General features: G+C 36.7%; 3 protein-coding genes and 1 pseudogene across 10 annotated transcripts; 2 read left to right on the top strand and 2 right to left on the bottom strand.

Moving 5' to 3' along the window:
- Positions 1–53,810: 53,810 nt before the first annotated feature.
- Positions 53,811–473,927, top strand: ANO3 (anoctamin 3). Of its 6 annotated transcripts, XM_044258975.1 has the most exons (28): positions 53,811–54,318; positions 179,908–179,979; positions 284,994–285,188; positions 286,219–286,290; positions 302,963–303,081; positions 344,298–344,456; positions 359,190–359,290; positions 364,178–364,222; positions 369,951–370,082; positions 372,451–372,557; positions 374,259–374,314; positions 378,276–378,397; positions 382,601–382,735; positions 391,899–391,995; positions 398,382–398,442; positions 430,439–430,521; positions 430,941–431,081; positions 431,598–431,762; positions 443,286–443,322; positions 448,554–448,665; positions 449,409–449,466; positions 455,242–455,339; positions 457,934–458,067; positions 458,934–459,086; positions 460,768–460,915; positions 466,348–466,428; positions 466,604–466,709; positions 470,717–473,927. In XM_044258975.1, exons 1-28 carry the CDS (start codon positions 54,165–54,167, stop codon positions 470,897–470,899), a joined length of 3,126 nt encoding a protein of 1,041 aa, XP_044114910.1. In that variant the 5' UTR covers positions 53,811–54,164; the 3' UTR covers positions 470,900–473,927. The 6 variants fall into 6 exon arrangements, with proteins under 6 accessions (XP_044114910.1, XP_044114911.1, XP_044114912.1 ...); XM_044258976.1 differs by lacking the exon at positions 286,219–286,290; XM_044258977.1 differs by lacking the exons at positions 53,811–54,318; positions 179,908–179,979 and adding an exon at positions 201,197–201,381.
- On the top strand, positions 77,508–175,416 carry LOC122914639 (annotated as a pseudogene).
- Positions 398,583–411,746, bottom strand: MUC15 (mucin 15, cell surface associated). Of its 3 annotated transcripts, XM_044258981.1 has the most exons (5): positions 411,134–411,746; positions 405,879–406,008; positions 404,171–404,901; positions 401,920–402,069; positions 398,583–399,830 (listed from the first exon to the last, which is right to left on the bottom strand). In XM_044258981.1, exons 2-5 carry the CDS (start codon positions 405,905–405,907, stop codon positions 399,670–399,672), a joined length of 1,071 nt encoding a protein of 356 aa, XP_044114916.1. In that variant the 5' UTR covers positions 405,908–406,008; positions 411,134–411,746; the 3' UTR covers positions 398,583–399,669. The 3 variants fall into 3 exon arrangements, with proteins under 3 accessions (XP_044114916.1, XP_044114918.1, XP_044114919.1); XM_044258983.1 differs by lacking the exon at positions 405,879–406,008 and having other exon boundaries at positions 411,134–411,745; XM_044258984.1 differs by lacking the exon at positions 405,879–406,008 and having other exon boundaries at positions 411,337–411,368.
- Positions 473,928–479,731: 5,804 nt separating the features above from the next.
- On the bottom strand, positions 479,732–528,972 carry SLC5A12 (solute carrier family 5 member 12). The gene is made up of 15 exons (XM_044258985.1): positions 528,301–528,972; positions 520,523–520,588; positions 519,311–519,362; positions 518,051–518,118; positions 513,518–513,672; positions 513,257–513,397; positions 507,417–507,546; positions 506,316–506,404; positions 502,473–502,585; positions 496,435–496,502; positions 491,094–491,180; positions 487,855–488,021; positions 486,138–486,241; positions 484,444–484,571; positions 479,732–482,531 (listed from the first exon to the last, which is right to left on the bottom strand). Exons 1-15 carry the CDS (start codon positions 528,637–528,639, stop codon positions 482,379–482,381), a joined length of 1,860 nt encoding a protein of 619 aa, XP_044114920.1. The 5' UTR covers positions 528,640–528,972; the 3' UTR covers positions 479,732–482,378.
- Between the last annotated feature and the right edge of the window lie 47,744 nt (positions 528,973–576,716).

Genomic DNA, 576,716 nt, shown 5'->3' on the forward strand with positions numbered 1-576,716 from the left:
AATTTTCCTTCCAAGTACAAATGACGTGTTTCCTTACCATCCTGTGCTTAGTCCCCATCTTGTCCAATAACGTGTTTCCTTACCGTCCTGTGCTTAGTCCCCATCTTGTCCAATGTTCTGTACACCTGAGAACGGGGCCGTCTTTTTCCCCTCAGCACTCAATAATTACAGATTCGACAAACAGACCAAATTCCCATTCTCCTCTATGTGAAATAAACGAGTAAGGCTAGATAATCCATTGGCAGTAACACAGCTCAAATAATCCCCAAAACAGGGGATTTTTTGTTTTCTTCCAGTCTAAGTACCCGACACCCTCACAAGTCCGGAAATCAAAAATATAGTTCCCATGATCCCTCTGGAGGTCACGTGGCCAGTTCGGCATTCTGGCAAGCCATCAGGACTTCATTTCCCGGCGTGCATCAGGACACGCAGCCTTTACCGCCGCCCTTCCCTCCACCCCACCCCACCCCACACCCAAGCCTGGGGTTCGCGCTGTTCGGAGAGTCTGAGGTAATGGCCCAGGCTGTGGCCGCTGAGGTTGAAAGTCCAGGGGTATCTGTCGCCTGGTCTTTGTGGCTCGCCACGTCTGTGGTCTGTGCTGGGGCAGCATGGAGTCAGGAACCACAGACTGACCCAGACTGTCATTTGTGTGAAGTTGGAGCCTCTGAGGGTCGTGGGGCTGGAGCTGCTCAAAGATTGCTGTGGCTGCGAGATCCCACCAGGCGTCAAGATGCTTTTCCACGTGGCCATAGTGAATTCTAGGTAAAGGGAGGATTTGGCCTCATTGCAGTGTTCAAAGAGCTGGCCAGGCTGCTCCAGGTCTTGGCCATCCGGATACAGACCCTCCCCGTGGAGAGGGAACACTTAACTGGACACAAACCTCTCCAGCCGGGACGGGAGAAAAAAGCTACTCCCAAGAGAGGCTGCGGACCACCCTCTGAAAGCGTCGGTGGGAATTAGTTAACCGGGGGCCTTCTTTCCCTCCGTACCTCCGGAGATTTAAGAGTGAGGACTACACGGACTGATTCTACCGGTGCATGTTCATGAGGAACAGCAGTTTCTTCAGGCCAAAGCCAACCCAAGGAAAGGGCAAAATCGTTCCCTAATGCTCTTGCCTCGGACTATTCAGAAACGACTGCTCGGCTGTTCCATGTGTAATGCTGACCGAGGAAACACACCTGGCCTGATGAGTCGGGCATAATGTGGTATGTTAAAATAGATATTATCATATGAATTACAAATAACTAGTTAGGTAACTAAATAAAATTTATACAGATTAGAAGCAAAGTGAAATTTCAGATGGCAATACTTTGTATAGAAAATCTCAAGACACACATATATATGTATATATGTAAAGAAGTCTAATAAGATGATGTATCAGTCTCACAAGATTCAAGGAAATACGTAGAATTTAATTGTATTCCTATATTTAAGCAAGATATAGTTGAAAATGGAAATTAAATACCATTAATAGTAACATCTCTGTATTTTAAATACTTTAGGAAAAAATTCAGAAAAATAGGAGCAATATTTGTACACAGAACCCTACAAACCATTGCTGAAAGAAATTAAATTTTCCTTCTAAATTGATCTATAGATTGAACATTAGCCCAGTCAAAATTTCTAGAGGTCCGTGTTTTCTGCAAATGGACAAACTGAAATTATTTATGGAAATTCAAGGAACATAGTATGATAAAAACACTTTTTAAAAAGAAAAAAAAAGTGTAGAAAGGCTTACACTATTTGATTTCAAGATTTCCTATAAAGCTACAGTACTGAAAACAGTGTGATGTTTATGAAAGAAAATGCGAATATGTAACTGGAACAGAATAGAGAATCTAAAAATAAATCCACAGGTATATGGCCAGTTGACTTTCAACAGAGGTGCCCATTTGCAGTGGGGGAAAAGCTAGTGTTTTTAACAAATGGAACAATTTATAATCTCATATAAAAATGAACTATATAATGTTGAATTTGGAATGTATCATAAATCTAAAATTACAAAAATTTTAGATGAAAATATAGAGGAGAGTGTAAACTTGAGTTACACAAAGATTTCTTAGGAAACAAAAGGTATGAATGATAAAAAATTATTAAAATTGGATTTAGTCAAAACGTTAAGCCCTTTTAGAGGACACCGTTAAGAAGCTGAGATGTCTGAAAAAAAACAACTATGAATTACATAGGAAAGACTACTATCCAGAATATTATGCGGGAATTTATACATGTTTTATATATGTGTGTGTATAAATATATATATGTGAATATGTGAATATTATTGGTTTGTAAGACCATATATGTAACATTATATATTAACAAAATGACAAATGTTTCAAACAGACACTTCAACAATGAAAATCTACAGTTAGAAAATAAGTACACAAAAGGCCATCAACATCATTATTTACTAGGGAAATGTAAATTCAAACCATAAGGATATATCGGTACATCTACTCAAATGGCTAAACTTTAGACATGCTAGCCAGGATGCAGAATAATTCAGTCTCTTATACAATGCTGAAAGGAATGAAATAGTCTATAGCTGCTTTGAAAACAATATGCTAGCTTCATAGTAAATTAAATATTCACTTACAACCCAGGATTCCTACTCATAGGTATTTACCCAAATAAATGAAATATGTCCACCTAGTGACTTGTTATGTGAATATTCATGGTGGCTTTATTCAGAATACCTCAAAACTGAACTGCAGATGACCTAAATGTCCATCAGTTAATGAATTGAAAACAAATGCAGATCATATAATAGAATACTATGCAGTGATTAAAGGGAACAGACTGCTGGTACATGGGAAAAGGTAGAGAATCTCAAAGTTATTAAGCTAAGTACAAGACACTAGACAAAAATTAACACCTAAAATATGCCACTTATATTACATTCTGGAGTAGGGAAAACGATAGTGACAAAAATCAGTGGATGCCAGGGTCTAGAAGTGGTGAGAGATGATTGATGGTAAAAGGGCTTGGCAGGGATGGGCTGGGGGGAAGTGATGGAATTAATCTGTCTCATTTGTGATATTTATTTTAAGACTGTTTACACTTGTTGAAAGTCATTATATTTTAATATAAAGGGTTAATTTATGCATAGAAATTGTACTTTGCTAAATCTGACTTAGACATCAAAGCATATAGTATATTATACATCAAAGGTAATGTGGGAATACAGGAGAGGCAGAAGAGGGAATGGGAAGTCAGGAAAGACTACCCAGAGATGATGCTTGAGCTGGGTGTTGAAGGATGAGGAAAAGCTACCCAGTCAGGTACAGACATAGTGGGGAGAGAGGGTGCATATGAAGTTTAAAGAGTTTCAGCAGGTTCAATAGTGTATGAGCCACCAAGGTGTAAGAAAGAGAAGTGAAAAGTGGTTCAATATAGTATGGTGTGAATGAGGATTTAGCAGAATTTAGCAGGAAATAATGCTTGGCGTATAGGCAATGGCTAAAACATAAAGATCCTCAAATTGTGAGGTGAGATTTTAAATTGTATCTTATAGGTAATGGAGTATAACCACATGATTTTAAATCCGAGACTGATTCATTTAGATTTCATTTTTAAAAACTAGTTGCAATATAGGAATCAGGCTGAAAGATGGGGAAACTGAATAAAAAGCCTTGTCAGAAGAGAAAGGTCAAGAGGGCCTAAAACAAGACATTGGCAATTACAGTTGGAGAACGTATTTAGAAGATGATGTGAGTAGACATGGATTAAACACTGAGTAGACAAGGAGAATCAGAAGATGAGTGTGATTTCCAGATTGGTTGTCACTCTGATGATTAGTGCTGTTCCTGGATTGAGGAATGTAGCACTATGGTCCGATTTACATTAGGAGGAAAAGTTACAGAATCAAAACTAAAGTGTTAAGCATACTGAATCTGAGGTAGCTATGGAATAAGCTGATTCGGTTTCTTTATCCCTTCCCCACAAAATTGCTTTGAGTTTGTACTGTTTGCCTCTTTAAAACCAATTTTGTCTTATAAACTTTTTTAATTGACTTGTTTTTTGTTGTTGTTGTTGTACCTTATTCTTACTCTTGACCTCCCTTCCTTCTTCTACGATAGCATTATTTACTTTAATATGCATAGTCACTGTATATGTAAATATGCATACACACATCAAATAATCTCTCACAAACACGTGAGAGATACATTCTCAGGTGTCCTCTCTTCCTTTTGACTACACATTTTCTAAAGGCAGAAATAGCTTTGACTTTCTCCTTAATATGGTGGTACTTGAAAATCTCTCTTAAAAAATAGCTCAAATTCAGGGTCTTTAGGAGGCCTTATGTGTCTATCTCTTGATTTTGCCCCATGTCATGATCTCAGGGTCCTGAGATTATTTCCCACATTGGGCTCCTGTGTTGGGTGTAGAGCCTGCTTAAGATTCTCCCTCTCCTTTTGCCCCACCCACCCCCCAAGAGCAAGAGAGCATACTCTCTCTCCCAGGAAAAAAAAAAGAAAAAAGAAAGAAAGAAAGAAAAAGCTCAAATTCTAAAGAATTAGGAGTCTCAAGCAGTCTCTCATATTTTGAGTGGATAATCATGTTTTCTTCGCTGCTGTTCCTTTTTTTGATGCTATTATTGTTTGTCCATGGCCAGGCTTCTCTCATTTTGGTTACTGATTCATTTCAGAGCTAATTAAACTTCTATCAGATATCAGGCAAAGGAAGAGAGAAGATTTAATACATAACTACATCTGTTTTGGTGTTGATTTTGAGCTGTAAGGTACACATTGAACTGTTAGAACTCTTTTCTTAGGCTTTTGAAATGGGAAAAAAATCCTTTCCATGTGGCAAATTTCATGTGGAATATTTTTACATAACAATTACTTAGCTTTTTTCCTAGTAAATTCTTCAAACCACATGGGATGATCATGACAACCATCAATGGGAACAAATTAATCAGCAGTTAAGGAAAGTGAATAAATTTTATGAATTGATATGTGGTATGCATGTGTTCTTCTATCTAGTTTTTGTAGAAGCACAAAATAAAGATACCCCACATTTTAGAATACATTATAGTTCATTATGTTAAATTATAAAGTAAATAAAATATTAGAAAGTTGTAGTATCTTTAAATTATTTTAAAAACTGTGTTCCAGTTTGTCAAAACTACTTGAGATTTGTCTCTATAAATATGTATAGTACAAAATTTTAAGTAATATAATATAAATATAGTATAAGATTAAATTTCCATAAAGTACACAAGGGCTAACAAAACTAATCTATGATGATAGTGAGTGGTTTGAAGGAGTAGGAATAGTGACTAAAAGGGTACATTAAACTTTCAGAGGGAAAAACTTTATTTACTTTGGTGATTACATACTTGTACAAACTCATCTTAAGAGCTAGGAATTGTATTATATATCAATTGTCCCTTTTTTTAAAGAAAGAGAAAAAATACTGAGTAAACCAGACATACTGGTTAATCTTTTGTCTTCTGAGGGCATAGGCATGCACCGTTCCAAGAAAGTTGAGGAGTCCATATGGAATCAGAATTCCTGTGCTCTGAAGTACTTTCTGACTTTGAAGACTTTAGAGCATAAAAGCAGGGCTTTCTATGTCACTGGCCTTAGTTCTAGGCTCTTAGAGAAGAACTGAAAGAAAACTTTTAGCAGAGGAGGGACTTACTAGAGTTGTTGGCCAAGGAAGAGCTAGAAGATGAGGATTATGTAAGTATGAGGCCTTTTCCCTTGTTCCAAAGTTACCAAATTTTAATCTAAGTGATGTGATGTTAATCATCTGATTCTCTTATCTCAGATTTTGCATATATAACATGTAATATAGAAAGTATGATATTGTGGAAAGAATGCAGGATAAATAAAAAATGTGGATTTCCATTTTAAGTATACCACTTAGTAGTACTTGGACTTTGGGCAAGGCATTTACTCTCTCTGGACCTTGCTGGGTTTTTTGTTTGTTTGTTTTGCTTATTCTTTGTTTTTGTTTTTGTTTTTTAATTTGTAAAATAAATAGCATGTACTAGGTGACTTCAAAATTCTTTCAAATCTTAAATGTTTTATAGTGCTCGCTTTGGCAGCACATATACAAATCTTAAATGTTTTATAAAATAAAATTAAAGAAGGAACACCTATAATATAGTCATAATATAGTCATAATACAGACTGCAGATCACAAAGACAACCAGATAAAGACAAAACCAGCATATCTAATCCTATGGCAAGCCTTGCATATATTTGCATTACAGAATGGGCTTATATAAGATCAATCTGTATATGTGGAAAGATAAATGAGAACAAATTGGACATACAGACATTCATAATATATTGTGATTATTTTTATGATTTACAGGGATAACCTTTTTTCTGTAATTGCTAAGACAGGTTACTAATACTTAATATATTCCTGATGCATACATTCTCCCATACTCTTATTTTTTTTTTTTTTTCTGGGTTTGCAATGGGCAAAGAGGGCTTTGTTTATTGTTTTGGTTTGTAAGTATTTTAAAGAAAGGAAGTGACTCTGAATTGAAAGACTAAAGGAGTCCGTGCTATCAGTTTAAACTAGTACAAGGGAGAATTTTTAAAAGGAAAAGAGAATGATGTCCTTTCCATTAAGACTTTTCTGAAGGACGTTTTTTGTCTTAAGACAGCCAAGAAAACTAGCACCCATTCCAAAGGAAGCAGGCATGCAGTATCCTTTAAAATTGTCCAGTCAGCAGTCTGAACCTTTCCTGGTTTCAACTCTTGCTAAATCTTATTTATGTTCAGGGTGACTGAGTGGCTCAGTCAGTTAAGGACCTGCCTTCGGTTCAGGTCCCAGGGTCTTGGAATGGAGCCCCATATTAGGCTCCTGGCTCAGTGGGTGTCTGCTTCTTCCTCTGCCCCTCCCCTCTGCTCATGGTTTCTCTCTCCCTCTCAAAGAAATAAAATCTTTAAAAAAAATATATGTTCAGTTTTTCTCTGGGTTCTGTGAAAAGTTTCAACACTCTTTTAAAAAAATCCTCTTTATTAAGCTAAGAAATTAGCCAAAACTTTTTAATAATACAAAAATTTTTGTGTTAAATAATGTATTTTTAAATATAAATAAATAAAATAAATACTGTATTATATGGAGTTATTTTTGTATGATATAATTAGAGAATTAGAAAACTGAAAAGTGAGAAAAAGCAATAGTACTAACCATATCTGTCTTCAGTAACTCAATGGATAAACTTATAGACAAAGGAGTTTTAGGTCAATACAGGAAAGAACTTTCTTTTACTCAGTGTACTCCAAAGAGAGTAAGCTGCCTCAAAAAAATAGAAGATGTCAAAACATGAACTGAGTGACTACATCATAAAGAAGTTATAATTGTAGAGGGGATTGAGGTTCAGTTTTTTGTTTTTTTTTTTTTTTAAGATTGTATTTGACAGAGAGCGATAGAGGGAACACCAGCAGAGGGATTGGAAGAGGGAGACCCTGAGATCATGACCTGAGCCAAGGACAGACATTTAATGACTGAGCCACCCAGACTCCCCTCACCTTCAATTGTTTAAAATAAGTTAGGGAGAGGGGGCTCCTGGGTGGCCCTGTAGGTTAAGCATCTGACTTTTGGTTTCTGCACAAGTCCTGATCTCATGAGTCATGAGATCGATCCCCACACCTGGCTTGCCCCCCTTCCTGCATCTGGCTTCTCCCCACACCCTCCCACCCCTTGGGCTCCACGCACTCAGCAAGGAGTCTGCTTGAATTTGCCTAAAGATTCCCTCCCTCCTACCCCTGCCAATGTACGTGCTCTCCCTCTTTCAGATAAATAAGTCTTAGAAAAAAAATAAGCTAGGAAGAAATTAGTGGGCTTTTAGATAGTGGAGAGGCAAGCTGATGAACATTATGATAGAATGAGAAGCTTGTTTAAGAAAAGAAAAGTTATATGTGCAGAAACCTACAGTCCCAAAGTGATATTCACATCTCTAAATATTCAAGGTACACCAAAAAGTTCTGTGACTTATATATAATTTTGCAGTCATTAACTTAAATAGTACCAGATGAGGCTGGTTGAGAGTAAGCCTTACTTCACACCATCTGTATATGCTGAACTTTTTTTTTTCTCTATGCAATAATTTTCTTTATATGTCTGGAAGTTTTTTTGGTTTTTTGTTTTTCTTTTTTATGGTTCAACTTTATAGCCATTTAGGGAAAATTATGGCTTTTTTTTTTTTTTTAAAGATTTTATTTATTTATTTGAGAGAGAGACAGTGAGAGAGAGCATGAACGAGGAGAAGGTCAGAGAGAGAAGCAGGCTCCCTGTGGAGCTGGGAGCCCGATGCGGGACTTGATCCCGGGACTCCAGGATCATGACCTGAGCCGAAGGCAGTCGTCCAACCAACTGAGCCACCCAGGCGTCCCAAATTATGGCTTTTTTTAAAATAGATTTTATTTATTTATTTGACAGAGAGGGAGATCACAATTATGGCTTTTTTTAAAATAGATTTTATTTATTTATTTGACAGAGAGGGAGATCACAAACAGGCAGAGAAGCAGGCAGAGAGAGAGGAGGAAGCAGGCTCCCCACTGAGCAGAGAGCCCGACACGGGGTCCAATCCAAGGATGCTGAGATCATGACCTGAGCCAGAGGCAGAGGCCCAACCCACTGAGCCACCTAGGCACCCCCAAAATTATATGTTTTAATGGTTTGGGAGAATTTAAAATCCATGAGTGCCTCTAAAATGATTTCTCCTCAGTATTAAGAGATACTATTTTTTGATGATATTAAAAGAAAAATTTTTTAAAATGGAGCAACAGTTATTGGTATCATCAAGCAAATGACAGGGTCACATGAGATGAGGGAGTGGAATCAAATAAGCATTGTTTATAGGCTAAGTGATATAAGATCAATTGTGTCTGTATCTAGCTTTCACACTATTTACTTGCATCACCACAAACAACTGACTTCATCCTTCAAAGCTCCATTTATCAAATGTACAGTTAAGATAACTATACCTAGAGCTGTTTTGAAACATATATCAAGTATTTGAGAAAAACTCCACATGCATTATCAAATTATAAACAAGTATTAGCTATTTTAATTAAATTAATAGTGTTATAGAATCTATCAGTAGCACAGGACTTTCAGAGACCTGGTGATTTTTCAGTGTGAAATATGCTCACGCTCTTTTTTTTTTAAGATTTTTTTTTTTTTTTTTTTATGACAGAGAGAGATAACAAGTAGGTGGAGAGGCAAGCAGAGAGAAGGGGGGAAATAGGCTGTCCGCTGAGCAGAGAGCCCGATGCGGGGCTTGATCCCAGGATCCTGAGAGGCAGAGGCTTAACCCACTGAGTCACCCAGGTGCCCCGAAATATGCTCACACTCTTATTCCTTCATTCAGGATTAAGAGGAAATTGTTTTACAAAACAATTGCATGTATACTATTTGTGTTTCTGAAACCACTGTCTTTATTCTTAGAGTATTTGATTAAATGATTTAATCATTGGTAGGACAAAGGAAGAAAAACAACTATCTGAACCGTATAGGTGGAGTGAGAGTTGCCTAGAAAACTTCAATTCCTCCAGTGAATAGAGCGGTGACGAGTGTCTAAATAAAATAGCTCAGGACTTTCCACCCCCCGTGCTCTATACCTCTGCACCTAGTGTTTCAATATTTCTCTTGGAATCTGCAGGCTGTGTACATTTCTTTTCCCACCCCAGGATATAATTCTGTTTCTATTGGAATTCTCTTGCAAATCTCATGTTAGTAGTATGATGATGACCATATACGAGTATCTACTTTTTAGCCCATTGGTGACTTCTAGAAGACAAGGCAATTTCTTCTCATTGGGAGCCATTCTTTAGGCTAAAACCAACAATAGTTAGTGTATTTTGTCAACTACCTGGAGAATTTTCAAATCATGGGCAAAATTATGTGCAGTAAACTGCTGGCTGAAAATATCAAACTTAATGCTGATACGCGTATTGAAAATCTTGCTAAATAAAATTAAAATGAAGAGATTGTGTTTCTGGAAAGAAAAGCTCATATGGATATTTTTTTATTTCAGCATAATCAGTTCAATAACTGCAATCAGGCTTAAGATCACTACTTGTGTTTTTTACTTATTTTGGGGTGATATAATTAGGTTAGCTTTGAATACATAAGGCAAAAATCGATCTCCCAAGATTCACTCATTCTTTACCTTTCATAGATTTGTCAAGATGAGAGGTTTTAATATGGAGTCATTTATTTCTATTTTAATGTTTTAATGATTATTATGGTCAAAGTGCTTATATGTTTACAATTTTAAATACTTCACAGGAGAAATAATGTAGGAATGGCTGTAAAAGGATATAATGCTGATTTGAAATCTTTAAAAGGAACTGTGGGAAAATTTGCTTTTAATCTATAAATGGCAAGCCACCTGCCACCTAAATGTCCATATTAAACTCAAATGAACTTAAGATCTGTTAATTTTCTTTATTTTCTACTTTACACAATGTCATCATTCGCCATTCTCATAATTCATTTTTCCTACCAGAGGTGAATGGGAAGTTTGATTATAGTTAAGACTTTGTTAAATGTAAAGAATTAAATATTATTCATTAAATATATATTATGCCCTTTGTGTATGCTAGTATCCTTTGTGTGGTATAAATTGCCAATTTCTACCAAAAAACAAAATGGTCATGATTTTAATTGAGCTAAATCCATAATTAATTTGGGGAAATTTTTCATCTTACTATTGAATCTTTAAATTCATGGGCATGGCATGTCTAACTATTATTATTACTAATATTTTACTCATATAAATATACTAAACATGCTAAACTTACTTTTACTTCTTCAGGATTTATTCATTCTCAGCCCCCCAGGACTTTCTGCATAAAATACCATGCCATCTGCAAACAGAATCACTTTTAGTTCTTTCTTTTATTTTTTTTTGCTTTGATGCATTGACTAACACATTCTATACAATGTTGAATAGAATTCATGGGATATTCTTGCCTTGTTTTAGATCTTAAAATAAAAGCACTCTGGCTTTCAACATTAAACATTAGGGTTAATGGTATCCATAAGTCTTCTTTGAGTGCCTTTTTTTTTTTTTTTCAGGATGAGAAACTTTTTATTCCTAATTTGCTGGGAATTTTTATTATCCCTTCAACTGGAGCCAAGAGATGAAAAACAGAGAAAAACAGTGAGTTAAAGGTTGTGGAACTGAAACCTATTTCTTTGTGGATGCAGTTACTGTAGTTTCTAAGCAATCATCTCAGATAATCTGGCTGAAGTACATGATTTAAGTTGTCATTCCCCTGTTTAAAATCCTTTAATCTTGTCCTACCACTTACAGGTTAAAATTCAGTTCATCAGGCATGAGGTTCATGGCCTCTGCCTTCAGCTTCAGCTTCAGCTTCTTATGCTTCTGCATTTTCCTGCATGCTCTTCTATACTCTTGATATTTGAATTATGTGTATTTCCTAAAGCATACAATAACTATATCCTATCTCTGTTTCATAACTACTATTCCTTTGGTCTGGAAAGCCTTTTCAGTTTGTACTGGGCAGGAGGGGGAAGTTCCACTCCCTGAATTTGAACCACCTCTGTAAACCAGTCTCAAATCTCTCACCCCTCACTATAAATGATTGTCTCAGAGCATAATGTACAATGACTGTTTACTCTCTTGCTTGTCTTGCCGACTGGTCTCTGAGCTTCTTAAAGGTATAGATCCTGAGTGCTATGTTTGTATCCTGGAGGCTTAATTTACTGGTGTATAACAAGTCGCACATACTGACAGTTTAGAATGAATTCTTGAAGGAGGCAGTTTACCTGAATTGGTCAAGGCTGACAGAAACAGATCGTTTAGATTGGCTTATCCTGTATTTATATATTATAATACTGAATAAATTCTTAATTTTGGAAATTAAAGATGTGACATTTATTATGAATGTCTGAGTATTAATTTCAGAACAAGAATACATTTTCACAATGCACCATTAAAAATTGAGATGATTAATATAATTATTTATCTGGGAAATCTGAAAGAAGTGCCATCTTTCTCTCAAATGATCTAAGAAGGTGAAAGAAGTAATTTCTAAGTGAGATTTAGTTTTGAATACATTTATTAAAGTTTTCAGCCATATGAATTCCAAGAATAAATTTAATCCTTATTTACACCTGGAGGATATATTGTCCCATCTTTCAAGCATCAACAGGAAGTTGAGCTTAATTTCCTATTTTCTCTGTCATTAGCACTGAAGAAAACACGTCCTTTACTCTCTCTTAAGTCAAGAATAGTGTGGGAGTTAATCTATGCAGGATGATTGTCTAGGAACAGATCAATTTGTAGATGTGTGCTAAGCAATGGGAATCGAGCGATTTCTGCTCTTGTTTCAGGGTGTTAGACAAAATATGACCAATCATCACTGCCTAGACAAAACTGGCAAATAAAAGCATAAAAGGAGAGACTGCAAAATGCCTTTGATGGAGATGAGGAATGAGTTTTTGGGCATATAAAATATATGTGCTCCATATGAACCTGGTTAAATTTCACCAGTGAAGTTTCATCTGGGCTTGTAATTCTGCCCTGTTTGGGGCCAGTTTCTCCTGCCCCACTAGTGAGATAAAAATACATCTCATGTTCTCGGCACATCTGTGGCACATCTCTGGTAGCAATGGTTTGTACATTTTAGCATTTCATGGGATCTATCGCCCAATTAAACTATAACTAATAGAGGTTTTATGTTTTGTTGTTGTTGTTGTTTTGCCACGTGATATTTGACTTCTTCTTAGAAAGGACCATTCCAACGCATGGCAGATTTCATCCTCAAAACTGCCACTTTAATGAGAGGCAAGGGTCTGTTGTCCCGGAAGCCCATGTAAGAAGATTATAATGATGAGATGTGCTGTTGATGCTGTGAAATGTTTATCTGACATTAAGGTTCCCATTAGCACTTAAAGAGACTCCCAGAAAAATCTCTGTGAATATCATTCAGATTGCAATGACACAAATCATGTTTTTCTCATTTGGTGCTCATATACTCAATTTTCCCCTTTAAATTAGAATCAAGCAATGTGGGACATCTGTAATAAAATGAGACTATGTAGAAATACCTGAGCAGAGTTGTTTATTTTCCATTTTGTTTTGTTTTTCCTTTAGTGTCTTGTTATTTTTCTTAAATAGTAATTAGGATTAATGACTATATGGTAGGTTATTAAGAAACATCAGATGTTAGGAAACTGAAAACTCCATTTTAGATCTGTGGTATAAGATTACAAAAGCATAAATAATCAAATAGTAATACAGGTTTAAATCTTGTGATACAATATGCATGTTTACAAATTTTTAGAAAGGAAACAATGTAAAATAAAGTGGAGAGTAATGTCAATGTATACGTGACCAAAACACTAATAATTTTTCCTCGACAAAGGAATAATCTTTAGTATTAAGAACACTTCTTTTCTAGGACGCCTGGCTAGCTCAGTTGTTAGAGCATAAACTCTTGATCTTTGGGTTGTGAGTTTGAGCCCCACAACGGGTGTAGAGATTACTTAAAACTAAAATCTTAAAAAAAGAAGAAAGTTGTTGTTCGTTACTTTCTACTTTTTTTTTTTTTTTAAAGATTTTATTTCTTTATTTGACAGAGAGAGATCACAAGTAGGCAGAGAGGCAGGCAGAGAGAGAGAGGAGGAAGCAGGCTCCCTGCTGAGCAGAGAGCCCGATGCGGGACTCAATCCCAGGACCCTGAGTTCATGACCTGAGCTGAAGGCAACAGCTTAACCCACTGAGCCACCCAGGCGCCCATGTTACTTTCTACTCTTAAAGGCCAGGAAAATGTTTTTGAATAGCTGCTTTAAATATTGGCAGCCTAGGGAGGGACAGCAGTAAACTTTGTTGCTTAGAATGAACCACTTAGATAATTTATCATTTGCTATCTTTTTAACGATCTAATAGCTTCATTGATTATCTAGATCTGTTATCGGGATTCTAAACTCTGGGTTTATGTCACATGATATTTGACTTCTTCTCAGAAAGGACCATTCAGGTGTATGTCTTTAATGAAACGGGGGTGATGATTCTGGTTCAGTATTGCCTAATCAATGCAGGAAATCATCAGTTCAATAAATATTTTTAATACTGGATTGGAAACTAGTTTTACTACAGTCAAACTCTGGAGGGCAGTATTTCTCAAAGTTTTGTCTAGAATAAGCCAGAATTACCTAAAATGTGGTTTTCTAAGCCCCACTGTAGAACTTCTAGAACAGGATTTCTGATGGAATAGGGGTAAGGGATAAAAAGAAAATTGTTCACACTAAATGTTTTGAGCAGCATTACTCAGAATGTACATTATTTAGAACTGTATTATATGAGGTGAATAATGCAGGTTATTCTGGAATTTTCTTTTAAATTTTCATAATATCAGATGTAATCTATCTCCAAATGAGAACAATTCCATCACTTCAAAGTTACTGGTATTGACTTGCTTATCAACATCAACATCATGTTATGATTCACATTTACCTTATTTCTAAGTGACTAGGTCTATAGTATTTAATATAGTAGCCACTAGGTACATAGCTATTGCACCCTTGATAATGTGATTGAGAAACAGAAGTTATATTTTAAGTTAGTTTAATTATAACTTTATAAATGAAGACTTAATTAATGTATTGGAAAATTTTATGTGTGTTTGAACCAATTTGGAAATACAAATTTACTTTTTTAACTGATAATTTTATGAAATCTCAGCATAATGTATTCTTACGCATCTTAATTTGAATGCTAAATTTCTAAGATAAAATTTGCAGCAGATCTCGAAGATTTAGTATGAAAAAAGGAAAGCAGAATATCTATTAATATTATTTACATGCTAAAATAACAACTTGTTTATATTGAGTTAAGTAAAAAACATTTTTAACTCTACCTATTTAAAAAATTTTAATGTGGCTACTAGAAAAACTTGATAAATGGCATGGAGGACTTTCATTATAATTCCGTTGTACAGCACTGTCCTAGAGTGAAGAAGCAGTTCTCATTAACTGTGAGCAGTAGCATCCCTAACCATTAGTGAAGGAGCTATGCTTTTATTAGAGTCTAGAAGATGAAAAGTAATAAAAGGAAGAGCGGGAAGACAACATGAACTGGTAGGCAGGAAAGCTAAAATTATAAGAATGGGACAATTCACCGGCTTCAACTTTAACTTAATAATGAAGTAAGCAAAAAAACTTATTATCGGGTTTGTTTTGCTAATCATTCCTGAAGAATTTTTGGTCCATATTTTTATTATTATTATCATTTCCCACACAAGAGTGGCCTTCAGGAATAATAATCAAGGAATCAAGAAGTGTGTAAGTGAGAACAGCTTTCTTTACAGAGCAAGATATAGGCAATGTTCCATTCATTCAGTTTCATAATTAATATTGTCATCGGAAATTATGCTTAAGAAGTGTCATCCTCATGATTGCCCTTCAATTTTATGTAACAGTCATGTAAGGAGGACAACCTGACAGAAGGTAAAAAGTTGACAGGAGGGCCATTGAACCAAAAGATCCAATAAACCAATTTCAGTATGTGTTAAAATGAAGAAAATTGCCTTTCTCTTACTCTGCTCCTTCCCTTCTCTTTTCTTACTATTTCTGTTTATTCCTTTCCCTTCCTAGCAATCTAATATTAAAGCCATTAGGTAGGGCGGGCTAAGCAAGGTAGTAGTCTGCACTAAATGGAAGAGTCATGATAGATGAAAGCAGGGTTCAGAGCCCAGAGTGGGGATGATTTTTCACACAGGTGGAAATTGGGAATGAGGAGTGGAAGTCACAACAAAGTGAGGAGGACAGTCCAGTATGGGATACTGGACCTAAATGAGATGAGGCTGAATTCCATATGGGGTGCAACAGGCAGCCCTTTGCAGAGTGCCAAAGCTTAGAGTAGGTGAAGAATCTTCTATGCTGTGAAATGGTTGGGCATAGAGTACAAAGCATGGGCAAAAGAAAGAGAATTCTACACAGATGGATGGTAGTGGAGGCTAGTCACCGAGTGTCAGAGATTAAGTAGTGTAAAGAACACAGGCACAGGAGAAGGAATGTGGTGGCTGTGAGGATTAGTTAACTAAATAAATATGTTAATGGTAATGGATGCTAGTATCAGAGAATAGAGTTATAAGCATGGAGGAGAGAAAGGGAGTAAAGTAAAATGTTGTTTGACTGAATTTGGAATTATTAATGGAAACTGAGATCACGTATATATCTACCTCTCCGATTTTGGCTTTTACATGCCATTCTCTTCTCCGAGAAACTAGAGATTTTTGGAGAAATGACTCAATGCAAGGATAGGGCAAACAAGCTCAAAGAGGAAAGTAGCGACACTTATAACAAAAAATAAGTAAGCATTCAAAATATAGTGTCTTAAGGACATAAAAGCCAGCTTGTTCTGGGACAATTTAAAAATAAACTTGATAGTAATGAATTATGACCCACTGAATGCAATGGAGAACCAGTAGCTCCAGAAAATAAAGACACATATGGGCATAAACTTGAAGTTTGGCAAGGAACAGAGTATTTTTGTAATTTCTGAACAATTTGCCACAAAATACCTATTAATTACAAAGGGCAAAATAATAGAATTTTTGAGAATAGATGTCTGGCAGTTATCACCCTTATAAAGATATCAAACATCATTAGTAATGGGACAAATTGAAATCTTGTGCCCTATATGTAGGCTACCATGAGAAAAACATAGGATCACTTCTGCAATAACCATCCAAAGAAGCATAACTTGAAACTACTCATAAGGAAACATCAGATAAAATCAACTGAGAAACATATATAAAAGGGTTGGCCTCTAACCTTCAAAGGTATCAAGATCTTAAAAGTTAAGGAAAGACGGTGGAACTCTTCCATCTTGAAGATGTCTGAACAGACATGACAAGTAAATGCAATGAATGTTTTAAAAATATATTTTTGTGCTCTAAAGGACATGGTGGGGCCAATGTTCACATTTAATGGGGTCTGCGGATTATATTGGTCTGGACTCAATGTTAATTTCCTGATTCTTGTGTTTTGTCATTATGTAAGAAGTCTAAAGTACTTGGGGATGATGGGACATCGTGTTCTCAACTTGCTGATAAATAGTTCTTGAAAAATAAGTTTGTTTTACTGTTTTTGCAACTTTATGCATTTCAGAAGGTTTTCATATAAAAATTAAAACTCAAGAAAAAAGTACAAGTTTTTAAAAATCTCTGATCTGTTAGATGAATGGTTTTAAAATATTTCCTCTCTAGCTTCTAGTTGCTTTGGTTTTTTTCAACTAAGAAAGAACCAAGCTCTTAAGCAAAGAGAGGTTGGATAAGAAGTTTTAGAAGTTTGAAAAGAAGGGAGAAATTTGAAGTATTCATCTCAAAGAACACAAAAGAGAATAGACTGGGGGTTTATAGTATGGCACTGGACAACATTAAGAGTCCATTTGAGGGTAGAAGTCACAAATTTAAAGTACGAACAGAATTTTTTGTTCAATTATACTCATCTTCAAAGGTGTAGGCTAGAGTTGAAAGAGAGTTTGGCTTAATTTGGATGTTGGCTTTTACAGGGGCATATAAAAAAGCAAAAGAAAGAAAAGACAGTTAAGGATATGTGCAAGGGAGTTATAATGATTGACTGTGGGAATAGAAGCTGCTGTGGGTTATAAACATGATGTACATTGTTGAAGAATGTGTTCTTTTCCTGACTCAGCCTTATTAATGCGAGTGTTCCCCAAATCCTTCCACTCCTAATTGGAGGAAAATATAGCCTGTGTTTTTTAAAAGATGGAGTGCCATATCCTCCCCGTATTACTGTAGATATGTTTCTATCACTAATGTTACAGCATTATTTCATAATTATCCCTCGGGTGTTTGTCTTCCCAACAAAACTGAGAGGTTCTAAAAGATGAGATTCTTTTTATTTTTTTAAAGTGCTCAGCAGAGAGCCTGATACATTGTAACCAATGTATTAGTCCTATAAGAAATCATTTGGGGGGGGGGCGCAAAATCACCATCTTGTGGCAAAACACAGAATATTGTCACTATTGACCTTAAAGTTGTTATTGTGTCTTAGTAATTATTAATATAATTACTTTTTGGTCTTCGGACTCTAAACTACATAGGATTAAGTATAAAATAGTGTCTTATCTGAAGATACTCAGTTTTTACATCTTTGCTTAAATCTCTGTCAACATAATTTAAAAGTTGGGTTCTCTTTAACTGCATTTTGTTTGTTTGTTTCAAGAGAAAAGAAAATCGTATTTGTGAAAGAGAGGAAGGTTTTTATTTCAAAAGCCTGAAGAATTTTCCCGGGACCCAAATACAGAAAGTAACTTAAGGTTAGCCTTCTTGGGAACTGAAAAGCAATCAGGAACACAGGCCAGATCTCCCTTTCTCAGGGTCAGAAATTACTTTCTGCCCTTCTTTTTTATTTTCTTCTCTCTCTCTCTACAGAGCTTTCATCTGATCCCTCAACTTGAAAATGTTTCAAAATGACTGGCCTTGACCCATTTCTACGTCAGGTTGTGTGTTTTCAGTCCACCAGCTAACTGACAGGTCTCTGTATACCCATACTAAAATGCAGATAATCTTTTCTCAACAGGCCTGCCTGTGGATGGGCTGCTTCTTGCGTCATTATTCCTCTCCTGGCTCAATCTGTTGTGATAGCCAGGTAAGTCAGTGATTTCACCCAGAGGAAACCCATGGGCAGATCTCATCAGTGGCCTCTCAAACAGAAAAGCTGGATAACTAAGAACAGATCAGATAAGGGGTGGGCTGTAAGAACTAAACCTTACATAATTGTGGAAGAAATAAGTCCAGAAAGGGGAGTCAGAGGGTCAGAAAAAAAAAATCACTCTCAACCCCTGGAAGAATTTCCGGCTTTACATTTCAGAGTATCATGAAAATATAATCTTAGTCCTAGTAATCCACTGAAGAACATCTATAAAATGAATCTCAGTCAACGGTACATTTCCTTAAATTTGGTGTTGGTGCTTTGCTCCCAATACTATGTTTACTAACTTTTGTGATTTGGCCTGGCATATCTCACAATAAGGATGCTAATATGAACTTGATGTTAAAATTTACAAATGATGGTCATCCATAATCCCATTTGCTCCAGTGTACCATCTATGATATGCCTTCTATTTAGGTTTAATGTCCTTCATGGTTTTGTGTCGACATGACTTTCACACCTGAAATTTCTTAGGAATCTATGAAAACTATGAGTGTTTTGCTTATTCTTTTTCAATATAAAGGGAGATTGACATCCTGCATTATGAGGTTAAGAAAATTTACAGGCAAGTTCCTGGAGTTTCTGGAGATGAATAGAATCAGCCATTGTTTGCAGGCCTAACATCATCACTGAGGAAAGTGCTGGATATTAACCAGAATTTTTTGGTTTTCATTTTTTCCAAAACAAGATTTTCATGAGTAGTGAATTTTCTAAAGTGTATGGGAAAAAATGTAGGGGATGAGAGTTTAGCTATAAATGTTTCTGGGTGTCTCTAACAAGAGAACACAGAAAACCAAGAAAGAGAAAAAAATCATTAAATTTTATTGCTACTTATAAAGTAAAGTTTTAGAGAGCATATCGAAGTGTTGGGGGAAGGGAAAAAGTCTATAGAGGTTAAATGTCCTCCTCCTAGCCCAATAAGCACTGAATTTGCTATATTTAAACAGGGAAGATGGAATTAGACTATAGATATTTGGCAGTTGGTAGTGAGAAGAAATACTTCCCTTTAAATCATATAGCACAAAGGAGAGAATGCTCTGGAATAAGTACTCTTATGTTCTCATACTATAGTATTTCCTAAAAATCTGTTCACAGATTTGAGAAGGTTGTTTTCTAATCCCATAGCACATATGCCTAGGTCAAGCCTTAAAACAGTTTATAGAAAGCTCATCTCTTTGCCATTTTCAGTTTACTTTTCTTAAATGTGAATCGAAGGCAGAAATGTACTTCTGGTCCATGCTTGGGTTCAGCACTGAGTATAAACTAGAGGAAATAGAGAATCAGATGAATGATATCTCTGTTTAGTCAAAAGATGTTTTTGGATATTTGTAATCAAGCCTATAGCTATAGAATGTGAAAGTGCATGAGAAAACAAGTTAATTTAAAGGTTAAAAAAATTGAACACTCATTTAAGTTAACAATATTTATCATACCAAGGAGCTTATATAGGATGAAGAATATATCTATAAAATCTACTGTATCCCTTAAGTATACGCCATGTAAGTACAACCTGCCAGAAACTGGCATCAAAGGAAAAGTACATGCTGCCAAAAAAAATGGCTCTTGAGTCATAATATGATACTGCCCTAATTTGTATTTTATGAAATTACCTGTCAGCTTAACAAATTATTGCCCAGCCAGTTTTTGATTCCCTAATCAGAGAGGGGGACTACTCCAAATATTCCCTCAGGACAGTCTTCTTCACAGCTCCTACTTTCACTCTCCTGTAAGGGTCCTTTCCAACCAACATCTCCTGTAGTCTCCCTTCAGCCCTTCCCCTGACCTACTTGATGATTGCTTAGATCTATCAATAGCTGCATCATCTACATGGAAACATCAGCTTGTGTCAATGTTTCAAGTATTCCTGGACACCATGCCTCCTCCCAGACTGCTAGTAATAATTTAACTGTCATGTAGTCTACTCAGAAATTATTGTTAACTGGAAAATATATTCCATTAATCCCAGACTAAATGTGCTTTTTCAGTTCAATTTTCCTTTAACCAGATTCCCCAAATGAGAGTTGTCACGGTAAAGCCACTGATGAGCTGGGAAATATGATGAGATGGAGATAGAAATAAAAAGACAAAACATTTTTTAACTGGTTGTGGCTAAACTTTCTTAGTTTGCCAAATTTTTAGAAACATATACTTATATCAAGGTCCTTTTGCAGAGGCCTTATGTAAGTGAACAGTCTTGGATCTTTAATTCCATTAGCTTCCCAGTATATCTGCGACCATAACATCAGTACCTAGAGTATATGGTATATAGTAGGTCCATAAAAATTACCTATTAAATACATAGGTTAATATATTAAAATGAAGAAGAAAAAGAGCTGTAACACTGAGTATTTGAATGACTGCTACTAGAATGCATGTCCTCTTTTCCTGAAGATGGAGATCTCTTCTTGTCTGCTATCTTGTCCCCACCACCTTCTGATGAGCTTCAGGGGAATTTTTTCCTTCTTCCAATATTCATGTCCAGACTCAGAGGGTAGGCCCTGATACCCTGGAGATATCTGACCTCATGGTCATTATCATGACCATCACCTGCATCTTCCCCATCACAGTTCAGCTATTAGACAAAATTCTCTTATCATTCTGAGCAGCGTGGCCCCTAAAAACAAGTCCCTCATTCTAAAACAGGATGGTTGTTTACGTTTTCATGCAAAAAGACCCATTTAAAGTGTATCCTTTAGTCATCACATACAGAAAGGAGCAGTCCCTCTGCTGCCACTCCCCTCCTCCAGCAAAGGGGTAGACTTCACCTGGTAGAGAGAGTAGGAAAACAGCAAAGGATCTTAAAAATGTCAGAAATAGTAGGTACCGGTCTCGAAGTACTCCCAATAATCAATTATAAAAGATGCAGTGAGATAGGTACCGAAGGGAACCACAAATGTTAGTGAAGTCAGAGAAGAGGGAATCTACTTGCACTTGTTGGAATCGGAAGTTTGGTAATTAGAACTCCAGCTACAAGTGTAGGTTTCCGTAAATGACCGGAAGGAAAGACTGAAGCCACATGCTCCAGATTTTGAACATCAGTCTGTGGGGGAGGAAAATTTATTTTCCCTTCACCCCTCTAGGTTCTGGGCTAAGACTTCTCTGTAATTAAGTAGTAAGAGTTTCTAGAGTTTTGGTCATCTCTCTTCTGGAACAAAGAGGGAGACACCCTTAGAAATGGAAAATTTCCTTACAAATGTCAATTTCTCTTCCAGAAAGTTAACTTCTACTGGGTTTTCAGAGCTTCTCTTATATTTTCCATTTCTTAAAAGTAATCAACCTAAAATAATCCTCATGCTAAGAAGATATATTTTGGGGTGGCAAATTCTGTTCCTCTTCAATTATTTGGTGGGCAGTAGTTAGCCGCAAAAGTTTCTGAGCAGAGACTTGACATCATCAGATTTGTGAATCAGGAAGGTTAGTCTAGAGTGACATAAGAAGAAGGAATAGAACTAATTAACAGAACTAATTAAGAGACAGCTGTCCCGAGTGAATCCAGTTCCAACCAAGAGCAAATCAAAAGCAATAGCAAAGGGGGATATTGGAAAAGTCTGGATACAGTAGGCTTTAGGTTGACTTTGCTCAGAAAGAGATCAAGGTACTTGATCGAATACGTAAGCACTAAGTTATTAGATTGAAACAGATCACTCCCATGTTCATGTGAACTTCCACTGGTACTCTATCAAAACTTATTCTTACATTTCTATCTTAACCTTGAATAATATTGAGAGTCTCTTTATCTTGTTTTTGCATTTTAAGTAGAGTGTATTTTTTAGAATCAAGGATCGTAGCTAGTAGGCATCAAGGCACATTGTAGGACTTAAGCTTGGTTTAGTTTACCTCAAAAATCTTAAAAAGCAACCTATTTTCTTTTCAAATGAACATGTATTACATTGTCATACATAAATTTGAATAAAATGTACAGCTTTTAGAAAGAATCATGGGGATTAGTACTTTTATGCAGTGACAGCTGAAGGTCACAGAATGCCATTAAATTGTAATAGTTTGTCTACTCAAAATCTTGATAGATAGCTCTGGGAACTTAGAATTTTCCTGGGAAAAAATTATTTGTCTCTTTTTCAAAGAATAGAAAGCAAAAGCCAGTAAACATTTAGGCCTTCTGCCAAAGGAAAATTATCTATGCCTAGAATGGACAAATTCCCAGCATATGAAGATTTTTTTCCTACATTTCTGTGGCATAGTCACATCTTGTTCCAAGAGCCTGTGCTAGAAACTTGTTGAACCATTGAGCATGCCATTAAAACCACCTTCACTCTTAAAAAACAGTGGACATTGGACACCTAGGTGGCTCAATTGGTTAAGCACCTGCCTTCAGCTCTGGTCATGATCCCCAGAGTCCTGGGTTTGAGTCCCACATTGGGAACTTGGCAGGAAGCCTGCTTCTCCCTTTGCCTGCTGCTCTCATTCTCTCTCTCTCTCTGACAAATAAATAAATAAAATATTTGGAAAGCAAAACAAAACAAAAACAAACAAACAAACAAAACAGTTGGACATCAAAGTCCTGGCAGTGATTCCTGTTGTGCTCACGTAGAAAAACTTCTCATGACATCCAAAGCCTAAGGATAATTATTTTTAAAAAAATAGGAGAAAATAAATAAATACCTTTTGTGTTGTTGCTAATGCTAGACAGAGCATGTGCTTAGTGACTCACATCCTCACTTACTACTTGAGACAGTCTGTTGAGTTATGTATTACTGTCCTGACTCTGGAAATAAGGGAATCACAGAAGTTAAGAAATTTGTCCAAAGTTATAAAGCTGCTAAGTGAGGCAAAGATTTGGATTTGTGTCAGTACTATTATGTAGTATTAATGCTTCTACTGAAGAACACGGTTTGGAAATTAACACTTATTGAACAGTTTCCAAGATGGAATTTTAGAGTTAAATATTACAATAGAAAAAATGTTCTATTGTAAACATTACAATAGAAAAAAGAGACCTCACAATTTGTCTGCTCTCTAGTCTGCTGAAAGGTAGATGAAGTAGTATAGTTTTATTGAGGGTAATATCTTCATTGAAATCTATTTACCACTTGACATTTCGCAAAATCTGTTGGATTTGTTGTGACTTTAAGATTATATTCTGAGGGGGCGCCTGGGTGGCTCAGTGGGTTAAGCCTCTGCCTTCGGCTCAGGTCATGATCTCGGCCTACTGGGGTCGCGAGCCCCACATCAGACTCTCTGCTCAGTGGGGAGCCTGCTTCCCTCTCTCTCTGCCTGCCTCTCTGCCTACTTGTGATCTCTCTGTCAAATAAATAAATAAAATCTAAAAAAAAAAGATTATATTCTGAATATGTATATATATATATATAGAGAGAGAGATATCTCCATATGTATGCATAGTATATTCTGATTTCTACCAGATCTCATTGATCTCATTGTTTGCACCAATGGTGCACTGGTCTAAGCCTGTAATGCTGCAAATGTCTCTTGAAGTGGTGTTCCCAACTTCCAACCCTAGGCGCTCTACACTCAGTTTCCAAAAGCAGCAAGGACAAGGTTTTTAAAATGTAAATCCAAATCACATTGTATTCTGCTCAGAATCCTACAGAATTATTCTGCCAAACTTTGTTTTGACTCTGGCTGTCTCCCTGGCCTCATTCCTTACCCCTCTTCCTATCCTTTATTGTGTGACAGCTATACTGATCCTGCTGAAATTCAAATCAAGCAAAGTTTGCTCTTGCCTCTGACCTTTTTTTTTTTTTTTTTTTCATATCTGGAATGCTTTCTCCTTAATTTGCACTTCTTTTTCATGTAGGTTTCTGCAGAAAGCCTGTCCTTGATTATTTTACGAGGGAGGGGTGGAATGGAGTGGGGGAGCGCACTTGAGTCTGTCTCTATCTCTTGTCTTCACTTGATTTATCTTTACAGCTCTTGTTACTATTTGAAATTGCATTATAGACCTATTTAATGCCTACCTTTCCAGAAGGATGTGAGCTTTATAAATACATGTCTGATTTTGTTTACTGCTGTATCCTCAGTGTCTATACCAGCATCAGGCACATGAGAAACTCTTAATACATATTTCTTGTATGAGTAAATGAGTGGATGAATGAAAGAAGAAAGGGATCCCACCACCACTTCCCTCATTTGATTGCATAAGCATTCTGAACATGACAGAGTATCGTAGGGATCATTTTATCCACTTGCTGTTATGTTGTAGACATGTGCTTTAACTTGAGAGACCTTGGCAAATTCAGGACTTAATGTAGGTATTTCTTTTGATAGTTTTTTATGTGTGTTTATATGTATGTGTGTATGATAATTTATGTATTTATTTTGATAGTTTTGATAGGAAAAGAGAATCCTTCTGTTGTCCACGAGAAAACCATGGGAGGCTGGGAGGCTGCTAGCAGGGGCGGGAGAGAAGGCAGCTAAAGAGAACCACAGAGAGGGGCGCCTGGGTGGCTCAGTGGGTTGGGCCTCTGCCTTCGGCTCGGGTCATGATCCCAGGGTCCTGGGATCGGGCCCCGCATCGGGCTCTCTGCTCAGCGGGGAGCCTGCCTCCACCTCTCTCTCTGCCTTGCTTGTGATCTCTGTCCAATAAATAAATAAAATCTTTAAAAAACAAGAGAGAGAACCACAGAGAATCAGCAAAAACCTGATGACACTGAACCTCACTACAACTAGTGAACCTACCTATATCCTCATTTTAGTAACATTTATAATCTTTGCGTACAAAGCCATTGGGATTTTTGCTATTTGAAATCAAAGACGGCTTAGCTGCTACAAGTTCATATCACATGTTTGGTTATTTAGCAAATAACAACTCTTCTTCACAACTCTCTTTACTATTACCTGTATGTGTTAGATTTTTAAGAAAAGGAACGATTGACCTATATTAACCTGTATTTTCATCAAAGTTATACGTTTTTAAAGCATTTGGGACTTGTTTAAAGACTAGATCATTGGCTAGATTTTTACCAAAATTGTTTTTACACTTTTGTTTTTTCTGTTTGTTGCATAAATTTTTAGTTTGTTTCAAGGAATTTCATTTGTGAGAGATTTTGCTCTCTTTGAAGTGTGATTGTCATCACATACTAACTTGATCTCTTGGTTTTGTGAGAAATAAGATTGGTATTTCTAAAGTAAACATAAATCCATCTGACTTTTTAAAAAAATAAACAGTATAAGCTACAATAGCAAGCAAAATTTAGACACTGTATAAAAATAAGAGAAGAGAATATTAAAATAATCTTATTATAAGAATAATAGGAAGACTTATTATTATTAAAAATAATAAGGTGAAACAAATGCATAAATAGGTACAATGAGTTTCCTTTTTCTTAAGGCACCATATGCAAAATAGATATGTATATATCAAGAGACATTCATGCAGAGTTAATGTCAAATCACCTTCTCATTGGCTTGAATTATTTCGAAGTTCAAACAAGTTATATTTTATCATTTTAGAACAAAAAGAGGAAAGAAAGATTTACTCTCATGGAAAAATAACATAAGTGAAAGCAATGTAAAACAAAATAGCAAAGGAAATAGTATATGTGGGGAGAAAAAGAAAACATTAAAATTCCATTTAAGACTTTGTAGTGCAAGAGTTGGTGATAGCATTGTATTTGTACTCATATACTTGACAAGTGCATAGTAAAGGTACAGACATTGTCATCCTATTGAAATCTTCTATAGCAAAAGTCATGGACTGGCCCAGAAAATGATTATATTTTGATCCTAGAATCTCCCTTTCCTGAAAGTTAAATGCTATTTTTATAATTTAAGTTAATGTTAACCAGGCTAAACTTTTGAAAACAATTATAATGAAATGACATTTTGTTGTGTGATATCCTCATTCTAGTTGTTAGTTGTGATATTGGTGATAGCTTTGTTAAATGAATTTAGTTTTTCTTGCATTGCGTTCTATGGTACACTAAGTATCCCAAAATGCTAGTAACTGTGCAACAACAAAAACAAAAACAAAGGAGTGGATCTCTTTTTAAAAATACATACATTAGAGGAACTAAATTAATATTAATCCAGTTCTTTCCTGAAAACACGAGATTTTAACTTTCTAATGGACATCTTATATATCTTTGAAATGCTTATTTTCAAATTTATGAGAACACTTTTAATACCTGAAGAAATTAGTATCCTAAGGAATACAACTTGGAATTTGCTGATATAAGTATTTTAAAAGATCTGGGGATAGATGTACTGTTCTAGGGTATTTTCATCATTTTTTTAACCATTTCACCTTATGAACTTGAGGTCTCTCTCTCTCTCTCTCTCTCCTCTCACTCTTTCTCCCCTCTCCACCAATAATATCTGAGATTCATTTTCACACTGGCATCTGTGATTGTACATTAATACATTCATGGCAACTTGGGAAGTTCCATTTGCCCCTATAAGTATGTGGGGCCTTCTTATAAATGATCTTTAAATTCTCTTTTCACTAATATTAAACCTTAGACTCACCTTTATGTAGTTCAGAGCATCAACAACCAATATTTGTTGAGTGCCCTCAAGGTTAAGGGGAAACAAAAATTTATGAGACGAGACATAAACTGTAAGTTTCTTGAAGACAAGATGACTCTCAGAGCTAGTCATAGACCTGGCATATGTAGCTAGCATCTTTATTTTGTAATTGGCCAAAACCCAGATGATTTTACTCTTCCAGGACCTTCGATCATATTAAGAAAACTCCCCAGCATGCATCACAGTGGTTTTAAGGTAGTTGAGACAATGAAGGTATGTGGGTCAGTAGCAGTATGAATAAAGACTTGGAATGAAAACAAAAAATGACACTGACTGGAACTGTACACTACCAAAGCGCTAACAAAGTCTGTATTGTTTTGCTCATCTGAAGGACTGAGCTAGGTAGTTCTGAAGTGCTCTCAACCAAAATTTAAAAAGAAAAGTGGTGTGTATTTGCATGTTCTTTGCTGAAAAACATTAATATGAAGTAGTAATTATTTGAAAAAATGGAAAGAGTCCGTCAATAAATATGATTGCTAACAATTTTGAGTTGTTTTAATCCTTTTAGGTAAATGAAGCAACTGATCCCTGTTGTACTGTGGGGCTGTAAACAAACTTCACTCAGTAAGCCCTCCAGCCATTCATTGATCCTTTCATTTATTTGCAAGTCTGAGATTAACCAGGAATAGCTGAGAAGGTGCTCAAGTTCAGTGTGCATGGAAGACCTTGGTCTCACAGCATCTTGAGGGACAGAGAAAACTTGTATTTTTCCATCTGCGTAATCTTATCTGTTCCCTGGTGTTTGCTAACCCTTCCTGATTACCCTCAAGCTTCTCCCATCCTACTTTATTCTCTCCCCTCCATTTATGTTCTTACGCACTTCACACTAGGATATGTTGCATTATCTCATAATTACTCCTTTAATTATTGCTGACATTGCCAAGAGTAGAACATCTACAAGGAAAACAAAACCTTCCTTATTATTGCTTGCTTTAACTACATGGCATAATTCTGATATGTACAAATGCTTAAAGACCTCTTTCCCATGAATGAAGACAAAGTGGGAAATAGAAACACTGATCCCATTTAGACAAAGATCCTATTAATATATATACATTTTTACCATCTTCCTTACTAACTGAGCTCAACTGAATGATCTTTCTATCTTAGTCATTTCCTTTCAGCTTCCGCAGCCATGCAACTAAGTTTTATTGGAGGAAATGAGAATTGAATTGCTAAAAGGGATCTAGGGTTCATTTTTTTTGGAGGAGAGAGAGAATACTCACATTAGTCTTTATTGTTAAGTGTGTTGCTGATGATAAGATTTATGGATGGAGCATTAGTGGTCATCTTGAATAGGTGGGAAAGCTTGAGCATGAAAACAACCAATAGTTGTACAGAAATATAAAAGTAGTTGAGGTGCTTCATGATTTTATGAAGCATCAAGTAAAACCAGAGATGCCTGACTTTTGCCTTGTTTTATGCTAAGAAAAAAAAAAAACTTTTTTGACTATTTAAAGGACATCTTTTTTATTAGAATCCAGGTACAATACTTATCTGATGCAAATATTCTCCTTACCTGATGTGTGTTTACTTGGCATCTACTCTGCCCTCAGAACTGCACTAAATTATTTATTTCAACTATTTTGATGGTAACTCACAGTAAGAATTTGATTTACATAATAATCCAGTATTCGTTTATACATTTCTTCTTACACATAGTGGAAAAATATTTTAAGAAACAGTATTTCATTATTATATTCTATATATGTTCATGATGTCCAATATCTCCATTTAATATATGTGATATTTGAAAGTAGAGTTGGGTTAATCATGCCAAGAAGAACATAAAGGGAATACAGAGGGAAAAAAATATTAATGGTCATTTGAGCAAAGAAATGTATGCTGGGTGAAGGAAGAATGGTAAAGAAGCACAAAATACAATAATTACTATATGCCTAGCAGGATGTTAGGTGATTTGCCTAGGTTGAGCCCATCTGGTTTTGTAAAAATGCTGTGAGTTAAAGTTAAATACAGTTTTTGTTTTTGTTTTTGTTTTAGTGGACAATTAGAATTCTTTGAAGCAAAAGAACTTTCCTTAAATCGTATAGTTAATGGGTGCTAGAGTCAGAAGTCATACTTAGGTGTTTCTGTCCACTTCATTACTTTAACTTTTTAATTCTTTTAGAATTAAATGTGTGAATTTTTTATCTGATTTTTTAACAGTAGCAGTGCTTATTAGCTTGTTTCTTTTTCATTTAAATGATGCCTTTAGAGGCGGGAGGGGTGGGAGGTTGGGGTACCAGGTGGTGGGTATTATAGAGGGCACGGCTTGCATGGAGCACTGGGTGTGGTGAAAAAATAATGAATACTGTTTTTCTGAAAATAAATAAATTGGAAAAAACGATGCCTTTAGAATTTTGAGGGCTAAAGAAAAAGAATAAAATAAGATCAAGGAAAAGTACTTTGTTCACTTCTGCTCAAAAGCACTTCCCATTGGTCATTGATGGTCTAATTCAGAAACAGTCCTTGTACAGTAGATTCACTTTATGTTTTAGAAAGAACGATGTTCTCTCTTGAATGTTTCTGAGCATTCTGTGGGAGTTCATTGATCAGAGCTTCATTTTATTTCTCTCCCTTGTTCTTCACATGATCCTTCTGGAAGTTGTGAGTCTTAAGTGCAAAGTCAAATTGTTGTTGAATCAGGTATTAGAGTCATAAAGACAGTAAGATAAATCCTGGTTCTATATAAAGATGTTACCTTATGCAAATTACTTAACTTCACTTTACTTATCTGTAACAACGTGGTATACACACACGCCTGGTTTTAGGATTGTGTATGTAAAGTAGCAAGCATAGAATGATCATTAGTAGTATGAAATATGTAAGCCCTAGGTCACACAGCCTAGTTTCATATCCTGTCTCCATTACTATCTGAGTAAACAGGTAATGTTACTCAACTCCTTTGTCCCTTTCTTTCCTCTCAGTAAACATTAAAAATACCCCTTTCATGGTTGCTGTGAAGTTACTAAAAAGAGTAATTCATTTGAAATGCTTATCATAAGACATGTTACCTTTAAGCACTCAAATGTTAGCACTTGTCATCATTCCTTAATAGATTAATAATAGTTCATCTATGAATTAGATACTTCCACATTTTTGCAGACAGGTTTTTAGAACCCTTCTAAGAAAACCTATCCTATTAGTGCAGTGAACCTTCCATTTTAAAGAATTATCAAACTCTACCTAACAATATAAATATCCACTTAACATAATCCTGTAGTGCTAGTTCTGGGGGACTTGATTGACTTCAAAGAAAAAAAGTGGATTACAAATGATGAAAGACTAAAGCTGGTACAAACTTTTGAAGTATATCTCCTGTTGATACTTGAATAATTAGAAAACGTATTCAATGTAAAAAACAGAAATTTTCCCACCATTGGACTTCATGTGATTTAGGTCATAAACTGAATTTTTATTAAATTGGAAGCAAAGTTGAAAAATTCCATCTGGGACGTAAAGTAGTCTTTATTTGGAGATTCCTTCTTATGAAGTATTTAATGTATTATAAGTCACTTTAATGAACTCTTTGTAAAGATGATTTTTTTCAAGCTGCCACTACTTGGAAAGAATACAGTTGTTCAAGATTAATCTGTATTTCTGCAGGACACACACAGACGCATGAGCAATAAGTAAACATTAGGGTTTTGAAGTTGTTTAAACACAAGAAACCTAATTACTATAGTCTGCTGCTTACACAATTTGGCAGATATCCTATCTGATTAATTCTGTTGCCCAAAAGCCACTGAATAATTCTGTTTTGAGGCACATTTTATTTATATTTCCCATCTGGATTGGTCCTTTGTACTGGTATATTCAATATAGAACCAGTGGTGTTATAATTGGCAAGACTGGAATTCATTGTGAGATGTAGAATAACTTCAAAAAGGGCTCACAAGGTTTATTTAGAGAGAGTCCTCCTGTCATTTTATTTGCTGTAGGCCTAGAGAGTGAGATAGTCTCAGCAACTTTACAAAGCAACTTCTGGCTTAGCTGAGATTTAAGATACAGATGATTGGTCAATGTATACTCTATAGGGTAAATTTATTATTGGTGAGGTAAACTCCATAAACACAAAAGGAATCAGTATTTCCACACAAGTATATATTTTTATTCTAAATCAAATTTCCCGTTATAACTGGTTGGTGGAAATCCACTCATCCCTTTCTTTCATCATTTGCTCTAACTTATATGAAAACATCAGCTAATTAATGACTCAGAGCTGTTGTTTTGAAATAACTAATAACATAATTTGGATACATTGGTAATATCATGTTTATGCAACTACATTTTATGCAATATTAGATATAATTGCTAGTAATTCCAACATTACCTTTCTGTTTCCAATTTAAAACAATGTCCGGGGCGCCTGGGTGGCTCGGTGGGTTGAGCCTCTGCCTTTGGCTCAGGTCATGATCTCAGGGTCCTGGGATCGAGTCCCGCATCAGGCTCTCTGCTCAGCAGGGAGCCTGTTTCCCTCTCTCTCTCTCTCTGCCTGCCTCTCCATCTACTTGTGATTTCTCTCTGTCAAATAAATAAATAAATTTTTAAAAAAATGTCCAAAATATCATTACTTTGAAACTACTAGATTAACCAATAAGTATAAATTAATCATCAGTAAATTATCTCTCTTTGTCATACCCATGATTACACCTTTGTCATAGAACCAATATATCTTATTTTTGAGTCCCCAAATCCTGAGATATGGCTAGAATTATATGAAACTCAAACAAGCAAAAATACTCTTTGCATAAGTCCATCTGGATTCTAAGTCTTCATTTTCAGAGACATTAATTATGAAATTATTTACAAAATACATAGTTTACTAATTCTCATCTTCAGAGAAAATTTAAGTTTTAAGAGTTGTGCATCCATCCATTTGATAATTCTGTATTCTAAAATTTTCTCTAAGAACAATTTTCATTCAGTCAAGCAGAGCACTTTTCTAGTGCGAACAACTTAATTTTTAAACAAATGTTTTATCCCAGGAAAGCTACTGAATTCTTCAAATAGTTGCTACCTATGAGTCTATTCTGACCTTCCCATTCCACATTGTTCATACTATTTATACTTTTTCATCTAAAACGTTTGATTTAAATTTGAGTAAATTAATACTAAGTTGGGGTTTCTTTGTGTCTTGTTCCCATCCTTCCATTACCCATTGTCACTATTTCCTCTACTTTCATCTAAAACAAAGATTTATTCATCCCAGGCCAGAGATCAGTAGCATGTTTGATTCAGAAACTACAGACATGAAGATGAAATAGCCTCTGCTCTCAAGTCCTTCACAGACCAGCAGCAAAGATTCCACAAATATTAGTAATACCAGAGAAATGTGATAGGTTCTATGACAGAGAGATAATCCTTTCTGCTGAATGAATGGAGGAAGGCATCTCAGATGTTGTAATATTTTTTAAAGGGTCTTTTTTTTTTTTAAGATTTTATTTATTTATTTGACACAGAGAGAAAGATCACAAGCAGGCAGAAAGGCAGGCAGAGAGAGAGGAGGAAGTAGGCTCTACGCTGAGCAGAGAGCCCGATGCAGGGCTCAATCCCAGGACACTGAAATCATGACCTGAGCCGAAGGCAGAGGCTTTAACCCACTGAGCCATCCAGGCGCCCCTAAAGGGTCTTAAATTAAGCCAGATTTTTATGAGCAAAGAAGAAAGGTAGGACTGCTCAGATATATTTGTACTATGTAATGGAAAAATGCAGTAAGTTTTTAGACCTAATGTAGGATTTAGGTCAATGATATCATAGTACAATACTGTATAAAACTTTAAGTTTTTCTAAAAATATGAGAACTTTATTCTAGTTAAGGGATTTGGATAACTTACTCCTACTAACTTTTTCCAAGAATGTGCTTGGTTGAAGGAATGAAATGGGTCATTGAAGGTCAAAGAAGAGATTCCGTTTTATCTGTAATGTTCTTTGATTTCCAGGGGAAGTTACTTACTATTTTAATAACTAATAACTATTACAATGATCTTTTTTTCAAAATTATACATCTAAAAAATTCTTTGAAGTCAGTTATATCAAAATAGTAAAGGTGGTTGATTCTGGAATGTAAGAATATGAACATTTAACATTTTTCCTCCTTGAACTATGTTTTTAAAAGATTTTATTTATTTATTTATTTGACAGAGAGAGATCACAAGTAGGCAGAGGCAGGCAGAGAGAGGGGAAAGAGGCTCCCTGCTGATCAGAGAGCCTTGATCCCAGGCCCCTGAGATCATGACCTGAGCCAAAGGCAGAGGCTTAATCCACTGAGCCTCCCACGCTCCCCTTGAACTGTTTTTTGTTTTAACATTTTAAGAATCATCTAAAATTTTTAAAAAGAGATATTATGTAATTGGAAATTTGAATGACAGATTGATGAAATTAAGAAAAAAGGGCAGCAATATCAGGTAGGAGATAAAAGTAGTAATTCTAGTAAGAAACCCTGTGCTTCTGTTAAAAGCAGTGACAGTAGAAGGAGACTGAATTTACAAACTTAGTGTTGTGTTATACAAGAGAAGTGTCCTTCCTGCACAATGCAGTATCTTTAGGATAGAGAGTAGCGGGGTGTTTTTTTAGTGTAACTCGAGATATTTTTGTATTAAGATATGTAGTTAAATTTGTTATAGTATTATGAAATCAGTGGTATAAAATAATCATCTGTAATATATGACAGCTTTCCAATTAATTCCTGGATTCTTGTAAGAGCCAAGCGAAGGCCTTCTCTGAACTCTCCCTATCTGCCTTAAAAACAGATTCTCCAAGAGAGACTAAGTTGCCTTAATTCCTCTTCCTGGGAGTTTCATCAACCAGGGAAGACTGATCCTTATTATAGGAGAGAGACCAGAAGTTAGCACCACACCCAGACAAACTTCCTTCTCCCCTAAGATGCCTGCTCCTTCCTCCCCTTTCCCTGTTAAAATAGTATTTAATCCTGAATTCTAAGCCACCTTGAGGAATTACTCATTTTTCTCTTTGTATTTCTCATGTATACATGGAGTGTACATGATAATTAACTTCTGTTTATTTTTCAGTTATTCATCCATTTATTATTACAGGGGGCCCAGCTAAGACCTCAGAAGGAAACAGGCAAAATTATTTTTGCTCCCCATTTTATTCAATCCATATAATGACCATGGTAGAAAGAGATTCTTAGTCCCATTGAATAGATGAAGGTAATAAGGACTCTTTACCATTACCCAGGATCTAGATCTAGGAAATGTCAAACAGCAGCTTTTAAATCTAAATATGTGTGGCTCTAAATCCTATAATCTTTCCAAGTGCAGATATTTTAACTTATTTATCAAAGATTTTTCAAGCAATTCCTATATGTCCATATACTCTTTATAAACCATATATTTTTTCAATTTTTTTTATCAAGGAGTTTATACTCATATTAGAAGAGATAATTATTGTTATACACAGTTGTAAAACAGAAGCCCAATTGTGTGTTATACGTTATGTAAATATAATAAATATTATGAGCTAAAGCTATTACTGTGGGCCCTATGGTAGATTAGGTGCATGCAAAATTAAGAAAGTTTATGTTTTGGTGGTTGTCTTAGTTCATTCAGGCCACTATAACATAATAGCAGAGACCAGGTAGCTTATAAACATAAAAAGTTTACTTCTCACAGTTCTGGAGCCTAGATGTCCAAGATCAGGGAGCCCACATAGTCAAGTGCAAATCCTCTTTTTGGTCCCACACTTCTTATATCCTCCCATGGTGAAAGGGACTGGGAACTTCTCTGGAGTCACTAAACCATTCATGAGGGCACCATCTTTGTGACCTAAATACTTCTCAAATGCCCCACCTTCTAATACCATCACTTTTGAGGGTTAGGATTTCAACATATACATTTTCAGAGGATCCAAATATTCATGCTATAGCAATAAGGAATAAATTTTGGACTCAAGATGCCAAAAATTGAACTCTCTTCTAACATTTAGCCTCACAATTATATTAAATTACTCTCTATAAACCTTAGTTTCTACATTTTCAAAATAGGAGTAATAAAACCCATTTCACTGTATTGTTGACAGAATTGCATAGGAAAATGCATGGGAAAGCAAGAAGCAAATTCATAGTTTAATACAAAAGGCATTATTATAGGCAATGAAATCTGCATTTTATCTGAATGCCAAATTCCAGTCATGTTAAAGTTGATAAAATCTTTAACCCAACTGTCAAAAGTTTTCAAAAAGAAAACATCAAAACTATTTGTTCTTGAATTTTAAAATTCTTCTTTGAATTTTATGACTCATCAATCTTGAAAATGTTTGTTTGTGTAGTTCACTGATGTTCAAGAGATAGCAAAGCTCAAGTAAGGTTTCTGAAGTTTGGAAAGAAACAGAACCCAAGTCTATCCAAAAGGAACCTAAAAATAAAACAAGAGAATAGGAAAGTCCTACTTCCAGAATAGAAAGCATCCCTAAGATTCACAATTAAAATATATTTTAAATATTAAATCCAGTAATTCTGATTGAGTTATATTCTCGGAAACTGGAGGTTGAGGAACAAGAGATTCTATTCCATGTTTGTTAGTGATTTAAAAATAAGAGTTCTTTGATGTTTATTTTACTATATGCTAGTACCTTAATATTTATTAACACATTTAGTTCTCATAACAACCATAGGGGATAGTTGTTCCCACTTCACAGATAAGGAAACCTAAACCTAGAAGGTTAAGTAATTTGCCAAAAGTAGATACACAACATGGACATAGGCACTCTGATCTCAGTGGCCTTGTTCTTAGCTATGGAGTTTAGATGCTATTTGTGATATTATTGCCTAAGTTACAGTCCAGGGTCATAGTAGAACCTCTCTGAACCCACTAACCTCAAACAAGCAAACATATATCCTATTCACAGACTTTTCCTCTTTGCCTGGAAGCCTTTTACTCCAGATATCCACAAAGGACATTCTTATTTTCTATTTTCCACGCATACGATATCTTCCCAGGGAACTTCCTTGACCACCCTTCTGTGTGTGGTCTTTCTGTGTGTAGGGTCTTTTAAAAACCCTACATGGGGTTTTTAAAAATAATGCTTACTGTTCTTCATTTCACATTCTAGATTTGTCAACTTTATTATTTCTGTCCCTACTATTTTGATAAGCAATGCTTAAAGAAATGACTGGCATATTACAGACACTTAATAAACATGTGTTGAATGAATGCATAGTTATGAGCTAGACATTGTGTTAGCAGCTTTGAATATATTGTCTCGTTGACTCTTAAAATAATCCTTCTAGGTGTGGATCTCATTATTCTCCTTTTCACACATGGGGAAACAGATTCAAATATGTCAAATAAATTTAACAAGTACTAAATAGCTGAGACAGGATTAATCCAGGTCTATATAATTTTAGAGTACTAACATTTTGCATTACTCTGCTGCCTTTCTGATTGTTTTGGATGAAAAGTCAGGAAAATGATTTTATCTCTGCTGCAAACCATTATTTTATAGCATGATAACATGTTTTAGTATAAGATATCTATTAGATTAAGTCTAGTTTTATAAGGGTATTTCTTCAGACCATTACAATTGAAGCTTTTTTTTTTAATTATTTCTTTCATCTGTTTTAGTAGCTCTACTGAGATATTCAATTTAACGTTTTTATTAAAAACTAATGTACAATTTCTTGAATCTGGTGACTTTAGGAGGTATATTTATCCTTATCCCTTTGAGCCCCAGGGCCAAGTCAGAATTGTAAGGCTTTTTATAACACAGAATTCAAAGTCTACTCCACAAATGGCTAAGGTTCTAAGAAAAATGAATTGTTTCCTTTTCTTTTTGTCTTTGCAAATTTATTTTATGAAACCTTTATATTCTTGAGAAATGTATCATTATATTATCCTGGGATTTCCTGGTAAGTGCCCGACTGCTTGGCTCTAAACACGTTTTTCATAGAACAACCATGTAGTCATCTTTCCGCATTAGAATGCCCCGTTGGTTTAAGCTAAGAGTCATGTGATATGGTAAGTGCAGAGGTGGTTTGACAAAAAGGATTTTTGTGGCTGTAGCTCATAGGAGATGGAATATGCAGCTAATGCATTCAGATAACTTTTCCATTATTTGTAATAAAACTCATGCTAAATTGAATATTTCTAACTCTAAGAGTTTTTAAACATATTTTGGTTTGTGAGATTGATTCCCATAAGTTAATCTTGGGCAGCTCTTTTGAGAAAGTTAGGAAGCAAATACCTAGGGCTTTTGCAATATGCATTATCTATGTGAATAGTAAATGTAATGAGATTAGAACTTTTCCCTCTATCAATAGTTGTTGGTATTGGATGAAAATATATTTGGATATGTAATCAGTCTGACTGATTGAAGAATTTTGAGCAACTTTGATATAATGTGTGAACCTGTTAATATGTAAGGTATTTTATAAAATGATATCTGGAAGATATTCTAGTTAGGTTAAAATAATAGAGTTAGGATCAAAAGACTTTTAAGATAAGGTGCTATTCAATAAAGTTAAAGTTGGACACCAAGTAGAAGAGATCTTTTAATCCTTTTTTTTAATCCTTTTTTTCCCACTAAGCCTCAGGATTCAAGCTGGAGTTTGCCTTAGTTTTCTTTTTCATAACTCATTCTGGAAGTTTAAGAAAGTCAACTAATTTCAGTGGACTTTATAGAATAAAATGAAAAGTTTGGATTATATGATCTCCAAATTGATTTAAAACTTGAAGTGATTTTTTGGAGATAACCAGCATAAAATATTTAAAATCTTGTATCATAGCATCTTGAATAGCTGAAGGGCTCTTGGGTAGTATCTAATACACTAGTACCAAAATATGGTTCATTACTGAAACAAATGGCTATTGTAACTTGCAGCTCTTCCAACTCCAGATCAAGGATTTCTGCTTCTGTAAATCTGAGGTGTGGCCACGGATAATATATTAACATTATTGTTAAGTCCAGTAAACAATAGCTATTAGAAAACTGAGGTTAAATAAATCATTTTCTCAATAATTAGAACTCGGTTTTGGCTAAGTTTATTTTTTAAAAAAGTAAGTACATCTGTAAAATAACGACATGTTTCCTTGTTTTTGAAACATTTGGTTTCCTTTTTCTTTGGAGGAGATATGTTCCTTTTCTAAAATTGAGTGAGACGTATAAGCCCACTGGAAAACTGAAATTTAATCATAGGCTTATAGAATGATAACCTCCCCTGCTACATCTTACCACCCCCACCACAGTGGAATACAGGATTATAACTAAAAGAGCTGCATTCAGTATGTGGACTCTGTTTAATCAGGAGTTTTTAGGAAATCGAGAGACAACTGGGGAGATAAAAAAAACAACAGAATAATTCAAAGCCTCTGGCACCAACAGGTACAACAAACATTAAATATAGAACTTTGGGGCACCTGGGTGGTTCAGTTGTTAATCGTCTGCCTTCGGCTCAGGTCATGATCCCAAGGTCCTGGGATAGAGCCATGTGTCCAGCTCCCTGCTCAGCGGGAATCCTGCTTCTCCCTCTCCCACTCCCCCTGCTTATGTTCCCTCTCTCGCTGTGTCTGTCTCTGTCAAATAAATAAAATATATATTTTTTAAGATTATTTATTTATTTATTTGACAGAGAGAGATCACAGTAGGAGAGAGGAAGGGAAGAGATCACAGAGAGAGAGGAAGGGAAGCAGGCCCCCCGCTGAGCAGAGAGCCCGATGCAGGACTCGATCCCAGAACCCTGAGACCGTGACCGGAGCCGAAGGCAGTGGCTCAACCCACTGAGCCACCCAGGCGCCCCATAAATAAAATCTTAAAAAAAAAAAAAAAAATTACAGACCAACTACTATTACCAGTTTTGTCTGGATTTCAACAAAAGTTAAAAAGCTTGCTAAAAGTCAAGAGAAAAGTAGTAGTATCAAGAAACAAAGTGAATATCAGAAGCAGACTCAGATACACAAGCATGCTAAAAGTCAAGAGAAAAGTAGCAGTATCAAGAAACAAAGTAAATATCAGAAGCAGACTCAGGTACACTATTGGAGCAGGAGGTTTTAGATAAGTGCAGGCGGCTAGAATGATACATGTTGAAATGGGTTAGAGCTGGGAGACATCAGTAAGAACTCATATTTAGCTTAGTATAGATTGATATAGCTACATACAAAATATGTATAAATATGTGTATAAATACCAGTTATTATCAACATATGTATTTCTTTGCTCTGTCAGCTGAGATGGCCTAAAGGAAATGACATCAGGAGAGCAGTAATATCTTGAGCATCCAAGCGCCATACCTTGGTTTCTTTTTTTTTTTTTTTTTTTTTTAAAGATTTTATTTTATTTATTTGAGAGAGAGAGACAGTGAGAGAGAGAATGAGCGAGGAGAAGGTCAGAGAGCAAAGCAGACTCCCCATGGAGCTGGGAGCCTGATGTGGGACTCGATCCCGGGACTCCAGGATCACGCCCTGAGCCGGAGGCAGTCGTTCAACCAACTGCGCCACCCAGGCGTCCCCATACCTTGGTTTCTAACGTCATTCTCCAGTAAAGAAAACTGGCTCTCTACAGAGAAACAGTTGATCTAAGAGTGGGGCAAGAAATGTGTTAGATTACTCTCAAGTATCTAACGGTGTCAGAAAGGGGGTTGTAAGAGGATCACATGACCAAACTGAAGGAGCTTGCAGTGGTCAAAGCTAGAACAATTTCAGCAAGAAAATAAGAAAAAGTAGTACTGGATTATAACTCCAAGTATAAAATAAATATCTATGAATTGTAGGGTCCTATTTAGCCAGAGTGATTCCATCTTGGATTAAACAGTTTGTTGTTTATGCAGTAAAACTTAAACTGTCCCTGTCCCCCTTCCCCCCGGGGACTGACTTAAAAACAAGTCCCAGAAATCAGTCCCAGGTAAAAGCCCAAATACAAGGGTGGGTCAGGCCAGGTGAAGACATCCAATCAATTGGGGTGGGGGGGCATACTTCTCCCTAGCTACCAAGGAGTATGGGCCACCCTTTGGGCACCTTTTGGGTGCTAGTTCTGACCAAGGTGATAGGGTAGTTCAAATGTCTACTATAGGGTAAATTGTAATTCAATTGGTACTTATGTGTGACCTAGCAGGACTGTGCAGCTTTCTTTGTGCATTACAATCTCATTGGCCACCTGTGCGTGGCCAGGCCCAACCACATGGCCTTTGCCCTTAAAAGCTAGTCTGTAAGGCAGAGAGAGCTCACCCTCTCTGTAAGAGGCATGGCCTGGGCGGGTCGGTTTGATTCTTGATGCTTGGTGCAAAATAAAGCTTTGCTTGACCTTTACTTTCTATCAGTCTTGCTCCTTTAATCACAGACCCATTAATGAGGGACCTTTCAAATCCATATTGATATATATAACTGATTGAAAAAATTAGTAATTGAGGGGAAAAAACTATCTTATGTAAAAGAATTCCAGACAAATAATTTATATACTCTGTTCTCAGGAGGGAAAGTGCTCACTCCCCACTACTTATGCAAAGTAGTAGACTTCCTTCCAAAGATTACAGTATTGAGAGAGGAAAAAAAAATAGTAAATTAGTAAAAAAAAAAAATAAGAAACCTGATGAACATTACCCTAGCCAGGTGATCAAGGTCAACATCAACAGTGACAAATATCATAAATGGTATATACCTTTTGTCTGATGGAATGAAATTGTTACAGGGTTCTTCTCACAGACTCAAAGAATGAATCTTATGAACACAAAGGATGAAGTGATAGTTTATTGCAAGTAAGAACAACTTAAAAAAAAAAAAGGATCTAGAATTAGAGGGGTCCTGAATGGGTCGCCCAATGAGGCTTTTATTTAGAACTGACCAAGAAACTTGTGGCCTTACAATTCCGATGATATCTTTTTGTTGAGTAGGGATTTTTGATAACATCTTGTAATGCTTGACTTCTCTTTTGAGGCCTAGTCATTTTCTGTGGTCATTTTTTACTTTCTATGGTCATAATATAATTATCGGAAAAAGTATTTTAACCCTAGCAGTTGGGACAGAGTGGTCTGGTTTTTCTTCCTTATCTTTGTTTTCATTCTGTCTCAGTGTCTGCATGCTTGAAATATCCTCAGAGCCTAGTTGGAGTCATTTTCTTTCCCTACCTAAAGTCCCATTCTTTCCCGATTCAAAATTACTTTAATTCTGTGATTTTTGCTCTCCCAAAACTCATAATCCTAGTCTAAGTGTGAGAAGAACATCAGATAAATTACAATAAAAGATACCTTACAATATACATAATGCTCACAATATTCAATGTAAAAAAAAAAAAAGAAACATCTAAAATTATGAACTTCCTTTAGTCATAATGTATCAGTATTGATTTGTTAATTATAACAAATGTGCCATACTAATAGGAGTTAATAAGAGAACCTCATTGCAGGGCATATGTAACTCTCTGAAATATCTTCTCAAGTTTTCTGTAAATTATACACTGTTCCAAAATTAAAGTCCTTTTTTTTTTTTTTTTCTGTAAGTTAAGATTGAAAGAAGACCTCATTGGAAGCCAGAACAAAATTTCAGATATTATAAATACAGCCACATAGTATTCAAAAACAAGTAAGCCGGAAGCATCTATGTTTAAGGAATATGTTCTGAGAAACTCAGATGTTCTAAATATCAGTCAGTCCCTACAACAACCTCTGTTAGGCAATTTCATGCAAGATATCTTATTAAATTAATAAAATTTAGCAACCATGGACACTTCAGGTGACTTAGATGAATTGAAGAGGTGGAAAGGAAATGGAAGATCAACCAGGTTCACTGAAAAAAGTGAAATACTTGGAAAAATAAACAGGTAGTAATTACTTTTCAAGGTCAGAAGAGACTAACCTGAGATCTACTTCAGGCTCCAAAGCCATAAATATTTTAACTTAATTGGCATTTCAGTGACTTTTAACACACAGATAGATAGCTTCACTGTCCCATTCAAATTCAAGATAACAAAGAGACTGGTGGAAGAACAGAGGCCAGAGGAATGCTTTGCAAATCCACAAGGTGCCCCCAAGCACCAAATACTAGTAACTATTTTCATGAAAGGGTGGTGTTTGACTTAGGCTTCCAAAAGACTTTAGGTATTAGCCCCAGAATCCTGCCAATTTTTTTGCTTAATATGTTGTCACTTGCATGTATGAAGGTATTTGAATTGAAAATATGCCCTAAAGTACTTTCAGAAACAATGAATAATTTTTGGTTAACAATAAGCATGGATTCTCATGAACTCTCATGAAAACAGAATATAAGATTTTCCTGAGACAGGATTTTGGAGAATAAGACCAATTACCTATACCCACATTCATTCTCTGCTTTTCCTCTAAATCTCCAAGTAGTTTAGCATGGGGCCTGACACAATTGTTTCGTGTTTTAATAAAATGAACAAAAGAATAGATGAAATAGGTTGATCACTTTCTTGAATATGTTCTGAGAATAAATCAAATTCTCAAATATGTTCTTGAATAAATCAAATTCTTATTGTTAATGAAATTTACTTGAAACAGAATACTTTGTAAATTTTTAAATTTGTAAATTCCTGTAGGTTCATAGTACTTTTGAGGAAATTGAAAGATTAATGGCATACTGTGGGTTGCACAGAAATATAGAACTCAGACTCAATTTTGAGTTTGTCCTGAAGGTCCAAGGATATATATGACTTTTTTTTTTTAATGCATTATTGCAGAAATAAATAATGTAGGAAAGAATGCAAAGATTTACCCCTTAATCAAATACCTTCAACAGTAGTTTCCGGGACCATTCTGATTTGTGCTTGATATCTTGGCTTCTCACTCAGTTTAGTATTTGTCCAGGATTTTAGTTTGTTAACAGTGAACAATTAATAATTACTATTAATATTTGTATTTAAATAAGCCCAGAAATGTGTAAACCTTCACACTACGTTTCCATCTTTTGACATGGTCTCATATAATGGTATGGGATCACATGTATTAAAGTTTCTTCACTTGGATACATGGGTAAAACTGAAACCTGATTCTCTTTTCTATAGAGAGTGCTTCCTGAAAACAAATTTCCCTCAGATTAAGCAGCTGCAGCAAAACTCTTCCTCCTGTAACAGTCATGAGTGGTGATTGGAGAGATATTCTCAGCTGTTGCCCCTAGCAACGATTTTTGTGAACAAGCATTGTGGCCTGCAAAAACCCGAAATATTAGAGGGAATTCTTTAGACAGTAAAATCTGAGAGAAGTCCTGGAAAACTATGAAATTGCAAAAAGAAATGAAGAGCAAAGGATAAATATTTGATTAAATCTCTAAGAAGCCATGATAATATAGGGACTGAAAACCTATAGAATTATTTATAGCCCCAGAAGGTAGGAGATGGATAAAAGGAGTTAGGAAGTTCTAAAGTCTGTGCCTTTTTTTAAGATGTGGCAGAAGTGCCAGTTTACTAAACTCAAATAAGTATGTTGCATCATGGTAATCACTAAATAAAAATTAAAATATGTATAATAGCATTATAGGAAAATAGGAATCACAAAACAAAGCAAAACTGTTGATCTGTCTAAAAGGTGAGACAAATTGAAAACAAGGGTAGATTGAAGCTCAAATATATCAACAACTACATTTGATATAAATGCACTTAAGCACAATTAAAGCACAAAGACTGTCAATGAGATTTCTTAAAAATCTCATTATGTTCTCTCTAAAAGAGTCAAAACTGTATAATTAATAAAGCATAAAACTTGAAAGTAAAGAGATAGGAAAATGTTATACCATGCAAATATTAACAAAAACCAGCCTGGTATGTCTAAACTACTAACAGATAAAATAGAAGGGAGGGAGGAAGGAGGAAACAAGTCCCAGAAATCAGTCCCAGGTAAAAGCCCAAATACCTGGGCTTTGGGAGGAAGGAACTCAGGGAGGAGGAGAGGAAGATTCCCCAAGTTTGTGAATTAAGGTACTAAGTGTTCTATAATCCAAATAGGAAATCACAATGCCAATTAGAAACCAATTTTTATTGAATAAAGACTGATAATAGGATTACTTTATATTATTGTATATAATATACTTGTATATTATACTTGTATAATTACTTGTATATTAAAACATGTCAGATATAATTAAAGCCATGTTTAGAAGAAAATACATAACTTTAAATTTATACTTTAGGAAAGAAGATTGAAAATCAGTGATCTATGTATGCCTCTTTGGAACCTAGGAAACAACAATAAATCAATCCTAAAGAAAGTAGCAAGAGGAAATTTTAAACACAAAAGTAGAAACAGGTATAAAACAGATAAATAAAAGAAAGAAAATCAACAGAGTTTACTATTGGCAATTTTAAGAGATCAGTAGAACTGATAATGCTCTGAACAGAAGTAATCAAAGGAAAGAAGCTATAAACTAGCAGCAACAAGAATGAGAATTGAACTTAGCTTTAGATCCTACATACCTTAAAAAACAGGGGGCGCCTGGGTGGCTCAGTGGGTTAAGCCGCTGCCTTCGGCTCAGGTCATGATCTCAGGGTCCTGGGATCGAGTCCCACATCGGGCTCTCTGCTCAGCGGGGAGCCTGCTTCCCTCTCTCTCTGCCTGCCTCTCTGCCTACTTGTGATCTCTCTCTGTCAAATAAATAAATAAAATCTTAAAAAAAAAAAAAGATATTTATAGGATTTTTTAAAAAGATTTATTTATTTATTTGAGAGAGAGAGAGGACATGTGAGCAGTAGAGTAGGGAGCAAGGAGGTGAGGGGTGGGAGAGAAAAATCTCAAGCAGACTCCCCACTGAGTGCAGAACCTGGAACAGAGCCCAGCTCAAACTCACCAGTCTTGAGATCTTCACCTGAGCTGAAATCAAAAGCTGGAAGCTCAATCAACTGAGCCACCCAGGTACCCTGAAGATATTATGAACAGCATTAAACAAAAGAATTTTTAAGTAGTAGATAGAACGGGGAAATACCTAGAAAAAGACAATATTCCACAATGGACTTGTGGGGGAAGAGGGGAAAAAAAAAACAAAGACCTAGTCCTTTATCTATTAAAGAGATTAAATCAAGAATTCAGATTTTTTTTTTTTTAAGATTTTGTTTATTTTGAGAGAGAGAGAGGGAAAGAGTGAGCATGAACAGGGGGTAGCAGCAGGGAGAAGGAGAAACAGATTCCCTACCGAACAGGGAGCCTGATACGGGATTTGATCCCAGGTGCCCCAAAGAGTCCAGAATTTTTAGAGAAAATGTCTAAAACCAGGTGGTTTCCCAGCTAATTATTTCAAAAATTTAAGAAAGAAATATTACCAATCTTAAAAAAAAAAAAAAAATTCTTCCAGTGAATAAGAAACATAATAGTTTCTAAATATTTTATATGAGGAGAATTCCATTTTCAATATATCTTTTTAAAAAAGTATTTATTCATTTGAGAGAGAGTGAGCAAGGGTGGGGGTGTTGCTGGGAAGGGGCAGAGGAAGAAGGGAGAGAATCTCAAGCAGACTCCCTGCTGAACACAGAGCCCCACATGGGCTTGATCCCGCAACTCTGAGATCGTGACCCAAGCTGAAATCAAGAGTTGACACTTAACTGATTGAACTACCCAGGCACCGCTCATTTTCAATACATCTTAGCAGTACTATATGAAAGAAAATTATGTGCTGATTTACCTCATAAAAATAGATGCAGTATTACCATCTGAATCTACTAGCACTTAAGAAGACTCATTACATCAAGGCCAAGTTGAAGTTAATAAAGGAATAAAAATTAATTTTAAATCTGACAACCAATTTATAACATTAAAAGGAAGACAGGGTATTAATCAGCTCAATAGAAATTGAAAAAGCATTTGATAAAAGTCAGCTCACATTTATTATTTATAAAAACAATAAATCCGGGGCACCTGGGTGGCTCAGCTGGTCGGCCTTTGGGTCAGGTCATGATCCTGGGGTCCTGGGATGGAGCACCATGTTAGGTTCCCTACTCAACAGGGGAGTCTGCTCTTCCCTCTCCCTCTGTCCCTCTCCCTTGCTTGTGCTTGTTCTCACTCTTTCTCTCTCTCCCAAATAAATAAAGATAATCTAAAAAAAAAAAACAAAAAAAAAACAAAAAAGATAAATCCTTACCAAATTATGAATAAAAAGGAATGTCCTTAATCTAATAAAAAGGGTATCTACAAAAAACTTAAAGCAAACTATATATTTAGTGAAATACTGAAAAATTTCTGCTGAGATTCGGAATGAAATGAAAATATTCACTGTTATCATTTCAATCAACATTGTACTAGATTTACTAGCCAGCATAGAAAGGAGAGAAATAGGAAAACATAATTACTAGAAAGTTTCCATGATGCTATCACTGCATCATCCTTTGATCTAAACTGATCTAAAAGTCATACCATTTTAAACAACCTCTTGTATATGTTCTTAACTATTAAACACTTTGGAGGAATTTTACCGTTTTTAAAAAAAATATGAAACAATTGGGGAGCCTGGTTGGCTCAGTTGGTTAAGGTCCTGATCCTGGAGCCCTGGGATAGAGCCCCAAGTCGAGCTCCCCACCCAGCAGGGAGTCTGCTTCTTCCTCTGCCCCTCCCCCACTCATGTATACACTCTCCCTCTCTCTCAAATAAATGAATAAATAAAATATAAAAAATATATATATGACACGATTTCTCATAACATTTCCAGCTGGAATCTATAGTGTGATTAGGAATCTCTCAGGGTTAGGGGAAAGAGGAGAAAAATGGAAATAAAGAAATTCTGAGTCTTAATATGGCCATTAACCCATTTTAATTGATATTTTACTCATTTGTTGCCATTTTTATCTGTTTACCATCATTTGTGCTGTTTCCTTTTAGTTAATTAATTTGCCTTATGATTTCTTCCTTAATTTTATCTATTTTTCTTCCTTGATTTTATTTATTTTTCTTACTTCACTTTAAATTCTGTTGAAATAATCTGGATTTTTAAATCATAAAATTCTCTTATAATTATTTGACTTGTTTCAGAACATAATTTTCAACAACTGTTTAGTCATAAATGCTTTTTTTAAGATTTTATTTATTTATTTGAAATAGAACAAGAATGAGAGAGAGAGCACAAGCAGGGGAAGCAACAGGCAGAGGGAGAAACAGACTCCTGCCAAGCGGGGAGCAAGAGGCGGGAACCCAATGCAAGGAACCCAGTGTGGGGACTCAGTCCCAGGACTCTGGGATCATGACCTGCGCCAAAGGCAGGTGCTTAACCGACTGAGCCACTCAGGTGACCCCGTAAATGCATTTCTAACTAGATTATTTTTGCTCACCATTTATATATATATATGATTTTTTTTCCTGTTTTGACTTCCTTATTCTGATTCTTTTGTTTTTTTCCTCCTTTGGCTGGAGTATTTCCTCAAATAATTGTTTTCAGATATAACACTCATGTTACACAATTTGAGTCCTTCTTGTTTATAATAATTTATTATCGCTGTGCTTTTGAACTACGGAGACATCACTTTTAATCATATTGCTCTAAACTTTGCTTTATATTCTGTCATTTGATGTTGAAGCTAAGAAGTCCTTTCAAATTTGCACCACATTCTTTCCTTTACTGCCAAGTTCATCTTGAAATTTGTTTGAGATAGTCTTTGGAATGCAGATCATGTCAAGATATGTGTGGTGTTAAGATAAGTACCTTCTTTCAGTATTGGTGCATTTGCTTGGCATTAATGTGATCCTTTGAATTTGAAGTATCGGGAGTTTCTTCCATACAGGGGCCTATTTGTTTTGTTTTCTTGTATTTTTATCATAAATTCCATTTTCTTCGAGTTTCTGTTTGTACATATTAAATTTTCTTTCCTCTATTATAATTTCCAACTTTTATATTTTGCTCTATATTCAAAATAATTCTTTGGGTTGATTTTTAGTCAATTAAAGTTCTTTTTACCAATGATTTACCTGTGGGGCACCAAGGTGGCCCAGTTGTTAAGTGTCTGCCTTCGGACCAGTGATTTACTTGTTATCCAGTACTCTGCTAAGTTGGCTTTTTAAGTGTGCTTCTTACTTACTTTCAACAACTTTTTCTTTCACTCTGCTCCCTTCCCCTAGCAGCTTATTTTTCTATTGTATATATAGAATATTTTCTCAAATCTCGCAAAAGTAGGGGGTAAAATTTTCTTCTCTTTTATTGTATTTAGTATGATATGGTGAAGTTCGTTGGATCTTATGGCTCAGTTCAGTTCTTTAAATTGTTTCTCTTCAAATATCTTTTCTTTTCTTTCAAAAGATCATAATTCCACAGTTGAAGCAAAGCAGAATGACTCCTGGGTTGGCAGGCAATGACCTACATTATATTCAGTGCATGATTTGTGCCAGTTGCTGTGCCTGGAGACTCTATAATTGGTATAAAATTACTAAAATAGACAAACTCCTGTGACTTACTCACTGACTTGTCCTCTGCTTTCACCACTGTTGAATGGAACTTGGTGCAACTGTTAATGGGAATTAAAGAAGGAAATTTGGGGAAGGCTGAGTATGTACTAAAATTTCTCTAAGTTAAAGACTGGCTTGACTCTCACTTTCCTGGGGCAATCTGCAAGTTAGCTGGGGAATGCTCCTTTCTCTAGCCCTGATAGTCAGTTAAGGAAATGATTGTGAACTGACCTCTTGCTTCCTTAGTACACAGCTGAAATCAAATAGTGCTTAGAACAAAGCAACATATCTTGTATTTGCTTCAGTCCCTGGTGCTCCTACAGGGGGAGGGACATGGTCTCATCTAGTCTTGTATTCAGGTTGTCCTGAGTTACACCTGGGCAACTTCCTCTTTGCCTTCATGGAATTGCTCATTACTCAATCCGTTCAGCACTCACCTCCACCGTATATTCCAGAATTTCCTCAAATTTTCTTATAGTTTACTCTTTTGCTCTTGGTAGATCTTTTTTAAAATTTCTTCAGTTAGTTCAATAGTATTCTACGGTAATTTTTTTCAGTTAGTTATGGTTAGCTCAGTGGAAGGCATAGTGGATAAATTTGTGGCTTCAAAGAGTCATTCTGAAACCTTTTCTAACAAACATATATTGTCCGACATTCCTAACAATTGTTCCTTTTAGCAACTTGTAAATATTTGGACAACTATGTAAAAAGCAAGCCTTATTCTTTTTTAAGAATGTATTTTTATGATGCAGTTAAAATTATAATTACAGTTAAGTTTAACCATTTTCAAAATAAGATCAAGTTGGTTTGGCCAGTTTAGAGAACCCAAGACAGATTATACCAAAATTAAGCATACCTGAGAACAAAAAAGGTTTGTAAATATAGCCTGTGTTTTGAAATTAATGAGGGACTAGAGATCTGAATTTACTGTAATCACTAGCAAGTGAGTGGTTACTATAGTAACAGAGATAAACTGATCCAGGTTGAGAGGAAAATATTTTCAGCTGGACCAATCAAAAGAATTGTTTTTGTGTGGCATTTCCTGCCATCTCCTGTTTATACTCTAAAAGATTAGGGTTGGGGGGAAGGACATGTTCTAGGTCTTAGGAAGATGATTGAGTTAAAGGTTTACATGGATATTTTCTAAGATTTATAGCAAACTGTTCTAAATAAAATTGTTAGCCAAGATGTCGTGGAAACCCCTTTACTAAAACTTTGATGTCTACAATAAAATTAAGGTAATACTTCTATCTCACACAGTGTTATACGTGAGTTATATCTCAATAAAACTAGGGAGAGGGAATAAAGTACTTACAGACTTAAAAGGAAAAAGAAATACTTGAAGTCTACACAGGCTTTGACTAAAGACTCAGGAACAGAGAACTGCTGAGCTGATCCTTGAGTATCCACATTAACTGAAGGTTCTTTACCACCAAATTTCTGGAGACCTCAGGAGATGTTTATACCTAGGTTACTAGTGGAAAAGGACAATGAAGTGAGTTTGTTGACAGAGTTTGCTTATCTCTATTACACAAGGCAGTAAAATCTTATTTTTTATATATTGGAGAATAGTAATTCCCAGTTTATGGATATATGAGCCATATCATATTACTGTATGGGATTTATAAATCTGCATGCATACTTACAGTTATCTTAGAGCAAATGAGTAACATTTCTTACACATACATGAGCACATTTTCTAAGATATATAAATGTAATTGATAACATATTTAAATGCTCATTAATTTCAAGTAGTTTTATATGATTATGTCAGATATTGATACTCAGAATATCATAGTATGAATACAGATGGTTGGATAACTCTGTGTGTGTGTGTGTGTGTGTGTGTGTGTGTGTATTCTCTTTTGGTTCCAAGATGTCTTCATGCTCAAAAACTAAGGCCCACCACTTGAGACAATGAGACTATGCTGTGACATAAGAGATCATCCCCTCAGGGATGGGTCTTACTGAAAATCATTTATGTTGTGATTTAACTGCAACTCTCTGACCAAATCGCATTTCCATGTAACCATACCCTTTAAATTACTGCTTGAAAGAAGGAACACTTGAGGATTTGGTCAAATTTATGGGAGGTAAAGGGGGTAGAAATTACCTAGTAGTTAAACACCCTTGAGCAACTCAAGTTAAACCATTGAGACTGTCTCTCAGAAAGTATACCCCACCAAACACCATGACAGATATTTCAGTTGAGAATTGTGAAGCCCATCTTTCGTGATTCTAGAAACTACTTTTTTTCTTTAAATTGTATATACACATTTTTTTATCCTTTATTCATTTCCTTGTATTTGCTTTTCTTTTCCTACCAACTGTCTTTTCAACTCATTTTCTCTGTACTGACCAACATGCACCTTTTCTAGAAGCTTTAACACAGAGGCTAAGAATCCGTAGGTAGTAGGGAAGCAAGTAGAATCTGTATTACTATGAAAGCACTTTGTCAGGTATTCTGAATATATACTGATACTTTGATATTTATTTAAAGCAATGATAGTATTTTGCTGAATTATTATTTATAATTTTAATTCTGCTTTTACCTTCTTATTTAAGTAAAGTATCATGTAATTAACAGTGAAACTTGGCCATATTTGCCATATTAGTCAGATTTTTTCATGCTGGTTCCAGAATGATAGTAGACGAGGCTTGAATAGCATTTTGTTTGTTGTCGATGCTGTTGTAATGACAGTCATTCCTGAGCCATGAGCAATAGTTTATAAAAGCATGCAGAGCAGAGAGATAATTTTCTTTCCTTGTTTGTTCAGTTATAATAACTAATGATGAGTAAGACATGCCACTTTTTGTCCAGAATACTTTTCATATTTTAACAACTATGAATTTACAAACCTCTAATATATATTTTACTTTCTCAAAGAGTGCTAGACAAAGAAGTCATATTGCTTCAAATATGCCAGGCTTCATGTGTAGCACATCTATTCCCATAACTTGTACTATGGTTATAACTAAAATCTCAGTCAGTCACAGCTCTCTTTCCCACTGAGTCCAGCTTTGGCCCACATCTTTTCCATTGACCCTGTCTTAACATTCATCTAAGTTAACACCTAATACGGGGTCAATAAACACTCACTTGAATGAATAAATAAATTAATTAATATAATAGATTTTAAAAGACTGTCAAAGAACTAATCTGAACTTCATCTAGCTTGACTCTAAACTGAAGGATGGCTTTTGTTAAATTATTTTTTTTATGATCTGTCAATGGGTACTTCCTCGTGATCATTATGGATTCATGCACTCAAGAACAGATGAGTAAGAATGAGATCCTAAATTTATTTTTCTTTGTTTTTTAGAAGAGAGACAGAGAGAGAGAGAGAGAGAGAGAGAGAGTGTGTGTGTGTGTGTGTGTGTGTGTGTGGTGGGGGAAGGAGCAGAGGGAGAGAGAGAATCTTAAGCAGGCTCCATGCCCAGTATGAAGTCTAGCGTAGGGCTTGATCTCACAACCTAGAGATCCTGACATGAACAGAAATCAAGAGTTGAATGCTTAACCAAGTCAGGTGCCCTTAAATTAAAATTTCTAAGTTGACCAACATAACCTTCTGCCCAGATACTCAGAGGGATCACATTCTTTACTTCTTAACTAGTACAACAATATCCATTTCCTCAATTACTGTGTTTTTAGCATTTGCTCCTCCACTGATCATCTGCTCATGAAATCAATCTTTTGTGTTTCTTAAGCTGTATTTTATTTGACCACCATTTTTTAAATATAGCTTTTCCTCTAAACTTCATTGAGATAACATTTGTAAGTTTAAGGTATATAATGTGATCACTTGATATATGCAGATATTTCATAATGATTACAACAAGGTTTATTAATACATACTTCACCTCACAGTTTACTTGTTGTTCTTGTTGTTGGTTTTGGTGATGAGAACATTGAAGATGTACTTTCTTAGCAACTGTCAAGTATATAATACAGTATTGTTATCTATAGTCACCATGCCATATATTACATTCCTAGATCTCACCCATCTTATAACTGAAAGTTTATACCCTTTGATCAACATCTCCCATTACGTCCAATCCCACTCCTGGCAACCACCAATCTACTCTGTTTCCACAAGTATGGCTTTTCTAGATTCCACATATAAGTAAGATCATGCAGCATTTGCTTTTCTTTGACTTCTCACTTAGCATTGCAACCTCAAGTTTACTCCATTTTGTCACTAATGGTAAGATTTCTTTTTTTTTTTTTAAGATTTTATTTATTTATTTGAGAGAGAGACACAGAGGGAGGGGAAAAAGCAGACTCTCTGCTGAAGCAGGGAGCCCAATGAGGGGCTCGATCCCAGGACTCTGGGATCATAATCTGAGCGGAAGGCAGCCTCTTAACTAACTGAGCCACCCAAGCACCCCCAATTTCCTTTTTTATGGCTGAAAATATCCCATTGTATATCACATTTTCTTTATCATTCATCTGTCAGAAGAGATTTAAATAATCCATGCCTTGAGTACTGTAAATAATGTTGCAGTGAACAAAGGGTGCAGATATCGTTTTGAGACAGTGATTTTATTTCCTTTGGATGTATACCCAGACATAAGAATGCTGGATCATATGGTAGGTTTTTTTATTATTTTGTTTTTGTTTTTGTTTTAATTCTTTAAAGACCTCCATAGTGTTTTTGACAGTGGCTTTAGTAATTTACACTCCATTGCATAAGTGTGCCCTTTTCTCCATGTCTTCGATTTCTTGTCTTTTTGATGATAGCTATTCTAACAGGTATGAGGTGATACTTCATTTTGGCTTTGATTTGCATATCCCTGATAATTAGTGATGTTGAGGTCCTTTTCATGTACTTACTGGCCATTTGTATGTCGTGTTTGGAAGATGAAAAAGTTGTTCACCCATTTTTAAAAATTGAATTACTATTATTATTACTATTATAGCTACTTCTACTACTGAATTATATGAGTCCCTTTTATTTTTTGGATATTTAAATATCAGATAAATGATTTGAAAACATTTTATTCCATTCTGTACGTCGCTTGCCTTTTCATTTTGTTGATTGTTTCTTCGTTATGCAGAAGATTTGTTGCTTAATTTACCTTTTAGTCTCCACAATCATCATCTTTGAATAAGCATGAGGACTATAGTCTTAACAACCGTGACCCTGGAAATATCATTTAGGATTAATTTCCTTCCATATTAAAACATTCGTTGATGAGCTGCCCAGTGGAAAAAAGTTTCATTCTCTTACAGGCTTTAGCCCCACCCAGCTGATCTTTTGTATACAGAAATGTGAATGAGAACTTCCAATACCAAGTTACTAAAAGCATCTCTGCAGCCTTGCCTATGCCTTCACTTAGCCCATTTTACTTTTCACTGCAGCCTCTCTGAGATGGGGTTAGTGCTGCTGTCATTTTAAGGCAGCAAGATATCGTCAAGAAAAAAACAACTCTAAAATCCATCCATCCTGTTGAAGTCAATTGCCTAGAAAAGGCATGGATACAGAAATTTAGAGTCAGTTCTGCATGTTTTATCTCTTTTGGATTTCCAAGTGAGAATAATCACCAGAAAGCCTGAAGTTACCACTGATTATAATACAGTGATTTTTTTTTCTGTCTCCTATGATTTTTAAAACTTCAATAGTGTGAACTTTGACTTACATAGCTCTTTAAGAATTTTGCAATGTCAACTGTGAAGTTTGAGCTGGATTATCTTTCTCCTGAAGGCTTCAGACATGAGCATGCTTCCAACCCAGAATTTACACTAACCTGTTTGACCGAACTCTCTGATGATTCTAGTCAACTGGAACTTCAGCATGCCAATTCTGTCCCCACTGGTAAGCTAAACTTTAGATTGATATTTTTGTGTATCTTACATCTGTATTTTCTTTAATGTCAGATATGTTACAAATAAATCTTGATGTCACCTACTTTGTGGTAGTAAAACTGATGTCAATTTTAGTTTCATCAGTTGTTTTTCCTCAAAATATATAAATAAGTTTCTACAAAAAGAACAGAACATTCCCCCAGTAGAGTGAAATGCCAGAAAACAAATTTAAGGGACACAGAAAAATATTAATAGTGAAGTAGATTTTGTTTTTCTGAACTCAAGTCTATCAAGTCTTAGTTTTGTTTGGGATGATTGATAAAATCAGGGATTGTATCCATAAACTGCAGAAAAAGTCCTGCCGTCTTTCATTCATTTCTTCTATTTCAGTTTCCTTTTATATAATTATATGAAGGATAATGTGTTTTCTTTACCTTCTCATTAAGAACAAGAAAAATACTCCTTTTTATTATGTTATTTTATGACCTATTTAAATTCTATATGAGCTGACAATGCTGACAGACTTCAATGTGAAAATAGTATCTTTTGATATCTGTAGGTGGTACTTACTTATCCAGCATCCGACAATTTTTATTTTAGCACTGCAGTTTTGAGGAAACAATGCTATATAATAATAGTCTGCATGCATTAAGAAATTCTGTGGGTTTGGATTATAGTGAACAGCTATGAGATGTCAATAATGAATTAGTTGTGCTTTGTAGAAAAAATGTATAATAAATAAATATATTAAATAAATACTGTTCTAAAGGAAAATGCCGTTATGAGCTAGTTGTTTATCTTTCCTCATAAAAAAGACAGTACAATGAGAAAAGGAAAAGTTAAGCAAAGTCTTTATAGCTCTGGATGTTACATACAGGTCATTAATCTTTGTCCAATGAAAAAGAACTTGTAGAAATAACAAATTCTAGTTTGCAACCAGAGGAGTCTTCTAAGAAAACTTGGCATATTTATTTATTTTCAGATGTTTGAAAAGAAGTTTTATGTGACTCCCAACCAATTGTTGATTTGTTGTCCGTACACTCTTGTTTTATATGACTTGTTTTATAATATGGGAAGTTCTATAATCAGGAGATACGACAACTTTTTAAAATTTTCTTTCACCCATACTGAAGAAACATACCATTATTCTCTTTCTTAAATTGAAAGCCTTACTGGATATTGAACATACAGTTTCATAAATGGAAAAATCGAGGGTTTTTTTTGTTGTTGTTGTTTGTTTATTTGTTGTTGTTGTTGTTTTACAAATGAACAGTACGGTATAGTAGACTTAGACAGGAAAAAGACACATTATTTATTTTATATGTACCAGTTTAGTCATGGTTTAAATACCCATGTTCTTTTCACCATGTTTTTGTCTTCTAGTTGTCTCTGTTCCAGTTACCACATCTAGTCCAATAAATTCAACTGCTGCCTTTATAAAGCTGGCATTACACAGCTAGAGCTTAAGTTTGAACTCTTCCCCAGTGCCTGGAAGACACTTTCACCTCAATATCCTTGGTGGTGCCTCAAATTCAACACAAATAAACTAAACTCCCTAAAAATGCCTCCTCCTTCTTACATTCTTATTTTTGTTAATACCCCCTAAGTCACAGACATTCCTTAACATGTGTTGCAATATAAAGTACAAGGTTATTTCTATGCATATTAGTTTAATATAGGTCTTCTTTACTTCTTTGTCCATTACTATGAGCCAGTACTAAACAGGGTGCCTGGCAAAAAAGGTTCTTTATATCTTGACTCATTGATTGCCTGGCTGAGAGACTGAAATATTGGCCCTCTTCATTGCCCTAGTTCATGCACCTGTGTAGTCTTCTATCGCATCTCAACTTCAGGTTTTCCAAAACAAGCTTCTTGCTTATTGATAGCCACACAGTAACTCCTAAGCACAAGTTTGACTTATTCCCACCTTTGTTTACAATCTCTATTAAGTGTACATGACCTTGTTATAAACCTGGTGCTCTAGGATCTAAATCTTTTTCTCCCCAGAACTTTGCCAGTTTCATGTAACCTACTTGTATCCTACAAGAATGATTTACACTTTGCAATTATTGTTCGCGTTATTTTTTTCAAAATAATTTCTAATAAATGTTTCTCCTTCTTCTATTTCTTAAGGTTTCACTGAGAAAAAAAGATATATCATTTTCTTCTTAAATGCCTGTGGTTGACTCTTTATATAAAGGAATATTTCCTATGCCTAACTTCTACAAAAAGTTTGTCCTGTATATGAAAGCATTCATATTCTGGATTTTGTTGTTGTTACAAATACATATGTCCATGGCTTTTCTTCCATTAGATGATTTTTCTTGAAGGTAACTGCCTTTTCACAATTGTTTTTGCCTATAAATCATGAGCATGTCATAAATATGATCGAGTGACTAAATTTTAAGTGTAGTTTATCTTTTAATTCATTTCCTTTCATAGGGAATACTTGTTCAAGTCAGGTTATACATGCATTTTACCTGCCAAAATACTATGTGGAAATTACACACAATTTTTTTTTTTGATGATACCATCATACAGAATATTATCAATGTGGAATTTGTCCTTCATTTAAAAATTTTATGGTGCATTGGGCATCTTAAAATCTACTTTGTATGCTAGATCTTTTCCCCCTATATTCAAGAGAGTCAAGTTGTATTCACTTAAAATATATTAATTGAAAAAATAATATATATATATTCATTGAATATTTATGACTGAGAGTTAGTGCTTGGAGTGTCTATATGAAAATGAAAATGAGGTATTAGTAGAAACATCTCGGTTGTGTGACACTATGTTTTTAACATACATATGCACATATCCCCAGCATGGGAAAAAAAAATACAACAGGCGAATGTTAGTCCATAGAGAGTTGAGCAGATATGTCTAAAAAGAAATATGTTCCATTTTCAGCAAAAACAGTATTTATGACTTTTACTTACATAATAACTTGAAGACAATTCATACTTTCAGAATCTGACTAGTTCTCATAAGACCTCTATGAGGTAGAGTTCACTTATCTTTAACTTTATTAAATAAGAGAATTCAAAGGCCAGAAAAGATAATGTAATTGGACCTACAAAACACATATACATATCTAATGTGTGCCTATGTCAGTGGGGAGTGTGGTGGCAAAGACAGAGATAAGTTGAGTAGCTCTTAATCTGCTTTCTGCCTCTAAACTTAGTGTTCTTTTTTTTTTTTCTCAGCATTGCATGGAAATTATGATTAAAAACAGTCCCATGGGATAAAAATGCTTCTTTATGTTTCAGAAATGCATTTCATCAGTAATCAGTAATGAGATTATAAATATCATTCCCGGATTCCGGAATGTGCTTTAAATGACTCTTAAGATTATGAACATCTCATCATCAGGATCATCATTTTCACCATTGTGATATTAATGATAAGCACATATATATCATTTCCTATATATCAAGCAGTGCTGTGAATGTACTATATATGTACACATGCAGAGATGTACATACGTATGTGTACATATGCTTTATATGTACACATATGTAAATATATATATATTTATCCCTGTTAAACAGGTAATAATAGCTTCCATCACAACACAGTCTAACATATATTCAAGAATGTAGTGATTCAGCTTTTTAAAATTTGTTAATTTCATTTAGTCTAGAATTTTGTATATTCTTTAGACCCTAGAATCCTTTTACATAGAACATTTCCTAACATCCTCCAAGACCTGCTTTGGAGATTTGGTGTTAAAGAAATGAATTACGCAATGCTAGTGAAGTAACTGGAGAACTCTAATAGAAAGTCAAGATAAGGTCCTGCTCAGTCACCAACAAGCAGTGTCACTTGGGGCAAAGTTTTAACATCCCTCCTGGGTGATTTTTCTAATCTCTAAAATGTCTAGAGTAGATTAGTTGATTTTAAAGGCCACCGACAGCTATAAAAAAAGCTTAATGAAAATAATTAGATGTAGAGCATTTCCAATGCACATCATTAAGCTAGATAAAGACCAGAATATAAAGAAGGGTAAAGACAAAGCCTCTGTTTACATATCATTTATAACAATAATAATGAAAGTCAGCTTATGCAAAGAATTTGATAATTTATGTAGTTCTTTTAAATTTGACTTGTACAATCATTCTGTAGATAAATCGTTTTATTACTCCCATTTTGATAAACAAACTGCATATTAGTGATATTTTACAGTGAAATTTTAGTAAGTGATAAACCAACGTGGACACAGATTTTTTCCAATTCCAAGTGTTATTGCTACTACACTGTACAAGTGTGAATACCACCCTTACTAGTTACCCTGCTGCTATGGCAATAGGGAAGATGACAAAAACAGCATTTACTGTTTTATTGACAATACCATATACTTGAATCCTAGTCTCATTTTACTCTCCTAATGTTTTGAAGCATGAAGAAGTAAAATATTAATGTAATTGTCCATCGTATTTCAAATATAGAGTTATAGATCACTAATTTACACACCAATTTGCTATTTTCAATTCAGAATGATTGAATTGAAATCTTTATAAGATATTTAGAATAACTTAATAACCTAAGTAAGACTATTTGGTGTATAGAAATGTTAATAAGCTGATTTTAAATACTATGTTAATTTTGAATGTGTCCTATGTATTGGGTGAATCATTTTCAGGGTGACTTAATAGTATTAATCATCATTTCCTATCTATATTAGGAAATATATTGAACTTAAATAGTTCCTAGTAAGCCAACCCTAACTTTTGAGTAGTTATCATTAAATACTAGACGTTGACCTATGGCTGCTGTATTTAAAAATTGCCTTTATTTCCATAAATGACTTGTTTCCTTCTCTAAATACTTATTTTTAAAGAAAATCTCAAATCTTAGCAATGTACTAGTGCATTATAGATTGATAACAATATTTTGAGCCAAATAAGAAACCTTTTTATTGTCTTTTATTGATACCTGAAGTTTAACTTGAAATGATTTACCCAGAGTCAACACAGTTACTTGTAACCAAAAATGAAGATAAGAAGTTGGGTCTCATGATGTTTTGTCCATTGCATTTCACACTAAAATAACTATCTTTCCTCAGAAATTTCTTGGTATCATGTCTCCCTGATACCAGATGAAAATAAATCTACTCTGCTGAAGTACAGCTTAAGTCACAAGACAATTAACTGTTTCCTAAGAATAGCAGAATTTAAGGTCTTATAGGATCTCAAACAAATACCATTCTTTTTAAAGATTTTATTTATTTATTTGACAGACAGAGATCACAAGTAGGCAGAGAGACAGGTAGAGAGAGAGAAGGAAGCAGGCTCCCTGCTGAGTAGAGAGCCCGATGCGGGGCTCGATTCCAGGGTCCTGGAATCATGACCTGAGCCAAAGGCAGAGGCTTTAACCCACTGAGCCACCCCGGGGCCCCCAAATACCATATTTTTAAGAAAGTGTTACACTATCCACTAGTAGCCAGAGGAATAAATATAAACATTTATAAACATTACCTATCCCCATTAGACCACATGATCACAACAATACACACATTTAGTATGTAATTAGTATGTATGTAGTAATTCTCTGAGAATTTGACTATATTCGTCTTCCTAGATAGGTCTTGGAACCTAGAAATGACTGACCACTCTGCAGCCATTATAGCTGTGCTAAGGTCAGCATAAAAAAAGAAAATCTTCACCATCCTGGGTGATTTGGGACTTTATGAAGTGGGCTTTGCACTGGTTATTTCTTTGTCTCAGGAAGTGAAGAACATGGTTTCTAAAGACATGCAAGGAGACCAAAAAAATAGATTCTGTTCTGTGACCTTGGAATGGAGGATGAACATTCAGCTAGTTGCAGCCCAGAAGACCATCTCTGACCAAAAAGTAAAGGACCTGAGTGGCCTTTTTCGCTTAGTTAGAAGGAATTAGAGGTCCTAACTTCTTAAGATGCTTAGAATGATGACCCGTTGCCACATGACTAGTGAGTTTATAATGCTGCCATCATCCGCTACTTATATCTATTAGTCGTCTACTCTGTGCCTAGCTCTCTGCCACTAAGAAATGTCAAGTATCTGGATGGTCCAGCGCCTGCTCTAACTCACTCTCTAAATCTAGTTATGAAAAAAAAACTGTGTATGTGATTGAAATAGGTAACTTTCTTCCTGTCAGTCTCATTCAGGGCAGGAATCAGCTGGAGAATAGTGCTTTAGCAGGGTGGTTTCCAAACTTTAAATATAGTCCATGGAGCATTTGCATTAGAATCACCAGAATACTTGTGATTCCTGGGGATTCTAGGGTCCCATCCCAGATAATTTATATGTAAACTCTGTGGATACAATCAAGGAATCTAGATTTTAGAAATACCTCATTATGTTCATACACACTAAAGTTTGAAAATCAGTGCTTTGGTTAAGTGTCATTATAGGAGGACCAGCAAGAGCTTTCTTCAGTGATCCTGATATTATGGCACTTGTTTCAGATAATTTCTCATCATTGTAATCTACCCAACTATAGCTTTTTTGTCAACAAGCTTTTATACTAAGGTTGTTAATCCATTGACATACTTGATAGAGTGTTTTCCTTTTTCTTATATTTGCATATTACCCTCAGATAAATTCAGATCAAATGCTTCCAAAGAGCCCTCCCTCTCATTCTTTATATAAAACATCTAATTTTCCCTGTATTGGATGCCCAGAGTATCCATTTATGTGGCATTGATATCAATGTTAAATGTTTATTTTCTGCATTTAATCTTGCATTTAAATGTTTTACTGTTAAATTTTGGATATAGCTTTCAGCCTTCAGTGCAGTTTTATCAAATAGAGCATAAACTTCCACGGGATAAGAGATATCTTGTACTTCTCTTCAGTTCCCTTAAGGATAGACCACCAGAGAGCTCTATGAACTGAGGAGCTGAATTGCTTATTTCTAATATGACTTTACAAAGATGGGCCAATTGATAGAAGCCTTCACTTCCTTTGTGGAATTTTTAATATAACTCTGATCTCTTAATGGCTCTGGCTAGAGGCCTTCAACTCATCCTGTCTTAAGAAGAACAATCTAAGTTCATATAATATGCATACTTTGGCTGCCATGGTAAAATGAAAAGTTAATGCTAATGTGATGTTGTAAAATGAAATAACCCCAACAACCATCATTTCTTTAAATGCCTGCTGAAGATATTCTACTAGGAGTTGGGTACATCTATTATAATTCAAAATGATAAATTAAAAAGTGGCCTTTCTGATAACATACAGGGTGTGCTAATGGAAGTATTGATAAGTGACCATTGCATACTATGTAATACCTTGTGGAGTTGACTAAACTAGATGGAGACAGAGATTAACACAAATACATAGATTTATCTCCTCAAAGGCATCCTGGAAACATGTCTTCCCTGATAGCAGATGAACGAATATTACTCTGTTTGTTTGTTTGTTTGTTTTGGAATAGGCCTCAGTACCTTAGTTTATACAGCACTTCGTACAGAAAATCAAGGATTGTGGTGAAATCTTTATGATGAGATTCTCAGGTTGGCATGGTGAAATACAGCCACAGTCTTTATTCATAAAGCTCTTTCTGGGAAGCAGTTTACGAAGGGCTCTCTGTAAAATAATGGGTGAGTTATCTTAGGGTATAAAATCAGGTATGCTACTGATAAATTATAACCGGTTATAGAAAAGGTACTTAACTTGCAAGCATTATTCTCTTCTAAAGTACAATAGATTCTAGAATCTAGAAATCACTGTAACAGCTTGATAAGATTTTAAGCTAAGTTTTCAGGAGGAAAAAAAAAATCATAGACCATGCTGATTATCAGCATGGAAAGAGAAATAGCGGCTGCTAACTCCAGAGTCATGTTGCTTCTGCTGAGACTGCAAAGCTTTCCCCTCTGCTCTGACCCCAGAGTACACCGAAAAATCATTGAGTAAACAGGAAGAAGACACAGCAATAACCCTCTAGCCCAACCCTCTCTCGTGATTGGTTTCTTCCTGAGTCACAGCTGAACTTCTGCTCTGGAGTGGAAAGAGCTTCACGAGAGAGGCACTGGCCAAGAATAGTCGGTGGGTGAACCCAGCCAGAAAAAGTCACTCCAAACCTGTTTCCTTAGTTGAAAACAGGGGACTTGCAGAGTACATTCTCTGAACCTCTTTCAAAGATTCTCTGATTTAATTTTATAGGCATTTACTTAAAAAAAGGGTGGGGGGGCCCTATCGGGAGGGTCCAGCAAATTCTGCAAGTCACCATAATTTCTGATTGCTTTACTGCTTAAAATAAATTTGCACACTGGGAAAACTCATCAATGCCTTCTGATACCCCAGCTTCCTATGGCTGTGTATGGTCTCATCCATCACTGTTGGGCTTTTTCAAAGCTCATTGTGCTACATAACATGGGGATACTTTTCATGTCCTCAAGAATGTTGGAAAAACCACTGCTTGGTCCCTTGAGTCAGCTGTGGTAGATCCTATTATTCAGAGTGGTGTTCTGCTTATTTTTAGATGACCAATGAACTACTTACATTTCCCATGTTTGTATCTTATTTTCACATTCTTAAGTTTCAGCTTTCATTTTGCTTGTCCTTTGCTTTTTCCTGGTGTATAATTTGAGTTCTCAAAAGCTAAATATACTCGTTTGTGTTCTCTGAAAATTCTATATAGAAAATTCCTGCTCTAAGTTATGAGTAGAAAAATATATAAACTACAAATATAATCTTAGATTTAATGTTCCTACATTCTACTTTTTATAAGTTAATCCAAAAGACTGTGGCATTTATTTTTACAGTTTTTTGAGCTGCACATTTTAACTGAACACTGACTGATTGCTATAGAAGGAGTTGTCTACATAAGAATATACCCTATAAAATAATCCAGTATCTTCATGTAAATTAAAATTGCTGTTTTGTATAAACAACCACAGAGAGGTAATTGCTTAGACCCTAGTCAAGCTAGAATTCAGAGATTGCTCTGTTACGATTTAGTTGTGTGATTTCTGTCAATCAGAAAATTCAGTGAATATCTGTATGTTTCTATTTCCTGATACATAGTAAGGGTATGCAAATCTCTACCTCACAGAGTACTTAAGAATATTAAGTGAAACAACAACGATAAAACATTCAGCAAAATAATAGTAAATATCTAGGAAGTGCTGTTATTCTAAGTATATAATATAGGATAGCTATATTACAATAGTGTTCCAGAATGTGATGATTGACCATGTTCTGGTGATTATAGTCCATATGAGGCAAATCGCAGAATCTATGTAAGGCAGACTGAGCTGCTAAGATTCAAGTACAGTTGTCCACAGGAATACATGACTATGCAGAGAATAAAAGTCACAAACTTCAGGAGCATTTGTTTTATTTGCTAAATTATCCCATTAATGCTTAATATTAAAATAAAGGTGGGTTTGGTAGGATGTAGAATAACTACCTAAATTAATTTTTGTAATAAAATACCAGACTGCAAAGAAAACTGTTCTCCTAGAGATGTGTGTGAGCACTCACTTTTCTCTAACAGGAGAGACATTTCTAGGACAATTTGTGAGGCACTGGGAAGAAAACAGGTATTGGTTGCATGAGAACCCTGGTGTCAGTTGGCTGCTTGGTCAGTGATGTCTCATGATGCCAGAGGGTGCTCAGTGCATTTGGTGAGGCCAGGAGTCTGTCCTGGATCCAGTGAGGCTCTGCTAGTTTTAGCACTGACATCCTGAATCAGGGTTCTCTTCTCAGGGTGTCATTGGTTTTCGAAAGCAGCTGGGAATTTTACTTTACTTCATTGAGAGTTGGGAAAGGGAAACTTTTTGGTGTGTGCTCGAAATTAAACTTCTGTATTTTGTTCCCACTCCAGATAAAAGTAGGCAGAGGTAAAGTCTTCCCTGTGTTCATCTTTAAAAGATTATCTAGCCTTTAGAGGTGAGATGCCTTATCTGAACATTGAATAGTGCCCTGAGCAAGGAGGCAGAGATATTAGAGACAATCATGTATTATCTAGATTAACTTGACTAACCTCATAGATGGGAAGAGATAGATTCACAGGCTTCTCTTATATGAGAATGTGAGAGTGAGGTCAAAAAAAGCATGATGAGTAGCTTGCCTAATATTACACAGATGATTTGATATAGAGGTCAGTCTGTAATTTTCTCCATCCTGTATTGTCAGGCCCTCATGTGTCTTCTAACTCCCCTGGGTCATCATGATAAAGGATGGCTGGACTTTGCCATATAGAACACCTCATGCTGTGACTCACACATAGATTTTAGAGCTTACGAAGGTTACTTAATATTTCTCTGCCTATTCTTAGTGGGATACCTGCTTTATAGAATTGAACATGGGATTGAGAAAATATTTGAAAAAAATGCCTTCTGGAGGGACAGGGTTTAGAATGTATATTTAATGGATATGAGATGTCTCCTCTTTTCCTGCTTCCAGCATTCTGCCTACTCTATTACTTGCTTGTGTCTTCTCAACTCAAAAATTGTTGGGCCATTCATATGAGTTGCTCTGAGGACTGGGGGTAATAAATCTAAAGTCAAAGTGTTCTACAAATACACACATCACTGTGACTTTTCTAATGAATTCTTGCAGCCACATGATTTTTAAATCAAACTTTCTTGAAAGTGATTTATGATTAATTTTAAAAAAGAGAGAGATCTGGGGGTATTGGTCTAAATGTCTCTTGTAATGTAAGAACTCTGATCTCATCATTCATCAGCTTATTTTTCATTACCACCGAAGAAATTATCATTCCCCTCTATCTGTCCTGCTGATATTTTCTTCAGAATCCTTATCTGATGCCAGAGTAGTTAAGTACAATTCAGTGTCTCATAGTTCTTCTTTGCCACTGAATATTTGGCTCTCACCAGTCAGATTTCAGAATTTAGGCTCCATTTCCAAGGCCACCGTGGAGAAAAGTCTCAAAACAAAAGCATGTAAAGAAGTGAGTTCTGTAGCAGATCCAAGAGCATGGATTTTAGAAGTCACCCGATACATATAAAATGCTATGTATTTCATAATTTCTGGCAAAGACACAATAATCACAGAGAGTTTGGTCATTTTTTGTGTTGTTTTGCCTTGGAAGCCTAATGAAACTTTTCTGAGCAATTTGTCTTATAACCTTATCATAGTTACCCTTTAAATGATTAATTGTTAAAAAATAAAGTTCCATTAGCTCCAACATATGCAGATAATTTTAAATTTGAATGAAAAGGGGCATTTTATGACAGACAAATGGTGAGGAGAATAAGTGGAATTAATGGGAGTTCAAATGTATACATTGTTTATTACCTATGGGTCAATAATATAACATAAGACCTGCTAAAATGTAAGATATTGTACAGGTTAGGAATTAGGGGCAACTGGGTGTCTCAGTCAGTTAAGTGTCCAACTCTTGATTTTGGCCTGGTCATCATCTTAGGGTCTTGAGATAAACCCCACATCAGGCTCTGGGCTCAGCAGTTAGTCTGCTTGAAACTCTCTCTCCCTTTCCTCTTCCCCATATTCTTTCTATCACTCTCTCTGTCTCTCAAATAAATATATCTTCAGGAAAAGAAAAAAAGTTAGGAATTACTTAAAAGGAGACTAAAACATGGAGTCTGCTCCTAGTGTTAGAGAGGACATTCATTCATTACATTAATATTTACTGAGTAACCATATATACAATGTACCATATACACATACATACAAAATAGTTTTGTAGTATATATACAACCTATTTTGGTACACACCATCAATGTATTTACCGTGTGAGCACAGCTGCTATCAACTCTGTTCTCTCTAATATCCCAGCACTCAGTGGCATCCCTCGTCTCATTCTCATCTGTGAGTGCCCCGTAGTAAGTAGGGTCATTCTTTCAGTCTTAGGTTTGTGTTCTCATCTCATCCTGAATGTCGTCAGTGTTAGAATCTTTAGTGATAGATGCTTGCAAAGAAGGAATAGGCAGCCATGGACAAAAGGAGAGTCTGCATGGAGAATTTTGCAATATATTCTCTATGTAAATATGTCCATGTCAAGTTTAATTTTAGTCTTTAATTTTCTGAAAGCTAGGAAAGAGTCTTCTCCATGGCTATAAGCCGTGTTTCAATGTTTCTGTGTCAGAATATCTGTTTATTTGTGTTAGTCTTCCCCTACTGTTTCTTTCTATTGTACATCTTCATGGGTCTTGGTCACCATTTTAATTCTGACCCACACGAGACTCCTCATCCCCCACAAATATCACATTATGTTCTGCATCCTCTGTCCCCATGTCATCTCACTCAACCCACCTGGTAGAGCATCTGTGCCTTTTGTGTAACTCCAGCCTTTGTACTACAGAATACCCTCATCAAATTATGGGAACCATCACAAATGACTGGTTAATGAGCAGTGTTCTTCTAGTGAAAGTGGCAGGTATTAGAGAACAATAAGGGATTTAGGATGGTTCTGGAAAGTCAAATTAGAATTTTAATATTGTACCTCAGTCACATGATGAATTAATTAAATCTTGCTAAGCTCTAACACAGGATATTATACTGTTTCTTAGTGTAAGAGTTTTTTGCCATGCAGTAAACTTTGGAATTTAAGTCTCATAGCACACAGAAGTTGCTTGTAAATTGGAGCTGATCACTCAGGGGAAAAAGAGGCAACAATTCATTGTAGCACATGCCAAAGGAAAAATCAATGATAAAGAATATATGTTTTGAACTTCCAGAAGAAATAGATTAATGTAGCTCAACGAGAATAGAAAAGGAAAGAAATTTTAAGCAGGGACAGACTAAAAGAAAGGAGGAAGGCATTCCTAGAAAATGAATTGACATAGATTGACCACAGTATATGGTGTCATAAAGTATTTATTTGTGTGTCTGTGCATTCATGTGTTTCTTTATTTTTTGCCACAATTACATCCATACTTCTAGCATGAATACTATGGATTTTTCTTAGAGAATCAACCCCTTTTCTACTCTTTATAATAGGTCATATCGTTTGTGCCCCTACTTTAAGATGTGCCTTAGGCTAGCCTTCCTTCCAATTATTTAGGTTATTGGACTAATGAATTCCTTATGGGATAATGTTCATTTGATTTGACTCTTATATCTATTACAGTAGGAATAGTTCTCATTTCTAGTTTTTGGTAAGGGAGTGACAAGAAAAATCCTGCTTGGCAAGAGTGAAAGATGCATGTTGCAGGATAGGGGAAGGTAAATTAAGTATAGGTAGAATAGTCGGCCTCAGTGCTAAATGAATAGCATTGACCAGTACAGTTGGTAGACACCTTGCTAATTCTAGGAGACCCGTTTTAGCTTTCCCTACTTTTTAAAGTCAAGGCCTTGGTAACATTAGGCTGGGGCCACAGCCAAACCATCATTCTTAAGGAAGTCTGGAAACTGTGGCCTTAACCTCTGCTCTCAAGGTTCCTGGCTCTATACTCTTTTGCAGCTAAAATAGATAAAAACTAAGCCTCATATAGAAGTTTAATGTGTCCCCAAGGCAACATTGAGATTTTCTCTTCCTCCCATTAAGAGAAATTTTTATTTAATTTGTAGGAGGAGGAGGAAGTGGCTAATCTTAGGCTGTTTACAGAAACTCCTCCAGGGGTCTCAGAGTGGCCTAGCCTGTCTGGTTTGTTCTATTTCAGGGTGGAATCCGTGTGGGTCCTTCATGTTCCTGTTTTTCATTTCACGCAGGGATCAGACCTAGGCATAAATTTGTACGTGCATAACCACTGAGAGATGTCATGTTTAACCATCTGGTTAGAAAGTGGGCTAAAGATTCTTCTTCTCTGAGAAGCTGTGGCTACAGAAGTTATTGATTTTTTAAAAATGATTTTATTTATTTATTTATTTAACAGACAGAGATCACAGGTAGGCAGAGAGGCAAGCAGAAAGAGAGAGAGGGAAGCAGGCTTCCTGCTGAGCAGAGAGCCTGGTGCAGGACTTGATCCCAGGACCCCGAGATCATGACCTGAGCCAAAGGCAGAGGCTTAGCCCACTGAGCCACCCAGGTGCCTCAGAAGTTGTTGATATTAATGACTTCCTGCATTTCTATATATTCAGATTACCATAGGGGTTAAAAGTCAATATGGATTTTATCTTCCTTAGATGAAGAAACTGATTTTTTTTTTTTTTTTCCGGTAAATGGTTTTAGGACTAAGTATATAAGGCCTGTCTTGGCAGTTATGGTGTATAACAGTTGCAATAGAACCCATTTTCCCCTTGTTTATGAGAACTGTTAACAGTTTCTTCTAAGAAACCTTACTTTGTCACATTCTAATCATGATGTTAATGGATAAAACTCTGAGAGTGCTTGACTTAATGACCATAGAGTATCCTACGGATTTAGAAGGGAGACTAAGCCTGTCCAATCATATGGAATTTAAGACCTTAGTTAGAAATGCTCAGCTTGGGGAAAGGGTATGAGGCTGGTACTGAGCCTTGGGCAAATATAAGGCGAGAACCTGGTGTTATCAGCGACTATCTGTGGAGACTAATGATAGAGAACACCCAGAGGAAGCAGAGCCACAAGAATGGCATTACTATAAAGTCTGAGTATGAATCAGGTTCTAACTGAAGCTAATCTGAACCTGGAGCTCAGTCAAATTAAGTCCATTATGTTTTCCTAAGCCAGTTTATATCAGGATTTATGTAGCTATTTTAGTCTGGTGCTACAGGAAATATTTTCTCCCTCTGCCTCTTCCCTTTGAAACCTCTTTCTTTTTCCTTAAAATTTCTCTCAAGTATACTTCAAGTATTTCTTCCTCTTCGAGGTTTTTTTTTTTTTTTTTTGACACAGCTTGGAAGTTTGTTATTCTGTTATAATCTTTATCATGAAAAACAGTGATATGTTTGCTTATCTGTATCTCTCATGGTGAAAATTACTATAATTCATTTCACTTTTATTCTATGTTACATTTTATTAAGCTTTGGGATATGGGGCTGAACAAGACAAACATTGTGTGTGCACTGTGTAAGGGCTTTTCTTATGTACAACAGACACTTGCAAAATATTGAATTAGTATGCAATTCAAAACATTCATTTCTGAATCTTTTTTGACTGACATCACTCCACGAAGATCTTAAATCTTCTGAATATCCACCGTTGCCTTTATTTCTTAACATTTTGAGAGCTGATGCTTCAGTTTCAAAAGACATATATCTCAGATCTTCAAAGAGTTCCCAAATCAAAACTGCAGAAATATTTACCAAAGCAGATAAAATTCCCTGTGAATCATAATGTCCTTAAAAGTTACATTTATAACACCATGTAGACACAGTCCATGCTTCCCATCTTTTTAATTTTCACTATCATTTTATTGTCTATGTTGTAAAAAAAAAATTACCGTGACTAGAGAATTAATTTAAATGGTTTAAAAAATACTTTTTCTTATTTCCATACACAGCAGACTATAGATTTTGTTCAAGTGATAGATCAACACTGAATTTGACAATTAACTCTCAAGAACATCTAAAGCTATTCTGCCCAGGCCAAGAACCAAGGAGGTATTATATATATTGGCTTTATTTTTTAGTGTAACCTACTATCTTCAGTTGGACTTTTATCCTGCCTTATGCCAGGGTCCATTTTTTCAAGAGAAAGGTTTGCATATGTGACTTTTCAAGAGTTGTCATTTACTTAAATGGTGAATGGAGAAAAGATGAGGAGAGAAAAATATCATGCATTCGTGCTGGCTTTGATCTAAACCTAAATGACTCATACTATTCAATTTTGCAAGTTAATAAATCACAAGTGGCATTATATTGTGTATTTTCAATGTGGTCAAGAATATAAAATCCATGAATTTCAAGTTCATAAATACCATTATGGTGGAAGAGTAATATACCCATTCAATGAAATTCTTAAGTTACTTAAGGGATAAAGATTTGTATATTCAAACTATGTAAGTAAAATATCAGTAAATATTTATAGTACATTTTTTAGTAAAATACTTAGTAAATAATTTGGTGAAAAATAAGTAAAATATTACTTTTTATTCTGTGTTTCTCACATATAGAAGTTATATTTTTATTACTGTGCCTCAGAGCCTTGCAGGTCTCAACATATAGCTTATCAAATGAAAGCTTGACCACTCATAAAACCCTATGGGAGTTGTACTGGTAATTTTAGGCAAAACAGTCTCATTTATGCTCATAATCTGTTGCTACCATTGCATTCATTTATGAAAAAGCCACTTAAAAGTTTGGGCTGCAGCTGATGTTGGAACGGAATGAAACAAAATGATCCCCTAGAGATTGTGTTCAAGATACTAGCTTGCTTAGCTTTAACCTACCTACTCATATAATTGGTTGGATCTAAGATAAGACAATCAGCAATTAAAATTTCATAGAAGTACTTATCCAAAACTTATAACTGTCCTCAAATAATCTCCTAAATTCTACTTATTTTCAGAATGCCTTTTTTTAAATATTAAAAAGTACTCTTTAGAATCTTATATATGGATCTTAACCACTGTTTACTGGAAGACAGCCACTTAAATTGTCTGTTAAAATGCAACACGATTAGTGTTATAGTAAACTTATGAATACTGTGTTGGAGAAACAGTTATGGGAGTGATGAGTTCTGACAGAAGTAGGAAGAAAGCTGCAGAGAAAGTAGCTTAATGGAGGAGACACTTGCACAAACTCCTCATGAGTACAATTTTTCCATAAACTTGAAGTTTAAGGAGAAGAGGTAGTACAGGTAAAGGAACATCATGGGCAACCACAGAAAGACATGAGAAAGCAACTTAACAGTTGAGAGAGCAAAATCAGTCTTTAAAGCCATCCCCCAAACCACCAGAAATACTAAATAATAATTCCTCTGAATTTTTAGAATGTTTTATATATTTGGTAGAAAAGTTATTTTTTGTTTTGTTTTGTTTATGAGCTCCTTAAGACAACTCCCTTCATCAAACTCTGTGTTCTTAAATGCAGGGGCCAGTTTTAATTTATCCAGCAAAACATACAGCCCTTGGCAGCCATTCAGCATAGTTGTCAACAGAATAGTGATGTAGCTGGAGTGTGGGTTGTGTGAGACAGAGATTGGAAGATAAGGAGGTTAAGTTGGGCCAATTTGCAATGGGATTTGAATGTCAAAACAAGCAGTTTAGCCTTTATTCTTTCAGGGAAGATAAGCCACCAAATGTGTTTAAGCAGGTTAGTGGTGATCAGAGCTGTGCTGTTGATATTACCAAAAAAAAAAAGAGAGAGAGAGAGAGAGAGAAGATAGTTTCTCTAGTCTCAGAATGAAGGCTCATTTTCTTGCTCCAATTTTTTAGTATATGTGCTGCCAAAGCGAGTACCAATTGTCTTGATAGAAATATTTTAACTTGGTCACACACAACTCTTAACATTTTTGTTTCAGTTTTTTTATTTTGTTTTGTTTTGAATAATTAGGAGGTTCCTGACAGAATAGACACTGATTTATGAGTAAGAGGTCATTATCTGAACAATGGGTATTTTGGTGTATGGTTAGCATCAACTGGAACAGATACTCCCAGAGGAAGGCTCCTTATTCTAGAAACTTCCTCTGAAACCTGAAGAATTTAGTGGGTTGACTACCACGTAGTTTTGAATATGCTATTTTTTTTTTTTTTTTTTTTTTTTGACAGAGAGAGATCATAAGTAGGCAGAGAGGCAGGCAGAGAGAGAGGAGAAAGCAGGCTCCCTGCTGAGCAGAGAGCCCGATGTGGGACTCGATCCCAGGACCCTGAGATCATGACCTGAGCCGAAGGCAGCAGCTTAACCCACTGAGCCACCCAGGCACCCGTATAAGAGCCAATCATTCCCATAGGCATTAAATTGTACAGTCGTATTTCCAAGTAAAACAGCAGTTACATTAAAGCTACCAGTCTATGTGGAAGAAGCCATTGCCTAAGACCCACACTGAAGTTTAAGCTTTGTATTTGTCCTCTGCCAGTAATTTTTACTCCTTCACATGTTAAAGGAAAACCCAGAAACCTTTTAAGAAAAATGGAGTTACACCATTTTATATAGAAAGGGCAAAGAAAGCAAGAGATGTTGATAACCAGTAACAGTATATTGTAGTCCAAACTACAATTCAAGTTTTATGGTTTAGTTTTCTATTGACTGTATCATAGAAACTTAATTTTAAGCTATTTCTGATTGAGATGAAAAAATTACCAAACATAATTTGTACATTGTAAATTTGATTTAATTAGTAATTTGCAACTATTTAAATATATGTTTATATGGTTATAATACTCTTTTAATTTCTAAATTACTGATTTAAACTTTTAGTTTGTATTACTTGAATCTTCCACAGATGGAGACAAATGTCAGCTTTCCCTGATTTCCTCACATGATATAAGATTCAATCCATTCTAAATGAAAATAGTACATTATAAATACTACATAGTTAGAATTCTTCTTAAAAAAATAAAAAATCTGGTATGTGTTAATAAGCTTGGCCTGTGTTTCTGAGTGAACTTTTATCTTTATTTCCATTTTCCCTGTTTCTATAAACATAACATCAACACTGTTTCCTTACTGGGTAGTGTCAGAAGAATTTAGCTTACGTTTTAACATCAACAAACATCCCCAAGGAAGAGACAAGGTGGTATGTAGAGAACATTAGAATAATTATTATTTGACAAATGAAAATGATTTTCTGCTCCTGGTACAAAGTTCTTTCATAGACTGAAAAGGTAAATGTGTACAAAGACAAATTAATCAAAATATTCTCAATCAAAATGGTCTAGTTCAAGGTTAGTAAGTTATTTATTCTCATTTATAGTATAGTCGTACTGAGATTTTGACATGCTAGGGCATAATGTTCATTGAAACATTATTGGGTATTGAGCAGAGGAATGAGCATACAGGAAAGGAGCATTTTCGTGTAATGCTGTACTTTTTGCTTTACTCATTTAAAAACTGTTATCTCACTTAATTAGACTTAATTTCTAAAATAAAGCCAAATTAATCAGAAATATAGTACCTAGAGAAGTCATCTTACAAGGATTAAGTGTTTTAAGAAATTAAAGCTTGGTGCGGCGCCTGGGTGGCTCAGTGGGTTAAGCCGCTGCCTTTGGCTCAGGTCATGATCGCAGGGTACTGGGATCGAGTCCCGCATCAGGCTCTCTGCTCAGCCGGGAGCCTGCTTCCTTCTCTCTCTCTCTGCCTGCCTCTCTGCCTGCTTGTGATCTCTCTGTCAAATAAATAAATAAAATCTTAAAAAAAAAAAAAAAGAAATTAAAGCTTGGGGCATGTGGGTGGCTCAGCCATTTAGGTATCTGCCTTTAGTTCAGGCGATGATCTCAGGGTCCTGGGATTGAGCCCCTCATCTGGCTCCCTTCTCAGCGGGGTGTTTGTTTCTCACCCTGCCCTCACTTGTTCACTCTCTCTCTCTTTTTCTTTCTCCAATTAACAAATAAAACCTTTTAAAAAAGAAAAAAAAATAAGGCTTATTTTAAAAAATATAAATCACTTGCCATAAATCAGATTTTTAAATGCATAGATAATATTCTAAGGTATTAGGTTGTTTGTTTTTTTCCCCTATAATCTCTTGACATTGGAAAGAAAAAGCTCAACAATGCTTCTCCTGTATCTGTAGGCTGATTGCTTCATTAAGTGTTAAGGTGAGGGTTTAAATCCACATACCTCTCTTTACCAAGCATCTTGCATGAACCAGTGACTTCGACTTCTCTGTTCCTTCAAAGATTCTTCATCTTTAATAATAATAACAACAATAATAATTCATTAAGACTTTACTCAGTGCCAGCCACTGTTCTGCATGCTTTTTCTAATTTATTTAGTCCTCATAATGGCTCAGAGAGGAAGTTACTGTGATTACAGAGAAAAACAACTGAGGCACAGAGATGTTAGACAGGTTGCCCAAGACCACATAATTTGTATGTGGTATAGCGGGGTGGGATAGAGACAGTTAATTTGGTGGTAATACTTACACTAGATTACAACAAGCTCTGTCAAATGTGGGACTAGTAGAAGTGACCTTAGGGCACTTTATTTTTATTAATCTGTTCCATAATAGGTTGACATTAAAATCTCTATGAGCCAATAATATCAAAAGGTCTTCAAATGGATGCATGGTTAAAGATATATAATACCAAGCCTATTACACTGTATTTGCTGATCATTGAGGATGGAAGCTCCCCACAGAGAGCCACAACTCCATAGATCATTTAGTTGTAGAGAATTTAGTGATTTGTGAAATATTAAAATGTCAAAACTAAAAATATTTCCATAAGATATAAAAGTATTATTAACCTTTTTTGAAGGGGAAAAAGTGGTCTAAGGTATTCAAAGCACCTTTTTAAAGACTATTTTGATTAACATTTTAAAAGTTATGTATAAATATTTATTGAGCTTTGTGCATGCACACACACACATACATACATACATATTTAAAAAAAATAGCAGCATGTTTTTGCCTTGGATCTGAATGAGGCAGCAGCCTTGGGTAGAGCTGTCTTGAAATAATATGGTCAAAACAAGAAGGGCATCAAGGCCCATCTTTTGTCTTATATTTTCAGTTTTCTGATTCATTGTATTTTTCATTTTATAGCATCTAAAGAATACATGAGGGGAGTGCCTAGCTGGCTAAATTGGTAGAGCATGTGGCCCTTGATCCTGGGTTGTGAGTTTGAGCACCATGTTAGGTGTAGACATGTCTTAAAAATAAAATCTTGGAAAAATATTAAAAAAAAAAAAAAGGAAAGAATATGTGAGATCCTGAAGTTGTATTCTAATCCTTTGCTTCAATGTAATGGGAATAACTTTGCTCTCACAAGTTCGGTATGATCATTAAGTGACCTGATATGCAAATGCTGGGTAAACTGTAAAAACAATAACTACATAATAAATCATGAACTGATTTGGTTGGTAGGAGTAATTATACTAATAATAATAGCAGAAATTTAATGAGAGTCAACACCAGATGCACTTTACTTTGTACAAAGACTTTTGGTGTTGCTTTATCACAACTGGAGAGCAAATCCTATTTTAGTACACCAATGGATTCTTCTCATATTTCATAGAGGAATTATTATTTTCTTGACAAGGTCATGAGCTGACCTTAAAGGTCAAGTGTGATATGTCTATGATGCAGAGGACAGAAAAACCATGTTTACAGTGGGTCTTAGGATGAGTGAATTGGGCTAAAAATATTCTTTCGAAGTCTAAGGCAAAAAGCTTTATCAACTAGACTAGCCAGTTAAGGAGTTTCCCATACCAAGGGCACCTAAAATCCAACTGACCTTTCTCATTAGTGGTTTTCAAACATTTCTGTATTTGTCCAGAAAGAGAACCAATCTCCAGGTACTGAGATGTCCCTTAAATGAATGTTTGGTGTTCATACCTCCCAGCCACTGAACTCTCAATGATAGTAACACGCTATTCTAATAGGATCTTAACTTTGGGGCCACCTTCCTAGGAATAGTTTTCTCTGTTGGAGCAGGGAAAGCAGAAATACGGCTCTGCTGACCAAACCAATGCACATGCAATCAGGAATTATCTAGAAACAAACACTAAAAGGAGCATGTATGACGAAAGCAAAATGTAAGTGGTGTACACAAAGGTTAAGCATCTACTCTTTTCTGTTGAGATTGGGAAGAAAGCAATTCTGCATTTTCTGAAGAGATAATTGATTTCTGGAAAGTGTTAAGCTTCTAGATTCCAGTTACAACTTGAGCTCTCTTTTCCAACACCTAATGTATGAAGAATCATACAAAATTCAAGATTATAACAATCTCTGTAAGACTGTATCATAGTTAAAGCAGTACCTTTTTGTGGAGGTAGATTTATTTTCTATGGCATTCTGCAACTGAGAATTGAGGACCCTGTTTGTTAAGCAACCATCTACCTCCTCTCTCATTTGATATGGGCTGATCAAGTGCTACAAACGTTGTAGTGTGAATAATATTAACTTATTCTATGTGAATATGATGACAGCTAATGATTAAATAAATTTAATAAATGAATTCATAAACCATTGCCACAGCCAATAAATTATAGCTTCCTCCTTGACTAGAAAGAGTGAATTTATTGATGTTGGTTTTTTATATTCCTAATCTCTGTTAAATATAAATCTCCCTGTGGCCAAAATGGTGGTCTTCTAGTCTTCTAGTCTTCTATCATTCCTCCTTGACAGTTTCTCTCTTGGGAAAAAAATATGTATCTGCTACATACTCATGTGGTATAATATAAACTAGAATAAAATTTTATCTTAATTCAAATTAAATCTCTCAAATATATGTAGTTGCACAAACTTCCCAAGGTCAATATTTGATGTCATTTCTCCTAGACTCACATCTATCTCCATCCAACCATTTCCTAATAAATACTTATAAGGTTATCAGAAATATACAGTAAGCATTTTTATATTAATCAACATTAATTTAGTGGTTATTATATGATATATACAATTCCACTTTCTCTTATGCAGCCAAGTTTTTAATTTTTTTTTTATTTTTTGATAGAGCACATGTGAGCAGAAGAGTGGGGCAGAGGGAGAGGGAGAGAGAATCCCAATTAGGCTCCACACCCAGGGCAGAGCCTGATGCAGGGCTGGATCTCAGAGCTCTGACATCAGGACCTGAGCTAAAATCAAGAGTCAGATGCTTAAGCAACATCACCCAGATGCCCCTATGCAATCAAGTTTTTTGTTTTGTTTTTTTTTTAAAGATTTTATCCATTCACCCGACAGACAGAGATCACAAGTAGGCAGAGAGTCAGGCAGAGAGAGAGGGGAAAGCAGACTTCCGCTGAGCAGAGAGCTCGATGCGGGGTTCGACCGCAGTACCCTGAGATCACGACCCGAGCTGAAGGCAGAGGCTCAACCTGCTGAGCCACCCAGGCGCTCCTGCAACCAAGGTTTTAAGCTATAATGATTTAACCAAATTTTCTATAGTTTCAATTAGGAATACTGTTTATAAAAATACTGTCATTTGAGCAAAATTTTGCACTTTTACTCAACATGTTTCTTACTTCCTCAAATTTTGGACATAATTTGTAAGTTCAGCTTAGCTCTGTGGTTTGAAGAAATATGGGGGAAAATGTGAGAAGAGTTGGATTTTGAATAAAAGTTAATCTTAATAAAAATGAGAAAAGTGGACACAGGCAAATGAGGCAGTGGGGAAATGTATCACCAAATGTGTACCTTTTCTAGACCTAATCAAGACTATTTTCATTTAATAAAAAGTTTTCCTATAAGATAGGAAGTGGATCCTTGGAGTATCTCAAATCCTAGATTGCTGATTCCGGTTAGATAACTTTATAGAGCTATGCTGCTGAATCTCCTTTATGCGTGTCCAATTAGAGCATATTACTCACTTGGTGGTAACTATCCTTTCCTAGATGAGTATGTGGTCATTGAGAACCTTGCTTACAAATCTGCAGGAATTGTAAGGAAAAAGATTAATTCTGAGATTGCAAGAGCTAAAGACAGTATCAGCCTAGAAGTTTCAGGTGTGTGGAACACACATTTAAGATTGTGGAACACAGTCTTAAGAGTACTCTTTTAATAATACAGCTAATCTCAAGGTGAACTTTAGAAAAATTCAAGTTTTCTGCCTTTTTATAAACTAAACTAAATGGTATAATTTGATTGATGTACAAGTTAATAAAGAGGTGAAAATGTTTGTATACCTGAAATGTGTAAAAAAAAAAAAAGGTCTATTTCAAAGAATCAGTCCTATTCATTTAAATTTGCATCTATCTTTCCCTTCAAAGTATGTTACATTTCAATATTTCTTGATTTGATTTCTGTTTGGACTACTGCAAGTTTAATTAGATTTTTTGAATCCAGATTACAATTTAGTTTATTCATATATAGCTTTTAAAAGGAAACTAATTTTAGGTATTCATTCTGAACATTTTTAATTTCCAAAGCTTTTTATAATAAAGGGGTTTTGAAAGAGTAATTTTCATGTATATGACCTTCAGTGCTATACCAGCACACCAATTTCCAAACAAATATTTGTCCCATGAAATAAAAATTTCTATATACCATGGCAGTCTCCTAAATTGGCAAAATAAAGCCAAATGACAAACACCACTTATGTCTAAACCATATAAATATGTCTGTGTATTTATGAATATAACTAACAAAACTGCATTTTTTTCTGTTTTATGTTTGGGGTTAAGGTTTTAAGTGACAGTAGTTGTGAGATAGGCTGGCACGTTTCAGCCATAATGAATTTACAACTGTCACAGTCCATTTTCTGCTTGCCAATGGAGAACTGTTCATTCAAAAGTTAGGCTTGGATTTTGGCAAAAGTATTCCATATTATAACAATAATCTCAACATAGATTTTATCACTATCAACTGACAGCATTTGGATACATGCAGCTCAGTCCAGAGCCGTAATCTCAGAAGTAGTTCGATTCTTCTTTATATTCCATTTTCTACTCAATATCTTCTTGTCCTTCCCTGTCTCAATGTAACATTTTAAAATTAAGTGTCCAGAATAGATTTAGATTATACATCCCATGCTCATGGATTAAAAGAACAAATATTATTAAAATGTCTATACTACCCAAAGCAATCTACACATTTAATGCAATGTCTATAAAAATACCACCAGCATTTTTCACAGAGCTAGAACAAACAATCCTAAAATGTGTATGGACCACAAATAGCCAAAATAATCTTGAAAAAGAAAAGCAAAGCTGGAGGCATCACAATTCTGGGATTCAAATTCTATTACAAAGCTGTAGTCATCAAGACAGTACAGTACTGGCACAAAAACAGACACATAGATCAGTGGAACAGAACAGAAAACCCAAAACTGAACCCACAGCTATATGGCCTGCTAATATTCAACAAAGCAGGAAATATGTCCAATGGAAAAAAGACAGTCTCTAACAAATGGTGTTGGGTAAACTGGATAGCAAGATGCTAAAGAATAAAACTAGACCACTTTCTTACACCATGCACAGAAATAAATTCAAAATGGATGGAATACTTAAATGTAAGACAGGAATCCATCAAAATCCTAGAGGCAAACACAGGCAGTAACCTCTTTAACATCAGCCATAGCAGCTTCTAACTAAATATGTCTCCTGAGACAAGAGAAAAGCAGAAATAAACTACTTCGACTTCATCAAGTTAAAAAGCTTCAGCACAGTGAATCCACAAAACTAAAAGGAACCTTCAGAATGGGAGAAGATATTTGAAAATGACATATGCAAAATAAATAAAGAATTTATCAAACTCAACCCCCCTCCAAATTATCCAGTTAAGAGATGGGCAGAAGACATGAATAGACATTTTTCCAAAGAAGACATAGGGTAACTGACACATGAAAGGATGTTCAACATCACTAGTCTTCAGGAAATACAAATCAAAAACTACAATGGGGTATCACCTTAAACCAGTCAGAATGGTTAAAATTAATAACACAGGAAACAACAGGTGTTGGCAAGGATGTGGTGAAAGGGGAACCCTCTTACATTGTTGGTAGGAATGCAAACTGATGTAGCCACTCTGGAAGACAATACGGAGTTTCCTCAAAAAGTTAAAAATAGGGGGGCACCTGGGTGGCTCAGTTGGTTAAAGCCTCTGCCTTCGGCTCAGGTCATGATCTCAGGTCCTGGGATCGAGCCCCACATCGGGCTCTCTGCTCAGCAGGGAGCCTGCTTCCTCCTCTCTCTCTGCCTGCCTCTCTGCCTACTTGCAATCTCTGTCAATCCTCCTCTCTCTCTGCCTGCCTCTCTGCTACTTGTGATCTCTATCAAATAAATAATTAAAACCTTTAAAAAAAAAGGGGGGGGGCGCCTGGGTGGCTCAGTGGGTTAAGCCGCTGCCTTCGGCTCAGGTCATGATCTCAGGGTCCTGGGATAGAATCCCACATTGGGCTCTCTGCTCCACAGGGGGCCTGCTTCCCTTCCTCTCTCTCTGCCTGCCTCTCTGCCTACTTGTAATCTCTGTCAAATAAATAAATAAAATCTTTAAAAAAAAATATTTTTAAAAAAAGTTAAAAATAGAACAACCCTATGATTCAGCAATTGCACTACTAGATGTTTACCCAACGATGCAAAAATATTGATTCAAAGGGATACATGCATCCCAATGTTGAAAGCAGCATTATCAATAATAGCCAAATGATGGAAAGAGCCCAAATGTTCATAAACTAATGAATGGATAAAGAAGATGGGGGATGGAGATATATATATATAATGGGATATTACTCAGCCATCAAAAACAAAAGAAATCTTGCCGTTTGCAACCATATGGTTGTAGCTAGAGAGTATAATGCTAAGTGAAATAAGTCAGTCAGAGAAAGAAAAATACCATAAGATGTCACTCATATGTGGAATTTAAGAAACAAAACAGTTGAACATAATGGGGGAAAAAAGAGAGGCAAACTAGGAAACAGACTCTCAACTACAGAAAAAAAAAAAACAAACTGATTACTGGAGGGAAAATGGGCAAAGGGATGGATTAAATGGGTGATGAGTATTAAGGAGTATTTGAGCACTTGTGGTGAACACTGGCTGTCATATATAAGTGATGAATCACTAAATTCTACACCTGAAGTGAATATTACACTGTATGTTAACTGGAACTTATTTATTTATTTAAGATTATATTTATTTATTTATTTGACAGAGATCACAAGTAGGCAGAGAGGCAGGCAGAGAGAGAGGAGGAAGCAGGCTCCCTGCTGAGCAGAGAGCCCAATGTGGCCATCCCAGGACCCTGAGATCTTGACCTGAGCTGAAGGCAGAGACTTAACCCACTGAGACACCCAGGTGCCCCAAGTTAACTGGAATTTAAATAAAAACTTGAAAAATAAAAAACAAAAACACCTTTAAAAAAAGAAAAAGGAAAAAGTATGGTATATTCACAAAATGAAAGCAGTATCAAAATAAAAATTAATAAAGAATAAAAAAAAAACCAGAGTTTGGTTTATAGAAAAGTTCAGGAAATAATATAGAGAATTCCCTATATACACCAACCTGGTTTTCCCTATTATTAACATCTTGCATTAGTATGGCACATTTGTACAAGGAAGAAACCAGTATTCATTTATTATTATAAACTAAATTCCATACCTTATTCAGTTTTCCTTAGTTTTTTTTACCTGTAGTCCTTTTGTTGTTTCAGCACCTTATTCATATAATACCACCTACTTTTATGTGTCATGATTCTTTAGGCTCCTCTTGATGGCAACAGTTTTACAAATTTTCCTTCCTCCAACTTTGAGTACTGGTCAGGTATTGTTGAAAGTCCCTCAGCACGTGTTTGTCCTATTCTTATCTCATATTTAGATTGGGATCATGTGTTTCGGGCGGGGTAGACCACAGAGGTAAAAAGTCATTTTATCACATCATTTCACAGGTTCCTACTTTCCACATGACTTATGACTGTCCTAATTGTCATAATTGAGCTGACTAGAGTAGTGTTTATCAGGTTCCTCCATTATAAAGTTATTTTTTTCTCTTTACCATAGTGTACTCTTCAAAAGGAACTCACTGCATACAGCCCACACAAGGAGTAGAGGGAATTATGTTCTACCTCCTTGAGGGAGTAGCATCTGGATAAATTATTTGGAATTCTTCTACATAGGATACTTAATGTTTTCTCCCATTTGTTTAGATTTTTATTTATTTTTATCAATATGGACACACGGATACCCATTTTATACTTTGGGTTTTAACATAGTATTACTTAGTTGCTCAAATGTTCCAGCTTTGGCCATTTGGGGTTGTTTTAGTGGTTTCCTTGTTGCTTTGATATCTCACTATCATGCTGACTTATTTTTTTTCCCCTGATGAAATGCTCTTTACTTTTGAACAATACAAGATATTCCAGGATCATCTTGTATATTTCTTCCCCAGTCCTACAGGAAGCCATTTCTCTAAAAATTCTGTTTTTTTTGTGTGTTTGTTTCTTTTTTATTCAAGAAAGGTATTCAAAACCAAGATCAGGGCATTAGGTACGGTTATTGGTATTGTGATATCATTGCCTTTGGGCTCTTTCTGATGAAAAAACAATGAAATATATGTGTGCATAATGACCTGTATATAAACATATATCTATACATATTTCTTTGAGCAACTACCTCTGTCTATATTGAATGGAATATGAGTTCAAACTGATATATGTGACTCCAGTCCATTACCACATGATCATTATTGTCTCCTCTCTTGTTTATAATACTCTACTCTCAACAACGAGAAACTTGACTCCCACCATCTACCTTTTATATTTCAATTGCAGTGTACAGTGTGCACAGTTACCAGAATTGCTAATCCTCATCAGAAATGACTTTATCAAGTAGAATACAACCTTTATATATAATCACTTGTCTTTACTATTGCCAGATTCCATCCTTATACATAATCTCTTGTTTTTAGTCTTACAGATTCCATCTCTTTCTAAACTTACTTGGTTCACCAATATTTTCTCCCACTCCCCGCAGCTAAATGGTTTCATATCTTTGCGATACATGGAAATGGCTTCGTCACCTTCTGCCTTCTCTCCTTAAATACCCTGACTACCTAAAGTATTTTTTAATTTGTTTATATTACGGTTTGCTTTTTGTGTCACAGAAGTCCTAAAAGTTTAAAGAAATGTGTAGTGTTATGTATCATGTGTCATGTATCATGGCAGTATCATAATAGTTTCACTGTCTTAAATATCACCACGCTGTACTCATGAACCTCCTCCCTCCTCAATGCACGGCAACTACTGATCATTTTTACCATCTCTCTAATTTTTCCACATAGAGAAATATCATGTAATTTGGAATCATCCTTGCAGCCTTTTCAGATTGGCTTCTTTGATCCACCAACATGCATTAAAGTTTTATCCACATCTTTTTGTGGCTTGATGCCTTATATCATTTTATTGCTGAATGATATGTGGACCACGATGCGTTTAGCCACTCACTCACTGAAGGCCTTCTTGAATGTTTCTAGTTTGGGGTGATTTTGAATAAAGCTACTAAAACTTTGACCTGCAAGTTTTGTATAGACATAAGTTTCCAATCAGTTTGGTAAGTACCTAAGAACGTGACTGTTAAATTATACAGTAAGGTTATGCTTAGCTTTGAATTCAGTGGCCAGACTATCTTCCGAACTGGCTATGTCAGTCTGCATGCATTCCCAACAGCAGAGACTGAGAGAGCTCCTGCTGTTCTGCATCCTGGTCAACAATTCCTACTGTTCCTTTTTTTTTTTTTTTTTCTACATTAAAGTGTATGGTGGTATTTAATTGCTGTTATTTTATTTACAATTCTCTAATGACCAGATGTTTAACATTGGTCCTATGCCACCTGGACATCTTTGATGAAGTGTCTGTTAGATTTTTTGCTTGGTTTTTAATTGTGGTGGTAGTTTCCCTATTGTAGGGTTTTTAAGGATTATTCTAGATTGCATATACAAGTCCGTCTTCAGATACTGGTTTTGCAAACATTTTCTCCCAATCTGTGGCTTCTCTTTTCCTTAACAGTGTCTTTTTGGGGGTAAGAGTTTAATTTTAATAATAACATCCAACTTATCAATTCATTTTTCTTCTTCTGTGTATGGCACTTTTGGTATATCTAAAAACCCTTACTAAAAAAATTAAAATTAAAAATTAAAAATCCCTTTCTAGACCCATGATCATATACATATCCTCCTATATTATATACTAAAAGGTTTATAGTTTTTGTATATTTTACATTTAGTCTATAATCCATTTAGAGTTAAATGGATTTTTTGGGAACAACATCAGACTCTGTCTAGATTACAAAGAGGGGATGAAAACTTTGGAGCAGTGCTTGAATGCAGGAAAGGGAATTTAAAATCAATCAACCTCTCTTTCTTTCTCTCAATCTATCTCTGTCTGAACTTCAACGAGTATGAATGTCTATATATGTTCCTAAGAGGCTGAGTTAAAAATGGCCTCTGCCATGTGATGTGCTTTCAAATGGGCATGCGGGAAACACAAAGTAAAGATTAGGGAGTCATAGTGAGAGATCATAGACTCTAGACTCATACATCCTGATTAGAATCCCAAATCTATCTCTTACCAGCTAATTGGCTTTGGGCAAGTTTTATGTAGCCTTTTGTATATGGGTTTCTCTCTCTGTGTGAGGATAATAGTATTAATACTTATTCATAGAAATGAGGTAAGATTAAATTAGTTAGTATTTGTTAATTGCTCAGAACAAAATCCAGGACATATTACATACAATAAAAAGTATTTTTAAAGTATTTAAGAAGTAAATGCAAAAAAAAAAAATTTTTTTAAGATTTTATTCATTCTTTTGAAAGAGAGAGACAACACAAACATGGGCAGCTGCAGAGGGAGAGGGAGAAACAGACTCCCCACTGAGCAGGGAGCCTGATGTGGGGCTCAATCCCAGGACCCTGGGATCATGACCTGAGCCGAAGGCAGATGCTCAACCGGCTGAGCCATGCAGGTGTCCTGTATATGCAAATTTAGATTCAAATTACCTCTAGATATTTGTTACTGTTGAGGTTTTTTTTTTTTTTTTAATTTTTTTATTGTAATTCTTAAAAATTAACAGAAATTTGGTGTGTGTGTGTGTGTGTGTGTGTGTGTGTTGTGTATATTCTTTCTGAATGACTGGAGTTAGGTGGGGGGGTGTCTGTGTTCATGCCTGGATCAGAATGTTAAGTGGACAATGTCATCTCCGTTGTGACCAGTGTGATAATTATAGTTATTGAACTGTGGGAGGAGAATCTGGGTACAGCCATAAAACCATAGTTCTATGCTTCAAATACTCCTGCTATAAGGAAACTTCTTCAATAACTTTAATATTTCTGAAATTTAATTTAGTCATTATTTTCAGTAAGTGAAGTAGGCATAATTATATATTGCAACCAGGTCTGAGTGCTGACCCTGGGAAGAAGAATAACCAGAGACATGGCATTGTAGCTGTGCTTAGTGGTATTAATAATAAGATGATCTTCTCTTGGAGCCATCTTAAACCCTTGCCGATTGCTTTTTTCCTCTACATTCTATTTTAAATGTGCAATCTTTTGAATTTTTCTCTTCTGTATTTTCCCATGCTAGTTCCTACTTTAATTTGACCAACAATATTTCAACTTAATTCGTTACACTCATTCTCCCAGGGTTCTGGTCTGCTTCCTCACTTCTTTCTTAGATATTATCATTATCCAGTCAAACTGCTGATTCTTTGTCCCAAGCAATGCTTCAAATCAGTGTCCAGCTTACTGCAAATTCATATTTGTCGAAGAGCTTTACTGATTTGAACTCCCTGAAAGGGCAATATTAATAATCCGTATTATTATGTAAATTAAAATGCAAAGCTTTTAAAGAGTAGTAGAGCTCTAGACTATTAAAAACTTTTCATTTTTTATTTTTTTGAAGATTTTATTTATGTATGTATGTATGTATTTATTTATTTATGTGAGAGAGGGAGAGAGACCACAGCATGAGCAGGGGAGGCAGACTCCCTCCTGGGCAGAGAACTGGACAAAGGGCTCCATCTCAGGACCCTGAGATCATGACCTGAGCTGAAGTCAGATGCTTCTTAAGCGACTGAGCCACCCAAGTGCCCCTAAAATAGTTAACTCTTTAAAGAAAAAGGTATGTAAACTTATAACCTCAGAACACGGCACTGACATATTTTTATATGTGAAAGAAAAGGCGGAGAGCTGGTGTCCTGCTAAGTGATGGTTTCAGTCATAATTATGACTGAAGTTGTCAAGTTGTCACCTTAAATTTAAACCCTTGTGCTTGATCTGCTAGATCAAGGCTCCTCCACCTTGGCCAGAAAATTCTTTGAGGTAAGTAGTTTCCTTGCTCATTGTAGACTATGCAATGGCATCTCTGGCCTCGACACATGAAATGTTAGTAGAACCTTCCACCAGCTGTGACAGACAAATCTCTAGGCATTGCCAAATATCCCATGTGCTCAAAATTGCCCCCAGTTGAGAACTAAAGCACTACACATTTAAAACATTCTTTTCCAGAAGATCTTTAAACCCATGGGAAAAGATATGGTGAGATGGAGAACTGTAAAGTAAATATGAGTTAGAAATTTGGGCAGAACTTCAAAGAATTATATTAAAGTTTTTATGTTATCTGAGCCTGCTTAATCATTCCATTTTGTACTTGGTGTTTGTTTTATTTGAGTAGAAATCTTGAGTAAATAGCAGTGCAAGAGGGATCATATCTTGTTTTTATTATGGTAAAATAAATAAAACTCTTTTCCTTGGGATCTCTTAGTTTTTGTTTTCTTTTTTCATGAATCCTTTGTTCAAGATACAATATTGCTGAATATTAAACCAGAAATAAACAAAAGATAATACCTGATTCAAAGCAACTAACCAGATATTTGGAGCTCAAGAGGAAAACTGCAGTGCTAACATCCATATCTGATTGCTTATACTTATACTTAAGCCACTGATGTTCTTTTGGGTTGTGTTTTTATTGTAAGTATGAAAAAGCATGGCCCCTTTGTAGTAAAATTTAAAACACCCATTTATTAAATGCTTACTACTGATGTCAGGCCAAGTAAGGATTCTTTACTTAGAAAGACCTCCTAACTCTGCATAATATTTTGCATGTTGTTGGCACTAAACTACAATAGAATGATGCAATTTTATTCAAGAATGAGTAAGTGGGAGGAAAAAAGTCTCAGAGAAAATTCAAATGAGAATTATTTCTGGTTTGAGAATAAGCAATGGTCCAGGATTTGTGGAGCCTAAAGCCTATGTAATTAAAGGGCCCCTTTCAAGAAATAATAATACAAATTTATATATAAAATAGAAAGGGAACGATTAGAGTGAGAAAGTAAATTACTACAATTACACTTTTTCCAGTGCTGACAAATTGTACAAAAGCACAAACTTACAAAAAAATAACATGTTATTTTTATTAATTAACTGCCTGACACCCTCTACCATGTTTTTTCCTATATAATTTTTGGCTTCATTCTTTTTGATAGCCTCTTCATATGACATTGAGTTTATAGTAACTTTTTCTATAGCAAGAACCAAAAACTATGTATTATTTCCAACATCATGCTTGGTTGAACTGCCTTATTTTCACATAAAATTTATTTTTAGCTACACAGTAATTTTTGGTACTGCCATGTAAGCTTTTTGGACTAATGCCAAACTTGGAAATACTTTGGAAATACCTCTCTCAAGTTTCTTACTTATGATCTATAAGATTTAGAACAATTTCTCAGATATGTTTCTGGCTTGGTATGTTCCAAGTATTGTTATTTCTTCCCCAAGCACAAGTTCCAGAGTGAAGCAACATAGGATAGCTCCATTTCCCTATCATAACCACTGTCTTCACACCTTTGTGCCACGGTGCTGGGTGTGTTCACACCAGATGGTAGGAATATGCCTAGAAGCCATCTTTACACTGGGACTACCAGCCATAGCTTAATTCTAAATACCTGTGGCTGATAAGCCCATACTTAGAACTCAGCAATGAAAGATAACGGCATTCCCACTTCAGCTTCCCCTTATGAAGTCACAGAAATATTCATGATCACCCGAAGACCCCATCTGATAAAAAATGAGATATGACATAGAAAACTCAGGGTTCACAGAGACAACCATTCTCACACATTATGACTTTTGCAAATGTTACCAAAAGATGATCACAGGAAAATATTAAAAGGGAGGCACCCTGAATTTTGGATTTCACTAACTTCATTATCTGCCTGGGGTACCTCTTCAATAGAAGAGATGCACCAGGGGTGCCTGGGTGGCTCAGTGGGTTAAGCCTCTGCCTTCGGCTCAGGTCATGATCTCAGGGTCCTGGGATCGAGCCCCACATCGGGCTCTCTGCTCAGTGGAGAGCCTGCTTTCCCCTCTCTCTCTGCCTACTGCTCTGCATACTTGTGACTTCTCTCTCTGTCAAATAAATAAATAAATTAAAAAAAAAAAAAAAAGAAGAGATGCACCATTTTATTTATCATTCCACACAAGCCATGTCATTGTTTAGGCTACTTCTTTGAATCTTGATTTTGCTTGGAATTGTTTGTAGCATGTAACATAAGCATAAACATTATCACGAGAGTTTAAGAGATAGTCTGGGCATTGTGTTTGTTCCTGGATTTCTTTTTTTTTTTTTTTTTTTTTTTAACCTGATAAAACATGGGACTGTAAGGGTTAGGATTATTAGCCATGGGTTTGGCAGTCATGGATTTAAATCCCAGCTATACATTCACTGTGTGACCTTAGAAATGTCTCACTTCTTATACTCTATACCCTCATCTTCTACTTGAAGAAGAATGCCTCCTGACATAATTTCATAAGACTCTAGATATAAAGCACTTGATACAGTATCTAGAACAAAGTCGTGTTCCATAAGTAGGGGGTGAAGAACCCTTATGTTGTCAGTATTGTGGGGTCTCTTTGTGGATCGTATATAATCCTAGCCTTGGACTTTGAAGACCATTCAGATGTACTTTCCCCAATATTGGAAGCCAGTATTTATTTAGCTTTCCTACTAACTCAGCCTTTACTTCTGCACTTTCTGGATTTCCTAATTCTGTGTCTTCATCCCAGTCTTTCACATTAATGCCTCACACATTCTGGAGCCAATCCCATTTATAAGCAAAATCCTGAGCCATCTGCCTGAGCCATTCAAAGGTTTTATTCATCAGTAGTTTCCAACTGACTGTTTAAACTTTTGTTTTTATTGTTTACTCCCGGGCTGACATTTACTTCTTAGGCTTGAAAACTGATTTGACTTCACCACTCTGATCTTCAAAACTTTTTTCTAAATAACATAGATTATAATGTGACATCTATCCTCTGGCTCTTTCTTATTCCCACTCCTGATCATCTCATTTCATTAGGTCCCAACCTGTGTGGTCATTCTTGGCCATGTCCTCACACCCACTGGAACCTGCTACATTGGGTTGATAACTTCCGTGGAAATTTCAAGTGACTCCTAGGTCTCTAAACTTTTATCTATTCTTTCAGAGGCAACACCATGAACTCTGATTTGTAAACCACCATCAACCCAATAAGCTTGGCAAAATCACATGAGGTCAGGTTTCTGAAATATTGACAATAACGTCTACTCAGGGTCCTTTTATCCTCCTAGTAAAGGAAAAACTATCCTAAAGTTCAGTTAAACAAATTTGTGGTTGCTGTAGTCTCAAATGATTCTCAGTCCAGAGACTCACTTATTTTCATTCATTCATTCATTTATCAATTTATCTACTCACCCATAAAATACTTTTAAAGCCCTGCTGTATATACCAGCCACTCTGAAAATCTATGGAAAAGAGAATTGAAGAACCTTCAGTGTTTATGGCCATGGCATGCAATCAACAAACTCTGTCAATTCTACTTTGGAGTGATCTTGTATACTGGCCATTTCTCTCTATTGTCATTGAAATCACTCTGTTTTTCACAGGTCAGAACAATTTCACCCCCAGTTTATTATTAAGCCTTCAAGTGGTCCGTTTCCATTTCTTTTCCTGTTTAAGTCATTCCACACAGGGAGTCAAAATGTTCTTTTTAAAAACAAATCTGATTATGTCCCTCCCTTGTCACAGCCCTTTCAAAAATTTTCCATTGTCCTCATCATGGAAATTAGAATCTTGAATCTGCTTCTCTGCTTGCTTCTCTGGCCTTATTTCTTGCTGTTTTTCCCCTGTTCATGTTCTGCATTGTATACCTACTGGACTGGCATTTGGTTTGGTCCTTTGATTGCCTTTTGCCCTTTTCCATTCTACATACTTTATTCACGAGGCCTGGGAGACTTGTCCCACCTCTTCTTCTGTGCCATCATTTTAGCTAGGCACACATCCATTACTCCATTTACTTGTCAGAGTCACTTTATCAGGGCAACCTCATTAATTAGGCCACATCCACAAATTGCACTAGCATGTCCTGTGTTTTTAATATTGTAGTAAAATTATGTCTGGATTATTGGTCTTTCCTATTGGACTGGACTGTAAGTTTCCTAAAGATACAGTCTGTTGCTTGATCACAGATGGACCCCTGGTACCTTAGACTGCATGCAGTGGACACTTTGAAATGCTTGTTGAGTGATAGTGGCAAATGAATGAATAGTACTACTCTCTAAACCCCATAGTCCATGAAGTGATCAGAGAAGTAAAAAAATCAATGAGAATCAGGTGTGATTAAGAACTCAGGGCGCACATATACAGAACAGCATGGAAACACAGGCCAGGGGTAATTGAATCATCCAGTGGAGAGGTTGGGAAAGATTTTAAGAAAGGTGATGTCTGAGTGAAGACTTTTGAACATGAGTAGCAAAAAGCCTGCAGAGAAGAGGGCTAGATAGTCGCAATGAAAGGCACAATATATGACAAATAAGGCAAGAGGCACAGAGGAAAACAGTAGGTTCTAGGCACAAAAAATGATGCTCTGTCCCGAGGTGGCTCAGTCAGTTGAGCATATGACTCTATCTCAGCTCAGGTCTCACAGCTGGGAGTTCAAGACCCACATTAAACAATAATAATAACAATAATAATAACAATAACAACAACAATAATAATGCTCTACATGTAGGGCTTGGGACAACAGCAGTTAATGAAGCAAGAGAAGTGGACAAGGACCAGATCTCCAGGGACCCTGACTTTGTAATACCAAGTTAATTGTAAATTAATAGGATTCATCAGTTGGTTTTTAACAGAGGAGTGGCAAATCCAGTTTCTTAGGTGCTGTAACCACTTCTTATTTCTCAACTCAAATGCACCAAGGAGGAGCAGTTTTTCCTGGGTTCACCCTAATAAGTACCAGCCTCTTCCAGCCTCTTCCAGTTTTTTCATAAAAAAATGCAAAAAAGGTTACTCTGCTACACTTTCCTTTTTTGATATCAAACTTCTCGACCAGGTGAAATTTTTTTTAAGTCGCATAGTCAGAGCTTCCAGATTTTATTTCAATAAAGGCAAGATAAATAACATCACTTATCTTAGTTTAGTTTAAAAATATATTTTGCCGAACTTAAATATTGATTTATAAAAATTTACACTAAACTCTGGGAAAAATCGTGACAATTTATATTACTGAAAAGTTTGGCTATTGCCTCAGCATTGACTATATTTCATTTTATGGCTCCAATGATTCTCATCAGACACCTGCCTCTATTCAGAAACACGTTCCTTTGAGTAACTGCTTTAAAATGCGAAAGCCACGACTGGGTCCTCAGTGCACTACTGCCATCTGCCGGTCATAATTAACAACATGTTTCCATCTTTCTGACTCTTCAGGAAATGATTGATAAATAGTGTGAAATTAAATCCATTTGTAGAAAACAGAGGTGAAGCAATCAATGATTCATCTCTGTAGTCACTGTTAAGAAGTTCCTTCTTGTTGTGTTTTAAAACAAGCTCTCAACATTCATTTATTCATCCTGAGCTATAGGATGAAGACAGATTCTTTATTTGCATGATTCTACTTGTTTTCTTCTGGCAAACATCGGTCTTCAATCTTGCCACTCTTTCTGAGACCATATACTCCTTCCCAGAAAAGTAGTCCAAACCGCCAGCTCCAGCTGTGTGTGATCAGTGAGTTGACAATGTTTTTGCTTTTGGCGCATACAATAATGAGCTCTTTTAGCAGAATTTTTATTTCTTCACCTACGGCTTAGACAAATAAAGTTGTGGTCAGCTTTGTTGGTTTAGTCAGAACTAAGGAAAAAAAGGAAAACTGGCCAAGAGTTTAAAATTGTAAGCCTACCTATAAAATGCCATAGTTTATCTGACTTCAACACAGGTAAGAACTTCCCTGAGGGACACGTAAGTTGTCATTCCAGTAACACAGACACAATGTACCCTCATCTGTTGAACTCCTAGATGTTTAAACTTGACTATAAGTTTGAGATGTTGTGGCTCATATCTTGACTTAGCAGAGAGGACCAAATATTTTTAAGTTTATGCTTCTATACAATTTTAAACTGATTTAGTTCATCATGGTGAGATGTCAAATGCAATACTCAGTCCTTGCGGTCTCTGTGACCTACATACTTTTCAAATTCCTGCCTCTTCAGTAGCCAGCTAGTACATTCCCTCCTACCAGTGTGCATCTCAGTTTACCTCTGGTGAAAGCTTTAAAATCAGGCTGCCACATGCTGTTAGAGTGGCTTCGAATATAAGGATATAGTCCTCACTGCCACAGGGTAGCAAGTAGTCTAGCACTAAAACCTGATATTATTTTCTGCTTTCTCATCCCATTCCTGGCATCAGTTGTCACAAGTTAGGTCTTATAGGAGGGAATCCCTGCGACTGAGATAGGTGTAAGATATTTATTAAGTCTTTTTTAAAGAATGGCTTTGGGATCAATACTCAGGGCAGGGAGGTGGAGGAAATAGGATTGAGCAGAGGGAGAATGGTTGGACCTTTACACCCATCCTTCCATCAGTCAGTGGATGCAGACCAAAGGAGAAAGGGCATGCTTTGGGATGAAACAGTTGTTCTCTGAAACTAAAACAATCCTAAAAGGACTAAAAGCTGAAGGGAGATATGGTGGTGAATCTTGTGGCAAAGCAGTAAGTACGTTTTCAAATTGGTTGAGTCTGTGTGTCCAGAAATTGAATTAATAACTTCAAGATTTTGATCAAGAAAAAATAATCAAGAAAAAATAATCAAGAATGGCATCCTCTGGCAAAAACTGCCATTTCCAGGCCAAAGCCATGTGGGCTCTCAGATTGTTTGTACTGTGCCATAGCCTACAGCAATCTTTTAAGGCTCTTAAATATGAAGAGGCCTTTCTTTATTGCATAGATACAAGGTCACCTTATTAGCATCAGGTAGAAATCTCTCTGAGGTTCCTGACCTGTTGTTCCAACTGGCATTAACTTCCCTCAGCCTAGAATTCTCAGTGTTGGGGAGATTCAAAAATATAGTGCCTTTACATGTTTGTAAAACATAATTTACAAGATAATTATCCAATATGATAATTATTGCCAAAAGCATATAAAGCTTTGAATCGTAAGTGTGGTGTGATGCCTAGCTCTGCCAGTTACTTTTTCTGTGACTTTGAACAAGCCATTTGGCTTTAAGCCCTTTACTTCAGTATTCCCTATTTTGTTAACTCAGTGTGTTAATACCTACTTCATCCCTCTGCGAATATAAAATCAGAAAATGAGTGTGAAGGAGCTTTGCCAAAGGTGAGGTGTGACATAAAGGCCACGAGTAGCTTCTTAGCTCTGGACCTGCAACCCACCTCTTATATCTTGGTGTGTATATCCTAAGTTGCTTTTCCTTCTTAGAGTGTGTGTGTGTGTGTGTGTGTATTTAAAATGCTAACTTATCCCGTCCTTTTGTTGTTGTTCTTACTTATTCTATCTTAAAACTCCCTATCATCTACGTCTAAATGATGGATGACACTCGTCTCTTCTCAAAACTGACACAGAACCTCTTCTCTTTGCCTCTCCTTATGCTAAGTGCTAACATGAGGACCATTGCTTCTTCACGGGCATATTTTCAGTGTCCACAGCATATGCTTTTATCGTTATTTTAAGCTCAAGACCCTCTACATCTATAAGAGGTTACAAAAGGAGTTAATTTTTTAAAATTCTGTGTATATAGATACAAATATGTATGTGTATATATATGTATGTATATATGTACATATGTATGTTTGTGTGTATACATGTACATATATACATGTTGTGTGTATGTATATGTATGTATATACATGCCATTGTGTATACACACACAACTACCTGATGTTCAAGTTGTTATGTCTCTATTGCATACATCTGAAATATCAATATACAAATAAAACAATAATTAGAACATGAATAAAAGAACAATTATTAGAAATTTTTAAATTCTTTTTTACAATTTTACTTAGCTAGAGTAAAACATTGCTGCTTTCTGATCCTTTATTCTTAGCCTCATTCTATTTCAGGATCAGAGCTTTCTTGCTTTCTCCTGGGACCCATGCCATGCAGAGGAAGGTAGGCCATCCTGAGATGAAAATAGACTGGCACAGACAGGGTAGTTGGCTAAAAGACTTCAGCCTCCTGAAAATATGACTCTTTTTAGACAAATATATTTTAAGTGAGTAGAATCGTAGAAATGGATAGTTCAACAAAATAGGTTAATTTACTTGTAACCCATTCTCCCTAAGCTCAGAGTAGAGGAGGAAATGGACACAAGATACGCAAGTTTTAACAGTCAGAAGGGGTAGGGAGATAAACAGAAATAAGAGGACCGGAGGGTAGAGGGTTTCAATGGAGAATACTTGTCAGTGAAGACAAGTCAGCATCTCTACAAACAGGCTATAAAATACCTTGACTAGAAGAAGGAAAAGTAAAGAACTGATGGATCTAAAGACAGTTTCTATCCCAAATTTAGATGGAGATTCTTTTGATTGCCTACCTCATTGCTTAGTTTCATTTTGAAATAAGTTGATTCTTTAATGTCCGTCCTTAGTAAAGATCTATCTTTTCACAAGAATGTTCCCGGTTATTCTCCAGAGTTTTCTGTTTTTGTTATTGTTTTTCAGTTTTCTTTTTGTATTTCTCAGAGTAGACGGCTCTCGTGGACAAGATCCTGTGGGGTTAAATCGGTGGCTTATCCTAAGGAGTCGTGGCCTTTGATCAGGGCTTTGGGTTTGGGTCAGGTCCCTTTGGAGGATGTTTTTAGTCTGCTAAGACTGTTCAAGTTCTGTGAGAATCATACTTAAAAGAAGAAAACACACACAAGCTACCCGGGAGCAACCATCACCCTGCATTTGTTATTCACATGTGTTTTTATAAGAGATTCAGAAGAAGACTCCATAGCCAAGGATCTCCGAGAAGGTGACTTGTCCAACTTTGTCCCTGACATACTGAACAATAGTAGTGAACTGATCATCTTCAGTTAGCTGCATCAGTGCCCAAAAATAGAAGAGTAATAAGCTATACTTGTCAGCACAAGGGTAAGAAAGTGTTATGAATCAGAATTAAGCCTTTGGGACTTCTTCTCATAACCCATATATCTTTTGAAAAGCTACTTGAATTCTCTATGCCTCAATTTACTCCTGAATAAAATGAGATTGGTAAGCCCTTTATCATAAACTTATTTTTTAACATGGATTGGGGCTATAAATGTAAGCTACTTGGCATAGTTCTTGCCAGATAGTAGTCAATAAATATTATGTATCATCATTATTGTTATATGATTATAACTTATTTGGAGTTGAACAGTTCTTAAAGTATTATTCTGCATCTTCTAAGGTGCATGAATTCAGGTTACTTGTAAATCTTTGAGTTGATTTTTATTTAAGGCAGAAACTTGTATGATGTCTGATGCAGAAACTCGTATGTAGTGAAACACTTTACACATATTTGTTCCTTTCCATTTGAAGATGGATTTGTCAAGTAAACCTGCTTTGAAGAGGGAACAACTCCCCTACCCCTGGCCCGCCTCATAACAATTAGTCCTTCTGATATATGTGCCTCAGGGGTCCCCTGGGTGGCTCAGTCGGTTAAGTGTCTGACTTCAGCCCAGGTCATGATCCCAGGGCAGGGGTGAAGGTGGGGGGAGTCCCTGCTCCACGGGGAGCCTGCTTCTTCTCTTCCTCTCTGTTCCCCCTTGCTCCTTCTCTTTCACTCTCTCCTGTCTCTCTCTCTCAAATGAATAAATTAACTCTTTAAAAAAATAAATGTGTGTATATGCATATATGAGATATATATGTGTGTATATCCTGTATATATGTGTATATGCATATATTATATATGTATATATATATTCCATTTTATGCCCCCTACCACTTTGTTGATTCTTTTTTTAAAAGATTTTATTTATTTCTCTGAGAGAGAGAGCATGAGGCAGTGTATGTGAGAGAGAGAGAGAACACAAGAAGCGGGAGGAAGGAGAAGGAGAAGCAGACTCCTGCCAGCAGGGAGCGGGATGTGGAGCTGTATTCCAGGACCTTGGGATCATGACCTGAGCTAAAGGCAGAGGCTTAACCAAGTGAGCTAACCACAGGCCCTGTTGATTCTTTTTACTCATTTCCTTATTTGTTTCTAAATGTCAAGCATTACCATGGTTCTGAAGCCAGAGATAAAGGCAATGGTGTACTAAGGGGAATATCACTTCCCTCCATCCCTTCTATCCTTTCCACCCTGACTCCTTGCACCTTCTGAAGGCAGCCATTTTCAATATAATGTAGTTTATCCTTCCTGTGTTTCTTTTTGCACAGCAGGCAAGTACATATATATATTCTTATTTCCTCTTCTTTGTAAACACACGTTAAATGCTATAGATTCTATTTCATGTAAACAGAGTATTTGTTTGTAGAGCTCTCATTCTGTTTTTACAGCTACAAGCTATTCTGTCTTGAAATGCATCATAGTTTTTAAATTATTTTTCTATTTATAAGCACTCAGGCTGCTTTCAATATTTTGTATTTATAAAAATGATTCAGTAAACAAACTTGTATGTATGTATTTTCATATATTTACAGATAAAATTCCCAGAGGAGGAGTTGCTAGATCAAAATGCAAATACATATGTAGTTTTGTTGATTGTTGCTAAATTCCCTTCAAAAAGGATTGTTCCAATTTGCATTCTTGTCAACAAGTACTTTAAGCAATCTTTTAATTACCAATAAGTATTAGGTTCATTTACTCTATAATTCTTATTGAGTCAGAAATAGAGATATATACAGTTTCAATTCTTTTTAATTAGAGAAAAATATATATTTTTGCTGTAAACTCATTATTCATAAATTATAATTATCAAAGAGTCTTTATCTTATTCTGACCCCCATCACAATTCTATGCATTGAATGATTAAGATTTTGAAGTCTAGCAAAACTGGGTGTGAATTCCAGAGTTTTCATTTATGTGATATTAGCAGTTTTAGAACATTTAGAAATGTTTGTCATTTCTAAAAATCTGGGTTTTTCATTCTATGTAATTGGTTCTAATTATATTTCCTATTATGTATATTATTATAGTTAAAGAGAATTACCTCTGAAATCTTTACATACAGCATCTGGAATAGGGTAAGCTTCAAATTATATTTTTTTCTTTCCCTAAAACATTTTGGAGATTTGAGATTTGATTAAATTTTTATTTTTAGAAATTTTGCTCACTTTCTTTTTGTCAATGAGCTTTTCATATTTCATTTTTATATCTTTTGTCAAAATTTGTTTCCTATTGCAGCATATTTTAGATAATTTTACTTCAAGATTTTGGAAATAAAGCAAAACTGACAAAATCATAATACATAAGTCTTAAAAAATTAGTTTTTTTAAAAGATTCTAAAATACATCTGAAGACATTTTTCTTTTTCTAAAAAGCATGCGTTATAGATGAAGAACAAACAAAATTGTGTTTGTTTCTGTTTTTTTTAAATGAAGATAAAGAGCTTTATTCTGTATATCTTTTAGTGTAGATAAAAGGTTCTATAACATACATTTATTCTCTTTGTAAACTGAAAATAATTAATAACACAAAAGCTATATATGCCCAAATACATGTATCAAAGTATAGATGCCAGTTTTTCTCATTCTAACAGGTTTTCTGTAATTTATATCTTAGTACATTTCATGTCAGTCTTTAATCTTTACTTAACCATTCTGCTCTGCCTAAATGAAAGTGTTTATGAATGTCATAAGTTAGAGTTATGAATGTCATAAGAGCTGCACTGATTCTAAAATAAGAAGTTTTTCTCTTGTATGAATATGGTAGACAAAAACTGGACTGTTTATAGGAAGTGTTAGATAAACTGTGTAGTAATATATTTTTTTAAAGATTTTATTTATTTATTTATTTGACAGACAGAGATCACAAGTAGGCAGAGAGGCAGGCAGAGAGGCAGGCAGAGAAAGGGAGAAGCAGGCTCTCCACTGAGCAGAGAGCCCGATCGATGCAGGGCTCAATCCCAGGACCCTTCTTAGATCATGACCTGAGCCAAAGGCAGAGGCTTTAACCCACTGAGCCACCCAGGCACCCTGAAACTGTGTAGAAATATTTTTAAAACCAAAGTTTGGAAGTTTAAACAGTTTAGTGAATCTCTTTATGACAATATCAATCTCCATCCCTACTACCATCCTTTGTATGTTGTACTTAACATTGTGTATGTGTATGCATGTGTATGCGCACATGCTTGTGTATAACACAGGATGTGTATCATATTAAACTTAATTAGTTTGTCCACTTAGCTTGTTAGCTTGTGGGAATCACAAGAAGGAAACTTACACATGTTTTTATTTTGACTGCACAAATTCTATAGGAGCAATTTCTATTGGAATCTCTTAAATGTAAATCTAAAAACTGGTTAACTTGTATTTACTTAGTGTGATGTACATTTTTCTCCAATACGTTCAAAACTTCATGTTGAATTTAGTGCTTTTAATTTAGCATCATAGATTAGAACTGAAAGATATAGGAAGTAATCTGGTGTAATATTAATAGTCTCTAAGATTTGCATCCTCAAAATATTTTAAGTTTCAACCATTAAAAACAATTACATATCAATTTATTTACTTATTGCCCATTCATTCAATACTTACTGAGTGCCAGGAGATATTCAAGGCTTCATATAATTGAACAAAACAGTCAGTGATTCTGCACTGATGTTGATTATATCCTAGAGCAGGAGAAAATCCATAAACTATATGAGTATGAAAATTATAAGTATTTTAGAAGGTGATAGATATTGTAAATATAATTTGTAAAATATAATGTAGAACAGAGGAATGCAGGTTGAGGGTCTTTATGCTATTACAAATTATTGCAAACTTCACTTGTTGCCTAGATATTTATTATGTTTTGGTACTATTTATCTATTACTCTATTTTTAGACAGTTATTTCAAATATTATCCAAGATTTGGAAATATCTAAATCCAAAGTTCTACTAATTAGAGATAACTTTTCTAAGCATTTCATGGAATTTTGTGAATTTTTGTACAGAATTTTTTCAATATTTATATTAATTATAATTTGGATTAAAAGTCATTTATGGGCTTGCATTCAGATTTTTGAATATTAAATATTTTACTTAATAAATGAAAATTGTATTATATATTCATAAGTGCATCAAGACATTATTAAACTATTTACATGATAATACATTGCTACTTTAATCAGAAAAATAATACCCCAAACACATTGTTATGCATGTGGTGACAATAAGTTGGTGACCTCCCATTTATGCTAATTAGAGCTCTGTCTTATCTGAGCAAGAAGCAAGGCTAATTTGCACCTCCATTTATATTTAACCCCCTGAAAATGAGTCATGACTTGTGGCTGAGAGATTTCTACTGCTTATTGCAAAAGTATAGCAGTCCATTGTCTTCACAGCTCTTTTCAAAACTGAAAAGAGCTGTCCCCTCTGCCTGGAGCCCTCATTCTGTAGATCAGCTCTCTGGTGCCCCTTATCACAACTGAGGTCTCCACTCAAATGTCATCCTATCAAAGAGACTTCCTCCCATGCTGTTAGAAGAGCCCTTCCAAAAAAAAAAAAAGAGTCCTTCCCTTTGGTCACATTCTCTCATGTTGTCCATTTCATTTTCTTCAGTACTAAAGTTGATTTGTTTCCTTGTTTATTGTCACCTTGCCCTCCTACTTTAGTTCTCTAAGTGCCCAGCACCTGTCTGTCTTGATCTCCACGATAACCTTGGTCTCAGCTGAGTGTCTGGCACATACCAAGTGCTCAAGAAATACGTGTTGAGTGAAGAATGAAAAATGATGAATTTTCATGTTGAAATATTCAAGGCAACTAAGTTCTTTCCTTAGTTTAGCATTTTCACTGTAGTTCTTTTCATGACTAGATGAAGTGTGAAATTAAATGATATTTTATAAAGAAAAAATGCATTTATAGCAGAATAATATATTATAGGGTAGTGTAATATGGCACATTTAGTATAGTGGTTAAGATCATGGGCTGTGGAGCCAGATTACCAAACTAATTCTGGCTTAGCTACTTACTTGAACAAATTACTTAACCCCTCTTTTGCCTTTTCATTTGTAAAATCAAGGTAATAATAGTGTCTACCTCATACAGTTATTGCAAAGACTAAGTGAGTTTATCTCCCTGCAATGTTTATCATAGCTCATAGTACATAGTAAACATTTGGTAATATTGGCAATAATTATTATTCAGTGACTATACTTCTCATTTTTGTGATGATCCCTCTTTATAAAATAAGAAAGCACAGGTGTGATCCCCGCATATGCAGTAAAATTGTGCATAAAAATTCAGGTTTGAGTACTATTCACATTTTTAATCATGCCAGTACTTCCCCTGATAGTAAAACCATTTTCAGGGACCCATTTTTCTGTGCTGTTATAGAAAAATAAAATACTGGGCTATTTCAAAGATGCTAAGTATATATGAGTGCTGAAAACTACTTGCCAGAAATTACACAAAGTGCCAACATAGCACCTTGTCTCCATGTTCCTCTGCCTTGTGAGAAGTTTATTTATTGAAATTGGTCCCCAGAAACATGAAATGTTGGAGTTAAACTTTGCTAAAATGCATTCTTTAAATATACTTTCCTTTCTTTATTTCTAATACTTGGGTAAATAGTGTGTTACATTACTTCTAAACTCAATGTGTGATGACAACTCAATAATTGGCTTGACCCACACTTAAGCTACTGCCACACTGTAAAAAGAGACATCTTATTACACTTGAATATCCTGTGTGAGATTCCTCAGGTTTCAAATATGACCATTAAGTCATGTCTTAAATGCAAAGACCAGATTCAACACCATAATGAGAACTGTAAGATGCAGAAAAAATACTGCAAAACATTGGTGTGTTCTCCCAGAACTGAGATAGCCCGATATTTAACATGGGAAACAGTGATTTTGGCAAGTAATATTTCAATTTATTTTTGTTTTTATTTTATTTTATTTTATATTTTTTAATCATGTAAGGCTTCTTAATTTTATTTTTTTCCAAGTGTTTATTTAAATTCCAGTTAGCTAATACACAGTGTAATATTGGTTTCAAGAGTAGAATTTTGTGATCCATCACTTACATACAATAAATACCCAATGCTCATTGCAAGTGTCCTCCTTAATACCCATCACCCATTTAACCCATCCCCCACCCGCCTTCCCTCTGACAACCCTGTGTATTCTCTATCATTAAGAGTCTGTTTTATGGTTTGCCTTTTTTTTTCACCCTATGTTCATATGTTGTGTTTCTTAAATTCCGCATATGAGTGAAATCTTATGGTATTTGTTTTTCCCTGACTGATTTATTTCACTTAGCATAACACATTCTAGCTCTATCCGTGTGTTGCAGTCTTAGAGGAGAACAGACACCAGTGGTAACCTCTTTTTTTTTGACACTGGCCACAGCAACACTTTACTAAATATGTCTCCTGAGGCAAGGAAAACAAATGCAAAAATAAACTATTGGGACTTCATCAAGATAAAAAACTTCTGCCCAGTGAAGGAAACAATCAACAAAACTAAAAGCCAACATTTGGAATGGGAGAAGATATTTGCAAATGACATATCTGATAAGGGATTAATATGTAAAATCTATAAAGAACTTACCAGACTCAACACCCAAAATACAAATAATCCAGTCTCAAAATGGGCCAAAGACATGATTAGATATTTTTCTAAGGAAGACATCCAAATGGCTAACAAACACATGAAATGATGCTCACCATCAGTGATCATCAGGGAAATACCAAGTAAAAGCGCAGTGAGATATCACCTCAGACCTGTCAGAATAGCTAAAATCAACAACACAAGAAACAGTAGGTGTTGGCGAGGATGAGGAAAAAGGGGAACCCTCTTACACTGTTGATGGGCAAACTGGTACAGCCACTCTGGAAAACAGTATGGAGACATCAAAAGATCAAGTTTGTTTTTTTTTTTTTTTTTTTTAATTTTCACATATATGTATAAATAAAATTGCTTGCATGTGATAGCTTTTGTTACAGTTTCTGCTTCATCCTAATAGTAGACATTTTGAAATATGAGTGTTGACAGTTCTGGATTTAGAAAGCAAAATAATCCAAAGTGCCATCCGTCCTAAAAAAGGCTCCTTTCCTCAAAATATAGCCCTTGATTTAGTTTGTGGTCTTAAACTTCTCCATAGGATTCTCACCTTCTTACTCTAATACTCCTAATATACCTACCCAACAAATACATAGCGTACTAACTCTACACATTAATAATAAACATCTAGTGTTTTTCTCACTTATGCCCACATATATTTCTGCCTTTAAAGAAATTAGTCTTTAGTGAGGAACATGTAGACCAATAACTTTAGTTCATACAGTAAACACCAGTATAGTAACAAGTAATATCTAGTATTTGCGAAACATTTGCTGTGCTACAGAAACTAATATAGTATTTTATAAAGCTTACTTAAGTTAATAATTCCTATAATTATTTCAGATAGTACTAATGATCTCAATTTTACAGATAAGAGAGTTGAGGCACAGGGGGTATGAATCACTTAACTGAGGTTATTCAGAAAGCAAGTGGTGGAGCTGGGATTCTAATCCAGGTAGGATCTTCACTCCAGGGCCCAAACTTTTAATTACTCCGCTAAAATCAAGGTTTGACTATAATTTTACTAGGACAAAGATAAGTAAAATGTAATTAAGCTTTGAGGTGAGATGCAGAATAGAGAGCTTTCAAGGAAAATGAGGGAAGATATGACATATGGAATGAGTTTTGAAGGATACATAATTTTCAAGCAGACGATCAAAGGATAGATATTTCAGGAAAGGAACAAAAGCAAAGAAAGAGGGATTGATGATAATTGGAACTGTTGTAAACATCTCTTTGCTTCCTGAATAATGTTCAAATTACTTAAGCTAGCCTTGAAAGCCTAATTTGATCTTCCCTCAACCTAAATATCTAGTCCTGTTTTTTTTTATTTTTGTTTTTTGCTATTTATTTTACATTTGGTAATGTATTGTTTCTTCTTCCATTTTCATGCTTTCCTACCTCTATTTCTCTATCAGTGTTATTCCATCCATATGAATCTACTCTGTCTGTCTCCGCCTGTTCATCTTTTACTTAACCTTCAAGGCCTCGTTTAGAAATGCCTTCCCCTTCATAAAACATTTCCCTCCAGGGCAGAATTTTCCATTTCTCTTCCTATCCTCGTCCTTAGCACTTACTTTCTCTATTCTTCTCCATGTGGCTCATTACTTCACACACACAGCTTACCTCTTAATGTATTTATGTGTCGTTTCATTCATCCATTAATAATTATCCTAGCTAGGTAGCTTTCATCTATCTTTACAAGTAATCTACCAAAAAGTTTTAAAGGAAAGTTGCAAAATAACAGTTAAGATCTTGGACTTTATAGTCTAAGACAACTAGAGGGGTTTACTAGCTCTGGGTTTACAGACCATCTATAAAGTTGGTGAAACAATCTGAAGTTACATTTCCTCATCCTAGAAGTGGACGTAGAATACTTCCCTCAGAGCACAGTTGTAAAGATTAAATCTAATGGTAAATGTAAAGTGCTTAGCTCAATATGAGCACTAATGAAGTGATAGCTATGGCTGTTACTATTGTTTAGATACACAAAATATTCCCAGGAGCAAACATTTAAGAATCATGGATGAATAATACAGCAGCATTTCTCAATTTTTAGCATTTATTCTTATTGTATATAATCATCACCCCAGGCGCTTGTTAAGATGCAGACTCCGTATAGTTTTACTTCCAGATACTCTGATGTTCGAAGTTTTGGTTTGGGGCAAGAATCTCCATTTTTAAGAAGCAACCTGAGTGACTGTACTGCAGATGATCTGGAGACTATTTTGAAAATATGCTAAAGCAGAGACATGGCCAATGAAAATTCTTAGCTAGAAAAACAATATGTGTATTAGCCAGATGTGCCAGCCTTGATGTCATCAATCTCTTATCAATCTTTTTACCATTTTCCTTTCTCTCTCATTTTAGAAGAGGGAAAAAAAAACAAAACTCTTTTCTTTACGCACGATCTTTCCAGATTATGCATTCTTTGCAAAAATAGAGGCTTTGGTGCTTACATGTAAGAACTCTCACATATCATATTTCTTTGATTCATAAAGAACAAAGGAAAGCTGTAATAAATCAAAAAAAGGAGAAGATTCTATATAATAGCGATGATTTAAAGATAAAACCTGTTGCTTATATAAAAGATTCATTTTTGTTTGATTAACTAAGGTTGTCTTTTTTCCTGAAAATGCAATTCAGAGTTCTCCATTGTGATTTTAACTATTCTCAGAAACAGAACACTTTGTAATGAATAGCCATCAGAATATTTCTTGGGCATAGGAGAGCACCAATCAGTGAATCTCAAATCAAGATCTCATGAGGAAATGAATTTGTTTTGATTCTTTCTGCTTCTTTAGGGTTTTTGGATTTTAATACTTAGCATCATTCCAGAGAATCTGACTTTTAAAAAAAAATTAAAGAGGCCCAAGTATATGCAATTTTTAAAAGTCTCCCACTTGATTGTGGTCATCTAGATTTAAAACAGCCATCATCCCAACGTGTGGCTTCTAGCTTCAAATCCACCAGAAGTGCTTGCTAAAACCATAAATACCTGATTCTTATCCTGGCCTATTGAATCAGAAATCTTTGAGGGTGGCTTCAGCATCTACAATGTTAACAAAGTTTTCTGACGATTTTATGCACATTAGACACTGAGAACCCCCACCAACTAAAATGATCCAGTTTCCTCCTCCAGTACGTGGAAAAGAATACCAGGAACACAGGGGCTAAGAAGCCTGAGAACTATTCCAGAAGCCATTCTGTTATTCTTTTTATTTTATTTCACTTTTAAAAATTGTAGGCCTCAAAAACTGTTCAGTAAGTAGCACTATATATATATATATCAATCACAAGGCTGCACTGATAATTAACATTGTCTACTATATTTTCTTTTTATTTATTTTGTGGAAAATTAAAGTTCAAGTTTCACTAACCATATCAAGTCTAGATATTTCAGCTTATATTCCTTACAGACAAAATCACCTTTCTATGTGACTTACATACAAATGTTACCCTCAAGAAATTTAACATTATTATCTAATACTTCATTTTCCCCCACTGTTCCAATAATATCTTTCACAGCTTCTTTTTTTTTTTAATCATACACACCACCAAGGATCATACATTGCACATAGTTTTACGGTTTATTTACAAACGCCAAAGCCAGAAGAAGGAAGGAAAAAAATAAAAAAGATTAAAGAAGAAATAAATGAAATAGGGAAGATCAATGAAAGTCCTAGAAATGTAGTCTTCCAAAATTGTATCAAGATGAAAGAAAATTTGAGCAGAACAATTACTAGTAACAAAATTGGAATCAGTAATCAAACAAACAAAAAAACAAACAACAACAACAACAAAAAAAAAAACAGAAAAAAAACTCTCAACAAAAGTTCAGGAACAGATGGCTTCATCTGTTCCTGAATTATACTAATCATTTAGAAGAAAACTTAATGCTTACTCTTCTTAAAATATTCCAAAGAAATAGAAGAGGAAGGAAAATGATGAGATTGATTCTACAAAATCAGTATTCCCTAAACCTAAACCAGACAAAGACTGCAAAAACAAACAAACAAAAACCTATAGGCCAGTATCTCCAATGAATAAATACCCTAAAAAAATATTAGCAAACCGAATTCAACAATACGTTAAAAAAATCATTCACCATGATCTACTAGGATTTATTCCAGGGATGCAAGGGTGGTTCAATATTTGCAAATCAATATGATATATCACATTGACAAGATAAACACCATATGATCATCTCAATAGATTTTTTAAAAGTATTTGACAAAATACAACATCTTTTTCTGTTTAAAAACTCTTAATAAAGGGGCGCCTGGGTGGGTTAAGGCCCCTGCCTTCGGCTCAGGTCATGATCCCAGGATCCTGGGATTGAGCCCCTCATCGGGCTCTCTGCTCAGCAGGGAGTCTGCTTCCCCGCCTCGCTCTCTGCCTGCCTCTCTGCCCACTTGTGATCTCTGTCAAATAAATAAAATCTTAAAAAAAAAAAAAAACCCTCTTAATAAAGTGGGCTTAGAGAGAACATAGCTCGACATAATAAAGACCGTATATGAAAAACTTACATCATACTAACATCATAGTCGATGATGAAAATTGAGAATGTTTCCAATTAGAACAAGACAAGGATGTCCACTCTTGCCACTTTTATTCAACATAGTAATGGAAGCCCACGCCACAGCAATCAGATAAGATTTAAAGACATCCAAGTTGGTAAAGAAGTAAAACGGTACTATTTGTAGGTGACATACTATATATAGAAAACTCTAAAGACTCCATCAAAACACTATTAGAACTGATAAATGAATTCAATAAGTCACAAAATGCAAAATTAACATACAGAAATAGGTTGTATTTCTACTGATAATAAAGTAATAGAAAGCAAAAATAAAATAACAGTGGGATGCCTCGCTAGTTCAGTCAGCAGAGCATGGGACTCTTGATCTTGGGGTTATGAGTTCGAGCCCCATGTTGGGGGTAGAGTTTACTTAAGAAAAATTTATTTGATTAAATTGAAGAAAAAATAAAGAAAACAATCCTGTTGACAATTGCACAAAAATAATAAAATAGCTAGAAATAAACTTAACCAAGGAGGTTAAAGACCTGAACTCTAAAAACTATAAAACCCTAATGAAAGAAAGTGAAGATGACACAAATGGAAAGCTATTTCATGCTCTTGGATTGGAAAAACAAATATTGTAAAAATGTCCATACTACTCCAAGCAATCTGCAGATTCAGTGTCATCCCTATCAAAATACTAACAATGTTTTTCACAGAACTAGAACAAATAATACTAAAATTTGTGTAGAACCTCAAAAGACCCAACACAGCCAAAGCACTCTTGAGAAAGAAGATCAAAGCTAGTGGTATCACAATCCTAGATTTCAAGATATACTTCAGAGCTGTAGTGATCAAAACAGTATAGTGCTGGCACAAAAACTAGAGACATGGATCAATAGTTTTCTTTAAAATAGAAGATTCTCCTGCTGTACATGATTATAAGTAATTTGTCTTGCAGAAAAGTCCTCAAATGGAATTTGTTCTATTATTTCCTCTTAATTAGAAAAAGTTAAATATGATTTTCAAAAAAAGCTATAAAGTATCCTTATTAGGGCATTTTATCAGGAGGCATTATGCCATACATTGGTCCCACTTTTCATGAATAAATTATAATCATCATTTGAAGGTGGTGTTCATATGATTTCTTCTTGTGAAAGTACCTTTCCCCTTTTGTTAATAAGTAATTAATAAGTAATCTGTGGGATGATTTGTGAAGTTTGTAGGAATATTCTCTTCCACAGAAATGCTTTACTCAATAATTTATCATCTTTTGGTGACTCTTTCCTTAATCAATTATTACAAAATACTGATTGCAAAAGACTTTTTAATTTTATCATCCTTGTTTCTTTAATGGCATTCTTCTATAAAGTAGAGCTTTTCCCTCTCCCCCTTAACACTGCATTTTGTTATTATCACCTAAGACTCATGGATTTTTTTCTTTTATTAAAATATGTGTACACATATACCCTGTAATATACATACTGATAATAATAATGCAGCTTAGTGAACTTTCACAAACTGAACACACTGCTGTAATTAGCATCCAGGTTAAGAATAGAGCATTGTAACACATTGTAGCGCCCTACAATAGTTATATGTCAAGGATAACCACTATTCTGAAATCTAGCAACATTTACTAGATTTTCCTATGTTTATATTTGAGATAAATAGAATTATAAAATATGTAGTGTTGTGTTTTTGTTTTTTATGTTTGACTACTTGGATCACCATAATTTTTTTAAAGTTTCACCCATACTGTTATACAGAATAATAGATAATTCATCTTACTTTCTAGCATGGCATCATGTAAATATATCACATTTATATATCCAATCCATTATGAATGGACATTTGGGTTGTTTGAGTACCAGCATAAAAATAGTCTCATGAACATTCTAGCTTATATGTCTTTTGGTGAACTCATACATAACTTTTTGTTGTTATTGTTCTTTTAAAATTCAATGGGATATAATCCATTGCTGTCATAATTCCATTTGATGCTCAAATTTCCCAAATTTCACCAGTTGCTTCAAGCAGGCTTCTGGGTCCTTTAACAAGTCTGATTAATTTGTCTGTTACTTTCTAACACATAAGATAGTTTAGGCTTGCCTTAAACTTTCCCAGATGTAGACCTAGAATTAGCCATTTTTCCTGAGAGCCCGGATAATGAGTAATGCTATTTAGAAATGAAGATCTAAGCACTAGATGTGTTGCTTTTGGGAGTCAATGTTTTTAGGCCTTTTAGTGGACAGTGCTAGGAAAATATTTTTAATATAAATAATGAAATTGCACTGATATTTACAATATCAACACAATGCCACATTTTCTTCATTTTTGCCTAGTCTACATATCTCTTGTCTCTTAAGTGAAATCTTTGGTACACAAAACTATTTTTTGTATTTACTCAAACTACATAGTACACCTAAACTACTTTAAGAACTACAGAACTACTATACCAAAAAAAAACCCAAAAAACATAACTATTATACCAACAATAAGCCAACCATTAATATTCAAGATTTCTTCACTTTTTGTTGTTGTTCTTTCTTATATTCCACTAACATTGTACAAATCAGGTATTTGGATCAATTATTTATTTCTCCCCCCAACTACATTATGCTTATGTTATCAATTTGATAAACATTTAATATTAATCATACCTGACATTTAATTTAATGATTTTATGTCCATTTTGTGATTTTCTTTTATCCTTGCCGATCAAATCTTATGCTTTGCATATAGAAAGTATTAACATGATTAAAAATTCAAAATATATTTAGCCAAGTCACATTCCCTCCCTTTGCTATTCTTTTTACCCTATTCCCACCCTGTAGGCATCTACTTTGATTAAATTTTGGAGTATTGTTACTGTGTTTTTATTTTTTCAAAAATAAGATTATATATATATTTTTTCTTAGTTCTACATTATTTTATAAAATTTATATGCTCTTGGGCATATTGCTTTTTCTAACTAATAATAATATATCCTGGAAAATCACTCCATATCACTTCATGGATACTATTCTCTTTCTTTTTATAGCTGTTTAGTACTGTGATAATGCATCATAATTTATCAGGTGGTTTCTTTACATATGAGAAAAAGGCAAAAGGCAAAAGGATGTTCCCAATGTTTTATTTTTATAAATAATGGCAAATGAATACTTGTATGTGTTTGGTTATGTAAGTGGTATTTTGGAAGATGACTTGTCATATTGATTCTTAGTAGTATAGTAGGTCAACCAGCATATGCTATGGAAAGTTTAGTTTGCATTTTATTTGTTTGTTAATTTATTTATTTATTAAAAGAAGGAGAGAGGGGAGGTGGGGCAGAGAGGCTACATGCCCAGTGTGGAGCCCCATCTGGGATCATGACCTGAGCCAAAATCAAAAATCTGATGCTTAACCAACTGAGCCATGCAGGTGCCTTGTTGTTGTTTTAGTCTTACTACCAATTTCCACTCTAGTGGAAAATATAAAATTTCTATCAGCAGAGTAAAGAGATTAAAGAGAACCTGTTAATTCACAGACTTACAAACAGAATGAATCAAATGTTTAAAAATTTTCACCAATCTGATAAATGAAAATGGTATCTGAGTGTAGTTTTAGTATTCATTTTTATTTTTAACAAGTGAAAACTGAATGTTTTGTCATGTTTTAGGGCCAGCTGTGTATTTCTGAAATTGTCCGTGTCATTTGCCTGTTTTTCTTTTGAATTTTTCAGATTTATTTCCCTGATTTTAAGTTCTTTTTTTTTAAATATTTTTTTTATTTTATTTATTTATTCGACAGAGATCACAAGTAGGCAGAGAGGCGGGCAGAGAGAGAGAGAGGAGGAGGAGGAAGCAGGCTCCCTGCTGAGCAGAGAGCTGGATGTGGGACTTGATCCCAGGACCCTGGGATCATGACCCGAGCTGAAGGCAGACGCTTTAACCCACTGAGCCACTCAGGTGCCCCAATTTTAACAGTTCTTAATGTACTAGAGATACTGCCCATTTTTTATGGCATAAATTGAAAACATTTTCTCTGAGTTTTTTTTCATTGCTTTGGTTTTACTTTGATTTTACTTGATATTATTTTCTTTATGTAGCCCAATTTACTAATAATTTCTTCCAATATATCAGAGTATTCGACTCAGCTAAAAATGTCTTTCCTCAGACTGAGGTAAAAGGTCAGTGATACTGATATGTAGTATTGCTCTATTTTCTTACTTTTAAATCTTTGATTTAATTGAGGTTTATTTTTATGTGTAGTAGGAGGTAGGGATGTAGTGCTATCTTCTCCCTACCCCTAGTGGTGAACCAGTTGTTCATCTGTGTGTTTTAATATTTCATTTTTCCCCAGTGATTTGCATGCCACTTTTATCAGACACTAAATTTTTATATGCACATTCTCTATTTCTACATTTTCTTTAATTTTACTGAGTTGTGTATTCATATACCAGTGCCAAAAGGGGAATACACTTGTGAGTTATTCAGCGACCGAATCATAAGTACTTTTGATTTTGTTCATCACTGAAACCAAGAGACAGGCCATAGGGAGTTGAAGGGAATGTCATTTGCAGAAACTATTGTTTCAACTCAGTTAATGCTAGAGCTTTATTTGATTACCATCTTGTTGTTCTTTATTTGTTTTGAAGAGATGAGAGTATTATTGAAAATCCAGATGTTTTATTTAGTTTAGAACGCATCATTTTAAAGAGGAAAGATTTAAAATTTACATCTTATGCTCTTCTCTTTCAAGTTAGCTTTCTTTTTAAATGAAGTTATTATATATGGACTTTGATATTGGCTTTTATTTTTATTTACTTAAATGAATGATAGCAAAATATAGAAACTGAATGAAAACTCTGTAAATGGTACTTATAGCAAAAGAGAAAGGCTTTTAGAAAGCCTTTTCAGTTTCTTAAAATCAATTAGTGGAGCTAAACTGGATTATGTACGCATATATTAGTCACTCAGACATTATCATCTGTTGAAATTGAAATAACGTTTTTAAGTTACGAGGTTTTTATTTCTTTGCGACATTCTTTATTCCATGGAATGCACCATTCTTTTATATTGTTTTTAGATTTCTGTATTTTTTCTATATTAGAACTACCACTTAAACAAAGATATAGTATTAACCTTAACTTATATTTGTCTAGTGCTTCAAAATATTCTGTAGTGGAGACCAATTACCTCATTTTGTCACTGGGACATATGGATACTGACTGCCACATTTGAACTGGACCCACTTAATCCAGACATCATCCAATACACTGTATACCTGCAGGGTTTTGTTTACAGAGAATTTTGTCAAGACAACAAAGGATTACTTAAAAAAAAAAACCCTGAATTTATTTTATAGAAGGATAATTGAACACATTTTACTATGTAATTAATATAGGAGATAATACATATATATGTGTGTCATTGACAAGGATATAGTGATAGTATGATATTCTTTAACTTTTTTAATTTTTGAAAAATTTTTAAAGGTTTTATTAATTTACTTGGGAGAGAGAGAGAGAGAGTACAAGCATGGAGGAGGGGAAATGGGAGAGGGAGAAGTAGACTCCCTGCTGAGCAGGGAGCCTGATATAGGGCTTGATTCCAAAACCCCAAGATCACAACCTGAGCCAAAGAGATGCTTAACTGACTGAGCCACCCAGGCACCCCCTGATATTAATTCTTAATTGCCGTGCAACGGAAGGACCAAAGGCTTTTGCCAACATTAATGTGGGGAATAAACTGTGTGTTCTGGTTTTTGTCACTTCTTGAGCTATGCAGTTCTATGCCTATTCTGGTGGCTCTTGTTGATTGTGCTAAACTAATTCATGCTTTTTTTTTTTTAAAGGGCTAATTAGAAAGGAAATAATATTTTGAGCACTGCAATATCTTTAAACGTATTTTTATATCACATCTAATACAGTGAGTATAAGCTGGTTTTGTTTATGAATTTTTACACATTTATATTAAATAATCCTTGTTAACTAAATCTTACAACAATAATTTCTCTCTAATATAGACTGAACTCTGCTTCAGGACAAACTCCCAAATCTTAGTTGCTTAACATAGATGATGTGCCTTTTTCCCCCTGATGCAAAGTCCTCTGTGCTTTTCTTCCAAGCAGAGTTTCAGAGTCCTAGATTTATGCATCTGAGGACTTTGTTCTCTCAACATATGACTTCCACTCTCACAGCAAGAGAAAGGAGAAGGAACATGAAGAACAAACATTTGTTGTTCCTTCTGACTGGAAGTGGCCATGTCACTGTCCCTTGTACTTACAGCGCACTGGTCAGAATTATTCACTTGGCCCCCAACTAATTACAATATAAGTATGAGGGAACTGTTGGGAAATGTCAGCTAGCAAATAAAGTATTTTCTGAGTCTCTCCCTGTCACTTGCTTTTGGAAAAACCTTGCTCATAAACCTAGGGAAAACTTCCTTTTCTGTTTATATGTGTTTGAGGTTTTCTTCCTCCTGCAGTTCTGAGCACTTCATGTTTTCTGCCTGGCTGCCTCTATGTTCCACCCATGTGTGTTGGTGAATATATAGAGAAATAGAGAAAGTGTAGAATCTGCTCTCTCTGGAGGACAAATGGCTTGATTGCATTCAGAGTTAAGAGGCCCATGATGGGTGTAGATCTTGATGCCACAACGTTCTCTGTGTGACATGTGTAAGCCACCGCTGGATCAGAAGACTTCATGTATTCCTGTTTAATCTTTTCATGTCCAGTATACAGACTATAGTTAAGTGGTTAAACTTCCAAGAGATACTATTTTCCAGTTTTTGTACCACCTCAAGCTTAATAGGCTGTCAGCAAGCTAACTTTATGCAAAAATTTCTGCTGGATTTATCAATGCCGTCCTTCATTACTGAAGCAGTTTACCACCTGAAAGATAGGGTTGAGACACAGAATTATAATCAGGAGAACTAAATTATCTTTTTTTTTTTTTTTTTTTAAGTTCTGTGACTAGCTAGTTGTTTTCCTGTCTGGGGATTTCACTTAACTTCTCAGGGCATTAGTTTCTTAATCTGTTAAATGAAGATGCCTTTATGTGAGTCCCTTCCAAATTTTAAATACACACATGTGCACACAGACACATCCTTCTTTGTCTTGACTTCATAATAAAATCTGTCTTAGGACCCCTAAATGAGAAAATAAAAATTTTCTCACTGACAAGGAAGTACAGGAAGAGAACAGGTCTATTCTTATACTCTGGGTCAAAATCTGAGGCACAGCTATCCAATTCTAGATCTTCAATTTAGATCTTCCCCATATATCCAATTCTAGAAAAGTCTCTGAAATCTACTAAATCAGATGTTTTCAGGAATTTTCCAGCTTCCAATATGTCTGAATTTATAATCCAAAAGGAAGAATGAGGTTGTTTCTGTTTTTTCTCTATAGATCTAAGTTAATAATTCATTGCAACTAAGGAAACATTTGAATTGAGTATCCATCAATGAAGCAGTTTTTCCCTGCATTTACCTAACATTTAAAATAAAAGGTAGCAAAGAATCATATTTTTAAGTCAGTGAGATACTTCCGTGTAATTCAATGCATAAAATGTTTACAAGTGCTTTTTGGTTCATGCTTTTTTTTTTCCTAGAGAAACAGACGTGTCCTAAACATCTATATCAATGATATAAATACACAATTAGAAGCATTCTCTTATGCAAAATACAAGGTGTTTTGTTTTCATAAAACTAAATTTAACTTTAGCCTGGTTCAGAAAAAACTCAGAAAATCACATTATTTAGGGTGCCTGGGTGGCTCAGTGGGTTAAAGCCTCTGCCTTCAGCTCAGGTCATGATCCCAGGGTTCTGGGATCGAGCTCCACATCGGGCTCTCTGCTCAACAGGGAGCCTGCTTCCCCCTCTCTCTCTCTGCCTGCCTCTCTGCCTACTTGTGATCTCTGTCAAATAAATAAATAAAATCTTTTAAAAAAAAAAAGAAAAAAAATCACATTATTTAATAAAAATTTTAAGTGATATTTCTTAGTGAGAAATTCAGTCTGATTCTGGGGTAAAAGATACATGAAAAGCATCATGAGAAGTTTTTCTGGAAATACTCACATCCTAGAAAGACCATGGATTACTAGATCCTTATAAGAAACCTCTTTTACTCTCTAGATAGTTTACCTCTGGTTTCTGAACTAAAAGTTCAGAGTGTCTTGTTCAGTAAGGCCAATAAGGAACCAGAGGACAAACATGGAATTGTGTTTTTTGGTTTTCTGACATTTAAATTATTTACACAGTTTTGAAACTCTTCCATGGGACACTACTTCCATCACCTCGTTTAGAAAAGTGAGCCACTCCAGTGAATGACATGGCCCACTGGATGTTACACAGATATTTGAACGCTTCTCACACATAAACCCCTACTTACATGTGTCCAACAGATATGCATATGCATTTATACACATTCCATGATAATTTTTATCATTCACCCAGTGAACCACATTCCATTAAAGATAAAACTTCTTTTGATCTTTTTCATGCTATTTCTGAGGTGTGAACAAAATTCATATCTAAGGTAGAATGCTAGGATGCTAGTGCCCTGCTAATGATTTAAATAACCCAACTGAAAGACTATCATATGTCATTGATCCTAAAAGAAACACTTGAGCAATACGCAAATGAGAGCATCCCTTGTTAAAATTCAGTTCATTGAAAACCAGTTCCACACAGGCCAGTGAGACTTGGGTGGCAGCCATCCTGTCTGACATGGAAATACAGGAAGGACCAGTGCAATGCTTGACCAAAGTATACATATATATTTTTTATACACACACACACACACACACACACATATATGTATTATAATGTGCATATTATATATATTATATATATCTTTGGGGGTATACTTTTGTATATATAGTATATATTATATAAAAAATAAGAGAAAACAAGAAACTTACTGGAGACATTTTTGGCAATTTGCAATGAAAGGATGCTTTACTTTCAACTAACCTTGAAAAATCAATTAGTCAAAATTTTCTTTATAGATGAAGAAACTCACTGTAAGAGGTAATGACAGTCTTATACAATACCCCACAGCCAATCAATAGTAAAGATGGGAAATGGGGCCAGATAATCCAATTGCTAATCCACAATGCCATCACCACTTTTTGTTTGCCAACTTTAGGCAAATCATGTGGTTAGACATGAGTCTGTGCCACTCCCTGACTTACCTGTGTTTCATGGACAAGGCTCTGACACAAATGACTCATTTGTTTGTTCCATCTGTTCTTACTGGATGTTGAGTAGATCATATAGGAGCCAGGATGATAGTTTGGGAAAATACAAGAAAGTATGTTCAACGTTAACATGAAATGCTAACGAGGACACCTGCATGCCACAAGTTCATTCTATAAGGATTACCAACACCCAGATTGTGATTCATATTATGGATTCAGCCTTTGGAAATAAGTTTAACATGCCAGGCTTTCAAACTTCACAAGGCTGGAGTGTTTTCTTTCAAGGCTATTGACTTATGAGCCCTTGTAGCATTTCCTGGAAAGGTATTATTGAGTTTTATCTTGCACTAAAAATAAAGGTTGTAGCTTCCCCAATTCCGTGATTTGTTTGGATCAGAGAACCTAAATATTTTAAGATCTATTATATTGCTGCACTCGCTGTCTAACTAGAATGACTTTAAATGGAGAAAATACAAATGAATGTACAGAAGGATAAAAACAAGGCTGGAGAAATAAACTATGTGGGCTGGACAACCTGTCTTTAAAATAACCTATCTTTAAAATTTATCACAAATGAAATGACAATCTCTTAAGTTTTTCAAATTATTACCAAGGTTGCCATTATTTTAAGAGGTTATTTCTTAGCACATGTAGAGAAAATATGCATTTTCTGAACATTCATTTATTTCTGAGGCTTGGGATTAGTTTTATTGGTGGCTGACAACACTCAAAATTCTGTTTACTATTATTATGTTATGCTATTTTGAATGTCTCTCTAACCTTTAAATAACAACTTGAAACTAGATTTGTTTTTTGAATGATTTTTTATAAGGAACACATATCATGTAAATATTAAGAAGACTTAATAAAAAATCATCAGGGTAAATAGCAAGTTTTCTATATCCAATTGAATAATATGAGGTGAAAAATTACATACAGCTCAGCAGGTGTTACTAAATATTTCAGTGTAAGATGTCATTATTTTCTAGTCATCCCTGCATAGCCCTCTCAAAGTGCTTTGTCTCATTTAGCTTTCAGTACAACCATTTGAGGTTGGCTTCAGTATTCCAGTTTTAAAGATGAAGAAACAAGTTCATCAAAGTTAAAAAGTTACCCAAATTTAGTGACAGCTTCAGAATTCAAATTCAAGCCCATAGGAAAGCCGACACTGTGTTCAATGCTTGGATCTATTTCTCTGTAATGATGTGTTTAGCCATGTTGTTTGTTAACCTCCATGAGGTTAATGATCTGACAGGTAGGTTAGAGTTTGACATTTCTTCCTAATATCTTAAAGAGATTAATTAGAAAAACTGCTGAACTGTTCGCAGGGGGCAATTAGAGTAAGGACTTTTTAATCTTATCCTCAGGCAACAAAGGCATTTTGTCCTTTGAATTTTATTTTATATCCCTCTGTCAGACACTATTTCCTGGTTAAGACTATTACAAAGACAGTGGGTGTTACATGCAGGATAGGCTATGGGTTTAGATAGACTTAACTTCCCATACCACCATTTTTAGTAGTGGTATTTCATAAGCTACTGTAACTCGGATTTTTTGTGGGGGGGAGAATCATTGTGAGGATTAAATGTGCACTGTTAATGGAATTTTGCAGGTACCTGTTAATCATGGCCTACTCATTACTTTATATTAGATATATTATTTATTTACCTTCCTTTAGGTTTCCCATACATTTTCAGACTATTATCTTCAGAATCTTATTAGCAGGAATTAGAATGAGACCACACATTTGAGAGGAGGTCAAAAATATAAAAGATAAGAGAGGATTTTGGTGTCTTATGTACCTCAAACATTAACATACTATACAAAAATGTCTCCTGCAAAAATCAATCTCCAATCCTGATGTTGAACACTTTTATCCTTCAGTATATAAGTCTGCTTCCAAATCTTTCTTTTTGAGATTTTTTAAAAATTCAGTTGCATTTTCAAGCTCCATCTGAATGTTATGAATATCATGATGAATATGAATATGATGAATAAATTATGTTATGAATGGTTTGATCTATAAATTTATTGGATTTGACCAGCCATGTTTGGCTGATGGAGTAACACTTCCTTGGTGGCATTGCTAGGAAATGAGCAGTCAGAGGTGTCTCCTAACTGCCACAAACTAAGAAAGTTTTTGTTTTGTTTTGTTTTGTTTTTTTAACTTAGATTTGCCCATGAACCAGAAACTTCAGGAGTTTCAAATCCAGTTCCATTCATGGTGGTAAACCTCAAAATATTAACCAAGTTACCTGTGAGATGAAGTTATGCAGTAGTAAAGACTACCACCTTGATGGGTAGATGAGTCAGAAGTAGGATATTTTTTAAAGATTTTCTTTCTTTATTTGAGAGAGCGAGCAGAAGCAGGGGGGTGGCAGAGGGAGAGGGAGAAGCAGCCTCCCTACTGAGCAGGGAGCCCAATGTGGGACTCTTATCTCAGGACCCTGAGATCATGACCTGAGCTGAAGGCAGACACTTAACCGACAGAGCTACCTAGGTGCCCCAGATATAGGATATTTACAGGGCTTTGTGGTCCAAACTCAAGTGGTTTAAGACTTTTTTTTTTTTTAAAGGAGGGTACAGATTGGGAATGGGAAAATATCAGTTGAAGACTGATATAAGTTGAGGATTGGTGGACACAGCAAAGCAAGGGCCATGAAGTAAGTTGTGATCACTGAACTGTTGATCATCAAACTGCTTGCCCAAGTGAGCAAACTAGTGACTCTGATAAATTGTTGATAGGAAATTCTTTGAGCCAACAGTGAAGTTATTTATTATTTTGCAATTTAGGTTACCCAGGATAAGGTTTGCTGGTACAAACAACTAAGTCATGATGACGTAGGTACTCTACAGTTGTTTCTAAGTTATAAGAACAAAATTGCTCTCAATTCTCAACAAAGTCACATCAGATGCTAGAGGAAAGCCCAGCACTCTCAGAACCCTGTTCAGTACCTCAGAGACTTGACTAGAAGACCGGTCACTGATGATAGACTTCAGTAATCTGACACTAGGCTTCTGGAGTGATCTTTATGTGAGTGGATGGTAAATTATAAGAGAAGAATTAGAAAGGTACCTAATGGAGGGAGAAGTGATTGAGACTATCACAGAGTAAGGTAAACACAGGAAGAATCCATTACACCTGAGACAAATGAGTAAGCACCATTCTCTGCACTCTGTAAATTAATAGGGAAAAAACACTAACCTCTTTGAATCCAAGTTACTAGATATTTTTTAGTAAATGTTTTACTGTTTTAAAATAATACCATATAAAACTGTATCATGTAGTGACACTTAGTCTCAAAAACGTCTGGATGGATTTTGGACTAAACTTGAAATTTCCTACTCTTAGTTGTGAATGGATCAATAAAACACCATGGTTTACAAGAGGTCCATTCAGGTGCCTTGTATATTGCCTTTCTTTAGCTTTTAGAATTCTTCTAAGAGTATAAAGATGATAAATTATAACAAGGTTAAAATTATAAAAACAGTTATAAAGATTATATCTTAGCTTACATTTGTGATCTTATTCGGCTTCCAGACGTATCACAGAATGGTGAAGAAAAACTTCAAATTTTTGCTCATTTTAGATGCAACCTTTGATTTCACCACTTACTATGTGTACAAGTTTGATCAGGTTACCTTACTCTAATAAGCCTTCTTACTTATCAAATAAACTATATACTTATTACTTCTGTGAATCTCTTTACTCTATAAAATGAAGATGATAAAAACATCTATAGTTGTTGAAAGAGTCAAAGGAGATAATGTATGTTGATTACACCACTGTTCCTTAGGCACTTAGGCTTTTCTTTACTTTTTCCTCTTCCTTTTCTCAGCTACCACAGTTTTGCAGGGTACAACTAAAATAGGTGTGAGTTTTCTGTTTTCATCTCGTGCCAGCTAAATAAGTGATCTCAACTGGGGAGACTCTTTTTTTTAAAAAATTTTTTCAATTTATTTATTTTCAGAAAAACAGTATTCATTATTTTTTCATCACACCCAGTGCTCCATGCAATCCGTGCCCTCTATAATACCCACCACCTGGTACCCCAACCTCCTACCCCCCCGCCACTTCAGACCCCTCAGATTGTTTTTCAGAATCCATAGTCTCTCATGATTCACCTCCCCTTCCAATTTACCCCAACTCCCTTCTCCTCTCTAACACCCCTTGTCCTCCATGATATTTGTTATGCTCCACAAATAAGTGAAACCATATGATAATTGACTCTCTCTGCCTGACTTATTTCACTCAGCATAATCTCCTCCAGTCCCGTCCATGTTGTCACAAAAGTTGGGTATTCATCCTTTCTGATGGAGGCATAATACTCCATAGTGTATATGGACCACATCTTCCTTATCCATTCGTCCATTGAAGGGCATCTTGGTTCTTTCCATAGTTTGGCGACCGTGGCCATTGCTGCTATAAACATTGGGGTACAGATGGCCCTTCTTTTCATGACATCTGTATCCTTGGTGTAAATACCCAGGAGTGCAATAGCAGGGTCATAGGAAGCTCTATTTTTAATTTCTTGAGGAGACTCTTTTTTAACCCCCTGCGGACATTTAAAAATGTCTACAATTATGTTTGGTTGTTACAACAGGAGAGGTTGATGCTACTGGTGTCTAATAGGTATACCGAGGCCAGAGATACTGCAAAACAACCACAATGCACAGGACAGGTTCCTCCAACAAGGAATTATCTACTCAAAATGTCAGCAGTACAAATCAAAAAATGTCTGATTAGATGCACATTTTATTTAAAACAAGTTTGGAATTGAGAGAATCATCAAAATCAAGATCATAACTAATACCAATAGTATATATTGGCAACTTTATGCTTAGTGTATATGTATAATTATATATGTGTATGTATGTATGTATATTGCATATATGTTGTTTTTACTGTCATTATTTCATTTTGGTTTACATTATTTAATGGAAGTTTGTTTTTTTATGCCCATTTTTATAGGAGATTTGGCAATATAATATAACCTGACCCAAGTACACACAATTTATTACGGACGGAAACTTAAATTTAACCCAGGTGTTTCTGTCTCCAAAAGCTATGCTTTAACTTTCTAAATGATTCCATGTTCCTGTAGTTAAATTCTAGCCTTGCCATGTAATGATTTGAGTCTTTTGACTAAGAATTTACTTTTCTTGAGTTACAGTTTCTATTCTGTTAAAAAAAAAAAGAACAAATTTACATTCCTATCCATGCTATGGAATCAATGTGAGCACCAAAGTTAGGAAATCAATGAAAGTATTTTAAAATCCCAAAGTACCATAAAATGCAAGCTGCTATGCCTCCTGATTAACAGATCCATCTCATCACTGAGAATACTTGGGAATTTCAGCTTTATGTGACTGAAACAATATTCTATCAGTAGTAGCTCCTATAGAAAGAGAGATGAATGAAAATAAAAATTCTGTCCCATTGCAACCTAACTACTGTTTGGATAAGGGATATTTCTGACAAATCTACAAAAAGTAGAGGGACCAAGAAATACCTATAAAACTCCAGTTTCCTCCAGAGTCTAATCTGTTTTATTTACTGGTTAAATACAGTAAGCACAATTAACCTAAAATAGTTGATATTAGAGAAAAAGTTGGATTACCTGTTCTCACAGCCTTTTTTTTAAAAAATTTCCATGAAAAATAAAGCCAAGAAATATCAACAAATATTGAGACTATAAGGGAGACAAACGTGACATGTGTTTTTTAGTCATTTCTGTGAAAATTTAAGACTATGTTAATATCACAATGTATTCAAATAGGATTTCCTTATTAATGATACATTTTAAAGAGTAAAAATAGATTTATCCTGGTTTTTACAAAAGTATATGATATATTAAGTAAAGTTTTATGAGTTTTTTTTTTAATTCTTTTGACTAATGTCTTAATGGTATAATAGTCTTTGATTGCCTTGTGTGGATCAGGACAGTTAGCTTTCAAAGAGATGTTACACCTAACATTCTTGTTGATAAGAAATGTAACACAATGGTATTCACTAGACATTTGCTAAGCAGTTACATCAGTCAACCATCCAGCACATATTTATGAAATACCTACTCTGTGCTGATCACTGTGTAGCCATGTGCAAGGATACTTAGAAATTAAAAACTTCACTTTCTGAAAATGAAATTGAAATAACTGAAACAATTGAAATAACTGATTTAACTGAAATTGAAATGAAATTGAAATAACTGCCTTTTAGATTTCTTCCAGGAAGCTCAGAGCCAAAGCTGAAGTTGGAAGACTCTGTAGGTCTTTACAGTCCTCATATTTGAGTTACCTACTTAGTCATAATTGCTTCTTTTCTCTTTAACTCTTTTCATGGTATTTATTCGTTGTTGGATTCATGTGTGTGTTTTTTTAAGATTTTATTTATTTATTTGACAGACAGAGATCACAAGTAAGCAGAGAAGCAGGCAGAGAGGAGGATGCAGGCTCCCCACTGAGCAGAGAGCCTAATTCGGGCCTCAATCCCAGGACCCTGGGATCATGACCTGAACTGAAGGCAGAGGCTTTAACCCACTGAGCCACCCAGGTGCCCCGGCTTCATGTGTTTTACTTATACTCCATACTCACCCTCATTTCTGATCTCCATTACTGTCAATTCTGAATCTGAATAGTAGTATTAAGATTAAACACTGGATTCAAATTAAATCTATAACCATCAACCTATAACCAGGTATATTTATAAAATCAATGTCCAAAGGAAGATGAACAAAAACTTCAAAATCCTCCTTCTAAGATGGCTCAAATTCTTTATAGAATGAGAAATGGTGTAATAAATTAAATATAAACATACAAAGACATTCTTTCAGCGAATACCAACTATGGACATTATAGCTCTCTTGCCAGCATACATCTCTTTACTTGTCCACAGTGAGACCTAAATGCAGCTTGAGTTGCACTCACTTTAAAGTGAACTTTGAGGGGCACCTGGGTGGCTCAGTTGGTTAAGCTTCCAACTCTTGATTTCACCTCAGGTCATCATCTCTGATTGTGAGATCCAGCTCCAGTTACAGCTCTGCACTCAGTGGGGAGTCTTCTTGTCCCTTTTCCTTCCCCTGCTTGTGCTTGCCCTCACATGCTCTCTCTCTCCCTCTCTCTCTCAAATAAATAAATAAAATCTTAAAAAAAAAATAAAGTGAACCTTGTCTGAGCAAAAATTGGATCTTGATTTTCTATTCTTGTCACAATAAAGATCCAAGTAATGCAGGTCAATATGTGGTATTCCTCTGTCCACAGGACTTGGTTCTGGGATAGTACAATCTATGCAAAGTTCAAGAATTTTCTCTGGCCCTTGGGGGATAAGCATACTCTCTTCTCTCATTGAACACAGAGATAGATTCTTAGTTGTGTGTGTTCGTCTCTTTCATATGCATGCATATAAATATACACAGAAAGGGAGATGAATGGAGAGAGCAATAGATTCTACTCAATAATGTTTAGTCATTAATGAAAGAGTACCAGAATCAAAATATTTTCTATTCTACCTCTGCAGTTTACAAACCATAAAACATAAGGATAATTGTTATTCTATCTTACAAATGAAGGCATTGAGACCCCAAAGAGATTTGGAGATTAACCTTTGCCACAAGTAGATCACTTACATAATGCCTGCCAGAAGGTAGTATATTAGAACAGACGACGAGTGAACAGAAACTCCAGAAAGAGAGACCCAGCGTACAACACTTCTGAGAGGAGTATGAGATTATCAGGAAGTTGAATGACAGTTTAGATGGGGAACAATAAAAACAACCAGAAACCAGAGGGAGAGAAGAGATCCTGGAGCTGAACCAAGATCTACCTGATTCCGGAGTCCCTTCCTTTAATGACTCGGGCATTGCCTTCCTTAACGCCAAGATAAATATTCTCAATTCCAAGGAAGTATGGATCAGACGCCACCCAAAATTAATCCACAGGCCCATTATGGGCCATTTTTATTTCATGGCTTCAGATCACTGCCATGTACATAATGCACACTTTCCCTTGGTGATTTTTACTTTTATTAAGTCTTTAGCCTCTTCGTAGAGCCTCCCTGTGGTGTGTAGATTGATGATGTTAGGAGGTCTTTCTGAAGTGGCTCAGGAGGAAATAACTAAGGCAGAGAAACAGAAGAAGAGGTTGTGCCTTTCCAGAAAATTAGCTCTAAATAGAATAATATGTGTCAACACAATAGCTAATTCTAGACATCATTTATCAATACCTCTCTAAGATTCTCTCCGTGCCAAAAGAGAACATTCCATAGAGAACAAACATGAACAAAATAAGAGAATTTAACTTTGTGGCTATCCTAAGGGGCCTGAAATACCCTTTAAAGAACATGTAAAACAAACTATCAGTTTTATTTTTTTATCATTTTGGAACGGCTTTTTACATTTTCCTTGCAAGAAAAAAAAAATATTTTTTTAAAGATTTTATTTGAGTGGAAGGCAGAGGGAGAGGGAGAATCAGGCTCCCTGCTGAGCAGAGAGCAGTACATGGGACTGGATCCTTCCCAAGGCCCCCAGACCTGGGATCATGACCTGAGCTAAAGGCAGAGCTTAACTGACTGAGCTAGCTAGGTGCCTCAGAAAAAAACGTTTTTAAATGACTTCATTACAGATCTGCATACCTATGTGTTGCACAGGTATCTAAAGAACAACCTTGATTCCTTTGCCATTCTGTTTTGTTTTCTCTGTCAGGATGTGCTTAGTTTATGTACCTTACAGTTGTAAAATCAACCACACCCTGAAAAACTTTCTGAGCATGATAAGAAGCATACTGGGAGAGACTCCAAAATACTTTGACTTGGTTTCAAAATCAGCATCTTACCCCTTTGGCCAGCACCCCATTTCCTTTCCTGTTCTTGCTCCTTTGATTTATGTAGATTTCCTTCTGATTGTTTTTCTCTCCCACCTTGCACTGCCCACCAGTGGCGGGAGCTTCCTCTGTTTACTTGACTTACGGCTGACCGCACTGACCCTAAGCAACTCAACTTCATTCCACAACCGATAGCTGCCAGGGCACTGTCAAGACAAAATGTCCCCTTTTAGAGGACCTGAAGCTTTACTTTATCAGAAACTCAATAGAAACCTCGGTGTATTGAAGGAAGAAGAGTGGATTTATTTCTGGAAAAATTAAGAATGATGCTTTAGCTCCATAAAAGGAGCTGAGAGTGTTTTATCAAGTAAATTTTATGTATAGCTGTATTCTGAAATGTTTAGATTAGGACTCAATAGTGTTTATAGATTTTGGAATTATGTATGCAGTATGCACTTTCTTTCAAGACTGACCACAAGCATGGGCTGTAAAGGAATGGTCAGTATGAGGTCTTTGAGGTTATGCAGCTTTGAACCAGATGTTCATGTCTCAGGACCAGCATCATTGTCCATAGCTACAAATCTTTAGAGTGCTCTAGTAAGCAGGATAAGTATTCATGGCTTATATTTGCCTGAAATATAAGAATAGAGGAAATTTAGCCCATAAGAACCTTGATGGCCTGACCCACACCGACCTTCATAACATCACCTAAAACTACAAGGATATTTTTCTTTATTAATTCCAAACTTCTTACAAATGTGTGAAAATGCCATGTTTCCTCCCACTCCTATTTATGCATGTATGCTTTGCTTTGATTGAAGCACTTTCCCACTCTTTCAACAACCTCCTTTAGCCAGTTAAATCTCATTATCAAAAATCAAGTGGTACATTTGACTTCTATTCCTAGCGAGCTGTTCTTCCGAGGCCCAATGATCCATGTGCTTATCTTTATCAGCCTTTAGAAATGTGCATTAAAATTGATGCTGTATATTCAGCTTCTATTAAGCTGAGCACTATGGGGCCACAGGGGTTGATATGGTATTATATTTGCTTTTTGAGAATGACATGGTACTTGAACTATAATAGGCACTTAATGATTGTCTACTTCATAAGTAAGTGATGGGATGAATGAGGTTTGTGAACTCTGTCTTTATTTATCACATCTGCAAGGTGATTCTCTTCTATCTTGTTGCCCATGTTCCTCATTCAACACCAAGCTTTCTCTCAGCCAGTCCTTCCTAAACCCCAGCTTCCTCCATCGTTCCCTTGTCATCTCCCATCCTTGCATTTACTCTCCAATATCCAAAATGTAAATTTGTACACATATTATCTGAAATTTAACTTTTTAAAATACTGTTGTATTTGTAGTTACATTCAAATCCATCCTCATTCCGTTCTGAGTCAAGTTAAACAAACTGTCTGGCCCTCAGGCTTCCATAGGCACTGGCCTCACACCAGAGAGCACAAGGGAAGAAATCAGGGCATTTGCCCCATCTTTCTCTGCATGGGCTGCAACCTTTTTTCAGCTCCAGTTCCCACCTACCAAACCTGTCATACTTTCCGGTTCTACCAGGAAATCCCATGCCTTGAGTGCTAGTAATCCTGTCTCTTCCCGTTGTCACTCTACTCCAAGAGTCCTGGCTCCTTCCTAATGTCATTTATTTCTGGGTAACTTCACAATCTCTTGTTTTGCCTCTTTGGTTTCCCATAGCCTGATTATTTAATTCAGGGACTTAAATTCCTGTATTGTTATTATTTGCAGTACTTAAAATAGTTTCTGTTTTCCTGTTTGGATCTTGACTGATCAATTGGCAGAGAGTGGCTGATTTTTTTCTTGGGAAAAAAAAATGTGTGTGTGTGTGTGTGTGTGTACACACACACACACACACACACCAATGATATACTTCAGTGATTTCTGGAAGCTCCGTAGAAACTGAAAAAAATACCAAATGCAAATGAATGTAACAAATGGCCCCGTGATTATCATTTGATATGGACAATGGCTAATACTGCTTCTTATTTGGTCAAAGACCTAAATTCAGCCAGAACAAAGTATTATTTCATGAACTTCAGGCTTATTGCACTAAAACTGAATGAATCACATTTAGTCCTATGTAAAATTAATCACCTTCATTAAAATGATTGAAGTTAAAAGTTCTTGGTTCTTCCTTTGAAGTGTTGGATAATATATTTCTTTCAGTTACATAGTGAGGAGGTCATGTAAGCTGAAGTGGTAAAAATGTATTTCCTGGAAGATTCTGAAAGTAACTCAATGAAAAAAAAATGCAGTCCATTAAATCTTGTAGTATTTCTAGAAATACAGCTAGAACATTTGGCTCTTATTTAACCAGCCCAATTTACCCAGTAATTTTAATTAAATGAATCAAATTATTATGAAGCTTTATAAACTATCCTTGCATGGCAAAGTTAGCAATAATACTCTCAAACCATGGGCCTAGTTAAAAATTTGGCACCATATAATCTTTGAAAGAAGTCCAGGAAAACACACAAATATTACAGCAAAGATACCAAGACCCAGAAGAAGTTAAGGCACCAAATGCTCTAGTTCTGTTTATACAGTACAAAATGAAAAGATCTTGGATACTTTTTATGTGAGAATCTTTACCTTTATACCAGTAGAAGAGGGATATTTGTACTATTGTTCATTATATTAGTCTACTGAGGCTACCATAACAAAGTTAACACAGACTGATGGCTTAAATAACAGAAACTTATTTTCTCACAATTCTAGAGGTTAATGTGTCAGCATGGTTGGTTTCTTCTGAGTATTTCTCTCTTGGGTTGTGGATGGCTGACTTCACATGATCTTCCCTCTGTGCCTGGGCCTGAATTTCTCTCCTCATAAGGACAATAGTCATGTAGGATTAGAGCGTACACTAATTATCTCATTTTAACATAATTACCTCTTTAAAGGGCTTATCCCCTCTGAGATACTGAAGCTAAGGAATTCACCGTATGAATTTCAAAGGACACACATTTCAGCCTGGAAAACATACAGTGATTGAATTTCTCTTTTAGAGATAATACATATTGGACTTGGTGGGTTTGGTATTAAGGAGGAAATAAAGCAGAGAAGGGGATAGGAGACATTTTTAAAAAAGAAGAAGAAGAGGATAAATGAAAAAGAATTGCTTCTCACGGGTGGGAGGTTGGGGTACCAGGTGGTGGGTATTATAGAGGGCACAGCTTGCATGGAGCACTGGGTGTGGTGAAAAAAATAATGAATACTGTTTTTCTGAAAATAAATAAATTGGAAAAAAAAAAGGAAAAAAAAAAAAAAAGAATTGCTTCTCACTATGCCACACTAAAACATGTACCAATGTGACATCCTTTCCCCATTTGTATACATTGTCTGTCTTTGGTAATCATTTCTCCATTTCTTAATGGCTATTACCTAGACATCCTTCAAGAATTAGCTTTTGCACATTCCCTATAGGACACTTGATCCCTCTCACTTTTATTGATTGAACTCAGTGGTCTTCCTTTGTGACACTTCAGCATTTAGCACCAGGATGTTTATCCGCACTGGTAGGGTCATTATCTTGTATGGTAATTATATACATCTATTCCTTCCAATAAACAAAGAGCTTCATGAGGAACAAGGACTAGCTCTTTCATCTCAGTGCTTGTCTTGGCACTTAGTAGGTTCTACTTAAACATAATTTCTTGATCCAGTAGATCAGCATCCTCTCTGTGGCAGACATAGAGAATATAATAATGAGAAAAATCAGATGAAGTTTAATGAAAAAAATCTGATGAGTAATGCATACTGCATACATCCCACCATTAGCATCACCACTGTCCATCATCACTCCAAAAATATCCTTTATACTTTCTCTTACTACATAAGTAGACTAGTCTAGACGAGTGGAATTTTTTGAGGAACATTATAGTCTCTGGGCTGGAATTTTCTTCCATTTTGGGTAGTCCTTTCTTGAACAAGTAGTAGTACCACAAGACTTGAATTGTGTAGTGAGTCAAATACTATAAAATGCAAAGTCATTTCTCAAAGCTTGGGTAGGAAGCAAAAGTTCATATAGGGTAATTTTTATCCTGAGTAAGATTCATGAAGAATTATAAATCGGAAAACTTAGAGGTGAATGGTTAGAATTCAAAAGACAGCAAGGGTGAATGGAATAAATGTCGAGGTAATCTTTAATTCCCGCTGAGTAGCCTACTTCACAAGCTACACAATGGAAGGGGAAACCGTCAGTGTCAGCCCATCTTTACTAAAATCCTTCTGGGGAATAAGGGAGGTATTTTGAAGAAGACATTCTCTGCCTCTCTTCTCTAGGATGAAATTCATGATTCAATACAATTTTATAGCTAGATGTTTACAGTGGGATTCATCAAATCCCTCTATGAATTATCTAGGAGGAATTTTTTTTAGTCTCCTTTTGCAAAGTTGCTGAACTTTATAAATAAAGTACTTTCAAACTTGCTCATACCCAGAACTCAGTTGCTCGGCAATGACTCACTTCTTTTATTCATCACTTCTTCTTTCCCTGTGGTTCAGGTTTTAAAGATTTATTAATTAGAATTTATTCATTAACTAATTTTAACACATTTGGGCAACAATCACATGCTGGATAATGCATGTAACTCCTGCTCTTATAAAGCCTAAATTCAAGAAACTAATAGTTAATTCAAGAAACTAATAGTTAATTCAAATAACAAATGTAAATATTTCTAAGTACAAAGAATTCAGGGGAAAGTACTTTTAAAAGACTTTCATGTATGAAGTCCAAGTTTAGCATGTATCAGAACGGCCTTCTCACTTACTTAACAAATGTTTTAATGGTTCAAAATAAATTTACCTGGAATTCTCCTTCGACTCTACAAAGCCACCAAAACTTTCTTTGAGACCATGTATGAATAGTTGAGATGATGCCCTAAAATCTCAAATGCATAACATTACCTAAAATATTATGCTAGAAATTCATCACTAGTAATTTTTTTCATGGCAAATATTTCATTCTAAAGAGAATCCATATTCAGATATACTTTTGTTTTTATATGAATATTAAGGAAACCTATCTTAAAATACTCTATGTCTGGTTTCTCAGTGCTCTTTATTTCATTCTTGGTTCAGCAGGTAAATTTTCAGAAATTCTTTTGTTCATGTTTTTGTAAATGACTTTAAAAACATTACCATCAGCAAAGAGAGTATAAAACATTGACTGGGTACAATTGCATTCATTTCTATAATGTTTTCCTCTTTTTCTGAAAGTAAAGACAAGGAATCTCTTTTCAAATTCAGCAGTAGATAGGATTGCTGAATTGTGCAGATAGACACCAGTTAAATTTGCAGATTTTCTTGCCTTTCTTTATGGTCTGCAAAATAATCTTATTGGTTTGCTTCACACGCTTTCCTTCTGCTGGGTCTACTGAGCAAAAATTCTGACTTTAAAAGTTTCTGCTTTTTCTAATTCAATCTACACAATTTTGTAACTTTCTTTTGCCTCACTTTGTTCTTTCTCTTTGTTTTCTTGACATATAAACCTTGAATAGTATACTAAGGTGAAAAACTGGTAAAGAAACTATTTGGAACTCTAAAAAAAAAAAAATAGGTGAATACCTAAGAGCAAAATTAAGCAACACAGCACTAACAGCATAAAAAGGAAAGCAAAGGAGAGACCTAGATTCTGTGGTAAATATACTGGTCTGGAAAAGAATATGAGAAAATCAACATTTACGGAATATTTACTGTGGTGCAGCATATTGCCTAAGCACCACCAAATGTAAAAGTATAAATAAATAAGGAGTTGATAATTTCAAATATTAGGTTCAAAATCATAGAACAATGGGAGAATCATAGAGCTAAGACAGAAACCAAGTAGACTGATCCCAAAGAAAGTGTAAGTTTGTTTGTTTGATTTTGATTTCTGTTCTAATAGTTTTGATAGTATCAATGTTCAGACTCTGGTAATTTCAAAGTCTGCAAAGTGGAGGTGACATTATCTCCTGTGTGATTGTTATCAAGAGTATATGAAATAAAGTACCGAAACCTGCAAGAATGGAGCCAAGCATATAACCCAAATAATCACTCACACAGTCCTTCCCTCAGAGGCCACTGTCTTAACAGGTTCTTCTTAAGCAAAGGCAGAAAAGCTACAGATGAGGATGGCAAAGGCCCCTTTTACCTATAAAATTGTTTCTACTGGACTGTTAAACCAAAGGGGTCAGCTTTGACATATTTACATCAAACTGGTCTATTGGCTTTTAAAAATATCATCTAGATTAAGAGGAGATTGCTAGAACTAATAATCTGAGGATCATGTTGGCTGTCCCTGTTGACTGCCAAAGAAGTGACACATCTAGTTCTGGATCAGTACAACCGCCAACACTGAGCTGCTTTAAGTTGAGCAGATTCCTTTCCTAAATGCTTTCACTGACAACATGATTCTCTCTGTAGTCCTACTCACCACAATAGAATGGACCTGGAAGGGAGTAAATATCAGTCACTGTGAGAATGTGATGTGGGTACAACTGAAATGAAAATGACTGGTCAAAACATCTCAAAAGAAAAATTACTTCACATGCATAAATAGGACATTTCCCTAACTCATGAACAGTAAGAGTTTGAACACTAACCATAAAGTTCTGTGTGATCTTTCAGGCCCAACCATCGGTGATTACAAAGGCTGTACCTGGCAAGGCTTATTGAGGGAAACTGTCATTTGTGCACAGGGATTTGGCGCACATCAATACATTGCAGTCGTAGAAGAGTTTCAGAAAACACTCAACCTTCCCTCAGCCCCTAAGGTGGCCAAGCTCTTACATGTAATCTGTATCCCTAAAACACACTCCATTGGCCATTGGTGGCCTCCTTTTTTTTCCCTTTAATTTGAGAGAGAGTGGAGTTGGGGAAGAGGCAGAAGGAAGAGAGAAAGAGAATTGTAAGCAGGCTCCATGCCCAGTGCAGAGCCTAACGTGGGGCTCAGTCTCAGGACCCTGAGATCATGACCTGGGCAGAAATCAGGAGTCTGATGCTTAAGCATCAGACTGCTTCCATCCTGATTTCCAGTTAGTTAACTAACTGAGCCACCCAGATGCTCCTGTCAGGGACTTTTGTCAGAGATCTTCTCAGGCGCTTCTGCCAAGGTCGCATTACTGGGGAGCAGGAGAGGGACATTTTGGACACTTTTCATCCACTCTGGCCCAGTACTCAGTAGCTGTCCACTCCTCACCCTTTCCCCTCCTCCCTGTCTCTAGGGGCTCTCTCCACAGTGCATCAGCCCTCACATCTGTGCTGATCCAGCTGACCCTAGACCAGCACTCTTCCATGGGAAAAAATGAAACAGTGGGGAGCCAGTGCTTTCTCCAGTTCAGCATATACTATTGCAGTAAGTGATTGAAGGCTTGACCAATCCTTTCATTCTGGCGGGTTGACTTAATTGGCTACTCCAGCGTCTGACAGTTCAGCTCTCTTCAGCTCATCTCTAGCTCCTGGCAGTCATTACTCATTTCCATGCTGCATGGGAGCATGAGGCATTGTCCAGAAAGTCACAGAATCTGGATTCAGACAAGACTGGATTCAAATTTATACTCTGCTACTTTTTAGTGTTTGACAGTTGTTATAGGCTGAGTTGTGTCCCTCGCCCCCTGCCCAATTCATATGTTGAAGTCCTAACCCCCAGTACTTCAGAATGTGCCCATATTAGGGGATATAGACTTTAAAGTGGTATGTAAGTTAAAATAAGGTCATTAGACTGGACCCTAATCCAATATGATTATTGTCCTAATAAGAAGAGGAAATTAGGACACACACAGAAGACCATGTGACAACACAGGGAGAAAATGACCATCTACAAGCCAAGGACAGAAATGTTCAGAAGAAACCAACCCTGTCACATCTTATCTTGACCTTGGGGCCTCCAGAACTGTGAGAAAAACATTTCTATTGCATAAGCCACCCAGTCTGTGGCATTCTGTTATGGCTGCTCCAGAAATTTAATGTAACAGTGATCATGCTACTTTTCTTAGAAATTTTCTCTTATGTAGATTGGGAATAATTAATAATTGATTCATGACACCATTTAAAAATATAAGAAAATCAAGTAAAGAGTATTATAAGTACTCAAGAAATATCAGCTTTTATTTTCCTTTGTTTTTAGCTTGAAATATATGGCCTTCATTTCTTTCATGATTAGCCTCTCTATTTTAAGACCTCTCACCCAATGTTCTGCATATACTGGAAGATTCATCTTGATCAGATCATTTACCTATGTCAAATAAATTAACAATTCCTAAAAGTCCTTGGGACATATATAAACTTATTGGTATGGTCTATAAACAATCTGTTAAAATGGCCCCATTTTATTTTTCCCATCATATGATCTATTAGCCAGCCCCAGTTTCCCATTTCAGTTATAGTTGATAGACTCTCTTTTCCCAAGACCTGTGATATTTTAGCATTTTGTCTTTGCACATGCTATTATTCTGTGTTTGAAATCTTCCCTCTTTTTTTCCCCCTATTCTTAAGCCTTCTTATTTAGAGCTTAATTGAGAAGCATGTTTTTAGCTTCTTCACTCCTAGCAGTCTCAAGCAGGCAAGGAATAGGATTTAGGAAATGAGGTTATTTAGAGATATATCCTAAACTCCCTCATTAAGCAATTATTGGGAATTCTCTATTTGATAAGAATTGAGCTAGATTTGGATATAGGACATGAGAAAAATATAGACCTGTCTGTCCTCCAGGAATTCATAATCTGGCAGATTAGAAGCAACCACACTCCCCACTGCTAAATATCTTGTGCGATATCTGAAAAGGATGTTTTGTACTGAGAGAGGGATATATGCAAATAGAAGAAGGGCACAGCTGACTTTTAGGAGGAGGGAACATTTGAGCTGAATCATGAAAAGTCTGGAAACATAAGCTAGAAGGAAAAAGAGAAGAGATTCTGGAAAAGACAGACATGTTCAGGGAACTCCTCGTAACCGCCACAACTGGAGTGTGTAAAGAGAACAATAGGAGACAGGAGGGAGAAAGGGACAAGAGAAAACCCTGGATGTGCAAGAGACATGTTTGGCAACATAGAAGCCACCTAAGCCAGCCTGAGACCAACATGTGGCTTTTCCCCTACTTCCTCTCTGGTCAGACACAAAAACATGTCACGAGCAATATATCTGCACCTGCTTGCAAATGGCTGAGAATTTCAGATAGTCTTGATGTAAGACGTATTATTTTCATGTCTAAAAACCCTCTACTGGGGGAAAACTCACAACCAAAAGGATATTCATAAAGATTGAAGAATTTCAATTACTCTTGAGAAACTGTGAGTTGGTGAATATTATCCAGGACAAATAACTGCAGTGCTTTAGTATTCTTCCCCCTCCCCCATGCTCTCTCTACTGATTTTTTTTATCCTTCATTGTTTGTCATCCTTTCCTTGATTTCATGTTTAATTAATAATTTAAAGGTATGGCATTACCATTTGAAGAAAGAAATGTAGAAGATCTTTATGAATGCCATAAACTTAAAGATAAGTTGTAAATTCCATTTTGAGATTTTGCTATACTTTTGTTTATATTTGTACATATTTGCTCTCCTTCTAAAATATTTAGGGCTATTATTTTTTCAGGGCTATTAATTTTTATGTATGACAATTTCTGGATGAACATGTATGTTTTCAAGACTCTGGATAAATTAAGAAAGGGTGAATGACAATATTAAGTACTAAGCCTATACTGTGTTCTGAGTATCTATAGCTTTTTTTCATTAAGTCTCATTAAACCCTTAATGGCAGGGATTAACTACATTTTATGAATGAAGAAACTGACCATTAAAGATATTAAGTATTTGACCCTTACCTCATTGTTTTATGGTACAAAACTTGAGTGTTACCTCAAGTATTTCTATTGACAAATTTCATGCTGTTTCCCTTAAACTTAGGCTAATTGAAGAATGATGGTTGGAGAGCCAAGGATGAAAAACATTATAATGGACTAGTTTCTACCTGAATGAATTACAACTACATTCATAAAATCCTTTCCAAGTTTTACTTAAATAGCATTTTTGTGAAACTGATAGTTTTCATTGCTTGGATTTACTCAGACTCATTTGGTTTCAGGTTTGTCTTTTTTATTTGGCTTTTATTTTTGTTTTTGAAATGGCTCTGGACTGAATCCAGAAGGGTGTAGGACGCTGAGGAGGGGAAGAAAAATCATATTCTATGTAGATTCTACCAATTCATGATGATGAGCTTCATAAATAACCACTGATAATATTATTTTCAGATTCACCATGTTACAAATGGCAAAACAAGAGACAAAATGTTAATTAGTAAATGTAGGTAAATAGTAATTGGCACATGTATTTATGGGAATAAAATCCAATTGATATAGGTATTGACTCTTCTTTAAATGTTGGTAGAATTCATCTGTGAAGCCATCTTGTCCTGGGCTTTTCTTTGTGGGGAGTTTGTTTGTTATTACTCAGTTTTATTGCTGGTAACTGGACTGTTCACATTTTTTATTTCTTCTCGATTCAGTTTTAGGAGGTTATATGTTTCTAGGAAATATCCATTTATTCTAGGTTGTCCAATTGGTTGGTATAATTTTTCATAATAGCCACTTAGAATCCTTTGTATTTCTGTGATGTTCATCATTATTTCTCCCCTTTCATTTCTGATTTTGCTTATTTGAGTCCTATCTCTCTCTCTCTTTTTTTTTTTTTTTTTTTCCTTTTTCAATGAGTCTGGCTTTAGCTGGAAAAACTCAACTTTCTTGATCTTTGCAAAGAACTAGTTCCTTTTTTCATTGATATGTTCTGTGTGTTTGGGGTTTTTAATTACTATGTACCTTGGTATGGACCTCCTTGGGTTGAGTCCTCCTTGGGTTGAGTGGGAGAATCTCTGTGCCTCCTGTTTCTGGATTTCTGTTTCCTTCCTCAAATTTAGGAAGTTTTCAGCTATTATTTCTTTTAATATTTCTTCTGCCTTTTCTCTGTCTTCTCCTTTTGGGATCCCCAAATATGAATGCTATTATGCTTGATGGTGTCACTGAGCTCCCTAATTCTATTTTCATTTTTATTATAATTTTTTCTCTCTCCTATTCAGTTTGATTGCATTCTATTACCCTGTCCTCCAGGTTGCTGATCCATTCTTCTGCTTCTTCTAGTCTACCGTTAATTCCATCTAGTGTATTTTTTTTTTTAAAGATTTTATTTTTATTTATTTGAGAGAGAGAGACAGTGAGAGAGAGAATGAGCGAGGAGAAGGTCAGAGAGTGAAGCAGACTCCCCATGGAGCTGGGAGCCTGATGTGGGACTCGATCCCGGGACTCCAGGATCACGCCCTGAGCCGGAGGCAGTCATTCAACCAACTGCGCCACCCAGGCGTCCCCATCTAGTGTATTTTTAATTTCAGTTGAGTTCTTCCTTTCAAATTTGTTTAATATTTTCTATTTCTGTGTTAAAGGTCTCACTGAAGTCCTCCACCCTTTTCTCTAGTCCAGTAATTATCTTTATGACCAGTACTTGAAATTATCAGGCATGCTACCTGTCTCCATGTCATTTAGCTTGCTTGCTGTGATATTTGACCTGTTGTTTCATTTGGGACATATTCCTCTAGCTCCACAAATTGTCTAATTCTCTGTTTCTGTGTCTTTGTGTTAGGAAAGTTAGCTAGGTCTCCTGCTCTTGAAAGTATTGCTTCATGAAGCAGAGGTCCTATGGTTATCTATAGTGCAATAACCAGTCCTATGGTGACTGGTGATTCAAGGTGTCCTTTGTGTGCTGCGTGTCCCCTACTGTTATGGCTGAGCCACTTTCATCTTTAATCTCATCATTTGCAATGTCTCTCTTTGCTTGTTGTGACAGAGTTTGGTTCCTGTGTTCTTGGTGGGCCAGTCTAGGGCCACCTTGGGCTTGAGCTCAGTCAAACCAGGCATTTGCCAGAGATGCAATAGCACAGAAGTGGAAGGTGTTTTCCATGTGTTGTCCCTTAAGAAGCTTTTGTTGGTGGGTAGGGTCTGCAGTTAGAGCAGATGCCTGCTCCCAGCTCACTGCTGGGGCTTCACTTAGAATGGTAAGGGACACCTGGGTGGCTCAGTTGGTTGAGCATCTATCTGACTTTTGGTTTCAGTTGAGGTCATGATCTCAGGGTCCTGAGATCAAGCCCTGCATTAGGCTCCCCACTCAGCCTAATGAGTCTGGAGTCAGCCCTGGAGTCTGCCTGGGATTCTTTTCCCCTTCTTCTCCCTCCCCCTCTCTTGTGCTCCCCTTGCTTGTGCTTTCTCTCTCTCTCTAAAAATAAATAAATAAAACTTTAAAAAATCTCTCTCTAAGCAGAAATAAATAAAATCTTTAAAAAATCGTGTATGTGAGGGGCGCCTGGGTGGCTCAGTGGGTTAAGCCGCTGCCTTCGGCTCAGGTCATGATCTCAGGGTCCTGTGATCGAGTCCCACATCGGGATCTCTGCTCAGCAGGGGGCCTGCTTCCCTTCCTCTCTCTCTGCCTGCCTCTCTGCCTACTTGTGATCTCTCTCTGTCAAATAAATAAATAAAAATCTTTAATAAAAAAAAAAAATCGTGTATGTGAGTATTTTCCCTTCTCCCTGTAGCAGGAGTTGTTTCAGAATTGTGCTGACATCTGTCAGGGCAGATGGGGCTTGTCACACTGCTTTGGACAGGCTCTGGCAAAGGGCATATTGCAGGGTACAGGTTGACTGGAAAGTGCAGGGGCTGGGCACATGGTGTTAGCAAGCTTTGTGTGGGTCAATTCTGAGAGGGGACCCAGGGCCCCTTTAGAAAACTCCTGCCTCAGGGTTGAAGGGTTGGGCCCACAGGAGAAAAGCTCCTGCCAAGGCAGGCCTGGTAAAAGGAGTGGTTGTGCAGAAGTGTGCAGGGGTAGGGCACACACTGGAGGGTAAGGGGGGAAGTGTTGGTGCTAGGCCAGTTCCTGCAGATGTGTGCACGTATTTAGGCTGGAGGGAAATGGCTCCCTCCAGCTCCTCTGTTTTTGGGGAAGTCTCCCAATGATCTCTGCCCCTCCAGCACAAGCTCTGAGATTAGTAAACAAATCTCCCACCGATATGCCCCTGGCATTTTTGAAATGTCTGCTTCAATGCTGTAACTCCACACAACTGTTCATTGTGCTGTCTCTTTAAGGGTAGGGACTTGGTTTCCTCTTACTTTAAAACCCAACCAGCTGATTTTTTTTTTTTTTAAGATTTTATTTATTTATTCGACAGAAAGAAAGAGATCACAAGCAGGCAGAGAGGCAGGCGGAGAGAGAGGGGGAAGCAGGCTCCTCCCTGAGCAGAGAACCCAATGCGGGGCTGGATCCCAGGACTCTGAAATCATGACCTGAGCCGAAGGCAGAGGCTTAACCCACTGAGCCACTCAGGTGCCCCAGCCAGCTGATTTTTAAAGTTCCAGGTATTATGCCCCATTGATCAAAGAATTGTGAAATTATGCCCCTCTAGTTTTCAAAGCCAAATATTCTGAGAATTCATTTTCCCCGCGCAGGTTTCCCAAGCCTGGAGTGACTGGATGAGGGTCTTTTTTTCTCTCTCCTTTCTGCACCCATAGAGCCCCTGTGTCCTTTTAGCTTCTGTATCACCATCCTACTCTTTCAGAAGTGGCCTTGTCTCTACATTTAGCTGTGGAAAGTGCTCTAACAGTCTTTGGGTCATTTTCTAGGTTATTTATACTGATATGGTATTATCTAGTTGTGTCCTTGGGAGGAGGTGAGCTTAGAGTCCTTCTAGTCCCCATCTTCCCTGGAACTCCTACTTTTATTCTTGCTGTATGTTATCTTGGTATAAAAATGTTGTGACATAGGGCTGTGCACTCGGCATGGAGTCTGCTTGTCCCTCTCCCTACCCAAGTCGTGCTCTTTCTCTCTCTCAAATAAATAAACAAATAAATAAAATATTTTTAAAAAATTAGTAGCAGGGCACCTGAGTGGCTCTGTCAGTTAAGTGTCCAACTCTTGATTTCAGCTCAGATCATAATCTCAGGGTCCTGCAATCAAGCTCCAGTTTGGTGGGTAGTCCCCTTAGGATTCTCTCTCCCTCTCCCACTCCCCCAACCTGTGTGCATGCACTCTCTTTCTTTCTAAAAACAAAAGTTAGTGAACAATTTTTTCATACTTCCTTCTATATTTATATTTTTCTGGAAAAGCCTAAGTCAGTTGATTTCAAAGTTTGTGAGTATGATTATCTTTTTTTTTTTTTTTTTAATTTTGGTCCACTAATAAGAATCTTTCTCCTTAAAATACAGCAACTTAATCTGTATGCCTAAAGGTTCATCATTTCTTGTAAGTTTTCTTGGGACACCATTTCCTTTTAAAACTACATAGTTCAGGTTTTGTTTTCTCCAGTTTCCATCTCCCACCAAAACAAATTTCCTTTCTCATAAAACTTTTCCATTTTTGTCTATACTTTTTCTAGCTTCTGTCAAGAATGTCATTCTAGATCATTGGGATGATTTATCTTTTAGTTGTATACTTTTCTCTGTAATCATTTTTCTATTTTATTTGCTCAATCTCTGTGGCTTTCCTGTGTTGTTCTTCCTTTTAAGGTAGCTCTTTCTTTGTTGTTTAATTATATTTTCCTGGATTTCTTGGTCATCACCGAATTTATAGCACACAGTACAATGTCTGTGGGGTTTTTATAAATATTTGTTGAATAGATTATGAATAAAGAAAAAACAAAAAATTTTTTATTTCTTTGTACTCTTCTTTTAATGATAGTGGTTATGGAAGACAAGTTCATTTTCACTGCTTTTATGTTTTCAGTTTGTCAACCAAGCAGAATTGGCAAGGCTATTTTTGACTCTTAATATATTTGCTGATAATATAATATTCACACATTTCTAAATGCCATAATGTAGGGTAGCTAAAATCATAGGCTTTGTTGAAAGATCAGTCTCACAGTTTCAGGTCACAGTCTGCCAGGTAATAATCAGAAGAGTGTGGTAACAAGACCATGTTGTTTTGTCTCTCCCATAACTCCAGCACCTATCATGGGGTCTTTCACATACTTAGTTCTCAGGAAATATTTTCAGAATATCTGATTGGTGAATAAATTTATAAAATTATGCATGCAGTTTTTTCAGTTGCTCAGAAACATTGTAATTAACAAATTTATATGTCATAAATTACCATAAATGTCTATCAAAACTACAAGCAAGACTATGGCTTTAAATAATATGTGACACCAAGTGTAACTGTTCATTGATTTGAAACAAACAAACAAAAAATGACCCACTGATTCTGTTTGTTGAGTAACAAAAGAAAAGAAGGGCATGATATCTTTCAAGTGGGTGAATATCAGATGTGTGTTAGGGCTTTACATGGAAATGGAGAAATTGAAGATACCCCAGAGTTGACCCAAATCTAGCTAATGATATGCAAGTACCCTAAGAGATCATAAAGAATTAATTGCTTATGTAATGTAAGTCTATAAGGCAGGGAAAAAATATGATTAAAATAATGTCAGGACAGCAGATCACCCTTCCCAAACTGCTCTCTCTCTCTCTCTCTTTTTAAAATAAATGATCAGAAATAAAAAGGACATCAAATTCTAGATTTCTAGCACAGAAATGCATAGTTTAAATCAGTTCCTACTATTAGTACTTGATGTAAGGAGAGGCTGTTTAACCAGGCAAGAATGACTTGTGTTATTTTGTAAAAGAAAAACCAGTGTGAGGAAAATGCAGGCATATCGAGAATTATATGATTTTCATATCTAAAACAATTCTATATCATCTGTATTTATTAAACTATTCCAAAAGAAATATGTGCATAAGGATTTATGTCAAAGTATGTTCTGTCCATCATTATTTGTATTATTGAAAAATCAGAATAAATGACAAATAAATTATGATGCATTCATCTGACAAATATGAAGTCATTGAAAAGTATTAGAAGTAGCAGATAGTATGACTATTAAACATGTATATTATAATTTATATATTGTTAAAAATATTTGTTCACCCTCCTCACAAATCCTAGACCCACTGATGCCACGCTTAATCAAAGGACTTAAGTAGGGCATGGAAATGTGAGAAGAGAGGCCTCCCACTTTTGACAAAAACAGCGTTCTCTGTTTTTTCTTGCTTCTGCTGTGATACAGGCAGTGTCCCAGAGAGTGGCTGTGCTAGCAGTCCAGTCTCACAGTGGAGGACTGACGAATTCATGGAACAGACATCTACCACTCTTCCCTGCATCATGTGCTTCCTTTTTATTGTCGTTGGAAAGCACTGGGGTTTCAGAGTCATTCATCGTTACCACAGCATTAGTTTGTTGGAGCTGACACTGAGCGGGTATTATGAACATTTTATATTCCCAAACTCTAACACACAACAAACTGAGCCATGGTTAGGAAGGAGGGACATAGGGGCAGAGAGGGAGGAGGAAAATTTTTTACTTCATACAAATATTTATTAATTTATTATTTGTAAAAATATTAGGATAGATAGATTTTACCAATATATACTTATCTCCAAACTCATCAGATTGTTTATATTAATTATGCATACCTTTTTATGATATCAAAAAAGGAATATATATATTTCAAAATTTAAAAATTAAAAAAAAAAGGCTAGCTGAACACACATAATTTATCCTTACCCCCGTAAATATGATCAAAGATTTCAGAGGGAGTTATTCTAAGTCATTTGATTTTTAAGGTTTTTTTTAAAAATTTTTAAAGATTTTATTTATTTATTTGGTAGAGAGAGACACAGCGAGAAAGGGAATACAAGCGGAGTGGGAGAGGAAGAAACAGGCTTCCTGCTGAGAAGGGAGCCCCATGCAGGGCTCTCTCCCAGGACCCTGGGTTCATGAACTGAGGCAGAAGGCAGACACATAATGACTGAGCCACCCAGGCTTCCCAAGGGTTAATTTTTAGTGTGTTGCTTTATTCACATTTTTTGTGGGGCTGACGAAGATTATATATTTAAAAACATGAAAATCTGGATATGCTCTCCAAGCTGACATATTTACATGAGTGCTTCTGAAATGCAATACAATTTACCAAAAAAATGTTTTCTCTATTTAACAGGAATGGTCAGATCGACTAAAAAGAAGAGAAAATAAGACATATTTCAACTTTATGCTACAATATTTCTTGACTAGGCTCTGACTAGACTGAAATAGGATCCTTTAGAGAAGCTAAAAGAAGCCACACTATTTTTTTTCAGGATTTTTATTCATTTTATTTCTGGTAGAGATGAAATGTTTGACCTTCTTCTGACTTTAAATGCCAAAACCCATCATTTACAAAGTCCTACAAACAAATCTGTAAACCAAAGAAATCCAATAAAAATACATTTAAAATGGATTTATTTCAAGTAAAACCATTAGGAACTCTTCCTTACTTCCACTCTCGGGACGTGCTCGCTTCGGCAGCACATATACTTCCACTCTCGGGACAGAGGCAGGAGTTAATGTTTTTCCTCTAAAGCCATATTGTAGGTCAGAGGTCAGAGATTGGGTAAAGGTTCTAGAATGGCAGATTGCAATTCGATATAGGAGAGGGGGCTTTCTGAGATCTAATCCAAAACCTGAGGATTAAGAAATAATGAGGAAATTCATACCTGGAAACTAATAAACCTTTAAACACTTCCTTCATCTTCTCCTTCTTAGCTTTGTAACTTCAGAATGAAATAAATCTTGCTTTCTAAGGTCATGACTGTGGATCAGTCAGTTAATCTCTCTGAAACTGTGTTCTCTGTGAGTTGTAACTGGGAGCAAAAATATCGTCTTCAATGGTTTGGGGGAGAGTGAAGTACAATAACGTACACCCAGTGCTTAGCATTGTTTGTGACCAAAGACAGGTGCTCTGCACAAGAGAGGTGTTGCCTGCTTTATAAAAAGTGTGTGTGTGTTTGTGAGAAAACAGATCACCCTCACCTAGCTGCATTTAAGAGCCTGACTCAACAAAAGTGCCTAACACGGGTATCCCAAATTATGCCACATTTCTTTGCCCTCAAATATTGCAAGTGAAAAGAATTGTCTGAGGCTTTTGCCAACCCTGCAGACACCTGGACGCACCTCAGAAATTCTGATTAGGAAGATCAGGGATGGAACCTGGGAATGAAAATTTTAGCAACTTTCCCCCAAGTGAGTCTGAGAAAGGTGGCCTAGGAAAAAAGTCTAGCTTCTTTTTTATAAGTGAATTTGATATTTGCATAATTTTTAGCTCTTTACAAAAATAACCCAAGGTTTTAATCAGAAATGAGGCTGCGTACAGACTGCTTTAGCGTGGTCATGCTTATATTCAAATAGGGATCAGCTTCCGAATGAGTAAGATCGCGTGAGGTAGCTATCCCTTCAGGGGTCATATTTTAGTAACAGACTAATGAACCATTATTTTCAGTTAGAACAGCACTTTCCACTCTGTTCTACTTGTTAGGGATACATCAGGTTAGAACACATTTTCAGTAGCCAATTTAATGTGTCTGAAGAATGGCCCACCTCTCTCCTGTGAAGGTAAATTTGGTTAACCCGGCTTGCCACCCCTTTCCTTCTTCTAGAGGTCATCTCCATCAAAATGACACTCTTTGCCTTTCTGGATTTCATTACCGTTGGGCTTTGATGGGTATAATTGGTCACCATGGCTTCAATCTGACTAAACTGATATTTCATATCTGTCACTTGATAGACTGACCTATCCTTTTGCAGCGATGGGTTCTTCCTAACCTCTACTGAGGTCACCTTTGTTGCTCAATTTTGCTCTGAATTAAAGCAGCTCTGTGCTAGTTGGTCACAGCACGAAGTAAGTGTGCCCTCTAGTGGCCACCAGTCATATTGCACTGTAGAGATTTTGTTTCTGCCTTTACTCGTGGGGTTGGGGGCGCCAGGAGAGCAACTTAAGGCAGAAATCAACTCATCCGAACAAAGAATAAATATCTTTCCATTTCACCAAATAATAATGTCCTTAGTGTGAGTATTTTTCTCATAGTATTATTTTGGATGAGCTGACATGAATAGCCTTTTAATGAAAAATAAGCTGTTAGGGAAATGCCTTGAGAATGTATTAAGGGCGGGGCACCTGGGTGGCTCAGTGGGTTAAGCCTGTTGCTTTGGCTTAGATCATGGTTTTGGGGTCCTGGGATCGAGCCCCACATCAGGCTCTCTGCTCAACAGGGAGCCTGCTTCCCTCTCTCTGCCAGCCTCTCTGCCTACTTGTGATCTCCCTCTCTATCAAATAAATAAATAAAATCTTTAAAAAAATGTTTATTAAATGGCTATTTCCCATCATATGAGGGGAGGAACAAGCAACTCACAAGGAGACAGAACTGCCCATACTATGTCTAAGCTTTAGCATAAATATCTATCATAAAATATCTTATTATTGTTGATATTAAGGAATAAATTTTGATTCCCAGGATGTCTGAATTCCCATCATCTCCCCCACTGTTAAAAACCCTTCATTGGATCCTTATTGCCAATAAGTGAAAATTCAGACTCCTTAGAACAGCATAAACAAGGCTTTCACTATTTGGGTCAAAACAGTCTTTTTAATCTTTTTTGCTATTCCTTCATTTCAAATCGGAGATTCTAGCCAAATCAAACTACGTGTATGAAGACAAATTATATCCATTCATACTTCTATCCTTTTACCCATGTTGTTCCTTCTACTTGAAATGCCTTTCTTCCCTTCTTCCTTCTATCCTCCAGAGACTTGTCTAAAGCTTGACTTAAATATCATCTTTGTAAAAGTTTCCTGATTTTTCCTTTTCCCCATTTGTGCCTTAAACATTCTACCACATCATCACTGAATGTAGTGGACTGAGTTTTTGAGGATCTCCTTAAAGCCTGGAAGTGTGCCTGTGATCTAAAACATAACTCAGGTAAAACACTCTTATAAATAAAAAATCGATTTAACATATAAATAAACTCCATTGTGTTTCTAATTAGAAACAGGTCTATATACGCTGAACTTAATTCTACCTATGGCTTTCCTTCTAAGACATTGTTGGTGGTGTCTTTTTGTCAGCTTAGCGTCCATTCCCCATTATTTTAGTGAGGACTGCCAGTCCCATCACTGTAGTAACAACTCTCAGACTCTCATTCTGTGCTTCCTTCCATGCACTCCTCTGACCTTCCAGGGATGTGACTCCATCCAGTTCTGCGTGCGTTCATGAGCACATGGTTTAGATCTGACTAATAAAAGCAACACATTCTTCTGGCCTTGGTGATTGATTCAAAGACAGACAACACTGAGATCTTTGTTAATTGTCCTGGAAAAGAAACTCGTACCTTCCCACTAACTCTGAAATGTCTCCACTATCTTCCTACCATACGAAGCCAACATTATGATAATAGAGTGCAGAGACAGAAACTGGGGTGTTGGTGATATGGTTAAGAATATACATTTTCATGACTCAATAAAGCGTATTTTGGAAGGTGATCCACTTAAAATTGAGTTTTCTCTCTTTATGGAGCCTAAAGAGTCCTAACTGATCATATATATTTTACTATTTATTCTTACTCAGACCTACTTAGTCTTACTTAGCTGGACTCAAGCAGCAAGAAAACAAGCATCCTATTAGTAAATAGTTCTCAATATTTAGCATAAAAATACCATTGTTGGTTTGGACCTCTGGGAAACTAACTCTTACATATTGGGCTTTGCACCTGTGTTTCAGAGTCCCCAGTGCTTTAAACTCCAGTGACCCTAAGTAGTAGTTTTCTGGTTATTCTGCCCTTTATTATCTTCTTTTTCCCTGTACCATTCCTCACTTCTCTGTTAATGTTCTGTGCACCTACCAAGCAAACTACTTGCATTTGAAATTTTGTCTCGGAGTCTTTTTCTTGGGGAACCCAAACTACGACTAAGCCTCTCTGTCTCTCCCTCCCTCTCTCAGGATATGAATGGCAGATTTCAATTTAATATGGGTAGGGAGCTGCCATTGGCTCATTTGGTTCATTTCCACAATTCTGTAAAAGGGAATTCTAACAATGTTGTCCAGTTTTCTTGTTGCTTTTAGGAAGGAGGGATTTTGGGGGGGGAGGGGGAGTCCTTACTCCATCCCTAACTTATAGAACTGTATATTCCATCCCTTATAGAACTGTATATATAGTATACTATCAAAATCTAGAAACTTACATTGGTACATATGTATGTATAGTCCTGTCTTATGTGTAAAGTTGTGTAGCCACTATGGAAACCAAGATAGAGAGCTTTTATATCATCACAGAGGCTTCTCTTGTGCTCCCTCTTTATGTTTACATCCACCCCAAACCTGGATCTTCCACCATTTTTAAACCCTGTTAACCATTATTCTGTTCTGGAACCACCTGTTGGAAGAGGTATCCATTCCCCAGGAATAGTGTTTCTCTGCTTCACTCAGTTATTGTCAGGGAGCAGCCAACAGACCTCTTCACAAACACAATAATAGATTTTAGGGTGTGGCAACTGGGAAGCTAGTCCACCATGCTCTCTGGAAGCAGAATGGCTCGTTTTCCTGGCTGCCAAAATCAGTCAGAACATCAGTCATTGTTTTATCCCTAGCACTTCATACATAGTAGTAATAATACTTCACTATGTATCAAATATTGAATACTCTTCATATAGGAACTCACTTAAATCTTATTGTAATCCTATGAAATAATAAAATTATAGTTTCTATTTTACAGATGAAGAAATGAAGATATAAAAGGCCAAGTAACTTGTCCAAACTCATATAGCTTTATAAATAACAAAGAGAATGGCTTTAGAATTTATATGGTATATATAATGCTGTAGTAGGCATTCCATTAGTTTCTGTTAAAGAAATGAATGACTGAGTAGGAAATACTTGTTTTCTCCCCCACATTCATCATCCGGATAGCACTTCTAATCCATCCAAATTCCTGGTGAGAATAGGAAAATTAAGAGATTGAAATGATTAAGAGGCCTTTCTCCTAAATAGTCATTAGCTGAAGACCATCCAACATCCATCTCAAATGACTTGAAAGAGATATTTTTCTGCACTTACCTTTAAATGATTATGGAAAACTTTAGTTTCAGAAACTGAAATTTGGCAAATATGTTCCAATCTGGAATAATTATGTATGGAAGTCTCTTATTACACTCAGAGAAGCAAATAAGGGCCAGCAAAAATGTTTATAAAAGATTTCATCAAAATGTGTTGTCAGGAGAGGATGAAACATTTTAATTTATCCAAAGACGGTGCAGAAGTATAAAGCCCAAGAACTTGGTTATGTGCTGGTAGGTTCCTGAAAATACTATTTGAAAGGACAGAGCCCTGCCCCGTGTCCCTCTGTGACTCCTGTTACAACTAAAGCCAGGTAGGCTTTGCAGTCGGGGAAGGTCTTCCTTAAGATTGTCCTCTCTTTTGGGAGATATGTGACCCAGCACAGCTCAGGTGCATCACAAAACACAAAGGTAGGACCACCCAGATGAGCCATAATTCGTATCCTCTATGGCAAAGAGAAAACATGAAAGCCCTTTCTCTTCACCTTACTTGTGTCTGTTCTCTTTCAGAATTCCTATTAGCAGCAGGGAACTGTGAAGCAGGGTTTGGGCCAATGTTATTTTGACTGTCAATGGAACTCTTCCCCTCCCCCCACCCAATTTGACTTTGCTGTGATACAATCAGCCCAAACAAAAATTTCTGAAACTCCTTGTGCTCAGTTGAAAATAGAGTTGACAATGCTGGTCGTGTGATCATGGAATGAGATCCAGGAATCACTCTGAATTGGGCTTTTCCTTAGTAAACAGGTTCCTGGTTTTTTGTTCTCTTTTCTTTAGTAGATTCTCTGATTATGAGGATCTTTTTGTTGATTGTTAGGAACTTCAAGGACAAATTTGTTGCCAACTTCTGATAAAATTAGAGGACTCTGTAGCCCACATTCTGCATATTAATTTCACTTAAAAAAAAGATTTTATTTATTTATTTGAGAGAGAGAGAAAGAGCCAATAAGCTGGGGGGTGGGGCAGAGAGAGAGGCAGACTCCCCACTGAGCAGGAAGCCCCAGCTCTGGGCTCTCTCCCAGAACTCTGGGATCAGGAGCTGAGCCTAAGCCAGATGCCTAATCAACTGACCCACTCAGGCACTTTTGAATTCATCTTTTCCCAATAATACTTTGCTCTTATTCTATTTCTTCTCTACTTTTGAAATCTTATCATGTGTATTCATTGATTTCTTTAAAAAAGACTTTTTTTTTTTAAGATTTTATTTATTTGACAGAGAAAGATATAGCCAGAGAGGGAACACAAGCAGTGGGAGAGGGAGAGAGAAAAACAGGCTTCCCACTGAGCAGGGAGCCCGATGTGGGGCTCAATCCCAGGACCCTGGGATCACGGCCTGCGCCAAAGGCAGATGCTTAACCGACTAAACCACCCAGGCACCCCATAAAAAAGATTACTCTTTTTAAATTAAGAAGTTTAATATGTTATTCCTAGCGTTATGTAGGTAGGTCACTTTGTGGCATTAAAAAAGAAGTTAATTAACATGATTAAATAAAATTGAAAACAGAAGAATATATCCAATCTATCCAGTTAAAAACAATACTTACGTATCACTTCAACCAAGCATCAAGGGAAAATCTGGATTTCATGAAGCCCTGTGGTCTTTAATTTGGGGAGACTTTTCAAAAAGAATACAAAGTTATAAATATAGAACTATAAAGTAAATGAGAAAATAAATCAAAAGCAGATTATAACATTTTAAAGGTCACAAAATCTACAAACATCACAAAAACCAGAAAATAATATATATTCTAAGTAACTGCCTATCACAGCTCTGTAATTACTTTTCATATATTTTGACTACACACTTTTTGAATATTTTAATGCATTTTTATAACATTTCTATAACATTTATAACTTTCTAAAATTTTATAACATTTTCTAGAAAAAAATTTGAAAGACAATCATTGCTTTCTCCATGAAGTTGACCAAATATTTTTAATCGTTTTCTTAAAATTTGTTTGTTTCACGACTTATTAATATTGTAGTGCAAATCATTAGGATTTTTGTCAACTATGTGATGTTCTCGTTCAAATTCCCTTCATATGTGAGCAGTGTGATGTCATTGCATTTCACATTTTCTTGTGTAGAAAATGTTATTACTCATGCACTAATCTGTTGGTATAATTTTATCTTTAAGAAATAAAATACATACTTATGACAATGTAAACATAAATCTGGGGTCCCTTTCTTGGTCTTAAAACTTCTAAGGAAGGGCCCCTGAGTAGCTCAGTTGGTTAGGCATCCAACTCTTCATTTTGGCTCAGGTCATGGTTCCAGGGGGGTCGTGGTTCCAAGAAGGTGAGATCAAGCTTCACAACAGACTACGTACTGGGTACAAAGTCTGCTTAAATTCTCCCTTCCCACTGTGCTTGCTCTCTTGCTCTTTCTCTCTCTAACAGGAAACAAAATTAATTTAATTTTAAAAAGTTCCAAGGAAAATGAGGGATTTGGGCACTTAAGATTTATTAGCTTTACTATAAATCTGTCCTGTAAGCAAGTACAGAAGAATCATTTCTTTAGTCAACTACTTAAAACATGTAACAATTAGTTCAATCTAAAAAAAAAAAAGTAGTTCACAATTGTTCCTAGAAATGAAAACTAATAGAGCCCAATGACTCCTTGGAAAGAGAAAAGAATTGGGATTTAGTGAAGGCCTAATTAGTCCACCCTATGCTGAGTAATTCTATAAAAATTGAATTCATCTACAAAACTATTCAATAAATCCTTAAGAGCACCAATTCTTCAGCATACTAGGAATCTAATTGGCAACAGGAGAAGATCTGGTATCTTAAATTTTAATGGGGAAGACAGATAATGAACAATTAAACAAATAACTACGGATTGTCATGAGTGTTCTTCCAAAGGAAACAGAGTGCTATGAGAAAGACAATTGGAAGATGGGAGACCACATTCAGACGCCGAAAATTTCCAAAGCAGTATTTATTCTGAGACCTGCAAGAAGGGATGGAACCAGACACAAGAAAAATGCTGTCAGGAGGTGGGATCAGTTTGTGCAAAGACCCTGAGACTGAGAATGCCATGGCCAGTTTGGGGCGGTGTAGGGAAAAGCTCCGTGCTGCATTAGTGGGTGGGTGGCCATTGTGATGTGATGTGGGTGGCTCAGGTCCCAGCTCACTGCAGTCTTGGAGGCCAGGTAGGGAGGGTTCCAAGTGCAGTGGTGAACAATGCGGGGCTGGCTCTCAGGTCCACAAGACACAGTGTCTGTTCAGTCTACCGTGTGCATCATGGAGCATATGTTGGGAGGGAAGTGGGGAGGGCACTCAGGAAGCTGTTCCAGCGGTAGAGGCCAGAGGGATGGTGTTTTGTACTAGGAATAGATTGCAGATGGAGGGGGATGACTTAAATCCCTAGTCATTGCTGCATGACTATAATGAGGCAAAGTACAAGAGAAAGAGGATTCAAATTTGATTCCCTGGGGTCACATATTTTTACAGATGTGGAGAAAGACTGAGGAGAAACAGATCTCATTTAATCCTTAAAACAACTCTGTGAGGTGACTGATTTCATACTCACTATATATATAAAAATGGATGGGGTGCCTGGGTGGCTCAGTGGGTTAAAGCCTCTGCCTTCGGCTTGGGTCATGATCCCAGGGTCCTGGGATCGAGCCCCGCATCAGGCTCTCTGCTCAGCAGGGAGCCTGCTTCCCCTCCTCTCTCTCTGCCTGCCTCTCTCCCTACTTGTGATCTCTGTCTAATAAATAAATAAAATCTTTAAAAAAAAAAAAAAAGAAAAAGAAAGTTGATGGTAAGAGAGCTTTAACTTCCCTCTTAGCCTTGAATTCAGAAGTAGAAGAATATAAATCAGTTTCCTCCCAGATTTATTGCCTTAAGAGATGCACATTTTGAATGCTGGTCTTCCTTCCTCCCACTAAGTTTTTGGATTTGGGGCCTAGTCGGTCTGTAAATAAGGTTTGTATTCAAGAGGCTATGTATTCAAGCCTGTGAATTCAGAACTACTCTGTTAGAATCGGTGTGTCTTCAGAATTTCCACTAGAGGGAACCAGCACAATGTGTTTTGTTTTTCTCCTGGCTGTACATTGTTTTTGATAATTGTGATAAACTTAGTACCTCTTGGTCACCCACAGACTTAATAAAGTCACTTTAAACTTAATAAAGTTCATTTTGTTATCTTTTAGAAATCCATATGCATAGTTTGCATAAGATCCTAAGGTTTTCATCAAAAGCTGTTTGGAAGGAGAAAAGGTAGGAGATTAAGGAAAATGTAGGAAATGGGGGAAAAGGAAACTCTTATTTACATTATCGGCAACAAAACATCTGATTTAAACTGGTGGTGGAGGAGGGGCGCCTGGGTGACTTACTCAGTTAAGCACCTGACTCTTGGTTTTGGTTCAGGCCATGGTTTCAGGGTCCTGGGATTGAGCCCAGTTTTGGGCTTCCTGTTCAGCTTAGCAGGGAGTCGGCTTGAGATTCTCTCCCTCTGCCCCTCCCCCTGCTCACAACGGACTCTCACTCTCTTAAATAAATAAATAAATAAATAAATCTTTAAAAATATAAACTTGGTAAAGAAAATTCTAAAAATATTTTAGTTAAAAAAAGACATGTAAAGTTATATAGAATTTAATAGATACTATCATTATTACCTTCACATGTACAAAATTATATGGGTTCTTTCTTAGTCACTGTGCTATCTTTATTTTTAATTTTAGGTGAATATATAATACATATTTATGAATAATTAAAGTTTACTTATAGCATGGCCCCCAAAACTGTTTTTCCTATAATGTCATGCCTTACCAAATATAAAATCTTTGTGCTATAGGAATTTTTGGAGCGCTTAGATCAACCTTTCCAATGAAATGAACAACACAAAATAAGCACAAACATAATAATAATAATAATAATGGTAACCATTTGGGTGTCAGTTTCATCAGATCAAAAGGGTTGGTTTCAGATACAGGGCAAGACAGGACAACCCTGGTGTGTCCCTTTCCTTTGTCATGCGCTCAGTTATGAAATGTTGTATGAGGCTTTTGGCAGCAGCATAGCAGTAGTGCATGGAATGATATGAATGATAAAGGCCTCCTTCAGAGTGGACACTCTAAGGTGCTTATAGATGAGTGCCTGTCCAATGGAGCATGTGTTTCTAATTTGGGATTGCCTTCCTCTCAGGAGTCTGACACAGAAGGTGTTGTGAGTTCTGAAAGGCTTGGATTTCACGTGTTGCCTCCGGATACCAGATACAGTGGCGAATACCACCTTTTGAATCCATACTGCTGCATCCTAACAGATGGCCATTAGCTTAGCCTGCAGGGGAGTCAACCTTTTGTTGTCTTTCTGAAAATAAGCAAATCAGCTCTCTACATCCTGAAATTACCATGGAAGAAATAGCCCAGGGAGCTCTGAATCCAGCAATGCCAATAAAATCTGGGGAATCAACCTTTCTTAACCATGAAAGATGTGCCTTTGATGTATCTTAACATTTTTGTATTCAGAACACATGAAAGAAATTATATTTAATATAAAGGCCTGGGACATCTCAAGATTTAGCTTGGTGCTTCTGAATTCTGGCTCTACACTGAAATCATTTGGGAAAATAATTTCTTAATAAGCTCAGATGCTCGGGCCACAGTTCATACCAATTAAATGAGAATTGCAAGGCTTGAAATCCAGACATAAGTCATTTTATAAGTTTTCCAAGTACAGCCAATACTGGAAATCACTGGTGTTTCCCAAACCTTTATGTTCAAGGTATCACCTTGGGATTTTGTTAAAATATAGAATATGATTCAGTGTCTCTGTGTAAAGCCTGAATTCCCAGAAGATAGTGATATTGTTGTGAACACACTGTTCTGCAGAGTAAGGATACAAACAGTGTAGGCAGGCTTCCCTGTCCTTGATAAACAGCTCCTAAGATGCCAGAACTCTTTCTGCTCATTTGGTGATATTTATTGTTGCTTGATCATGTAGAAGCTCTTGGATTGTTGACATACTCTCAGCTTATCTTCCAAGAGTCTTTAGCTTTCTTCCAGAATCTGCTAAGACTTTCAGCTTAGATTATTTTCCTCTGGGGAAACCTGAACAAAGAGACATGTAGATTTTTAGCAGAAAGGAGTTTATAACAAATGAACTGTACATAAATGAATGAAAACACAATGCATTTGCTTTTTTATTACTCACCTGATTACTGTGTCATTAACATAGTAGGTAAAATCAGGTCTGTGGGTATTTGAGATGCTTTCCCACCAATTCAAAAATAGAGGCCCAGAGAAGTTAAGCAACTTATCCAAAGTCACAAAGTTAATAATTGGTGAAATCAGGATTTAAACCCAGGCAGTAGATGTTTCTAAGCTTTTGCTCCCAACCACTATTTTATACAGCTTTGCAATAAACCCAATAGTTAGGAACCAGTTAATAGATAAGCAAATTAGAACCCTGGAAATATAAGAGACTTACTCAAATGTCAAAAAGGGATCAATAGTCAGGCATGGGTTGAGACTCAGATTTATTGTCTTTCAATCATAAGGAAGAAGTCCAAGTTGTTCTCTACTTGGCTACTGAAACCAAGGGAGAAGTTTGTCAAATAGAATATGCTAGTTTCTGAAGAGTCATGTGAACCCTCTATGGATTCTATTTCCCTTCCATCTTCTTCTCCATATGTATTTTGGGCTGTTCACACCACAGACTGATGCTTTCATAAAATTAATCAGATGATTGTGGAATGCGGAGTGTGGCCCTCTTTCTTGCTGAGAATATTTATGTCTTGGGCCAGGAGGCTAAAAGCCCAGGAGGGAAAGGGGATGAAGGCAGAGGAAGCCCAAGGAAGGGCCACTGGCTATACTCTACCTGTCATAGGGCAGGGGAAACCTTCCTGAGGGGAAACCATCAGCCTGCCTTCTTCCTAATTTGCTTTTAAGATAAAGACGTGGAGTTTACTTCACAGCTATTCACTACTGCTGACATTTGGAGTGGTTGTTCAGAAAGGCACAAATGGACCTTATGTCAGCAGGCAGGAAAGTAGAATTTTTTACTGTTTTAAAAAAAAATGTTCTAAGAAAGGGCCTACAGGAGAAAACATCAATTTAGACTCTTAAATCAGTGAGGAACTGGAGAAGACTATTCCAGGTAAAGGAGGCAACCACAACCCAGTGACCCTGGGATATGTATGAGTTTACAACATTCCAGATATATCAAAAATGGCATATTGGGGAGGGGTGTGCCCAGATGGCCCAGTCAGTTAAGCATCCCACTCTTGATTCTGGCTCAGGTCATGATCTTAGAGTTGAGCCCCACATTGGACGCCATGCTCATTGTGGAGTCCGCTTGAGATTCTCTCTCTCCCTTTGCCCCTCCCCCTACTCACATGCTTGCTGTCTCTCTCTCTCTCTCAAATAAATATATAAATTTTTTAAAAGGGGGGGGCACATGGATAGCACAGTAACTAAGAAAGAGAGATCAGAGCAGTAAGTTTGAGTCATTATTGTCAGTCTTTATAATCCATCATAAGAAGTTTTATTCTAATTGCAGTGAGAAGTTAGTGGAGAATTTAAGCAGTGTTATCTGATTTAACTCTAAATTATTTTATAGCTTCTGTGCATGGAATAAATGGTAAGGTAAAAGCAGAAATAATAATTAAAAGTCTTTTGTGTTAGTCTAGATGAAACGTGATTCTGTTTGGAACTAGAAGAGCAAAGAAGGAGATGAAAGATGGGCAGAATCAAGATATATTTTGGAGGCAGAGCTAACAGGACTCATTGGATTGGAAATGGAGACTGCACCTATTATCTCTTTCTGTACAAAAACTACCCTAAAGTGAAACCAGCAGGTTTTGTGGGTCAGGAATTTAGGAAAGGCTTTAGATGGACAATTTGTGTCTGATCCATGTGGCCCCAGTTGAGATAACTGATGCTGGAAGGTCCAGAATGACTTTTGTACCTCTTTCTTTGTACAAAATGCCTCATCCTTTTGAGCCTCTCTGCATGGTTCATGCTTCTCACAGTGTGGTGGCTCCATGGAAATCACATATTTTCATTTTTAAAATTTTTTTAAGATTTCATTTTTTTTTTTTTTGAGGGGGGCATGAGAGAGAGAGAGAGCATGGGTTGGGGAGGTCAGAGGGAGAAGCAGACTCCCTGCCAAGCAGGCAGCCCAATTTGGGACTCCATTCCAGGATTCCAGGATCATGACCTGAGCCAAAGACAGTCGCTCAACCAACTGAGCCACCCAGATGCCCGAAATCACACTGTTTACATGATAGTTGGCTTCCATGAATGACTATTACTAGATGAAGGAAGTGTCTGTAGCTGCCAGTCTCTCACTGCTTAGGCCAATAGATTATTACATCTGTACTTCATCAAATTGGTCACAGAGAAACCAAGAGAACAAAATGTGGATTTACATTTCTCAATGGAAAAAGGGCCAAAGAATTTGTAGCCTTTTTTTTTTTAAATGCTACAAGCGTGGGTGATAGAGAAGAATTTACCAAGTCTTGTGGATTACTAACTGAATCATTAATAATTATAGAAAGTGATTTAAGTATGAGCTCTTCTCAGGGAATAAATTACCTCATTACATCAAACAATAAATTCTGTACAGATTAAGTCTCTGATGTGTTAGATAATGGAAAGGAAGTAACATCCTAGGCATATACTGGAAATACCATTGACAAAATTTGGCTGTTAATTGGATATGGAGGACAAAAAAGAAAGAGTCACTGATTTATGGAAGACTGTATTGACTGGGCTGTAGAGATGACATTAGGTATAAGGAATCAGTAGGAGCTGGTTTAAGTGCCTAATCCAGGACTTTGACTTTGGACATAATGTATCAATGTGTCAACAGATTAAGTGATTACTAGTCAAGTTTAGAATGAGTAGCCCTGATGTTTGGTGAGTCTCTGATGAGTACTTATCAGACTCTGGACAAAGAATTAAATACAATTATTGCAATTCTTTTGTGAGGTGATTCCAGGAAGTGAGGGTAGGGAAAAAGAAAAGTAAGACAGGAAACAGAAAAGTCAAATGAAGTAATAAAGTCACTGTTGTCGGTTTCTGTAGCTTAGTCCTGCTCTGAATCCCAGGTGATTTAGGAATGACATAGCACACATGCCTCACCCACCCCAAGGTCACCCAAAGAGAGAAGAACCTGGGGTATTTACCTACTAAAAACCCATTAATCATTAGTTGAAAGATGTTCCCAGGAATGCTAATTCCCTAGAACCCCTAGCTTGCCTTTCACACCAACGGAATAGGCACAGATGGTGAGAGAAACCCTTCAGGCAGAGAGAAACAGATGCTGGCAGCAAAATTCAGAGAGACATGCACTAAAATAGCAAAGGCTGGGCACTGCTACAGCAGTCTTGAGAGGTTATATGTTCTAGGAATGTCAAAAGCAACTATTAGAACATTATTTGCAAACATGTCTAATACTCAAGTGAAATTGTTTGCTTCTAAAACTATGAAAAAGGCACATTTTCGTGTTAAGGTATTAACATCAACTCTTGCTGGCTTGCTGGCTTGGTGATAGTCGCTGAAAATAGAACAAGGAAACAACGCACCATGGAGCAGCACAGAATCCAGAGGAGCAATTAATTGCATATGGTTAGAGAAAAAGGTCTGTGCTTCTGTCATGTGCTTTCCACTAGATTTATAACCCTGTACATTTTGCATGCATTTATGCATATAAATGATACATATTTATGATACTCAAGTTACTGCTGAAGTATTTGTACCTGATGGTTTCCATCTGTATCAGAAATGCCTTCTCCCTCTTCCTCTTTACTGGAAAACCCTCCTAAAGACTCAGATTTTTCTCATTCAGCTGGGCTATGTTCTGCTTATTAAAACTGTGTTGTGATAATTTTCCATATTCTTATTAAATGACCATATTTTGCCTTCTGTCAAATGTATGTATAACCTTTGTTACAGATCAACTGCTTTCTTTATTGAAGGTAAAGTTTCTCCCAAAACAAGTTTATTGTTTAAATGATTTATCTAGGGCTTTCACTTGTGCTATGAAGTAAAGTGCTAAAAGAAATACAAATTGAAAAAAGGTAAGTATTTGCTTTGCCTGCAGAATAACAAACGTTAGTCATTATTCACATTTTTAAAAAAGATTTTATTTATGTATTTATTTGAAAGAGATCACAAGTAGGCAGAGAGGCAGGCAGAGAGAGAGGGGGAAGCAGGCTCCCTGCTGAGCAGAAAGCCCAGGACCCTGGGATCATGACCTGAGCCAAAGGCAGAGACTTTAACCCACTCAACCACCCAGGTGCCCCCATTATTTAGATTTTTGAACAACAGACTCAGGGATGGAAAGTTGAATAAGATGATCAAGAAAAATATAGTGAGATGAAATTTTAGTTGTCAAAATACTTCTTACAGAAAAATATTCAGTTGGTGCATTAATATTGGCCAATATATTTGAGTGGTAAGTGTTTGATATAAAAAAACAAAATACCTAGTTTTCTTTTTTTTTTTTTAAGATTTTTATTTATTTATTGACAGAAAGAGAGAGAGAGCACAAGTTGGGGGGAGCAGCAGAAGGAGAAGGAGAAGCAGTCTCCCCACTGAGCAGGGAGCCAGATATGGGACTCAATCCCACGAGCCCAGAATCATGACCTGAGACAAAGGTAGATGTGTAATTGATTGAGCCACCCAGGCACCACCACCCCCAAAATCTAATTTTCTTAAGAATGCACTTTTCCCCATTAAAGTGATCATTAAATATATAGTTAAATTTTGATGTGATCTTCAAAATTTGAAATTTGGGGCCTTTTTTACATACACATCTACACAAATCAAAAATTACCAGGTAACATTTCTGAGTTTAAAGTTTAAGGCATATGATCATTGATACTGTAAAGATTCAAAGTGTTTTGCTGACATAAAACATGAGGTAGAGTCATGGATCCTTGGTCTCGAGAATAAGAAATAAGCTTTGTGAAAAAATAATGAATACTGTTTTTCTGAAAATAAATAAATTGGAAAAAAAAATAAGCTGTGAAAAATTACTAAAACATGGAGTCACATTCCAGTCCTCACTTGACAACTCTAATGAATTTTGCCTTTCTTCAGGCCGAAATATAATATGTCCTATATTAAATCATACTAATTACAGCTTGAGGATAAACTGATGACCTGCTAGGTCAAATTGCTTCCAAACACCCAAATTAGGTTTGGGTTCTATGGTTTGACATTTTGTAGCAAGATATTGGAGTGGATCTTCTGTCCCGATCTACATTTAAGGTGTATCATGTGCCAAGTTTTATACACAGAGGGGCCAAAGGTAGAAGGACAGAGGATGAGAAGAGGAGGAAATCTATCTTCCCTGGACTCTCAGTTCGGTCTCTGTCTCACTCCTTCCATTTTGTATGTCTTTTTTTTTTTTTTTCTCAATATAAACATAGTATGTGCTCATTGTACAAAATTTTCTAAATGCAAAAATATATCATGAAAAAGCAATCAAAAGTAACCATAAGTCAGACATCTCCAGAATCACCATTAATATTTAAGGTATATCCTCACATTGCTGTTTTATGTTTTTTTTTTTTCCACAATTATGTGATTTGTGCTCCTAATTTCTGCTTTGATTGGATTAATTCCAAAGGATCCTTTCTCAGGAAAACAACTGAAAGGATATAAATAAGGAGTGACATTTCAGTGGTAGATTTTGGCTATTGACAAGAAGGTGGCTGCCTCCTTCACCAAAGCAAAGATCTAGTCTTATTTATATAAATAGTACATTAAAGCTTCATACCATGAATCCATCCTACTGCCCATTTTATTTTACTCTCTTTATGAGTAATTTGATGACAAGTTTTTTCATCATGAATGTATACCCACTAAGTATTTTGATTTTTTTTTATTTGTTGACTATTGCATGGGAGTTATGACTCAGGAACTTTAAGTTTAGCTGAAAGAACAAATTTTCAATTAATGTAGTTTAGAATTTATTGACCTTGGTTCTTGATGATAGACAAATTTAATCAGTTAATGACTAACATGTGTTTCTGACATATAGAGAAAGCTAAGGTATAGCTATGAAATGCCTGCAATGACTCGTGATTATCTTCAAAGCTAACTCCAATATATTTTTCATCTTGGAATCCAAGGCCCTACCCAATATGGTTCCAATTTCCATTTTTAAATTTGTCCATAGGATTTTTTTTCATGATATAATATTTGATATTTCTGAAAGAACACAGATTATAATTAACTTTGATTTCAAATTCTCACCACAATATATTTTCTCTGTCATCTTGTCAATTATTTATTTTTGTTAAAACTCTAATAAATTGGGCTCCTGGGTGGCTCAGTGGGTTAAGCTGCTACCTTCGGCTTGGGTCATGATCAGGGTCCTGGGATTGAGTCCCGCATCAGGCTCTCTGCTCAGCAGGGAGCCTGCTTCCCTTCTCTCTCTCTGCCTGCCTCTCTGACTACTTGTGATCTCTCTCTGTCAAATAAATAAATAAAAATCTCAAAAAAAAACCCTCTAATATATCTACTTCACCAAGTTATTGTAAAGACGAAATAAAATGAGGTACATTGCGTGAAATACACAGCATGGTGACTAGCACAGAGGAACACACTCAAGAATGTTATTTCCATTCTCTTTCCTTTGATGAGACTTATATGCCAGCCAAATGAAATTTTATGTTGGCTTCCATGCCTTCCTACCCATCTCCTTCCCCAAAGAATTTGCTCATTAGTCTTCTTTACTTTGGGGGATACCTCGATTATTTTTGTAATTGAGAACTTTTTATCTTGGATATATGAATCAAAATATCTTCTTCACAAAGTATTTTCTCATCCTACCCCTCTAAAAAATAATGTTCTCTGAAATTTCATCAAAATGCTTTATCTGTACTTCTCTTTAGGTCGTTATTACTTCTTTCCATTAAAATGATGTTTATACATAGACAAGCAGCAAGTTACTTAAAAGCATGAATTTTAGAATATAAAGCATGACAAGTTTTTTCTTTTTTTTCTTATTCTATCACTAACATGTTGTGTGTTTGTGAAGTATTAAACCTGACTGTACCTCAGTCATCTCTCTCTTTTTCTTTTTTAATAGTGGTAATTCTCATACCCATTTTTAAGATTAGTATGAGTATAGAGCCTGACAGAAAGGATCTACATAATGATGAGGATGGTTATGAGCTTTGAGAGGGCAAGTCCAATTTTAAGCAATCTGGGAACCTTCACAGAAGGTGGCACTTAATCATAGCTAATTAAATGAGGAAATGAATAATACGTGTTTTCAAACATAATCATGGGAAACGGGTAGCCTGATGCTGTATTCTGTTGCCATAGGTTCCACCATGTTCTGACACTTGCAACACCTTGGGTATTCCCATTGCTTGTCTCTTAGTGTCTTTGACATGTCTTCCTTTGCCAAGATGTCAGGAGTTGTTACACAGTTTCTGTCGCTATTTGAAGGAATAATTACCACAGTGTTCTTTACCATGTATGTATGTTACCTTGAAAACTGAATACCCATTGCACTAAGATGCAACACCCTAGAGCATGCTCTTATTCAATCACATTTAAGTAAACATATCTATTGACATTTTTGTTCTTGGTACTTTCTAGTTCTTACTTGCTTCATGACTAGCACACAGAAACGTAAAGGATAGATAGATCTTAAATGCTATCTATCTAAGGGAAGTCCCTGGGTAAATACTAAGAAAAAGAGAAAAATGTACACTCTGCACTATTGTGAAGTGTGAAAAAGAAAAGAGAGGAATGCACCAGACAAGATGTGTGATACTAGGATTCAAACTGTGTTCTTCTCTGGCAGAAACCCGAGTGGGAGGTTAATGTAAATATCTATTAAGTTTGGAGAGTCTGAGAATGTTTGTGCTCTTGGTGCACAAACATAAGAATTGACTGAGGATTCTAGGGACCTCTAGGAAATTCTATGCTTTGATTGTGTGCTGACTTATACAATATAGGGATGAAAAGGAGGTGGACAGATAGATAGACCTCAAGAAGTAGTAGGAGAATCGTGTGGTTTGTGAATGGTATGCAGTGTATTTAGAACTTTCTGCATCCCCTTATTGAAGTGACATGGAGATTCTGGAAGTTATACTAAACTGCAAATGCCTGAGAAGCCACAGTACACCTGATTTTAAAACTCAAGAATGTAAATGTGCTCCCTCCTATTCATTCATTACTAGGAAATAATACTTATTTTATGTGCAAAAAAATGTTTGGAAATCAAAGCATCTTTATATATTTTCTTTGCCTTGAAAGAAGCACTGCTACTCAGTGCTTCTCAAAGCTTGTTGTGCTAAAGAATTATTGTGTAGGTAACTATATAATATGTAGACATCAAAACTATATATAAATACATAGAGATATTTTTAAGATCATTTTGGTGCAGGTATGATTTATTTTAAAGTGATCAGAGGAAATATGTCCATCAACATTTTGTTGATAAGCAATTTAAAGCAGTAGCTTGAAATCATTAGGAGTCCCCAGCCCTTTTGGAAAACCGATGAAAATTATGGGTCAACTGCCAGAAACAAATGCATATATACTCATACACAAAAGTCCTAAATACAATTTAAATGATTAAGAAAATCCCCAAAGCCTAATCATGGACTTTAAGTTAAAATAAATCCTGCTTTAAAATTTATTGTGGGGCTTACCACGGTTTACCTTGGAAGTGTGAGCTATATTTTATGTATTAAATTCCACAGCCTTTGGCACCAACATTTGTGAGAAAGAAAAAAAAAAAGACTTATCTCAAAGAGTAAGAATGAAGTCAATCATATCTACAACCCTTGTGTCATCACACAACATTTCTTACTCATGTCAATAAGCAAACTTATTCCCAGTAACCCATATTATGAAATGGGGCTTTGGGTTCCAGGAGTGAGTTGCTTTTGAATTACTGCATGACTTTTCACCAGATATTCAGTTTAAAATGTTTCTTAAATGTTGCAATGACTATAAATTCGGTAGCATATATCTTCCTTTATATAAGGATGACAAAGCAAGTAAAAGTTTCTTCCAAATTTTATCAAAATGGGTCTTCACCAGAGAGGAATTTATTCCATCAAATGTTACACAGTAGATTATTATACCCTTTATCTTAAACAATAAATGCATTTGCAAGCAGTTTTTAAATAAATGCCTCCTGTGGTTCAAGTTCATTGGTTAGGGCAGAAATGACAAGTAGTTAGATAAGGCAGAAACTATTAGCTACCCATGCAAGAGCATCCTCTCTTTTGTACTTGCTCTCAAAATGTTTCTTTAAAGATAGGATGAGGCAAAGAGCTCAGGGAAGGTGGGGCTCTGTCCCAGAACCCTGGACATGAATTCATGATAAAACCTACCCTTTAAATAGAAAAATAAAAGTGACTGATGATACTGCTCTGAAACTCATTCTGTCATTCTATCATTGAAATGTCTTTTTTTACTTTTATTTTTTCCCCTACTTCCTGACTCAGTCGTTTTTCCCAGTAAATGGATCCAGGTTTTATATTGCTAGAAAACTATAATATCTGTGCTCTAGTTTCTGATTTTGTTTTTGTTGTTTGTTTGTTTGTTTTTCTGGGAAGAGGTTGTTGTTTTGTGAGAACCAGCTTCAGTGTAGAGCAGGTCCAAGGATTCCATTTATTTTTGTTGTTGTTTCTGTCGTTCTTGTTTTTCACTCTTTTACTTCATCATAGAAGAAATCCGGGGTGGGGGCTTAGAGGTTATGTTATGGAAATATATTCAGATAGAATTTGAAGATTCTTAAGTAACCCACTCAAGTAAGAGAGCTGGCATTTTTCACATTATTCACCTAAATATCTTTTTTTTTTCCTACCTAAATATTCTTGCTACCATCGGTTGCCAACATTTGTGATTGCACTCCAACAGGAGAGTCTCGGTGTGGTTGTTGGGGGAGGCCCTCGGAAGATGGCGTATTTTGGGGAGTTGGAGGAAGGAGTGGAAATTGAGGGTTACTTGGCTCAGTCGGTTCAGCGGCTGACTCTTGATTTCAGCTCAGGTCATGTCTCAGTGTCATGGGATCGAGCTCCATGTAGCACCACACGCAGGGTGTAAAACCTGCTTGTGATTCTTTCACATCCTCTTTCTTTGCTCCCTGCCCACTGCCCCCACCCCCCAAGAAAAAGAAGAAAGAAATTGAAAGACTAGGCATGGAAATTGGGCTCTGTGGAAATAAAAATGTTTTTAAAGTACTGTAATCTACTGTTTTGGAAAATATGGTTTATAACATTTTGCAGGTCATCTTGGGGGTCAGAAGCTGACCCATGCTGAAAGTATGGTCATTACTCTGATCACAGTTTCCACAAGGAATATATAAAACTCGTGGAGAGCCATGGAGCTCTTCTGCTCCAAACCATCTACATTTTCAGGATTCATCTGCAACAGCTACTGTGTCAGTGCTTCATATAACATGGCCACACTGAATCCTCGAAAAAGCACTGTTCTCATTGTTAATATTGTTGTTATTTTAATGATCTTCATTTCTTGCCAAGTGGGGAAACAGAAGGCACAGTAGTGTAAGCAGCTGTCCCAGGGTCACACAACAAAACTGACAGAACTGAAATCTACCTAATTCTCTACTTTCACCACCTACACAATGCCTTTGCCCCTTCCTGAAAAAGAATGACTATGACTTACAGTTTGATTTCTAATTCTCCTTTGAAACTTTTAAAAACTGAAAAATAACTCATGCCTTGTTTTTGTATATCTTTAAGAGACAGAAATATGTCTGAGGCAAGAGGTAAAGATCTCACCAACTGATAGCCTGCCACTTCTGTCATTTCTCCAACACATTTTTTATAACCCCCTTGTGATAAAGCCTTTGTTTTTCCCTTAGCAATAATAAAACTCATTTAAGCCAAGAAATTAGTAAGACCAGTCAAAGGCTTTAAATGTATTTTATCACACACAAAGGCATACAGCAAAAAAGAAAAAAAAGTTACGGGTAGTTCTTTAAAAAGTCATTTAAAAGATATTTAAAAGATATAAAGGTGTAGATGTGAAATAGATCATCAACTCCTATTTCCATTAGATATCAGATCCAGTTGAAATTTTCAAAGCTATCTTTACTGTATCTCTGGGTTTTGTTCTTACAGGTGTTAATTGTTTGGAAATGAGTCGGAGAAAATGGTGCCCAGTGGATACTTTGAGCCAAACTCTTCCCTTTTCCCACCTTTAAGTTGCTTCTACCCTCAGTGTTCTTGGGATTGTTTCTCCTCCTCTCATTCTACAGAGCTGACTTTCTCTAGATGATTCTCTTTTTATTTATTAGCTTAGAAATTCTCTTGTGATAAGCACACTCCAATGTTAAATGGAAAGCGAATGATAAAAACAGCTACGTATACGTGCTTCTGATGCTGCGTCTTGCCTAAATATGTGTGTGTGTTTAATGAAGAAAAGAAAATAAATCAGTTTAATATTCTCTGTAATAAAGTGATGGTAGATAGCAAGGTTTTTGTTTTTTGTTTTTTGTTTTTTTCTTGTGTTGGTAACTGGTCTTCTGTGCACTGATTTATATGTAAAAATGTTCTTGGTACCTAGGGAAAATAAGCTCTTATTACACGAATGAGTTTATTAGAACTCTCCTGCCTTAGGCAATTAGAAATCCGGGGTGGGGGATTTAGAGGTTATGTTATGGAAATATATTCTTTATGAGTCCCTGAATGTAAACATCTCTAAAATAAGAAATGAGAAAATGTCTCCATGAGATGCCAGGGCTGGTTCTGGCCCTAGATTAATTGACCCTTGCTTTTAATGCTTTGGGGAGTGACTAATATTAAGCAACATATTTAAATCACTGAAATTCAAATCGTGGTTTTTTTTGCTGCTGTTGTTGTTGTTGTTTGTTTGTTTTTGGCTAGTCTAAAAGGGAGAGAAAATTGTAATATGCTCTCAGGATAGAGTCCTACCAGTACTCACAGAGATTGCGTTCCTCTGTAAGCCTGAGATTAATGTGTCATGAGACGGGAAATATTTACCGGGGTTAGGAGGTAAGAGAAGAAAAAGGATCAGTCATTCTTAACGGTTTCTGTGTTCGGTGACGGGACATCATCCCATAAATAAGAAGTTGTAGATGCTGGAAGCCTGGTTGGTTCAGGCGGAAGAACATGGGACTCTTCATCTTGGGATTATGAGTTTGAGCCCCACAAAGAATTACTAAATAAATAAATAAAGAGATTGGGTGAGGAGATTACTAAATAAATAAATAAACAAGCAAAATTATAAAAAGTCATAGTTGCTTCTATTATATTTCATTGCAGTACATAATTATCGCTGATGAAAAATAGCAAAGGCACTGATTTGCAAGCCCTCCAATTTCTGAAACCAGTAGGACCTTCCTGATTAAAACAGGCTTTCATAATTTACATATGAGCAAAGCAGCCAGATTTTACTACAAGAAATATTATTAGCTTACAAGTCATTTAAATGTGGGTTTGCACTGAGTAACAGGACCTGGAAGCTGAAATGCTTTTAAAGATCATCAAGAATTCCTGTTATTCATGAATCCTCTCTAGCGCTACCACAGTTAAAACTGTTCAAATATGGTTGGGTATATCTAGAGGCAGGGAACTACAACCAAGGAGGCTCAGTCCATATTGGACAGCTCTTACAATCATGTTGGTCCAAATATTTACAAGTTACACTTATGAGTTAATTTAGGATATCATTTCCTATCATTTAAAGATAGCAATCACTGGCTGCTTGTGCCCTCTCTTCTTCTGGCCAAATATCCCCAGTTGCCTTGACTACTCCGTATGTGCGTATATGTGAATTCCTTTGTCATATTCAGTATTTTTAATGATTTCAGTATTCCCTTTTGATACCTGTAGATACCCCTGACTATCTCCTTGTTGGCTTACCTTGTTGACGTCTATGAGGATCATTTTAAATTTTGCTTTAAAAAGGGATGCTTTTTGGTAGTAAGTACTTCTGTCAATATCAGAAATAACCAGTGAGTGTCACTGTTCTAACATACACCAATACTTGTGGGTTTTGTTGTCCTATAATGATCAACAACACCCTTGCATAAACCATAAAAACTTGTAATTATGCAGAACACAGGCAGTGGGCTGGATGAATCAAGGGTCCTCTTGTTCCACCCACATCAGCTACTATAGAAATTTTGGACAGATTTACTGGTGCCTTTTTTTTCCTCGCTAGTCTACTTCAGTTTTGCAAGAAGAAAATATATTTTGCTTTCCATCCAAAATAAAAGACTGGCCATTTTTTTTTCCCCCAAAATGCTCTTCCTACCACTCAACTTCATAGTCTGTAAATAAATTTCTGCTGACTTCTGATAAATCTTTATTTCTGATTTGATTTCAATTATTTATTTAATGGATTATTGATATAAAGGGAAGACAGTAATTCTGAGTATCCATTTGTACCAGGTTTCCTTTTAAGCACTCCGCATATACTATTTCTTTTAACTCCACAACCATGTAATGAAGTCCTTATTCATGCTACTGTATAGATCAGGGAAAATAGTCTGAGATATGTTAAATAACTTGACTTGACTCAGGGTGACACAGGGATACATCTGACATTAGAAGCCAAGATTGTCTAATACCAGAGTCCCATTCTTTCCACGACACCCTCCTCCCCTCAGACTATACATGCAAAACTGGGATGCTTAGAAACTAGTATATGAATCGTTACAAACATGTTGGGATTTTGATGGACCCTGTAGGTAGCACCTTTCTCCCACTGCCTGAATTCTGGACCAGTGGAGAAATGGAGCTCTGCAGACTGACAGATGGATATCAAAAGGTCAGCTCTATAAATGATGAAAGCTAGGAAAATGGGACTTTGATGTGTAGCCAGATGAGCTTCTGAATTCCCTCTCCTTATAAATCTGAGGCCTACCCATCAACTAAGTGACTCAGCTGGGAAATCTGATCCCCCATAGTGTCAGACCCCTTATTATTAGCAGAATAAAGGGGAACAGATTGAAATGGAGAAGAAAGAAGAAAATTTTTCCAAATTTGCGAACCACATAATCCTGATAAGCTAATCCCCCCCCCGCCAAACGAAGAAAGGCCAGGAGTGCAGTCTACTACACTGACGTCCCCACTGAAGTCTACAAGTCCCTCCACACGGGACTATTTTTCTTAATATGTTATCTTATAATACAGACTATTAACAAAAACAGAGAACAAATGAAAAGGAGAATTTGGCTCCTTCCTGACATTAATCTAGGAGTTTTTTTCTTTAAACAGCTGACATTTATTATTGACAATGATATAAAAATCCTTTAAAGACTATCAGTATTTTATTACCCAAAGAGAAGTAATACGTTTATAAAACATTTATAGAATTAGGTATGCAAATAAATTAGGAAGGAAAGTAAATGAACACAGTACTAACAGAGGGGGGAATAAAAGAAGCATTAGTACTGGAAAAAATGTGAAATGAAAGCAGCATTTTAAAGAGTACAGGGTACTGAGAGATGTGGCACAAACTCATAATCAAATTACATATGCCCTATAGTTTTCTTACAAGGATAATGAGGTGTTTATCCTGTAGGCATTTGTGCAGTGATGAACTCCTAATTTTTTGAGTTCTTAAAGATGCATTTAAAGAAGGATGTGGAAAAGCTATTCCCTGAAATAGATGTGTTTTTATATCTGCAATGGCAAGCAAGGTTATTTCATACCTTTTGGGGCTTGTTGTCATATAATTGTAAGGTCTTGGGGTTTTACTCTTAGTGAAATCCGAGTTTACCAAATGAAGGGCTTTAAGCAGGAGAGTCAAATTAGCTGGATTTCATTTTAAATTCTTCTGCCTCGTGTCTACTCACTGTGAACCTCAAACCTACCTTTACACTGCTCAGTAGAGAGGCCACTTAAGAGACTCACAGCAGGGGAGAGGGTGAGAAGCTATGGATAGGTTCTGGATAAACTTTGAAAGTGGATTGAAGTGGGATTATGAACGACAGATATTCAGATTTTGGCCTCTAATGTTTTCCCCATCGGATGATATGGGAAGACTATATAGTTGGGTTAGGTCTGGGAACAAATATTGGAAGGTTCATTTAAGAATGTTGAGTTTGGACATGATTCTTTCAGACCAAGTAGAAATGTAAAGAAGACACATGTGGGGTGCCTGTGTGGCTCAGTGGGTTGGGCCTCTGCCTTCGGCTCTGGTCATGATCTCAGGGTCCTGGGATTGAGCCCCACGTCGGGATCTCTGCTCAAGGGGGGAGCCTGCTTCCCCCTCTCTCTCTGCCTGCCTTTTTACCTACTTGTGATCTCTCTCTGTCAAATAAATAAATAAAATATTTTAAAAAATTAAAAATAATTTAAAAAAGAAGACAGATGTGATATAAATGCCTGGAGTTATGGACAGATATCTGGATGAGAGATATGCATTTAGGAGGTATGAGTGTATCAATAATATTTAAAACCATGAAATGGGTGAGATCACCAGGGGTAAGGAATAAAGACAAAGAAGAGAAGATGACGACGAAGAAGAAAAAATAAAGAAGATAAGGGCCCAAAGATTGAGTCACAGAGCTTTCCAAAGTTAAAAGTTCAAGACATGAGAGGAAGACATAACAGAGATTAAGAAGGAGCATCTAGTAAGGTTGAATAATCAACCTCTACCGCCCTGGAAACCAAGTGAAGATAGCATATCTAGGAGAAGATCACAAGCAATTATGTCAAATGTCCCTAATGTAGCAAGTAAGATGAAAACTAAGAATCCATTGTTGATGTTGGCAGTAAAGAGAACATGGATAATTTTAGTACAAGACTTTGTGGAGGTATGGAACAAAACAAACGAAACCACAAAATTTATGGAAGATTTAAGAAGAGGAATTAGAAATGTTACTATTGACTGTACTTTTGTGGAATTTTGGAGCAAAAGGGAACAAAAAATTGAGGAGAAAAAACATCAGGAGAACTGGATCCAAAAGAGGTTGCTTTTTTTTTTCTTTCTTTCTTCTTTCCAATTTTTTAGTAGTTAATGCTTGCATGGTGATGGGAGGCTGGACTTGATTCTGTAAGGAGAGATGGGAGAATTATCAGGCTGTAGTAGGTGGAAGGAGTGGAAGTTGGTGTCTAAGCAGAGGAGATGGGCTTAGCTGGGAGTGCAGTTAGTTTAGTAGAGTATCAGACAGGAAGTCAGAATATATGGGTTTGGGATGCCAGTATGTGGGTGGGAGCTGTGGAAGTTTTCTGCAGATTGCTTCAATCTCAGAGAAATAGGAAGCAGAAGTATCAGCTGAGAGTGAAGAGTGGGGAGGAGGTGGGTGTTAGAAGACAGAATTTGAAGTGAGGGAATAAAATATGAAGTAGTCTTCTGGGTGAGTAGAAAAATAAGATGACCAGGGAAATACACTGACTGCTATCAACATTAAGGACTCACTTGAGGTTATTGTGATGAATTTGAGGGAGATAAGTCTACATGTTGGCATGCTTTTTTTCTTTAATTGTGGTTGAACTTTCTAGGTGTACACATGCAATTGATATATTATGTACACACACCCATCTCATATCTAAAAGTAAATTGTTTTGTGTATTTCCTATTCTATTCAAAAGTATCCTTTTAAACAATATCCATGGTCATGTTATAGCTTGTCTGAGATAGTATTTTTTAAAAATAATACAAATGTTTGATAATGTGTCTCTCAGACAGTTGCTCATATTTTTCTTCCTTTTGGCTTTTTCCCTCTTGCCATTGAACCTGATTTTAAAAGCAAACAAAAAGTACCACATCCCAACTAACATAACTGAGTATGTAAGCATTGAAAATTATTTTAGAGATCAATCTCATTCCCCTCATTACAGATTAGGAAAACTAAAGCCCAGGGGACAGAGTATGGTACACAGGATTCTATATAATTCTACTCATGTGATTTTCCAACTAAACCTCACCTTTTTCTTTTTCTTTTCTTCTATTTTTTCTTCTTCTTTTTCTTTTTCTTTTTTTTTTTTTTTTAGAGCCATAGCACAGGTCCAGCTTTGCCTTATGTTATGATATGTCCAGGGGGTATTACTTGTTCAGATTTTGGCAGTCACATAGGAGCAAGCTGCTGGAGCTTTCATTATAGATATTCTTCTGCAGACCAGGTGTGTAGAAAAAGGTCTGTCCTATTTCCCAGCAGATGCTCAACCTGTCTTCTCCCATATACGCACCAGCTCAGTTGAAGCAGAAGTAACCTATGCCTGCGTAATGTCACTCACACTGTTAAGAAAATGGCACTATTGTTGCCTGGTTACCTCTCCATTTTCTTAATTGCTTCTTCATAATGTGAGTTTTGTAAGCTGTAGCAACTCATGGAAAATTCAGAATTACAGAGAATTGCCACTGTCACTAGCTTTCCAATTTCCATCTGGAATTAAAAATCCAGATCTCTTATCCTGTATCTGCCATAGGCTTATAACCTTGGTGAAGTAACTGAACTTTCTGGGACACTTGTTTCTTAACGTACTAAATGAGTAAAATGGACTTCATCAGTGGTTGAGATAATTTTTAGGTGGCTGCACCTGGGCTGTATGAGAAATGAAAGTGAAGTAAAATTTTTATTTAAATCAGAGCTACAGTGGCCTAGTTGTCTACTCTCTGAACATCGTCCTGCTTTCCTAGGTTTCCTTGAGAAGCTACACAGAGCCCAAATGCTCCAAGGATCATGATCCTAAAACTGCTGGATGACAGGATCTAATAATCTCTTTTGGCTCTGTTATTGTATCAGCCCATGATGCCACGCGAGAGGGGTTTGTGTGTGTGTGTGTGTGTGTGTGTGTGCGTGCACGCGATGCGTGCACGTGCATGACAGAAAGACATGAAGGATTTAGGCCAAAGATGCTTATGCATGCAGAGTTGCGCAGAGCCTTAAACCCTTAATACCACAGACCATAGACTGTTTTATTTTTTCCCCAGTGATGTAGTCTCAAAGGAAACGAAGTGAGATTGAGACAGACATTTTTGCCTTTTCATCTCATTTTTAAGCCCTATGACAGAAATAAACCTGCATTTGTTAGAAGAATTTATATGGTTAACAGTGGTGGAGAATGATTAATATCAAAAATCTCCAAGTGGAGAAGAGACTGGTGATTCAGCCCTGCTAAGCTCGGTACTGGGCAGAGGCTAGGGAAGCACCTGCCAAATTCAGCCAAAACGCCAGTCATCATGTGGTATCGTCTCATAATTCCTTACACATAAACTGAAGGTCACTGCATCCTTTAGCGAAGTGAGAGAAAGGCCCCTTCCTACAGAAGTGGCTAATGTATAAAAGTTCACTAAATGATAGAAGTCAGAATACCTCTGATAATTCTAATGAATACGCTAAGGTCTTTAAATACTACTTTCAACATCCTTTTATATTTATCTCACTACAGAAGTAAAGTAGATAATGAATTCCAACTGCTGGAATGTATTAAAGTTCAGAGGGGAATAACAAGTCTAAAATATTATTTGGAGATTAACATTCTTAATACTCTAAAATATTTACTTTCAGCTTTTATGTAGCTGTGTGTGTGTGTATAAATGATATATAACACCATAAAAAAATTGTTACCATCAGCAATATATAAAAGTGCTTTGTGATCAAACTCTCACAAATATAACTGTTACCCATTTTAGTTTTGATAGTACAATGCCATATTCTTGATTTCTTTGATTCTTTGATTACTTCTGAGGATTAATATCCTTTAGTATTTACATAATTTTTAGGTTTTTTTTTTATATTTTAAGTTTGCTTTTAGAATAGAGCAAGCTTTCCATTTAGGATTTTTTAAAATGACTTAAATTTATCACTTTTAATTTTTATTTTTTTTAATTTCATTTTAATTATTTTATTTAATGTATTTTAATTATTTAATTGTATTGTATTGTATTGTATTGTATTTAAGTAGGCTTCACCCTGAATGTGGGGCTTGAACTCAGGACCCTGAGTTTAAGAGTCTCATGCTCCACTTACTGAGCTAGCCAGGCGCCCTGAGCTATTAAATTATTTGTAAATAGTATGCTTAAGTACATGCAGCAATAGCCAATGTAGAGCAATGTCTATATAATGCTTTAGTGTGAAGAATTCATATGTAATATGAAAGTCACCAAAGAGTAATAATAACGAAGCATTAACTTTTTACTCATTAAATTCATGTTAAGCTATTCTATTATTTGAAATTAATTTTCTCAAATTCAGACTACTACAAAATTTTATAATAATGAACTGTAGGTTCCTCCATTACCTCCCAAAGCCACTCGCCACAGGTAACTACTATTACATCTTAATGTATACAATACTCTATGGGTTTGATAATTTCTATAGTACAGATAAGTACATATTATAAAGGTGGGTTGCACGTAGGGAGGTCATAGTATAATAGGTTTTAAAACATCATTTTTCACTAAAGAATAATATCTTTCCATATCAGTACATGTAGATCCACCTCATTCCTTTTTTTTTTTTTTTTTAAGATTTTATTTTTAAGTAATCTCTACAACCCAACACAGGACTTGAACTCACAATCCCAAGGTCAAGAGTCACATGCTTTACCAATTGAACCAGCCAGGATCCCTCACCTCGTTCATTTTGATGGCTCCTTCATAGGACTGTAAAATTTTGATATACGGTTGTATTTTATGGTTTTTTTCCCCCCAACTTTATATCCAATATAGCAATAAACATCACTGTGTATCTGTATTTGGGCTTAGTATGTGTTGTTTCAGGAAGCGAGATTCTCAGAAGTAGAATGGCTCCATTGAAGTGTATGTGTATTTTCAGTTTTTAACTTACTGCCAAACTGCCCCCCTAAATGGGACTTGCCATGTTAAAGTCCTATCAACTGTATGTGGCAGCCCCCATTTCTCTACAGTTGCCAACCCTGGCTCTTCTAATATTTCTTTTAGAAATATTGGCAATCTGATGGCATTTTGTTTTAATTTATATTCCTTTACTGTTCCTAAGTTTTCACATTCTTCAAGAGTAATCTCCTTATATATGTTAAGGAATGTTTGCAATTTAAATTGTGTCTTGATTTCCTCTTTCATTAGATTGTTAATATTTGATTTCTAAGTACTTTTATAATTTCTAATTTTATTGAATGGAAGTCATAGGATGTGCACAGAAATACACTTATTGGTTCCATAAAACATAAATCTTATGGCTGTCTCTTCCTAGAAGCCTGGTGATGCACCATGTTATCAATTTTGCTTTCGTCTAATGATTGAATTCAATGCTTTACCTAGATCATGTTACATTTCCCATGCCTACATCCACATCTAGATAACAACTATGTGAAAAGTCAGGTTGCAGAAGATTTGATAAGAACATGTTATCACCCCCATTCAATAATTTAGAAACTACCTTTTTATAAGACAATAGGGACTTCAGATCATCCACTATCATCCCCTCATTTTACAAAGACAGAAATTAAAAGTGAATGTTTCAAGATTATCCACTTAGTCGGTCATGACTCACTTCATTCTGAACTAATGGACAAATGAGCATTATTTCTCTGAAAAGAAAAAAATAATTCACATTAACAACTTTGTTCCTAATCAAGAAAACTAATTGTAGGTTAAGTTGGCTCAGAATTTATAGTGTATAATTCATTCTGATTTAGAGATCAGTATTCGTTGAATCAGTGAATAGTTTGAAAGCAACACTGATGAGTCTCAACTTTTGCATTTCAACAACTTCTGACATTGGCTGCCCTCCCTTTTTTTTAAGATTATATGTAGCTCCTCTGATGACGTAGGTATCCAGATTTGTCACTGTATTTAGGCTATTTAACCAGATTAGTGTAGGCTTTTCCACTGAGTCAGACTACAGACTGAATTTTTGCCTTAGTCACAAATCTTCAAAATAGAGGGTTTTCACAGCAATAAAAAGTTTGATTTCTAATATTTATAAGTAGTCTGAACATACTTAAAAACCAAAATTTTAATGAAATATTTTAATATGTTTTGTGTTTCTGAGGATGAATTAGTCTAATGTGGTTTTTCTTCTTTCAACATTCTTCACTGAACTTTCTATAATTTTTCACAAAAGACTGGAACCGTTTGGCCAGATACTGACACAGAAACTAGTCTTTTGAAGTTGATAGACATAGACATAGTGGACACACTTTCCAACTATCTTTGAAATGAAGAGTTCTTCCAAGATCAACATTATAATATTTTCAGCTCTTTGTTTTGTTTTTGTTTTTTTTTTTTTTTTCAGACCCTCTCTCATTGGTTTCCTTTCCTCTGAAACCAGCTGTGATCATTGGCCAGGGGTCTGTCTTGGCCCCCTGTGCCGCTTTCTTTCTATCTTTCTTTCTCAAGAGTTTATTTCTTATATAGGTTCAGCTTATATGAGATGCATAGCATCTCAGTCTAAATCTCCTGTTCCTATCTCTCCCTCAGGCTTGGGAACTGACGTACTGAATTATCCCAGAGTCAACCCAAAGTTAGTCTGTCTGAAACTAGGCCTACCCTATCTCGTACCTACGTAACCCCGCTCCCTGTTTCATCAATAGAAAACATATGTCAAGTCTCTGGAACTTAAAATATTAACTTGAACTATTATTTTATTTCTATCTCTCTTTTTTACCCAATTCTTCAGGCAATTATGATTTCCTGATGTTTCTTTTGCAATGTTTACTCATGATTTGAGTTTCTACTGCTACAGTATTGATTGGAATTTCAGCCCTTTAAGAATTCCCAGATGATCTTTGGGGATCTACACATAATCTTCTACACACAATTGCCAGATATATCTTCCTAAACTTTCAATAATTAGAGCTTCTCTTCACTATCCTTCAGATGCAGTTAATGATTTAGTGAAAAAGATAAGATGTTTCAGTTTTGTTAACTATTGCATGATTGAGTTGGATTACGTATTTCTTGGCTTCCTTATGTCATTCTCTGCATTTGTTGTCTGAGTTCCACAAACAGGTCTCTAAGAAAGCCTTTGCTATTCTAGTTTCATACTTTGACTCATTATTTCTCACACTTGAATTAACTTTTTAATCTTGGTCTATCCAAATTCTTTAAATTTAAAAATTCAACTTAAATCCTGAAGGTTTAACTGAAGATATTTAGTTTAAAATTATTGCAGCCTTCTGAAAAAAAGAAAAAAAAATCTAGTCTTTGTCTCTCCAAAATCATTTTATCTGGCCCATATTGAACTCAAGTTGGAAGAGGTGAGTCCAGTCTTAAAATAGAGGTAAAACCACCTCCCCATTACCCGCCGCCTGACTCCATCATTGCCGCTACTGCTGGGAGGAGAGAGCCATGATCCAAAGAAACCAGAGCACTTGAGAAAACTGTTTACTGGTGGTTTGAGCTTTGAAACTACAAATGATAGTTTAAGTGAATATTTTGAAAAATGGGGTTCACTTATAGATAGTGGGGTAATGAGAGTCATTCCAAAGCTTTTGGTTTTGTGACTTACTCTTGTGTTGAAGAGGTTGGTGCAGCAAATGTGCACCTGACCACACAATGTTGGTGGGTATGTAGTGGAACCAAAGAGAGGTGTTTCTAGAGAGGATTCTGTAAAGACTGGTGCCTATCTAATAGTGAAGAAATTTCTTGTTGGTGGTATTAAAGACACAGAAGAATATAATTTGAGAGACTACTTTGAAAAGTATGGCAAGGTTGAAACCATAGAAATTATGGAAGACAGGCAGAGTGAAAAAAAGAGAGGATTTGCTTTTGTAACTTTTGATGATCATGATAGAGTTGATAAAATTGTTATTCAGAAATACCACACTATTAATGGGCCAAATTGTGAAGTAAAAGAGGCCCTTTCTAAACAAGAAATGCAGTCTCCTGGATCACAAAGAGGTCATGGAAGTGGATCTGGCAACTTCATGGGTCAGGGAGGAAACTTTGGAAGTGGTGGTAACTTTGGCAGTGGTGGAAACTTTGGTGGAAGAGGAGGCTATGGTGGTGGAGGATGTAGCAGCAGAGGTAGGTAGGGAGGAGGTGATAGAGGATATAATGGATTTGAAGGTAATGGTGGCAACGATGATGGTGGCCCTGCTTATAGTAGTAGAGGAGGTTATGGTGGTGGTGGACCAGGAGATGGAGACCATGGAGGCAGATATGGTGGTGGTGGTGGTGGTGGTAAAGGATATGATGGTCACAATGAAGGAGGAAATTTTGGAGCTAACCATGATAGTGATGGTGGGAACTATGATTGTGGAAATTACAGTGGACAACAACAATCAAATTATGGAACCATGAAGGGGGGCAGTTTTGGTGGAAAAAATTTGGGCAGTTCCTATAGTGGTAGTTATGGATCTGGTGGGGAGGTGGTGGATATGGTAGCAGAAGGTTCTAAATAATTTTCAGGGGAAAGGGGCTATAGTTCTTAGCAGGAGAGAGAGTATGGATTTAACAGAAAAGCAGCAGGTTACTTTGAGACAGTTGTCCCAAATGCATTAGAAAAACTATAAAAATCTGCCACAGAAGGAACAATGATCCATAGTCAGAAAAGTTACTGCAGCTTAAACAGGAAACACTTCTTGTTCAGGACTGTCATAACCACAGTTTGCAGAAAGTACAGCTATTGATTAATGCAATGTAGTGTCAATTAATGTACATTTCAGAGGTCTTTTATCTGTTGTAGCTTTTTCTTTTTCTTTTTCTTTTCATTACATCAGATATATTGCCCTGTGAACTGTGGTAGTGGTGCCAGAAATAAAAAAAATTAAGGAATTTTTAACTTAAAAAAAACAAAATTATTTTACCTGTTTTATCATTTTTTAAAGAGAGTTTATTTATTTTTGACAGACAGAGAGCACAAGTAGGCAGAGCAGCAGGCAGAGAGAGAGCAGGAAGCAGGATCCCCGCTGAGCAGAGAGCCCCATGTGGGGCTCGACCCAAGACCCTGAGATCATGACCTGAGCTGAAAGCAGAGGCTTAATCCACTGAGCCATCCAGGTGCCCCTGTTTTATCATATTAATAGCACATTTGTCATATTCATAGCACAACTGGAAAAACCTAAATAGCCTTCTGCATAAGTGCTAGGTAAGAAACCTGAGCATTAAGACTCAGCTCTGTGATTTCCAAACATTTCTTGGAATATCTCCTCCAAACCCACATACCAAGCCCATAATACCATACGAAGTCTCAATTGCCTCATCTGTGAAATAGGTAGGGTTAGAGTAAATAGTTCTCAAGTCCTTTTCAGTTTATGATCCATAAACTGATATTTAAAGGCATTTTGTCAACATAGTGTCAAATATACTTTACTATTATGAAACAAACTCTATCATTATAAAATAGCCTCTATTACATGTTTATCTGGTGATCATTAAATTTCTCAAGCCCGTGCCCTTATAAGAATATTCAAACTTCAGGGGCGCCTGGGTGGCTCAGTGGGTTAAAGCCTCTGCCTTCGGCTCAGGTCGTGATCTCAGGGTCCTGGGATCGAGTCCCACATCGGGCTCTCTGCTCTGCAGGGAGCCTGCTTCCTCCTCTCTCTCTGCCTGCCTCTCTGCCTACTTGCGATCTCTGTCAAATAAATAAACAAAATCTTTAAAAAAAAAAAAAAGAATATTCAAACTTCAGAATCAAAATAATATGCTACTAAACAGGTTCTGATACCAGGTCTAGTGTGAGGGGGAATCCCCATCCCCATACCAACAAGCAACTCTTGGGATACCATCTGAGAGTTTTAAACTTCAACTCAATTGTAACTCTACCTGGAGAGAGCCTTGGATTCCACAGATTATGGGCTCAGTCCAGTATGACTCCCCTCCCAGCCCCATCCCACTCCACCTACCAGTCATAAGTCCAGGTTATCACCCGTGATTCTGGTGGACTAGCTGCAAATTTGACCTTCCAGCAAACCCCTCCTTGAACCTCAGACACTAGTAGCAAGTTGTTACTTGGTTGTTACCTGTACTTCTTACGAACCGCCTATAAATCACAGATTCCTATAATCCCTTCCTTCCTTGGGTTCACCAGTTGATTAAAAAAAAGACAAACCTGTTCCTCAAAATGTTGAAAATAGAATTGCCCTATGACCAGCAATTGCACTACTGGGTATTTACCCTAAAGATACAAACGTAGTGATCCGAAGGGGCACATGCACCCGAATGTTTATAGCAGCAATGTCCACAATAGCCAAACTATGGAAAGAACCTAGATGTCCATCAACAGATGAATGGATAAAGAAGATGTGGTATATATACACAATGGAATACTATGCAGCCATCAAAAGAAATGAAATCTTGACATTTGTGACAACGTGGATGGAACTAGAGCGTATCATGCTTAGCGAAAAAAGTCAAGCGGAGAAAGACAACTACCATATGATCTCCCTGATATGAGGGAGTGGTGATGCAACATGGGGGCTTAAGGGGGTAGGAGAAGAATAAATGAAACAAGATGGGATTGGGAGGGAGACAAACCATAAGTGACTCTTAATCTCACAAAACAAACTGAGGGTTGCTGGGGGGAGGGGGGTTGGGAGAAGGGGGGTGGGGTTATGGACATTGGGGAGGGTATGTGCTTTGGTGAGTGCTGTGAAGTGTGTAAACCTGGCGATTCACAGACCTGTACCCCTGGGGATAAAAATATTTTATATGTTTATAAAAAATTAAAAATCTAAAATTAAAAAAAAGACAAACCTCATTTTAGAATCATTTAAAGACCTTTACCAGATTTGCAAAGAAATTGATTATTTGTACTTTTATTATTTATTTATTTATTTATTTATTTATTTTTGGTGGTGGTGACAGGAGGTGGGGGCCCTAGTTCAACAGTTGACTGAAATGCCTCTTTTTTTTTTTTTTTTAAATTTTAAGAGTTTATTTATATATTTGGGAGAAAGAGCAGGCATGAGTGGGAGAGAGGAGGCAGAGGGAGATGGAGAGGTAGACTTCTCACTGAGCGGGGAGCCTGATGCAGGGCTCAATCCCGGGACCCTGGGATCATGACCTGAGCAGAAGGCAGATGATTAACAGAGTGCCCAAGTGCCCTGAAATGTGTCTTTTTTATGAAGTTTTTCCTCTCTTTTCTATCATGCCTCTTCTTTTTCTTTTTCTTTCTCTCACTTTCAAACTCCTTATGAAACTGTGCTCTTTTTTTCTTATAGCAACTAATAATTTTGTTCTATTCTCAGAGCTCAAGGGTGTGAAGTTTGGAATTTGAAATTTCTGATATTAAGTTATCCCTTACATGATCATTTCACTTATTTTGTGTGTGTAGAAATACTATAGATTTTCATAGTGTATTATGTTTCCATCCATTATGTAAATCTCTTTCATTAACTATGTTGTACTTCAATATACTGTCTTGGAATTTTTAGTAATGATAAAATCTACAAATAAAATAATGACTGCTTCTTTAAAAAAAAAAGAATAAAAAGCTTCTATTTAAAAAAAAAGTTATCTCAGGAACAGACAAATGGAAGAGGTGCATAGGGCAAGGGATGTGAAAAGGAGAACAAAGCTTCCATGTTCTCTCAGGTGGGCCACTCTCACCAAATCTCCAAGTACTCTCCAACCCTGAAGTGCTCTGATCTCCATCTTTTTGGGATTTTATGGCGGCTTCGTTACATAGGCAAGATTGATGAAATCACTGGCCATTAGTAGTTGAATTCTGTCTGTAGCCTCTCTCCTCCCCAGAAGTCAGGGGGTAGGACTGGAAGTTCCAAGTCTAATCACCTGGTTGGCTGTCCTGGCTAGCAGCCCCTCCTCCTTATGAGCTTTCCAAAAGTCATCTCATTAACATAACAAAAAATATTTCTATGCTCTCATCACTTAGGAAACTCCAAGGGTTTTAGAAGCTCTGTACCAGAAACAGGACAAAGACCAAATATAGATTCTTTATTATAAATTACATCACTCCTACATATTAATTGAATAAGCTTAGGCAATTTTTATTGAAAAAATAAAAAAAAAAAGCTTACTAATTACAAGGGCCTGTGCCAAACACTAGTTAATTGGGAATGGGGTGAGGGATACAGAAATGAATTCAAATGAATTCTACCTTTAAGGAATCAATTGTCTAATGAGGGAGGCATACAGATAAAGATGAAGGAATTACTACAATTAATTAAGAATTTAACATTACAAATGCTACTGTACATACACAAACTTGAATGTTTACAACAATATTCCAAGGTAGTTATTATTAATTCCTATTTCTGAGTATATACTATCCACTATATTCAGTAGGTGTCTTTTGAGGCTTAGAAGCATTTCTGGAGGAAGGCTTATTTAAAGGGAGATTATTTCTAAATGGACATGTCACTTAGAAGAGAGCAGTGCCTGCCAAAGTACCATTGGAGCTGAGTCTTCTTTCAAAAGCAGAGCAGACTCCCCATTGATCTTGTGGGTAGAGAAGGCATGTTAGGCACATAGAAAAGGTTGACCAAAATTCCAGAGGCAAAGAAGTAGAGGTTATGGTCAGGGAATTCTGGTGATTTAGTCTGGTTGCACAGAAAAGCAGGGAGTGAACAAAGAGAAAGATACGGCTTTTGAGTTTGGGAGGGCACAATATTAGAAGAGGGTATTACTCACCCAGGGAAAAAGTAATTGGAAAATCTAGCCATTCTAAGCTTTTTCAACATTGACAGCTAAATCAGCTTGCATAACAGTACATAGACCTACCCACCTGCTTAGTTTCTAATGCGATTTACTAAAAAGTTGTATCTTCCTCCACACTTCTTTATAACTAATTTGACCTATACCAGATAGCAGTTTTACAGCAGAAATAGTCAACATGAAAAGCTCTTTTTTCATGATAATTTCCTATTCTCCTTCTGGTCTACTGAGTTTCTAAGCAAAATGTTTCTTGTTCTTTTGTTCCCTCTTACAGGCTTACAAGAGTCGTGCTCATCTCACTGTGAGCTGGAGAAGAGTGTGTGGGCTGCCAAAGGCAAACATAAGGGTGAGTTATGAGGGTAGATTTTCAGGTGCTCCCACCAATTTCGCTCTTCAGTATAATGGAGTAGCAACTGCAGAGTCTTTGTCGGGAGTGAAAATTTAACACTAATTCGTATTATCACATTCATGTTATTAATTATTCATGTGACACTTTAACTTATCATGCAGTTTGCAAAGCACATTCATATCTGTAATTTACTTAGTTTTATCCCAAGCTTCTAGTGAAATTACATTTACTTGTAAATGTCTTATGCAAGATCTAATGTACAAAAACCTTTGTACCACTTGTTCTTAAGAAATGAATTTAAGAGTCATGTGCCTGGGCGGCTCAGTCAGTGAAGTGTCAGTCTCTTGGTTTCAGCTCAGGTCATGATCTCATGGGTCTTGAGATCAAGCCCCAAGTCCTGTCCTGCTCTGCACTCAGCAGGGCGCCTGTTTGAAGATTCTCTCCATCTATACCTGCCCCACCTCTCTCTCTTTCTCTCCTAAAAATAAATAAATAAATATTTGAAAAAAATGTTCACATTATAAATTAGTAGCTTGGCAAGTATTAATAAATTAATCAGCTCAAGGCCACTGCCAAACCATTTGATATACGCTTACTTATAATTTCTGATGTAAGATATTTAATGTGGATTATATAGAGTCTATATTGTATATAATTTATATATATAGGCAATACCTGACTTACGATGGTTTAACTTACAGCTGTTCTGCTTCACGATTGTGCAAAAGTGATAAACATTCAAGAGAAACTGTACTTTGAATTTTGATCGTTTCTCAGCTAGTGATATGCATAACATATGCCTATGATTCTGGGCAGCAGCAGCTACAGCTTCCAGACACACAGTCATGAGGGCAAAGAGTTGATATACTTAGACTGATCCTGCACCTATATCATCATTCTGTTTTTCACTTTCAGTAGAGTATTCAGAGTATAAATTACGTGAGATCACCAAAGCTTTATTAAAAGTAGGCTTTGTGTTAAATGACTTTGCCCAACTGTAAGTGTTCTGAACACATTTACAAGAAGCTAGCCTAAGCTATGAAGTTTGGTAGGTTAGGTGTACTACATGTATTGTTGACTGATGATATTTTCAAATTAGAATGTGTTTATTGGAGGGTTCCCCTTTCTCCGCATCCTTGCCAGCATCTGTCATTTCCTGACTTGTTAATTTTAGCCATTCTGACTGGTGTGAGGTGATATCTCATTGTGGTTTTGATTTGTATTTCCCTGATGCTGAATGATATAGAGCACTTTTTCATGTGTCTGTTGGCCATCTGGATGTCTTCTTTGCAGAAATGTCTGTTCATGTCCTCTGCCCATTCCTTGATTGGATTATTTGTTCTTTGGGTGTTGAGTTTGCTAAGTTCTTTATAGATTTTGGACACCAGTCCTTTATCTGATATGTCGTTTGCAAATATCTTCTCCCATTCTGTCAGTTGTCTTTTGGTTTTGTTAACTGTTTCCTTTGCTGTGCAAAAGCTTTTGATCTTGATAAAGTCCCAATAGTTCATTTTTGCCCTTGCTTCCCTTGCCTTTGGCGATGTTCCTAGGAAGATGTTGCTGCGGCTGAGTTCGAAGAGGTTGCTGCCTATGTTCTCCTCAAGGATTTTGATGGATTCCTTTCTCACATTGAGGTTCTTCATCCATTTTGAGTCTATTTTCGTGTGTGGTGTAAGGAAATGGTCCAATTTCAGTTTTCTGCACGTGGCTGTCCAATTTTCCCAACACCATTTATTGAAGAGGCTGTCTTTTTTCCATTGGACATTCTTTCCTGCTTTGTCGAAGATTAGTTGGCCATAGAGTTGAGGGTCTATTTCTGGACTTTCTATTCTGTTCCATTGATCTATGTGTCTGTTTTTGTGCCAGTACAATGCTGTCTTGATGATGACAGCTTTGTAATAGAGCTTGAAGTCCGGAATTGTGATGCCACCAACTTTGGCTTTCTTTTTCAATATTCCTTTGGCTATTCGAGGTCTTTTCTGGTTCCATATAAATTTTAAGATTATTTGTTCCATTTCTTTGAAAAAGATGGATGATACTTTGATAGGAATTGCATTAAATGTGTAGATTGCTTTAGGTAGCGTAGTGATCCGAAGGGGCACGTACACCCGAATGTTTATAGCAGCAATGTCCACAATAGCCAAACTATGGAAAGAACCTAGATGTCCATCAACAGATGAATGGATAAAGAAGATGTGGTATATATACACAATGGAATACTATGCAGCCATCAAAAGAAATGAAATCTTGCCATTTGTGACAATGTGGATGGAACTAGAGCGTATCATGCTTAGCGAAATAACTCAAGCGGAGAAAGACAACTGTCATATGATCTCGCTGATATGATGAAGTGGTGATGCAACATGGGGGCTTAAGGGGGTAGGAGAAGAATAAATGAAACAAGATGGGATTGGGAGGGAGACAAACCATAAGTGACTCTTAATCTCACAAAACAAACTGAGGGTTGCTGTGGGGAGGGGGTTGGGAGAAGGGGAGTGGGGTTATGGACACTGGGGAGGGTATGTGCTTTGGTGAGTGCTGTGAAGTGTGTAAACCTGGCGATTCACAGACCTGTACCCCTGGGGATAAAAATATTTTATATGTTTATAAAAAATTAAAAATAAAAAAAGAATGTGTTTATTGGGATATAACATCATCATAATCTGAGGAAGACCTGTAGGAACATCTATCAACATAAAATAGCAAACTTCCCCAAAACCTTAAAAAGGTAAAAGTTAGCAATAAACTGACGCATAATAGATGAAAGAAGATAAATGCAAACCACACTTAGCAATCAACTTCTTCTTGAGATCCAGCCATAAAGAGAAAGAACAAGGCTATTAGTTTAACTAATAATTAGTTTTAATAATTTTAATCTAAAAAATAATCTAATTTTAATCTAAAATCTAATCAATAATTTTAATCTAAAAATTAGTTAACTGTATTAGCAATACATTTAACTAAATTGTCATGGTTAGAGGATAGATCACTCAGAAAGTATATGGTTCAAACATGAAAACAGAGAGGCAAACATTGGCAATGCTTATTAGAGAACTCTTAATGGAAGAATTTATTCTGGCTCAAGATATCCCCCTGCACCATATGTCGATGGGTACATTGAGCTCTCACACTCAGTGCTACTAACCTTTCAAACTGTATAACTCACTTACTTTGCCTTGATTCTAGGCTTGATAGAAATCTTTGCAATAGAATCCAATTTCCAGTGTGTGTATTTTGGGAAATGTATACGCTGAATGTATGCCATAACTGTCAGTACCCAAAGCAGTATTATTTTCATGGCTTAAGAATAATTTTATTAGTATTGTATTGGTATCATGTATTCCAGGCTTATTGAGATATTGACATATAATTTATGTAATTATGCAATTTATGTATTAAGCTATAATGATTTAAGACATGTGTACACTGTGAAATGATTACCACAATCAGATTAGTTAACACCTCCAGCCCTTTATATTATTACTTCTTTTTGTGTGTTGTGATAATTTTTAAGATCTACTCTCTTAACTTTCAAAAATATAATACAGTGTTGTTAAGTATAAGCACCATGCTACACATTAGGTCCCCAGGAACCTCCATATTATTTCATAGTGGCTATGCTCATTTACATTCCCACCAGCAGATCACAAGGGTTCCTCTTCCTCTACAACCAACATTTATTAGTTCTTGTCTTTTTGATAATAGCCTTTCTAACAGGTATGAGGTGATATCTCATTGTGGTTTCAACTTGCATGTCCCTAATAATTAGTGATGTTGAGCGTGCACTCAGCCATTTGTATGTCATCTTTAGAAAATGTCTATTCAGGGGTGCCTGGGTGGATCAGTGGGTTAAGCCTCTGCCTTCGGCTCAGGTCATGATCTCAGAGTCCAGGGATCGAGCCCCGTATCGGGCTCTCTGCTCAGCGGGGAGCCTGCTTTCCCCTCTCTTTCTGCCTGCCTCTCTGCCTACTTGTGATCTCTGTCAAATAAATAAATAAAATCTAAAAAAAAAAAAAAAAAAGAAAAAGTCTATTCAAGTCCTTTATCTAGTTTTTTTTTTAAATTTTTAATTTTTTATAAACATATATTTTTATCCCCAGGGGTACAGGTCTGTGAATCGCCAGGTTTACACACTTCACAGCACTCACCAAAGCACATACCCTCCCCAATGTCCATAACCCCACCCCCCTTCTCCCAACCCCCTGCCCCCAGCAACCCTCAGTTTGTTTTGTGAGATTAAGAGTCACTTATGGTTTGTCTCCCTCCCAGTCCTATCTTGTTTCATTTATTCTTCTCCTACCCACTTAAGCCCCCATGTTGCATCTAGTTTTTAATCATAAGGTTTTTTGCTATTGAGTTTGTGGGAGGTCCTTATATATTTTGAATATTAACCCCTTACAGATTGTTTGGAAACATTTCCCTCCATTCTGTAAGTTTCCTTTCTTTTGCTGATTGTTTCTTGGCTCTTGAGAAGCTTTTTAGTTTAATTTAGTCCTCCTTGTTTATTTTTACTGTTGTTGCTGGCATTCTTTGTGACTTTTTTTGTCATATCCAAAAAATTGTCATCAAGACCAAAGTCAAGGAACATTTTCCCTATGTTTTCTTCTAGTAGTTTTATGCTTGTGAGTCTTCCATTTACATCTTTAATCCACTTTAAGTTAATTAAAGTGGATAATTCTTGTACGTGGTATAAGGAAGGGGTCTAATTTCCCTAACCTATATGTGGTTATTCGGTTTTCCCAGTGCTGTGTTGCTATTATTAATATATCCTGAAAACTTGGTTGCCATGACTCCACCTTTGAAAAAGGTTCTGCTTCCTTCTGTCAAAGTCAGATTTCTGAGATTATAACTAAAAATCAATCTGTTACCTTAAGATTCCTCTCAGCAATCAGTAGGCCAGCTTTTTTCTGGTATAAAGTTTGCTATTCTTTCTGTAGTATTTTGCCTCTAAACAGCTTTCTTGTACTAAATAATATGGATAGGAAATTACCAGAAGTTTTTGCATACCCAGAAGAGGGTGGAATTGAAACTAGCAAGGATAAATGATGAGTCAATGAAGAAACACATGACTAAAAACAGACTTTGGGATAAAATTAAATGACCATTAGAATATTAGCAGGAACTGATATTTATCAAGTTTTTCCATGTGTCAAGGACTGTGTTAGACTCTACATGAGCTGACTCTTCCCAGCAACACTATGAGGCCAGGGTTACTATCAAATACAGGTTAAGTGAATGAGGATCAGACATGGAAAGTAACTTGTCTGTGGTCAGGCCACTTCTTCCCTAACAGGGGCCTAAACTAGGACTTGAACCAAACCTGTCTCCTAAAAAGAGCTCTGGACCATTTACAGACATTGGTGCAATCCTAAAAATTAGGGCACACAAAATCTCCAACTGTGGAAATCAGAACTAGAAGTGGTATTAGAAAAGGAAAATTGTTAGTCTGTCTTCAGACCTGTATAAGAAATAGTATTTTTAGTTGATAAGTCACCAAAATCCTATGTGTAGATAAATAAATGACTAACGAGGAGAAGGACAATTTACTAGGCAACTCTAAGTGGATTTTTAAAAAGAATTCCACAATTCCAAGTTCTTATTTTTATCACAAGTGAGTAATTTGTCATATTTAGATTCACCTGTAGTATTAAATGGTATGTCCTTTCTTCCTAGAATATGCAAATTTTATAGTTTCCTTTTTTTTAAGATTTTATTTATTTGAGAGACAGAGCACACAAGATGGGGGAGGGGCAGAGGGAGAAGGAGAAGATGATTCTCTATTAAGCAGGGAGCCCAGGACCCTGAGACCATGGTCTGAGCTGAAGGCAGATGCTTAACCAACTAAGCCACGCAGGCCCCCTAAGAGTTCCCATTTCTAATCAAGAAATGGACATCCTGGGGCTAACCTGTTTCCTTGTTAGCAAAGCCTAGGCTTCCAAGGTCTACCGGCTCCAGAACCAGGTGACCACAAACCAGGCCTGTCAGAGAAGACCTCTTTCCTCTTTCTGAAGCCCCATGGAAACAATCCTCTGTACATTGTATCCATTTTTAGATATTCCTTAGTGTCAAGTCAGGGTATCGACTAATTTGTTTTTTCTTGGGAATGAGAGCCATGTTTTGTTGCATTAAGCTTGTTTTGTTTCAAACTACATTATTATGTTATGATTGGTGTATAAAAACTGCACTTAATGTATACAACTTGATGAATTTGGAGATATGTATACACCTGTGATGCTATCACCACAATCAATGCCATAAACTCATCCACCACCTCCTATTTCTTTTTTTTTTTCCCTTCCATGGCCAGTGGAATGGTTGTGACCACCAACTAGGGGAAGGGGAAAATGAAAAGGTGTTGGTCAAAAGGGTACAAAACTTCAGTTGCAAGTTGACTGAGTTCTGGAGATAGAGTTATGGTATAGTTAACAGCACAGTATTATGCACTTAAAATTTTGTTAACAAGGTTGATTTTATGTTGCATTTGTTTGCATCAAGAGACTTCATTGCAATTCTGTCGTTCCAGTTACTCAGACAAACTCCTTAGAGCCTCCTCGACAGTTCTTACTTTGCGTATAGATTAGTTAACTTACCTGTGACTCTCTTTTCAAAATCTATGCATAACCCAACTGCTTCTTATCACCTTCACTGTGACGACTCTGGTCTAAAAGATTGTCAGCTCACCCCTCCCCAGAAAATTGAAATACCTTCTAACTAGTGTTCACTATCATCTTTCCTCCCTCTTCCCACCCCTCACCTATTCTCTTCTTGACAGAGCAGCTGTAATTATTTTACAGTAATCAATTCAAAATCAGATAGTACCACAGCTCTGCTCAAACACCTCCAAAGGCTTTTATCTCATACAGACCTTACTTAAAATGCGTTGACACTCCCAGTTACCACCCCTCATTTCAGCTCCTACTGATGATGTCACAGGGCACAAGACCTCCCTGTGGTCCCTCCCACCTCTAGGTGCTTGTACTGTTGTGACTTCTGTCTGGAACACTATTGCCCCAGATGTGCCCATGGCTTACTGCCATCCCTCCTTCAGGACTTTGTGCAAACATCACTTCTTCAGTGGGATGCTGAGTGGGCCTTCACTGGCCATCAGACTTAACATTACTTGCCTCTGTCCCACCCCAGAGCTCTTATTTTTCTTCACAGGACATATCTGACATGCTATCTTTTGTTATTTTCAGAGTGTACATACGTGGGAGAAAGAATTTTGCTTTGTTTTTCTGTTTTGATCACTACCCTCAGTGCCTAGAACAGTGCCTGATTAAATGGTAGATTCTCAAAAATATTGTTGATAAAATTAACTACACAATAACCTGTCCTTAAAAAGTGGTACTAATAGAAGTTTGTGTAGTACTCTATTACTTTCTCTGACGTGAATTGTAGCATTAATCTGAGATCCTTAGGTAGCAATTCCTGCTTTTGTTATATGTGTTCTGAAGAAACCATTAGCCAAGTCCATGACTACAGTGTATGTGTTTGTGTGTATGTGTATATATATGCATATATATGTATATATATGCATGATTCCCTAATATGAAGCAGAGCACTAATTGCCTCCCATACTAAAGGCTGATATTCTTCCTCTCTTAAAGCCAGGTGAGTAACTGTGGGGAGAGTCACATGATTCTTTTGGGATAAAGGTCCATATGTTCCCCTTAATGTATTAAAAAAGCTTCTCTCTGCATACAACTCTTATTCTCCTGGACATGGTAGATGATGAAATTTCAAAGGAATATAGTTTACTTTCATTTTCTTAGGAAATTATGTCTCAAATTAATTTGAAATTATTGTTGGAGAATGTAATCTTCATTGTTACAAACCAGAAATTGTTGCTCCTTTTTACCATTTTATTCCTAAATAACATCCTGGGAAAGCCCTGCCCTTTCTATTCTGCAAATAAAAAAAAGAAAACTAGCAGTTCTTTAAAATATATATATATATACATATATGTATATGTATATATATGTAAATGTATCTGTAAAGGCAGTGGAATGACCTTCCTTTAATAGGTCATGTGCTCATTCATTCATCCATCACAACACTGTAGTGGATCTCCTTTGCAACAGATACTGGTGAGAAAGTACATGAAGAAAATGAAAAAGAACATTAAGTTCAGAATTAGAAGAACCAGATCAGACTGGGGCATATAATAGCAGTGTGACCTTGGCAAGTAGTCATATTTTTAATAAAGAAAATGAGGGTGATAATACACATTTCACAAACTTAGATTTTTGTGTGAGTACTGAAAGAATTATTGAGTTGTAAAATCATTTATAAAATGTGATAGAAATATAAGCTTTCTCATTACTGTTATAATAAAAAGGTATGTTTTTACATAAAATAAAAAAACATGTTATTTCATAATATAATAAAAAGGAAGTATATAATAAAGAGATTTAGAGAAAGAGAACATGAAGGCAAGAGAGCTCTTCTTTTTTTTTTTTTAAATATTTTGTTTATTTGACAGAGAGATCACAAGTAGGCAGAGAGGCAGGCGGTGGGGGGTGGGGAAGCAGGCACCCTACTGAGCAGAGAGCCCAATGCGGGGCTCGATCCCTGGACCTTGAATCATGACCTGAGCTGAAGGCAGAGGCTTAACCCACTGAGCCACCCAGGCGCCCCCAAGGGATCGCTTCTGAACATAAATAATTCAACAGGAGAAGGATATATAAATGTTAATAATAAAAAGCAACATCTGCCTGTCCATAAAGAGATAGAAAAACAATTTGTGGGTCCTCAGTCAAAAGTTTAATTTCAACACAGCAAATTCTGAAAGGACTAATCAACAGAGGAGTATTTGGGTGATGCCTTGAAATGGAAGTAGCTCTCTAGCAGGCCATTTGTCCCCTCTTAGAAGATGGGACATGAACAGAGCATGGCAGTCAACCACATGAGCCTTAGAGTCACTATTACTTTTTTTTGTTTTTCAAGTCTTGGTTATGCATTTCCCTAACTGCAGGATTTTGAGTATATTCCTTAATTCCCCTGTTCCTCAATTTCTCATTTATAAATTTGAGATAATAGCACTGACCTCAAGAGGCTAGTATGAGGATTAAGATAAGTGCTTGTCATATTAAGCTCCCATTCAGTTAGTTGTTGTTATTCTACTTATTATCTATTATTCTACTTATTGTTCTCATTATTCTACTATATTGTTATTCTACTTATTATCTATTATTTTATTCTACTTATTATCTACTATTATTGTAAGTGAGGCAGCATACAAAATTCCCGTTGCCAAAAATGGATTTTCAGGAATACCATCTAGCAAAATGAGGTGACTCCTTAGTATGATACATGAGAATGGTAGGTTGGCGATCTTTCCCTCTTTCTTTTTGTTTTTTTCCTACTTCTCTGTGTTAGTATCTCCACCTTCCAATGGCCTTGCTGCAACCCCACCTCAAAGATTTTGGCTCTTCCTTGCTTTAGGATTCTAGGATTCAGGAATCAGGGAACACAAGAAAGAAGTTAGATAAGTGATAAACCGATTCAAGTCCTATTGGTAACAATCTAATGATTTTTTTCTCCATTTTTAACAAAAGGTGTTCAATGAATATAATAAGAAGCAAAAAATAAACACTTTGTTTGAATATTCTAATAACCTCCCAAACCAAAAATCATGCTTTATAAATACAGACCCATCATAATTGTCATCACCGTCAAGCTATTTAACACTGTAAAGCTATTTATAAGTCATATCCCCTTATTACTGGTTTAAATCCCAATAATTTTATAAGTTAAATAAGTATTACTTTTTTATTTTATATGTAATCTTTGTATCCCTTTTATAAATTCTAGGCAGGTTTATAAGTATGTTATTAAAAAAAAAGAAAAAAAAGGGAAAAAAAAAAAAAAACCGAAAACAGCTGTGATGATCATTCCCGCCTGTGGTGTTCAGATGATAAGCAGTCCATCTAGTTATCAGTCTGTAAAAAAACTGTATTTTATATTATTTCTAATTTCATTATAGTCAGTCCATAAAAATGGCTAGAGTCCACTCTTTTTTAGTCCTTATTCTTTTCCCTCCCAAAACCTGAGTTTTTCTAGCTCTTTGTGGTTTTTTTTTTTTTTTTTTTTTTTTTTGCTCCCAAAACCACTCTGAAAGAGTTGGTTGCAAGTTGCTGGAACAAGGTTCACCTGAAGCTCAGAATGTCTAAAAAGCATTTAGAGTCTCAGTAGGAGAAAGTGGATGAGTTAAGCCCGCAGTCCACAACATCCCAAAGGGAATGGTAAATGGAACTAAACTTCAACTTCAGGAAAAATGTGATGAGATAGAGAGTTAGAGAGGAGACACTGAATTTTCAGTCCCACTTGACCTTTGACAAGTGATAACCAAGGTTCAGTTTTAATAGATGTCCTCAATTTTTCCAAGTTACAAATCCAATCATAATGTTGGCAGTGCCTTCAAATCCTTTAAAAAAAAATACTAGGTAAGGCTAATAAAGGACCCCAAAGTCAGATTTGTCCCTTGTTAATAAACCCCAAATCTCTGCTTCATCAGCTTCAGAATTTTGAGAGAGGACAAGATAAGCAAAACTTAGCCCTGTTAATATTGACTGTCCATCAAGTGACTGATGAGTTACACCAATATTCTGTCTCTCTATTCTGTTTTACTATGGACCTATCATCTCCACTAGGGGCAGGGTGAGAACAGAAAGGGTGAATAAAGAATAAATCTATCCACCGCTACTCACAAATGAGGGACCTATTGTTCAAGCATTTATTCTAGATGGGGTTACTGTAGGTTCTGGTTTGCCAGAGACAGTCCTTATTTATAACTGTTACCCCATCCAATGTAATCATTAATAATGACTCCTTTCATACACATAAGTATGCCAGTTGGGGTGGCATTAGTACTGGTTACAAGTGTCATAGCTATAGACAGACCAAAATCACATGAATGCAGGGACACAAGTCAATCATTGCTAAGTGCTATCTGAGATAAAAACCATTATAGTGTCCAGACTCAAAGCCAGATTAGCTGACCCTAAACTCGGAACTCTTTCCACAATCCAGGCTGTTTTCAAGTTTTATGTTAAATGTCAGAGACCATGGATACCAGAACTAAAGCTAAGAGAAACAAAATACACTCAGACACATTCTTTAGGAAGTAACAGAGCACAGATTGTATCTGAGATCTTCTGAGGTCAAGGCTGGATACTTTTCTAACCATCTCCCTGTTTGGAAACCAAATACCAAGCATTATGCTAAACATAACAGTCATTACACTAAAGGTACAATTTGGTGATGCATCTGTTAAGAGAAATAGAAACCTGAGAATAGGATTAATCATTAGGGACATGACTAACATGCACAAAAGAATCAGAATAATTCATGATCCTATATAATTAAGTGCTAAATTATTTAGCAAGGATGAACAAGTTCAGAAGAGACTTCATGTGGGTTGGTATATTCAAGGAAGAGGTGGCACATCAACTCGGCCTGGGAGAACTTGATGAACAGCAGATAACAGCAGATGGAGAGTGTTCCCCAAAGAGGAAACAAAGAGAAGTATTTTGGGCTGTTTTTGTGAAGCAGATCAAGGAATATATTCTGACCCAGAGTTTGTCCTGGGAAGTCCAGAGAAATCTGGTGGATTAAATTAGATTGGGCCAGATTATGAGAATGTCCTTAATGTTTAATTTTGTTTTACCCATACATATACATAACTTTATGCATTCATGTGGATATTCATGTATAAATGCATACATGTGGACATTCACATGCTTTTAAATGTCTAGTTGTTTTTCTTTTTCCCCTTATTAGGCTTCCTTCTCACCCTCTCTTCTTCCATCCAGTTGTATTAACCTACCTACCCATGTTAACAGCCCAGTACATAGATTTCTGTATATTTTCTTCCTGTCAACTAATCATATAGATGCCTTAGTAGGATAAACCATAATTTACTATATTGCTGGGTATGAGCTTTGTTCTAGTATTTTGCTACCAAGACCAATGATGCAACAAGCATGTGGATCATTATTTACGGGTCATTATTTATGGCTGCTTGGTTTGAATGGAATAGACTTCTAAGAGATGGATTATTGGTTAAAATAAGCTGTAATGCTTCACGATTCCAAAGCAATGTATGAAAGAATGCTTTTCCCAACATCCTCTATAAAAATAGATATCATGGCTCCTTTCCATTTTTGCTAATGTGAAGAGCCTAAAAATATACCTTGTTATTTTAATTTATCGTTCCCTGACTACCAGAGAAAATTTTTTTCATTTTATTTATGATTTTTTTTAGATTATAATCTTACAATGTGGTCTGTAAATACTCTGCATTATTTTTTCCCCGTTTTGCTTTACTCTTCCTTCTTTTTGTTCTTTTTATCAATCAGGGTTCAATGAGCAAAGCAGAATGAGATACACTGTAAGTATTATGGAATTGGGATTTGTTATAGGAATGGGAACTTACCCAGTTGTGGGAGTTTTGGGAGAATAGTCCAAAAAGGAATGTTGGGGAATCAGAGAAAAACCACTAACCAGCTTTCCTGAAGCACTTGGGTGTGGCAAAGAAATCAGAGTTTGTCAGGGAGTCTGAAATGGGACCATCATGGAGCATTGGTGGAGCCCCCTGTGGAAAGACTACGGCCTCTGCACCTGCTGGTGGCATGGCATTTCCATAGAGGAAAAAAAAAAAAAAAAAAGCTGGATCTGGTCCTGGGAAAAAAAGGGGCTAGCTAGACTGTCTATACCTGTGTCATTCTCTCATTGCTTGAAAGCACAGTGACCTTCAGAGTGCACTGGCTACTGCTTTCCTGTCGGTTTACTATCCTTGTACAAATGTCTTTTTGATCAGCTTTAACCTGGAACTATATTGGGAAACCAATTCTGGAGAACATGGCTGTAGTTTAGTGAAGTTGACACAAAAGGAACGTAACAAAGCACATGACTGATTTTTGTGAATGTCTGCAAAGTACAAAGATAATGTGTGATGATCTTATAAAATTCTGTTAAATGAAGTTCATTGATTGCAGTAAGTCCATATAGATCTTTATTTGTTATTTGGTCCATTATACTGTTTAAATTTTTTGAGAAGTATATATTGTCTTCCATTACAATTGTAGTTTTGTTGATTTTATTGTCTGTTTTTTTTTTATTAAAGGCTGTACAGTTTGGTGCATAAAATATATGACTTACATCTTATTTATAAGTTATACCTTTATCTTTAGGCAATGTATCTTTTTAACATTTTAGTCCTTCTAATGTGAAATTCCATCATGACTGACATCAATATGGCTAGACTTACTTGCTTTCTTTTTTCATTTACCTAGAATCACTGTGACCACCCTTTATTACTTTACATTAAATATTTATTTCTCATGGAGTACATATCTTGATTTTAATCCAGTTTAAGTCACTGTCTTTTGTGGGGAAAAAAGAGTGCTCATACTTGGGATATTGGCCAATAACTTGATCTTTTTCATTCCATTTTGCTTTGAACCTATAATTTATGTTGATTGTTGAGTCCACATTTTCCTTTTATTTTTCCTGGTTTGATCAAGGTGCAATATATTTCATTCGTTTTCTCATTGGACAATTCATCATTCTTTTCCTATTCATTAAATATAACTTTTTCCCCCCTTGTTCTCATAATTAAATGAGTTAAACCAAATTAATTTTTCTATTAACATGCATGCTTCTCCTTTGCCTTTTGTTGATCCCTTCCCCAATAAAAGAAGATCTTAATACTATTTTCATCTTCCACTTTTCTTTTCTAATTCTCCCCTCCTTAGGCTTCTGTAACATTCTTACTTCTCCCACTCCCAACTACCTGGATTTATTGAAATTAATCATTAGGATTTTTTGTGGGTTTTTTTTTTTGACAGCTTTTTATTTTTATTAAGTATCTCTGGAGAGTGGATTATTGTCCATTTGAATTTAATTAGGTAAATCAAGATCTGATACTATTATATTTTACTCATCTTTTATCTTGAGGTCTTTTTTCTAAGTTAATTTTTTTTAAGTGGAGCCATAAGTGTTTAATCAGACTATGTAAGTTATATATTCCTCAAATTATTGCAAATCTTCAAATTTCTTCCAAGACTTGAGAATAATTATATCTTGTGTAGAGGTATGTGATTCTGGGATGAAGTCATTTCTATCATCATCCTGAAGAAGCTATTCTAGCTTCCAGCATTGCATATTAAAGAGTGTGATCAGTCTCTTTTTGGTTTTCCTTAGTCAATATTTTACTGATTCCTAGGTGACAAAACCTAATTTGAATATTGGAAAATATAGTCACTAGAGTTAACGTCCAAACTTTCCTGCAAGGGACTGTAAGAAAATTAATGTTTTTATTGTATAAAATATGTTGCTATAGTTTTTTTTAATGTTTAACAACAGTTTTACAATAAAACACCACAAAGATGGAACACTTAGAGCTTCAAACATTTAGAGGTTATATAACCATTTGCTGTCTATTCTTAAAGAAATTACAAAGATGCACTCTTCTTCTAGTATAAAGCTTGCAAAGACTAAAAATATATATCCTGGCTGAATTTGGCAAATAGATTCCAGTATATATCTCTTAAATGTACTGAAAATATATGTAGCTTTTTCTTATTAATTATAGGAATTATAGAAATTATAGGAAGGGAGGAAGAAGAACTTTATTTGATATAAAGTATGATTTACTGTATATTCTTCAAGGTAACATTATGTGATCATCTACTCAGTGATGCTAACATAAATTACTTAGATTTACTTTAATGAATATAAAGGCTATAAATGGCACATTGATTATTGATTTGTTTTCAAGTTGCCAGTATTTGTTTTTTAAGTAAATTCAGTGGTGGTTAAATAATTACTTCAATAATCTTTCCATCCTATAGCTTTTATTTTGGCAAACAGTCTGTTCATCATATTAGTGTTTAATTTCTGACCCCACTCAAGCTCATATTGCCCCAGAGTTTATATTTGTAGATTTTCTGTACCATTTCCACTATTTTCCTTCAGAGAGGAAAGAGGACTAATCCTGGTCAAACCAGCCAAAAGGATTGTATTTCTGAAGTCAGAACAGAAATTCTCTTCCAATTGACAAGAATCCTAGAATATGAGGGACAGAAGAGAAGTTAGGAAGCATCTAATCCATCAGCCTTCTTACAGATAGGATACCTTGAACCAAGAAGGCAAGGTGATTTGCACGCTGCTGGAGAGCATGCTACTTTATACACCAGTCTATAAGCTCTAGACTCCCAAAGTAGTGCCATCTCTTCCACATTTCTCTGCCAGGTTAAAAAGAGGACCTCCATGGCCAAGTGCTGATTTTCCTTTTCAATTTTAAATCTGTGCTACTATTGGATTAAAATGGCATAACAACATTTTCTACCCAGATTATTTTTAAATACCTTTTTATCATTTTTTATTTCTTTACACTTATTCTTCTAATGTAAGTAATATGTATTTGGTGGTTAAAGTGACTGTTTGACTTACTGTCCAAAACAGGATACATTTTAAAGTCTGAGCTATTAATAATTACACTGAAACAAAAAGCAACCCAGAACATACTGTCACTCTAGGAATAAATGGAAAATAAGGTTAAAATATCAGTAAGCAAAATGAAAGAAAAAATTACTTCACTCGTATTTTCTTTATGTAGACTTTGATATGTTTTAATTTATTACCATAGCTCTATCTATGCATATATTTTTTTGCAAAAATGGATCTCATACTAAATATTGTTTTGCAATTTGTTACTAATAAACAATATATCAGGAAATAAATTTTCATGCACACTATCTTTTTAAAGGATTTCCTTTTTTTTTTAAAGATTTTATTTATTTATTTGTCAGCGAGCGAGAGAGAGAGTACAAGCAGGTTGAGTAGCAGAGAGAGAGAGTGGAAATCAGGCTCCCTTCTGAGCAAGGAGCCAATGTGAGACTATCCCAGGACCCTGGGATCATGACCTGAGCCGAAGGGAGACACTTAACCGACAGACCCACCCAGGTATCTCTAAAGGATTTCCTAATATTACATTTTTAATGTCTTCGGAAGAATGTCAAGCCAGTAGACACATTCTTTACTCCCCCTGGACTGGTTATACTCAAACAGAGAGCACAGTGTATTCACAGCCAGTCAGTCCAGCTTCCCAGGGACCACACACTTATTTTCTCTGAAAAGAAAATAGGTAACTACAGAAGCTACTTTATTTCCACTCCAACTGGCAAATAACCCCAACAACTGACACAACACAGACCTATACCAGTTGATAGAAGCATCAAGCTATCAGAGTAGATGCTTGCTATAGACAACATTCACACCTAGAACTCTAGGTGAGTATTTATGGAAAAGTTGGCTCAAGAGCATGGAAGCTCACCAAATGTGGTAGAGTAGTCAATATGACCAGAGTATCAGTTTAAGAGCTTATGAAGATGAACAGATGTAGAAAATAAACCAACAACTATTACAGTCCTAGATTTTCAAAACAACAGGACCAATCTTTATGAAATTATCTACCTAGAATAAGTAAAATCACAGAACAATATAAAACCACAGTCCTGCCTGTAAATTTTGAAAGGTAATTAATACACTGGACTTATCTTTGAATGTCTTATTATTAGACTTTTTTGACAAACAGAAGAAATGTTTGTGCTAACTTTCAAAGGAGTGTATATCTAATGCATAACACAAACATGATGAAAAATGCCATGAAATGATGTTAGTCTATTCTATAGGAATTATAGGAGATTAAATTCACATCTAATTGGCTTCAGAGTGGGTGGATGTGGAAAGAGGAAGTCTTCGTTTTAGAATTGGCATTGCTTTGGGGCCTTAAAGGATGAGTAGGGGTGGGGGAAAACATGACTAGGACAGGAGTTTTAGAAGGAGCATCCCAAGTGCAGAAAACAGCAGCAGCAAAAGCAGAGAGGCTTATGAGGAAGAAAACTATTGTAGGACCAAAACTGAGTATAGAGAGTCTTAGAAACAAGATTAGAAAGTGCTGAGAGCAGATCATGGAGCTCCTTGAATGATAGAATGATAAACATGGACTCCATCCTATAGACAACTTGAAATAATGGTAAAGTTTTCAGCAGAGACGTAAAATAGAAAATGTTTATTCTGTCATTACCTCCTTTATTCTACACATCTGGCCTTCTCTTAATGCTGTCTTCTTAAACTGTTTTGTGTCCCTCTCTCTTCAGAATACTGTGTAACAAGACCACCTCACGCTAGATTCAGATTAGGTAGAAGCTGCTGATTTTCCTCCAGTGCTTTCTCTTACTCACTTAGATCCATTAGGAACGTCACTTCTGAATGCTTCTCTGAGTGTCTAGCCTGGCTGTCAGCAGGACTAACCTGTTGTTACACTGTCGCGTGTGCCCAGGAACCCAAAGCTTTGGGGAAGCAATTGTTAAATTGTACTCCACCCTTCCATTTATCACAGCACTCGGTTTTTTCAAGAGCTTGTTTATACCTTTAATAAACCATGGATAGTGACTAGAACCAAGAAAGTACTTAATAGATTAAATATAAATATATATATAATATATAAGTGGTTTAATATCATTTCTCTTGGTTTTGCATAAGGAAGACAACTCCTCAGGTCACTAAAGCAGCATTTTTCTTGAAGTCATTTCAAATTAATTGCTTTCTCTATTTATTCACTAGTAAATATTCATTGAGCTTGTGTGACTGGAACTATACTGGTCTCTGAAGAAACAGAAACACTCTATCTGTTCTCAAGGAGATCAGAGTCTCCCTATAAGAATGTCTCTGAGAGAGCTCTCTCTCCCCTTCTCCCTTCCTTACTCTTTGCAAATAAATCCATTACTGGTGTGACTTGGCTATTTCATTTTGTCCATTAATACCTTAAATAACTGGATTCTAGAAAGAGAATGACTGCAAAGAGAATATCTTTATTTCAGTTTCCATTGAGGCAAAGAGAAGCAGAATCGGAAATCCCAGTTTCAATTCAGTCATTTATTCAAGATGCAAAGAGGTAACGACAGAACTCTCTTAGTTCCTGTGATAGAGCACAAAATGGGGAACCTCACAATTGGCTGAGCTGAATGATCATATTTCTGAGTTCAAAGGAATAGAAAACCGCTTGATGTAAAAGCAGAGTTTCTTACCTCTCTGGGAGGCAAAAGTTAGCATGGGGCCTGATAGATTAATTACCTAAGAAGGACAGGAGACAGGTGGGGAGCTGTGGGAGAGCTAATGCAGCAGAGACCTGCGCAAGGAAACAGAACAAAGAAAACCAGGGTCCAAGACTGAAAAAGAAAAATTAGATTGGTAGAATGATAGATACTGAAGGGTTTAAAAATATATGTATGTGATCAATATAAATTCAGTGTAGAACATGTCAAAAAAAAATATGAAGGTCTAAAAAAATCAGCCTTAATCCTTACTTGCAAAATTAGTTATTTTGGACATTTTGGTATGTTTCTTTCAAGTCTTTTTTTTTTAAATATATTGCAAAACATAGTTAAGATCATTATGTATGATAATCATGTTCCCTCACTGAACATTATATAAAGTATTTTCTCATCTTTAAAATTTGAAGAAAGAAATATGAAACCAAAAATAGTAAAAAAAAAAATCAGTTTAGCCTTCTCTGATGAGGCTATTAAGTATTCATTCCTAAACTTTCTACAATGGAAATGTTAGATTCAAAATATTTCTTATCAGATCATAGAAAGATTTATTTTTTGGGAAGGTGTTTGTTCAAACCCCTCCATCTCCACTTTCAGAATACATACACATACACATACAGCTTTTCCTTCTCTTTGCATTGCCTTTCCTGTAAAGCAGATGGTGCTTGAAATTGCCTAGGCCCCTCACAAAAGCTGTTCCTCTAGCAACCTTCCTTAAAAGACGATTTTAAAACAAGCAAAGATATTCTTTGAATTCCCTGCTAGCCAATATGTCAGTCCAGCCTAAAATATTACTAATTAGAACTAATCAACTTTATGAGAATATAATTTAATCATAGTTGCACTGCAGAGGCTAGGGTGCCATGGTGTTAGATATATAAAATCGCTTTTTAAAAATAATTAATTTCTAATGAGATTCAAACTCTTAACTCATTCCTAGCTCCAGTGCCTATACATCCTTACCTCCCGCTGAGTTGTGGTTGGAAAAAATAAGACATCAGCACAAAGAAGAGGTTCTAGGAAATTGAAGATGTCCTTATGCCTGGAAGTGTAGAGTAAAACCATGAGCCTTTAAGTCTTTCAACTGTTCCTCCTGATCATAAATTGAATTAAAGCTCATATTTCAAAAATATTTCTGATTCTAATGCTGATTTAAAAGGGTTTGTAAAAGAAGATCAGATCCTCAGGAGTTATAATTATAATAGTATGTGATATTTATTGAGCTTTGCTTTGCTGCCATGAACTAGTCTTTAATTATATGATCTAATGTAATCATGAGATTAGGTGCTATTAGAATCCAATGAGTTGGACTGTATCAGAATGACCTATATGTCGAGCTATATTAGAATTTTAACTGAAGATGAAATAAACATAACCAAGACAACCTCAGATATTCATTTATTGCTTCGGGTTTCAAAGCCCGCTTCTGTAAAATAGCTGTAAAATGAGGCTCTGTGGAGATAGTCTCTGAGGTTTTTTTCTGGATCTTCAGTTGGAGATAAACTCACACTGAGTTAACTTTTCATAACCAAGTATTTCTTCAATGTTTGCATTCTGAGCTTTTACTGAATGTTCAACATTTTCCTTTTGGAAAATCCATTATCCTTCATTAAAGAAGGGGTCTTCAGTTGGAGATAAACTCACACTGAGTTATTTTTTCATTACCAAGTATTTCTTCAATGTTTGCATCCTGGGCTTTTACTGAATGTTCAACATCTTCCTTCTGGAAAAACCATTATCCTTCATTAAAGAAGGCTGCACATTCTATGCTATATGCCTTTCCCTGAGAGTAGAATCAAATTTCTCTCTCCTCAGTGCCTAGCCACAGAAAACTCAAGAAAAATCTAGTCAGAACCACCAGGCTGACTGACCAACCTTTGAAATATCATGAGAGATATTAATAAATTATAGTTTAAATCTTTTATTTTCAGAGCGATTATGCAGTCATATTTAACTGGAATGTTTTCCTGTTCAAAGCTGCGTTCCTTTACTGCCCTTGTGTTAGTGTATAACACTACAGGTGAAATCAAAGCATGATGGTAACTCAACCTGTTTGGGGTTTTGAAAACCTTGACATCATTCCATCTTTCTCTTTTCCATCTCCCTTTAATTAAATTCTTCAACTGACTGAGTTAGTCTCACAAACCTTCAAAAATCAGGGAAAGCATAGTTGCTTTCCGTGTCTGTGCGGTAATGCTGCATCTTCCAGGAGGAGCTATGAGGTTTGAATCCGACAGCAGGAAGAAGAAGGTAAGAAGACAAGAGAGGCCACTGAGGAAGGTGCCGAACTGGCTCCTGATCCTATTTTGGGGCCACTGTGATTTGGTCCTCCCCAAGTTACTTCACCCCTTTGCGTGTCAGATATCTTCCTCTCTCAACATGTGTTGGTTTTTATGGTCTTGAGAATTCTTTGTTGTCCCGGCCTCAGTTTCTTTTACTATATTAAAATAATATTCTATCTACTTTATAAGGCTTTTGTGAGGATTACATTTAGCATGGTAGATAGTGTCTTCTCAACACCTGTTACTTAGTAGGTAAATAAATGGTCCAATGTCACTATCGTATGATTCGAGACCTCAATAGCTCAAATACAAGAGGATAACTCACATGTAATGTGCTTGACATTTAACATAACTTATCTAATAAAACCATTCTAGTGGCTAAGTGAAAGTTATCCATATTTCTATGCTCGAGTTTGAGAGGGAAAGACAGAAACGTCTCTCCATCTGCTGCTGCATTTCTCTCAGAGGCGAGATCAGCTTTGCCCTTCTGTAAGTGCCAGTATTTACAGACCAACTTTTAGGAAATCAAAACTGTGCCTCAATATAATAACCAGACTCGAAACTTGAAAAAGAGGTAATTACTCAGTGGCTCCAGAGATTTGCTAGGATTTATTTATAGTCGCTAAGAAAAGTCTTCCCCTCCCTTGCCAGGCAAACCCAACGCAACGCCCACCCACACTGCGGCACTGGACGCTCTGGGGATGCGAGGTTAATTCCCCGAGTAGCCGCTAAGGGGAGCTGGACGCTGGACCGCCCTCCGGCGTTGCCATAACAACGGTGGGCGCGCAGCCTTAGGAGCAAAGTGCCGGCTAAAGCAGGTGTTGGATTACAGCGCGCTCGCGGAGGCTCAGGGATTGTGTGGCGCCCGGGAGCCTCTCAGAGAGTCTGGCTCCTGTTCCTCCGCCTCCCTCTCGGACAGCTTCCGAACCCAGCGGGGACGCGCAGAGTGAAAATGGTCCACCACTCAGGCTCGATTCAGTCCTTTAAACAGCAAAAAGGTCAGTTGGGATCTTGGTCCCCCCTCCCTAAGGGCGTCACGTCCCCCTCTGCATGCCCTTGCAGTTGTGTAGGAGCATCCTTTCCAGGCTAATGCGACGCAGAGGTGGAGAACTCTGTGAAGTTTAAAAAAAAAAAAAAAAATGCTGCTTTACTCTGCATCCAAGATGAGTCTGATTTCTGAGCCTCCGCACGGTCCCAGGGAGAAGCGGAATTCGTCATTTCAGGGACTTGATTTAATGTACTATCTCTCCTAAGACTGTTTCATTGCATTGCAGTAAACCAGCTGAGTAAGGGTTGTTTTACCAGCCCAGTAGGGCTCTGAGGTTTGAGGACAGAAATATTGGACCATGTTTGCCCCAGTCTGTCATTCAAATGGCTAAGAAGCTTCACATGAATAAATCTCTTATTTGAGATGCTTTTACACAGTCCTAGATAAATGAATTTTTGGACAGTTCGAGAAGTTGGCCTGTTGAAAGGGTTCTGAAACTTTCTTGGAAAACTTAATTTTGCCCACATCCTATGTTTGATTCTGCGTTTCAGGCTTTTGTTATTGTTGGTAGGTTCCTCTTCTGGGGGCTTTATATTATCTCACTTAGCTTCTCCTTCATGTTTCTCCCTGGATGCAGTGGTATGAGTACCTATGCTCATAATCAAATTAAAAAGTACCCCTAGTTATCTTCACTCTTTAGTTCTTATTCCCTATTTTGTTGAAAAGTATTTTTCTAGAGCATGTTTATGTTTAGGCATATTTACAATTCTTTGCAGTTGGTACAAAAACATGTATTAAATACCATAATTACAATTTTATTGAATTAATAATGATGATGGCAGTTATGCCACAGTTGACCACAGGTACCTAAGATATGTGAATTCTAGAATGGTAACTTGGCTCATTCATAGCAAAGTGAATATTTACTTATGTTATTATCTGTACTCTTATCTGTCCATGTATCTATCTACAGTCAACAATTGTTTCTGTATAGATCGTTGACTATTCTTTTTTTTTTAAGATTTTATTTATTTATCAGAGAGAGAGGGGGAGAGAGCGAGCACAGGCAGACAGAATGGCAGGCAGAGGCAGAGGGAGAAGCAGGCTCCCTGCTGAGCAAGGAGCCCGATGTGGGAATCTATCCCAGGACGCTGGGATCATGACCTGAGCCGTAGGCAGCTGCTTAACCAACTGAGCCACCCAGGCGTCCCGATTGTTGACTATTCTAAAGCAAAATCTGGATGGACATACCAGGGATAATCTAATAGGGATTCCTTCAATAGGCAGAATATGGGACTGATTGAGCTTCAAATTCCATAATTTTGTACTCTGCTACAGTCCAAATTCTCTAGGTTCTTTTGAAAAAATATGTTGTGCCATTCCACATAAAATCTAAGTGTTCCAAAGAGAATTAAATTGTTTCAAGAAGTCATGTTCTCTTTAATCATTACTTTAAACACATGTACACTTTAAGAATGAAGACAAAGATAGTAGGAACTTTACTTTAGCTTCATACAATTAATATTCTCTGATGCATGGCTATAGGTGACTCATTCTTGGAACAAGGAACCTTGAAATGGTCCCCACACAACTTATTATTATGTATGCATACATATTTTGCTTTTAAAAGCTAACAACTGCCAATTTAAGGACCACCTGTGATTGCTCAAAGTGAGTCATAAAAAATAGTACAAATCTTTGTTCTTCATACTGTCCAAAAACATTTGGTTTCCTTTATGATGCATTATGAGCATTATTTTCAAGTCTTTTACTTTTTGGCACAAAAAATAACTTTAGCAGAAGGATAAATGTGGAGAGGAGGAGGATAGGAAAGGAAGCACCAAAAAAGTGGTTCTGGTTAATTGCTTCTTAACCATGAATGGGCATTCCAAAAAGATGTAACAAACTGAGGATTAGCTACTTTACTCTTTCAAAGAAGAAGCAAAATAAGATTTTAGATGCTTTCTGATTCAGGAAGCATGAGACAGAAAGCTTTTAGGGGTGCTTTTCAGCATAACTTTAACCTGAAAACTTCACATTAAAATGGAGAATATGCTGGAACTCTATAGGGTTCTATTTACCAAGCTTGCCTTTGTAACTAGCTTAAAAACCTTAAGCAAAGTGTTTAATTTCTTTGGACTCTACTTCTTTGAAAAGAGTCAACTCCTGACGCCTCCAGCCTTTTTTGACTTCTCTTTCTCTGTTCCTTGGGGAAGGGCAGGTGGCAGTGTGAAAGCAAAGATCATTTCTTCCTGGGCCCTTGCTTTCAGTTCACAAGAAATATTCTTGGGGTACCTGGGTGGCTCAGTAGCTTAAACATCTGCCTTTGGCTCTGGTCATGATCCCAAGAGTTCTGGGATGGAGCCCCATTTCTTCTTCCTCAGTCTGGGCTCCCTGCTCAACAGGGAGTCTGCTTCTCCCTCTGACCCTCCCCCCCATCTTCTCCACCTCACCACATTCTCTCAAATAAATAAATAAAATCTAAGAAAGGAAGGAAGGAAGGAAGGAAGGAAAGAAGGAAGGAGGGAAAGAAGGAAGAATTTAGCTGAGTAAACCAGTTTCTGGGGATAATTTTTTTGTTTTAATCAAGTGAAATTAAAGTTTGTTTTTTATTTTGATTTCAACTCTATAATACCTAGAAAGAGCATGGAGTATTCAGAAAACACCGTTAGTGTAAGACTTTAAAAATGTTCACTCTCACTTGAAAAGTAGACACACTTTCTATTTAAACTCTCAGCAAGCAGGGTGCCTGGGTGGCTCGGTTGAGTATCTTCCTTCTGCTCAGGTCATGATCCCAGGCTCCTGGAATCAAATCCCACATTGGGCTCCCTGCTTAGTGGGGAGCCTGCTTCTCCCTCTGCCTCTCCTTGTGCTCTCTCTGTCTCTCTCTGTCTCTCTGACAGATAAATAAATAAAATCATTAAAAAAATAAGTAAAATAAACTGTCAGCAAGCCAGGAGAACTATGTAGTAATGTACGTAGTATGTAGAACTATGTAGTAATCTAATCAATTTGGATTACCAAATTCCCTCACTGATAGTAATATCTATCTAATTGGGTAATCAGCGTTTTTCAATAAGTCTAATAGATGCCAGAATTGTTTTCTGTAAAATGAAATACTATCTGAAAAACCAGATTTCTCCATTAATTTAATCTGCAATCTTCATTTTCAGCCTTGCATTTTAATTCTACATATACTACTTACAAGTTTTTTTCTTGAAGATCTCTAAACTTCAGTTACTACCTCTGTGAAATGAAAACAATATCTACTTTGCAAACCCCTAATGTGTTCAGCATACAGATTGGGGCCCATAGGTATAGTGAATAATTAATAATAATAATAAAAAAATAATGATGGCTATTCTTCTTCCCAGGCCCATCTACTTTTTTTCTTGACCACTTAGGAGTAAAAACAACAACAACAACAACACCCTCAACAGTTCCCTTAGAAGTTGTTGCCCTTTATTTTACTTTGTCTCACTTTTGTTATTTTGGGGTATTTTTAAGGAAAATGAGACTCCAGGTCATCTAAAAATTTGTTGCAATAGTCTTGATTTACAGTCACAAACTACACAACTCCCATGCCCATTTGAGAGGAAGGCCTCTCAAAAATTCCCATAGAGTAAGTTTAGATGTTCGTTTCATAATTTCAAAATTTCGCTGCAGATAAATTGTACTTATTCACTCTCCACTCAACCCATATTTACTAAGCTCTTGCCATATGTCAGATATGGTGCTTAGCGATGGCATTGTCAAGAACGCTTTCATTCATGAACCTATTACTGCAAAAGTCTTCTTCAGAAAACTTTGTGTAGTAGGAAGTCTGAGAGGTTTGCTAAACACAACCTTTATGCAAATTATAGGAAACTCTGTATTTTTCTAGGAAGATGTTGACATATTGTTTATTGACAATGCCAGTTAAGTTTTCTTTTCTGAAGAGACCTACATATATTTTTAATATTCTAATAATTTTTTATTCTACTTTGATTAAATTTACATTGTTTTATTAAGAGGCTTAATAAATTAGGAAGTAAAATGGGAGAACGGGGGAGGGGGGCAGAGTATTCCACAGTTTATTTCTGAAGTCTCAAGATTACACTGGAGTGTATTATGCTTACAGAGAACTAGGACTGTGTTTTTGCCTTTGCCTTCACACATATTGGAGGAACACATTAGCTGGCAAGTCAGCAGTGATATCTGGTGAAAGTCCAACTGTGCTTCCCAGGCTGGCTTGCTCTGTTCACTTGATTGAGGATGAATTCATGTGTCAAGCAAAAGTGGGCAAGAAAAGGACAATGTGAGCTCTGGCTTGTAGTGGCTGTTATTTACCAATACAGCCAGCAAGACTTTGAGGGAAACCATAGGTCACCTCAAACACAGCCTGTCCTAAAAGGCTTGGGCTTAATGGAATTAGCTGAAGCTGTTAAGTGATTCATCATATTCTAAGGGACATTTGGTAAACATGAAAAGAGTGTTTTTAATAATTCCATGGAATCAAACACTTCCTACTCAAAAAGTGGCTTAATCATAACAATAATCTTTACATGTACTTGGGAATCTGCAAACCACAAAGCGCATGTATTCTCTCTCTCTCTCTCTCTTTTTTCCTCAAAATAAATTACTTGCAATGGCAGGTGCCCATCTGTGAAGCCTCTCAGCAGTCATCCTGCTTTGTGTTCAGTTCCTAGTTCCCAAAACCCTGAAGGGACATTGCTGTGGGGGGGGGGATACCTAGTTTCAGAATCTCTGATATCCACTGTTTAAGTCTCAATTTCCTCTCACTCATATCTTTAGGATCTAGGATTTTCTTATGCTCTTCCCCTGGTAAAATGAGAAAAAAAAATCTGGAGCCATTTATACACTGACAGAAATGCATTCACACGTGTGTACTGACTCTCCCTGGTATTTTGCTAGTTGATTCTTTTATTTATGAAAAGAGAAGGCATTGCCTCTTTTAAAAAATTCCTGCCACATAGGAGAAAAAAATTCAGGGGGGTTGGATATTTTGGGGTCAGAAACTGTACTTCTCTCAGGCTCGTGCTGACTATCATCCTGATCACAAAGGATTAGGCACTGAATCTAATGGAGAGCCCCTCAGGTCTTTCTACTCTGTCTATTAATTTTCACCCATCTTTTTCTTTACCTCCTCTGTAGATTTCCTACATATTTACAACTCTAGTTCCCTAATGATAATCTCCCAACTGGGGGAGAGCCCAACTATGAAGGGAATGTAGAGAAATTTTTATCCAAATAGGAAACACATGTGTCTGGGACCATTTCTTTTCTTTCTTCTTTCTTTTTTTTTTTTTAATTAACATATAATGTATTATTTGTTTCGGGAGTACAGCTCTGTGAATCATCGCAATTCACAGCACTCATCATTGCACATACCTTCCCCAGTGTCCATCACCCAGCCACTTATCTCTCCCCCAACCCCAAAAAGTCTCAGTTTGTTTCCTAAGATTAAGAGTCTCTTATGGTTTGTTTCCCTCCCCAGTCCCATCTTGTTTCATTTTTCCCTCCCTTCCCCCAAAGAACCTCCCGCCCTGCCTCTCAAATTCCTCATATCAGAGAGATCATATGATAATTGTCTTTCTCTGGTGGACTTATTTCACTCAGCATAATACCCTCTAGTTCCATCTAGGTCCTTACAAATGGCAAGATGATGTGGTATATATATTTACAATGGAATACTATGCAGCCATCTTGGACCATTTCTTTAAAAATGCTGCATACGTCCAATGGCTTAGAGGAATTACTGTGTCACTTCAAAGTAAGGATATTGAGGTTTAAAATGATGACTTTGAATTAGCAAAAATAGTATAGAATATGTGATAAATAAATATCCACTGAGGAATGAAGAGAAGTGATAACATTTAAAAGAAATTCCATCCAAAATAATTATGGGATAAAAATATCAGTGTTTCAAAGCTATCTAGAAGTTCGGTTACCCAAAATATCACATTTCTTGAGGATTCTAAGGAGCGTAAGTCTTCATTAGAATCAAGGATTTAACATTCTACTCTGCCCATGGATGTTACTAAAAAAAAAAAAAAAAAATTGGGGGTTGATAATTATATAAGTCAACTTCTCAAAAGAACCCAAATCTTAAAAAACAAAAAAAAGCCTGGCCTCTTTCTGTTTATTATTTCAATATTTTACAATTATGCAGATGTTTAGAAAGTATTAAGGTAAAGTATGTACATTAATGTTAAATAGGTGTATCTTGATGAAAAGAACACGGATTTGAATTCCCTGGGATTGAATTCTGTCATTATCTCTGTAACTTGGGAATTTGCCTTTTCTGAGCCATAGGTTCTTTATCCAGATCCGTGGGTAATCATCCCCACTCTCAGGATTGTAGAGGAGGATAATGATAACACCACCACTAAAACCAGCAGCAGCAACAGCAAATACAGTGTAGATACTACTCACCCCAAAGCTTAAAAGTACACTTCATATTTGATGCTCACTAAACCTTTAGTAGTTCCATGTATCATTTTTCCTATTTTCAAGGTGAGGGAATTGAGGTGTAGCTCTTTGAGGTATAGCTCATTAGCTCTTAATGAGTGACAGAACTGAGCAGTGAACACAGCCCTCCCTGACTCTGAGGTCTACCTTAGAATTGTTCTGCATTCCATAAGGAAGTAAGGAAGCCTACTTGCTCCAAGTTCTCTGGAGGAAGGAACAAAACAAAACAAAACAAAACTAAACAAAAAAACTGAGGCAGCTGAAAGGCTGCTCACTCCCATTTGATTTCCACTGTCTGGCTGTCTGTAGCTTGTCCTCTGGTTTTATCTCTTCTTCTCTATAAAACTATCAGAGTTCCAGGCAGATTTCAGTCATTTCTGAGCTACATCATGGATAGCTCACTGTCGATTATGTGGCTTCAGTAACATGAGAACTTTAGATGGGATAATGTCTGTGATACCTTCTGACTCTGTAGTTCATCAGAAGTTACAGAAGTGTGAAATCATATTCCAGCAGGCAGTGCATTGGTACAACAAACCTACCTGTCCCTTCACATCACTACCTTAACTGCTAAACTAACTGCATTATAAAGCAGCATTTACTTTTTTTTTTTTTAAGATTTTATTTATTTATTTGACAGAGAGAGATGACAAGTAGGCAGAGAGGCAGGCAGAGAGAGAGAGGAGGAAGCAGGCTCCCTGCTGAGCAGAGAGCCTGATGTGGGGCTCGATCCCAGGACTCTGGGATCATGACCTGAGCCGAAGGCAGAGGCTTTAACCCACTGAGCCACCTAGGCGCCCCCAGCATTTACTTTAAATTCTGATTGGTTCCAACCCAGCAGGCACATGAGAAATCAGAACCAAATGCAGGATCCACGGTCACCAAAACACGAGTCCCTCTATTCACATCCTCACTGGCACTGAGACCAAGTTGGCATTGGAGGAGAGGACTTCCCATGCATAAAACTGGGTGGACAGGAAGACTGTTTTTTTAAAGGCACTGTATTCGTCTTAGGTGCACTTTTTAGCATTCCATTTCTAGAAAGTTAATAGGATGACCAAAAGACATCTGTCAACTCCTAAAATTGTGTGTGTGTATATATTTATACAAATGTATTTATGTAAAAGCATATATTTATATCTATATAATATGTATATACATATATATTAAACATTTTATTTATTTACTTGAGAGAGACGGCGATAGCAACAGAAATAGTGAGAGAGCGCACAAGTGGGGAGAAGGGAGAAGCAGAGTCCCTGCTTAGCAGAGAGCCCAATGTAAGGCTCAATCCCAGGACTCTGGAATCATGACCTGAGCCAAAGGCAGATGGTTAACCAACTGAGCCACCCAGGCACTCCCTAAAATTGTATGTATCTTATATCTTATAAAATTGTATATGCACATTTAACAGCCATTTAGTCAGGGGGCAAGGGGTCGGCTTTGCAGATACATGTACAAGGTCCAGTTTAAACTGTGTTTCCATCACTCAGCGGTATCTTGAGCAATTTGTTTCATCTACCTTAGCTCATGTTTTTCAATTAGAAGATCCAAATTTTCAAGATCTGAAGAATCACCTGGAGTTCTTGTTAAATGCAATTCTTCAGTCCCTCCAGATTTATAATCTCTTCTCCTTCCAGGGGAGGAGACTAGAAATTTGTGTCCTTAGCAAGCATGCATCCTACAGGGTTCTAACAACTGAGCCCATTTGAAAAACTTTTATAAAATAGTAACTACGTAAGCACTGAATGAGATAATGAATTTAAGTGTGTGGGCTACAACAGGTTGTGAATAGGTGTTCTCTATTAGTAGTAGAGGTAAACTATGTAGATCCTAAACTTAGATGAATAAATGCATTTAGTCCTAAGAAAATATAACTTTAGTGTGTCTCTATATTCACTACAATCCCCAATCCTTCCTTTTTAAGGTATGAGGAAACTTCCTAAATGGGAGTTACTGCCTTGTCTCATTTACTGGACAGTTCAGCAAATGAGTTATCTGACTTGTAGAGAAGAGCTCTCAGACTTCGCCTTCAGTTCTTCTATATTGACCCTTATAAATACCTCAAATGCTGTCAGTTCCTTATATTTGCTGTAGGTATTTTAGGTCCTATTTTTTTTACTGTATAACTTTTTGAAAAATAAGGGGTCTTTAGTGCATACCCTCCCATAATTAAATAATTCAGAGCAGGGCCTTAAAAGTACAATACATTGTAAAAGTTTATAGTTCTTCTTGATTTACATATAGGGAAGATGTGCATTAGGTTTGTGGTGATTTATTTATTTTTTAATAATGCATTTTCATAATTTAAAGTCATGGTGAAAACACTATGTGAAATAAGAAGCATAATATGAAATCACAGAATTGTGTTCAAATCTTAAGACTGTTCACATAGTGACCATGGGCAAGCTAATTTCAATATGTTTCAATTTCCTTACTTGTGAACTCTGAATAACAAATACTATTATTAAATGTGTGTTCCTTGCCAGACACTGTTTAAAGTGTATTGCTTATAGTATCCCACTTAATCTTCATAAAGAGACATATCTTGTTACTGTAATTTCACAGTTGAGACGGAAGGATAAAAAATCTAGTGTTCAAGGTCACACAAGTAGGAGTGGCAGAACTAAGGTAGCTATCCAGAGGTGGAAATGTCATGAGAATGAGCAATTCTGTATGGTTAATTCCTTCTACAGCGATTGCTTATATAGTAGGCTCAATACTTGGTGACTAATGTTTTTGTAAAACACTAGTAGCTCCCTATCCTAACTTCAAATCAGTGAGATTAATGGTTGCCCATTACTCAACACAGTGTTTTTTTTCTTTGCCTACATAATCTCTACTTCCACTTCATTATATCAACATTTCCCAAAGCATTTTTCAAATAATTCTCCCAAAGTTTAGCTGATTGCAAAAATTCAACTTCTTTTCCCTTTTTGGTAAAGTGACTCTAATTCCCTAACATTAGCTCAACTTGGACTTATTCAAAAGATGTGTAGCTGTGAACCGGTGGATCTTAACAGACACAGTGGTGTACTTGCAGACAGTGGTGCATTTATAGTGTACTTGCCTAGAATTACCTTGAGTACTGACTGAACATAGTAACATAAGATGGCCTCAGACTTATAATGAGTGAGATAAATGGTCAAGAACTTGAGTGGAGATGTCAAGCAGCTTGGATTCAAATGATACTTCTTGGGGCCCCCGGGTGGCTCACTTGAGCTTCTGGCTCTTGATTTGGGCTCAGGTTGTGATCTCAGGGTCCTGAGATAGGCCCCACATGATGTTCCACACCTAGTGGGGAATCTTCTTGAGGATTTCTCTCCCTCTGTCTCTGTCCCTCCTCCTGCCCATGTGCTTTCTTTCTCAAAAATAAAAAATTAAATGTTTCAAATTTATCCTTCTTAGGATTTGTAATGTATGATTTTTGCCAATGTTTTTTTTTTTCTCTAAATTTCCCATTTGTCCTATGTAAATTGGAACTGGTAGGGTTGTTTAGGGGATAACTTGCTATAATGTCTACTTTTAAAAAAAAGGCATATACCAATCTGACTCTATTTTTTTGCTACTTTTTCTGATCTTAAGAAGTTCTAAGACATTCCAGTATAATTTATGTTTGTAGAATAAATGTTCCTACTAAACATAGGTCAGGAAAAGTCAAGTTTAACACTTTTTCTTTACAGTCCAGTTCTTAGACTTACTTCTTTTTAATCATGTTCAATCTACAAATTTCAACGTAAGGTATAAATTTTGAAAATAGAATTATCAAAAAATGATTCACATGACTTTTAGTCTCTGAATTTATATTCACTTCTGATATAGCATTAACAATTTTTTATTGTTTATGATATTTTGCTCACCAAATGATATTCATGAAAGTATAGAGTGGTAATTACAAAGAATTTTATATAGAAATGGTTCAAATTACATCTTTCTCTTCACCATATTTTATATATTATAAAATATATCATGGCCTGCTATAATAAAAAAGAAATAGCTTTCAGATGTCAGTCACTAACCATAGACAAGAAAATTGGGGGTAAAGCAGTAAATTCAAATTTCCTTACTGAGGAAAACACTGTCTTTTAAAATACTATCTTTGGTATAATGCCTCCTTTGGAGCATTCATATTTTGAATAATGCTTTTCTATTTCTCACACATTGCTCCAAGACAAGTGAGTTGGTGGTATGTACCACACTGAACAGCTTGCAGTTAGTCATAACTCTTACCAGATGTGAAGAAATCACCCACTCACAGGCACTTATACCCAGCTAGAAAAGAGTACTCTAGAATTTAAGTCACAAATAAGCAATTACTTTAGTCCATAGTCCATATAAAATCATGTTTTGCAAAACTTAATTTATTCTCTCTAAAAACACTGTATAACTGAATAATGACATATGCCTGAGAAAACTCTATCTAAATATAATGTTTAAGACCTAATTCTTATAATTTTCTTTATATAATTGGAGTCCTGCAGGGTGCTTGAGTACTGTATGGTCTTTAGGAATGGCATGATTTGATATCAAAAAGTTAAAAAAAGGATGGGGAGATTCTGAACCTTTCTCTGCTTCAGACCAAAACTTGAAAAACAACCCTTTGTAGCCAACTGAAAATGTGACAATCAAGGCTTCTTTGAAATTATCTAATATTCATTTCTTCAGCCTAATTAAAAATCCTTGATATGAAAGATATTCAAAAGATATAAAGCTTAATATATTTGAATTTTATTTCTTCCAAGAATGTTTTGTCAGATTTCAATCTTATTTAACTGTTCAGTAAATGAAAAGATGTTATCATGTGTTCATTGAAGGCTTTTAAAGATAGCGGTCTTGAAACACGGAGGGCTTATAATTGAGCTTACTGAAGATGGCTCATCACTGTGTGCTTGATATTCATTAACCCATCTAATTCTCAGAAATCCATCAAAGAAGGTACTACTCACTCCATTTTACCGTAAGGAAATTGAACCATAGCATGACTGATAGTTTATGTAGTAACATAAGCTGAGCATTTGGTAATTAAGACAGGTGCTTAACAGAGCTAGAATTTGGACCAGCAATGTGGGTGCATATCTTCTTCTCTGTAGAGGTTTTTACCAAGGTGGCTGAAAGGAGCTGATAATAGTTCAGAGCCCACTGTGTGTCCATCAGTGTGCTAGCCATTGTATATATGTTCTATCACATAATTCTTACGTTAACACTTTGAGACAAAAGTCTGTTTCACGGATAAGGAAACAGACTGAGAAGTTAAGGAAGTTGCACATGACCACATAGCTAATATGTGGCAAACATGAGATTAAATCCTATGGACTTGCTAGTGTACCATGAGATACACTAGGGGTGGGGAGAGTAGCTTCTTTCTATCATGAGTTACACTGAAGAAATTGGATTAGGAAAAAATAGCACATTGATGAATAGTTACTGTAAACATGTCAGGATATGATCTTTGTACACAGTGCAAAGGGGAAGGATTTTGGCCCTTTGTGAAATTCAGTCAGTTATAAGATAGAGCAGAGATAACAACAAAGAATCTTCCAAAAGTTCTGTTACAGATTATACCTCACTTTTTATGGCCCTTTGTGAAATTCAGTCAGTTATAAGATAGAGCAGAGATAACAACAAAGAATCTTTCAAAAGTTCTGTTATAGCTTATACCTCACTTTTTATAGGATGGTGACGATCTATGAAGATTTTCTTACCATCTCAGCAAGACTCCCTTCCTTCTCATGCTTCTCTAAACCACCTTCTCCAACAATACCCATTCCCTTTAGTGTATCCTCTATCCTACCCTCTCAAATCTGGATTTTAACATTTGTTGCTATTTCACCTGGATGTGAATATTGAGTTCTAAGTTTGTTTGTACTGGAACAAGACATGATGGGGGACCAGGAATCATGATGCAGCATATCCTAGGCCCCACAATTATATGTTTTGGGCAAAAACTTAACAGAAGACCTCCGTGTTCCAGGCACTATGCTAACCATTGGAAATACAACATTCAATGAAATTTGACATCTTCTGAGGTATCTCTGCTAGGGTTTATGTTCTTTTCCATTGATACCTCTGTTGAAACACTGTAAGTATCTCTTAGCCCTTTTTATTGAAGAAGTAACTGGCTGTCATCAGTTTGGACACCTGCTTTAAATCATAAAAGTACTCCTGTGGTCAAGGAATCACTTAAAATTTTGAAAGGAAGCAAAGAGCTTTAAGAACAGTTACAGCCAGCCTTGTCCTTGGGATAATTCAATGCTGATTCAGCATTGAAATCCAAATATGCTGCCTATATTAATGTTTTGGAAATGTCTTCAGTAAAATTTCCCAGCATCTAATTTTTATAAGAAGGTAGTATAAGGTGGTAGTTCCATACAGAAACTTCAAATTCTTGCACTGTCAATGCACGTATGCAGTATTGATACTGTAGAACAGAAAAGGCAAATATCTGTATTCTAAATTATCATTCCCGCTCTTTTGTGCAAGTCAAAGCCTGACTTCAGAATACTTCCTTACATGGCACTCCCAGGACAGAGTTCATGTGGAAATGAAGTCTTTTTGTCAGACTTGTTATACAAGCTGGAATTCATCTCTACCTATACCCATGGTGAGAACAAGTCAGTATCACTTCTTTTACACTCTGCTGCTGGAATTTGTTCTGTATTTATCAATCTCTTAAAGACAAGGGGTACATTTTTCTTCTTTTCTTTTAAAAAATTTATTTATTTATTTATTTGAGAGAGAGGAAAAATGCACAGGAGCAGAAGTTTCTTTTTTTTTTTTAATTTTATTTATTTATTTGACAGACAGATCACCAGTAGGCAGAGAAGCAGGCAGAGAGAGAGGAAGGGAAGCACGCTCCCCACTGAGCAGAGAGCCCGATGTAGGGCTCGATCCTAGGACCCTGAGATCATGACCTGAGCTGAAGGCAGAGGCTTTCACCCACCGAGCCAGCCAGGCACCCCAGAAGTTCCTTTTTGACAGTACTTATAAGAGAAAAGAAGTACAGACAATGAGGAAAAAGAGCAATCAGAGTAAAGCAAGAAAAAAAAATTGGGAGTTCTTTTTATGATGGAGTTATGCAATAATTCAGGTACTGCTTGCACAGTATCTTGGAAGTCCAAATATCATTTGGTTTATTTAAAAACTAATAAATTGTACAATACCCTGTGCCATACCGTGTGTTCCACAGGACCAAGAAACTGATCCTGAGCCAGAAGATTCTGGTTATGATGTATCTATAGTCCTCTCTGGCCCTGATCACTGAGTATTGTTTGCAGAGATGGAAAAAAAAAAAAGTATAGATAGTCTCCTAGTTCAGTAATATCCTTCAAAAAATACTGCTCATTTAATATATAATCCCATCTCTTTTTCCCGTCGTAACATTAGATTTAGCTTGCAACGTATTTCACTCTTTTCTTTTCTCCTGTTCCTAACCCATTCCTGATCCTGAGACAAATAGTAATCCCAAATCACCACTTAAATACATCCTGCCTTACTTTATGCAGTATGATAGGATAGAAACAAATAATTAAGTATGACTTATAGTAATCATAATATACTGATCTTTGTCAAATAGAAAGTCATTTTCTTAGGTGTACAATTAATGTGGTTCAATCATTAATCCTCCAAAACCATGAAAGGCATAGGACATTCCTATAAGAATCTCTGAAATATCTTTAATGCCACATTCTTAGAGGCCTAACTTGAGAACCTAAAAGGGTTTATTTTATAAATATTGATCAAACTCTTACCATGTTCTGTATTCTGAGGTTTACAATCTATAAACTGAGTTAAATTTAAGGATTGCAAAGATGGCCAATTCATACCTATTTGTAAGAGTGTCACAGTAATGGGAATAATGGACATTAAACTTTTTTAAATATATATTTTTATTTTGGGGGAGGCAGAAAGAGAGGGAGAAAATCATCAAACAGATTCCCTGCTGAGCACAGAGCCTGATGCAGAGCTCGACCTCACGACCTGAGATCATGACATGAGCCGAAATCAAGAATCAGATGCTCAACTAACTGAGCCACCCAGGTACCTGGACATTAAACTTTTGACCTAACTTTTATTCATCCTATAATATGGTTAACTCTTCTGAGTTCCTGAAGACCAGGTTTTTTTTTTTTTAAGATTTTATTTATTTATTTGACAGACAGAGATCACAAGCAGGCACAGAGGCAGGCAGAGAGAGAGAGAGGAGAAAGCATGCTCCCTGCCAAGCAGAGAGTCCGATGCGGGACTCGATCCCAGGACCCTGAGATCATGACCTGAGCCAAAGACAGAGGCTTAACCCACTGAGCCACCCAGGCACCCCCTGAAGACCAGGTTTTGAATGACTCTGGAATTAAACAAAATCACTCATTTATTCTTATTTTAATTGATTTACTCATTCAGTGATTTTACTAGACACTGTGGAAGATACAAGGGATTTAGAGAAAAAAAAAAAAATCAGAAGAGGCCTTAACTCTGCAAGATCTGGCATCCTAACAAGGAGAGAGCTGGACAAGCAGCCCACAACAGAGTTTGAGAATGCTGATGACAGGCAACCAAAGGACATGGAAATAGGAGCAGGAGGTCTATCCTAATATGAGGATACAGGGTTTTCAGGAGAAGCATGGGGGTGCTCTTATGAAATCAACAGGTTTTCTTCTTTCACTTCATTTTAAAACTCCTTACCAAGGAGGACCTGTGATTGTAAGCACAGAGAAACATTTATGAGACCTCTGAAAGGAAATCATGGTTTTATTATTAGTAGATTCTTATGTTAATAAGAGATACTGTTTAGCTGATTAAGTCAGACATACTATTACTTTTTGATGTAGTGTTCCAAAATTCATTGTTTACATATAACACCCAGTGCTCCATATAATACATGCCCTCTTTAACACCCACCACCAGGCTCACCCATTCCCCCACCCACCTCCCCTCTAAAACCCTCATTTTGTTTCTCGGAGTTCATAGTCTCTCATGGTTCACCTCCCCCTCCAATTTCCCTCCCTCTTCACTTTTCCTTCCCTTCTTCTAATGTCCTTCATGTTATTTCTTATGCTCCACAAATAAGTGAATTTAGTAAGTGAAAAAGTAAGTGAAAGATAATTGACTTTATCTGCTTGACTTATTTTACTCAGCATAATCTCCTCCAGTCCTATCCATTTTGATGCAAAAGTTGGGTATTCATCCTTTCTGATGGCTGAGTAATATTCCAATGTATATATGGACCACATCTTCTTTATCCATTCATCTGTTGAAGGGCATCTTGGCTCTTTCCACAGTTTGGAGACTGTGGACATTGCTGCTATGAACACTGGGGTACAGATGGCCCTTATTTTCACTACATCTGTATCTTTGGGTAAATACCCAGTAGTGCAATTGCAGGGTCATAGAGTAGCTCTATTTTTAATTTTTTGAGGAATCTCCTCACTGTTTTCCAAAGTGGCTGCACCAACTTGCATTGCCACCAACAGTGTAAGAGGGTTCCCCTTTCTCCACATCCTCTTCAACATTTGTTGTTTCTTGCCTTGTGAATTTTTGCCATTCTGACTGGTATAATGTGGTATCTCAATATGGTTTTGATTTGAATTTCCCTGATGGCTAATGATGATGAACATTTTTTCATGTGTCTGCTAGCCATTTGTATGTCTTCATTGGAGGAGTGCCTGTTCATGTCTTCTGCCCATTTTTTGATTTGTTTTTTGGATGCTGAATTTGAGAAGTCTTTTATAGATCTTGTCTATTAGCCCTTTGTTTGTAGTGTCATTTGTGAATATCTTCTCCCATTCAGTGGGTTGCCTCTTTGTTTTGTTGACTATTTCCTTGCTGTGCAGAAGCTTTTTATCTTGATGAAGTCCCAAAAGTTTATTTTCACTTTTGTTTCCATTGCCTTTGGAGATGTGTCTTGAGAGAAATTGCTGTGGCTGATGTCGAAGACATTGGGCAGTGGCCCAATGGACTGAGCCAGCCAGGCATCCCTTAAAACTACATTTAATATTAAGGGTGCCTGGCTGACTCAGTTGGTAGAACATGTGACCCTTGATCTCGAATCCCATGGTGAGTATAAGGATTACTTAAAAATAAAATATTTTTTTTAAAGGGGCGCCTGGGTGGCTCAGTGGGTTAAGCTGCTGCCTTCGGCTCAGGTCATGATCTCAGGGTCCTGGGATCGAGTCTCGCATCGGACTCTCTGCTCAGCGGGGAGCCTGCTTCCCTCTCTCTCTCTGCCTGCCTCTCCATCTACTTGTGATTTCTCTCTGTCAAATAAATAAATAAAATCTAAAAATAAATAAATAAATAAATATTTTTTTAAAAACTACACTTAAAATTTTAAATTGAAGTTTAGATATTCCTTCTGTGACCTACTTAAAAATAGTAATATATTAGTTCTAATAATGTCTTACACTTATAAAACTGCTGATAGTATGTAACTCAAATATGTGATAGAAGGATCATGTAATGTACACACCTCAAGTACATGGAATTTTTGCTATTTTTAACAAGCATTTCCTTGTTTGTCCTAATAACTGGTACTATTCAGCAGGAACCCTTCCTTACTGATATAAGCCATGTGAGGAATGAGACTTTTTTAAAGAAACTAATAAGCCAGTGAAGAAAAAATCTTCCTTAGTGTTTGGAGGAGCCCTGATAGTAGCAGAAACCAATAGTTGAGAACAATGACTTCCTTTCCTACTGGAGATGAGATATTCTTCCAACAATGCCCACTTTACCTTAGAATGTCATTAAATGTGAAAGAAAGGGAGGAAAGAGTGGAGGAGAATGGAAACAAGGGAAGGGGTAGAGGGGAGGAAAAAAACAACAAGCAGATGGACCTGAGTGGAGAAACCCCCCAAAGCAGCTCAAAATGTTGAAGCCAGTTCACTGCTCATACCAAGGACCCAATTTTCAAACTCTTAGAAGGACTGTGGATGAGAGTAAAAGCCATGTCCATTCTCCTTTGGGAGGTGTGTGAGTGAGGCTGATCAGCAGGGGATGACCCATCAGCATTGTGGGGGGTGGGTCCTGCACAAGTGCAGACTGTCACCTGCTGATCTAGGACCTATTACCAACTCCCAACTGCTCACCAGGTCTGAGCAGGCTGCTTAGCAGGAAGTGGATCTGTGCAGTTTATTTGTACATGGCCTAAATTAAAAATTGTTTTCTAATATTCAAATAACATGATCATTGTAGAAAATTTGGAAAAACATTATTACCTTAAAAAATTGTGCCTGTTAAAATATTCTACACATTTTAAGATAATTAGATTCTGATTTTCTAGTTTATCACTATATAGGCTTATTTACCATTTTTCTAGATTATCATTACTTAGGTTTAACTTTATGTGTAGGTGCATCATCCATCTTCAGTGGTTTTTTTCAAGTTTCACATTATATATATATATATATATATATGTGAATAAATATATTTTATTTTAATATATATCTATAAGAAATACAATAATATTAACATTAATATATTAAATTATATCATAATTATATAATATTAATAAATTTATATTTATAGAAATACATTTATTTATTATTTTCCTGATTGAAAAGAGTACAACTTTATGATTTCCTTTTTTTAGAAGGTTCAGATTTATTCAGTGGGATACATTCTGTTGATACCTTTATATGTGAATGAAAACTTTTTGACTCTAGGATACTTAAGATGGGAATAGTTTTTCCTAAATATTATAACTTCAAACTACAGAGTGCTTCTTTTTTCAGCCCAAGGAATTTATTGTAGCAATGCTTTAATTATCATTTTGGATTCTTTCATTTTTGCCTCTTTATTTAACCATCACAATTGGTTGCATAAACTCAGGGAGATATACATCTTCCAAATCAATTTATCTTCCCTTTCTTTTATTGTCATCTCCCCCCACCCGACATTCTGGTAGTGCTCCTTAAGATTCTCTTTTCTACTGATGACTCAGTCTTTCCATAGGTCGATTCTGATCTTTATTTCTTCAAAAAGCATTTTTAATGTTAACAACAAATTGCTAACTCTAAACTATGTCTTTATTTTACCTAGCTCTCTTTTCATTTTGATGTGTTGTAACATAATTTTTTTGAGAATTCATTTTTATCTAAGGAGAGATCGCTGATTCTGTCTATATTATCTTTGTTTATTGTAGCATATCTTATTCAAAGGTTTTCTCTTCTGCAACCTTTGAAACATATTTCTTCTTATATTGGGAGAAAAAAAGGAAACATTTTATTAGTCCTATAACTTAATTTCTATTTCTCATCCTCCTCCTTGAGGAAGGAGAGATCTATATAGCCAGGTGTTTAACCCAAAGTTGTTTGAAAGGATTCTCCTGATCACTACTAGTTTACCATCCTCCAGTTAGATCTTAAGATCGATGACAACTCTTGGTTTGTTTCCAAGTCCAGTGACCTAGAAATCTTGAGATGACTTGAAGGCAGACTCTATAGATGCTTATTTTAAAAAAACATTTATTCAGTCAGCTATACCTCTGGCCATATTTACTAATGAAAATTTCTTTTTGGCCTGATTTCTACTTTAGGCACATTGTGTTTTTGTTTAATTTATTTGTTTTTGTTTCCTCCCGTATCAAGAAAAACCCAGTAGGATCAGTGAAAAGCTCCACTTTTTTCTGTTTGGGATGGACACACTTGCCCAGGGCTGTAGCTCTTTATCTGTTAATACCTAGAGATGAAGGGTATCAAACAGTCTCTTAATCTGTTCTGTCCACTTGGCTTTGCTTTTCCAGACAAGAAATAATAGTGAACTCAGACCAAGATCCCTTCAACCTTCTTGCAGCAATACATCACCAAAGATGACTAGACAACTTTATTTAATCTCACTTTGTCTATTCCATAATTCTTTAGTTTCTTGATTGAGGTAGAAATTAAGCATCATCCATTTACTTTTTCACATTCTCTTCCTCCATCTTTTTGGCCATTGGGATGGAGAGGGTGGTTCAGAGAGGAAATTAATCCTTAACAAACAATTTCCCCAGAATTCTTTAAGAGATTTAATTGTAAACTTTACCAATATATGTATTATATTTCTCAAAATGGATGTGCCTTGCCCCCCATTTTCTTTAATGCTCCCTGGATTTTATGTTTAATATTTCCTTTGCTTTCTGTCTTTGCTCTATTAAATTTAGTTTGCTGGTTTTCAACTTAAATGGCTTGGAAGGTATATATTTTGTTTTAAATTTTACTAATGGTTTGGCCTGTTCTTGCTGTTCAGTATATATCGGATCATTCACACATTCCCCCCTTCATTATCTTGATTACATTTTTCCATCCAAGAAATTTTTCTATAAATTTGAAACTGTTCCAGTTTTTCGATTTCTCTATAGCTAAACTGTCTACTTTCCCTGCTTCCTTAAACATAATCACAGTGAACTCTAATTTTCTGTGTATTTTCTGCCACTGCCACCCACCAATAAACTATAATCTGTTGAGAACATTTTCTTATTAATTTTTATCACCAAAATTGAAATCGCCTGACACACGGAAGATACTTTTAATTCTATTTTTGAAAGATTGCTATGCAGGGGTGATAAAAATCAAGAACTCTATTAAAAATTGTTAGTTATTTTTTTTCTTTTGTGAACCTAAAGCATATTTTTCTGAAAATAAATGATTCAGCATAATAATAGAGACTCATGCAGAGCTGTACTAATTAGGAGGTATTGCTAAGGCAACCATTGCTGATTTCTTTAATAAGAAAACACTTTTTAAAAAAATGACTTGAAACACAGTGGAAGAGTGACAAAAGTTAAAAAAAAAAAAAAAAAAAAAAAGGCAATATCCTGCCCATCCCTTTGTATTCCTTAGGCTCTATTCCCAGAAACAAACTCTTTAGCTTTACTACTTACTAATGTTTGTTCTGAGACTTTTAGAATTTCTTAATTGTATACCTATGATGCAGTATTTGTTACATTAAAATATCTGTTGATTTTCCATCAAATTAGTGGATATTAAACTTCTCATACTACCACTACAACACCTCTGCAATCCCTGCTTCCTTATTTTCCCAGTACTGATCTTGAATAAATCAATAGTTAATGTATATATTATTTTCACATTAAAATTGTTTAGTGCTTCATCAAGCAGTTAGTAGTATACAAAATTAATGACCTTTCAAGTAAGATTTCTTATTTTTCTTTAAAAAACTTGTTTTTACATTTGCTATATTTTCATCATAACTCTTCCATAATTTTTTAATGTTCAAAAATAGTTTATCAAATGCCTAGCTGTTATTCTTCCTTCCACTGAAACACATGAAATTATAACTTGTTTTCCTTAAGATGCCCCTCTATCTTACCTATCTCTTGCTCCAATGAGAAATTTTTAAATTTCAGGATTGTTGCAGAGCTGGGACTTATCTTTCCAATTATCTTATATTAGATCTCCTTTTCTTGACCCCATGTCTTTCCTTTTTTTTTTTTTTTTTTAATTTGCTGCCATATCCTACTAGGACATTCTCTAATAGCTTTTTTAAGAAACTGTGTTTCAGGAGTTAATTTTTTGAGGTTTTGTACATCATAAAATGTCTTCTTTTCCCATACCAGAAAAGTTGATTGAATCTTTGGCTAGATAAAGAATTCTAAGATGGATATTATTTATTCTCAAAGCTTTTATGTCATTATTCTGCTGCTGACTTCCAACAGATAGATTTGCTTTCAAATAGCCTAATATCCTTCTGGATTGAAATCAAGTCTCTCTTGTGAATTTTTATTTCTTTTCTCCCTTCCCTTCCAAGTATTCATTCCTGCCCAATACCAACTTTTATAAGTTTTAAAATTCTCTTTAACTTAGTATTGTGTGAAATTTCATTATTGTGAATCTTAGCAAGGTTCTAATTATTCATTCTTCTGGTCACTTAATGAACTGCTTCTTTCAGTCTATAAAGTGATAATTTTAATTCTGGTATGTTTTCCTCTATTTGCTCTATAATGATTCTCTAATTCTTTATTTTACTCATTTTCTTTTCCTAAATCTATTTTAAGATAAATGTTGGAGCTCTGGGGTCCTGTTTATCTTTTTGCTTTTATTCATTTCTATATATACTCTATATAGGTGTGTGTATTTACACATATGAGATGTATATATGTTTGCTATATATATATATATAGATACATAGATATCTCTATATCTACACACATATTTTTAATTTTAAAAGTCTTGAGGTATAATATACATACTATAACCTGCACATAGTTAAAGTGTGTGATTTGATAAGTTTTGACTATGTGCTTACCCATGAAACCAAAACTACAGTCAATATTATGCAAATATAATTCACCTTCAAAAGTGATTCCTTGCCACCCTTCCTTCCTGCATCTACCTGTCCCTTATGTTCAAACAACCACTTACGTACTTTCTGTCACTTTAGATTACTTTGCATTTTCTAGAATTTTATGAAAATGGCACAATACAACATAAACTTTTTTATCCTTTTAATTCACTCAGGAATTATTTTTATGTTCAGTTATATTGTTTATATCAATAGTTCACCCCTTTTATTGCTGATTAGCATTATATTATATGGTATGTTCATTTACTATTGCTGCTCTATCAAATTATCACAAACTTAGTGAGTTAAACAACACAAATTTATTCTTAACATTTCTTGTGATGGAAGTCCAAATGAGTTTCACTGTAGTGGAATTAGGTTGTTAATTGCACCACAGCACCTGGGAGATGAACCTCTCTGTAATCATAATGTCAGTCTGTTTTAGCTCTAGGAGTCACCTGGCTTTTCCACAGCAAATGATGCATTAGTATGCTGAATCTCTTAGTCAAGGCCTCATGGAGTCTCCTCTGCATGCTTTTACTGGAAGCTTTCTCTACGTTGTTAGTTTCCTCCCTCACCTTATATCTGTGTTCCAAAAGTTCGTTCTAGTGGCTGAGTTAACATTTTCTCATCATGTATTCTTTGATCTATACATTAATAATTATTTGTATTTTTGATTCTTATTTTGGTGGGGTTCTGGGAGTAAGTATATAAGTGATAAAAGTTTGTGGTAGATCTTTTCTTATTGAATGGATAACCTGATATCTTTGTTCAGTGGCAATCTTGAACAAGTATCAGTTGCATACCCAGAGAAGGTTCTACATTGACATTGGCCTTGGGAATGGCCTTTTAAATTTAACACCAAAAGCAAAGGCAACAAAAACAAAAACAAGCAAGTGGGACTGCATCAAACTGAAAATCTTCTGCACAGCTAAGGAAATAATCAACAAAATGAAAATGCAGCTTACAGAATCTGAGAAGACATTTGTAAATCATATATCAGATGAGGTTAATATACAAAATATATGAAGAACTTACATACTCAATAGAAAAACTCTAATTAGAAAATAGAGGAACTAAAGAGACAGATTTCTAAGGATGACGTAGAGATGATCAACAGGTAGAGGAAAGGTACTCAAAATTATTAACCATAGGGAAATGCAAATCAAAACCACAATAAGATATCACTTCACACCTCTTAGAATGCTATTATCAAAAATATAAGAAATAACCAGTGCTGGCAAGGATATAGAAAAAAAAAAAAGAATCTATGAGCAGTGTTAGTAGAAATGTAAATTGATACAGCCACTATGGAAAACAGTGTGGAGGTGCTTCAAAAAATTAAAAATAGAACTACCACATGAACCAACATTTCCATTCCTGAGTATTTACTCAAAGAAGAGAAAAACGCTAACTCTAAAATATTTTTGTACCTCTATTTCCATTGCAGTATTATTCACAATAACCAGGACATGGAAGCAACCTAAGTGTCCATCAGTGGTTGAATGGATAGTGTGGAGATACACACACACACACACACACACACACACACACACGCACACATGAATATTATGCAGCCACAAAAAAGAAAATTTTAGCAGCAGCATGGATGGACCTTGAAGGCATTATGCTAGGTGAAATAAATCAGACAGAAAAAGACAAATACCATGTCATCTCACTGATATGTAGAACTTTAAACAAGTAGAGCTCATATATAGAGAGAACAGATTGTTTATTTCCAGATGCAGGGGTTGGGATAGGTGGGCAAATGGGTGAAGGAAGTCAAAAGATACAGACTTCCAGTTATTAAGTAAATCAGTCATAGGCATTTAATGTACAGCATGGTGACTGCAGTTAATACTTTATTGAATATTTGGAAGTTGCTAAGAGAATAGATCTTAAAAGATTCCATCACGAGAAAAAAAATTCATAACTACATATTATGACATGTGTTAACTAGACTTATTGTGATCATTTTGCAATATATACAAATATTGAATTATTATGTTGTACCTCTGAAACTAATGGGTTATATGTCAATTACACTTCATTAAAAAAGGCAATTTATTGCACTTGATGTGTAAGTGCAATTTCATCCCTAAATTTTATACTATTAAGCTTCACACTTAGAATGTAAACATATTTTATACTTGTTTGCTAGAAGCCAGAAAGGGCCAGTTAAATTTAATTTGAAGTTTGGTTTAATCTTATCAGTGGTCAGTGTTTACACCCTGGTTCATGAGAAGCTGCTGTTTGAAATGAAGTGTATTCAGATTTTTAACGAGTGTTTAAGAGTTCCATCATCTTGGGAAGAAAGGCCCATCAGTGCTTTTGCGTGTGTTTTGTAATTGCAGAAGTTTAGGAGTATTAGATTTATTTTTCATTTTGAATACCTGATGACATTTTACTGTTCCACACTTTGTGCTACACATTTTGAAGAGACGTATTTTTTATTGTAATGTTTGTAATAAAACATTATTGAATTTAACACAGAAATGAGACTTGGGTTGGCCATTTGCAATATAACTGTTGGTGTAATTGTAATGATTTATTTGAACTATTATTGTTCATGCTTCTCCCTTATGAGTGCCAGGCAAAAAGAAAAGGGAACATTTTCAATAAACATGTTCTTAAGGGAAAACAAAGAGATGGCAATTAGACTTCCAGTGTCAACTGCCCACTGTGGTGTTTGCTGATGATTTAGAAGGTAATATTTCTTTTTTTTTCCAATTTATTTATTTTCAGAAAAACAGTATTCATTATTTTTTCACCACACCCAGTGCTCCATGCAAGCCGTGCCCTCTATAATACCCACCACCTGATACCCCAACCTCCCACCCCCCTGCCACTTCAAACCCCTCAGATTGTTTTTCAGAGTCCATAGTCTCTCATGGTTCATCTCCCCTTCCAATTTACCCAAAAGCACATACCCTTCCCAATGTCCAATATTTCCACCTCCTCTCCATAACTAGTTGTGTTCTGCTTCTGCCTGTGAATACTGAATTCACTCTGCGCCAGATTTTTGTAAAACACCTTTTTTTTTATTCTCTTTTTACTTACTACCATTAGAATTTAGAATCAGTTGTCAATGATTTTCTTTTACGCAGCGCCTGAGTCACAGATTGAGGAGAGTTAGAATTGTATATTAATATCTTGAGTGACCCCTCCTCCAATAGGAGATTTTAACATGAGGATGATGATTAAATGTAACTCAGATTGCAGCTTCTCTCACTGATGATCGTGAATCTTAAGTCAAGTCACAGACTTATATCGTTCTCAAGATGGTGGTCCACAATCAATCATCATCATTTTCCCATATTTGCTTTGAAATAAAATAATAAAACAATAATGATAAATACTTTCAGTGCCTGCTGTATATTAAATAGTCTGCTTGGAGTTTTGTGTATATTGATCTCTGATTTTTACAATAACTGCCCAAGGTAAATTGTGTTTTTTCATCATTTGGTTATGAAAAGTAAAGCTTTTAAGGTTTAAGTCATTTATATACCTGACTTGTTTCCCTCTTGTTTCTTTGAGCAGGTAGCCTTGTAGCAATTATGAACTCATACTAGCTAGGACTGACCCTAATCAGAGGGATTTCACCAATGACTTCATCTGTGTGAACAAAATGTGCTTGTATAACCTCAGATAATCAGATTATTTCCTAATAATTTGATCTTTGGGAGAACGAATTATCTTCCTGTGAATTCCAGTATAAAATTATAATGTTTTTCTCCAAATACTAATTAATATTATTTCTTTTTTTTTTCATGGCTGTAGTTCTGAATTAATTTACATAATCTTGCTTTTTAGTCTCCCCCATGAAGGAAACTGGCATGTGCATCCTCTTCATAATTTTAATTTTTTAATTTCTTTTTTTAATTAATTAAATTTTTTATTTATTTTCAGCATAACAGTATTCATTATTTTTGCACCACAGCCAGTGCTCCATGCAATACCTGCCCGCCATCTGGTTCCTCCAACCTTCCACCCCCCCGCCACTTCAAACCCCTCAGATTGTTTTTCAGAGTCCATAGTCTCTCATGGTTCAACTCCCCTTCAATTCCCCCAACTCCCTTCTCCTCTCTTAACTCCCCATGTCCTCCATGCTATTTGTTATGCTCCACAAATAAGTGAAACCATATGGTAATTGACTCTCTCTGCTTGACTGATTTCACTCAGCATAATCTCTTCCAGTCCCGTCCATGTTGCTACAGAAGTTGGGTATTCGTCCTTTCTGATGGAGGCATAATACTCCATAGTGTTATGGACCACATCTTCCTTATACATTCGTCCGTTGAAGGGCATTTTGGTTCTTTCCACAGTTTGGCGACCGTGGCCATTGCTGCTATAAACATTGGGGTACAGATGGCCCTTCTTTTCACAACATCTCTATCTTTGGGGTAAATACCCAATAGTGCAATTGCAGGGTCATAGGGAAGTTCTATTTTTAATTTTTTGAGGAATCTCCACACTGTTCTCCAAAGTGGCTGCACCAACTTGCATTCCCATCAACAGTTTAAGAGGGTTCCCCTTTCTCCACATCCCCTCCAACACATGTTGTTTCCTGTCTTGCTAATTTTGGCCTTTCTAACTGGTGTAAGGTGATATCTCAATGTGGTTTTAATTTGAATCTCCCTGATTCTTTTAGCACCCATCTAGCTCAGTCGGTAGAGCATGAGACTCTTAATTTTTTTTTATCTTTATAATTTTATTCCCATCAGTGGTGCTTTACCCATAGGATATGTTCAATAAATATTTCTTAAATGACTAGCTAAATGCATGATCTGGAATCTTCCCTCAAAAAGATTTAAGAATCTTTCTTAAATGACTAGCTAAATGCATGATCTGGAATCTTCCCACTCTACAGGTGGGACTGAAATAGGCATCAAGAAGAAATTATATCACTTGATGTTTGTCATACATTAGATTATATTACAGTGAGTTTGTCCTACATAGATTGTATTATAGTAAGTAATGTAATCTATTAAATGCATTTATCAAGAGAATGGGAAATTTGGGGGAGTTAGAATAATTAGGAATGTCAACATTCCCATTAAATTTAAATTTTGGAATATCTTAGAGACAGAGTTCTCCCATCATCCAGGTGAGGAGTTTATGGTCTATAGAGACTAAACAACCTCCTTTAAATCATCCAGTTAGATAATGGCAGAATACAAACTCATCAGGTCATCCATGGGCAAACCTTAATTGATACCAATTTTAGCGTCTCTATTAATCAAGGTTCTGTTTAGCATTGACAAAAAATAGTACAGACTGGATGGCTTAAATAATAGAAATTTATTTCTCATAGTTCTAGAGGCTGGAAGTCCAAGATCAAAGTGTTGTAGGTTTGGTCTCTCCTGAGGCTTTTCTCATTGGCTTACCAAGAGCCATCTTCTTGCTTGTACTGCTTGTACTAACATAGCCTCTTTCTCTGTGTACACTCATCCTTATGTCTCTTCCTCTTCATATAAGGACACTAGTCCTATTAGATAAGTGCCCCATCCAAATGAACTCCTTTAATCTTAATGACCACTCTAAAGGTCCTATCTCCATGTACTGTCACATTGGAGGTTAGAATGTCCTTGTGGGGGACACAATGCAGGTTTTAAGATGGTCCAAGTCTGTGCTTTTTGAGGATGTATGTTTGGGTTGTTTTTATATTCTTTTTTTTTTTTAAAGATTTTATGTATTTATTTGACAGAGAGAAATCACAAGTAGATGGAGAGGCAGGCAGAAAGAGAGAGGGAAGCAGGCTCCCCGCTGAGCAGAGAGCCCGATGCGGGACTCGATCCCAGGACCCCGAGATCATGACCTGAGCCGAAGGCAGCGGCTTAACCCACTGAGCCACCCAGGCGCCCCGGGTTGTTTTTATATTCTTGAGGCAACCTATACTTTTTACTCTTTCCTAATGAATTTCTCTTTTCTTCAAGTCTCTGTCAGCTTCAGTTCTTATTGGTAGCTATGGTTTATTCATGTTTTCTGATATGCATTGCAAAAAAAGAGAGAGGAAACCAATTGGCCTAACTCATCTCTCAAAGAAAGATGATACGATAGGTCTCTAAGGAGAGAAGAGATTGTCTTTTAAAGTTCAAGTGCCTACTTCTGGTCCATTCAGCTATGACCAGGACACTCCTTAAAACACTGCATTTGTAATAGGGATTAGGGCATATTAATTTGTGGTATTACTTAGATGAAGTGGTAAGCTAGTAGAAACTGGAATTAACATCTGTAGAACAGATATTTTATCCATTTCAGAAGCAAAAGGAGCTCAGTTTCAAAATGGCAGTAAATGTTGTGGCCTTAATGTGAGTCCACATAGCTCTACTGGCTTCCAAATCCAATAAGCTGAGATAAGATTTTAACTTCATTTCTTTTTCCATGCAGAATGAGTCTTTTGGCAAACTCAGTCCCATATCTATAAGTTTGGGACCTGTTTGCTTTGAGTATCATCCAGAAGCACACAGCCTGAACCTACTTAACTCCTCAGGTTTAATAACCTAACTCATTACGGGACGCCTACATGGCTCAGTTGGTAACATGTTTGCCTTCAGCCCACGTCAGGATCCTGGGCTTTGGGATGGAGTCCTGCATCGAAGAGCCTGCTTCTCCCTCTGCCTGCTGCTCTCCCTGCTTATGCAATCTTTCTCTCTCTGATAAATAAATAAAATCTTAAAAAAAAAAAAAAAAGATAACCTAACTGGTTCAACAGTGTGTCCCATGCTAATATAGTCAATAATTTCCACAGTAATTCTAAAACATCATTGCCATTGATCCAAAAAGCCTCATCTCTCAGAATCTTCCAGTGAGATGCTGTGAGGCCATCATAGTCTCTGTGTTGATTCTCTCTCCGATTGAAATTCTGAATTCTATAAATGTTGAATTCCACTTGAGTGGCAACATCCTGGTGACAAAGAACTCTAAACTGCAAGTATTGAGGGAACTCTCATGTATTCATCACAATGAATACAAATATTAATGGCAGATAGCTCTGCATGGCTTATGGAATGAGCCAGAAGAATCTATGAACTGTGACTTTCCTCCAATAATTAAGCTGGCTCTAGTATCAGTCCCTGAATGATCTCTGTATCAAAGTTTATGTCAGCAACCTCGATATGAATGAACCCAGTTTAAAACTATACATTTTCTGGAAATAAAATTGACAAAATTCCATTTCTTGTATTCTTACCTGGTTTTGTATATGAAATATAGTACCTTTGGGCAATATGTGAAGGACTGGTAGAAAGTGAAAAGAAGAGAGGAGCAGAGAAGGAGAAGAAGATGGGGAGAGAGGAAAAGGAATTTTTTTGAAGAATTTGCTTTTTTAGATGATACTTCAGGTACAAAAAAAGCACAAAGATCTATGGTCACAGCATAACACCACCCCCCCCCCCAATTTACAGGACTGCTTTCATAAAAGAAAATAAAGCCTGCTTATTTTCCTATTCTAAATCAATTAAGTGTGACTGTAAAGTAGCACATGTTTTCAAATGAAACGAGTCTGTGTGCATGCACGTGTGTGCTGGAAGTGTGGAGGTGAGCAGGGAGACAGTAAAGGTGGCAAAAGCAGCGGAAACTGAATTGTGAAATCCTTATCCGATTTCAGAAGGGAATCGGGAAATCTTTCAGAATCTGTGCTGTCTGGAAACATTTGAATGTCAAAGAAACTACACCATTTCTCTTTGATATTTCCAATTTTCAGTTGCTTCCTCCTCCTCTAAATTTTGTGTTTCATTTTGAGAGCTCTAAGGCTAACAGGTTAACAAAGCTGATTTTGCCATACTTTGATTTTTTGAACAGACAGCAACAATACACAGTTGGTTACCACTTTTTTTTTTTAACTTTTGTTCTAGTTCCTTGGCAAACTTTAGGGTACACCTTTAATTTTTTTCAAAGATTTTATTTATTTATTTGAGAGAGAGAGTGTGTGAGAGAATGGTGAGGGTCAGAGGGAGAAGCAGACTCCCGGCTAAGTGGGGAGCCTGCTGATTTGACACTGGAACCTGGGACTCTGGAATCATGACCTGCACTGAAGCCAGACTCTTAACCAACTGACCCACCCAGGCACCCTGGTACACCTTTAATTTTAGCTGTTATTTTCAATAGCATCCACTTTTATTTCTTAATCCCAAATTATGTACTCAACACTATACCTTTTCTTGACTTCATCCTCATTTTCTCTTCATCCCTGTATAAAGAATACCTTCCACTTCCCCTTAAGCAATATTGACTACTCTTGCTTACTGTTATTTCCTAAATTGAAATCTTCCTAGTTCAATGTATCACTGAACCATCCTGTTAAGAGTTCATTCCTGGATATTCAGAAGAATTTCAGTTTAAGCATCAGTAGTTCCACCTTCGGCATCCTGATGATTATCCAAAGATAAATGAGATTGGGCAGGTGCACACCTTCTTATCTTTTCTCTCCCTCTATATATTCTTCTCTATATACTCTTCTTCATGATGAATAGTCGTACATGGAAAAATTGGACTTCTTTTTTTTAATAAAAGAAGTTACTGTACTTTTATAAAGGATTGTCAGTAGATGGAATTTCCTTTTAATTCAAGTATGAATCTTTAAGTAACAGTGCTTTTTATATTATATAAGTAATTTTAACTGAATACTGATTGATTTTACAGTGCACTAGGCATTGTTCTAAGTCCAGCAGTTAGCAAAACAGATAAAAAAATTCTTATTCTCAGGGAATTAATATTCTGCTGGTAGAGAGACAGTGTTAAGTAAGGAAAATGCATAATGTATCAAACTCATGGTAACTGACATCAAAGAGATTAAATTAAAGCAGGAAAAGTGTCCATAAGATGGTAGAGTGATAGTCAAAATTTTAGATAGATTGGGCAGTTACTGAGCATTTTTGTAAACATTTTGTTTTTGAATATATTATTTTATGAAAATAATAGTATATGATTATGGAGTATTTGGAAAATGCAAAAATATGAAGGATAACAAATCATAAACTACTACCTAGAAATTATAACTTTTATCCTACTGGTTTATTTCCTTCCAGTTATTTTTCAAAGTCTAAGGTTTATACATACAAATGTATGCCTACATTTGTATTTATGCGTGTCTATAAACACAGACACTTAAGTGTAAATGTTGTTGCAAAGCCAATTCTGTTCACTGTTGGTGGCTCTAGAGTATATCAGGAAAGAACTTGGATTCTAGGACCAAATTGTTCTGGTACAAAACTAAGTTCTCCTACTAACTATTTTTGTGATTTTGGACAAGTTATATATATGAGCTGATTAACCAAACATGTAAAATAGAACAGTGATGGCATCAGGCTTATGGAGTCATAAGGATTCAAGAAGTTTTAAGAACAAACAGGCATATATGCATATGCACAGACTTCTACACCTACCCCAGCAGAGCAAAGCATATGAACTGTGCAAATTCCACTTGGTTTTGAGATCATTTTTGCTTCCAGGTTGACAGCTGCTTCATCGGAATTTGCTTTTGCCAGATTTTATAGACCTGGGTAAATTAAAGTAACTTTGAATGAGGATCTATTGTGAAGATCTAAAGACTCATATACCTTTCAGGCTCTTCTGTTTCTGGAATCAGTAGTTCCTTTTTATGGGAGTGAGGGGATCCCTCCAACAGTTACTCTTTCTCATTTTTATTTCTATGTGAGTGGCAAAGAAACCATCTAAAGCATCAACTCTTATTTGATGTGATAAATATCACATTAGAAGCTGAAATAGTTAAACATTCATGAGTTGTTTGGCTATGGCAAAGCAGGATTCTTCTCAGTCCTGCATAAGAGGTGTGACAAATCAGAGGATCCACACTTGGATGTACAGATCACTATTGACCTATTTTCCTTTAATGCTTTTGTCTGTTTCTGGAATCAGTCTTTATAACTGATACCCTAAATATCAAGAAACTTGGCCTTTCAGAAGGAACAAATCGAATTTTGATAGAAACAGAAAAGGTAATAATAATTCCCCCCATTTTAATTATATAATTTATTCAGTTTGAGTTTTAAAATTAAATATTGTGTTAAAATTAGGATAATAAAAATGATAAATTCCTGTTCCATAAGAGTATGAAGAACTCCTTTTATTCATGTATATTTCTATGTATAACCTAGAAATTTATCTGTAAGTTATTAATATGTATTTGGTATTTGGTGGAAAAATTAATGTTAAAATATGAATGAGTGAGTGGGTTATTCCTGGCGACAACACTTAAAGTAACAAAACTACAGGAACTTTAGTATTTCCTCCCCATTCTCTATGGGCCCAAGCACTGTGATAAACATTTTGAGGGTACAGAGTAAGACATGTTTTTATGTTCAAGTTGTCTATGGTTTAGTTTTTGAATAGTGAAAGAGGAGACAAGATAGATGTGCATGGAACAATGAGAGAAAAATTCAGCAGCAGAGTTATCATCATAGGCCACAGGCTAGTGGAAACATGGAGTATTTTAAGCCAAGGGGGATATTATCTCCAAAACAACCAACAAAACCCCATATTTATAGGGTCAGATGTTCAAAGTTTACTTTTAAATTTCTTGTACATGGTTGGGGTGAAAAGAAAATGAAGTTTCCAGTGGTGGGGAGGGGAAGAATACATTCTCAGATATACACAATCATGTACCCAAAATGCAAAGAGTAGCATCATATTAAGGATGATAAAGAGTATACATTCTTAGGGCACCTGGACATCTTAGTGGGTTAAGCCTCAGCCTTCAGGTCAGGTCATGATCTCAGGGTCCTGGGATCAAGCCCCGCATTGGGCTCTCTGCTCAGCGGGGAGCCTCCCTCCCCTTCTCTCTTTGCCTACCTCTCTGCCTACATGTGATCTCTCTTTCTCTGTCAAATAAATAAATAAAATTTAAAAAAAAAAGAGTATGCAGCCTGGAAGAAAGACTTTATAGAGGCTGCTTGACTTTGAGGTAATTGGATTCAAACACCACTTTGTATCTAAAGAGCATGTATTTGATTAGTAAATGATAACATGTCATTACAGGTACATGAATGGAAGAGTGTGAGACCATTATAACAGCTCCATGGGCATCCTGACATTGACCTCCACTCACTCCTTATGCCACCCTTTATAAAATTGCACTTTAAATCATAGTCCCCCAAACAGATCCAGCCTCTGTGCTTATTAATAAGAGGTGTATTAAAAATTGAAAAGACAGGGGAAGGGAAAAAGAAGACATGGGGAAAAGTAGTCCCATGACAGATTAGAGGAACTTTAAATTCTACATTAAATATCTGATCATGCCCTTTCAGCATCTCTTACCTAAATGTTTCACGCTTCTCCTGAACAAGCAACATTCTCTTCATAACTGCTGGCCAGCTTGACACCCTTACTCTCCAGTTTTCTAGGATTTTCAGAGATTAGAAATTAATTGGCAAGAACATTCTCTAACACATCACACTTGGCTCCTCTACTCTTCTCCCTCGTCTACCCACTGTGATAATCTCTCAGATAAAAATAAGCATGAACTCCTACCTTAAGAATATCTAATAAAAATGGTGTTATTTTTTAAAGCTGGTACCTAAGGAGAAACAGTTCTAGAAGCAGGTTGGTTGTTTCCCAGATGCTTTTCTACTGTAGAATTAGTCGTCATATCTCAGAAATTACATGAATATTCTCTCAAAGCCCACTTCTATTTAGCAGCAAGCTTACAGCCGTTTATGTACCTAGCCTTGTAAACCCTACTTGCTGCCTCCTTGAGGATCTCAAAACTATGCAAAAATGGCATTGCTTGCTGAAGCTGCAGACTGTGCTCTTCAATTATGAGAACACTGACATCATTTTAGAGTTCGAAGATAGGCCCCTTTGCCTATTTTTTTACTCCTAATGATTTTCCTACACTGGTGAATCCTTTTGAGGAAATCACTTGTATCCTAATCTTCTGTATCCTGGACTTCAAGTGAACATAAATCTGACTTGAGATATTTGTAATGTCATAATCACTATGATCTTTAATCACGGTGATCTTTAGTGTTAAATTTTTTAAAAATGCACTCACTTGCAGACTGCAGCCCTTTTAGGTGAAGCTTGGCCTACATCCACATTTTCCAAAGTGTGGTCCCTGGAATTCTATTAATTTTAAGAAAATAAACAAGGAGGTTAATGACCAAATGAGGAAGGAATTTATTCTTAGTATTTATGGTTTCATAATCACTTCTGAAGTGAGGTGAATATTAACTAAAATTAGCATATTGAAGGCACAAATAAGTTTTACCAAGCTCTGGCCAAACTGGTTTCAAACAGACTTGTTTTCAACCAGTGTGCACTAACATACTAGAAAAGAATGCCGCAAAAATGCTTTGAGAAATTTCAACTGAAGAGTGGGTCATTCAAACTATGTAATCTATCGTGTTTAACTGTTAGTCTAGCTGTGAGAATCTGGTCTTATTTCCACTTTGGATGATAGAGTAGATGTCCTACAATCGCATGTTAGAATGCTCCTGACAGTTAAACTCAAATTAGCATGGTGGATTGTTTCCGGAAATTACAGAAGTTGATGTAACGGATTACCCCCAGCCTAAATGACTATTAAATTATGACATTATGGCATCTAACATGTTGAACAGTATTTTTACACAATTATTTTAGGCTGCCCTTAAAGAGCTACTTTGCAAAAAAGAAAAACCTAATGCAAGTGGCAAGATTCAGGCTGAGCTAAGAGAGAGAAAGAATTACTCAGACTCCTGATTAAATGTGTACATTGACTAATTGCTTTTTTTTAATCCCATCAAAACTAGTAAGGATGTGGAAGTAAAGGATTAGAAGAGAATGCAATAGAATAACAGATGACTAATACTATATTCCAAATATTTTGTGCCAGGCATTGTTCTCAGTGTTTTCCACATAATAACATTTGGCAATAGATACTCTCGCAATTTGGGCATCTGGGAAAAGCAAATAAACAAGTAGTAGCTAACGTTAGACATGAGATCACTGAAAGTTGAGTGCCTGGAGAAACCAACAAGAATGATGCCTCTTAGCTCCTAGAATCCAGAACAGCTCAGATTGTAAATACCAAGAACTTCTGAATGGGCTACACGGGTAGAGCTTAAACAGGATTAACTGAACATCTTTTAAGGAGAACCCTCCAAAGCATCCAAAAACTCAGGCACAATTCCCAGTTTTCCTTGATTCTTCCTCCACCCTTTTTTTCTTAAAACCAGTTTGTTGTTTTGTCCCTCACTTCTACCCCCAAAACATGCCAGATCATTTCAGCTCTTCCTGGTTAATCTGATTCCTGATTGGTTTTTCTGTTTCTATTCTTAATCCTTATATTACATCCCTTCGAAGAACTTTAGAGAAGTATCACTGGGTAAATGTGATGGGTCTTGTTCTCTGAACTTCTTTTATTTGACCTATCACTCCTTCTGTGAGCATCTCCCCTGGCAATTCCGCCCTGCCTGGCTTTGTTCCCTAGTAATTCTGTCTTGCTTAATCATGTTCTTGCCTCTCTGGTCTCTTTACCCAGGTACAGTTAGTCTCGCAAACATACATTTTCTCAAGCTGTTTAATGCATTTAAAGTATTTTTTTTTATACCGTCCTAAATCCTATTTACCCTACAAAACTTTTCTTATGTAGTACTGATACTTTTAACTTAAAATTATATAACTTTTGATACACAGGATTTATATGAAAAGAACACTTAAGATGTGATACATATATGAATAAATGAATTAACTGACAAATTTTAAAAAGACTGAACAAAAAAGTAAATACAATGAAGATGTTGGGGAGAAACAGAGAAGAAAGCTAAAAATAACTAATTTTCTCTGGCAGGTTCATTAGTTTCATATTGCTGCTGGAGCTAATTACCACAAATTAATTTAGTAGCTTAAAATGACACAGCGTTATATTCTTAAAGTTTTAGGAGTCCGGAGTTTAAAATCAGACTCACTGGGTTAAATTAAGCTATCAGTAGTACAGATTCCTTTTCGAGTCTCTTGGGAAGAATTTGTTTTCTTGGCTCTTCTAGCTTCTAATGTTGACCTGGATTCCTTTGGCTTATGGTTCCTTCCTCCATCAAAGCTAGTGGTACAGCACCTTCAGATCTCTTGTTGGTCCTCTGACCTCTGCTTCCCACATGCCTTCTCTTCCTCTAACTCTGAGGCTTCTTGCTCTTTCTCAGAAGGGCCCTGGGTAATTATACTGGGCTCACTTACTTAATCCAGGATACTCCTCTTATCTCAAGATCTTTAACTCAGTCCCAGGCTTCAGGGATTAGGGTGTGGACCTCTTTGGGAAGGGAGTATTATTCTGCCTTTCAGAGAGGAGAACTGGAAATGTCAATATGAACATGTCATAGTTCATGCATATATAATCATATTCTTGCCTGTCTGGTCTCCAAAATTCTGCTTCCCGTTTTATACTTCGTCTTAATATCTACTTTTATTCTCAAGTTGTTTAATGCATTTGAAGTTTGCTTTTTATTTTTAACTTGTCTAAATCCTATTTATTCTTCCAAACTTTCTGAATGCGATATCGTTATTTTTAACTTAAAATTAATTAAAATTATGTAACATCTGATACAGGGAAAGTAATGGAAAGGGTATTTAAGCTATGACATATATATGTACTTACATGTATATGTTCGTGTATGTGTGTCATTTCTTCACTTTTTGTGCTGAGAGAATCTGGAAGGAAGGATACCCAGTGGCAGCAAGCAAAAGTCCCCAGTTCTTGGTTTTATTTCATTTTATTTTTATTTGATTTTTTCAATGTTCCAAGACTCATCGTTCATGCACCACACCCAGTGCTCCATGCAATACATGCCCTCCCCAATACCCACCACCAGGCTTACCCAACCCTCCCACCCTCCTCCCCTCCAAAACCCTCAGTTTGTTTCTCAGAGTCCACAGTCTCTCATGGTTTGTTTCCCCTTCCAATTTCCCCCAACTCACTTCTTCTCTCCAACCCCCAGTGTCCTCTGTGTTATTCCCTATGCCCCACAAGTAAGTGAAACCATATGAGAATTGACTTTCTCTGCTTGACTTATTTCACTCAGCATAATCTCCTCCAGTCCCGTCCATGTTGACACAAAAGTTGGGTATTCATCCTTTCTGATGGAGGCATAATACCCCATAGTATATATCTTCTTTAAAGAAGACCACATATTCTTTATCCATTTATCTGTTGAAGGGCATCTTGGCTCTTTCCACAGTTTGGCGACTGTGGCCATTGCTGCTATGAACATTGGGGTACAGATGGCCTTTCTTTTCACTACACCTGTATCTCTAGAGTAAATACCCAGTAGTGCAATTTCAGGGTCATAGGGTAGCTCTATTTTTAATTTCTTAAGGAATCTCCACACTGTTTTCCGAAATGGTTGCACCAACTTGCATTCCCACCAACAGTGTAAGACAGTTCCCATTTCTCCACATCCTCTCCAACACCTGTTTACAATCTTATTAATTTTGGCCATTCTAACTGTTATAAGGTGGTATCACAATGTGGTTTTGATTTGAATTTCCCTGATGGCTAATGATGATGAACATTTTTTCATGTGTGTGTTAGCCATCTGTATGTCTTCTTAACTAGAAGTCCTAGCAGCAGCAATCCGACAACAAAAAGAAATAAAAGGTATTCAAATTGGCAAAGAAGAAGTCAGACTCTCTCTCTTCGCAGAAGACATGATACTTTATATGGAAAACCCAAATCACTCTTCCCCAAACTACTAGAACTCATATAACAATTCAGTAATGTGGCAGGATACAAAATCAATGTACAGAAATCAGTTTCTTTCTTACACACTAACAATGAAAATATAGAAAGGGAAAATTAGAGAATTGATTCCATTTGCTTTATCACCAAGAACCTTAAGATACCTAGGAATAAACCTAACCACAGAGGTAAAGGATCTATACTCGAGGAACTACAGAGCACTCATAAAAGAAATTGAAGAAGACACAAAAAGATGGAAGACCATTCCGTGCACATGGATCGGAAGAATAAACATTGTCAAAATGTATATAATGCCTAGAGCAATCTGTACATTCAATGCCAGCCCAATCAAAATTCCACTGGCATTTTTCAAAGTGCTGGAACAAATAATCCTAAAATTTGTGTGGAACCAGAAGAGACCCCGAATTGCTAAGGAATTTCTTTTTTTATAAATTAATTTATTTATTTTCAGAAAGACAGCATTCATTATTTTTCACCACACCCAGTGCTCCATGCAATCCGTGCCCTCTATAATACCCACCATCTGGTTCCCCCAACCTCCCACGACCCCACCCCCCCACCACTTCAAACCCCTCAGATTGTTTTTCAGAGTCCAGATCAGAATTATACACGTCTGGATCTCTACAGGGGCAGAAGACGCCAGTGGGCAGGTAAAGCAGAGTGGGAAGGTGGACTGATATCAGAAGATAAACAAAAGGGGGAGGGAGCCACCAGAGGTGACTGGTTGGAAAGTAATACCCCAATACGAGCGAGAGTGCCCTGCGTCTGGGGACCAGCATTAACTTGGAGACTGGTTGAAAGCACTCCAAAAGAGCAAAGGATCGCAGGGGGAAATTGTGGGAATCAGGGCGGCTAGGGACAGGGGCTTAAGTCCCTGGTCCCAGGACAGCCTCCCAGGTGCTGAGGCAGAGAGAGTGTGGTGGAGAAACCAGGTCTTGGTCCCCAGTGCGTGGGTTCTAGCTCCTGTGAGGGGATGGGAGCCACGTGGGTCGGCAGAACACAAAAACAGACACATAGACCAGTGGAACAGAGTAGGGAGCCCAGATATGGACCCACAATTCTATGGTCAACTAATTTTCGACAAAGCAGGAAAAAATGTACAGTGGAAAAAAGATAGCCTCTTCAATAAATGGTGCTGGGAAAATTGGACAGTTATGTATAGAAGAATGAAACTTAACAGTTCTTGGTTTTAAATACCACCCTTCAGTGAAAGAAACAGAGCTCCTTTAGAAATGATTAGACTAGAGCAGGGAAAATACATGCTAAACCTTGAGCAATTTACTGTGCTAGAAAGTAAGAATGTACTCCAAAGAACATTTGAAAGGATGTAAAAATGACACAGACCAAATATGGGATCATTTTAGCTTAAAATAAATGATAATAATATATTTAACCTACTGAATAAAATAGGAATCTGTGACTCCAGATTTACATAAGTATGAATAAATATATATACATAAATTGGGGGTAAGACAAGGCTCTTTCTTACATTATAATGCAAAATTATTTCTGCAGAAGGGATGAAGGAGACAGGTCGATACTAGCAAATCATCATATTGCTGGTCAATTCAAGTGTAATTTTCAATAAAGGCTAAGGCTGGTGGGAGAAAATTTGATAAAGAATATAATTTTTCATAATTTGATATTATTTTTGCACAGAACACTAATCAATTACAAAGGAAAGATGGTGGCTTGATTGTATGGAGAAACCTGGCAGATACCAGTATGACCAAGCGATGTACAGTTGTGCCACACTGGTGCAACAAGTTGACACCTTGAGCCTGATGATTCAATGCTCTGGAAAGAATGCATTTTTGTGGTATTTTTGCCAGGAACTTCTTATAAGAAAGCACAAGACAGATTCAGGTTGAAGTTCATATTATAGAATATAAGGGCTATATTATTTAAAACTCAAAGATTTGAGAGATATTCCAGATTGGAAGGTTTCCACAGGACAAATAAGTATGTATTCTTGGAAACTATCCTTGGCCCAAAAGGGAAAAGAAATATTGTTGAGGTAATTAGTAAAATTTTAAACAGACCCGTGGATTGTATAAGAATATTGTATCAATGCCGATTTCCTGAGTTAGAGTATTGTTTGTGCTTATGTAGAAATGTGTCTGATATGTTTTGGAGAGGAGGTGATGCACTTAAATATTTAGGGATGATGAGGAACCATGACAGTCGTTCTCAGAAAGCTTTTAAAAATTCTTGTAATAATTAGTGTTGGGAACAAATAAGAGAGAGAAGATGGAAAATTGTGAATTGGTCCAAAGTGGTAATGATAAAGGTGATCAGACTCAAATCTGATATCTTCTAATTCTTTTTTCCATGTCTCTTAACCTTTCTTTTTTTATATCTCCTTTCCTTTTTGTCCTACATTCTATGTAATTTGTTTAAATCCAGTACCTTAGCACTTTCTTTAACTGTATACAGTCTACTGTATAACTTCACTGAGTTTTATATTTTAATAATTATTATTTTATCTCTACAATTTCTTAATGAATTTCTTAAATCTATGACTACTCTTTGCTTGTTCATCTTTCTGAGTCTGTATTTTATTTTTGAAATATTTTGTTCTTAGTTACTTTATGTTTTTTATGTTATTCCAGTATCCAAAATCCTTAAGGATCTAAACCTGTTTTTATTTGTCCTGATTTTCATTAGAGGTTTATTTCCTTGTTTCTTTGGGTGATCTTTATTATGTCTTGTATTTGTGAGATCTTAATTTGTGGAGTACCATGGGTGCTTAAACCAGGGATGCATCTGTGTTTTCTTTTACTTTCTGTTGGGCTATATTTTCCTACAACCACTTTTCCCACTTCGCCCAAGCTTACTGTAGAAATTGTCATTTCAGCTCCTCACTTTGAAGTGGCCAAAGGCCTAATCTCCTGGACAATACAGGCTTTCACATTCTTACCACTCACTATTTCTGTACTGGTTCCAGATCATGATTATTTCTTTGTTTGGTTGTTGTTCGTTTTTTTGTTTTTGTTTTTGTTTTTGTTTTGTTTTGTTTTGCTATTTTTTGACCCTTAGAAAGTTTTATTACTTCCTATGAAGTGAGAGATATATTCAAATATGTTTAAACAGAATCACATTAATACTCTTGCAGGAGAACCCTGAAAGTGTTGTCTTTCATTATGCAAAAAGAAGAATATTTTATGTATTTTGTTACTCTTCCTGAAATGGCTATAAATCTCTTATAGATAACACCAATGTTATATATGCTGTTGTCTTAATGTTAACACTCTTCCCCACACAAAACAGTTGAAATGAACTGAACTACAAATGAACTAATGAAGGTCTATTTGAAATCTCTTCACAATAGCTTTTAACATATCTAATAGTAGCTAAAGTCTACTAAGTATTTAAATGTGACAAACAATGTTCCAGGTAGATGGCATGTAATATCTCAGTTAAGCCTTTGTAATATGTGTATGACTAGGTACTAACCATTTTTTCATTTTATGGATGAGGAAACACCGAGAGAGCTAAATAAATTGCTTAACACTAAACCTTGTAAGTGGTCCCAATATGGCTAATTTTTCGGTCTATTGGTCCTGGAGCCACTTGAAGTCACTGATGATGACCCCCATTGAGAGAATGCCATCATCTACACAAAGATGTATTATGTAAACATAAAAAAATTGATAACTACATAAATATGAACATGAACACACATACCCAGTACATACACCTTTCTATGTAGCCTTCCTTCTTAAGTTATTCTAGTAGGATTCTGTTCTGTGGATTTCACTCAAATGGAGTAGTTTTGAGCATTCTGTACCCTGTTAGCACTTGCAGGAAATATTGGGGGAACATTGTGTACTTGAGAAAAGCTATCACCTTTGAGGCAAACCTAGACCTGTACCTGTCTTCTGATGGCAGAATTCAGTACTTAGAGGGAAGGCCCCCAAAATTTCTTCCTAGGCAATGAATCCGGACAACTTTGTTTGATATGTCAAAATAATTTATAAACTGGAATTTTTTTTTCTATCTCCATAACAATACGATCAGGTCAATTTCAGAACAATATTAGCAGCTACTCCACATGATGTTTTTTCTCGCTCTTAATTTTTTTAAAAATTTATTTATTTAACAGACAAAGATCACAAGTAGGCAGAGAGAGAGAGAGAGGAAGTAGTAGGCTCCTCGCTCAGCAGAGAGCTCAGTGCAGAGCTTGATCCCAGGACCCCGGGATCATGACCTGAGCCTAAGGCAGAGGCTTTAACCTACTGAGCCACTCACTCAGGCGCCCCTCTCTCTATTAGGAAAAAAAAAAGCTTAGAACCAAATGGTACAGCACTGACTAAGAACATGTGTTGAGACTACCTGGGCTTAAAATCTTAACTCTACCACTTCTGTTTTTGAGCTAACTTATACTCTTGGTGCCTCAGTTTCCTCATGAAGATGATAAAATTCTTAGAAGAATCTTATAAGGATTTTGTGAATTTTAAAGGTCAATAAATATACTGAAGGAAGGAAAGAAGGGAGGGACGGAAGAAGGGAAGGAAAGACTCCAGCATCTGATACATAATTATTACACTGTATATAGTTTTTATTTTATTTTTCTATCTTTAGCCAACCTGACCTGTTCATTTTCAAATGGGTACTCTTTGCAAATTGATAGCTATAAATACCTTTCTTTAGAGACCTTATAAACTTTGATTAACATTTGAAAAGAGTTTTCTGATTCCTATGAAAAGTCTTACTTTATGATTATGAATATGTATTAGGTACCACATGTTTGCTAATTTTGTCTAAAAGTTGAATATCTCAAGTTATATTTTATAGTCCTTTATCTTCTCATTATGCATACTGAAAAGGTATTATTTTCTTCTTGAATAAAAGGCTCTGAGGAATATTGAAATTCTAATTTTGTATGTATGCTGCAAAATCCTAGAATTTAAAAGAGGTTTATAATAAACTTAATGTATTTTTGAAATATTATAATTAAATGGCACTGTACACCTCTGCTGCCTAACTCAAGAAGTATGTACTGAGCTGTCTTAGGAAGTTCAGTATATGTATAATAGTCTGAATCGAGAAGTAACACTTGTAAGCAGATATAAAAGTTAAGAAGGGAAAAAAGAGGACCATCAATAAGAAACCACTCACTGTTTCCTACTTTAAGATAATTTTGTCTTTTATAAGTGTCTTCAAAGTGTTAGAAACCATAGCATATAATTTTGCGGGTGGCAGACAATAGTGTACCAAACTCCTGGAATATCACCAAAAGTGTCTGTCAAGTTTTTTCACTGAAACTTTACAGAAATATGGACTCAAATTAGACCTCAAGCATTTCGTTTATATTGGATGAATGATACGGTCTCAGTAATTCAATAAAGGATTACTTTTGTACAATGTTGTGTACAGTATAAATTATAGGGAGAGAGATTAGACCCAGAGAGGTAAGAGACACATTTAGGAGGCGATTACCATGAGGTAAAAGAGGCACTGATGAGAAAAGATGGAGACCCAAAGCCTACTGCAAAACCCCTTTTATCTTGAATTTTGTGGGAGTTGACATTATGTTGTTAGAGAGAAAGAGTGAAAGACAGAGAGAGAGAAACTGAAGTAACTGAAAAGATTATAGTGACTTATACTTATTCCTTAAGCTTCAAAATGATTTGATTTGGGGAGGTATTTGGGCCTGAGCTCAAGCTGGGTGTGTGTGACTCATTAGCTGAGTGACAATGGATAATGACGTTCCCTCAAACATAACATGGGAGTAATGATACTCATCCTAATGGATGATTATACAGTTCGAAGCGTGTGAAAGCACTTTGTGAATTCTTAAACTACACAGGTGAAATGAAGGAACCCAGTATCCATAGCTACCTCTTCTGAATCGTGAAAATTTGCCTCAGAAGGAGGCTGAAAGTCCATGAATCTTGTTTTCTTGACTACTTTCTCCCTTTAGTTATTTCATTAGGATTAATTCCTGGGACCGAAATCATCTGTTAAGGATAAACATCATCATATTCTTACTATATCTTGCTGTTTTATTTCCCCAGTGATTAAGCCAGTTGTTGAAGCTAGAAGAGGCTTATAATTTTACCAGTTTCTCAGCTACCTCATCAAACCTGGGCTTTAGTGTTTATGTTTTTCTGATTTTTATGACTATTAGAGTCACCGGTGTCTTTTTAATTTATATGCTTTTGGTGAATAATATTTACAATTATTTAAAACTCTGTGCATTTTCTTCTCTTTGAATATTCTGTCTGATTAATACTCATCTTTTATTTACGAATATCTTGATCTTATTCATAGACACTAATAAAACATCTACTAAGTGAATTATTTGCATTGTTTTATTAATTATTAAAATCTCTCATATTTGATAATTAACATTTTCTCCATTAACAACAGAAGACTTACATTGATAAGATAATTAATAAAAATATTTTCCCAATCACATTTAATATTAATATCTTCCTACTCCATTTTCTTTTTAATCTGTTTTGTTACTTTTATGTATATTTAATATAACTATATATAGTTTTATATATTGTATATATAATTTTCCTTTGTAATTTTTTGTCTTCTGTTTCAAAGTTGAATACAATTCTTCACAGAGCTAGTACATATCCATTTCTCCTTTCACCTGAGTTATTTTTTTTTGGAAGATTATATTTTATCAATATTTGTCTTTTTAAATCATCTGGAGTTTATTTGGAAATGTGGTAGGAAAAGTATGGTTCTGGACTGTCTGAGCATCCCTCATTGATCTCTTACTTTCCTCAGCTTCCGTGACTTGCTCTTTCCTGGTTCTCTTTCTCCTAATCTGACTCCCTCCCTTTTTCCCTTGCTCTCACCATCCTTCCTTCCTTCCTTGTCTCCTCTTCCTGCATCAATAAATATGAGTCGTTACCTTGAATCATTTTTCAACTTTTCTCCCCATGTTATGTTCCTGAAGGACTCATCTCCTCACACTTCAGGGCACCTTTTTCAAATTTTTTTTTTTAAATAATTGAAATGCAAGTACAAGACATGGTCCTGAATGTTCCATGTGTATTATTATGTGCAATCTTTAAAACAACTTGGTAGGTTGTTCATGGCTGTGCTTTTACACATAAAATGGTAACTCTAGAATCCAAGTGATTTGTTCTGTAACATAAGGCTAGTAGATGGTGATGCCTAGAAAGATGCCCTGTGTTTGTTAAACTTTAAAAGCCTTATCTTAATTTTGATGCTGTATTGCCTCAGTCACCTAGTCTCTCCATTACTCTCAAACTCTGGTTATTCTCTACCGCCTCTCTCTATCTCTTCTCTTCTTTTTCTTTTTATTTTAATCTCTTTCTCTTTTTCTCAGCAGTGTCTCTCAATCCATCCCTTCCCTCTCATTTCTCTCTACATAAATTCCTCTAACAGTTCACTGTATCTTTAACTAATGCATAGACTACTCTTTACCAACCACCATCCTTCATGTGTGTGTGTGTGTGTGTGTGTATATATATATATATATATATAGAGAGAGAGAGAGAGAGAGAGAAAGTGGGGGCAGGGGAGAGGGAGATAGAGAAAGAAAGAGAGAATATAGAATATTCTCATATTCTTGGTATGATATTTGATCATTACTAATAGTCAAATTTTCCAGTACCTCAACATTCACTCCCTTCAGTAATATCTTGTGCTTTGTTAAATTAACTTCTTACCCTTTGTTCCTGCTGCAAAATTCTCCATCTGTACCAATTGCTAATAATATATAACTAGCTCTAGCTTGGTGGATCCTACATTTCTGAGAATGCACTTTTGTCCTCCCAGCCTGCCTGCCTGCCTTCCTTCCTTCCTGCCTTCCTTCCTTCTTCCTTTTTGATGCTATTAAAGATCACTCTTTCAGGTCTTCTGTTGTGGAGGCTGATCTGTCTTTGCCAACAGTGGCATGAGAGTGGACAACAGAGAACTCAAGTTTGTTTGGTCCCTATTTAGTCAAATTCTAGATTGTTTTATAGTCCATAGGGGTCAAATTTAGCCATTTCTGGTAGTCTGTTTTTGCCATGAGTCTACTCTACTTATTTTTAAGACTTTGAATTCAGGGAAGCTTCTGGATGGAAAGACCCATGAATATACCCAGGCCCACATTTTTCCTGCTTCTGAATTATTATTTGCTTTTGTAATTATAAGCCTAATGCCTCTGCGTGGACTTTGTAAGAACCTGAGCTTTTTAGTCAAGAAAATTATAATACTTAAACTGTAGTTAAGCACATGGAAGTGCTTAAAAAATGATATTGAGCAAGGGTCTGGCTGGGTCTTCATAACACACTAGCTTTGAGGCCCGTAGGAGTTCTAAGGCTTGATCACACAGAACTTCTGTGTCCTCAGCCATGTGGTACAGCATTACATTTGCTCACCTGTGAACTTCACACAGTGTGATTCTGAGTGAGAAAAACATTCATTATGTGTATGATGTTGTTCAACTGAGGAGAAAAAAAGTTCTTTGTGATATGACTGTGTTCATTACAAAGAATGGAAAGTTTCCCTTTGATGGTTTCAGAGGTAAAACTAGACAGAGGGAAATAGTGGGTTTAGAAAGAGATTCCTTGGTCATATAGAGGTAATAGACCCTCTACATTTATTGTTGGGGCTGATAAAAATTCAGTCAGACTTCCATTTCACAGGTTCTAAATCAGAATTTTGAGAAGTAGGTACTGAGAATATTCTTATTAACTGCCTTTTTCCCTATACCTAACACACACACACACACACACACAAAGACACACAATACACACACTCATAGGCAATCATTTTTGCACATGCTGCAGTTTAAGAATGAATGATAGAGGCAAAAATAGTAGAAAATTAAAGGATGAATTTTGGAAATATCTACATTTATAGGAGAGGAAAATGAAGAGTAGATGAAAAATATAAAATCAAATAAAAACAAAATTAAGACATATAAACAATAAAAAAGTGTCATTTTAAACAGAGGAGAAAAATTTCAACTAAAGAATACACATACCACATTGCTGTGTTATGCTCTAATAATCAGGTCTCTCTAGAACAACAACAACAACAAAATGATATAGATATAGATCTATATATATAGATATATATTTTAATACTTTATGCACTTGGCACATTTTTTTTTTGCACTTGGCACATTTGATTTTATTTTTGAATTTTCTTTAATTCCACATTACATTTGTGCCTACCAAGAGTTGAATAATCACCCCCTCAAATGCATATTAATTAAGGCATCCTGGTTATTTATGAGTTAACTGTTTTCATCCATCTTGTTATGCTCAACATTTCTTTTATAAAAAGGTCATTTAGCTGGCTTTTCTTACAGTTGCCACCCATGCTAAAGTATTGGTGTATATTGGCTGATGGAGTTATGGAGGCTGAGAAGTCCCATGACCTGTCATATGCAACCTGGAGACCCTGGAAGGTAGTAGAGGTCAAAGGCATGAAGGCCAAAGAAGGGGACAGGAGGTGTAGATTCCCCCTGAAAACTAAGAGCAGAGTACAGGGGAAGACTGATGTCTCCGCTAAGCAGTCAGGTGGAGAACCAGCAAATCCTTCCTTCCTCCATCTTTTTTTGTTTGTTTGTTTCTATTCAGGCCTTCAGTACATTGGATATTGCTCATCCACATATGCGAAGACAATCCACTCTACTCAGTCCAGTGATTCAAATGCTAATGTGTTCCAGAAACAAGCTCACAGAAGTAATATTTAACCAAATATCTGGGCATGCTGTGATCCAGCCAAGCTGACACATAAAATTAACTCTCCTAATTGGTAAATAAATAACAAAAACAACAAAAGACATCAAGAAGATAATAGGTTTAGAAATTAGGAGATTACTGGGAATGTCCAGAAGAAAACTCTAGTCTTATTTGCAAAACAAGTCAGGTTAGAGCTATAGGGAACAAGTGTGAGGGGCAGAGGTCTGGAAGTTGAAGACTAAAATAAGATGTTTAAAAATGTGAAGAAATAATGATAGAGATTTTAGTTCTGTGGTTAATATGCAGAAATGTCCTTGGCAAGATTTGGACTGCATGATTTCAGATGTACCTTCTAATTCTAAAAAGCAATGGATGATGGGGCGACTGGGCACATATGACCTTCTAAAATTCATCCAGACTTCCTTGTTCCTACCTCTTCCTGGCTCTGATCACACACACCTCATTTCATGCATGTCTGTGTCCATGCTTTTTCTTGCTTAGATCCTACACAATCTTCATCTTGACCATTCTTCAGGTATCTACCACAGCACCAAACACAGCCCTGTGTACATTGTAACACTCCATGAAGGCAGGTTGAATCCTTTCCCTGGTATTTCCTTCCCTAAAGAATCATAAACCCATCCCCCCTGCAACATTCTCTCTTTGGGGAAGGAAAAGAGGGAGTGAGACAAAAAGAAGGAATCAGTATCTAAAGGCAGAGGAGAGAGTTCAAGAACTCAATGTAAAAGGTTATCTGGCATAATACAATGAAGAGTCCCATGTTCCACCCCACAGTGGATGGGGACCCTTGACCTTGTGTAGATTCCATCTTTTTAACAGTTTTAATGGATACATATTAATTGAAATTAAATTCTATCAATTCGGTTGACATTTGTTGGCTTAATGATCAGAAGGCCTCCAATATTAAAAAGCAAATGTAAGACAATGTTTTTGATATGCTAGCAAATATTTCAGTCTCAGTTTTCTCTTTTCATATCAATATTTCAGAATTGCTATTGCCATAAAAAGATCTTTTTAAAACCTCAAACAAATAAGTGGTTAAAGCATATACTGCTAACTTTTTTAATGCTTTGGTAAAAATATAAGGGATTATCTTTACATTTAGATAAAATCTTTTTGATTTTGACCTGAAAATACAGTGAATTTACCTTTAAAGTGATCTACTAACAATATCCTCTTGATCTATAAAAGCATTTTAACATTTATTTAAGTGACCTTTCTAAATAATGGAATGTTTTGACCAACTTAATAAAGATGGCTGATTCAGCTTTTAGAATACCAAAGATTAATTTTAACTGTCAAAATTTTACTAGTTCATTGATAAGGGATCTTCTGTAAGTCACCTGCTTTGGTTTTTTTGTTTGTTTGTTTTGCCAGACCACTTGCTCAGTCTACTGTTTTTAATACTTAGGTAAAATTTTAATACTTTAGGGGCGCCTGGGTGGCTCAGTGGGTTAAGCCGCTGCCTTCGGCTCAGGTCATGGTCTCAGGGTCCTGGGATCGAGTCCCGCATCAGGCTCTCTGCTCAGCAGGGAGCCTGCTTCCCTCTCTCTCTCTCTGCCTGCCTCTCCGACTACTTGTGATTTCTCTCTGTCAAATAAAAAAAAAAAAATTTTTTAATACTTTATAATTTGAGTTAAAATATTTTCTACAGCAGTTGCTAGATCTTTTCACACACCGCTTGAAAAAACTTAGCTGAATAAGAATTAGAAAAGTTATAAAATCAGAGAACTTTTGAGATTATCTGCTTTTGACATTATTATAATTAAGGGGTAATGGACTCAGGGAAGTTATACTGCTTGTTTAGATCATAACAGAGACTAGAACTCAGGCCTTCTGACTCAAAATTGCTTTTTTGGTATGGGGTAGGTCATGTAGTATCCATAAAGTCCTTTCTGTAGACATTTTATCATATATTATGTATCTTTACATATTATGCTACTTCCTAAAAGCTGTATTTATGTGGATGGAGTAAGTTATCTTTCTAGCTGATTTAGAATTGTAAACATTTTGTATATTATAAATAGGTTTAGAAATTTTAAAAATCCATAAAAATGTTATGGAGTTAGAATGTTAATCAGTGATACTTTTAGCCAAATAACAAAACTGGTCAAAACTCTAAGTCTCTCCTAAAAAACAGTACTGATTAATGTCTTCAATAATAAAGGCTGGATTGAAGAAAAATTTTAAATTAATTTCTGTAGGTTTTCAGTTTTCTACAGTTGTTGATCTCATACATAGTCATCAATAAATAAGCAAGCAGACAGCAAATATTACTTCTCCACAGCACTTTTCACAGCCTCCTAAGGCTCCTGGGAACAACATCATATTACAGGAAAACTTGTGTGTAATTTGGGGCCAATCTGCAAACTTAGATAAACTCAACATTAAAATTTAGTGTTTAGCCAGAGAGAGAGAAAGAGAAAGAGAGAGAGACTGTGTGTGTGTGTGTGTGTGTGTGTGTGTGTGTGTTCCTCAAAACAAAGAGAGAGAGAAAGGGAGGGAGAGGGAGGGACAGAGAGAGAATCTTAAGCAGGCTCGGTGCCCAGCGAGGAGCCCAATATGGGCCTCAGTCTCACAACCCTGTGATCATGACCTGAGCTAAAATCAAGGGTTGGATGCTTAACTCACAGGGCTACCCACACACCCCTGTGTTGCCCTTTTTTGCAGGTGGGAAGCCAAAGGTTTGGGGGTCGTTTTATTCATCCATAGTCCCACAGTAGCAGAAGCAGGAGCATCATCAGTCCCTTTTTATAATGATGCTACCCTCAAATCCTTAGAGAATTCTTTCCCAGCCTCAAATTTCCTTGGTCCTTATCTGTGCCTATCAGCACACTTCTCACATTCCATTGTAATTATATGAAACTGTGCATTTCTCCCCTTAGACTGTGTAATTCTCAACTACAAGAACCAAATCTTACTGCATGGGTGTCCTCCTTCACCTGACTTGGTATCCTCAACTGCAGACCAGGTATCAGTACATGGTCGTGAAGGAGATGATTTGTTTTCCTTTAGCTCTTCTTGGTGGACTCTGGATAGTGCAGAGTAAGATTTATTTCCGTAATAATATTAATAACATAATGGTATACTATGTCCATGTATTGTGCTTTTATTATGTATCAACACTTGACTGAGCACCTAAAATGGGTTATCTTTAAAATGGATTTTCTTGGGTGCCTGGGTAACTTAGCTGGTAAAGCAACTGCCTTCGGCTCAGGTCATGATCCCAGAGTACTGGGATCCACTGGGAGCCTGCTTCTCTCTCTGACCTTCTCCTCTCTCATGCTCTCTCTCAAATAAATAAATAAAATCTTTTTTAAAAATGGATTCTTTTGTTAATTTCTCACAATGACCCATACAGTAGGCATTATTTTAGTATATTTGTTTGGTTAGTTGTCTTTTCTCCCTCCCTTGGGGCTAGAAGACTCCTGTTCTAGAACTTCAAGTTTCTCAATTCTCCTCAGTTCATAAGACATTTAGATGCAGATGTTATCATCATGTTACTTACATATAAGGAAACTTGCTTTATGCTGCCTCAAGCTCATCACAAGGACTAAGGAAGTTTCCAGTCCGTGCACATTGGATTGTTCAGTTCAATCAATTAACTCAAAAGAAAATACCAAAGATCAGAAACAAAGGGATATGGGCATTTGTCAGACAGACTTGCATCCCAGTCTGGAATATCTATGACCTCACACAGGATTTGTACTTACTTTGAACCTCAATTTCTTCAGTGGTAAAAATGTTAAAATTTTTTTCCTAAGAGGTGTGATAAATTAGATCTAGCATCACAGTGTAGGATTTAGAAATTTACATCCAGTATCATTAAGTGTCATTTTTAAATCTGTTTCTCTTTTGTACAAAAAAAAAAAAAAGTACTTGGAATTTTTTTAAAAAATCAATACTCCAGAAGAGCCTAGGTTCCCAAGATTTCCTTTTTTCCAATTTTCTTTTTCCATAAAAATGGAGCTGAAGTTCTCTGATACAGAAAGAAAAGATCATGAAAGAATGCTACTATGTTTTGTTTAACTTTTGAGAAAAGATGAAGTCCTAGTTGAAAGAGGTTAAGATTTTTTTTCTCTTACTATTTTATGATCTGTGACCCTTTCAGCCTCTCTTACGTTCTCTAGTTCATGGTTTCATTCAGCTAGAAAGTGGTGAAGAAAACTTATTCTCTTTAATTTTTCTCAATCATTATGAGGATGGGTGAAAAAAGCCCTTGAAAATAAAAGGTGCCATACAACAGTATTGTGTTACGTAAGAGACATGTGATTAAAATCTGCAGAGCTCAATAAATATTTAGGAAAATAGTACTCTAAAAATATCTGGTGCAATCCCAAGTGGCAGCTCTTGGCCTTAATCCATTAAGGAAGAGCGTACCTAGAATTGAAGTTCTAGAACATAGGTGAGGTTCGGTGGGAGAGGTCTGGAGCCGATGACCAAGAAAGAATTCTGAGACATCTTTGGTGCAAAATGGTGGTTCATTAAAGCATGGGGACAGGACCTGTGGGCAGAAAGAGCTGCTGCTCCAGGGGATCTATTATATACTTGTAAATTGGGGAGGGGATTAGGGATGATGTAAGACCTAAGGAATTTTGGAAGCAAGGTTTCTAGGACCTTGAGGGGCTAGCCATTGTCTGGGGAAAAGGTTATTCATTACCAGTAATAAAATCTTTTTTTTTTAATTAAATTTATTTATTTTCAACATAACAGTATTCATTATTTTTTCACCACACCCAGTGCTCCACGAAATCCGTGCCCTCTATAATACCTACCACCTGGTACCCCAACCTCCCACCCCCCCGCCACGTCAAACCCCTCAGATTGTAAAATAAAATCTTTTTGTGAGACCCTTTAGATGTCTATCAGTGGGCCATATGCTTGGGAATGATTGTCAGCATTATCTTGGAGGTTTAGACATAAAAGTTTCCAAAGGAATTGTTACAGGATCCTGGCTGAGGGTAGGGGGTTGGTCAGGCTAAGATTGTCCTTTGCCCTTTGCGCTTAGTAAAGCCTTAAGGTGGGGGTAGTTGAGTCTCTAGAGGAGAGTCACTCTGCCTGGTTTAAGGGCTTGTCAGTAGGTAAGGAAATTTAATAATTTTTCTTCTGCCTTTGTTTCCCACATCAGAATCACACTCCATTCAAGGTTCTGGGCACACTAAATTTGGGGAAAGCCAAGTAGCATAAGTAAAGTTTTACAGCACTCTAGAGGGAGCTTTTGCAGAAAATAAGAAACTCTCAGCTAGCATATGATCAAGGAGAGAGGGCTTTATGAATTTTCAAAAGATTTCTGTGAGTATAGAGTTACATTTTGGAAGGAATGCTGGGAACAACTGCGAAGAAGTAAAAAGTATATTTCATATGTTTGGGCAATGTAAAGCATGACCCAGATCAAGTTTAACAAAAAGTTAATTATTTGTCAAATATGGTATTTTACTACATGAATCTTCACTTTATACTATATATACTCTGTTTCTTTGGTGTATCTGAGATATTTAATAATTTTAAATTGATGTTCCATCAGATCATGTGGCATACTACAGCATGGATGAAGATGATTAGGGCTCACTATGCAAAAGTAACTATATAAAGTGAGAGTGAAACATAAGCAATGCCCTCACTGTCTGGTAGAGGGAGGCCTTCTTCATAGAGCCATGCAGGGTATGCCCTGCAGAAATCAAGGGATACTATTCATGTAAATTATCATGGGACTTGTTTCCCTGGTATTGTTCCATTCATCAGCCTTAGAAGGAAAGATGAAGTAAAGGAACACGAATAACCAAAGTGTCATTTAGAAATTGGGGTGAACTAAGTGGGCAGGACCAGTTTCATGAACGTGACTTCTGAACTCAGGCTAGAGAGAGAACTAGAATTTGGGTAGGTAGATGACTAGAATTTGGGGTACAGAAGAGAGACAGACTTTCCAGGCAGATGTAATTATAAAAGCAAAGTCATAGAGTTGAGAATATTGATGATTTATGCATCCCTCCACTTCTGAATTTGTCCAGTACACTGTTACCTGGAATAACTACAAATCTCAGGAAATAAAAATTGTGCCCAGGCTCACTTTTTGCTCTCCTTCACAGCCCTGTTTTCCCTTCTTCTGTCCACCAGTCTCTTTCTGTGAGTTTCATTGAGCACTTTTGCACTAAAGTCTTAAGAACTTAAGGTCTTATTTCTGTCAGTCATTTGCCTTCCAAAACAGGACTATGCAGAAGAATGGTGCTTTCAGGGATAAAGCACCCACACCAGAAAAACCTTTCTAAAACTCCCCTTTATGTAAGTGGTTTCAGTTTCTTCCCATCAAAAACACAAAATCTATAAAATACAAACTCTATAGCATGACTTTCAGGCTCCTAATGATCTGTCCCATTTCATCAAATTCTGTCCTACTCACCATATGCTACAGTCACTTTACAGCCTGCACTTTCTTCCTCTCCTGGACTGACCCATCCAGCTAGGGGTGGGCCAAGAGCCCACACTTTATATGCAAGTAGGGCTTAATTACAGGCTTCACCATTTACCACAGCTGTAATTTGGGTAAATTATTTCCTTAGGGAGTTTTGGCTCTTTTTTTGTACATGAGATAAAGTATTTAAGGTTAAGGGTGATTGGTATATTGAAATGAAATCAATGCAAAATGCTTAGAGGATTTTCTAGAGATATCAAACTCTCAATAGAGTTAGTTCCTTCCTTTGCTTTTGTTGATTATTAAATGGATTGTCTTTCCTTCCTCCTTACCCCCAGGACCCCAGCTACACCAGTTTTAAAAGGTTTAACCCACACCTTGTGTCCAGCCCTTTTCACATTAGGAAGTAAGGCTTTTTCCCCCTCTGTTTCTCTCAACGTTTCTTCTCTTTACAGTTATTAACTGCCCTCCTCAAATTCGAAATACATTATATTGGCTTCTGGATCTAAACTGTTCATTTTGCAGTCTGCAAAGGCTAAACTCACGATAAAACACACAGTATTTAGGAAAGTTTTAAATAAAATGCATACATAGATTGAATAATTTAGGTAAAGGATATGATTCCTTTATTTGTATCTTTATTGCCACAATAACACCATTCTGTTAAGTCCTATGTACCTACAAGTTGTGATTCTGCAAAGCTGAGATTGTTATGCTTTTATATGCCTATATGGTCCCAAACTGGGACATGAACCCAAACATTTGAGGAAACTTAATATGTGAGGTCATTAAGAGCAGTGGTTTCCACTATTACTGGTTATGAGCATACAGTGGATTGCTGGGGCATTTTCATAATCAGATCTTAATGCTGAGGAAGCACTCAACTGATCATGGATGCCTACATAGACATAAGGCAGCTCCCATGTGTGTGGGACTGAAAAAAATCATAGCATATGAAAAGAAGAAGTCATCTTGAACATCTTTCAAGTTTTATTTATTTTTTCATCTATGGAAAATATAACATAAGACAATATTGAAAACCATTTTGTAATAAAAATCACTTGTGCATTTGGTTTGCATATCACCTTTTGGTCCTTGGACCATAGATATACATATTTCATAGTTTCAAACATAAACATGGTACATCTGTCATTTGGCATATTGCTTTTTATTCCATAATTTTATTTTAGTATTTTCTTTTTTTCATACATTTGCTTTCTGTCAGTGAATATTCTAGATGTTGTTAGAGATACAATGGTGAAGAAAGCATTCATGGTAAATACAACTTAAACATACCTATATGCACATAGTATATAGGTATGCATATATTAAACAATTAAAGAAAATAGAGTTTCTATTAGTATGGAGGAAATGGGGAGTATCTTTCAACAGGTATTTAATAGTACCTCTCATGGCCTTTCTCTTTGCCACAAAAGTGAATACCTTTTTTACTTTGCACACGTATCAATAACGCTTTCTCCTCATAGCTTAAAAAGAGAGAAAATACCAAGTTGCCTCCATGAATGGCTTTCACCCAAAAGTCAAGGCAACTCTGGAGAGTGTTACTATTCTCTTTAGAAAGTTACCGGTTTCTCTGGCTAGAAATTAAGTCATCTACCTTTAGATGCCCAGTATAAGATGGCACAGAAGAATCACGAAATCTGCCAAAAAGAAGAAAGCCTGTTCCCAAAAAGCAGATTGGAAAATGAAAAACACAGTAGTCACTGGTACTTGACATGTACTATAACCCTGTGAATAGGGAAAGTCTGGATTCTTGGTCATGGAAGGAGAGTGAGTTCTCAGCTCAGCCAATCATGGAGCAGCCCCTGATTCTGTTCTCGAAAATGATTCACTAGGTTTATTGTCCTCCATTGCCCTGGTTCTACCTTCCAGGTGTCTCCCCTATTATTCTCTTTCATGGCCTTATCTGAGGTGGATGATTTCTAGAAGAAGCACGCTTAGGAATCCACTTCCTGGTGTCTAAATTCAGAAATACATGGATTGCCTTAATAGGTAAATAATTAGAGGTTTTTGTGAAACAGATTTTAGGTTTCTTTAGCATTTGAGTTTCATTGTAATTTAGTGTGCTCCTGGTCATGTGTTTCCTGCCAATCTCATGCAACAGCAGCAGCCGATATTTTATGACCTTGTATTAACATGAGATTTCCTCCTTTTAGCCACATTTCCTTACAGTTTGTGAACTTTATTGCTAAATGTTCTGCTTCTCTGGCAGAAATGGAAAATTAAGGGGTGCCTGGGTGGCTCAGTCGTTAAGCATCTGCCTCTGGCTCCCCTCATGATCCCAGGGTCCTGGGATCCAGCCCCAGCATCAGGCTTCCTACTAGGCAAGGAGCCTGCTTCTCCTTCTCCCACTCCCCCTGCTTGTACTCCCTTTCTCACTGTCTCTCTCTCTGACAAATAAGTACAATCTTAAGAAAAAAAAAAAAAAAAGGAAAATTAAGTTTTCCAGCTCTGTAAGACTCCAAAGCATCCATTTTTACTGTATATCACAAAACACTTTCCTAGAAAAGCTATATATTACTTCCTTCTTGATTTTTTTTTTTTGATGAGTCAACTTTATCTAAATTTTGTCTTTTCTTGGAGGACTACTAAAAAAAAAAAAAAAACAGAATCAGTTCTCATATGGAAGCACTCTGATTCCTTTTTTAGAAAAATTTTTCCTGATACTACACACCTATGGAATAGATAACAAGTAACTTTTTTACAAGCTCATAAGGACTGTCATCTCCCAGGCCTGAAGTTGGGTCAGTGCCCTGTGTGCCATACTGGAGTTTGGCACACTTTTTTTCTGTGAAAGACCCAATAGTAAATACTTAGGGTTTTGCTGACCATATGGTCTCTGTTGCAGCCACTCAATTCTGACTTGTAGCATGAAAGACCTGTAGTCAATATGTAAACAGGTGCACATGGCTAGACAGCAGTAAATTTTATTCACAAAAACAAGTAACAAGTTAGATTTGACTTGCAGACCATAATTTTTTGACACCCCCCCCCCACTCCAGCTCCTTCACTCATTTTTTTTTTTTTTGGAGATTTTATTTATTTGTTTGACAGAGAGAGATCAAAAGTAGGCAGAGAGGGAGGTAAAGAGGAAGAAGCTCCCCGGCGAGCAGAGAGCCCGATGCAGGGCTTGATCAAAGGACCCTGAGATCATGACTTGAGCCAAAGGCAGAGGCTTAACCCCCTGAGCCACCTGGCACCCTCCTTCACTCTTTTTTTTTTTTTTTTAAAGATTTTATTTATTTATTTGACAGATAGAGATCACAAGTAGGCAGAGAAGCAGGCAGAGAGGAGGAAGCAGGCTCCCCGCTGAGCAGAGAGCCCGATGTGGGGCTGGATCCCAGGACCCTGGGATCATGACCTGAGCTGAAGACGGAGGCTTTAACCCACTGAGCCATCCAGGTGCCCCCCTCCTTCACTCTTTTAATTCCATATTTTAGTCTGTTACCATCAACTTCCTGCTATTCCTAAATAAATTCTGATTTGACAATAACAGGATACCTAATTCAAAACAGTTTCAACAATGAAGAACAATTAGTTTCTCACATAACCAGAAATTCCAAATTAGGGCTCCTTTAGGATTGTTTAGTGCACCCATTTACCATCACTATCTCAGTGTTGTCAGCAAAGATCCAGGTTCTATACTTTTGTCTGCCATTCCATTTCCAGAGTCCTGTTCTCACCCTTAGGCTAGTGTACCTCATAATCACAAGATAGCTACAGCAAGCCCTGCAGTTATACACACACACAACATCCCACTGTAAAAAGTCTTCCTTATATCTCCTTTGCACAGTGAGAAAATTTCCACTTAATGCTCAGTAGCATATTTCCTTTCATTCTCCACTGATATAAATGGTGTCACATGCTCAATTATAAGAAATCTAGGTCCTTATTACAGTGATACAGGAAATGGATTTTTGGGGTAAAAGACCAATAATGTAAAAATATACTGAGAGATGTTTGTGAATTATTTCCTTTATAAAATCTAGCCATAGGGAAGTTAACTAATCAAATATTGTGTGTATTTTTATCGTTCATGTTTACATTTTTCCCCAAAAAGTTCAAAGAATGCACTTGGATAAGAAAAGTAGATTAGTTAAGCAACAATCCTTCCAATATTTCTACTCAGTTATTCAAATTTTTTAGTTTTATAAGCTTTTATTGTGAAAAATTCCAAATAATATAAAAGTAGACAGAATCATATAATGAATACCTACATATACATACTCAGCTTCGACATTATCAACTCCATCAACATGTTCTATCTGTATCCCTATTCAATTCTACCATCCATTGGATTGGTTTTTGTCAATATATCATGTTTTATTTAGTAAATATTTCAGTATGTACCTCTAAACTTTAAGAAATTTTTAGGGGTACCCGGGTGGCTCAGCCAGTTAAGCATCTACCTTCTGCTCAGGTCATGATCCTAGGGTCCTGAAATGGAGCCCTGGCATCGGGTTCCCTGCTAGGCAGGGAGACTTATTCTCCCTCTCCCTTGGCTGCTCCCCTGCTTGTGCACTCTTTCTCTCTCAAATGAATAAAAAAGATAATAAAAAAAAATGTTTTTGAACCAAACCCAACATAATGTCAGGATACGAATATCCAGTTCTTGTTTAGATTTCATGAATTGTCTTATAAATTGATTTTGGTAGTTGTTCGAGTCAGAATCTAAAAAGACTCATACACTGTAATTGTCTGATGTGTTTCTCAGATTTCTTTTAATGCTTTGAGTCTTCACATTCTCATTTTGTCTCTTGCTGTTTATTTGATGGACAATTGGATTTTTCGTATAGATTTATCCATATTTTAGGTTTTGCTGGTTATATTCCCTTGGTGTGAACATGTGCCTTGGCTTCCTGTAGTTTGTGTAAGATTTAGAAACATGATCAGATTCAGATTCAATTTTTGTCGAGAGTATCTCATAATTGACATTGCACATTTCCATCAGGAAGCACATAATACATGGTTTTCACTCTATCTCTGTAATAATAATAGTCATTAGTGATCATTGTCTTGATTTATTATTTCACTAAGACGATATTTTATGCTAAAGATGTAGAAATGGAGGTTCCATTAAGTTCAGTTACTTATACAAGAGGAAGTATGGCAGTTCATCAGCAAATATTTTTGGCACTAACTTCAAAATGTAGCTTGAATGGGACCTTTCTACACATCTGCCTCACCAACATATTAGTGCAACATCTGTTTTCTGTCACCTGGACTGCCTTTCTGTAGCATCTTGACTGTCAGTTTCAAGCTTTTTTTCTTCTCACCTATTTTCCACACAGTAGAGAGCAATCCTTCAAAACAACCATTAGACCAAGTCACTGTCCCTAAACTTCTACTGATTTCCAATTTTACTTAGTTTCAAATTTTTACTTAAATTCCAGATAGTATAACATATAGTGTTATGCTGGTGCCAGGAGTAGGTTTTAGTGATTCTCCAATCTCACTTAGAGTAAAAGGCAAACTCCTTTTATTTTAGATTTACGGGCTCCTACGTTATATGTCTTCGGGTTTTGCCTCTACTTTTGTTCTGTCAGTCTTCTGTTCCCTGTTCCGCAGCCCCAGAGATCTCTTTGCTCTTCCTCGAATGTTTCAAGTACTTACAAACTCAAGACGTGCGCTGATTTTGCATCTGGCCTAGGACGCTCTTATCCCAGATGTTTGCATACTTCATCCCCACTGCATTCTGATTTTTGCTCTTCCTTTACCTCCTCGGAATCAGTTTTTGTGGTGGCCCCCTCTAAACCTGTATTACCCACCATTCTCTGTTCTCATATCCTGCCTTTGGTTTCTTTGCTGAGCACTTATAAATACCTGACATCACACGCTTGTATTGATTGGCACTCTTTCCCACTTAACGAACAACGTGAAGGAGGGATTTTGTCTGTGTTGTTCATTCTTTCAGTGTGGTAGGACTAAAACAGTGCCTGTCATATAGTGGGTGCTCTGTACTGTAAATGTTTGAATAAAAGGATGAATGAATGAATCTGAAAAAGGAGCTACCCTGAGTAACTCCCAGTCCTCATCCGTCCTTGTCCAGGTGACCCCTACGTGATGGGCTTGAGCTTCGTTTTGTTAAACTGTATGCAAGAACACTGGGCTTACATACCTTGTGAGGCCAACTTCGTGTTAGTGCCTAAACACTTTGGAAACTACGGTTTCCCAAGACAAATTTATTCCCTGTCTGATTTGTAGAGTAATTACTGCTCTCACTGACTAAACCTCTCCCTGCATATGATTTTATTTAAAGAAAAAGTAGGGGTGCCTGTGTGACTCAGTCAGTTAAGAATCTGCCTTCAGCTCAGGGTCCTAGAATCCAGCCCTGCAACTCCTCTGCCTGCTCAGCCAGAAGCCTGCTTCTCCCGCTCCCTCTGCCTCTTCCCCTCCCTGCTCAAGCTCTGTCTCTGTGTCTCTCTGTCAAATAAATAAATCTTAAAAAAAGAGGAAAAAAATATGTTGCATAGAATTAATGGACACAAAGTTCCTAGACTGTTATGGAAAAATCTGGCAGTGTAGTGGTAGTAATAACTGGAGCACTTGTTACCGTTACTCAGTTAAAACTTTGTTTTTGGCTTGCTCTTCCGTATGATACTTCCAATTTAGTAAGGGGTTGGAGGGAGACTCATTTATGTAAGGCAATAATTACAATAACATAACCATTATCAGTGTTGTGATGAGACAGCTACATGGGGAAACAGGGATTTTATAGAAATACCACAAAAGTTGAGATACTTAAAGGTAAAATTCCTTGGCTTATACAATAGAATTAAGTTTTAAAATCACATTGCTAATTCTTGGTAGATTTGCTAATAGCCAGTGGCTAATTTGACTAATAAGTACTTAGTGTATGTGTATGGGTAGAGGGCAAAATCTAAAGTTATTAGGGGCAGTTCCCAATGTAAGTGTTTACCTCCCAGTGGGTATTCAAAAAATGTTAGTTTCTTCTTCCCCTCATAGACGCCGAATAGGTTTTTACTCTTCCTGTGGGGAAAACAATCTACAAAGTGAAAAAAAGATGAGAAGAATTTAATTGTAATGATGTTATTTGCTTTATGTTATCACCTGCATCATCAACAAAGTTCTGATGCTTGAAATAATCCATTTGTGGAATTCTCTTCATCACATTTGGATGATGTCACAATACTGCCCAGATCTTTTCTGAATTTGTCACCAGTTCTGTTCTTGGAATTATTTTCTTGAAGGTTCTGATAAGGAAAGTAGAAAGGAAGTATGTCTTCTTATTGATAAAGAAATTATAAAAGTTTGTGTGTTCATTTCATAGTTCTTTACCTTTACATGTAACTATATTTGCTGACAAAACTCAATAACCAAACATGAATGAAAAACCATTGGGAAGACACTGACTCTCAGGATATTAGCGGCCAAGTCTGCACACATTCTTTATAGGTCAGTCTATCAGATGATGAAGGGAGAGTGTGATCACCCTCTGTTCCTTCCATACATCTGTGCTAATGATTGAGACCAAATGATTCTGGCACAAAAGTTTTTTAAAGTTTTTATTTGAATTCCAGTTAGCATCCAGTTTAATATTAGTTTCAAGTATATAAGTTAGTGATTCAACACTTCTATGCAACACTCGGAGCTCATCTCAAGTGCACTCCTTTATCCCCATCACCTGTTCTATCCGTCTCCCCACCCACCTCCCTTCTGGTAACCATTTTGCTCTCTGTAGTTAAGAGTCTGTTTTTGGTTTGCCTTTTTCTCTCTCTCCCCCCACCCCATTCCCACTTGCTTTGTTTCTTAAATTACACATATAACTGAAATTCTATGGTGTTTGTCTTTCTTGAGTTTTGAGACAAGTCCTAGCATGGGTAAGAACTACTTCTGCAACTTCAAGCAAGTCATTTACCGTCTTTGACAATCAGTTTGTCCATTAAATGCGCAGTTACATTATATTGGTACTTTTCAAACTTAGGAACACAAATGTGTGTATTAAAAATTCAGATTCTATATTCCTTTCTGAGAGACTTGGAGAAAAGCTGACGAGACTGCATTTAAATATACTTAAGTAGACCTCATACTAAATTACATCAGCTATCTAAAGGGTTTCCTCAAACTGCAGTTTCTAAAGGTGTTCTTTTTTTTTCATTTTCTTCTAAGTGCTGTATTTGAAAGTGGCATTTTTGCATTCTAAGCCTCAATGGCATATTTAATAAGTAGGATCAAACACGGACTCCTCCTGGTGACTATGTTTCATCTCTCATGGCCTTTGCTGATAAACCTTTGAATGCAACTTTTAATATGGAATTCTTGTAAGAATTCCACAGGAGTCCCATTTTATCTTTTGATAGAATTTTCACAGAAAACCACAAGATTCTTAGAAAACTTTGTTGGTGTAATTACTGTTTTACATGAATTAGACAGAGAAAGAAAGATTTGGGGGTCTATGTGGCCCTATTGATCATACTGGCAAAGACTAGGTATATGACCAATTGTTAACTTTTAGGTGGTACTTTTTTGCAGGAGATGAAACATTAAGCCAGCCCAGAGCAAAATGCCTGTGTTCGTGTGTGTGTGTGTGTGTGTGTGTGAGAGAGAGAGAGAGAGAGAGAGAAAGAGAGAGAGATTGTGCATTGGAGTGGGGAATTGGTATTGGTGGGTTGGAGACAGGTGTGTGTGTGGCTGACGTATATCAGTGTCTTGAGTTGTTACATTCATACAAAATATGCTTACTATTTCCCTTCAAGTTTATGATTGACTACAAAAATGACTATGTATGTTTTATAGAAATCAAGATTGGCTTAATTTTCTTATATATTAGGAAATAGAAAATAACTCATTTATTTTATTAAACTGTTTTATTTCCATAGAATTATATACACTATATACACACACATACACATATAATTCATATATATATATATGAATTAGAAATAAGTTTATATGAACTTATATGAGTCCAACATCTAACACTGTACATTGATCAGGAAAAACAAAGCAAACATTTCTCTAATTGAGTGTTCCAAGTTGTTCTCTGAATATATAACAAACTTGTCTACCCCTATGCCTTGGTTAATTTGTTCTATTTTATACACCTGGCTTTACCCTCTGAAAATCACATTCTTTAAGACCTAATTTAAATGACACCTTTTTTTTCTTCTACTACTGTTGCTGTCCCCACTTGGAGCTAACGTCTGTTATCCTTCTGCATCTATGCTATTGGAATATACTCTGTTGACAGAATGTTCCTTCATATTTAGTATCAAATGAATATTTTCATTCAAACTCCATGACCTGTGAATGCTAACTTCCTAAACTTCTCTTTTCTCTGTCTACTTTTCTCTTGTCCCACAACTACAGTCATAGCTGAAGGCCACCATAGGTTCTCCCATGGCTAACTGAAGCAGCCTATTCTTTTGTTGCCATGACTTTCCTTGTATCCAACTCATATACATTCTGCATGCTGAGAAGAAAAATTAGCCTGTGTCACTCTGCAGCTGAAAGCTTTCAGTGGCTCCCTATCCCCTTAAAATGAAGAATAAACTTCTCAACAGGCCATGCCAGCCATGCAAGAACTGATCCCTGCTTTCCTCCCCATCCCTCCCCATTCTGTATCACTTTTTGCTCTGTTCACCAGTAATACCAAACTTTTCCCTCACGTCCCTATGTTTTTACATGATGTTATTTCTCTCTAGAAAGTTCTGTGCTCCTGTTTTATCTAATTCATATTTATTCTTCAGGTACAGCTTAGAAATCTCTTCTTCTGGAAGGTCTTACTTGCTCCCCACTCCCACTCCAAGTTTTGGTAAGAAGCCCCTCCTACATGTGGCAGGGGCTTTGGGCACTTCCCCTACTTTCTCACATGTACACATCAGGGCTTCCTTTTGCCTAACTCAGCATTTCTTCCTAGATCTGACACTATATATGGCACATAGTTCAACAAATGTGGAAATACTGAAATGGCATATACTTGGTAATGGAATGTTTTCTTGGAAAATAAAAGAAAGGAGATGCTTTTGGCCTGGAGTCAGCTAACAAAGCTTTGAAGAATGCACGTGTAATTATTTATTCACCCAGAGTTTTTAACACTGGACCTCAGCTCCCCATATCAACAATTTATTGTTTAATGATCTGACATTTGAGGAACAACAATTACATGAGTTCATGCCAGTACATGCCGTTTGCCTTGTATGTATATTGTGAATTTAAGTACTGAGTATTTGTAATGAAATAACATGATATCTCTCATTTTCATGGAGATAGAAATTACCATGAAAGCAATGAATATCATCTATTTTTCCCACAGCAGATTATTCCCCTCTAAATGTCTTGTCTCTGTTTGTGCCTTTGCAGGAGTATTAAATTGTGTGAGAAGGATAGCAATTTAAGTGATGTGTTGTTCTCCTTTTGCTTCCAGCAAAATGATGTAGTAAAAGGGATGATACGATACCCTTAGAGACAAGGCAGCCATATGGCTGATGGTTAATGTGGTTGAGTAATTAAATGACTGTGTCTCAGTGATAGGGATCAATGCCATAGTAATTTTCTTTATGGTTGTAAACCTTCTGATGCAGAGTTCTTTTTCTTGATCCTGTCTCATTCAATATTATGATTATATGAGGAATATATCATCAATTCCTCAAATGAACTTTAAAGAAAAAAATGCTTTTGACATTTATAAATGTACATGAAGGTAAGCGCTAATATTGAGTATTCAGGTACTGCTCTATCTTCTGTGTATTCCATACTTAGAGGGCATACTTATCGAGTGCCTATTATGTGCCATGCATTGTGGTGGCCTCAGTGGTAGTCTCACAGTGTAGCTGTGAAAAGCCATATGTCCTGCCTTCTGAGGACTCACCGTATAGTAGCTATTTAGACAAGAATCAAATGATTACAGGGAGATTTATTTAATTACAATGGAGTTACATGCCTCTATGTGAGAAGGTCATAAGCAAGGAAATCTCATATAACTGAGAAAATATGTCTTAAGTAGCTGCAGATAATGTCCTTCTTTTATAATATCAAGAGCTGATGAAATGGGCCAATTAGAACACAGTGGAACTGAGCACAGGTCAAGAGGTTATTCTGAATTGAATCCAGACTCATCACCTTTGTGAGAATTGAATGGAGATGATGTGGTTTGGCAATATCCCACAAGCCAGTTGTAGAAACCTGATCTTTAGTTGGGAGAAGAAAGGACTTAAAGGGGAAGTAATAGATGTGTGCAAATATTTGAAGAGCTGTCATATGGAAGAAAGACTGCATTTAATTTTCAGTTTTCTGAAAGGCAGAACAAGGACCAATGTTGGGAACCATACGAAGGCAAATTTCAGCTCTACAAAAAGAAGGTCTTAACAGCTGGAACTGTCTGAATGTGGAGCAGGCTGCCCAGGGGGAGCCACCAACAGTTTTAAAGCCCTGAATCACAATCTGAGCAGAACTGCTGAGTTTGGTGTTAGAGCAGAAGCAGTAGAAATTTCCATTGTTTGGAGGATCAATGCTCCATGTATTAAGGATCCTGCTGGTTGTCAGAGCAGCTTCGTCTCTCTATCCTAGGATTTGAGATTCCTGAATCTCTGACAGAGGCTTTGTCCAGTACTGGGATTAATCTATTGGCTTAAATTACAGTAATTTTCTAGAGTAGAAGAATAGAAAAGTTTTTTATCTTTAATGAAAATAGAGACATCCGTCTGTAAAACTTGATACATGGAAAACAAGCTCAGCTTGATCTGAAATGTTTCATTCTTTCATTCAGTCATCTGCTCGCTCTGCAAAATATGCAGAGTATGGTGTCCTGTGGTTTGGAAGATATAAAGATAAATTAGTTGCTGATCTTGACTGCAAGTAGTTTATAGTCTAACAGAGAATAGTGATGTAATCACTATTGTAATCCAGAGAAGGAGACGTTATTTTAATAAAATGTTTAAACTAGATTAGGGGCATCTGGTTGGCTCAATCGGTGAAGTGTTAGCTCTGGTCATGGTCCCCGAGTCTCAGGATCAAGCCTCAAATCAGTGCGGCGTCTGCTTCTCTCTCTTCCCCTCGCTCTGCTTGTGCTCTTTCACTCTCTCTCTCTAATAAATAAATAAAATCTTAATTTAAAACATTTTTTGAAAAGACTAATTAGATTACCTAGAGTTGAGTATTTTGCCAGTGTGAGAAAAGCGTTTATCATTTACACTGTTTGCAATAATTACCGTACGTTAAACCTATATTCCTTTTAGAGATATGCCAATCAGAGTGAATATTAGGTTGGATAGCAGTACACCTTATTTTAAAAAAAAGCTATCACGGAGTTTCAAAAATAAATTGATCATCCTAATGCAATTTTGCTTTTCACCAAGTACTGTCTTTTAATGATTCAAGTCAAAACACTCAGGGATATGTTCACAAACGTTAGCCAGTACGATCTCCGAATGACGTGCTAGCATGTTTGTATGCACTTAATGAATACTTCTCTACTCATCTCACTTCCTTCTTAGTGTCTTTGTTCATTTGCTCAAACCAAGAAAGCAACACCTGTTTTTTGCCTTTCTCCTGTTCTTCATTATTTGTAACCTTACAAATTCTGTATTATGGGTACAATTAGTTTTATGAGTTTTAACTAGTTTGCATGTAAAGATTGCGTTTAGACTTGTCCTTCCTCCTTCATAGAGGCTAAGATTAAATATTATAACTCTACATCTTCCATTATCCTTGTGACTTTTCAAGGTAGGACCTGTGAAGTGGACACTTAATGTGTGAGGTTGATCCTGAAAATTAAAGGAGTATTAATTGGAAAATTAATGGCATAAAATTGGAGTTATGTTTGTTAATTTTAATGTGACCTCCAACAACAAATACATACAGTTACATACTGATCATTCCTTAAATTAAGCACATTATAATTTAAAAATGTTAAATATTTATAGAGAGATAAGAAAGCTATTGTGAAAATACCATAGGATTTGGAAAAGTACAAATCTGGATTTGAATACCAGTTCAGCTCTTTATATGACCTCAAGCAATTTAATTAGGCCATCTGAGCCTATATTTTCAGCCACATGTTAGATGAGGATATGAAACATTTTATTGGGTCAGAAATACTGTACATAAATGGTTTAGCACCATGTCTGGCCTACAAAAAGCCCTTAACAAATGTAATCACTATAATAATAATAACTAAATTTAAACAAGAAAGTCAAATAAAAGATTTGTTTGATAAATAATACATCAAAATCATAAAAATAATACATGAATATTAATCTCTATGCATATATGTTTTTAAGAAGTAAAATACTTAACCCCTTAAACTGGAGTATAGTGAAGGAATATATTTTTTTTAATTTTATTTATTTATTTGTCAGAGAGAGAGGGAGAGAGAGCAAGCACAGGCAGACAGAGAGGCAGGCAGAGGCAGAGGGAGAAGCAGGCTCCCTGCCGAGCAAGGAGCCCGATGTGGGACTCGATCCCAGGACGCTGGGATCATGACCTGAGCCGAAGGCAGCTGCTTAACCAACTTAGCCACCCAGGCGTCCCTATAGTGAAGGAATATTGCTCTTGATTTAATACTCTAGTATTTTAGGATAGTTATTTTAGAATTTTTAGTCTGTGAAGGTATATTTTAAGGATCACGTCTGGCCCCTGCTATAGTGCAAGCTACATGGTGCTTCCAATGGTCCCATGAGCAAGCTCCTGTGGAGGAAATGAGCAAGAATCTTGATCCCTGGCCTCAAAGGACAGAGTCCAATGGTAAAGATATAGCTTACTGACAAAAATTGTAATGTAAATAAAAACTACCATTATTAGTTAAGCAGAATAGCTGCTATTAAAATTTAAAAGAAAGACATTTTAAGGGCAGAATAAAGAAAGATTTGTGAGGGCATGGATATTTGTGGATGCATTATTGAGTGTATTAAACTATAGGAATGTGACACAGCCACATTCCTCTTAGTCCCCTTTACTTTGAATTAAATACCTGCTCCCGCTTAATTCCTTATTAATCTTTAAAGTCATAAATGGAGTCAGAAAAAATCTCTATGTATTTCCGGGAATGAGTGCTCTAGACAATCACCATTTTTTTCCCCCAGAAGCCAGAGATCCTTTCTAAAAGGATTCACAAGGCACAGAATATTTTACATATGTGCCTTTCAGTGGGAATGGCGAGAATGCTCTTATTTCATCCTACAATCCCATGGCAGTCATGAGCTATATTTACTCAACAGTACTGAGCCCTTCCTTGGCACTGAGTTGCCATACTGCTCATTAAAGCAGAAGGAGGAAATGAAAGGAGCTTTGCCTGGCTTAATGACCCACATTTTGAAATTGTCATCCTGGTATCTCTGAATGCCTTTCCAATAGGTACTTAAGATATTACTTCATTTTATTTTAACCAAAGATAATCATTAGATTTTCTGTATGATGAATTTTTTTAAATCCCTAAATAAGAATATTTGAAGGCAAATATGCTATGTAGTTTTCGAAAAACTATGTTCTGAATATGGCTTAAATACATTTCCCTGTAATTGTCTAATTTTTCTATTTTAGTATAATAACTCTGTCATGCTTGTAGAAAAATCTTACTATTCTAACCTATATATATAAATATCATAAATTTCAGTCTGATTTAATATGCCAGAGAACCAATTAATTTTTTATTTGGAATACATTTAATTGTGAAACAAACTTCTTATTTTAGGAGGGGTGTTGTACTTAACCCCCAAAGCACTAATGTCATAAACTCTACTTATGAACTGTTTTCATTGCTTTTATTTTTGAGTTGTCTTTTTTTTCTTTTCCCCAAAAACAGAACAAAGGGATTGGATTGGTGGAGAGAATTTACACACAAGGGATCCTGCCCAAGTCTATAAAAATATGCCACTGAGTTTATAGTCTTCTTGCATTTATTGGCAGCTCCACAGTGACAGATTTAAGAAATTGAGAAGAGGTTAAATAAAGTACAGATGAGAATAAGTAGAATAAAATTTGAACTAAATAAAGGCCTTGAGATTTCTCTTAGAAACAGAATGCAAAATTTAACTACTGAAAACCATAGCATGTTATAATTTTGGAATTGGAATTGTCCAGATTGTAGAAGTTAATCCAAATACAATAGGGGAGCAAAACAATGATTTTGGGGTTTTGTTTTGTTTTGTTTCGTTTAATAACATGCAGTATTCTTCCTCAGAATTGTCTTTGGTTTGGTCAAATTATTTGTCTTGATTAGGAGAAAACTGGTTAGGATTTAGGAGTGACTATGTTTTCTTTATCTATTCTAAAACCACATCTACATCTCCAGCACACAGGATTGGCTATTGAAGAAGTGACCATAGGTACCCAGGCAGAGCCAGACTGTTGTGTGTGTGTCTGTTTGAGAGGGCATGTGAGAAACTTTAAGTCCCGTATATCCTTAGGCCTACCTAGAATTTCTTTAGAAGCTCCTGAATATTCCTAGATCTGCTCTACCACCATTGTACCAATTGCCATATGGAAAGAATGTGGCAGACCTGATTAGGAATTTCAGAGGATGGTATTCCCTTTGAATCAGAGTCCCATCTAAACTTATTCATTCAAATAACAGTGTGTACACAGAAATTCTTGTCAAGCCTAGCAGAAGATGCTACATTCAGTTTCAGTGCTATACCCTCAACTGTGCTTGGAACCTATACTAATTCCCGTGCCATCTGTTTGCCCACTGTTGCCTCTTTGACTGCAAAGGACTTGTAATCCAGTCTGTAAGCTAAAAAGAAAGTAACCACGGAAAATGGATATCTCAGGGAGAAACTGTGCCTACAGTGTCTGCTAACAGACACAAAATAGCTGGTGGGCTCCTATCTTTCCCATCTGACTTTGCATTTCTTTCCCATGGTTCTCATTGCAAAATGTAGCACTTCTTCGTTCATTAGTCCATCTTTTTTTTTTTTTTTTGACAGATAGAGCAAGAGAGCACAAGCAGCGTAGCAGCAGGAGGAGAGGGAGAAGCAGGCTCCCCGCTGAGTAGGGAGCCCGACCTGGGGCTCAATCCAAGGATCCCACTTGGATCATGACCCGAGCTGAAGGCAGATGGTTAACCGTCTAAGCCACGTGGGAGGTTGGGGTACCATCTTTCTTTTTTAAGGATTAGAAAAGTCCTAATCATTTTGTTGCTTTTCTGTGTGTCACTGTGGAGAGAAAAAACCTATCAAGGACCAGTGATTTCTTGAAAAACTAGTAAAATAAATCCAGGCACATGTTTTCTTTTCTTTTATCTTTGAACTGGGCGCTAAATCTCTCCACAATGTCAATGACTTCAAAATTCTTTTCTATAATGTCAGTCTGTCAATTTAAACACGTTCTGTATTATGCTGTGACAAGATCAGAACATTTATATTCAGAGAGCTTTGAAAGAGAATTAGAAGGCAATGGAACTCCTTTGAAGTTTTTGGCATTAGACTTTGACAGAAGTAAGAGGTTTCTTCTTCTTCTTCTTCTTCTTCTTCTTCTTCTTCTTCTTCTTCTTTTTTACTGTTTTCAGCTTAGATGGAATGATTAAAGTGCTCAGCATCAATTTCCTGTAGATTGACAATGTTTTGCTTATTAACGTCCACTTTACATAGCAAGTGGTGTTGCTCTAAATACTTTAGTTATATTCTTGATATATATGATAAAATCATCCAAACTCTATTCTCCTTCTCTGCCCTAAATAACATTTATTAAAACAGGTTTTTGTTTTCTCTTAGACTGTATTTGAATGTTGTTATTTCTATTCAGTAGATGTGTTCCAATGCTGTGTAACTAGACTATCTATATCTATATCTATATCTATCTATCTATCTATCTATAAGCACAGTATTCCTGGGGATTTGTAAGTATTTCCTGTGTTAAGGCAGAGATTTAGTGAAACCCAGGATGATTATTTTCAAAACTTAAAATAGATTCATGAGAAAGATATGCAGAGTAGACACAAACACATTCAGGAAAAACCAATTGTTTTTATTTTTCTGACTAGGTCCTTGGCTCAGAATCCTACATAAAATTACTGGCTTTGCTAAACCAGGCTCTGCTTTAAGATAGAAAATAACAGCAGACATAGTGGCATCCTTGGTGTGTTTCTTCTTCACCTATATCTAATTTGAAACTTAATGTTACATCCTTTCAAAGCCTTCATAAACACAAGGAAATCTTGAAGGAAAAGGAAAATATTCCTAAGGTGTAATCTCAACTGGTTAAACCACCATGCAAAAGCTTAGCTGCATAGGCCCTACCTATCCTGTTATTGTTTCACTTTTACAAGTCCCAACACATGAGAGAGAGAATTAGACAAGACCAGGAGAGATTATACATTGCAGTACAATATAATCTTTTCTGTCAGTATACCCACTGTTTTGTTGTTGAGAGCAACAACAAAAGTGTCCATTTCCTAAAACCCTACCAGGACCTCTTTACCTTGGAAGTGGAGTATAAAAAGGGAGATGCTTCATGGCCCTGGAGCCCATCAATAATATTTCTTCTTGCACATATGAAAGCTATTATGCTACAGTAAAAAGAACATAGCTTGGGTATCCTATGGACTTGAATTCAATTCATAGATTTGGCAGTTAGGGAGCTAACTGTCTTTTATAAGTGTCTTTAATTAATCTTAGTTGTCTTATCTTAAATATGTATAATTAAAGCTTTCTTTCAGGATTATTTGAGAATTAAATATAACAACTATCACAAAGGAATGCAAGGCTGGTTCAACAATCAAAAATTCATCAGTGTAATTTCCCAAACTAACAGACTCAACAGGAAAACTACCTGATATATCAACAGGCACAGAAAATATAATTCGACATCTATGTTGTTAAAAACTTCAGCAACCTAGGAATAGAAAGAAATGTCCTCCATTTGATGTAGGGCATTTATAGAACACTTAATACATCTAACATTGTGCTTAACCATGAAAGACTACTTTCCCTCTAAAATTGAGAATAAGCAAGATTGTCTACTTTGACCTCTCCTACTTGATATTTGCATTGGAAGTACTATAAAGTAAAATGAGAATAGAAAAAGAAAAATTATTCAGTTGGAAAATAAGAAATTAAACTACTCTTATTTGCAGACAATGTGCTTGTCTATGTAGAAAATTCCAAAGAATCTGTAAAATTTTTCCTGGAACTACTAAGCAAGTTTGCAAGTTCACTGAATACAGTATCAATAAACAAAAATCAATTGCACTTCTATACATTAGCAATGCACAGTTGAAAACTGGAAAACTGAAATTTATTACCTTTTAAAAAAAGCTCCAACAAAATGACATTGTTAGCTTTAAGTCTAATAAAATTTGTGCAGGATTTTTATGGAGAAAGCTATAAAAATATGATGAACTCAAAGAAAAAATCTCAAGAAATCATCATACTGGCTTCATGGACTGGAAAACTTGATATAGTTAGGATATTAATACTTCCCAACGTGATATAGAGATTTAATTCAATCTCAATTGTAATATCACAATTATAGATAAGTCAATTATCATTTATAAATAAGCTGATTCCAAAGTGTATAAGGTAAGGTAAAATAACTCAAATAACCAAGGCAATTTAAAAAAAGAACAAAGTGGGAGGACTAGCACTGCCTGTTTTTAAGATACACTATGAGGCTAGAGTAGTTAAGACAAAATGGTGTGGGTGAAGGAATAGACACATAATTAAAAACAGAATAGAAAATCTAGAAAGCAACCTAATAAGTATGGACAACTGATTTTTGATTAAAGTGCAAAGACAGTTGAATGGAGAATAGACAGTCCTTTAAGGAATAGTTTACTATTAGAGAGCCATATGCCAAAAATGATTATTGTTTTATACCTCACACTGTATATAAAAAACTAACTTAAAATATATAATGGACCTACATGTCAAATATGAAAGTATAAAAGCCTATAATAAAATGTTCATAACCTGGGGATAGGCAATGATTTTTTAGACATAGCACCAAAAACAGGATTCATAAAATTTAACTTCATTGCAAATAAAAACTTTGCAAAGGACACTATTAAGGAAACAAAACAAGACAAAACTAAACCACAGACAGATATAAAATACTTGCATATCACATATCAAATGAAGGATTTATATCCAGATCGTAGAAAAGATTCTCAAAACTTAATAATAAGACAAAAATGCAGTTAAAAAAAAAAAAGGGCAATATCTGAACAGGCTTCACCAAAAAAAAAAAAATACATATATATATATATATATATATATATCTCCAACTACCAAAATATCCTTCTATGGATGAATAGATAACAAATTGTAGGACATTTTCACAATGAAGTTACTACTTAGTATTTAAAGGAACAAATTTTTGATGCTTATAAAAATGGATGATTTTCACATGTATTTTGTTAAGTGAAAGAACCTAATCTTAGAAGTTATACAGTGTATGATTCTATTCATATGGCTCTCTGGAAATGGCAAAAAATAGAGGTAAAAAGAACAGATCATTGATTGTTGAAGCTGGGTAATGGAGGACACTAAGCACAAATGGGTGGGACTAGAGAATTGATTAAAGTGTTGTAATTTTTCTGTATCCTGTCAATGAAATTGTCGTAAGAATCTCTGTTTGTGTCAAAACTCAAAAAACTTAACACTAGAAATGTTGACTTTATCCATGGATATTTTTTAAAAAGTAGATGAAGAAAAGAAAGGAAATAAGCACTTGGTTTATCCCTGAAAATACATATAGGTTTTATAATGAAAATAAAAAGTATTTGGAAAAAAGCAGCTTGGGTTTTATTGAACTCAAAACTCTGCAAAAATAGCATCATCTTCCTGATGAATAAAAACCATGATTTTTAAAATATGATTTAAAAAAAATTGAAAGTCAAATGATATTAAATTGCAACTTAAAATTCTGACTTTCTGTAAAGTGACTATTACTGAGAAGAGTAGTTGTAAATAATTGGTGGTAAATTCATTATTAGCCAACATAATAATTAAACATGATAATTAATACTAACAATAATACTTACTGCCGTTATTATTTATCCTTTATCTTTTAAAATGGACTTAAAAAAAAAAAACACCATAATACTAGTAGTTTAGATTTTCTCATCCTAAACTCACTGAAAAAAATATCCAGAATCAATACTATTTTCCTGTTTTTTTTTCCTAATATAACTACATTTTCCCATTCTTAAGCTTTTAAAATGGCTTTCAATTATAAATTATCAAACTATGTTCAAAAGAAGTTGTGGGAATTGCCAGCCTTTGGCACGGTATGGTGAAACCCATCAGTAAAACAAAACAAAACAAAACAAAAAAAAACAGCAGCAGGTTTCAAGCAGTGGGAAGTTCTGTGGTTACAAATGTTCGTGGCAGGCTAAAAATAAAGAACAGGTTGTATTCTGATGCCTTGCTGGTTAGACTAGTCATGCTTGTGTTTGGATTCAGAGACTACACATCAGTTGCTTCTGGTTGAGTTACTGGTTTCACCAATGACAGTGTGTGGTTGGAACAGATGGGGTCAGATGTTTAGTCTTTCAAAATGCCATCATGGACCTGTGAGGTGTAGCGGGAGTCTTCAGATCTTCCCCTCTCCAAGGATAAGGTATAATCCAGGTCTTCTTGCTGACTCCATGCAGTCGTGTGGAAACCCCAATCCCATCTCTGAGCAATTCAGAGAGAAACCAGCAGTATTGTTGCTGGCAGTCATGTAAACATTGTAGCCTTGTAGCTTGTCAGAAGTAATAGAAAACCTCAAATTTTATATCCTAATCCAAACCCAAGATTTGTTTTCATTTGGAATTGCCTTCCATGAGGCACGCAAGGAAGATCAGGAGTTTGATTTTACCCCTGTACACATACCCAAAACAATGGGAAAAATCTCAGCTGCAGATATATCTCGTATTTCTGCTTTTGTTCCCCCCACCATGCATTCTAAACAAAGGCCTTTTCATCACAGCACATTTCATAAATACCAGGAATTTCTATTACTCTTGGCTTCAATTGCTATGAAAATCTATTTGAGTCCTAAAAGAGAAGCAAGGAAATGAATAGCCATCGTGGGGAGGAGTGGGATTTGGAATAGCTCCACTAATGTGTGGATCATTGTGTACAAAATAATAACGTCCATATTTATGACACTACCATTTAAGCATTTAATTTAGAGAAAAATCTTACTTGTATTTCACACAGCATTATAGGTTATAGGTTGTATGAATATTGAAGTTTCAGAACCCTGTTTCATGAAGCATAAACATTTCTTGACACCCTCTTGACATTTTAATCTTTACTGGAGCAGCGAGTTTTATCTCTTTGTTCCCTGCTGTGTCCCATTTTCTAGAAGGAATGTCTAACATCTATGAGAATGAATAATTGTCACATGAAGATATTCATTGGTAAACTCATTAACAGACCCTTTGGTCTTTCTTTTTGTAAATGTCTGTTTCCAGACACAGTGCCACGTGCTGAATGTGTGTCCATGAACAAGGCAAGCATGGTCCTTGCCCTCATGGAGCTCACTGTGCAGCTAAAGAGACTCTATGTTAAATAGCAACCTCATAAATACATAAATGCAAATGTGAAATTTTATTAAAGCAAAGTATGTTTTGTTGTTCTTTTTCTTGTTTTAGAGAGAGAGAGAGAGCATAAGTGGGGTGGAGTGCAGAGGGGAGGGGAAAGGAGAACCCCAAGCAGGCTCCCTGTCCAGTGTGGAGCCCATGCAGGGCTCGATCTCACAACCCTGAGATCATGACCTGAGCCAAAATCAAGAGTCGAACACTCAACCAACTGAGCCATCCAGGCTCAGTATAAGTTTATAAGAGGACTTACAGTGAAGAAAATGAACCTATTTGGGTGGGCTTGTCAACTTGGAAGTTAGACTCTAGACAAGAGTACACACAGATAAAGATTAAAAATGAGGGCTCTCATGTCACCTTCAGGACTTTTGAAATGTATTTCAATAATTTATAAACTCCTTCTTAACTCTGTGCCTTTCTTACAGTGTCCTGTCTTGCAGCAGACTTATTAGAGAACTTTTCTTATTCATACTTCTTATTAATATATTTTAATTGAATGAGATAAATTTTTATTTTACAAATTACTCTTATTTAAGACTGAGTGTATGTTGTTTACTTTTGTCTCCTGCACAGTCTTGCACATAGCAAGCCAGTCAAAAGTATAGTCAAGTTGGGGTGCCTGGGTGGCTCAGTGGGTTAAAGCCTCTGCCTTTGGCTCAGGTCATGGTCCCAGGGTCCTGAGATCAAGCCCCGCATCGGTACTCTGCTCAGCGGGGGGCCTGTTTCCTCCTCTATCTCTCTCTGCCAGCCTCCCTGCCCACTTGTGATCTCTCTGTCAAATAAATAAATAAAAATCTTTTTTAAAAAAAGTACAATCAAGTCAATAGTTGCCTTTTTCATGATTCCTTATAAACATTTTAGAATACTTATAATTTATGACCCCCCCAAAAAAATGCTTAAATTTTTTCTCTAATGGTAAAAGTGCATAATATTGCTCTCTGTCCCTAAAGGTTATGCTGAAAGCTCCTCCTACATCTGTATGTGTATAGTGGATACTCTTCATTCATCCCTCCAGACCACCCTGTACCGTTTTTCACCTTGTCCTTCTCCCCAGGAAGCAGACACCTATGGACTACAACAACAACCAAGAGCTTGCAAGACCTCTAGCTACTATTTAGATTTGACCAGTTGGGAACTATCAGCAGCAGATTAGAAACTTCAAAGAGAGGTTGGGGTGTTTTATTTCCCTGGCTCCCTCCATGCCCTTCTGTGGTTTTACAGTGGCTGCATTCTGCTAGGTCAGCATAGAGGTTCTGTCAGATTCCCTTTCCTCCAGCTATAATTACCTCCAGGTTCTTACGTCTGCTTCCTGTTCCTGCTCAGCAGGCCTGTGGATGATAAAGGCTTCTGGCCCTTGTTAGTTATAAAGAATTTCATCAACATCTATTGGTTTCTCTTAGTTCTGCTCACCCCTTTGTAAATTTAAAAAATATAAATAAATAAATATATAACCTGCTTCAATTACTGTGAGTTAGCCATCCCTATTCTATGAGGACTCTGATACAAGAGACATAGATTTATTTCCCTGTTCCTAGTGAGAGTAAAACTGAAAAATGAGTGAAGAACAAACTATTGTAAATAAAGATGTTTCTGAGTAAACAAAGAAGTTATATGTTTTATAGCAAAGAGTGGAGGTCTTGATGTCAGATGGACCTGGTTTGTTCCAGGCTCCAGAACTTCCTACCTGTGGAACTAGAGACAAGTTACTGTGGTCCTTTGCATCTCAGGATTCTCATGTGTAAAGTGGAGATGAAAAGTCATAACAGGACTAGTATGAGAATTACTGATAACATATAGTATGCTCCTGGCACTTTGTAGGCAATCAGTAAATGGTGTTTTTTATTACTAGCAATAACCTCCACCAAAAAGGGCACACTCAAGCAACAAATCAGAAATGTTCCTTTGAAGACAACAAAGCTACAGTGGTTTTGATAAGGAAGAGAAGAAGAAAATTCTGAGTGTGTTTGTTTTTTTTCCCCCAATGCTTACTATTTAGATAAATATGCTTTGGTTTTATCCGCTATTAGAGGAAAGTGTATTTGGATTTTATAAAATAAAATGACATGCTGAGACCATTACCCATTCTCGGGCCATCGATTCTAAAATATTTCGGAGAAAGGTGTAAGTTTTACTAAACTACAGAATTCATCTTGAGATTATAGCAAGGGTCAGACAATTACATTTGTTATGGACAAAACTTATTATGGACATAATGTAAAATCCATTAGGTCATAATATTATATTATTTTGCTACAAATCTTCCAAAAATTCTTCTAACAATTTACTTGATAGAATTTTCTGAGTTAGTTCTATAAAAAATATTTTTTTTTTCATATGAGACCTTAAGATGAGTTAGTTTTTCTTGAGGAGAAATTTTACTGAAAGAGTAGATCTTTTGAAAATCTGTGTTTTGCGCTAAGAAAACCAACCATTTTGGTGCAATTTGATGGCTCCCTAGGTTGAGTGTTCAACCCTTGGTTTCTGCTCAGGTCGTGATCTCATGGATTGTGATTTGGAGCCTTGCATTGGGCTTTGCGCTCAGAGGGGAGTCTGCTTGAAGATTCTCTTCCTCTGCCCCTCTCCCTACCCCCCAACTCTCTCTCTCTACAATAAATAAATATATCTTTAAAAAGAAAGAAAATCATCTTCTTTTCTTCTCTCTCTCCACTTGTCTCTTTGAAGTTTCCTAAGGATTGTTTTTCCAATTAAAATTCTACATCAACTGAGAGCCCATTGAGTTTAAATGGTACCTGAATGGCAACTTTTCCTCTTTTGGTGCCAGATGTCTTATGTGAATGCATTTCTAGAAGATATCTTATTTGCAATTGCGACTCTGAGACCTTTGTTTATACACAAGTGTAATTGTCATTTCATTTGATCCCTTTAAATATGTCTGCATTTATGAAGTGCTCTTAGAACAATTGAAGTAATTAATTGTCACTTGAGAAAAATCTATTCTAAATATAGGAAATGACACATATTCTGCAGGTTATAGATTTATCCTTGAACTCATGAGCTGCATATGCCTACCAAAATTGGCATGTTACTTATGATCTCTTTTCTAGTTATTGGCTTTAAAGGAGTAGTTATCAAGTATTATTCAAGGGTATCAGGTGAGCCAACAAGGAAAAAATGGAACTTTAGAATGTTGAAGAAATAAACTCTTATACTATGGAGGTAGCTGGTGTTAATCATGCCGTGCACAGAACAGATACCGTTAGTTATGCTCAGCAGAATGGGAGAGCATTTCATGTGAAACTTTGAAAAGAAATTTTGTACTCTTTATTTTTTTTTTAAGATTTTATTTATTTGAGAGACAGAGAGCTAGAGAGGGAGTACACAAGCAGGGGGAGTAGCAGGCAGAGGGAGAAACAGGCTCCTCACTGAGCAAGGAGCCTGATGCAGGACTCTGTCTGGGATTCAATCTGGGACCCAATCTGGGACTTGATCCCAGGACCCTGGGACCATGACCCGAGCTGAAGGCAGATGCTTATCCAACTGAGCTACCCAGGTGCCCACTTTGTACTCTTTAGAACGTTAGGACATCAGACTTTCTGTTTAAATTGTATAAGTTTCTAGCAAAGATGATCTGTATAAGAGCTTTGGAGACAGTTCAGAAAATGAGAGAGAACTGCTTTGAAGATGTATAGGAAGAAAATGCAGAGCTTTGGGAAGGACATTTGTTTCATCGTCAACATTTCTTCCCCAGTTTTCTTTAAGTGTTGCATTTGACAAATATTTTCAGCAATTGTGTTTTTCATGGAGAGTTTTCTACCTTATGTGCATAATCCTTTGAAGAAAATGTGTTGAACCCAAGAATTATAAATAAAGACAGAGAAGTAGGAGTAGGAATATGCCAAAAAGAATCCACTCATATTACCTTCATAGACAGGACTTCACTGGCATTGCCACCTGGATTAGGAGTGTTTCTTGGATGGTTTTATAATGTGCTGTGTGTATTTCATATTGTTTTTTTAGAATAAAATCTGTTTTTATGTATCTCCTTCCCTTGTGAGTGAGCAACATGTTATGCTCAACACTGAATAAAGGCCTGGCCCAGAGAAAGAACTCAAGAATTGTTTGAAATTATTACGTAAATTATAAAAAAAATGAATACAAATCAGTCTTAAAAATAAAAATTGATACCTATGTTTTATAACTTAGTTACATACATTGTTAACTCACAGCAGATTAAATATTATTCGTATTAATATTAATATTTATATGAATATTAATTTTATATTAATATTATAATTATATATTATTTATAAATATTATTCATAATTTATATTACAATTTATTATACAAATTATATTATGATTTATATAAATTTATATAATTTATAAATTATATAACATGTATTATATATCATTTATAAATATAATATTTATATTACATAAATATTAATTTTTATTAATAAATAAACATTAAATATTATTCTCTTCTTTTATAGATGCACATAAGAAATACAGTTTTATAGATAGTGTGGGTAGATATTCCCTATTAATATTTACCGAGCAGCTCTTGTTCATTTTTCACCAAATTATATTCCACAGTTTGTTAAGATTGTGGATATAGAATTACAGGTTCTGAGGTTTGCTTTAGCTCTGTGGTTTCTACGTTCAGAGCTCTCTGCTGAAAATGTGTGTGGTATTTATACCAAGCGAAACCATGGCAATGAACCATGTAGGACTGGGGCTCATGGGGAGCCATAGAGCATTCTGAAAAGATCATAGGCTTTGGAATCCCATAGCTTATAACTTTAACATTCAGTTCTGCCAGTTGCTAGATATATGAACTTGAGGAAGTAAATATCTAAACCTCTCCCAGTTTCCTTCCCATGTAGGATAGGCATTGTTTAAAAATATTTTATGAGGGGACGCCTGGGTGGCTCAGTTGGTTGGACGACTGCCTTCGGCTCAGGGCGTGATCCTGGAGTCCCGGGATCGAGTCCCACATCGGGCTCCCAGCTCCATGGGGAGTCTGCTTCGCTCTCTGACCTTCTCCTCGCTCATGCTCTCTCTCACTGTCTCTCTCTCTCTCAAATAAATGAATAAAATCTTTAAAAAAAAAATATTTTATGAATTTTGACAAACACAATTATTCAAGGAAATAAAATAAGATATAAATCAGTGAGAAATAAAGGGCAAATAAATGCATATATAAATAAAACAATGCCTCAAAGAACAGTAGCTAATTTTTTCCCAACCTAGACTGCAGCAGTAATTCCTTTATGCCTCTTTGTCTTAGTAGGCCACAGTTTTGGGGTTTTGTTTCAGCTCTGTGAATACATTGCAGTCTTCCTACCTCATGACTTTCATACATGTTGTATCTTTTCTTAAAAGCACTTCCCACAAACACACATGCACACACATTACCATAACACAAACATATGTAAGCATCTTTCTATAGAGTAGGTTCTTCATGGTTTTTTTTTTTTTTTTTTTTTTCCGGCCTGATATGTCACTTCCTCAGAGAAAATGCCCCTAACCACTTCTTAAAGGAAGTCTCATTATATAGAAGTACTTGTATGGACTCTGAAAAACAATCCGAGGGTTTTGAAGGGGCAGGGGGTGGGAGGTTGGGGGAATCAGGTGGTGGGTATTAGAGAGGGCATGGATTGCATAGAGCACTGGGTATGGTTCAAAAACAATGAATACTGTTACGTTGAAAAAAATAAATAAATTTTAAAAATTTAAAAAAAAAAGAAGTACTTGTATTTTCACAGTATTTCAGACAATTTACATGTATATACTTACTCTTTTTGTTTGTTTCCTTGTTTGGTCAGTGTCTGAGTCTCAACTAAAATAGAAGTCCCTTGAGGCCAGGAATTATTGTCTTCCTTACTCACCACAGTGTCAGCAGAGTGCCTTCAGAGAGCACAGGCCCAGGGAGTGTCTGTTGACTGACTAGGTGAATACTGGAATGAATCAAATGACAGAAAACACTGACCCCATTGGTGAGCATAATTAAGTTAGTCTCAGCCCACGCTGGTTTGTAAATTAGTATCTACTGATTCAGTAGTCATCTTTCACCCAAAGAAAAGTTGAAACTTTCACTCCTGTTTGAATACTGTAAGAAAGGGAAATTTAGAAGTTGCTCCTTTTTGAAGCTACATGTTGGTGTCAGTGGATTAAGGTGAATATAGTATTATTATAAAGTTCCCATCGAGCCATTTCTCTGGGGCCAAGGGTCATTTCTCTTTCAGTCAACATCTTTGTCATCAACAATCACTTTCTTCTATCTATGCAACTTCCCTCTCCCCCACTCCACCCCCAAATATTTATTCGGAGTAAAAGGCTCCTCTCCACCAGGGTCCAGAAACAGAAAACTGATCATTTAATATCCTACATAGATATTTCTTAAAAGAATGTATCGATCATATTAAGATTAATAGGCATAGAAATGTACTAGGACAGATTTGCCCTGTGTCATTTCTTGAATGTAGTATAGAAAAAACTAGTTGGTCTTTAAGGGGAATTGTCTGGTATGTTTGTGGTCTTCAGTATGCTTTCTGTGGACCTTGGGAAATTCCTCTTCAAGGAAGTATTTTCTTGTCAATACAAGGTCCCAGAAAGCTAAGCGACTGGGTATTATGCTTCTAGTCAATTCACAGTTCTTCCTTGCATCTTTCTAGTTCATATTCTATGTATACAATGAGACTTAATATGAAAATACATAGTTTTATAAAACCAAAAGATAGAAGCCCACTTCTATCTTGTCAATGTTTATCTGAATTTCTTTTCTTTTTTTTTTTTTAAGATTTTATTTATTTATTTGACAGAGATCATAGGTAGGCAGAGAGGCAGGCAGAGAGATTGGAAGGGAAGCAGATTCCCTGCTGAGCAGAGAGCTGGATGGGGGCTCCATCCCAGGACCCTGAGATCATGACCTTAGCTGAAAGTAGAGGCTTTAACCCACTGAGCCCACCCAGGTGCCCTGAATTTCTTCTTTTCAACCATATCTTGTTTCAGTAGAACTTCTTTCAAAAATTGTTTTGTTATTTCTTTTTTCAGTATTCCCATTTGTTCCAATGGGCAGTATACATTTGTACCTCTGTCTTTACTTGAATCCGTTTATTTGAAGAGCTACTTAGAAACTTTGAGTTAATTTATAAACTGACTATAAAATTGAGTAGTTAAAAAATTACTAACATGAGCAACTTGAGTGGATTTTGGTTAAATTTTTTTATATTCTAAATATAATAATTACTGAAAATATACCTTTTCTCTGTCTTTACCCCTTGTCCATATCTATTATGACCCAGATTCTACTCTGTCTCAAAATTGAAATTAAAATGAGTAACTGCAAAGCAAAAGCTTCCTTAATTGAATGTGCTATGTACTAATGCATTGGTACTATCCCTTTCACTTTTCAATCACTCCCTTAGAAATTTACCTTAATACAGAGAATCAGCATGTGGGCAGGTGAATAGGAGGCTAGTGGAAACTTTGTCTATCTGCCATCTTTGAGTTCGGCCATCTCTATGCTCTTTCTGTGTTTTAGTCTCTATTGGTATGGACTTTGCTAAATGTTCTTTACATTTCAGTGTCTGTGAGTTTGGGGGAAAAGAGATGGGGTTCAGGAGTTTTGACCTAATTTATAGATTCACCCTGATGTGGTGGTTTTAGCTTGGGATAGAAAATCTTATCTGCTTATTTATCTGTGTGATATAAATCATGTTAGTTTTCCTCTCCAAGTCTCAGCTCCCCACAGCTAATAGAGATAACAATGCCTGCTCTATAAAATTGTTGGAAAGTCAAATGTAATATGTATTTGTTCAAGGAAGAATAGAGTACAAAGAAGGGCTCTATTTAGTAAATAACAATTTGAACGTTTATGTATTGTTTCATTTATTTTGTCACTTTGAGAATTAAATGGTTAGATGTATCCAAAGACAATCCAAATGATTGTCCTCATAACTTCCTAAATGAATTTCACCACTTGTTGTTGTTTTTTTTTATATATATACAAACTCTTAAAAATTATGAAAGCACAGGAAAAAAGATGACAGGATAAGTCAAATAGGAAAAAATGCAAAAGGTCAACTTTTATCACAAGAAAGTATTCAATGTTATATCTTACCATGATGTGAATCTTGAATCATTACATTAAACATTTTTCTTGTGAGAAAAAAAAAAATGATGGAAGGTCAACTGGAAAAGAAGCTATTTATTCCTCTGGACTATTTGACAAAATTCTCTTTCCCTTACAAAATATGAACAAAACTAACTCAATTAGTTCAAGTCTCTAGGTGGTAGTTTTTGTTTTTTTTTTTTTTAAGATTTTTATTTATTTATTTGACAGATCACAAGTAGGCAGAAAGGTAGGCGGAGAGAGAGAGAGGAGGAAGCAGGCTCCCTGCAGAGCAGAGAGCCCGATGCGGGACTCGATCCCAGGACCCCGGGATCATGACCTGAGCCAAAGGCAGAGGCTTTAACCCACTGAGCCACCCAGATGCCCCTAGGTGGTGCTTTTCAAAAGTACTTTCCTGAAACAGCCACCACAAGAATTAAAATTATTTGTTGACTTTTGTGAAGTATATACTTCTTAACTCGCCATTTTGAATTTGCAGGTATGAATGTAAGCAAGAGTGAGATAACAAAGGAAACTTCGTTGAAACCATCCAGGAGATCCCTGCCTTGCCTCGCCCAGAGCTACGCCTACTCAAAGAGTTTGAGCCAATCGACCTCACTCTTTCAGTCCACCGAGAGTGAGTCTCAGGCTCCCACTTCTGTAACCTTCATCTCCTCGGACAAAGCAGAGCCAGGTGAGCAGCTATTCCTGCTTTCTTTGTTCAACTTGCAAAAAATAAGTGTTTTCAAACCGTTCCTTCCTTCCTTCATCTATTTTCTTAGTACTTACAGAACTCATTAGCTGGAATGCTGGCATAGAAAGGAGAACATTTCACCCGTCAGACAGGAGACAATTGTTGGCTAGCTGTGTTTTCTTGCCTTGAAAGAAGCCAACCTTGTGGGAACCTGGAGCTCATATTTCCTGTTTGTAGGAGACCGACCAGCTACCTGAATTTCTGTCTCATCATTTCTGGAGAGAGCCTGTAACCAGTAACTGAAGAGAGTATGTCAGCAGTACTAAACTCAGTTTCTTAAAAAGAAAGACCAAAGATTTTAAGTAATATTGACAATAAAGCAGTGAAAATTTGACTGCAGAAAGATGTGGTTGGACAATTATTAGCAATCAAATGTTGGCACGAAAGCCTTAGAACAAAGGGCTGAAATACAGGGAAGTTCCAGCTGGATGCCACATTAAAGATACTTTGTGGCTGCCCTGGGCACTTTCTGCACACATCTGCCCGTCTGAGACATCATTATGCTTTTAGACAATTCCTTTTCACAAAGCCAGGAGTCAAAATACAACCCAGCCCCTTATCATTCAGTAGATGAGGTGTGTTTCTATTTCCCCATCCGTCTGTAAGTTGCTTTTTTGTCTGAAGAGAATGCATTCCTTTATGATTCCTTGGGGTTGTTTCTTCCTCTGGATAACTTGAAAATACCAAGATTCTCTTTTCAGTAACACTGTGAAATCACTACTAATTATAAATAAGAGTTTACATCCATGTCCAATAAGAAAAGTGGCTAATTATTCAAGAGGATGAAGGTATTGAAATATAATAGAGATGTATCTTGCCCTTATTGAGTAAAATTTTAAATAACTAATTTCAACTCATTAACTTAAAATATTCCTTTATGCTTGGCCATCAGTCACAGTCAGTTTTCTAAATGTTAATGTTTTTATTTCCAAAAACTATGAATGTCAATGTCTTTTTTTTCCCCCTCCAGTTAATGCTGAGGAGGATAAAAAAGACTCTGTGCTCAAATGCTCTTTTGCTGACCTCAGTGACTTTTGCTTGGGTAAGTAGGTTTCGAGTATTTCCTTATTCCTTTACCCCCTCTCCAAAAGTAAGCTGTCTTCTTCAAATCTAGAATATTATTTTTTAAGAAAATAATACCTGTTTGGTCTTTAATATTTGATGGATGAGTGTAATATTCTCAGGTTAAAAAATGATTAAGGTATTTTATGTACAGTTTGAAATTCAAGTGATACAAGATTTATAATGAACAACAATCTCATAACCAAAAACGTTTAACACTTTCTGCTGTTGAGCTTTTGGAAATATCTTTCAATTCCCTATGAATAAGCACATTAATTCTGCTATTTCTAGATTTATTAAATTTCAGCAGTGTCTGTTGACCCTCCCCTGTGGTGTTAGATGAAGATTTAGCTTATTTACATAACCCTTCAATTTTTCATAGTTACACTATCATTTAAATTTTTAAACCTCTCTGCTGATTAAATTTGTCACTTTAAATGGCATATTTACACCTTTATATCATGTTCTATCACATTTTTAACAGTATTTTTACTCTCCACTTGGCAAATGTAGTATTACAATGAAAATTATGCTTTTGGCAGTCACAGGATGACTTCCTCTTCTACAGTTAAAGTTGTTATGACCTCTGTGCCACTCTTACATAGTCCTAGAGTCAAGGTCAAATTGATTCCGCTTTCCAACCTTCCATCAATTACTCAAAATCATGCCACACTAAACTTACTTTCTTGTTTATGCCACTAATTTTTGTTAGTTTTATTTTCCTAGATTATCTGTATATTTTTTTCTTGGGAGGAGAAAATATCTCACCTTCTGAATATTCCCATCTGTTCCAGATTCTAATTTTTATATCCTTTACTTCATTCTTCTTCTTTAAGAAATTCTTGGTATTCACTGACTTTTCATTAGATATCTAGATACCTGGATTAATGCCAGTTTATACTGTACCACATATTCCTCTTTCTTAGTTTTCAACCTCATTTTTTTTTTCCCCAGAGTGTATCCTTAAGAAACTACCTCTGAGGGCACCTAGGTGGCAGTGGGTTAAAGCCTCTGCCTTCAGCTCAGGTCACGATCCCAGGGTCCTGGGATGGAGCCCTGCATTGCATAGGGTTTTTTGCTCAGCCAGAGAGGCTTTCTGCCTCTCTGCCTACTTATGATCTGTTTGTCAAATAAATAAATAAAATCTTTTAAAAAAATAGAAAGTAAGAAAGAAACTACCTCTGAAGGCTCATGTGAGATGCAGCCTTGAAATCTGGAGACTGGATTCACTATTACCTAGCATCCATTGTTACTGCTAAAATTCCAATTGCTATCTGATTCTTGTTCTGTTGTCATTGAATTTTTTTTTTCTTCTCTCTGTGCATTTTTATCGTCTTTATTTTTTTGTGTTACAGAATTATACAGCATTATGTTTAGATGTGTATGCATGTGTGCATTTTCTTTTATCTCATGATTTTGGTTTTTGCCTCAGTTCTGGAAGATTTCCTGCACTTTTCTTCCAAATGACTTTTCATTTCTGTGTGTGTGTGTATGTGTGTGTGTGTGTGTGTATGTGTGTTTGCGCGCGCGCGCGCGCATTGAGGGGAGGGTAAAATCATATATGTATATTTGATTTCCAAGTCTTTTTTTGTTTTCAGAATGTAACATTTTCAGGGTATCTGTTGTATTTCATGAACATAACATCTCTAATCTCTCTAATTACACTTTGTTTTTTTTGTTGTTTTTTTTTTTTTAAGTTTTAGTCTGTTGTTCCAGTGATCCATTTTCCGACCTGCTTCCATTAGTCATTCTCTTTTAGGCTGTAGGATTTCCAACAATTTCTGGTGATCTTTGGTCATCTGCTTACATTTAAGAAAAAACAACAGGAAGGCTGAGTCAGAGTTCTGGGTACTTGGAGACGTCTCAGGGAAGGAAAGCTCTTACTACAGAGTGAATGGCTACGGAGCCATTACGTAGGTGATCTACCCAATCTCAGATGGAACACTATACTCCAGAGTGCTGATTCCCACATTACTTCTTTTGCGCTTTGTATTTCTTTTGATAAAAAGTTTGTGCTTGCATGTTTTTGTGCTTGCAAGTTTTCTTCAGGTTTTCACTTCTAAATCTCACTCATATCTTTGTCTACTTGCCATCTTTGAGTTTGGTCATCTCTAGGATGATTCACTGTCTTCCTGCCTCTGCACAAAATCAAGGCTAAACTACATGATCACGGCACCTGGGTGACTCAGTGGGTTGGGCTTCTGCCTTTGGTTCAGGTCATGATCTCAGGGTCCTGGGATCGAGTCCCACATTGGGCTCTCTTCTCTGCAGGGAGCCTGCTTCCTCCTCTCTCTCTCTGCCTGCCTCTCTGCTTACTTGTGATTTCTCTCTGTCAAATAAATAAATAAAATCTTTAAAAAAAAAAAAAAGATTAAACTACATGATCAGTTAACACTCTTACATCAGAATTTTACATTCTAGAAAACTACTGTAGGCCTGTATCTTTAGAAAGTATTTATTATCATGTTAAGTCTCCAGAGCAAGGGACAATAAATGTACTTGAAAGCTCATTTAGTCATCTTGAACTTTGTTTCTTTATTCTGCCAACAAGTTGATGATACACAGCTCTTCAGTGTGATACTTTGTTGTATAAGCCTGTGTAGCACTTTGTTGTATAAGCCTATACAAGCCTATGAAACCTGTACAACACTTATTTTAGAGACCTGTTATAGAATTTTACATCTAAAAATCTATTCCAAAAAATATAGTATCAGAAATTGAAAAATAATTTTCCTCACAGCTGCCTTAACTTAGGAATAGAGGAAAATTCAACATTATAGTAATTGTACTATAGTACATTTTGTGGCATATTTCTGGGTGGGGGAAAAACAGCTTAAATATAAATGTAGACCTCCCCTCATTTTAGTTAAAAATGTATTGGAAAAGAGGTAGAAAGAAAGGAACAAACATGTTAGCTAAGAGTGTGTATCTTCATGTGGTACGATTATTTGTGGTTTCTTCTTGTTGTCTATGTTTTCTTTTTTTCCCCCTCTAAACAATATATACAAATATTATATAATAAGAATATGTAAAGAATAAATTTACATCAGAATTTTTTGTAAGTAAGGAAAATTGTTCATATTTCTGTCAAAATAGCATACGTTCAATAGAGAGTTTTCAGAATTGAAACTTGAAAGTGGTAGATAGTCACCCAGTATTTGGAATAACAGTAATATTGAAAGATTCTATCTTGACCCTCGGTTTGTAGTCAGTATAATTTTTATTATTTTTCCTATAAACAGAGATAAGTTTACTCAACCTTCTCTCTTCCCTTTTGCTATTATCATGCAAGATTTACTTCATTTGAGTGAGATTTGCATTAAGATCTGTAGCTTGCCAGACTTGGTTATGAGCAATGCCTTTGAACTTTTTTTTTTTTTTTTTTTGGTAATTCATAAACTGAATAGAAAGAAAAGAAAGCCAGAATTTATCAAAGAGTAATATTCATCTGTTACAACGCTTATTTTACAAACTTAGAGTGAATTTATTTATAACCGGTTAGCCCTGAGTTTTCAGCAGTGAACATTTCGGTGGCCTGACTGCACCGCCTGCATCAGTGGTTACCAACTCTGGCTACGCAATCAAGTCACCTGGGAGCTTTTAAACCTCTGAGTCTCAGCTCCCAGGAATCAATTTTACTTGGTCTAAGGAATGATGCATACTTTTAACTGCATCCGAGGCAAATATTAAATGTAGCTAGAATTTAGAATTTCTAGCCTAGGGGCACCTGGGTGGCTCAGTGGGTAGGTATCTGCCTTCAGCTCAGGTCATGATCCCCGGGTCCTGGGATTGAACCCCGCGTCTGGCTCCCTGCTCATTGTGGAGCTTGCTTCTTTCTCTGCCTGCTCTGCAAGTTGCTCCCCCTGCTTGTGCTCTGTCTCTGTCTCTCTTTCTCTGACAAATAAATAAACAAAATCTTAGGGAAAAAAAAAAAAAGAATTTTTAGCCTAAAACATGTATCTTGATTTCTCTCTGAGGACATTGTTAGGATACTTTTTCATAATTTTTTAAACAATGAGCTGTGTTATTTATTGTAGCACTCTGAATTACTGCAAATTAGTCATGTTTCTTACAATACTCACTTTTGTGTGTGTGACATCAAGACAGTGCTGGCTTATTAAGTTTCCTAATTAAAAGAAGACAGCCACCAGCAGTTTCATTTCATATAGAACCATCAGTATCAAAGAGAACATTTCATTAGAACAAATACACTCAATCAGAGTGCAAAGGTCTTTCCCATGGTAATTAATTCTGAAAGAGGTTACTATTATTACTTTTCTGATAAGACAAAAACAAGTACAAAAACCTTGTCCAAAATATCCATATGGTTGATGTAGTTTACATAGCCCTTTTCATAATAATTTTCCCACACTAATACTAGTTAATAACCTAACAATAACTCTAGCCATGCAAGCCTTTCCATTCAATTTTATGCATCTTATTTTTGATAGTGAAATAATCATGATAGTGTCATCACAAATGTTAACATTTTCTCTAAATGCTTAATGTAATTGGATGTCCTAACTCCATGAATGTTTCTCTCCTTATCATTCTAGTGTGTCCCAATCATCTGACACACTTGACCTGTGTTCCTCTCTTCAGGCATTGTACCTCACAGTCAATACTTTAGCACACCCAGCATCGATCTACCATTCATTCAACTTAGGAAATTGTCACAGCTTCCGAAGGGGTAAATATGCACACACGAGGTATTTCCTTTTACAGTGAATGTGAGAATGCAGCTCTGGCTGACTGTACCATCACCAAGCGTTCCAAGAATCCATCCTGGTATAACACCTGGCTGGAAAGTACTCCTTTTGAAACAGCCGCATATCTAAAATGTATATGATTTCATCGCTTTTGAGAAGACATCAAGCAAAATGATGTCAAATATACCAAGAGTGTAATTAAATAAAGCATGAGTGTTTTAGCAATACATCCTTCCTTTTAAATTCAATGAAGTTACATTTTCTAATTTTGCTTTTAGAGTGCCGACTGCCAGCTTCTAGCATTGGGTTGGTTAACAACCCAGTGTTGATTGTTGGTACTTGTTTTTAAGTACCAACAGGCCCTAATACAATTTTTGGAACCTGATGGATACATCTAATTAATGGCTTTTTTTTTCTTTCCAAGAGAAAGGGAGAGCACATGCACATGAGTGTGGGGGGAGGGGTAGAAAGAGAGGGAGAGAGAGAATTTTAAGCACATTCCACACATAGTACTGAGCCCAGTATGGGGCTTGGTCACAACGATCCTGAAATTATGGGTCCTGATCCTATGATTTGGATCCTGATCCATCCACCCTGATCCAAAATGAAGCATCAGACACTCAACCACCTGGGCCACCCAGGATCCTCCCGTACTTTTTTTTCCCCCAGTGTACTACTTTGAACTGCCCCATGAGACTATCAGTGCTGTGGCGCAGTTAACTGCATGTAGTCAGTGTTTCATTGAGGATGAGTATACCTCATTGTTCAAAATGATAGCTATGGAGGAAGAAGCATTCGTAGTCCTGTTGATTCAGAGCTGGACATTTCCATTAAGACTGCCTCACAGGATATAACTGTAACATATTATGGATGAAATGTTGTTTTCCCAGCCAGACGTTGGTCAAGTTCTCATTCTTATATCTATGAGCTGTGTGACTGTGGCATGTTATTTACCACTCTGAACCTCAGTAATCTTATAAATTGGAATTAATGATCCATACTTTGCAAGACTATTGAGTTAAATGAAGAGACATAACTCCATCACTCTCCTAGCACATCATAGAGATTCAACAAATACCTGCTCATTGCTTTATTCACTCACTCATTAAGCTTATCTTTTACCGCAAATTTTGCTGGGCTCAGAGATATCTTCACTAACCATTATCACCAAAATGTGATTTTTATGACAGAGTGGAATAACAAGGATTTACTGAACACTTATAACACAACTCTGTGTCTGCCTTACCTCACTTAATTCCCTTAACCATTCTTTGGATTAGGTACTCTTATGAGCCTCTTTTTATACCTGAGGAACTTGATTGGCCAAGAGATAAAATTGATGAAGTTCTAGAACCTAGGTGAGGTTCCGTGGGCTGAGGTCCGGAGCCGATGACCAAGAAAGAATTCTTGAGACATCTTTGGTGCAAAACGGTGGTTTATTAAAGCACGGGGACAGGACCCGTGGGCAGGAAGAGCTGCTGCCCCGGGTTGTGAGGGTAGGCATGTTATATACCTTGCGGTTGGGGGAAGGTGAGGGGAAGGGAGGTTCAGAAGGGCTATTGGGGTAAAGAAGACTATCAGGATATTGAAGGCCTGGTTACTATCAAGCCAAAGCCATTTTCCCTCTAATGAGGCATTAACATAAAGACAATTGGGAGTCTCCTGGTGGAATGTGATATTCCTGCTATCAAGCGTCCTTGTTAATGAGATTTAGGTTTAGAAGAAATTTAACTTTATTTACTTTTCCTTCTACCTCCGCCTCCTTGGTTTTTTATGGAGGGGAGGGTGACATTAGGGCTTGAGGAACTGAGTTATGTGTCTTTGGAAATTGGGCTATTGATAAGGTAACTTCTTTGTTGTAAATCTCAAGGACATTTGCAAAACAAGGGAGACTCCTGCCTTGCAGGACTGTGATCTCTGCAAGTTAACTATTTGTTTTCCTTCTAGGATAGTCAGGGGTGCCTGAGGAATGTGGCACGTATTACTGAGGGGAGCGTATTTCTGAGGGGAGTGGGTGGAGAGGAGGTGCAAGGCACCAGCCCCTGCTCTGTCCTCAGCCAGGCTCCTGCTCCCTCATCAAAATAACTTGCCAAATGCCATACGTCTTCCCAAGGAAGAGTTGAGATTTTTAACCCAGGAAGTCTTTCATCTTCTCCCTTAATCATCATAGTAGGAATCAGAGTCCATGGAGATGAAAGGTGGTAGCGATGTCCGTAGAATACCAGCTCGGCAATGCTAATGAGTATGAGGCTGCGAGCAGCAAATGATGGGGGTAACATTGCATGGTTTACTATATGTGGGAGATGACTGATTGAAGAAGGCTAATCAGGCTGGGGGTTTAGAATTCCATTCTTCCATTTTCTTCCTTCATTCTTTATATTGCTGTCTGTGAGCCTTTAAGTCTTCTTTTCTTTTCTTTTTTTAAGATTTATTTATTTTAGAAAGAGGTCAGGGGAATAGCAGGAGAGGGAGAAATCCTCAAGCAGACTGCCCGCTGAGTGGGGAGCCCAACATGGGACTGGTTCCTATAATCTTCAGATCATGACCTGAGCTAAAATCAAGAGTCACTCAACTGACTGAGCCACCCAGGTGCTCTGAATTCTACTTTTCATAGAACAGCTCACAGAGCCAAAACACCATTCTGCCTTGTGCCCTCAGCCACACAGACAGACACAGTCTTTCTCTCTCTCTGTCTCTGTCTCTCTCTCTCACACACACACATACACACACAGTTATTCTGGAAAGTATCAATCCATGTAATGGATTTGAAATCCTGATGTGACGATACTCTTGTCTATCAGTCCTGGACGCCCTGCTATAATCATCCACCCTCTCTCTTGCTCGTATTCTGTAAAACGACAAGGACAGAGACACCCATATTAACAAGTAACTGATGGCTGAGTCTGCTCACACTCATGCTGCAGTAAAAACAGATAACTTTGAAGTAAAATAATCAGGGCTTACTAAAACCAACGTAATTTGAGTCCAACCAACTAAAATATACATCTCTCTAATCTTGTGAAATCAACATTTCCTTAATGCTATGAAGCGAGTCCCTTAGGAAGTGATTTATATTAGAGTGGTAAGATAATTTGTTTTCTATGAGCTTCATCGTTCAGCTTGCTGCAGTGTTCATTTTATTTCTTAAAACGGTTACGGTCAAATGAGTACGCGGTGATTTTGATTTCATTCTACGATACTTGATAATCTCCAATAATTTTTCAATAGTTTTTTCAAATAGCATTTCATATTAAGATGGCATTTAAAAAAAAACAACTTCATAGTAATATTACCAGCCTATTTCAGAATCACAGAAATAAGGGAATTACACTGAAAGAACAGACTGTTTTCCAGGAGCGACAGCCTCACAGTCCCTGTACATCTTTTCAGTTGTTAGTTAAACTCATTATGTTAAGTCCTCTGGGCTCAATTTTCCAATTATTTTCGGAACCTGACACTGTTGAGTAGTTGCTGCCACAAGCCTTGTCCAGTGTTTCAGTCTCTGGGTAGATCAGCATCATGACTTCCTTCCTCTGATGCTTGCCTCCTTATGGTCTGTTTTCCATACAGCAGCCACAGGAAGCTTTCATAAGAGCGGAATGAAATATCATCATTTCTCTACTCAGTCCCCTCCCGGTTTCCCACTTCATGTAAAATGTAAACTCTTTACTGGAGCCTTCAGAGGCCTTACGAGGTCTGGACCTGCTGCAGCTCTAGACCATTTGCTAATGCTGCCTTTGACTCACAGAGCCTCAGCCATGCCAGTCCTCTTGTGTTCTTTGTTCATGGTAAGTTTGCTCTCATCTCAAGGCCCGCCGCTGAGAGAAACCAGAGTCATACAAGCTTCACTTTGTGTCTCCTAATCTTGACTTAAGAGGTATTACTGGAAATTACAAGATTTATTTTTTTCCCTCTTTCCATTTCCAGAGGACACAGACTTAGTCTTGTTGGTGCATACGGGCCAGAATCAAGAATAGTACTCAGCATGTGGTAGGTGTGCAGAGAGTATTTTTAGGGTCATTAAAGGATAGATGAATGGATGAAATGATACTGACAGACATATCTCTGGAGAATCTACTCTCCATTACTCCTTTGCTTTCCATGATGTCATTCATTGCTGTGATTTTTCCCACTGGTTAGCAATCAGTGTTCTGTTATTTTTCTTAATGAAGACCTAATCTAATTGTGTTACACTTTTTCATGTAAGTCATATTGACAAACATTTTGTGGAGCATTTAAAGACATAATAGCTATGACTCTTCTTAAATAGTAGGAGAATCCCTTTATAACATTATTCCTATGGGAAGTCCTCCGGAATATCCATTTAGATGCTTCCTACTTCCTATTATTATTATTGCACTTTAGTTATAATACTGTTGTACTCAGTTCACTAGATGATAATATTGGCTATTTATATCTTTTTCATATTACCTAATATATACTGTCTACTTGAAGATGGATGGATGATTGACGATTGGGTAAATGTATGAAACAATAGATGTGGATAGAATAAACACTGGCATGTTGACAGAGTGGAAAGCATTTATCTTCAAGATCTGCTTAGTCATGGGGTTGACTGAATACAGCTCCGGCCATACCCTCAGTGTGACTGGCTAGCGTCAGGACTTTTGAACAATGCGAGTGTTGGGAGAAATAGGCAGTAGAGGAACTGCTAAGAATGATTAAGTCTGGATCTTCATTATCACCACGTTCTAACCACTGAGTAAACCATATATGGACCATTAGGTTTGTTCTTCATAGGAAACTTTGGTGGAATAATAATTTTAAAATCATGGAATTTATTAGCAGTCAGATCAAGTCAGTCAGCAGAAAGGTACACCATCTGTGCCTCAGGTTCCTGATTTATGAAATGGAGATATCAATATTATGGTTTGATTTTTTATAATATAAATAAGATTGTTTGAATTAAGAATTTTTGTGAGATGCAAATAAAACAATGTATGTTGGAAATATTCATATATTAATACACCTTAATTAACACAAAAAATTAATTTGGGTTTGCTGAAATCATCATTAGTTCTCTTTTCACTATATCAGGCTCCCTGCTTCAACATATTTAATGATTTTTTTCAGCTTTGAGAATCTTGGGGTTTTTTTTAAATATAACAACTTTATTGAGATATAATTCATATACCATACGATTCACCAATTTTAAGTGTACAGCTCAGTGGTTTTTAGTATATATAAATTATAAAGAATAAAAATAACCTTAAGCCATTACTATTATTATTTAATCATCAGCCCCAAGTACTTTGGCAATCCTGGAACACACTATCATTAGCAATGTATGGGGTGGTCACACCTTTGGAAGTCAGCAGAGGCCAACTAATAAGATCATTCACACATATTTAAAATTACCTTAACAGTTACCTCATCAATTTCCAGATGCTCCAGCAGTTATATTAAAATGTACCGAAGTAATGAAATGGCATTAAAATAAAGAAGAATTGACTGGAATAATTTGTCTATTAAAATTCCATTCTGAGGGCGCCTGAGTGGCTCAGTGGGTTAGGCTGCTGCCTTCGGCTCAGGTCATGATCTCACGGTCCTGGGATCGAGGCCCGCATCGGGCTCTCTGCTCGGCGGGGAGCCTGCTTCCTCCTCTCTCTCTGCTGCCTCTCTGCCTGCTTGTGATCTCTCTCTGTCAAATAAATAAATAAAATCTTTAAAAAAATAAAAATAAAAATAAAAAAAATAAAATTCCATTCTGAGAGCTGCTCTGAGGTTTATGTTACAATCATAGGTTATCTTCATTGGTTCCCTTGAGTTTTGAACTGATACTGGTTTGCAAACAAAATTTGCAAGAGTTAATGGATTCCCACTCGACTCAACAAGTTTTTATCATAAATTATATTACTGATGATTGGAAGAGGGTGTAAATTAAATTTTTAAATTGTTTATTGGCATACTCAGGTTAATTACATTGTTTCCTATCCTCCTAAGCTTCGAAGTGGAAGAAGATATGACCTAGTTGTAGGTCCAAATTATATGATTAGTTTTATAGATTCCCAATTACTAGAATTGTGAATTTAAAGAAAGATCAAAGAAAAAAAATGTATATTTCTTCAATACCTTATATGTACAAATCACATAGATTATTTCATTTAATCCTTGAAACAGATTTTATTATTACAGATTTTCATATCAGCCAGAGTGGCCCCTTTAAAACTTAAATTAAATTACATGAAACTTCTACTCAAAACCCCTCAATATTTTTGTAGGTCCAAATAAAAGCCATAATCTGCTTATGGCACGCTGTGTAAGCATCATCTGGCCCCTTACTACCACTTCTTGTCCCTCCCCTTTAACCCTCCCCTCACCCTCCATCCAGCGGCACTTGTTCCTTGATGTTAAGTATGCTCTCACCACAGAGCCTTTGCACTTGTTCCCTTCTCTGCCAGTAAATAAATGAAGATAAATAAAGACAACATCTTGCATGTTAGAAACGGGTATGTGCTAAAGAGTAAAGCAAAGCAGAAAAATGATATTTTATGCTCAGTCAGCAGAATTTAATTAAGGATCAGACATAAGTTAAAAGAGAAAATGAGGAGTCAGGATCTTGGCCTCTGTAGCTGGAAGAATGGAATTGCTATTTATTAAAGTGGTAATTGTTTTTGTATTTTATTATCCATTGGCTTGGGGAAACATTCTTGTGAATACAGATTTTTTTTTCTTTTTGATGACTTTCAGATCCCTCTTCAGTTGTGCCCATAACACATACTGACAGACTTTGTTCCAAAAATTTTACTAATTTATATTGGTACAGAAAGCAAATGACTATTATCAGTTTCCCTAGTGTCTTGTCAGCAATGGATATTTTTAATTAAAAATGAAAGATGTAAAAAACTATGTACTAGCCTAAAATAGTACTTTTTAAATTTTAAATTCTTGGGCATGGAGACCATTAAACCACATAAAAATAAGTAAGTTTTTACTAAATTTATTTCATCTTTATTTCTTTTTTGTTGATAATCCTAATATCTTTATTAGGATACTAATATTTGTCTCTATCATCATTAACTGAAGGAGGATAGAAAGCTATGTTTATAATTAGAGATTACCCTTTTTTATTCAACAAATATGTTACAATTTTTATGTAACCCAGATTTTTTTTTTAACTTGTGAATATTTTATGACTTCAAAGTTTCCAAAATCATCGTCTTTCCAATACTACAAGAGGCAGTATTACATAGTGACTAGAAATATAAGGTTTAGGGCCAGATTTCCTGGGCTCTTCTTCTGCCACATACCAAATGTGAGACCCTAGGTAACTGCCTACATTTCCTCAGTGGTAACAAAAAGCTAGTAACAATACTTGTTACTAGGATTTAGTCAAATGATATGTGGAAATAATATGGCACCCTTCCCACTTAGACCAGGAACATTGAAATTATTGTTGATTTTTCTCTTTTAGATGCCATAGCAAATAGAATTCTGTTAGTTTTCCTTTTAAAAAAAAAAAAAAAACACATCCTCAGTTTGACCATTTCTTAGTCTTAATACCACCCTGACCCAAAGCACATCCTCTCTACCTGATTATTGCAATAACTCTTACCTGGCTTCTTTGCCTCTGGCCTTGGCCCCTTCAGCATATTTTCATGTCAGCTGACAGAGTGATTTTGATAAAATCTGTTCAAATTTACTCTGCTCAGATTCATCCAATGGCACTCTTTAACTCAGAATGAAAACCAAAATCGTTATGATGGTCCCATGCCCTCCCTCATATGCTCTTACTTCCTCCATTACCACTTTAACATGATACCTTGTCACCTTCACTTTTGTTCATTCCTTACCTGTCACACTAATCTGTTTGTCTGTGAACAGATGAGAAAGGCATGCTCCCACCTCAGGGCCTTTGCACTTGCTGTACCCTTTGCCTGTGATGCTCTCCTACAGAGGTTCACTTACAATTTTGGCATCTTTGCTCCAGGTTACCTCAAGAAGGCCATCCTTAGCCACCTCATTTAAAATTGCAAATTGCTGCCCTCCCTGTTATCTCCTTGTTCTCTTTTTTTTTTTTTTAATTGACCATATCATCATTTAATAGATAGGGGTTATATTTGTTCTTTTCTTAACTTTATTACTTTCAACTTCATGAGGGTAAGGATTTTTGTTCATTGTGATTCCTACTCCCTTCAAAGTAGAATAGTCTCTCGTACACTGTAGATCTAGCTCAATATATTGATTTAATGAATGAAGAATACCTAATACATCTAGCAATTAAGTAATTAATGAGCAATCCATGTGAAAAAGAATACAAATCATTAATTACAGGAATATTGTGTATAAAGTTAGTGTGAGAAAAAAATCCAGTATTTAACAAAAGAATACGAACATTTAAGACATTTTTATATTCAAGAATAGTGTATGTTAAGTCAGTAAGAGTAGAGGTTTCTTGTTTCTAACATAGGAACACCATAGGGACATTGTAAAAGACAAGATAGGAAAGGAAAATTTACATTACAATGACAGGAGTTTGCAATCTTGCTAATAGTAAAAGGAAAAAAGAGTACTATTATTATATATGGAAGAATCCTTCCCTATACTTTCAAGAAAAACAAGAAGAAAGGGAAACATACTTACATTCCTAGCAATAAAAGGAAATTTTAAAAATTATGTCACTATGATCCAGATTTTTTGAAATAACAAGTCTATCTTTTTTCTTTTTCTTTTTAAGTTAACTCCTATGATATACTAATGGCCAAGTTGTTATAGACTCTGTAGTAAATTGAACACACATGAAAAAAAGATTGAACATAGTCCTGGGATAATTTTGTCTAAATTCAAAAAAATAAGAAGAATCACAAAAAGAAAGGAAGGAAGGAAAGGAAGAAGAGAAAGATAAAGAAAAGGAAGGGAAAACCAAATGTGATGGAATTCAGGAGAGAAAATGATCCATTCTATTTGGAACTTTGGGGCAGGAAGGAGGAGACAATCTGAGAAGCTTTCATGAAGTTGGTAGCATTTGGCAAGACTTTCAAAACTGAGCTTTCTTCCAACAAGATGATGATGTAAGGATGTTCCTGTTCCAGGAATATTTGTGTTATAGGAATTAAAGAGAAAGAAGAGAAAACTAAACTGAATTAAAATTAAGCAAAACAGGGAGATCATATGATAGTTGTCTTTCTCCGCTTGACTTATTTCGCTAAGCATGATACGCTCTAGTTCCATCCATGTTGTCGCAAATGGCAAGATTTCGTTTCTTTTGATGGGAGGTTGGGTACCAGGTGGTGGGTATTATAGAGGGCACGGCTTGCATGGAGCACTGGGTGTGGTGAAAAAATAATGAATACTGTTTTTCTGAAAATAAATAAATTGGAAAAAAAAATTAAGCAAAACAAAATATAAAAATTTCTGCCCAGAAAATGTAATTGTAAATGGAATAAGGTTTAAATGAGTGGAAAACTTCTATACATTGTATTTCTTGTATTCCGTGGTAAATGAGATGTATTAACATAAATTGCATTTTCTCTTGTAAACATTAAGTTAGTATTCACACAGTTGTTAGAGCATAGAGGAAGACCCTTTGAGACATCTTCAAAAACCTCTTTACAGATGAGAAGAGAGACTGCCAGGGAGAGAACTGATGTAGGACGGGGCAAATTTAGGCTGAAGAACCACAGTACTGTGACCTGCAGGGTGGTTTGTGCTCCCAGCTTTCGCTGCCCATTTACCTACTGCCATTTAATCACAAAGGTCTCTTCCTATGTCTCCAATATCAAAAGAAAGAAAAGGATGGGGGGAGAGAGAAAGAGGGAGGGAAAGATAAGGAGATAAGGAGAAAGGTAAGGAAAGGGACAGAAGATGAAAGGAAAAAAACCTATTGGCCTCAAAAAAGAGTGAAACCTTTGTGCCTTACAAACCAGCAAGCTGAACATGATGGGGTTTAGGTAACTGATCCAAAAAATTAACTCCAAAATTTCCGTTTCTTTTTCACTCATCTGACACCCATTCAGAACAAGTCCAGGTTTTACACTTTTTTTTTCCTTGCATCTAGACCATTCTTCCTCCAGTTACCCGTGTGACTTACTGCTTCATTTTCCTGCATCTTTGCTCAAATGTCACTACGATTCTCTGTACTAAAAGAGCACCCTTGTTCACACCTGTGACACCTCTGTCCTTCTTTTCTGCCCTCTACTTTCTAGTGCACTCACCCCAAAACATACTTACTATTCCCTTAATTTGTGTTGTTTATTGTTTTTCTCCTTGGACTTGAACGCTCTCTGAAGGCAGGATTCTGTTCGCTGCTACATTTCAAACTCTTAAAACTATGTCTGACATATCATGGGTGTTTAATAAATAATTGTTAAATGAATAAAATGCAATCTTCTTAAATCTAGGGAAAACATAATAGTATATTTACAAATGTCAGCTTTGGAATCAGATCTGGATGTGTTTGAGTTCTAGATGCACTCTTTAATAAATTAGTGACTTTGGCATAATACTTAATCTCCATCTGCTTTAATTTATTTACTGTTTAATGTAGGTCAAAACCATACCCACATTTGTACAGATATTATGGGGAGTAAAGGAAATAATACCTGTAAAGTTTCTGGCTCTTAGAATATATTCAACTACTGTTAACCATCCATCAGTGTTAGCTATTTTTAGTAGTTCTGGTTTTAATCCTAAGTGCTTAGAGCATTTAAACATAATTGGCAATTAACAACATACTACGACATAATATTACCTTGTCCAGTCTTAATTCATACCACTACTCAGATTCTGATAGTCTAGGTGTACATGGCCGAATATATGCTATAGCAGATTTTAAGATTCCTAATAAGGAAATTAGTGCATATATTTTAAACAATTTTCTATTCTAATACTACATCAAATGATTGAAATCTTTAAAGCATTATACATAGTTGTCTATGTCAGAATTTATGTTTGATAGGTGTAAACATTTCATTTATTTGAAAAGGCTAAATATATTCAATTTTGTCTGTGTTTGAACTCGAAGAGGTACTTCTATCACACGGAATACAAATTGCGTGAAGCACGTCAGCCGTCTTCAGTAGGACTGACAGTCCCATAGAGGTTTCTTGTTTTGTACTGCTGCATTGATTATAGCTTGTTTATTGTTCATATATATTCTTACAAGGCCCTACCCTTTTTTATAATTCTAGTGGTAATTAGTTTTCAGTATTCTCTTCTTTTTGCAGCTGTAGTTTCATTTCGATCTTATATTTTTAAAAAGTTTTTTCTTGTAACGTTTGTGAGAATTGCTTCTATGATTTCTCAGACTTCTGTCACACTTCAGTTAAATTCACATTTAGAAAACTCTCCAACTTTGAAGAAAACAAATTCTCAAAATTAATACAGTTTTTAATTAAGCAAATAAATGCTTGGGAATCTATTGAGTTTTTAGAAATATCTTTATCTGGGGCACCTGGGTGGTTCAGTAGGTTGGGCGTGTCTGCCTTTGGCTCAAGTCATGATCTCAGGGTCCTGGGATGGAGCCCCAGGTAGGGCTCTGTGCTTGGCAGGGAGCTTGCTTCTCCTTTTCCCTCTGCCACTCCTCCTGTTTGTGCTCTCTCACTCGCTCACTCCTCTCACTCTGAAATAAACAAATAAAATCTTTAAAAATATATCTTTATCTTCATGTTCAAAAGAGATGATGAGTTTGCATGGTTCTAATTTTATTTTCAAAAAGTTTAAGTCCACTAAACAGCAGAGATGCATTTAATTTTTATGAAAGTTACTGTAGTTTCATTATTAATCCACTACAGGGAAGATTTGCCCTTTTTTTCTCTTCTTCTTTTTTTTTTTTTTGCTTACTTTTTGGATAGATGGGTCATAAGAAAGTTATACTTGGCTAAACCTTGGAAAAGCTTGAATAAAAGAGAGATTAGTACATTTAAAGAGAGAGAAAAGGAAGAAGGATAAAAGTGGATATAATTTTCTCTTTCTCTTTTCTAGCTCTAGGGAAAGATAAGGATTACATGGATGAATCAGAACATGCTAATTATGACCGATCTCGGCTAATCAAAGACTCTGTTCCCAAAGATAATTCTGAATCCAAGGCAAAATTGTCTAAGGTAATACAAACTAAACTATCAATAAGTCTCGTGAAAGTAACATTTCTAAAACCTTTCAATTCTTTTCAATATTAATGTATATTGTGCTGGAGAGAAGAGGGCACACAGGTTAATATGTATTTTTAAGGACTTAAAGGTGGAAAGTTATATGTAGACATCATATTGCTTTATGTTATCAACATTTTTTTAAAAAAATTATGAAACATAAAATTAACCTTTAGAGGGTTATTACCTTATTTTTTCATACTTTTGGAAAGACAGCATGATTTCACGAGAGCATGGAATGGACCCAGGTTTGAATTCTAGGTTCTATGCCTTACTATTTGTGATCATTTGAGCAGGTTAATTAAAGTTGCTGAGCATTGTTTTTCTCATCTGTAAAGTTGTATTATGTTGTCTGCTTGACAGAATTCTTTGATGAGTGCCTGAGATAACCACGTGAAAGTATTTAGAGCATAGGAAAGACTGACTATATAGCAGGTTTTTATAACAACCTGGAAGCTGAGAACACCTCATTGAAACTCTAGTCCATCAGCAGATGGGTCACTGGGCTAGAGTTCAGATTTTAAAAACCCTGGCTGCAGCAATGCCTCCATCCCGCAAACATAATGATTTTGTGGACTCTTCAAAGCTTCTGAGTTTGGTCATTCAGTACCAAATACTATCCCTTTTTGGTATGTTCCAAGGAAATATCTGGCTCAGTCTAAGCCCACTTTTTCTTCTTCCCCATTATTTTCTATTGATTTAAGTGGAAATGCCTATGTAAGAGAAATTTGCAGTTTAACGTAGGGAATGACTTAGCTTTCACTGTCACTGCATGGTAAATAGTCTCATCTTTGAAAAAGTATTTCTCTAATATTTGATGTTTGGCCTAGATTACTTTTGCAAATCCCTTCATTAGTCACCACTAAAACATCAGAGAAAAAACACGACAAAATTTAAATATTACTCTCATAAATTAGACCAACATTAATAAATAGATGTAGAAATAAATGCTGGTGTCAGATTTCTTCATTCCTCTTTTGTTTTGTGTTAAATGGGGTCAGGTCAGTGCTTTGTGCCAGTAATTCTTAGATTATCTTTACAAATCAGGGGTTCATCTGTTTACTTCATCTGCTTTCCTGTATCTGTCAGATCAACATGGTGTTTAGAATGTTTCTGTGATCTGTAAACCATTATTCCAAGTCACCTGGGAGGAGGAGTTATCAGAAATCCTGAGAAAAAACCCAGATGTTGTTCCTCAAGATCCCCATAGAACCAATAAGAAGACAAACATAGGATGATTTAAGTAATTAGAAAAGGAACTAAGATTGAATAAACTGTCTTATCTGCTTCCCTAGAATTTACCACATGCACCAATGATACCTGCCATGTCATTTCTACTCAAGAGTAGCCATTTCTCAGTCTCACTTTGACTAGGCTTGAACTGTAGAATATGAAAGTTAAGAAGAAATGGTTAAGGGGTAGCTGGGTGGCATAGTCATTTAAGGAGCCTACTCTTGATTTCAGCTCAGGTCATGATCTCAGGGTCGTGGGACCAAGCCCCAGTTTAGGCTCTGCACTCACAGGGAGACTGAGTCTCTCTGCCCCTGCCCCTTCCCTTGCTTTTTCTCTCTCTGCTTCTCAACTAAATAAATAAATCTTAAAAAAAAAAAGAATAGTTAAACCTGCATGCATATTTTATTTTTAATGTTAAAATAAGAGAATGGTGTGTGATGATAGCAGACCACAGTTGTTCAATCCAAGAAATGCTAGTGTAATGTCTTATTGAATCTGCCCAAATACATACTTTTCTGCTATTGCACTTCTACTCAAAATGTGGGGAAAAAAAAAAAAAGTAATGCATCACCTGAATGTTTTTAGACTCATTCTTTTAGCTTCTATTAAAATATGTCTACTTTTGTCCTTTCATAGGTTAGAGCACAGCATAAATTCCATTTGAACAAGTGGTCTTGTGACAAAAAGAAAAGTGTTTAAAAGCCATTAACTATTTACTTGCTTATGTACAAATGAAGGGCAAAATAATCTCCTTAGAATATGTTATTTGTGTTCATTTGTCACAGGGAAGCTCAAAGAGCAGTAACCTATATTTCTACCATTTGAACTATGCCATTTGGTATTTGGATATACTTCCCCTTATAAATTTGTCAACCTTCCTCTTACTCCATGCCACCACTAAATGATATGGGTATTTATACACGTATTAGTGTGTAAATATTAGATTATATACATTTTAAGCTAGACCTTATGAAATTGACAAGATTTCCTCGTTTTTGCACTATAGAACAGCAACTTTCATATTGTTTAATTAGCATGTATTAACATAGGTATAAATTTCATGGCTGAAGATCTTACCTCACACATTATTTGGTTGGGATAATTGTACTGGTTGCAACAGGTCTTATGCATAAGATGCAATGCATTTGATATTTTATATCTTTATACAAGTTACTCATTTGCAACGGAATTATTTTAGACATGACAGAACAAGTTTATAGAGTCAACAGGAAGGGAGCACAAATCCCAGGGGAAAGTGACTGCTAATATAAACTACTATATTGTGAGTAACGATACGCCATATTCTGTACGGGATTACAGAAAAACAAATGGAGCTTTCCAACAAAATTTGCCATGAGCTATAAACTAGGTTCATAAAAAATAACTCCAAATCCTCCAAGGTGGTGTCTTACATATGGATTTATGAGGAAGTCTGTTGAGCTCATCTCATTGTCTGTAAAAACAAAAAAGCAAGTCTAGAAATGTCTGGAGTGTTTGATTCATCAACTCTTGTGCCAATGCTTCCTGAATGATCTTGGGTCAGCATGGTGAGTTTAAATTTTGATCCCATGTCCACTGCTTATGATAATTTAGTAAGCTAAATGCATTTGTAAGGCACTATAACTTGTTCTAAAATTAAGTTTCAGAACAATTAGTTGTATCCTTATGATACTTTACTTTAGGTCGTGAACTACCGGAATGGCTCAGTGAGTTCAACATTTAACTCTTTTTTTTTTTTTTTTTAAAGATTTTATTTATTTATTTGACAGAGAGAAATCACAAGTGGGCAGAGAGGCAGGCAGAGAGAGAGGAGGAAGCAGGCTCCCCGCTGAGCAGAGAGCCCGATGTGGGGCTTGATCCCAGGACCCTGGGATCATGACCTGAGTAGAAGGCAGAGGCTTTAACCCACTGAGCCACCCAGGCACCCCTAAACATGTAACTCTTGATTTCAGCTCAGGTCCTGATCTCAGCATCAGGCTCATGGAGCCTACTTAAGATTCTCCCTCTCCTTCGACCTTCCCCCCCTCACTTTCACTCTCTTTCTCTCTAAAACAAAACAAAACAGAACAGAACAAATTGTGGGTACTTGGTATGTCATTTATACCAAAATACTTCAATATTTTAGAAAATAAAAACAGCTATGATATTGATATATCAACTATGATGAAGTAGTATTGATAAAGTAATAGTAAATAGTAGTAAATCTTTATTTTATTTATTTGGAAGCTAGTATGTGCAAAACCTGGCCATTTGTAGAAAAGAGAAATATGGCACACGTGGACATATTTTGCTCTCCAGATATTAGGGTGCACTATAGGATGTATGCCTATAAATGGAGAAAGCTAAGAGGCTCTAGAAATGAGAAATGACACTAACTATGGGATAAGTCCTGATTTAGCTAGATTCAGGCTTTTTGGTAGGAGCCATATTTAAATAACTCAAAGACACTGTAGTAGATGGAAAATAGGCCAAGTCTTTCTTCCTCATATCCACTCTATTTTCAATGAGACATTACAGCGTCTCTCATCAAGAGATATAATCATTAGGATGGCCTTGGGCTTTGCTTTGGCTAGTAGAATGCTGCAGAAGTGCTAATGTGCCAACACTGAACCTTAGACTCAAAAGATTTTGCACTTGCATTCTTTGTCTTGGGACTCTGCCTCTAGCATGAACGAGCTTGTCTAAGGATGAGTCCTGTGGATCAGGGCCCCCGTGAGCACAGTTTCCCCAACTGAAGCAGAGGTGTGAGAGAATTCAGTGACAAAGACCAGGAAACTCAGACCTGTAAAAGCCCTGCTGAGATCAGAACTACCCAGTTGGGCCCAGCCTACCCACAGAATCATGGTCTAAATGAAAACTGTTTGCTGATGATTTGTTTCTCAGCAGTAGGTAATGGGTGCAGCCATAAATGTTAAAGGATAGCCTGTTGGCTGATACCAGTTGATTGTTAACATAAAGTGAATTCTTCCTCAATTACTGAGATTTGAAAAATTGTCCCTGGGTTTTCCTGAAGCATACTCATATTATCCATTTCATTCTACAGAGCCCAAGTATGTTTTAAATGTCATAACCTAAATAACATAGTATCAAGCCAGACTATCTAAAACATTTTGACATTGCTATCTTAGAAAAACAAAACAAAACAAAACAAAACAAAACAAAACAAAACCTCTGTTTACAAAAGGGTTTTCTTTGTGATAGCATTTAATCAGGGTAGAATTCCAAGATTACCTTCAGTTGAACTATGGGTCTATAATTAGCAATCACAAATACCCACTAAAATTGGTGAAGAGCTATTTTTTAAAAGGGAAATTTGTTTCTTTTTTTACATTTTGACAAAAAGTCTCTGTCACACCTACGTGGACAAGAAATTTCAGGAAGCAAATTGTAATGTAAAAAAAGGAAAAGTTCTATAAATCCATAGACTGAGGCACCTGCTGACTGCAGGCAAAGTTCTAGAATAGAGAGGGATTGTTTTTAAAACAGTTTTGGTAAGTATTGCCTTTTTCTGTCTCATTAATATTGAGAGCCTGAATTATAATTAAAGATAAGATCCTAGAGCCAGCTGGATGATCCTTGGAAGCAAAATCCCTCTTTGTCAAAGAGCCATGTCCTACACACTAGCTGAGGTCTCTAGATATGGGTAATTTGCAGGGAACATCTATAGTTAGTTTAGGTGAGAAGGAACAAATCTATGAAGCAGAACCATGGTTTCTGTAGTGGACATTAATGAAGAATTTCTTGCTGCTCCTGTCCCTCAGGATGCCGAAAATCATTGCAGGTGTTACCAATAATGAATGAGTCTGGGAATATGAATCTATATTCCAAATTACAGTGACTTCTCCTCTTAAAGGATGCCGAGTATCAAAATAGACAGGAAAAGGTTATGGAGCAGGAAAATCTTGACATGAATATTTTAGTAGTTCATTAAATTTAGATTTCAAAGCCATTCAGTTTGACTGTGTTAACTGGCATTGGCAGATGATGTTCATCTTTAACTCAACTGGTAACAGAAATAATTTTCTGTCAAAGCTGGAGACACATCCTGTGTTGGAGAAGGTGAGCGTGGCCTCTGCAGTCTCCTGCAATATGTACCTTTCACATGGACATCAGCAACTATTTCATGTACCTCAGTAGCTCTTTGCTTCCCGATAATCCACAAGGATCGTTAGCATTCTGAACTTGTGTATTTTTTTTCTAGCGATTGTGAGATAATGATAACTTAAACTGTAAGATAAATGACTAAACTCAGCCCTAAGGGGTTGTCTTAGTTGACAAGATTATATATGAAGTTAAATATTAATTATTTGCATTTATTGGGATAGTCAGTTTCTAAGGAAAATCCCAGTATTTATATAACTTTAGGACCTGAAGTAGTATTTTTATTTAATAATACCATTATGGGAAATGGTGTCCTAAATATTTAATTTTCATATATATTATGGAATACACAGCAAGTTATCTTGGCTTGTTCATCTTTTTGGCCAGCATCTTAAATTTATTATTACTATTTTTTTTTTTTTTTTTTTTTGCCTTGTACAAGAAGACTTCTTTCCAGGCTGCTTAGTCTTGTCTGCAGAGTCTTCGTCTGATACAGAGGAAAGCATTATCCTCCCTGCAACCATACAAGGCATCTTCTTTCCTTGTGCCTTTTAAGTACTTACTTTGACTGTCAGAAGCCTTCCCTAGTGAGTACTGGGGACTTGTGCTACACTAGCTGATTGCTAGTATAGATTTTACAGAAGATTTAGTAGAAGGTTTTCTAGAAGCCTTACAGAAGGCTTCTGTACCTTACTTAAACCTAAATTGGTGTGTGTGTGTGTGTGTGTGTGTGTGGTGTGCGTTATGATAAAGGCGGCATTTCATATCAGTGATGATATATTGGTCTTTCACAAAATGTGCAAATGTTCTCACACTACTAGGTCATTAAGGGGTTAAACTATTTTTAATGCTGCTGCATATCTTATACCAAGATGAATTATTGAAGAGCTAAATAGTAAACTCACAATGAATACCTAAATATAAAATAAGCATTTTTTTTCCTAATCACAGAATAGTAAAATGACCTTTCCAAATGGTCTTTTTAAACACACAATGAAATCAATCATGGAAGCCCTGATAGATTTGACTATTTACATACTAATCAGTGTCAACATTACAATAAAGTTAGAGTGAGGGATAAACTTAACATTTGATAATGAGCTGACAGAGTAGAAAATACACAAGCCATGGGGCATCTGGGTGGCTCAGTGGGTTAAAGCCTCTGCCTTCCACTCAGGTCATGATCCCAGGGTGCTGGGATGGAGCCCCACATTGGGCTCTCTGCTCAGCAGGGGGCCTGCTTCCTCCTCTCTCTCTGCCTGCCTCTCTGCCTACTTGTGATCTTTGTCTGTCAAATAAATAAATAAAATCTTAAAAAAAAAATACACAAGCCAAGCAATAGTTCATATTCTTAATTTACAAAGATATAATTATATAATTGATAAATTCAAGAGTGAAAAAAATTGAAAAACAGTATATTTTAACACAAAACTAATAGCAGTACTAGCAATTGCAGAAAGACAAATATCCGCAATATTTTTGTGAATCAAATTAAAAAAGAGTTTTGAAAAGTAGTATTGACAGTGTAAACTATAACTTCTTATTGCCTGTTGGTAGGTGTGTATTTTAATCCTCATTTTCTGGAAAACAGTTTATCAATAAGGATTAAAAAACGTAAAATATTCTTACCTTTTGACCCACTTCTAAGAATTTATCTGGAGAATATAATTAGGTGTTAACCTATATAATAATGTTTAAGGATGTTTCTCACATTGCAGTTTGTGAGGCGTTGAGGGGTACTAAACACTTAAATGTTTGAGAGTAAAAGGTAAAATTAAAAAAAATAATAAAATTGAATAATAAACTTTCAGAGTAGTTAAGAATGATGGGAAATGGTCATAACGTGATTATATAAGAAGGTTGTTATAAAAAGCAATATGTATGGTTTGATATCAATTATATCAAAATATCTCTTATTGAGAAAGTATTCAGAATTATACACAACACATTTTTATAGTGTTTTCACTGCATGGTAGATTTCAAATGGCCTAAATCTTATTTCATATATTCTTAAATTTAAGCCATAGGTATTATCGTATTATCCCCATTTAAAAATTTTACATAGCTGATGAATGACTAAGGCAAGATTTGAAAAATAAGATGGTTCTGTTTCTGAAACTACACTTCTGCTTTGCTACACTAGCGAGAGAAGAACAGTTCAGGACTTCATCTGCGTGGTCTGGTAACCATCATAATTAGCCTTTCAGTTTGTCCCCCATTATGCATTGGTCACTTATACACCAGAAGCTGTGGTAAACACTTTGTATGCATTATCTCATAACTTTCCATAGCTCAGTGAGAGCAGTAGTCTCATTTTACTAATGAAGAAAATAAAGGTTAAAGATGTAAGGGATTCTTGTCTAGTCTCTGAGCTAGACAGGAATACAGTGGGATTATAGTGTGTCTCTTTGATTCCAGAACCCTGTGCCTTTTGGACTGTAGTTAACTGACTTACAGTGAACTGTAAGATGTATACCTGCATATTAATCACACCTTTGTAAACCCTTAAAACATTGCTCTGAAGTAGGTAGCTCTGCTTTATTTTTTTTTTAAGATTTATTTATTTATTTTAGAGAGAAAGAATGAGCAAGCAGGGGGAGGGAGAGAGAATCTTGAAGCAGACTCCCTGCTGAGTATTGGGCCTGATGAGGGGCTTGATCCTACGACCCTGATCTCATGACCTGAGCCAAAATCAAGAGGCTGCCCAACTGACTGAGCTACCCAGGCACCTCTCTGCTTTTTACTCCACAAGATCCTACGAATCGGTTGACCTGTTTGTAATTTACTTTTGCATCAATAATTAACTAAGTAAAAAGGCAAGGAGTTTGTTTCAACTGAATATTACTAAACTTCAGGAAAGTAACCATAAGGGAGAAGGTGTGTATATTCCTTGGTGGTTACAGAATAATCAGTGGATGAAATATTTTCAAATGCATCTCCCATATAGAATGGGAACCCCCCCTTGTCTATCAAGAAAGAAAGAAAGAAAGAAAGAAAGAAAAATAGCTCAACAGTTATGTCTAGAACAGTAGAACAGAGGGGTAAAAAATCAGGACATGCTCCTTTAGGTGTAGGGTTAGGTTGTGTACCTGAACCTTTCTTGTTTCTTGAGAAAAGCTTGTACCGCTATATATTTTCCTCTCAGGACTGCCTTTGTTGTGTCCCACAGATTTTGAACCGTTGTATTTTCATTATCATTTGTTTCCATGATTTTTTTCAATTCTTCTTTAATTTCCCGGTTGACCCATTCATTCTTTAGAAGGATGCTGTTTAGTCTCCATGTTTTTGGGTTCTTTCCAAACTTCCTCTTGTGGTTGAGTTTTAGCTTCAGAGCATTGTGGTCTGAAAATATGCAGGGAATGATCCCAATCTTTTGATATCGGTTGAGTCCTGATTTAGGACCGAGGATGTGATCTATTCTGGAGAATGTTCCATGTGCACTAGAGAAGAATGTGTATTCTGTTGCTTTGGGATGAAATGTTCTGACATGGGGGCTTAAGTGGGTAGGAGAAGAATCCATGAAACAAGATGAGATAGGGAGGGAGACAAACCATAAGTGACTGTTAATCTCACGAAACAAACTGTGGGTTGCTGGGGGGAGGGGGGTTGGGAGAAGGGGGGTAGGGTTATGGATATTGGGGAGGGTATGTGCTTTTGGGTAAATTGGAAGGGGAGGTGAACCATGAGAGACTATGGACTCTGAAAAACAATCTGGGGGGTTTAAAGTGGGGGGGGTGGGAAGTTGGGGTACCAGGTGGTGGGTATTATAGAGGGCACGGCTTGCATGGAGCACTGGGTGTGGTGAAAAAATAATGAATACTGTTTTTCTGAAAATAAATAAATTGGAGGAAAAGAAAAATCAGGACATGGAGACATTTTAATTATGAGAGTAGATTTAGGTGAGGGATGAATTTGATGAGGTTGATGTCTTTAGTTTCTTTGGAAGCTATATAGGAAAAGATATGCCTACATAGGAAGTCTTATTTCATAGCCAGTACAAGTAAACAAACAAGATGCACAGATATTTTCTTTCTCCTGACACTGATGTTTAGGTAATAAGCCCTATAGGAGGCTTCCTGAATCAGCAACTTACTGGTTTTCTCCATGAGAACTTAAGAGCTCATCTTGGGAGATCTTTTCCCTCAGCCTCCCTGGAGTACTTAGCTCTAAAATGAGAGCTGCAGTAACTTGTCTGCAGACGTTGTGCATGTGTTTATGGGATGTGAAAGTAAACTCAGTAAATTAGTGTGTCAGCATACCGGTTAAATTGTTTAGATAATTGTTCTACTTGACATTTATACATTCGGTCAATGATAGGCTCACATCAAACCAGTTCTCTGCTTAGACATGAAGGCTGGCAGAGAAGCCACATCAAAACTAATGTTATTCGAACCATTTAAAGTCAAATTTGCCTCCTTAATATCCCACCTCCAGGCCCTCCAGTTTATGTATGTAGTGGAAGGAACACAGGATTAGGAGTTGGAACATTAATAATAATAATTCTAATATTAGGAGCACCTGGGTGGCTCAGTGGGTTAAAGCCTCTGCCTTCGGTTCAGGTCATGATCTCAGGGTCCTGGGATTGAGCCCAGTATCCGGGCTCTCTGCTCAGCAGGGAGCCTGCTTCCCCTTCTCTCTCTGACTTTCTGCCTACTTGTGATCTCTGTCTGTCAAATAAATAAATTTAAAAAATAATAATGCTAATATTAAATAACTACAATGGCTAATCTTTATTAAGGACTATTCAGGGATTTTGTTGATGGCCTGTATTGTTTTAGCGTCACAACCATTCTAAAAAGGTGGAGTCTGTTTTTATTCCCATCTCATGGGTGTGGAAATGGAGGCTTGGAATGACCAAGTGATTTCCCTGTTCGTATATGGCTGGGGATTGTATAGAGTCCATCACACTGTGACACATTGGCTATGTTATACTGAATGGAGGTATGCACAAGGGCCTGTAGAAGCCATGAGACAGGTAGTTAGAGAATAGGTTCACATTACTGGGGAATGAATGATCTTATGCACTAGAGACCATGAATTTTGTGTTTTCCTCAATATTTTATGCTTAAGAAAAAATATAATAAAACGGAGACGCCTGTGCTCAGATCCTTTAAACTATAAAATACGCCTCCCTTCTGTGCCGTTTCTCACCCTTCCATCTTCCCATGTCCTTTTCCTCTGTTCCCACCAACGTGCAGACTTCTTAATCTCACCCAATGAGCCCATCAAAATACGAATATTTCAAGCAGCTGTCACTCTTTAAAGAAAAGAAAACATCAACAAAAATAAATCAGTGTGATGAAGTTCTAGAAACTAGGTGAGGTTCGGTGGGCTGAGGTCCGGAGCCGATGACCAAGAAAGAATTCTTGAGACATCTTTGGTGCAAAATGGTGGTTTATTAAAGCACGGGGACAGGACCCGTGGGCAGGCAGAGATGCAGCCGCCCCCGGTTGTGAGGGATGGCAGGTTATGTATCCTGCAGTTGGGGGAAGGTGAGGGGAAGGGAGATTTCAACGGAGTTTTCATATGCTAAAGAGGGCCTACAAGGTGCCAGGATGTCAGAGGCCTACCAGAGGCCTTGCCCTTGCGGCTTGATCAATGTTGTCTTTAGACCAACTATTAACATTAAGATAGCTGGGAGACTTTTTGGTGGGATGGCACAATCCTGCTATCAATCGCCTTTGTTAGTGAGATTTAGGACATTTGTAAGCCAAGGGAGACTCCTGTCTAGCAGGATTGTGAGCTCTGCAAGTTAACTATTTGCTTATTGTTCATGGCAGTCAGGGCTGCCTGAGGGATGCTACACATATGACAGAGGGGGAGCGGATGGAGAGGGGGATGCAAGGCGCCAGCTTTTGTTTGGTCTTCAGCCAGCCCCGTGCTCCCTCATCAAGTGTATTAAATGATTTCTGATGCTTGTGGACTTTTTTAAAATTGAGTCGTTGCTGTTGAATTCCTTATAAGATACAAATGAAGAGCTCAGATCGAGGGTCTCTGTCATGCACACCTGGGCAATTTGATTAATCCCTTGACCCCACAGGCAGTTTAAACACAGAGATTATAGTAGTCTACCCTTTGTTGTTTAAAGATTTCAAACTATTGTGTGAGGTTAAACTTTCCTATTTTGTGGCTAACCAGAAAATCAATTTTTAAGTACGTTGATTAATCCAAGACCATATCCAGTAGTTGGCTGTTTCTTCAGTGTCTTGTCAGTCCCAATTACAAGCTGTCCTGTGGAGGCTTTCTTGACAGAAATAAATGTAATCTTCTGTTGCATCTCATCATGTGAATGTTAACCAGAGAGGGACGAAAATCTCAATTTTATTTATTTGTTTATTTATTTTTAGGTAAAAGGTACTTCTATTGCTCTCAGATTATAATCACTTCACTATATGCAGCCCAGAGCCAGTATGATGCATATTGCCAAGTTTAATGGATGCAGGATTTTTCAGAAACCATGAAGGTTTCTATTGTAGCTTTCCACCATGAATAAGAAAATAAGGCAAATTTCCTTGAAAAGCTGGGGGTAAAAAAAAAAGAAAGAAAAGGAAATCCTAGTGAACACCGTTTGGCTATCAAAAACATCTACTGGCTCACCAATAAAAACGTTAGTTCTCTTTGCCAGACCACTATTATTCAAACTGACACATACCTCCCACCTTTTATGTTAATCTCCCAACTCATTCAAATAACCTAAGAAGGTGCAATAGATTATTAAAAATTGACAGTAAAATTATCAAAATGTCACTGACATTATATGACTAAATGTCACTTAGGTGAATCATCCATAGAAGCTATTAACCAATGACATAGGAACCTCTAACCCCACCCTCAAGCCAACCCTCTCAAATCAATTTAAAAAAAAAAAAAGAAAAGAAAAAACCAATGAGAAGTTCTTATAAAGAGATGAGGGTGTTTTTTTTTAATCATTATTCAGACTCAGGCATTTAAAGAGTTGTTTAAAAACCCTCCAGTCAAATGTTTCATGCAGCATTCAGTATGTAACACTCCAGCTAATGGAAAAAAAGCAGGCAGTGGAAGGGAGAACTTTCTGTTGTCATGCTGAAGAGTGCTTTAAAGAAGATTGTCATTTGCAATTCTGTTGTCAGCAATGAAGGATTCCAAATGCAGCTGAACCCAGAATTCTGACCGTGGTATGTTTCAAAGTACATCCATCTAGGAATTCTGTATTACTTTTCTGTTTTCTTAAAACTGTGTAGAGAGGCCAATTAAGAATAATTGATACTGGTTTCAGAATTGGGGATGAGTGTGTCTCTTATTTCAAAATATTAGAAATGCATTTAAAAAAATAAAAAATATATGATCTAAATTGTTACATTGTGAGCATCTGTGTTTATCTTGCATGTAAAACAAATGGCACCTTCCTGAAGTTTTGACTATTTTTAAATGCATTTGATTATTGGTTTCATTGAAGTCATTACTCACAAATTCTACTGTAAAATTAATTCTTGATTCAGGAATATATAAAATACAATTATTTGTAAAAGTATGTATTTTTAAAATGCTCCTAAGAAATTATTTTTATACAAGATATTTTAGTAAATAATTTCCGTCAAAATAGAAAATCTGAGAAAAACATCTGAATTTAGAGAAGCATAACTCATAGCTTAAGATGTTAAAGTAAACAAGTGACAAAGCTGTGAAAGTCACTGTATTTAAGCAATGGAACAAAATGTTTCAACCTGCTAGCTTTACTTTTTCACAGTTTTAAAGGTGGTAAAATTATTATTGTTTCCATTCTACAGGCTTCATTTTAATTTCTTTGTTTAAAAATATTAACTGCTTTCCTTTGGAGATCAGAGATTCAGTTTCTAAATCTGCATTTATGGTTCGAGCACTTAAAATGGATATGGAAATAAGTGTCCTTTTCTTAAAGAAAAGTAAGCACTTAAAAGAGTGCTTATGTAGTTTTTAAAATCAGTGAGCAGGAAAGGTATACTCAAATATATTTTCTTAGTGGAAGTAAATTACTAAGATCATATTTAAAGCCCACATATTTTAAAGATGTTTATTTCTTTGAGAACCCACTCGAAAACCATAACGTATGCTCCATCACAGACTGTTCTACTTAGAAAGGCTTGGCTTTTGGTTTTCTTTAGCTGAACCAGAAAACCTTCGATTCTGAGTAAATAAAAATAGGTGGAAAGAATAATAGAAGATAGCCTAAAAAGCTGCCTGTCACATTATAGAAATTCAATCAGTATTTTGCTTCTCGTCCGTCTCTCTTTTTAGTTCCTTAACTTTTTTAAAAGAATATTTACACCTGCTTCATAATTTTGACTCCTTTAGTGGATATTTCTATCTTATCATATGGTATTCAAAGCCACAATTTATCCACTTCTGCAAGTTAGGTAACTCAGGTGTTTGGGATCCAGTCTGAAGTCTTGTCTTCAATGATGAATTTTCTATCTTCTTTGTGACCCCGTTGATACTGTGTTGCTCAATGAGCCAGCTCTGTTTTATAGCACATTCCAAATGTGAAAACCTAATGATTCCCCTTAAATAAGAAAACTAAAATCACCATGGAAAATTTCAACTCAAAGGCAAAGTGTCAGATAAATCATCCAGATCAATTCATTGTTTGAACCATCTTGAGAGAAGTAGGAAGCGCAAATGTTCCATAATTATACCTGAATTTAACTGAATTAATACTCAGCCATCAGTATGAAAGTAGCTGTGTATTTGAAGACTCTTCAGGAAAGAGTGTGTGCTATGTACATAATTATACTTCATATTCATAAGAAATATGCATGCTTTACTATCTTAAAAGTAAACTTACAAGCAGGACTATCACTAATTATTAGATTTAAATATATAAAAATTTCTTTTGGAGACTTTTTTTCTTCAATAAAATGAGAGACTATATTTAGTGATATGCAAGTGATATACTGTATATCATTGTATCTCACATTCTAAGAAATTTTGGAGGCAGCAACTTCTAAACAAAGTAGGTTTTTGTTTTGTTTTGTTTTTTATTCTAGCAAGATACCTTACAGCAGTTGTTCTCAGACTGGGAATAGCAGGATCACTTGTAGCGCTCCTTAAAAAAACAAACAGATGACCAGGCTCTACCCCCATAGTTTCCAATAACAATAATTCCAGCTGAAGCCTGATAATTTGCATTTCTAACAAGTTCTCAGATGATGTTGATGCTCCCAATGCTAGCACTACATTTGAGAATGACTGCTTCAAAATTTCTCTTAGCATCTCCAGTGGACTCCGCATTTTGGGAGCCAACCATGTGCCAGTGTCTGTACTAAGGCTGGAAATGCATTCATGCATATTCATGCAAAATTTCTACCCTTGCAAAGTTTGTAGTCTAGTAGGGGAGTCAAAAAATAGATAGGTAAAACAACCCACATATCTGTTTACAAGTTGTAAACAGTACATTAAAGTGGGTCCTTGGTAGTGGAAAGGATGCTATTTGGGGCAATCTCTCAGAAGAGATTAAAAACAAGAAATGAAAGATGAGAGATCAGCTGAGGAGGGAAGTGTGAGAGAAAGGCATTCCAGGCAGAGTGCCCTCGAGGAGGGCCTTGGGGTGGGAAAGAGCTTGGTGTGTTTGAGAAACTGATATGTGGCCTGTGTGGCAGGAACACAGAGACTGAACACCAGGATGGCCGAAATGAAAGGAGAGAAAGAGGTAAGCAAGCGCAATGCTGTAAGGGCTTATGATGGGGAGTTTGGATTTCATTCTCACTTTTAAGGGTTTTAAACAGATTTCAGTTTTCATGAAATCATTCTGTTCCTGAGGGCGGGGGAATGATGGTGGAAAGTGGGGATGATATTACAGCCTTCCAATCGAAAGAGGACTATGCTCTAGCTAGCTACAGTTGTAGTTGGGATGGATGCATGAGTTTCTAATATCAAAATGTGGAAACCATTAGATATATAACCACAGAGATGACAGTTATTCAAAAAATCACCTTGAGGCTGATTATAATGACATGGAAACATGTCAAGGAAATAAAAAGAAAGCAGCTTTGAAAGCAAAATTATAATTGTGCATGTGTGAGAGACCAATTACAATAGTAAGATTACAGGTGATTTTTATTCCTTTTATTTTTAATGCAATATGAAAAGAGACCCATTAGCATAAAATTCCAAATTAAAATACTTAATGAGAAAGAAAAAGCTGACTTTGAGAAGACAATCATAATTTGAATGATTAATTCAGTCAGGTGTGTATGTGTGTGTGTGTGTGTGTGTGTGTACATGCACACATAGAATTCCAGAAACGATGCAAAGTATAGTGGATAAAAAATGAATAAAATCCAGTTCTTGTCTTCAAAAAGTTTGCAGTTTATTGAGAAGAATAGGGAAATAAGAGCAATAGGTCTCAAATGTTTCAGTAAGGATTATCCTTTATGCTGCTTGACAGCCCTTCCAGATACCAACCACAACAAACACCCTAATAAATCTGAATATACTCTCCTTTTTCCATGCCCTTTGTCTTTGCATCTAGAGTTTTCTTCCCCTCTACCTATTTATTTCTCAGGAACTGAATCACATATTATTAAAGACATTTTTAAAGAGGAGTTTTAGGTTTACAACAGAATTGAGCAGGAGATACAGGGATTTCCTGTATCCCCCTATGCCCCCACATGTATAGCCTCTCCCACTGTCAATGTTACTCACCAAAATGTGCATTTTTTTTTTTGTTACCAAGGATGAACCTATATTGACACATCATGATCATTAGGTCCATAGTTTATCTTACAGTTCACTCTTGGTGGTATACATTCTATGGATGTAGACAAATATTAATGGCCATATAGCCATCATTATAGTGTCATACAAAGAATTCTCACTGCCCTAAAAATCCTTTTTGCTCTGCCTATTGTTCATCTTTCCGCACTTCCAAGCCTTTCCCCCTACCTCTACAGCAACCACTGATCTTTCTATTTGTGTTTTTGTTGTTTGCATAGTTTTGTCTCTTCCACAATGTCATATAGTGGGATTATGGGAGAGCAATTTCTGGATCACACAGTAAGAGTATGTTTAGTTTTGGGGATTTAGTAAAATCCCCAAATTGCCTTCCAAAGTGGCTGTACTTACAAAGTGTGTGAGAGCTCCTGTTGCTCCACATCCTTGCCAGCCTTTGCTGTTTTCAGTGTTTTGGATTTTGGCCATTCTAATAAGATGTAGAGTGGTAACTCATTGTCGTTTAAATTTTCATTTCCATGATGACATATGATGTAGAACATCTTTTCATATGTGTTGTCGTTTTGCATCTTCCTTGGTGAGGTGTCTATTAAGGGATCACATATTGTTTTTTAATTGTCTTTTTTTATTGTTGAATTTTCAGAGTTCTTTGTTTATTTTGGATAAGTCCTTTATCCAAAAAGATAAAGCTGTGTCACTTGAGAATACTTTTTCCCAGTCTGTGACCTGTCTTTTTCTTCTCTTGATATATCATATTTCCCAGAGCAGAAATTTAATGAAGTTCTGCTTATGAATTACTTCTTTGATGGATCATGTCTTAAGTATTATATCTAAAAAGGTATCACCATATTCAGGGTCATCTGAGGTTTCTCCAGTGTTACCTTCTAGGAGTGTTATGATTTTGTGTACTACTTTTAGGTCTGTAATCAATTTTGAATTATTTTTTTGTGAAGCATGTAAGTCTATGTCTGGCTGCTTCTTCTTCTTCTTTTTTTTTTTTTTTTTCCTCTTACATTTGGGTGTTTAGTTGTTCCAGCAACATTTGTTGAAGAGAACATATCCCCACTGAATGAAGATGTGTTCTCTTTGTCTGGATGGTCCCTTTATCTTTGCTCTCATGGCACTTGTACTCACCCCTCTTTTAGCACAAATCACACCAAATTGTAATTATTTGTTCCTGCTATTTGTCTACCTGACTAAATTACTCTCTCTTGAAGGATGAGGATCATGGATTATTTTTCTTTGTAATTACATTACACCTTGCACAGAGCCTGACTCATAACAGGAACTCACGATAAACTTGTCAAATCAGTGAACGTGAAAGAGAATATTAGAACCGTAGGGGGAGTAAAGTTATTAGTGGCTTTCAAGAGTTAAGATAAAGTTTATGGAGAAAAGGAAATCAAGCTTGTTTTCAGATAAAAATTTTTGAGTAATTTTACTTCTAGGAATGTGTATTAATAAAATACTTAGAGACATTAACAGAGTTATAAGAACAAGATATTTATTACATCATTATGAATCATAGCAAAGGATAATTTAGCAAAACGAGCCAAAATATCCTTCAGTCAGATGTAAATAAATAATGATCCAACCATAAAACTGAAAATAGTGTTCAGCTATTTAACACTGTTCAGCTGTTTCCCAGTGCAGTTCGACTAAGCCAGCCTGAACCACTCATCCTCAAGTGGGCCAATGGCACAACAATAAATAAAACATCAAAATACAAAATTGAGGTATTTTCCGCCCTTGGTTCTGGGATTCCCTGACCCAGCAGATCTAGTGCACACAAGCTGCTGAGACAACAAAGCCATGGACACTCTTCCCTGAAGAGCTAGGAAAATTTCAGGGAACCCCAATATCATATCATGTACCCTTAATCTCATCTGTATTCTTTGCACTAAAGCAAGATGAAAATAACCCATTTTTTTTACCTGGAACAGACTTTGTTTTTGGCCTAACTCAAATGAAATTATATAAAATTTCATTTATTGAAATAAAGATGTCCAATGGACTTCTATTGTTTACCAAAACATCACTTCCTTTGTGGTTCAGGTGGAGCAGACCCTCTTTCCTTATCCTAAGATTGTCAATCAGAATTCTCCATCCTCTTGATTGCAACCAAAGGGATATATAAAGACAAAATCCTCAAGCTGAATTCCTCTCAGGGATGTTCTGCAAGAACTGTAAAGAATGATATTCCCTCCCCAGCTATAGAAAGGAAGTCATTTTTAAAGGGAAGGGATGAGAAAAGCAGAAAAAAACAAACAAAAGACAAATAAAAACAATAGGCAGAGATAAGGAAAATATGCAATGTTAGAAATGTTGACAACTGCATTTGAATCTCCTCTACTAGATGTTTTTGAAGCCAACTAGCTCTACTCCTGGACTTTTTAGGGGGAGAGAGCTGAATAATTTTTCCCCTGTGGGCAGAAAAAGCCTTTTATGGCTAGAGGAAGTTATAGTTGTCTGATTTGTGCTGGATTTCTGTCATTTGGAACTGAAAAAGTCCTGATTGATAGAGATATTTATGATATCCTGTTGAGTAAGAACAGATTTTATAACAATATGTATGAAATTCTGTGTGCATCCCTGTGTTATATATTGCATTGCATATATCATATAAATATTTGTGCACACACACATGCTGTTACATCTGTATTTGTGGGGAGAAAAAGGAAAGAATAAGAAATGGAACTCTGAGCTTGTACTGGCAATTATCCTTGAGCTGTTCCCTGTAGCAATACTCCCTCTCTGTATTTTGTACTGATCATACGTATTATTGGAAAAACAAAGGCAGAGCCAGGAAAAAAAAAAAAAAGGAGAGAGAGTTGGAAAGAACAATTGTTAAGAGCAGAGTAGGGATTGAAACCACTGGAAGAGCAGCATGAGCCAAAGTTTGGAGTCTGGACTAGATCATGTGTGTGCAGCAGGCAAGGCAAGAGACACACCTGGCTGTGTAGGACATTGTGTTGGGCCATGGAAAGACTGTGCATGTGGGGACAATATGGGTTCATGGAACATGTCTTATTCAGGAGCACGCAGTGCCTCACACCCTTGAACTCAAACCTTTGTGACATCCTGCTGTCTTAACTGCCCTTGCACACACACACTGCTGGATTGCATTCAGTCAACGGAGCGGCTGCTGGGTGGACTCAGACATCATTAAAGCAATTGGGGCTACGTTACTACTTAAGGAACTTTTCAGATTATGGACTAGACCTCTGTTTGACCCTGAAGAGTGAATATGGCATTCGAGGATCTTTTGTTGATGATATCAGGATGTTGGTCTTTCATATGACTGAGAGGAGTAGTTGGTAAAAATTAAGAATTAAAAATGGTAACAAATTATAAAAGCAATTGACAAATAATATGTATCAAAGAGTACATAGGGCTTTCCGTAATAAACATCTGTGAAATAGATAATAATTCTTAGCACATTTTATAGTTATATGCCTTTCAGTATAAGAAGAGTTAAGAACTTGGCTCCTGGACTTAGGACCCATGAGTTTGGATCTTGGTGTTGCCTCTTAGAAGCTGCATTGGAAAAAGGGTTAAATTGACTGTTCCTCAGATTTCCTCTATCTGAGATAAAATGGGGGAATGGAGGCAGTTAGTATACCTACCTCTTAGGGTATTTGTGAGGAATGAATGAATATTCATTTAAAAAGTTAGAATTGTGTTGGCACATAGTAATTGCTCAATTTCTTAATAAGAAAAAAGGATTCATGTTATTATGGATAGGGAAGTTGAAGATTTGAGAGATTAAATAACTGGTCCAAGGACACACAGTCATAAGGGTGGCAAGACTGGCCTTATCCCTTTGGTGGTCTGATTCCAGGCTGAGAATGAGAGGGAGATTGGGATTAGGAAAAGAAGAAAGGAGGAGGCAAGTGTTTAGAACTTTTAGGCCTATAAGAGAAAAAGAGAAAAGAAAAGGAAAAAAAAATGATCTTGGAGAAGAGATTTGTCTGAAGAAGTGTGTGGTGCTGTGAAACATCTCATTTTTCTCTACACTACGGGTGATGAGTTATGCTTCATTTACTAATGCTCTCCATGGATGGGATTTTGTGAGGAGAGGTGGGGAGGGAAGTAAAGAGGGCGAGGGAAGCTCATAAATGCTATCCGTTATAGGTATATAACCTAAGAAAAGAGATCTAACCTGTTGAATATCAGAATGCTAGTTTCTCCCTGTACCACCAAACAAATGGTTATAAGCTTTTGAAGGGCCTTGATAGTGTCTAGGTAGGGCCCTGTCGGTAAGATTTATCTTCAAGTAGTTGATGGAAAGGGAAGATAGAGAACAAAATAAGGCACCTGAGAAAATGGAGGATGTGAAACTGAGAATGGGGGAAGAAGTCCTGTTAAGAAAACAGGAATCGGTTGTTGCTCTGAGAAATTTAGAAAAGGCAAACACAGCCTAAGAAATATGTTTAAAAGATTAAAATACATATTTAAAGATTAAACAGTGTTCAGTTCTCTCTTCCTGCTAAGTGTCTCTTGGATCATGGGAGCTTCTGGGGATTACATGCTCATCACTTGGGATTGATTTTATAGAATACTTACAAATATGCTCTTTTATCTTTCATTCTCTCACGAAGAAGGAAGTTGAATACAGCTGCTTTATAGATGTGTCTGAAAAAACATCCTACTCAGAAATTATCTAACTTCAGATGTTTTCATAGCTGTATGTAAGGAAAATTCATGTATACCTTGAATTGGGTTCCATGTGTATGTTATATTGTCTAAAATTTATTTAATATTGCCTTTTTAAATTAAATATGTGCACATCAGTAAGTCTAATACTTTTTAGGAAGTTTTTAATTTAAAAAAAAAAGAGTGGAGATTAAATGGTTAAAAGAGAATGCTTTTAGGATTCCTAAATTGAAGTCTCTGGACATAACGTTATTTGTAACTGTTTATGCTTTTCCTTTACGGGCCTCTGCCTTGGAAAGCCGTATTTTCCAAAACTTCAAATGCAAAAAACAAACAAACAAAAAAAAACTTCAAATGCTTGACAGAGCATTTCAAATGCCAAACATTTCAAAATGTTTACGTGCTTATACATGTGAATTCTCATTTTTGTCCTTCTTAGGTAAGCAGTTCTTCCTCTGGTAACAAGGAGAAGCACAGGAGACTGCCTTCAAGGAATTTCTTATCCTGACATGAATCTTAGAGTTTTGCAGATACAACTGGCATTTTTGACATTGGACTAGAGTGTTTGTTATTAATGGATTTAAAGTAGCCATCTGTAAAAAGAAAGAGATCCTGGGGCAGGGCAGAGGTTAGAGAAACTACTACTCTTGTGGAACTTGGGCCTTGAAATCTGTCATCTTTGTTTGACAGGGTCTTAAAGTGGTACTGGGTCAAAACAGGCAGACAAGAGGGGAGGCTTTAAGTGGAAAAAGTTGTCTAGACTGACATTTGTTGAACACTGTTATTAAGAATCACCCCTAATACTATGTGCTCCTCGGTCACCATTCCTTAATGTGGTTGCCCCTGCCCTGCAGACCCCAGCCTGATTTGCAGGGATTTTTTGGTGCTGTACAATTGTTGGGCTTCCAAAGGCTCCAAGAAGTGAATCACAATAATCTTTAGCCTGAACCCCTTTGTATTCTCTATTCTTATACCATGGTGGTTTTGAATAGCAGGAAGCTGAAAAGCACCTTCAGAACTTAGCTCACCAAAACTCTGCTCAGAAAGCAGATTATTTAACCTGTTTAAACTAGTGTGCTGTGAGCAGCTCTGCCCCCCAACTGGGAGATGTCCTGGCTTGACGTGGACTGAGTTCCCAGAGACTGTTATAAAAAGTCATGTTTTACTCTGCCTTCCCTCATATATAAATAACTTATCCCTGTGCATCTCCTCCTTATCATAAAGGAATTATGAAGTAGTAGGATAGAGACACCATCCACTTGGGGATTTTTACAAGGCTGAGTAGTTATGATTTTAAGGGTCATACATAGATTTTGAAATGAATTATTCCATGTATTTGCTAACTCTCCTGTCTGATTTATCTGGCTTGTATACACTCGCTTTAGGGCATATACTAGACTAAGCACCACATAAACAGTTGTAAGCAACAAAGGCCTGTTCTGTGTCTTCATACATTAAGATAAATAAACAATGGTGGTAAAAGGGCTAAAAAAAAATAAATAAAAGCATCTGCTGATCCCCATATTGGTCTATTTAAGATACTAGTGTGCTAGTTCTCAGAATTCCCGAAGGTTTCAGAATCGGGTCCCGTGAGCAGGTGTGGGCTGCTTCGAAAAAGGAAAGATCTCAGTATAAAGATGGGTAATTCAGAGACTAGAAGCAGGGAATCACAGGGCTTCATTACCAGGAGACCATAAGGACACATAACTGTCCCTGTTCTTCCTTCACCTTTTCTGTTGGCTGTGGAAACCAGAAGAAATTTCTACTTTTTGATGTAGTTCATCCATATCCTCTTCACACCTGGGTGGAAAACAGGTGAATCTTAACCTACCCTTCATATGTAGCTCCCACCTCCATTTCTACTTCCTCCTTCTACGAAACGGCACCTGAGCGTAGAGCAGCCCTGCTTTAAAATTTATAATTTTATGAAGTTTTCTTAAAAAGAAGCAGAAATATAAAAATTCAAAGCCAAAGTATTTAACTACCTATACATTATCTATTAAGTAGTGAGTTACACTAGGGATATTTGATTTTTTCCTAAGTACAGCTTAATATCTTTTTAAATTATTGTTTGTAAATTCTAAAGCCAAACAATGTCACCTTTCAATCAGTCATTAAAAGAACAGGGGTCCCCTCTGTTTGCGATTTCTTTTTCCAGTCTGGATGAACAAGTATATGTTGATTTTGGACCGTGGCATAGGAGTAGCTTGGGCATCTAGAATTAAAATGGTGTTTGATAAAATTGGGTTCTACTTGAGGCATTAGAATGAGGCTAAGCCTTGGTGGCTTGTTAACGAGGTAGGGAACTGGGGTGTGTAGGCCTCCCAACTCTACCTCCCCTCTTCTTTGTTGCTTCTAGTGTGAATGTTCATAGAAGCTTTTGCCTAAGTAGTTATGACACCATATGATCTAGATTTTTTTCTCTTCATTTATATAGTTTAATTAGTTTCTTTTTAACTTTTTTCTTTCTGCATGCATAAGAGTCACTTTACTTGTAATATGGTACCTGATTAGGAGAACCCATCTGTTCAGTAAGACTACCTTTCTTTAGCCCCAGCTGGCACGATAACTTCCTACATTGAACTTCTGCAGCAGCACTTGGTTATAACTTCATAAAAGCATAATTAAAAATGCTTATCATTTTGCCAGATAGCTACTTGGTGATTTAATCCCTGCCATTTGTTTTATGGAACTACTTGCCTTCACACAGATGCATTCCTCATTCTGGTGCCTGTTCGGAGTTTCATCATTTAGTAATTACAGTAGTCTGTTCACTGCGTAAACTGCCCACTAAACACTCTCCCGTAAACCCACTCACTGATCCACACGGTTGGACTGCAGGGTGTGTCTGTCTTGTTCACTGTTTCTCACACATGCCTAAAATAGTAACCAGGACGGAACACTAAATCGTACTTGTTGGAGAGCACATAATTTTATAGTGTAGGGAATATTTGTCTCCTCCTTTATGAATGAGGAAATCAGTGAACACAAAAGTTAGTAAAATCCGGGGCGCTTGGGTGGCTCAGTGGGTTAAAGCCTCTGCCTTCAGCTCAGGTAATGATCCCAGGGTCCCGGGAACGAGCACCATCTCGGGCTCTTTGCTCCACAGGGAATGTGCTTCCTCCTCTCTCTCTGCCTGCCTCTCTGCCTATTTGTGATCTCTGTCTGTCAAATGGATAAATAAAATCTTAAAATAAATAAATAAATAAAAATAATATAAAATAAAATTTAAAAAGTTAGTAAAATCCAAGTCCACCTAGCTAGTTAAGAGGCAGAGTCAGAATTCAAATCCAGATCTGTCCGCCTCCATGTGATGGAAAGAAATAGCTAAGGTAAAGAAAAGGGCACAATTTGCATCACATTATAGGTGATTAATAAACTTCTTTTGTTCAAACTGGAATATATAGGGCATGACTTTAATAGTCATTTCATTCTTCTGATTGCTGTTCATCTCTGTATCCAGTCACTTGAACAAGTGTCTGAGTTTGAGTTGGAGCTAAAAAGAGATTTGTTGAATGATAGTTGCCTTTTTTTTCCTATAGAATGTGACTAAGTACAGTAGATATGTGTGTGTGCGCATGTGTGTGCACTTTTTAGGTTCATGAAATTTGCACCTCTTGAGTTTAAGTAATCTAACTTTCATGGCATGTCATTTGTTTTCATCCTTGTTTATTGACATATTTGTTTAATGTCTATATAGAAACATGCTGGAAAAGGACTGCTGTGGGTAGTTTCAGGGGCATTATTGGATAAAAGATAAGCTCTGGTGTAATGGCTTTCCACATCCTTCAAAGAATTACAATCCTGCGTTTAGCTTCTAAACAGAGGTGTGTTATAAAAGATTTGCATCAGTAAATCAGCAGAATACTGTCAATTTTTCTGCCTTCCAAAATGTCTTGACTATTCTTACCTTATGTTCTTATTTCTGTTTTTTAAGTGATGAGCTATCTATTATTTTTTGCCAGTTTTAGAACACTGCAGCCATTGACTAGAGATGAAGCTCTTACATGGTAGGAAGGACACAAGTTAACCCAGTTCTGGACTTGAGATCATTTTCTTAAATCAGATTTTAAATTTCATGGATGTCTGTCCTGGCCTCTTGTCTTCCTACTCCATGCTCTCAGCCCCCAGGGACTAGAAATCTCTGGCTAAATGTCAGATGCAAAAGGCACTACCCCTTAGCCTCCTTAGGGCATTTCCTTCTTCCCTCTCCACCAATAAAACTCCAACCACAGTGTCTCAAATCTTGCTCTTTCCAATGAAAATTATAAACCCAGATTACATCTGATTAAAGCAAAGCATTAGCAGCTTGTTACAACTACGTGTTTGCCAAAGCATGGTTTTCAAAATAATTTTTAAACTGAACCACAATGACCTAAACATTTTTAAGATAGGACTTTATTTTAATATGTGTTGAGAAAAAAAAATAACCAGCACATTAAGCTTACTAATTTTTAGGTTAATATTATCTCGGCAAAGGCTATTTTTTTTTTTTTTTAAGAAAAAGTACAAGTTAAAGAAAACATTTTAAATAAGTGGTCTATGACTATGGCCAAAAATGGAGATGTATGATTAAAGGTTGATAAACAATGCCATATTGTATCTTGTCTAATCACTTTTCAGATGACAGTCATCATTCATCAAGAACCTAGGCAGTCTGGTATTCTTGCTAGTTCTTGTACATACTTCAGCCACCATCTTCACATTTTCCAGAGAATAAATAGGCCTTATTATTACCATTTCATAAATACAGATGCTGCATCCTTAATTAAGCTTTTGGGCACAGTGACATGAGATAAGAAGCAGAACTGAGTCTTCATCTCCGGTGCTCCAACTATAAATCATGCTGTCTTCATAGAATTAAAGAAATACGAATGTCTTCAGTGACCTCAGTTTCAAACACGGGCCATTATTGTGCCTTAGTTTTTCCTAGTCTCTGAAAAGGAAATATTAGTAGGGGAAAAGGAAATGTTGTAAACCTTCCCTGATGTCCATTTTTAAAATAAATTCAAATGACTGCCCTGTTAACTTAATTATGGGGTATCCAACATGCTTAGAGGCTTTGCTTTAAGAGATTCAACTTTGTTTCTGACAAGGCCAGCTAAGGGAGATTAGCGGACAAAGGCACCTGACCCAGTTCTTTGCCTGGTGTCCAGAGAGCTCTAAGTGGGCCCACACATGAGCCCAGGGCATCTGTGAACTCTCTGAAATTATTATATGCATGGTTGTACAAATATGTAAGTATGTGTATTTTTCTTGGGATACTACCTATTACCAAAGAAGGATTAAAAAACCATTGGTTTTATCTTGACCTGTCCTTCTAGAGCTTAAGAGACTAACCTACCAACACTGGAGAAGCCTGTACAAATACAAATAGCCAGGACCATAATTTTAAATGAAACTCATGGGGACCATAGAATTCGTCTTTCTCTCTCTTTCAATATCCAGCAAGAGTAGCTCTGGAGCTAGAAAGAACTAAGCTCATGGCAAAATAGGCATTAATATTCTATGATATATTTTCAATGCCAACTTTCCAAAGTTTCCAACATGACCTGATTTATTTTTGCTCAGTAGATTATTTGTAGCCAATGTGAAAAGGTCATCTGCTGTATGATGTTAGCAAAATCAGTTGTCTGATAATCTGTTTTCTGCTTGCTTGGTCTCAAGAGATTCTTGTCTTATTGATAGAGCTTTTAAGGAGAAGGAAAGAGGAACAGTGGACTGCTGGGTCATGAGAAATAATTTTCTGCAAATGTAAGGAACACAAGTCTCATCTCTTCTGCAGAAGCCAATACTCTTCTCATCAGATCAAACCCACCTTGGTGTGAAGGTTATGGGAGATTTTATCCAACGCCTTTTTAGTGAATGTAATTCAGTTAAACACTGAATAATAGAATAGTTTGCTTTGGAGCATTATATGAGTTTTCCTAATTTCCACGTATGGTCAAGGACACCAATGATGATACTAACCATTTATGCAGTGCCAAAAAAATCTGATACCCTGATCAGTAGTTCTGCCATTTCAAGTTAAATATTCAAGTGAAACAGGAGCCTTTGACCAGGATAAGGTTCTGGGCCACTACCGAGGTTCAGAGATATTTTTTACCCTATTCTATATTTTCACTTGACATTTTTATTTCGCATTTCAAAACTGCAAGTAAATTCAACCTGCCCTGTTAAAATGGGGCTTTTCTGTATTGAGCTTCCCATTCCTTTTAGGCATCGGTTAAACCTTTCATCTATTATGAATCCAGAGCCAAAAGGAGAGAATATCTTAATATTTTAGGTACATTTACTCTGACGTGTCCTAAAAATATCTTAGAAAAACTAGGCTGATTGGTTTATTCACCTGTGTACCCCTGGCAACCATATACAGGAAAGTGCTAATACAAAAGCCTACATTTGCGATCTGCAAATGTCCTTGAGGGTAGAAGTGACCTATGTGCTCAGGTATGCAGCTTACCTCGCTATTTCTGATTTCTACTCTGTTCTGAATTGACCTAGCAACTCCTCACTATCTTGTGAATTCTTTAATAATTTTTAAGGCTCTGCTTCGCATAATGTTTGTTTGTTTTCGTAGGAAGGACTAATTCCAATAACTAGAAGTAGTTCAGCATTTTAAAAAAATATTTCTGCTGGGTTTGTGAGATTACCAATCTTTTAAATCACTTTCCTAAACACGTGTTGGAAATCATCAAGTTGCCTTTCATTATGAACACCCTTTTTTTGTTTTGTTTTAAGAGCTCTGGGGCTCCTGGCTGGCTCAGTCAGAAGAGTATGACACTCTTGATCTTGGGGTTGTGAGTTCAAGCACCATATTGGGTGTAGAGATTACTAAAAAAAATTATAGTAATTTTTTAAAAAATTTAAAATAAAGAGCTGTGTAAGGGAGAATATAGAATTCACAATAGCAAGAAATGTATTGATGTTACTGATTTTTTTCAAACTCTCTACAAAGTTAATTTCCTCAAACGCTTTTATTATAAAATGGTATTTGATTTTATTTTGCATTTAAAATTTGATCTTTTAGTCTAAAAATCTTCACTCTCACACTTACAGTAAATTCTTAAGTGGTTTTGCATTTGCTTTTTTAATTTCCAAATGATCACTGCCAGAAGTACAGAATAACTTCAGGCTGGATTAAAACAGAGTTTATGTGTTAAGTTGTTGTAGGTGGCTGACGGGAGACTTGACAGTGCTCGCATCTCTTCAACATATGAGCTCTGAGGTCATCATCTGTTCCTAATGATGCCCTTGAGACCTGTTATATAACAAAAATTCAACCAACTACATTCTGAAGTTCTTAATTGGCTTTATTAACCTGTTTATGAATCAGGTAGCATCCCCTCTAACAAGTAGAGGACAGCTTCAGAGGACTACAGAAAGGAAAGGTTTTTAAAGGTAGAGAAAGAACAGAACAGATCACCTTCCTAAGGGGAATGAAAGCTGTCTATTAGTAAATTACCTAGCACTGACCAGGAAGTTCCCATGTTGACTAGTAAAGGGTTAATTCTTGGGGAGGAGGATGTGTATGCAATGTTGGGTTAAACAGCAGTTAAGTTAGGTAATAAGTCTTTGTTTACTGACTTGGGACCTTAACCTAAGTGATGACATCTTGGGCCTGTGGTTTTCTTTTTAACAGAGCTCATGGAATTCCTTCTGAACGATTCCTTCTGAACGATCAAATACATTCAGCTTAATAGCTCTGATAAGCTTATTTTACCATATTTCATTTAAAAAAATGATAATGTAGACACAAGTATAGTTAACTGAAGGGGGTGTGCGGTTTAGCGACCATGATTAAAATTGAAGTTTTATTGTTTAAATGTCTTTGATTATAATAACTATAGTGTGTGTCATTTTAAGTGTCATAGAGTGTTTCATGCATTTAATTCTTGAAATAGGCATGCAAGATTGTCATTGTTCCCATTAGACAGGTGAGGAAACTGAGGGTCAAGTTATAAGTAAGATTTTAACTGCTAAACAAATACATAATCCCAAGCTGTTAATTACAAGGGTCAACAGCAATGCTGATCTTTTGAATTATTATCACTAGGAATATTTCAGGCGTATTGAAAACTGTATTATTAGACCATATTTAGCTATAACAAGCTATATTGAACACTGAGCTTTGCTGGATCTGAATTATTTGCTGGAACTATTTCCCAGTAATTATTACAGACAAAATTGAAGACTTCCATGTAATACTTCCTGATCCTTTTCCTCAATTTGCCTCAGTGTAACCATTCTTATGATTTTGGTGATTAGCTTTCTTGTGAATATTTTTGTACTTTTATCACCTATGTTACCTATCAATCTATCTATCCTGGGACAATAATGAGTATTGCTTTTCAGGTTTTTAAACTCTGAAGAAATATATAATGTATTTCATACTGCTTTTTTGAAAATTCAAGAGCTCCTCTTTAAGAGCTATTTGAGCAGATACATCATATTTCATCCTGTGCCTACACAAAGAATGGCATTAATGTATCACCACAGTTTGTTTATTCAATCCTGGTTGATGAGAAGTTTTATGTTTCTAATCTTCTGTTCCAGATAATGCAATAATGTTTCTTCTTTTGTTAAATGCCTATTAATAGCATCACTGGTTTTCTGTTGGATTTTTTGTCTTTCACTGATTTAAAGAAGTTATTTATATATCCTAGAGACTATTCCTTTATTGGTTGTAGTCATGAAAAATATCTTCTAATGAAAGCTTGCCTTATCACATTCTTTATGATCTTTTAATGTACAAAGGTTTTATTTGAAGGTAGGCTTACTAATCGTAGCTTTATCTTATATACGGACCTAGAGGCTTTTTTTAATGCAAAAAACAAACACATAAAACTACTTGTCTACTAAAATCATCAAAATAGTCTATAGTTTATTGTAAAAGTTTTAAAATTTTGCTTTTCACATTTGTCTGAAATAGTTAAAACTTTTATTTTATTTTATTTTTATTTTTAGGTATGTGGTATTGTTCCAAGAAAAAAGATTTTTTTTAGTGTCACTAAATGACTCATCTACCTATCCAGGAAAAGTACATGTATTTGTAATTCCATCTCAGTTCTCTGTATGTAGGTCTTTTTCTAGGATCTGTATTTTGTTTCTTAGATTGTCTCTTCCAGCATGAATACCCTGCTGCCTTAATTACTATAGAATTGTAACAAATATTAGCATTTTAAAAGACATGCCCACTTACCTAGTTCTTTTTCAAGATTTTCCTATCAAATACACTTTGATCTTCCATATAATATAAAGATTATTAGCTCATTAAGTGCATACATGTATACAAAACCATACTTAGACTTTCAGTTAGAGACCAACTTTATAGTGAATGTGAGATAGTGAGCATTTTCACAATACCGGTCTTGCTGTGATGAACAAACACTTTAACATGTAGTATAGGCAAGTTTATGTATCTTTTTTTTTTCTTTTGAGTCCTGTCTAAGAAATATTCACCTACTGTGAGTTCTTATGTCAGCTTTTAGAAGATATATATATATTCGTGCATTTTAAAATCAATAATCCATCTGTAATTGATTTTTAGAGCTTTATTGAGATAAAATTCACATACCCATACATTCATTGCCCATTTAAAGTGTACAATTCAATGATTTTAGTATACTTACGGGTTTGTGCAACCATCACTGTAATATCCATTTTAAAATATTTTTTAAAGAAAACCTGTACCCCCCAAAAGACCCTGTACCCATTAGCAGTTACTTTCCATTCCACTCACTCCTCCAACGCTAGGAAATGATTAACATATATTCTGTATTTATTTGTCTACTACAGAATTTCATATAAGTGGAATCATTTAATAATGGTCTTTTGTGACTAGCTTCCTCTACTTTGTAGATTATCAAGGTTCATCTGTGTTATAACATGTGTCAGTATTTAATTCATTTTTAATACCAAATAATATTCCATTATATGGATATTACATATTATCACATTTTATTTACATGTTTGTCATGTTTACAGGCATTGCATTGCTTATTCTGTTTTACTATTATGAATAAGGTTGCTATGAATACACACACACACACACACACACACAAGTTTTTGTGTGGATTTATTCTCCTGGGTATATACCTGGGAGTAAAACTGATGATTTGGTAACTCTATGTTTAACATTGTAAGTAATTGCTGAACTGTTTTCCAAAGCTTATTCACTATTTTACATCCCCACCAGTGATGGACAAGGGTTCCCATTTCTGATTTAATGTTCGGCATTTTGATTATAACCATCATAATAGGTGAGAAGTGATGTTTCGCTGTGGTTTTGATTTGCATTTCCCTAATATTTTCATTTAGGGAATAGGACTGTTGGCCATTTGTATATCTTCTTTGGAGAAATCTGTATTCAGATCCTTTATCCATTTTTAGCTGGGTTATTTAGGTTTCTATTGCTTTTTATATATTGTGAATGTAAGTCCCTTATCAGACATATTTTAAGAATATTATTCCCATTCTGTGGTTTGCATTTTCACTTTCTTTGTTTTTTAAGATTTATTTATTTATTTGAGAGAGAAAGAAAGCAAGAGAGAGAGAGAGAGAGAGAGAATGAGCACACAAGCAGGGGAGGGGCACGTGGTGAGAGAGAGAAGGAGAAAAGCAGAACCCTGCTAAGCATGGAACACCACACGGGGTTCCATCTCATGATCCAGAGATCAAGACCTGAGACCAAATCAAGAGTGAGCTGCTCAACTGACTGAGCCACCCAGGCATCAACCCCCCCAACCTTTTTAATTTCTTAATGGCATATTTTTTGGAGCACAAAGTATTTAATTTTTATATACTCCTATTTATGCTGGTGTTGTACTTAAGAAATTATTACTTAAGGTGTTGTACCTAACTCAAGGCCCCACATATTTATTCATATAGTTTAGACTAATAATTGTATACTTTTCTTCATTACATTAAGGTCTATGGTCAATTTTGAGTTAATTTTTGTATATGGTTTAAGACAGGGATCCCACCTCTTTTGCAAATGGATATACATTTGCCCTAAGCACCATTTGTTGAAAAGAACATTTTTCCCATTGACTTGCCTTGGTACTGTTGAAGGTCAGTTGATCATAACTTTATGGGTTTATTTCTGAACTAAAATTGATGTTTGAATATAGTATAAAGTATGAATAACTTTTTTACACCAATATCTAATTTATCTGAATCAGCATTATTTACCAAAGCAACTATATCTTCACTTCCTTTCCTAGCTTTACTGAATTTTCTTTAGCTTATTAATTATCTAGAAGTTTTATTTTACAATTTATCAATGTTTTTTTCCATTATTTTTGTTATTCTTTTTAAAATTGATTTCTACATCTTCCTCCAGAGAAGCCACACTATTAACTTATCAGCATGTGTTACGGTTTTCTACATATTTTTTTTTTCTACTTGGAAACTAAAGTTATACATATGTTCCTGCTGATTCCTCTAGAATTTGAATAGATGCATATTTTATTTTATCTATCATTTCTAGATATTATATGACATCAGGGTTTTGAAATTATGTTGTTTGCCATAATACTGGAATCACAACCCTGATTTTCTATTTTTATGCCCTACTTCTGAAACGTGGAGCTAGATTTTTACTGGGAGTACTTTACATCTCTGCGTTTTCCCCTTTATGCTTTATTTCGTGGTCAAAAAGAGTGCCACGTCCCAAAGTATGAGCTTTGTATTCCAGTCAACTTAGGAAATTTGATAACATTGAGGTAGATCAGACTGCTTTTCATTTTGGAATAAGAGAACCCCTGTCTCCCTGTCTCCTATTTTCTCCTTCATGATATCAAAGTTACTTACTTAGTTGAAGTCAAACAAATCTCAATTGTCATTTATAATTTTTTTTCTGAAAAGACCTTTGAAATACTTTAAGCAATGAATTCAACTGCCCAATATTTATGTATCATTTTGTACAGAAAAAAAAAATCCCTACCTAGAGTTAGTTGAAAAACCCTTAGAGGATTTAGAAAATAACTTCCTGGAGAAAAATTTGGGGAAAAGAAGAAGTGTCATGGAATGTCAGAGCTACAAAGGGCCTTTATTTGTCATAGCACCCATGCTTTGATTCTTGGTATGGACTGAGATTGTCTACAGCCATGAAAGTAGGGAATAGAACTATGAGTAAACCCAGATTCTTTTATTTCCTTCCATTTTCTTTTTTTATATCCTCTGTTATGGCTGTTTCCAAACTGATAGGTTATCCCCTAGTTATCCTATGGGGAAGTTTGGTAAGTGAGACTGTAGCCTTCTTTCCCTAGTACAGTATTTCATGATTTCTTTTTAAAGTCAACTTTTAAACTTTTAAATAAGTCCTTTTTAAAAAGATTTTTATTTATTTATTTGACAGAGAAAGACACAATGAGAGAGGGAACACAAGCAGGAGGAGTGGGAGTGGGAAAAGCAGGCTTCCCGGAGAGCAGGGAGCCCCATGTGGGGCTTTATCCCAGGATCCTGGGATCATGACCTGAACTGAAGGCAGACGCTTAACAGCTGAGCCACCCAGGCGCCCCTTAAATAAGTTCTTTAATTTTGGCCTAATTTATAAATCTTACTTCGATGGCCAGACTCTAGGATGGTCTAAACGATCTCTTCCTCCAGGGATTCATACTCTTGCATCATCCTCTTCCCTATGACTTGCTTCCAAACACCAGAGTAAAGCAAAGGAGATGAGATACCACTTCTCTGACCCTGTTACATTGTACAAAACCATCTTGCTGTCAGATTCACTCTGGAGACTCTTCTTTTTGATCTAAGTCTTAGCCCTATTGGGAAAGCCCACATGTCAAGAACTGTAGGAAGCTTCTGGGAGCGGCGGTGGCCTCCAGCTAACAGCCAGCAGGAAGTCAGACGCTCATTCCTTTGCCACAAGGAAATGACTTCGGCCAAGAATCTGAGTTATGTTGGAAGTGGATTCTCCCTAGTCAGGCCTTAAGATAAGAGTAAAGCTCCACACTGACTCCTTCCTTGGTTGCAGCTTTGTGTCCTCCAAGCAAAAGACTCAGCTAAGCTACGCCTGAACTCCTGACTTACAGAAATGGAAGTGATGTATCTGCATCGTTTTAAGCTCCTAAATTTGTGGAACGCTTCTTATGCAACAATAGATAACTAATACCATAAAATATGCTAATCTGATACATTAAAATGCAACCTCATCAGTGAATGGTTGGAGTACCATTAATGAAGCAAACCGACAATTATCTAACTCAGACCCACCAGCAGGAGCTTGCTAGCAGGCCAGGCAAATGTAACCGGAAGATGCTCTGTCTGCCTGACAGAAACAGATTTGAAGTTTTTGTTTTGTTTTGTTTTGTTTTTAAAGATTTTATTTATTTATTTGAGAGAGAAACAGTGAGAGAGAGCATGAGCGGGCAGTCGTCCAACCAACTGAGCCACCCAGGCATCCCAGATTTGAAGTTTTGAGTAAATGATTTTTGCCCAACTTGTAAACATTAATTGAATTAATTCAATAAAAATTAAGTCAACAAGATGCTCTATGGGCACAATACCAAGTATTTAGTCTAACAAAAATTACAATGACCTAATCTCATTAAGCACTTTACTTTAATAAGCTATCTTTCTAAAACCTCCCCCTCCTTTTTTTTGTGCACAGCGGGCTTCCTCTTTAGAATTTCCTCTCTCTCCTCTATATCCCTACTTAATAACATCACATAATAATAAGAGTAATAAGAAGAAGCATGTCTGTAATATTTTACATTTTTTTTTACTTCTGTCATTTATGCATTATGTCATTAAGCATGTATTTAGAGTGTCCTATGTATACATTCAATGATAGGATTTTAAGATTGATTGATTGATTGATTGATTGATTTGACAGACAGAGATCACAAGTAGGCAGAGGAGATAGGTAGAGAGATAGGAGGAAGCAGGCTCCCCGTCGAGCAGAGAGCCTGATGTGGGGCTCGATCCCAGGATCCTGGGACCATGACCTGAGCCGAAGGCAGAGGCTTTAACCCACTGAGCTCAATGATAGGATTTTTAAAAAGATATTAATTCCTGTATACCCAGGAAGCATAAGCAGTGAGAGAAAAGAGGCTCTGCCCTGCTTCTCCAAAACCTCATCCCTTAATCTGGGAGCTGCTCAGAATGACACAGCTTGCACACCCACTTGGTGTCAAGTAAAAGGAAGATGAATTGCTATGGAAATCCCAGATGGGATAAACTTGCTCTTTGGCTAACATAAGACCTTTCCGTCTATTTCAAAGTCTGCCTCAATTTCAGCATCTATGAAATGAGGAGGGGGGGGGAGCACTTATCTCTCAGTTTTTATGAGCATGAAATGTGTGAATATATGCAAAGTGTGTAGAAGAGTGCTTGGTTTCTGCTTATCTTATGTTAGTATTTATTATTTCTTTAGATATGACTTTGTTAGTCATTGTTTTCTTAAATAGTTTTCTCTACCAGATGTAATAGGAGCTAGAATACAATCTACCATCTGATAAAAGTATCAGAGTTTCAGATTTCTAAAGACGATGGGGATGAGAATTAGGGTTGACTTTCTGTTAAGGAAGCTATCAGCCTGGCCAGGGTCTTCTCCACAGTGAAAGCCACGCCTGTATAGCACTGAAGTGTGATTTTTTGGGATTCCTAAGACTTATGATTAAAGATGATTTGCATAGGAAAATTTGCATAGTAATTACATTTCTGAAACATTTTTAGTTAAGCTAGGTGTGTTAAAAGATATATATGTATTAATATGCTTTGTGTCCCTAAGGACACTTAGAAAATTAAAACATTCTTCTCCCGTAAGTACCATTTTAAAATAAAAAATTTCTATGACAGAAAACCCAGAAATTTTACTAATTCAGCAACACTTAGTAAATTTCTACTCTTGTGCAGGATTTCTCTTGAACTACAGTGCATGTGTATTTTCTGTTAGTTTATTTGAACAGGGGTTGCTTTTATTGTTGTAAATATGTGAACTTTTTGACAAAACCATTTCTCATTTGTCTGAAATGAAAAAAATATTAAAACCTTTCCCCCCCCCCATAATTGGTAAGGTTAACAATAAGAGCTATTGTAAGGAATGGTTTTAACTTCAAAATAAATTATAGTTACATACTAAGGATGTTTGGATTTTTCTCTGATTAAGGAGCATAAATCTAGAACTTCTGAGTAAAACATGGCATCAGACTATCAACATCAATATAGTTGATATCTCATTAATGATTGCCAAAAAACGATACAGAAACACAAAAACAAACACCACTGCTAAAGTAATGAATAAGATTTTCATTATTTGAAGTTTTGGAAAAGATTAAGAAACACAAGCATGAAACACAGAAACTTGGCCTTAAGAACTGAAACCAAATCACAGTGGAGAGTTGGGCAGCCTGGCCCATCATTGGTCTGAAATGTTGGACTGCAAGGGCCACACAGTGAAGGAAACTAAGCATCCACTGCCCGTAAAAACACCAATTTTCTGAGCCAGTCATGCCTTGTCCACATGTGCCTCTCTCTCTTTCTCTCTAAATCCAAACAGAAACAGAAATACCCAAGAAGAGGGCATGACAATAACTGATTGCATTCTGAATAGCAAAATTTGGATAAAAGGACTATTGCAGGTAGGAGTCGATATTGGCAGCACTTGAAACTTATGCATACTACAGGTTTTCATGCCACATAGTATGGCAAAACAAGTCCATTTTTTTAAAAAGATTTTATTTATTTATTTGACAGAGAAAAATCACAAGTAGATGGAGAGGCAGGCAGAGAGAGAGAGGGAAGCGGGCTCCCTGCTGAGCAGAGAGCCCGATGCGGGACTCGATCCCAGGACCCTGAGATCGTGACCCGAGCTGAAGGCAGCGGCCCAACGCACTGAGCCACCCAGGCGCCCCAAAACAAGTACATTTTTAAGCAAAAGTAACTTAATAGAGACCACTAACTTACTAAGTTACTTAGTAACTTACTAAGACCAGGACTCAATAATCAAGAAGATGCCATCTGTACAAAGCCACCCATGTTCCATAAAATCTTAAAAGACATCAGAAATTGCATTAGACTCTGTACTCATGGACTCCATTCTGAGTTGTGTGGCATACTGAGGGGTTGAAAGCAAATTTTTCTTGTGAATCAATGATTTTTCTCCTAGGTACATACTGATAGAAATGTATGCACATGTGTATTGCAAGATACACACATGAATGTTTATTATAGCTTTATTTTTAATAGCTGATACTGGAAACAGCCTGAATAGCAGTTGTTAAGAGAAAGCATAAATAAGGTTTTTTTTGTATTTATACAATGAAAAAAGACGAACTACAGATATAAGAAAATACAAGAAAATTAGAGATGTATTGCACACCCATAATGTAACAGGAAAGAAGCCAGACAAAAAAGTATATTCATTTTATATTTGCATTTACACAAAGTTTGCAAAGTGACAGAACTACAATATAGTGTTTAAGGATATGTACCTTGATAATAAAACTAAGGAAAGGCAAAAATTAGTTTCATAAACAATAAGATTATGACTACCTTCTAGGGAGGGGCATGAAGAAGGAGGACATCACAACTAAGAAAGATGATGTAAGGGGGCTTCTGAAGGAGATGGAGGGTTCTGTTTCTTGACTTAGGTAGTAATTATACAGGTATTTGTCTTATAATAATTCACTGTTATGCATTTGTTTATTGCACTTTTTGTTTTATAAATGCTGTTTCACAAATATATGCAAAGGATACCTGCTTTCCTTTGCTCTGATTCCATATCCACACCAACATCCTTTGGATTACTTATCTATGTTTCCATCTGTTTTTGTCCTGAAGAAGATAATTTTCCAAAAAATTAGAAGGAATCATTTGAATAATCAGAAAACAAGACAGATCCCCAAACAAATTAATACATTGCATACATATTTTACCTTAATTTTTGTGATAATAGCTGACTTTTTTTTAATCTCAAAAGGTCAGACAACATTGAGAGTAGCCTGTGTATATTACCTCATTTAGTCATAACAATAATCGTACAATGTTGATAATACTGTTATCTTCCCTGAAAAGCTGTGTGAATTGAAGCTGAGAAGTGAGATTAAGTTACCTAAGAACACAATTAATTAAAACCCTAGTCTGTCTGATACAGATACCAGTACCGTAACCAGCATATCATACTGAATTATACTAACTCAAAAGTATGGTAACCATGTACTCGGTCAGCAATCACTTGCAGATTAATGACCTGACCTAATTTCATATCTGCCTGGCAGAGGACCATGATAAATTCACCCAAGACAACATGACCCTTACTGGCTCCTGGCACATGTTAATCAGTCTTCCTCTCATACACCCTGACGTTCTTCAACTCCATAGCTCAGGCCTCTACTCCTGCACATGTTAGAGAGCATTGTAACTAAACATCTACATGTCTGTCATTCCAGACGTATGCTAAATTTCCTGAAAGTCTTCTTTGTCCTCTTACATTTATCCCCCAAGTTTAACACGGTACCTAGCATATATTAGGTGTTCAATAAGTTCTTGTTAGCTTGAAAAGAACATATACTGAAAAAAATATGCAGCTCACAAACAGGCAGTTACTACCATAATTTTATTTGAAAAATACCCTAAGGTGCCTTTTCATGCAAATAGGCAGACTTCTGTTGCTACTTGAAAATGTGCGAAAATCTTTGCAAAGGATTCTTTCTCAGCATGAGCCGTAACGTGCATATTGTCGAGATATTCTTTAGAGAGGCCAGCTTTTCTGAAAGTACCTGAGCTTTGTGGTTTGTAATGCATTAAATAATTAAGTTGTTTTCAGAACTGTTAAAAGATAAGGTACCTGGTGGATGATCAGCATCCCAGCTATTCTGAGCAAAACTAGTTTTATTCTGTCTTCTGGGATTCATAAACATGAAAATTGTTTCTAAATTAAATGCATCTATATTGTGATTGAAAGACATTTCACTATTCCAGATAAAATTTAAGAGATGAGTCTTGATTTTATGTTCGAATGAACATTATTATATCAAACAATTAAAGAAGTTGTTCTTTTGGTGTCTAGATACAATGATATGTGGAATGAATTTCCCGCCAGTTCTGCTTTTTAAGGTTTGAACATGGTTAATCAATATATTGGTTAGTGGTTGCCATGTATCTATTAAAGTAAAATACAATGCCTATAACCTTAGAATTATATGGAATGTATACAATTTTTTAAAAGATTTATTTATTTATTATTTTTTAGATGGATTGAGAGAGAGAGCACAGGGTGGCAGGGGCAAAAGGAGAGGAAAAAAGAGAATAAGCAGATGCCATGCTGAGTCTGCAGCCTAATGCAAGGCTTGATCTCAAGACCCTGAGAGCATAACCTGAGTTGAAATAAAGAGCCAGAGTCTTAACTGACAGAACTACCCAGGCACCCCTATACAACATTTTTTAAACAAGATTCAGAAGAGATTTCCATATTTCTCCATGCTTATCTATTACCATTTTGATCACTATTTTTCATTTGGCCTGGTAAAACTCATCATTAATAATTTAGAATTCATAGAATCATTAGATAATAAATTAGAATTCTAGTTAATATAGTTTGACTGAGAACACATTCACTCAGAAACAAAAGCTGTGAATAATGCCTAAGTTCACTTATTATAAAAACAACAACAAAAAAATATTGATTTTATTTGATAGTAAGGCAGCTGTCTCTCTGGGAGAGTTGAACATTTGTTTTGCTTAGACTTAGAACAATGGGTAACAGTAACAGTATCTGACAGGGTTCCACTTTCAGTCCATGCTGCTTTTAAAATATGAAAAACACGGTGACACCTGGGTGGCCTGATCATTTGGGCATCTGCCTCCCTTTGGGTCATGATCTCAGGTCCTGGGATCCAGCCCCGCATCAGGCTCTCTGCTCAGCGGCGAGTCTGCTTCTCCTTCTGCCTCTGTGATCCCACTCCCTTGTGATTGTTTCGTTCTCTCTAAAATAAATAAAATCTTAAATAAAAAATATGAAAAGCACGTAAAATGGATTAAAAAACTATCTTATTTTCTTTTATTTTTCCTACCAACCATTCATTAACTTCTAGGTCTTCTCACTGAAGGACTTTTGCCTTCACCTGGGACTAAATATGTTATTAGTACCATAACACTCAGATGACCCTTAATAATGGACTGGAGTGGATGGTATACTTCAAGCAAAGGAAAATGCAGAAGACAATTTGTATATGATTTTGTTTTAACCCAGTCCTTGTTTAAATTAATACAAAGATATCTGGAAACAGTGGGTCATAAATGAAGTGGGTATAAAGCAAAGGGCACACCATGCCTATTGCAGTTCTGCTGTAATTTTGCAATTACCTTCACCTCTAATAATTTTATTTGTTTTAAGTACTGGAGGGGAGAGGATGAGAAATGAAAACACGATTTCTTCTTGGCCTTATATCCTTGAGGTCAGCCTTACCTAGATACACAGGATTATGGATATTGCCTGCCTTCCTTTGTTCCTCTCACAAATACTTATTGATACCTACTATGTATCTGATTCTGGGTTAGATGTCTGGAATACTCTGAGGCAAAATGATGAAACAACAACAACAACAACAAAACCCTTACCTTGATACAGTTTTTACTCTAGTAGGACAAGGCAGACAGCAAACAAAAGATAATATATTGTTTAGTGTTATACAACATGGTAGAAGTTAGTAAGTGCCAAGAAAAATAGACTGGGGAAAGTGGGCTAAGGGTCTCAGGGAGAGGAGTTATATGATGTCATTTCTAATGTGGCAGATCACTTAGGTGCCTCAGCTGTAAGGTCAGGTAAGTCTTGCAAGGCAGGAATTTGGTGGAAAATTGACCAGTCTATAAAAAAATAGCATGGGTGGATGGGTGCAGCAAGGGGAGGGCCTTAAAGCGATTTTGATGAGCAAGTGATTAGTCTTGGTAAGTAAGCTCTTTCAGTGGGTTTACGGATTTATATCCTGTGAACAAGTATTCGGGGAGCAAGCAGCTCAGGAATTATTGTTTGGTTTAGTGTTGTTGAACATAAGTTTAGAAAATAGTACCTATTCTGAGTATCACTTAATATTGGAAGCTATGTTGGCTTCAGTACTTATGTTCAGACTTCGTGCCTTTATTTTTGAAATGGGAGTTGTAAGTATTAAATAAGATCGAACATGTAAGGTACTTAAGTCTGAGACTGATGTTGAATAAATATGTAACATATGCTAGCTGATATTATTTTTATAGGACCTTATTGAATAAAACATACACATTTTGATGCCAACATCAGAGAACCTGTTTCTGGTATGAAACTGTGTAATTTCAAATTCTGAACATCACTTGTTAGCTTGTCTCCCATTATAGATTGCAACTTTCTTTAATCATCTTTCCATGTCTTATAACTGGAATGTAAAACAACACATTTTTTTTTTTGCCTTGCTTTTGGATTGCCCATATCCAAACCAAAGTGACTGAAACCAAAATGTGTGTGCTTGTCTAACCTACGCTATTAACAAGCATTGTTTTATTTGCAGAATGACATGAATTACATAGCATCCAGTGGACTTCTGTTTAAAGATGGCAAAAAACGGATTGATTACATCCTGGTTTATAGGAAGTCAAATATACAATATGACAAAAGAAACACATTTGAAAAGAACCTCCGAGCAGAAGGCCTGATGTTGGAAAAGGAAGTAGGTGCTTTAATAACACTTCTTATGTGACATAATGGGCTAGAAGGGATATAATCTCTTATGTTTTAGCATGGGAAGCGTATGACACATGTTTCTATAAAATGCATAGTTATTTTCTCCCAAATGTAAAAGAAATACGTATGTATGGTCCCATTTAAATGTGTATTCCTTTTTTACTTACACATTTCCGTAAATTTAAATATTTTTCAAAGGGCATAACTATTTTTATGATTTCACAAATTGAAAAAGAAATCATTATACCTATATAAAGTACAAAACCTACGAAACGAAAAATGCTGAAAGAGTGCCAAGCCGTTAATGTCTGGGTTTTAATATTGGAACTGTAAATGAGTTCCTTCTCAGTCCTTTTTTTTTCCCCCCCTAATGCTTTTATTTTATTTCAGACCTTATTTTTTTTTAGGGCCATTTTAGGATCACGACAAAACCGAGAAGGTATAGAGATTTCCCATAGAGCTCCTGCTCCCACAGATTTTCTCCCATCATCAAGATCCCTGTACCAGAGTGATACCTTTGTTAGGATTAATGAACCTGCATGGGCTCATTATTATCACCCATAGTCCAATAGTGGTCACTCTTGACGTTGTACATGATATGGGTTCGGGTAAATGTACAATAACATGAATAACATGTATCTACCCTATGGTATAGTGCAAAGTATTTTCACTATCCTAAAAATCCTGTGTGTTCTGCCTGTGCCTCTCTCTGCCATGATCAGCTCCCGGCAACCACTGATCTTACCGTCTCCATAGTTTTACCTTTCCCAGAATGTCTGATAGTGGAATCATACAATTTATAGCCATTTCAGGCTTGATGTGTTCCACCGAGTCATATGTACTTAAGGTTGCTCCATGTCTTTTCATGGCTTTATAGATAATTTCATTTTAGTGCTGAATACTTTTCCATAATATAGATGTACCACAGTGTGTTTCTTCATTCACCTACTGAAGGACCTCTTGGTGGCTTCTAGGCTTTGACAGTTATGAATAAAGCTGCTTTAAACATCCTTGTGCAGGTTTTTGTGTGGACATAAGTTTTCAACTTTGGGTAAATACCAAGGAGTGGATTGCTGGATCATATGGTAAAAGTATGTTCATTTTTGTGAGAAGCCTTCACACCATCTTCCCAGATGGCTGTCCCATTTTACATTCATTCCCACTAGCAATGAATGAGAGTTCCCATTGCTCCAAGTCCGTACCAGCACTTGCTGCTGCCAGTATTCTGAATAGTGGCCATTCTAGTAGGATAGTAGATAGTGGTAGCTCATTTTTTTAATTTGCATTTTCCTGACATATGATGTACAGCATCTTTTCATGTGCTTATTTGTCATCTATATATCTTGTTTGGTGAGGTATCTGTTAAGGCCTTTCAGCTGTTTGTTTTCTTATTGTTAAGTTTTAAATTTTTTTTTAAATTTATTTGACAGACAGAGATCACAAGTAGGCAGAGAGGCAGGCAGAGAGAGAGAGAGGAAGGAAAGCAGGCTCCCTGCTGAGCAGAGAGCCCAATGCGGGGCTCAATCCCAGGACCCTGGGATCATGACCTGAGCCGAAAGCAGAGGTTTTAACCCACTGAGCCACCCAGGTGCACCATTCTTATTGTTAAGTTTTAAGAATTCTTTATATATTTTGGAATAATTGTTCTTTATCAGATGTGTCTGTTGCAAACATTTTTTTTTTAGTCTGTTGCTTGTTTTCTCCTTTCTTTTATTAAAAAATATTTTTATTTTTTTATAAACATATAATGTATTATTAGCCCTAGTAGTACAGGTCTCTGAATCGCCAGATTTACACACTTCACAGCACTCACCATAGCACATACCCTCCCCAATATCCATAACTCATTTCTTTTGACACTGTCTTTCACAGAGCAGAAATTTTTAATTTTAAGCAAGCCCAACTTATCAATTTTTTTCATGTGTATTCTTGGTGTTTTATTTTATTTATTTTTTTATTTATTTTTTAAATTTTTTAATCTTTTTTTATTGTCTTGTTAGTCACCATAAAATACATCATTCGTTTTTGATGCAGTGTTCCAAGAGTCAGTGTTTATGTGCAACACCTAGTGCTCCTTGCAATACGTGCCCTCCTTAATACCCACCACCAGGCTTAGCCTGGTGTTATATTTTAAAAAGCATCCTCATACCCAAGGTCATATAAATTTTCTCTTATTTTGTCTTTTAAGAGTTACATAGTTTTTCATTTTACATTTAGGTCTTGATCTATTTTTAGCGAATTTTCATGAAGGGTGTAAGGACTGTGTCTAGATTTGTTTAGATAGCTTTTGCATGTGGATGTCCAGTTGTTCCAGCATCATGTGTTTAAAAAACAGTTTTTGCTCCATTGTTTGACCTTTGATTCTCTGCAAAAGATTAGCTGGCTTTCATAAGTCATAGATATTTATGTGGGTCTATTTCTAGCCTCACTATACTGTTCCATTTTTCTACTTGCGTACTTATTCACTAATTCCACTACTGTAGTTATTTAGTAAGTCTTGAAGTCAGGTAGCGTCAGTCCTCCAAATATGTTATCCTCCTCCAAAATCGTGTTTGCTATTCTGTGTCTTTTTCTTCTCCATAATCTTTGTCAGTATCCACAAAATAACTTGCTGAAATTTTGATTGGCGTTGCACAAATATATAGATCAAGTTGAGATGAACTGACATCTTGACAATATCGTCTTCCTATCCATGAACATTAAATCTCTCTCCATTTATTTAGTTCCTTGGCCCCATTAAATAGAATTTTATAGTTGTCCTCATATAGATATTGTACATGTTTTCTTTATATTTATACCTAAGTAATTAGATCTTTGTGGTACTAATGTAAATGGTATTGTGTTTTTACTTTCAAATTCCATTGTTCATTCTGAAAGAAAGCAATAACTTGTATATATTAACCTTCTATCTTCAAAAATCCTATTGTAATTATTTATTGGTTCCAGGATTTGTTTTTGTTGTTATTGTTGATATGTTTGAAATTTTTACATGTCTCTGTCATCTTTGTCATCGAGAACAAGAGAGTTTTCTTTATTCCTCCCGAGTCTATGTACCATTTTTGTTCTTTTTATACCACACTGTTTTCGCTAGTACTTCCAGTATAATGTTGAAAGGGAGTAAACAGGTGCCTTTTTCCTGATCTTAGTAGGAAAGCTTCTAGTTTCTTACCATTAAGTATGTTAGCTGTAGGTGTTTTATAACTATTCTTTATCAAGTTGAGTAAGTTCAACTTTATTGCTAGTTTACTTAGTTTTTATCATAAATGGATATTGAATTTTGTCAAATGCTTTTTATGCATCTATTAATATATCATATGATTTTTCCTTTTCAGCCTGTTGATATGATGGATCACATTAGTTGATTTTCAAATATTGAAACGGCCTTGCATACTTAAGATAGATCCCAATTGGTTGTGGTATATAATCCTTCTTATACATTGTTAGATTCTATTTCCTAATAGTTTGTGACAAATTTTTGTGTCTATGTTCATGACAGATATCGGTCTGTAGTTTTTGTTTGTTTGTTTGTTTTTTTCTTGGAGTGCCTTTGTGTGATTTTAATAATAGTGTAGTGCTGGCCTCATAAAATGAGTTAGGATGTTTCCCCTCCACTTCTGTACTCTGAAAGACATTATAGAAAAGTGGCACAATTTCTCTGCTTGGTAGAAACCATCAGTGTACCTATCTGGGCCTGGTGCTTTTTCTTTTGGAAAGTTATTAATTAATGATTCTGTTTCTTTAATAGATACAGACCCATTCAGATTGTGTACTTTTTGTGTGTGAATTTTGGAAGATTGTGTCTTTAAAAAAACTGGCCCATTTCATCTAGGTTATCATATGTGAGCATAGAGTGAACCATAATATTCCTTTATTAACCTTTTAATTTTCATGGGCTCTGTAGTCAAGTCCTCTCTTTCATTTCTGAAAGAAATGTGTCTTCTCTATTTTTCTTAGTAAGCTGTCTAGAGGCTTAATGATTTATTGATCTGTTCAGAAAACAAATATTTCACCAATTTTTCTGTTTTTTTTTTCTGTTCCCAATTTTACTGGTTTATCCACTAATTCTTTTTTATTGAAGTATTGTTGACATAATGTTATGATATGATATGCTCTAATTCTTGTTCTTTTTTTCTACTTATTTTGATTTTAATTTTCTCTTTTTTTTCTAGTTTCTTAAGGTAGAAACTGAGATTATTGACTTTAAGTCTTCCTTCTTTTTTTAAATACATGCAGTCAATGCTATAAATTTACCCCTAAGCACAACTTTCACTGTATTTAAATTTTAGATAGTTTAAATACTGATAAATTGTGTTTGCACTTGCACATAGCAGGAAAATATTTTTTCTCTGGAGATTTCATTTTTGCCCTATGTGTCATTTGGAAGTGTGTTATTTAATCTACATATATTTTGAGATTTTCCAGTTATCTTTCTGTTATTGATTTCTAGTTTAATTCCATTGTGGTCTGAAAGCAGACATTGTAACATGATCTCTACTCTTTTAAATTTGTTAAGATATGTTCTATGGCCCAGAATATAATTTATCTTCTGAATGGTCCATGTGAGTTTGAGAAAAATGTGTATTCTGCTGTAAATGAAGTAATTTATAGATGTCAATTATATCTACTTGATCAATGGTGTTTGTGAGTTCAACGATTTTCTTACTGGTTTTCTGCCCGTTGGGTTTGTCTAATTCTGATATAGGATTGTTAAAGTCTCCATCTGTGACAGGGGATTCATTTGTTTCTCCTTGCAGTTCTGTCAGTTTTTGCCTGACACAGTTTGACATTCTTATGAAGTGTATCACATTAAAGGTTGTTATGTCTTCTTGGAGAATTGGCTCCTTTTATCATTATGAGATGGCCTTCTTTATCTCTGACAACTGTTTTTCCTTGAGTGATTGTTTTAAAGTGTTTTTTAAAGAATGTTATTTTTTTTCTACTGAAACAATAAAACTATCAATGTCCATTAAAAAAATAGATAGAAACATATCTTTCACACTCCTTTTATCAAAAACAAAAACAAAAACCTCTTGCCATTTTAGTCAAGCCTCTCAAGTCCTAAAAAAAAATCCATTATACACATAATTATCACATTACAAAAGAAAAAAATCTTAATGTGAAAAACAAAGTATAAAAATGTACAAAGAAAGAAGTCAAAGTTTACATCTACTATCTCCCAAACCATGTCCTTTTCTTTATTAATAGCCCTATTAATACCTTGATTTTATTCTGCTACGTGTCTCTCAGGATATTTTCTATGTATATATAAAATGTGTACATTTTTTAGAAAAAAATAGTCATTTTATACGTACTAGTCTACTACTCCAATCTGTCATTTAACAATGTACTATGAATATCTTAAATTGCCATTATATTTTGATCCAGCTCATCTTTTTTGTAAGGTGTATAGTGTTACAACTTGGGAATTTAATTAGCCGTTCCCTTATTCGAAGAAAATTTTTAAGTTAAGTTTTTGAGGGGCCTCTAAATTACTACAAGTGTGATTCAGCTACTTTTCTAAAAAATGGGACAGACAAAGTGAAAATTGTTGATGATTTCTTTGATTAAATATCTAAGTAATTTGCTAATCAGTGTCAGTGAAATAGAATGCTCACCGGTACTTACATATGATATGGGAGCCTCCTCCCCTTTTTTCCCACAGGACAGCTCCTGTTATTAGTTTTCTAAGAAACACATAAGGATATACTGAATTATAATTTGAGGAGGCCCTAGAAAACTGATGTGTTTATATTTATTAGCACTTTTAAAATATATATAAAATAACATTACAATGCCTTGACTCTTTACAAGGTAAGGATTTATTCACACACTGTCTAGTGCTATAGAATTGATCAAGTTGAGTTCTGGTCTCAATTTCTGTTGACTCCTTTAATTGTGTTTCCCTTTTTTGTTTTTTTTCTGGGAATTTTAATCCAGAACATCCATATCATTAGAGTAATTCAACCAACAAGTATTTATTACAAAAGTCTTATGAACTCAGTCTTGTGATGAGATTTTATTTCCCCATGATTTCTCCTCCATATAATCAATCATTTCCTCATCTGTTCCCAGAGCAATTTATACATATATCCCATTATAATATTGTTAGTTATTTTGCTTACATATCTCCAATTATTTATTAATTCAGCAAATAATCTTACCACATACTACTCAAGCTACTGGGGATCCAATTAGTAAGTAGACTTTCATGGACACTACATAGGAGTCAGTCTTTCACAATTTCAATCTGTGATAAGTGACCCCTCCCCCCCAAAAAAAGTAATCCTAGAAAGATTTATATCAAGGGCAGTGATCTAGTCTGGAGGGTGAGGGAACACTAGAGGAAGGGAAGAAGTGAAATTAAAAAAATAATCTTTGAAGTTTAAAAATGGATAATACCTAAAATAAGTCAAATAAAATGGCGGGACATGGTTTTCAGTACTGACTACACATTCTAATCACCTGGGGATCTCTTAATCTATTAATGCCAAACCCCATCATCATAGGAATCAATTGATTATCTTAATGGTAGCGGGAGGAAGGACCCTGGCATTTTTTAATACCAGAATAAAAGGGTACTAGATGAGTATGGAAAGAATGGTGAGGGCTAAATAATTACACCTAGTAGTATAAGACTTTTGATGACTTTCTTAAGAAAAATGGGGAACTACTGAAAAAATTTAAGCAGGGCAAGATCATGACCATATTTGTTTTCTAAGAAGATACCTTGGAATCCTGAAAAGAGGATAGATTTGAAGAGTAGGACTAAATGCACAGATATCGTGGATGGCATTAGAGAGGGAGGAGGAAGATATGGATCTGATAAATATTTAAGTTAAAATGTAGATACTTGGTTTGGTTATGGTAGGAAAAGAAAGGAAGATCTCAAGGGTAATTTAGGATCGTGGCTTGAGCGATTTCTTTATTCATTCAAGGAGCATTAATGAAGTACTTAAAATATACTATATTCTGGAGATAAATGGGAATCAAGATAGATAAAAATGGGTAACGTTCTCATAGGAGAGAAACCATAAATCAACAAGAAAAACTGCATAATGAGAAATGTTGTGCAGTTATTAAAACAGAATAATTTATTAAAGTTTTTTTTTTTAAATTTTATTTATTTTAGAGAAAGAGAACTAGCAGGAGTTTGTATGTGTGGGGGGAGGGTCGGAGGAAGAGGAAGGAAGAGAATCTCAAGCAAACTCCCCACTGAGCATGCAGTCTAAGAAGGGGCTTGATCTTACACCCATGGTGATCATGATCTGAGCTGAAATCAGGAGTCAGATCCTTAACTGACTGAGCCACCCAGGTGCCCCTAAAACAGAATAATTTATATAGGGAATGTGGCTAGGTAGTTATGTATGCATGTGTGATTCAAAAGTGTTATAAATGAAAAGGAGTCCATCATGGGAAGATTAGGGAACAGAATACTATTGGCAGAAAGAATAGCCAGTAGAAAACTACCTTTGACAAGAAGAGAGCAAATTTGGGGAGAAAGTGGAGTGGGATTATGGGAAAAAAGATCGTAAGCTAGTAATTAAGGGACCTTTGAGAAATATAAGTAGAAAATGTTTGAAGTTTGTGTTAGAGCCCACTGAGGAGTGTGGGCTGAAAGTTAATGCTTTTGTCTTTAGTACATAGATGGTAATATAAGTCACGTATTAGGATGAAGCCACTAGAGAGAAGAAAAGAAAATGCATCTAGGGGCGAGCCTGTAAAATGTAGGAGAGGAAAGTAGACATTTGAAGGAGTTGGAGGTAGATGGAAGAGGCAGAGAAGAGGAGTCACAAGGAAAAGGCACTAGCAGGGTAACGTACCGCTGAGCAGTCTAGTAAGACAAGAAGGAGGCTCGTTCCATTGGAGGTTGAGAAAATCTTTGGTGAAAGCAAGGAGAATCATCTCTCTGAGGAGACAGACGTGCAAGCAAGATGGACGTAGTTTGAAGAGTGGAAAAGCAGAGACAGCAGCAAACGTTACACCCTGTGGATGGGAGGATGAAAAGCAGTAGCCAGAGATGGGCAAGAGCTCTTAGGAGGTTTCATTCTCTCCTTCTTTCTTTTTTCTTATATGAGATGCTTAAATGGTGATGGGAAAGAAGGGTGAGGAGAGGGTGAAAAGAGGGAGTGGAGGGAAAAGAAAGGGCTTGTGATACGAGGATAGAGAAAAGGAAATTATGAACATGTCAGCAAGTATCAGACTTGTTAGCTGAAAAATAGGAATATCCCTCAGGGAACAAGTTCCCAGTTTTTAAATTTACATTCACCAGAACTAAGCCTTGAGTCTGGCAGAGGACAGGTTTCAAATCCTCATTGTATCACACGTTCACATGGACAATTTCTAGACGATCACATCATCAATAGTTAGGGATTCATATTGGAAGGCCATATGAATGAAGAGGTAGATGATCTGTAACTGTGCTTGTGTTCCAAGTACACTTTCAGGTTGTATGAGCAATTTGTCTTCTTAGACCTGTTCTTTTTCAACTACCACATTCTGTTTTCTTTCAGCTCTCTGCCACTGGCTCGCAGAGAGTGACTTTGTAAAAACTCAAGTTTTTAAATTCCTTCTCTCAAGAGTAAATATTCTACTTCTTGGGAATTTTGGATGGAATAATTAAATAATAATGTGAAGTGTGAAGGCGGTGGGTGTTTTGTTCCATCCAAAAAGGCTGCCTTCATTAGAGCTAACAGAATAGCGGCAGATTGGGAGCTTTTGATTCCAAGGGGGAAAGTAATCTTTCTCCCCGACAACACCGTCCCTTCACCAACCCCCTGCTCAGTAGCTGCGAGAACATGAAACTACTTTTGTTTTGTTTTAAGTAGAGGTATAACAAAAGGGAAATTAAGTTGAGGAAGTTATAAAAGAAGACAGTTCATGCTGCTTGAAAAAGATCTATATATATTTAAAGTTAAGACATACAAAATTAGAAATGTTCTAGCTGTATGTGCACTTAGCTTGACATTTCACTCCTTGATGGTAGAATTAATGTAGAAACATCTTTCTAAAGCATCTCTTTTATTTAAGTGTATTAGATATTTTCACATCTTAAAGGTTGACAGGAATGAATTAATAATCAGTGCTATGCCAGCTATTCATGATGCTAATTTGAATTTTGACATAGTGCCTCTTCCAGAATAATTCTGGTTTATTTGCATTCTTGTTTCCATCATCTCTTGGTGAGGTACAAGTTACATAGGACGTGTACTTAAAATAAGTTAACTCACTCATTCATCCATTCAACAAATGTTTAGTGAGTGACTGCTCTGTGCCCAGCATGGAACTCAGTGCTTAGTAAACATAAATGAATAAAATGAAGATCGCTTCTTCCATGGCACTAACATAAATAAATAGGTTCACATATTAGAAGATAATAAATACAACAAGGAAAAGAATAGAGAAGGTGAGAAAGATGGGACAAGGACAAGCAAGTTGTAACAAGTGACCGGAAGATAAGAAGTAGAATGAGTGAGGGGTAAGGTAGTAGGAGACAGTGATTAGCAAGATATTGAGCATGAGATTATAAAAGGCTGTGTAGGTCACTGAAAACACTTTGGCTTTCACTCTGAATGTGAAAGGGTTCTGAGAAATTATATGATCTGAGTTCTATTTTAAAGAGTTACTCTGGCTCTTATGCTATGAATACATTATTGGGGGCAAGAATGTGAGCAGAGACTCTGTTGGACAGCACTGTAGGAATCTAAGCCAGAGATGATGATGGTTTAGATCAGGGGGGGAGCTGTGGGGAAGAGGAGAGTGATCGACTCTGGTTGTACATACTGTAAGGTAAAACAAATCAGGACACCCCTGGTAGAATAGAACCCAAGCTCTCCTGCTGTGGGAGTTAAACCTTCTAAGACCTCTCCTAAAACATGTGTCATTCACACCTTCTTCATGCCACAACTGTACTCTGGCAACCAACATGCCTAGGCTTCAGGAACCATGATGCTCTGAATGAGAATGAGATCTCCATTCACACTAGATTAAGGTCCAGCTCCTGAAAGACCTGAAAGGTGAGAAAGATGGGACAAGGACAAGCAAGTTGTAACAAGTGACTGAAAGATAAGAAGTAGAATGAGTGAGGGGTAAGGTAGTAGGAGAAAGTGATTAGCAAGATATTGAGCATGAGTTTATAAAAGGCTGTGTAGGTCACTTGTCCCAGGAACTGTGTGTTCCACAATAGAGATTCCTACTTTCAAACTCACCATCGGAGGGAATGTAATGTTCAAACATCAATGCATTTCTCAAGGGCTTGTTACTCAGTCTTTTTTTTTTTTTTTTTTTTTTTTAAAGATTTTATTTATTTATTTGAGAGAGACAGTGAGAGAGAGCATGAGCGAGGAGAAGGTCAGAGAGCGAAGCAGACTCCCCATGGAGCTGGGAGCCTGATGTGGGACTCGATCCCGGGACTCCAGGATCACGCCCTGAGCCGAAGGCAGTCGTCCAACCAACTGCGCCACCCAGGCGTCCCTTGTTACTCAGTCTTAAATCATTCCACGCGTAGAATGTGTCAGTCTGGTATAGATTGGTTTTTGTCTGTGTCTAGATTCATTCATTTCACAGAGGCCTCTCCTCCAGAATCTGAGAAAAATTAATACTTGATTTGTTTTCTGTAATCTTGAGGGTGTCATTTTCTCTCTCTTTATAGCTGCTAAAAAAAGAGCCCACTTCTCCCTAGGAACTAGCTATAACATACAGATATAGGAGTGCTCCCTTCGGCAGCACATATACTAAAAAATAGGATAATTTAAATACACGTAAAGGAAGAGTCATTCTCCAAAGAGACCCTAGTCCACAGAAATACAGTTATATTACAATTATATCCAGTTTATATTACCAGAAAAATATTTAATTCTTTAATCACTTGATTCTAGTTACTCTAGAATTTCCCCCAAATATAGGTTGTTGCTGATTTTATAATTGTATAATTCAAGAGACCTATTATTGAAGGCTTACACAACTAAAGGATAAAGAATTACAGAGAAAAAAGAGAAAGAGCATGTGAGAGAAAGACTCTAGTGAAGTTTTGAAATTAGCTATTATTTTGGCTCACATCTGATTAAAGAAGCATGCTCTTGACAGAGAATGAGCAATTCTGGATATCCTGTTATACTTGAGTACTTTCTGTGTCCAGCCTCTCATAACACTCCTAACAGCTCTGTGAGTTAGGATCATTGTCTCCAGTTCTCAGGAGAGAAAGTAGGATCAGAGAGAGAAGGTAATTTCCCCAAGCTCACAGAGCTAAGTAAATGGTAAAGATGGAATTTGTGCTTAAGTCTTTGTGATTCCAAACACTTTGTTCTACTATACCATGTGATTTTTTTTTTTTTTCTAAGTAGGCAGTTAGGATTGAAGAACTTTAAGTTGTGCCTAGTAAGTGAAAAGGCAAGTTGGTCTAACACCAGTAGCCAGCACCATAATTTCAAAAGAAAGATCTTTGTTATCAGTTTGAATATAAGAACTTTTGTATGACTAAAGCAGGAAAAACTATAATAAAACATGACATTCTTCTTTCACTTGCCTCAGTGAAGGAGTCACTTAAATGCTTATGCTTTGTATATTTTAGAAAGATTTTCTTGATCTATCACTCCTACACAGAAACCTTTCTCTTTTTTTTATTGAATTCAATTTCGTTAACATGTAGTGCAGTATTAGTTTCAGGGGTAGAATTTAGTGATTCATTAGTTGCATGTAACATCCAGGGCTCATTATATTAAGTGCCCTCCTTAATACCCATCACCCAATTACCCATCCCCCCACCAACAACCTTCAGTTTGTTCCCTGTAGTTAAGAGTCTCTTCGGGTTTGCCTCTCTCTCTGTTTTTATCTTATTGTATTTTTTCCTTCTCTTCCCCGATGTTATCTGTTTTGTTTCTTCATTTCCACGTGAGTGAAAATATATGGTATTTGTCCTTCCCTGACTGACTTATTTCTCTTAGCATAATACCCTCCAGTTCCATCCACATCATTGCAAATGGCAAGATTTCATTGTTCTTAATGGATGGGTAATATCCCATTATATATGTATACCACATCTTCTTTATCCATTCTTCTATCAGTGGACATCGGGACTCGTCCCATAGTATGGTTGTTGTGGACATTGCTGCTATAAACATTGGGGTGCATGTGGTCTAAATTCAAAGGCCTGTTAATATTTAACATATACTGTGTCATTGTTAATTTAATTCCCACATTTTTTACCTGTAGTTTAAAACAAGCATATTCAAAGTAGGAAAGCTCTTTGGAAATTATACTTATATGAAAGCATGTTTTGCTATTTTTCCCATGATGATTTGCAAAATATGAGTACCTCAATAAACTCTCAAGAAAAAAATAATCCATGGCCCCAAATTTTGGAAATTTAATTTACTTTTTCACCTTCTTGGATATTTTTAGCAAGTACACACATATTAAAGTGTCTCACAAGTCCTCTAGCGAGAAATCCAAAATTTTATTGACCATGGAATATCTTGCTTCTTTTTTCATTGTACTCTGGGAAATAAACTTTAGCAAATGCTGTTCAATGAAAGTGCCTGTCCTATGGCAATGATGCCCCTTATATCTGAGTATCAGTCAGATGATTGCCCCATGGTTTTCTAAGAATACTCTTTAAATATTGGTGATACATACTTGAAATATTGTTCTGCAAACATATGAAATCAGCCACACCTAAAATATAAGATATATATATACATATATATGTATATATATAATATATATTATATTTATTATATATAATGTATATAATAAAATCTTAAAATAAATATGTTTTAAGATTTTATTTATTTATTTGACACAGAGAGAGAGATCACAAATAGGAGAGAGGCAGGCAGAGAAAGAGGGAGAAGGAGGCTCTCTGTTGAGCAGAGAGCCTGATGTGGGGCTTGATCCCAGGACTCTGAGATCATGACCTGGGCCAAAGGCAAAGGCCTAACCCACTGAGCCACCCAGGCACCCCCAGGGCTATATTTTGGATATAATGTATTGATTATAAATTTATGAATATATTAATGTGTGGACATAAAACTGTACAGTTTAATTATAAAATATATGTGATTTTAATTAAAATGATAAGTTTCTTTCATACTTCTGAGCTTTTAAGATGATTATGTTTCTTGAGAAGTTCCAGCTATCTGAAATTTAAATGAACAGTGCTAATCAAATAGAGTCCAGTTGTGTCTAACCTAGCAATCTTGCTAAGTGAAAGCAAAACACAATTGTTTCTTTTTTTTTTTTTTAAAGATTTTATTTATTTATTTGACAGAGAGAGATTACAAGTAGGCAGAGAGGCAGGCAGAGAGAGAGAGGAGGAAGCAGGCTCCCCGCTGAGCAGAGAGCCCGACGCGGGACTCGATCCCAGGACCCTGAGATCATGACCCGAGCCGAAGGCAGCGGCCCAACCCATTTCTTTATATATTAGCATCAATAACCACCTGAAGGGTAAACTCTGTGGAATTCACTCCTAGAACAGTCACATTCATCCTTCTTGCTATGTGGGCCTCAGATAGTACAGGACCTTGAGAAAATAACTGCCTAGGCTTTAGGGGCACTGGGTGGCTCAGTGGGTTAAGCCACTGCCTTTGCCTCAGGTCATGATCCCAGGGTCCTGGGATCGGGCCCCACATTGGGCTCTCTGCTCAGCAGGGAGCCTGCTTCCTCCTCTCTCTCTCTCTCTGCCTCTCTGCCTACTTGTGATCTCTGTCTGTCAAATGGATAAATAAAATCTTAAAAAAAAAAATAATAACTGTCTAGGCTTAAAAAAAAAAAAAAAAGAATATGACCATGAATGATATGTAAGGCCAAACTAGTCAATTATATAGTTACCTATTTTAGCCTAGTGGGACACATCTAAGAATCCTGATAATTATCTGGTTCAAAATGCAGCTGCAGGGTGCTCTGGGTGGCTCAGTGGGTTAAGCCTCTGCCTTCTGCTCAGGTCGTGCTCTCCGCTCAGCAGAGAGCCTGATCCATCCCACACACACACTTGTGATCTCTCTCTCTCTGTCAGATAAATAAATAAAATATTTTTTGAAAATGCAGCTGACTATCTATTAGTAGTATGAACAAAATATTCAGAACAATGGAATCCAATTCTGGGAATTCTTAAGAATTAGAATTTTGTTAAAAGCCCCATTAATAATTTTAGTGCACAATTGATTCTGCTTAAAAACCTTTTGTGTGGATCAAAGACACTTCAATTCTTCTGGACTAAAAGGTTAAAGTAAGTGTGCAAATTTGACAGCTCTGTAGGGTCATGAATTTGTATGATTTATGCTCCATTTTTTCTCCCAGGATTTTCTTAGGACCTAGCCGTTATTAGTTACTCAATAAAATCTGCTAGAAGAGTAAGTGAATGAATCAATGAATGATTAGTGGTAGCTGTGAGTGTTTTCTGTTCCCTCTGAGCAGAATGATGATAAAGTTTCCAATAAGAATAACTTTAGATTCCTAACTGGCTCGTGATTTTTCTGGTTGGGTATTCCGGATCTTGATAACAGTCAATATAAGAAAAATCATTCTTATATGCAATGGCATTATTACATTTTTATGAAGGTTTTTCTGCATTATACATTTTTATTCATATAAATCCTGATTAAATCAGTGACAATGATTTATGTGGTGACAAGGTGACCGTGTTCTTTCTTTTCAAATCAAATTGTGGCACAATATCATCAACTTTGATTCTAGATAATAATAACTGCCTTTCTCTCCTTTGCAGCCAGCTGTCGCAAACCCTGATATCATGTTTATTAAAATTCATATTCCATGGGATACGCTGTGCAAGTATGCAGAAAGGCTAAATATCAGGATGCCCTTCAGGTACTTCCAAATTTTACTTCACTCTATCTCAATGTATCTCAAAGATTATTCTGTTCTTTGCAAAATTTAGAGAAACAAATGTTAATTAACTCTTTCTACAGAGCTTTTTCTTCCAAATATTAGAATATCTTGGACACTTTTTTTTTCCCTCCTCATATGTTTGCCAAATGTGATAAAATTTATGGTCCCTTGGATGTTTTATAACATTTCTAGGTGGACTGGCCTAGAGGGAGGGAAAAATGGTTGTTTTCAGAGTTTGACTTCCTGTTTCCAAGGTCCGTCTCAGTTCTTATTTCATATGGGTGGGTATAAACTCTCACGGCTTTTGTGGAAGGCAGGATGTATATGTAGCATCCATTTGTAAGCAGAGAGAGTGTTTCTCTTGGTCTAGCAGTTAGCAAGAATCATTCCTTGCAGTTCAACCACGTAATCTCTTAGATCTGTCCTCAATCTCAGAGGATACATGGGAATGAGTCCGACATTTAACTGACTGCACCACTCACGTGCCTCCCTATAACATGTCTTTTAAAATAATGTTTACAATTGCTACATTACTAAAACTGATGGAAAATGTCATTGAAATTCTCATGATATAATAATATAAATATTAGAACTAATATGCAACATTTTTCAGAAATGTATCAAAGGAATACTAGTTCCACAGGTTCTTAAGAGAAAAATATCCTGTGAGCAAATATGTTTCTGAATTTCTGAGTTGAACAGTAAGTTTACTTACTGTAGGAATTTTTAGAGAAGTGGCTCTCATTCTGCCTGTAGAGTGCATTACAATCACCTGAGACACTTAGTAAACATGAGGTTCCTGGAGCCCTCCTCCCAGGGATTATGGCATACAAATTCTAGAACAGAAGGTATATACATTTTTAACAAGCATCCCACAGGATTCCGATGCAGATGGCAAAGAAGTATTGTCTTAGCAATTTTAATATTTTAGTAATTCTGACCATTTTTATACATTTCAAGAGTTGGTTTTACAAAACACCCTTTCCATTTGAGGATAGGATTTTTTAAAAAAATCTTAATATGTAGGTGTTCTTGGGAAAACAGTTTGACAAATACTGGAACACAGTGTTTTCTTGGAACATTTTCCAGATCAGTTTAAATAATAGATGTAACATTAACTCCTTAATAACTAACTACTCATTTATTTATTAGGTGCACATGAAATTTGGCATAGCCATTGCCTCATAAAAAGAGAATGCTATACAAGCATAAACCAAGTGGCAGAGTGTTTTTATGAAGGCTGATTCAGTTTCCAATTGTCAACGGTTATCAAATTTAAGAACATATATCCTGCCTTAAAATTAAAATATACAACAACAAAGAACTTAAATAAGAAAAAACAGATATCTCTTTTTAGGACAAGAATTTTTAAAAGATTTATGCATAAGAAAGCTTATACATGCTTGGTTATCCCACAAATGTATTCAGTTTTAAAACCTACGTATTGTATTTCACAAAGAAAACCTACAAATGTATACAGAAAAGATTATTAGCGTTATAACTTACCATACAATAAGGAGAAATAATTGTTTGAACAGAAATCTTAAGCATTTTATTTAAATTCTCTACTTAAATATATGTATAGAACTTTATACTAAATCTTCTAGCTCTTTCCTTTTCTATTTTTCCAAAGTAAATATGGCCTATGTATTAGACTTGATGTTTCAGAAACTACCCAAGAAAATTTCAGAGGATGAAAATAGTTCAAATTTTCTTATTTTTCTTCTATCAGTGAGGACTTAGCTTGTGTCTTCCACATTCCAGAAATATTAAGGCCTGCTTTCGTTATTTTTCTTTTGCTTCAAAGGTAGTTCCTATTCATTCTTACCCCTTTCGTAATAAAAGAGTCAAACATATTTTAAGATGATTTGGTCATCCCCTCCCTTCTCAGTTTGAGTTCCTTAATAGGATTCTTAATCTTCTCCCACAAATATTTTAAACATAGCAGATTGGGGGGAGGGGATATTTTTAAACCATTAAGAATAATTTTTTCATCACAATTGGGATTAAATTTAGATCACTTTTCTATGCAAAGAACACTTCACTCAAAAATAAAGTAACTTAGAAACAGCCAGGGAGCCCAACATATGAAATACGTAAAACTGGAGCTATTCTCCCTGACAAGGTGAGGACCCAGGGTTCCACCCGGGTGACTGCCCATCCCCCTTGGCCCTGCAGGCATCTCCACTTGTGACCACAGGGATGAGTGGAACTGGTTTGGAAAACCGTGCTTCCCATCATTATTTACTTACAGTTTTGAGTGGATGTTCTAAATAGCTGGGTAGGTAGATCGGGAGATAGATGCTGCCTTGATGCAAGGTATAAAAAGTCATAGAATCGTTCAAATGAAAAATTAGGGGGAAAATAAAGAAAGCTCTGTCTGTGAACAATATGTAGTTAATAAAGTACAGGGTGGAGGATTATGGGTAGAAAATTATTTGGTCCTGCTGGTTCACTTATGAAGAAGAATTAAGGAAAAGAGCAAGTTATTATTGACGTCATGGATTAAAAATACACTTAGGGGGAAAAAACAAAATCTCCCCCAACCCAGAAAACTTCACAAAAGTGTAAGAGAAAGAAAATGCTTATATTATTGCCTAATGTTAAATCAAAATGTGACGTACATCACAGGCAGTTTGCTTAGTGATTGCAAAGACAGAAAGAAATCTCACCCTTTAATATAGCCATACAGATAGACAATAACCAGTCCTCAAGCAAGAGGACCCAAAGCACTAATTTTCACACATAGTTCATCGTGAATTTAACTGATAAAGAGTGTTAGTTAGGAAAAGTGAGTCTCTTCATTTTTATTTGCTTTTATAATATTACTCTGAAAAGTGTATATATATGCATCCTTTGTGGCTTTCTTCCTTTGTTTTTTCCTTATTGTCCCCAAAACACTTCAAAGATTAAAAAAAAAAAAGTTAATGAGAAATTTCAAACTGGCAGCAATAAAAGTAAATGGAGACTAGTATTAAATCTAAATGTCCCCTTGCAATATTCCTTACTGTATCTGTGGTTGATAATAATAATTTTTATCTCCTCTATATAACATTTCTATTTTTTTTTGGTGCAAAAATCTTTTTTAAACTAATTTCTACACTTGTAGCTTTAAAAAAATAATTCCTCATTTAGCAAATGCTAAGTGCAAAGTGATCTCAGGCACTGAAGGAAATAAATGCAACTGTAAATTAAACAAAGACTCATTCATTTACTCATCAGCTATCTGAGCACCTGCTATTTATCAAACAGTGAGCCAAATATACAGCATGCATACAAAGTCAAATGAAATAAAACCACTACTTTCAAGAGGCTCAGTGTCCTGTAGAAGATAGTCTATTATCAGTTATATAATGATGATGAAATAGTGCAAGACAATCTGTGTAGAGGCAGTTCAGAAAGAAGATGGGTTATATTCCAATGGGGATGGAATTATGTATGCACATGAATTTTCTGTATATTTGAAAAAATGAAGGGGAAGATATTTAAATGAGTTTAGGATAGACATGGCAAGACTTGAAATTTCATATTTGAATTTAGTATTGAGGTATGTCAAGGACAACTGAAAAAATATATCTTTTTTAGCAGTAAAACTAGTGTTTGCCATAAAATATGGTAGTTCAGGTTTTCAAGTTTTCTAAGCAGTTAATAACACAGTTAGGACCAAATATCGATTGTCCTGACTCAGCTCTGCTTTTTAGATGCCACAGAGGGAGGAATTTACTGATCCTCTGAAATGGGTTTTGTTGGGTGGGGGAAAAAAGGCATTTTAGAAAGCCTTGACTGAGATTTCTGAGCTCCAAAATGAGGACCTGGTAAGAATCTTTAAGGAGATGAATTATCCTCTGTCACAAACTTCTGGATTCTCTGAAATCAGACATGCTACACACCTACTTAACACACTCAATGTTTTTCATCCATTGTTTTTTATCCAAAAACCTTAGAGTCAGTGGTAAGACGCCTCATTATCTGTGCCTTCTTCACCATCCCTGCCAGCTCTTTTATCACTGTGCTCAACTTGCAATTTTATACTCCAGAGACCACCAAAGTAACTGCAGTTTCCTGAATCTGAAAATACTTAGTGTTGCTCCTATAACCCCATGTCACATGCTGCTGCCTCTATCAAGAATACTGTGTCCTACGTACTTTATTCAGAGGACGACTCCCACTCATACCTCAAGATTCAACACAGATAATACATGCTCTGGGAAGGTTTTCCTGACTCCTTTCTCCTTCATCTACAAAAACTAATTGAGATACCGTCCTAGGTCCTTCCTTAGCACTATCTGTTTTCCTGCATTATCACAATTTATTATAACTATCACTTGTCTCCCCAACTGTAAAGGAGACTCTGAGGGAGATGCCCTCACTTTTTCCTCTACATTTTTAATGGTTATACCTTAACGTAGCTCGCAGAATAGCTCCGTACTGCATATGTGTTTAGATAGAAATATAAATAAATGGATGGATGGATGGAAGAATGGATCAGTTCATATAAGCAAATGATCCAGTTAATATGCATTGGGTAGCAGAAGACAGACTCAAAAAATGGAATTAAAAGTCAAATATTCAGAAGTGATCTATTAATTTATCAAAGTTTTTTTTAAATTTTATTTTATTTTTTCAGTGTTCCAAGATTCATTGTTTATGCACCATATCCAGTATCAAAATTTTTTGTTATTAGAGACTTAAAATCTGAAATTAAGACAACATACATTCAGAAGTCTTACTATCATATTGTCTTATTTCTTGTCTTAGGTATGTGGAAGTTGGAGAGTTAATATACTCAGTATGATTGAATGTTGTCACTCACTGGTTTCTCTTTTTTTCACATGACTGTTTTCACCTGTTCCTATTATTTTTCAGGAAAAAGTGCTACTACACTGACAGGAGGAACAAATCAATGGGCAGGTCAGTGGGTGATGCGTAATTTGTTTGTAACAACTTGTCATTTGGCAAAAAGCAAGAAAAATAAAACATTCAATTACCCATATCAGCAGTTGTAAATTTTAGGAATAAAAACTTTGTTGATTTGTTCAAATATTTCCAAAATGACTTATGCCAAATTTAACAATGTTTATTTTATTTTATTTTATTTTAAGATTTTATTTATTTATTTGACAGAGAGAAATCACAAGTAGGCAGAGAGGCAGGCAGAGAGAGAGAGAGGGAAGCAGGCTCCCTGCTGAGCAGAGAGCCTGATGCGGGACTCGATCCCAGGACCCTGAGACCATGACCCGAGCCGAAGGCAGCGGCCTAACCCACTGAGCCACCCAGGCGCCCCCAAATTTAACAATGTTTAAAATCAGATCATCTCTCTTTTTTTTTTTTTTTCTATTTACCATTGCCATTCCTGCAATGCTCTTTTTGTTTTGTTTTGTTTTGTTTTTTAAGATTTTATTTATTTATTTGTCAGGGAGAGAGCACACAAGGCAGGGGGAGCAGCAGGCTGAGAGGCCAAGCAAGGAGCCCATAGTGGGGCTTAATCCCAGGACCCAGGGATCATGACCTGAGCTGAAGGCAGATGCTTAGCCTATGGAGCCATTCAGATGTCCCAGCAATCATCTTGATAAAATGTTGTGAGAAGGGGATTTTAATTACAAGTTAGCGTCTCAGGAGATTTTAATTAAAAAACAGTTATAAAATCAGGATTGATGGGCAAATGATGACCCACTGCAGTCCTAGAAGAGCAGACATGGCAGAAACCTCTGGATCATTCAGTCCAGATCTCTTGTTTGACAGAGGTGGTCAAGGACAGAAAGAAGCTCTCCCACCGGAATCACCTTGGCCTGTTTGACTGAGGAAAATGAGCTTCCATTCAAAAATAGATGCTAAAAACAAAAGGCTTCTTATACTCAGGTGTTTTTCTGTTCATTGCAAAAGAATCATTTAATGAAAACAAAATGTGATAGAGTACACTCTATGGAATGTAGGATGTTACATACAGAATGACACAAAACTGGAATCCTATAGAGTGAACATCAGAGCACTTTAGGAAACGAGTCCATAAGTCGAGTTCTTTACCACAGAAAGTGGTATAATATAATATAATATAATATAATATAATATAATATAATATAATTAGAGCTTTAGGAAAATTTTTCATTTTAGGAGAGGAGAATGTTGTTCTCTCTTAAACATTAAATTTAGATGTGGTAGGTACAGGCAACAAGAAAAGTAAATAATCAGTGGGGGGTGGGGGTGGGACTTGAAGTTAGAATGAATAATAAAGAAATTAGTACTTAAAAATCTCTTTAAAATACTAAAATTATTAATGATGCTCCTCTGCCAGGTCAGAATCCTCGGCTTGTTGGGTTAGCATGCTCAGATTTAAAATGAACTTTTATCATTCCCCTTGGGCATATTTGTTCCTAGTCTGTATAGCAGATTCCCAAAATTATTTTTTATAATAAAGTAAGAGTCACTGGAAATCAAATATATGAATTTACAACTGCGGAGGGTTTTGTTTGTTCTTCTCTGCATGTGCCTGTATTATATTTGATGTGTTGATAAAATGTCTTTGGATTAGATTCAGTGAGCTCTATAGAATTAGTGAGAGTTTGCTACTGTATAATTAGTGGGTTTTCTGATAAACAAGCATCTTTCTTTCAGAGACCAACAGAGGGTAAAATCCTGTATATTAAAATAGCAACAAATTTCTACATTATATAATTTAGTTTTAGTATGCACTTGTGTTTAGAATGCATGATAAACGTGTCTAAGGAAAAACATTTTTAATAGTGGAAAAAGTGTGAGTTTTTTTTTTTTTCTATTTTGGTCAAACTTTAAAGTAGGCTGGAAAAATAAATACTGTATTATGTATCATATGTTTTATTATCTGTTGTGTTTATTACTATTTTTTGTTTAATTCCATGTAATGAAAATTTAATTATATGTTCCAAATAATTATTAAAATATTTTAAACTTTATTACAGCCTACCTTTTTACAATTTACGTATTACAAATAGTTTCTTTGTTCCTTGACTTTCTGGATGCGTATGGAGAGGATACCAAATACCTGGGAAGGGCATTTACAGGAGTATATGACATATTAAACTGAGAAAAAGGATGTCATGTTATTTGCTTGAGTTTAGACTTTCACTTAGGGAAATAACTGATTTTGATTCTTTCTTTAAACTTTAATTTTGGAGAAAGTTTAAGTGTCCCCCAGTGTGTGTATGTGTGTGTGGTGACCATCGTTGTTATAAAATTTTAAAAACCTAATTTGTAGGCAATTGGCAAGAGAGAAATGAAAATCAATTATGTGCACTTAGATTCCACTTGTGCTTTTCCTTTCTTGAAGTGGGAAAGATGTTTTGTGCGTAGGTATCTTGGGCAGTAAACGTTAGGTGATGAATAATGTACGGGCAATTATCCAGCATTTGAAGACTGTCATTTCTTCTGGCAGGTTGATAGGAAATGGCTATGGTTTTATTGTTGCTGCTGTTTATCACTTGTTTACAAAGCACTTTCATATTCGGTTATCAAAACATCTTCAAAATGACCGTTTGGGGAGGCAGACCAAAGAGTAACTAGTTTTGCAGATCTGGGAGAAAAAGTGACCATTATTACCACTCTCTCTACTAACCCCATGCCTCCTCCCCCAGAGTTCACAGGGTAGAGCTGATGCTCTGACCAAAAATACAGATTTTTTTTCTATTTCCATAGAATTCTCTGCTTTCCATTGATTTTAGCCAAGGAACTTAAAACCCCCTTGAAGTCATTTTCACAATATTACATGAAATCTTGAGTCTGCAAGATGGCCAAGGTGAGAAAGATTTGGTAGAGTGTAAATACTGCATTAGATCATGTTCTTGACCTGTTGGTGAGACCGGTAGTAGTAAACAGAGTAGTAATACTCTCTTTCCTTATTATTACCATAACTGGGTTCTTAGCACTATGGATGTAGGCATTACGTATTTAATTCTCCAAATATCTCTTCCCTTAAGAGATGAGAAAATTGGATAAGAATCAAGGAAGTTGAGTAATAATCTAGAACTTTACATCCCATGATTTCAGTCCAGGCCTGATCTGGACTGACCAGGCCTGAGCACATTACACTATCAGAATCATTTACTTCTTCATAGAAAGAGTATATGAAAAGTCTACATTATAATATTATTTATGTCTATAAAAAATGAGAGTGGTCTGAAGGCCCTTCTGTTTCATTAATGTCTTTAAAATTCACCTCCCCATCTTCTATGTTTGTATGTTGTCAGAGATAGGCCCTCAGGAACTGTGGTTCATCAACATTTCCTAGGTGCAGTCAGAAGGTATCCTTTTCTTTGATTCTTCTGACACCTAGTAAGGTAGGACAGATAGAATCACAGACAAAATCACTTCCCCTCTCTCCAGACAAAGAACCTAAAAGAACCTAAAGCTCAAAGTTTGAAAATGTTTGCTTCAGTTTCAGTAACCGGCAAATTCAGTCCCGGAAGACTCCTCCTCCACCTCCTCCCTCCCCTGTGTTCCTCACTGTGCCAACTTTAAAAAGCTGGAGTAATGGCTCTATAATCCATTAAGTGATTTATAAATATCTGTGCACTAGTTGCTGAAATACAGAGATACTCTGTTATTTCAGAGGCTTTCGTTATGTGAGAAGAAGCAAAATGAACACCTCAGATATTGCCCATTTATTATTTTAGACTAGAAAGAAATGCTTAATCCTTCTAAAACCAAAAGTGACTTGAGGTTTAAAGGTCCAGACTCTCTGCATGCTGAACTTTACATCAGGAATTCATTGTTATTTCGAAGTATGCATCGTAATTTTACCATAATAGACTTGAGTGGAATAGTTCTTAAGATACACTATTAGCTGCCTCCACATTGCTATACTAAATTTTTAAAAAATTTACACAGCATTGGACAAACAGATATTAGGATGCATTGTACTTGTCTAGGAAACTGTCCTATTCTACTTTGAATCTTACTATTGTGGAAGAGGCCAAAAATTGACAAAGATAGAACCTCATAAATAGTGTGTAAATATTGCAGTTCTTTTAAGTAAACACAATTGTTATTATAGTCACTTGGAATTAGGTTTTCAGAATCAATCTCTGGATTCAATATCTTTTTCTTTTACTTGCTTTTCTTTGTAAAGTAAATACGATTCCAATCAATATATATACATAAGAACTGGGTGATGACTGTTATCTAAAGTTGCGACCAAAGACTCCTAATGTAAGATTTCCTGAAACAGTATCTTAATGTCATATATCTGGTGTCTGTAGTAAACCCATTACCCAAAGTGCGCCCAATGTATAGCAGCATGGACATCCCCTAGGAGCTGGGTACAAATGCAGAATATTAGCTGGTTAGGAATGCAGTAGGGCCACCCTGGGTCAAGTTTAAAATAAGGCACCAGGGGTGCCTGGGTGGCTCAGTTAGTTAAGCACCCAACTCTTGATTTCAGTTCAGGTCATGATCCCGGGGTTGTGAGATAGAGCTCAGTGTGGAGCCTGCTTGGGATTCTGTCCCTCCCTTTCCTTCTGCTTCTCCCCTTTTGAAAATAAATAAATAAATAAATCTTCTAAAAAATGAAATAAGACACCAACTTAGAAATCTCTAACAAAGTCACTTTTTAAAAAATAGGAAATAGAGGCAAGAAGTTAAATAACATCTATCAGTTCACACAGCCACTGTGGTGCCAAGTTGCCTTTGAACTGGGTTTTTTGTTTCTGGGTTTGTTTTTTGTTTTTTGTTTTAAGATTTTATTTATTTATTTGACAGAGAGAGAGACAGTGAGAGAAGGAACACAAGCAGGGGAAGCAGGAGAGGGAGAAGCAGGCCTCCCGCTGAGCAGGGAGCACAATGTGGGGCTTGATCCCAGGACCCTGGGATTATGACCTGAGCAGAAGGCAGATGCCCAACTGACTGAGCCATCCAGGAGCCCCTGAACTGGGTTTGCTTGATACCAAGACACCTGCTGCTTCCCCCAAACCCCTGCTGTTTCCATACAGCTGGGGCTCACACAACAAAGTGTGTTGTAGACATTTACTTCCTCTCAGTCTCCACTTTAGAGCCACATGGCTGTAGAGGTTTCAGAGAATCCAGGAATGACCTACGGCTACATATACCAGTATAAATACATACATCTATGCACTCACAACTTCGAGAAGTGTGTCATACCCCTTTTATTGTTATGTTCTTTCCTACCACCATCTTTATGTATGATGATTCTTTAAAAATATTTTCCAGGGGCACCTGGGTGGCTCAGTGGGTTAAACCTCTACCTTCGGCTCAGGTCATAATCTCAGGGTCCTGGGATTGAGCCCGACATCGGACTCTTTGTTCAGCAAGGAGCCTGCTTCCCCCCGCCCCTCTCTACCTGCCTCTCTGCCTACTTGTGATCTCTCTCTGTGTGCCAAATTAATAAATAAATAAAAACTTAAAAAAATAAAAACATCTTCCGCAAATTTTTCTTATAAGGATAACCTAGTTGCACAGAAAGTGTTTAAACAACTGCAAGATTTGATTTGTTTTGGAATTTTTTCTTTTGTGAGGGAGCAGGAGAAATGCTTGTGAGTGGGTGTGAGTGTGGGTGTGTCTATGTCTTTTTGGAACTCTTTTATCAGAATGGTATAGAAGATAGCATGGCTCTGGAATGCAACCTAATCTAGTTCATGTGACTTTGTTCCAGTGTACAAAATTATTTTAGGAGAATAAAAAAATGGATGTCCCAAAACCCAATGGTTCTTGATAAGTCAGCTTTTCCAAACCTGCAGGAGTCAGACTGCTATACGGGCCCCTTCAGCCGCGCGCGGATTCACCAGTAAGTTCATGTTTCTTTTTCTCCCACCACCTGGTTTGTTACCTTTCATTATCTAGGAGTTATTGATAAAATAAAAATACTTTGGAGCAGTTCCACTGTTTGCCAAGTAAGTCAGAGAGTGCATCATTTTATTAAAATGTTTTTTGCACTTAATTTGTGAACAGTACTCAGCTAGCACTATTAATTCCTTATCAGCTGATTTAGAGAAATTCAAGAAATGAATAATTAATGGTAAACTTATGGGCTGATAGTCTAGGTCCCAGTTCTTTCAAAATAATTACAATGGTGGTAAGCTATCCAGTTAAAGTGACATTGTTATTAAATAACATGAATGAATAATGGATTGTTCCAATTAATAAATGATTATACATACTTATACTTAATTAATATGTATTTATTAGTTTAATAGACTTTAATTGTATTAAACTAAAATAAATGGGACATTTTTTAGGGATTTGTTGCATATCTATCCATCTACATGCCAGCATATTTGTCTCTATCTCTTTGTTCATTCAACCAGTATTTATTGAGTTTCTGCATAATACAGATTGAGGCTATGACACAGTCCCTGTCTTTATGGATGTTGAAAGGCAGGATGAAATTAATGAATTAAATCAAATGTGTGGGAGGAGAGAGTTCCCCATTGATTATTGCCCCTGTAGCATGTTGGTGCTCCGGCTATCTGTTTCATCCTGCCTCTCAATGTCCCACATCCCACACTGTGCAAGTCCCTATCTTTATGTTTACCCTATTCTCTATAATTATTAGTTTACATTTTCGTCTGCTCCACTATGCTGTGAATACTATGAAGACAGCAACTGCAATTTGTTTATTTATATGCCATCTGCTTCCTCCCTCCATAATATAACTCCATGAATAAAGGACACATGAATAAAAGAGAAATATTTGTTCAGGGAATTGTGCATCAATCTGATGGTGAAAGAATTGTGTGGACATTGCTTCAGATACCGAGAATTAACAGGACACCGGTCATCTGTGTTAACTCGTTGCCTCCAAGTACAAAACTAAAAAGCACATTATCAGAATGCTGGAAGCTACTAAAATGGACATGCTTACAGACACCATGAAAAAAAAGCAGAATAAAATCAACCTGCTAGGAAAGACACAAATACAATGCACATTTTTTTTTTTTTATAAGAGAGGGTGAAGCTACAGCCAGAGGAAAGGATCTAGGAAGACTTTTTGAAGGAAGTAGTACTCTCCATCGGTAAAAATGTGGAGGGAGGTGGGAAGAGGTGGGGAAAGATATCAGAGACAGAGCAAATCCCAAGGAAAAGAAATGTAACATTTCGAGGTGTGATAAATTGTACAATTTGACTATCAGATGCAAAAAGCCAGAGCTATAGGAAATCAGAGGATAAAACACAAAAATAGAGAGCCAGAGAGGAAAATAAGAAATTTAATTTTGTGTGTAATGTTGACACATTAGTAGTAGGAGTGCTCTAAGAACCAGAGCTGTGCTTGAAAAGTCAGGTGGGAAATTGGGCGGCTGATTAAGAGGACGTTCCTCTCTCGTGATCTAGGCAATGAGACCCAGAACAATAGGGTAGCTCAAAGCCAGATAGACACAGTTCAGCTAGAAAAGTTTACTGGTTCTGTAATATGGATGGTAAAAAGAAAACAAGAATCAAAGAAGACCTAATACTTCAGTACTAAGTGCCTGGGGGGAAAAATGCTGATTATTACAGAGATAAAGCAACCGGAACCAGGAACTGTTAGAAATTGAGTAAGGTCCAGAATGTTTCCATTTTTTTGAGGATCCCAGCATATTACAAAATAAAGACTGAAATCGACCCCCGTTTCCTAGCAGGATCACCCTTTTGCTCTTCACTCATTGGCTCTCATTACTGTTTCTCTCTGCAGCTTTTACTATGTGGCGACAGTACAGGGCAGGAAGGGAAGGGAGAAGTGCTGCTTCTTACCGAGGTTCTGAAAGCAAGACATGTTAGCTTGGAAGGTGTGATACGGGGAAATGACATCAATATTTAATGTGGTCTGTTTGGAATTACATTGCTTAAGGTAGTACAGAATTTATGGGAGGCAACAGACGATTTAATGGTGCTGTCCCTGTTTCGTGCTACACAAGAAATAAGAGGACATCTAGGCTCCCCTATAAACTGCAAGATTTTTAAATGAATATTTGATAATGCCTGTATTATTTATAAATGTATTTTGTCTCTGCCAGTTGCTTTATTTTTAAGAGGGTGGTTTGTCTTTTGATGGACTGTATTTCTCATGCATTTGTTTTAATGGAGAAAACAGATGGATGACTACCTAGAAACCTGGAACTGTTGCTGGACTCTGGGCTCTGCTTTGAATATTAAAACCAATCCCCTTATCTTAACAGCTTCATAATAAACAATAAGGACACATTCTTCAGCAATGCTACTCGAAGCAGGATAGTCTATCACATGTTACAGCACACGAAATATGAAAATGGAATATCAAAAGTGGGTAAGAACACTAATTAAAAATATGGAGAAGGTAATATTTGCTGTTACTAATTATATCCAGAAATACTTATTTTCACATTTGAAGCTTTGCCTTCATTCATTAAATATGAGGATATAATGCACTGAACACAAATTCTAAACATTCTATTTTTCAGCCTTCCAATAAAACACTTAGTTTTCTAAATAAGACATAAAAATAAACCCAGAATGTAAAATAAAAATGTGTCTAAGTGATAGTGTTATGTGCTTACCTAGTCTTTAAAAATAAAAATATGACATTTCAATGACTGTAAAGATATCATGCCCTTTGTAGAGCATACAATAAACACAAAGAGTAAAAAAATAAAAATTTAGGGGCACCTGGGTCACTCAATGGGTTAAGCCTCTGCCTTCAGCTCAGGTCAAGATCTTAGGCTGCTGGGATCAAGCCCCGAATCAGGCTCTCTGCTCAGCAGGGAGCCTGCTTCCCCCTCTCTCAATGCCTGCCTCTCTTCCTACTTGTGATCTCTCTCTCTCTTTCTGTCAAATAAATAAATAAAATCTTTTAAAAAATAGAAATAAAAAGTAAAATAAAAGCAATTAAAAAAATCCACGAACTCAGTTGTCACTCTCACACATTAATACTGAATGTATATATAGTAAACCTGCATGATTCGAATAATGATGTGTTGATATGATGTATATACACATCATTGTTAGAATCATGCAGTGTTTACAATTTTGTCTTTTTTAAAAAGTATTTATGAGTGTTTTCTCAAGCCCTTTGGTATGTCTGTAAACACTATAAATAGCTGTATAAGATTCTATTATAAGCATTCATCAAATTGCAGTTATCTACCAAGTACCTAGTATAATTGATTGTACCATGATAATTAAATGATTCCCCAATTTTGGATATACAATTATTTCTTATTCTTTACTAACATGAATAAAACCATAACAAAAATTATTCTCCAGAAATTTCCCAGTCTTGCCGGGACAATATGAGAATGTCCATTTCACTACATTCTGGCTGAGCTGGAGGAGATTTTAAGAAGTATCACATATTGATATTTATGTATCCTTGGCTCAGTATTAATCAAAGACTTCTCAAAACCAGTATCTCAAAACCATTTTGTGGGTAGAGAGTTCCTCTATTTTCTTGACCAAATATTGGGTTTTTTTCCTTTTTTTTTTTTTAAAGATTTTATTTGACAGAGAGAGAGAAATCACAAGTAGGCAAAAAGGCAGGCAGAGAGAGAGAGATGGGGAAGCAGGCTCCCCACTGAGCAGCGAGCCCAACACAGGGCCCGATCCCAGGACCCTGAGATCATGACCTGAGCCGAAGGCAGAGGTTTAACCCACTGAGCCACCCAGGCGCCCCAATGTTGCTGTTTTGAGGCAGAAAAAAATATTTGCTCCAGGTTCATGTGATCCCAAATAAATGGGTATTAAAATGCCTCATATTTCATGATACGGCAAAGTGCCATGTGTTGGCACCTTATAAATCTCCATTGATTCATGTTGCAAGAATACAAATAGACTCTTTAGTACTAATCTCTTTCATAGCCCTTGGCCTTCAGAGGTGATATGGCTATGGGTTTCATTTGGGTTATTTTAAGTTTTTAAAATTAATTTGTTCTCCCAAATTTATATATGTTGCTACAGAGGGAAGCCTTCATTTGAACTGACTCAAAAACTGTTCTTTTGTTTCTCTTTCTAGGTATCTGTAAACTTATAAACAATGGCTCATATATAGCAGCTTTTCCCCCTCACGAGGTAATTTCCATTGGGGGAAAGAAGTTTCTCATGCTCATTGTTGATACTTCTTTTATTTTATTTATTTATTTTTAAAATCTAGCCACCCTCTCTCAGGAGGATTCAGTCAGTCAGTAGCTCTGGGCCTTTCTCAGACCCCATTATGATCTCTGGTTACACACTGGGCCCAGTGCTTTCCAGGACAATTCCCTAGTGAAGTTTTTCCCTTTTAAGGAGTCCCAGCCTTGGAGGGAACTTAGGGGCACGGTTCAATCACTCTCACCCGTCCTCTGCTTCAAAACAGAGTTCCAGGCTTGACCCACCTTGGGATCCACACCACTCCCAAACAGTGCAAGTTCTGGTTTGTGCCTACTACTTTGAGATGTCTGAAAATCTCAGACAAACCCACAACACAAACCTACACCCCATTATTTACTTAATTCTCAGCCAAGCTACTACCTGTCTACCAATTTTAAATTAGAAACACCTGCTCCAGACTGTGGTGAGTTCTGCCTACTGAGTCATGAATGACATTTGAATTAGTTTTGAACATCGTCTCCCAACACAGAGGTTTGAGGTCAGCAATCTCAGAACCCATCACTTCTATTTATAAAGGCTGAGGACTCATAAGGTGTAACCCCTATACCTGAAGAATCCCAGTCTAGTAAAATTTTTAAAGGATAAAATACATTGTGTACTTCCTATTTGGCACTGAGCTAAGTGTTTTATATGGATAATCTCATTTAATCCTTAGGGCAACCCTTTGAGAGAGACAATAATAATAGCCCTATTTCATAGCTAGATCATTGAGGCACAGAAAAATTAAGTATCAAAGGCACAGGTTTGAGCCCAGGAAGCCAGACCCCAATGCATCTATTCCTTGTGCTATGAATATCTTACTTACTGTAGGAATGGGAACAATAATAATGGGGAATATGTTAGGTTATTTCATGCAACAGGCCTTGTGCATATATTTTTTCCATTAATCTGAAAATAATTCTGGAGGGATAGATATTATTTTCTCATTGTAGAGATGCAGAAATAAAGCTCAGAGAAATTAACCACGATGTCAGATTTGACATAGTTGGTAAGTGGTACAGTGTTCAGACTAGCAAATCTAAGGTTCTGGGAGAGTTTTTACTGTTTGTTCTTATTGTGAGCAATTTCGTCTACATAACTAGTCTATGTTCATTTGACATTTTCTTGTGTGAAATTTGGAATCTATTTGGAATAGGTTGTAAATAATAGTCCTGTTTATTCTTCTCTGTTGGTTGGAGTAGGAGACTGATCATGAGGATGTGGAGGGGTGGCCACTGAGTGCACATGGTCCTCTGAACAGGACTAGAAACACGTGGGCCAACAGGGGTCATCACTGCAATTTTCTCTTAAAGCCACCAGGTGTCACTGTCAACCCAGAACAGTATGGTTGAGGTTCTTGAGCAGAATTAGAAAAATGATCTACTAGGGTTTCTAAGCTTAGACTCTAAAACCGAGGATGTGCCTGTGTCTGCCCACTGAGACTGGGAAGCAAAGTCAAGTATTTTAGAAAGATTATCATTAGTGACTGAAAGAAAACTGAGATTTTGGTTCACCTTCCCTTACTTACCCAATCTCAAGCAGTCTACCCTAACAGAACCAATCTCAGGCAGTCTACCCTAACAGATCAGTCCAGGTGGACATGCCCATGCTTGAAATCTTGATCTTCACTTTTATCTCCTTAACTTCTAATCTATAGGCTTTAAAAGCCTTGATCTCTTAAGGAAGAAAACTTGGACTTAAAAACTTGGAGAGGAAAACTTTTCTCTTCTTCCCTTTAGGGTTCTTTGACTGACCTCATAAATTGACATAAAGCAGGTTAATAGAAGAAAAGCAAATGTAATTACACATATACAGATCCCCACAAAGATATGAGAGGCTTGTAGCAATCAGGAATTGAGGTTTATATGCTGTCCTGAGCTATGAAGAAGGCAGGGGTCTAGGAGGGAGATAAGTCACAGGACATTGGAAGATCAAATGTTGGGTGAACAAATGTTTGCCGTGTCATGCAGATAAGTATTTCTTATGTAAAAAAGTTATCTTTGGTAATAGTTCTTCTTACTCTTATAGGCTTCCTATCTAAATTATTTTGAGCAGGTAAGAGGTTAGGTAAAAAACTCTTCTTGAGTTTATTGGTCATTAATTGTTTTCAACTTAGAAATAATCTACATGCTAAAGTAACACATTCTGGGGCAGCCTGCCCTGAACCCCATCAGCACTTTAACTGTACTTCCATCTTTACCTAATTAATTTATCTATTTCATTAGGAAGCCACAGAGTGAAATCCACATATGTGTCTCCTTTTAGCCTGGTGCGCTGTGATTCAGGGTGTTCTTTCTTCATAAGAACTCACATCCCTGGTTATCTGGGATCACTCAAATGACAGTTTTCTGCTTTTCAATGGCCACACTATATCAGAAACGAAATTAACTAACACTGACTTCGCACTTTATATGTACCCAGCACTTTATAGTGCAAGTGGGCCCTCACAAAACCTCTCTATGGTGGAAATCATTAAATTGATTCTTACTCTCATCATCTACATATAGAAACTAAGGCATAACTCCACTTGTTTTAAATTTCATTAAACTATTTATAAAAGTAGAATCACACATTGGAATAAGAGGGAGTTTGTCAAATTCTGTCCTAAGTTTTGGTTTAGAAAATAGTAACCATATTTGTTCCCCTCCTTTTTTTTTTTTTCCAATTTATTTATTTTCAGAAAAACAGTATTCACTATTTTTTCACCACACCCAGTGCTCCATGCAAGCCGTGCGCTCTATAATACCCACCACCTGGTACCCCCAACCTCCCACCCCCCCCCGCCACTTCAAACCCCTCAGATTGTTTTTCAGAGTCCATAGTCTCTCATGGTTCATCTCCCCTTCCAATTTACCCAAAAGCACATACCCTCCCCAATGTCCATAACCCTACCCCCCTTCTCCCAACCCCCCTCCCCCCAGCAACCCACAGTTTGTTTCGTGAGATTAAGAGTCACTTATGGTTTGTCTCCCTCCCTATCCCATCTTGTTTCATGGATTCTTCTCCTACCCACTTAAGCCCCCATGTTGCATCACCACTCCCTCATATCAAGGAGATCATATGATAGTTGTCTTTCTCCGCTTGACTTATTTCGCTAAGCATGATACGCTCTAGTTCCATCCATGTTGTCGCAAATGGCAAGATTTCGTTTCTTTTGATGGCTGCATAGTATTCCATTGTGTATATATACCACATCTTCTTGATCCATTCATCTGTTGATGGACAGCTACTGGACCATGTTCCCCTCCTTTTTGATTATAAAGTCAAAGCCATTCCTCTATCAGGCATATATATTCTATGTGTCTAAAATTGCAACCTGTATGTCAATTTTTGAGGGGAGATATAAAGAATTTGAAAATGTTTCCATTTTTGGAATATATTATCCAAAGTCAGGTCTAAGGATTCTAGAATTTTAAAACTTGATTAGCACTTGTGACTTGGGCTTCTTACACTTTTTGATTGAACATTTACTTTCTTCTTTAGCTTCTGTAAATAAAAGAAATATTTCCTAGGACTGAGTTACTTCTTTAAAGTAGAATAATATTCTTAATTTCTGAAATAAGGATTACAACTATTTCCCTCAGTGATGGTGATGAGATAGTGTTTATTAAAAGATCTTAGGTTACAAATAGTAAAACCAAATTCTAGTTTACTTTAAGTGAAAGGGATTTCATTAGTTTTAAAAGGGACTTTAAGAAAGGACTTTTAAGGAATTATCAGTATATTTTCAATGAAGAGGAGATATATAAAGGCATTTACTACATCATTCCAGTGATGGACTTAAGCTTACAAATCTGCAGCTTTCAATACACTATTAAATTGTTCTGTAAGGAAAAAATAGTAAAAGCAATGCCTGTTTAGTTCAAATTTACCAAGGGAACTTATCTTTGGTTATGTGTTTCAGGGAGCCTACAAAAGTAACCAACCCATCAAAACGCATGGACCTCAGAATAATAGACATCTATTATATGAGCGCTGGGCACGCTGGGGAATGTGGTATAAGCATCAGCCCCTGGATTTAATCAGGTAATGTGGGTGGATTGATAATGAAAGATATAATTTGCTGTTTTGTTGTCATTTTCCTAGATTTGGAATTACTTCATTCGCCCGCCAAATCATCTGTATTACTCAGGATGTAGTCAGGGAAAAAGAAGCCACTGTAGGTCTTTTCAATAAAAGAAACTTAATTTAGGGCTTTGGTTAAACAGTGGATGACAAAGCTGAGAAATCAGAGAGGAATAGTGAGGCAACCAGAGATTAATAACAGCAGAAGATTGCTAACAATCCTAAGGTTGGAAGGAAAATGGGATGAAGTATATTCCAGAGACCCCCTACCTGGACCATAGGCCAGGAGCTATACCATCCGTGACTAGGACTGTCCACAGAGAAGTAAAGTGTTGGAGAAGGTATGACCACTTTTCCCTGAGGATGACCAAGTGAGAAGGAATGATTCCCGCCCCCCACCTCTATCTTTGAGTCTTCCAGCACCTCCTTATCCAGCTTAACTAGGATCAATTTACAATGGAAACTGTGTAATCTACCTCCCAGTGAAACAAAACAAAATAGGGAAAGGCATAACATGGATCTGAGAGCAAAGAGGAAAATGACCAACACAGTATCTCTACATATATTTGTATTTCAACCAAGAATTTAGTGAGTATCTATTCTATTCCAGGAAGCACATTTCTAGTGAGTAACTGCTCTCAATTTCAGTTAATCTCCAGATATTTTTAAATTCATGATTTATTTAATTTTGATGGAGGATAATTTGTTCTTTTAAAAAAATACCAGGAGGGGCGCCTGGGTGGCTCAGTGGTTAAGCCGCTGCCTTCGGCTCAGGTCATGATCTCAGGGTCCTGGGATCGAGGCCCACATCGGGCTCTCTGCTCAGCAGGGAGCCTGCTTCCTCCTCTCTCTCTGCCTGCCTCTCTGCCTGCTTGTGATCTCGCTCTGTCAAATAAATAAATAAAATCTTTAAAAAAAAAACAAAAACCAGGAAATACATATTAAAAATGACCTAATCAAGTTTCTAGCTAACTATAAATATTCTTAGAATGAATGAAAAAAAAGAGCATTCATAAGTTTATCTATGTTGATACTTTGAACTGTTTATAAAATGTACATATCAAGAATAACTTATAACTATCAGCATTGTCCCAGCAGGAAACTGATAGAACTGAGAGAATAGAAAGGCTATCAGAAGAAAATCTAATAGAAGAAGTATATGCAGAAGTGTAAGTAGTATCAAGGGAGCAAATGGATAAGGATGATGAAGCTTCCGGGGACAAGTAAAAATTAGATGCTTTTATCAAACCTTGGCCTGGATGAACAGGGGGAGGGAACAGTTTGTAGAACCTGTCAAAAACAAAAATGGGGGATGCCTGACAATAGTTACAGTCTTAGAAGGAAAGCAGCTATGGGCGGATCATTCTCCAGGAAGGAGAAAGTCAGGATAATCAATACACCGATATCTCTTAGATCTCACTCTGTGATCTCCTGCTAGTACCTTCAGTTAGCCAAAAAGCCCCTCAGAAGGCAGAAGAAAGAAAGAGCATGAGAGATACAGTTCATGAAGGTGAGCCTCCTGGGGCATAGAGCAGAAAGGAAAAGGATAGGACATGATCTGGATATACAAATCATAATATCCAGCACCAAACCATTTCAGACATTAAGTACTTGGGCATATCCAAAATCAAGATGCTTTGATTCTAATTCTGTTAATCACAATAAATTATCAGATTCTTACTTGTGCAGGTGAAAAATTATTTTGTTTTGTTTTAAGAGAGACAGAGAGAGTGAGCAGTGGTGAGGGGCAGAGGAAGAGAGAGAGAGAGAGAATGTTAGGCAGGCTTCTCACTCAACTCAGAGCCCAAAGTGGGGTTCAGTCTCACAACCCTGAGGTCATGACCTGAGCTGAACTCAAGAGTTGGACACTTCACTAACTGAGCCACCCAGGCACCCCATTATTATTATTATTTTTTATTTAGAGAGAGAGAGAGGGGAAAGAATTGTTATTTTAGAGATATGTGAACACAGTGAGATGTGCTCACTCACAGAATCACATTTATTATTAGGAACTAAAATTAAATTGCTGTTTTCAAGCAAACATTTCAGTGTCAATAATCTCTTATCTATTGGATGCATTGCTATTATGGCTTCAGGTAATTTCAGCAAGCAACCTTTATTTTCAATAACTGGGGTTCTGTGGCTACTATTGCCAATTATTTGGCTATTGACATAGAAGGGAAACTTTGCTTACGGAAATTATATATTTTGTGTTCAAGTGGCTAAAAAGAGGGAGGAGATGAAGGCCATAAAAGAATATAGATGACACTCCAGCATGTTCCTACTCTCCAGAAACTTGATTGTTACCAAAATATAAAATGGATAAAAAGAGAATGGCTATGGGTGTAGTGAAGAGTGACCCCAGTAGCAACCTAGCAATTCCTCCCTGCCTTGGCATGGTTTTTGAGATTCCTCTAGAGATCCTAGAATATTATGAATACCAGTGCTATAGGTCAAGGAGGTTTCCATCAGCTTCCTTGGCCTGGAACTAGCTTCTCTTTCTCCTGGATCAGATCTAAAATCTCCTGAACTTAGGTGATTAAACTACTGTCAAACAATATTGTTGTTCCCCTTAACCTTCAACAGTATGTAATTTAAAATCTCAGTATAATGCTGCCTATTTAAAGGGGGTTGTCTGTGCCACCCTCTATAGTCATTATTATAAAGGCATTTCCATATATTAGTAATACATGCAAAAACCTATTCTACTTCACAGAGGAACACTTGTTTAAAAGAAACAAATGGCTTTATTGAAATACCTGTTACTATGATAAGCTTTTGTCTCAACTAGAACATTATTGTTGTATGAGAAGTGAGTGTTCTACTGATCTATGTCTCCAAGGAGAAATCAATAAAAAAAAAAAAACAAAAACTTGGATAAATAAAAGATGACTCTATTTCTATACCTGGTAGAATATGCAAAATTTTAATTGGCACAATGCAGAGAGTGATGAAGAAAAAGAATTATTTTCAGAAAGAAAAAATACCAAGAGAATTGTCTTGTCCCAGAAAAAAAATACCAAGAGAATTTTCTTCCTAGCAAGAATCACTGCCCAGCGCAATATTCCTAAATGAACTGTAAAACACCAATTTTTAAAATATCCCTTGAACAAAACTGTTTTAAGTAACCATTTTTAGAAGATGGAGACCAAACAGTCATAGAGAATTCAAAAAATTATTATTTCTTACCAGAGCTTTATAAACTGCATAGCAGTTGATATGATCAGTAGACTGGGTGAAGAAAGAGCAGTTGGGTAGTCATTAAAACTGTCTTATTCATCTGCCATTTCCATATAAATTATGTTCATCAGCTCAAGGGAAATAAAATATATCCATTTCCTTAGCTTCATTCACTACTCCCTGTGGTGGGTGCTGGTGAAGAAGACACAAGTCTACTTTCAGGCACTTGAAGTCTTATGGGGAGAGAGAGGAATGGAAGAGTGACAGGTTAATGATCATAAAGGGTTATAAGTTTAGGACACTGAAATATGGGTTGAGGGCAGTATGGGAGAAAGATCAGGGGGATCTAAGCGAGGGTAGCAGTGGAAGTCAGGAAAGGCTTCCTGTAAAAAGTGATGTAAAGTGAAGGATACAAGCCAGACAAGGGAAGAGGATGAGATGTAATTTTCCAAAGTAAGAGAGCAGTGTTGACCAAGGGAAGAATCATGTGCTCCAGGAGCTGCAATTAACTTTGTTGAGGAAGGTGTGACATGATTGTGTCTAGCATAAGGGCATCTGGCCAAGGGTGCAGATGGAAACTGAAATCGAATCTACTCTCAACATCTACCTACAGGGAAGACTTTTTTCTAATTTACACAAAAGCAGTATGGTGTAGCACGGTTCCGTGTGTGGAAAACAAAAAGATATTTTACTGGGAGGAGGGAGAAAGGCAAGAATTGGCTTATAAAAAGTTGATGAACCTTGTTAAGAAGTTTGACTCAGAAAGAATACATTTTATAAAATTGCCCCCGTAATGACAATGTTTAAAGACGAACAGCATCACCATTGTTGGATTCATTAACAAGTGGGGATGTCAAGATACCCCGGATGAAGCTGACGAGGAACTGAGCTGGGATGTCCTTCTGAAATTCTGACTAGGTGTGACAGCAACATTTGCAGTGTTGCTTATGTTGCCTTAAACTAAGGGTTTGCTTTCTTGTGCAGGCTGTACTTTGGTGAGAAGATCGGGCTATACTTTGCTTGGCTGGGATGGTACACTGGAATGCTGATTCCTGCAGCACTTGTTGGCTTGTGTGTGTTTTTCTATGGAATATTTACAATGAATGGAAGTCAAGTAAGGTGAGCTATTAATAGCTAATAATACTACTTTTTAAAACGTATTGGCCTTTATTCTGATTGGCAAAGCTTTATGATCATGCTGACTATGAAACACAGCTCATGGTTCTATAATTTATTTGCTGGGATTTTTTGAGGAGAAGAGAAAAGCACTATTTTTAAAAGGCCATTTCCATATTTTTATATGCAAATTTTCTTGGATATGTTCTAAGACTGTTTCTCTGTATGCAAAATTTCTCTTTCCACTATATCTCACTTAATAATTCAACAATACAATGATAGTTTTATATCATTTACATTTCCATAGTATTTGGTAGTCTAGAATGCCCTCTCACTACAGTAGTTTAGATAATCAAAATAACTACAATTCTTGAGGGTGACTGGGTGGCTCAGTGGGTTAAAGCCTCTGCCTTCGGCTCAGGTCATGATCCCAGGGTCCTGGGATGGAGCCCCACATAGGGCTCTCTGCTCCACGGGGAGTCTGCTTCCTCCTCCCTCTCTCTGCCTGCCTCTCTACCTATTTGTGATTTCTGTCTGTCAAATAAATAAATAAAATAAAATAAAAAAACTACAATTCTTTAAGCACTTAAAATATACAAAGAGGTTCCCAATAACGTTCTTGTTTTTTCATTTGATGGGAACTTTACCACCCTTGGAGATAAGTATTCCTCTTTGCAGATGAGGGAACCTTATGTGGTCAGAGATGTCTGAACAAAATATCTGTAGGACATAAATCCTGCTCTAAGCAATCTTCTCTCCTGAGAACATAAAATCACTTTTTACTTTTTTCTTTTTCTCTATAAGAACAAATAAGTATTTTAGTATCCACTTATGGTATCAAGATGGTAGTAAAAGGGGCGTCTGGGTGGCTCAGTGGTTAAAGCCTCTGCCTTCAGCTCAGGTCATGATCCCAGGGGCCTGAGATTGAGCCTCACACCTGGCTCTCTGCAGCAGGGAGCCTGCCTCCTCCTCCTCTCTCTCTGCCTGCCTCTCTGCCTACTTTTGATCTGTCTGTCAAATAAATACAAATCTTTAAAAAAAAAAAATATGGTAGTAAAATAAGGTTTGACAAAAATCAAGCATTTATGAGAATGGTGATTCTACTGTTAAAGTTGAAATGACTCAAGATTTGGGTGGAGGAAGGATACATTATTATTCAGCAGATCCAAGGCTCACCCCCGGGCATTAATGAATCCTCATAATTAATGTCCTATTTAATCTATACAAGGATATCACCAAGTTCAGGCTTGTATGATGTAATTCAAAACATGAAAAACACTTCTCCCCTCCTTTAAAACTCAGCACTTTTTTCTCCTGTGGTCCATCTTTTAGCCATGACCTTACTACTGGGTAGTAATCATGGCAATTAACAGGATCATAAAAATAATTTCCTTGAGTTTTCTCTAAATAAATATAGCTTTAATATACCTATGTGTACAGTTAAAAATTTGCCTGAAAATGAAATACTTCCATTGTCCTAGAGTTAAATCCAGTTCCATAACCAGCAACCTTGATTGGTATCTTAGTATCCCCTTGCTCTCCATGAACACCAAATGATAATTAGTTTGAAAACAAAGAAACACCTACTGTTCAAACACATTTCATCTAATCATAGGTTTATTTCAGAGTTTTGCAAACTTACTACCACTTTGGAAGGCAGCATCTTCCTAAACAAACTTGTTCCCAGTGGAAACACCCATCCCTCTTTGGGCATTTCTCTGTAGGCTGTTAAATCAGTAACTTCTGAGGCTAAGAAAACAGGTTGTGATTTGAAGTTATAATGTGTCTTGAAAAGAAAAGCACTTTTTGGATTACTTTTTAATTCTCTGTTTCCATGAATTCAGCTTTTTTTTTTTTTTTTAAGATTTTATTTATTTATTTGATGGACAGACATCACAAGTAGGTAGAGAGGCAGGCAGAGAGAGAGGAGGAAGCAGGCTCCCTGTGGAGCAGAGAGCCCAATGCGGGGCTCCATCCCAGGACCCTGGGGTCATGACCTGAGCCGAAGGCAGAGGCTTTAACCCACTGAGCCACCCAGGTGCTGTAAATTTGGCTTTTTAAAAGATTTACTCTAAAGGAATAATATTTTTTCTTTGGCTTATCTCACTTAGTTTAATAGCCTCAGGGTCCATCGACATTGTCACAAATGGCAGGATTTCCTTCTTTCTCAAGGCTGAATATCCCGTTTTATTTGTGTGTATATACACACACATACCACATCTTCTTCATCCATTCATCCATCGGTGGGCACTTAAGCTGTTTACATAGCGTGGCTATTGTTAAGTAATGCTACAATGAACATAGGAATGCCAATACCACTTCAAGGTCCTGTTTTCATTTCCTTAGGATATACACTTAGAACTGAGATTGCTGGATCATATGGTAATCCTATTTTTTAATGTTTTGAGGAACCTCCATACTGATTTTCATAGTGGCTGCACCAATTTACATTCCCATCAGCAGGGCTCTGATTATAGGTATCCTAACAGGTGTGAGGTGATACCTCACTGTGACTTTGTTTTGCATTACGCTGATGATTAATGATGTTGGTCATCTTTTTATGTACCTGTTGACTTATAGATCTTTGAAAAAAAAAAAGATCTATTCAGTTTCTCTGTCCATTTTTAAAATCAAATTGCTTATTTATCTGTTACTGGATTGTATGAGTTCTTTATATATTTTGGATATTAACCCCTTATCAGATATATGTTTTATTAGTATTTGCTCACATTCTGTAGGTTGTCTTTTTGTTTTGTTGGTGGGTTTCTTTGCTATGTTTGCTGCAGTCCATCTCACTTGTTTATTTTTGCTTTGGTTGCCTTTGTTTTTGGTGTCAAATACTAAAAATCAGTGGAAATGCCAATTTCGAAGAGTTTATCCCCTCTATGTTTTCTTCTAGGATTTTTATGGTTTCGGTCTTAAATTTAAGTCTTTAATCCATTCTGAGTTAATTTTTACATATAGTATAAGAAAGGAGTTTAGTTTCATTCTTTTACATGTGGATATCCAATTTTCCCAATACCATTTATTGAAGAGATTATCCTTTTTCCATCGTATATTTTGGCCTCTTTGTCAAAATTTGACCACATATACATGGGTTTGTTTCTGGGTTCTGTATTCTGTTCTATTGATCTATGGGTCTATTTTCATGCCAATACCAAATTGTTTTGATTACTATTGCTTTATAATATTATTTGAAACCAGGAGGTATCATGCCTCCCATTTTGTTCTTCTTCCTCAAGATTGCTTTGGCTACTTAGGATTTGTTATGTTCTGTACAAATTTTAGGATTGCTTTTTCTATTTCTGTGAAAATACCATTGAAATCTTGATAGAGATTGCATTGAATTTGTAGATGTCTTTTAGTAACATAGACATTTCAACAGTATTATTTCTTCCAATCCATGAGCACAAAATACCTTCCCATTTATTTGTGTCTTTTTCAATTTCTTTCATCAATGTCTTAGTTTTCAATGTATTGATCTTTTACCTCGTCAGTTGAATTTAGCCCTAATTATTTTATTCTTTTTAGTGCAATTGTAAATGGAACTGTTTCCTTTTTCTCTTTTGGATAGTTTATTGTTAGTTTGTAGAGATGCTACTGATATTTGTATATTGATTTTATATTCTGCAACTTTATTGAATTCATTTATTAGTTCTAACAGTGTTTTTGGTAGTCTTCAAGGTCTTAGAAAACCACACTTATTTTTTAAATTTTTATTTATTTTTTAAATTTAAATTTAATTAACCAACATATAGTACATCAGTTTCATACGTAGAATTCAGTAATTCGTCAATCACGTATCACAGTGCTCATCACATCACATGCCCTATTTAATGCCCTTTCCCCCCAACACACCTCCATTCTAGCAACCCTCAGTTTCTTTCCCATAGTTAAGAGTCTGTCATGGTTTGTCTACCTCTCTGATTTCTTCTGTAGGGAAAGGGAGGGATAACAGAATGTGAAGAAATCTGGGGAAAACACTGTTTTAAAATGAATTGATAGAGACATAAAATGATTCTTAGATGGATAGCTACTGTTCAAGTTGGTTCCATGGAGAACATACTCTTAAAGTTTTACTATGTGATGTAGACTCCTTCCTCTACCTCTACAAAGCCGAAAATGAACAAAAGGCAATGAAAGGAATAGTTTTGCCATTCCTATTGATTTATGTACCAACAAAGTGAATTAGGCTCTTTGCATATAAGTATCTTTAGTACAAGGAGTGTTTTAAAAGATATTAGCAAACTCTTTTCTTCAGTGCTTTATGGTATTATATTACTGCTACTCTGTCACACTATAATTAACATCTTGTCAGACTTTCTATTCTAAACCAAGATAAGCATCACTGAATATCTTGACTTTCAAAATTTCATGGGACTGTAATTTTCTATTCAAGGTGTCAGACATAGTTAAGTCATGGCTAAGTTGTAGGTGTTGTCATGGCAGGTCAGGGGAGGACACAGGGCTTTTATTAAGCATTGCTTTGTTTTAGAATTATTTTATTAAGCTCTTTTTTTTATGACAAGGTAACAGTATGCTTAAAAGCTGAAGATTAGGTTGTGTTTATTATGTTTCTGTCAACTATGTTCATGTAAACTAAGGTCATATTTCTTAATTGCCCTGTAGTTAATTGTAAAACTATGCAGCAATCAAGTTGTAGATTATTACTCTTTGAAAATGTGCATATGTGTATTTACATGTGTTCATTGGTCTTACCTAGCCAAATGTGGTCAGATGTTCACCTGGCACATATCATAGGAATATGAAAATGAACAAGCAGGCAGATCAAATGGTTTTCCGGGTCTAAGGTAAAGAACAGAAGCCCCAGCTTTCTGGTCCATTCTTTCTTCTTTGCCATTAGAACTCCCTGAGAAATTTAAGTTATCATCAGCATCAGATCTGCTTTTCAAAATCTTTTGAGTCATAAAGGACTTCTCCAACCCTCTCCTGACAACATCCTTAGCAATGAAGTCTGTCTAGTGCCTATGATGTTCCAGGCACAGTATCAATATCCCTTATGTAATACCCCAGTTTGATATTATCTCCATCTAGAGATGAAGAAATTGATCCTCAGAGAGGTAAGTGACTTGGTCATGGGAATGTATGTAATAAGTGGTCAGCTAAGTTTTAAACCTTTATTGGATTTTTTTAAATTGTGGAAAGAACACTTGACATTAGATTTACCCTCCACACATTTTTAAGTGCACACTACAGTATTGTTAACTCCAGGCACAATGTCACACAACAGATTTCTAGAGTTTATTCATATTGTATAACTGGAACTTTATACCTGTTGAATAGTAACTCCCAATTCCCCCCTCCCTTACCCTCTGGCAACCATGATTCTATCCTGTTTCTATGAATTTGACTATTTTAAACACTTAATATATGTAAACTCATGCATCATTTATCCTGTGCCTGCTTATTTCACTTAGCGCAGTGTCCTCCAGGTTCATTCAATACAATGAACATGGGAGTGCAGATAGCTCTCCTAGATCCTAGTTTCTGTCCTTTTAGTTATATACCCAGAAGTGGGATTGCTTTCCATAGTGGCTGCACCATTTCATAGTCCCACCAACAGTGTGCAAATGTCCCCAAATCTCCACATCTTTGCCAGTACATGTTATGTTTGTTTTGATTTGTTTAGTAATAGCAATCCTAACAGATATAGAGTAATATATTGTGATTTGATTTACTTTTCCCTGATGATTATACCTGATTCTAAAATCATGTTTTACTCACGCTTTCATACTGCCTTCCTTAAGCCCACTTTCACAGTTTCACATTTCCTCAAAATAGACATCACCAAGCATCCTCTTCTGTGCTTTGTCATGTTAACAGAATCCCAGAAACATCAAGACCTAGGCGCAGGTCCAGCCATCTACTCCCAAAAGGACAAATCACTGCCTACTCCCATTATCTTAAGTTGGTGGTAATTATTATTTCCTTTGAATCAGCCCTTGATGTGTATATCTACTAACAGATATAAAAGGAAAGAAAGCCACAACTGAAGTGGCAGTTTGTATTATCAGGCTGTGCAAACGAAATGAAGAAACACTCAGGCTGTACACTCCCCCTCCCTCTAGTGGTTAACTTAAGTCAAAGAAATTTGTGATAGTATTCACTTCCTTTTTTAGACTACAAAATATGTTGTTAAAAGTTGTTTTTTTGTTGTTGTTGTTACATATCAAGTTGAACTTTGAACAACTTATAGAAAATGAGCTTAATAATTCTGGAATCAAAAAATAGGACTCAGTCTAATGGCATAGGATCCTAGACATGGTGCTTTGATAGGTTTGTACTTTTGTTTGACCCTGTGGGAGATGGAAAAAATGATGTGGTATAAAGTGACTCTAAGGGGCACCTGGGTGGCTCAGTGGGTTAAAGCTTCTGCCTTCGGCTCAGGTCATGATCTCAGGGTCCGGGATCGAGCCCCACATCGGACTCTCTGCTTGGCGGGGAGCCTGCTTCCTCCTCTCTCTCTGCCTGCCTCTCTGCCTACTTCTGATCTCTCTCTTTAAAAATAATAAAAGAAAAAAAAGTGACTCTAACACTTTTTAGTATGAGATTTCAGTGTAGGACACATTGTGTCATTCTTGAAACAGAGTGAATTATGAAATTTTAATCAAAATTTCCTTCAAGGGCTGTGTTAATTTTTGTTCCTATAAATTAATGGTAAAACTAAGAGGAGGTATAATCTTTTTTTTTCTTTTTTGATCTTTTAATATGAGTGTTTTACTTGCTTTTCTTTTACTTCATATAAATGTCCTGATTACTAGTAGGTTGATGTCTGTGAGAATTGGCGAATTACAGTATTAGACCTTTAAGATTATCATCACCATTAATAAACCAATTTTATAGGAAAGTTCCTTTTATTTTTTTGTTTTTTATTTGCCAGGGTTTGTTTTTTTTTTCCCAAGTACAATTAACAGATAGTGTAATATAGTTTCAAGTGTACAATAAAAAGATTCATCAGTTCTGTACATTACTCAGGGCTTTTTATGAGATGTGTACTCTTAATTCCCTTCATTGGAAAGTTGCTTTTAATATGAAATAAATCTTTCTCTTTTAGATATGTTACAGTTGATGGGGAACTGCACCTAGAATCACAAAAACCTAAACTTGGGTCCCTGAGGTACTTCTTGTTAGCTGTATGACCTTGAGCAAATTACTTAAATTAATCGTCAGTTTCCTCTTAGTTTTGGAGACAAGTACCATTGCAGGAGATTGCAGTGTGGACCAGACCTAATGGACATGAAACCTCCTTTGCCCATTTTAAAGTGCTGTATTACTATATGGTATTATTACTTACTATTTATTCCTGCTTTGGAGTGAGATTTGAAATACATATACATTACTTTTTGCTTCATTTGTGTATATGTATTTTTTTTCAATTTATTTATTTTCAGAAAAACATTATTCATTATTTTTTCGCCACACCCAGTGCTCCATGCAAGCCGTGCCCTCTATAATACCCACCACCTGGTACCCCAACCTCCCATGCCCACCGCCACTTCAAACCCCTCAGATTGTTTTTCAGAGTCCATAGTCTCTCATGGTTCACCTCCCCTTCCAATTTACCCAAATTCCCTACTCCTCTCTAACGCCCCTTGTCCTCCATGCTATTTGTTATGGTCCACAAATAAATGAAACCATATGATAATTGACTCTCTCTGCTTGACTTATTTCACTCAGCATAACCTCTTCCAGTCCCGTCCATGTTGCTACAAAAGTTGGGTATTCATCCTTTCTGATGGAGGCATAATACTCCATAGTGTATATGGACCACATCTTCCTTATCCATTCATCCATTGAAGGGCATCTTGGTTCTTTCCATAGTTTGGCGACTGTGGCCATTGCTGCTATAAACATTGGGGTACAGATGGCCCTTCTTTTCACGACATCTGTGTCTTTGGGGTAAATACTCAGGAGTGCAATTGCAGGGTCATAGGGAAGCTCTATTTTTAATTTCTTGAGGAATCTCCACACTGTTCTCCAAAGAGGCTGCACCAACTTGCATTCCCACCAACAGTGTAAGAGGGTTCCCCTTTCTCCACATCCTCTCCAACACATGTTGTTTCCTGTTTTGTTAATTTTGGCCATTCTAACTGGTGTAAGGTGATATCTCAATGTGGTTTTAATTTGAATCTCCCTGAGGGCTAATGATATGTATTTTTGAAAACAGTAAATCATGCTGTAAACCCTGACAATTAAACTTGTATTACTTATTAAGCAACTGTATTTCCAGATATGTTTTCAAAAGCCTTTAAATTACTTTCAACATTTCCAAAGCAGATTTAATTAAAAAGCATTTTTTAGAGGTTACTAAGTGGGAAAGGGACACTTATGACAGAAAAAAGGCACAAAACATTTTAAAAATATGTTGCTGTGAACTCTCAGGCTGGGAAGCCTTTGAGAAATTGTTATTGGTGTCCAACTCATACAACAAAGTCATCTGTAATGGATGCTGAGACCTTTAAAATGTAATAGGTATAAAACCAAAGAGACAAATATTAGACAATTTAATTCTCATAGAGAATATAACACATATTAAGTAAATAAGAACTGTCTTATCATCATGACTGTGTGTCAAGACCCTGCAAAAAAAATCAACCCCTCAAATTTCCAGTGAACATAATGTCTCCATTGACTCTAGTGGGAACTATGAAGTTGTGTGAATTACGGATGCTGTTCATTTTAGTGATTCGAAAGCTGTGAGATTCAGAAGAAAGGTCAATAGACTTGAGAAATCAGAATATTCAGATTTGGTTCAGCTCAGCCATTTCCAAGCTGTGAGTTTGGTTAAAACTCCCTTGGGTGTTCCTCACAAGAGTATCCTGAGTGCCATGAAATCCTGTGTTAACTGTCTTTGCAGCAAAGTCCCACAAGTGTCTCCTAAGTACAAAGTGTGGCCTATTATCATTACAGTATCCTGGCAGAGACTTCTAAAAACAAAGAAGCAAACACAAATCTCTGTTATCACAAATATCCTAAAAATTTGAGTTGGAGCCACACAAATTCTTCCTTACCTGTTCATCACTCCCACTGTGTCCATTTCTTCTTTTCCTGTCTGCCTTGCGGCTTCCCACAAGATTGCCAGAGGGGCTAAACACCTCTTATATGTGGAGGTTCATGCCTTCTTTTTCTTCTTTGGTTTCTCAAGCCAAGAAATTTGCAAGGCCACCGAAGTCTTCATGTGCCCTCTCTGTGACAAGAACTGTTCACTGCAGAGACTCAACGAAAGCTGTATCTACGCCAAGGTAAGTGTGGACCCTCACATTCTCCTTCCTGAACTCTACTTTTTCTCAGAAGCAGATAGTAAAAAGTCCTCCAAACAAACTTAAGTGTTCCCAAGAGTTTCAACAATCAGTAACATTGACAACTGTCTAGTCTGTCACTCTGCCGCCATTACAAAATGAGTGCATTTTTATTTGAATATTTTGTTCTTCCAGTGCTTTTATAACAGATCACTGTCATAAGAGACATAAACTTCTACTTGGAATGACAGCTAGATTTTATTAAGGAGAAGACGATGGTTTCCATTACTAATGATTACGTTTGTAACTTCCACGAACACTCATCACAAAACTTTTAATTTTACGAGAAAAACAAACAACATACTAAAATTCTCAGGTTGCTGCCCATTAGAATCCCTGAAGGGTTTTTTTTAAACTTTTGAAGCCCAAGCCATACACTTGAGCAAATAATTAAATCAGTACCTTTGGATTTAGAGCCTAGACATCAGTCTGTTTTAAATTTTCCCAAGTGATTCCAATGTGCATATAAGTTTGAGAAACTGAATTTTGCAGTGATTACTGTTCATCTTTAAAACAGCTTTACTGAAGTATAATTAACAAATATAATATACACACACTTAAAATGTATTAATTGATACACTTTGATATTATATATGCATCTGTGAAACCATCACTATAATCAAGGTAATGAATATGGAATCACTTCCAAAACTGTCCTCATGGCCTCTTGTAATCCTGGCCTCCCAACCCTCCCCAGTTCCACTCCTGTGTCCAGACAACCAACTACTTTCTGAATAGATAAGTTGGTATTTTCTGGGCTTTTATGTAAATGGGAGCATACAGTGTGTGGTGTGTGTGTGTGTGTGTGTGTGTGTGTGTATGTGTGTGTGTGTTTTCTGGCTCCTTTCACAGCACAATTATTTTGAGATTCATCCATGCTGTAACACTTACCAGTAGATCATTTCTCTTTATTGCGGAATAGTATTGCATTACACAGCTATACCAGAATTTTTCTATCCGTTCCTCTACTAATGGACCCATGGGCTGTTTTGAGTTACCGTTTTACATAAAGCTGCTCTGAACTTTCGTCTATAAATCTCCATATAGATGGGCACTGTTATTTCTCTTGGGTAAAAACCCAAGAGTAAAATGACAAGATTATATGACAGGTGGGTGTTTAATCTTCTGAGAAACTGCCAAAATGTTTTCCAAAGTATTTATGCCACTTGACATTCCCATCCTCAGTATATGAGAGTTCCAGCCTTCTTTATAGTCACTAATCCTCAGGATGGCCAGTCTTTTTAATTCTAACTATTCTCATAAATGTATAAGATGTTGTGATTTAGTTACTTGGAAATAATATGGACATTTTGGATCTTGCTTTTAAGGTTTGTGAGCTGGGTTCATAGCAATACTGTAACCAGCACAAATTTTTCCCCACAATGAAAGCAAGATCTGTCTGTGTACAGTACCTGATGCAGCATAAATGAAGGATTTCCAGTCTGGCTGGTGGGAATGGGCGTACTGGTACTCATGCAAGGTGATTCTTTTTTTGTAGGTCTCCTCACAGACATGCTCACTGAGCACTATTTGGGGTGCCCCAATCTGCATCCTGTGAACTCTTTTAGTGTGATAACCTGAGGCAATCCTAATGCTCATCTCATTTATTTCCCACTTCTCAGAGATCATTGCCCTTCTTGCCCAATATCTACTGTCTCGAAATCTGTTGCTTATGTATTTCATTCATTCTTTGGTTGTTTCCAGAATGGGGTAAAATCAATCTTTGTTAGCCCATCATGTTCAGAAGTAGAGGCCTCTCTGCAATTAATTTTGACAAAACAGGGTATAAAATCAGAAATCACTTAATATCCTACTATGAAACCAAAACTTATGAAAATTAGTTACTGACTTATTTATTTTGAATGTAAACCATGAGGAAAATCTGTTTTATTTTCAGTGTAATTTCTAAAAGTATGCTTAGTTTCCCATCCAAGTACTAACCAGGCCCGACCCTGCTTAGCTTCCGAGATCAGACGAGATCGGGCGCGTTCAGGGTGGTATGGCCGTAGACAAGTATGCTTAGTTTTGAATTATTTTGAATGTTTCCATAAAGATATCTTGTTTGGGGAAGCATTTTCTCAATACTTTTTGCAAAAGCCAAGCATATTAAAGTCATTAGGTGTATGCATACACACACATACATACATACATGTCCTTCTCCTAACCTGTGCATTTCAAGGATATATGACAGCCTTAGGGATACCAGAAAATCCATATATATGTTATTTCTACTTTTACTTGTACACATTTAATAAAACACCCTAGCAGTATCTGAATTCTAAAAATAAGAAACATTCCCAATGACAGAGTGATAAAGAAATTGTCCAAGGAAACACTAAGTATAGAGGGTTTTTGTCATTATGTAATATCTACATCCCTCCTTTTCTTGGTTAAAAAAAGAGTATGTATAGAGACATGTATGACTAAGAAAGAATTCACTTAATAACTATTATAAGGAAGGTGGAAAGTTACCTGGCAGAGAAGATTATTACCTTCTGGAACAATGCAAGAAAAAAAATCTCACCAGGATGAAATATTTAATATCTATTGTATTTTTTCTTCTGACTAAGATAAAATGCAGGTACTTGTTTTACACCTTAAAAACAGAATTACTCTTCCTTTATTGATGGAAGTAACATTCTTTTGGAATATCAGTTTGTATATTTAAACATCTAGAAGTTTGTATATTTAAACATCTAGAAGTTATTTAAACATCTAGAAAAAAAGGAATAGATTATTACTAAAGAAACAGGCAAATCAATCTAAAATCACCTAGCCACATCATCTAGAAACTTGTTAATTCCTTATGGAATCCATCACCACTTTGGACAAGAAACAGAAAATTAAGTGTCATGTTATTGAAAAGTATGTGTGTCTACACATAATTATTTTCTTAATAATTTAAGGAATGTGTTCCATAGAACAAAATTGGTCCCATCATGTGATAAAATTTGTATTTAAGTAATTAACATATTTTAACATTAGTTTAACATTTAAGCATATTAACATCATTTTTAATATTTACAACCATGATAATTAAAAATTTTTTTCAACTAAGTAATTCAGTGATATTTGCACATTTACTTAAAAGCATCTGACACCAGTAAGGTCAATTTGCTTTATGCTAAGCTTTCTCGTTTTAGGTGAGATCATTAGAAGGGTTTTGCGTTGTTTTTTCATATCATTTTAAAAGTGATTCTGACCTTGAGGTTAGCTTTATTTATAACAGTTATTAGTTTCTGAGTTTGTTTGTTTTTTTTTTTTTTATTTGCTCAGTAAACATTTACTCAATACCGAGTATGAGCCTCAGACCATACACCGATATTGTTACTACAACAGAAATAAGACAGGCTATTTTTTTCTTTTAAGAAACTTCATGGAAATGTCCGTGTAGGAATCACATAGGATATGTGTTAAGAAGTAGATTTCTGGGCCCCACGTCCTACAATTCAGAATCGATTGGTCAAGGGTAAGGCTTAGAATTCTGCATGTTAACAAGATCCTTAGGTGATTCCTCCAACCACATTTTAAAAAGATATCGCTCTAAATAATAATTGGTCAGGAACGGGGAGGAGGTTGGGCATGGACTCCTGCCATGTTTATGCAGCTTGTGTTGCGGTCCAGTGGACATGGGTGGTTACACAGAGTTTGCCCTGTCCAAGAATTAAGGACTGAGGAAGTGAGAGAGGCCTGAACTCTAGCCTAAATTCCAACTCCTTGCTCCCCTCCCCCCTCCTCCCACGGAGTAGCCTAGCCTGCAGGGTTGAATCTGCCCAAGAAGTGCTTTGTTCTCCTTGGCCTAGAACAGCATTAGTGGAATGTAAATGACAGTTTCCAGAGGCTAATGTGATCCTGAACCCATCATACAATTTTAGAGAGAGACCTAGCAACTACAGTAGAAGAGATCAGGACTGTAATCTTCCAACCTAGTAAGAAATTTACCCCTTTAAACAATATCTGCATTTATTGATTTCCAGACACACTCAGCTCCCCAAGAGAAATCAGATGTCAAACATAATGGAGAATTTGTACTTAAACATAGTTTTGTTGGAGGCTTAGTTTGCTTCTGTCTTTATATATTATTCCTACTCACATCAACAGTGTTGAATAAAATGCTTGTCCGTAGGTCCCCCTGTGCATAAAGACAAGCTATCTTTCTAGTAAAATAATTCATTGCAAATACACACCTGTAGATAGGACACACTTCCTTTTGCTTTTGGAAAAGCCTGTTATGTTGCTTTGGGAATTTTCTTGAGATTTCATCTGGAGCTTTGTTTTATAGGCAAGAGTCTCTTTCCTAATATGCAGAAGGTCTTTTCCCCTTTGTTCTCCTGCCAGTTACGCACAGTGGAAGTTGAGCCATTCATGCTATGCTTGACTCTTTCTTCTCCCTGTCCCCCATTTTCATACAACAGCTCAGGTATCAGCACCCTAAGTGCGACCCTCAGCACCTCCAGCTATAACTGCAGACTTCAAATTATCCTTAAGTCCAGGGCCTCCCACATATCTTAGCACATCCCACCTGTCATATCTTAGTGGCTCTAACACAACGATTTTATACTCCTCCTTAGGGTGAGTTCTGAAGTTTTTTGTAACTCCTACTTTAGCTGTATCTTGCATTAGGTATATGTAGTCTCTCATTATATTAGTATTACGTGTATACCTCCCTGTATCTCGTGGATGTGCTTCTTTAAAAATTAATGTTTAATTTATTGAATAAAAAATAAATTCCTGAAAGATTTATGAAAAAAATTTAGAAGAAAAAAAATGAAAAGCTTTTTTAAGGAAAATATGACTTAAATTATGACAGATCATAGGCAACACAATTATTGGTAAGCATGGCTTTGTATTTACCCCTTTTCTAAAAGCACTGTTGTTCCTGAAGCAGGGGGAGAGCCGTGTTTTCCTGGTGACCTTTAAGTCCCCATGTGTAAGGTCTCTGTTCTAACACTCTAAGAGGCTGTTTCCTGCACTGGGTCTGTTCTGAAGGAAACCAGACAGCTGCTCACCAGCGTGGCGGCAGCAGGTGTCTCTGTGGGATGCCTTTGGAAACAAAAACGCTGGATTCCCCCAATGGGTGTAATTTTATGAGCTCTGTAGAGAATTTCTTTATAGCCATTTTCTCACCTCTGCATAATATATAGTGATGACTGTGGTGAAAACCGATTCTTATAACATTTTTGGAAATCCCAAGCCTTAAGAACCATAGAAGTTAGAACCAACTAGGACTTCCTTCACCTAACCACAAACCTTCGAAAGGAGCACGTTTTGCATAATGATATTTTCAGTAATGTCTTATTTTACAGGAAAACACACTCTACCTTTATCTGTATTAGCTCATGTTTTGCAGTATGTCCCAAACATTACAATTAAAATACACATTGGTATTATTTTAATGCCCTCAATGACTGTAGACTGTGCAAAGAGGACACCATTGTATTCCCATTTTTCTTTAAATAATGTTCTTTAGCCCCTAATTGGCCTTTCTCTTTTATGAGGATAGTGTACCTGTTTTCCCTATAGTTTCTATAGCACATACATACAGGACCACAAAACATATTACCTTGGCTGTATTGGTTTAATATCCCTCACTATAAATATAAAATACATAGAGAATGAGGGCATTATGCAAATGAAAGGAAGCAAAAGTAATTTGAATTTACAATTTATTAAAATCAAACAATCCTTGCAACCCTGAATATTGTATTCAGTAACATCATATAACTGTACACTGATCTTTATAAAAATTCAGATAATGTCTGATTCAAAAAAACACTTGGGTAATATCCTAAATGTTTAATGATATATGAAACTTCTTGAAAAAAGTTGTAGCCACTATTGGACCCATGACACATTCTGATAGATGTCCAAAAGTAGGGCAAGCACTATGATACCTTTCCATTGAAAGTGCCAGTGCCAGCTCACTGGTGGAATTCTGCATGTTGTAGTTACAGCTTCCCCAGTCCTGGAAATTTTGCTGACAGGAAGTGCAACCAGGAATGCCTCAACTGAAAAGCTAAACTTAGTCTGATGATCAGTGGCCCACACAGTACTTCCTCAGGGTGCTAGAGCCCCTTTTCAGCAGAAATGAAGGTGAAGTCCAAAGAAGAAAATAGGGAAAATGTTGACTCCTCATCTCTTCCCATGAAAAAAATCATAAGAAACAGTTGCAGGACTAATGAAAGGATCACACATCTTATATTTACAGACCATAAAATAATGTGATTCATTTGGAAAAAAAAAATCATAGAACGTAAATGTACACTATAATATCACTAGATGACTAAAATCAGTATGTGATTAATATTTTTGCTTCATTTTCCATTAAGGTGACATATTTGTTTGATAATGGAGGGACCGTCTTCTTTGCTATTTTTATGGCAATATGGGGTAAGTATGTTCTTCTGTTACTTAATTGCTTGTCCTTGTTTTCTGAAGCTGTTTCTTCACATACATACACACACACACGCATACACACACACACAAACACACCCTGTGTATCAATTCAACAATGAAATCTCTTGCTTGCTTTGTTCGCTTCATACATTCATGGCTTCTTTGAGAATTTAACTCTTCTGCTAATCCTCTAGTCCTTAAAGCCTTGACCTTCCTATACTGAGGAGTGTGTTTTTCCTGCTGAAAGCTGGTGGTAATTATAAAAAAAAACTGGAACATACTAGAATCCAAATTTATAATACCTCTACTTCTGTGTGTAGAAGTGATGCTCAGAAAATGCTTCGTTTGCATAATATTTCTATGTGTCTATTTTTTTAATGTTACACTTTACACACTTAGAGAGACAGAATCTATTCCATGTATGATTAAGCAATAATATCTAATACATAATAAATCTTGTTCTTATTTAACATCTTAAAACTGTAAAAATTATGTATAGGTATATGCTTTGGCTGAGTTTTATCACCATGTTTCTCATTGACTCTTTAAAGCACCCAATTAATTGAGTCCTAAAAGAAATCAGACATGTTAAGATTCCTCACCCTTTGAAGAGAACTGATGCCATTCCTGGTTAAGTCAGCTTCCCTACCATTGCCCTGTTGAATGCAAAATCATTGTCTGCTTGGCCATTCAAGGGGATGACCATGTACGTGCTGAGATAGGAAAGTAAAACATTCTACAATATACGTCTCTCACTCCCATTACCTTAGTTTTCCCAGGAGCAGAAACTCCGTATACTCTCTCAGTCAAAATTTTAAAAAATTCTCCTTCAAGAAGGTGTCCTAATTTGCCTTCAAGAAAATGCCAATATTGATGCATGCAATTAGGACAGCAGGGTTAGTTACATTATCAGGCAGGGCAAGCATCGTGAACCCTTTTAGTTTTACCTGATTCCCACAAACGTTTCCCACTAAGAGTAAAATAGACCAAAATACGAATTAAGGTTACTCAATAGATGATTCTGTACAGCCAAAAATGGTAAGAAAGGAAACCTTTTAGATGATTTATCCTCTATGTTTCTGCTACTAGTCTCATACTTTTATAGTTCTCCTTGGCACAGCCACAAGACAGTGATCTTGCTTCAGCTTTCAGAAGATGGGCTTGTGAAAAGACTAGGGTGTAGGCGATCATCTGCCGTCCGAAGCCTTCTTCCCTTGCCTTTTATACTGAGGTACGAAGTTGAGGTATGTCATCCATAGGGATGCCGTCCCGTGCATTTTCTTGGCCTGCTGGCACAGATGAATCATTCACAGTGGAGTTGTAATAACTAGAATTCCCAAAACTCGCATCATAAGGTTCTGGTGCATTGTCTAATCGCAGAACTAAAAAAGCAACAAAAAAAATTATTTTATGGTGACGGTCTGGAAGATGCATGCTTGGGCATCTGCCAGACTATAGGAATTGTTCTAGATTAGGAAGTAGATACAACTTTCATATGGGCTTTGCAGATACTGGTTTTGAAGTTTTATTTTTTTTTTATTTTTATTTATTTTTTTTTTAAAGATTTTATTTATTTATTTGACAGAGAGAGATCACAAGTAGGCAGAGAGGCAGGCAGAGAGAGAGAGGAGGAAGCAGGCTCCCTGCTGAAGTTTTAAATAAGCATACTTTTCATGACACATTTCCTTCTAGGACTAAGAGAACAGTTTAACTTCTAAAATAATTTTACTACTAGTGAACCAAAAATAAAGGAATTAAGGGAGAAATCATAATGAAAGTAGAGTGGTACTTTGTATGAAGAAGCACAGCCAGACATATGTCTCATTGACTTTTGAGTTCAGGGCCTTGAATTTTTACTCCAGAATTTTTACTTCTGGTGTAAAAAAAAAAAAAAATGATTTTTAAATACTGAAGAGCATTAGTTTTAAATCAGTGTCATTATTTTTCTAAATGTCTCAATATCATTATGGTTGAGCCAAGGAAGATGGAGATGGAAGAAATCTATTTGTAAAACCTTATATTTCTTTGTGATAGATCCTAGTTATCATGCACTTGGCATTCTCTGATTAATGATATGAGATTATTTTTTACTTTTTCAATGAACAGCCAATTTTTACATCCTTAATGATCTTGAATTTATTTTCAAAGAAAACTTGGTATGTTCTAGGTATCTTTAAGTACTAGATAGTGACTAATTACTAATCAGATTAGCGATTTAATTTTAATTATTAATTAATTAATTATTATTTAATTTTATTTAAATTATTATTATTTTATTTAATTTTAATTATTCAGTTAGGTATTCCTATGTCCTACGTATTCTTTACCCCTTCTGTTTACAGACTGGGTGCCCAGTAACCTTACGGACTTGGGGGAGGTTTCTCAAAGCTGTCTTGAGGAAGGAAAGTAGGTGTTGTGATTGAGTTATTCCATTATGCCTTAATCACAACATCTTAGACTGTATCAATTTGACAGACTGAGCTTTTGCATGTGATTACAGGTAAATCTGGGGTTTAAAAAAAAAAGGTTTGGAAAACCCTGTTGTTTGAAAGCCTATCCTTTAATTTTGAAAAGTACCACTTCTTATTTTATATGGATTCCTAGAAGTCCCCCAAATAGAATTCAGTTAAATTTACAGTTAATGGATTTGGTTCTGAAGATGAACAGTATGTCAGTCATGCTCTGAACTTAGTAAAATCAACAAGACTTAATTGACAGGATGTACCGGGGCATTTAACTATTTTTTATGGTGGCAAGAGTCCTTTGTAGAACAGAAAACATATTTTTCCCCTGAAGTATTTAAAGAAAGACAAATCAATTATGTGAAATTATTTCATTTCTGTTCTCATCAGTATTACATTAAGAAGAAATTCAGTTCTTTATTCTTAGCAGACACATTTCTCATTTTAGATCTTAGAGTTGGTCTTTTCTATCCCATGAGTGAAAAATTCCTCCGTTATTGTGATTTTATATACCCAAATACACAACTCTATAGATTCTGTTTTAGAGACTCATTAAGACAATTGATTGAGGGGCTACTGCATCTGTGTAAGCTTTAGAAGAACTGCAGATTGGAATAAATCATTGTTCACATTACTGCTGCCACGAGATCCAACAATGGCAGAAAATGTGGCTGTGCAGTTACTTGCTAACAGCACTGACCCTTTTTCCCTCCATGGCATACCTTTCTCTTCCAATTCCATAGATGTGTTTTAGGTTCTGGGATTTGGTTTATTTAAAACTAATTGTGATGCAATGATCTACAGCCCTGTATAGTTTTAAAATTCCACCCACAGGCCCATAATTATTTTGGTTATGTTCTTTGAGAAACAGAGAGTAGATCAGAATAAATCTTTCATCTGTTTCTGTCATACGAATCTCCAGATCCCTTCTAGATAAGGTAGTGAACATTAGCATCCTCATTTCATTAAATCCACAGTGTGCAGGTGAGATTCTGAAAGTTGTTTTTACCTGGTTCGTTTCTGTCATCGTAAAGTCGCCGATGGGAAAATGAATCCGTTTTCCTTTTTCCACACAGCAAGTAGCCAACAAGACTAAGCAATGAAGCACCCAGAATAGCACCTAAAATGGCCCCGAATACTACTCCTGTATTTTTATTTTCTAGAGAAGAAAGAAAAAATAATTAACAGATAAAGAAATAGAAAATAATTTTTCAAAGAAGAGAAATATGTACATTGGACTTTCTTTATAACAAAGAATGTTTAAACAACATTGGGTTTTTAAAAATTAGATAATAGTGATATGTTTGTGTATTTTGTAAAGTACTGAGTATTTGGGATATATTGGCAAATATACCTCCTTATAAAACCATACTTCAAATTTTTAATTATGTTTAAATACTTCTTATTTTTATAACTGTCTCTCATTCCTTTTTTAAAAACAATAGTACTGATGTGCCATGTGTATGCTCCATTAAGATCTAATTTCTATGTTGAGTGCTATATTGCTTTTAATCAACTCTGAATCTCTAATGAACGTTAATGATGAAATGAACTTTGGGCTTGTTTCTATAATAACTGAAAAGTAAAAAGCTAATGGGAGTAAGTGGGTAATAGGAAATGAATCCATAAAACCCCAACTGAAAAGGCACTATAAGAAAAAAGCAGTATATCCTAATACAGGACATTTCCCAATGCAATAAATAGACCAAAGCAAGATGTTTGCAATGTCTTGCACGTTGAGAACAGATGTGTAGGTCTGAGTTTAAGGGACCCCAAAATTTTATTCTATCTCCCTTTTTACTAAGTACCTTACTTGAAGCCTGAGTTTGTTATTAACGAACTATGCAATTCTCTCTGAACTCATACTTAGTGTATTGTATTTTCAGAGTTTTTTTTAAAAAAATTCATGAGAATGTTATTAAGGAGTCTTATAAAGTGTATAATTCTATATTAAAATCCATTTATAAAAACATTAACGTACACACTGGAACCTTACAGCAAAATTACTATTAAAATAAAAGGGAAACAAGGTTAACCAATTTTCTTTGGATTAAAGAGCACTGGTGGGCATAAGTACTCAGTATTCTTAGTATGTATATTGAGTTTAGAGAGACAAAAGAAAGAGAATATTTATTAAAAATCTTTCCAGTGTAGGGGCACCTGGGTGGTTTAGTCAGTTAAGCGTCTCACTCTTGGTTACAGCTCAGGTCACGTTCTCACTTTCATGAGCTCGAGCCCCATGTGGGGCTCCATGCTGGGTGTGATGCTGCTTAAGATTCTCTTTCCTTCTTCCCTGCCACGCCCCGCCGCCCTGTTCCCTCTATCTCAAAATACAAAAACAAAACAAAACAAAAACAAAACTTCCTGGTGTAGTATCAGAGTATGTATGAATGAAAGGATGCGTTAAAATTATAGCTAAATTGAAAATATATGTACCTACAATCTGTTAGCTGCAGTGCTATTAGAAAGCCTAGATTTCAAAATTTAAAACTTCTATACACTACAACTTTCAAGTAGGAATTTGTATGTATGATTTAGTGTTTACATCACTAATATAATCTGGAAGTAAGTTGTATTTGGAATCATTGAATTCATGGGAGGAAAAGGAGTATTTTTTTAAAATTTCAGGGAAAGGCAAATACCATATGATTTCAATCATATGTGGGATTTAAGAAACAATTTTTTATGGTATTCATTAGGTACTAAACTAAGAATTCAGGAGGATTTATTTTGTTGAGTTTACTTACTTTTTTTTTTAAATCAGTGTTCTGTTTTCCTATGATTGCTATGTGATATCAGATAATTTATAAATTCATTTATTTCATTCAGTTTTCACATACATATATTTCTAAAGTTCAGTTGAGTATTGTTCCTAAAAGCATGGGGCATTTCAGGCAGTTTTCTCAGATTCAGTGAAAATTGTTGCCCAGTATCTCAAAATTGTACTGCTGCCTCAACCTAATAACCTACCTCTAATTTTGTCCCACTGTCTCATCATGTTCCCATACGTAATGACTACTGTATACTGACTAAAGCCTGAAAATCCCTTTATTATTTCCACTGAATATCATGGTTGCGCTTCAGAAGTGTGAACCACCTGTGCTGCTGTAGTTGGTTTTCTTTTTTTTTCCAATATGGTACATTCTTTACATTTTTTTTTCAATATGGTACATTCTTTACATACATTTAGATATAATCTGTATGACTTAGTTTGAGATTCAGTTTCACAGAAAAGGAAAGTTAAATCCATTTATATTTACCTTCTTGGGGGTCTGATGTATTGGAGAAGATTTTTGAATTATTGGTAAACTTTAAGGTGGGCTGTAGAGTTGTTGTTTCTCGGTAGGGGGTAAACCCTATGAAGCTGTCATTGGATGTGGTGAGCCATTCATCTGATTTTGTTACCATGGGAGTCACAGATGTGATGTTTGGTGCCGTAGGGAGGATGCTAACTGAAATGGAACTGTTGTCAGGAGTTTTTATGGTATCACTGGCTGAAGACCAAGTGAACTTTTCTGAAGATATAGCAGATGTAGCTTTGGGAGGTGCTGAGACTGGAAGAGAATTTTCATTTGCTATGGATGAGTTCCAAGACAATTTAGAAACAGAGCTATGGATCAGAGGATGGCTTGTGGGAGACGTAGGCATGGGTCTTGGATTCCTAGAAAAGTTGTTCGTTGATGAATTGCTGAAGACGTCTGTTGTTCCATGGTGTTTATTTAATGGGTCCCAAAGAGAGGAATTACTTGCCTCAGGATTGGAGGTTTCTCTATTTTCTTTATTTGAGCTTAAATTTCTATCACTTTCCAAAGGAACAGATTCATTTTCCATTGTTTTTGAGCCTGCTGCAATGCTTTGTGTTGTGTTTCTCTCTAGACTTTCTTTCCCATGGCTTCCAATTAATAGTAAACTAAACAAATTTGAAATCAATAGAATTTTGGCTGAGGTCAACATTGTAGCCTTCTTTGGTATTGGTGTTATTAAGAGGAATCTGAAAAAAAGCAAATAATAAGCATCTGAATTTTTAAATGACATGGTGTTTTTTTTAAAGGATCTATATCTTTAAAGTAAACATCTAGAGATATACTGAATTGATAATGCCATACTCTTTATTCCAAAAGTTAGTTTTCTTTGGATTATATACTAAACCTAGAGTGAGTTTTATTTTCTATATAATATCTATTTCTTCTTTCTTCTAAGGAAATGCCATGCAAAAACTTTGTCAAGCCACATACCACTATTCCACTATTTCAAAGATCATTTATCTTGGGACAAGCTGAAATATTTATATATATTTGAAATATTATATATGGATTGCTAAGTAGAATATTGTAAATATAGAGCATGTAGACCTGACTGATTTCTTTAACATATTTAAGAAAATAAGGTTTTTATAAAGATATGATTTGGAATGTTTATTGTGAAAATGAAGTTACTGATTCTACTCTCAACATACCACTTTAAAATGAATCAGTTGGGACTTCCACTTAAAAACATTTTATTAGTACCTCATTTGAGTTATTTGAATTTTAAATTAATATCCTTTTTTTTTACAATACTTATCATGATGCCCTTCTTCCTACTAATCAAAATTAGGGAAAATCAGGAAGACTCTCAGATTTCAGTATAATCTTTCCTTGTGTGCCCTTATTATATAAATGAAACATCTGGCTGGGAGCATGTGTAGAAAAAATGACGTAGTAAGATAGTAGCAGAGTTGAGGTTGAAATCCTGGTCCAGACCTTCTGCCTCTGAAATGTGGAAGTACCATAATTCATTGATAGGAGGATATGGGGAAAAGATCTCAAAATTAGATTTATATTAAAATTCTGACTTCTATTATGAATAACCTGTGAAAAATAATCAACATAATAAGCAGTTACTTTATTCATCATTGTAATCATACTGAAATCGCAATATTCTGAAGACTAAATGAAATTGTATAGATAGAAGTACTTGAATCAATACCTGGCCTGAAGTAAGCAGCTAGTAGACATTAACTTCCATTTTTTATTATGAAAATATAATAATATTCCTGTAAGTGCCTTACATCTCAGAGAGTTTGCATTATCATCTCACTTGATCCTCACAATGATCCCTTGTGACAAAAAAAAAAAAAAAAGATAAATAAATAACTTGCATATTCTTATTTTGCAAAAGAAGAAACAGGTTCAGAGTGGCTAGGAGACAGCTAATGAAAGGAAGAGAATGACTGAAATCCAACTCTACTGACTTCAACCTAGTTAGATGCTAATATTTGAAAGGCTAGTTGAATTTAAATAAAAAAAATAAAATTTGAAATATCTTTAATATAAAAAATATTCTTTTTAAAATGTTAGACTGTTCCTCCCCAAACAATAAAGTCTGATAACTGATTTCCTATTCTTTGAATTGGATCTTAGAGCTTATTTTTCACTAAAAGCCTCCATGATGACCAAGATAAGAAAAGGAAGGATGTGCACCTGATATTTTTAAGGTCCAGTATTACATAGTATTTCTTAAAAGCTCTCCCAGAAATGTTTACAGTTATGGTCAACCTTAATTTTTCATTAGGGTCTGAAGAGCTTCTAAATACATCTTCTGATTTTCTTTGGGATTTAAGTGCCTTCTTCCTGCTAAATGATATCTTACATAGTGGTACAACTTAATTATATTTATAATACATCCTGATACATATTTTTCTTTCAGTTATTAGTCCATACCTGTGGATTCCTAAGGCTTTCAAAATGTAATATCTTCCATGCCCTATGCTTATCACGTAAATAAATTCTACTTAAAAAGCAAGGCAGGGGTGCCTTGGTGGCTCAATGGTTAGATGTCTGACTCTTGGTTTTGGCTCAGGTCAAGGTCATGAAATGGAAGTCTGTGCCTGGCTCCACTCTAAATGGAAGTCTCCTTGGAGGTTCTCTCCCTCTGCCCCTCCCCACCCCCTAAAATAAATCAATCTACTGGAAGCAGACTCTGTATACTCCTGACACTGTGTTTCTTGATCTGGTAGGAATTACATGGGTATTTGTATTTGTGATACCGTCTGTTTATATTTCGTTCACTTTTCTGTGATAGCCAAGAATATGGATTTAGATCCTAAAAATTGTTAACATCATTGGAAAACATATTACTACTTTGCTTTTATTAAATCAGATGTTTCACACGTTTTCTCATTTAGTTCTTACCAAAAACAAACCAACAATGAGGAAGGAAATATCAATCCTGTTCTACACATAATTAAATGGGGCATTAAAAATGCAAACAATGGGGGGAGTCTGCGTGGCCCAGTTGGTTAAGCCTTTGACTCTTGTTTTCGGCTCTGCTCATGGTATCAGCGTTATGAGGTGGAACCCCATGTGGGGCTCTGCACTCAGTGTAGGGTCTGCTTCGGATGCTCTCTCCCTCTCCCTCTGCCCCTCCCCCACCTCTCTCTAAAATAAATTAATTAATTGAATAGAAAAGTGTCAAGGACACAGAGTAGTGACAGAGATCGGGTTAGGATTCAAACCTCGGCATTAAAGCTAGTCATCACCATCTGTGTAACAGAAGTTACAAAGGAATATAGAAATTGGTTACAAAGAAATATAGAATTCAGCTGCTTTTTAGAACTTCTTCCCACCAACATTTTTTTTAGCACAGCTTCTCCAAGTTTTATCATTTTACTCAAAGTAGTTTATAATACCATTATTTTAAACACTGGAAAAATAGGGCCTTCTACCTTAAGTACCCCTCAAACACACTAAATACATTTTTATCCTAATTTAAGAAAACCCCAACAATTATCTCTATGATTCTAGGTAGACTCCTTTGGCATGTAGTTTACAAATTAACAAAAGTTATCCCCAGGACCTCCAGTTCACCAACACATTATTAAACTGATACCTCACCCAGCACATTTAAAATACAATTCAGTTTAGTTTAAAAATACTTCCATGCATCTTTTCAGAAAAATCTTTCTCCTGTGAGCTCTGTCAAGTTCATAGCAAACATTATAGCCCTTTTCATTATTTAATTCCAGTGGTCTCATTAAATTTATGAATCGTCCTTAGCCACCCATTTTTTCATTATTATACATTTTGATTTACTTTCCCTTTGAGGTTATTTTCTCTTCCTAATGAAGTGGTCACCAGAAGGGGAAAAAAATAGGCTTTAGCTGTTCTAGTTTTCTCATGTTACATGAGGAACGTGGTATTGAGCTTTCACTCCCTTCCCGTAACGAGAATCCACATATCAAGAGTCAGCAAAGTGAGTTTTGTTGTTCCTGATTCACTTTGTAACATTGAACCACCAATGGGATCTCTCTACCCCTCACCCAGCTTTTGATTGTAACTTGAAAACCTAAGGTATTAATACCCCAAATGAGCCAAGCGTTCTGTTACTGCCTATAATTTATCTCCAGGGAAAAGAGAAAGATGGGAGAAAGGGATGATGTGTGTTGTGAATACCATTTGCAGTTTATTCCAAAAATAATATGGTTACGTGTAAGGCTCTTGGGAGAATTGGTTTATTCCTGCTATCCTGGCCTGACAGTGGAGGATAACTTTGCTTCTGCTCCTTAGCTTCCAAGAGAAACAGGTTACACCTCTCCGCTCAGGTCCCTTCATCTTAAAGGGATAGAAGCAAAGGGAAATTGAAACCATCAGTTATTCAGAACCCCAGCCCTGGGCTTTTGCTGGACAAGGACTAGGAAATTTGGGTTAAATTCAACCCTATCCTGAATTGAACGCAGTGTAAGCCCCAAAGGCTAATGGAGTCAGTACAGAAAGTGCTGAAGGGCAATAAAAAAAAATCTGTGCTCCTTCTCTTTGCACTTTCCTCTTAGCCTCTCTCCATCTCCAGAGTTTAAGTATTTAAAGTGTGTTGTATACTCACACTTACAAAGTGTGTTGTAAATTTATGCTAGGTGATGGTTGGCAAGCTTGTGTGTGCCCAAATTCATCTGTGAGCCAGGTGCACTGTGGAGGCAGACAGAAGTGGGACCAAAGAAAAAATGCAATTGTAGAAAGAGAGTGTATCAAGAGAACCTGGTAGCATCGTTTCCCCTCCTGTTCTTTTTGCCCTTTTTGTCCCCTAGGTGGAAATTTGAGAGAGGAAATTTGAGGGTATATAGCATAGGAACAGAGCTAAGATCACTACAAACTTGAAAAACTTCTAAGATTAGAATTATTATGAAGGGAACAGAAAAAAAGGATTTCCACTCATTTTATGATATTTTAAACACAGATTCTAAACCTTTCTGTATATATTGAACTATTTTTATTATTTGTAGTATTTAACAAATTTTAAAATATACTTTCAAAGGGTGTGAGTTGCACTATTTTTTTTTAATAATTGCTCTATGCAGATCAAATGAACACAGTTTTCTCCTCTGTTTTTGGTGTTGACACTAAAAAGTGGTTTCACATTACGACTTTTGTAGGGAGGACGGTAGAAAGTGGTAAGAGAAACACAACAACCCCGGCCATTAAGGGAAGCAAGTCCAGACTCTCCACATAATTTTGCTTCCCCTTAAATGCATGGAGTCATTATTCTGCCCAGCCTTCTTGTTATAACTGAGTCATACCCATTTTATATCAAGTTTTTAAAATAAGGAGGTACCCTGGTTTGTATCAGGTAATCAACCTATGCAAGGGAAGAGAAATGCTAGTTATTGGCAAGTCAATCTAATTCCAAGCTTTTAAATTATAACATTAGTTCAGTGCACTGAGGGGTACTATAAAAACATGTTTTTGTAACAAAATAACTAAATAGAACTTAAAATGTGCTACTTCTCTCTCAGTTGCTTTTGCTTTTTTTTTTTATTTTATTTTATTATGGATCTCAGGCTAGAGGTTAATACAGATGGGTTTTGTTTTTCTTTGTCATAGGAAATTCAGTCTGACATTAGCCTATATTCCAGGCAGACCGTGGGTGTTACTCTTGAGTAGCCTTTACAATCTTGAACAGTATATTGCTTTTCCTAAATGAAAGAACTGTAATAAATGAGGACATAATGAACTATGCTTCTAGAAATGCCTCTTTTAATAAGAGGGTTTTGAAAGGATGAGAACACTTAGAAGCCAGAAAGGAGGATTGTACCTGAGGAACGCAGGCATATCATTTCGCTTTTATTTGACTTAAAAAGAAAGGAAAGACAAGGCTTTCTTTCAGGGGGAGAAAAAAATCTAGTTGTGAACGTAATTCTCATTAAAAAAAAAAAAGACTGGGGTATGCAGGAATTCAGGAAAAATACATAGAATGTCATATTCCCTGCTAATTTGAGCATTGTTAGTCATAATCTTCAGTACTGAAATAATTAGGTGGAACAGTATCGAGCTTAGAAAGAAAAACTGTCTGCAGAATATTCTAGACCTAGACTCCCAAGCATGGAGTTTTCAGCCTTCTATTATATTTCACTGTCTGTAGAAAATGCCTCAATGGATAAAATAGAAAGTGCCAAACAGTAAATCAGCATCCATTTAATTAAAGGAGCTTTACCTTGCCACAGACTGAAAATAATTTTAAGAAACATGATCCACACCTTCATTCCATAAGATGTGTTTCACAGCAAGTGACTTGGCCATTCAGATTTCCAGTGAGCGTCAGATGTACACACATACCACACTAAGTAAAATAGTTACATACACAACATTTTGCAAATTTTTTGATTAATAAAATCTTTGGAAGAGATGTACAGAAGCTGGTAATTCATTGTATTCAAAGACTGTTTTCCAAAAACTGTCATATTCCAATACTTTTGCAAAATTCTTAAAGCCTAAAAACACAATATAAATCTAAATAATCAATTCATATTAATGCCATTTCCACTTTAAACATCGTGAAACTTAGATACTAAGATCTGACTTAAGGCAACTCTCTCTTGTAGTCATGTACATTTTAAGTAAGGTTTTTATTTAACTCTCCAGCTGGTTTCATCATCGAGCAAATTTGGCAGTAATTCCCAAGCGAAGCTAAGTCACTTAATGCAAATGCTCATTTTGTAGGTAATTACTTAATGAAACAACTACCTGTTTTTATAAGGGTCTCCGTAGCTACTTGCCAGACAGTCCTGTCAAAAAGTTGAGCCTACTTTGATTCTCTTTGGCAAATAAAAGAGAGCCAAAGACAGAGAGGGAAGGAGAAAGGAAAAGAGAGGAGAAAAAAGGGAGAGAGAGAGAGAGAGAAAGAAAGAGAGAGAAGGGAGGGAGAGAGAGCGAGAGCGAGCTGGGATCCTAGGTAACCCAGTCCACACTCACCTTTAGGTTTGGAGGTATTTACAAACAGGAACTGAAATACACAGACAGCTGTCCTGGCTGGAATGAGTCTGCCGAGCATTAGAGAAAGCAGATGGGTTAAGAATGACAATGTCCCACTGAGCAGGAGGGTGTCAGAGAAACAAAATTAGGTGGAGCTGGCCAAATCTTGCTTGTGTAATAGAGCACCCAAGAACCTGACTGACCTGCTTCTCAGCTGTCAGCGTGAAGATATCACCTCATTCAGACCTTAAAAAAAAAAGAAAGAAAGAAAGAAAGAAAAGTCCAACCCTCCAGGTTTCATAGGTTGATCGTTTTGACTTTGGGGAAGGCTAGTTCTCTTGAGCAGTAGAACAAGGGGCATCCATTTCCTGCCCTAAATGGGGAAAAAAAAAAAAAAGGGACAAAGACTTTGGTAATGTTCCCTGGCGTATCCGGAATTTCTGGCACATGCTGGATTCGCCCTTTGCAGGTGAGGAAACCAAAATGACTCACGCCCTGCACCTGTTACTCCGTGTGAGCCCCATGTTATTCTCCTACATCATCAACAAACCTGTCTTTCCCATAGTAGGATGCCCTTTGTGTACCAAAAACTGAATGGAGAAAACACAGTGATGAGGGGTCTTGTATGCAGTCCACTGAAATCAATTTTATAGAAAGTCACACTTCACACAAAGTGAATTAATGTGTATTGGCCTCCTTGAGAAAGCTGCGAAGCATTCAGTTAGAAATAATCACCAGGATTGAGAGGGGCTTTCTTGCTGATTTTCAGGAGTTTGGGGAGTTACTAGGACCTGTGTGAGAATAGCCACATGATCCAGAGTAATTCTGAGAGTCTTCTCAATTAAGTAGTTTCCATCCCATGTTCTCTTTGCTTTTACTCTCAGTTTAGAAGCTGGAGAGTTTCACAAGTGCCCAGGTAATGCCTGATTAAATTCTGGAGTTGAATAACAACCTGGCAGGCTTCCTTCACTTCCTTCCATGGCTTATGAAAGGGAGCAGAGTAAAACTGCGCTTTCTGGGATACTCTGCACACCAGTATTCGGGAGCTGGCGCCAAGGCCCATTGCACTCAGTATGTCTGAGGTACACACTTAGTTTCTGTTGTGCAAGGAGATAGCTTTCCAGCTGCTGGGAGAGAAAATGAAACTTTAGCTAACGTACAGGACCTTCAAATTGAATGTAAAGAATCTGCCCAGTTAATTGGCTTCAGGAAAGAACAAGGTAATGTGTGGTTTTAAATGTTCTGAGGTCCGAGGGCCTTTTCAGAGTATGATTAGAAATGAAGCAAACCCCTAAAAAAGTGTTTACTCAAAGGATATGTCATCTGTATCTGCACTGATATGATGAAAAGCAAGTTGAATTTAATCAAACAACTGGTTACTGAGCAATGGCTTCATAGAATTCAATTGGTTATTTTCAGGTTAGTCAGTTACTAGGAAAAATTCCAACTGACAAAATATTTTTTTGTCTACTTAGAGATCTGAACATGACTTGGCAGGGTTGGGTGTGCCATGCCCTTAGGGATTTTCCTAGATATGTGTATGAATATCATTACCACTTTCTGACTTGACTATGGTAATTATGGCCTCTGCCAGGCATGGAAATTACAAGGTACTATTGCTACAATTCTCTTCTTTCACTATGTAGGAGATGAATTTTATCTCCCAAGAACCCCTTTTCTGGAGACTCTACCTGTGACCTCAGACTCCCCTTCATCACTGCCCTCCTGACAACCATAACCAATTGGTTAGAAATGACCCTAGAAATAAACCCTATTTATCCTCCTGGTCATGAACACATCTGGAAATGAAGCCATAAAGTAAGAAGTATTCATGCATTTAATGCCTCAGTGGTTACTTAGCCCACTAACTTGTGATCACAAATCTTTGTGAAATCACCTGAGTTGGAGTTAAAAAGTAATTTCTTGGGGCACCTGGGTGGCTTACTGGGTTAAACATCTGCCTTCAGCTCAGGTCACGATTCCAGGTACTGGGATCAAGCCCCATGTCAGGGTCTCTGCTCGGTGGAGAACATGCTTCTCCCTCTCCCTCTGCCTGCTGCCCCCACTGCTTGTGCTCCCTCTCTCTGTCAAATACATAAATAAAATCTTTAAAAAAAAAAAAAAAAGAAGTAATTTCTTGCCAAACAAACAAACCTCAGTGAGATACATTCCCAAGTACATACCATGTTCTAGGTAAGATCAATCCCGTGTTGGCCCTTGTTTCTCCAAAGTAACTCAACAATAAGGGACAACTAGCTGGCAATTTAGTCAGCCAGGCTAGCTGAAATGACACATGGTACAATGCCTGGCTAACTATTTTGTACTTACCTATGATGGTTCCTTTCATCGGTCCCTCTCCAATTGCTTTACACCTATCAAGTCTCATAATACTTACTGGAAGAAGCAATAACATTATTGTCACTGATGGATTTGAAAATACAACCAGAATGTAACTTGGGACCGTGCCTCAAGTAAAACTAAAACATTGATCTGGATCCAAAATGGTATCCGTTGTATACAAACCCTATAGCGTCACATGCCTGATGGTGGTGCTATATATAGGGAATTTGTTTGCCATAGATCAAAATCCATTAATAGCCGATTCTGAGTCTAAAACATTATATAAGTTGAATTCATGTTTTATCTCCCCTCAGGAGCATGGGCACTTTAAGAAACAAATATTTGATTAATAATAAAGCAAATAACATGGTTATATTATTTGAAAATATTTTAATGGTTATCTTCAGGAATACAATAAAATTGATAGCTGGAAAAATTCCTTATGGTTGATAACTTTTGTTTCAGTATTCTGTGAGAAGAGAAATAGATTATTCTCATGAGTGCCAACCATTGTTTAACATAGCTTATCTTTTTTCCTAAGTCACGTGATACTATAATATGGTCATCTTTAACAATATGGTCATCATTTAACAATAACATTATGAAAAGATTAAGGGCTCCATTTTGTTGCTAAGGACATTCTACAACAATGCCCTTTGTTAGGTACACGTTGCGACATAGCATTTGCATGTATGCAGGTGTGCATGCTTGGATGCATACCTACATAAAATGGGGAGCTAAGGAAGGTTGTAAAAACCTGATTTAATAAAACGTGATAAATCACATACAAACTTTAATTCAGCTGTAGTTCAGAGAAGCAAACAACATAACTATAACAAAACATGTTGCATTCTTATCTACACATTATGTGAAGATGTTTGCTTTGTAAATATCCTCATAAAGACAAAAGATTAACATAGAGTTGTTGCTGAAACCTCTCACTATAGCAAGAAGTAACACGTATCGATGGATACCTGAACCAACTGAAAAACGGTCAAAAAGACCATTGATATCCTTAAGAGGGGTGTTTTTAATAAAAATATTAGGCTTCATGTTTAATATCTGTTAAATTTTGGTATAAATTTTCTTGTTTTGTTAATAATAATGACAACTCAATCCAGATTTTAAAAAGAGCCTCATGGTCAAAGAAATTTTAAAAATTATTTTAATTTCTTGTGACTAAAGTTAAAATTAATTTCTTATGACTAGTTTTATTTTCTATTTTTTTTTTTTTTTTGGTTAGCAGTATGAGAAGATAAATACTTTCAGACAAAATATAAAGGATATTATTCTGAGGTAGAAGCAATAGAAGCAGAAGTAGATTTAAAGATAAAATGAAACAACTTAAATTTCACAATAGTAAGATCTTATAGCAAGTGTATTTTAAAGGGATATGAGTTAAATATAAAAGACTGATGAAAGTTTTATCTTAAAATGTCATTTTTTTGTAATGTGCTGGAAATCACATCTGTGGCAAATATTTACATATATGATAAAAAAGAAATTTTGAATGTTCTTATAAAATTATACAAAAGGATAAACAGTTTTACAAAGGGATTTTAAAGGTTATACTAAAATTTTGAAGACAACTGATTCTAAATGATACTTAAGCTTCAAGTTGTTTATAGATACAGAATATTTTATTGGGCATTTTTCTGTGCTAATTAGGTCCTGACACTATAGGAGTTCCCTATGCCTTTTTATCTCCCCTTCCAATTCCATCAAGGAGGGGGAAAAAAAGAGCCAGAAAGTGGGAATATTGCTAAAAGGTGATGGAGACATTTTGAAAGCAAACTCTATTTTCCTCAGAGCATTACCATTGCAGACATGGTCACCCTCTGCATATGTTGCCAGAATAACTTTGTTAGCACAGGATAGCCCCATCAAATTTTTATTCAGTGTCAGGGCTCTTCTGGCTGGTACTACAGGCTCATTCTTAGGAGAACAGCAGGAATGGAGGAAAGGCTCAGGCCATCAACTCACAATTTTCTTGTTGAATCCTAGCTTTGCCACTTAACTGGTTTCATAACCTTGTCTAATCACTATCTCATTTCCAGTGTGTTCTCATTTATAAAATAGAAAAAGTGACGCCTACCTTCTAGTCACCTGTGGGGAGTCAGTGAGATAAGGTAGATAAACACGTGGTAGGGCTCAATAACTATAATTATATGATAACTATAGTAATTTTTGTTTCGAGATGGTAGAAATTAAAGTTTCAGCATCAATGTGAACAGAAGTTGAGATGAGTCCAACCAACCATGGAAACACTTATGTTAAATTACTTTGAGTTTGTGTCTATAGCTTGGCACATAGTAGTTGCTCAATAAATAGTAACAGTGAAAAATGAAATAATTCAGGGCACCTGGTTGGCTCAGTCAGTTGGCCTTTGGCTCAAGTTATGATCCCAGGGTCCTGGGATCCAGTCCCATGTCAGGCGCCCTGCTAAGCAGGAAACCTGCTTCTCCCTCTCCCATTCCCCCTGCTTATGCTTTCTCTTTTTCTCTCTGTCAAATAAATAAGTAAAAATCTTTGAAAAGAAAGAAGAAGATAAATGAAATTGTTCTTCTCCAATTTTATTTTTTTTTTCCTGACAGAGAGGCTTTCCCTAGTCATCTTTATAAAAGCTACAACCCTGCTTTCTTGACCTGTTTTAATTTACTTCCCATTATTTTATCGGCAGCATTTATAGTCACTTAATGTACTTTTACATTATTTTTATTGTTTATTATTTGTTCCTGTATGAGAGAGCTCATGAAAGAAAACATTTTTGGTCTTCTTTCTTAATTGCTTCATCCAAAGAACTAGACTAATTCCTTGCACAGACTAAATGCTCGCTAAGTGTATAAATGGGTGAATTAATGAGTAGATACATAAATAAATATAATTAACATTAAGAACCCCCCAAAAGTGAGAATACTAAGTATAAGACATCTGCAAGCTCACATTTCTTCTACCTAGAATATTATTCTAATTGTTGGCTCTTTCAGGTATGAGATCAACCTTTTTTCCCACTTAAAGATATCTCTTAAGCAACTTTGTATGATTGTACATGTACATCACTGAGCAATTTCCTATAGCTGGTAATAAGGGATAGGGGCTAGTTTACAAGAAGAGTTGATTTAACTATGAATTCATAAATCTTCTGTTATAGCAGGTGAGAGTGTAGACACTACTGCACACAAGTGTTTGTAAGTGGGTAGGTGTGGCTTTGGGGTATAATTTCTCCTGAACACTTTGGTTTTTTATTGCTGTTGTTGTTTTAAAGATTTTATTTATTTATTTGACAGAGAGAGATCACAAGTAGGCAGAGATGCAGGCAGGGTGGGGGGGAAGCAGGGTCCCCGCAGAGCAGAGAGCCCGATGCGGGGCTCAATCCCAGGACCCTGAGATCATGACCTGAGCTGAAGGCAGAGGCTTAACCCACTGAGCCACCTAGAGAGCAAAATTGCACCTAAGAGTGGTAAGAGTGTATGTGCTGGTTGTTAAATGAGAAAAGAGAAGGTATTGCAGCATGGCATAAGTCTTCTCAAATCATTATTTAAAACAAATCAACCCACCCAGTATACTTGTCTTTTTCTTCAGTGATGTTGGTGTGCATGGGGACAGATGGACAGTAGATGGATTATTGTTTTTAACTAGGGTCATTTTCAGACTCTGAGTTTATGACAAACAGGGTTAAGAGGTAGAGGTCTGAGGGTGTATGCAGGTGGGTGAATAAAATGGCAGACCATTAGAATCTTAAAGAAGAAAGTGAGGGCTCCAGGAGAAGAAAGGACAGTCAAAATATTATGGGACTGAGGACTGAAAAATCTTGGTCAAAGGTCAGTGGATTGAAAATATGGGTCAAGGAGTTATTGGAATTGGAGTTTATAGGGAATGAGCTAGAAGGATAGAGCTGATAACTGGAGATTAATCAAAAGTATGCTGTGGGAATACATGAATGAAATGGACAAGGAGAAGACAACTTTGAAGATAGAGCCAAGGCCCTAGAAAGATTATCTGTGTGTGTTGCAATTTCAAAGAATTATTTTAGAAATCATGTTGAAAAGAGTTGCACTAAGCCAAGAGTTTTAATATATTAAGACAAGCTAGGGATGTGTCTCCAGGGATTGTTACATGACTTCCCCTAACACAGGTAGTAGGAAGTATGGATTGATAATGTGAGACCCAAATCTGTGAATGAGGAGGGGAAGAAATGGTCTAGAAACAGCAGTGAGGAGCAAGAAATTCACCTCCTCATCTCAGTCTCTCAACTGGTATGGGAGACAAATAGCTATTAGCTGAGAATGCCCTAAGGAAATTGTCCCAGGTTTCAGTTAGCAGGAGAAGGTGAGGGGACATAAGTTACTGTTACGACACTGAGCACTAAAGGATAAAGTGAAAGTATCTCAAAAAGTGTTGGGAAGGAGTGGGAGATGGTCACAAAGGTCTTCTGTTTCCCTGAAACTGGAGAATCAGACTTTGAGGGTTAAGGGATGATCTGGAAATCTTGGTCTTCTTGAGATATGAACAGAATTAAGGAGCACAGTGAGTGAGTTATGATGGACCCAGTTGTGAGGGATAACAGGAGGAAAAGTTATGTGTGTAGGATACAGACATGGAGGCATCTTGCTAAGATGGAGAATTCTGGGCTCCCTCTAGACTCCTGCTCAGAGAAGAATTCTGAAGTAAAGCCTTTTATTCCCAACACCCAAAACAACTGCTCAGCCTTGCAAGTGGCAACCTGCTAGAAAATGATACTGTTATCTTTAACAAGTACGTGATACTCTGTTGTGCAGAAATGCCTACAAAATGCCTCCATGTCTGTATGATGGAATATACCATTATGCAAGTTTCCTTCTTTTAGAGCCTCAATTTTGTTACGAAGTGTAATCTCTCTATATGACTACTGCTCAGTTTATCAACTATGCAATTTATTTTTATAGCGACTTAATGAAATTACAACAAGGCATAAATATAATAAAATGGAAAAACTAGTACATGGAAAATAGACTTATTTTGCCACCTTGAGGAAAAGGCTGATTTACTAATGCTTTCTTAAAAATATATTAAAGAAGATAATCAGAAAATTCAGGCATCTCTAATTTGTTTTTTTTTTTTCCTGTCTAGAAAGTTAGTAGAGCTAAATAATAATAAATAATAACCATGGCAGCAACAACACACAGAGTGTATTTGCTGAGTGTCCTAAGCACTGAGCCATGACCTTGTAAGGGGCAGAGTGAGGAGAGAATAAGATGCCAAGACTAGGTCTATACACTCTGAAGAAGGTCCTTGATTTGTTTCTTGGCTCAGAACCCAGGGAAGAAGGAAAGGAAACTTATCCATAACCTGAAAGGGATTTTGAAATCAAGTTCACAGACAGAAAATAGCAATGACAAGTGGCTTTCCCATCCATTTAGACTCTAAGCACCTTAAACACTTTGGAGAGAACAATGAAAACATGCTATGTTTAACTAAGCTGACAGTTCCTAGAAGCTCTTAGCTGTAGTATAACAAGAAAGAAATTTTTGTACGGAATCAGGACAGAATCCTTAAAGAACACTTAGGATTATTGGAAACTGTCCCTTTGAATGAGTATTTGAAGCCATTAACCCTGCCTTAGGACTCAGAGTGACCTGGGGTACACAGTCAAGTTCATTTGGGGCAGGAAAACTTTATTTCTGAACTGTAGTATCATTACCTATGAAATAGCAATTAAAAAATTGTTTCTTGTACATGGAGCTGTTGTGAGGCTTTAATGAGTAACGTGTGAAATATTTAGCAGGATGGCTGGCATATATGTGAGTGATCCATTACAACTCTTCAAGGGAAGGAGATGCACAGTTTTGGAAGCTACAAAAATATGAACAGAAAATGAAGTATGAAAATAAACTGGGAAAAATCACAAGTTTACAAATTTTAAAAATCTCCACATAAATAAAGTCAAAATCCAGAAAAGTAACAATATTTTAATTAGCTGACTACCATATTTCTGTAATGCTTTTTGCCCTACATTTCTGTCTGTGTTTTATTAAATTGCCTTTTAATATAACATATAAAAATATTATAGAGAATGTATAGAAAAGCAATTCAGTCTTTCCTCTTCCTCTAATATGGTTAATTGAAAGTCTTCTTTATTGATAATTTTGAAAAGTTTATTTCAGCTTTATAATTCATTATTGGTGGTGTGCACTTTTAATGTAAATTTGAGAAAAGCTCTGGTACATTTCACATACCAGTTGAAATTTATTTTTTTTTTGAAATTTAATTTTTTTAAATATTTTGTTTATTATTTGAGTGAGGTGGAGGAGGGTTGGAGGGAGAGAACCTCAAGTAGACTCTTCACTGAGCGTGAAGCCCAATGTGGGGCTTGATCACATGACCCTTAGATCATGACCTGCGCCAAAATCAAGAGATGGATACTTAACTGACTGAGCCACCCAGATGCCCCAAGTGTTGAAATTTTAAAAATTTTCCATAGAGTAGTTTCTGGCTCTGTACTTCAGATCGTATTTCTCTTGCTTCATCAGTGCTGGACACTCTAGAACATGCCATCTCTCTATACAATCCCTGGCCAGGCTCCTGAGTCTACATATGAAGTAAAAGGAGTTTCCTCAGAAATCATTGCTATATTAAGATAGTTAATAATCACTGAACAACTTGTAGAAGTGTCTGCAGACCACATTAAATATATCTTCCTCAACGCAAACTAAATGTATCCCTGACTCAACGTTAAATTATTCCTTTTTCAAAAACACTCATGGCCAGTCTACTGCACAATGTTTGAGGAAGTCAGAGATACTGGCTATGTGTACAAGGAGCTTTTAGACACATCAAAATTATGTATATACACAATTCAACCCTTCTTGGACTAAGTAAATATTTGCTTGAATTGTGGACCAAGAAGCATTAAATTTGCTTCTGCCTGTCTGTCTCTGCAAACTCAGATATAGCGGTCCAGTTAAAAAAAGTAATCTTTTTAGACAATTAAGATATAAGCATGTATCAAAATTTTATTAGAGTTTATCTGCAAAGGAAGTCCTCTAAGAGATCAATGCAAAGATTTCTGTCTTGGTAGAGTCAGTTATAAGAAAAGAGAGTGGTTGGTAATCATTTTTAGACTCCACAAACAACAACAACAAAAATGGAAAAGATTTATTTATGGTCAAAGAGCTTTCGACTGTTGATTGATGGAGCACTGAGTGGGTGAGCAGCCAACCTCCCAGAAGTTCTCAATCTCATTTAGGTCTTTTAGAAATTTGCTTAAAAAATAAAAAGAAAGAAAGAAGGAAAGAAGGGAGGAAGGGAGGGAGGGAGGGAGGGGAAAGAAAGGAAAGGAGAGGAGAGGGGAAGGGAGGGGAGGGGGGGAAGGGGGGAGGGGAAGGGAGGGAAAAGAAAAAGAAGAAAGAAAGATTGATTGTTAAACATTTCATCTGTGGTGCTAATTTCTTCCCAGAAAGATGTTACAAATTATATAACTTGAAAACTTCTATCCCAAACCATGTTTGGAGTGATTTTTCCTTTGGCACAGAAAAAGGTCAGCATTTGGATCTAGATTTGAATTTCCGCCAAATATCTTTCTCAAGTAACTTAACCTCTAAGAGCTCCAATTTACTTATCAACTGAATGACATTAATAACCTTGTATTTACCTGGGTTGGTTGTGGAAAAGACACTGGTTGTTTTAAAAATAGCTAGCACAAAGTCTGGGACATTGTAAGTGTTCAATCAATGCTGGTTCTCTTCTTCCTCTTTGGGAATATGAGGCAACTCATTTTCACTTTTTTTGTATGCTCTTTATAGGAATAGACAAATGTGCTCTCAAAAACAACAAGTTTTGAATTGAATTATTTACTCTAGCAGAAATTTTACAGTCTTAAATACAAAAGAAGAAAAAGGACAATATAAATCATTTGCTAGGTTATGGACAAAAGAAAGTATGTGGAAACTGACCAAGACTGAATTTGTGAATCAATTGAAATATAAATAAATGACAATAGCTTTATTTTTCCTGCAGGAAGATATACAATATGTTTAAACTTTATAAAGTATATTTTGTATTGTATATCCCTTGTGTAGTAGAAACCCAGTAGAAACTTTGTCTATATAAAGTTTCCTATGTATAACTAATAGAATGTTGAAAAAAATGGTTATTGTAGTTTATTGTACTATTAAAATGAATTAAGCATAATTAGACCACTTACAAACTGTATCTTACTTAATTCATTCGATGTCCCTCTGAGGATGATTCTACTGTTGTCACTGTTCTCATTATGTAGACCTTCATACAGGGCATTTGTCACACAGTTAGCAAGGCATATAGGCAGCTTTCAAACCCAGAGCATTCCTACCCCAAACTGTTCTTTCTCCAGCACCACATTGCCTTTCCTAGGAGTTTTTTTGAGGATCACTGTAATTTGCTCAAGAAGATAAATTTTACGATATTGATGATCAAAGCAAAGCTAGTCCTTTCTTTTTTTTTAATTAAAAACCTTATTTATTTATTTATTTGTTTTTTTTTCTAATCCTGAAAATATATTCTTTTTTTTTCAATTTATTTATTTTCAGAAAAACATTATTCATTATTTTTTCACCGCACCCAGTGCTCCATGCAAGCCGTGCCCTCTATAATACCCACCACCTGGTACCCCTACCTCCCACCCCCCACCACTTCAAACCCCTCAGACTGTTTTTCAGAGTCCATAGTCTCTCATGGTTCACCTCCCCTTCCAATTTACCCAAGTTCCCTACTCCTCTCTAATGCCCCTTGTCCTCCATGCTATTTGTTATGGTCCACAAATAAGTGAAACCATATGATAATTGACTCTCTCTTCTTGACTTATTTCACTCAGCATAATCTCTTCCAGTCCTTTCTTTTTTTTTTTTTTTTTAAAGATTTTATTTATTTATTTATTTGTCAGAGAGAGAGGGAGAGAGAGCGAGCACAGGCAGACAGAGAGGTAGGCAGAGGCAGAGGGAGAAGCAGGCTCCCCGCCGAGCAAGGAGCCCGATGCGGGACTCGATCCCAGGACGCCGGGATCATGACCTGAGCCGAAGGCAGCTGCTTAACCAACTGAGCCACCCAGGCGTCCCCCAGTCCTTTCTTTTATAGTGACTATCATTCGCCTGTGGTGCGAAGTACCATTCCAATTGAACCGTACCCAGTTCCAGAGGGATGCTTATAAGGTGAAAAGACAAATATTTAACAATGTTTAGGGCTCTGGCCCTGCTGGTCAGAATGAAAGCAGACCTTCATTCTGGAGCCCTTAGTTCTGGAGCACTTTATTGGAGGCCATGATCTGTTTCAGGGTAAACTGGAAGGTATCCTGTCCTGATGTAGCTTTCCTGGGAAGGTCAGACCAGTGCGTGAAGGCTATGAGGCAACTTAGGGACTCACTTATGAGTTTGCTTTTCCTTTTTTCAGTCATAACTTCACAACAAGTATGACCATACCTTTGAGTATCAGCAACTAATCAGCCATAAATAGACTGTCTAAGAGAAATACCTTGGATGGAATTATCAAAATTATAATTATAGTTCCTTATCAATGGTGAGATTGTACATAACTTTTAGTTTCTTCTTTGCAGTTGTGATTCATTCATTCAACATACATTTATTGAAAAACTTCCTATAGAGCAGGCATTCCTGGTATGAATGTATTTCAAAAGTGAATCAGACAAGGTGCCATTCTAGTTATTTTTGCTGCTGTTTCTACATATGTCATCCGAAAATGTTCAACAGAATTAAGGGATGTTAAGTGTATCAAATAGTTGAGTGGTAAGATGAAGAGAGGGCCTGAGAAAAATTAATCCTGTGTCTAAAAGGTTACATTATATTTTATAAAAATATATGGCAGAAGCTGACAAGTTTTTATTTGCATGGACTCTGACACCACTTCAAGTAACAGACAAGTTAACTTTGGAGGGACTCTTGATACCAAAGAGTCTGCTCTGGTTGAGATTGTCATGAGAATTTTCACTGGGTTTTAATATAATATCAAGCTGCTCCTATGTTGCTTCTTATTTCTAGATGAATTTTCCGAGGGGAAAAAAATCAAGTCCGATTTTAGGAATCTGTGAAGAATTTCAGTACTGAGGGTCCAAATGTTAGGCTTCCCATGTTCTTAGAATCTAGTTATTTGTTGTTTCCTTTTTTTAATTTAATATTGTTAGCAGGGAAGAAGGAAGGGAGGACATTGGAAGTCAGAGAGAGACTACATGTGCTTGGACTAAGAGGAAATTTCACAAGACAAGCGAGTCTTGACAAACCAGTTACACGTGTGCCTGGGTCTCCTACCGTTCAGCCCAAATGTTCAGACTCTGTCTCTTTACACATATTGAAGCCTTTTATATTGATTAGCCTGCTTTATACTGACAGAAGGAACTCCGCTAATTACATTTTTTGTAAGGTACTAACCAGAAAAAGAAAGAAAGGAGATAGCGTTCTCTAGGCATGGAAATGTAAGGCGTTCCACATTTGTGGCCCTCCTGCTAATTGTAGAACCTGTTTTGTGAGGTTTCTATTTCTACCTCATGTATAGTGATGTTGCAATACTGTGTGGGAAAGGCACATTATGCTGAAGGATGTTGCTGAAAATAAATCTGGGGAATGGAAGAAAGTCTTTAGTGGTACTCGGGTGTTATCTACATTGGCAGTCTCAGAAGTACTGCTCTGATAAACTTTTGTTTCAGCTAGGTCTTCTTTTGAGAAGGTTTTCCATCTTTATCTCTTCTGATGAAAACAATACTTGGAATTCTTTGTGTTGTCCATATTCCAACGTATTTAACTTCATTTGTGTTCGGAACTGACCTCTTTCCCCAGCTCCGTCTTCAAGAGCCCCCACCTGCTCAAGTACAGTGAAGTCATTTTTTAAACTTTTTAAGTAGTGACAATTTTTCCACATAAAATTGAACTTGAATTCTCAAATTATAAAACAGTTATAGAATGGACTTCTGTGGTGAGGGACTGTCTTTCCACTATCTCCATGGTGCATAATTTGAAAACGTGTGGAATAATGAAAAGAGCATGTGACCAAGAGTTAGAGTTAAAATCACTCGATTCAACTCAATAATTCAGCTCAATGTAACAGTTATTGAACATGTCAGTATGCCAAGCACTGCAAATGCTAAGGGAAGAAGGCACTCTAGAAACAACTTCAAGTGTAGGAAAAAGCAGATGTAAAAAAAAAAATTGTAGTAAAGCACTGTAGATGCTTTGACAGATTTCTAGACAAGGCCAGTGTTACTTGCCAACCACTCTGAGCCTTTATTTCTTTAAATTTGAAATAAATAACTTGGAAAAAACTACATATAGAATCTAACCTCTTTGAGGGACACCTGTGTGTCTCAGTCCGTTAGGTGTCTGACTCCTGATCTCAGCTCAAGCTGCAATGTCAGGGTCATGAGTTCAAGCCTGCCATTGGGCATGGAGCCTACTTGAAGAAGAAGAAGGAGGAGAAGGAGGGAAGAGGAAGAGGAGGAGAAGAAGAAGAATCTAACCTGTTTGAGATGCATAACTTTATGATTCTGTGACTCTGTGCCATTGACTTTGGATCACAAGGAAAAGCCATTGGAAATGAGCATGAGGAAATAAACGGAAGTTCAAGATGCAGCACATGTATCGTTGAAGTTTAAAGTAGAGAAAAATATGTCATTATAGTCAGAGAGGCCGGAGTAAAAAAATAAATACATTGTATGGTTGCTAAGGAACAGAAGTATGTGGTATCACCTTCAGCTTTTCCATAATATTCCTCCTACCTCCATGACTCATGTGAAAGCTGGCTTTCCCTTGATCACAAAATGCCCTTCTCCAATGGCAGCCTCTCCTCCTACCCCAATCCCAACCCAGTCTCACAGGACCAAGGGGAAGAGTTGATAAACTGTACACAGGAAGCGGTTTTATACTTCTTAGCTTTGTAGGAAATAAAAGTGCTCCAGAATCCATTTCCACAAACAATTAGTGGTAACACTTTGGTAAATATTCTTTTGGGCATTATGTATATATAACGATCATATATCAGGCTCATCCAGTTACTTATCATATATACACAATATATAAATGCCTATACTGTATATATAATATATGCTATAAATTTCTATAAATTCATCTACATCTATATTTATAGTGACACATCCTTCTAAGTGAAATGGCTTTATACATGTTCATTTTTAAAGCATTTTCACTTTTCGTTAAGGCAATTCAATATGCTCCCTGTCCTCTTCATCATCTCATGGTCTCTGTCACCCTGCTCATTCTGAGTGATTGTTTCTAAGTCCTTCCACATAGTTCATGCCAAATGTTTCACCACCAATTACAATAAAATGACTTCACAGCTTATAATATACCTTTTTTTAAAAGTCACTGATTCATGGAGTCCTTCAAAGATGCCTGTTTCTTCTTGAAATTCCTATTGCCATTCTTCATTCCTGAACAGGATGCCAGGTCAAGCCCTTTCCTCATCCTTTTCTATCAGGAAAGGGCTCAGGTTCAGAGAATGCTTGTGGAAGAACAAAATCACCAAACTGAGGCATTAAAGCATTTAGCCTCTCCAGCTTACATTTCTGTCATTTGGAGCCTACTCTTTAGTCTAGGGGGCAAAATGTGAGCCAGTGGGACACATCTTGCTGATGACTCAGGGCAGTGTCATGGTTTATTTGATTATATTTTATTGGAGTTTGAATGTATTTAAATGGACAGAGCACTCAGTAGTCTAGAGTTAAGGCTCAGCCTTTCTTACTGTATTTATATTGGGCCACATGTCTATCTACCTACCTGAGATGACCCTGAGGCCACTTCCACTGGGTGCTTCTGCTTTGCCCTTTTTCTCAGGTCTTGGCATATGTCAAACGCTTTCTTCTTTCCAGGGCTACTTGATATATTTGTGTCAGGGTACTGTGCAAGCCGCCTTCTTCTTCTTCTTCTTCTTCTTCTTCTTCTTCTCCTTCTCCTTCTCCTTCTCCTTCTCCTTCTTCTTCTTCTTCTTCTTCTTCTTCTTCTAGATTTTATTTATTTATTTGACAGGCAGAGATCACAAGTAGGCAAAGAGGCAGGTGGGGGCAGGTGGTTTTTTTTTTTTTTTAAAGTTAAGGTTATAGTCACTTTCATAAACAAGACATTTATAAACTATGAGATGGAGAGGTCATCCTCAAGCAGGCTCTGTACTTGGTATGGTACTCGGAGGTTCAATAATCAATCTTGGATCAATCAATTCTCTCCAAAAAACAGTGATCCTCTTCTCTTGCGTCACAGTGTACTCCACTACCTCAGTTCCATTTTCGTTGTGATAAACCAAATCAAATTTCCCAGGTTCCTTCATGGCAGGTAAGGATGAAAGAATTTCTGTATCTACTTGCTGGGTCTCTGGATTGTGGCTTAGTATTTTTCCTTCCTTGTAATCAGAGACATCAGGAGAATAATCAGACGTTAGTTCCAAAAGCTTAATCACAATCTTTTCTCCAACTTGAGGAGCAGCTGCTAACAGTGGTTACAAACTGTAGTCCTTCTTGTATGTCTCTACTGGATTCTGGATAATAGTAGATGAGTTCGTGACCATTTCATTTAATTGCTGGTGCTTCTGATAGTCCGCGTTTCTATTTAACACGAAGTGCTCTCCCCACTGAGCAGAGAGCCTGATGCGGGGCTCAATCCCAGGACCCTGGGATCATGACCTGAGCTGAAGGCAGAGGGTTTAACCTACTGAGCCACCCAGGCACCCCAAGCCTCCCAGGTGCCCCCTGTGCAAGCCTCCTTAATGCTCAGCCGACACTTCAAAGTCTAGTCTAATTGCCCGAGTTCATACTCTGGGTTTGCAGCTCCCCAGAAACTGGCAGTGTAGTGAGATATGGTCTTCCCAGCCTCCCACTTCCTTTTCAGGCCCTCACTGCAAGCTCAGAGCCTCCTGCTGTAAACCTGGGGAAACGACTGGCTTGTCGTAATGATCAATCCCTCTGATCTTGTTAATCACTTGGTATTTTAAAAATTACTTTCTAAAATCTGGCCTTTGATAAACAATTTACATACGGTAAAATCTACAGATTCTAGGTGTCTTTTGATCACCTTTGAAAATGAAAGGGACGCTTGGGTGGCTTACTCGGTTCATTGTCTGCCTTCAGCTCAGGTCATGATCTCAGGGTCCTGATAGAGTTTTGCATCTGGCTTCTTACTCAGTGAGGAGTCTGCTTCTCCCTCTCCCTCTGCCTGCTGCTCCCTCTGTTTGTTCTCTCTCTCTCTCTCTCTCTCTGTCAAATAAATTAAATCTTTGGGGAAAAAAAGAAAATGACATAAATTTATATAGTCACTTCTCCTGTTAAAATATGGAATATTTTCATCATCTCTGTTGGTTTCCTCATTCCACCTGCCAGTCATCACAGCCCAGAAGTAATGACTATTCTAATTTTCAAAGTTAACTACCTTTATTATTAATTTTGTTTTTATTAAATTTACTAGGGTTTAGTTAAGTGTTACTTTCTGTCCTTCTTTGGTGTTTGGCATACTGATAAATTAATTTTTTTTTTTCTTTTTAGAGGGGAAGAGTGGTGGATAAGGGCAGAGGGAGGAGAGCAAGACAGAGAATTCCAAGCAGGCTCCAAACTCAGCACAAAACCCAACACAGGGCTCTATCTCACAACCCTGAGATCATGACCTAAACTGAAATCAAGAGTCAGTCCCCTAAGTGACTACGCCACCCAGGCACCCCAGCATACTGATAAATTACACTACATGCCCTCTTTCTTTTTTTTTTTTTTAAAGATTTTATTTATTTATTTGACAGAGAGAGATTACAAGTAGGCAGAGAGGCAGGCAGAGAGAGAGAGGAGGAAGCAGGCTCCCTGCCGAGCAGAGAGCCCAATGCGGGACTCGATCCCAGGACCCTGAGATCATGACCTGAGCCGAAGGCAGCGGCTTAACCCACTGAGCCACCCAGGCGCCCCCACATGCCCTCTTTCTAATTAAAACTTCCTTAGAGAATATTGATTCACTTGAGAGTTTAAATGATCTGTGAATAAGTAAATATATCTTAAACTGAGAATGGATTTTTAACACAAAGTGTAGTTGATTATTGATATTCAAAGTCAAAACATTTGTGGAAGTTAAAATTATACCAAAGTTGGTTTTCAGGCTCACACAAGCAAGATTACCTTTATTTCTTAGATTTTCTAGGAGCCGCTTCTAGACAAAGTTTATGCCAGAAAGATAAATTAAGAAATGACTATGTGACACATTTCAACTTTAAACCTTGACTGAGATCAGTGATAATTAGAATTTTGTTGCATATTCTGTGTCATGTACTGAATGAAAGACTTTAAGTTCCAGGTTTATAATTACTGCATGTTATAGTTGCTTATATGACACAATGCTTTTTTTTCCTTCAGTTTTCTTTTCATAATAAATTATTTCTCTGTGTCTCTCCCATATACTTCCTCTATATCCCACTTATTTTTTAAGTTCTAGATCTCCCTCTTGGTAACAATGATTGTGATCTTCTATTTTTATAGCAGATCCAGTATTTGGAAAACCTCATTTGTCTTCCTTTCAGTGGAGCTTGGCTATTTCGATTCTTTTAGCCTTATCTACTCTCTTTAAACTTTATATAAAATCAGTAGATAGCATGGAGAGTAGGCCTGAGGAAAAAATAATTTTAAAAATGTGAAGACTGTATGGACAATAACTAGCAAGAGTTTCAGTCCTGACTCTGCCATTTATTGACTGTATGATCTTGGACACAGTAATTTTATACCTTTGTTTCAAAAGTCTGATGATAGTAAGACCTGCCATATTTACTTGTGTTATGAAAGTAACAAAACTAAATCATGTGTAAGAAAGCACTTGTACATTTTGAAGTATGACAACAATGTAAGATAGTGTGATTATGAACATTATATTTTCTAACCAATATCAGGGCTGATTTCTAATTATAAAGAAAAAAAAAAAAACCACAACCTCAGAATCCTCTTCCCCTGGCATTCTTTTACTTGGAAGGCTAGAGGAGAATAAACACAAACTGGGAAGAACACCTCATTCCTTTATACTGTATTGTTTGTGATGGTGGTGTTTTTCCAAAAGCATGTGTTTCTATGTTTGCGCTATAATTCTGTCTTCATTATAACTCTAACTGCAATGTAAGTTAACTTTATTTAGATGACTGTGTCTGTCTACTAAATTAGGAGATCCTGGAGGTTGGAGTACCTTCCCCAAAATAAGAGAACAGCAAATGGATGGATGGATAGATGGATGGATGGATAGATGGATGGATGGATGGTTACATGGATGAATGATATCACAGTTTTTAAGAATGCACCTATGAGGTCTTAATGATGTTTGCAAAGTCTTGAATGCTGAGGTGAAGCCCACTTACTAGAAAGCAAGCAATCTGTCTCTCAGCTGTTTACACGGAAAATCCAGTTAATGATTCAGCCATTTCTTTAGTTTTTCCACTGAGTCCTCTAGTCTATGCTAAATTCATCTAGAATATTCATCCAAGAGTATCTTCTCTGGTCTTTTTCTCTTCTTCTCCTTCCACCATGGTAACCTCGTGCTTTTCCTCTCTCTCTCCCACCCTATCCTGGAGGAGTAGCATCTAGTCTTTATTGTCATTCCTGGCTGGAGAAGCCCCCCCCCCTTTTTTAAGGTCTTTTATGTGATTCTGAAGTAGCATATACAAAACAAAAGGGATGATGTATATTTATCTCACTAATACTGACCTTCTATTATAACATCACTTTCATGGGCCAGGCTAGCAAAGGCCTATGCTGAAAAAACTACTCTAGGGTTCATGCTGATAGCAGTAGTCACAGACCGGAAAGAGAGGATGAGGGAAAAAAAAAGTCCAATTGTATAAAATTAATACAAATTTAATTTATTTTAATAATTTAATAATATGGCAGAAATGCATTAATCCCAGAAAGAAAAGTAATGATAAAAGAATGCGATGTGGTTGGGCAATGAATAATGATGATGATGATGATGATGATGATATTATTATCTATAGCTACAGTCTTCTTGGAGTTTTGGAAAAGGAGAAGAAGTACACTGACCTATACTTGGGACCTTATTGAATGGGAAGAAGAGGAGGTAAGATGTTAGGAAACCAGGAGACAGAGAAACTGGAATAACATATGGTGCAGGAAATTATTCACTGTCCTTAACATCCAAGTTGAAAGGAACTAAACACCGTTAGGTTTTCCTTTGATGTTTTTTACTCCCAAGATTTCTTATTTCATGAAGTTAAGAAAGATCGTTGATGAGGTAATGTCATTTTTTCAAAGCACTTTCACAATGTTTCCTAAAATTACATTAGTGGAAAATTGTGTTAATAAACTATAGTTTAGGGTTTATTTGGAAAATAATTTTCATTTTATTTTTTAAAAGTCACTTTTCCAAGACTTACTATAAAAGTAGGTCAAAATGCAGGGATTTTGTTCCAGCTATTGGATATATGTACCTTTTTAATTTATGACTTTGATAGCTAGTAACTTTAGTTTCTCTTATAGGAAACACTTCGTCCCCAATTTGAAGCCAAGTATTACAAGATGGAGAGAGTGAATCCCATCAGTGGAAAACCTGAGCCACATCAGCCTTCCTCAGACAAAATCACTCGTCTTCTTGTCTCTATCTCAGGAATATTCTTCATGGTAAAGTACAACCATCAGTATCAGAATGTTCTGGGATCCCACATTTAGAAAGAAATTCTAAGATACCAATTCGTTTTGTGAGCCTCAGGGTCAAACCATATCCAGTTCAGTACATTTAATACATACCATTAAACAAAATTAAAATCACAGCAAGTCAAGGAGTGATTACAAAGAGAGTTTGGGAATATCTTTAAATAAAACACTCTTTGAAAGAAACAAAAACCATCTAAAATAAAATGGAAATTATATGAGTTGTCCTGATTAATTAAAACTAAGCATTCCACTTGAAAGTGGAAATTTGAACAGTATCTTACAACTTGTATTTTGACTCTAATGTAACTGAAGGAAAAAACTTAAAGGAAAAAATTGAATTTATGTATCCTTTCTTGGAAAAGCAAATTCCTTTGGCTCTTCGGACGGGGGACGGGGCAGGGACAATATCTTGGTCTGTGGTATTGCTTTTGCTTTGTCAATTATGCAAAATATGGATGTCTTCTCCTGTCTCCCATATTGTAGATTTCTTTGGTGATCACCGCAGTGTTTGCTGTTGTGGTGTATCGCCTGGTTGTCATGGAACAGTTTGCATCATTCAAGTGGAATTTCATCAAACAACACTGGCAGTTTGCAACATCGGCTGCTGCTGTCTGTATCAATTTTGTAATCATTATGGCCCTGAATCTTGTAAGTGTTTACAGTTTTCAAAAGGTTAAAAGGCATAGGTAGGGGAGAGATCTATGTTTCCTTCATGCTTGGATTGTACTTTACAGGAAGCCAATGAGTCCAACCCACGTTTCCATCAATGGCAACTCAGTTTAGCAGAAAAAAATTAATCTATGTGGTTTGGATGATGGGTTTTTTTTTTTAATTAAAATCAATTACAGTTGTATTGTCTTCCTTGTCCTTTGAGTTTATAATCTTGATGAGCAAACATTTCCATTCATTGAGTATCTATGTGTGCTGGAAAAAGTGCTATGCTCTTTTCGTTCAAATAAAGCATCTTTTGGTTCAAAAAACTGAACCTCAGTGGAGAATCTGTTACAAAAGTATAGGAAAATCTGTTTGAAATTGAAGGCTTGTTACTTCCAAGGCCTCACTTGAAATAGAAAATAGACAGCTACTCCATGTTTCTTTCTCTGGGTCTAAACAATTTTCTCTTTCCTCCCTCCCTCCCTCCCTCCCTCCTTCCCTTCCTTCCTTCCTTCCTTCCTTCCTTCCTTCCTCAGTATTTTCCGTTTGCATATCTGCCCTGTTCTATTAGGAAATATCTATCTTTGTTTAACTGTGACCTGTCTTCTTTCATGCTGTGGTATTGCAAAGATTTTGTTATCTCCTTTGGTTCTAACTATGTGACCATGTTGGTTTCTATAGCCTATTTAACTGAGATCATCCAATATTTCAATGTACTAATTTTTCAGAGCCAACATCTGATTGGTTCAACATCACCTACACTGATTGACTTGTTAACTCTATGGCTGAGAGGGCATTATTGTATCTACCTTGGCCCACATCTTCAGCAAGGTCTATGGGTAGGGTCCTATTCTCTGAAGACAGGAGGCATTGATTGGCACATTTAGGGTAATAATCTCTTTAATTAATTTAATTAATCTCTTCAATTCTTCCAACAATGCCACAAGGCCAGCATGCTCTCTATTATGTAAATAAGGAAATGAATCTGGAGAGCTTAAATAACTCTCCCTAGATGAGACATATATTAAGTGTTAGTGCAGGCATATTTACATCATGAGATAATGTCTGAAGATAGATGAGCAATAGACAAATAATGATGTTTATATTATGTAAAGTAATGTGCATTGAGTCTATATGTGGGTAAACACTGATGTTACGTGTTTAGCCTGGAGAGGGCTAGGACCATCTAAAATAATCAGAAAAGTGAAAAGTCACTGTGATAAATAAGTTTTGATGCAAGGATGGCAGTTAATATCTCCTACTGGAGTCTGCTTTCTTCAGATTCCTTTTTGCTTTGTGGAAGGAAATTACTGTTTACAGTATATCCTAATAAACCACACAAAGTGTTGAGTTTATGTCCTTGACTCATAGATTAAAGTAAATGATAAACATTGAAAAAATACAATATGGGATGGAACAGCATGGCTGGTCATGTGTGAAAGGTACTATAGGTTGCACATTACACAAAGTCACCACATTGTGGTGTTTTACACATACCACATTTTACACACAACACAATTGATGGGGGAGCCATTCACAGAACAGACATTGTAGATTTTTATATTTATGGTTATACTCTTATGGTAGATAGTGAAAGATACTGTTTCTAACAAAATCAATTGTTTTTTTTTAATTTAATTTTTTTTCAGTGTTCCAAGATTCATTGTTTATGCACCACACCCAGCACTCCATGCAATATGTGCCCTCCTTATTGTTTTTGACAATTATTCTGTAAACAGAGATTATTGGGTTTGGCTTCATTTTCTGAGGAAAGGAGCCTAAATACTTGATGTGTTTATTTCTAGGTAACACTAGCAATCAACTGGTCTGGTCTTAAATTGACTCCATTTCTTATCTGTAGTAGGCTGGTTGACATAAAAATGACTATCTAGGATCTTATAGTCTAGTGGGGACATAGGACACAGTGAGGAATGAATGCATCATAGTTGAAGCACAAAAGGCTCTGAGTAAAATGGGGGAAAAAATACTGCTCAGGCTCTCATCACTTTGTGGTGCCTGTTGCTCAAATTGGTGTCGTGATAAAAAGCAGTAGACATTAGACACAGGCAAACCAAAGATTTGCACCTGATCTGTGGGATCCTGGCCAGACCCTGTAACATCCTTGAGTTTTGATTTTTTTATCTTTCATGTGAAGATGATAAAACTAATGCATAGGGGTGTTGAAAGATTAAATGAGATCCTCTAGCAAATAAATGGTACCCAATAAATGTTAACCTTTTTCTATTTGGTTCTCTTTAATATTTTAAAATTTTATTTCTCTTTAAAAGTCTCTATACCTTCCTATTCTCTTTCTTGCAAAATACTAATATTTTATTTTTTCCCTTTCTCTTCATCTTTAAATCATAGAGTTTATTTATTAATCTTCAGTCCAAATTATAGTAATGCCAGTGATCTTTTTTTGGTCTTTCTGAATTTATTTAAAATTTTTTCATTCTTTTTTAAAATTGTTACCTATTGCCCATTCATAATTTTTTAAATACTCAAGAGTTGTCTATAGAAAAAGAATCACATCTAAGGTGTTGTATTATGTCTTTTGATCAAATTTATGTCTAAAATATAAGAAGATTTAAAATAATTAATTAGTTCATGTGAAAATTATACCACTGTGCTAATTTTCAGTAGTCTTACTTGGTTTTGTTTTTGTTTTTTGTTGTTTTTTTTTAAATTTTAATGGTATTTCTTTATTTCTAAAAAGTGGATGTTTTGTATTTTGTTGTTACTTAGGTATTTTTTGTTTGTTTGTTTCTTTTCAGCATAACAGTATTCATTGTTTTTTGCCCCACACCCAGTGCTCCATGCAATCCGTGCCCTCTCCAATACCCACCACCTGGTTCCCCCAACCTCCCACTTCCTGCCCCTTCAAAACCCTCAGATTGTTTTTCAGAGTCCATAGTCTCTCATGGTTCACCTCTCCTTCCAATTTCCCTCAACTCCCTTCTCCTCTCCATCTCCCCTTGTCCTCCATGCTATTTGTTATGCTCCACAAATAAGTGAAACCATATGATCATTGACTCTCTCTGCTTGACTTATTTCACTCAGCATAATCAATTCCAGTCCCATCCATGTTGCTACATAAGTTGGATATTCTTCTTTTCTGATGGAGGCATAATACTCCATAGTGTATATGGACCACATCTTCCTTATCCATTCATCCATCGAAGGGCATCGTGAGTCTTTCCATTGTTTGGCGACCGTGGCCATTGCTGCTATAAACATTGTGGTACAGATGGCCCTTCTTTTCACTACATCTGTATCTTTGGGGTAAATACCCAGTAGTGCAATTGCAGGGTCATAGGGAGGCTCTATTTTTAATTTCTTGAGGAATCTCCACACTGTTCTCCAAAGTGGCTGCACCAACTTGCATTCCCACCAACAGTGTAAGAGGCTTCCTCTTTCTCCACATCCTCTCCAACACAGGATGTTTCCTGTCTTGCTAATTTTGGCCATTCTAACTGGTGTAAGGTGGTACCTCAATGTGGTTTTAATTTGAATCTCCCTGATGGCTAGTGATGATAAACATTTTTTTCATGTGTCTCTTACTTGTTTTTTTAAATGTGTTTTTTCTTTCTGAAATTTACTATTGTTACCTTCTTTAGTTTTTCATTATAAAATCAATACATTTTTATTATATAAAGTACTGACAGTACGAAGACATTAAAAATATTAAGAAAAGCCACTGTTTTCTACCCAAAATGCCACTCATGTCCCTTCCTATCATAAACTAATTGTACCCATTGGAGGTAATCAATGTTAATGGTTTCATGTCTATTTATTCCCCTCACCATCAATTATTAGTGTCTTCAAAAGAGTACCCTGTGTTCCTGGTTTTGACAATTTGTTCCAAAGACCTTCTGATCTTCAAAAATCTCTCAAGTGAATTAGGAACTGACCTAATATTTTTGAAGGTGGAAAGTATTTCATAGGGGAAATGAAGAAGCCAAATGGGTCAATTAACTTTTTCTTGGGAAGGCAAGCATGACAACTCTGGGAACAGAACCTCCAGCTCCAGGAGTCAATCCTTGGTTCCTACCCAGGGAAATAGCTATCTTTTTTTCACGCAAGCTGAAGCATTTGTCATGATCAGAACCTGTAATAAATAAAATAAGAGCTTTCACCTTTATACATTTTCCCTATCAAAAGTTTCTTTTTATTTTCACTGATAGTTCAGAACACTGAAATTTGGCTTGAGTCTCCCTTGGTGTACCAGACTCCAATTTCATATTATTCCAGTGGTTTCTTAATCACCCGTCCCTTAAACTCACTCAGCCTCATTTCAAACCCCCGCTCTCAGTTACTGCCCCTTTCCTAGAATCATAGTGAACCCATATTTGCGCAGTCTTCTCTCTCATAAGCTTCCTCTCACTAAGTCTGTATAATTAGAGGCTCAATACATTCCTTCTTCAAAGTACTGCTTTTTACAGATAACAAAGGCTGAACTAGATGGAGTGAACCTCCTAAATGTAGAAATAAGACCCCTGGAGGCAGATGAGAATAGTATTATTTTTGTCATAAAAACAATCTTTTGAGGTCCTCAAAATCCCACTAGCTCTACTTAATTCAATACAAAAGCCCATGTAACTGCCTAGTCCTATAATTCATCCTTTGTTCCTTATAGAACGTAAGACTGACTATCTTTTCTCTAATTATTTATTTATACTTGGTGGGAATTTTGACATAAAGATTTAAAGATTGTTGGAAGTAGAATCAACCACAAAACCTCTCCTTTGCTCTTGCAACTAATTTAGGAAAAGATTTTTAAATGGATTTTAGTATAAAGGAAGTGAACTACACAGCCAACTCAACAAATGTGAAAAGAATGTCCTATTCCTCAGATTTTATCAGTGGAAAACCTTAATGCCCTTCTGAATTTATGTATTCCCTTCCTATCCAGGGTGTTAACACATGTCACAGATTATCAAACAGCCCATCTGATTTACCTGAACCCACAGGATTAATTTAAGGTCATAATCAGATAAACATAGATTAAAACTATTAATATCAAAGTGCTAACTCTTTAAAAAAAAATTATACCACCAAAATGATTGACCTGGAATACCAAATGCTATCTATTGTTATTTTCAGACCAACACTAAATATGCAGCACATAAAAATGTGCTTTTTGTTTCTTAATAGCTAAACTTTGTGATCTCTGTGCAACTGTATTCTCCAAATGAGGGCTTGGCCTCAGTCAAAATAGTCTATTAATCTAATATGCTTTTCAGCTGTAATCCATATAGGCATGGCAAAATAGTTTCAATTAGTCAAACTCTTTTTTTTTTAAATCAGGAACTTTAAATATTTAAAGTACACAGCCAGAAATTTAGTCATCCATTCATTTCTTTTGTCTCTCATCACATCAGTGATTGTTGTGAATTTTGCTTCTGTAACATCTCTCTTAGCTATTCCCTACTCATCATTCTCACTTCTCCTTCCTTAGTTCAGCTACTTGTCATTTCTAGCTTGCACCATTTCAGTAGCCTTCTAACTGGTGAGTCTTCCTGTCCTTTTCAACTCTTCTCACCTCCCTTGAACACTGCTCTTAGAAGGATCTTTCTGGGGCACCTAGGTGGCTTGGTGGATTAAGCATCCAACTCTTGATTTAGGCTCAGGTCATGATTTCAGGGTCTTGAGATGAAGCCTCTAGTTGAACCCCACACTCAGGGGGAGTCTGCTTGAGACTCTCTCCCTCTCCCTTTGCCTCTCCCACTCATGCTCTCTCTCTCTAATAAATAAATCTTAAAAAAAGAAGAAGAAGAAGAAGAAGAAGAAGAAGAAGGATCTTTCTAAATCACAGATTTGATCATTTTATTTTGTACTTGAAAGTGCTTAGCGGGTACCTATTGCCTCTGGTATAAATTCTAAATTCTTTTTTTTTTTCAATTTATTTATTTTCAGAAAAACAGTATTCATTATTTTTTCACCACACCCAGTGCTCCATGCAATCCGTGCCCTCTATAATACCCACCACCTGGTACCCCAACCTCTCACCCCCCTTCCACTTCAAACCCCTCAGATTGTTTTTCACAGTCCATAGTCTCTCGTGGTTCACCTCCCCTTCCAATTTCCCCAACTCCCTTTTCTTCTCTAACACCCCTTGTCCTCCATGCTATTTGTTATGCTCCTAACAAGGCATGGAGGCCTCCCGTTATTTCAAGCCAGTTTTCCTTTCTTGTATTGTTTAAAGTTGGATGCCCTCCCTCCCTCTCACACTCTGCACTCCAGCCTACAAGGTCCCTCTCGTTTGCCCCCCAGTATTCTGCTTTTTCATGGCCCTGTCTCTGTTCACAGTGCTCCCTCTATTTGCTTTCTTTCCTTTTATCTCCTTGGAGGCTATTTCTTTATCTTCGGAAATTCCAATAAAGGGTCACTTGCTCCATGAAGTTTTTTCTCCATCCCATATGTAGAATCGAATAATCTCCTCTTTGTGTTTGTTCTTCTCACAAGGTGCTTGGACATGCCTAGTCTCCCTCCTTATCGGACTGCCCTGTTGGAATGAAACACTCCTTCTTGTGAATGCTCTTCTGTTTACTGTGCTTAGGCATGCCTTGTCTCCCGCTCTTAGGGTATAAGCCCCTGACAGTGGGGCCTCCTCACTGTTATGTTCCCAGGTCTTTGCCTAGGCCTAAAAGACATTTAGAATATATTCTTCAAATAAATTTTAAATATTTCATTCTCCAAATTTCCTAGCATCTTGAACATTATTCACATTGGAAAGGGCTTAGCCTCTTGAATAATTGTTCAAAATTATTTTTGTAGCTGGAATTCTCTTTTCAGTGTCTTTCACATTTGTAGCACTTGTGATTTTCAAACTACTAAGTAAAGAACATGCATCGTTTAAGCTTTCAAAACAAATGGATCATGGAATCCCTCAATAAATGTTCAATGTGGGATAAAAATAAGGGTAAAAATAATGAAAATTGGATTATAAGTCCATCTTACAGATCATGAAAGTAACTTAGATTGTTTCCTGTTCTTGCTATGCTTCAAATCACCTGGAATACTTGAAAAACTAGAGAGCCCTGAGTCCCCTTCAGAATTTCCCTTGTGGAGCTGGGAAATCTGTATATAAAACAAAACATTCAGAAATATTCTCCCAGTGATCCTGATCCTGTCAGTGCCTAACATAGCACTAGGAAATCACTGATTTAAGAGATGTGAGGTAATTTTGATACACAGCCAAGATCAGAAACTACATTTTCAAAGATAAATTGCAAGTAATTTAACAAGATTAAAACCTCAATTTATTTTTTAACACCTCTTATCAGACATATAATTAAAAATCTACAGAATTTGAAAAGCCAGAATTTGAAACCAGGAACTACTCTTCACTAATCCCATTCTTTTTTTCCTTAATGTTGCTGCCCATAAAATGCTATTATACTACTTAAAGGTGCCATAAACAGCTTGGTTAATGACAGCCATTTCTAAGAAGATTTTTTTTTTGTTTTTAGATTTTTAAAATTTATTTAACACAGAGAGAGAGAGAGAGATCACAAGTAGGCAGAGCAGCAGGAGGGGTCATGGTGGTGAGCAGGCTCCCTGCTGAGTAGCGAGCCTGATGTGGGGCTCAATTCCAGGACCCTGGGATCATGACCTGACGTGAAGGCAGAGGCTTAACCCACTCAGCCATTTAGGTGCCCCTCCAAGATTTTAATAAAATTTAAAAATATACGATTATTCCAAAATGTATATTCTTGTTGCTTGACAATCAAACATTAATTAATTAACGAATAGGTTACAGCAGCTTGATAGCTGTCTGGTTTCATGAGTACTGTGTAATTTTAAAGAAAAAACTGAAACATCACAGAAGGATTCTTGTAGTTTGAAATATCTGGAATTAAGCCAATTAAACCACTTCAACATTGGCAACAAAACAATGAACTCGTGGGACACCTGGTAGGCTCAGTCCATTAAGCGTCTGACTCTTGGTTTCAGCTCCGGTCTTGATCTCATGGGTTGTGAGCTGGCACTGGACTCTACGCTCAGCTGGGAGTTTGCTTGAAAATTCTCTCTCTCTTACTCTTCCCTACAGCTAAAATGAATTTTTAAATAAGGAATGAACTCTTTTTTGTATTCTTCTTCTCATTTTAAAATCCATGTACCATCTGTACACTATAACCTAAAAAAAAAAGAAGAAGAAGAAGGAGAAGAATAAAAGAAAGGACAGCTCTAACTACATTTACCTAAAGTATTCCATGTTGGTTCTGAACTCTTTCACTTAGGGATTTATTTCCATCTCTAGATTTGAGAACATATATTCCTGTGTTTATTTCATGGGCCTAATCACTGAAGACCTCAAATGTACCTAACTTTCTTAATACCGGGTTACCAATTCCAATGAAAATAGGTCATTGTGGAATAGGGTGATCAAAGGGTTTGACAACACATCTTAACATGGAAAAGAGGTAATGCCAAATGACTCATTTAATAAGAAGACTCACTTTCTAGAAAAGTATTTGTTTGGTTTGTTCATGTTTATATCCATGGTTTCTAGAAATTCAGAAAAGTAGATTACCGGGAAAGAACAGTCTATCTTTGATTCTGCAAAATTCTGTTTTGAGCTCATTTTTACAGCACAAGTTGGACTGTAAGGCTCTGACTCAGAGATGATGAGCACTAAATCGAGCGTGCCCCTTCACAACAACCTTACCCTTTCACTGTCTTTGTCATTCTCATTTTTCCCCAGTGGATTTCTGTGTAGCACCCCAAACCAAGCAATAGTGGGAAGATGATGACTTCTTAGCTCAGAATGAATTCTAATGACCTAACCATCGACTACCAGGCTCTGAAAACCTGCTCCCCTCTGAGATTTCTCTCACTCATCTCGTAACTATCTTATTCTTTTACTGCCTCCACTCCTGAACCTCCAACTGCCTTGCTCTTCATGAAACAACCAAGCCCAACCAGTCTTATGGCATTTGACTTACTGTCAAGCCTTTCCAAGGTGCTTGGCTCAGATCTCTTCCTGGCTCTCTCCCTCACTTCATGCATGAGCTCTATGCTCAAATGCCACCCTCTCAGAGAGGCTGTTCTGACCACAGTATAAAATAAATACTCGTGCCCTCCACTCTTCTCTAGGCCCACAGCCTGCTATATTTTCCCTTTCCTGACTAGTTACATAATTGTTTGTCTCCAATTGTTTTCTCTCCATTTGCCTCCAAGCCCTGGGATTTAAGTTCAGTTAAAGGAGAAACTATCTGTTCTCTCTCTACGTGGCCCACTTGAAAGTCCAAATAAATATTTTTTATATAATTAATATATATGACTAAGAATTTCAGCTTACTGAATGCACTAGTGAATGATGTTTAAAAGTATAGGTTGCCCAACATGAGATCTATCTATATAATGTACATACATAGTGTAGTGACCACAACTGTCCCTGAACCCCTCCTTACATCTCCTCCTCCTGCAATGCATATCCATTTCCCCCCTTTTACACACACACAGCCCATGATTTCTGTCATACACCATACAGTGGATATATCTAAATTATGGTCTCTTGCTGCGTGCTTTGGTTTCGGAGTTAACAAGTCAGTCTGCATGGGTTGACTTTGTAGCTCATCATGGTGGTGCCAGTTAGCTAGCTTCTGGGCCTTAGATGATGCAGATTCTCAAGTCCCCCAGAATGTTTCCCAAGAGCAGTATTTCCAGGGGTGATACAACATTTTGTGTGTGTGTGATTTAGAACATTCTTCCAAAGGATATTGTAACCATTGGTGCATCAGCTGTAGATATCTCTGTCCCAGACTTGCAGACAGGTTCTATGTGCTAAGAATTAAGACAGAAATCTTAAATGTTTCTGTGACAAAGCATAGCATAAATGGTACAAGAGACCCACATAGGAAATCTCACCTTTGCTACATATTTAGTAGCATTAACTTAGGCAAGGTACCTGATGTTCTAAGCAAGGATTTCCTGTTCTGTAAAATGGGGATCATTATACCTTTGTGATAAAATTGTTGTAAGGACTAAATTAAATAATAATATATATAAAGCATCGCTTACTACCGGCCAGATACTTGAAATGGCAGTTATTTAAGTAAAACTTTTTTTCATTCTCCATGAGGGCACCCAGTTTGGTGCTGGAATTATAATATTACTCAAGTACTATTTGTTGATTTTTTAAATCTACCCTATTATACTCTTTGGACACCCTTCTGTAATCATCTTACTTAATAAATAGGGCATGGAAAAGAACGTGTTATAGTCAAGACAATTTTGGTGCTCATGAATTCAAAGTAATCTTGTTCAGAAATTTGAAAAGGGCAGTTTCTGCATATAGTTAAAAATAAAAACAAGAGCAACAACAGAACTGCATAAGAGGTAGAATGAAATATTTATCCTCAACATAATCTTTCTGTCTCAAGGTAACGCTTTAGAGGAAGAGGTAGGGTTAAATCATGGCTAAGATAGAATAATCACGATAGGTCTATTGAAAGATGAACAACTTTTAGAGTGTCCAGACACCTACCTTTTAATTTTGCATGCCAACAGGCAGAGTTACTGGAATTTATAATATAAAGAATAATTTGTTGAATTGTGGGGTTAGTTATAGTTACATGCACACACATATACTCACAAACACATACTATCCTTCTGTCTATAATAAATTTGTTTTCCCATCTAGGTGTACTTGGAATTTTGTGAGATATGTTTCCTTTCCTTGAGTCTGTATGAGTGGTGGATTGAGTAGTAGGGGAGGGGAAAATGAGGCAGAATGTGAAAAATATCACTGTAGGGGTGCCTGGGTGGCTCAGTCATTAAGCATCTACCTTCAGCTCAGGTTATGATCCCAGGGTCCTGGGATCGAGCCCCTCATCGGGCTCCCTGCCCAGTGGGAAGCCTGCTTCTCCCCCTGCTTGTCTTCCCTCTCTCTGTATTTCTCTCTGTCAAGTAAATAAATAAAATCTTTAAAAATTAAACCACCATAAAACTATCTTGCCTGTGACTGACTTACGGATTCGACAGATTTTACTTAACCAGTCTTGTTTTAAATAACCACCAAACCACTGTTGTTCTTTTGGAATGCAAGCTATCATGCTATGTTCCTCTTAGTTTGGAAATTTTTTTTTCAATAATAAAGAATTAAGACTTTTACTCAGCCTTTCAGCATAGTAAAAAGTACATATAATTTAGTGATCAAACACCATGTCAGCCACTGATTAGCTGGCTGACTTGTTTTGCAAAAAGTTTTAAGTTTTTTAAAGTCCCATTTCCTTGACCGGTAGAATGGAAATAAAGACAGCTACTGCAAAAGACTTACTCTTACAGAAATCAAGTGTGTCTGTGTATCTACATATATTTATAACATGTTTATATTATGTACATTTAGTTTGTGTATATATGTAAAGCACCACGTAGTAGGTTTTAAAACATGCTCCACTTAATTAAAAATGTAGCCACTTTATAGAATACACTTTAAATGTTTCCTTGAAGAGTGTCAATAGCAGCCTTTTCTAGAGGGAAAGAATAACATTCACTTTTCTCTTATTACAGGCTTATGAAAAAATTGCTTACCTTCTCACCAACTTAGGTAAGTCCTTCGTTTTTACTTAGCTCCTTAGTAAAAGAATAACATATGGGCATATCAGTCTGTAGTTTTTTTTTTATGTACTCTAGCATTTTTAATGTCAACTTCAGTTATGTACATTGTCACTCAGATTGAAAGACATACATGGGAAGTTGGAGCAAATTGCTTAACTATAGAGAGGAACTTCCCCTAGGTAGGAGTGCTTTTCTCTCTCTAACTTTTCAGTTCTTTGGGGTTTTCCCTAAATTTTTATTTTTATCAAAATATTATACTACATAAATGAAATTTAAAAGGCAAAATAGTATTGAGAAATTTATAATTAAGGGGTGCCTGAGTGGCACAGTCCGTTATGTGTCCCAGTCTTAGTTTCAGCTCAGGTCATGACCTCAGGGCTGTGGGGTCAAGCCCCATCTCAGGTTCCATGTTCAGCTTAGAGTCTGCTTGAAATCTTCACTCTCCCCTCTTGCCCCTCCCATTTGTGTGCTCGCTCACTTGCTCTCTCTCAAATAAATAAATAAAATATTTTTTTTAAATTTATAATTAAAACCAGTACTCTGCCACATTACCTATTCTTATTTTCCATTTCCTGAGAGACTACTTTTTCTTTTATTTTAGGAATTTCTTTTGTTATTTCCAACCCTATTTCTAAATAACATATTTCTCTGACGTTCTTGGATTTTTCAGGTTTGGGAAGCTATTGCCTTTCCCTCATAAATGACAAGAACTTAGGTCTTAACAGTTCCTACAGCGTTCTATCCCTGTACACTTCCTCATCTACCACCTGTTATACACACACTATCTCTCCTCCTTCCAAAGTAGCTATATTCAACAGATTTGAATTTTTAGTCAAATTAATAATTGGTGTTTACATCATTGTTTCTATATAACTATTTTTTAAATGTAAGGTGTGGTATATGCTATGATTGTTTCCTTTCTTATACAATCTTTATAATTTCATGAAGCTAATAATAGCACTTTTTTCTTTAATTTTCTCCATACTTTCTTAATTTATCTCAAATTTTCTGCTTCAACTCTGTATAGTCTATAAATGCATACAAAACCATCCGGTATGCTACTCACTTTATTTTCTTCTTAGAGTTCCCCTTCCTGAACGCACTGTTTCCTCCACTCTCGAGGGCCCACCCTTACTGTGGTCGGTTGCATCTATGCTTCCTCTCTCCCGTCCTCTAGGAAATCCTTTTACCTTTATTTCTCAGTAGGGTACCACTCTTTGGATCCATCGGTGTTCTTTTGTCTTGGCTTAATTCCTTACTTTGCTGCCTAGAAAGTAAATTTCTTGAGACCTAATGTGTCTGAAAATGCCTTTCTCCATCCTCAAACTTGATTTTTGGTCTTTTGGTTTGTGAACAAAATTTTGATTATAGAGCTATTTGAGCAGTGATCTTTTATTGGTTGAAAACTCACCAGATCCCAGGCACTATGCCGGACACTCCGCATTGATTTTGTTTTATTGACTTCCCAATTTTACAACAGTAGGGTCCCTATTGTACAAATTCGAAAATCAAGATAATTAAGTTGAATAAGTAGAATTTAAACCCAGATGTGGCAGAGTTCACTTAATTATGGTGGAATAACTATATCATTCCACAATTGCTTCCCCTATAATGCATTTTTAAGTAAAAGGAACATTTTGTAGAGGGAAGAACTGGGCCCTAAGTCGGGCTCTGGAAATAAGTGGTCATATCACTTGGAAATTTTGTGACTGTGAGCAAATGTTCTCTCTCCATTCTTTGTTTCCTTCCTCCTGTTCCTTCCACTGCTTCTCTTCCTTTGGTTCTCCCACTGTTTTTGTTTTTTCGAGTCTCAGATTTTGTTATTGATAAAATGAGAATGATAGCATTTCCTGTTTCACCACCGTAGGATTGGCTGTCCGACATATGACGAGTGTTCAGTAAGTGGGAATGATCTGTTGCATTGTTCTTAAACCCTCTGAGCTGCAGTTTCTTCCACTGGATAATGAAGCACTTTAGATTGTCTGAAAGCTTTCTTCTAGCTCTGATTCTCTATATTCATTTGCTTTTAAAGTATTTTATGCCGAGGATGGAAGCAAATCTGAGGAAATTATTTGGAGGATCATAATAATAGGAAATAGAAGTTGTTTTTTTTTTTTTTTTAAGATGTATTTATTTATTTATTTGACAGGCAGAGATCACAAGAAGGCAGAGAGACAAGGCGGGGGGGTGGAGGGAGGCAGGCTCCCTGCTGAGCAGAGAACCCAATGTGGGACTCGATCCCAGGACCCTGAGATCATGACCTGAGCTGAAGGCAGAGGCTTTAACCCACTGAGCCACCCAGGCTCCCCTAGAAGTTATTTGTGTTAAGTACCAGGAGCACCAAAGTTGGCACTTGGTATTTGATATTTCCATGTATAACTCATGACATAGTACCTATGGATTCATAACTATTAATTAATAATGAATGGTCTATACTAATTTAAATTAACAAAAATAATATTTTGTTTAAAATAATGTGTATATAGACATAAATATATGTTTACTATTTGAATATTTATAAATACATACATAATAAATATTCAATATGAATACATACAAACACAATAAATATATGAATACATATATACATATATACATGAATCCATATATATAATAAATATGTATGGCATTGTATTCTGTGTAATTTTAGACTGTGCAAATTTGTGCTTCAAATTAGAAATTACGTTTTACTTCCTGGTAGAGGTAACACATTTTTTTATTTAAAGGAGCTTTTAAACTTTATGTTTCTTGACTTATTTTTAGCCAAATATTTTAGTTTTGGAAGTCACAAAAAAAATTAAAGTTTTAATCCTACCACATTTTTTATGTGAGAAAAAATATATAATATTTGACCCAAAGTGATGTTCTTTTCAGTTTGGTTTTATGGTCCAAATAACAAATTATTTATAATAAAGAACTATCTATAATATGAATTATCTATAAAAAATGAACACGGATTCCAAGAAGCAAATTAAGCCAGACAATCAAGTTTCAGTTTTGTCAAATAGAGGTCAATTCAGGAACAAGAGCACATATATCAAGAAAATAGTAACGATAAAGTCAGATGTCACCATATTAATATTAGGCAAACCAGAATTTTATATCTGTATAAATGGGAAAGAGAGATACAACAGTCTGCCAGGTCAGTGTAACATGATTTCTATACATCTTTTTATAAACCTTCAAAATATAGAAAGCAAAACATAATAGAAATGCCAAAAGAAAGGACTGACAAATCCATACTCAAATATAAGCCACGATATAAAATATTTGGATGTCAAAACTAACAATCTGGGACACCTGGGTGGCTCAGTTGATAAAGCAGCTGCCTTCGGCTAAGGTCACGATCCCAGCATCCTGGGATCGAGTCCCACATCGGGCTCCTTGCTCAGCAGGAAGCCTGCTTCTCCCTCTGCCTCTGCCTGCCACTCTGTCTGCCTGTGCTCACTGTCTCTGACCAAAAAAAAAAAAAACAAACAAAAAAAAACCTAACAATCTTCTCTTTATATATAAAGTGTATGCTTACCAAAGTATATATATTCTTTCCAAATACTTAATACATAGACAAAACATATCCAAGTAATCTGACCATAAATGAAAACAACTTTTTTTGCTCCAAAGCGGAAATCACACAGGAACATTTGTGGATCATGATGCAATAAAATCAGAAATGGAGATCCAAAAACAAATTACGCAACGGGGATTTTTTTTTTAAATCCATATTCTCATTTCCAGATAAGTTTTGTACTAAATTCACAAACTGTTTAGAATGAAAACAATAGTGAAAATGCAGCCCACTAAAACCCTGAGGATATGTGGGTTCTCCTGGCTGCTCTCCTGACTGCCCACCCACCAGTCAGCCTTGGGGATGCCCACAGACCCCTGTCACTTCTGTCACATATTGTAGTTGGGCTTGGAATCCTCCAGGACCTGTTCCTATTCTATTACAGGTCATGCACCCATTTGCTTGGATCATGCACCCATTTTGGGCAACCTTTTCCTTAAATCAGATCCCATCTGTTTTCTTCCTTGAATTCTTTAATTATATGAAAATATGTATTAGCTGTGCATAGAGATCTTCTATCATCATTTGGATACTGGGCGGGAGCAGAGGCTGCAGTCTACACTGCCATCTTAATTCAGTCCCTTGCATCATTTTGTTTTAAGAGTCATAGAAACAGGGACACCTGGGTGGCTCAGTGGGTGAAAGCCTCTGCCTTCCGCTCAGGTCATGATCCCGGGGTCCTGGGATTGAGCCCCGCATCGGGCTCTCTGCTCGGAAGGGAGCCTGCTTCCCCTTCTTTCTCTCTCCCTGCTCGCCTCTCTGCCTACTTGTGATCTCTGTCTGTCAAATAAATACAATCTTTTAAAAAAAAAGGGGGGGGGGGCGGGTCATAGAAACATGAGATGTGAGAGTAGACAAGTTCTTGAAATTACCTCGTCTAAACTCCTTGTTTCATAAATGTTAAAACTGCTAGCAAAAAAAATGTAGAGAGATGTACTTGAGATTACCAGAAAATTAGGTATAAAGTTGAGATAGGAGCCCAACTTCTCTGACTAAGGTAGCCTTCTTTCCTCTTTACCATTCTACTTGAGTCTGCGCAAAATACCCATTCTTTTTTTTTTTTTTAAAGATTTTATTTATTTATTTGATAGACAGAGATCACAAGCAGGCAGAGAGGCAGGCAGAGAGAGAGGGGGAGGAAGCAGGCTCCCTGCGGAGCAGAGAGCCCGATGCGGGGCTCGATCCCAGGACCCTGGGATCATGACCTGGGCAGAAGGCAGAGGCTTTAACCCACTGAGCCACCCAGGCACCCCAAAATATCCATTCTTCAAAATACTCAGTGGACAATTTCATTCCTTATTGAAGCATAGGCAGTTTGAGTGCAGGACTGATCCAATGTACATGGCTACTTCCAAATGATGACAGCAGACAGAATCCTGAAAATCTTTAGATATTATCAATAACAGGCATCCTATTTTTGTAGTTGTGGGGGAAGTGTGAAGATTGTATCATTGGATCCTTTTATCAACTATGTGTGCACAGTGTACACTCTCATTCACGTTTTGCAGATGCAGACCCTAGAATTCAGAGACACTGAGTGCCTCATGGAATTAGTAAATGGCTGAACCAGAACTGAAATGTGGGGCTTCTGATTCTCTCTCCATATTTCTTGTTATTCACCTCCTTTATGTAAACACACCCTGTTTTCCTTTTAGAATATCCTCGAACAGAATCTGAATGGGAAAACAGCTTTGCTTTGAAGATGTTCCTCTTCCAGTTTGTTAATTTAAATAGTTCTATCTTCTATATTGCTTTCTTTCTGGGGAGGTAAGTCAACTTTATGGACATCATCTTTGCAGGGTGAAAAAGACTGCCAACAGTTCCATCGCCAATTTGTTAATAGAGGTGGTGAATCCTTGTCCCCGGCCTTGGAAAACTGCTACTCAGTCTTCCCTTATGTTTTCCATCAAAAGACTTCTAAGTCCAGGGCTCTGAGGTGCCACTACCAATTAAAGTAGGCGTAAAGAAACAAAGCGTGTGTGCCGTACTTTGGTTGGGTAATGATTATCTGATCGTGAGTAATGATTTTGTTAAATAGGAAATGATTTTTGTACAACCCTAGGATATAGTTCCTTAGTGTGGAAACTTCTCCTACCTATCACGTCAACATTTTTTCCTACGTTTCCTGCACAATGGAAGCATATTAAATAAACTATGCTTAATGCTCCAGCCAATGCCATGGAAACATACTAAAGCTAGAACCGTTTTAAACTAAACAACTCAGTACATTACATTAATATTCATTAGCTAGGTCAACAAAACATTAAAGATCTACAGGTGAAAGTGGAAAATTTCCTTCGGTTCTTTTGTCTGGACTTTCTCACCCCATTGGAGTGAGAATTGAATTCATACACCACTTTTTCCTTTTAAGTCAGTGTCAGCATGGCCAAAGTTCACAGGCTGGGGACAAGATGCACCAGTGAACATTTATGTCTACCAACCCATGCATTAGTAGATGTTCTTCAGTCAACCCCACATAAATGCTAATGAATTAAAATGGCTTTTTACAGGTTTGTAGGCCACCCAGGAAATTACAATAAACTCTTTAACCGGTGGAGACTGGAGGAAGTAAGTAACCTTGTAAGGGTGGATGTAGTTAGCCAATGATCATGGGAGGGAAGTGGGGGAAAGGAAAGAGAGAGAAGGTGGGTATATGGAATTTCAGGCATGCTGAAGACACATTTTTTGTAGACAGTTCTTATGGGTTCAGAAAGGAAGGAACTACCTCTTTAAAAAAAAAAAAAAAAAGTTGTGATCTTAAAGGTTAAACCTCCAAATCCTGACTTCAGCTCTTTAATTTTCTATCAAACCCATTTCCTCCATTCACAAAGCTCAGAAATTTAGATCCAAGGACTTCACATTTTGGAGGAATTATTATAATCTATTCCATGGGTTTTTAAACTTTTAAATATGTTGGGTTTCCTTTTAAGCTGGGACACTTCATCAAAAGACATCTTATTTGAAACACCAATCTATAAATATGCAGATGTATATCTTCCAAATCCTATAAGTTTTTTAATTAACTTTTAAATATGTATGTCATGGGAACAAAAGGTCTAGTACTGGTAAAGCACAGGGTTATACAGATTGTATATTGTCACTGAGAGGGAGATACGGTATTCCAAAATGCAAGCCCCTACCTGTGGTCTATAAGCCCACTTCCTCAGACTTTTGCCAACTGAAACATTTTAATTTTCACCAATATAACATCTAAAAGACACCTCCTTTTGATTTCAGATCCTTTCATTTTGAGTGAGATGAAGAGTGTTTTTCATATGTTTGTTGGATATTTTCTGTTTCTGTGTGTATGTGCTATCCTTGCTCATTTCAATTAAACTGTTTTTCTCGGTCCTAAAAATTATAAAAATTTTAAAAAATTTCTCTGTCCTAAAAATTGTAAACTAGTAACATTAGGCTCTAACCTTACAAATTTGCTGCAGATAATATTTCTCATTTCCTTGTCTTAATTTTGTTTTGCTAATTAAAAAAAAACTCTATAGCATTTTTCATTTAAAATATCACTACTATTAATGACTTCAGGCATTTATATCATGCCAAAAATGTATTTTTCATTCCAGAAATTTAAAAAAAACCCTCATGCTTGTACTTTCCACCAATTTTTAAGAAAAAATATTGACATCTTTGGTGCATTGGAAGTTCATTTTTGTGTAAAGAGTAATCAAGATTCTCCCCCCACCTCAGCTGGCAGTCACATATTTAACTAATAATACATTTTTTTATTATTTGGCAAAATAAGATTTCAAGATTTATCATTGATTGATTTATCATTGATTGATTATTTATCATTGATTCATCATTCTACATCTTGAAATCATATCTACTTCTGGACTCTGTTCGATCTCATTGGTCAGATTGTTTATTGCTCCTGTAGTTCAAAATCTTTTTGATTATTCTAATGTAAAATCCAATTTCATATGTGGTAATATTAGTAAGAGGTCATAATTTAGAAAGATGCTAAGAAAAGTTTCCCTGAGAAAAGAGGTAATTCCAGTCTCTATCTAAAAATTTCCCCCAAACCCAGGAGAGCCCTCGTTGATATTGTCTCCTTAGAGCCTTCTAGTTGATAGAAATACATGGAGAAAGCCTAAAACTTCCCAATGAGATGCTTTACATGATAGAAACCTGAGCTCACCTGCTAACCTTGCTGCTTATTAATTCTTTGCCCTTGAAGTTAATCCCTCTGAATATCTGTTTCCTCATCAGTAAACTAGCAGTAGTAATACTTAGGTTGCAGGTTGTTTATAGATAGGAGATAATTTGTGTAACACAATTAGCACAACCCCTGGACTTTGGAAGGCACTGTATAGATTGTAACTGATAGTTATCAATGCTCTGTCTTCACAGCCACCTAAGTATTCTCCTCTTAGACAAGAACAGATGAGGGCCTTCGATAATTTTAGGCCTTCAGAAAGTCCCCAATCAAACTTGCAGTTTTCACTCATAGCCCACAAGTATGACTGTATTTGCTAAAAGGCTTTCATGTACTTGGTTTGGGACCCAAAGCTTACCTTTTATTAGAAATGTTTGACTGGAATTAGCAAGGGTACTGTGGCAAGCAGGCGGATGCATATGCCTATCGATGCCATTTTGGAAACTGCCGTCACCAGTACTTTTGTTTAATTGGATATTTTTACTCTTAAGGGTAAGATTATTGGAAGCCATGTTTCTTCTTTGGAAGTCCCAGGGAAATTGTTCCAATACTAGTGTCAGGAAAAATGTTTCATAACCATCCTAGACATTTTCCACAATATATATGGCATACACAATGGCCACATTTTCCCAAAAGATTTTTTTTTTTTGAAAAAAAATCAGTGAAATGAAACGTGGGTTTTTGATAGACCCTAGAAATTCTAGAATTGTAGACAGAAATATGCATAATGGAAGATAAGAACTGATCCTCAGAATTCAATCATGCAGCAAGTATTTTTGACACATACTCCATTCTGGGCCTCTGTTGGGTAATATGGCGTATACAAATGAAAAAGTCCCTTTCCTTTCTTGATGATGTTGATAGTCCCAAAGAGAAGAACATAACCATGTTATGTAATAAGTATTGTGTCTTGGAGTCTGACAGTCTGCATTCTAATTCTGCCCCACCCAAATCTTTATATCTCTAGGTCTTTTGTAAACTGTGATAGGAGTAACTATCTCAGTAGGACTGGTGAGTGGTGGATAGAATTGGGCTCATGCATGTAAAATCCCTGGCACAGGGGCGCCTGGGTGGCTCAGTCAGTTAAGCATCTGCCTTCAGCTCAGGTCATGATCTCAGGATCCTGGGATTGAGCCCTGCATCAGGCTGCCTGCTCAGCAGGGAGCCTGTTTCTCTTCCTCTGCCATCCCCCAGCCCCTACCACCCCCCCCCAGCGCCATGCTCTCTAGCTCTCTCTCTCTTCATCAAATAAATAAATAAAATCTTTCAAAAAAATAAAATAAAATCCCTGGCACAAATAATGATAGCCATTATAAAGGAAGCAAAATGAACCTCAGTTTTATTTAAAACATTTATGAATTAGCTATATTGACTTTTCCTCATACTATACTGTATGTAATATCTCACATAAATATTTTATGTAAACTATATAAATATGTTAATAATGATTAATATTTAATGAGTGCTTACTATACACCAGCACCTTTCAGCAATTTTTCCTAACTGCTCTACATATGTTAATGCAAAAATTCTACTATTATACTCATCTTGCGGATGAGGAAACAGAAATTTGGACAAGTTAAATAATTTGCTACAATTATAGAAACATAAATTGATGAAGTCATCAGTTAGATTCAGCCAACCCAGCATCAGAGGCTGCACTTTGAACACCGTGCTTTCCAGTCACCATTGGGATAACATAGAGGCAAAACTGAGAACATAAAGGAAATTGACTTTGATAAGAGATTGCTGAATGGTTGCTGACTTGCACATGTAAATCGAGTTTAGAGTAAACATAGTTCCTGTGAAAAGAACATCAGTGTCAGAATCTGATGGTCCTATCTGCCACTGGGCTTCATCATCTCCAAAATGGAGATACCAACACCCATCTTAGGAGGTTCTCAGGAAGAGCCAATGAGAAAAATATGTGAAGGCACTTAGCTGTGGGTTGTCCACAGTCATGTGATTTTGGGTGTGCAATAGGAATGGAAGCCTGGGTGTCCCACACACCCATCCATGCCCTTTTACTTATTCTAAGTATAGGCTCTCTTACCAAATGAATTTTAGAGTATCGAAGGTCTGGATTTTGCTCAAGAGAACCATTATTTGAGGAGGGCAGATCCACAAAAACTATTGGATCCCTTTCTGTGCCCTATAAATCACCAAGCCATGAAGTCTCAATTTTAACAAAATTATAAATTGTCTGTCATCGGCCTCACCACTTTGGCCTACGATTGTGGAGAATGAGCCAATCACATGGTTCAATAATGGTCTTTATTTTTTTTTCTTTTTTTACACAATAATATGCTTTGTTAAACCATCCCTTCAAGGCAATACTGGGTAAATAGAATTCATCTTTAGCATTACGTACAAGAGCAGAGGATTGGGGTACAGAAGACCAAGGCTTTCAATTCCATGTCAGCAGTCCACATTGTATGACCTTATACATGTTAATTGACATCTTTCAGTCTCTCTATAAAAATGAAGCGTTTCATCTTGCAGCTGTGATGTATGCCTCTGTAGCTTAGCAATTACTCTGTCTTAGCATTCTATGGAACCCATTTATTATATATATGTGGCAGAACTCAGGGGGTCCTAAATTCATCCTAGAAGGAAAAGGCATGCTTCAATGGGAGAACTTTGACTTCTCTACACAATAAAAATTACCACTGGCAAGCTTCTCTCTCACTCTCTGACTCAGTTTAGGGAGTTTTAAATTACTGGGCTGGAACCGGAAAACCAGGCTCTTCATGTCCTAATTATCTGTTCCCTTTGAAGTCCCACTGGTACCAATATGATAGAAATAGAAACTGAGGATCAAAGCTCTAGTGACTATTGTTCTTATGAGGAGGACATGAACCCATTTGTAAAGAGACAGACCCACGCTTTATCCTCTACAGTACGAAGTTTTCAAGCAAAACATGTCATTTGCAATTTTCATTGTAATCACATTTTTGTTTTGGGGAGGTTTCTAATTCTAACCATTTTTGGACATCTGAAAAAGCAGAGGAGCACAAGGAAGGCAAAATTGAGATCATATTGACGAGGCATTCTGTGGCATGTTTTTGTCACTTAAAAATACATTCTAGTATAGGTAGATATTCCCTCTCCAGGATATAGATCTTAACATGTGCCTACTATCTTTAGAATAGGCTAGATTTGATTCACTTCAGAAAATAATAGGGAAAGGGAAAAATGATTAACTTTACAGTAGAAATACCTGGCAAACAGTGTACCAAGCACTGATGAAGATTATGTCACTAGTGATGTCTATGGCTAGCCTATAACTTCTGAAGGGATGTGGTGAAATTTACGTCTGTGATCTCCTCCATTCTCAAAACACATAGACACAGTCTAAACTCACGAAAACATCAGATAATGTTGGTTTCTCAGCTTTGACAAATACACCTTGATAACATAAGGGGCAGTGGAGGGAATTGGCTGAAGGGTGTATGGGCATTCTCTGTACTTTCCTTGCAAATTTTCTACACATTTAAAATTATTCTGTGTCAAAAAGGTTATTGTAGAAGAACATATTATAAACAAACATTTTTCTGTCTCCTGGTTGTTAATAGATACACAGTATTCCAGTGCACTCATTAAATGAGACCATGCCTAATACACAGCTTGACAGATAGTAAGTGCTCGTTAAAAGATAGATTTGTTATATGTAGAATATGAGAAACAACACAGAGGGTCATAGGTGAAAGGAGAGAAAACTGAATGGGAAGTAATAAAAAGGGAGACAAGCCGTGACTCTGAACTCTAGGAAACAAACTGAGGGTTGCTAGAGGGGAGGTGGGTGGGGGCATGGGGTAACTGCGTGATGGGCATTAAGGAGGGCATGTGATATGATGAGCACTGGGTGTTATGGGCAACTGTTGAATTATTGAACACTGTATCTGAAACTGAGGATGTATTATATGTTGGCTAATTGAATTTAAATAATAAAAAGATTTGTTTTTATTGCTGTTATAATTCCAATCAATATTCCATTCTAATTACTGGAAACTTCCCTATCAGGTGTGCTTCAATATATTATTTCTTCCTTGTTTTTATTTTCTTGATGCACTGAGATTGTGTAGCTAGCTTTAGAATTGGATGTACAGTGTGAAGGTGGGGACATGTAACCAACCGAGAAGAGCAAGACCATTGTTGTCGCTGTGTTTCAGTGTCATCCCAGTGGCTGTTTGATAGACCTCTGCCTCCAGATGGGCGTTATCATGTTTTTGAAGCAAATATGGAACAACTTCATGGAACTGGGATATCCGTGAGCACTTGGTTTTTAAACTTACCTTATATATAGTTCCAAAAAAAGACAGAAGTAGTGGGAATAAGAATTAATTAAGAATTGGGGCCTGTTAGACAGCCAGGAGTGGATTCAGTTCCTGCTCTTCTGCTCACTAAATGAGTGACCATGTGTGAGTTAGTTGACCTTTCTGAGCCTCAGTCTTCACATCTCTAAGAGGATCAATGGCTATATGTGCCTTGAGCAAACACTTGTGAGGATTAAACGAAAGAGTGAGTGTCGAGCACCTGGTACTCTGTTCAACACATTAAGGTGTTTGTTGCTATTCTTAAATCACTATTGACAGTATAGATTCTTGAGGAGAAGAATAACTTTCTGGGTTCTTCCGGCCATCAAAAAGACCAAGGTTGTCATTGTTTAACAAAGACAACCTCCATTTATGCTTCCCCTCTTAAAAAAGAATAAAACAAAGATAAATTTCTGGATAAGGAGGTCTTGTACTCTTTATTACATGAAAAAAAAAGTCATTAGAACAGGATTGATTTCACAAAACAGTAGCATTCTGTTTTGTCCCTTTCGATGGGATTTAATGATCTGTGGAATGCTGACATGAAGAGTGTTGAATGCCTACTTCTAACATCTAATAACATAGATTACTCTTCCAAATACACTGAAATACAGTTTGTGTAAAACAATGTCTGATGGAAGCTTTGAGGCCTAACCAAGGTTAAAAGCAAGACTATTTTGAGGAATTTCTAATTGAAGATATAAATAGCATAGGCTTAGTCATCTCATTATGCCGTGATTCTTTCTACTTGTTGGCCGGCAAATGGTCTCAGGACATTCCAGAGCAGAGACCTTAGGGCTGGAGAAGTGATATTTACCCTGAAATCTGCCATAAACTATTGTGGTAAGTTACAAGCAGTCTTAGAGCTTGGACTATGAAATCACAGAGACCTGGTTCACATTCCTTCTCTGCCTCTTGCCAAATGAAGATGCTTGTAATTTCCTTGACCTATCTGTGAGATTATTTTTCTTATTTATAAAATAAAGGAGGAGATTACAAGAAATGTCCAGTGATCTTTAAACCTCATCAATAAATGACAAAACACTTTTTTGAAGAGATTTTTATACAGATCCTCAATATTCAAAACAGAAAAAATAAATATCTCTTGTAAATGAAGAGAGCATAGGGATTAGGGAGCCCAGTTCATTGTTTGTATCCCTTCCTATCCCTGGCTTATCTGTTGAGACACAGGATTTGGAAACATCACTTGAAAATAGCTGAGGAGATTAGGTAGCAAGTGCCCACCACAGGATCTGACGTGCTGAATGAAATAGCTTCATAAGCACCATCAAGATGGCGTAGTCGTCATTATACTATTGAGAACGATTCTTGTTGTTGCCGTTGTCTGTGTGCCTCTGTACATAGCATGCACCTTGGATAACACATTTTCAGCATGACCTTGCCCATATGGTCAGCCTGGATTGTGTATATCAGATCCCTAACGTACCATGGTAAGGGACATCCTGTTGGTGTTTTTCTGAATCCAACAGGGGTGGACCAGTCAATAAAGCAATAATTTTGAAACATTTATAACTCAGTTCTCTTTTTTAAAGTAAAATCTTAAGCAGGTTGAAGTAAATAAAATTAAGCCAAGCAGGCCTGCCTCAATCTCAGCACCCAGCCCCTTTTGCATCTCCATGAGGCCCCAGAAGCAACCTCCATGGGACCTATGTGAGGAACTGACTACCTGACATTTTGGTCTCTGGTTGGTCTTCCAATACCCACTGAGTTCTAGGTCCATGATTAATTAATATGAGAGTTGGGATTCATTTTGGAATTCACTTCATTCTGGAGGTAATGTTCATCTCACTCTTAAAATAAATAATTGCCCAGAAGTCCCCATGATGGGATATTTCAGGGTCACATAATTTCAAGACTGCCCCGAAGCTAAGGAAATAGTGTTGTTAATTCCATTCCAAGTCTTTTAAATGGACCCAGGCACAGATCCATTGCCATAAATTATTGCTCACTATAGTAGCAAAATGTAATTGTTAATACTGAAAGCCTTCATCTTCATGAACCACAGAGGTAAATAGACTTAGTAAAAGTCACACAGCTAGTGCATTGTAGGGTGGAGACTTGAACCTATATCTCTTGAAACTTTATCTAGGGCTCAGTTATTTGGTATGGAACATGATTTTACTCATGTTCAGAGAGCACAATCCAGAAGATTTGGGGTTATGAGTAATGAAGGGCTCAGATGTAATCATAACAGGCAACATAGAAGTTTAAGTGCATATAGAGGTTGAGGGGGTAGAGGGAAGGAATCCTACAAATGGGTGTTTGTCTATTAAGTATCAGGAAGCACGTAAGTGTGGGGGGGAATTAATTCCCAAATACAAAGGTAGATGTGTGCAAGGTCAAAGAAGGCTGAAGCCTATTCCTGCCTCCTAAGCTTGGAAGTTGAGACCATGCAAATACCCCCAGTTCCCAGAAATGCCTAGTGTACTCCCAAGGTAGTGCTTATCTCTCTTTTCTTATTACACTATAAATTGCTCACCATATGCTTCTAAGAGTTCAAAAGCCTCTTGTCTGCTCTGTGATGTAGGTTGATCCAGAACTGGTGGTCACGACATAAAATCAAGCGGGGAATACAAGATGCATCGATTCCTCAGTGGGAAAATGATTGGAACCTGCAGCCCATGAATATTCATGGGCTGATGGATGAGTATTTAGAAATGGGTAAGGAGAGAAACTTCTGCGCAGCTATTTGGCCTTTTTGGTACGGTTTTGTTTTTTTCCTTCACACAGGCTTTGGTTCAAGAGAGAAAACCATCTCTCTCCTTTCTAACCCCAAGCGTTCTAAAATACCTCTGTACCTTTTTCTCAACATAACTAGGGAAGATATTAAAACAATGCCCTTGAAAGGCTCACAAATTCTGTCCTTTGTCAACTGTCCCATTTGACCAGAATGGAGGGTATTCTCATAGTAGAACATCTACCTTTAGTGCAGATATTTTTAAAGGAACAAAATAAAATAAATCAGAACCCATTCCTATATCAAAAATACACCACCCTGCTCAAATAAAGTGATGATTATTTCTTGCAATAAACCTTTGCACAGACATGGTGTGAGTTTAGTTTCTTTGAGAAGCCCGATTCTCATCCAACTGTTAAAATCTTTGTGTGTTGTCTTCACATTTGCTCTTTCTCTGGCCTTTAAAGTCGTCTCCTCCATAAAAAGAAAGGACAAGATTAGGTGTCTTGGGTCCCATAGAGGTTTTCTTCAAGGCCACCTCTTTGACTTTTTTATTTGCTCTTCCTTCGAGCCGCCTGGTAGAGTGATGGAAAGCCCAGAAACTTTCAATCCATTGAGATCAAAGTTTAAATGCAGGTTTTCATATTGTTTGCTATCCACACTTTGGCAAGCTGACTTCACACATATGGGCTATAATTATCTCAACAGCAAAATATGATGAGCATATCTACCTTGTAGGGATATTGAAAGGACTAAAGATGATTTATGGGAAGCCCCTCAGAGGGCACCAAGAAAGCATTCAAGAAACGATCCGGTTTGTTACTAATTTTACAACACTCTCCCTTTACAGTTTTGCAGTTTGGTTTTACCACCATCTTTGTTGCGGCTTTTCCTCTGGCCCCTCTTTTGGCGTTGTTGAACAATATCATTGAGATCAGGCTGGACGCATACAAATTTGTTACCCAGTGGCGGAGGCCTCTGCCGGCTCGAGCAACTGACATAGGTAAGAGGCAGAAATCACATGGCTTTTGCATTGCTGAGGCCAAGAGCCTTGATCTCAGCCCTGTGTGGGTTTCCATTCTTGGGACTCCCTTCCAACTATAACAAAACGGTGCAGTTTTGATTAACAAAATCATGGAGGGAACACTAACTTAGTTGAGAGTATTTTACATTAAATATGCTATTTCATGAACTTATCATTAAAAACGATCTCATATATGTTTTTCCATGTTAATAAACATAGCTCTGCCTCCTTCTTTATAGTTCCTCCACAAATTTCTATGGCACATTTTATGACATTTCTAAAAAAATAATTCCCTTAACTAGAGATGCTTACATCGCTCCAGTTTTTTTCTATAAGAAGCAACACTGAGGTGAACATACATCTTCTTACATACTTAGATTATTTCCTCAAGATAATCTCCTCAAGATTAGGTCATTTTCTTAGCTTTCCCGCTGTAAGCAGGAATAAGCATACTTAAATCTAGCAATAGACAAATATATGTATAAATGTAGACACAGACTTCGATATTATATGTATTATGTATCACATATCCATAAATGTGTGTGTACAGGTATAGATCCCAAAAAGAAGGTCTGCTAGATTAAAATGTACTGATATTTTAATTTTAAAAGATATCAGATTAATCACCACAAATATTATAACAAGTCATACGTCAAACAACCATGTTGGTTTCTGTTCACTGATTTCCACAATCCCTAAGCAGCAGTGGATGGTCTAAGACTTTCAAATCTTCTATAATCTGGTAGATTTTTTTTAAAAATCTTATTTTTTTGGAGGACCTTTTTCCAAATACTAGTAACTGAAAAAATTTTAATATATTTATCAATTATTTGCATTTCCGTAGCAAATTACTCATTTGTATTCTTTGCCCATTTTTCTCTTGCCTTATTAAAATTTACGATATTTTGTACATTTTATATCATAACACTTTGTCCATTTTTTGTGAAGCAAATATTTTCTCCCTGGTGATTGCTTTCTTTTCACCAAATATTGTTACTTTTATAAAAATAAATGTTAAATATTGATGAATTCGAATATTTTTATGAATTCTGATTTGTTTCATGGCATTTTATCTTGTGTCTTCTGTATCTTTATTTTATTCATTACGACACAATATAATGAAACATAGTAAAGATTTTGAAAGATGAAGAAAGGGGTTGGCAGAGAGGAAGTTGCCATGCTATCCCATCAGCTTTAGCACTTGTAAATATCTCTTTCCAGGACTTTTTTTTTTATATCCGTATATTTAAAGTTAAGTTTAATCCTATTTGAAACATCAGTTTTGACTACAACCAATAGTATGTGGATACTGTATATAATTTCAAAAGCTTTTTTGTACATATGTATACCAAATTGGAAAAGTCAGCTAGTGATCTCCAGATCTTGACACGTTTTTATATTTTTACTTTAAAAGGTCCTTGAAACAATTCCTAATGATATTTTCATTTTCAGATCTCTCTAGATGGGGTCAACTTTCCCTCAGTGGAAAAGTATTCAGTAGATGTTGGATCTGTAGTGAGATATTATACTAAGAAAGTAAATAATGGACAAAGCCATGGCCCCAGTAGAAGTAAAAACACTCTTTCCAAAGAAGAGTCATGAAAGGGTTTTCTTTTTTTTTTCCCATTTCATTCCCTATGTCTACTCTTTCTCCCCCTAGGAATCTGGTATGGCATTCTCGAAGGAATTGGTATACTGGCCGTGATCACCAATGCATTTGTGATCGCTATTACATCTGATTACATCCCACGTTTTGTCTATGAATACAAATATGGCCCCTGTGCAAGTCGTTTTGAATATGGTGAAAAGTAAGGTTGAAATTCATACTTTTTTTCTGATATGTTTTATGTTTGTGATTGAAATGGGAACTCATTGGGAAGTTCTGTTCTGTAACCATTAAGGGCAGTGTTTTTGATCATTGTACTTACAATGTGCTTATTGAATGAAATCAAACGGGATAAAAAGGGCGACAGTGTTTTCTTATGCAAATAACTTTAAAGTGTCTCTCTGTTATACGTGTAAATGCATCACTGGTATCCAAATGTTAAAAACATTATAATGTATTTAGAAGTAAAATTCAGAACTGGAACAGATGTTAGAAATCATCCAATGCAATCTTCTGAGTATATAGTTGGGACCACCCTGGTTAATCAAATTGCTTCAGGGAATAAAGCTAGTTTGCAAGGAAATACAAAATATGAAGGAAATGTCAGCTACATGACAGGAGAGTTTTCTTTCTTTCTTTTTGTTAAAAATTTTACTTATTTGAGAGAGAGAGAGATAGTGACAGAGAGCACAAGCCAGGAGGCAGAGGGAGCAGACTCCCCATTGAGAAGGGAGCCCGATGTGAGACTTGATCCCAGGACCCTGAGATCATGACCTGAGCTGAAGGCAGACCCTTAATGGACTGAGCCACCCAGGAGCCCCTTTTTTCAAAAGGGATTTTTAACGAGGGATTTTAAGGTACAGAAATGCTGCCCTGGGCTTTTGTCTTTTGTTTGTTAATAAAATTTGAGTCCAAACTTTAGAACAGCATTTTGTTTTATTTTCAAAAATTTTATTTATTTTATTTTATTTTATTTTTTAAAATTTTATTTTATTTTATTGTCAGTGTTCCAAAATTCATTGTTTATGCACCACACCCAGTGCTCCATGCAATACGTGCCCTCCTTAATTCCCACCACCAGGCCCACCCAAACCCCTTCCCTCCAAAACCCTCAGTAGAATAGCATTTCTCGACCTCTGTGCTATGGACGTTTTAGATGAGATCATTCTATTCTGGGGGAAGGGGGCTATTCTATGCATTGTAGGATATTCAGTAGCATTTTTGGCCTCCTACCCAGTAGATACAAGTAGCAACCTCCTTATTCCCCAGATTTTGACAACCTAAAATTGTCCTCAGACATTGCAAAATATCGCCTGGGGGACAAAATCACCCAGTTTACAAGCACTGTTTAAGGGGAAATGGATTTTTCACATCTTTCCTTCTTCAAAGCAAGTATTAAGAAAGAGTGCAAGAGAGCACTAGACTTGGGGAACAGAAATTGGAGTTTCAGCCTTAGGTGTGGAAGTAGTGATGGGAGAAACCACTTGCCCTCCTGCCTCAGGAGCAACTTTGGGCATGTGTCTTATTTAGATGCAAGGCATGTGCCCCAAGAGCCTGAGCTGTGGCTTAAGATGAAATCAACCCTTTGCCCCAATGATGAACTGATGTTTTTCTCAGAACAATGAAATAAATGCCTTTCTGATCATAAATATCTGTTTTTCAAAGAGAAGTAATAAGAGCATAAAATATATTTTGGAGTCGTGTCAAGAGAATTTAACTTAAAATAAAACACCCTAGGTTCAAATTTTATCTTTGCCTTTTACTAAAAGGCACGTCATCAGTCTGGGCCTGTAATAAAGAAACAATGTCTAGGGACGTCTGGGTGGCTCAGTCAGATAAGCATCTGCCTTTGGCTGAAGTCATGATCTTGGAGTCCTGGAATTAAGTTCCACGCCAGACTCCTTGCTCATCAGGAAAACTGCTTCTCCCTTTGCTTGCTGCTCCCCCTGCTTGTGCTTTCTCTCTCACTCTCTCTCTCTGATAAATTAATTAATTAATTAATTAACTTTTAAAAAGAGAAATGGTGCTATGGTGAGTGCTGTGAAGTGTGTAAACCTGGCGATTCACAGACCTACACCCCTGGAGATAAAAATATATTATACGTTTTTTAAAATTTTTGATCTAATTAGGGGGCGCCTGGGTGGCTCAGTGGGTTGGGCCACTGCCTTCGGCTCAGGTCATGATCTCGGGGTCCTGGGATCGAGTCCCGCGTCGGGCTCTCTGCTCGGCAGGGAGCCTGCTTCCTCCTCTCTCTCTCTCTGCCTGCCTCTCTGCCTACTTGTGATGTCTCTCTGTCAAATAAATAAATAAAATCTTTAAAAAAAAATTTTTTATCTAATTAATTAATTAATTTTTAAAAAAAGAAATGGTGCCTAAAGTAATATTTTATAAACTATAAAAGACCACCTAAGAAAATTGGTTTTACTACTAATAGTGAATAACCAAGAAAGCTCCCTTTTTTCTTAATTCAAAATAGTCTAGAAGCAGATTTCAAGGGTTTATAATATGTAGGCAGGTTTGGGCAGCCCTCTTCCTTAGAAGCATTATTTGCTACTGTCTTTGCTTCCACCTAGTGGCAGGTGGAAATGATACTGGTTGGTTATCTCTTTACTTTTCAAGTCCTGCCTTTCGTGGAGATAGCACCTGGTACCTTCTCCATACACAGTGACCAGATGTAGAATGACTTCAAGAAGATATGTGGAGGGCTTGGATGAGGTTGGAACCACACATTTGTAGGGCCATCCTGTTATTTAATTTTTTTCCAGTTATCCTTAGCAGCTAAACTGGAGTAGATTCATTCAGATCAGAAATTTCCCAAACAAAACAGCAAAAGGACAAAATGGCAGTGAAGGGGAGGGTATTGGCAAGAGAGCAATTGGGATGATAAATTATGGGGTCTGAGGTGGATGGGGAGAGGAGTGAAACCAGTGTGGTGCTGCACTGTAGAATTCAGGGGTTCGAATGAGATAGATGCACATTCGAATCCAGGTTTTAACAGCTGTTTGTCCTGGGGAGTGATTCTCAGCATAGGACAGGTCTCTTTCAGATTATTTTCTTAATAATACTAAGATATTATTTGTTTGTTTTGTTTTGCCATATGGACATTTGTACAGATGGTAAAAAAGTGTTAGTGGATAAAATGATCCCGTGGCTTCATGTAACTGAAGGCAGTGGTACCAAAAAGTACTAACAATGATTGTGTTCCCCACCATTGTAGAACTACCACTTAGAAAGTGCCAGTAATAAAATGATTGTTAATTTTATCAGATCTCCACCCCTGAATAAATGTCTTTTCAGTATTCTCTTTGATAAAATGCAAAGTGTGACAAAAGTCTTCTGCTACATGTTTAAGTATGGCGATGGTCATCTCGGAGAAACACACTTGCGTGATTGTTGGATTTGCAAACTAAACAAAATTTTTTAACATGGAATAATGATTGCCATTTAAACTATTAAATTCAGACTTGGGTATTTAGGAGGCATTCTTCTAGAAATGGTCAAAACTAGCTTGTCATTTTAGGGGAAATAATTGACAGTATTTGTTGCCATTAAGGAAGTTCAAGTTTTAAAGTGAAAATCAGAATTTTGGATAATTTTATCTACCACTGAACTTGAAAGATTCCCAGTACTTACAGATTTTATTCCTGATAAAAATCAGTGGTGATTTTCATAGTCCATTGTAGAAATATAACAACATTTGGAAGATCTGAGTAATTTAGGAAACTATTTCCCAAGTGATCCATATCTAATGTCATAATATCATGCATGGATAAAATATGAATTTGAAATACAAGATAGACCTGTGGATTTTAATGTAAAATCCATATGAAAAGTTTATTAATACTTTAAGGCTCCACATTGCAATTAAACTTTACGAAATGACCACGGGTAGAACTTTGATATAATGTCAATGAAAAATATCAATAATTAGCAAGACAGGAAGCAACGTGTGTTGGAGAGGATGTGGAGAAAGGGGAACCCTCTGACACTGTTGATGGGAATGCAAGTTGGTGCAGCCACTTTGGAGAACAGTGTGGAAATTCCTTAAGAAATTAAAAATAGAGCTTCCCTATGACCCTGCAATTGCACTACTGGGTATTTACCCCAAAGATACAGATGTAGTGAAAAGAAGGGCCAACTGTACCCCAATGTTTATAGCAGCAATGGTCATGGTCGCCAAACAGTGGAAAGAACCAAGATGCCCTTCAATGGACGAATGGATAAGGAAGATGTGGTCCTTACACACTATGGAGTATTACACCTCCATCAGAAAGGATGAATACCCAACTTTTGTATCAACATGGATGAGACTGGAAGAGAGTATGCTGAGTGAAATAAGTCAAGCAGAGAGAGTCAATTATCATATGGTTTCCCGTATTTGTGGAGCATAACATGGAGGACATAGGGAGATGGAGAGAAGGGAGTTGAGAGAAATTGGAAAGGGAGATGAACCATGAGAGACTATGGACTATGGACTCTGAAAAACAATCTGAGGGTTTTTAAGGGGGTAGAAGGTTGGGGGAGCCAGGTGGTGGGTACGTATTGCATGGAGCTCTGGGCGTGGTGCATAAACAATGAATTCTGTTATACTGAAAAGAAATTTTTTTTTAAATCAATAATTACTTGAAATGCTATTAAGTACTTTTTTTAAAGTACTTATCTATGTAATTATCTACTTATTCTTCAACCAAAACAACATACTGCAACCAGATTTACTGCAGAAATAGATATGAGAATCTAGCTATCTTCTATTAAGGAAGACATCAAAGGATGTCATTCTTCTCACTTCATCTTTTGGAACATACAAACTATTTTTCTTTAAAAATGTGCTATTTATATCAACTTTTAATGTATATGATAAATTATTTTAAATGAATTAATAGATAAATATTTTCTAAATTTCTATTTTAATTTCTAATGTGCTGAATACCAATACATATACCCCTCTGTAAAAAGCTCCTTGAGATTCTCAGTAATTTTTAAAAATGTGAAGATTAGTCAAGATCAAAAATTTTGAAAAATACAGTCTTAGGAGGGAGTTATTTAGTCTCTGTAAAATGTAGTTCTTTAATCTGTATGATGAAGATAATAATATATATGTTCTAAGGTTATGGTAAAAGTTGATTCTGGCCACAATTTAATACTCCACCACCAGGTCAGGGATTTCAACCTGTTTTGTTCCTTGTCAAATACCAACTGTCTAGGAATTTTCTAACAAACTATAGGCTCTCAATAAATATGTATTGAATAAGTTAATAAATCACAAAGACACATGTTGATCAATTGGCTGCTTAATTACAATTAGCCAGATAGGGTGATATGCATATATATTTATAAAACTTATATTTATAGAGTTTTAACACATGGGAAATAACACAATGCCAAGTACATAGTAAACACTTAATAAATGGATGTAAATGAAGTGGGGGGAAACGGCAGACAAGATTCTGTCTCATTGAGATAAAATTATAGATTAATGAAAGTGAGGAGATAAAATCAGAGAGCTGAGTCGTTAGGAATTTATAATTAAAATGGAAGGAATAACAGCATTTATCAAATCCTGTCACGTGTAATGAAGAAATTGAACTAGAAACTTATGACTCTGAATTACATGATGCTTTTCTTTTCTCCCAGCTGTTTAAAGGGATATGTCAACAATAGCCTGTCCTTCTTTGACCTGAGCGAGCTTGGTATGGGAAAATCTGGTTATTGCAGGTACTTCATTATAAATTATAGCTATCTTGTCTTCTTGCTTTCATCTCCCATCTCCTCTCTCTACACGCTGATGAGCCCATTTCAACGGACATTTTGGGGTTTTGGCAAATTAAAAACATGTGGGGCCTTCGCACTTTAATCTCTATGCCTCAGATCTTTGTCTTGTGGATTTTAGGTACCGAGACTACAGAGGTCCCCCTTGGAGTTCCAAACCCTATGAGTTCACCTTACAATACTGGCATATCCTTGCTGCTCGACTGGCCTTCATTATCGTGTTTGAGGTTAGTCACAGGCTGATAAAATCTCTACGGGAAACGCTTTCCTCACCGAGACATTAGTTGACTCTTCAATACAGTAGTTCCTCACTGAGTTCCAGAAAAGGACTTGTTGATATACAGTACAAGGGTTAGGTATGGTAAACCTGCTATACAACGTTCAAAAAAGAAAGAGCTGCAAAATATAAGAAGGTAGATCAGTGGGTATTAATACCAGAAAATGAGGATAAAAGAAGCCATTAACATTTGAACTGAAAACTTAACCTTGTACCTCCGAGGAACCACATTAAAGGAAAGGATGGTTTTCATCATTTGATGAGAGAATCTCTACTTACTCATCAAGGTGGAGAAACTTATTTGCTAATCAACGTAATGACAGCTGACCACATGTGTATTTGTATAAGGGACAGTGCATAATTGAATAAACAATGCCCGAGAGCACTTTCATAAAATAAACATAAATTTTGATTATCAGAGTCATTAATATTAGACTAGTCCTGTGAAGAAATCTTGAAGCAGCTACAGTATTATTGGCTTCCTTAGCATATAAGAAGCTTAATACAGTGAAGCATTTAGTGCTGGGATATATTGGATATTCTTTAAGGTACCGCCAAATTCTGTGAAAAAGCACTTTGAATGCATCTGTTTCTTAGGGAAAGAGAAAAAGTAGCCATACCGGCAAATATACCTCTCCACTGATCTCCAAAAAATATGTCAAATTTTGTTGTGAAACATCCTCCATCTGTAATACAAAATGCTTACCTCTAAGGTTTAATCCAGGATGAAATTCTATTAACTAATGATCTATGAGCCTATAAAAATGTCTCCTGATAAAGTGTGACTTTTCATTTTATTACAGGTAGCAAAAAGGTTAAGGCATATTTCTAATGCAGTGATTCTGGAAAGTCTTTTTTTACTGTGTTTTTAATGTACACTTTTTTCTTCTTCATCTTCTATTAGAACTCAGGTAAACAGACTTCGTCAAATGTCTCGATTCACAGCAAACTTTCATTGTAGATACATATGATTCCCTTTTTATCTTTTCTTCATTATTTCTCATTACTAATTCCATTACCCACCTACTCCAAAAGCACCAACTCTCTTTCTTTCAGAAGTTTTTCCACATGTTTATTTGGGGAAAAAAAAAATACACACACACGCACAAACACACACACACATATATAAAATATTATTTTAAATGTTCTTTTTTCAAAATTACTTCAATGGTATTATGTGATAACTCATTTTTATCTCTTACCCACTTTACTTTTTTTAGATATAGAAAGAGATCTATCCATGAAGTCTATCCACATTTAGATAATTTCTTCTGTCTACTTAGTATGATAGTTCATTGAATTTAAGTGCCGTAGTCCCCTTGGGTGGATATTTAGGCCTACAATAATTCTTTCCACCTGTATAAATCTCTTATTAGAAATCTTGGACATGTCACCTTCTGAACCATGTTTAAAGGTTTTTCAGGAGTATTTTACTCAGGTGTGGAATTATTTATATGCATACTCGATTTCACATAAAACTGACAGGCCCCTCTCCAAAATTCCCTTAGATTTTCACCAGATTTTCAAATTGTCTGAATTTCTAGTATTTTGCAGATGGATAGGAGTAAGGTAATATTTTGGGTTTTTTTTTTGCTTTAATCAATTTATTCATGACATTGACTATTACTTTGATTACTAAAAAGTCTTTTGGTTTCCTTTTTTGTGAATTTCTAACTTTGATCTATTTTGGCTGAATTTCCACCAAATTTCAAGATTTTCTTACGTGTTTGCCAGTTATAAATCAGTCTTTACCAGTTATAAACACTCCAGATATCTCTTTCTTGTCCATAACCTATTAATTTTATCTATTAACAAATAGTGTCTGATTTTGATGTCATCAAGCCCATCATCATTTTCCTATTAAGGTTTTGGCTTTTTTGGTCTAGCTTCTTTAGGAAATTTTCTTATCTCCAGGTCAAAAGAATATTCTACCATATTTTTTACTATTAATTTTATAGTTTTATCTATCACACATCTTTTAAGATATCAGGACTTTTCATAGAGTCTGAAGGAAAGGCTTATTTTTCTTATTCTTTATATAGTGAAATAATTTTTTCTGCTGCTATTTACTAATATGTTATTTATCCACTGATTTGTAAATCCACCTCTGTAATATTCCAAATCCCTACAGTAAGCATGTGCCTGGCCTCAGTGTTCTGATTTCATTACTTCATTTGTCTATTCCTGTTCACTGTCACACTATTTAAATGCCATGGTTTTGGAATATATCTTCATATCTGATAAAGCCATCTATTCCCCACCCCTGCCAAGCCTGCTCTTATTTAAAAATTGCCTTGGATATTTAGAGTTATTAATCATTCATATACATTGCAGAAGCCATCAGACTCCCCCAAATATCATGCAAGGATTATGAGAATCTTGGAATACAGAAAATAAAATTAAATTAAATTTTAAAAAAGAATTACATTTGTAGAAAGCACTTGTTGACTTATTTACATACTCTGTGCTGATTCATTAATAAATATAAAATTTATTCAAATAGTTCTTATATCCTATAATAGAGTTTTTAAATATTCTTTTGCTTGTTCATTCCTTCTTATATCCAAAAATTTTGTAGATATTTTTATTGCTGTTATAAATACTATGTTAACCTCCATTATGATTTGATTGATTTTTGCTGGAATTGTCTAATTGTCTTTCTAAAATGTGTGTAGCTCCTTGTTTAAATCTTTCATTTTCTAATCTTCTGTCTGTTAAATCTGTTAGATTGTCTTTTCAAAGAATAATTCAAGTTGCCCATAACAATAGCTTTGTCGCTGCACTTGTGAGGTTTATGCCTCATTTCTCTTGCTTGCCTTATTGTGTTGTTGGAAATTTCCACATGGTGTGGAAAAGCAGCAGTGTTAGCAGTTGTGTCTTGTTTCCAAATTTAATATGAATTTTTTTAAGTATGATACTTGCTGTAGTTTTTTATTTAAGAAAAATTCTGTCAGTTTAAGAAATTTGTCGTCTATAACTAGTTATAAGCTTGCCTTCATAGATGATAAACCAGCTTTTTAAACAAACAGTCTTAAAAATACTGAATCATTTTTGCATATCAGTCTCTCTAAGTGAATCAGTTTATAGGGTCATTTATTACCATTACCATAAAGGACTTGGTGCAGATTCTTCACTAATTTAAATTATAACAAATGTCTTTTTTTTTATTCCTACACTTTTGAGACACACTGCCAGGTAGTTCTGTGAATACCAAATATTTGATCAGGAAAGAAATTTCTGATCTACTTTTCTATCGGAAGTAGGACCTGCTTTACCGCAGTGCAGTTTACTGAGATACTCATACTAAACCCAGTTAAAAGTGCCTCGAGTTCTTCCTTTCCACATGGAGAGATGATTGTCCCAAAGTCCTGTACGTAAATGGGGTTTTTTCCACATATCATCCTAACTCTATCAGTATCAGATTTTCTTCTCTTTTCTGTCCTCTACAGAAAAGAGAAAGGATGCATTTATTATAATAGGACATGATATTTAAGTGGTGCTTATACTGCTCCAAGCCCTTCTCCACACCCTTCACATATATTTGCTCATTTAATCCTTGTCACAACCTTTAAGAGATACTATTCCTATTACCATGTGAGAGGTGAGACACAGAGAACATAGGTGATTTGCGTAAGGTTATACAGCTAACATGTCAGGGGATGGTTCAACACAGGTGGTCTCGTTCAGCCTCTCAACTTGAGACCACAGCTTTTCCCTTTTGGTTTTTGATCCTGTCTTTTTTATACACAATACTTTCATTAGTCTCTTTTAAAAAAAAACAATACATTTTCATCATAAAAGAATTATGTAATAGAAACAAAAATACTAATATTCTAGATAGTGCATCCTGTGTTTTGAGGCTGGACTATAAGGTAAATGCAATGTTGTTTATGATCTGTTTTATAATTGGCCTTTCAGAATCTTTGAAAATTGTACTTTCCCCTCTTAAATTTGCAGCATCTTGTTTTTGGGATCAAGTCATTCATCGCATACCTGATTCCAGATGTACCAAAGAACCTGTATGACCGAATACGACGGGAGAAGTACTTAGTCCAAGAGATGATGTACGAAGCTGAACTGGAACATTTGCAACAACAACGGAGAAAAAGTGGTCATCCCGTTCACCACGAATGGCCTTAGTTGATTCCTATTGCCCAGTGGGGGCAAAAGCATTAGTGGGAATGACAGCAACTTTAAATTCTAGGTGGGATCCAGGAGGAAGGCACGCCTGGCAAACCACATGTATGATACGTTACTTGGAAATGCAGCACAACCATCTCTGGGATTTGGAATGTCCAGGCTTCTAGGGAAGAGAAAGATGACTCATGACCTTAAAGAATGGTTAGATTGACAGTGCAGGAAGCCAGGATCTAATTCTCAGAACCAGCCTCAGGGAGTTGTGTGTTGGGAGACCTCCACCCTCCATCAGCTGCAGTGTAACGGGAAGGGTGATGGTGAGGATTCTAGCAACAGATTTCCATGTAAACGTTCATAAGCCAGGCATGCTGAAAGTCTCATGTGGTCTTCAATCACATACTTTGGAACATTACTTAGGTTGAGTAGAGATACTTACAAGAAATGACTTATAAGGAATGACTTAAATCAGTTATTGCCTTTGCTGCCAGAATTCCATGTCCCTTCAGCTTCTAGGTTTGGGGAATTTTTCTTGTTCCTTGATGAGATTATGGATCTGTGCCACAAGGAATTTATGCTGCTTTACATTGACTATGCAGTGGAATTGTTGCACACCACCTTTAGTAGTCAAACCAAAAACTAAGATTCTAAAAAGAATACTATTCATTGAAATATATCCTATTGCATTGGCTACATTCAAATGTGTTGTTTCGGCAGAACAAGTCACACTGCCTTTTTTAAAAAACAAACAAGCAAAAAACCCATGAATTCCAATAGAGCCACATACTTTAAAAATATGGGCGTTTATTCTCATATCATATAGAATACCACTCATCCATATTTTACCATGGAGGGCTGTTTTATAGTATTTTTTAATTTTTTCCTCCTTGGTTTATTATAATAACTCTCGCAGAATAACAGAATAACTTGAAATGCTGTACATATGTTGGTTTTCCTTGTACCTTTGCACCTTGGCAATGTGTAATGCAAGTTACATTTCGTGCAGCTCTGACACCAGATACATAGTATGCCCTTGTGACTTGTTTATTCAGGAAATCAGAAGCCAAATGCTTTGCAACACTTTAAGCTTTTCTAACAATGTACACTTTTGTTCATGAGCTGATGAAAATTAATGCATGGATATAAATTTGTATTATTTGTAAAAAAAAAAAAAACCACCCATTTTTTTGTTTTATTTTCTTTTCATCGATGAGGGGAGTTTTCTGTTACGGTTTCTTTGATAGACCAACTTGGGTTGATTTTTGAAAACTCTCTAAAACCAAGATCAAGTCAATTTTGAAAGACATCCTTTTGCTTTGTTGTGGAGTTGCTACTTCTGTGTCAATTCTATCTGTGGTATTGTTCACAGATGGATGAAGTAGGAATGATGAGGGATTCAAGAAAAGAAAGTCTGGTGGAGGCATAAGCAATGGGAGCGGGAGGGGAGGAAAGAGTAGAGTTGAAACACCACCGGAATGAATGGGAGAAATGAAGACACCTTTCCTTGGCAAAGCAATCAAAATGAATCTCACTTTTCCTCCCCCGGGAATGGGGGTTGGCAATTACATATACTCACGCATTCAGATATATACTATATAGGTATGATTCATAATCTTTGTCCAGTTTGGTTTTTGCTCAATTAAACAAAGCACAGTTATTTCCACAATGCATAAAGATTAGACTAAAGACAATGGAAATAAAGCTACTTTGTATATATGCTAGGGTGTCTCTAGTAAGAAAATTATAAAAAGTTTCTCTTACTAGAAAACTACTTTTTGTCATCCTAGCACTGAAAATGGCCTTTCGGCTTTTTCTTCTTTTGCTCCAGGGAAAAGCTGTGTTAGATCCTCGTTGTTCCTTGGTTTGCTTTTGTCAGAAATACTTACCCTCCCTGCTTGCCCTCTGATTCTGAATCTGACTGAACCAGGGATAGGACCTCGAAACTTCTTCCCATGCCCTTGTCACGTGGGACCCTTCCATTCACATTCCTCAGAGATTGTTTCTGCCACCTGCATACTCATAACAACTAATTCCACTAACTACACAAAGGAGTTTAAGCTCCTCCATTTTTGTAGCATCTGCAGCATTTCCTTTTCTTTGTTAGTTAAATGTATATACTATGCCTGAGCATAAATACTCTGTATGCCTATTGAAGACACCAATGAACCTAACATTTAGGTCTTTCCCAAATTAGGGATGTAAGACAAAGACAATTGTTTTACAGAAGAGCAAAGAATAATAATAGCCATGTTCTTGAGAATTCTGTTCTTTCTGAGTTATTTTTATATTACCACCATTAGGGTTTAAAATTGTATTGATTGCCCAGAGAGAAAAACATGAAAAGAGAATGGTACTTTGAATTTAAAAAAATTATAATAAATTGAATTTAAAAAAATTATAATAAATTGATGTAAATGTTACCTTCTCTGGTAATTTCTCAGACCAATCAAAAAATAGACAAACAATGAAAAAGTTATTTGTAAATGTCTTTTTGTGAAACAATGCAGTAGAACCCAGCTCTGCCTTCATCATTGTTGACAGCAAAATATTGTCAGCCCCCTCACAGTATGTGAGTTTTAAATCACTCTGCTTTCATTGAGAGAAATGTTTTATATCATGGTTTTCATACGAATACAAATTATTTCTCAAAGATTTATATAGCACACACTATTCTCAGGAATTCTGTATTACATGAATGCTGCTTATATATTTTCATATTCTAAATTGTTGTCTTTTCAAGCAAATAACTAACATATAGGTGCATGCAGTCTGCCTTGATAAGTTGTTCAGAGCTGAAGCACTTTTCCAATACAGTGTGTCGAAAATTGCTCTAGGTAATAGCCGAAATAGTTTGCAGTTGTCTGAGTCTGTGCACGCCCTTTTCAATAAAATGCTGCTGAGTGACTGCATGATGAGATACAACTCCTGAATGATGCACTTTCTTTCCAAATGACTTTTAGCCCAATCTGTTGTAGAATGGAATGAAAAGGAACTTTTTCACTCAATAAACCATGTGATATGCTTCTTCCTACAATTTTCATGTTCAAGTTGATCCTGCTTGTTTTACAAATAGAAGTTGGAGTGTGGGGAGAGGGGATTGTTCACTCTTTAGCTCCAAAGGCTATGGTTTCCAAGTCTTGCAAAACCTTGTTCCACTCTTCAAAAGTTTTGGCTGTTTGTCTTCTGATAAACTCATTGTCATCATCAGGGCATTTGCACATGAAACATGAAACCTACAAATGGAGGCTCTTACTGATTCTAATAATGCTTTTTTCTAGAAAAAGATGGAAGAGGAAGTTTGGTTAGTGCTTAAGAAGGTAATGAAGCTCCTGTCATACAGAAGCATTTTCTTTTTTTCACACTTAGGCTGGCTCTACAAATTGCTGTCAAAATCTCCTTAAGATAAGAATTTTAGCACTGATTAAGTTCCTGCCAAGGAAGGAAGATATTTAGGGGCACTGTAACCAACTGCCAACAAGAGGCCACCAAATGGCCTGATTTTTCTCAACTTGATCAAAACTGAAAATCCAGGTGGCCTGAAGAGTTGTTACTGATATGGCTGAATTGATTCGTCTGTCAATTGGAGGCAGGTAGACAGAGGCCCTGGGTGTGTGTGCATGTGTGTGTACACGCACACATGCACTTACTGACTGTGAAATGTGCCCAACTCAGTCCTACTATGGTCATAGGTATTTCCATTCCATTTTTCCCAAAATCACAATATTATAAAAGACTTTAGGAATAGTTGTGGATTTTATCCAACGAATCAGTTAACATCTTATTCTTTCTGGTATTCTCAGTAACTTAGGAGAGAGAATCTTTTAGGACTGACTTAAAATACCTAACTTCTGATAGAAAAGTCTGACTTTTCCTATAGACATTTCTATCCAAAATGAAATGCGCCAACCACATGTAGTCCAAGAATAAATGCTGCTTAGCTTCAGCCAGAATCATTGATCAGACTAGGTTCCTGTTACCTGGGATTGTGTATTTGTAATGGTGATGTTACTTTCAGTTGAACCTGCCATCTGGTTTCATATGAAGAACCACACCCACCACCACATTTGATGGTTTTCTTTCTAGAAAACACAAGTATTATAGCCACTGTGTTCTAGCCACATTCACATTGAGGTATCTTTTCCAGGGAAGTAAGATGAAAACAGGTTAATAGAAAAAATACTCATATTTATGATCTCCTCCAATTTCCTGTGTAATCAAAGTCTACTCTCCAGAAGAAGTCTATCCATCAAACCTCACTGTTCTTTTTTTTTTTTTTTAATTTATATATTTGAAAAAGAGAGAACAAGCAGTAGGGAGGAGCAGAGGGAGACAGAGAAGCAGACTTCCCGCTGAGCAGATAGCCTGATGCAGGGCTCCATCCCAGGATCTGGAGATCACGGCCTGAGAAAAAGACAGACATTTAACTGACTGAGCCACCCAGGCACCCAAGCTTTCCTTGTATATGAGGGTGTCAGCATGTGTCCCAGCCCCATTCTCCCTCGTTCCACACCCATCTGGCCCCAAGCACTTGGGGTACTCTCTGGAACACTCCATAGAGTAAGCTGTATGGTTGTGTTGCATCTTTCTCTAAGATGGAAGGGAGTAAAATTTCCAGACATATGCCCAAAATTGACTTCCTCAGAATATTTATTTCCATCTTAATTCTCTCTGTGTTGGGGGGAAAACGGTTTCTCTGGTGTTTCTCAGAAAACAAAAATTTCCTAAATTATTAGTTGAAAGGCAAAAAGTATTGAGATTTCTTTAGATATCCCCCACAAAATAAAATTGTCATATAGATGACTAGCCTCATCTGATTTTCAAACTGACTCAAATCCTTTATAATTATTTCATCAGTGCCCATGCCACTCAACACTACCAGGTGAACACAATAGGCTGTTTGGGTTTTGTTTTGTTTTTAATGATTATTTTTTTAATGTCTACACCCAGCATGAGGCTCAAACTCACAACCCTGAGATCAAGAGCTACACAACCTACTGACTAAGGCAGCCAAGGGCCCCCACATTGGCTAAATTTAATATCTTACTAACAACTAGTATGAGCAGGCTTTTCCCACGTTTCATTTTGTGAGAAGAAAAGAACTGAGTGGCCAGAAAAATCTGGTGGCATAGATAATTGTGGAACCAATGTTTGGGAGATGGTGAAGGGACTTAGGACTCTCCTACCTGAGCAAAAATGTCTGCTTTGCAAAGCCTATTTTAGACTCTGCTGTGCACACACCCAGCCTTCTTTCTGACTGAAAAACAATTGCAATTTTGTTCATCCTCTAACGTTCAGAGAAATGAAGAGTTTTCCCCTTGTTTTTTTTTTTCTTATTTATTTTAAGATTACAAAGCTAAATGTGGTAAGCTTAGATTTCAGAGACAACTCTGTCCAAAGAATAAACAACAATGCTGAAGATGAAAATGCCCTTAAAAATACGTATAATTTTACTTTCCTAGGATGTGTGACTATCGGCTTCTATACTGTATTTTTCAACTAAGAAAGGTCTAGGGAGTCCTGTAATTGAAGAGGAAGTTTGGGGAAAAGACGGAGTATATTTTTCCAACCATTTTTATTCTCCATAGGAGAAATTATGTTGCAACCGCATATTTAACCAGATGAACTTAAATGTTGATTTTTTTTCTTTCTACTGTCTGCAATTCTTCTGCAAATCAAATTATATACAGTAGATTGTTGATCATTAATCATTTTAATCATTAAACTTTCATAAGAAGTTTTAAAGCCAATCTAAGGAAGATTTGCTCTGTCGAAATTGATTGAATAAAATTTTAAGGTCAGCATTCTTGAAAACGGTAAACAATAACAGTACATAAACCTTTATGATGTAGATTCCAAATCAATCAATTAGATTGCCTCTACGAATTCTGCTGACCATCTTATGCTGGTAAAATAAGCAATTTGTGGATTGCTCATTTATTTTCTTACGTGGTAATTACATTAGGACATTGAATCAACATACTACATAAAATTATTTTTAGCTTTTTAAATATGTCAAAGCAGATTCTGTAATGGGGAACAGGATGTTCAAAACACCTGTGTACATAATCGCTTTAACATTTTTTAAAAACAGATGAATGGTTGTTTCTGGAAATTCCTGAGGGCAAATAGGCCAAGGCCCATAAAAGACATCACCAGTATATATTGTTTTTCTTGATTTGGAGTAATCTATTAAGTCATAAAATCCTCCTCCTGGTTACTTCTGAGTATCTGTGGGTCTGTGTGTGTGTGTGTATGTGTGCCCTAAGCCCCAGAGCAGCCCCAAAATAGGCATAATCCAGAATACATAGAAGTCATATTATATCATATGTCAAACCTTATTTTGACATATGCTTCCTTGGTGATTTGGTAGACCCGCTTTAATCTATTAGGCTTATATAAAAGCTTTTAAGTTGGGTAATTATTTTGCATACTGCTCCTAACCTAGAAAATAGTCACATTGATCATTTAAATATGCTTTGGTCTGAAATTACTTTTAAAAGAAATAATTAAAATTGTTACACATCTTAATTATATATCTATGTTCATTCTACAGATATTTTTAAAAATTGAGTAGTTGTATAACTACAGCATTAAATTTAGTATTTCATGGCTCTGTGAAAAAGAGAAAATTTGGAAATAGAAAAAAAGATCTTAAATTTCACACTAATATACAGAAATATTACCAATTAACATTTCCATGATAGAATAGAATTATTTTTCTAGTTCATCATGAGAGTATAACAAGAGAGCCACTGATACACCTATAGCCCAAGTGAGGGCCATGTTGATTAAGAAGCCAAATATTTATATGTTTAACTCAGTCTTCTAAACAGCTGATATTTCAAATACCACAAGTACAGTGTTAGAAAAGTGAGTTTATGAATGTTTGTTATTCAGATAGGTGTTTGCAAATCTAGATTGATATGGTCAGGAGACTGGAATGCAGGAAGAATAATAACATTAACTTTCTCTAAAAATTACAAATAAAAATAATCCATTAGATGATTATTAATTATGAGTTACACTTGATTAAAATTTTGTATCATTTTAATATTGGTAACATCAATTAAATTTCAGTTGTTTGGAAACAGATTGTACCTCAAGGTTATTAAAGTTGGATAAAATAGTTAACTTTGCAGTAAACCCAGCTACCTTGGAATACTGAGATTGTGCACATGAGATTTCTAAATATACAAATGTATACATAGAAAGCTTAAATTTTGGTACTGTTTTAAAACAATTTGTTTCTAAGAGAACAAGTAAAAGGAAACTGTTCTATTTTTTTTTCTATTTACTGATCTGATCTTTGTAATAATGTTTAAGTAAGATTGTAATATCATAAAAATATTTCAATAATATTCTCTTTGAAACATTGTTTGCAAGCCCCCTGGTATGTGGTTTCTTTCCTTTTTTTCTTTTTTTCCTAGTGAAACTCTAGAACCCTGTAAAATCACAAAAGAATGAGATTTATATTCAAGAAATATTATTTGAATTAGACAAGGGAAAAGGCCTCAGCCCTTCTGTTGACTGGAGAATCACCATCTCTGGTAAGTGTGCACTGAGTCATACAAAAGGCTTAAGATCCCGTTTACATGTACAAACACAATACTTAACAATCATAAAAATGAAAATTGCATTTTTCCAGTAATAAACCTGTCTATGTAACAGTGGGGTTTTTTTTCTTTTTTTCAAGAATTTCAGACTAGAAAATTTGCTCCCTGAAAAATCATATTTTATTTGAACTCACCATTAAAAGGCTACCGTTTGGAAATTAATGGTATGACTTTTAGTTTATAGTTTATGGTTCTCTTGTTCTTGTTAGTTCTTAAAGTGCTTCAGTAATTCATATGCTAAGCCAGTATCTTGGAAATTTAAAGAGAAACAGTGAACCAATTTAACTGAAAATGAATACTGTAAAGAGTATCACTTTCTTCATATACAGCAGACTAACAAGTATTGAACGTTTCATGGGGCCAGTCACCACGCTAACTAGCTGATGTGATTTTCTATGATTTCCCTCTATAATTCCTCGCAACAACCCTACTAAGTAGGGACAACTTCTGCTCCTTTTAATGTGTAATAAACAGAATTTTAGAAAGACTTGCCCAAAGAATGCTTGAGATAATTTGTATCAGAACTTCCATCTGAACCTAGGTTGTCTGCCTCCAATCTGTCTCCTCCATCCAGAAGCAGTACTTCTTCCTCCAAATGGTAACAAAGAAAGTTTCCGTTCTCAAAACGAATTCCCCAGAATGGATGAAAGGTCCATCCTTTCAATGACTGAGGTCATTCCATTTCATTTTAACCAATATTTGTGATTGAATTTGAAAGATGGAGATAAGCAATAAGCTTGGCACATTTTAGGCCATCCTAGAACACATCATTCATAGCTCCATTTACTGAGAATCTTCCTGGTCATTCTATGGTAAAAACAACCACAGGTTTAAGCCATTTCTGTGGCTTGGATTGGACATGACACTGGACAGATCATATATTGCAAGGGCAACCTTGACTCAAGTCTGAACTAAGGCTCCTAGGGAACAGTGAGGGCAGGAGAGAGGTGTCATGGCTAAAAAGACGAGCCTAGGTTACTGCACTCCACATTTCCTTTCTGTTCAGCCACACAACAAACGTGGTTCTTAGACACTGTGGAAGATGGTTTTCCTCTGGGATTCGGCACTCTACCTGAAGACTTAGATTTTTGTACATTTGTTCAGTTAGGAAGAATGAGGAGGGATCCCTATATTGACCTCTATACGCACCTCAAAATATAACTCATAAGGCCACAGGTTCCACTACATGAGAGAAGACAGAGCCATTTTTATAATAATAATAATAATGACAATAATAATGGTATTTTTTATTTGTAAGTTCACTGATGCTTTGATAATACTTCAGATAAGAGAATTAGCAACTAAAAAAAGAAGAGAAAAAGGGGTCCTAAAAAACTCTCTGGGTAAAGTTCCGTCCTAGTGAAATGTTGATGGGATTATTTGTGAGTAAAATGAAGAACATTATGGTACATTTTGATTTCATGCAATTCCAAGAGTCAGTTCAAAACCTTGAAATGTATTCCATCCATCTATACCCCAGCAGTGTGCCTCTCACCCTGGGTCCCTTGTGTCTGGTGTGTCTGGAGGGGCAGCTCTGTGCTGGTTCTCAGCATTGGAGACCAGGTCTGAGTGCAGGCCGCTGTGGACCTGCTGGGGGCAGAGTCTCAGCTCAAAATCAGACTGTGATGTGTTCTCAGATGCCTGAGTGGCCACTGCTCAGTTCAGACACCCTTCAGGGACTGCCATCCATGCTCTTGCCGTGGAAAGAACACCACTCCGAGTTCTTTCTCCAGCATTAAAATCTCTACAGGGTGTGCTGAGAAGGCAAGATGCATGGGTAGTAACTGATTTATCGTCTCCTTAAAGTGAATGAATAATGGGCAATTTGTCAATAAAGCATCCTCTGAGAGGCAGGGGGCAGGAAGGAAACCACATATATAATTGCTACTGTTTATATACTGAGGTTTCATCCTCAGAATTGTTGCTTTCCTTCCCAGTCATAAGATATGAACTAAACCAATGTGGTTTGGCCCGGATGTCAACATTCACCTAATATATTCTCGAGCTCTAAGTCATAGGAATGTCCTAACTACTAAATCATTTGGAAAATAATCACGCCTTCCGATTTGCAGATCCTTAGATCAACATCTTTGTTAGCTTGGTGGACCTCAAGAAATGTTTTTAGACATTTCTCATTTTCATGATTTTTTTCCTTCTCATTTTCAGATATTTTTCCAAGTGTATTTTTACTTTACTTCTTTCCTCCTTTCTCAAAATGTGTTTTTCTCATCTCCCTTGTAAACCACAACCCAGTTCTCTCTTTTTCTAACTCTATTCACCTCTCCCACTGAGAATGGAGAGAGAGAAGGCAAGCATTTGGTTGTGGCTTATGAATCCCAGGTTTTTTTTTAAATTTCTTCATTGGTTTCCCCTCCATCTTTCTATCTTCTCTCCCTAATAACAAATACTGGTTACATAATTTTTTTCTCTATCTCATTGCTTCTTTTAAGGTTTTCTCCTCCTGGATTACATCTAAACAACAGAGCCTTTGGGGCTTCTCATTCTTCCCCATTTGGACCATTTCATTTTATTTTGCTAACATATTATTTCTAGGCCTTTTAATCTTACCTGGTCACCAAGAGAAATTCCTGGCACTGCTCTAATGGACCTGACACTGAGACACTGCTGTATTTCTTATAATCTTCCCTCTGATCTAGGCTCTGTGGCACTGGTTCTTTTTTACTTTCTGTAAATTATAGATTTATAATTATAAACAACCATATAAATCTTTCCTGATGTCACCTTAGCCTGATGGAACACTTTGAGCTTGCACAACAGAGCTGAGTTCTCAAAGATCATTTTTTAAGTTCTGGAGTAAAAGAAAATACAGAACAGAAGTTGTTATTAAAAAAAAAAATGGAGAGGCAGTGAAAGGTTTTTAGAAGAAGCAAAGAAATGAAGTCCTCAAAAAGTGAAAAGTATAAATCCCATGGACAAGGTATTTTGCACCAAAGAAGACCCCATGACGAGTGAAATCTGTGGGTTGGTAAGCTATTTGCAAAGTTCTTTTCCTAGATCCTAGCCTAATAGCCTCCTCTAGGACATTCCTTGTTCCTGTTCACCTGGCCCTGGAGAGGGACTCTAGACTTCTGTTGAGCAGAATCAATTTTTCTTTGTAAAGTGATAGAAAAACCTACTATGCCAAGAGCCCAAAGGGTGAGCGTATTTATGACTGTTGCACTAACTAGATATACCAGACCCTCTCCTGTGCTAAGCAAAATTATTTCTAAGGCTTGGTCAGGACAGCTGTAGGAGCGGGGATGATGGAAGAGGAGGACTTCAGATATGGGGGCCTGGCATGGGATGAGGGGTTTCAAGGCAATTAAGTGTTCCAACTGCAACTGCAGTGTGAGGTGTTGTGAAATGTGTCTCCACCTATGTGAGGTATGGGGGTCGGCGTGGACGGCATGCCTTCATTTTACCAGCAGTGATGGAGAAGCATTTAATATGCATAACCCCTTCTACATTCTGCCTGTGAATTCCAAGAAACATGATGGCTCAAGAACTACCAAAACAAAACAAAACAAAACAAAACAAAATACCCTGAAGTTTAATATGACATATCCAGTCCTAATTTAATCCAGGAAGAAGTTGCCAGGGCACTTAAGACTAGGCTGTTTCTTCTCACCTGAAAGTTGGGGTCTTCCAAAGAGTATCCTGGGAATATCCAGGGGAACAGTCATTTTATTTGTAGTTATAAATAAGTATAAATAGACATTAGACATCCCTGTCTTTTAGCAGTGACAACTACACAATCTACTAGCCAATAGGCCAGCAGGATACGTACTGTGTGTATTTGTGTGTGTGCTTTTGCTTGTGTGTGTGTGTGTGTGTGTGTGTGTGTGTGTGTGTGTTGTACTCGCATGCCTGTGTTAGAAATGGGTAGTCTTCTCAAACGCCAAATTGTTGTAGCTGCTGTCCTTCAGATCATGGCCTGAAATATGGACCAGGTTTTCTTGCTTGAGTCCATTCTGTAAGACAGATTCAGCTCCTTGTTTCCAGGAACTGCCATTCTCAAGGTTTTCCTGAGGAAAATGAAAAGAAACATATTAGACAGTTAGGTCTCGATGTATTCCAAATCACATGGAATCTTACTGAGCATCTCCTTCTCAAATTATATGGCATGATCAAATGATATATAATATCGAATCATGTAATCATGTAAATATGAAAGCAATGCATTTCTTGACAACTAAGATGACTCAATCCTCTAGCTAAGATTTCTAATGATAATAAAAACGGAACAATTTAGTGAGCATTCACAATTCATCATGTTGTGTGAAAAATGTATATTGTATATCTCTCAGTATCGGAGTCTTGTAACGTAGTAGTCTCATCTCCTGAGGAGAGACCAACCCATGTCTCAGAAGGTGGTGGTTCCCTTCCTTCCTGGGGAAAGAGAAGAACCTCATGATCATAAGACAGGGACAGGCAGGCAGACTCCCGTAGAGGCTGCCCAATGTCATTCTTCAGGGAAGGAGCCCAAGAATGATATACTAAGTGTTCCCTCCCCCTCTCAGCTCAGCCTTGAGAACAGAAGCTGCCGTTATCAACAGGGTTGATCATTCATCCCAGGAAATTCTTGACCAGAAACATAAGTCTGTAAATCAGTAAATAACTTGATTATTTCCTTCTAGAACATTCTCAAAAATCCATTTATCCAAACAACACAATGCTCGATCAGCTGCTTTTCAGCAAAATAGATTGCCTTCACATTCTGAATGCCTGTCAAAACGGTACGCTCCTTACTTCAGTCAAATAAATGTTACACTCAGCTTTACTTCATATACATGTTACTGTGGCATTTGGGGGAAGGAGAACGATTAACAACCTATGATGTGACACGGGTGAAGAGTATGTCTTCTAGAATACTAGAAGAATAAAATGTCTGCAACTGAAAGAATGTGAATAAACCATAACTAAGAAAACAAAACAAAACAAAAAAGACACTCCTGCACTTAATGAGGCTGAGAGAACTGACATAGCTAAGACCATCTGCAAACTTGACAGGAAACATTGTATCTCCCAGGGTCCTGCTGTGGTCAAACGCCATAATGGGGCCAAGGGATTATCACTCTCTTACCGAATGGGCCCCAGAGAACTTTGTTTTCCTGCAGCTTCCCTCAGACTCCTCTCAGAATCCTTCCGTGGGAACTCAAACCTTGCAAAAGTCATGTCCAGCATCCCTCTTGTTAAGGGCAGCATTGCCTGCTTCCCTGGAGTGTCCCCACCCCCGGGAGCTGCATCAAGTCAACAAGGTCAATTTGGTTTGACCCTAGGTTGTTACTGATGGTCTTTGGTAGCCATGATCCTAATGATACTTGGATAGTGTCTCTAGCCCTGCCTGCTCTAAACACAGCTCTCAGTGGGGTAGGAAATGTATGCATCCTGCTGTTTCTCTATTTAAGAAGTTCCCCTTGTCAATCTGACTCTCTATTTACACCTCATGGAGCTAGAAATGTCTGTGTCCAGATGGCACGAGTTGAGCTCCTCCTGGCTCCCAGGTAAAAGCTGAAATTCAAAGAGGTTAAACAATCTACCCAAGGCAAGTAAGACACAGAACTGGGATTCCTTCCAGGACTGACTCTCAAGGCTATGCTTTTCACCATGATACTAGACAGCTGTCCCCTGTTTTATTCCTTTTCTAAAGTTCATTTTTATATTTTTCCTAGAATTCCCCCTCAGAAGGGTTAAAGGGAATTTTGGAAATTGATCACTTGCAGAGCCAGCAACTCACCCCAAAGATACATGTACAGAGCCACATATTTACAGGCTCAGAAACTAATCAGCTGGGATAACTGACATTGAAACTAGATTTGGGTTGTAACATTCACTGCCTTCCCTTCTCACAGCCACCTGTGCAGGTGGTTCAAATGGGCAAAAAGGGAATCCCTTTGTGCTCGTGTGTGTTTTTCAGAAGTTCAAACATCGGCTCACCTGCTCCGTTCCACTGTCGTGCTGGACACCACACCAGCACAGTCGTTTGTATTTCTCAGACCAAAAGCAAACTAAATTGCAAACTGGTCTAATTAGCAACGGTTGAATATCCTTGCCACTCTGGTGACCTATTAACAGAAGGACAGATGGATGAGGTGATCACATGCTTCCAAGGCTTCATTAAGGGTTTAAGTATTGTCTACTTACTAAGTAGGTCATTTCTTAGTGTAAGGGTGAAAATAAGCTTGCCTAGTTAATAGACAGAAATTGGTAACTGCTCAAAGTGAGTAGGGGGATAGTTTTTAAATATCCTCGAACTGTCAGGTCAGGCAAACTCACAGGTACAGAGTTAAGCAGAGACACCATACTTATTTTCAAATATGGATTATGGAAAACTCTACTCTTCCCCTTTGGTAGGTCACCAGGAGGAATAGCAGGAATTGTATTTCTTCCTCTAGGAAAACTGTTTTTCAGCCATATCAGGTATATTAGAAGTCATCAGAGTCATTACTTGTAAAATTAAAAATGTTATTTTTAGTGTTTCTTCTTCCTTCTACCCCAGGATCCTGAATCAGCAATACCCTTACATTCCCTCCAGCTAGCCTAGGCCTTCCTCACATCTCCTTTCCAATCATTAAAATATAACTGTCTATTGTCCCTTTCCTTCAAACCCTGCTATGGTTTAAGAGTCAGTCTTAATAGTCAAGTTTGATAGTCAAACCAAAATTTAAAAACTGACAGTATTCCCTGACTAGAACCTTTCTAAATTTTGGCATAATGATAACCATTTGCAAATACACTGGTTTCTTTGTTTGTTTAGGGGGATGTTTTTCCACAAATATGCCCCATCTCATTCAATGGCTGTCTTTAATTCAATAACCAATTTCGTCTCAATGTCCCTAGCTGGGGTAGCCGAGTAGAGATTACAACCTTGATCACATTCCTCCTATGTACCAAACATTGTGCCTGTCCACAAGCTTTTTCCAAATTCAAATTTCTTTCTAGAGATTAAAAAAAAAAAGTAGATCTATAAAGCTCCAAATTGAAATTTAAATGATATATTCCCTGGCATTATGTCACTCTGTCAAAAGACATTCAACTGAATAGAATTTTACTACCCTTAATCCCTTAATAATATGTATTGGTAAGTGCCTTTTGTGTACTAGGCACATTTTTATGTAGATTACAAAACCTATCTAATCTTTATGAAATAAATATTGTGGGGCCACAATTGGTTCAGTCAGTTATACATCTGACTTTTTTTTTTTTTTTTTTTACATCTGACTTTTGATTTTGGCTCAGGTCATGATCCCAGAGTCCTAGAATCGAGCCCCACATCAGGTTCCCTGTTCAGCAGGGAGTTTACTTCTCCCTCTCTCTCTGACCCCCTCTCTCTCTCTGCTCATGCTCTCTCTCTCTCTCTCTCTCACTCTTTCTATCTAACAAATAAAATCTTTAAATATTTTTAAATAAAAAATTAAAACATATGTCATATGGGTTAGCAATAATATTATATGATAATCAGGAGGATGTTTTTGCCTATCAGCTTGGAGAGAGTAGACATCTGTCTCTGGGAAGAAGGGCTTCTTGCAGGCATCCAAAATCACACCAGTAAGTCATCCACCTAGTCTGCCAATGCGTGAGGCTAGTCCATGTCTTCCTTGGCCCCAAAGAGAGGACTCTAAAGACCCCACCTGTTATGAAGCTAATGATTATTCCAGCAGCAATGCATCCGAGGCAGCCCACTGCACTGTAGTAAAGGTAGGAGAGCGAGTACCAGGTGTCAGCGATGGCAGGTCTGTAGATGACAACAGCACGTGTCAGCAGTTCCACGAGTTCTCACGTCCTGATCCACAGTGATGTTGAGGACCACTGACCGTTCCTTGTCAGGAACTGGCATTTCTCAAAATGTCAACATTTTAATTTTTTGCCATTTGGTTATTCTTTTTTTTAAAGAATTAATTGTAGACTATTTGTGCTTGGTCTTACACTCCATCCAACCCATCCTTGCATTGCAAATATTGCCATGTAGATACTAAATCATAAAAAGTACAAGGAGGACTGTGCCTCCCATTTCTTTTGTATTATTAATTCTTCAGATACTTATTCAGCCCAGATTTAGTGCCAAAAATCGTGACAGATATTGGAGATAAAAAGATGAGTAAGCTACAACGCCTACATAAGGGGAGCTAATGGGAAACAATAAAGGAACTGTAGTACCTCGGTAGAATAGGAGCAAAGGATTCTGGGAACGTTTAAAAAGAGTATCAAACCAAGGCTTGTGTGTGAGATAATACCTGAGCTTCTTTTTAAAGACTAGTGAATAGCTAATAAGCCAAGAAGGTAGTTAGGGCCACGATTTAGCACTCTAAGGAAAGAGGATGGAAAAAGCACAGGCAGGAGGGAAGAAACATGGGGAATTTGGGAAGTATAATAGGTTGGTGTTATTTGTAAGATTTATGGAAAGGAATGGTTCTAAATTGAATAACACTCAGAGGCATGAGGAAGCAACATAATGGAGTGCTCATAGAGTAGGGAGCCAAAACAGTTCTAGGATGTAGCTCTACCTACTTCATCCTTCAGCAAAGCCCATAACAACTTGTCCACCTGATAGCAGAGTTAAGGAGCTATCCCACATTTCTTAGATTTGTTTCTACAAATAATGAGAGCATGAGAATGTGCATTTCTTAAAGTCAGGGACAGTGCCACAGGCTCTAGGTATCTTCTCTCACTTAATCCTCTCAAGCAGCAGCAAAATAAAGATGATTGCCCTCATTTTTCTTTCAAAGACTTAAGAATTCAAGAAGTGACAAGTTACTAACTTATGCAGATATAGAGTGGATAAGTGGTAAAACCTACAACCAAACCCAGGCATTTCTGATTCCAAAGGCCATGGTCTTCTCCCTACATCATATTATCTCCTGTGTTTTGGCATCTTAAATGACCTATTCCAGCCAGAAAGAGAAGGAAAATCGTTTGTTAAACCCAGTGGAGCTTGATCGAGAAGGGGCTAGTTCGCAGCAGTGCCCCCAGCTAAGCAGGTCCACTACGGTTCTCTTCATTGTTCACAAACCTGTTCTACTCAGGTCCTTTACTCTTTCAAGGGCACCATCTCTGATCCTCATAATCACACATCTAGGTTCAAACCCTCCACTACTTCTGTTTTGCACTTAGACTTCAGATTAAAACTTTTGCTGAGTTCACTCTTGTGAATCCCAGGATGTAGGGTAACGGATATCTGGGGAATGGTCAACAGCCCTGCATATGCTCTTCAATGCTGGGCACTGCCTGGCGGGATTCTCACAGGAAAAGCAAGATCTGGCTCATCGGCCTTATCTCTGGAGAATACATCTTCCTCTATCCCAGTGCCCCACTCTCTGGGACTGAACCCCATCTTTAAGGTCCACATACCTGCCAGGTAACACTGTAGGCACTGACGTTGTCACATTAGAAGGGACACAATGCTCTGTGGATAAAGGCAGGGGCCATGTCTTGGAGTCTGGTGCAGGGTAGACGAAGGCCCCAATGGCCACCCAAAATGACAAGGTGATTCCAGTCAGAAGGCCACCTAATGCACCCTTGATGGAGGGAAAGCAAAAGTTAAGGAGAGGTTTGATAAAGCTGTTGAAAGAAAAAGAGATGAGGAACCCATGCCTCAGAGAGTCTTACTCTCCACCCCAAATCTTGGCCACATGAGCTGGAAACAGCCCACCAAACTGCCTTTTTTCCAGTTTTATTTAGAAATCACTTGTTCCCTCAATGAAAACATTGGAGAATGTCATAATGGTCACTATTTTTAGAATTCTAGAAGGAAATCTTTCCCCTCCTTTTAGCTTCTTCTTACCATTTAATCTGTTGAGAGATGTACAACATGATGGCTATAGTTAACACTACTGTATAATATATATGAAAGCTAAGAGAGTACATCCTAAAAGTTCTTTTCCAAAGGAAAAAATTTTCTCTTTTTCTTTTTTTATCTGTGTGAGATGATGGTAAATTTAATGTGGTAATTATTTCACTATATATAAATCAATTCATTATTCTGTACTTCTTAAACTTATACAGTGCCATCTGCCAATTGTCTTTCAAAACTGAAGGGAAAAACACTTGCTGAGACCTCGGTTCCTGGTAGAAGAGGTTCGGCAGCTGGGGAGGAAAACTTCAGAAACTGGAGACAAAGGGGTCATTTTTCATTGACAGCGATAACTTGTTGTATAGGAATTCTTTCTCCCACATCTGGCAGAAATTCTGGCAGAGACCCTCACTCACAAGCTTGGAGCTTTTTCTTTGGGTCTAAATACTAGCAAGCATATTTATTAGTCTTGTTGTTTAAGGGTTCTATTCCGTGATACACAGTGGAAAGTCAATGAGTGATCGAGTCATTTCTCCTGCAGAGGAGACAGAGTGGTCTAGCGGTGACCACAACTGGAAAATAAAATCTGGACGCTCCCAGCCTATGCTGACAGTTGAGCCTTCTCTGTGAGAGAAAACAACTTGTTAGTTCCTCAATTTATTCAGGAAAATACTTTTTTTTTTTAAAGATTTTTTATTTATGTATTTGACAGACAGAGATCACAAGTAGGCAGAGAGGCAGGTGGGCGGAGGGGGGAGGGAAGCTGGCTCCCCGCTGAGCAGAAAACCTGATGCTGCTTGATTCCAGGACTGTGGGATCATGACCTGAGCCCAAGGCAGAGGCTTTAACCCATGGAGCCACACAGGTGCCCCAGGAAAAGACTTTTTGATAAGAGGATTAGAATGTTTTGTTCATTATTGTTTGGGGAAACAGAAGCAATGTATGTGATTCAAATACTTGTGTCTTGGTCTAGACCAGGGATCCACAAACTTCTATTACAAACCGCCAGCTAGGAAATACTTTAGAGTTTGTGGGCCATCCAGTGTCTGTCACAACTACTCAGTTCGGCCATATAGCGCAAAAACAGCCATACACAATACGTAAACAAAGGAGAATGATTATGACCAGTAAAGCTATTTAGGGACACTGAGAATGAATTTCATATATTTGTGGGTCATGAAATTCCCATGTTCTTCTTTTAACTTTTTCCAACCATTTAAAAATGTCAAGACCATTTTTAAGCTTGCTGTCCATACCAAAAACAGGATGCTTAAGGGGTCTAGTTTGCTGTCCCCTGGCCTACCAGTACAGGGTGAATGGATTTCAGTAGGAGGTTCACCCTTAGTGAGTGATAGTAGCTGCCTAGAAAGCCAAGCTGGGAAGGATTCTGGGTTTGTACCCACATTCTGTGGAAAGAGAGCTGTGATCAGCCATGATTACAAGAGAGCTCAGATCAGCCATGGCCAGTGATAAGGCGGGGAGGTGACCCAAATTTGCAATGTTTCCCTTCCTCCACCTGGAATAAGATGGTTTTCTGAACTAAATAGAAGGGCCACAATTCACTAACATAGATAAGAAGTTAACTTGTAGAAGGACATAGGTGTTAGATCATTCATTATTAGTTTTTTCATGGCCAGGACATTGCCTTCTCTCATATCATCTCCCCAAAACATAGTTATCCTTGTCAACTTCAATATCAGAAAAATTAATTAAAACAAAATGACTCTCAGGCAAACACTACAAATTACCAAATGCTCCCTACATATTCATCCTCTTTACCTAGCTCTGAAAGATTTACCTAGAATAGAGGTCAGCAAGGGTCAGAAAGCCACAGAAACCTAATTAGATAGATCATGTTACTCAGGCTTCATCGTGCACCCTAAAGTATATTTAAAAATATGCATTCAGGTTTATTGTAGTCCAAAGATTTCTTTTTTTTATTTTCTGTAGTCTAAAGACTATTTATTTCTAAAAATATATGCATGTGGTGTATGGATGGCAATAGTAGAAAAATAAAAGATAACTTTGCTAGATTGAGAAAATTATGAGTTTAAAGCTATTTTAAAGAGTTATTATTTTTCCAAATAAATGTTCACTTTGATTTATATTTACATAAAGTCATCCAACTAACATTTACTTAACAATATATTACTAGCTTGTAAGATCAGAATATACTAGGATTGTTTACTCTGTCCTTCTTAAATAAGTTAATTAAGTTAATTAAATTTGTTATAATTTTAGGTAAAATATGGGAAAAAAATGAAATTCAGATATTTTGTTAGGTTTTCAAAATTTTCTTTAACCTAAATTATTCCTGAATTCAGTATATTTTTAAAATTTCATTTGATGGGTCCTGAATTTAAGGAGGATAATTTAAACCCTAGAGAATCAAGTTTGATGCCATGACATTTGGTACTTCATGTTCATCTCTTACTTTCCTTGTTTCCTGCATCTAAGAAGGCTTCACTAAAATCAGAGATTCCAGTTCTACTCTGGAAAATAGCCACCATTTTTTTTTTCTTGGTACGGAGAGATGGCCTTTCCAAGGAGAAGTGGGAAGAGAGAGAAAATGGCTGGGCTTCAGTCTTATTTATTTAGTTTTTACTTTTCAAACAATTTGAAAGGTAGATCCAGGACCTTTTGTTTTACTTACTTTTTTAATTTAAATTCTAGTTAGTTAACATATAGTGTAGTATTGGTCTCAGAGACAGAATTTAGTGATTCACCCAGTGGTCATCCCAACAAGTCGGACTTCAGTTTGAGCTGGGAATAGTGGAGAGACATGCAGGATCCTTACCTTCCAGTTCACAAAAGGGAACACGATTCCCAGAGAGAACAAGCCCAGCATTGGTCCCCCGCACATGCCGTGGATGCTGAGAGCAGCCTGCAAAACAAGACAGATCAGATCAATGTGCCCACTCCCCTGAATCCATAGTCACCTGACATCACTCTCTCTCAGACACGGGATAAAATTTAGTCCTAATCCTGATGGTGGCACTCATTAATCATGTGCTTTCTGGAAGTCACTTTTCCCTCCTGAGGAGATAAGCACTATGTAATAATAAAAATACATACATGGTATGTACACACCAGTAATTTGGATTTGGTAGTAGTTTTCCCTTAAGGTGGAACTAACTGATTTGCTTACATTTTCTGTCTTACAAAAAAACTTCATTTTGTAATATACCAAATAAATATATCAATAATTTACATTTCATATCTTACATGACTGACCACCTATTCTAGTTTAGTTTGAACAATTCTGTCATTTTGATCATAATAGGTTACCCCACTCCCACCATCCCACCCAGAATCCCCCAAAGATGTTGAAGCATGAAGTTGGGACATGATGGGGAGGCCACTGACACTCCCTATCTCATCTCTCCTTTTCATGGCTCTATTCTCATTGGAAATTGAGGGGGTTTTACAAATGCATTTCCATATCTCTTTGGCTCTGTTATTGAATTGGTAAGGAGCTGAATTGGTAAGGAGCTTTCATTAAACTAATTTGCTGTTGACCTGCAGCCTTTTCCACGGCCTCCCAAGAGTCTCTGACATGCACATGCACTGATATGCATGTGTACAAGTGTAAGTATGCACTTGTGCAAGTGTACAAGTGTGTACAAGTGCCAAACATGTGTGCACAAACACACACAGCTAGCTATCCTTCAGTACAGTCCCTATCTTGCTGTCACAATGGAACTGTAGGGCTCTTAGATCCCTAAGAACTGAGAAGAGGATGCTCTAATGATCCTATATGTACCTTATGTTTGTCAGGCACCCCAATGTGCCAGACGGTTAAGAGGAACTACGAGGCACTCCAGATACATGACTTCATTTCATCCTCACAATTTTAGTAGGTACCATTAACTAAATTTTATAGATGAGAAAACCGTACTGATGGAAAATATATTAAAGGCATAATTCCATTTAGAAAATGATAAAAGTCAGATTTAAGGGATGTAAGCTAGGTTTGTTTGGTTGTAAAACCCACATTTTTCTCTCCTAAGGGCAGTCTACAGAGAAAAAAAAAAAAAAAGAAGAAGAAGAAGAATTGAAGAACACAAGCCCTCATAATGGCCTCCTTCTCTTGTTTAAGGGAAAAAAAGTTCTTGAAAGATCCCATCACTAATAGTCAAGATATTTGGATTCTAACAAGTTCTTGAATTTGGATTCTAATCCTGCTGCTCATTACTATGATTTGGTGAGTCTTCTCTTATTAATTCAGATACGTTCTATTTCCGAGTGTTCTTTATGAAAAATAGCCAGGACCGAGAGGCCATCGAGTGCCCTCCAGCTGTAACGTAAGTTCTTTTCTCTAGAAAGATGAGCTGCGATGCATTGTTAGGTTTGTTTTCCAGGTTAATTTTTTATGAAGTCAGTGCCATAGATGGATCGTCTACAGGATGGAGACAGATAAGGTTGAAGTCGATTCTCTTCCCCAAACTCAGGACTTAGTTTAATATTCTTGACATTTCCTCTGTTGATTGATAACATGAATTACAGTTGCCATTGTTGCTGAATTTGGAAGCTAATTTACTAGCTATTATTTGGGAGAATCAATAAGTTTAGGAAAGACGTTCATGTTCCCCAGAGGAGGAAAAATACATTAATGATCTCTTATAAAGTCATCAACCAATATGTTTCTGCAAGAAACAGTCTTCATGTGATAGAAAGAAAAAAAATCTATCAGTTTCTGGCTTTTGAAAATATATATTTCTGTAATTTATATACCTAAATTAATTTTAATTTTTTTATCTTTCTTTTTGTTACTGTTCTTAAGCAGTTTCAGTTGGAGGAAAGCTTAAAGTTCATCCAACAGCTTTCTTTCCAGTGGGCAAATCTCACATAAGTCACTCCTGTAAGCAGGGGTGATGACTAAGAACATACACTTTGGGGCGGTTGCCTTTTTGTGCCTTAGCCTTCTCATAGATCAAGTGGGGATCATAACTTAGCTTGCTTAGTGAGGTTTTTTGTGAGTATTCAATGTGGAATCTGAGAAAGGCCAGAATAGTGACTAAGCACTCCAGAGTACATGTTATCTACTATTTTTCTTTTTTCTTTATTGTAATTTTAGTTCCAGTTAATTAGCATATAGTGTTGCATTTGTTTCAGGTGTTATCCGCTATTATTATTATCTTCTTACGTTTTTTATTATCTACCCCATTAGTGAACTCTCTGCTTCCTGAGACATGTCATTTGGTTGCTGGACTATCTGGGGACCCAGAAAGCACTTTCTCAAGTCAAGATAAGAGCATGCATGGAAGTCTTCATGGCTTTTGGTAGAACTAGATGATAATCATTAAGATAGAAGCATAATGGATAGATAGAATGACCTTTCCCAAAAGGAGCACTGCAAAACACCAGTTAAGGGGTGATCTTTGCTACTATCTCCCCCTCCCCCTATTTCTGCCACCAACACCACCACCCCCTGTTGTCCCCAACATATGGTCTATGGTAACATATTTTTTAAAATGAAAAAGGGGATGCCTGGCTCGTTTGGAAAAGCATGCAACTCCTGAGCTCAGGGTCATGAGTTCAAGCCCCACGTTGGGTATAGAGATTACATAAATAAGTAAAACTTTAAAAACTAAAAATAAAAAATAAAGTGAAACAAGTTTCTTTGTTTTGAGACTCCCAAGGGCTTTCAATTTGCTAATATGGCTGTGGATTTCTGAGAGGAGAATGCAGTATACAGCATTTCCCAAATGTCTTTGACATTGGAAACTTGCTTTCTTAGAGTATTTCACAGGTCAAAAGTCTCCAGAACACACTTTATAAAGCCCTAAACTAAAACAGTAAAGAAGATTGAAGCTGCCTGCCCCTAACACCACCCAAAACACCCACCATGAATATGGGATAGCTTTGTGAACATGAAATTAAACATAGCTGTAACCCTCACATCCATGAGATTAAGGCTTCAGCCTTCCCATGTGTAAAACCTGAACATGAATGTTCCATTATAATCAAAATAGCAAAGCTGTTTGCAAAATTAAATAGGGGAATTAGGGACGCCTGGGTGGCTCAGTTGGTTAAGCAGCTGCCTTCGGCTCAGGTCATGATCCCAGCGTCCTGGGATCGAGTCCCACATCGGGCTCCTTGCTTGGCAGGGAGCCTGCTTCTCCCTCTGCCTCTGCCTGCCTCTCTGTCTGCCTGTGCTTGCTCTCTCTCCCTCTCTCTCTGACAAATAAATAAATAAAGTCTTTAAAAAAAAATTAAAAAAATAAATAGGGGAATTATTAGTGCCTTTCTGTACCAGTTAAATTAGACATATTCAAAGAGAGGAGACAGTTATCCTATAGACAATATCTCTTCTAGGAAACAAGAACTCAAAATTGTCATTTCTTGCCAGCCAGCATCTCCTAAATTGTGTGAACTATGAGGTAAACATTTTACTTTACTTTATTTATTTTTTAAAGATTTTTTTTTTATTTCTTTGACACAGAGAGAGAGATCACAAGTAGGCAGAGCAGTAGGGAGAGCGGGGGGCGGGGGTGGGATGGAGGCAGACTCCCTGCTGAGCAGAGAGCCCAATGCGGGTCTCAATCCCAAGACCCTGAGATCATGACCTGAGCTGAAGGCAGAGGCTTAACCCACTGAGCCATCCAGGCACCCCTAGGCAGCAAACATTTTAAACAATCCAGAAAGTGGACCCAGCAGATGAGACAAGTGGAACAAGCAGATGAGAACTTTCACAATCATTCCCAATCCACAGTAAGCTTTTTTGTACTGCTCTTGGAGGGATCCTTGCCTATGCTAAAGCCCTTCCTATCTCAATTGGAAGTAAGATTAAAATGCAAACACTTCTGTGAGACAACAATATAGTGATTCAAATTCTCACTAATTTCAACACGATGATACTTTCTTAATAGTAAATGTTGGGATAAGGGGAGGAAGCAATGGGGCCCAAGGCCTCAGAGTCAACCTGGAAATTTGGACCCTGTGAATGCGTGGGTGGAAAGCTAGCCACTGAGGTCACTCACACTGCCAGTTCTGTTGTGTGCATGAGCAAATAGCAAAGGACTGCAAAAATTGGGAAAAGATTATCATGCATCTGTGATGAAACACTAAGTTCTGAGAGGGCACCGGGTTTCCGGGCCCACAGGTTTTTATGTAGACAGCTGGATTATAGTGTCCCCGTTCTCCCAGAACTATGCCCTGAAGCTCAAAAGGGAAAGAATGGAATCTACATAGGTAGTCCTTGGAAGGATCAAGAAAGATGCACAGCTCTGCAAACTAAAATACATTCTATAAAAATCAGTGGTTTCTCCTCACACATCCTTCTTCACTTCGTTGAAGCAACATTTGTTGAAAACATGTGCCATGCCAAGATAATACAAAAGATGTTGAAATGATACAAAGATACAAGGGGGATGGAGAGGGCTGAAGTAGAAAGTGAAGATGGGCCTATCTACTGTTGCTTGGAGAGGTGGGCGATTTGCAGAGGGAAGAGAAGAGGCTCGGGAGTCGAGGGCCATAAACTCAGCCACTGACTGGTGGGGAGAACCTGAGCAGGATATTTTCACTCTTTTCTATAATCATCTCCAAAAAGAAGATGCTAGAATCCATGATCCTTGAGGCTCCTTCCAGCATGGTCGTTTTGGGGAAGTGGGAGTTGGACAGATGGGAGGCAGTTAGAGATGGGCTCATATGCCATCTCCCCTGCTCCTTAACTGTGCGACTCTGGGACAATCCTCTCACCTCTCTACTTCTTGTTTCTTCATCAGTAATGTCAGTATATGAATCATACTACCCCGAGAGAAGTGATTAAATGAGGTAATACATCTGGAACTGTACCTAGAATATAGTTAACTGTTTAATTAATAGAGATTATTCTTATTTTTTTTGCTATTATCATTATCACTTCTACTTTTATTTTAGTCATATAGTCTCAGATCTGGATTTTTAAAAGGGTTTCTAATTTAATTATGGTGTACCATGTCACTGACTTCCAGTAGTGATTTTTAATAGTTTCCCCTTCTGAAAATAATTTTGGTAAAATTTTATAGGTATGTTTCATTTGGACCTGGTATCAGGGATTCTCAGCAAATGGTGCTTGGAGGAACAGGCAAAGGTTCAGCAAAGAAAGTGGTAAGAGCTGCTCTGAAATCAAAAGCGTCTTTTTTCTCTTTCATTACCTGCACGACCCCCCCCATGAGGGATGCAGCGACAGCCATGGAGGTGCACATCACACCAAACAAGAGACCTGAAAGAAAGAGAACTCATGACCATCATCCAAGCTGGCTTTGAGGGATTTCTTGAGCTCCTGCCCATGATAGTCTCTGAGGCAAACCCTTTTGGAAGGGATCTCAGTGAAAACTATCCTGGCCACTCAGCCATCACCAGTGGGACACTTCATTTCCAGTCAGGTAAAAGGAGCTGGATGGAAGCCAGCCTCCAACGTTTTTCTCTCCGGGATTCAAGAGGAGAGCCATCATGTGAATGCAACATGAAAATGTGGAAAAGGCACCAGCCTAACCTAATCCAGACCCAGTTAGTGGGAGGTACTTCCGGTTTGACCACTCATCAAAACGTAGCTGAGGAAGTTACTGACCTTTCTGGGATGCAGATAGTTCTTCATCTTTAAGATGGTTGAATATCTATATGTTTTACCTCACACCACTTGAAACTCTGGAAAGTTTTTCTAATTTTTTCCTTTAGTGCTTTATTCTTACCACTCTTCTGGCCCTGAGTATATTGTGATATATTATATTATTTGTTTCCATATTTACATAGGAGATCCCTAAGAGCCATCAGAGTACCAACCCTGAAGCATCTCACGCAGGGCCCCGAGGACCAAGGGAGCTCGCTGAGTGAAGAAGCAGACGCATTTTAGTCGTCTTTTTAAGAAGATGAGTTCTTTTAAACCATCTTTTAAAAAAAAAAAAATTTGTTTTGTACATCTTTATTTAAAAATCATCTTAAAACCTCATTCATTTTCCATTATAACCCCTAAACTAAATAAGAGAGGGAGAAAGAGACAAGGAGTTGGAGATATAGACAGAGATACAGTGACAGAAATGGAGAGAAAATGATTTTGTTTATTCTGTTTGAAATGATCTCCCAGCTAAATATCTCGCTCAGTTCCCAACATGACCTGTGGTATGCAGAGTACTGACCATATGTCAGACACTTGGCCAGTGCTAGAGTTTTCAAGGCAGCACCTGATTCTTGTCCTAAGAATCTCACATTCTAGTAATGGATTACATGTAAATAGTATATCCGCAGTGTCAGGTACCTAGAAAGTACTTTGTGTTTGCTGCTGCTGCTGCTGTTGTTGTTATTATTATTATTATTATTTATTATTATTATTATTACTGTATTTCAGGTTTGAATCATGATATTCATGATATTTATTATCAGGAACCCTTTCTTAAAATGAAATCGTGCTGCCAAGTTCCAATGTGATACTTTCCAACTTCTCAATGAGCCAGAAAAATAAGGAAGCTCACAACAACCCTAAAAACCAAGTTTGATCAATCAAAACATTTTGGGATTCTAAAATTGTTCTCATTATCCTTAAAGAGGGTAGATTGGATTAGAAAACAACAATGTCTGCCCTGACTCTGAACTGCTTCATGAGTAAGAAGAACTCTGTGTACCTGAAAAAAATAACAAAAGACGTGTTTTCTGTCTACTACTGACTTTCCTTCTGCTGGGCCAACAGTTTTCTGTTCAAATGAAACTCTAGGCAGTCATCTGTCAGTCCAGAGGTTCTAATTTTTTGTGCTGACTAGAGAATGATTCATTCCCCTTCTCCCCCAAATATTATACTTCCACCAGATTACAATTAATAGCAACTGGCGAGGCAGGAAATTTAGGGGAAATTGGTGGGGGGGTTCCATAGATATATGGAGAGTACGGCACCTCAAACAAAGCAGTAAATGTGGGAGGGAGAGAAAGTTCAATGCTATGGATTTTCTAAATGTCACAATAGCTCAGAGGATCAGACAATAAACCACTGGCATAAACCAGCATATTTCTGAATATCTTAGAAATTGGGACTTGTACTGGGAATAATGCCCCTCCACCTGCTATTATCATTAATCCATTTGGCAAGGTAGTGAAAAGAATTAAGGCAATTCACCTACCTAGTTAACAAACGTGGTCAGCATTGATCTCTCCTTGTTCAAGCATACATAGAAAGAAAAAAGAAATGTGGGATCCATAGCAGAATATTGCCAAACAAAGGCATGCATATATTAACCTAAAAGCTCAAATGCACAGTATGCTTTTCTAGAAATAATTTACCTTAGGAAGCAGGAAAAAAAAAAGGTATTTAGAAACTGTTTGGCAATTTTAATATGATGCAAAAAAGCACAGACTCAATGAAGCAAACAAGTTCAGGTCAAGAGAAAGTAAGTGAGGTGGAACATGGCAAGATAGGGTGCGACACCAATAAAGTTAGGTGAAAATGGGTCCAAGTGGGCTAAGGAAGAACTATAAAAAAATTAAAAATGAAAATTGACCAGGCACTTCCACCCCTAAGTATTTGCCAAATAGAAATGAAAATATATTCACAGAAAGACTTGTACAAGAGAACTCATAGCTCCTTTATTCATTATAAACTCAAACTGAAACACCCCAGGTCTATCAACAGAATTAGAAGTTTAAAAAACTGTGGTATATCCATACACTGTCATACTCCTCAGAAATAAAAAGGGATGAATGACTGATATACAAACAACATGGATAAATCTCATAAACCAAAACATGCTGAATGAAAGGAGTCTTACCAAAAACAGCACGTACTGTGTGATTTCTTGTATATGACATCCTAGAACAGGTAAAACTAATCTATGGTGGAAAATATCAGAATAGTGCTTGTCCCGGGGCAGGGAGTTGGGGGGATGTTGGTGGAGGGGATTGACTGTAATAAGCAAGAGAGAACTTGCCAAGGTAAGGATGATTCTCATCTGTAGTGGTTGAGTTACACAGTTATGTGCATTTGTCAAAACTCAGCAAATGTGTACTTAACGTTTGTCTATTTTATTATAGGTAGATTTTACATAAGAATTTTTAAGCAAGTATTCAGTTCTAGTTAATAATGTGTATGCTAAAATAATTAGGGGGAGGTGTACTGATGTCTGCAATTTACTTTTAAATGTATGAAATATAGGGGCTCCTGGGTGGCTCAGTAGGTTAAAGCTTCTGCCTTTAGCTCAGGTCACAATCCCAGGGTTCCGGGATGGAGCCCCGCATCGGCCTCTCTGCTCAGCGGGGAGCCTGCATCCCCCTCCCTCTGTCTGCCTCTCTGCCTATTTGTGATCTCTGTCTGTCAAATAAATAAACAAAATCTTTTAAAAATAAATAAATGTATGAAATATATGATTTATTAATGGATGGATAAGGAGCTGGATGGATATATGAAAAAGTAAGATTAGGACAATATTAATGGAGAATCTAGGGGATATATATATATATATATATATGGTAAATATCTTTAAATTTTGCTGTAAGATTGAGTTTATATAATAAAATGTAAGGAACAAAATATAATCCCAGAATTAAAATCATTATTGTTAAGAAATTTACTTTGTGGAGAACTCAAAGTAACATCAAGAGAAAACTTGAGTTCTTCAAGTATGCAGAGAAAAAGAACAAAGTTGTGAAAATAAGAGAGTAAATAAAGCATATGGAGAACTAACAACCCAAATTGGAAGAACATTTAAGAATAAGAAGGTAATAAAACTCAGTATTTTCAGACACTTACTAGAAAACCAGTTAGAATTCTGAGAACCAACAAGGGTTGGGTAAATGGCCAGATAGGTGCTCTCTACAAAACAAAGGAGAAACTATAGGATTTCCACTTTGATGATTAATGGTTTGGAAGATACTATGGAGAAAGCATCCCATTCATAATGTCAAAGAAAGAAGAAAAAAAAAAAAAGGAAAAGTAGAAGAAGGGCGAGGAGGAAAAGCTGAAGGAGGAAGATGTGGGTGTAATTAACATCTAGGATAGAAAACACAAAACTACTAAGTAGAAAAATGCCATTGCTAGATAGAAAGCTTATGAAGATGTTAACTCTTCCTGCAAAACATTTTTAGATTTAATGCAATCCCATTGGGATGGAGGTACAACTAGATGCTATACAGTAAAGTATTTTAAAGTCAATCTAAAGCATAATAAACATGTATAAGCCAAAGTTTGATTTTGCAGGAAAAAAAGTAAAGAAAATCAACAATAAAAAATTAATTTTAAACTAAAAGAAAAGTGATAAGATTTCCCCTAGCAGATATATTAAATAAAACACTATAAAACTATAATATAGGGGCACCTGGGTGGCTCAGTGGGTTAAAGCCTCTGCTTTCGGCTCCGGTCATGATTCCAGAGTCCTGGGATCGAGCCCAGCATCGGACTCTGCTTCTCAGGAAGCCTGCTTCCTCCCCTCTCTCTCTCTGCCTGCCACTCTGCCTACTTGTGATCTCTTTCTCTCTCAAATAAATAAAATCTTAAAAAAAAAAAACCTATAATATACAAGATGGTATTCATCCTACAATTGATAATTTAATTAAATAAAAATAATCTATACGATCCTTAAATCCTTACAGATGAAAGAATCTTATATTGTATATTATCATTACTGAAATATTAACAACCAGTGGAGATTACTGGATTAGTGATACTTAGAAAATTGGCCATATAATTGAAAAGAACAATTTATGTCCTCATCATAAATCATAGATCAAATAATTTGAATACATTTAATATTAAATGTGAAATATAAAATTATTTACAATCCAGAAAAAAAATAAGGAAATCTGTAAGTGGGTTTTGAATGGGAAGAAATATGTAAGCATAAAAAAAATGGACAGAATAGTAAAAGAAATGATACATATATTTGACCAAATATGTATTTATAATTTCTGTACATCAAAAATGTATTTTAAAAAATCTGAGGGATATTCTACAACATAAGAAGGTCACATTTCCTTTATACATGAAGAGATTTCACACACAAAATTTCTGATATCTCATCAACAAACAGCATAGATTCTTCACAAAAAATATAAATGTTATTCATCATCCAAAAAATGTTCAAATTCACTATAAATAAAAAAATGTAAATTAAAGCAAAAATGTGATGTTATTTTGTCCATGAATTTGACCAATTTTTAAAAATACTAAGGTAAAGGGCACAGAGAAATATGTCACTACTCACTGCTGCCACACACAAATATTATTAATTGGACCATGTTAGAAATATTTTTCAAAACATAAACCCAGAACTGTCAATGAATTTGTGTTATTTGACCTGGTAATTTTTTTGGATGTTTTTTACTTAGGAAAAAATTACAGATCCAACAAAGATTAGTGTATATGGGTATCATCATGACGTTACAAAAAATTTAAAAATATTCTAAAAAGTAACAACATAAAAATAAAAAATTAAGGCATTTTGTAGACTATCAAGCACACATTCAAAAACCATGTGTTCAAATACTGTATAAATGACACAGCACAGGAAAATGCTTGCTATACTATCCTAGGAGGTACATATATTTTCTCCAATTACCTACATTTTTTTGTAATAAGTGAATGAGCATATAATCTGTTTATACTTAAAAAGAAGTAAACTCCATAAAACTACAGTTTTATGATGAGTGCATCAACATAATATGCAACTGTGTGATTATGCAAGGAACAATTATTCCTTGAAATGAGGTCACCAGAAGTTGGGTAATAAAAAAAAATTCTCTAGAAAAGAATTTGGCATCATAAACTTGTCAAACCACCACGATACCTGAAGCTAATAGAACCCTGTGTGTCAACTGTACTAAACATAAGTATGTAAGTAAGTAAGTAAATAAAAATTATAAATAATAAAAAGAAAAGGAAATAATCTGATTTTATTAGACAAATTGACTGACCCACAGAGAGCAGAACATCTTCCCATGTAGAGGGATGAAAATATGGTCAGAAGAAGGCATAAAAGATGTTGAAGTGACAAATCTAGAGTGTGAGATAAGGACAGAGGAGTGTCGAATGGAAGGTTGGTGAAAAGTAAAATAGCTGGTAATTCTTTCCTGTTACCCTCCTGACAGGTTTGGAAGTGTGAATCCTTATGTACAATTCCTCACACGCTCAGGGTGCATTTGGGCCCAGAGTCCTGAAGAGCACGTACCACATGCACATTTCATGACATGGAGTAGAAGGCGCCCCGGCTGTACCTACATAAGCCTTTACTGATCCAGGTGCTCATCTTGTCGGAGAGATGGGGGAAACAGCTCTTGACAAAATCCTCAAAGGTCACTGTTGCTAAGGCATTGATGCTGGCAGCCACGGTGCTACAGGGAGAGAAAAGCAAGAACATAGTCCAAGCTAAATAAAGCTGACCAGCCTGCCCCGTCATTCAGGACAAGTAGCCAAGGCAGGGCTCGAGAAACAAAAACCAGATGCAGACATATTGTCCTTATTCTGGGGCTTCAGGAGAGTTAGGTGGCCTGCCTACTCACTCTTCAAAGCTGCCTCTGTGCTTTGTGCTCTTTGATTTCTTCAGACTCTAGTGAAGAAGCTTGATGTTCATGCTCTAATACCTAGTAGTGCCCCTGAACAAGACATTAAATGAATTGGCAGGCAGTAATGGGTTGTGTGTGTATCTGTGTGTGCGTTTAGGTTAAACTTGAGGCTGGAGGCAGTGACTATCCTAATCCAGGTATCAGTAGAGTTTGCCACTCACCATTCACTCATTCATTCATTCATTCATACCATTAATGCATGTCTTCATTCTAGGTACCAGACATACAATGGTGAACAAGAAAAACATAGACCTTACACTTGGCAACACAGACATTCAACAACCACTTACACAATTGACCACAGTTGTTCAGAAGGAAAATAACAAGGTGCTATAAAACTATGCCTTGCAGAGTCCTAAACTAATATGAAGTTAGGGGATTCTTCCCTTAGGAAATGATGATTAAGATAGGCACTGAAAGAACCCATGCAAATTGGGGGGGGAAAGATGTTCTAGAGCAAAAGAACAATTACTCTTAAATGCCTCTAGCTGGAAAGCTTATTGCATTCAGCAATCTTAAGCCACCCCAGGCTTAGAATGCAGTCAGTAGGGGTGCCTGGGTGGCTCAGTGGGTTAAAGCCTCTGCCTTCGGCTCAGGTCATGATCCCAGGGTCCTGGGATCGAGCCCCACATCGGGCTCTCTGCTCAGCAGGGAACCTGTTTCCTCCTCTCTCTCTCTGTCTGCCTCTCCGCCTACTTGTGATCTCTGTCTGTTAAATAAATAAAATCTTAAAAAAAAAAAAAAAAGAATGCAGTCAGTAAAGGAGAACAGAGCAAAAGATAGGATGGAAGATGGACAAAGGAAAAAACTACATAAAAGATTTGATATTCTCTCTGACTTTTCAACCACAGTCCAGTCTTATGGCCCTAAAACTCACTTTGATGACAGAGGACCTGAAAGTTGGGTTTTCTTTTCAGAATAGAATGAAATCTTATTTAATTCTTCATATAGACCAGGAATATTTTAGTTAGTAAAATAGATAACAGTATTAAATTCATGTGAAGCAAAATCACAACCACAAAGAAAAGTTCTGGAAAAGAAGCAAGCTGGGACGCCTGGGTGGCGCAGTTGGTTGGACGACTGCCTTCGGCTCAGGGCGTGATCCTGGAGTCCCGGGATCGAGTCCCACATCAGGCTCCCAGCTCCATGGGGAGTCTGCTTCGCTCTCTGACCTTCTCCTCGCTCATGCTCTCTCTCACTGTCTCTCTCAAATAAATAAATAAAATCTTTAAAAAAAAAAAAATGGAAAAGAAGCAAGCTGATGAACAAAACCTGGCCAGTTGTTTGTAAATTTCCCACTGATATTCAGTGGCTAATTGTTTTATTACCCTCCAGGGGTCATCTGAAGACAAACTAGCTGTTGGCAACAGCATGGAAGAAAATCCAAACTTTTTCTTTTTCTGTAACGCAGAATAATTTCAGCTGTAGTTTATTTTAGTTGGAATAGTTTCAGGTCCTTCGTATGCAAAATTAAAAGTTCCTTCCTTAAGTGCCAGTTACTGCAAGTAGAAATTTCCCAAGACCCAGTTCTGGAGAATTGAAACTGTAAGTACTTTGAGATACCATTCTCTTTTTCCTGAGAATCAGGGCATGGTGTGTGTTTCCTGCCAGACTCCCCTTCTACCTGCGGCTCCATGAAAGTCAAATAAGGAAAGATGTCCAGGTAAAAAGAGTCCATATTCCCAACAACTTTGTCTCAAAATATATCATCTGGAAGTCTCACATGTTCGGGTTGACCCTTAAATCCTTTGAAAGAGTGGAAGGAAAACACTGAATTTGGCTCATATAGAAACTCTACTGGGTTGCCTTTTTAGTCAGGTATATTAGCCATATGCTGATTTCTCAGATTCTAAAACTTCTGTAAGATGGTAGAAATCTCTCTTTAATTTTTCCTCTCTACCACTCTCTCTTTATTGTATCCCCATTCCTGTCTTTTCCTTTCTAAACTCAACATCTGACGTAAAGTTGTAGCAGAAGGAATGTCCCTATAGCATGTACTGTCCAAGTGTCTCTTTCTTAGAAGTTTTGGACTTGAGAACAAAAGATTCATCCATTCTCTTATGGGGAGATTATCTGTTGAAAATTGCATGTTCTGTATCTGGAGAGACTCAGCCTTAGAGTTAAAAAAAAAAAGTAGATAAATAAGTAAAGCTCTATAGAGAGGGGCAAAATAAAAGCTAAAATGCCACTACTCCTTGAGGTTAATCCTCTGGTGCTCATTTTTTGGTCCTGAGTTTCCCTGAGATCTTAATTTCAACACCACAGAATAATACCACTTTGTGTTACTGAAGCAAAATCCTAAAAAGAATGTAAGCAAAAATAATTCAGTAGTACACTAAGCTAGAATTACACCAGAAGCGAGTTAAAGTCATTATACAAGTTCAAGGATATTGCTAATTTGAAAATCTGGCAACAGATTAATATGCCAAAAGTGTACAAAATAGCCACTTCAAAAATGCCAAAAATTTAATAAAAGTCAACATCTCTGACAAAATCTTTCTTAAAAGTAGAATAAGCATATGTATTTTGTTCTTTTTTACAATTTGTTAACTTAAATGCATATTCTTTTTTTAAAAAGAAAAATATTTATCCATTTACTTGAGAGAGAGAGAGAGCATAAGCAGGAGGGGCAGGGAAGAGAGAGAATCTCACACTGACTCTGTGCTAAGTGCACAGCCCAAGACAAGGCTCCATCTCAGGACTCTGAGATCACAACCTGAGCCAAAACCAACAGTGGGACACTTAACCAAGTGAGCCACCCAGGTGCCCCTTAAATAAGTATTCTTAGATGTAAATAATATCTTCCAAATTAAAACTTGATATCACAGTTAATGGTAAAATCTAAGAGTCATTTACTCCTTTTCTCCTCACAAAAGCATGCCCTACCACTTACAGTCTACGGCAGACTCATCAGGAAGAGAGGGACTTGACCTTGCACAGGCTTGACCTTGCACTTGGATACTACTCTATCCCACCCGGAGGGGAAGTGTCTCTTTCCCCTCAGCAACCACTCAGCCAATGAAAAGCCACCACGCTTCGAACTCCCGGTTTTCTCTAACCGGTCTTTTAGTCCATACCAGCCTTCCGGACTTACTCCTTTCCTCCTCAAAAAAAGCAGACCTTTCCTTTGTTCCCCACACTTGCTTATGGTTTTGCCTCAGCTTACTTGTCCCATATTTCCATTGTCTCTTATTCCCCAATAAGCCCATCTTTTGCTGGTAAGATAGTTGGGGGGGTGGTTATTTTTAAGGTTAACGCTTCTAATGCTTTCCCATTGATCTTCAAATCCAAAGCACTTCATCAAGTTTCACAAGTACAGTTTCTGTCTCAAACAATGAAGGAGAACATGCAAATGAAGCATTCAGCAGGGCAGCAGACACACTATATGCAGTTAAGTGGTGATTACGACCACCATCACCCTTGTCACCTCACTGTGCTTGCCATTACCACCGTCATCATCCTCTGCATCGTCAGAGTGGAATGTTGTCTAAATACTAACCTCAGAGTTCCACTGAAGGCACAAGCCACGAAGAGTCCAGGCAGTCCTGGCATCGTGGAAAATATCTCCATGACAAAGTATGGCATCAGCTGAAGGGAAGGGAAGACCGGACAGGATCAGTGGTCTTAGCAGCAGAGTCTCAAATGGGAACACATCACTTTTTAGGAAAAGGAGTTGGGAAAAAAGAAAAAAAAAAAAATACCAGAGGAGTTTGTGGGGACTCAGGGTGTCACCCAATGGCAGTTGAGATTACAATTAATCCAACTTTGTGGAGCTGAGGTCCAGCTCCAACTGGAGGGGAGGTGAAGGGTGAGAAGGGAAAGCTGATATGAGGGAAAAGGGTGGATGAACTTCAGAAGGTTCAGGAACTTGTTTTATTTTTCCCATGTTTGTAATACACACCAATCCCTTGCCTGTCTACCCTTAATGTTAGCAGTTAAATCCTAACAACAAATGCTTAAAACACATATTCAGGGAATCTAGGAACTATGGTTCTACTTTGTAGTCAGATTTGTGAGAGAGGAACCCTCCCCCCAGCCCCGGGACATAGGGGACAGTGGAATATGCAGAAGGGAGAGAGGTGATGGTTCTTCTTCTCCATAAATGGAGTTTTTGAAAACACTTTAAATGTAGTATTTTGGGGTGATGGTGTTTAAGTTATGATGAGAAGGCATGAGCAGAAGCTCTATAGAAATAAGGGTCATTCTTCAATTTTAGAATAAAGCATTTTTTTTTTTTTTTTTTAGAATAAAGCATCTTTAATCAACCTTGAGACATACAGAAAAAAAGAACTGAAATGCCACATCAGTAACCAAAGCCATGGGTTCAAGCCTAACTTCCACTCTCCTCAACCTTGCCCTGGCCCCTGGTCTTTCCTTTCCTTCATGGACAAGGTGAGACATCCTTCTATGTGTCACTCCTCCATTTAGAACCTGGTGTGTGGTGATGTCCCTCAAGAGGAGAGGAAAGAATTCAACTCTCTAGGGGTTAGAAAGTGGCTTGAGATCCAGGTGGGATAAAAGGGAAGAACCCATATTACTCATTCATGGCCAGAAGCACATCATCTCAGCCGTTCCCCACTGGTTCCAAGGGAACACATACCTGATCTGGTGCTGAAATAATGCCAGAAGTCCAAGGGTCACAATCTCTGAAGTGGGAGTACATGATTAAGCCAGAGAAGACAGCACACACCAGAATGATCCAGAGACCCAACAAGTTAAAATACAAGGCTCTAGAAAAGAACAAAAAGCTCTGTTTGTAGTCTCTATACCATATTACAGTATGATGAACACATTACCAAAAATTCAAGGAAAAAATTTGGGGGGATTTTTGCTATATTAAAAAAAAAATCCACAGTCTTCAAGAATCATTACATTTTATACATTTGCAAATTTTTGTTTGTTTGGGAATGTTACACTTTAGACTTATTATTAAATTTCAATGAGGCAAATTTTTGATGGCTTTCCTTTTGAAATCAGGAGTTTTTCTGCAAAATCTCAACATGTAGTGTAAGATCTATTCTCTTGGATGAAATTTCACATACCGATCACTCATATTATATAACTTACAGTGATTTTCCCCCCACTCAATTCATAAAACTGTCAAAAAGCAAACTTACATTTTAACATCTTTTCTTCCAGAGGGATAATGAGATAAATGTAGAAGTAGACACATTTTGGAAATAATCACTTTGGAGATTGATTTAGATGAAATTTAAAGTTGAACTTTTTGTTTTGTTTTGTTTTTTAAAGAGGATAGAAAATATGCAAAACCTAAGGTCATTTTACCATATTCTGGGGAGCAATTCTTTTTATTTATACAATAAAGATATGCTTTATTCCAGTGTGAGTGCTGTGGCAGTATCCTATGGTTATTTTGTATTCGTTGTTGTGTTTGAAAGTCAAAAATATTACTAGTTTTCGGGGTTTTTTTTTTTTTGGTAAGGGCCTATTTAGCCAGAGTGATTCCATCTCTGTTAAACAGTGATTTTGTTGGTTATGAAGTAAAACTTAAACTGACCCTGCTCCCCCCGCCCCACCCCCAGGGGAATGTACTTAAAAGCAAGTCCAGGAGACAAGGACAAGTAAGGCCAGGTGGAGACATCCAATCAGTAAACACACATACTATCTCCCTAACTACCAAAGAATGTGGGCCCCGCAATTTGGGCGCCAATTCTGACCAAGGTGATAGGCTAGTTCAAATAGCTACTATAGGGTGAATTTGTAATTCAACTGGCCACCCGTGTGTGACCTAGCATGACTGTGCAACTTTCTCTGTGTGTTACAATCTCATTGGCCACTTGTGTGTGGCCAGGCTCAACCACATGGCCTTTGCTCTATGAAAGTTAGTCTGTGAGGCTGCGGGTGGTTTGCCTCTCTCTAAGAGGCGGCCTTGAATGGTCGGTTTGATTCTTGATGCTTGGTGCGAAATAAAGCTTTGCTTGACGTGTGCTTCGTATCAGTCTTGCTCCTTTGATCACAGACCCTAACATTTTGAGAGATTTTATTTATCTGCTTAGAGAAAGAGAGAGCACCGGTGGGAGGCAGAGGAAGAAGAAGAGAGAGAATCCCAAGCAGGCTCCATGCCCAGAGCAGAGCTCAGTGAGGGGCTCAATCTTACAACCTTGAGATCATGACCTGAGCTGAAATCAAAAGCCAGACATTTAACCAACTAAGCCACCCAGCTGCCCCATTAGTTTTCTTAATCTCAAGGAAGACTTGAAAGTGGGCTGGATTTATATAAACCACCTTATTCTGGAGAAAGTTTCAAAGGGCCGAAGAGGAACAGTGGGAATTTTCTTGGATCAAGTCATTATTTGAAGGGAATCAGATACATCCACACTTAAAAGTAAGGACACAAATTAATTTCAAAGCCTCTGAAAGCCCATACTGTACAGGTGTACCTAGCTTTCAGAAAACTCTTGAGTCAAACTACCCATTTATGAAGCAAATCTGGTTAAATGAGTCTCTCCTTTGGAAGTTTCTATTTCATACTATTTACATTAGAAAAGGGACTTATCCTAGAAGTTACTTCCTTGAGAGTATTCTAACAATGTTTCTTTTGGAGCTGTATTGATTTCTTTGTTTTTATTTAGAGGGGTTGATTTAAAGATAGCCTTTTGGGGATACAATTAATATGTGAGGAGGTCAATACCCATTAACTGCATTGTTCATACTCTTGCTGTCCTCCTTTCTGGGCAACTTTATTCAAACCTTTACTCAGGCCACCTCCGAGAGAGCCCTCCCTGACCATCTTTTATTCAAAACAGTCCATTTTTGCTCTCTTAATCAGTTTCTACTTCTTATACTGTTTTACACCTGACAGCACTTAGCATTATCTGAAATTGTAAAATATATACATTTGCTTTTTATTAGTTTCCCCCACTCCAATGAACACAGTGCTATAGAATTGTTCTGGCACATAGAAGACATAGAATTATTTATTTTTGGTAATAAATAATTGAATGACTGAATTAACTAGTAGTAGAAATTCAGTACAATATGATTGTACTCCTCATATCACTTATTTTTTTAAAAGAATGTTGGACCGCGAGTCAAAAGACTTTATCCTTAACAACCACCTGATGTTAAATAGGTCATGTGACACTCTGAGACCATTGTATCATCTCTAAGAAGAGTGTTAACACACCTGCTCTCCTTCTATTATGGGACTAATATGAGGAATGAATGAGTTACATTCTGTGGAGACAAAGGTTATATGGCCATACATGCATACATTATCCAAAATAATTTCAAGTTATTGAAGTGGGAAATGAGAAACCAATGGCAAAATTGTATTAAATGTTAAAATCCTTGTGCTGTGAATTTTTCATTAGAAATGGACTTTGAGGGGCACCTGGGTAGCTCAGTCGTTAAGCGTCTGCCTTTGGCTTAGGTCACAATCCCAGAGTCTTGGGATCCAGCCCCGCATTGGGCTCCCTGCTCAGCGGGAAGCCTGCTTCTCCCTCTCCCATTCCCCCTGCTTGTGTTCCTTTTCTCACTATCTCTCTCTCTGTCAAATAAATAAATAAATAAAATCTTTAAAAAAAAAAAAAAAAGGAATGGACTTTGATTCTTTACAGAGCTAATTCTCCTACTTGTAACTTAAACTATTTCATTGATTCATTCAAAAATGTTTATCAGGCATCTCTTTATACCAGGCTCTTCTAGGTCCTGGGGTAGAGCTGTGAGTAACACAGAACCCCTCCTCATGGAGCTTAAATTCTGGGATTGGAAGCAGATCATCACTGAAATGAAATTAACAAATACAATGATTTTAGACGTGAATGAGGAAAATAAACTGAGGCAGTAGGAATAAAACAAAAGTGACTGGTGTGGGTGTGCTCATCTTAGCCAGAAGATGGGCTAGCGATGGGAAAGGACAGAAAAATCTGTATCAGCCCCTTCTATCTTCCTTGCACCACTTATGATCAGCAATCTTGAAAGATAAACTTGGGTCTAGAAACAAGAGGAGATGAAGTCAGGTTCCAAGGAGCACATCTAAAATGACATGGGGGGTGATATTATTTCTGGGTGTGAGGAAGGTCAATAGAGCTTAACATCAATCAGTGATGTGAGTAATAAGTGAGTAAGTAATCAGCATTCCTGGCCATGAAATTATATGCATATATAACGAGTTGCTTCTGGTTTTAACCCATGGACACGTTCAGTATGAATATTATGGATCTATTTTCACCTACATATGTTTCAGTTTGTATTTTCCCCAGGTAGCAGAACTTTGCCTAAACTCTGATGGAATGTTTTAATGACACCAGGCTCTCAGATAATTGAACAGAAGCAGAGCATTTAATCAACATTCTACAGAGCCTTCTAGGTGAGAGCAGATTTGCAGTTGGCTCCGAGTGGCCTCCAGCTGCCCCAGTAGTGACTTTGAGACTTCAGCTGTGTGACAAATGACACATTCCCACTGCAGGCTTCCTTCCTGCTGCATGCAGTTCAACCGGACTGGTCATTTTGACTGATTTCTATTGTAGTAGCCAAATCTATTTGGATTCTCTCAGAGAAGTCTGTTCTAAAGAGAAGTTTTGTTATTTCATCTTTCCTTATTCTCACAAAATTCCTGTCATAGCTCTGGTCTTTCCACAGAAGGGGAGATGGGTGAAACCAGGAGCTGCAATCCTAAATGCTTAGGAAATTGTGAACATTTTTTCTCCATGAATATCTTTCCTTTTCCAACAGGTTTCATAACCAGTAAAATCTCATGCAATAAATTCCAAACTCCAGGCAAACATTATGAATGTAATTAAATCAACTTTTGTTTGATTTAGACGAACTCACTCAATGACGCTTAAAGATAGACAAACACAAGCACACACTCGAGAGTACACACTACTACTTATTGGAGTTATAGGGGGAAGTTGGGCATGTTCACAAGAAAAAATAATATAACACAATACATAAGATTAAAAACAATCTAGATATAGTAGAGAATTATTGGTTATTTCACCAAAATATCCTTCCTTTTGGAGATACAATCAACTTCATTTTAAGGCAGAATTTTTTTTTTAAAGATTTTATTTAGTTATTTGACAGAGAGAGAGATCACAAGTAAGCAGAGAGGCAGGCAGAGAGAGAGGGGGAAGCAGGCTCCCTGCCGAGCAGAGAGCCCAATGTGGGACTTGATCCCAGGACCCTGAGATCATGACCTGAGCCAAAGGCAGAGGCTTTAATCCACTGAGCCACACAGGTGCCCCTTAAGGCAGAATTTTAAATGAATTTTCGTTTTACCTATTTTTTTTAAAGTAGGGTCTACACCCAATGTGAGGCTTGAACTTACAACCCCAAGATCAAGAGTCCCTGCTCTACCAACTGAGCCAGCCAAGAGCCTCTAAATGAACTTTAATTTTAAATGAATTGCGTGATCCAAATCACACTTGATATTAATTACATTTTCAACAATTTAGCTATTTGATACAAAATGATAATCTTGTATGGAGGGTATGTTAACATTATTTAATGTAATAGGATATAAATATGTTATCAGCAAATTAATGGAATACTAGATAATGCCTTCAATTCTTCATTCTGTGAGTGTATGAAATACATAAGTAATATAGTCTCTTGGAATTCAGATTACAAAACAGTGAACCATGTCCCAGCAAAGTTATTTTCTATTCAGTCTAAATAAAAAAACTATGCATTGAAAGTATTTTAAAATCAGTTGGAGAAATATTCACAGTGGCTGTTTCTCACTTGAAGAAAAGTTGAGGACATCCTGACAAATCTGGGGATGCTGGAAATTTGGACAGAACAATGGGGATAAGATTTCCATTTTAGACGCAAGTCTAGCTTATTTCTGTCATGTCTGCAGAATAATGCATGGCTTCCTCCAATCCCCACTCTAGGGAACGGGATGCATTGCATGACTTGGAAGAGGCTTCCCAAGCTGTGTCCCTGCTGGGGTCTTTCAGTGCGAGCACACCTGGCAAGACTGGTGACTGCTAGATCAGCAAGAGCTGGATCGGCAAAAGCCTCATTATGACTTGTCTTATTTCCTTCTTTCAAACCTCTTCTTGGAAAATTTAAGGATATATCCATCAAAAGAAAAACAGTAGCTCAAGAGACCACAGGCTGAATCAAGTCAGTCATAAGGACCATCTCATCACAGAAACTCTAAGGAGGCAAAATATGCTATTTACCTCTGCATTGCCACCCAGGGCACCTAATTTCACCTAGTAAGTTCTCAGTAAGTGCAGGTGGCAAACGGTGGAGAGCAAAGGCAGGCAGAACTGTAAGTTCAAACACACTTCCTTGCTGAGATGGGATTAGTAATGCCTGCCTCAAAAAACTGTTTAGAAGATTAAATAAAACTTTCCATTTCTCTCTCTCTCTCTCTCTCTCTCACACACACACACACACACGGAAGCATATAATAAGTACCCACTAGGGCAAAGAAAACTGAAATGTTTATTTATAACTTACAGTTTTGCATGTTTTTCTGTTTTGCAAGAGATGCAACGCTGTATGGTGGACTGATTAACTCCATAGATCCCGAGCCAGGTGAAAGTTCCTCCCACTGAGATTGTCCAAAACGTGTGCCTCCTGAGAGGATCTACATCAAAGCTAGGAGGCAGAGAGACGTGAGTGAACAAAAATGTTCTTTTGATGCCCAAATATTATTTTAGTCACTGAGATCATACAGCTATATCATTATAAAATATGGGAAAGTAGTATCGGACCTACTCGAATATATTGAGTCGAGATCCATTTGTGGAGTGCTCTATGACATTGTGCAATCCGCCAGCATGAGCTGATCCTTGAATGAGAACTGTTAAGAAGCCCACAATCATGACAACCATCTGAAATGCATCTGTCCACACCACTGCTTTTAATCCTCCCTGAAATGGAGAGAATGGATGTGAATTCTCAGCAAGGAAGGCTGTAAGTCTTCTAATTCTTTACAACTTTTCTGCTAATGCAATATTTCTTTTCCTTTTGTTCCTCCCTTCCTTCCTCCCTCGTCTTCCTTCCTCCCTTCCTTCCTTCCTCTGACCCATCCTTCCCCTCTTCCCTCCCTCCCTCCCTTTCTTTCTTCTTTCTCTAGCCATGTCATGAAGAATGAGAGGGAATTTACCAGGTACTGAGGACAAGAGGAGAGGGGAAAAACATGTGTGGAGGAGGGAGATGTATGGCTGCCCGGAGAAATGAAAGAATGCTAGAATATGTAGATTGAGATATTTACAGAATGCCCAAAGGGAGGTTGCTGAATTTGCTAGAGGCCAGAACACCCAGATTTTGAGAAGTCTACTTAAATGATTTCTCAAGAGCAATGAGAGAGCATTAAAGAGATTTACATGAAGAGAGATTTTTACGTTTGCTTCTCAGTGGTTTCAGGGGTGTTTGTGTGGATAACAGATGGGTGGACCAAGGGAAAAAAGGAGCGATAGAGACACTCGGAGTTGATTTCAGTAGTCTGTGCCCAAGAGGACAGAGGTTTGAAGAAGGGTTGCAGCAGGGTAGAGATGGAAAGACATGGATGGACTCGAGAGAAAACTGGGAGGTCAAATCCACACAACTTGTGAATCAGTGAATACAGATGATGAGGAAATGGGGGAATTAAGGATAATCATCTGAGTCCGGCTTATACAAACATGAGGATTTTTTTCTTTTGTAAATTTAGTGATAATAAATAAATTTGGGGGGACTGAGATGGTAGAATGCTGAGAAAGAAGAAAAGAACTAGGAAAGAATGATAGATTCCAGACACTGATGGAGAAAGGAGTTTTAAGAGCTGGAGGATGGTCGAAGAGTGAAGTGAACAGGGCAGACTTCACGGAGGATAAATCTCACAGCAGAACTCAGGACAGCGTGATGAGGCATGAGGTTAGCGGGCTGCTTATCAAAACTGGATCCTCTGTAGAATCCCTTGGGGAATTTGAAAACAAACAAAACATAGATGCCAGTGTCCTAGCACCAACCCCAAGGATTTCTGAATAAATTGAGGTCTGGGTTGGGACCCGGTCGTATATATTTTCTGAAAGCTCTCGCAAGGATTCTAATGCACAATTCTAGTTGAGAGCACGTGGGCAAGAGGAGAGGAGGCGAGAAAGGCTGCCGGAGTAATCCAGGTATAGGATCCCTCGGGACTACAGTGAGGTGGAATGAGCAAATTGGGAAAGATGAAACAAAGAGATATCTTAAAAAAAAAGGGGGGGTTGAAAATGAATAAGCACTATGAGAATGGAATGATGTGGTATTTTTAACATTGAAAAACAGAATTATCATCCCCAGTTACTCCTCCAGAGTGTCAAGAGCTTCTGTGAAAAGATGACAGGCTTCATCTTTATCTTAAGAAGAAAGACGACGTTGAGGTTGTCCCATCATTTCTTTTGAATTACCATGCAGTTTCATAAGTAGACATTAAAGTTCTTGCCAGAGGCATCGTATTTGTATATTATGTTCACATCCTGACTTGAAAAATAATCAGTGTTTACCTCCTGCCTCCCAAGTAATAGTCTTATGATTTTCTCTAAAGATATTAAGCCTTCCAAATCCACATCACAGCATCAGATTTTAGTGATACAAAGACCAAATGTCACAGACCTCAGTTTTCGGCAGCTACTTGTTACTGGTTATGTAAAACTGTGCTTAAAGCTGAACTTCAGCTAGACAAGAGGCAAGAGAACCAATCGCTTAATCAAACGTATATCAAAAGACAGATTATAGCCACCATGAAAATTTCTCTGTAACTCCTTCATACAGTGAGATACACACACACACACACACACACACACACACACACACACACACCACTGACCTATAACCCTGATCCAGCGGTGCCACTGATATATTTAATCAGTCTGTGTTGTTTGAACTCGAACGTTTACTTTACTAAATGGCAAGCCCTTCGGTGGCAGGGGCTATTGTTTTAACCTCTTCTACTGCTTATCTTAGATATGCAACCATCCACAGGATCATAAAGAGACTGCAACATGAGCAACACGTGTTAGACAAATAAGCCACCATTGCAGTGAGAGCTGGAAGCTTGTAACCTGCCTGGAGACAGGAGAGATGGGACAGAGGTGTGGGAAGGGATTAGATGGGCGGATGGACTCCTATCAGGAGAGATTTCCAGCACTAGGCTAAGAGGCTTATACTTGATCCTGAGAACAATGGGAAGTAAGACAGGAATTGGGTCAGTTAAGTGGCATGAAGAAATAGGTGATTAAGAGTAATCTTCTGGAAGCATGCAGGCTGGAAGGAAACACTACCAATTAAGAGGTAGCAAATTTAGTTCATTTTAGCTTATTGCAATTATTAAAATATCCAGACTTGTGTCTAACATCACTTTTTCGTTTCTATTTGTGCTTCCTCTATGCTTTTATCCTCTTCTCTTGCTTAACTCACTTGAGATTTTGTTTTGTCTTGTTTTAATTCCCTTTTTCCACTTTGATCATTTTGCCATAAATTTTTAAGTTAGAGTCTAAATTTAAAGAATGTCTTAATCCCTAACAATTCAAAGATGACAAAATTATCAGATGAGATTACTGTCTTCCTGATTTACATGCTATTGTTGTCCAAATGAGGGTTATTCTTTTTCTTAATCCCAAAATTACATATATTAATGATAATTAGTAGTAGTAGTATATTTTATGTTATAAATTATAATATATAACTAGACATGCATGTTATACTATACTATAAAGTTATTTTTTTCTTTTTTAAAGATTTTATTTATTTATTTGACAGAGAGAGAGATCACAAGTAGGCAGAAAGGGAGAAAGAGAGAGAAGAGGAAGCAGGCTCCCTGTGGAGCAGAGAGCCCGATGTGGGGCTTGGTCCCAGGACCCTGGGATCATGACTGAGCCGAAGGCAGAGACTTTAACCCACTGAGCCACCGAGGTGCCCCTAAAGTTATTTTTTAATCATCAAGCACCAGAAATTGTTTGACTGACTTACTAAATGTTCACTATTTTTATTTTCTTATCATTACTTCTTCTATCCCAAACTGGATCATTTTCCTTCTTCCCACAGTACTCCTCTAGATTTTTCTCAGAAAAAAATAGATTAGTGGTAATTTGTCTTGGTTCTTGACCATTCCTAAGAGTTAGTATTGCTGAATACACAATTTTATGTTGACAATTGTTTTCCATCAATGCTTTGAAGATATTATTTCATTGTTTCTGCCTTCCATTATTGTTGCTAAGAAGCCTGGCAATGTCCCTGGCAATGTATCTAGTCATCCTGTCAGATATGGCCAGACATAGAAGGAGCAGGAGCTTATTTTTAACCTACGTAAGAGATGTGTGTCTGGAATAAAGCTGTGGTAGTGAGAATGGAACAAAGAAAAAAAAAAAAAGAGATAACATTCTGTAGTGCAAAAGAGATGGTGGGAATTGCGTGTATGAAAAGGAGAGATAAGGGCATTTTTAAGTTGTATATTTCATGATCTAGTCCAAAGAGTCTCTGATATGCACACAATGCCAAAATATCTAGATGGTCTGCTCTATGATAATATAGGATTACTTTGTTATTCTCTACAGAGGAGGAAAGATAACCCAGCTTTCTGAAAACCAGTGTCATATTTTTAACTGGTTATTTATAGCCTCTGTATATGGGTGCTAATGATTCAGAAGAATAAAGCTTCCCATTGCAAAGCATGATAAATAATATATGCTCAGTGAATGTTTGCTGAACTAAACTGATATTAACAATTATATAAATATGTTGCCAATGGCACTCAGATTCCTTGATGAAAAACTGAGCATATGTTAAACCAAATGTTACTGTAATCCAAGCTTATCCATAAATAAGAAACAACAACAAGCTGTGGAATCCTCAAGTCTATAAAATACCAGCCATCCTTTATCATTCACACATGCATTGCATATTTCTCAATCACTAGGCAGCTATAAGTGTATAAGCTTTAAGTGTATAATTACGGTTCATAATTACCGTTAACAAGAACATTGTTTTCTTGCTGGTTGCATATGGTCCCTTATCCTCTGAGCAAGGAGAGATTTCTTTCATGAAATCTTTTCTTTGCCATGGCTTTCTCAAAGGAGACCAGAACCCAGTTCTGCTAATGGCACTGAAAGAATTTTAAATAAAAGAACAGCGCCTTCCTCAGGAAACTGTGACAGAGAAGCTAGCAAATTTCTATTTAATTTTGGAATAGCAATTTCTGTTATAATTAGATGCCCTGTTGCCAGAGATTTGCCCTTATCCCATATTAGGGAACCAGTGTTAAATACTTCTTCACAGTTGGATACATACCAGGGTACAGTAGAATGTGCAAACAATTCCTGTTGCAAACACAGAGCCCCAGAGATCAAACCCAGTCACTAGAAAAGAAAAAAAAAATATATTGAAAGAAGTTTCTCTGAGAAAAGTAGAAGAGCAAGGTTTATGAGAAAGAAGTCACAATATTTTTGTCAGTGTTCTTTGTGGGTCAATGGAAATCAAATTAGAATTTTCTTTTATTATATTCACCTCTGTTAAACATTATTTTATTACAGTGTTATACTTCAACTCAGTCTGTAATTTTTAGGTAATGTTAAAAGCCAAACCTTTCGTCCTAAAACTCTGGCTTCTGGTCTTTGCACTGTTTGTTTGCTTTTTCTTTTTTTTTTTAAATTAAATCAATACATATTTATTGAGGACTTACTATGTGGCAGATAACATTTCTAAACCTTCTGAACAACAGTAGCCCATCTGTAAGTGTGAGTAAAAACTGTAGCTACCTCATAGGGTTGTTATGAGAATATGCATCAAAAACACCCAACCTAATGCATGGCACACAGTAGGCACACTGTTTTCTTTTCCTTAACAAAGTTAGTCTAAGGACTTTGAAACCACCTAAACATCAGCCATGAATAAATATGTCTCGATAAAGCACACAGCATGATTAAGCTGAATATTGAAGACTTCTGATATTACAGGTATTATTATGAAGTTTATTTTAATCTTTTTAAATTTCTTGTTTCTAGGATTGTATTCCCTCAAAAAAGGTCAAGCATAAGCCTTAAAAAAATTACTATGAGTACCTTTTACTCTTGTACTTAGGTTATTGACTTCATAAAATCCCTGAGACGGGATCATACATTATAAACGTCTTAAGTGGTTGTGTGTATGCAATACCCAATACCCATCACATCAGTGATTGAAAAACAGAACAAACAAACAGACAAATGACAATCACACTGGGTGTTTGAAAACTTGTGGGCAAATCAAGTAACTCATTATTTGCCTTTTTTTCTCTCTCTTCTTTTTTTAGATTTTATTTAAATTCAGGTTAGTTAATCTATAACATATTATTAGTTTCAGGAGTAGAATTTAGTGATTAATCAGTTACATATAACACCCAGTACTATTTTCAATGTTTGATTTTTGGAGCTTTCTATTGTAATGACTACAGTAATCATGGGATTACTAACCATGGGAATGTCTCCCCAGCAGGATGGAGGTATATTCCTCAAGGTGAGAATGTAAGCATACAAAAGATGGAAAGTATCCTGGAGAGTATCAGTAACTCACCTTGATTGAGCGCCAATGCAGGTGCGTACACCACCACTCCTGTGTAGAGAATCTGGTGGGGAAGCAAGAGTCAGGTGAACGGTGTGAAAAGTGACATGGAATGGAAAGCTGCCTCCAAGCTTCCTTATTGACCTTAGAGAGGAATTTCCCTTATTATGGTCCTTAAACCTGCCATTGGCAACCACTCTAGTCTTGACATCATTGATTACTGTCATTAGTGTGCAAAGGGGATCATCAGCTTTTGATGGGGGAAGAGAATTGGACTTTTAAGACCGCTGTGAATTTTGAGACTTGATGGCTAGATATGACACATTTCTGAAGGAAATAAAGATAAGGTTCAAGTCAAGGTAAGGGTTTTGGTTCAGCCTTTCTCTACCCACCCCTACCCCCATGCCTGTGTCACAATGACTCACCCTCATTTCAGCACGCTGCCGAAACAGAGATTTTAGAATGGAGAGAGGACAGCACAGCGAAGTCTGACACGGGTGATCTAATTCCTGCGTACATCTTGGGACTCCCAGCGTTGCAGCCACTATGCTGAAGGAAGTAGGTGCAGTCCCATTTTTATTTTAAATGGGAATTCATCATTTAGAGGTCATGGGAGGGTTTTAGGAGGCAAAAGTATAGAAGCCGTTCAGGGAGCACTGCTTTCCTCTTTTTCTCTCTCTTAAATCCCTCAGTCAGTGGGTGGGAGTTTTAAGAAAGGGAAGAAGGTCATTTTCCAGCAAGGAGTACTTCATGAGTTGTAGGAAGCATACCAACCCTGTGGAACAGCATGAAGGCACCAAGAGCCTAGGAAGCAGAAGAGGAGTCCCAAAGGGGAGAATGGGAGTATTGTCTTAAAATGACTTTCAGCAAGACGAGCATTTCTGGTTCAATGCAGTTAAGTGGTGAAAAACTAATTACTGGACCATTTCATAGCCAAAGTAACTTGTACAAGCGAAATAAAAGTTTTTAATGCTATTTTTTCCTTTGTGGTTTATGATATACATTTGTTTTTTATTTACTATTTGGATGAATTTACAGGGTCTGTGCAATGTGGATAACTTTCAGTGTAATCCCATATCTCGAAAGTGCTATCCTCGGAAGAAAGTAGTTTCTTCTTAGTGCTAGGTTTGTCCTTTAGTTGCATTCATTGCCCCCCCCGGAGTAAACAAACCCATATCTTGTCACCCCACACTTTCCACATCTGTAGCAGACCTTCCCCCTTACCGTCTGCACAATGTAGATGACAGTGGCCGCGAAGCGTACTGGTTTATTGAATCGTAGTTGTAAGTACTAAGAAGAACAGAGAGAAGGACAAGCAAAGAATCAGTGAATTATTTACATAAGAGCTGCTAAGAAGATTCTCTTTTCTTGTATTCCTTTATGTTTAGTGCTTTGGATTTATAATGTGATTTTATGCCATATATACTCGAGAGAACCGGAAAAATACAGATTTTTTTGAAGTCCAAGAAATGGCAGAGCTCTATTAAAGATCAATTTTTGCTCACGCTTCTCATGATAGAGAAGATAAATGCTTTTTATTTTTAAATTTTTATACTTTGAATAAAAATCCAGATCCTCTGACTTTCTACTCAGGGGTCTTCTACTGACTACACTGAAGCCACTGTTGCCTTTTCTTATCCCATTCCCCTAAAATTCCCCCAGACCTGTATTCCCTCTTCCCTAGACCACTGCAGCAGCCCAGGGAATAATTCTTATTGGAATTAGAGGGATCAGCTGGTCCCTAATTCCAGTCCTCGCCCGTCTATTCCATCAAAGGATGTTTCTCCTAGACCAAGGCTCTAATCATATTGCTTTTTTTCTTAAAATCTTCAATGACCGTCTATCATTGAAAACAAAGTGAACATCCCACGCTTGGTATGCTCTACTGTCTGATCTGCACCTTCCTATCTTAAGTCACACCACTGTCCCTCCGATTATTTATTCTCCACATAAAATCACTGTGTGCTTTTCAATTGACATGCTTTGCACTTCTCAGACTTTTCTTTTCTTACCCTGCTCCACCCCTGCCCTGAGAAAATAACCATCTTATTTGTAAACCCTCTTTCCTCAGACGATAGATTCAGTACACTGAGTCTGGAGCTAGTCCAGCGAGAGGGTGACTGAGGGCACCAGATATAAGGAAAACATTCGTAAAGAGGTAAGAAGGTCAGTGAGGAGACAGGTCTCAGATGTCACAGGTTGGAAAATGATGCAAAACTTTTGTGGTGTTGACAACTTAGGTTCAAATCAGACAACCTTTGGAAAGGTTCATTTACTGCGGTCAGCGATGGCTTCCTTTTCTAAAATTGGTGCTTCTAAGGCTCGAGGAGCATAGTCAATGATAATGCGAAGTACAAGCACAAGAATGTAGTGGGATCTTAGCGACCACAGTAGTCACCATGAGCGCAATGCCAGCTTACTGGCACTCACGATTCCAATACATGCTGACAGCTTCTAAATGCACTTGTGAGCTTCTGCTTAAGGGCTTTGTTTCAGCCCTGGCAAGGCAGGCTAGAAATGCCTGGGGGTGTTATCACTGGCTGAAAGCCAGAGAGTTACGCAGAAAAATATTCTGGCTTCTTTGCTGGTCAGGAAAGACCTCCGGGACATGATCTGTATGTCTTCCTGAGGTCCCCAGTGAGACTGAACCTCAGTTGCTCCCAGTAGCGACCTGCTCCAAAACACACATTTTATTGGCTTCATTTCCTTCCATATTTATTTTAACTGCCATTTGCCTACCAATGTTAAATGAAATTACTTCCTGCAAAATGACTTGCATTCAGGGTTTCCTTTGGGGAGAACATAACTTAAACCAAACAGAATGCGAATGGTGACTTTAAAAATGCTTGTGTAAAAGGGTGTGTCCTGCTGATGGGGACTTTTTGTTTCCCGTGACATAAGAGAACTCAAGATAGCCTGCTGGAGTATGCAAACATGTGTGATAGAGACAGGCTGTCTCATCTCAGTTCCCTTGGACCTATGAGCCACTAGCTAACACATCAGCTGATGGCAGTCCTATGCAAAGTCTCAGTGAGATCAAGAGAAGAACCTTACTGTTTTACTGGACTCCTAGTGAGCCCAGACCAAATTGCTGACCCACAGAATTGTAAGCAAATAAAATTGTTGTTCTATAACATTTATTTTGGGGTGATATGTTACATAGCAATATACAAATGATATAAAAATTGGTACCAAGAGTGGAGAAATATTGTAACTAATCCCCAAAATAATGCAGTACTGGCTTTGGGACTGGGTGGCACCTGAAGTTTGGGAAAGCAAGGGGGAAATTATTCCTGAAAAATGGAAAGACACTAAGGGGACTGCTATTGGAATCTGCACAAAGTTAAGTAAGGGTTTTAACATCGCCATTTAGTTCCACCAAATTCAGTCAATTCAGTCCAACTGGGAAGGGAGTAAGGAGAAAAAGATAAGTGGGGGGAGAAGAAGAAGAAGAAGAAGAAGAAGAAGTAGTAGTAGTAGTAGTAGTAGTAGTAGTAGTAGTGACTCAGAAGTAAGACTCCCTGAATTCTAGTTTGAGCTTTGCCACTATCTTACTGTGACCTAAGCCTTTGGTTTCTCATCCATGAAACGAGAGACAATTTCAACGGCATTATAATCTGTCTGAAAGAACATGTTTACCCATCCTTTCAATTACTCCCTCCCTCGTTCAATGGTCCTTTTCGATGTGTATTTATCTATCGCTACAGTCGAAAGTAAAAGTGGAAGTCCAGCTGAAGAGTTGCATGCTTCATGCACGGGTAACGCTTCCCATCTTTGTATTTGATTATTTTCAAAACTGCAGACCTGGATAGAGCCACATTCTTTTCCATCTTAGTGAATAATTAAAAATAATTAAATGGTTCTGACTTCTCATATTGGTTCAAACCCAAGTAAACGGATCCCTTCTTTATTCCTCTCTTTCTCTCATTCCCCACATCTACTTCATACAAGAATCCTGGTGCCCAAGTCCCACTTTCAAAAATAAGCCACTTACATCATCTCTTCTGTTGCCCCTGCAACACCATTAGCTCTTGCCTGAGCTACAGCAAGAGCCTCCTAACTAGACCCCCTGCTAGAGCAGAAAACCCCAGACTCTGCCAACATCCAGCTAGAGCAACACTCCAGATCCAAATCACGTCATGTCACTCCTCTGCCCAAACGCTGTCATGACCCATCTCACGGAAAGTACACATCAATCCTTGCCATGACCTCAGAGGCTTCGTAACATTGGTTCAAACCCTCTCAGACCCTGAATACCCATCTTGGAGTAAAACATTTTGTAGCATCATTGACTATGCTGAAATAACATTCAATAGTGACATCTTATACACATCTAATTTCTGAAAGCTTGAATATAATTACTACAACACCATAAATGTAACTTAAAGGAGAATTAAAAGGAAAGAAACTAACCTTCCACAGTACGTCATCTATAAAGCTTAGAAGCCATGATAAAAGATGATACTTAAAAAAGCAGCAGCCTGTGCATTATGGCAGTGAAGAAGTTTGGATTAAAGAGATGTAAGTAATTCAGAAGACGTTTAGTTTGAGAAGTCCAAGAAAAATGAGAAGGCAGGCTGACACCAGTCTATAAATGAGTGCTATGGATAAATAAAAACAGACTAGATTTATTAGCATGTGCTCAGAGAAAGAAGGCCATTACTAATGACAAATCATCCAAGTGGAGATCATGAAACTGTATGACACTGCAAATGAGCTGAGCCCAATCTATAACGTGACGGTGAGAATAATCCCTCGTGCTTTGACATGGGGACAACTAGTGATAAAATCACATGGATGGCACAGCTTGGTGTTGAAATCCCACTATATATCAAAGCATTTTAATCATTTGGCTATGACTGTAAAATACTTATCCCAAATCTCACTGGCTTAAAAACAAAGGACTTAATCAACTATACCCTAATTTAAACAATAAAATAAAATTCAAAAATAAATAAATACAATCTCTTAAATAAAAAATATATTAACAATAAAAAAATTTAAAAATGTAAAAAAGAATTTCATATATTTCATAATTTTGCAGATTGGCTGGGTTATTTCTCGACTTGTTTCCCCAGGGCCCTCATGAGACTGCGATCTGCTGGAAGGTTAGCAGGGTGAGAAGGTCCACGTGGCCTCATTCACCCATCCGCTGGTTGAGTTGGCTGTTGTGTCTCTCTTCTCCTCTGTGTCCGCTCCTCCTCCAGAAGATGGACCCAGGAGCCCAGCTTCCTGACACAGCAGTACCAGGACAGCATTCCATCGGGCAAAGGCAGAAGCTATATACCTCATGAGGCCTAGGCTCCAAATTTACAAATCCCTTCTGCCACATTCTGTCACAAGGACATCCCAGATTCAAGGACTAGAGAAATAGACACCACCTCTTCCAGTCCTTGGCACTTCAAAAGACCCTGGAAAGAATATCTGTGAATGGGTAACAGGGAATGGAGAATGAAAAAAGAAACATAATACATTCAAGCTTCTATAAAGAGCTTGAGTGGTATAAACTTGGGGACCGTAACCACAGGAACAACAATAATAATACAGAATAATGCAAAACTCTTATGAGGCGTTTACCATTTGTCGGATTCGGTGAAAAACATCTGCACGTAACACTCCAATTACTCTTCACAGACATCCGGGAAGAGAAGTGCTTTTATTATCACTACTCCACATATGTGGAAATCAGGCAAAATTAAGCAATTTTCCTAGTCATGCCGCTGGTGGGTGGCAGTGCTAACATAGCAAGCCAGATACTCAGGAGGCCACGCTTTTAATCCTAGTGGCATTTGCCAATTCTCATAAAGCAAAAGGCAGTCCCCAAATCACCCCTTGTGTACTTTACATGATCTGAAGTTCTTACCATTAGGGTACTAAAAACTAAAAATATGTAGAGGGCAACAAAATTTAAAAATTGAATTCAACGAAAACTTAACATTTATTACAACTGTATTAACTTAATAATTAAAAGGCAATCTCACATCCCCTCAACTACATATTTGCAAGGGTTGGATGCAGTAACTGAACTGCTTTACTAAAACCAGTTACAATGACCTAGGTATTGAGTAACACATCTGGAAGAGATTGCTCAGTAAATAAAGTTTCAGTAAACTCAAGACAATGTTTTTATTCCATTTTAATTTGGGGGAAATAGACTAATTTATAGTGCGTGTGTATAGCTTCCTTTTTTAAAAAGTCAACATTATTCGGCGCCTGGGTGGCTCAGTGGGTTAAGCCTCCGCCTTCAGCTCAGGTCATGATCTCAGGGTCCTGGGATCCAGCCCCGCATGGGGCTCTCTGCTCAGCAGGGAGTTTGCTCGCCCCCCACCCCCGACTCTTGCTTGCCCCTCTGTCTACTTGTGGTCTCTCTCTCTGTGACAAATAAATAAATAAAATCTTTTTTTAAATAAGTAAACATTATTATGCAGCAAAGTACTACTAATTTCTACTTGCTGTAGGTTTTGAACATGAGGGCATTAAAAAATCACTAAGCATATGGTGGTACAATTATCCATCACATATATACGTCTTATATACTGTAAGACACCTGGTGCTCCTGCTCATGCCCCTTAAACTTTAGTAGTGTCCCCCACTCATTGTGACAACCAAATTACCTCATGAATATTCAAGGTCCCCTGTGTCTGACCCCCATATATACAAGAACTGCGACTCCATGGAGTGAGGCTCCCCCACCTCTTTGATCTCAACTCTCCCCTTTCTCCCCTTGGCTCACTCTTCTCCGAGCATAATGATTTCTTTGCTGTCCTTCAAACATGCTCTCCCCTTTGAGGACCTTTGCATCTGTGGTTACTTTAGCTTGGGATGGTCTTCCCTCCCGTGGTGCAATTGTTTGCTTTCTCTGGGTCCCCAATTCAATGTCCAGTTCTCACTGAAGTCTCACTTAACCACCCTATGTGAATTGTCGACATTCTCCGCCCAAAGCAGAGCTCCTGCATTCTACCTTATCCTATTTACTTGCTCCCTACTGTACTTAGTAGGGCAGGATAGCATTGTGATTCAGCATGCCATCTCTACAATTAGATGGTCCATGTTTGAAACACGGCCACTTGCTAGCAAGTTACCGAACTCTATGTGCCTCATGCTTCTCGTCTGTTAAATGGGGATGATAATAACAGAACCTATCAAAAAAGGTTATTTGAAGGTCAAATGATTTGATCATAGAGCTAGAGAGGTGCTCAGCACACAAATGGCAAACACTTTTTTATTATGACTGTCTTACATAGTATATTTAATGATCATCTCTGCTATCAAGTAAGCTCTGTGAGAGCAGAGGTTTGGTTCAATGCTTCATCTCCAGGGCCTAGGGTGTGCCCAGAACATAGTAGTGTTTAATGAGTATTGAATGGATTATTGATTTAGTTAGTTGTAAAGATGATTTTCGACATTTAGATAGTTTTTTTTTAAGTAATTTAAAAAGCTCTTTCATACTTAACTAACTCTTTATGAAAGAAGGGAGGGATTATTTTCTGTGTGGAAACCAGAGCTGATAAACATTAGGTAACTTGCACAAAGACAACCTATTATTAAGCAATGGGCTTTGAAATCAAACTGCCATTTTCTGTCTCCTCTCCTTTTCTCTCTGTCTCCCCTCTCTAGCAGTCACTGAGGCAATTCTTTCTTAAAATGTTAGCAGTGGTGGTGGGTATTAAAGAGGGCATGTATTGCATGGAGCACTGGGTGTGGTACATAAACAATGAATTTTGGAACACTGAAAATAAAATTAAATTAAATTAAATTTTAAAAAAGTTTGCAAAGTCTGTGGGAATCACACCTTATTAGTTGAATGGAAAAACCTGGGATATATTTATGTTTTCAGAAGTACACTAATGAGCCTCGAGGATATGTGTGTGTGTGTGTGTGTGTGTATATAAATATATTTATATAAATATACATATATATATATATTTTAGGACTAATCATAAATTGACTCGTTTCTTCTTGAACTACGTCCCAGAGAGTAGCTGATGCATGACCTAATTCTGATCACCTACTTTTGGTGGGAAGAGGAGTTTGAGGTTGGATGTTTGATTATGATTACCTGCAGAATCACAAGTTTTAAAACCTGCTGTAAAGTATTCATTTGCCAAAGTGGCTTTTAAGGTCCAGAGTAATCCTTTATGATCATTTAGTTAACAGAATTAAAAAAAAAAAAAAAAAAGAGGTATGTTGAGAGTCCTCTGCTGTGACTTGGTAGGGATGGTGTTAGATAAGGAAAATACACACATTTCTCATAGAAACGGATGTATGATCATGCTTAAACATGACATGCGAACTCAATTTTTAACATGTTATTTTTCTTGAGAATTATTGCAAAATCAAAACACCACTGCCCCTTTTTGTTTTCCTCAATATAACCCCCATATTTGTATCATTTAGCAATTCCTCCCCCCATTAAAATGTTTTCTAATCTCTTAAAAACTTTACCATTTCACCACTGATAGAAATAATCTATATTAAAATACTCAGCTCTACTATGAGACAGAAAGGAATAAAGATGAATTGGGTTCTCATTAGACCTTATCTGGTATACAATCTTGATGAAGCCATTTATGTCAATTTCAGTTTTCTTTTCTGGAAAATGATGATATTTACAGTGTATGTTCCGCATGCTTTTCAGAAGACTGATATGCATAATACAAATAACAACAGCTCTCTTTCATTGAGACTCTCCTACAAGTCAGACAATGCATTAGGTGTTTGTAGATAGGTTCTCATTTAATCAGTGAGATAACCTTGTGGGATTGGCTCCATATTTTCATTCTACAGGTGGAAAAACAGTTCTGCGTGTGCAAAGATAAGTTTTTCCAATAACAATGAAATGTGTTTTTACCATGATGCATAATCGTCCTGAAAATAAATGCCCTCTTCAACTACCACGTGTTATTAAGACAATGTATACTATTATGGGGGAGGGGGATGTCCAAGTGTAGAGAAAATAGCAACTCTTTCCAAAATGAAGAAGAAGAGAAGAGTTGTCTTACCTCATAAGTGCTGGTGATGCCAGATCTGTAGAACACGGGGAGAAAGAGCTCTGATGTGAGGACGATGACAAATGCATATGAAATGAAGAAGAGCACAAAAGATGCCCCAAAGCGGTACACCTCAGAGGGAGCCCCCAGGACAGTGACAGCTGACATGAAGCTGGCTGTCAGGGACAACGCTACAGGACCAAAGCTCATTTGCCTTCCCCCAACAAGGAACTCCCTTGAAGTTGCCTTTTTCCTCTCCTTAATAGCAAAGAACACCCCAATTCCAGAGGAAATGACAAAGAGGGCCGCAAATACAACATAATCCCAAACTGCGAAACTCTTTGCCTCCATGCTGGGAAGTATGGTCCCGGGTAGAAGTTGTTTCCAAAAGCAAAGCTCAGGGCAGTAGATGTTTTGCCAAGAGAAGAGACTGTGATTTTGTAAAGAGACTGATGACCACAGACACTTGACTGGATCTTCAGACACCAAGTTGTACTCAAGGAAGACCTCAGAGGTTGACTACAAAGAAGAATTTGGTAGTGGCATTGGTAGAAACAGATGAGAACTTGAAATCTGACCCGGCCAGGAGCTGTCTGTTCCCCAGAGAAGGAATTCAGATGTGTTCTGAAATTAATAACCATGGAGGTGGAATGGACTTGCCAGATAACATGCTCTTTTATCTTCTAGATTTTTTTTTTTTTTTGATTTAAGGTTAAACATTACTGGGGAAAAAATGGAAGTGATACAAGTTGACCATCTCAGCATTTTTAATTAGTGAAATGCAATCTGCAATATGCAACATCACCCTCAGGGGTCTCTTTTCCTGAGTAAGGTGGGGGAGGGATACCTGTAATTTTCCGAGGCTGTGGGTGTGGAAGGAAAGGAGCAAAGGACTGGCAATCAGGAGACCTTTGCTCAAGTTGGCTCAGTTGTAAGCAAGCTGTGTAATTGTTGGCAAATCATTTAACCTTTCTGAGCTTCAGCTGGAACATGGAGGTAATAAGACCTTAACAGGTTATTAAAGTTTTTAAGTGTTTGTAACTTTCTACCCACTTTTTCCCTGATCTACAAAATGAAAGTTACTAATATCTACCTCATTGGCTGTTATTGGTGTTTAGAGAAGAGCACTTCTCACATAATAGTTGATTCTCTCGACTCAGGAAATGGATTCACCAATAATTAATAAACGATTTGTAGTCCTCTGTTTTATCTCTCTCTCTCTCTCTTGTTTCGACATTTATAGCACTTGCACTCAGAGGCTAAGTCAGAGTGAGTACTAGGACAAATGAGAAAAGAAAGGTGAAAATCCAGTTACAGATTCCTGTTTCTGCTCTTGTTAGACGGTCCATTGTCCTGAAGTACCACACTGAGCCTTTGGGGGACAATTTCTCAATTGTTCTCATTGCTCATACTTCTCTTTCTTGGTCTTCCCTGAGACCTAACTCTACAAAACCTGATTATTCCACAAGATCTAGTTCCTGTCTCTTCTGCTCTGTGGAGCCTTCCCTGACTCATACCTGCTCTCTGTACCCCAGATCCTGTGGGAATCAGCATCCCATGGCACTCAATTTGACCTCTGAGAGTGTCCTCAGGTATTTTAAAGGACCTATGTGTGTCCGTATCAGTCAGTCAGCTGTTGTAGATGACCAGCCTCTGGAAGATAGAAGCTCAAGACTTGGTCCATAGTGATCAAGAAGTAGTAGCCATTGTAGAAAACAAGGAAATTGGGTGCCCAAGTGGCTCAGTTGATTAAAAGTCTGCCTTCAGCTCAGGTCATGATTTCAGGGTCCTAGGATGGAATTGAGCCCTGCATTGGGCTCCCTACTGAGCGAGGAGTCTGCTTCTCCCTCTGCCTCTACACCCCATCCTGTGCTCTCTCTCTCTCAAATAAATAAATAAATAATATTAAAAAAAGAAAATATGGAAATAATCAACAAAGCTAAAGAAGAAAATATAAATTATTCAATATTTCCAAAACCAGAAACATTTTTATCAAAGAAATTCTAATTTTCCTTTTGACATCTGGTTAACTGAACATATCTTCGATTATTTGTTTCTTCTGGATACTGTCTTCACACCCTACTTTGGTCCATGGATTTGAATTAGGCCACAGGAAGCTCTGATGGCCAAACTATACTTCTAGTTATGAATAAATATGCAAAGACTCTGCCAAGAGCTGTGTCCTGTTAAAATTTCTCCTCTAAATTTGCAGACTTGGTATGATCTGTGTTAATAGGAAACTAGGCCTTTAATATTTTTATTTTAACCTAAGCTTTCAATTATTTTTGTCATGTGGTATTCTTATTATATAATGGGGTTTTGTTTGTAACAGTCTTAACAGAAAATCAGAACTCTGACTTTCAGAGACTTGACTACTTTATACTTTAATATTAACACCAACTAAATGTTAATATTCAATCCACAAGGCATGTGAACAACTTGTTCTGGTCAGGTCAATATTTGTTCAAAACATTATCATTATATCTATGAGGTCCCAGGGTTAAATACCAGAAGCTTGCTGCTGATTAGTCCATGAGTACTACTGGTTTTAATGAACCACTGTCAAGAAAAAGTATTATCTACATAACTTCCATTCCTCTTAGATTTCAAAACTGAGGGGAAGCAGAGTGGCTAATGGTTTGGTATGTGAAGGAAACTTCATACCTCTCATAATAAAATATTCCTTGCTTTCAACATTTTGCTGACTATAAGACACTGCATCAATTTCTTAATTTAGTTCTCAGTTATTTTCCATTAAAATTTTTTTTGTCCCGGGACGCCTGGGTGGCGCAGTTGGTTGGACGACTGCCTTCGGCTCAGGGCGTGATCCTGGAGTCCTGGGATCGAGTCCCACATCAGGCTCCCAGCTCCATGGGGAGTCTGCTTCGCTCTCTGACCTTCTCCTCGCTCATGCTCTCTCTCACTGTCTCTCTCTCAAATAAAGAAATAAAATCTTTAAAAAAAAAAAAATAAAATAAAAAAATTTTTTTTGTCCCTTTTGTAGCATTCAATATCTTCAAACTTTTTCCTTCTTCCTAGTGAAACCCACTCTATGCAAGATTCATGATGATTACAAGACATAGAATCAACTTATTCATAACTTTTCAGGGAAAATAACAGAACCAGCACATCTGATGGCTATATCAATTATCTTTTCCAAGATTGACTGATTGATTGATTTATGAGAGAGAGAAAGAGAACAGGGGAAGGGGCAGAAGGAGAGAGAGATAACTAGACCACCAGCTGAATGGAGAGCCTGATGAGGCGCTTGATCCCAGGTCCCTGGGATCATGACCTGAGCCAAAGTCAAGAGTTGGACGCTTAACTGACTAAAAGCTCCCCAGGTGCCCCAATGGCTATATAAATTAGAAGGTACATTCCTATATCATAAATATTAACATGGAAGAGAGGGGAAATGTACTTCTTTGATCTGAAGAAATCCCAGCATCTCCTAAATCCTTTTGTAGGTGCTCCAAATGCAAATATTTGCACCTTATTCTTCAATGTCAGGTGGGAATCCTTGTTAGAAGGTAAGATGAACCATGAGAGACTATGGACTCTGAAAAACAACCTGAGGGTCTTGAAGGGGCAGGGGAGTGGGAGGTTGGCGGAACAAGGTGGTGGGTATTATGGAGGGCACGTATTGCATGGAGCACTGGGTGTGGTGCAAAAACAATGAATACTGTTAAGCTGAAAAGAAATTAAAACAAAACAAAAAAGTAAGACGTAATCACCTCTTCTCCCAACACACACACACACACACACACACTGCCCTAATGAGGATCCATTATCCAATTACCCGCTGCCTAATAGGTTAAAGTTGTTATCAGTAATAGTCTCCTTAGTATAAAATAGTTCTGTGTTTTGTTTGGAGTAAGTGCTAATGGGAGAAGGGAAGAGAGTCTGAGAACGTTGCTACCAAAGGGAAGAAAGGGTAAAGAACTGGCAAGATTAGACATCTGGGGAATAGTGTTGGAGACTTGCCATAGATATGAAGATAAGAAAACAATACAAGAATCTGTCTGGTGGCAGAGACATTTCTCAAAGCTAGCAAGAAATTCCCAAAACAAGTGTAAGGAGAACCAAAGGGCTCTAACTATGAAAATAATTAATATTAAATGTTAAAACTATTGAAATGTTTCCAGCTTTCTTGAGATGTAAGTGACCTATAACATTGTGTAAGATTAAGATATAACAATGTGATGATTTGATACACTTATAAATTGCAAAATGATTATAATGAAAGGGTTAGTTGACTGCATCATTTCCCATAATTACCTTTTTGGGGGAGTCGGGGGTGAGAACATTCAATATCTATTCTCTTAGCATCTTCTAGGTGCATAATATTATATTGCTAACTATAGTCACCACGTTGTACATTACGTCCCCAGATAAATGTTACATTTTTGTCATATTGTGCTGGAGTGTAATTCCCTTCTGTATCCCAACCTTTATGGAGAAGCTGCTACATCACTGGTATTATACTGGTGCATAGTCATCATTACACTAAAGGAAAAAGAGGCTGTGATGACCTTTGGGTTCAAAATGCAGAAGGAGGGAGGAAAACTATTGAAGGAGGTATGACACATAGAGGAAATTGAGAACCCAGAAAAAATTAAAATTGGAGAAAGGCCTCCTGACAGTATGACCTTTGAAATTGAGGTGGGGAAGAACATTTGATATCTTATTCTACCAAAGTCAGGAGATTGAGCTTTCTTGTCTTTCTGTCTTTCTGTTTTTCTTTCTGTCTTCCTTTCTTCTTTCATTCTTCCTTTCAGTTTTGTATTTTCTTTCTTCCTTTCTCCTTCCTTCCTCCCTCCCTTCCTTCTTTCCACCTTTCATTCCTCCCTCCCTCCCTCCCTCTTCCTTCCTTTCTTCCTCCTTCCTTCCTTCTTGCCTTCCTACCTTCCTTCTTTCCTAATATAAAAAAGAAGGGGGATCTGAGAAGGCTGGAGGATTTAGGGCACTGAGGAATTGACACTTGAATTTCATTTACATACTCTCACTAGAAAAAAAGGCTGTTCCCAAGCCCTGGTGTAATAGAACAGAAAACATCCTTTATTTTCAGCAAGAGACCAAGTTTCTTTCTCTACCCTGTCACTAAGGTGTTTTGTAATTTTGTTACTATTTTCTCTGATTCTTAGTTACCACAGTTGTAAAAATGATGGACTATCCTATTAATAATTAGATACTTAGATTAGTAAGATTTAGTGTAAGTAACTAAATCACTTTTCAAATCTACTCAGCTGTTACCTTCTTTGATCAACCTATTTAAATTGCAAACAACCACTTCTGAATCTTCCTCCACTTTATTTTTTCTTCAATAATGTATCTTCTACTAATATATTATAAAATATTTTATTTTTTTTATGATTTTATTTATCTATCTGAGAGAGAGGGAGCACCAGCAAGGGGAGGAGCAGAGGCAGAGGGACAGACTGTACTGAGTGCAGAGCTCCATCCCTCAACCTGGAGATCATGACCAGAGCTGAAATCAAGAGTCAGATGTTTACCCGACTGAATCACCCAGGTACCCCACTGTATAATATTTTCAATATTAACATCCCTCCACTAAAATGAAAACTTCTAAAGGAATTTGTCTATTTTGTTCTCAGAGTTACTCTCAGTATCTAGAAATTTCTGTCCCACAACAGACATGCCATAAATTAAACTAAATTATATAGATTCTAAGGGTCCATTCCATCTTTATAATCTACATTTAATTCCTATTTTCCTGAGGTGGTGGGGGGAAGAAAAACTAAGAGAAAACTTTTCAAGATTTGTTTTGAAGCTGAAATAGTCATCTACCTCCAAGCACATTTTCCATGTAAAATTGAAATTTACATTCCACCCTATCAAGTTCCTAAATTCATTGTAGCTAAATGTGACTGTGGTTAAAACTTTATTCACTCATTCTATATATACTTAATAAATGGGAAGGGATGGGGTGACTCAAACCTTTAAGAGGCAAATGTCAAAGTCCAGCAGATAATGTTATTTAAAACAGACGAATGGCATCAACACCTCTACAATAACAAGTAGAACATTTGGAAGGAATATCCCAGTGGGAGAGCAGCTGAGCATGAGGATCAAGGTCCTTCCGTAATTGCCCTCAACACCTTCGTTATAGAACAGCAACTCTTCGTGCTACATAAGCATAAAGGAAAAAACATTTCTTGTTTAGTTCAGGTTTCTAGGCATTGAAATAGAACTTTTGAATAAGTATGAAAAGGGGACAGAATCTGCTATGTGTCTGACACGTTCATGTATCATTTTGGTCCTTATATGACTATAAAAATCTAAATTTTTTTTAAATTAAAAAGTACCAATCTTTAAAAAATTAGTGTCAACCATCCCATTTTACAAATGGGAAAAAAGAGTACGTACAAGTGTTTTGTCCAAGGTCAAGAGCAAGTTCATAAAGCTTCTGAGAAGTGGTTTTAGACTAAGTATATAACCTGGATAACTCCAAAATCTGTGTTGCTCATACTGATGTACAAAGACATTTTTTTTGTTTTAAATTTTTATTTAAATTCTAGTTAGTTAGCTTATAGTGTAATACTGGTTTCAGAAGTAGAATTTAGTGATTCATCACTTGCAGGCAACACCCAGTGCTCATCACAAGTGACCTCCTTGATACCCGTCACCCATTTAGCCCATCCCCCAGCCACCTCCCCTCCACTGACTCTCCGTTCATTCTCTATATTTAAGAGTCTCTTATGGTTTGCCTCCCCCCTCTTTTTTTTTCCCCTTTCCCCTATGTTCATCTGTTTTGTTCCTTAAATTCCACATATGAGTGAAATCATATGGTATTTTTCTTTGACTAACTTACTTTGCTTAGCATAATACACTCTAGGTCTATCCACGTTCCTGCAAATGGCAAGATTTCATTCTTTTTTACGGTTGAGTGACATTCCATTGTATATATCACAAAGACATTTTCAGCTTACTCACTCTCCAGCTTTAATGGAGACAATTTCTAAAAGTATTGCAGGGGGTGCTTGAATGGCTCAGTTGGTTGAGCATCTGACTCTTGATTTTGGCTCAGGTCACGATCTCAGGGTTTTGAGATCAAGTGCAATGCTAGGCTCCCTGCTGGGTGTGGAACCTGTTTAAGATTCTCTCTCTTCTTCTCCCCTCCCCCCACTCTCACATACTCATCCACAAATGTGCTCACTCTCTCTCAAAAAGAAAAAAAAATAGTGAAGAAAAATCTATTTTTCTCTATCCTGTTGACCTGAGCAGTGGCAATCAACACAACAGTGAAATAGAGCCGTGATAACCAAGGCCCCTTGTGTCCTATAATACTGTCAGCTTCTCAAGTACCTTATCAATCAATCAATCAATCAATAAGTAAAATACCAATTGAATTCAAGCAAATTGGAATACTAAGTGATTTTTATTTATTCAGATTCTTTGGAAATACACTGGAACAATACAATATAGTTGTCAATTTCTGATGTGATTTTATCAGTTACTATGGAAACTCCTTTGTTCCTGACTTCCTATCCATTCCAGGGTTCTTCATGCCACCCCACACCACTATGATTGAAGGGCTTTTGTGTATTTCCTGGATATTTATTATCACTGAGAATATACAAACAAATGTGTCCTAGCCTCAAAGGCAACATCAAGAACAAACTGCCGAAATGTGCAATGGTAACAACAACACACAGTTTTCCCAACAGTGACACGTTTAGGGCCATGATGTGGGTGACTGTGTTCTCACTTACTTAGTGATGAATCAAAGACATCATTGTCTTCCTTTATAAGAGACTAAGATGGTCACATGGAGGTCCATCCACACCAGTCAGAGGGCATTCACTCTGCAAGTGCCAAGTCTCTTTGTAATATTGTGCGTGTCATTTAGAATTCTAGTCTAAGAAATAATTCTTAGAAACTCTATTCTAATTCTACACTTTCTAATGATGTCCTAAGACTTGATTTCCTCACCAGGTTAAGTTGCCAGGCCTTGGATTATATTTTATTTTGGTTCATGATAGACAAAAAACCTTCCTCTTAGAAAGAATTCTCATCAGGATTTAGGTTTTTCAGGTACCTGTTTCAATATTGTTTATATTGATGAGAAATGCTTCATGTTACCTTGAAAGGAGAAAGGTGAATTCATATCTCATCACAGTCAATTACCAAATTTTTTGACCTTTACCAAGGTCAAAAAGTGATGAAAACCACTCTCTTGTCTTTCTTCATCATGAAACTCAGGATAGTGGCTAAGTTATACAAGGGCATGATGGGTAATGGGGCGGGAGGAAGTGAGAATAAGTTGGTGCAATATGCCAGGGTAGCTTTCTGCACACATTCTAGAGGCATATCCATACGAGTGCCATTTAAAGATTTTTAGTGGGACCTACTTTGCTGGGAGCCTTGAATTTATTTTATTTCATTTGTGTCTCCTTTTTATTGAGGCTTGCTCTTAGTGGCTCTGCTTATGGTTTTCAGATAACTCAACAAACTTAAAGGTAATAGTCCATTCATAGATACATACCTATGTATCAGTAAGTGGAGGGTTTTATTACTAATAATGAAGACCAGAGGATTTGAGCCAGAGCCAGGCTTACATTTTTGCTCAGCCATTTATAATTTTATCACCTTAAACAAGTTATTCAATTTCTTTGACACTCAATCTCTCATCTTTGAAATAGAAATAAGAGCCTTTTCAACAGACTGCTGTGAATGTTAGAGATATGTGTCATACAAAATTCACACATCATAGGAACTTCAAAACTGAGGTCTGTCACATCTCTATTAGTGATCACAGTCATTCTTCAACACATGCACCAGACACTTTAGACACTATTCTGGAGAAAACGAAGACAACAGGGAAACAATAAAGGAAAAAAACATCGTTTCACTTGTAAATATTTATTTTCCAATCCAGGGGACAAAAATCAGATTTCTGACTGGGAATTTTCTTGGGTTTTTCTCTATTCTGTATTCACAATGTCTAGATTATGGAAATACTCCTGGTTTCATTGCACTGAGGTAATTTATCACATTGTACACTTTATATCACTTTTTTCTTCTTTTTAAGTGGGCTTTTTCATTTTAGGGTAGGAGTGTTCCTGTAAATGTGGTAAAAATTCTAGCTCAGCTGAAATCCGTCAACTACAGCTAACTTTGTTTTGTGATTCTGTAGGTATTTTCAGCCATTATAGCTTCAAGTTACTTCTTGTCACTTTTGCATCCTAGATAAGCAAGTGTATGGCCCATTTTAAAAAATGTTTTGAGCTTTCCCAAATCAGCATTATTTCAGTTACCCCATGAAACAAAAATGTTATGGAATATCACAACAACTAGGACTTGGGGAAGAATGTGTAAGAAAGCACATTTACAAACAATCTTGCTGTGCACCATGTTTTAAAATTCTAAAGGATTAGAAAGAAGGGTTTATGGAAAAATGCTTACAATATCAGTGCCCTTGCAGAGAAAAAGGGGTTCAAGAAGCAGTCTTATACAAACCAAGACAAATGGTTATGCTCTCTACAGGGGATAATCACTTGGGCACTGGAAAATGAGAATAAATTCAGTTGATTTCCTGCGACTGCCTCTGGCCATATTTTAGGCCAGTCATTGGTATTTGTTTCTGATCACAGGAGGTTCCAGAATGTTCTGGTTTCCAGCCCCCACTCTCTGGCAGTGTCTCCACTGGAGAAATGCTTGAGATGGAGAAGGGGCCCATCCTCCAACATCTTGTGAAAAACACCCTCCCACACAGCCTTCCCACCCAGGTGGAGGAAAACCTACACACTGCAACTGATATGCTTTGATGCTCTGTTAAACCTGATTTCTTAATGCCTTTATTTTTAGTCACCAAAGAGTGAAAATGCCCCAATTGCTAGGGCAATTAAAATCAACCTCATTGTCAAAGGGAGAAAGATAGAAGAACAAGTACATCTCAGGGTACCTAATAATAGAAACATTTGTATTTGATTTTGTCTATGTTTTAAATTTAGGAGCTTTTATTTTTATTTTTTAAAGATTTTATTTATTTATTTGAGAGAGAGATAGTGAGAGAGAGCATGAGCAAGGAGAAGGTCAGAGGGAGAAGCAGACTCCCCATGGAGCTGGGAGCCTGATGCGGGACTCGATTCCGGGACTCCAGGATCATGACCTGAGCTGAAAGCAGTCGTCCAACCAACTGAGCCACCCAGGAGCCCCTAAATTTAGGAGCTTTTAGATGACGTATTCATGAGAATCAACTAGCTCTGTTACTACTCAATAGGGAAAATTCCATTTTTAAGAAGCACAGCTGTCCATTTATTGTATGCCTGACATTTTCTTTCTCTAAGAAAGAGAGGTTCTTATACTTGACTAAATGGTTCTGGTCTGGAGTAACCACTGAACTTGGAAATCTGGTGTGAAATCAAGAAAAAATAAGTGAAAGGAAGAAGGGGGTTTTTAAAAATCAACCTGTATGACCTTGTAAGGCAGAAGTAAATATTAATATTTATGAAGACCAAGTATCATGGTAAACAGATCATGGCTTTGGTCCAATCTGGATTATTTTCCAAGCTCTGCTCCACACTACAAGTTTGAAGAAAGTTACGAAAATTGAGATTTGGTTTCTTTAGTTGTAGAAGAGGAGCCACACTTTGAAGTGTAATTGTGAGGATTAGGTAAGGCAATGCCTATAAAGTAGTTAAGATAATTAATAGTAGGAATAGTATTATGGTAATATGGGTGAGATAATTAGTACCAGGCATACAGGTGAAGTTCAGTAAATGATAACTAAATACTACTGAGTTATACAAAGTTACTACTTTTTATAACTACTTACTACTGAGGTGACAAAGTTATTATACAACAACTTACAAAAAACTTACAAGAGAAACTTAACTTCATTAAAATTTTTAAAATTTTACTGATCAATTTTTTGCTAAGAGAATAGGAGACTATTTTTCCTTTGAGTAAAGATCTATTTTTGGACTTTGGTTTTTGTTAATCATTGTTTATTCCAGCAATAAGATACTGCTGCCTATCTATGCCAAAGTTCACAGGTCCACAAGCATAAACATAAATTTAGCTGAAGTTCTGTGAGTTCATGACACATAAAGTTCTGTAACAGAGAACAGTCACTGAGTGTGAAGGAAAAATAGTACTACTTCTTATAATAAAAATGGCATTTTCAATAATATTTAGGATCTGAATCATCTTGAATGAAACCTTTCTGTAAGTTGATTTCACAACCCATAATTCCCAGGAATTAGAGATAAATTGAAGGAGCATATTGTGTAAGCTTGTTTCCAAGTCCATCCCATTGGAAAGAATCTACAGAATGGACAAGAGAAGAAATGAAATGCAACTTTGTGGACCACCTATTTACTATACACCAGTCAGAGGGCTATGCCACTACATGATGAACCCAAATACAAGCATACCTCCTTTGGCACTTTGCTTTATCGTGCTTCATAGATATCAAGTGTTTTTTTTGTTGTTTTTTTTTTTTTTACAAATTGAAAGTTTTTGGCAACCTTACATCAAACAAGTCCATAGACACCATTTTTCCAACAACATTTGCTCACTTTATGTCTCTGTGTCCTATTTAGTTATTTCTTGAAGTATTTCAACTGTTTTTCATTATTTTCATATTTATTATGATGATCTGTGATCAGTGGCCTTTGATGTAGCTATTGTAATTGTTTTGGGGCACATGGCCCATATAAGGCACATGGGGCATATGGCCCATATAAGGCAAGCTTAACTGATAAATGTCTAAGTTCTGACTGCTCTACTGGCTGGCCATTCCTCCATCTCTCCCCCTCTCCTCAGGCCTCCCTATTCCATGAGACACAACAATATTGAAAAGAGGCCAATTAATCCTACAATGACCTCCAAGTGTTCAAGTGAAAGAAAAAGCCACACTTTCAATCAAAGGCTGGAAATGATAAAGCTTAGTGAGGAAGGCATGTAGAAGGCAGTGCAGCCCCAAAGCTAGGCTTCTTGTACCAGTTAGCCAAGGTGTAAATGCAAAGGATAAATTCTTAAAAGAAATTAAAAGTCTTACTCCAGTGAGTGCATGAATGATAGAAAAGCAAAACAGCCTTACTGCTGACACAAGAAAGTTTTAGTGGTATAAATAGAAGATCAAATAACATTCCCTTAAGCCAAAGCCTAATCCAAAGCAGGGCCCCAACTCTGTTTAGTTCTACAAAGGCTGAGAGTGGAAGCTGCAGAAGAAAAATTTGAAGCTAGCAGAGGTTGGCTCATGAGATTTAAGGAAGAGGCCATCTCCATGACAAAAAAGTGCCAGATGAAGCAACAAGTGCTGTTGTGGGAGCTGTGGCAAGTCATCCAGAAGATAAAGCTCAGATAATCATGAAAATGGCTATGCTAAACAACGGATTTTCAATGTAGACAAAACAGCCTCATATTGGAAGAAGATGCCATCTAGGACTTTCATAGCTAGAGAGGAGAAGTCAGTCCCTCACTTCAAAGCTTCAGAGGACAGGCTGACTCTCTTATCAGGGGCTGGTGATGTGATATTGAAGCCAATCCTCATTTACCATTCCAAAAACCTAGGGCTATTAAGAATAATGTCGAATCTCCTTTGCCTGTGCTCTGTAAATGGAACAAAAAAACCTAGATGACAGTACATGTTTATGATATGGCTTACTGAATATTTTTTAATTAACTATTTTTATTAACATATAATATTTTATATATTTTATTAACATATAATGTATTATTTGCCCCAGGGGTACAGGTCTGCAAATCATCAGACTTATACATTTCACAGCACTCACCATATCACATACCCTCCCCAATGTCCATAACCCAATCACCCTCTCCACACCAGCCCCCCTAGCAAACCCTCCATTTGCTTTGTGAGATTAAGAGTCTCTTATGGTTTGTCTCCCTCCTGATCCCATCTTGTTTCATTTGTTTCCTTCCCTACCCCTCAAACCTCCCATTCTGCCTCTCAAATACCTCATATCAGGGAGATCATGGTTTACTGAATATTTTGTTCACTATTAAGATGTGCTGCTCGGGGAAAAAACGTTCCATTCACAATAGCACTCTTCATTGACAATGCACCTGGTCACCTGAGAGCGCTGGTGGAGATATACAGCAAGATTATAGTTGTTTTCTTGGCCTGCTAACACAACATCCATTCTGAAATCCACAGATCAAGCAGTAATTTAAACTTTTGAGTCTGGTTATTTATTTGTTTGTTTGTAGTTTTTTTGTTTTGTTTTGTTTTTAAAGGTCTTATTTATTTGTTTGACAGAGAGAAACACAGCCAGAGAGGGAACACAAGCAGAGGGAGTGGGAGGGGGAGAAACAGGCCCCCTGCTCAGATGCGGGGCTTGATCCCAAGACCCTAGGATCATGACCTGAGCCAAAGGCACGCTTAAAGACTAAGCCACCCAGATGTCCCTTGAGTCTTGTTATTTAAGGAATAGATTTCATGAGGTTATAGTTGCCATAGAGATTGATCCCTGTGATGGATCTGGGTAAAGTAAATTGAAAACCTTCTCGAAAGGATTCACCATCCTAGATATCATTATGAATATTTATGATTTTTTAGAAGAACTGAAAATATCTACATTGACAGTTGATTTCAATGCTTATGGTTGACTTAGGGGTTTCAAGACTTCAGAGGATATGTGAATATGTGAATATGGTGGAAATAGCAAAAGAACTAGAATTGGGTGTGGAGCCTGAAAAGGCAACGGAATTGCTGCATCTCATGATCAGATTTGAATGGATGAAGAGTTGCTTCTAATGGATGAGTAAAGAAAGTGGTTTCCTGAGATGGAATTTATTCCTGGTGAAAATGCTGTAAAGATTATTGAGATGACAAGATTTAGGATATTACATAAACTTCGTTGATAAAGCAGTGGGAGGGCTTGAGAAGATTGACTCCAATTTTGAAAGAATTCTAGTGTGGTTCAAAGTCTCTCAAACAGCATCTCATGCTACAGAGAAATTGTTAATGAAAGGAGGAATCAGTCAATGTGGCAAACTTCACTGCTTTATTTTTTAACATGTCCACAGCCACTTCAACCTTTGGCAACCACCACTCTGATCAGTCAGCAGCCATTAATATTGAGGAAAGACTCTCTTCCAGAAAAAAAAAAAAAAAAAGGACTTACTGAAAGCTCAGATGATGGTTAGCATTTTTTTTAACAATAAAGCATTTTAATTAAGGTATGTATACTGCTTTTTTAGACCTAATGCTATTTCACACTTAGTAGACTAAAGTTTTATGTAAATATAACTTTTACATGCATAGAGAAAACCAAAAAATTTGTTTGACTTGCCTCATTGAAATATTTGCTCTTATTACAGTGGTCTGGAACCGATCTTAGCTCACTGATAACAATGGGGATGGTGCGGCTCTAAAACAATAGAAACCAGGAGACAGACTTAATTGCCAGAAGCTAGGGTGTTATAATTGTTATAACAAATGGCAAGTTCAGGGTGACAGTCAGGGAGTCTTAAACCAATCAGAGTCATGGAGTTAGTAAGTAGAACAGAGTGTCCCTAAGGGTACTGATACTTGGAGATTTGAGGTATCAGCATGTTCCTCAAAGTCTGAATTACAGAGTTCACTGTGTTAATGAACTCACCTGGTGGCCACGTCCTCAGCCCATGAATGTATACTTGTGAGTGACATCCTTGGCAATTGGAGTAACCCTCACACTGGGTCCTTTGCCTATGGGGTAATTGCTGGCACAGAGGAGAAATCAAGTGGAAAACCTCTGACACTGCCTCCCATGCCTGGCCAAGATAACAATTCAAAAACACCATCACAGCCCAGAGGAGATGGTAGAGAGATTAAGACATAAGATTTAAAGAATCAGGAGGGAGAGTCCTCATAGTTCTGCTCCATCTTCTAGACTGGGCTCCTGTAAAATACATGTGAATCCTGGGCAACGGTGTAGACTACGGCACACTCAACCAAGGAGTAGCCACACACCCATGTCAAACAAGATATTTTTTTTCTCCTGTAGATTGATCTAGTATGGTTTTCAATACATGGCATGTGACTATTAATTTGGTAACTATTCTTTTCTACTAAAACAGTATTAAAGATCAGAAACAGTTGACATTCACAATAAGTGGATGATAATATACTCAACAATTTTAGCCCAGGGTTATGTTACCTTTCCTTCTTTCTGTCATAATATGATAAAGAAATCTGAGCTATCCAGACCTGCAGAATATCATACTACTCTAGTACATCTTTGGGATCAGGCTGTTTGGCCAGAATAAGCTAGAGGGGACTGACATGTAAAAATCTTTAAGACATAAGCTCTGCAGAGGCGAGTAAATAAATCTTACAAATATTGAGAGATCTGCCACTTCAGTGTTTTAGTGAAACATTTTAAGAGGCCAGAAATCAGGGAAGTATCATGATATTTCCTTAAAGTAGAAGGATATTTCCTTAAAGTAGAAGACAAATAATGCATCGTGCATCCCCTTTTACAAAGAAATCCAATTTCTGGAAGTCTCTCTTTTTCTGGAGACAACTCATTTTACATTCAGGAATACTTGTCTGGACTCTTTTGGGTGTCATGGAAGGATGTCATCTTTGATTGAGACCAAGAGAAATGAAGAGTTTTGCCACAGATCAAGCTACAGTGCAAGTCGACCAGCCATTTGGATCCCATGATCTGGCAGAATCTGTGATTTTGGAGATGATGTGGAAAAAGACGCACGGATGAATTTGTGTCAGATCCCAGTGGGAGAATCAGTGAGTAAATTGCTGGGTCTGGACTCTGATAGAGACACAAAGCTTGGCTTCGGAGTCCACGTGACCATATACACATATATATATATATATATATATATATATTTTTTTTTTTTAAAAACGTCCATAGCCATCCAAAGCAATCTACAGTTTTAATGAAATTCCTATCAAGCACCAAAAACATTTTTCACGGAACTAGGAAAAATAATACTAAAATGTGTATGGAACCACAAAAGACCCTGAAAAACCAAAGCAAACTTGAGAAAGAACAAAGCTGGAGGTATCACAGTCTCAAATTTCAAGATGTACTTGCAAAGCTGTAGTAATTGAAAGGAAAATAGACAAATAGGTCAATGGAGCAGAATAGAGAGCCCAGAAATAATCCCATGTTTTTACAGTCAGTTAATCTATGACAAAAGAGGCAAGAATATAGAATGGGGAGATGACAGTCTCTTCAATAAATGGTGCTGGGAAAACTGGACAGCTACATGTATAAGAATGACACTGGACCACTTTCTTGTACCATTCATAAAAATAAGCTCAAAATGGATAAGATCTCAGTGTGAGGCCTGAAACCATAAAACTCCTATAAGAGAGCATAGGCAGTAATTTTTTTGACATCAGCAGTAGAAACATTTTTCTAAATGCATCTCCTGAGGCAAGGGAAACAAAATAAAAAGTAAGTATTGGGAGTATACTGAAATAAAAATCTTCTGCAGAGCAAAGGAAACCATCAAGGGAACTTCTCATCATGAACTGGCTCCTGTCAGACTGACCAAATCATAAAACCATCCAGTGGTTTCAGAAGAAATCCATTATATCGTAGGGATTTTTAATTCAGGATGGAGCATAAGCAGGACCACGCTCGGTTTAAAGATGGGTCAAGTTGGTATATGAGTGGAAAACCAACTTGGACCTTGGCTACAATACAGCTTCACCCAGGGTGGCCTCTGGAAGAGCACTGTTGCTCAAGTAGATCAATAAACTACCGGGTAGCAAGTTGATTACTGAGGGTCCCTTCCAACTTGGAAAGCGCAGTGACTTGTTCTCAGAGAATGGACATTTAATCCAAGTGTGGGTTTTTCTTTCCTGTCCACAGACAGCACCACCCCAGAGAGGAAAACTGCCTTCTTTCCTTGACTTAAATACACACAAACTTGCATTAGAGCCTGTAATGTGGAGCAGACTTTACTAAAGCTCTGGGGAAGATAGAAGTGGGGGAACTGTTTACATAGCCACAATGAAAACAACTTGAAACTGAATGCCAGCCATCCCTGTTCTCTTTTTTTTTTTTTTTTTTTTTAACGATTTTATTTATTTATTTGACAGACAGATCACAAGTAGGCAGAGAGTCAGGCAGAGAGAGAGGAGGAAGTAGGCTCCCCGCTGAGCAGAGAGCCCGACTCCTCAGGGCTCGATCCCAGGCCCCTGGGATCCTGACCTGAGCTGAAGCAGAGGCTTTAACCCACTGAGCCACCCAGGCGCCCCATCCCTGTTCTTAAAGTAGTTGTTTTTGTTTTGTTTTGTTGCAATTTTATACTTTGGTTATTCATCCCCTCTTCTTCTCCTCCTCTTTTCTCTCCTCCCCTCCCCTCCCCTCTCTCTTTTTCTCTGCTGGAGCCAAATCTATCAGCCAACTAATCAGATACAAATTCTCCTGGGGCCCATGGGTGGCTCAGTTTGTTAAGCGTCCAGAGTCTTGATTTTGGCTCAGCTCATGATCTCAGGGTCATGAAATTGAACCCCACATAGGGCTCAGCACTGCACATGGAGCCTGCTTAAGATTCTCTTCTTCCCCCTGCTCCCCCACCCCAATTTATCTCTTAAAAAAAAATCCTCCCATTTTCTTCTTCAGAGTAATGCAGCTCTTTTTTTAGTTCCTACTCCCTAGCCCAGTTTTGGGCCTCCCATTGACCAATGCAAAATACAAAGAAAGCTTAGAATTAATGCTCTAAGAGCCCGGTGCTTATCTGGTATGGCAGCCGGGCTGTTTGATCTTCCAGATACAGATATAATAAAGTCCGTATTGATGATGAGGGAAACAAGATCTTTGACCTCCATTTGTTAGGAAGTACAAACTAATATAAAATTTAATTATATGCTACTCGGATTCCAGATTTAGGTGTACAAGATATCCATTTTTCCTAAAATGTAACATTATACAATCTTGGCATAAACTTATTTGAATGAGGTCAATATTGACTACAATCGATATATTTCAAATCACCCAGAGAAGAAAGACCCACAGTTGGGTTTTGGAAGACCTGGTTCAAATTCTACCAATTAGTCTCAGTTTCATGTTCTACAAATTAAAGCACATGAATAATAATGCCAGCCCTTCCTGTCACATGACACTGATATGCCATCTAAACAAAAGAGTTAACCGAAAAGTGAGCAGCAGTTTAGAAGGATTTCAACTCACTAATTTTTTTAAGCTTTTAATAAGACTTCCATCTTCAGAGACATTATTAAAACCATACACACTTATACATACAGACATGTTTTATGTATAAGTAATCTCTATATTCTAAATTATTGGTGGTGAAGGTTTTTTGGAGCCAGTAGTTCTAAATCAGGGATTAGTCAACTATGGTCCTCCAGCCAAATTTAACCCTCGTTTGATTTGCCGGCTTTATAAATACAAGGTTACTGGAACCCAGTTTTGGCCAGTCATTCACTATTGTCTTAGATGCCTTCCTGCTACAATGACGGAGTTAATTAGGGCAACAAAGACTTGTGGCCCACAGAGCCCAAAATATTTACTGTCTGCTCATTTTCAGAACAAGTTTGCCAATCTCTGCTCTAGGTCCTAGAAAGGCAGGGCGTATGCTATAAAAAATATTTACACACTGTGGTCTAATCTGCACTGTGGAGTACTCATGCAATGTCCCTAATCAGTCCGGCTAAAAACAAGTTATTTCATCACATCACTATTTTGGATGGAGGAGTTTTAAGGCTTGAATGAAGCAAACAATTGTTCACTTTACTTCTGCTGCTCATGAATCATGCAACGGGAATTTTCAAAATGTTTACAGGTCTCTCTCAGAAATTACAGAAAATACAAGGAAGTATTCTTCCCTTTTGTGCTTCGCATTTAACAGGAAATCGTTACTGTGAAATCACAGCAAGATAAATGTGTATGTCTGCATCCCCCATCACATTTATTTATAAGACAATGGCTTCTTTTTGCAGTGAGCCTATTAACAAAGGTGTAGAAGAGGTGTGTGTATTTGCCTGCACTTAGAAATGAATGATGACAGTATTAGTTTCTCCAGGAAGTGTAGTAAACCCATCCCTTTGCTTATGCTTTAGAAAAAGGAGCTGGTTGTCAGTTATTTCTTTAACAACATGTTATAACTTGATGAAAGGTAAAGGTCATGGACGGAAGAAAGGCAATTTACACTTCACAAGTAACTTGAAGTAGTTCTTAGAATTTAGACTGCATTAAGAAATAAGTTCTGGGGGCGCCTGGGTGGCTCAGTCGTTAAGTGTCTGCCTTCTGATCAGGACATGATCCCAGCGTCCTGGGATGGAGCCCTGCTTTGGACTCCCTGTTCAGCTAGAAGCCTACTTCTCCCTCTCCCCCTCCCCCTGCTTGTGTTCCCTCTCTTGCTGTGTCTCTCTCTGTCAAATAGATAAATAAAATCTTTAAAAAAAAAAAAAGAAGTAAATTCTGATCAGAAACAAAAAATAGGACAGATACACATTGACATTTGGAATTTGAGGATAAGCCTTGGACAAATCCATCAAATTGCTGACTTTTCAACTCTGCCAGATTTCAGGATTTCCCTGAGATCAATATTATCTATTAGAAAAAATATTACACAAAGAACCTGCAGACCAGTGATCTGGGGGGGCCTTGCTTTTGACACATCAACTTCTATGATATGGTGCTGTCTATAAAAAGAGCTAATTATAACTCAAAGGTTTACTGTGAAGCTCACATATAAGATTTGATCTGTAAACAGATTTAAAAAAATTGGAATTGGTCAAGTATGTTAGATAATTACGAGAACCAGACAGTTATTGTTATAATACCTGGAATGACTAGACATGTGATTACAAACTCTGATTTAATATTCACTAGTTTTGTAACTCTGTGTTACTTTGGCTCATTAGGACTTTTTTCCTCATCTGTAAAGTACAAATTTTAGTAGTAACCCCAGATATTTATGCAGTTTAAATGAAGTTAACATATGCGAAGTGCTTACCCAATGTCTGATACATGATAAGCACTTATTATATATTAGCTGTTAGAGTAATTATTATTACACAAGTCTTTCATCTTAGACACCTATTATGCTTAACTGATAGTTCCTGCTAGGATTCTCCTGTACCAGATATCAACTGCCATTCTTCCTACAGTGTGGCTAGAAGTTGGCAAATTAGTATCTTGTAGCAAATTATATATTACTGTGCCAAGAAAGTTGTAAATTGACTTATAAACTTTTTTTTTTCATTTCATTCCCTCTCAATAAAAATCTACATCACATGTCTGGGGTGCCTGGGTGGCTCAGTCAGTAAAATGTCTGACTCTTGATTTGGGCTCTGGTCATGATCTCAAAGTTGTGTGATCGAGCCCAGCATCGGGCCGGCCCTTCGCTGGGCGGGGATCCTGCTTAAGGTTCTCTCTTTCCCTTTCTCTCTGCCCTTCCCCTTCTAAGATACCTGCTCATGTGCTCTATTGTTCTCTCTTAAAAAAATAAAATAAAATAAAATATTTTAAAATCTCCATCACACTTCTAATATAGGTATACTTTCTCTACTTATAAATTATTTACATGTATTAATATATTATTCCATTTAAAGTATATTTATATACATTTAAGAGAAGTTTTAAGAAATAAATTTATAAATTAAGATATATATTTATATAATATATTTTAGGATTTTATATGTATTATATTAAGAAGAAATAAGGTATATAGATTAGATATATAATATAGAAATATAGGCATACACATGTATATATATATGTTCATATGTATATAATAGGTATATGTATAATTCCTTATAATTTTTCCTGTATCCCAGAAAATTCACTGGTGAAAAAACTCCCCTTTGCAAACTACTGTATGAGTCATTCAGGAGTAGATTGGGAAAGGAAGCCATGGGTACACCTGATGGTGAGTTTTTCGGGGTTTGACAGGGTTTGAACTAATATGTATTTCATCAGCAATAATAATTAACAAACATTGAATATTAAGTATTTTCAGGCATAGTGCTAAGTCAATTATATATCTTCTACTAATCCATATAACCACTCTCTGAGGTAGATACTAATTTTATGAATGAGGAATATGAGAATAAGGAGGTTAATTAACCAGTCCAAAGTTCCTATCTAAGTAAGCAACAGAATGAAGCTTACATCATTCTAAGCAATAGAATGATGCTTTACAATACTTTATACAACTTTATAACAGACATTTATTGAACAAATATGATATGCCATGTTAATATACGTATATTGTCTTAATCAACATTATGAACACTTCTCAAGATAGTAGTAAATTTCCCATTTTATTATCAGGGAGCTGAGCTTCAGAAGGATGTAATAATTTGGTCAAAGTCACGTGGCTGGAATCAAAAGTTAAGCCCAAACTCAGGTCTGTTGGACCCCCTCACGCCTATCTATAAAGCAATGATCTATGTTTACTAACAGTAAAGAATCCCATTCAGTAGATAACAATTTGGGTTTATTCTGTCTCTTTAATCTTGGAGGGAATGTTCTGTGTATAAGAAGTGTGTAGCTGTCGTCTGTGTGCCTTGCCTTGAGCATGGGGTCAGACTGTCCAAAAGCATCACAGAGACCTCCTCTGTTGTACAGAACATTAGAGGATCCTCCACAATGAAGACCATACCAATGTGCCTGGGATCAGACTCTCCATATTTCCTCCTTTAAGGGGTGGGCGGGGGGGCAAAGAATTTAGAATGTTTCAAGAGAAAATTGTAAAATAGTAAGTGAAATTTTATGGTCATATTAAAGTAAATCCTTCTTCCCACTCATCTAAAATAGCTTTGGAAAAGTTTAGTAACAACTTACTCACTTCCTAAGAACTAAATCAAATTGCCTTTTCTGAGGGAATTTTACATAATTAGCCTCAAATGCACTCATGAAACTCACTCTTTCTTTGGTGTCTGAGACATTACTTTTTCCTAGTTTTCCCCTTCTTTCAAACCTTCTTTCTCATTCTCATTTCAATGGCACGGCTTCTTTAGCCCATCCCTTGAATATGATGCCTTCTCGGAATTCCATCTTTGGTCCCCTTTCTCGGTTACTCTGCTTAGTGAATATTGCTGTTTGTCTCCCCAGCATCTCCCTTCTTTTCCCCAAAGAACTCAACTCTTCCCAGTTTTAAAATTTGAATAGAATTTGTGCCCAGATCAAGGGAACAAGAACAAGTCTTTCTAAGCCTTCATCAGTAAGCATAATCTCATCCTCTTTCCTGGCTACAGTGGCTGTTTCACAAGGATGCATGTGAAATCAGGTGCAGTGAGCGAGTACACCATGTTCCTCCCAGATTCACTGGGCACAGAGCAAATCTGTGGAAGGCAGAGCAAGAACTGATGGAAGCTGGTTTTTACGAGACAAGGTTGAGTTTTGGGCTAAATTTCAACTGGACATATTCTATTTTTGGACATTTCAATTACGTGAAACAATAAATTACAGAGTTTGAGTGCAGCTTCCTGTTACCCACAGTTATAAGCTTTTCCCATCCAAGTACTAACCAGGCCCGACCCTGCTTAGCTTCCAAGATCAGACGAGATCGGGCGCATTGAGGGTGGTATGGCCGTAGACAGTTACAAGCTTTTCAACTGACTCTATGTACTTTCCCTCTAAGTAATGAAATCCACTTTCTTTATGTATAATTATTTAACTTCTCTGAGATTTCCCAGTTTAAAAAAGAAGATACCGACAGAGTTAAGTAAAACAACATACTAAAACTTTCGGCATTGTGACTGGCATGTAATCCATATTCTTTCCGTAGCAGCTGTTATTATTATTTATATTCTTTTTTCTTTTATCTTCATTTGACTCTTGAGCTTCAGACCAAAACGTACAACAATTCATTACACATTTCCACTTGAACGTGCCGAGGAGTCACCCAAAGTTCTTTCTATTGTATAGGCTATAATTTCTTTCTTTCTTTCTTTCTTTCTTTCTTTTTTTTTTTTTTTTTTTTTGACTAGAGAGACAGAGTTCTTTGGAACCAGTGGCTAGGATGTAACAAAAATGAGAACATCCTAAGACTTTGTAGTGGCTTTGCCTATAAAAGCAAGAATTCACCAGGATCTGTTGTGAAGTCCTTGATTATCATTGTGACAGAAATACAGCACAGGAAGGGTATACTTTAATGAGCTCTTTCTTATTTGGGGAACTCACTTTGCACGGGTTTGCACATAAATGCTTTCACTTTTCCGACCATAGTACCTAATTAAGCAGTCCACAGTATTTTACTACAAACAACATGGAGTTCTCATTTCTAAATGTTATTTCAACTGGTACTTGATCTCCTTCACATTTGACTTGCGTGATTTTCTAATCTTTCCTAAGGTATGCAACATTATCTGCCTGCCAAATTTAGATAACTTCTTGGAACAGATTCAATTAAGCTTCATGGTGAAACTCTATTATGATCAATGTCAAATACCAGCTTTTGATAAATTTTCAGATCATAGAAAAAGTATTTTTAAAAATCCTATTTTCTTTTTCTCTCGCTTTTTTCCTACCCACTCTGCTACTTACAAATCCTTAATTTTATCAAGCCCTACACAAGATGTAAGTTTACAACAATCAATTATGTATTTGTGTCTTAAGGGAACACTTTCTGGTGTGTGTGTGTGTGTGTGTGTGTGTGTGTGTGAAGAAGAGAAGTAATGAATTATCCATTAAAACTCACCACCAATAAAGGGGTGCTTGGGTGGCTCAGTTGGTTAAGTAACTGCCTTCAGCTCAGGTCATGATCCTGGAGTCCAGGAATCAAGTCCCACATTAGGCTCCCTACTCAGTAGGGAGTCTGCTTCTCCCCCTTCTCATTCACTCTCTCTCTCTCTCTTTCTCTCTCTCTCTCTATCTTTCTTGCAAGTAAATAAATAAAATGTTTAAAAAAAAAAAAAAACCACACCTCACTAATATGGCCAGAGTTAAGACATCAGCTATTCTTTAATTACTGTTGGTTTTAGTACTTTTCTCTGTGTAGCTGTGCATACAGTGTATGTCAGGTGGTAGGGAGGGAGGAGAGAAAAAGAGAGAAAGATAAAGAAAGTCTTGTGGCACAGAAAAATAGCTCTCACCTGAAATACCTATAATGGGAGGTTAACTTGCTAACTTTAGAAACAAGATTACTTAGGATTCCATCTAGCAATCCACATGGTTTTATCTGATGACACTGGTTTGTCTAAATGCCAAGTTCTTCCCTTTTGACATGAGTTGCCAGAAAGTTTAAAGCCAAATTGCTGGCTCAAACCCATATTAAATGCATGACTCATTATAGTTTGAATGATTAACCTTATTTATGGTTCCATCTTGTAGCCAGTCTTTATGATTTTTTTTTGCATTTTTTTTGCTTACTCTTAATCCAGGCTAATTTATTATTTTCTATTGTGCTTTGCAAGTCATTGCTAAGCTTCCTGAAATAATAAATAGGTAGTCAATATGAAGGTCTTTAAATTGTAAATTAACTGAATCATTATTTCAGATACTTCTTTCGTTTTGTTTTGTTTTTTAAAAGATTTTATTTATTTATTTGAGAGAGAATGAGTGAAAGAGAACATGAGAGAGGAGAAGGTCAGAGGGAGAAGCAGACTCCCCAAGGAGCTGGGAGCCCAATGCGGGACTGAATCCTGGAAGTCCAGGATCATGACCTGAGCCAAAGGCAGCTGCTCAACCAACTGAACCACCCAGGCGCCCTTGTTTTGTTTTTTTACTTTTTTGTAGACATGCCAAGTTATTGTGCAGGCTCACTGTCTGCTAGCAGCCAGAACTAGACTGGACATGGAGTTTAGCTGTTAGTATGAAAGGTCCCTCTAACCTACTTTGATTATTCTTCTCAAATCCGTTAAACTCATTCTGCCTTCTATATTCCAGAGGAGTTTATTCTGTTTCTAGTTCTCCTTCACATTTGTAAGGTTTTGCGTTGGGTATTTGAGTTTACCAAGCATTTCACAATGCCTGTTAAGCAATATCCCTACCTCATGTCTCTGTCCATTCTAATCCATCCTGTGAATCCACACGATATGATTTTCTTAAAGTACTATTTTTATCTTTCTTAAGAACCACAATCTGTCCTACAAAAGAGAAATATCTTTGCCTAGACTCCAAGAGCTCTCACAAGCTAGCCTCATCTCACTCCTACAAATCATTCCTCTCTGCTCCCCAACCTTCCTCCTCATTGTTCTCATTTTTCCACAGCAGCGTCACCTTTGTTCCTGCTTCCCACATGTGTATGCAGTTTCCACTACTGGAAAAACCCTTCCTGCTCCTCTCCTCCAATTCACATCTAATCCAATTTTTTTAAGACTCAAGCTGTGGTTCCTTCACAAAGGTCTTAAATCTTGAAGGTAGTTCTCCATCAGATGTGTAACTTCTCCAACTGAATTATGTATTCCTTGATGGCAAGCATACTATTGTATCACTTTCTTAGTTCATGTCACTAAGCACAGCATTGAGAGTTAGTATAAAATTAGTAAAAAACTAAGCCAGGATCACACAATAATCTAGTACTCAGCCAGAGCTATATATTTGAGAAACTGTGAAATCAAAGACCTAGACTTCAAGGACTCTTTAATGGCCTGATATGCCCAACCAAGCATTTTATATGATAATACTCAATCAAATTTGCAGGATAATCAGAATCTCCAACACAAGATAGATGAAAATGTCCATGGCCTGTGTGTGGTTACTACAAACTGTCATTGAATGTGATCATGGGGAAATAGCTCTGTAAAGAACTGTCAAAAAATGAACTTGAGTTTTCTTTTTATGTAGAAGAAATTCATATTCCTTCTTAGGAGTTTGAAAAGTTAGTCTGAGCTTTCCAAGATTCATACCCCCTAAATGCCTTATTTCCGGGGAAGTCGGTATACAGCATGTGTACTACTGCTTTCCCTTTCCCACACTTAGCATAGCTTTTGGCCTCACTCATGTAACCATGAACAAGACAGTCAGCTTAGTAAAAGATCACATTAATCCTTTCCTCTTTAAAGACCCTTCTTCCCATCACATAGACCAAGGGGCAGTTACTGTAAACAGAAATATTGACACGTCAGCTAGAGTCTCTTTAGGTGATGACTTGCATCAAGTGGAAAATTACATCCGTATGGCCCTGAAGTCCCACATTGTTTTTGTTGCTTTCGTTAGGAGTTTGTTCTGTTGGCCATGAGCAGGCACTGGAGATTTGGAAGATGGGTATAATTTTTATAATAAAATGCCAACTCATAAGCATAGAAACAATGATAAAGTTTTCAACAAATCCCCATTTTGTAGTCATTTTTACTAATAATTGATTCAAGCAAGGATCAGTGGTAGATGCTAAAAACTTTGGGTGAATGTTTGTTGGGATGGAGATTAGCGTATCTATAGTCTCAAACTCTGTCCCAAAGTCTATTAGTCACTTATGCAAGGGAAAATGGCAAGTGTGTATTAAAGAAAACTGGCAAACACCACGATTCAAGTCATCAAAATTAACACCACCAATAACAGAACAATCTGATAGGGTGTGCCTATGTGGTGTATTGAGATGCTCTGTCATCATGTTTCTGTAGTATCATAGTTTATGCTATGTCACTCATGCTTATGTAGTGCTGAGCCAAAATGTATCACTAGAGTCTAATTGTGAGGAAATTTTTGAAAAACCAAGACTGAAGTACATTCTGTAAAATAACTGTCCCATACAGATTTTTCATAAATATTAGCAGTGAATGATCATGGGTTGGAAAGATTGGAATTTTTTTTTTCTTGTGGAGGACCTTTTTAGAGCAACTAGTAAAATGTGAATATTAGATAGTAGTAATGCATAATTGTTAATTTATTATGCATTTTACTAATTTCACTGTGGTTATAAACAAATGTCCTTATTCATTTTTTTAAATTTTTTATAAACATATAATGTATTTTTATCCCCAGGGGAAAAATGTCCTTATTCTTAAGAGGTTCTGAAATATAAAGGGTCAAAACGTCTGTCACTTACTTTCAAATATTTCATAAGTAATATACATATAATATATACATATGTGTAGATTTAATATACATACATATAATATGCATGCATTTATATCAACACATATAATATGTAGATATGTGGAGAGAAAAGTCATGGTGGTGAAGACTTTTCTCTCCACGTATCTATGTATTATATGAATTCTAGTGAATCTTCTCCAACTCCATGTTGGCACAATGTGACCCCCTAAAAATATCCACATTCTAATGCCCAGAATTTATACACAGGTTCAGTTACACAACAAAGAGCCATTATATTGCTGATGGAATTAGTTGTCAATTAGCTGAATCTGAGATGGGGAGATTATTCTGGATTATCTCAGTGGGTTAATCACCAGGGTTCTGGTAAGTAGATGAGTAAAGAAGAGGGAGAAGTAGCAGCATGAGAAAGACTGGGCTTGAAATTGCTGGCTTTGAAGATGAAAGAAGGGTCCACTGGCCAAGGAATTCCGATGTTCTCTGGAAGCTGGAAAAGGCAGATTCTCCCTAAGGTCTCCAGAGAAATATGGCCCCGCTGACATGTTGATTTTACCTAAGGGAGAGCCATTTCAGATTTCTGATTCCAGAACTCTAACATAATAAGCTTCTGTTGTTTAAGCCAGTAAGTATGTGGTATTTACGACAGCAGCAACAGAAAACTAATACTTTTTTTTTCCCCCCCAAAATAAAAGAGTAAAGGGACATCTCAGTGGCTCAGTCAGTTAAGCATCAGAGTCTTGATTTCAGGTCCTGATCTTGGGGGTATGAAATCAAGTCTTGTACAGGGCTTTGTGCTGGGCACGGATCCTGCTTAAGATTTTCTCCCTCCCTCTGCCCCTCTTTTGCACATGTGTATGTGTGCATGTACACACTCTTTCTCTCAAAAAAAAGAAAAAAAAGATTAAGAAGACAAGATTATCATGAGAATGATTTTTAAAAATTCAATCTCTAGAGGCAGAGGGTTGAATTGGGATGCTAAGATATTGTCTACAGGATTTGTAATCTTTTGGAAACTTTATTTGTAACATAGGTGAAGATGAAGAACCAAATCAGTGCACCTGGGAATCAACACATTGCAGAAGTAAGACAGGAAGAGAGAATGTTTTCATCCTGAGAGTCCTTGGGCACTTATCGAGACAGAGACAGAGGAAAGGAGATAGCTTTAAATACTTTTTTAAAAATATGACATAGAAAATATGTCTTACAAAAATATATGACCCATTTTTAGATAACATGTTACATATACACATAAGTATATATTTATAAAGTATCATTTGGGGCACGTGATCTATTACAAAGAGGGCTGAAATTCCTGTCTTTGTCACTTCTTTTTGCAAAACTGGGAAATAATATAAATCTTTTGAGCCTCAGACTCTTCAACAGCAGGGGAGAAATGCTATCTACCTTAATGACTTCTGTGAGAATTAAATGAAAAGAATGCAAATACCTAAGAAAGGGGATAGTATAAAATGGGTGTCAACATAGAGAGCAGTCAGCATACTTACTGCTGTTGGTTATTTTGGCCATTGGCCTTACGACTATTGTTGGTGCCCAGTGATGCCGAACTCTCTTGGTTTTTTGTCCTTTAACCCTTCCCCATCAATCATTTTCACTTTGATGACATAAAATATTGCCTCAGTATTGGAGACATCTTAATATCTGTATCCGGTTGAGTTCTCATGTCTGAGTCCCATTATCAAAGTCACAGAAAGGCAGAAATGTAAAGGATGTCTTTGAAACGTTCGGAGGGGAAAGAAGGCTGGGGACTCTGACTTAAGAGAAATACAGGATTGAGAAAACTAGGTTTATTATCTTGTTTTGTTTCACTGTATTTTGGGGGACCAGGGAGCTTTAGTTAACTTATACACCAAGGGGAAGTTGATAAAGGAAATAATACAAATAAAAATAAAAGATAGTTGAAGGGGCAAGGTATCAGGGGAGAGTTAGAAACATGGGATCAAGAGAGATTTGGAGGGAGAACTTAGTTTGATGTATGAGTATGATGGGAAGGTCAGAACATAGATTCCCCAGAACTGAATTAGGAGGAGGAGTAGATGAGTCAGTTATAGAGGCTTGAAAGAGTCATTCATTCCTTGAAAGTTTTTTTGTTTCCAGAAGTTCCAGCTCCTGGCCAGTGGTTAATAGTTGGTATGTATAGTGCTTCTTAGGTCTGAGGAGCCTATATTGGAATAGATTTGAAGTCTTTTTAGTAATTTCAATGCTGATTATTTGACCAAAGAGCCATATTCACATCTGACAAAATGATGCAAGGCAGTTTGAAGCCCACCATGCCTTTTCCTCAAACACTGGAAAATCAAATGAATAGGTGAATTGTGTGTTAGGGTGCATGTGTGTTTGAGCAGAGCCTCCAGATAAAATTTTTTGCACACTATGAAATTCTAAGACATCTTTATAATATTTTCTCTGTTCGGCTAATATACAGAGAGCCTTTGTGTATAGCCGTCCTTTCTCTGGTTGTCGGGGAAAAGTCCTTAGAATGCAGCAAACACACACAGTAAGGTGCACTGTGAATTTCTGAAGGCCTCCCATGACTGAAGACAGTAGGTCATTCAGAATAATGTTAATGGAAAAACTGCCGGAAATAAGCCACACGCCCTAACTCAAATAACCCTTTCTTTTTAAAAGTCATAAAAAATGACTGCGTAAGACCCCAATCTTGCTTTAACACATGAATAGGATTTGTATTCAGAGTCCACACTCTGAAACAAGACTAATAGGAACCAGCTGTGTTGTGTAATAGTACAACCAAGTGGACATGGAAAAAACTTCCAAGGGGCCACAAGATGGCAGCCTCTTCATGTTTAACTCTTGTAGGCTTCCCCTGCATCTGCGGGGTTTTGATTATAGGGGCAAGAACTTCAGTGTAGAGGAGAGGACTGGGGCGTAAGGATTCAATTCAAGGCCACAAATAAATGAAAACCAATTTATTTTCCTTTTAAAATTTATATTATATGTATATAATGCATATTTTAAAATTTATTTTGCTCGTTTTGTCCTCAGGAAGGTACTAAAAGCACAAGTGTTATTTGCAGGGCTTTGCTCCAAGGTCCCACATGGGCAGAGGCTGGTGCATGGGTCTGGTGGGCCTGAGACCAGGTGGGACCAATTTGAGTCCTGGAGGCATGGGGAGAGTCTCTTCCTGATAGTAGCAGCCACCTAAATGCCAAGGTCCAGTTTGCCGTTGCCCGAAAGTGTTCTGCTTTTTCTCCTTAGCCTTCTAAATGGCTGAAAGGTCAGTTAATTTTTATTGATGTTCAGTTCTAATTTTAACTTAGTTGTCTCCTTTTATGGTGCACTTTTGATTGCACAATTTATCTTACCAAAATTTTAGAAAAGACAAAATACTTTCATTCAATAAAGGCAGTAAATATGTCTAAAATTCCTTTGTAAAAAACATTTTGAGGGACTCCTGGGTGGTGGCTCAGTGGGTTTAGTGTCTGACTCTTAAGTTCAGCTCAGGTCCTGATCTCAGGGTCATGAGTGTGAGCCCTGTGTTGGGCTCCACGTTGGGCATGGAGCCTACTTTAAAAAAAAAAAAAAAAAGCATTTTGATGTGCTGTGTACACGACACGAGAGAATAACTTAAGTTACAGAAAACTCAAAAAAAGTGCATGAAACAATATAACCTTATTACCACCAAAAGATATACTCTGTTAACTGTTTTATAACATCCCACATCCATATAAATTAAATTATTTTCCAAAATGAGGTTTTACCATATAAAAAGTGTTTTGTAGATTTTTAAAAATGTAACTGTGTATTATATACATTTTTCTATGTTAAACATGTATTTCCACACTGTAAAATTTAATGGTCATATTATCCCATTGTGTCAATACGTTATAGTATGTTTAATTAAGTCTTTACTATAAATGTGCTTTTAAAAATGCTATAGTTTTCTAAAAAGAACAGTTAAAGAGGAGAGTAAGAAAGAATAGGAAAGAAGAGTGTGAACAAAGGGAGAGAAGATGTAGATTGAAGAGAAGGAAACACAGAGGAAAGAGAAAACCAAGAAGGAAATATGCAAACATGAAAAAAGAATACGTGAAAGACAGAAAGAAGTAGAGGAAGAGAGGGGAAAGAAAATCGGAGATGATCTGCCGTTAACCATTAACCAGTAGTTGGCTTTTCATTTGATTTAGAGGTTTCAGGTTTTCAAGGCTTTATCTTTTCCCTTTGAAATACTCCGCTGCCGACAGACCAGTGCTGTACAATTGTTCTTCATCTTAAAGTCTGGCAAATTCTCACAGAAGAACATGGTAAGGAATGATAAAATAGATACAAATACTGAAATTATTCTCTGATTGAAGCTATGGAACTGTGGATCGTAAACCTATGATTTGGAATCAAGCAGAAGGCCAAATAAATCTCTAGGGGGAAAAAAAAGACATGAAAACATATTTCCACTTCCAGTGCATTACACTGTATGAAACACGTGTATGTTTCAACAATAAGATTGTGAAGAGAACACTCATCCTTGATGTGATAATTCATATGAAATGATGTTTAAAAAAAAATGTAGATAAAAAACACACATGCATACACCTTTCGGTGCATGCAGACAAAAAGATGTGTAAGGATAGGCCCTGAATTGGGACTAGCAATAAAATGAGAGGTGTAAAGGGATGGTAAAAGAATAATTTGGTTTTTTACTTGATATTTTGATAGCAAGCCATGTGTTATTTTTATAAATAAAAATAAAAGAATAAAAAGAGAAAAGGTCAGCAAGCTGAGCACAAACTATTCATGACAAGGAGGGAAGGAAACAGGATTCTGCAAAATTCCCAAGCCATGGCTGACAGGAACAGCCCCTCTGGTCTCATGCCACAGAATGCTTTCTCCAGAAGATTCCGAAGGCCTATTCTCCAGTGGTGTCATGTGACTGTCATGTCATACCGTGCATTTTTATCTTCCCTTGAAGAAAATTCTTTGTGAGGCTTGGATCTGGAGCTCTTTATCTTCAAATAGTTGCAGATGGCGGCATTAGCTTTCCTGAAGGAATAAGGTAGATTAGCAGACTGGAGTCATCAACGTACAAGTGGCCTCAGAGGGAACAGAGGATTTTAAAATGAAGACCTTCACTTCTGCATGTAGAGCCATGGGACGACAAAGTAAACCTAAGGGAAATATTAAGTTCCTCATGTTCCAGAAATAAAGCCGAAAGAATTGGGATTGACCTTCTCTAATAATTCCCCCAAATCTTAGATTGTGAGCTCTTAGAAATCTACAAAAATTATAACAGGGGTCTGTAAGCCATTTTCAGTAGTTATTAAAATCTAATGGCCATTATGTATTTTACCACAGTAAGGCTGCATATTGAGCTAAATATCAAGATTTTCCTCTTGTCTGGTTCTTTTTCAGCCATTTTGATACATTGGTGCTAAGCTCTAACACAGACATTTTTAGGTTTTTAATAACAATGGGAAAGTAATTAACAATAGCTTAAGAAATGCAGTCTTTGCCCTACCTTTGACTTTGAGTCTCATCTATTTCTCAAACTCTCCGCTCTGTTTAATCTTACAACTTGTCCCACAAATAATTGACTACATTGTCTTCCCTCAGGACCCTCATCTGTATCTGACACCTCTGGGCAGCTTTGGTAAGACATCCCCAGAATTCCAGGTCTCTCTTCCTTAACTCCTGCAGAAGTAGAATGAAATGGACTTTTTCTTGAGTGGGAATATGCTTTTTCTTGCAATAGGCGCCATCTTTGCTCAGGACCCTTGGGAAGTATCTGGATGGGATGGTTTTCTAGTTGCAGCATCAGATACCCAGGCTCCTGACATAACAAAACAAAACAAACATATTATTGGTTATACCACTTGGGAAGTTGGAAAAGCTAAGGTGGCTCAGGAAAACATTTAATAAAGATTGTAGGGGCTTATTTTAAACATGAACATCAAAATATTCATTCTTACCTTTTAATTATGAAGTCATAGGAAGATAGCCTTTCTTACATTGTCGCTGTATCTCTTCAGGAGAATTTTTAGAGAATAATTTATAAATTGATTAGTTTGGGGACAACCAAACTATTCTAGAGACTCCATTAAGGCCTTGTGGCGATTCAAGACGAAAGAACTTAATTCTTAATCTATAGAAGTTCACAAAAGTGCCACACCAGTCTGTGTAACAAAAGGTAAGGCTGATTAAAACTCATGCAAAGTTCTATGGAAGGATGGAGGCAGAATTTCTGGAAAGATTCTGTGTTTCTTAGAGAAACATTTGAGCTGGTAGCCTGAGATTTAATAATTTCTTTTTATTAATATGGGTGAGGGTGGTCAATAATAAAAACACAAAAAGCAACTTCAAAAATATTTTTAAGATATTTTAAAGACACTAAGACCCAGCAATTGCACTACTAGGTATTTGCCTCAAAGATACAAATGTATTGACCTGCACCCCAATGTCTATAGCAGCAATGTCAACAATAGCCAAACTGCGGAAGGACTCCAGACATCCTTCAACAGATGAATGGATAAAGAAGATGTGGTCCATATATACAATGCTATATTACTCAGCCATCAGAAAGGATGAATACTTACCATTTACATCAGCATGATTGGAATTGGGCAGTATTATGCTGAGTGAAATGAATCAGTCAGAGAAAGACAACTATCATATGGTTTCACTCACATGTGGAATGTAAGAAACAGTGCAGAGAATCATAGAGGAAGGGAGGGAAAACTGAATGGGAAGTCATCAGAGAGGGAGACAAACCGTGAGAAACACGGGAAACAGACCGGGTTGCTGGAGGAGAGGTGGGTGAGGGGATGAGGTAACTGGGGGATGGGCATTAAGGAGGGCATGTGATGTAATGAGCACTGGGTGTTCTATGCAACTGATGAATTATTGAACTCTGCCTCTGAAACGCTAATGATATACTATATGTTGGCTAATTAAATTTAAATAAAACAAAATGTTTTAAAGAAAGAACGCCTTAGCCATGAGCAATGGTTTGGAGGCATGAGAAATGCATGGGAAAATGGAGGACAGTAAGCGCACGATCATTGCTTAAGTTAAATGTAAAGGAGACTATAATGGAAAGACAGTCTGAAAAAGAATTTCAAGGCCAGAATATACATTTCCCTGAATCCCAAACTAAAAAGACTTCATTTCTTTTTATATTCAACAAGGAGCCATTGAAAGAGTTTGAGCAAAAAAATATTTTCAGAATTATGCCTTAGAAAGATTTATCTGGCAGTAACAGTAAGATAGTAAGATCAGAAGCCAGGAAACCAATTATTAAAATAATACCAATGGCAGATGTTGAAGACCTAAAATAGTACATTTTGAAAAGAGAAGCCATACACTTGGCCACAAACACATCTGTACTTTGAGAAGGTGGGTGCTGAGAGTTTTCCTGTAGTTGTCAGCTCCATTACTGTCACTGCCCATAAAAAAGATCTAAAGTAATTATTTCTATTTAAAAAGAGCTTTACAAAAACAAGCATGAAGGAAAAATTGCTTTGTGTGCCTAAGGACATCAGCAGAGCCCCCAAAGAGAGAAAGCCTTGGCAAAGTAAAGGCCTGATGCTCACATTTCCAAATGCTGTTTTAGCCTTTAAATTGTGCCTCCAGTGCAAAGGAGGGAAATTATAAAACTTAATCCTTTTATAGAGAAAAATGTCATCCATTTGGCCCTTCCTGGAAGCAAATCCATTTATAAGTTTATCCTGGAAAATTAGTTTTGAGTAAACAATCTAAAATATGATCATGACAGATTGAGGCCACAGAAATTAGAAACTTTGAATTAAAGAGTGTGAGGACTTGAGAGACAATTTGGACTTTCTTATGTGTTTCATCTTTTCCTTAGGTATTTATTGTTTTTCTCTTAATTGAAAGCTTTATTATTTGGTCATGGCCCAGGTGTTGTTACTAACCTCTGGTCCACTGGTCACTTACCAGAAAGTCTTTCAAGTTATTAATAGCCAGGTGGTATTTTTTTATCGCCTTTAAAATCCTGAGGGGCACCTGGGTGGCTCAGTCAGTGAGGCATCTGCCTTCAGCTCAGGTCATGATCCCAGGGTCCTGGGATCGAGCCCCATATGGGCTTTCTGCTCAGTGGGGAGCCTGCTTCTCCCTCTCCAGCTCTCCTGTGCTTGTGTTCCCTCTTTCACTATCTCTCTGTCATAAATAAATAAAAATCTTAAAAAAAAAAAAACCAAAACACCAATATGATCTCAGTGCATTGACAAATTCCAAACAGAATCAAACTCAATAATCATCACTTTTATGGCCTTATGATTTCTATTAAACTCGAAGGCACTGAAAATAATCTACTGATTTTCATCACTACCGTGTATATTCCTAAATCCTTGAGGATAACGAACCTTAGGTGAGAAACAGTAGTTCTAACCTTATTTCAGACGAAATGAGGCATGGAGAAGGAGAGTGACTTCCAGGGACAATTAAGTGTCCTCAGCATCCTATAATTTAATCCTACGTAGCTTCTGAAGACAAGGAAAAGAGGCCAATCTTACAATCTGCTTCAGTGGTTCCGTGTGTCCCTAGATTGTGAGGCTGATTTACATGCTGTCTGACTTCTGATGAATAGATCGAAGGTCAATGGCTGTCCCTTGAGCCTTGCTCTTGTCTGTAGGTTTTTCCCTGAACATGTTTAATTATACCAAAAATCAGCTGTCTTTGATCCCACAATGTGCTTAGCTAATTTCTCCAGATTGCTTTAACTCTGCCATCTGGACATATTACCACTCTGTTTGGATCACTTTTAAATAACCATGACAAGGAAAATTAAAAAAATAAAATAAAATAAAAAGAGCTGAAAGACCAAAAAAAAAAAAAAAACAAAACAACAACAAAACTAAAACCAAACCAAAACAAAAAAACTCCACCAAAACAAAAAACAAACAAAACAAAACAAAAACCCCAGAAATAGAAAACAATGGAAAGAACTAAGACAAGGTTGATTTTCCTGGAGAGAAAACATAGTTGCCTGGTAATTTCATCTTAGCTCTGGGAAAGGAGCCCTGGCTATGTCACATCCCCCTTCTCTGCTTTTCCTCTGCTTTCTTCTTTTCTCCTTTACTCCACCCCTGCTCTTCTCCTCCATTCTGTGTGGCTAGGACTAGAGGCTTTTCAGGTACCTAGTTCCTATTGAAGAACTCCTGTCAGTGCAAAGAGAGAATACAATCAGATTGTTTGATTCCTCACCTATGCCTCTGATTCCAGAGATGCTATGAATTAATGATCAAAAATATTTGCAATGACTGGGAATGATGTCTACGTGCAGACTGTTGGTGGCTGAGTAGGTAGATGGAGGGTGTAGAATTTATATCATCAGTGTTTTCAAATATTCGGTGTTGTGTGCTTGTGTAAATAAGACTCAAAAACTCCTGATCCAATCATATGATCAAACGTCTTTTATAACTTCCATGCCAAATGTTTATCCAGTGCATTTCTTGGTCTTCCATGACTTTTAGAAAGGTTTTCTTATAATAAGCAGAAATTGGTCTCCCTGTAGGCTACCCTTTCCTTCCTAATCCTACTCCTTTTAATCATATAGAATAAGTGAAATTCCTTTCTCCTCTGATGGATCTTTCTGAAATTTCAAAGATGTTGTCACAGCTCCTCTGAGTTTTCTCTTCTCCAGGAAAAATTTTCCCTGCTTCCTGAAATTGTTTCTCATAAGAATTATCCCTAAATGCATTCCATGTGTTGATTTTCCTATTTTTCATATCCCCCAGAACTAGACACAGTCCTTTTCGAAAATAGCACAAGTAATAAATATTCACTGAAAAAGAATTAGAAAACACAAGTAGGCAAAAGTGTTTTAAAATTGCCTATGAAGAATTCCTATGCAAAAAAAGGCTGCTTCCCATATCTTGCCATATAACCCTCCGAAATTATTCATGATACACCCTTCAATGTTAGCAGGACGGTTGGGTGAGACTAAACTTAAATGGTCTATTTCTGAAAATGGATGCAAAAGATTATATTGGAGTAGAACTTTTTCCAGGAAATGTCACTTAACTGATTCCTCATTTATATAAGTTTAAGTTAGTACTAGCCCAATTCTCTAAAGCGAAGGTCAGTAATCTTGCACTGTAAAGTGCCAACGAGTAAATAAAGTAAATGGTTAAGGCTTTGTTGGGCCTCTAAGTTTTCTGTTGCTGCCATTTATCCTCCTCTTTTTTTCTCATTCATTTACAAACCTAAAGAAATGTTAAAACCATTCTCAGTTTCCAGTCTCTTTAAAAATGGGGCACTGACCAGACTTTGTCAGCAGGCTACAGTTTGCCCTGCCCTACTGGAAAGGAAGTATTTAATACAAATTCTCATTTACTGGCAAACCCTGCCTCATTAATACTCCTGGTATATAGAATGGATCTCTGGGGAGGATTTGAGTAAATTTGAAGTCTCTTAGGAAGGAAGGACTAGACACCTCAAATACCACATTTTTGAGATCAAATTTTGATGGGGTCTCTCTGGTGGGTTTATTCCCAGATGAGGTAAGATAACTGGAAATACCAAAGGCTCCAAAGTTGAGCTAGCTCTGAAAGAAATAGACATCTAGATTATTGGCCTGGACCCGTTAATGGCTGGAGAAGAAAACTGACTGTAACATGGTCCATGACTAACTAAGCTAGTTTAGTAGAAAGACGATGCTTTGGAATTAATGACTAAGAGTATGAGTATATTCTTGGAGAATTATTGTCCTCAAAGGAACTCAAATGGCGTGCCTTCTGTTTTAGTCATAGACTATGTTGTAGTAAAAATTACCTGAAAGCTCTACAGTTTAACAAGATAAAGGCTTTGAGTTTGACTCAAAGCTCCCCCAGACAGCTCTCTTGTACAGTTCTCCTCCTCAGGATTGGTCAGGAATCCAGGCTTCTTGTACCTTGAGATGTCACTATCTTCAACACATAACCACGTCTGCCATGGAGGGAGAAGAAATGGCATGGGCAATCATTCAGAAGTTATGCTCAGGTCCAAGATTGCCATATATTACTTCCCTTTCATGTGCATTTGTTAGATTCTATTCATAGAGGCCCAACCTATCTTAAAAAGAAGCTAGGAAATATAAATGTCTGATACACCCAAGAAAAAGAAAAATATTGTTTAATATCTATCCTATCTTGGTCATAGTCCTTAATCAGCATGGTACCAGCATTCCCTAAATAGGAATGACAGAAGTGAGGGCATATGAAGATTAGCCTAGAAACCTTTTATGCTCTTTATTTATTTCTTTGCCTGATGTTTGGCACCTGCATGTAATTGGGCCTTTGAACTGAATGAGTTCTGGAGGTTTTCAGAAACAAGAAGGCAGAGAGCAAGAGAAATAAAATATCCTGCCAAGTTAGACACATGAGAATTATTGTCTTACTGAAACATTATTAATTAAAAGATAACAGTGGTTATATTAGCACAGGAAAACTGCTCCTAAGAGTAAGCCTTCAGCCCTCCTGCTTTTCATAGACTTAGACCTGTGCCATTTACCCTGGCTCATTCCACAAAACCTATCTCAAGCTATTTCCAACCTCACTATACCTTAATGTGATCTTTTGGTGTTGTTTTCTTAACTATGGCTTTGTCCTTGTCTCTGACTCGACCTTCATTTATCCCTCCACTTCCACCGTCCACACATCCTCAAGGACCCATGGGTGAATCCTTTAGAGAAGGGATTTCTTGGTCAGAAAGCAAAGAACTGTCTCCATAGATGGTCTGGGAGTTATAGTGGCCAGTTATATCTGTGTGCAGGTGAAATCCTGTATTACTGAGTGAGGAAAATGTGTCCCTTCCCCTTCTTCTGGGAAGAACACATAGAAATGGAGGATGGGGGCAATTTCAGGAGTGCTGCTAAACTATGAAGAAAGCAGGGATTTTACGGAAACAGATGTGAGAAACACAGGTAGTCTCCTTCACAGACCTATATGGACAAGGGTGTGGATAAAGAGATGCATTGCAAGGGAGAGAAAAAAAATAGAAGAAATTACTTACTGACTATAAATGTGCGCTTGCTCATAAGTACATATGAAAAATCCCCTGTGGACTTCTTGAAATAATTGGGAGACAATTTGAAGGAATCTGCAGGTCCTATGTGAGCAGGTCAAAACAAGAGTCATTAAATTTTATTAATATTAGAACCTCATTTGTCACCACAAGCCAACAAGATCGGAAAATCTTAGAATTTGTGGTGCAGTATGTTAGTTTTGATGAAGAGATCATCTGTTAGCAGGTAACTGGCTGTAATTCCTGAATGGACGTCTGACAAGAAAAGCAATAAACACATCATTTCCTTTTGGGATATCACCGTACAAACTGCAAGCTACTTTCACATCCATTATGTCAGCGAAGCTGTGCAGAAATCTGTGAACAAAGTGCTAAGTGATATGCTTATTTTAGAGATGTCAAAAATAAAAATACTAGATGTTAAAAGGATGTGTAGTTGGTTATTAACGGGTTTGTAATTGTAACTCAGAATTTGTGACCCTAAGTCCTATATTCTCTCTGCTATAACAGTGATTGTTAAGCTGTGTTCTGTGAAGCCCTTAAATTCCACAAATCTGCCTAAAGAGAAATTTTGGGGGGCAAGAGAGCCAGTGAGTTCTCTACCAAACTTAACCAGAGAAGTTCTAACTTTATCACTTATACATTGGAGGGTTCCCTACCATATTTATTTGGGGTGAAAGTTTTATGGCTAACATAGAAATTAAAAGCCCCTGCACCAAAATACACTATCTTGTGATACAGTGGATGGGATTTTAAGTGCCTATGGTCTGTCCAAAAGCACAGGTAGAAGTTTAGTTGCCAGAAGTGGAATTTGAGCTTGATTAGAAGAAAAAGCAATTTGATAAAAGACAAGAGTTAGATCTGGCAAATGATTTTCTCTTAAAATATATTTATTGGGTCCTGCTGTGTTCTAAGTGTTGCATCTATGTTTATATTCCTGACAAATATTAGTCCTAAATTTATGGTAGGTGCAAATACAGCTGGAAGTCAAGCAGTTCTAAATGTGATAGGAGGAAAACTACAGAGCCCAGGTGTCTGATGGAACATTCCACAATGATAGAAATGTTCTATGCCTGCATTATCTAATATGATGGTCACTCATTATATGTGGCTGAGCCCTTGAATGTGGCTAGTATAACTAAGGGCTTGAATTCTTAATTTCATTTCCTTTAAGTTTACCACACATTTCTTTTTTGTTTTATTTCTCTTTTTAGTCTCCAAGCCTGTGTAACCTTTCCTTTGTTTTGTTTTATTTTTTCTTCCTAGGAGATTTTTATCCCTCTTATTTTCTGGTTAAATTTGAGCCATCCTGAAAGTTTCAGTTTAAAGGGTAAATCTGCCACAAAACCTCACTTTGGGCTAAATGAGTGAGGTATTCAAGCTCCATGTTTCTGGGGTTCCTGGACTTCGTTTATTATAAAAATCACTGAGCTTTATACAACTACTTGTTCAGTATCGGTCACCCTCTCCGGACTGTGAGTTTCACGAAAGCCCAGAATTTGCCTCTTTTTCAACCAGAATTCTTCCAGACACAAAAGGGCATTTTAGGGGCACCTGGGTGACTCAGTGGGTTAAACCTCTGCCTTCAGCTCAGGTCCTGATCTCAGGGTCCTGGGATCGAGTCCCACATCACGCTCTCTGCTTCTCCTCTCTCTCTGCCTGCCTCTCTGCCTACTTGTGATCTCTGTCTCTGTCAAATAAATAAATAAAATCTTTTTTAAAAAGGGGGGGCATTTTATAAATTCTGTCTTAATAGATCAGTGAAGCCTGAAAGAGTAAATGTCTTGCCCACTGAAGACCAGTCCCAATATACCCACCACCATGGCTACCTTCTGCCCTCTCTAGAATATCACAGACTCTAATACTGTCCTCCCTCTCATGTCTTTCAAAATTTTTACCTTCTAGGTTAGTCCAGTTAATGAATTCATGCTGTTATTGACTACTTATAGCCATAAATTACTACTGTTAGGATGACTAGCTACATGCAAACTGGATCATAGTGGAGATTCATTGATTTAATGTCAGTAATTGTGCTGAATAGAAATTTCTTTTGATTGGTAGGTCGGTGGTTGGAAAAGAAAGCCTAGGGCAGGAGGGCCTCTAATTTTCATTTTTAAGTCATTGTCTGCCTCTAAGCAGTCACCTGCTCTGCTTATACTTAAGTCTGGCCTTAGATTTTTGTCTTCCTGAATGTATGTTGAAAGTGGGGATTTTCTGGGTAGACTTCAAGGACACTTAGAACTGGAAACACCGACTTCATTGGAAGAGAGTTATGGTTCGGCATGATGAAACAGTTGAGAATTGCAAATGAGAGAAACATCTGGAGAGGGAAGCAGAGAGTTGGGGAAGAGAACTACCTGCTACTGAACACAGACTATAAACAAGGCTCTATTTTTGGATTTTTACAGTAACTCATTGAATACTCATGGACACTGATATTTTCCCCATTTTTCAGCTAAAAAAACCCTGATGCATACAGAGGTTGAACAATTCAGTGTTGATAGAGTAAATAAATGAGTCAAATTTGACTCTGTGCATGTACCTAAGCTCATGCCAATACACTATGTCTCCTTTTATCAGAATAACAAGATCACATCAAATTGGAAGAATGGCCATCTGAATAAGAAAATCTGGAGAGTATTCTTTGAGGTGGATGAAAGTGAAAAAATGAAGAATAGAAGGAAACAAAATGAAAGACCAAATTTGACGAAAGAAAGGTCTTCCTTCTGCATAGATGGAGCATGTGGCCACTCATAATGGGATTTGAAGTTAAGCAAAGCCAAGCCACTCTCTTTATTTATTTTCTTTTCCAATTTATTTATTTTCAGAAAAACAGTATTCATTATTTTTTCACCACACCCAGTGCTCCATGCAAGCCGTGCCCTCTATAATACCCACCACCTGGTACCCCAACCTCCCACCCCCCAGCCACTTCAAACCCCTCAGACTGTTTTTCAGAGTCCATAGTCTCTCATGGTTCACCTCCCCTTCCAATTTACCCAAATTCCCTACTCCTCTCTAACGCCCCTTGTCCTCCATGCTATTTGTTATGCTCCACAAATAAGTGAAACCATATGATAATTGACTCTCTCTGCTTGACTTATTTCACTCAGCATCATCTCTTCCAGTCCCGTCCATGTTGCTACAAAAGTTGGGTATTCATCCTTTCTGATGGAGGCATAATACTCCATAGTGTATATGGACCACATCTTCCTTATCCATTCATCCATTGAAGGGCATCTTGGTTCTTTCCATAGTTTGGCGACTGAAGCCACTCTCTTTAAACCACTCTCTTCAACTTGCCTGCCTCATCCCCCTAGGACCTTTTCCATCAGAGTCACTCCTTGGGTAAGAAATTCTACTGTTAAAACATAGGACTTTCATTATATATAATCCATCAAGAAGAATAAGGATAACATCATTTATCTGATATTACCCTTAGTAAACACCTGTTACTTTTGCCTGCCATGATCTTTTCCCTTCTTTTGGTAAGAGTGTATCAAATTTCCTTCAAGAAACTGACCCCAAACCTCCATTTTCAATCTACATAATTAAAGTAGGGCTGAACCTTCTTCTACTTCTAGTTATGCCTTTGATTCAAATATGTCAATGTTTATTAGAGCACCTAACCCTCTGAGTAGTACAGGGATGGGTATAGGACCACCCAAACTAGGTCAATGAGAGTCCTACCAAGGACCTTACAAGATCAATTGAGAAATAATAAATGGTTGATTCACCATAGTTTCTAAGCTGGTGTGTTGTAAACTTAAAGCCATTGGTGATTATTTTTGTCACTACATCCTGAGAGAACAACCTGAGAAATGATGCAACACCAGGGAAAGCAAAGCTCAAAAGTGGAGAAAGACGTATGATTGATAGCAAAATGTGAGAATCTGGATTTAGTGGTGCCTGACACTGTACGTTAGGAAATGCGAATTAATAATCTATTTGACTGTTTTTTTTTTCTTACATAGTTTCAGCTGGCTTTTGATCACTTGTAACCAAGAGTTCTCATTCACCTGCTATTCACATAAATTAATCCCAATTGTCACTGATAATGAAACATAGGACTTACTCAAACTTTGATTTGCATTGCCCTTCATAGATACTTTTCTGGGTCAGAACTATACATATTCTGTAAGTTTTACATTAGGCATAGATCGCACATAGTGAAACTCTGACATGTTTGCTCTTAACCCATCATGGACATGTCAAATTAGCTAGTCAGAGTTAAGCCTGATGAGGAGACACAAGATGGAGAATTCTGCATGAGTGTTTAGAGTCTGGGAAAGATCAGAGGGTACAAAAAGACAAATGGAAGTCCATAAGGGAAATCTTCCATTATTTGCATTAAGTAACACTTCTAGAACATCTGAAACTTAGAGGGCCTATCTGCATACATGTTTCTCTTTAACTCTAACAGTAAGTCCATAAAGTAGTGAACTCTGCTCATGCTTTAAAAAAAAAAAAAATAGACTCCAGGGACGCCTGGGTGGCGCAGTTGGTTAAAACGACTGCCTCCGGCTCAGGGCGTGATCCTGGAGTCCAGGGATCGAGTCCCACATCAGGCTCCCAGCTCCATGGGGAGTCTGCTTCGCTCTCTGACCTTCTCCTCGCTCATTCTCTCTCTCACTGTCTCTCTCTCTCAAATAAATAAAATAAAATAAAAAAATTAAAAAAAAAATAGACTCCAAAGAGGGGAACCTGGGTGGCTCAGTCGTTTAGGCATCCAACTCTTGATTTCAGCTCAGTTCATAATCTCAGGCTTGTGAGACTGAGCCCCGTGGCAGGCCCTCCACTGGGCGTGCAATCTGCTTAAGATTCTTCTCCCTCTGGCTCCTTCCCCAATAAACTCATGCTCTCTCAAAAAAAAATTTTTTTTTAATGAAAAACAATTAGGTTATAAGAACCCAGAACTAGTATGTGATGGGACTTGGTTTAATCATTTTTATTTTGACAAGTATTTATGGAATACCAGCTCCATACCAGATGCCCTCTAAGTGCCTGGGCGACAATGAAGAACAATGAAAGGTGATAACATTCTGTTGTCCTTACTCTGTGCCAGACACTGTTCTAAACACTTCCCCCATCTTCATCTACTTAAACTTCACAACAACGCTGTGAAGTAGACAGTATTATTAGTGATCTACCCCTTTTTAAGTTAAAAAGACATTTTAGAGCACTTTTAGGTTCATAGAAAAATTAAGAGGAAATACAGAGATTTCCCATATCCGTCCTTGCCCCCACACATGCATAGCCTCCCCCCATTACCAATAGTGCCTACCACAATGATACATTTGCTACAAATGATGAATCTACACTGACACATCATAATCACTCAAGTTTGCGTTGGGGTTCACTCCCAGGCTGTATAAATGCATAATGACAGGTATCCATCATCAGCATACCCTTTTTAGAGACTGAGAAAATGGAAGGAAGATGAGAAAAATCTGCTTGTGAATGTAATGGTAAGGAGAAAAGCCCAGAGATGAATAGCCATACATCTTTCTTCCTAGCCACTGCTCCAGTGGTCCTCAAAGTGTCAGACCCCTGGGGATTTTGAGAGGCCTCTGTGAGATCCATGAAGTCAGTGTCATTTTCATAGTGCCACTAAGACATTATTTGCCTTTTTTTCACTGTGTTGGCAGCTGTATTCATGGTGCAAAACAAAGGTGGGCAAACAAATGATGTCATTGCAGGGTCACCAAACCATATACTAGTCATTGTGTTCACACCCAGAAGGAAAGAAAACATTCTGAATGTCAAGGACTTTAAGGTGATCCTTGACAAAACAGTAAGATTATTAGTTGTATTAACCCTCAACCCCTGAGTGCACATCTTTTTGAAATTCTATGTAACAAAATGAGAAGTGATGTAAAGTGCTAATAACGCTTACAAAGTGTGATAGTTGGGGTGAGGAAAAGTACGTACATGACTGAACGGGGAGAAATAGACACTTTTTTCTTGGAACACCATTTCTAATGAAAAGAATGAGTCAAATTAGGCTTATTCACTCTTGAAATTTCATAAATAATTTCTCAAAAATGTTTGGAGTCAACTATCAAAATTTATGGGGTGCAGTGAAAATAATGCTTAGAAAGAAATGTACAGCATTAAATGAATGTATTAGAAAGAAGATCCAAAATCAATCATCTGTGTCCACCTTAGGAAACTAGAAAAAGAGAAACAAATTAAATCCAAAGAACATAGAAGAAAATAAGATTAGAGCAGAAATAAATGAAATTAAAAACAGAAACCTAAAATAGAATAAAAGAAACCAAAAGCCAGGTCTCTGAAAAGATCAGTAAAATTGGTAAGCCTCTAGTCAGACTAAATAAGACGAAATGATAGAGGACATAAATTATTAATATCCGAAATGAAGGAGAGAACCTTACTGTATATTCCAAGGACATTAACAAGTTAATAAGGTTAAAAGCAATGCTATGACTATACATTTGGTGACCTAAATGAAATGAACCAGTTTTTTCAAAGACACAATTTGCCAAAATGCACACAAGAAGAAATTGACAATTTGAATATTTGTCAAGGAAACTGAATCAATAACTAATAACCTTTCAAAACAGAAAGCACCAGGCCCAAATGTGTCACTGGCAAATCCTACGAAACATTTAACAGAAGAAATTGTATCAATTCTCTACAGCTTTTTTCAGAGGGTAGGAGCAGAGGGAATACTTGCTAACTCTATTCAGTGAGGCCAGCTTTTCCTAATTTCCAAATGAGGCAAAGACATTAAAAAAAAGGAAAAGTACAGATAAATATCTCTCATGAACATAGATTCAAAAATCCTCAAGGGACGCCTGGGTGGCTCAGTTGGTTGGACGACTGCCTTCGGCTCAGGTCATGATCCCGGAGTCCAGAGATCGAGTCCCGCATCGGGCTCCCAGCTCTACGGGGAGTCTGCTTCTCCCTCTGCCCTTCTCCTCGCTCATGCTCTCTCTCCCTGTCTCTCTCAAATAAATAAATAAAATCTTTAAAAAAAAATCCTCAAAAAAATATCAAATCAGTGCTTGCTAGGGGTTGGTAGGAAAAGGATAAATAGGCCAAAAATAGAGGCTTTTTAAGGCAATTAAAATACTCTGTATGATACCATAATGATGGATAACTGCCATTATACCTTTGTCCAACCCATAGAATATACAACACCAAGAGTGAACCACAATGTATAATATGAACTTTGGGTACCACTCTGGCAGGGGATGTTGATAATGAGATGTCGTGTGTGTGTGTGTGTGTGTGTGTGTGTTTACAGGAAGTATATGGGAAATCTTCCCCTCAATTTTACTGTGGTTCTAAATCTACTGTGATAAAACAAAATCTTAATTAAAAAAATACATAATGAAATGGGTCTGTCATTGTAAGACAAACAGCTGATGTTATTTTTCCATCCACAAAATTTAAGCTTTTAAGTGAAAACTAGGATTTTGAAAAACTTGTATATGTCACTATGATCTTAATAGCTCCTAATAATTTAAACATTTTTCTCATGAGATTAATGATGATATTAGCAAGTGAAACTTTTTGATATCCTGTCATGAACTATATCAGCATTTGCGAGACAAGCATAAAAACAACTAATAATTATCTAGGTGATCAATGCATGATAGTACAAAACCATTCATAGGTAAAAGAGTCTTTCAAAGTACAAGTCTGTGAACTATAATGTAACAGATCATGAGAAGTTCATTGATATGGTTTCAGATTCCATTTTGCAAGTAAACTTAAAGGAATTACTCCTTGTCAATTCTTGGTATAATACCAAAGAAGGCCCTGTGCAATATTTTTATTCTTTTCATGTCCTTCAACCAAAATGATGTATCACAACAAATTAAATGCAGAAGCCCATGTGCCAATGTAGTTTTATTTTGCTGAGCCAGATATTAAAGAGATTCACATAAATATAAAACAATGACACTACACTAACTGTATATTTTGGAAAATAGGGTTTTTTCAAATAAAAAATATTATTTATGTTAACATGAAATGAATTTTCCTATTCCTATTTTTGAGTGACTTAATAGACATTTTAAAAACTTCTCAGTTTTAGTTTTTAATACAGTAGATAGACATAACTCCCATAAATACTATAAAAGCTCTTTGGGATCCTCAATAACTTTTAAGGGTTTAAAGGGATCCTGAGACCAAATAGTCTGAGAGCCATGACACTACACGTCCTGGTTCTCAAAAATAAAACAGATGTGCTTATGGTTCTGCCTTAGGTAACTTGTCTCTTAGAGGAAAAGAAAAGCTAAAAAAAAAATAGATAATCATATAAATAAACAAAATAGTTATGGTTGGGGAAAAAATGCTTTGGAGTAAAGAGCCCAGGGTTGTGATGATAACTAAATGGACACTAGGAAGGGTGTTACTCTAACTGGACTGGTCGGAGGAGACCTCTTTGGAAAAGTGACAGGCGGGATGTGGAGAAGGAGAAGACATCAGCTAGGCAACAAGCTAAGCTAAGAGAACAGTGATTTGGGCATGGGGAATAGCAATGCAAAGACCCTGAGGCAGGATAGAGTTTGGAACAGGTTCCAGAATTGTGTCATTCCAAAGCCCATGCTTTGCTTTCCTTCTCATAAACCACAACTGACTTCTCTTAAGCCAGTGAGGCTCTGGCTCTTGGAACAAACCCTCTGGAAAATGGAGTGGAGATTGTTTTGATTCTCCCTAAACGACCGCCTCATATTCAGTTCGCTGGCAGGTTAATCGGCTTGCAGACAGTCTTCTATTTCTCTAAGGAGTAGACCTCTAAAGTGCAACACTTCTCCATGGTGCCAGGAAACTGCTCTTGCAAGAAGTAGGAAAAGAGGGGAATTTAATTTTACAGGGAGAAGACTTAAATGCGACCTATAAATTATATAGCTATTTTTCTATACTTTGGCCCCAGTCTGGAATTCCCTCAAAATAAATTATTTGAACCAGCTTCACTGTGGTTGCAAATATTACATCGGGTACTGTGGTCTCCCAAGCATGTGTCTTTTGCTGACATGGCATTTCGAAAAACTGCTGTGACCTATTGAAGAAAGTGGTGGCTCCCAGGGAAAGCGTGTCCTCGTTTCCCACTCCCCGAGATACTCACAGAGGACTCAGAGGTGGAAAGCTAGATGACCTATGTGGAGTAAGTCAGGGAAACTATAAGCATTATTTCACTAAATGGTGGGATTTCCTTCTATTTCCAAAAGTCAGAAGGGAATATAACCCCTCTCCTCCTGAAGCAAACCCTCAGAACGGTAATTTGGCAAACATTAAAGGAAAACATGAGTCAATATCACAGGGCAGACTTCCCAGTGAAAACATCGGATCAGGCGCAGTGGGAGACCACAAAGGAGAAGGTACATTCTGAGCAATATGACATTAAACAGTTGGGTGACCAGGACACTTCAGGCAACCAGAGTTCTGATTCAGAAATGACAGCTTTGAGACAGCCCAGTGGTCAAAAGAGCCTGTGTTCATGGCCAAATGTTGTGTCCTGGAACTACAGGTCCTTACTCGCCTATGGTA

This window comes from Neovison vison, chromosome 7 (genome assembly GCF_020171115.1).
Source record: "Neovison vison isolate M4711 chromosome 7, ASM_NN_V1, whole genome shotgun sequence".
Lineage (NCBI taxonomy): Eukaryota > Metazoa > Chordata > Mammalia > Carnivora > Mustelidae > Neogale > Neogale vison.

Coding starts and splice junctions, on each gene's coding strand:
- ANO3 (XM_044258975.1), top strand. CDS start 54,165: ATGTCAACTGTGAAGTTTGAGCTGGATTATCTTTCTCCTGAAGGCTTC. Junction 54,319..179,907: donor TGCCAATTCTGTCCCCACTG/GTAAGCTAAACT, acceptor TCCCTCTTACAG/GCTTACAAGAGTCGTGCTCA. Junction 458,068..458,933: donor GGATGAGTATTTAGAAATGG/GTAAGGAGAGAA, acceptor CTCCCTTTACAG/TTTTGCAGTTTGGTTTTACC.
- MUC15 (XM_044258981.1), bottom strand. CDS start 405,907: ATGTCTACTAGCTGCTTACTTCAGGCCAG. Junction 404,902..405,878: donor AGCTGCTTACTTCAGGCCAG/GTATTGATTCAA, acceptor GCTTTTTTTCAG/ATTCCTCTTAATAACACCAA. Junction 402,070..404,170: donor TACATCAGACCCCCAAGAAG/GTAAATATAAAT, acceptor TTTCTTCTCTAG/AAAATAAAAATACAGGAGTA.
- SLC5A12 (XM_044258985.1), bottom strand. CDS start 528,639: ATGGAGGCAAAGAGTTTCGCAGTTTGGGATTATGTTGTATTTGCGGCC. Junction 502,586..506,315: donor GCCTTCAGTGGAACTCTGAG/GTTAGTATTTAG, acceptor CTCTCCCTGTAG/CACCGTGGCTGCCAGCATCA. Junction 484,572..486,137: donor AATCATTAGCTTCATAACAG/GTGGGGTCTTTA, acceptor TTCTGTTAATAG/GTCACCAGAGTGGCAAGGAT.